The sequence below is a fragment of the Bubalus kerabau genome, chromosome 3 (genome assembly GCF_029407905.1).
Source record: "Bubalus kerabau isolate K-KA32 ecotype Philippines breed swamp buffalo chromosome 3, PCC_UOA_SB_1v2, whole genome shotgun sequence".
Taxonomy (NCBI): Eukaryota; Metazoa; Chordata; class Mammalia; order Artiodactyla; family Bovidae; genus Bubalus; species Bubalus kerabau.
In genome coordinates this window covers 171444429-171897072 of record NC_073626.1, presented here as the reverse complement: position 1 = coordinate 171897072, position 452644 = coordinate 171444429, and the positions used below count along the sequence as shown (strand labels likewise).

The 452644-nt window shown below is 42.8% G+C and overlaps 1 protein-coding gene and 1 non-coding gene across 2 annotated transcripts; one reads left to right on the top strand and one right to left on the bottom strand.

Moving 5' to 3' along the window:
* Positions 1-38261: 38261 nt before the first annotated feature.
* Positions 38262-422046, top strand: DNER (delta/notch like EGF repeat containing). Its single transcript, XM_055574473.1, has 13 exons — positions 38262-38516; positions 183038-183337; positions 185518-185612; positions 188562-188728; positions 232040-232185; positions 273022-273175; positions 293697-293810; positions 328017-328241; positions 369045-369167; positions 382386-382499; positions 398324-398455; positions 411794-412040; positions 421046-422046. The coding sequence occupies exons 1-13, from the start codon at positions 38262-38264 to the stop codon at positions 421155-421157; spliced, it is 2184 nt and encodes a 727-aa protein (XP_055430448.1). The 3' UTR covers positions 421158-422046.
* LOC129648034 (U6 spliceosomal RNA) lies at positions 387074-387182 on the bottom strand. The gene has a single exon (XR_008712639.1). It is a non-coding gene; the product is annotated as a U6 spliceosomal RNA (small nuclear RNA).
* Positions 422047-452644: the final 30598 nt, after the last annotated feature.

Genomic DNA, 452644 nt, shown 5'->3' with positions numbered 1-452644 from the left:
ATCAGGTTCCTGTTTTTACCTGAAAATAAAGTTTGCTTCACCTTTTGGTTTATATTCTGTGCTGTATGCATAACTCTCAACTGTATAGATGCATCTCAACTCAAGCAGATCATCACAGCTCTGATTTGCGTCATGGCTGATTGCGCTATTCAAAGAATTAAGAATAGCCAACTTGAAGAACATAAAAAGTGGGAGGAGATTCCTTCTTTCCTTCCCAAGGTTCAAAATTAAGCCAGTTGCGTAAAATTGGAGAGAATTTCCCTAGTTCATCTTTCTGAAAATGAGGGATGAACTAATTTTTTTTTATTGGACTTTGAGAAATCAATTTTGTTTGTTCTAAAGTCTTACTTCATTGATGTAGAAACTCCTTTGTTCCCTATTCCACCACCTTAAAGAAATTCAGTGGCTTGTTTTATTTAGATTACTTTGTCGTTTTACACTCAAATGGCCTTATACGAGCATCTTCTTAATGAACCTGGGCAGTGACCCCGGTTGGGTGAGTTAGGTGTTAGGTGGGATGGAGCAGTGAGTGGAGATTGAGGCACCTCCTGGGTCCTTTCAGAGGCTCTAGGAAGCAAAGGGCTTCACCTTGGCATCACCTTGAGGGAGCTGTGTCTCTGCAGTTCTAATATCAACACCAGGACCTGTGCAGTTTAATCAAGCAAAACTAGTTTTAATGAAAGAACTGATTTGTTTTTAAACTGATCTGAAACCTACCTTTTTACAAACTTTAAGCACAAAAGATTTTTGCCTGAACATAACATTTTTGTTCCTTGTTTTTTAAAGGATTCTGTTATTAAAATTTCCACATATGTATAAACAGTGTTTCCTATTTGGATATCTGTTTTTACCATTTCAGTCATTTCATGGCCCTGACAAATTTGGCCTCATTGATGTCAGCATCTAATGAGTACATTAGATAGTTTTTGAATCACACTCCGGAGCTTGATTGTTTCTAAGTCAGTAGTTAGTTAACCTGTTTAAAAGCTTTCAGTCCAGCTTAAGTCCTTAACTTGGGGGTGGGGGGTGGGGGTTGGTCCTTGGTTAATTAGGGGCAGGAAGACCCTTCCCATTTTCAAGCAGTCTGCCTTGGCAGAGGCCTTAATACTGCATCATAGGGAAAAATACCCTTCTTTTGCTGTTACTCCAGTTATGCCTTAAATTTATTTGCTGAGTAACCCTGTCACCACTCACTGCTCTCTAAGGATGCTTTACACACGTAGACAGTTGGATAGTGACTAAGACCTTGTTGTCCTTTATAGTTCTCTCTGAGGTGGAATCAGTCAGATGTTAGTCATAGCTAATACCGACTGTGGGGTTGACATTCAGATAGTGACTGATTTGCTCTGCTTTGTAGATGAAAACATTTTGACTATTTAAGAAGAAAGAGTTAGTGAAATGTATTCCCCTCCCCCCAGCCTCTCCCCCACCCCACCCCCAAAGTGGATTGTGAGTGTCTGGTAGTCTCATTAGGAACAGACGTGGAGAGAATTCTAGATGCTTTAGCCAAACCCTTCTACAGAGTCCACGGGACACTTTCTGCTCTTCCTGTGCTTCAGCTCTGCTTCCCTGTGTTGGCGGTGATGGGGAACTGCCCTTCAACTTAGCATTCTCTGAAGAAGGTAGTATCCTAAAGCCCTTGTGTCCCACATTTGGCTGTTCTTGTGAGTTTGGTATATAACATGGAAAGGAGAGGTGCAGCTGGCTGGCCGACGTCACTTCTTGTCCTCCTCTGGGGCATCCTGTGCATAAAGGCCGTTAAGGCTGAGCAGCAGCCCCAACTTCTGAGATTCAGCTCTTGCTTTTTCCACAGTAAGGATTATTGCCAGCAAACTGAGCGTGTCTTCCTGTTAGTCCAACAGGTGTTGAGACTGTGCTCCCGATTCCTGTCAGTGAGTAGACTGAGGAAATGGGAATGTTGCTGATATTCCACGGGGGAAAAAAATGTGATGAAAAAGGAGACTTGCTGGGGAAAGACCTAACTGCATTCAGAAACCAAATCCTTCTGGGAGAGGTTCTGGATGCTGAGGTTCATTTTTCATCAGCAAAGATGATCAAGCCTTTAATTCAGTTATCTTGGGCTTTGGTTGTTTTGACCCACTTTATTTTCCATACTGTAATGAGAACATTGTTTGAAAATGTCGTATTCTGTATTTCTAACTCTGAGAAATGCTTTTGTATGGGTCGTAGGTTTGACGTTGCAGTAGTTGACATACCTGGTAAGGGATAATCTAGTGACAAATCACTGAAAATGCTTCCTTTGTTACCTCAAAAGAAAAAAAATCCAGACAAAATAAAGCATTTATATTTATAGAAAATGGAGAATTGGCTGTTTTCAAGAACTTCAAGTTAATTCTTATGCAAGAAAAAGTTCTTAACTCTAAAGACTTGTTCAGCATCAAGGAGACACTCTTTAATATTGGAAGAGGTGGTTTTATTTTTACAACAAGCCTACTCATACTACCAAACCTATAACCAATTGCTGATCTCCTGTGTAAAGCATTTTTTTTCTCTTATCTGAAACAGTGATTTATATGAACTGTTGGAATAATGGAACCTCAAAATACAGATGTGTATGTAAAATTGCATAAATGCACTGACTTCCTTCTCCCTGAATATATTTTTAATAAACAGCATTATCCTACATGGTCAGTTTTATTAAATTATGCACAACTAGAAGGTTCTTCTGAGAAGGGGTATGCTTGTGTGGGCGGTTTTTGGAAAGCTTCCTAGTGAGGTAAGTAACACAGTAATCTTTGCCTTTTGGGGAACAGATTACAGCCAGTTACAGGAGCTGGATGTATTCAGGGAGATGACCAGAGTACTTGTTGGTAGAGAGAGATGGCACTTGAGAGCTGCAGTGGTGAAGCGGGCCCTGGGCTTGGGAGGAATTTGACAGGGCACAGACATTAAAGCCTCCTGCCTGAAACCCCTTGAAGTCACTGCTCTGGCTTTCATGACTGGCTGCTCTGCCCTTGACCAAGGTCTGGATCATCAGCCTATTTCACTGAAATAGAAAAAGAAATGTCAAATTGATATAGGAAAGCAAAGGAATTGGGGGTTTTGTTTGAGTGCTTTTTTGTTTTTTTTTTTGTACTGGGGTATAGCCGATGAACAATTTCGTGGTAGTCTCAGGTGGACAGTGAAGGGATTCAGCCATGCCTGCACATGTATCTATTTTCCCCCCAATCCACCTCGCATCCAGGCTACCACATAACTTGAACAGAGTTCCATGTACTTTACAATAAGTTCTTGCTGTCTTTGTTTTTTAAGAGTGATGACTGAGTTTAGGGAGGGTTTTGTTGCTATTTTTAAGAGAACAAATGAAATATATATATATGTATCAGTTCAGTCGCTTAGTCATGTCAGACTGCAACCCCAAGGACTGCAGCACGCCAGGTTTCCCGGTCCATCACCAACTCCCAGAACTTGCTCAAACTCGCGTCCATCGAATTGGTGATGCCATCCAACTATCTCATCCTCTGTTGTCCCCTTCTCCTCCTGCCTTCAATCTTTCCCAGCATCAGAGTCTTTTCCAATATATACACACACACAGATATACACAGCACAGCACACATGTACATACACACAATGTATATTCTGTATTGTCTTTGTATAACTACCAAAGGGTAAAACCACATTTTTCCCTTGATGAGCCCCTTGGTCCATAAAATTACTTTAAATCACAGATGAAGGCTGTAAAGTACAAGCTCCCCCAGGCTGGCCTGTATGTGAAGTCTGTGCAGAGTGTCTGCATCACTCACTCCAGGATGGGGGTGTGCCTCAGAGGATCACATTTTTGGTTGATGGAATTCTGTGGAGTTGACAGCATGTTGAGTTAATACAGAAGGTTTAAATCTCAATGACAGTTGTTTCCAATAGAAAACAGACCCTCATGAGACCAGCACATGGGGAGGGGTGCATTTCATGACTGCTCACTGAAAGCCTATGCCATCCCTTCTTGTTCTCAGCCAGGCTAGCAACCTCAAGCTTACCTGTTTGCGGCCCTCCCACTCTACGTGGGGAGGTCTGGGAGAGTGGTGCCCCTGGTACCTGAAATGATGCTGTCCTGCCTTTGCAAGGAGCTGCAAGGGAGCAGGCCCCAGAACCCCCGAGAGTCTGCCTGGGGACTCCAGGCAAACTTGATGGACACCAGAGGTGTTGGTACCTTAAATACCCCAATGTGGCTTCAAGGCCCAGGCACACTGTACTCTGCCTAGGAATTCAGGCTTCAGGAATAGATGTTAATATCCTCTGTGACTAAGATACATCGAAACATTCGTTAGGGATGCTATACTAAGAGTTTATTAAGAAAGTTGTGCTGAGGAGTATGAGGGCAGAGAACTTGAGATGGCTAAAGGGACAGGCCCGTGTTTATACTGTTAAATGCTACGTGCACCGTTGATGTGAAGATGTGGTTATTTGAAATGATCATAGAAAATTAACAGGAAACGCCGGACGTGCTGCATCTGGCCTTCACTTAGGGAATCTGGGCCTTGGTTAAGACCCATTCATCCAGTCAGGCCTCTCTGATCCCAGAGTGTATGCTGATGTCATGTGGTGGACCAAGACTTGACAGCTCTTAAAGTCCAGGGGTCAAGTAATGTGCCAGGAGCCATGTGAAGGCTTTGTGGAAGAACATGCGTTGGAGCAGGAAGAGCTCTGGACAGTCAGGCCTGCCCCGGCCCCTCTTCCTGGGTAGGGTCATGACCCCTAACCTCGCTGGTCTTTGCCCTTTGCATTTGTCAAGCCAGTTCAGTCCTCTCTCAGGTCTCATTTTAATGGTAATATTCATACAATCTTCAGTATGAGTCATTGCACGGCCTCCTGGTGTTTCTCCACGAAGTCACCCTAGCATCTTGGTTGGCAAGTTCTTCCTGGTGGAGCATTTGGCTTCCCTGGCTCCTGGTTCCAAATGTCAGCAGCACTCACACTCTAGTCATTGGGGCAACTGGAAATACCCTCTAATGCTTTAAAGCATCCCAGATATCAGGGTGCTACTCTGGCTGAGAAACTGATTGTGTGTGGCAGCTTTGGGAAAGCATTCAAGTTTTATATTTAGCCAATAATTGTGGTTAATAACAAATCAAAACTTTGCAGCACTTAGGAGCAGGCACAACTTAGGGATAAGGTGGTATGGTGGCTAAGAATCTGCCTGCCAATGCAGGGGACCCAGGTTCAAGCCCTTGTCCAGGAAGATTCTACATGCTGTAGAGCAACTAAGCCCATGTGCCACAACAATTGACCCCACCACTACTATTGAGCCACAACTACTGAAGCCTGCCCACCTAGAGCCTGTGCTCCACAACACGAGAAGCCACCGCCGTGAGAAGCCCGCACACCACAGCTAGAGATAGGCCCCGCTCGCTGCGACTAAGAAGAGCCTGTGCAGCAATGAAGACCTAGTGCAGCCAGAAATAATTTAAAAATTATTTAGGCAGAAAAAGCCACAATTTTATCCTCACCCTCCACACACACACACACACACACACACACACACACTATGCCTCTCCCTCCCATAAGGAGGAATTCATCTTCTTACCGCTCTGACATCCAGTTGCAGTGAGACCTACCGTGTTGGGAAGAGGATAGCCTCAGTCTTGTATCCAATACAACTAACTTTGAGAGAACTTTAAATTCAGGAAATATCGTTACCATTGTCCCTTTTCCAAATTAAAAACAGTCTTAACTAAATTCATTGAGAAAAGTTCAGCAGTTCTAGCTGATGTTAGAGGACGTTATTAGGTAAATAGTCAAGCCATTGTTTATAACGCTTGAGAATTACTTTACAAAGAAGTGGGTCTTTCAGCACTGAGTTATGGGCTAACAGAGTAAGCCAAATAAGCTTGCTTTTCTCCACGGACAGTGAAGCACTGTCTTAGATTTGTTTGCTCCCAGTGTTCTGACACATGACATTCTAGGTGGATTGACAGCATACAGAATCCATTTCCTCCCAAAGCACTAAGTAGCGTTTGGACAAACAGAAGTAAGAAGCTGAGATTTTTGTGCTCTTTCTCTCCAACATACCATGTTGTCCGTCTCACAGCACCCCTGGGGATACGCAGGGGTGAGACAGGGAATCTCTTCAAACACAACCTCACATTCAACACAAAGTTGATGTATTTAGGGGAAAGAGTAGTTTTTTTTTTTTTAATTTTTTTTTTTTCGTTAACATGGAGATTTTCATTAAGGTTGCATGGTCAAAGCATACTACAAATGTTTTTGTTTTCTTATTTTTTTATTGGAGTAGAGTTGATTTACAATGTTGTTTTAGTTTCAGATGTACAGCAAAGTGGACCAGTTATAATATATATATATATTCACTCTCGACTTTTTTTTCAGATCCTTTTCCCATATAGGCCATTATGGAAAATCCCATGGACTGAGGAGCCTGGTAGGCTGCATTCCATGGGGTCACTGAGGGTCGGACACGACTGAGCGACTTCACTTTCACTTTTTCACTTTCATGCATTGGAGAAGGAAATGGCAACCCACTCCAGTGTTCTTGCCTGGAGAATCCCAGGGGCAGGAGAGCCTGGTGGGCTGACGTCTATGGGGTCACACAGAGTCGGACACGACTGAAGTGACTTAGCAGCAGCAGCAGCAGAGTACTGAGTGGTTCCCTGTGCTATACAACAGTTTCTTATAAGTTAACTATTTTATATATACTAGTGTGCATATCAGTCCCAATTGCCCAATTTACCTCATTCACACACACAGATGTTTTACTATGCTCTGTTCAGTCCTCCTATTTTACCATCTTCAGTTCAGTTCAGTCACTCAGTCATGTCTGACTCTTTGCTACCCCATGGACTGCAGCACGTCAGGCCTCCCTGTCCATCACCAACTCCTGGGGCTTACTCAAACTCATGTCCATCGAGTTGGTGATGCCATCCAACCATCTCATCCTCTGTCGTCCCCTTCTCCTGCCTTCGATCTTTCCCAGCATCAGGGTCTTTTCCAATGAGTCGGCCCTTCGCATCAGGTGGCCAAAGTATTGGAGCCAGGCTAGATATGATACAAGGGGAAGAAAAAGTCCATTTTGAAAACAAACCAATTTTTAAAAATCAGTTTAAAAATTACAAGCAGAGAATGTGATATATTTCTTTCAATATACAGTCAGTGCAGACAACCCAGGAGAGAGAAAACGTCAAAAAACAGGTTTTTTCTGGTTGCCAGCACATTTAAAGGGTCTGGTTCTATCAATTATGTTTTTTTTTTTTTTGATGACAAAAAATTTTAAATTCAAAGATGCAATTTGTTTCAATTCAGAGTTTGTAACTATTGATAAAATACTGTGAAATTGCCATATTAAACCTTTTCCTGATGTTCATAAAGCTTGTTAGGAAGATTTCTTTTTATTTGTTGCAGTATTTTAGCTTATTAAAATTTTATTTATTTTTGGCCAGGCTTTGTGACACGTGAGATCTAGTTTCCCGACCACAGTGGAACCTGCGTCCCCTCTGTCAGAAGCATAGACTTAATAACTAGACCACCAAGGAAGTCCCTGCCTTGGTATTTAGAAAGATGCCTGGTCTATAAATTTGGAGAACTGGGTTCTTTTTTGAATCTGACTTTAGAGAAGTCAATTAACTTTAACTGTTTCCTTATCTGTGAAATTATGGGAGTAGATGAAACATCCTGCTTTCAAACTTTAAGCTTCGAACACCTGTCACAGTTCTTGCACCAACTTTTCAGACCAACTTAACTGGTTTAAGAGGGTACATAGGTCCTTTTCTAGTTAAGCTGAACAAAATAATGTAACTGTTTCCTACATAGGTTGAATTTACCAAAAGTACCAGTCTTTTTGAAAATACTCTGAAGCTGCTTTTGTTCACCTATTAACACCAGCAGATATTAAAATGGCTCAGGAAATATTTCGATTCCATGCCTGGGTCTTTAAAATCCTTCTTAGTGTTTAGTTCCAGTGGATTTTCTGTTGGTTTGTTTAGCTACCTGGTGGCAGGTTAGGAAGTGGGGTTGGCTAGGACTGAGATGCTAATAACTGATCCTGTTGGCTAGATCTTTCATCAAAACTCAGAGATGTACAGCTTCTCAGACCTGGGAGTATCGTTAGAAAGGTAAACCAAACTTCTATTTTAAAAAATGAGAACAGACGTGCGGACACAGGATGAGAAGGGAAGGGTGAGATGAATCAGATTACATTGGACATAAATGCAATACCAGGTATAAAACAGCTAACTAGTGGGAACATGCTGTATAGCACAGGGAGCTCAGCTCAGTGGTCTATGATGACCTAGGTGGGTGGGATGGGGCTGGAGTGGGAGGGAGGTCCAAGAGGGAGGGGATATATGTATCAGTTCAGTTCAGTTCAGTTCAGTCGCTCAGTTGTGTCTGACTCTTTGCCACCCCATGAATCGCAGCACGCCAGGCTTCCCTGTGCATCACCAACTCCCGGAGTTCACTCAGACTCACGTCCATCGAGTCAGTGATGCCATCCAGCCATCTCATCCTCTGTATACATATAGCTGATTCATAGCTCAGTTGGTAAAGAATCTGCCTGCAATGCAGGAGATCCTGGTTTGATCCCTGGGTCAGTAAGATCAACTGGAGAAGGGATAGGCCACCCACTCCAGTATTACTGGGCTTCCCTTGTGGCTCAGCTGGTAAAGAATCTGCCTACAATGCAGTAGACCTGGGTTGGGAAGATCCCCTGGAGAAGAGAAAGGCTACCCACTCCAGTATTCTGGCCTGGAGAATTCCATGGACTATAGTCCTTGGGGTCTCAAAGAGTCGGACATGACTGAGAGCGACTTTCACTTCACTTTATAGCTGATTCGCTTCATTGTACAGTAGAAACTAACACAACATTATAAAGCAATTATACTCCAATAAAAACTGTTGGGAAATCAACCCTGAATATTCATTGGAAAGACTGATGCTGAAGCTCCAATACTTTGGCCACCTGATGTGAAGAGCCGACTCATTAGAAAAGACCCTGATGCTGGGGAAGATAGAAGATAGGAGGAGAAGGGGACGCCAGAGGATGAGATGGTTGGATGGCATCATCGACTCAATGGACATGAGTTTGAGCAAACTCTGGGAGATAGTGAAGGACAGGGAAGCCTGGCATGCTGCAATCCATGGGGCCTCAAAGAGTCAGACACAACTGAGCAACTGAACAGCAACAAAACAAAAACGTTTAAAAAGTGATTGACTTGGCATACCTTCCTCAAGATCACATACTTATTTTCCAGATGGGCAAAACAGTGGAGATTAAGACCCCTCCCACGGGAAGGGGTGTAAGGCTCTCTCTGTGCCCAAAGGGGCAGATACCATTCTAAGATATTAAACCAGGGTTTTGCCCTCCCGTGCTGCCTCTGTCCCTGCTTTCTGGCTCGCCTTCCTTCCCCAGACACTCTGCGCGAGCAAGAGCTTGCTGTGTGTGCTCAGTTCCAGGTAGAAAGGCCATGGAGAAAATAAAGAGAATTTCTGACTCCTGGATTTCTGAATAGAACATCTATCATGGGTAACAGTATTATAATTACAGCTTCTCATTGCAAATCCCTTCCCTCCCCACCCCAAACAAAGCATCAGGCTTTTTGGCAGGGAAAATCTGTGTGTGTGTGTGTGTGTGTGTTTAAATTTTCTTTTAGCTTTTGAATACCCGAGGCTTCGCTTTTGCCTTCATGTGGGCTAAGTTGCCTCAGTCGTGTCCGACTCTTTGCAATGCTATGTACTGTACCCTGCCAAGATCCTGTGTCCATGGGATTCTCCAGGCAAGAATACTGGAGTGGGTTGCTGTGCCCTTCTCAGGGATTGAACCTGCATCTCTTACATCTCCTGCATTGGCAGGTGGATTCTTTACCACTAGAGACATTAGTAGCTAAAGCCCCAGTGATTCAGAGCAAATGTTCTGTGTGACTGTAGGAACAGTTTTACTGCCACAACAACAGGAGATTAAAAAAAAGAAAAATTGAGCAGCTGGCAGACTAGGGAGAAAGAGCAGGAAATGATGAGGATTAAATTATGATGGGTCCCTGAGAAGTCGCACAGCATCCACACACCAGGCTGAGTCCCCGACAGGACTGGGGACAGTGGCTTGTCAGTCTTGCTGGATTTGCTGACAGAGTCACCTTCCTCTAGTCCCTGGCTCTCAGCTTTCCATGGAAACCACAGAAAAGCCCTTTGCATGTTCATTGTTTTCATTTGCCTGAACAAAGAAGCAACTTAATAAATTCAGCTTATTTGGGACTCCATGTGATAGATGAGCTTGCTTTTCTTGTTGGCACATATCAACGGAATAGGATGCGGAATAGGATGAGGGCTGCCAAGATGAGATTTTACTTTAAGGAATCACATGCTCTGCACTGGGGGCTTCTCTGGTGACTCAGATGGTAAAGAATCTGCCCGCAATGTGGGAGATCTGAGTTCAATCCCTGGGTCTGGAAGATCCCCTGGAGAAGGACCTGGCAACCCACTCAGTATTCTTGCCTGAAGAATCCTATGGACAGAGGAGCCTGGCGGGCTACAGAGTTGGACACAGCTGAGCAACTAACACACACACACACATACCCTGCATTGAACATAAGCTGCTTGTCGTTTTGTAGATTGTTTGCCACAAAACTTTGGTTCTTTAACCTACTCTTTCCTGCTCCACAGACTTATAATTGACTTTCTCCCAGTTTCTCAAAAAAGAGAAAACAAATCTCACTTCCTTCTCTTTTCTCTCCAAGATATGATATATGAGTGGGAGCTGAAGGCTTTTTTATTCTTTCTTTTTTTTGGCTGCACCACCCAGCTTACAAGATCTTAGTTCCCTGACCAGGGATTGAACCTGTACCCTCAGCAGTAAAAGCGTGCAGTCCTAACTACTGGACTGCCAGGGAATTCGCAAAGGTGTTTATTTTAGATTCCAGTATACCATGCACCCTGTAGGGAGAAATTAGAAAAGCAACTGAGGGCTCAGCCTCGCTTTTCTCCTCTTTGGTCAGTATTGTTTGAGTCCCAGTTCTACTTGAAAGAAAATAATAAGGTAGTTGTTTGTGTCTTTCTGTGTGTGTGTGTAAAATAAATCAACTCAGGGCCACAGAAAACAGTGACAGTGACAGGCTCTTCTAGCTGAATGGTACTGAAGTTTTACAAAGCTTACCCTCAGAACCAATACTTAGACTTAAAAAAAAATTGGCATCATCTAAGTTTGAAAATGAATACATTCTCTCTGTCATACCAGAAAAAAAGAAATACCCTCTCTTAGAAACTCCAGTACTTTGGCCACCTCATGCAAAGAGTTGACTCATTGGAAAAGACTCTGATGCTGGGAGGGTTTGGGGGCAGGAGGAGAAGGGGACGACAGAGGATGAGATGGCTGGATGGCATCACTGACTCAATGCATGTGAGTCTGAGTGAGCTCCGGGAGTTGGTGATGGACAGGGAGGCCTGGCGTGCTGTGATTCATGGGGTCGCAAAGAGTTGGATATGACTGAGGGACTGAATTGAACTGAAATGAGGGACTTACTGAAAATTGAGAAAAGGAAAATAAAAATGTTTCTAGCTTAGGTAGAAAAACTCTAGGGCAGGGGCCCTTCCTCAACCCCTTTGTTCAGGTCCCTGTAGCGTCGGGGCAGTAGATCTCAGGCCCGGTCAAGTCGACTCCTAACCGTCTACTGTGTCTGTCCACAGGACCCCAGCAGCCACTTAGGTGAATGAGATGCCCCTAGGTGGGTGGGACCTTCTTTTGTTAAAGGGACATTCAATGCATGTTTTCAGGTCCTGAGTAGGTTCAGGTGATCACCAGAGAGAGACTGACATCAGATAAACGTACCCACATATCATTTACACCACCTGGAGGAGGTGCTTAATATTTTAAAAGCATGTTTAAAATATTCAGAGGCATTTCTTTTTTCCATGTGCAGGTGACTAAATATGTTGTGAATCACTTATAGCTTAAAAAAGGAGTTATTTGGTCAAAGGGTTTGGTTACCTTTGTAGCTACAAGTGGACGTCATTCACTGGCCTACGGGGTCATAGTCCTTTCCAAGGTGACATCAGTTTTGAACAGGTATATAAGCATTTTCATGTAGAATTTCATTTCATCCTGGTTTAGCTGTTCTCCTAAAACACTCCCTTGATTTTAGTATAGCAACTGTCTCAGCATCTGTCCGGTTTAATTGTGAAATGGATATGTGTAGAGCAGACTTCTCTCTGGCAACTCTGAGTCCCATCATTTAGAGCTAGCAAAGTTCTTAGCAATCATCTGGTCCAGCTTTCTCATGTTTCAGATGACAAAAGAAGTCAGGAAAGGTGCAGGGACTTGATCATGTTGCTGGTAAGCGGCAGAGCCATAGATAGAGGCTGCCTTCAAGCCCTGGGCTCCCTTTGCCAGACCTGGCCTTCTGAGAAGATCGCGACGTAGCATCCGAGTTACCCCCTCCTCCCCTTCAATGTGAAATCTGTATCCCAGCGTTCTTAACCAGGATCCTCTTCTTCACCCACTGACCTCTCCTGCTTTTCAACCCATTCTGCTGTGTTTTCTTCTGTACCTAGTCTCTTTCCAAGTCTTTTCACAACAGTACTGCTGAGGGTCCAACACGTCGACATTTTCTATAATGAGGTATCTTGTTGGATTGAATCTAGTAATTTATGGAAAAAAATGATATGCCACAAACAAGTGGGGATTTATTCCAGATATGTGCTAAAACAAAACAGTTAATGTAATCCATCCATCGCAAATGGCAACCCACCCCAGTATTCTTGCCTGGAGAATCCCCATGGACAGAGGAACCTGGCGGCTACGGTCCATGGGGTTGCTGCAGCCCACGGCCATGACTGAAGTAACTTAGTACACATGACTAAACTGCCATCCGTCACATCAGCAAGCCAAATAAGAAAAATCAGTCTTACAGTCATTCCAATTAATGCAGAAAAAGCATTTGATAAAATCCAAGACCCATTCATGACACAAACACTCAAAAAACTAAGAGTAAATTTTCCTCAACTTGATAAAAAAAAGAAAAAATATAAAAAATGTACAGCTAGCATTCATAATGGTGAGAATCTAGATGCTTTCTGCTTAAGATGCTCTTTTATTACTCCTATTCAACATAATACTGGAATCTTAGCTAGTGCCATAAGGCAAGAAAAAGATACAAAGTTTACAGATTGGAAAGAAAGAAATAAAAACACTCTGCTTTTTTGTCTATTTATTGCTCTCAGCTTGTTTTTCATTTTAATGCTCATTTGACATTGATTTATTAGAAGGTTTTGGCTAACTTCATACATTCACTCTTGATTATGAGAGCTTTTTTTCCCTCTTGGGAGAATATACTTTTTATAATAGGGCTCCCTAGAAAGAGTTAAGCATGGTTTTAGGGCTACAGGAATGGGAGGCTGGTTAGATGAGAAAATGATAAATTTTGAGGTGAATTATTCCTTAATTCTCATCCCAGCCTGCCTCTCACTTCCTGTTATGGAAACTTTCTGACCCCTCGGCATCTTAAGTCAGAAGACAAGAGTCATAATATCTGCCTTGTAATTTTGTTACAAGGATTAAATGTGATAAGATAATATAAATCACCTTTACTAAAAACACATCCAGGACATATGATTATTGTAGTGATGAAACCTCAGTGAAGAACAACTGATGGGAGCTAAGACCTGGGGGAAATATGAGGAAGTGTTCAAGGACAAAGAAGTATCAAGAGTTAATGTTGGTCTTGATGGGTGAATAAGAGAGCAATAATAAAGCTAATCAGTGTTGCTACAGAGGCAATGTTCTAGAGCCTGCCTAGATGGCCAGTGGGTTGGGTGGTCTGCAGCATAGCAGTGATTCATGCAAACACTCATTTACCCTTGCTTCAGAGATACTTGGGGTTATGCTCCCTAGGACTCAGTGTGGATAATGGAGTGTTTGAGCCTGGGGCTCCTCACTGTGCAGAACTGAAGACATTTCCAGCAGCTTGCCTATCCCTGCTTCCCATCCAGATTCTATACTCTTGTCTATAATGTGTTCCTTATATCCTCCGCAACTTCTGCTGTTGCCCTGCAGGAATGGAGTTTCTCTGTCAAGGGCCTCCCATCATCCTGTCTCTGCTGATTCAGCCATTTGCTTAATGGTTTTGCAGAGAATGGGAAAAGGTCTCCTACAATGGCCCAAAGTGAGAGTAGCTAGAGATGGTAGTTGAAGAGAACACAGGCAGGACAATCTGAGGTATGACCCCCTTAGAGCTATCAAAGCATGGAGTCTGAACCTTGCCCCTAGAAAGAGGAAATGCTCAGTGTAACTCTTTATCTTGTATTTTATCCTTACTCAAGTGCCTTTGTATCAGTTATACTCTCTGGAAATATAATACCCCAAACTCTCAGTTCAGAAATAAGCTACCCATACTCTGACACATTGCCTGTGAAGATCGTTGTCTCCTCTCACTTGCTCGCCTTCTCAGAGATAACACACGGTGACTATTATTTCATTCTAAGCTTTACTATGTCCTTCCTTCTTGCTTTGCATTTATCTATTAAAAAATACATATTTATTTATTTTTGGCCACCTCGGGATATGGTTGTGGTATTCGGGCTCAGTAGTTGCCCAGCAGCACGTGGGATGGTGATTCCCCAACCAGAGATCGAACCAACATCCCGTGCATTGGAAGGCAGATTCTTAACAACTGGACCACCAGGGAAGTCCCTTGCTTTGCCTGTAGACTGTTCTTGAAAGTTTCTCTTTCTTTTCTGAGCTTCTGCCTAGTCATCCATTCAATATTAAAGTGAAGTATGAAATCTCTATTATTGTTTCATTCTCCCTTTCATTCCATCAGTTTTGCCTCATGGTTTGGGGGCTCTGTTTTTAGCTACATGTATATTTATAACTTGTTATGTCTTCCTGATGGATTTACCCACTAGTGAATTTTCCATTTCAGTTACTGTACTTTTCAACTCCAGAATTTCTCTTTTATCATAATTTATATCATGTAATTGGTAATCTCTATTTTAGAAACATTTTACTCAGCCCTTCCTTTAATTTTTGATACATTTAAAAAAATTCTTTGAATATGTTTTTAGAGCTCTTTAAAAATCTTCAACGAGTCAAATGTCTGGGTTTCTACTGACAAATCCCCCTCCTTCTACTGTGTATAAATCATGCTTTTCTGTTTCTTTGCATGCCTTGTATTTTTTTTAAATTGGATACTTTAAATAATATAATATAGCAATTCTGGAAATCATATTTACCCCTTCTGTAGGGTTTGATGCTGTTACCATTAGTTGTTGTTTCTTTAGTGGCTTTTCTGGGCTAATTCTGCATAATCTGTACTTTTGGTTGTATATGGTCACTGTAGTCTCTGCTTGGTTAGTTTGATGGACAGCTAATGATTGGACACAGGTTGTTTTTTTTTAATTTATTTTTTTGAAACGTACTATAAATGGCAACCCATTCTAGTACTCTTGCCTGGAAAATCCCATGGATGGAGGAGCCTGGTAGGCTGTGGTCCATGGGGTAGCTAAGAGTTGGACATGACTGAGCGACTTCACTTTCACTTTTCACTTTCATGCATTGGAGGAGGAAATGGCAACCCACTCCAGTGTTCTTTCCTGGAGAATCCCAGGGATGGCAGGGCCTAGTGGGCTGCCATCTATGGGGTCACACAGAGTCAGACAAGACTGAAGTGACTTAGCAGCAGCAGCAGCAGCAGCAGCATATATGTACCGGAGAAGGCAATGGCATCCCACTCCAGTACTTTTGCCTGGAAAATCCCATGGACGGAGGAGCCTGGTAGGCTGTGTTCCATGGGGTCGCTAAGAGTCGGACACGACTGAGCGACTTCACTTTCACGTTTCACTTTTATGCATTGGAGAAGGAAATGGTAACCCACTCCAGTGTTCATGCCTGGAGAATCCCAGGGATGGGAGCCTGGTGGGCAGCCATCTATGGGGTCGCACAGAGTCAAACATGACTGAAGTGACTTAGCAGTATACATGTACACTGCTATATTTATTTATTTATTTTTTGGCTGCGCTGGGTCCTTGTTGCTGCACACAGGCTTTCTCTAGTTGCGAGAGCAGGGGTGGTGGTGGTGGCTGCTCTCTAGTTGCATTGCCCAGGCCTCTCATTGCAGTGGCTTCTCCTATCATGGAGCAGAGGCTGTAGGTATACAGGCTTCAGTAATTGCGCATAGAGGCTCTTTAGTTGTGGCATGCAAGCTCAGTTGTTGTGGCTTGCAGGCTCTGGAGCATGGCCTCAGTCATTGGTGACACACAGGCTTAGTTGCTTCAGGGCATGTGGGATCTTCCCAGACCAGGAATCAAACCCATGTCTCCTGCATTGGCAGGAGTGAATTCCAATCCACTGCACCATCAGGAAAGTCCCATAGGTTTCTTTAAATGCATGAAAGAGTAAGTCTATCAGTCTTTGCTTTCCCTCTCTGGGGATGTATGTATATTGGGACATGCCTTCAATCCTCAGGCAGTTCAGTTCAGTTCAGTCACTCAGTCGTGTCTTTTTGTGACACCATGGACTGGAGCACGCCAGGCTTCCCTGTCCATCACCATCTTCCAGAGCTTGCTCAAACTCATGGCCATCGAGTCGGTGATGCCATCCAACCATCTCATCCTCTGTCGTCCCCTTCTCCTCCTGCCTTCAATCTTTCCCAGCATCCAGGTCTTTTCCAATGAGTCAGCACTTCGCATCAGGTGGCCAAAGTATTGGAGTTTCAGCTTCAACATCAGTCCTTCCAATGAATGTTCAGGACTTATTTCCTTTAGGATTAACTGGTTTGATCTTGCAGTCCAAGGGGCTCTCAAGAGTCTTCTCCAACACTACAGTTCAAAAGCATCAATTCTTCAGCACTCAGCTTTCTTGATGGTCCAACTCTCACATCCATACATGACTACTGGAAAAACCACAGCTTTGACTGTACTGACCTTTGTTGGCAAAGTAACGTCTTTCCTTTTAAATAGCCTGTCTAGGTTGATCATAGGTTTCCTTCCAAGGAGCAAGCGTCTTTTAATTTCATGGCTGCAGTCACCACCTGCAGTGATTTTGAAGCCCAAGAAAATAAAATCTGTCACTGTTTCTGGTGGCTCCCCATCTATTGCCATGAAGTGATGGGACAGGATGCCATGATCTTTGTTTTTTGAATGTTGAGTTTTAAGCCAACTTTTTCATTCTCCTCTTTCACTTTCATAAAGAGGCTCTTTAGTTTTTGCAGTTTACAATTCTACCTTAGACTTCCTCTCTGGCTTCCACAGAGACTCAAAGTCAGACAGAAGGGAGAGATTAGGGTCTTTTCAGGGCTTTCCTAGGCATGCGCATAGGTCTGAAAATGCACACAGTCTACTAGATTCCCAGAAATATGTCAGAGCTTTTCCAAGCCCCCAGTGGACATCTTGGAGAAGGAAATGGCAACCCACTGCACTATTCTTGCCCAGATAATCCTGTGGGCAGAGGAGCCTGGGAGGCTATAGTCCATAGGATTGCAGAGTCAGACCCGACTGAAATAACTAAACACATGGGCATCTCATTTCCCAGCTTTTAAAAAAGTTTTTCAGTCAGTCCCAAGTGATATTTATACCTCAGGCATCTGCAGTGTTAAACAACTGACATATATTGTCTTCTGTTTGTTTGCAAACGCCCTTGGAGTAGGGTTGTTTGAACAGAGTGAGTTTTGAGTAAGGTCACACAGTGATAACCTTGAGAAGAGTACTTTTCAGGATGCTTCTAGGCAGGTCAAACGGTGACAGTTCTCTGGGGTTAGGCTTAGAGGAGCTCCAGACCCTTTTCTCTCCCTCCAGTGGTTGCAAGGCTGATCATTTTCACAGTGATCATAGTCGTGGGATTGTTAGTTTTCAAGGCTACAAGGGAGCTGGGGAAATGGGGATAGGACTAGGACAAGAAAAAGGACAAGGCTCATTGTTCTTATTGAGATTCAGCAGGTTTTCTTGAATAAGTATATCTTGATGATTGCACATCTTTGATTAATTTCCAGAATTCTGAAAAAGTTGTTTTTGACCATTTTCCCAGTGTTCTCATTGCTTTTATGGAGGCGTGGATTGATGTCCTTTTTCCATCATTTCAGAAATGTTTCTACAGTGATTAGGTAATAGATGTGTGTGTGTGAAAAAGTGGGGAGAGATCACAGGGTGGGTGTGAATATAGTTGAATTTGTAGACCAAGTCCACCATGGTAGGAGCAGTTTGTAGAAATGAAGGAGGAAACAGAACAGGCTCTATCTTGAAAGCAGGACTCCATCCTGGGCCGGACTGTGGACTTTGAGCTATATGCCCAGTATCTATGGAAAAGACATCAGTTCAATTCAGTTCAGTCGCTCAGTCATGTCTGACTCTTTGCGACCCCATGAATTGCAGCACGCCAGGCCTCCCTGTCCATCACCAACTCCCGGAGTTCACTCAGACTCATGTCCATCGAGTCGGTGATGCCATCCAGCCATCTCATCCTCTGTCGTCACCTTCTCCTCCTGCCCCCAATCCCTCCCAACTGAAAAAACAGGCCCCTGGAAGGAAGAGCCCCAGGGCTCTCCATTGCCTAAAAGAATACCCTAATTATCTGTGTAACCAAATAGAATCATATATCTATTATGCTTATTGGGGTATGACCACAGGCCTATTGACAATTGTCCACTGTTAATTACCTAGGCTTAAGGCATATGATCACAGGTTAACTTTGTATCTTTCTTTTTCCTTTGTTCAGACTAGTTTCAGGGAACCTTATACACTTAGGGTATATAAGGTTTTCACAAAAACTGGTCGGGGTCCTTGGCTACGAGGAGACTGCCTTGAGCCCACCGGTGTAATAAACTGCACTCCACTATCTGCATTGTCCTTCTGAGTGAGTTTGTTTCCTGGAATGTGTGGCTACAACAGAAGGTTCCCCCCACCTCACTATAAAAGTGCAGTTATCCTTTGACACACACTGGGAGTTGGTTCCAGGACCCCTCCCCACCTAGGGACACCCCAATCTGCAAATGCTTATCACTTATATAAGATGTTTTATTTAGTAAAGTTGCCTCTCCATGTATAACCCGCACATATGGAGGTTTGATTGTTATAACTTCCTTGCTTATATCTAAAATCCCACGCTTTGGGAACAGTTCTTATGGTGAGAATGGTGTGTGTATGTGTGTACTACCTAACTTCTTTTTTTTAATGCACATAACATAACCATCAGAAAGATAGGTAGAGTTCACTCAATTGTTTCTTTGCTTAGCCAGAAGGAAATTCTCTGAATGAGAATTTGACCTGAGTAGAGGTGGGTGTTGTTGAGAAGTTAGGAGGAGAGGGTAGGGGCCAGAGAAGACAGGTGCTAAAGACAGAGATCTTCTGTTTTCCAGATTTCCTGAAAACTCCCTCCGTGTAGATTGGGAGGTGGTGTGTGTGTGTGTGTGTGTGTGTGTGTGCATGACCATGAACACACATGTGTTCATAGAAGAGGCGGTATAGAGGCTCCTGGACTGTGGTCAACAGAAAAAAATGCCTAACCTAAAAGCTGAGAATTACATTTTGACAGACTTTCTGAGCACTTTCCCTGGGAGGCAGCCTCTCAGATAGCTCTGAGGGAGGTTTTTGAAGTGGTAAGGGAGGAGCCCAGATATATAGAAGATTTTTCAACAGAAACCAGGTGGTCGGCATCAAAGGATGACTGTTAATTAAAGAAAAACTAGACATCTCAAGTTAATGAATTTAGTGTTTTTCTCTGTATGGGAATATGCAAGACTTTGAGCTCATTGAAATCATTCCTCTGATATGCACTTTAGCTATCTAAGGCAAGTGTCCTGTTTTTTTCCATCCTGAATCCCCTCAGGGTACACAATGGTGGGGTGCTGGGGAGGCGGGGGTGTTGGGGAGCATTGACTGCAGTGGTTGATGAATTGGTGGACACCACGTCCGTTGTTTACTGATTCGGCAAGCAACTGCAAGGAGATCAAACTAGTCAATCCTAAAGGAAATCAACACTGAATATTCATTGGAAGGATTGATACTGAAGTTGAAACTCCAATACTTTGGCCACCTGATGCGACGAACTGACTCATTTGAAAAGACCCTGAAGTTGGGAAAGGTTGAAGGCAGGAGAAGGGGATGACAGAGGATGAGATGGTTGGATGACATCACCAACTCAATGGACATGAGTTTGAGCAAACTCCAGGAGATGGTAAAGGACAGGGAAGCCTGGTGTGCTGCAGTCCATAGGGTCTCAAAGAGTAATTGAATGAAGACACAATTGAATGACTGAACTACTACCACAACAATGGCAGGCAACTTTCTTCATCCCCAACTGAAAGTCGGAAGGCAGGATAACCTGCTCTTCTAAGTCATGTGTCTCTGACTGCGTCCCTCTTTCTGCTGCAGTTTTAATGTCCAGAAAACAGTGCTAATGAGCTAGTCTAAGGTATTTCTGGCCAGAAATCCTATAGATCAATGAAGTAGAAGTCTTCAAAATGCAGCAGATCACATTTAAAGTGAACTAGTAAGAGCTTGGAGAAGGCAATGGCACCCTACTCCAGTACTCTTGCCTGGAAAATCCCATGGGTGGAGGAGCCTGGTAGGCTGCAGTCCATGGGGTTGCTAAGAGTCGGGCACAACTGAGCGACTTCACTTTCACTTTTCACTTTCATGCACTGGAGAAGGAAATGCAACCCACTCCAGTGTTTATGCCTGGAGAATCCCAGGGACAGGGGAGCCTGGTGGGCTGCTGTCTATGGGGTCGCATAGAGTTGGACACGACTGAGGCAACTTAGCAGCAGTAGCAGCAGCAGTAAGAGCTTGAAAGCTTTTCAAACATATTTTGGAAGTATTTTTCCCTTTTATATACACAAGGAAGCAAGAAAAAATCTACTGAATTCCACACTAAGCTGTGACATCTTTTTAAAATATTTATTTGGTTGCACTCAGTCTCAGTTGCAGCATGTAGGATCTAATTACCTGACCAGGGATTGAACCCAGGCCCCCTGGATTGGGAGCACAGAGTCTTATCCACTGAACCACCAGGGAAGTTCCTGAGCTGTGACATCTTTACTGTTTACCTTTAGTGTTGGAACAAATGTGCTGTTGCCTGCCTTTCTGGGAACAGAGCATGGTCAGTTCCCAGAAAGAAAGGTTTCATTAGATGAGGGAAGCAGCCTCTTGCTCGGCTGAGCTCAGATTACATGCAGATAGGATGGGTCAATCAGCAACATAAATAATGAAAGATGAATGACTATGGAGGGCACAAATAAAACATGTTGGTAAATCTGAGGCAGGAGGAAGTTCAGCATCCCCAGGGTAAAGCAATTGGAGATTCATTCTCTATTGATCAAAACTCCAAGACAAGAATAGCAGGACAATTAAGGGAGGAGGTTCGTTCCTGAAGTCAGGAGACCTCCCCAACCACACATGAGCAGAAAAGGCTCCTTGCAGGCCAAAGGGGAGTCATGTCAAGAGATGTTCTACACATGGGCCTTTGTGGTAGAATCCATCTTGACTAACAGATGCATATGCACACATGGGAGGATCCTGAGATACTCCAAATATGGACTGTGAACCAGGCAAATCATGATGATTGGCCAAAGGAATGCCCTGTAAGCCCAGAAGAAATACTCCATAAAAGTTGTTCAAACTACCTTGAGGGTAAGACTTAGCAACTTAGGGACTCTCCCTCTGAGTCTGCCCGTGTGTCTATCTACAAGTACTGTACTCTTTTCCTCCTAATAAACACTTTACTTGCTTCATTATTTTCTGTCTTGGTGGAAATTCTTTTCTGCAAAGCTGAAGGGCCAGGGCCCTTGTCACTGACCGCTGGTCTAGTGGCTAGGATCTGGTGCTTTCACAGCCACGAACCAGCCTCAGTCTCTGGTCCGAAGCCCTGCTCCAAGCTGTTGCAGGCCAAGGGCACCTGAGATCATATCCTCTCACTTGAGAACTGATCAGGTGTTTTGCTGACATCAGGAGTTGGGTTTTTAACACCACAGAGTATTTGCACATAATTGGAACTGAAATTCACAGTGATGACTTCCGACTCTCTCAGTGGCCCCTAATTTCCAGGAGGATTAATTTATCAGCCTATGTTTTATTTCCAAGGCTAATTCTACTTAAGGCAATATAGTAGGTTAGATAAATTTCCTGCAGGGCCTTAGCCACCTTGCAGCACCCCCTGAAAGCTCCTGACCTGTGTTGAGTGCCTGCTTTCTGCTCTGCTCTTTGGTCCACATTTACTCTCAAATTCTCCATTCATGGTCAGAGGCAAATGACCAGTCTTCCCAAGAATATTTTCAAATGAAGAGGGACAAAGTAACAAAGTATCAAGAACAGCAGAGAAATGACATTCCATGGGCTGATCTTCATTGTTCTGTAATGATTGTCAAGGGAGCTGTGATGGGAGGACAGGGAGTCCCACATCACAGCCTGGGAGTGAAGAGTATCATGATTGATTATTGATGTCTGCTATGGGTTAGCAGGAGTTACCACAGTATACATGACACATAGCTGAGCCTGGTGTACAAGGCAGATATCTGCTCTGCAGATCGTCTGAACTAAGTTTGAGTATGAGCTCTGCCACTGACTTACAAACTTCATTATTGAGAGAACAAAAGAGAAGATGTGTATGTAAAATATTCAGAAGAGTATGGGATGAGAAAGCAGTTCTGCCTCCTTAGGTTGTGAATTCTTAAACCCATGGTATTCACTTTGTATTCTGGCAATTCTCAATTTGTTGAATTCATGTATGTTGCATAGAGAAACAGTTTAAAGGAAAAAATCTAGTGGTCAAGTCGGAAGGCTCAGTTCAACAAATAGGGAAAAATCTGTGTGGTCATTGGGGCTTTCCTACAGGACCCTGAAACTGCCCTTTATAGGTTTTCCCTCCAATTTTTTTAAACTTAAAAAATTGTTATCAAAGTAAAATGAACACACAGAGAAGTACACAAATCATAAGGGGACATAGCTCCATGAATTCTCACATATGTAACCACGACCCACATAAAAATGGAAGCTGCAGGGACTTTCCTCATGGTCCATTGGATAAGACACTGAGCTCCCAATGCAGGGGATTGATCCCTGGGTTCGATCCCTGGTCAGGGGACTAGATCCCACATGCCGCAAAGAAAACCCGTTGCAACTAAATAACTAAAAATAAATAATTTTTTTTTTAATGGAAGCAACACCAGCTCCCCAGAATGCTGATATTCCTTCCTCCCATTGTCAGCTATTCCCTCCCTATGAAGACACCCAGACACCCTTAACCTGACTTTTTTTTAAGGTTTATTTATTTACTTATTTTTGGCTGCACTGGGTCTTCTTTGGGGCACTCAGGCTACTCTGTAGTTGCAGCGTGTGGGCTTCCCATTGCGATGGCTTCTCTTGTTGTGGAGCACGGGTTCTAGGCACTGGGGCTCAGTAGTTGTGGTGCATCAGCTTAGTTGCTCTGTAGCGTGTGGAATCCTCCCTGACCGGGGACTGAACCCCTGTCCCCTGCATTGGAAGGCAGATGCTTAACCACTAGGCAACCAGGGAAACCCCTGACTTTTAACATTATGTATTAATTTTGTTCTACATTTTCTGAGATTCAACTATGTTGTTTCATGGAGTTATAATTTGTTCATTTTTATTTCAGGAAGTGAATATACCATAATTTGGTCATTTATTTACCAGATGGACACTTCAGTTTTTTCCAGTTTGGGGCTATTACAAATAGAGTTGCAATGAACATGGTTTTTGGAGCCTTTGATCTGTATGTCTGTGGGATGTGCGTAAAATCGTGGAGTGAAATTGCCAAGTCACAGGGAATGTCTGTGTTTGATGTTAGCAAGTACCATTAAAAAGTTGTCCAAAGTGGTCGTACCAATTTACATCCCCCCAGCAGTGTCTGCAAGTCCTCACTGCCCTGCATCCTTGTCAACACTTGTCATTGTCAGTCTTTTTAATTTTAGCCATTCCATGGGCAGAGGAGCCTGCAGAAGGCTGCAGTCCATGGGGTTGCTGAGAGGCGGACACAACTGAGCGACTTCACTTTCACTTTTCACTTTTCACTTTCATGCATTGGAGAAGGAAATGGCAACCCACTCCAGTGTTCATGCCTGGAGAATCCCAGGGACAGGGGAGCCTGGTGGGCTGCTGTCTAGGGGTCGCACAGAGTCGGACACAACTGAAGTGACTTAGCAGCAGCAGCAGTGGAATGTGTAATATTTTTTATTTTAATTTACATTTCCCTGATGACTAATGCAGATGAACAGCTTTTCACATATTTATTGGCCTTTGGAATATTCCCCTTTTCTGAATTCTCTTATTTTTCAAGACTGTGCTTTACAGTTGGAATTTTAATTTTTAATGTGTGCATGCTAAGTCACTTCGGGCATGTCCAACTCTGTGCGACCCTATGGGCTGTAGCCCACTAGGCTCCTCTGTTCATGAAATTCTCCAGGCAAAAATACTGGAGTGGGTTGCCATTCCCTTCTTCAGAGGATCTTCCCAACCCAGGGATTGAACCTGGGTCTCCTGCATTGCAAGCAGGTTCTTTACCATATGATCTACAGGGAAGTTCCTAAATAATAATAATGTAGTTATTAAACACAGTCAAGGACCTTTAGTTCTTTCTCAAGGGCTATGGACAACATTCTGAGCCATATACTGTGAGCTGTCTTATAGATACCAGAACACCAGGTGGAGAAGTTAACTACATGGTGACCAGACTGTACCCAGGATATGAGCTTCCATAATTCTGAAAATTGGAAGTAAAGAAATGGGAACAAATGGACCCTGGAACATGAAGATTAACTGTACCTAAAACAGCCAAGCTGATGCTGATCAGACTCAGTTCAGTTCAGTTCAGCTGCTCAGTCGTGTCCGACTCTTTGACCCCATGGACTGCAGCAAGCCAGGCTTCCCTTTCCATCACCAACTCCCGGAGCTTGCTCAAACTCATGTCCATTGAGTCGGTGATGCCATCCAACCATCTGATCCTCTCTCATCCCCTTCTCCTTCTGCCTTCAATCTTTGCCAGCATCAGGGTCTTTTCCAGTGAGTCAGTTCTTTGCATCAGGTGGCCAAAGTATTGGAGTTCCAGCTTCAGCATCAGTCCTTCCAATGAATATTCAGGACTGATTTCCTTGAGGATTGACTGGTTGGATCTCCTTGCCATCCAAGGGACTCTCAAGAGTCTTCTGTAACACCACAGTTCAAAAGGATCAATTTTTCAGTGCTGATGAGACTGCTGGTGACCAATTTGAAGATGACTGTTAGAGATGATTGTGGTGTTTCTGCATGTAACACCACCCACCCCCCGACTCTGTCTATAAAAGCTCTCACCCCCCTGCTTGTTGGTGAGCAGGGCACTGGGAAATAGTGGCCTTTGGACAAACATCTGCCACCCTCCCCCTGCTTCAGTTGCCAGCATCTGAAATAAAGCAAACTTTTCTTTCCACCAACCTGGCCTGTTTATTGGCTTTTGAGTGGCAAGCAGCCAGAACCCACACATTCTTTCATTAACAATACAACAACACAAATCAGCCATAAGTATATATATGTCCCCTGACTCTTGAACCTCCCTCCACCCCACATCCCATAATCACCACTCTAGGTTGTCACAGAGCACTGAGTTGAACTCCCTGTGTTATATATGAGCTGACCTTTTGGTTGGAATCTTTATCTCTTGGATGCCTCACCTTTAACTCATGGATCTGCACCTTGTAACCAGTAAGATGCCCCCAGCCACCATCCCCGAGCCCTGCTCAGACCCCACAGTTTGAAAGCATTTAGTTCCATCCATGGTCGTTTGGGATTTATTCCCAGAATGTAAGCATGAGTCAGCACCAAGGAAAAAAATGTGGTTTTCTTTTTTCCTGGAATTAAAAAATATCCCATGGACCCTGGATTATGTGGTGAGCATTCCTAAACAATGGATTTCTAAAAATTCATCATAATTGATAACCAGGACAATGATACAAAATCCTGAGCATTTCATAAGGCAGTGTAGTAAAAGCTGAAATTATGAGCATTCATTTGAGCAGTTTTCCATAGAAGAGTGGGCGGGCTCACCTTGGGCTAATCTGTACATTCAGAAAAATGACTGAGCGTGTGCTGTGTGCCTCTGACGAGCTGTCACGCACATATAAATGTTGTCTGGCCTGTGCCTATTAATTGCCATCTCGGCAGCAAGTAGAATCTTTGCTACTGAGTAGTTTTTAATCGGTCTGTGACATCTGTATCTAAACAAATTGGTTTAATCTCGAGAAAAATATCACAGTTGGTATGGCTCACAGTTATACTAATGTCCTTTAATATTCACATCTTTGATGGATGCTCAGGATACATTCTATCCCCTGACACAGAAAAGGTCACGTGATGCTGTGATGACTTGATGGTGACGCGGACCTACTGCTTCAGCTGATGACCAGGCAGTGACAGCCAGCCAGGAAAGCTGGAGCACTCAGGACTCCCAGAGAAAAACTCCTGCCGTTTACCCACCCCTTAGCTTTCCTTTGTAACTTAATTAGATTCCATAGAAAATAAATCTGCCTTCTCTTGTGCATTGTCAGCAAACACAGAATGTGCACAAGCCATCTTCTGAGTTGCTGATTTTACCTGGAGAGCAGTTAAACCTAAGATTTTCTAGATTCCTTTTTTTCCCCCCAAATCAACCTCCTCTTATTTCATTAGTGTCTTTGAAAAGATTTCTAACAGATACGCACAGGGACACACTGTGCTTTTGATAAGAGCACGAGGCTTGCTGGGTAAGGACAGGAGTCCGAACCCTGGCACTATTTTTGGAAATTCGTGATAGGGAAGTACTACGTGGGCCTCATAAAATGATTTTGTGGGCTTAAAATAGTAATTCAAGGGTCAAATTTATCTCTACTGATAAAATAATCAGAAGTAGATAAACACTTTATGTACGGGACATGAGATAGAAATTAACCTTTAGCTATGCCCTTATTTAGCTCAACCCCATCACCTGTCTGGAGAAGGCAATGGCACCCCACTCCATTACTCTTGTCTGGAAACTCCCATGGATGGAGGAGCCTGGTAGGCTGCAGTCCATGGGGTCGCTAAGAGTTGGACATGACTGAGCAGCTTCACTTTCACTTTTCACTTTCATGCATTGGAGAAAGAAATGGCAACCCACTCCAGTGTTCTTGCCTGGAGAATCCCAGGGATGGGTGAGCCTGGTGGACTGCCATCTATGGGGTCACACAGAGTTGGACACGACTGAAGCGACTTAGCAGCAGCAGCAGCACTTGTCACTCAACACTGCTGGTAAAGGTGGCCCAACCACCCCCTAGTGAAGTATCTACTTCTCTACCTCCATCACAACACCCCTACCCCCCGATCACCCCGCCCATTGCTTCCCCTGACTGCTCACCATCTCAGGAAATGGCAACTCCATTTATCCAGCTTTCCTTGTGGCTCAGCTGGTAAAGAATCCACCTGCAATGTGGGAGACCTGGGTTCAGTCCCTGGGTTGGGAAGATCCCCTGGAGAAGGGAAAGGCTATCCACTCCAGTATTCTGGCCGGAGAATTCCATGGACCGTACAGTCCATGGGGTCGCAAAGAGTCGGACACGACTGAGCACCTTTCACTTCACTCAGGACCCACATCTGGAGGTCATCTTTGACTCCTCTTTCTCAAGCACAACCCCCGGCCAGTGCATCCACAGTGTATCCATGCTGCAAATACATCCCAAATCTGACTATTCTCTCCGTCTCCACTGCTATGCTCCTAGTTTAAGCTGCCCTCTTCTGCTTCCCCTTGGGCTTCCCTGGTGGCTCAGTGGTAAAGAATCTGCCTACCAATGCAGGAGACACAGGTTCAATCCATGGGTCAAGAAGACTTCCTGGAGAAGGAAATGGCAACCCATTCCAGTATTTCTGACTGAGAAATCTTATGGGCAGAGGAGCCTGGCAGGCCACAGTCCATAGGGTTGCAAAAGAGCTGGACACGGCTGAGCGGCTAAATAACAACAATCAAACAACAAGCCCATCCCCTGTCTACTCTCCTTGGCAGGTAGTCTCTCCATCCACACTGATCTTCTTAAGATGTTAATTCAGTTGTATCATTCCTTGGCTTCCCCTCTGGAAGAAAAAAAAAAAAAATTCAAGCTCCAAATTGTGGTCCACAATCCTGGTTCTCTCTAGCTCCCTCTTGTTTGTGTTCCCGCTGCCAAGTTGGGTTTCTCTTGGCTTCATGATCTAGCTCCTACAAATAAATGCAAAGAAGCTAATAACACAACAGGCAGTGGCTCGGAGACTGAGTTTACTGCACTGCAAAGTGTTGGCAATGGTCTTGGAGGGGGAGAGGAAAAGCTGGATTCTGCAGCAAATTTAAAGTTTGATTTAAGGCAAATCTTTCAATGAGGGACTTAGTGGGGATTGAGTAAGACTTGTGATACACCAGGATTTGGGTAGGTGGAAGCAGCAAGGCGAGTATTTTGAGGCAAAGGGTTTTAGAGCTTGAAGTGTTGGTGGTTTTTATTAAAGAATTGATGAATTTTTCAGGAAGTTTCTGTAATAGATAATCAAGTTCTTTGCCTGGAAAGGCATGTCCTGGAATAGTAAAGCAGTGCAAGGGAAGACAAGGGAATAGTGAAGCCTGTGGAGTCTACACTGCGATTGTAGGGTGTGTATATGTGTGTGGGGTTGTTTCATCTCAGGTTCAAGCTGTGTATGAAGGTGGATGGTTTTGGTTCTCAGAATAACCAGCTCACAGAAAAGAAAATACACTTGTCTCTGAAGTATACAAAAAGATGTTAAGTTTGATTCCTGATGAGAAATACATTTGAAAAGTACACTGAGATTTCTTTTTTCACTTATTAGATTTTCAAAGATCAAAATGTTTGATAGAGTCTTATGATGGAGAGGAAAACAGGGAATCCTACACATTTTCTCCTAATTTGTTTAAGTCATTAAGAAAAAAATCTTCCATATGGAACTGAAAATAGGAAGTGTTTTTTTATGTCAGCAAAGCCAATGTGGGCATTGCCATGGGGCAATGCATTAGAGCTATATCATGGTGTTCTATTTCATGGTCCTGGAGTGAATTTAGGAGCAAAGGGGAGGTTTGGAATTGAACCTCCTGATTTTCAAGCCAGTAGATGTGGATTCCTTCTTGAAAACAGTCCTGTCTTCCAGTATAGTACATTTGTCATAATAACAGCAAGTTGAAACTAAAAGCAATTATTGAGTTTAACATAATTCTCATGTTCTCAGGGGTCTTTGTGAAAAGATCTGACTTCCATTTGGTGGTAGTTGAAGTGCTTTATGAAATATTTATAGAGGAAAGATATGCTTCCTTGCTGTGTTTTTACTCAAGACTTCTCATTTAAACTTGCCCTAGATCAACTCAATATTAGAGTAATAATGTAAAAGAAATTAAAACTGTTTTAAACAGCTGCTAGAATAGTGGTTTAATTCAAATCAGGACACGTCTAGTGGGAAGAAAGTAAATGTGAGCATATCTTAAACATGGCATTTAGGAATTGTTCATTCATAATTCAGAGTGAAATAACCTGGATATATATGCTAAAATGGGCTTCTCTGGTGGCTCAGACGGTAAAGAATCTGCCTGTAATATGCAAGACCTGGGTTTGATCTCTGGGTTGGGAAGATCCGCTGGAGAAGGGCATGGCAACCCACTCCCCTATTCTTGCCTAGAGAATCCCCATGGACAGAGGAGCCTGGTGGGCTACCGTCCATGGGGTAACAAAGAGTCGGACACGACTGAGGGACTAAGCACATAGCACATATGTTAAAACACTTCAATGACTAATTACAAAAAGGGTACTACTAATTAAAAGAGTAAGAAGTAGTTCTGGTACTTATGACTGGGATGTATGCAAATCATATTTATCCTTTGTGAAGTCTCTTCAAAGGCACTTAAAACTCCCATGTAGTTAGTAGTACATTTCTACATTGCCTTTTGATTTGACTACCTCTTAAATGGGCTTCCCTGGTGGCTCAAAAGGTAAAGAGTCGTCCCACAGTGTGGGAGACCCAGGCTCGATCCCTGGATCGGGAAGATCCCCGAGAGAAAGACATGGCAACCCACTCCAGTATTCTTGTCTGGGAAATCCCAAGGACAGCGGAGCCTGGCAGGCTACAGTCCACGGGGTCACAAAAGAGTCAGACATGACCCAGAGACTTTTGCTTTCACACATTTAAGCAGGAAATACTGAGAGTGGAGGAAAGGCAGAAGGAGCCTTACTGCAAGAACATATGCTGTGGAACTCAGAGGACTGGGGTCTCACTCGGGCTCTGCGCTGCCCAGTCTGGAGCAGTGGTTCATTTCCTCAGTGTCTCCTCTTACTCCTTAGAGAAAATGGTCAATGTCCCATCCCATTTTCACATCCCATGACTCTGCAAGGCAGGAGCAGCAGTGCATCTTACAAGGAAAGCAAGTGAGCAACAAAACTAATCCTTCAGAGCCTCCACCAACAATAATCAAAGCCCAGCCATCACTGTGCACACATTACATGTTCACTCATACATATACATGATACATACATATAGTACATACATCACAGACACATGACATCGCATACATAATACACATCGAATATCCATACATGAGCGCTTTCCAGGTGGTGATAGCGGTAAAGAACTCACCTGCCAATGAAGGAGACTTAAAAGACGTGGGTTTTAATAGAACTGCCTTATGATCCTGGAGAAGGAAATGGTAACCTACTCCAGTGTTCTTGCCTGGAGAATCCCAGGGACGGGGGAGCCTGGTGGGCTGCCGTCTCTGGGGTCGCACAGAGTTGGACATGACTGAAGCGACTTAGCAGCAGCAGCAGCAGCCTTATGATCCAGAAATCCCACTGCTGGGCATACACACTGAGGAAACCAGAAGGGAAAGAGACATGTGTACCCCAATGTTCATCGCAGCACTGTTTATAATAGCCAGGACATGGAAGCAACCTAGATGTCCATCAGCAGATGAATGGATAAGAAAGCTATGGTACATATACACAATGGAGTATTACTCAGCCATTAAAAAGAATACATTTGAATCAGTTCTAATGAGGTGGATGAAACTGAAGCCTATTATACAGAGTGAAGTAAGCCAGAAAGAAAAACACCAATACAGTATACTAACGCATATATATGGAATTTAGAAAGATGGTAACAATAACCCTGTGTACGAGACAGCAAAAGAGACACTGATGTATAGAACAGTCTTTTGGACTCTGTGGGAGAGGGAAAGGGTGGGATGATTCGGGAGAATGGCATTGAAACATGTATAATATCATATATGAAACAAGTCGCCAGTCCAGGTTCTATGCACGATACTGGATGCTTGGGGCTGGTGCATTGGGACGACCCAGAGGGATGGTATGGGGAGGGAGGAGGGAGGAGGGTTCAGGATGGGGAACACATGTAAACCTGTGGCGGATTCATTTCGATATATGGCAAAACCAATACAATATTGTAAAGTTAAAAAAAAAAAAAGATGTGGGTTTGTTCCCTGGGTTGGGAAGATCCCCTGGAAGAGGCAATGGAAACCCACACCAGTGTTCTTGCCTTGAGAATCCCATGGATGGAGGAACCCGCTGGGCTACAGTCTATGGGGCCACAGAGTCAGACACTACTGAAGTGACTTAGCATGCATGCACATCCATATAGGAAACATGCATGATATAGAGATATGATGCACACACATCACAGATGCACACATATATACATGTGTACATACATATATACCATATATATTTGTTTGTGTGCTCAGTCACTCAGTCATGTCTGACTGTTTGCAACCCCATGGACTGTGGCCCATCGGGCTCCTCTGTCCATAGGATTTCTCAGTCAGGAATACTGGAATGGGTTGCCATTTCTTCCTCCAGGGGATCTTCCTGACCCAGGGATCGAACCCGCATCTCTTGAATCTCCTGCATTGGAAGGTGTATTCTTTACCACTGCACCACCTGGGAAGCCCATATACTGTGTGTGTGTGTGTGTGTCTGTGTGTGTGTGTGTATGGGCTTCCCAGGTGGCTCAGACAGTAAATCTGCCTGCAATGTGGGGGACCTGGGTTTGATCCCTGGGTTGGAAAGATCCCTTGGAGAAGGGAACAGCTACCCACTCCAGTATTCTGGCCTGGAGAATTCCATAGACAGAGGAGCCTGGCAGGCTATAGTCCATGGGGTCGCAGAGTTGGACACGACTGAGTGACTTGCACAGCACAGCATACACACACACACACACACACACACATGCACATATATATTTATATGGCAGTATCTACCCTATATCAGACCTGCATTGCAGGAAATTCATATAGCAGATGCAGAGTGCAGTTTCAAAGCACAGGCTCTTCAGCCAGAATCCTCTCTGTGAGTCCTGGCCACTCTACTTGTTGTATGACTTTAAATCTTTTTCTAAATTTTCTGGTCCTAGTGCAGTGAGCCTTTCTCATCAGGTTTTCTGAAAGGCTTGCACTGGTCAGTGAAGAAGCTGAGCTTGTCCACCTGGACACAACCATGAGGAAGAGTTGGCCCCAATCAGCACCCAACTCATGTGCTGCACCCCTTGGCAGAAATCTTTAGATCTTTTACTTAATCTCATTGCCCCTCAATTTTGTCCTTTTAAAATTGGGCACAAATCCTGGTTTGTACCTCATTGTGCTAGCATTAGGATTCAAAGAGATAATATGTGAAATATACTCATATTAATGCTCATTACCATATTAATGGTACCATATTAACAGAAGTTGGTGATGGACAGGGAAGTCTGGCATGCTGCAGTCCACAGGGTCGCAAAGAATTGGACACGATGGAGTGACTGAACTGAACTGACCACATTAATGGCTCTTATCATCCCATTTAATTCTCCCAACATCTTTATAAAGTATAATATTGGTTCAAAATATCAGGGACTTCCTGGGTGAAATGTGGAACTGGCCCTATAACCCAGAGGGCAAGGCAAAGCAGAGAAAGGAGTGGAGGCGGACCACTCTGGATTGGCCAATGGCAGCATTAATAAGCAAGAGGAGGTACATATGAGGCCTGTCTTGGGCACTGCAAGACCAAGTAGATCCGTGCACCCACCACTAGAATCTTCCAAGTTGACACAGAGGCCTTAACTCAGTTCAATCTCGTATTTGGTCCAGATGATCTCAACAGCACGTTCCTCTCTCAAGTCTCTGTCTTTGAGACTTTGTGGCTTCTTGTGGGCATGTGGGGAAATACACTTCAAGGATACGAGGGAGTAAGGAGCCATTGCCCTGTTCTGCTCAATCAGCATCACATCCTCTTACTGACCTCCTCCAGCAAAGGTATTTCTGTCTCCATATCACGTGGCATCTGAAGGTCAAAGAGCCTAATTTGCTCGGCATCGCTGTGGGTCCTGATACTACTGTTCTGGTCGGAGTAGGCAGAGTGGTGCTGTTCTCTATGGCAGAACATTGACACCAGGCAATGTGTCCCCTGTGTGGGTTGTGGGGCTGACTTTTTATTTCAAGCTGACTCCAGGTTCAATCCAGCATCCAGGCCCACCCTCTGCCAGGAGGCAAGAATGTACTGTGTAACCTTAGTGGGAAACTGAAAGTGGAAAGAGGCAGCAGTAATGCCGTCACCATCTACAGGCCACTCTGGTGCAGAGAGAGGCATAGGGTCCAACTTGCTGATGACTGCAGAAAACTTAGGTTCCTTGAATGAGGCGGTAAATGCTTAATCATTAACAGATGCATGTGGGCACACCTTGGAGCTACTGAGGGTCCATTTCAGAGTACCACAATAAAGTGAATATCACAATAAGGTAAGTCACAGGAATTTTTTGGTTTCCCAGTGCATATAAAGGTTATGGTTGCACTATACTGTAGTGTGTTGTGTATAATAGCATAATGACTAAGAAAAACCTCTATACGTTAATCAAAAATACTTTGTTTATGCTGCTGCTGCTAAGTCACTTCAGTCGCTTCACAGCGACTCTGTACGACCCCATAGACGGCAGCCCACCAGGCTCCACCATCCCTGGGATTCTCCAGGCAAGAACACTGGAGTGGGTTGCCATTTCCTTCTCCAATGCATGAAAGTGAAAAGTGAAAGTGAAGTCGCTCAGTCGTGTCTGACTCTTAGCGATCCCATGGACTGCAGCCCACCAGGCTCCTCCGTCCATGGGATTTTCCAGGCAAGAGTACTGGAGTGGGGTGCCATTGCCTTCTCCGACTTTGTTGCTAGAAAATTCTAAATATTTGAGCTTTCAGTGAGTCATAGTAATAACATCAAAGATCACTGATCACAGATTGCCATAACAAACACAATGATGAAAAAGTTTGAAATATTGCAAGAATTACCAAAGTGTGACAAGGACAGGAAGTGAGCAAATGTGTTAGAAAAATGATGATGCTAATTGACTTTTTTGAAGCAGAGTTGCAACAAACCTTCAATTTGTAAAAAAAATGCAGTATCTGTGAGGCACAGTAAAGCAAAGGGCTTTACTTACTCATGAAATGAGCTCTGCCTGTATGTTAGTGCCTGTGGAGCTCCAGGTGAGCTGAAGGTGCTATACCACCCCACATAAGTGTTCCTGCTTGGACCTTAGTTCAAACCCTGGGAGGTCATACCAGGTAACCATTGCAGATTGTTCTAAATACAAGAGTCTGAGTCTATGGACCATCACACCATATGTCAGGTCAGCATTCCCACAGGATGCTCTGGAGTTCAGAACCTGGGAACCTCACTATTACAATGAGAGTTGTTCTCATTGAGGCAAGTGATCCCCAAATGGCTGCCTAGGAACCTGGGCTGGCCTGGGAAGATGTGTTTCTCCTGTTGTGACAAAAGGCAAAAAATAAAAAGAATCATGCGTGCATTGGTTTGTAACATTTTTGTAACATCTAAAGTATATTGAGTTGAGCTATCACTCTGGAGTAGATCCATGAAAAGAAATGAGCCAAATTGTTTCTCAAAAATGTCTCTGTTCCATCAAATTCAGAGACTTTGGAATCCATAACTGGATCCAGCCTTTTATCTTGCAAAAGATCACACTGAAGATAGTTGGTTGAGCTGCATGGCCCGACTTGTCCTGCCTTGACATTTTCTTGTGTGTGGTCTGGAGTTATTTAACATCACTGGGACGTAGGGGCTTAACACTACAATGGCTTATGTCTTACACCACGATGTCTATTGCAGGTTCCCATTGCTTTACCATGTTCGCCCCTGCTAAGGGACACAGTCTCCAACTTTCAGAATCTTAAGGGTCACCATGGTCACGAGTCATGCACTGGATTTTATTTTAGTTTTGGCCACATGGCAGTTTGTAGGATCTTAGTTCCCTTATCAGAGATTGAACCTGGATCCCCTGAAGGAGAAGCACCAAGTCTCAACCACAGGATGCCAAAGAATTTCCACTGGATTTTAAAGGCTTCCGCCTGGAAGTGGTGTGTGCTATTTCCCCTCACATTTCATTGGCCAAGACAAGTCATGTGATTACACCTAACTGCAAGAGGTCTGAAAAGTACAACCCTACAAAGAAGTTCTTGGAAGGAATAGAGGTAAAAGTATTGGCAAATAGCAGTTAAGGCCAAACACACATTCATTAATATTCCTTTTTCTTTATTTTAGCTCAGTATTTTAACTGGTTGAAATATTTTTATATCTTGATTCTGATATGAATTGTATTCGTTGCCAAATTTTGAGAGTCTATGGCATTTCCCTAAAAACTTCCTCTAGCCTGGTAGTGATTTGCTGACTAGTATGTTCAGACTACAATTGTTCAATGGTTTCAAACCCACATTCTCCATGAGGGGATCTTGAGAAATTCTATCACATGGTTTGCTGAAATCCAGACATGTTATTTGGGTATTTTACCTTTGACTTATTAAAGTAGGATCTCTATCAAAAAAGGAAATAAGGTGAGTTAGTGAGAAGATTAGATGTTTTTAAGTTTGGAATAATATGAACCAAAGGTCTGGATAATTGAACTTTGAGTTTTTGTTTAAACATAGAACCAGCATTGTTTTAATAACTATGTTAATAAGACATAGTAATATATTAGTTGGGCTCTTTGGTTAGGTATTTGGAGGTCTTGCAGATGGTTGGAAACTGTCAGCCAAACACCAAATCAACCTTCAGAACCAAAGAAAAGACCCATTTCTCCAAGAGTGACAACAGCAGTAATAAGAGTGAACACTGGCGTGGTATTTAGTGTGTGGATGTTTTGCAGCCAGGGCACATAATACCATGTTCTACTGTCCAGAAATAACTGCATAGTTCCTCTTACAATCAAGAGGGCTGAATTTAGTCTTTTTTAACTTGGATAAAAATGGTCTTGTACTGTCTCTTTCATAATATGCATTTTAAAGATAAAGACAGAGAGAATATATTTTTATAAAAGTTCAGTGTTAGCTTGAAAATTCAGAAATCAGCATCCAGAAAATAAAACCAGTTACGTCTTTCATAGTTCAAAGTGATATGAAATTCACCCCCAAGAGAGTTGGTTAGGCAAAAATATAGCAAACTAAAGTGTGATTTTAATTAGCTCACAACCTTACACCTAATTGTGTGTGTGTGTGTGTGTGTTGATGGAAAGGAATGAGCAGCACTAGTTCATTATTCCAGAATTTAAGGTAAGAGTTTCAGCAAAGAATGCGACACTCCCCCCGCACAGAAACACCTGAATGATGAGAGGAGGACCAGCAGAGGGTGCTGGTGCGGCACAAAATTAAGATTTTTTTTTTTTTTTTTTTTTTTAAACAGGAGGTCTGGGCTAAAAGACAGCAGGTGTGAGGGAAATGTAATAACTGTTTGGGTCCACTTGGAGGTGTGAATTCTCCAGCTGCAGGCAGATTAGTCTGGGTTTCAGTGACTTGGTTTGTAATGGCCACATGGATTTTAGACATCTTCTAAAGCACAACCGCCTGACACTTGCTCCTGTGTCTGAGCGAGGTGGGGAGAGGCCGGGCAGTTTGGCTCCTGTTTTCACTGGAGACTTTTATCAGCCCCTGGCTGCTCATCTGTGGAACCTTCATGCTGGGTTCACGCGTCATCTCTACTTTCTTACTGGCTCAGCTTTTGCAAAACTTTTATTTGTGTGGTCTAGAAAATTTGCCCGAACTGTTAATTCAGTTCGGGCAATCCTGTTAATCCCAGAGGGTCCCATTTTCTTTTCTCACACGGCCACCTTAAAGACAAGGTGACTAGCTCCTGGGAGCCCATCCGTAGCAGAGGTTGTGAAAGGTCAGATGGGGAGACAAGGTGGGCTTCATCTCCTCGGCGGATCCTGACCGCCCAGCGGTAAAAGCACGAGTCAGCCTAACTTGGATGTTTAGAGGAGCCTCCCCTTCCCCTCTCCGTACCCCCTACCCAAGTAGGTCGGGAGGAACATTCCCTTTACTCAGGGCTCTATAGTAAACCCTGGCAGGGCCTTCGCGAACCTGCACTTCTGAACTGCTCTTTCAGAAAACCGACCGCGTCCTGGGCTGGGAGTCAAGTGACCCACTAGGGTCTAGTCCAGCCCGTCTGGGCCTCAGTTTCCTCCTCGGTTCAACGGCAGGATTGGACACCCTGATTCCGAGGCCTCTTTCAGCTCTTCCACGCCACAGTCAGACATTTCCGAGAGGCGCGGCCGGCTCCGCCCTCGGCAAAGGGCAGGCTCTCGGTCAGCACCAAGGACAGGGGCCCCGGGGAGCGCTGCGCAGAACTCAAGGTCACTCACTTCCTAGCCAGCCCCACCGATCTGCGGTTGTCGGGGCGCCGGGGTTGGGAGGCGGCGCGGGGAGGGCTGTGTGTGTCGGGAGAAGTGTTGTGGCGGGCGGAGGAGTGGGGAAGGAGCCCCGAGAACGAGATAAGGCCGGTCTCCGCTACGGCCTCGCAGATTCCGCGCCGAGGGGCCGCGGGCGGCTGCGGCCAGTCCAGCAGCTGCTCGTCCCGCGGCGGGCGCGCGCTGCTCGGCACCTGGAAGCCCGTAAAGTCCTCCCCGCGTTGGCATTGACCCCGTCCACCCCTCTTTTCTTCCCGAGCCCCTCGGAGCTCCCCGCCAGTCCCGCATCACCACTGCTGTCTCCTAAAGCCGCTTTTGGACACACCTCCGACTCTGACCGCACCCCTCGTGGCTGGGGGCCCCCTGTCGGCCTCTCTGCTCCGCCTGCCCCAACTCCTGGTTTGGGGGGAAGGGTACCCACCTCCCCTCCCCTGCCCGCCCGGAGCCCCGCCCCCGCTGGCCCCGCCCACAGGCCCCGCCCGCCGTTGCCCCGGGAACCTCTCATCCCGCATCTGCAGGAGGCGCCCGGCCCCACCGAGCTGTGTTCTCGCCGCCAGCACCACCACTCCCGCCGCCAGCGCCGCCGCCGCGCCCCAGCTCCAGCTCCCGCTCCCGCGCCCTCTCTGTCGGCCATGCCGCCCCGCCGCGCCCCGGCACCCGCCCTGCTGCTGCTGCTGCTACTCGGCGCGGGGCCCCGCAGCGGCTGCCTGGCCAGCCCGGTGCCCGCCGCGCCCCTGCCCGTGCCGGGGCCATGCAGCGCGCAGCCCTGCCAGAACGGGGGTGTGTGCTCCCAGCTCCCTGCGCCCGACCCTCAGTCCCCGGTCGCCGCCGGCGAGCCCGGCTACAGCTGCACCTGCCCCGCCGGGGTCTCTGGCACCAACTGCCAGGTGAGTGGACGCGGCGGGCGCGGCGCTGGCCACTGCGCGCTGTCCAGTGCGGGGCTCCAGGGGCCTGACCCAAGCTTCTCCCTTTTCGGGGTGGGCGATGGAAGTGGCCTCTTGGCTCGCGTGGACGCGGACCCCTGGCCGACCTCGGAAGCGTCTCTTCTCTGCCTACCCTGGTTCACCGGCCGTGCCAGCTCGGGGCTCTCGGGCGCGCCGTTCCAGGGCCTGGTGGCTACCTTGGCCCTCATACTTCTGGCACGACCGTGAGCCGCCAAGTGGCGTGCCCCTCTCGACCCGGGCCGAGCCACCCTCCGCTAGAGCCGGGTCTTGGTGCCCGCCCTAGCTGCAAAGAAGGGCCAGCCTGCGAGCGTCCCTGGCGGGATGTTCATGTCCAGGTGACCCCTGCTCTTTGTCCCGCTGGACCCGAGGGTGAGCTGTAAGAGCGACAGGGACTCGCGGGCTCCGTGCCCGGTGGTCGGGCATTTTCTTTCCTTTCCAATTCCCTTGAGGGCTCTGACAAGGCAGCTGGAGACCGAGAGGGTCAGCTGCCTCCCCGCGGCCAGACCTTTCTGAGCTCAGGAGGAAGTGCTGGAGCCCTAGGAAACATTCGAGGGGACGTGGCAAGTGGGGCTTGGTGCGTAGCCTTCCCGGCCGACGCTCCTGAAGGCGCACGTTTGGGGCAGGCAGCCAGGCTTAGTGAAGCTTCGAGGAACCGTGGGGCCAGGGGAGGGACGAGAGATGGCCAGCTACTGCCTGTGGGTTTGGGATTTCGAGAAGAATTTGGCAGATAATAAACGAGGCTGGTTTAAAGAATGTTAAAAGCTCGGTGAAACCTACTGACCTATTCACACCAACGTTTTCAGTAGGTGACTTGGCAGCCCTGGGTGTGCAGGTAGAAAAACCCCAAGTCTTGGTTCTAAGGTAGGGGCAAAGAGTGGATTTATCTGAAATGATGAAGTTAAACCAAGTGAACATGGAACACTGTTGAGATCAAATGCTTTCTTCCCTCCATTTGGAGGGGAGGAGTGTATTTCATGTAAAGCTGAGAGAATGCCCCAAGAGTTACTTTGAGAATGCTTAGATGCACTTTTATTCCTGTGGTGAAGAGGCCACGTGTGGTTTGATGTGATTTGATAGGATAGGGTGGGTTAGGCTTTAATATTTTTTAGATAGAGGTAAATAGGACTGAGAAGCTTGACCCTGACAGACAACTTTTGCTATTTTCTAGAATTTTTTTTTTTTTTCTGGATAGTAGCAAATAGGGTCAAGCTGACCCTATTCTTTTCAGTTTTGTGCTCCTCTTTGTTAGCTGGTTCCAATGAGCTGATGAGATGAGGATAAGGATGAAGAGGGGATAATGATGAATGTGTGAATGAACCTGGGAGTAAATTTGGGGAATGAGGACTCTCTGGGGAGATGCCAGTTGGAGCCATATGAGCCATTAGGACGAAATCCTGTTCACTGATCTCCCCTGTTGATTGATGATGTGCATGGTGTTTACTGGAGAAATGAGTTGCCTAATTGCTTCCATCAAACCACTCTCACATTTCCATGTCTGAAATCTGTCCTTGAAAGAAATAGTTGATTTGGACTCAGAGTGTAGTAGCGACGCACAGGAGAAGGTAGGTTAGAGTGCACATCAGTTTAAATATATGGGAGGAAAGACTGAACATAGGGAATTTAACCCAACTCTGGGATTTATTCTTTTGGTAACTCTAAAAATATAAGAAATCTTCAAAAGAGAGAAAAACCTCTTTAGTTCTTCCTAAAGGTGATTCACAGAGAAGCATAAATATTTTTTGTCCTAAAGTGGGGGTTTGACATAAGACTGCGTTTATTCAGAGACGAGTCATGACCTGATGCACAAATATTGCAGAACAACTGGTCAAAACAGTCAGATCTCTAGCCCTGATCTGAGAAGTTCTTAACTGTGTGAATGTGAGGAGAAGCTGTACTGGGTGTCCAGAGTTCTGAGTTGAAGAGAGCTGGAGTTACTGTAATTCTAACAGGAAAGCTTAGCAAATTTGAAACCTGATCTGACTTGGTTACCCAGAAGAACTTAACTGAGATGATTCGGAGTCTTATAAACCCATAACAAATTGATTCCTGTTAATTCTAACTTAATCTTTCATTATCTTGCAGTAACACTCGAGACTCATTTTCTGTTGAGGGGGAAAAAGGCAATCTGAATAGAGAAGTTAAACAGAGGAAAAAGCCCCTTACACATACTCAATTACAGATAAGGGAAATGGATGTTAGCCATTGCAAACCGAATGGTTGCTGAAACAGAACGGCATGCTTGCTGGATAAATTGAATATGGAATTCTACCTGTACGTGAAGAGAATTCTTTAGACAGCAAGTGTTACCCCTCCCCCAGCTACAGAGACAATAATGTCAGCAATGGAAACACTGAACCTAACTCTGAGGTTCCCTTCCTCCCTGCCTCCTCCCTCCCTCCCTTCCTTCCTTCCTTCCTTTCTTTCTCTTGTCCTCTCCCTCCTCCCCCTCCTTCTATTTTGGGTATGTGTTGCAAGGTTAAGAAAGCCATGAACCACTAATTGGGCTTAAAATGGAGTAAGGCTGTCTTCAGCTTCTGTGTGGTCACTTGGCTGATTTTCGGGCAAGGCCATGGCTCCAGGCAGTGCTTCTGGTATCAGCTGGTGACGGAAGTACCCAGGCTCTGGGAAGTGGTGTGAATAATGTGAAGGAGGATCTGTGGGTTTGAAGCTGAGCCGCCCCCATTGAACCTGCTGTTACAGGCGATCTAAGCCACGTCTCAGGTTCCTCATCTTTGAGGATGGGATCTGCCTCACAGGGTTGGTGATGAATGGTCTGATTCTGTTTTTTGATATTTGATTGCTGACACCTGTCTAGTGTCATCTGTCCCTCTTTCCCTTCTGCCCACGTGGAGGCAAGCTGATAAGATGGCCTAGGTGCTCTTTCCATTGGTACTGGCTAGAGGTTCAAGCCATGCAAGCCCCTGTCCAGACTTGTGATACATCTTAAGATACATCTATTTTAAAGTGTTAGAACAGACTGAAAAGTATGAAATCCTAAGGATTCAATGGATTCTGAGGATGTATATGGAAATCTAACCTACAGAGACGTGGTGACGATGATGACAATTACTAACTCTTTTCTCGAGTACTTGCTATGTGACAGTGCTATTCCAGGGGCTTTACAGATATAGCTCCCGAGTTCTCCTAGTGTCCTGTGAGCTGGGTGCTGGAACCATCCCCATTATTTAAATGAAGTACAGAAAAATTAAATGACTGCCCCAAGGTCACCCTGCTAGTCAGTGTAGGATTTGAACCAGGTGGCTGGCTTGATGTTATTAATAGAGCTGTAGAGTCTGAAGGATGCTAAGATGAAAGTCTGGTCCTGTCCCTGTTATTTTTAGCTATGTGACCTTAAATTAGCACCATAACCTCTTTGAGTCTTTTCAGTGAAGAGGGGATGGAGTGATTTCTGAGTCCGGCTTTACTCTAAAACACCCTGTTTTGCTCTGAAACACAGTTCAGATGGCTGTGCCCAGCTGGAATGAAAAGCTTCAGGACTGATAAAGACATAGAAAATTCTCCTTGTGCTGCCTACCAAGCAGGACCTTCCTGCAGAGTTAGAATCATAGGTCCTGCCTGGCTGAAGTTATTTTTTGCTATCGTGAAAGCATATGGATACCACATAAAAGACACCTAAGTATTTCTGATGGATTTGAAAAAAACTTCAGACTTCAAATTAAAACAAAAAAGACTGAAGCTGCTGTTTTTGCCTTCCTGGTTCATTTGGGGAAGCAGGCAGGTATCAGAGGTGGCAGCTGCTGGGCCAAATTTTCTTTTCGGTGAGTGGTACAGGAATGCCTCCCTTCCATTAAGCCTTCCATCACATGTAAGGATTAAAGTTGTGTTATTTTGTTTGGAAAGCTTTTTTATTTTCATGAAATGATTCTTTGTCAAATATTCAAACAGGCAGACACCTGTTTGTTTTTTCTTGTCATGTTCTCTGGGAATCTTACCCTTTGGGATTAAAATGAAAATGTGTCAGTTTCTCCCCTTGGAGGAAAAAGGGGTTTTTGGAGCTGCTTTTTATGGAGTTTTACCCATTAAGCTGATTCTATAATCCTCTCTTTGATTAAACACCCTAACTTGAAACAATGGTTCTGCTTCTGATGAATTTTTGATTGAAGTTTGCTAACAAACAACAACAAGGGATTCTAGCACTTTGCACAGCATCAGCCTTCTCTACTGAACTTTTTGCACACATTCACACACATGCATGCACACACACCAGTTCACATTGGGATTGTACAAAATGTTCTGTGTTAGCTGTCAAGAGACATCGCTCCTTCCTCTGGCTTTTCTACAGGTATTCATGTTTTGTGAACTTGTGAGAGAAATTCAACATTTCTGAAGTTCAGTGTTCATATCTCCAAAATGGGCTAGCAATGCTTATCTTATTTTCTTTTTTAGAAAAGGTGCAGTTAATAAATGGGAAATTGTGAATTTTTTTCAATAAATATAAAGATGTATGGGAGAATTATTTCAAAATTTTTTGAGAAAAAAAGTAAAATGTTGCATAAATACAAGGTATACTGCTAGGAGAAAGATTATATGTTTCTCATATATAATAAGATTACACTAGTCTATTCGGTGTCTGTGATTGTTCCCCTTCAGGCAACAGACAACTTTTTCTCCCTAATAGAATGAGTTATACTACAACCTCAGTTTTTAAAATGAAAAAATTCATTGTGCTGAAATTTTGATAAATGTTTGGTTCTTTTTATTATGAAAGAGACAGTTTCTCAGAAAAGTCTCAGTGACTTCAAGTTTTCTTTTGAAACAAACAGATAAAGCTCATCTAAATCCTTTGAGCGATTTTAAGAAAGGAAAGAAACAGTTGTTTTTCTTGGCATTATGAAAATGGAGTGATTTCTTATTTGGTCTATCTGGTGCATTCTTAGGAAATATCATTTTTCTCAGCTTGGCCACCTGACAAAGATGCATTTCTGTCTTTAGCTTCTTTGCTTAAGCGTCTCATGTGACACAGTATCATCCAAAGTGCTTTTGTTTATGCCCTCATTTCAGGCATCAAACAGGAAAGAAAACCTATCTGAAGCTGAAGGGTATTTGAGTCAGAAAACGGAACGGCTGAGTTATATTTTTAGATCTTCTTACTGATTCAGGAGACGGCTGCGGTCAGTGCTGCCTAACCCAGAGGCAGGAACGTCCAAAATTTGCCCCCCAGACAGAAAGTCCAACAGCACAGTAAAGTTTGTGGATAGAATTTTTTTTAAAGCTTTTTTAAAAGAGAAATTTTATCTGTTTTTTCAATGTGAGCCATTTTTATAGTGTTTATTGAATTTGTTACAATATTGTTTCTGCTTTTTATTTTGATTTTTTTGGCCACGAGAAATGTTGGATCTTAGTTCCCCAACCAGGAATCAAACCTGCACCCCCTGCATTGGAAGGCGAAGTCTTAACCACTGGACTGCCAGGGAAGTCCCAAGAATTTCTTTATATTTCCTCCTTCGTTCTTTATTTACACTGGTGTTCAACCCTGGCTGCATGATAGAGTTACCTGGGAGCTTTAACATCAATGAGTGCCTGGGTCCCTCTACTCCCACCCCCAGGTTCTGATTTAATTGGTAGGGTCTGGGCACCTGGGATTTTAAAATGTCTTCCAAGTAATTCTACTGTAGGACCAGGGTTGAGAAGCCCCCTCTAGACTCTGGACATCTCCCCCACAGCCTGCCCTGCATGTGGCATGTGGCAGAGAAAAAGAGTACAAATTCCAACCTGCTCTTGGACCTTCTCATCCAAAAGCACCTAGCTTCAAATGGCCTGGAATTTCTGGCTTATGCTTTCCTCCAATGGCAAAGATTTTGCATCTTAAAGTGGACTTGAAGTCTTCATGAAGCTGGCATGTGCTGGATTGTTGAGTCCAGGCGAGGGAATCAGACCTAGGGTGGACTCTGAAGGTCCTCGGATAAGTAATTCGTTTTTCTGCAGCTTGATTTTCTCTTCTGTGAAAATGGGATCCCGATGCCAACCTTGAAATTTGTTGTGGATTAGAAAAGTATCCAGCCCAGTGACTGGCCCTGATTTCCCAAAAGACTAAAATTCCACCAGTAGAGATTCTTTTCTTTGGTTGTGATATATCGGATACTAGAAAGCTCCGATTTTGGTGCTGACTCCCTGCTGCATTGACTTTTGTTAGTTTGTCCTCTGTAGCCCCCTTACCAGGCAGGTGCCAAACGACAGAGAACGATGTGGCCTGAGCATGTGCAGGCCACCTAGTCTTTTATGGAACCATTCATTGCTTCATCTGAACACTGACCTATCTTTGGTCAACAATCACAGTGTGAGTCGGAGTGCAGTTGTCTTTAAGAAGAGGGGCTTCTCTAAGTCGGCCACTGATGCTCCCCAGGGTGAGTGAGGGCAGAGCAGGACCCCAGACAGGACTGCCGGCCTCAGGACTCCAGGAGCACCAGGCATCATACAGCAGACAGGCTCCCCGCCAAGAATGGTTTTACCATTTTAAAATGATTGGAAACAAAAATAAGAATAAGGTTTGGGGATGCATGAAAATGATACAAAATTCAATTTTCAGTATCCGTCAGGCTTTGTGGAACACAGCCACGCCCATTTGTTTGAGTACTGTCCATTTGTTTAAGTACAGCGGAGTGGAGTAGTTGCAACAAACAAGATGGATTACAAGGCTGAAAATATTTATCTGGCCCATGACAAAGGGAGAGGTTGACTGACTATTTTCGTAAATGTTGGTGAAAAGAATTTACTTTTCCATTTTTATTTGACTGAGCTAAAGACTGGTCCTGGTCTCCCTTGCCAAGTCCTTCCACAGTGTTTGTAGCCAGGCTCTAGGGTCCAACCCTAAGGCTGTATCAGTGTCTCTCCCACAGCATCCTTAATTTTTAAGCAAAGTGAAGTGTATTAATATAGGAAACTGTTAAGTATATCTTCCATATACTACCCAAGAAAGGGAAGATATAGAAAATATGAAAAGAAAACCAAACTCTCTAACTTTAAACTGACCTTCCTGATTATTCCTTACATGCAGGGTTTTCAGACTTTATAAAAAAAAAAATTAAGGTATAATTTGCATACAGTAAAATTCACCCCTTTAAGCATTCAGTTTTATGATTTTTGAAGTATAGTTGTGTAGCTGTCTCCATAATCAGGATATAGACTAGCTCATTACCTTCATAAATTTCAGCTTGCCCCTTTGTGGTGAACCCTCTCCCCTGCCCCAGCCTCCACTGATCTGATGTCTGTCCTTAGAGTTCTGCGGCTCCCAGAACATTATTTAAATTAAAGAAGGCGTGCCGCTTCTACTTGGTGTAAGGCTTCTGAGGTTCCACGCATCAATGGTTTTTCTTTTTATTGCCAAGCAGTATCCCACCATATGGATACACCACTGTTTGCTTTATCCTTTCACTGGTTGATGACTTTACGGTTGTTGCCAGTTTTTGGTGATTATGACTAAAGCTGCTGTAAACATTCATCTACATTTAAGTGGGCATGTTTTCACTTCTCTTTGGTAAGAACCTAGGAGTGGGATTGCCGGGTCACATGGTAAGGACATATTAAACTTTATAAGAAGTTGCCAAGCTGGTTCCCAGCATGTTACTTTGCATTAAGTGAGAACTCCAGTTGCTTGCATCCTTATCAGTTCTTGGTATCACTGGTGCTTTAGGTTTTAGCTGTTCTAATACCTGTGTGTAGCAGCATCACACTGCTGTGTTAATTTTCGTTTTCATAGCAATGGATGATATTGAGTATTTTTTAATGTGCTGTTTGCCATCCATACCTTTTCCTGGATGAAATATTTGTTCACATGAGTCGTGAGAATTCCTTCTATATTTTGGGTACAAATCCTTTATTCAGTATGTGACTTGCAAATATTTTCTCCTAATCTGTGGCTTGTCTTCTTATTTTCTTGACAGTGTCTTTTGAAGGGCAGGTTTTTAGAACTCATGGAATCTAATGTATAATTTTTTCCTTTTTTGATTTGTGCTTCTTTTTCTGTTCTATGTAAGAAATCTTTGCTTAACCCAAGGTCACAAAATTTTTCTCCTATATTTTCTTCTAGACTTGTATTGTTCTAGGTGTTACATTTAAGTCTTTGACCCATTTAGAGATAATAGTTGTATTTGTGTGTGGTTCAGTGTACGAGTAGCTTTTATTTATTTTTGGCATAGGAATATCCAATTTTTCCAGAAATAATTGTTGACAAGATGCTCCACTGAATTATCTTGGCACCTTTGTTGAAAATCATTCGAATATACATATGTGGGTATATTTTATTCCATTCCATTGACTCTATATATCTGTCCTTCTGCCAGTTTTATACGACCTTGATTACTGTAGTTTTTGAGTAAGCCTTGAGGTCAGGTTGTATGAGTCCTTTAAATTTGTTGAGATGACATGAAATTCAAGACTCAGGATAGCATGTCACATCTAGATAGAAATGAAAATTCTTAACCTGGAACCTACAGATGGTTTCAAGAGTATGTCAGTGTCTTGAGATTCCAAATTTTGTATGTATTTGTTCTCCTAGAGAATGGCCCACAAGTTTCATGAGACTCTTGAAGAAGTCTTCCACCAATAAAATAACCACTGGAACCAAGGAAGACGAAACTAGTTAAATGCACAAGGAACTTCTGGGCATGGACTAAAGCATGTACCAAGAACCACCCTGGGACCATGAAGCAGCTCCCAAATAGGGGTGCCAGATAAAATACAGGATGTTCAGTTAAATTTGAATTTCACATAAAAATGAATTTTGTTTCCTTTGTGTCCCGCCTGTTGCACATTGTTCTTCTGAAATTCAAATTTAACTGGGAGTTCTGTAGTTTTAATTTGCTTAGTCTGACAACCCTACTGAAAATCCTAACTAATCCCTACTCTGATTCCCAGCTTTGCTCTGAAGAGTTCCTCAATGACAATTTAAATTCTTGCCAAATAGTTACACAAGGCCAATTTTATTAGCTTGCATTTAAAAGAATAACTTAGCTCATAGTTTTACATCTTCATAGTCCCTTTCAAGGGCAACTGTCAAACTGTGTTACGGCATTAAAATGTGTAAAAATATAGGAAATAAGGCCACTGGTAACCTTATCTTACCCCTTTCCCATCTCTTCTGCGAGGCTCACGCCTCTGCAGTCATCATTATTCACGTTTTGGTGTAGTTTTACATTGTCCTCTCTGTACATATAAGCACAGGTGAAGCATATGTAAATTCTCATGTATCCATGCAGCTATTTTATATAGAGAAGAAATAATCTTATGCATACTATTCTGCAGATTTTTTTTCTTAATCTATTGTGAAAATCTTACCATGTCTTAAAACAGAAAGCAAGCTCGGTCTTTTTGATGGATGAATAGTATTCCATTATGTGAATATTTATGTACTCATTTTTTACTGAAATGCACTATTTCCATTTTTCCATCATAAATGATGTTGCAATGACTATATATGTATGTACATAATTATATGCAATGATATATGTGGATATTTATATATATGCATGTCAAAAGTTATATATATTAAGCATTTTAATAAGTATTGCTAAATTGCCATCCAGAAAGATTGGACAGTTTTTCTCATTTGCTCACAGCATTTGAGAATGCCTGTTCATGCATATTTTTGTTAATCTTGGTATCCCAGATTTTGATTTATTTTTATGTGTTAACCGATAGATAAAACATGGTATCTTCCTGGTTTTCTTTGCATTTTAAAAATTGTGAATGAAAGAAAACTTTTTTTTAAATGAATTGACTATTTTTATTTCTGCCTGATTTTCTTTTGGGTTGTTCATTTTTAAAACTGATCTATCATGGGACTTCCCTGGTGGTCCAGTGGTTAAGACTCCATGTTCCCAATGCAGGGGGCATCAGCTCAACCTCTTATTAGGGAAGTAAGGTCCCGCTTACTGCCTGGTGTGCCAAAAAAAAAAGTTGATCTGCAGTAGCTCATTGTTAATGAGAAAGTCAGCCCTTTGTCCTTTGTGTTATTAATATTTTCCCCTACTTATCTTTTCTCTTTTGATTCTGCTTATGCTCATTGTTCATTGTTGGAGAAGGCAATGGCACCCCACTCCAGTACTCTTGCCTGGAAAATCCCATGGACAGAGGAGCCTGGTGGGCTGCAGTCCATGGGGTTGCACAGAGTTGGACACGACTGACTTCACTTTCCCTTTCATGCATTGGAGAAGGAAATGGCAACCCACTCCAGTGTTCTTGCCTGGAGAATCCCAGGGACGGGGGAGCCTGGTGGGCTGCCATCTGTGGGGTCGCACAGAGTCAGACACGACTGAAGCGACTTAGCAGCAGCAGCAGCATGCTCATTGTTTTGCCCTTTAGAATTTTTTCATTTTTTGTTCTTATTTATAAATCCAAGTTCATCATGGTCAATAGGTTTTAATTAGAATTCTAATGTTTGATACCAGTACTATATTGTACAATATTTTGAGAACTGCCTAATTTAAACCAGGAGTTTGCTTTTAAAGAATTCTGTTTTGGCTAAGATTTATATTGACAGGACTGATCCTATTGTCTTTTTAGAATGTATAATTAAACATAACTAGCCCTAGTTTATGGCTATTTTAAGAAGGACTGGCATGGATCTTCTAAATCATATTTAAATACTTGTAATTTGTCTTGATTTTTTTTGAAGCTGAAATACTACAACAATTTTATTAAGATGCTTCATTCATTTTTAAAAAAGAACTATTCAGCAAAGTTCCCTTTTAATAATTGGCATGGGTTTCTTAGTATTTTGTTAAAATCACCAAGTTAATTTTAATGGCATTATTGGATAACAGAGTATTTCTTAGAAGTTCTTGATGGTGTAATGGTCTGATTTCAAAAAGTGTTCTCTATCCAGGCTTGGGCAGAAAAAGACTCATCTTAATATTCAGCAAAATGCAAATTTCCCTTATGTTTTAATTTCATGTTATATATTTAGCACGTTTTCCCTTGAGAACAATCCCTTTTTTTCCTGACCAGGAATTTTTGTGGTCCTCTATCTTCATTTTCACTTTTTAAAACTGGCCATTGGTTTTTTGTTTTTTGTTTTTTGGTTGTGCAAAAGGGAATTCTTTTATTTCTGTAGAAAAGCTTCATAATGAGAGAAATAATAAGTGAGACAGAGAAATGAGAACTCATATTAGCATTTCTATGAGGCTTAAAATAAACTCTCAGCTGGAGAGAAGTAAATTTAATATTATGTTTTCTTTTATAAAGAAGGGGTAGGATGGATGTAGGATGGAGATTTGGGGGCTATACTGACTGAAAGAAAAATCACTCTTGTTTTTGTTTTCTAAAGAAAAAAATCATTATGTTCAGCCTTAAGAGGGCTAAAAACTATTCTCAGTGTGCTGACTCCTTTAAAAAAATCTCTTACATGAGGTTTTCCTTGCTTCCCTCACCTTCAGTGGACCCTTGAGATGTTTTGTATGTTCGGAAGAGGCTTAAAATTTTTTTTATTGGTGTACAGTTGATTTATAATGTAGTGTTGATTTCATGTGTACAGCAAAGTGAATCAGTTATCCATATCCATATCCATATATCCACACTTTAGATTCTTTTCTCATACAGGCCATTATAGAATATTGAGTAGAGTTCCCTGTGCTGTACTTGAGTGCACGTGAAGTCGTTTCAGTTGTGTCTGACTCTTTGCGACCCTATGGACTGTAGCCTGCTAGGCTTCTCTGTCCATGGGATTGTCCAGGCAAGAATACTGGAGTGAGCTGCCATGCCCTCCTCCAGGGGATCTTATATGCCAGGGTTGATGTCTTCTTGCTTCTGTCCTTGCCCGGCACACAACATCCCAAGTAGTCCATTCCTGGCCTGGTCTGTGGCCCCAGTTCTCATAACATTCAGCTTGCCCACTCCATTGTCTCTTCCTGAAAGAGCTCAGTGTCTGGGGCTTCCTCCCAGGAAGACATGTGCACTGGGGAGCTGTGTCTTCTGACTCAGCCTGGGCCCCGAGCCCTGCTCGTCCACCCCAGCAATCAAGCCGCATTCTAGTACCTGTGTCTGCTGAACTCCTTTGGGAGAAGGAGGGAGCTGGCCAGGGGTACTGGAACCACTGTGAATAAGTGGCTCTAGATGTCATTGGTCTGCTTGCTTCACTTCACTGAGAAGAAAATCAAGGCCAGAAAGTGCAAAAAAAAAAATGCAGGGCCACCCAGATCCTAAGTAGCCACATACAGCTTGAGGATGGTCTTGGTCTGGTTGGTAGACCTTCACATGCCTGGTGCAGTCCCCTTCTCTAGGCCTTGGCACCCATGGGGCACATGCAATGTACCCGGTGTGGCACGGTGTGGTCTCTCTGGTCATCGTGGTGGGTTGCTGTACCATCTGAGCATGCTTGTTTGTTAAGGAGCTAGCTCCTGTGGGTTTATGTAGAGCACTGACATAGCTAGTTTTTTAATGAGCTCAGTGTAAATGAGAAATTCGAGTGGGCAGGGAGGTGGGACCCCTTGCCCTTGGTGATGGGCCTGCAGGGCTGCAGGCTGGAGATCACTCGTTGCTTAGCAACCACTGCCAGGCTTTTTGTTTCCTCCAGCCTGAACCTAGGTAATATCCTCAGGGATTGGGATTCGGGCAGCCTGGTTTAGAAAGGAGTGGGAATTGGGTGTTCCGTAAGCTCAGTATGGGGGCTTCCCTGGTGGCTCAGTGGTAAAGAATCTGCTTGCCAATGCGGGAGATGCAGGTTCGATTCCTGGGTTGGGAAGATCTCCTGGAGAAGTAAATATCAACCCATCTAGGATTCTTGCCTGGAGAATCCCATGGACAGAGGAGCCTGATGGGCTACCGTCCATAGGGTTGCAAAGAGTCAGACACGACTTCATGATTAAACAATAACAACAAAGCTTAATATGGCCCCTAGTGCACAGCCTTCTACCCTAAACAAAGAAACAGACAAACAAATACCTTCAGGGAGCTGGCAGTTCTGGCAACTCTGGATAGTTTGTGGCCCAGAGAAGCTCATAAAACAAACTGAATCCTCAGGTCAAGGGCTCAGCCTAAACACTGGCTTCCCATTCGTCCCTCCATTTCCATGACTTGGAATCTTCCAGGCCTGACCCACTCACAGTCTGACACTGAAACCCGTTTTTTGTAGAATGCTGGGGGAGGGGAGGAGATGATGCTCTTTGTCTTTCAAAGCAAGGTTAGTAATCTAAGGAACTCATCCTTTCACTAGCAGTTTCTGAAAGTGAAAGTGAAGTCACTCCTGTCTGACTCTTTGCGACCCCACGGACTGCAGCCTACCAGGCTCCTCTGTCCTTGGGATTTTCCAGGCAAGGGTACTGGAGTGGGTTGCCATTTCCTTTTCCAGGGGATCTTCCCAACCCAGGGATTGAACCCAGGTCTCTCGTATTGCAGGCAGATGCTTTACCATCTGAGCCACCAGGAAAGCCAGTTTCTGGGCACTGATTAAAATGGTGTTGGAGGAGGTCATTGAGAAGACTTGACTGCTAGCTGATTTTCCAGCTTACCCTGAGCAGTTGGTAGCTCCTCACCCATCCCCGTCTCATCCTTGGAATGTGCATTCTGCCCGCCATTACCATGATGAGAGCCATCTTCAAGGACATGACCTTGAGAGCAACATGTTGTTGAGACCATCTGGACTGCAGACATGGCTGAACCTCTACATAAATTTTAAGATTCTGGAGGGCAGGGACAGAAATCTGTCTTGTGATGCCCAAGATATACCTCATAAGTAAGTTCCTTTGCTTATTAAATCTGCCACCTGCCAATCCACAGGGGGTCTGCCTTGTCCTCACTCTACAGGGGCTAGTTTCAGATTTCACCCTGGAAGTTCACGAGTTTTCAAACTGACAGATGGCAACACATTTTGTAGACTTTTAGAGCTTGGAACCATCCTAGAATTCATCTTGGCCATTTCTCTAATTATGCAGAAGAAAGTGAAGACCAAAGAGACGAATGTCAGAGTCAGAAGTTGAATATTGATTACTTCCCATCTTTGGACTCTCTTCACCAAAGAATTTAAGCTTAGACATTTGGAATCACAAGGACAGTCCTCTGGGCAAGTATGGTGGGAATTGCCCATAAGAGCGTAGGTAGGTTCTTATGGGCACTCAGATTCACATTCAGTATTCAGTTACTTATGTGCCTGGCTGTGTGTGAGGCTCCTTTCTCTGTATTATGTATTTTTAATCTTCACATTTCTTTGGAGGAGGCATTTCCTTTGCTTGATAGGTGAGGAGACTGGAGTGGATAGAGTATCTTGGTGATTTACCCAAGGTCAAACAGCAGCTGGGTTGATACTGGAGTCCCCTGTCTACATATGTAGTGTTTTCTTCATGTTATCACAGCTGTCTACTGCTCATCCTTCAATGTATAGAAAAATTCATTATACATGATATTGAGCTCAGTACTGAAATTTATCCCATTTGGTTGAAGACTTAAAATGGTGAAATACTCACTGTAATCATTGCATCACTTTATTTTTTGGCAATTAAGAGACATCTTAGACAAGCAGGCCGTTGTTTTAAGATGGCCTCAACATAAAACCATTTTCATCTGGATCAGAAACAATTTTCCTGCATGGCTTAATGCTTTTGCCTAACACCTTCGGAAATCACTGTTAAAAGTGTGATTTTGTATTTTAACTGATAGAAAACCTCTAAAAAGAAAATGAGTTTTATTAGAGTAGTAATTAACTTGCAACAATCACTTGTAGTTCACAAAATTCAGTAATTTGAATAACCATAGCTAAAAGCCAGTAAAATTACTAATTTTAAGATGATTGTGAATTTTGTATGTTTCCATGAGTATGAGTAGACCAGAAGTACAATTAAGTGTTTCACTAAGTAGGCATAATTGTGTGTGTGCATGCTCGATTGCTCAGTCTTGTCCAATTCTTTGGACCCCATGGACTGTGGCCCTCCAGGCTCCTCTGTCCATGGAATTTTTCAGGCAAGAATACTGGAGTGGGGTGCCATTTCCTCCTCCAGGGGAAGGAGGAAATTCAACCCAGGGATTGAACCTGAGTCTTCTGCATTGGCAGGTGGATTCTTTACCACTGAGCCACCTGGGAAGCTCATAGTCTTAAATAGGAATGTATTAAGCCCTCTTATAAGGACTTTAGTGATTATGTCTGAGGTTCTTATCTTATAGATGAGAAAAATGAAGATGAGAGAGGTTTGAAAACCAGGCCAGATCAAGATTCTTTCACACTTGTAGCGGGTGTTAATTAGAACTCCTTGGGTTGCAAGCAACAGAAAGCTCAGCTAGCTCAAGCAAGAAAGGAAGTCTCTAGTTTCATGGGACTGAAAAGTGTAGACACTATGGTATCAGGGGCTCAAATAATGTCATCTGGGCCATGAGTCTCTCTAGCTCTCTGCCCCACTTTCCTCTGTTTTGGCTTTATTCTCAGATTCCAGCTCGTGACCTCTGGCAGCTCCAGGCTCACACCATCCTTACTGCCAGTGAATCCAAGGGGACAAAAGAGCCTCTTTTTCCAGTCTTGCTTGGGAAAGTCCTGAAATTAGCTTTGGTTGATTGACATGAGTCAAATGTGTGTCTCTGAACCAATCATTGTGGCTCAGAGATTAGATTCTGAGCATTGAACAGCCCTGGGTCGTGTGTCCAGCAGAGGACTAACCCTAATCAGACTTTGGGGACCAAGATTGGAAGGAAGGCTTTTCTTAAGGAAATCATATACTGTTCTCAGAACAAGGGGTAATAGCTGTTGAGAATAAAGTCAATGGATTCCCAATATGCCTGCTGCCTTTCTCTTTATGATGATTCTTCATGCTTGAATGGTGTTTCTCCAAAAATGAATTCTTCCTGTCTGCCTCTTTGCATTCTGTCTCCTTGGGACTTCCTGGAAGGGTACTTTTTATGATGCTTGTGTGTAAATTTTGTTGCCATGTTACTCTCCATTTTTTTTAGGTGATTTTAATATCTTACATTGGAGAGCATATGTGGATCAAGTAGTTTCAAAATATTGTACTATATGTTTTAGGAGGACTCTCAATATCTATTTTTACACCCACCCTTACACACACACACACACACACAGAATGTTAGAAAATGTGCATGTATTTCGATATCTGGTTTCAGAGCTGTTCAGAATTGTTTAGCTGATATACATTTCATCTTGATGACACAGATATTTAAATTGATACAAGGATCACAGGCAATAATCAACTGAAGTCCCCCCATCAGTTAATGGACTCTGAAGCAAGAATGATTATTCCAGGGACTGGAACAGTTCAGTGGTTGATGTGGTAGGAGGCTTGAGACTTGGAATCAGAAGACTCAGGTTCTGGCTTGGCCACTTCTTAGGATAGAGAGACAGCTTGTTGTTTTGTGGGAGAGATGTTAACATAACTGGCTAGAAAAAAGGACCACAAAGCAATCCATCAATCAATGGAGGAGAACAGACAACTCTCCCTTGTGGAAGAATTGCAGGTAGTTTATGGATATACTGTTCCTTAAAGAGGGAACCTAATTCCTCCTCCTTAACTGTGGACTGTACAGAGAGACTTCCTCCCAAAGAATGCACTGTGCAAATCAGGGGATGAGTGATCTTAAGAGCAACCAGATGCTCTGCTAGGCAATCAAGGTCATCATCAGCAGTGATAAGTCATGGTAATAGCATGCACCCTTAACAGTCCGGCTTGTGATTCATCCAACCTCAGATATGCAGATGAAACCACTGTCATGGCAGAAACTGAAGACCCTCTTGATAAGGGTGAAAATGGAGAGTGAAAAAGCTGGCTTAAAACTCAACATTCAGAAAACTAAGATCATGGCATCCAGTTCCATCACTTCATGGCAAATAGCTGGGTAAAAAGTGAAAACAGCGGAAGATTTAAAATGTGAACAGTGACTGCAGCCACAAAATTAAAAGACACTTATTCCTTGGAAGAAAAGCCATGACAAACCTAGACAGCATGTTAGAAAACAGAGACATCACTTTGCCGTCAAATGTCCATATAATCAAAGCTATGGTTTTTCCAGTAGTCATGTACAGTTCAGTTCAGTCGCTCAGTCTTGTCCAACTCCTTGTGACCCCATGGACTGCAGCATGCCAGGCCTCCCTGTCCATCACCAACTCCCAGAGTTTACTCAAACTCATGTCCATTGAGTCGGTGATGCCATCCAGCCATCTTATCTTCTGTCGCCCCCTACTCCTCCCACCTTCAATCTGTAGTCATGTACAGATGTGAAAATTGGACCATAAAGAAAGCTGAGTGCTGAAGAATTGATGCTTTCAAACTGTGGTGCTGGAGAAGACTCTTGAGGGTCCCTTGGACTGCAAGGAGATCAAACCAATCAATCCTAAAGGAAATCAACCCTGAATATTTATTGGAAGGACTGATTCTGAAGCTAAAACTCCAATACTTTGGCCACATGATGTGAAGAGCCGATTCATTGGAAAAGACCCTGATGCTGTGAAGGATTGAAGGCAGGAAGAGAAGGGGGTGGCAGAGGAACAGATGGTTAGATAGCATCACTAACTCAATGGATATGAATTTGAGCAAACTCCTAGGGATAGTGAAGGACAGGGAAGCCTGGCATGCTGCAGTCCATGGGGTCACAAAAAATAGGGCATGACTTAGAGACTGAACAACAACCCTTGATATGATGTAATGAAGATGACACTTTACTTCTGTGGTTTTCCTCTCCCCAAAATCCATAATCCCAGTTCAATTGTGATAAAAATGGCAGTTAAGTCCTTGATAGACACATTTGTGTGTGTGCTCAGTTGCTTAGTCATAGCTGACTCTTGTGACCCCATGGACTGTAGCCCACCAGGCTCCTCGGTCCATGGAATTCTCCAGGCAAGAATACTGGAGTGGGTTGTCATTTCTTCTTCCAGGGGGTCTTCCTGACCCAAGGATAAAACTCGCAACTCCTGTGGCTCTGACATCAGCAGGCAGATAAGTCCTAATGTCCCTAATTGAGGGACATTCTACAAAATACCTGATCATTACTCCTCAAAATTATCAAAGTCATCAAGACAAGGAAAGTCTGGGAAAGAACCTGTCACATCCAAGAAGAGCCTGTGAATCCATAAAGGCCACCTGTAATATGGGATCTTGTAATAGGAGAAGGGCGTTAGGAAAAAGCTAAGGAAACCTGAATAAAGAATAGACTTTAGCTGGTAATAATGTGTCAATATTGGTTCATTTATTGTGACAAAGGTACCAAAATAATGCCAGATATCAGTGATAAAAGAACCAAGTTATGGAGTGTATGCTAACTCTCTGTGCTCTCTTCACAACTTTCCTGTGAATCTGAAAGTATTCTAAACTAACAAAAGTTTACTTGAAGAAAATGAGCTTCCCTCACTTCAGCCAAAAGTATTTTATCAAACTCTGGTTCCATCCAAGCCCTGGCACTGGGAGATCCGAGATGAATTAGATGTGTTCTCTGCACCTGGTTGTTATTGGGTAGATGTTAAAGCAGGTTCAGGGAGGTTGAATGATTTTTCTAAAGAAGAGCAAAAGTCTGTCATTCCTTGAGACTCAGGGATATATGTAAGGCATATTTTGTTTGGTAGGCAAAGGGGGAAAAGACATCTTGCCTCCTCCATCAGTGGTCCTCAACCCTGGCTACATATTGGATGAGGCTTCCCTAGTGGCTCAGATGGTAAAGGTCTGTCTGCAATGCAGGTGATGCTGGTTGGATCCCTTGGTGGGGAAGATCCTCTGGAGGAGGGCATGGCAACCCACTCCAGTATTCTTGCCTGGGAAACCCCATGGATAGAGGAGCATGGCAGGTTACAGTCTATGGAGTCAGAAGAGTCGGAAGTGACTAAACCACCACCACCAGGGGATCTTTAAAAATGCAAATATCTGTGTACTAAATGCTCAAAAAATGTTATTTACTCTTAAAAAAGTACAGATGCCTGGGCCTTACTCCAGACCTATTACATCAGAATCGGGGTGGGGGTGGTGTCTGTGTGGCCTTTTGACGAAGGACCCCCTAGGTGATTCTGATGGGCAGCTATGGTCCAGGACCACTGGCCTGGTTATTTGTGTAGGTAACATAGCACATTTTCGAGTCATTCCTCTCCCTTCTGGAATATCACCTTTCTTCTGCTTTCTTGGTTGAGAGCTTCGTTTGGTTTCTTCACTTGTGTTGGTCTGCTCCAAGACAAAGTAAGCCTTCTCTGAAAATTGTGGTCTCTCAGGTCTGCATGATCAAATTAAACTGGTGATTCTATGTTCTTGTCCTCTCCTCTTATGCATCCAGCTGTGGGATTCCATGTTACGTTTTCAGTCTCTTCACTATTTGCATCCAGGGATTTTCATCCTGGTTCTGTGACCTTGAGCAAGTTGCATCCTGTTTCCGAGCCTCATTTCCCTCAGCCCTAAATTAGACCCCATCAAGTGTATCTCTTCTGGTTGTTATGAAGGTGACAGTCATTCAGGTCCCCACTGAACACATGGCTTTGATCCATCATCTGCCAGCCCAGGAACTTTCCTTCTCTATAGGAAAATTTCCTAAATTGTTTCTTTCTTTTCTTTTTCAAAAATAAGTTTCCATGTGCGTTTTGCTCTAATGCCTGTAGGAAGTGGACTCAATATTTGCAGAATCATCCAATATAGTTTCTAAAAAGAATCAAAGGATATACTTTTCCTGGTTCCTTTCTTCGGGACCCCTCTAGAAGCAACTAGAAAAGAAGTTTGTTCTTGTTTATTTTGTTCTGCAAGGGTGATTTGAGTGGATTGGTGAAGATGACTTTTCTTTGTCTCTGTCACCCTTGTGTTGACTTTAAATGAGAATCATTGTGGTGGAAAGTCAGTTGTCTTCAAACTGAATCTTGAATATGTGCTTTATGGTTCAATATTTCCACTGATAAGAACAGCTCTGGCCTGTCATAAGGGCCAATATTATAGCACAAACGAAGCATTTTGCTAGGGCCTACATGATTTGTAATGATCTCTCTCAAGGCTTCACACTGGCTCCATTGCTTTATCGTGTTCCAAATTTCAATTTCTGTTGCTCGAGAGAAAGTAAGATATCTGTTATACTGTTGTCTGAATCAGATCAGTTGGGCTTTGTCTGGTAATTCCCTTTATGCATTATTTCCTATAGAACTTGACAAATGATTAATCAACATGACACATTCTCGTCTTGCATATGTTTCTTTGGGGAAATTACTGGAGTTAGTTGGCTGCATTGTTGAGTACTTAGTTGCTATCTGAGCATGGAAGAGAAACTTTAACATGGGGCTTAACATGCTTTGGAAGGTTTACTTGTAAACATCCTAAGACTACAATGACCCACTGATGCAAAATAATTGCAGCCTTCAAATTTAATTACTCCAGTTATGCTTGCCAAGGTTGTTCCATTAGGAATCCTGCATTTGAACAGAAGAACAAACTTTTTTGTCTTGGTACCAGGGTAGTAAGCTAGGAAGAATTCTTGATGGGGAGTAAGGAGGCTGTGTGTGTGTGTACTCAGTCATTCATGTCTGACTCTTTGTGACCCCATGGACTGTAACTTGCCAGGTCCCTCTGTCCATGGAATTTTCCAGGCAGGAATACTGAAGTGGGTTGCCATTTCTTTCTTCAGGGGATCTTCCTGACCCAGGGATCGAACCTGTGTTCCTTGAGTGTCCTGCATTGCAGGTGGATTCTTTACCATTAATGCCATCTGGGAAGCCCATAAGGAGGCTAGATTCCATCCTTAGCTTGCAGTGGGAAACCACCTAACCTTTCTGGGCCTTAGTTACATCATCTCAGTGCTTTCAGCTTCTCCAAGATTCCATTGAAGGCTGTGATCATTTTGGTGGTAGGAGCTCTTACATTTGTCCAATGGGGCCAGAGAGGGCCTTTGGTGGTGTCTGCCCCCTCTATTGGCCCAGCCTTTCCAATTAATGAAAGTATGCCTGTCTGTGAATGCACTTTCAGCAGGCAGGGAGTGCCAAGGGAGTTTCACACTGGTAGGTGGTGGCATTTCCTCTTCATCCAATTTGAATTAAATGGGACCAACATATATTTTTTTCTGGCTTGTTTTTTTGCCAGGTTACATCTCCAGCGTTTGCTGGTATGCTGATGTGAACACTGTCATCTTGCTTCTTTTCTTCCAGGATATTTTAAGGCTAAGATAAATTGTGTGAAGAAACACATTTTAAAATGGTTTTAAACTTTGCATATGTTTAAATGGGTTTTCACAGGAGAAATATGTCTAAACTTTTGCATCGTTAGAAAGTTATGGCTCTGCCAAAGCCACCTGCTAGAAGCAAGATAGGAATCAACTAACTCCCTCCGAGGTAAAAGAAGATAGCTCTAAACTAAGGCCAAGGTGGGGAGGGTGAAGCAGGGGGAAGAGGGGGGAACACAGGGGCCTTCAGCTTCCAGTGTATATATTCAGCTTGGATTCTTGAATCTGTTTAAAATATGTGTTCAGCTGACACATGTTTTATGATCTCTCCCAGGAACCGGTCTTATAGATGAAATTCTCATATGTGCTAAAGGTCAGTCTTCAAGACATGATATTTCATTCAGGATTCATGCTGCTGCCTCAGGGGTCAAGCTCCTAGAGACGACTGAGTCCACCATTTAGAGGCATCTGCCACAAATGACAGCCCTAGGATCCCAGGACCCCAACGCCGGTCCTGACAGGGTGGGAGTGGCTGCGGCAGCAACGCACACTTTGCTGCGTCTCAGTCTTTAAGTCGACACGAGGGCAATGTCCATCTTCTTCACTCATTTCCATGATTCAAGGGGAGCAAAGTGGCCTGTTCAATGAAGCTGAAGCTACAAAAGTTCAAAGCTGCATGAATGTCATGGTGCACCTGATGTTTGCTTCAGAGAATCCAGGGTGGGAGGGGTTACCTGCTAGTGTAGATAAGTTTGGGCTTCAAGATGACTCAACGGGACCCAGCTTATATAGGGACAGGACTAGACTTTTCCAGGAAGGTCCTTTCGGTGTCTCTAGTCATAGGAGGAGCTCACAATCCCCAGACTGTGCTGTTCTGGTCAAATACATTAGGGAAGACTATTATTTATGTAAATCTGATGAGAGACGAGAAGTTTCTGGGCCACGTGTTTGCTGATGTGAGTTTACTACGGCGGAAGATTGGCATAGATTCTACATCACGACTAAAAGTTGTCAAACTCTTGCTGGCCAATTTTAATTACCAGCCAGACTAAGAGGACAGAAAAGGAGGAAAGAAATGATGACAGTTAAGATAAAGTTGACTGAGAATCCATCTGGAGATCATTTTGGCCCAAAGCAGTGCCAGATATACAAATATTATGGGAAATTATTCTATTAGCCTTATGATTAAATTTGGCAGCTACTGATATTAAAATATTGTGACAGATTAAAATAATTTCAAGTTGCATTAAAAATATATCCCTAGAAGTGAAATGAGCACTTCTTTGGATGTTGGGTTGTAAAAATTGGTTTAGTTTTCTGGAAAGCAATTAGACTATATGGATCAAAAATCTTAAAGTCTGTTGACTCTGTAATACTACTCTTTTAGGAGTTTGTTCTTAGAAAGTTGTTGGAAATTTGAACAAAATTTTATAAACAGAGATAGTCCTCATAGCATTATTTATAATAATCCCAAATTAGAAAATGGCTATATGTCAAGTTATAAAAAAATATTTATATGTATTTGGCTGTTCCAGGTCTTAGTTGTGGCACACGGAGTCTTTCAGCTGAGGCATGTGGGTTCTAGTTCCCTGACCAGAGACTGAACTTGGGTCCCTTGCATTGGGAGCTTGAAGTCTTAGCCGCTGGACCACCAGGGAAGTTCCAAAGTATCAAGGTAATAGGAGACTGTTTCAGTAATGGTGTAGCTCTGTGATGGAGATTTATATAGACAATGCAAATGCGTGCTCAGTTGCGACCCATAAACTGTAGCCTATCAGGCTCCTCTGTCCATAGAATTCTTAGGCAAGAATACTGGAGTGGGTTGCCATTTCCTACTGCAGGGGATCTTCCCGACCCAGGAATCAAACCCATGTCCCTGTGTCTCCTGCATTGACAGGCAGATTCTTTACCACTGAGCCACCCGGGAAGCCCCAGAGATTGCAAAAGGTATTTTTAAAGATAACTTGTACTTATGATGTTAAATGGAAAAGAAAAAAAAAGAAAAGTTGTATCAGTGTGATAGTCACAATTAGTTTAAGGTGCATAAAATAACACTGGAATGAAACACACGCTGTCTTTTGACAGAGTGACTATAAAACCGATTGAACTCCGTGCCTCTCAATTATTTAGAAATGTTGGCATTTGCAGTGTGTCTGTTGATACTTCATTGTGATTTGAAGGGAGCTGATGACAAAGTCCACGAAAGTCATTCCTCCCTAATATATTGGTGTGACTGGGATTTCCAGGATTAGAGTCACTTGTTTGGATTAGGTAGTAAGGACTTCCAGAAGGTCCTTGTCTAGGCTGTTAGGGAGTTGGGGGGAGGGGTGATATTAAGCCATCAACTCACTCCACTCACAGGGCTTTGTTTTCTAGTTGAGTGGGAGCCTGCAGCTGGGTTTCTTGGTCGGTGGTTAGAAGGGGTCTGCTGGTCTCTGAACAAACAAGGAGGGTGGGCGGAGTGAGGTTCAGGATGTGGTACCAGAGCAGAAACGCAGGGGTTTGCTTCTGTTGGTTTATTAGAATTTCTGGAGTTTCTGCCTGCTCCCTCCTCCCAGCTTGAGCTGGCCCAGACTCATATCTTTGGTGGGCTGTTCCTGGACTCTGCCTCTCTGTACCCAAGGCTGGTGAAAGCTGGCTTGGAACCTGGGTGCTGGGCCCCAGCTGACTGGGTGGGTGGGGGGTGGAGTGGGGATGGAGGGCAGGCAACAGCCATGCCACATGCACAGCAACCTCCCACCTGTAGGTTCCATTTCACATGGAGTGAAAGTGGGATGGTTTTTTGCTGGTAAAATGGGACTTTTGGAATTTCATGAAGACACAGGCCCATCTCCGTCTCCTGCCTCCCTCCGATCCCCGCCTACCATGTGCATCCCATCTTGGGAGAGGCTCACAACACACTTTTCTGCCCCAGTCCTTTGTATGTGACATTCTTCCAGAAAACTCCTCTTTCCTTGACTAGCAAGGAGAGGGCTGGCTCTCCTTCAGGTACCTATTAAATAGCACCTCCTGAAAGAGTCCTCCTCTGACCACTTTATAGAGATCTTGCGTGTGTGCTCAATTGCTTCAGTCATGTCCAACTCCTTGTGACCCCATGGACTGTAGCCCATCAGGCTCCTCTGTCCATGGAATTCTCCAGGTAAGAATACTAGAGTGGGTTGCCATGCCCTCCTACAGGGGATCTTCCCGACCCAGGGATTGAACCTGCATCTCTTGGGGCTCCTGCATTGCAGACGGATTCTTTACCTCTGAGCCTCCCATATCCCAGTTCTCATCATAACTGAGAGACTGTTGGTTTACCTGTTTCTCATCTCCCTTGAGGCTGGTCTCCATGTCTCCTGGAGTGATTGCTCTGTGCCTGGCACTTGAAGTTGCTGCATGACTGTTTGCTGAATGAATAAATCATAAATGAGTGAATGAAGAGCGTGTAAACTGACTCTTAGATTTACAATCACCAGAATGAATGGACAAGTGCTCATTGTGGAATATATGTTATTTGCTAAGTTCTCTGTACAGGACTGTGAAGAAAGCTGAGCACCGAAGAATTGATGCTTTTGAACTGTGGTGTTGGAGAAGTGAGAGTCCCTTGGACTGCAAGGAGATCCAACCAGTCCATTCTGAAGATCAATCCTGGGTGTTCATTGGAAGGACTGATGCTAAAGCTGAAACTCCAATATTTTGGCCACCTCATGTGAAGGGTTGACTCATTGGAAAAGACTCTAATGCTGGGAGGGATTGGGGGCAGGAGGAGAAGGGGATGACAGAGGATGAGATGGCTGGATGGCATGACCGACTCAATGGACATGAGTTTGAGTGAACTCCGGGAGTTGGTGATGGACAGGGAGGCCTGGCGTGCTGCAATTCATGGGGTCACAAAGAGTCGGACACGACTGAGCGACTGAACTGAACTGAACTGTACAGGCCAGTTGATCTGTTCTTCTTTGCTGAGAATAAAAATGATGGTGATTGGGGTTTCCTTGGTGGTCCCATGGTTAAGAATCCTCCTTGCAATGCAGGGGACCTGGGTTGGATCCTTACTTGCGGATCTAAGATTCCTCATGATGCAGGGCAGCTAAGCCCGTGTACTGGAACTACTAAGCTCGCATGCCCTGGTGCCCATGAGCCACAACTAGAGAAACTGGCACTGTGCAACGAAGATCCTGTGAGCCACAACTGTGTGCCAATGCAACTAGAGAAACTTGCACTGTGCAGTGAAGATCCTGTGAGCCGCAACTGTGTGCCAAGGCAGCCAAATAAATAAATATATATTTTTTATAAAGAATGCTGGTGGTGACAACAGCTGACCTGATTGGGCGAGCTTGACAGGCATTGCCTTTGTCACTGACATACATCTTTTCCTTTAATTTTTCCAACAATGTTGAGAGCTCTGCTAGGAAAGGAACAATGACATTCAGCATTTGAAACAGCCATGTTCAACACTGTTCTCATCATATTTTTGTTCAAATTAGTAAAATTGCATCATCCATTCAGTGATTAACTCCAAATTCAGGGTAGGACGGAAATAAAAATGACGATGGATCTTGTGGAATAGTCATTTACATACTTTATTTAGACAGAATAGTTTTAATAATTCTAAAACTTTTAAATAACTGTTGAATTGAAAACAGCATTATTTTACCAATGAACCCTTTATTCTTCAGTCTCTTCAGAGCTGTGGGTTGCTAGGCAACTGAAGACCAGAGTCCTCTAAACTTGTTGAGTTATTGCCCAATCACAGCCCTGGTGGATAGGAACAAATCAACAAAGATAAAAACATGCCCCAGAATGATTATAATAATTCAGTGATTATCCCAATTGCATTCTAGAGAATCACATTTATTCCAAACCATATGCTCAGTCTCTTTATTTTTTTTTACTAGGTCATGGGAACAGCTTTTATCTAAATTATCTTTAACTGTGGATTCTCATTATAATTCTCAAAAAGTAAATTATTTTAAATTAGTTTCAGTTGGAAAATAGCCCACAATGCTTTGATTTGTGATGAACCATAGGCTCTAAGTAGGTCACAATCATGAAGACCAGATTTGGTAGGAGATTTTTTGGTTTGTTTGTTTTTTTCCCCTGCAGATTGTGGTCCACGAAAATTGGGTCTGGGGGCAGTATGCCAGGAGTCAGACAGGTCCCAGTGCAGCGTTGTCACTCTCTGGGCAGCTTTGGACAGGTTTCTTAAATTCGGTCAGCCTCAGTTTTTTCATCTGTAAAATGGAAAAACAACAGCATCTCCCTTAAACAGGAAGCTTCTGTAATGGATGGGATCCAAGAAGTGCCTTGTGGTCAGATGATGGAAACTTTGTAAATTTTTTATGTCATCCTAAAGACACTGGGGAGCTTTTGGAGAGTTTATAGAGACCCCTTCTCTTTCCTGCCATCTTTTACCACCCCCACTGATAACCAGAGGCTTATTTGGGTCTGGGGGCTCAGCGATCATTGTTTTGATCATCTATTGTGGAGAAACAAATGATCCCAAAAATGTAGTAGCTTAACTCAACAGCCGTTTTATTGATTTGCTCATGAACGTGTAATTCAGGCAGGGTGTCCGCTGGGCCTGACTGGGCTGGAGGAACCATTGCAGGGCCATGTGACTGCATGAAAGGCAGGTTGGTGCTGGCTTTTGGCTGGATGCTCTGCGGGCAGTAGCCGAGACCTCGGTCTTCCTCCACGTGACTTCTCTGTGGGGTGGATTGGGCTTCTCACAGCATGGCAGGCCCAGGTGAGTGGGACTTTTAGCTGGCTTCCCCCAGGGCAGAAATGCAGAAGCCTCCAGGGCTTCTTAAAGTGGAAGCCCAGGCCTGGCACAGTGTCACTTCCCCTGCAGGCTGTGGGTCGAGGCAGATCAGAGCTCCAGTCCAGACTAAAGAGGAGGGGTCTACATAAGGCCTTGGTGGTGGGAAGATGGCTCATTGACTGTAATAGTCCACCGGAACCATCCTGCTTGTTTTCTGAGTTCGGCCTCCAAGTCTCTGGGCAATAAATGCCTCCTTCCCTCTCCTGATATGTTCAGAATTAAACATCATAACTACACATTGTAAAGTGCCTCTGGTTGAGAACTGCTGGTCATATATATGTTCAAGGGCTGGTGGATAGGCAGCGTGGTTGTAAAGGGTACTTAGCAGAGTGCCTGGCACAAGGTGAGTGACAGACATGCTTACATCATCACCACCATCACCATCACCATCACTATTATCATCATGGCTCTAATCCATCACCAGCATCACCAAATCATCACATGGCACCATGACTATTACCATCCTCACCATCACTATTACCGTCACCACCGTCCCCATCATCACAGGCACCATCAGTACCATCACCAGCATCACCAAATCATCACATGGTACCATCACTGTTACCATCCTCACCATCACTATTACCGTCACCACTGTCCCCATCATCACAGGCACCATCAGTACCATCACCAGCATCACCAAATCATCACATGGCACCATCACTATTACCATCGTCACCATCACCATCACCATCACTATTATCATCGTGGCTCTAATCCATCACCAGCATCACCAAATCATCACATGGTACCATCACTATTACCATCCTCACCATCACTATCACCGTCACCACCATCCCCATCATCACAGGCACCATCAGTACCATCACCAGCATCACCACCACTGTAACCATCATTATCATTACAAATTTAGCTTTCCTGGACCAATCTGATAACCCAATTATTTCTTTTCCCTTTCCTCTTTAGGAAAACGTGCTTTGATTTCTAAACAACCAACTTAAAATTTTAAGCACAACGGATTTTCAAGTTGAGGAAATCATAGACTTCTTTACACCACACTCTCTTTGACATTTATAATTTATGGATTCTGTGATTTCTTGGCGAATACTGGATAACTATTAAAAGGAAGAGCTCTAATTATAGGGGAGATAGCAAAGTGTCAGAATACCCACTTTGGAATTCAGACTTTAAAATTACTTACCACTGACAGATGACCAAAGACTTCCAAGCCTCATTTTCCAAATCCATAAAATGGGAGTAACTATGTGTCTAGGAAGGTGGTGTAAGACTTAAATAAATTATGTGTAAAAACGACCAACTGAACCACTAATACTTAGTAGGAATTCAGTTGATGAAACTTTGTCATCGGTCTGGATTTTTTTTTTGTTTTTGTACTTGTTTAGCTATGATATGAGTCATACTTCATGCTATTATATCCTGCAATTAAGAGGTTAAATAATTAGCTACCTCACAAAATAGATTTGTTTCCTTAGTCTGTCTGGAAATTGTTGCCCATCTTTGCATTTTCGTAGTTCAGTCTAATGAAAAGCAGTTATATTTACAACCAATCTTCCATCCTTGTTGATTATCGGGTCTCGACCTTTCCTTGTGGCTGGTTTTCTTGTCATTACTCATTCATTTCTTCACTGTCTTCTCTGTCCTACTTGATGGTTTTGAGATGAAGTGACTGGTAAAACTTTTCAAATGCTACTTGCTTAGAGAAGGAAATGGCAACCCACTCCGGTACTCTTGTCTGGAAAATCCCATGGAGGGAGAAGCCTGGTGCAGGCTACAGTCCATGGGGCTGCAAAAAGTCGGACACGACTGAGTGACTTCACTTTCACTTTCTTTAGCTGATTATATCAGTAAGAAGTATTAAAAAATAAGATCAGTAACATCTTCCTGAATATTTTAATGACCTCCATGAAATATTTGGCTACAGTTCAATAAGCAAACTTAGGCAAATGAAAATTGCCCTTGGTTACTGAGATCAGTCCTGAGTGTTCATTGGAAGGACTGATGTTGAAGCTGAAACTCCAGGACTTTGACCTAATGCGAAGAGCTGACTCATTTGAAAAGACCCTGATGCTGGGAAAGATTGAAGGCTGGAGGAGAAGGGGACATCAGAGGATGAGATGGTTGGATGGCGTCAGCGACTCAATGGACATGAGTTTGAGTAAACTCTTGGAGTTGGTGATGGGCAGGGAGGCCTGGCGTGCTGTGTTCCATGGGGTTATGAAGAGTCAGACATGACTGAGTGACTGAACTAAACTATAATTAGAAAATATTGAGTTTTATGCTGAGGTTTTTGAGAGCTAAATAAATACTGCTGCTGCTGCTGCTAAGCCGCTTCAGTCTTGTCCAACTCTGTGCGACCCCATAGATGGCAGCCCACCAGGCTCCGCCATCCCTGGGATTCTCCAGGCAAGAACACTGGAGTGGGTTGCCATTTCCTTCTCCAATGCATGAAAGTGAAAAGTGAGACTGAAGTCGCTCAGTCGTGTCCGACTCTGTGCGACCCCATGGACTGCAGCCTATCAGGCTCCTCTGTCCTTGAGATTTTCCAGGCAAGAGTACTGGAGTGGGTTGCCATTGACTAACCGAGTCTTAATTTAAAAATTCTATGCGTAAGGTTTCTTAGGAAATTTCAGTCTAGAGTCTGCTGAATTTTACGCTGAGGTTGGGGGGAAGAGTGCAGGATAAATTTATAAACTAGTCTTGAAATATGTTCTCACCTGTTCAAATGTCACTTTCATTCTAAACACAGTGTAGCCTTTAGCTGTGGCCTTTAGATTTGCGATTCTTGGAACTGTCTCTTCTCATGAGCCAGCTCCCCACCCCTCATCTTGCTTACATTTTGAATGATTTCTGTTCCCCTCTAACATGATTTTCTCTGGAATGTGTGCATAGCATCTGGCAGTCTGTCGTGCCTGTTTCCAATTTCTTGAGATGACATTTGCTAAACTAAAAAATATATATATAATTGTGTTTTTATAATTATAAACGTATTATGCGATGCGTGGGTTTTAGTGGAGGGTGTAATATTCCATAACCTGCTTAATGAACTCCACTGAATTTGAATGAGGAAATGGGATAAGGAATCCCAAAGTTTGAAAGAATAATGCTCCTGAGAGAAACTTGCTGAGTCTCTTTCCTCTTGGATGGTGTTCCATGGCTTCCTCAGGACTCAGGAACTGAGTTAGGTAACTATGTGAAAGATAAAGGATTTACTTAATAAATGACCGAGATGGGTTTTGGTCATCCACAGATGACTAGGAAGGAATTTACTATAAATCATTTAGTCTATAGGATACCTGGTCATTTAAGTTTGGATGCTCTTCTCTACGAGGGACCAAACTCCTTCTCTTAGAACATAACTGACGTAAAGGAGTAACACCAGGGTGGAGAAAGCATGGCCTTGACCTCTCACTTTATCTCTCACCATGATCTGAGAGTCAGTGGTTCTTCTGTAGGCATTAATATTCTCAGGTGCATCCAGTGAAATATTACACTATTATGGTACCAAGGATGGGATGTTTAGGATCTATGACTTTGTGTTAGAATCTGGGCATGGTCTATTGTTTCTCCACCCTTTTGCTTACTTGTTCAGGTCAGTTGCCTCATAATTTTATCAGTGGTTTTTTGGAGGTGGAGTGTGCCAGTCTTTGAGAGCTGACTGTTAGGTTTTCCAGTCACTTGATGTCATGCTGGTAATTTGAAATTGGCCATGGTGGGACTGTTGGCACCATAGAAATTAGCAGAGGTTTCAGATCAGGGCTCCTTCCCCCCAGAAAGCTGGTTGTTAAGCTTTTATTGGCACACCACTGTGTATACCTCTCCTTTGGAGATTCTATCATGTTGTGGATTAATAGTTTCTTCAATTCCTTGATACCTGCCCATCCTCCCCACTCTTACCCCTCCTGCCCAAGCTAACCTCTTCACGAAGGCAGTCTTCATCAAGGTATCCTCAGCTACTCACACAGCGCCCTAGCACATAGTAGGTTTAATTGGATATTCATTGGCTGAATATCCATTGGTCTTTTGGAACTGTTCTCACATTCTCCAATTTGTACACTTGTTGGAAAAGGAATTTGACCATTACGTTCAAGAGAAATGATATTGCTGAGAAAGATAAGCTGTATGAAGTTAGTTTTTTCAAAAAGTTAAATAAGCCCCTTGACTAATTTTGTAGCTGCTGGTACACAGCATTGCTTGAAAGGGCACATAGACATTGCCTGTTTACCTCTGGTGGGGAAGATGCAGGCTTTAGCCTGCCTAGTGTTCCAGTGTTGGACCAAGTTGCCAGCCCATCAGATTCAGCACTCATGTGATGCCTGTGCTTCCAATGAAGGATGAAATTAGCAATGACATGGGCATCTGGGGGTCAGTGGTTCTTCTCCAGTCATTCCTGATTACCAGTTGCATCCAGTTTGCTATGTAGGACACAGGAGTCACTAGCAAGAGTGCGATCCGTGGACCGTTTAACACAAGAGTTGGCCAACGTGACCCCCAAGGATGTACCATGGGAGGATGCTCTCTTCTCTGATACGGCTTTACAGATGAGGTCTTTCTGAATAGCCACCCATGTCAATTACTATTAACAATTGCCGGGGTCCAGCCCCGGCTGATCCAGGGTATTCGAAGGAGAGACGGCATAGGCAAGGGTCAGGAAACAACTGCTTAATTAAACGTTAATTAAGGATATAAAGAGTAATAGAATGAGGATAGCTCAGTAGGAAAATTCAGTGGAGAAAAGAGGCTGAGTAGCTTGGTTTATGCGGGAGACCAATAAAACTTCAAGACAAGAAGCTTGCACCACTTACGTAGGCCGCAGGCGTCCTTCCATTCTCCTGAAGGAGAGGAGACACTGAGGCCTCCCCGGTCGGATCTTAGAAGCCCAGGCATAATTTGTAAGCATGGTGGGTTCCGCGCTCCAGATGGAGACTCAGCCAGAGTGAGAGAGAGACATGGGGAGACCAGTCTTTTGAGGAACTGATCCCAATTCTTTATTTTCCATGGTCTACTTTTATACATTGAGATATTATGCAAAAAGTCACGCGGGGTCAGCAGTCCTGACTTTTATCAAAGTCAGGTGCTTCATACAAATGTATACAGAGGTCTTGGGGTGTTGCATCATCTTCTGGCCAGGGGGGCCTGCTGACAATTTATGACCCTCTCCTTGTGACAGCGGTCAGTCAACCAGGACACTTATTTCTCCAGGGGTGATTATTCTTAAAACAGACGCCACCCAAATAAAGTTACATTCCTATAGGGAGAGGGTGTAGTGGGTTTTAGTTAAGGAAAGAATTTACTTAGCCTAAGGTCTAACATGATTTATATCAAAGGTTAATACTTATTTCTTCTATATATTCGTTAATGTGTGTAAGGGCAGGGGATATGGAGACTTAGCAACAAACATTGGCTCAACAAATGAAAAAACCCTTCACCAATACAACTTCTAATCAGCCTATTATACTTATACTAATAGTTTTCTAACTTTTCTAAGGAACCTGTTTTTAGAAGGTTTAAAGCATCTCGTGCCTCTCACGGTTGGGAGGCTGTGAGCAATCACATGTGGCCGGACAAGCCTGTTAGGCAGGCTAGAGAACCTTCAGAGGAGTTTGTAGGTTAAAACACTCTTGTCACGCCCAGGAATTATTATTAACTGGAGCTCTAAGTTAACTCCTTCTCCGAAAGAGGTGGTGGGGGACAGCTCCCCGTAAAGTCAGAGGTGTAGGTAAGAGCACAAAGTAGTAAAGTAGGCAGGCTCTGGTTATGGGGGTAGATGCTCGAGGATTTCCAGGGGGACTCCTGAGGCTCGATCCCGCCTTTGCGTATGTCGAGCCTCCTTCCTCATGACCTTGGCCATGGGTGGAGTGCCTCACGCCGGCTCCCAGCAGTGATAGAATTCCAGTTGAGCTATTCCAGATCCTGAAAGATGATGCTGTGGAAAGTGCTGCACTCAATATGCAATATGCCGGCTCCCGGCAAACAATGGTGTCAAATGTCTAGACGTTTTCTTAGTCTTTTTCTTACATACCTGGGACCACATCTTGAGATGAAGGAGTTTCATACTGTTATTACTCTATGTGAACATTGAATTTCCCTTTATTTGTCCTATGCTTGAAGTTGTACAGGGTGCCTGCCCCCATAGTCTAGTATTTTAGGATTTGGTGAACGAATCCAGAATCATTTATGATCATGTACTTCATGATTATGAAGGTCTGAATCAGATGTCTTCCAATTCTTGCAGTTGGAGGAGACCTAACAAAAAAATTTTGTTCAAGTTTTATCTGTGCTAGGTCCTCATTGCTGTGCTCAGGCTTTCTCTAGTTGCGGTACATGGGCTTCTCATTGCCATGGCTTCTCCTGTTGGGGAGCTTGGGTTCTAGGCACACGGGCTTCAGTAGTTGCAGCAGGAGGGCTCAACAGTTGCGGCTGGTGGGCTTTAGAGTGTGAGGTCAGTAGTTGTGGCGCAGGGGCTTAGTTGCCCTATGGCACATGGAATCTTCCTGGACCAGGGATTGAACCCGTGTCCCCTGCATTGGCAGGAAGATTCTTTACCACTGGACCACCAGGGAAATCTGAGACCTAACTTTTACAGCCTTTTTTCTAATGAGTCAGATTGCTTTCATTGCACAGCAGGACCCTCTAGAGTAAAAGTGAATCACCCCATTTTTTTAATGTGAGAGGGTTTGGGCCAGCTGTGCTCCTGAGGAATGAAGGAATCTGCCTCAGGTTCGATGTGACAGATATTGGGACAGGTGATCAGTGCACTAATTTGCCACACAATGAAGCTCAGTTTTGAGTGAATGGCAGATGGGCAAGCAAATGCAGAAGAGTCAAAGGAAACATGAAGACAGTTGCCAAAGGTGATCTAAGACCAGATGAACCATTAGGCAAGCGGAACAAGGCAGTAGTGGGTTTTGAGAACCTTTCTGCCTAGACGAATGTCTGGACAATAAGGTTCTGTGGATGAAGTACCCGTTATGCCTGAGATAACTATTTCTGTCAGACTCTGTGTTGGTACTCATGTATGGATGGTTTTCCAGTAGTCATGTATGGATGTGAGAGTTGGAGCTTTAACAAATGGTTATAATTGTGTTTTCAATCTTCAAAAAACATGGACTAGGCTAGGATTAGTAGAGAGAGATGTTCCCATGAGAAACTTTGCACAAGTGAAATTAAAGATCGATGAAGTTCTTTTATAATAATATTTTCATATTAAATATGTTTAAAAATATAATTTAGTGTCTTTTATAAAAGGTTTTCTTTTTGATGTGGACCATTTTTAAAGTCTTTGTTGAATTTGATACAGTATTGTTTGTTTTGTGTTTTTGGTTTTTTGTTTGCGAGGCATGTGGGTTCTTAGCTGCTCGCCCATGGATGGAGCCCTCACCCCCTGCATTGGAAGGTAAAATCTGAATCACTGGATCACCAGGGAAGTCTCATTTAGTACCTTTTATAACTACTCATTCCTTCTCCCCTTACATACCTTACTGTTTAAGGACAGAGACGATTCGGGATTAGCAGAACTGAGGTGGTTGGCAGAATTTGATGTCTTCTGGTTGAACAATGCTGGTCTAGGTTTTGCAGAACCACTTCGCTCATTAGTGCCTCTTGGGTGACCTGATTTCCTTAGCCTCGTCTGCCCAGTCTTTTCAGTTGCCACTACCTGAATTCTCCAAATATCCTTAAGTCTCAGAACAACCCCTCCCAATGCAATGAATTTGTTTCTGTTCAGAAAATGTTATAGGTTTTACCTTAGCTTGTTTTATCTAAGTTCAGTTCAGTTGCTCAGTCATGTCTGACACTTTGCGACCCCCCATGGACTTAGCACGCCAGGCTTCCCTGTCCATCACCAACTCCCGGAGCTTGCTCAAACTCATGTCCGTCGAGTTGGTGATGCCATGCAACCATCTCATCCTCTGTTGTCCACCACAGTTCAAAAGCATCAGTTATTCAGCACTCAGCCTTCATTATGGTCCAACTCTCACATCCATACATGACTACTGGAAAAACCATAACTTTGACTAGATGGACCTTTGTCAGCAAAGTAGTGTCTCTTCTTTTTAATATGCTGTCTAGGTTGGTCATAGCTTTTCTTCCAAGGACAAGCATCTTTTAGTTTCATGGCTGCAGTTACCATCTGCAGTGATTTTGGAGCCCAAGAAAAATAAAGTCTGTCACTGTTTCCATTGGTTCTCCATCTATTTGCCATGAAGTGATGGGACTGGATGCTATCATCAAGAGGCTCTTCAGTTCCTCTTCGCTTTCTGCTATAAAGGTGGTGTCATCTGCATATCTGAGGTTATTGATATTTCTCTCGGCAATCTTGATTCCAGCTTGGGCTTCATTCAGCCCAGCATTTCTCATAATGTACTCTGCATAGGAGTTAAATAAGCAGGGTGACAATATACAGCCTTGACCTACCCCTTCCCCAATTTGGAACCAGTCCGTCATTCCATGTCTGGTTCTAACTGTTGCTTCTTGACCTGCATACAGATTTCTCAGGAGGCAGATAAGGTGGTCTGGTATTCCCATCTCTTGAAGAATTTTGCACAGTGTGCTGTGATCCACACAGTCAAAGGCTTTAGCATAGTCAATAAAGCAGAAGTAGATGTTTTTCTGGAATCCAAAGTAGTTTTTTAAAAATACATATATATACAAATGGGGCTTCCCTGGTGGCTCAGTGGTAAAGAACCCATCTGCCAATGCAAGAGACACGGGTTTGATCCCTGGGTCGGGAACATCCCTTGGAAAAGGAAATGGCAACCCAACTAGAGAAAGTTTGTGCAGCAACAAAGACCCAGTGTAGCCAAAAATAAAAAAAAAAAAAAAAAAAAAAAAAAAGAGAGAGTAAAGAGGAGATGCAGGTGGAGCAGTAGCCAGAACAGGAGCCCATCAGTCATTTCCTCCCTGGTGGGTGAACCAAGATGGCTGAGGTGAGACTTGAGTGCTGTCCCTTTGGTGAGATAACAAGATTGCTTCCTGATGATTATGGAGGGAGACAGCAAGCAAGGAGAAGTCAGGAGAGCCTGTGTCTTTTGTCTCCTCTGGCCCATCCTCTGTGCTTTGTGCCACCTTGAAGTCTAGCTGACTTCTGGACAGTAATGAGGCAGAAACTTGACAGCACAGATAAGCTCCCTGTCCACAGGTTCTCTGAACTGAACCACAGTGAATGCAGGCCCAGGATCAGAGCTGACAGTGGCTGGCAGATTGTGGGAGGGGCAGGGAGTGGGACTTGTGGGGTTAAAAAAGGCAGACAGTGGAGCTGGGTCTATCAGGCTGATCTATTAGCTACAGCAGCTCAGAAGCTCCTCCTCTGACTGGCCCAGTGAAAACAATAAAGCTTCCTCTGTAAGACTGATTTGTCCTCATGGGAGGAAGGTGTCTTTGGTGACTTCGTTTGTGAAGCATAGTGTGTACTGACCCTCCAGTGTACTTTCAAATTAGATTCGTTTTCATATATCCCTGGCTGGCCCCACCCCAACCAACATGAAGACTCACAAATGTCACCCTCTGTGTCAACCATCCCCTGATTGCCACCTGGGGTTAAACAGTGTAACAGGATCAACACCTTCCAGGATGGTGTGATTTTTATATAAAAGATGAGCTTTATGGGCAGATAATGATGCCGATGGCTGTGAGTGTCCTTCACTTCTTAGCTTCCCTTCTAGTGGCATGTCACTCTGAAGGTGACAAGTAAAGGCAGAGGTCACCATCGGCAATCTGTGTTACCTTTGTTGTTCAGTCGTTCGGTTGTGTCCAACTCTTTGTGACCCCATGAACTGCAGCACGCCAGGCTTCCCTTCCTTCACTATCTCCCAGACCTCTCTCAAACTTATATCCATGGAGTCAGTGACATCATCCAACCATCTCATCTTCTGTCTCTCCCTTCTCCTCCTGTCTTCAGTCTTTTCCAGCATCAGGGTCTTTCCAAATAAGTCAGCTCTTCTCATCTTGACCAAAGTACTGGAGCTTCAGCATCAGTCCTTCCAATGAATATCCAGGGTTGATTTCCTTTAGGATTGACTGGTTTGATCTGCTTGCAGTCCAAGGGACTCTCAAGAGTCTTCTCCAGCACCAAAGTTTGAAAGCATCAATTCTTCAGCACTCAACCTTCTTTATGGTCCAACTCCCACATCTATACATGACTACTGGAAAAGTCATAGCTTGACTAGATGGACCTTTGTCAGCAAAGTAATGTCTCTGATTTTTAATATGCTATCTAGGTTGGTCATAGATTTTCTTCCAAGAAGCAAGCATCTTTTATTTTCATGGCTGCAGTCGCCATCTGTAGTGATTTTGGAGCCCAGAAAAAAAAAAGTCTGTCACGATACCTTAGGTCTCAGTGCTTTGGAAACTAGACACTTCTTCTGGCTGCTTGACATATATTGGCCAAATAAAACCCGATGGCAGGTGGATGGTAAGCTCCATGAAAGTAGGCATCCACAAGGTTTCCCCTCACCCCCAAATCTAGCTGTTGCCATCACTGTTAGTGCTCACGGTTATTCGTGGATAAATGAGCAGGTGTGACCTGATTAAGGCATAAGCCTGGTGAACACCCCTCCAAAGAGTGGGGCACAGAGGAGGAAGAGGGATTTGGACCACTTATTAGTTGAGAGGAGAAGGGTCTGGGCAAGGCCGGGGCACATCCAGAAACAGATGACCTCCTCGAGTTTGTGCACTTTGAGAAGAGTTTAATAAGGTAGCCATTTGCATGGACGTGGGCAGGATGCAGAACAAGCCACAGGAGCTGCTGCAGTGACCAGGGCTAACGATGGCTGCTGTATTGTCACAGGTCTGAGGGGCGAGGGAGGGAGGAGCCGATCTTGAACCTGGAGACCAAAGTGGTGAAGTGAGAGCCCTTCATGGATGGAGGCAGCCAGCCTGGGGAGAGTTGCTTGGGGGAGCTGGCCCTATAGACACCCTTCCCTCAGCCTCCTCCCTCCTTCGCTGTGGGCTCAGCCAGTGCCCCTGCGGTCAGAGGCAAGGGAGCCTGGGCACCAGCTCGCAGGTAGCTGCCCCTGCCCACCTCAGCACTGGGGCAGGATGTTTCCGCTTGGTATGTCACTTTTTGTACAACTCTCTGTGGTTCATGATGGACTTGAGCAGCAGGCATTGGCGCCTCCATCTCCTTGGGAGTCGTGTGCCTGAGATCAGCTTAGGAGGGGTCAGTGGTGGGTTTTCCCAAAAGATTCTTTTGCAAAGACGTGGCCACTGGGTGAAGGAATATTTAGCAAATAGTTGGCAGTCTTGGGAAATGGTCTTTTCCAAAAATGGCTGCAACAATATTTCTGGTCCCATAGATGTTTCTAGAAATGTGCCACTCTTCCATTGAGGTGTTGAGTCCATATCTCTTCCCCTTAAACACGTGCAAGCCTTGTGACTGCTTCTGTGAAGAGAGTGTGACTTCTGGGTTAGAAGAGGTCACACAGCTCTCCACCTCTTCTCTGTTCCTCTGTCTCTCTCTCTGTACCTTTAGAGCCCTCAGCTGCCATCTTAGAAGTCTGGCTTCTTTGAGCCTGCCATGCTGGGGAGACTACACTGAGACCGAGAGAGACGTCCCAGGTCATGAGACTGAGCGAGTCTGCATGCAAGCCCAGCCTAGCTTTGACTTCTGATGCCAAGTAGAGCAGAGATGGGCTGTTTCTGCTGAGCCTGACTCAAATCATAGATCTGTGGTCAAAGTCAATGTTATCATTTTTTTTAAGCCTCGATTTTGGCCTGGTTCATTTTGTGCCAATAGATAACAATCAGAAGGAGTCACCTTTGAAGCTGCTGGTTGAAGTTTTGATTCCTTTCCTCTTACCAATGATTTCTGCAAATTTGTCTTACTTTCCTCCTACAAAGCAGAGAGTTTTGAAGTCTAGTGAGCATGTCTGTGTCAGACACTGGGCTCAGGGCTTTACCTTTGTTATTTCATGTGAATTCTCACAGCTCAGTAAGGTCTCTTATTACTGTCCCTTGAGCAGCAAACAAAGAAACGGATATGGAGACGAGGTAGTGATTATCTTCCCAGACTGAACCTGGCACCTGGACCCCAGGACCCACTCAGTTCTCACATGTAAAGTCTTAAAAAGCAGAGTTCTCCGTGAAGTCTGGAGACTGTAGCCATTCATTCAGTGAGTACTGATTGAGCACCAGTAAGTTACAGACATTGTGCTTGGTGGTGGGCAGAGGGCAGTGAGCAAAACAGACAAGACTCCTGCTTTCTTGGAGTTTATCTTCTAGTTCAGGGAAGACAGTAAACAGGTAAATAAACTAGAAAATAGCAGACAGTGCAGTGCAGAGAATGAAGTGAAGTGGCCATGTGGTAGGGGACTGGCTGGCTCCGCTGGCAGGAGATGGCGTTTAACCTGAAAAGCGAATTTTAAGGAGCCAGAGAGGAGACTTGGAAATGTTGCTTACAGCAGGAGAAAGCTTTGCTGGCTTACATAAGACAAGCCTGGCACGTTCAAGTGCTCAAAGGAAATCCGGCGTGGCTGGAGCACCATGGGCTCCAGGTGGGTCTGAACCTGCCTCTCGGTGAGTGATGGTTACGTGGACAGCAGCAGTGGTTTCACCATCCATTGGCAGTCTTACAAATTTGTTTATTTATTTATTTTGGGTTTTCGTTTCCTGTGCTGTGTAGAAGCTTTTGATTAGGTGCCGTTTGTTTATTTTTATTTCCATTACTCTAGGAGATGGATCTTCCAAAATATTACTGTCTAATTTATGATTTATGTCAAAGAGTGTTCTGCCTGTGTTTTCCTCTAGGAGTTCTGTAGTATCTGGTTTTTCATTTAGGTCTTCAATCCGTTTTGAGTCAGCGGTAAAGAATCTGCTTGCAATGCAGGAGATGCAAAAGATGTAGATTCTATCCCTGGGTTGTGAAGATCCTTTGGAAAAGGAAATGACAACCCACTCCAGTATTCTTGTCTGGGAAATCCCACGGACAGAAGGAGCCTGGCGGACTACGGTCCATGGGATCACAAAGAGTCAGACGTGACTTCGCAACTGAGCAATGGTGTTAGACTGTGTTCTAAAAAAACATCTTAAAAAATGAGACAAACTTATTTACAAAACAAAAATAGACTCACAGACAGAAAACAGACTTATGGTTACCAAGGGGGAGAGGGGAAGGGAGGGACAAATTAGGAGTTAGGATTAACAGATAACGCTACTATATATAAAATAGATAAGCAAGATGCTGTTGAATATAGTTTCTTGTTCTGTACAGCAGTATAACACAGGGAACTATATTCAGTATCTTGTAATAACATATAATGGAAAAGAATCTGAAACAGAACACACGCATACCACACACACATGTATAAAACTGAATCACTTTTCTGTACACCTGAAACTAACACAGCATTGTAAATCAACTACACTCCAAAAGAAAAAACTAGAAATACAGAAAAGGTATAAAAAGGAAGAAAAAATGAGCCCCCAGGTAACTATTATTATCATTTCACACATTTTGCCAGTCTTTTTCACTGTGCCTTTTTTTCATAGTTGAGATCAGATGTGGCCTGTCCAGTACAGTAGACAGTAGCCACGTGTGTATGGTTATTTAAGATTAATTGTAAAAAATAATGGCGTGATCACTCACCACGATGGTGTGATCACTCACCTAGAGCCAGACATCCTGGTATGTGAAGTCAAGTGGGCCTTAGGAAGCATCACTACGAACAAAATTAGTGGAGGTGATGGAATTCCAGTTGAGCTATTTCAAATCCTGAAAGATGATGCTGTGAAAGTGCTGCATTCAATATGCCAGCAAATTTGGAAAACTCAGCAGTGGCCACAGGACTGGAAAAGGTCAGTTTTCATTCCAGTCCCAAAGAGAGGCAATGCCAAAGAATGTTTAAACTACTGCACAATTGCACTCATCTCACATGCTAGCAAAGTAATACTCAAAATTCTCCAAGCCAGGCTTCAACAGTACATGAACTGAGAATGTTCAGATGTTCAAGCTGGATTTAGAAAAGGCAGAGGAATCAGAGATCAAATTGCCAACATTCGTTGAATCATTGAAAAAACAAAGGAGTTCCAGAAAAGCATCTATTTCTGCTTTATTGGCTACACCAAGGCCTTTGACTGTGTGGATCACAACAAACTGTGGAAGATTCTTAAAGAGATGGGAATACCAGACCACCTCACCTGCCTCTTGAGAAATCTGTATGCATGTCATGAAGTAACAGTTAGCACTGTACATGGAACAACAGACTGGTTCCAAATTGGGAAAGGAGTATGTTAAGGCTATATATTGTCACCCTGCTTATTTAACTTATATGCAGAGTACATCATGTGAAATGCCAAGCTAGATGAAGCACAAGCTGGAATCAAGATTGCTGGGAGAAATATCAATAACCTCAGATATGCAGATAACACCACCTTTATGGCAGAAAACGAAGAAGAACTGAAGAGCCTCTTGATGAAAGTGAAAGAGGAAAGTTAAATAATTGGCTAAAACTCAACATTCAAAACACTAAGATCATGGCGTCTGGTCTCATCACTTCATGACAGATGGGGAAACAATGGAAACAGTGACAGACTTTATTTTCTTGGGCTCCAAAATCATTGCAGATGGTGACTGCAGGCTTGGAATTAAAAGATGCTTGCTCCTTGGATGAAAAGCTACGAGCAACTTAGATAGTATATTAAAATGCAGAGACATTACTTTGCCAACAAAAGTCTGTCTAGTCAAAGCTGTGGTTTTTCCAGTAGTCATGTATGGATGTGAGAGTTGGACTATAAAGAAAGCTAAGTGCTGAAGAATTGATGCTTTTGAACTGTGGTGTTGGAGAAGACTCTTGAGAGTCCCTTGGACTGCAAGGAGATCCAACCAGTCCATCCTAAAGGAAATCAGTCCTGAATATTCATTGGAAGTACTGATGTTGAAGCTGAAACTCCAATACTTTGGCCACCTGATGTGAATAACTGACTCATTGGAAAAGATCCTGATGCTGGGAAGGATTGAAGGCAGGAGGGGAAGGAGACGACAGAGGATGAGATGGTTGGATGGCATCACCGACTAGATGGACATGAGTTTGAGCCAACTCTGGGAGTTGGTGATGGACAGGGAAGCCTGGCATGCTGCAGTCCATGGGGTCGCAAAGAGTTGGACCTGACTGAGCGACTGAACTGAGCTGGAAAAAAAAGAAAATTCAGTCCTTCAATCCCAGTAGCCACACTTCAAGTCCAATAGCCATTGTGGCTGGTGGCTACCATATGGACAGGGCAGAATAGAATATTTCTATCATCACAGAAAGTTCTAGTGGACAGTGCAGTGCTAAACACAAGCCTGCTTCTGGACTTTCAAGTGTAAGAGTTTTTTTTCTTAGTGCATTTGTGGTTTCTCTAAAATTTTACTAAAGAATTGATGGTGCTTACTGTTTATTTAGTGCCTACTGTTTATTTAGATATGCATGGCTCAGGCAATAACATCAACTTCTCTTTACTTGGGGAGCCCCATGGAATATCTGTTTCATTCCCACAGTCGAGCTCATCTGATATTTTGAATGCCGCAGGTGTATTTTCCCAGGGGTGCACACCAGCTCCTTCTCTAGAGTCTTGGTGGCATTCTCCATGAGATGAATGAGCCTAGCTGGAATTGTTGTTGTGTAATTGTTAAGTTGTGTCTGACTCTTGGCCACTCCATGGTCTGTACCCAGCAGGATCCTGTGCCCCTGGGATTTCCCAGGCAAGAATATTGGAGTGGGTTGCCATTTCCTTTTCCAGGGGATCTTCCCAACCCAGAGGTCGAACTCAGGTCTCATGCATCTCCTACACAGAAAGCGGATTTTTTATTGCTGAGCCATTAGGGAAGTCAACTATTAATAACAAGGACCTATTGTTTTAGCACAGGGAACTCTACTCAATACTCTGTAATGACCAATAAAAATTAATAAAAAATTTTGTGATCTTTTCCCCATTTCTTCCTTTTCATGCCTCAGTTGCTTCTCAGGTCCATTCTTGTTTGGTATGGAGACCACGTACCCTTTCCCGATCGAGGTGTTAGAAGCTGCTTCTTCACCTTCTGTGCAAACAAAGTCATGCACGGTCTGCCTGGACACTCTTTCCTCAGACGAGTATGAAAGCAGATTAGATTAAGGCCGTGTGAGAGCATCCTGGGTCTGTACCCCGCCCCTGGGGCAGCCTCTCAAGGAGGCGTCTCATTCGAGGCTGAACCCACTGAAGCAGCAGCGCCTCTCACAGCTGCCTCCTCTGGTTGGAAAGCCTGTGTCTGAAGGGGGCTGGACACCATCTCAAGAGCACGGCCTCAAGTCCTCTCTATTCTGTAAAATACACTAAGTCTGGCTAAAGTGACAGACACCGTTTGGCATAGTTTGGGCTTCAGAAACTCTCAATGCTCCAGCGCATGTCTTTTGTTGGCTACAGGATGGCATCAATTCTCTGAGTTCAGGGTCCCCAGATGACGTGTCATCTCCTGTGGACCCCTCCGTGGCCACATTTACAGACTGCTTTGCTCACATTCCAGTGTGGGGACCGGAGCTTGTAGTCACCTTGACTGAGAGACAGTGACCCATCTCTGCTTTTTCCAGACCCATCTGCCTACCTATCTCCTCCTTCCTTCTTATCCCTCTTTTCTTTCTTCCTTTCCTCCCTCCTCCTTCCTTATTACATTAACATTTTACTCTCTCTTTTGTTACACACTTAATATAATTGTGCTGCTGAAAACGTTTAAGCTATATGGAAGTATCTCAGCTGTTACTTTAATACACAACACCCTTGTCAGAAAAGGCAGAAGACAAGCCTGGGGGACACAGAACTCTGACATGGCTGTCATTTATTGGGGCATGTATGATGGTATAACTGTGCCCTAAATTGTGAAAGCATAATACCAAAGAAGCAATTAAGAAAAATGCTAGTGTTAAACATGGGCACCCCCATGTACATGACCCTGAACAATTTCTGTAATAGTCATTAAAGGTATCTGTTTGTTCCCATGAACTTTTTAATTAAAACCTTTATGCTCAGGGACTTCCTTAGTGGTCCAGTGGCTGAAACTCTGGGCTCCCAGTACAAGGGGACCAGGTTTGAGGAACTAGATCCCACATGCCACAACTAAGAGTTCGCATGCTGTAACTAAAGATTCTAACATCACAACAAAGATGGAAGATTCCACGTGCTGCAGCTAAGACCCGGTACAACCAAATACGTAAAAAATAAATAAATAAATATTAAAAAACCCAAACAAAACCCTGCTGTACTCAGCGTTACTGAAGACATAAGTTTGTCAGAAGCTCTCTGCTGGCTCATCTGTTGCTTCCTTTCCCCAGGTTGTTATGTGTCACTTCATGGAGTGGTCAGACCACAGTGCTCTTTTGGGAAGGTGCCTCTGCGTCTTGATGGACAGTGCTGGGTGGTCACTTCCAGTTGGCAGTGACTCCAGTGGGCATTTTGTTGCTAATGACTCCTGGTTGCTATAGTCCTGCTGAAGGGAAATATTGGACAGGAGTCATTTTCTGGGCCGTTTGTGACAGAACAGAGTTTGGGTCATCCTGCCCCCTGAAGCTGTTCCGTGTTTGATGTAGAGGACAAGTGAAGGGCAGCTGAGTGCTTGTTTGAGCATCAGACACAACATGGAGATGTTTTGGAGATAGTCTTAGATTAATTACCAGGCTTCTCTGGTGACACGTTTCCCTGAGGATATCAGGTGGCCTCCGTCAAGGTGACTCTTACATATGCCTGCCCAAATGACACATTTGTTGGCTTTGTCCTCAGACGACTAGCATTTGGTCAGTTCCTTTTAGGTGTCCGCTGTCTCACTCTAGGCAGATGTTAGAAGGAGCTGTTCCTGTACCAAGTCTCAGAGCTATAAAGTGATGCACCTGGTATTTTTCTAGCTCCCAATAGAATTGTATTAATAGAATCAGGTTACCATTATGCCCTCGGGTTTTAACATTTTATTTAAAATTTTTAAATTGAAGTATAGTTGACTTACAGTGTTGTGTTAATTTCAGGTGTACAGCAAAGTGATTCAGTTATGTGCGTGGGCTCAGTTGCTCAGTCCTGTCTGACTCTTTGCGATCCCATGGACAGTAACCTGCCAGCCTCCTCTGTCCATGGATTTTCCAGGCATGAATACTGGAGTGGGTTGCCATTTCCTCCTTCAGAGGATCTTCCCAACCCAGGGATGAAACCCGCTTCTCCTGAATTGCAGACTGATTTTTTATCACTGTGACACCTGGGAAGCCCGATTCAGTTAAACACACATATTATATATGTTTTTTCAGATTCTTTTCCCTTATAGGTTATTACAAAATACTGAGGATAGTTTCCTATGCTATACAGTAGGTCCCTTGTTGGTTATCTATTTTATATATAGTAGTCTGTATATGTTAATCCCAAACTGCTAATTTATTCCCCCCCCACCTTTTCCCCTTTTGGTAGCCATAAATTTGTTTTCTATATGTGTGGGCCTATTTCTGTTTTCTATATGAGTTCATTTGTACCATTTTTTAAAGATTCCATATGTAAGCAATATCGTATGATATTTGTCTTTGTCTGGTCTACTTCACTTAGTATGGTAATCTCTAGGTCCATCCTGTTGCTGCAAATATGCCCTCAGTTTTTATTGAAGGTCATGGGAAGAAATAGCCATATGGGTTTTTGCTTTCTATAAAACAACTTTTGTGGATGTTGTCTATCATGTTAAATGTATTTAATATAATGATTACACATGGAAATTTCTTCTGAGTTCAGAGCTGAGGAAATTGTATCTCTCCTGGTGAATTTGTTTGATTCATTTCAGTTCAGTCACTCAGTTGTGTCCGACTCTTTGCGACCCCATGAATCGCAGTATGCCAGGCTTCCCTGTCCATCACCAACTCCCGGAGTTCACCCAAAGTCATGTCCATTGAGTCGGTGATGCCATCCAGCCATCTCATCTTCTGTTGTCCCCTTCTCCTCCTGCCCCCAATCCCTCTTAGCATCAAGGTCTTTTCCAATGAGTCAACTCTTCACATGAGGTGGCCAAAGTACTGGAGTTTCAATCAGATAAAAACTACTCAGTGTATCATGTGTCATCTTTACCTTGATACAGATAGTCCACTAAGGAAATGCAGAGCTGGATTTGAAGTCAGAATAGAGCCTATATCTAGTGCTGAGTAGGGTGAAAAGACTAAGCACTGACATTTTGGCATTCTTTAACATTGCATTATAACTTTTGAGATCAACCTTTAATTACATATTCAAATTTTTTATTACATTGTTAATTACGTATTGTCCCCATATTTTATTTATTTTCTAATTTCAGGCTTCCCTGGTGGCTCAGTTGGTAAAGAATCTGTGTGCAGCGCAGGAGACCTGGGTTTGGTCCCTTGTTTGGGAAGATCCCCTGGAGAAGGGAACGGCGATCCACTGCAGTATTCTGTTCTTTTTATTTTTCCACTCCAGTATTCTTGCCTGGAGAATTCCATGACTGGTGGGCTACAGTCCATGGGGTCTCAAAGAGTTGGACACGACTTAGTGACTAGCTGTTTCACTTTCAATAGATGCTTTAGAGAATCACTTAAAAAATCATGGTGCAGTTGGCTGTTTTAAGTTTCTGTTTTTGATGACTTGTCTGTTTCCTCTGTTCTTTGTGGTGCTCTGCAGCTATGCTGGCCAGCTCTGTCCCCTGCCTGCCCTGACTACTCGTGGAGTTGGTGATCAACACTTAAAACAGTGACTGGCTTTCCTAGCATCTTCTGGCCCTATGACTTTCTTTCTTTTGGATCCTTCTTTAATGAATGTCTTAAATCTGGCAAGACTTGTTGTCTTGAATTCATTTTCTTACCTTGATGACTTTTCTTAGGATCTCCACTTGGGTCATCTTAGGAGAGCGTCTTAGCTCACAGGCTTTCAGAATCTGGTCTAGATGGACAGTAGCATCAATTCTCGTACAAGAGGAAATCCACTCTAGTGAGGGGTTCATGGTCCCCAAGAAAATGTGACCTGAGAAGCTGGTTAGGGAGCCAGTCCACAAATTAAAGAACCTGACTTGAAGTTGCTTGAGTTATTTGACAGAAGGAGGGGAGTGTTGTTTTACTGTTTTCCCTGATAAAGAATTTTCAAGTTTGCCCAGAGGACTAGTGTAGCTTTCTTTTTTGCCCCAGAGTTCAATTTCATTTTCTTTTTCATTTATTTAGAAGTTAAAAATTATATATTATTAAAGCTTAAAGGGAATTGCCAAGAAACTGGGAAGACAGAGTAAGACACCAGGTGTCCTGACTCAGGCCCCGTGCTTCTTCATTGCATGACTTTGTGGCCTCAGGCCAGAGTGATGTGAAAGTACCCTTTCTTCTACCCGGTAAAGGAATCCACTAATCTTTGCAGAATGCTTTGTTTTCACTTTGGATGCCAATTTTTTTTTTTTTTTTTTAAAGGAAGACAGTGTGAAATAGACTTATCATGGACGTTGGGATCAATTTCTAGATCCTTTATTTGTCATTTTAAAGTCAAATTACTGAGCTCCTTTGTGCTTCTACTTGCCTCTCTGGGGACAAGCATAATGAGCTGGTCTTTTTTTCTTTTTTCTGGTGGGGGGAGGTATAATTGCTTTACAATGTTGTGTTCGTTTCTGCTGCACAATGAAGTGAATCAGCTATGTGTAAACATATATTCTCCCCACCCCGCCACTGGCCCAACTGCCCTGGCCTTGGACCTCCCTACACTCATCCTTCTCAACTCTTCCAAAAAAAATTGCAGAGGAATAAGCTAGCTTTTTTTGTCAGTTTTTAAAAAAATATTTCATATTTTTCTTTAATATTTATTTAGTTACTTGGCTGTGCTAGGTCTTACTTGCAGCATGGGGATCTTTAGCTGTGGCATGTGGGATCTAGTTCCCTAACCAGAGACTGAACCCAGGCCCCCTGCATTGGAATTGTGGAGTCTTAGCCACTGGACCACCAGGGAAGTCCCTTTTTGGTCAATTTTTTATTGCTGCTTCTAGAGTGGGGCTCTTCGCAGAGGATGTGTCTGCTGGCTCAGTTGTTGGCCATACCATTCTTGATGCTCCGGACAGTACTTGCATCCCACCAGCGTATGTAAAATGTCTCTTAGTGAAAGCTGTATTTATTTTAGCAATTTTTCTTTGGCTGCTGACATTGGGCAAATTGCTTACTCAAAGTATACTTTGGGAGGACATTCCTATTCAGTTTGGAATAATTCAGCATTGAATAGAAATCTTTGCAGCTGAAAAAAAAAGACAGATGTATATGGTTTTATGAATCCCCCTCAGCATCAATGCAAGGCAAGAACCGAAATATGAGCAGGGATAATGAAGCAATTACTGGTACAATGCCAGTTAAAGGATTTTTTTCAATGTCAGATGCATTTTGAATATGCAGGTCAGAAATGGAGATATCTTTATGGAGTCCCGGAGCTCTGATGGAATCTCTTGGTAATTTATTCTTGGAAATTACCTTCTACTTGAACCTGTGTTGCAAATAGGCAGCAATTACCAACCCCCTGTCCCCACTTGGGCTGCATGTGCAAAAAGGATAGGATCCACTGTAGAGATCAGTAGCTATGAATGGAAGCTGACCATCACATATTGCTAAAGAAATATCGCAGACCTATTTTTTTAACTTCCTGTAACTCACAATGAAAAATTAAAAAACCAACCATAACTCCTGGTCTCAACACTCTTCTTAAATCTTCAGTCAGTTCAGTTCAGTCACTCAGTCATGTCCATCTCTTTGCGACCTATGAATCACAGCACACCAGGCCTCCCTGTCCATCACCAACTCCCGGAGTTCACTCAAACTCATGTACATCGAGTCAGTGATGCCATCCAGCCATCTCATCCTCTGTCGTCCCCTTCTCCTCCTGCCCCCAAATCCCTCCCAGCATCAGGGTCTTTTCCAATGAGTCAACTCTTCACTTAAGGTGGCCAAAGTATTGGAGTTTCAGCCTTAGCATCAGTCCTTCCAATGAACACCCAGGGCTGATCTCCTTTAGGATGGACTGGTTGGATCTCCTTGCAGTCCAAGGGACTCTCAAGAGTCTTCTCCAACACCACAGTTCAGGAGCATCAATTCTTTGGTGCTCAGCTTTCTTCACAGTCCAACTCTCACATCCATACATGACCACTGGAAAAACCATAGCCTTGACTAGACGGACATTTGTTGGCTAAGTGATATCTCTGCTTTTGAATATGTTATCTAGGTTGATCATAACTTTCCTTCCAAGGAGTAAGCGTCTTTTAATTTCATCGCTGCAATCTTAACTCTTCTGTAAGAGGAATGTTCTATGATACATTGTCACTTAATCTCCTCACTGCATTAGTGAAGATGCTAGATAACAATGGGAGATGTAAACAGATGGCACTTCTGCTTAGCACAATACAAGCGAGATTTCATCTTATTGGTATTACTTTTAAAAATTTTATAGAAAAATGAATATGGAAAGTGAAATCTTCTCGAGACAGGGAGGCTTCATTTTGCGCCCATTTAGGTTGTCTGTGCAGGGTCCAAGTGTGTCAAATTGTGATTCCCCCAAGAAAGCAACATACAAACCATTTTGTTGAGGTAAGTGATGACTGGTTTGGTGGTGTACTCAGGAAGTGAATGCTATGATCAGTCCTGGGGCCGAATCAGGTAATAGAAAAACAGTTGACTTTGGAATGATAATGAGTGTGTTTGCTTTTAACATTATGTGAAAACTCCTTTTGATTGACTTGCAGCATAAAATAGTGCTTTAATTGGGGGGAAGCTTGTACTTATAAAGTCACAAATCAATTACACTCTTCATTGCATTTCCTTTTTTGGTAGATCAAAGAAAGAGCTAAGAATTAAACTGTGGTGGCATTTTCCTTTTGCGTTTGATCAAAGCTAACTATTCTGATAGGGAAAGAGCAACTGAAGGTTGCTTTCAATCCGGTTCAATGGATCCAGCATCTCCTTGAGGCAAAGCCCTGGGGAGGTGCTGTGGGGTCTTAGCTTTGGAGGGGATATTAGTGACTATCTGGTTCCACCCTCTCACACTATAGGCTAATAAGACAATGTCCAGAATAGGAAGAACAGACCAAGATTGTAGCTGGAGGCAGCTGCAGAGATAGCCCAGTTTTCTTACTTTAGTTCAATCCAATGTCAGTGCATTGGTCTATGTTAGTGGTCTCCCACTTTGAAAAGTCTACCTTATTTCACAGGTGAATTTGCATTTGCATTCTACTTAACAGGTTTTGAAGCTTAATTACCTGAAGCCCGGTTTGGTTCAGCTCTGTTAACATGATGAGTCTGGTGTGACTGTTGTGGTCAGCAGAGGCAACCGAGAGCTGTACTGTCCTTGGTTTTTTAGGAGGCTGAGTCAATCCTGGATTATGAGGCAACCTTAGATTGGAGGCCCTGAGGTGGAGAGGAGATGAAATGAGTGTTTACTTCCTCCCTCAGAGTCATTCCCGTAGTGTAAGAGCAACGGTCTCTGAACCTAGACTGCCTGGTTCTGTGTCTTGTCTCTGCCACTTACTAGTCGGGTGAACTTGGGTATGTTATTTGGCCTCTTTATGTTTTCATTTCCTCATCTAGAAATGGGAGCAACATAATTAGTAATTAATTACATACAAACCTCTCAGAACAGTGCTTGGCAGATAATGATACTCCATTGAAGTTACTTATTCTCCTTAAGTCTGCCTTTGTCTGTCAAACGTGTGTCCTCTTGGATAGCACTGTTCCAGGTCTCAGCCTCAGTGAACTAACTGTAGCTTGCATCTCTACCAGGAGAAGTGGCCTTGGACGTCTTCTCTGTGCTGACTCGGAAAGTCCTGCCCTAGTTCCTGTGATGACATTGTGCTCTTCTTTATCCAATGAGATTATTGATTTTCTTTGTCAACCTAGCACTTTGGGGAATAGTGCGCTCTTACAAAATTGACACAAACAGGGCCAAATTTAGTGCGACTGATTATTGCAAGTCTTTGGCTGTAGCCATATGATACTAAACCAAATATTAATTGGATTAAAAATCAGTCTAACAAATTATTTGATGTCATGGACAAAAAAAGCCAGAATTTTCCCATGTCTAGATCTTGGCATGGCACCATGAGGATGTAGATATGGAGTTTCATTTCTCTCAATTGTTGCTGCTGTTGTTCAGTTGCCAAGTCATGTCCAACTCTTTGCAACCTCACAGACTGCAGCCAAGCCTTCTTGTCCCTCACCATCGCCCAGAGTTTGCCCAAGTTCATGTCTATTGAATTGGTGATGGCATCCAACCATCTCATCTTCTGTCTTCCTCTTCTCCTTTCTGCCTTCAATCTTTCTTAGCATCAGGGTCTTTGTTGGCTCTTTGCATCAGGTGGCCAAAGGGCTGGAACTTCAGCTTCAGCATAAGTCCTTCCAATGAATATTCAGGGTTGATTTCCTTTAGGATTAACTGGTTTGATCTTCTTGCAGTCCAAGGGACTCTCAAGAGTTCTCCAGCACTACAGTTTGAAATCATCAATGCTTCAGTGCTCTGCCTTCTTTATGGTCCAACTCTCACATGATCCAACTCATACATGACTACTGGAAAGACCATAGCCTCGACTATATGGACCTCTGTTGGCAAAGTGGTGTTTTTGCTTTTTAATACACTGTCTAGGTTTGTCATAGCTTTCCTGCCAAGAAACAGTTGTCTTGTAATTTCATGGCTTTAGTCACCATCCTCAGTGATTTTAGAGTCCCAAGAAGAGGAAATCTGTCACTGCTTCCATCTTTTCCTCTTCTATTTGTCAGGAAGTGATGGGACCAGATGCCACGATCTTAGTTTTTTAATACTGAGTTTTACACTGGCTTTTTCACTCTCATCTTTCACCCTCAACAAAAGGAGCTTTAGTTCCTCTTCTCTTTCTGCCATTAGAGTGGCATCATCTGCATATCTGAGGTTGTTGATGTTTCTCCTGGCAATCTTGATTCCAGCTTGTAGCTCATCCAGCCTGGCATTTCACATGATGTTCTCTGCATGTAAATTAAATAAACAGGGTGACAATAAAAACCTTATCATACTCCTTTCTCAGTTTTGAAGCAGTCAGTTCTTCCATATAAGGCTCTAACTGTTGCTTCTTGACTCGCATACAGGTTTCTCAGGAGACAGCTAAGATGGTCTGGTATTCCCACCTCTTTAAGAGTTTTCCACAGTTTGTTATGATCCACACAGTTAAAAGCTTTCATGTAGTCAATGAAATAGAAGTAGATTTTTTTCTGCTTCTATTCCCTTGCTTTCTCTATGATCCAATGAATATTGCAATTTGATCTCTAGTTCCTCTGTCTTTTCTAAACCCAGCTTGATCATGTGTAAGTTCTTGGTTCACATACTGCTGAAGCCTAGTTTGGAGGATTTTGAACATTACATTTCTCTCGATTATGAATCATGAATCCTAACACCAATAGATCACACATTTCCTCCCCTTTTCTCAAAGTGTGTGGGGGGTCACTATGGAGTTATGGCATCTGAATGTTCCACATAAACATTTAATTAAAAAATAGGTTTCCACTCCCACAGTCTTATGTTAGTTGCTCTGATTTTAAGGTTAATTTTGGTAGGTTTGACTTTATGCTGCATTAGAAATCAAATATTTGCTTGTTTTCTTAACATTTGGTTTCTTTTCATGAATGTCTTTCTTATGAAGTCTTTTCTTTAGTCTCTTTGATATTTTACGTTTCACTGAGGACTGTGGTCCAGCTCATCTTTCTTTGGGTCGGCCTTTAAGAGCTTAATTCTGAACAGTCAGTTAAAATCAGATCTCCTTTTCTGTTTTTGAGAATTCTTGATCTTGGAACTTTAGGGAAAATGTATGATGGCTCTTGGGTTCCATGGAAAGCCTTAGCATGTACTACTCTGCTGCAGTGAACCTTGTACTGCATGACTAGGTTTTTTTCCCCAGGCTGATATGCCAAAAATTTGGAGAAGCAGTTTTCCATTTTGTGCCTGGTTATAAAACCTAGGTCCAAGTCTCACATCTGTATGTGACTACAGGAAAAACCATAGCTTTGACTATACAGACCTTTGTTAGCAAAGAGATGTCTCTGCTTTCAAATAGTCTATCTATCTAGGTTTGTCATAGCTTTCCAGTTGGATGGTAAAGAAGGCTGAGCACTGAAGTATTGATACTTTCAAACTGTGGTGCTGGAGAAGACTCTTGAGAGTCCCTTGGACTGCAAGGAGATCAAACCAGTCATTCCTAAAGGAAATCAACCCTGAATATTCATTAGAAGGACTGTTGCTAAAGCTGAAGTTCCAATCCTTTGGCCATGATGCGAAGAGCCAACTCATTGGAAAAGATTCAGATGATGGGAAAGACTGAAAGCAAAGGAGAAGGGGATAGCAGAGGTTGAGATAGATAATATCACTGACTAAATGCACATGAAGTTGAGCAAACTCCGGGAGATAATGGAGGACAGTGGAGCCTGGCCTGCTGCAGTCTGTGGGGTCGCAAAGAGTGGGATGTGACTGAACAACAAACGTTAACATTTATTCTGCTATGTGGTATATAATATATAACATACACAATAACTTATACAGTAAGTTGCCCTCCTGAATAATAGTAACACTTCAGCTCTGCAGGGATCATAGAGATTGTTTTAGATAACCTTGTTTTTCATCTGTGGCTCCTTTTGAATATCGCAGAATTGATGGTAAACTTTAATGTCTGTGTGGAGATGATCTATAACTCATATCAGTCTCTCAAAGTGACTGTTTAAGAAATGCTCATTGAGATCAGATCATAGCAGATCTGAGTGGTAAAAATACTGACTCGTTCAATGTCACATGGTTTTGGGCTCAAGGTCCAGGACTCAGAGTTCGGATCTTGTGACCAAACTACAAATTAGAAGTATTTATATCATTGTGAGGTTAAATTAGGTCAAATGTTTCTGTCCTACATAAATAGCAAATGCTTACAAGTGTCAGGAGTTCGGACTTACCACTGAGTCGGATATGAAGCTATCCTTTGTACAAATATAAGCTTTTCAGAATCTTCTTGAGGTTTTTAGTAATTTTTACATGTGTGTCTACAGTGAGTATGTAAAGAAATAAATTTACTGTTTTAGAAAAAAGGTTAATGGCTTAAAAATTAGTTCTTCATGTGGTCCTCATTTCCAGTGTTTAGGATTCAGTCACTCAGTCATTTCCAACTCTTTGCAACCTTGTGGACTGCAGCACGCCAGGGTTCCCTGTCCTTCACCATCTCCCGGAGTTTGCTCAAACTCATGTCCACTGAGTCAGTGATTTCTTCCAACCATCTTGTTCTCTACAGCCCCCTTCCATTGTTTACTGAATTCTAGTTTCAGAGACCTTGAAAGGACACTCCATCCTTGTCTCAGGACAAAAAACACAACCTTGTTTAGCGTTGCAACTCCAGGATGTCTCTCTGTTCTTCATCAATGATGGCCAGTGCTGGGTGCTGCAGAGTTCTGATAATGAGAGTGTCAGTTCTATATAGGTCACTGCATCCTTCAGGACAAAATTCAGATGTAGCAAAGTGATGTTAAAAAAAAAGTAGCACATTTCTTTCAGTAGGAAGCTGGCTAATTTTGTGGCCTCTATTTTTTTTTTAAGGTCTACTTTTTAAAACTTCCATTACTATTTCATTTTCAATGACGTGTTGTGCGATTTGAACTACAGAAGTTATGCCTTTTTTCCCCCCAAACTAAGATAGTCTTAGAAATTGACCAGAATGTTTCTAATGGTTCCTAAAACTAGAAAGATAGGGGATAAAAGCAAGCTGTTTTCTGATTAGATTTTTGGTGTCTGGGTACTGATTCTTTGAATTGGTTGTCTTTTAGATTAGGGGGTTGCTGTTGTTGTTCAGTCAATAAGTTGGGTTTATCGAAGGTCTTTCTGATGGGCAGTTGGAAAATAAAACCCCTCCTCCTTTCCGAAATACCCTTTAATAACTGGCACATTGTTAGTGCTTAATAAAGTCTTATGAATGAATGAATTCATGGTGAGTGAATTCATGTTGAATGACGTGTGTTCATTTTTAGCTTGTATGAATCGCTGGAAGCAGCATTCCAAGATTCAGTCAGGCTGTTACCGTGGAGAGGTCCTACTTGGGTTTGCAGAGCTGTAGAAGAATCCTGCTAAGGGCTCTTCAGAAGGAAGCACATGTTCATTAACACCCAACTCCAAGACACCTGGGCAGCTTGCATCCTCAGTCAGAGTGTATGTGTTCAATTGCTCAGTTGTGTCCAACTCTTTTTTTGTGACCTTGTGGACTATAGCCCACCAGGCTTCTCTGTCCATGGAATTTTCCAGCCAAGAATACTGAAGTGGGTTGCCATTTCCTATTCCAGGGGATCTTCCTGATCCAGGGATTGAACCAGCATCTCTTGCATCTCCTACATTGGCAGGCAGATTCTTTACCTCTCTGCCACCTGGTCAGAGCATATGAACCAGATCAAATGAGACCAATGGTGTCAGTTGGGTGTCCTGGCTTCTCTGACATCTTCAGGCAAAATGAAAACTGCTCCAGAAGACACCTGGATAAAATTTGCTTCTGTTAAGGTGATGTATTCAGGAAGGAGAGTGAGAGGGGAAACAGTCAAATCAGACTCCTTCACATCTATAGCTGATATGTCTGTGAAGGCTGGGCTTACCAGACAGCTAAGGTAACTTGAATGTTCCTCTCCCACCAGAAAGAATGAGGTCTTCCTAGAACTTCACCTGGTTGTGGTTGATTCAGCAGCATTCTGTTTCATTCCAATTTAATTCAGTGTTTTCTTTTTTTCACATCTTGTCCCCAGTCATTGGCTTGTTGAGTCACTAAGTCTTGTCTGACTCTTTGCGATCCATAGACTGCAGCATACCAGGCTTTCCTGTCCTTTACTATCTCCCAGAGTTTGCTCAAACATTGCTTGGGAAATTTTAAATGTCTCTAAGGCTGTAAAGAAGAACTGTATTTTATTAATTACCATGAAGTTTACTTGAAATGCAGGTGTGATGGTTAGTTTTATGTGTCAACTTGACACATAAAGGGATGCTCAGATAGCTGGGAAAAAAATAAAGAGATTTCTGGGTATGTCTGTGAGGGTGTTTTCGGAAGAGATTGGCATTAGAATCAGTAGATTTTGAGTACAAACATATCATGTAGGGAGGCAGTGTGGGTGGGCATTGTCCAATCTGTTGAAGGCCCACATAGAACAGAAAGGTAGAGGAATGGAAAATTCGCTTTCGGCTTGAGGTAGGAAGTCCAGCTTCTCCTGTCTTTGGACATCCATGCTTCTGGTTCTTGGGCTTTTGGACTCAGACCCGGACTTACACCATGGTTCCCCTACTCCATTTTGGGACCTTTGGACTTGGATTTATGCTGTTGGTTCTGCTGATTCTCAGGCCTTTGAACTTCGACTGAATTAAACCTCTGCTTTCCTGAGTCTCCAATTTATGGATGGTAGGTCAGAGGACCTCTCAGCCTGCGTAAACACGTAAGCCAATTCCTATAATAAATCTCCTCTTACATCTATCTGTCTCTCTATCTAACACATATTTGTCTACCTACTTATCACATGTTTACCTACCTATTATCTATCTGTATCACATATCTACCTATCTATTATCTAGCCATCTATCTATATCACATATGGTGGCACAGTGGTAAAGAATTTGCCTGCCAATGCAGTAGACATAGGAGATTCAGGTTCAATCCCTGGGTTGGGAAGATCCCCTAGAGGAGGAAATGGCAACCCACTCCAGTATTATTGCCTGAAAAACTCCATGAACAGAAGAGCCTGGCAGCTACCGGGGTCCATGGGGCCTATCTATGTATCTATCTATATCGCATATATACCCTACCTATTTATCTATCACCTGTCTATCTACCTGTTATCTATCTATATCACGGATCTCTCTAGCTATCTATTATCTATCTCTTCTATTGGTTCTGTTTCTCTGGAGAACTGACTAACACAGCAGACATGCCTCAAAATTAGGGAGTAGCAAGCCTGACTCCAATTCTTAAATGAATTTCTCCCTTCCCCTGAATTTAGCAGAGGGGCTGACTAGCCTATGTATAACTGCTTGTCACACCAGGCAAGTATTTTAACTCTGAGATGGAGAAGCTCCTTTGAGAGTCTGTACACAAAAGCTTAGTTGAAGGAAGTATGTTTCCAAAAATAATTTCATTCCAAAAATCATGATCTTGTGTACTGTGGTCTTGTCACACAGTAGGTACTAAGCAAATAGTTGAATGAATGGTGACTGTTACTTAGCTAACCATGATCAAATATCATGGGGCAAATATCTTTAGGATCATAATGACGTTTGTTACTTCAACAAAGTAAAGTGGAAACTGAAAAATTGTTGCCTTCATGTTTTTCGGAAAGTAAATAAATCACATTATAGTTTCATAACTCCAGGACACTGAAACATCTCAAAAACATGTTTCCTGAAATTAAACTCCTCCTGCGAGAATTAATGAATAAGTGCTTAGGTGTGATGGTGAGAATGAAGCTGATAATTTTAAGTATTATAAATAGAAGTGTGGATATCAAGATTGTGGAATTGTTTTAATTATTGACAAGAAGTTTGCTGAGAAGAACAGATTCAAAGAGATATATGTCATTAACCGTGAGTTTTCATTTTATTTATGAATCCCCAGCGCTCACATCCATGAGTATGGCACTGACTCCGGCGTGGGGACGATATTTCACCCATCATCTGCCCCTGCACCATGCACTTTTGCAGTGATGAGTTCGTCTATTCTCAGCAACACTGTGAGATAGGGGCTGTTTATACTACTCACCATTTTGGAGGTGACACAGATGCACAGAGAGTTTAAGAAACATGTCCAGGGTCACACAGCGAGCGATTGGCAGAGTCTGGATTCAGTCTTGGTCTCCTTAATCTGAAGGCTTTTGCTTCCAGCCACTAGGATATCTGCTTCCCACTAGATCATAGATGGTAACGACAGGCACAGGATGGCTTTTCGGTGCGTAATTAATAGCTAAGGTGCTTGTGTTAGTTTCCTGTTGTTTAGTCGTTAAGTTGTATCTGGCTCTTTTGCAACCCTGTGGACTGTAGTCCACCAGGCTCCTCTGTCCATGGACTTCTCCAGGCAAGAATACTGGAGTGGGTCACTGTTTCCTTCTCCAGGGGACCTTCCCAACCCAGGAACTAAACCCATGTCTCTTGCTTTGGCAGGCAGATTCTTTACCACTGAGTCAGCAGGGAAGGCCCGTTGGTTTCTTAGGGCTGCAGTCACAAACCACCACAGAAGTGTGGTGGCTCAAAACAATGGAGATTGATTCTCTTACAGTTCTGGAGGCCAGAAGCTAGATATAAATGGGGCAGGGTCACTCTCCTTCCACACACTCTAGGGGAGGATCCTTCTCTGTCTTTTCCAGGGCCTGGTGGTTCTTGGAGTCCCTTGGCTTCTGGTAGCATAACTTAATCTGAAGCTTCATCTTTGCATGGGTCTTCACATCTTCACATGGACTTTCCTGTTCTCTGTGCCTGTCTCCCCTCCCCTGCCCTCTCCTCCCCTCCCCTCATCTCGTCTCATCTTACGTTGTCGCTGGATTCAGGACACACCTTATTTCCAGATCTTTGATTACCTTTGAAATACCCTTTTCCCAAATAAGGTCACAATTTATAGGTTTTGGGAGTTAGGAGATGGACATAGCATTTTGGGGGCCACCATTCAATGCACTCCGGTATACCTTTTCATCCTTTTCATGTACCCCAAATGAAACCAAATTACTTTTTTTTTGAAAGAGCAAAAGTATTCCTGTGCTGTGAATACCTTGTGTGCCATGATGACATATTCCTTGTCTTACTCATTTAGACCTTCTGAATTGCCTCTTTTTTGTCTCCGTGATCCTAGATCTTAGGGTTGTGAAGACCTTGTGAAATTTCTTTTCCTGGATCTGATGGTGTTTAAATGACTATTTCCTCCATCCTGAGAAGTTCTTTAGGATGCTTTTCTGGTTTTAGTTATTAACATTTTATTTCCTACTTTTAATAGTCCCTCCTTTGATTTCATTTCTTTTACATCCTTTTTTTTATTTATTCATTTTTAAACTTAAGAATTCTTTTTGCTGTCTTTTATATATTTGATTCCATTCTTTTTGATTATTCTTGATTGTGCATGGCTTTATTATACTAAAGACATTTTGCAGCTTTGAGGGTTGCTGCTTCTAGTGATAATGGTTCCACTATAATTTTCAGTGAGTGCCGCTCAATTATGGGGCAATGTCCTGGGATTTGGCAGTGTTTTAGAACTAGGTCAGTAAATTCTTCGTTCTCTTAAATCTGTCTCAGTACCAAATTTGAAAGATCGTCTACAAGTTGCCAGATGCTATTTCTTTATGTAGATTTTTTTTTCCTTATGGAATTTGAGACTATAAAATTCAACACTCCAGTTGGGTTCAAACTAAAATTTTCACTTTGTGAAGTGACACGCTGGTGTTTTGGTTAATCTGACCTCAGTAATATATTTAGGCGGAGTTTCAGGTGGTTTCCTAGGACATACTGATTTAATCTCAAAGCTATGAAGTGTGTTAATTTGATAGCAAGTTTCTGTAACTAAGAATTCCTTGGTCTTGTTGTAGGGATTGGAGCCTTCTATTCCAATTCATTGAATCGATTATGCTATCCAACCATCTTATCCTCTGTCATCCCCTTCTCCTCCTGCCTTCAATCTTTCCCAGCATCAGGGTCTTTTCCAGTGAGTTGGCTCTTTGCATCAGGTGGCCAAAGTATTGGAGTTTCAGCTTCAGCATCAGTCCTTCCAGTGAGTATTCAGGGTTGATTTCCTTTAGGATTGACTGGTTTGATCTCCTTGCAGTCCAAGGGACTCCCAAGAGTCTTCACTGATTCAATGGATACAAACTTGGGCAAACTCCAGGAGATAGTGAGGGAAAGGGGGGCCTGGCATGCTGTAGTCCATGGGGTTGCAAAGAGTCAGACATGACTGAGTGACTGAACAACAACAGCATTCCAATCCCAAACCTGGTGGCCCAGTGGTTAAGAATCTGCCTTCTAATGCAGGGGATGCAGGTTTGATCCCTGGTCCAGGAACTAAGAGCCCAGATGTCAAGGGGCAACTAAGCCTGCAACCTGTAACTGAAGAGCCTGTGCACCAGAGCAAGAGAAGCTCACATGCTGCAGGGATAAGCCCGAGTGCCAAAACAAGAGAACACTGCAGGCTGCAAGGAAGACCCAGTGCAGCCAAAATAAAAACCAAAAACCAAAATCTAAGGCTCATCCAGCCCATAAGCTTAATAGTACTCAAGGGTCAGATGGTTGGGATTCAGGGCCATCTTGGGAAAGGGATCAACTTCCACAGCCACTGGTAGTTGTCAACAAACCAGACAAAAATTACTCTCAGCATGGGATTTCCAAAACGACTCATTGTCTCCTTAGCCATTATTATTGTCTTTGTAATAAACACATATCAAGGTAAGACCCAACCCCTGCCACATTCTTTCCCTAAAACTCCCTCTAAATATGGATTTAAGGCAACCTTGCAACGCTTCCTCATGACTTTCGTTCATGTTTTTCTTTGGCATTCTGCAGCATGGCTAATTGTACAGCAGGGATTTTCAACCATTAGCCAGTCCTAATGCCTCATATTTTTTCCTCTGCTGTTTACTTCCTCTTAGACTAACCAGATGGCGTGAGGCTTATGAAGCACGTGTGCCGCTGTGAATGTTAAGAAACAGCAGGAAAAGGAAAGAAGTCAGTCTCAGGAGGTGGATTTCTGGAAGCTTAACAGGAGCTGGCCTTGCTCCTTTGTTTCCTGCTTGGTGATGGGGAGGGTGTTTGTTTTGCTAGCTAATTTAGTGTAAAATAAGCCTCAGTTAATATTCTTTCTCGTCAATATGAACTGCTCAGGAAAGGAGCGGAAAACACTTGGGTTCGGCAGGGAGCTATCGACAGTGGGGTGATAATCACAATTTGTGATCAAGCGTGGCTTGGTTCATATATTTATGAAAAGAGGACATGGAAGATACTGGGCCTCCACAGAGAAAGTTAGATGGAGCATTTGTTTACTTTTTTATTTTCGTGGCAAGTGGCTCCGGGGAAGCCATGAGCTCTTGATGGGCTTGGCGCCAACCATTCTCAACACCACTGAAACAAAAACCTCAATACTTTCATGGCTGACTCTGGGGCTGCAGAGAGCAAACACCGTTCCCACTGCTCTCCCCCCAAAGATGCTTCAGCCTCGCGTACCGGCTCCATCCGGAATGTGGCAGCTGTCAACAGCAGGGGCGCTGCCACCCAGAGCCAGAAATGACGAATGATTTTTCTCCCCAGACCTCTGACTCTTGGGCTCTTAAGAGCATCTGAGTTACTCTGTGACACATGAAAAGAAACCTTGGGTTTTCCGAGTGCGATTCGGAAGACTGCAAAAGCTAATGGACATGCTCGCGGCGTGCCCACTGAGACGCAGGTCCAAATTAGCATGCTGATGCTTAAGCTCTAACAGATTCCGGGAGAAGAAAGATCCTGTGTTCGCGATGGCGCTAATCGTCCCCGACCCCATTCATTAACATACTCCCCGGGCCCCTGCCTCTGTGTGCTCCCTTCTGCTCCCTGTGAACAGCTTTTCACAGCTTCTCTTCCATCTGCTGAAATAAACAATAGCCTTTGTAACCCATGGAAAAAGCAGCAGCAGGTGAAGAACTATTTTTAGACACGCTGCAAGCTCAACGTTGATGACTGCATTTTCACACCTAAAACACACAAGATACGAGGCTGAGAAAAATGAATTTTTGCCCCCTCAGCTGAGCTCATGCTCTCTGCTGTTTTTCACATGCTGCTTTCTGCCTGGAGCTTTCTTCTGTCACCAGAGATGCTGCAGGGTCAGGTCACCTCCTTTTCATGGCTCCTCTTCCATCCCCACTTGACGGCTCTTTATAACAATGACCGCTCTTCTTTTCTCCCATCTCGCTCTTTAACATAATGCTGAGGAGACTGGTTTACTGATGTGCAGGTATCCTTGGTTCATCCCCCTCTGTGGTGTCCTGAGGAAGGCATCTGGTGCCCTCACCGGATCACATGGAGAACTTCGTATGAAAATTGGCTTTACCTGTTATTTCCTGTATCCTGCAGAGTAAATCTGCAAAGTGGTGGTCTTATTCATTTCACAGATGAGGAACGTGGGAGAGGGGACTTGGAGAGGTTGAGAAACCAGCTCAGCCTACCTGCCTTGTCGAGGCCAAACTTGAGACTGAACTTAGGTTTTTTCTGATCTAAGACCTCATGTTTCCTGCTGCCTTTCTCACTGACTTAATTTCAAATCGTTCTTGACTGCAGAGGACAGGGCTCCATTTTTCTTTTGATGTTTCTTCTGGTTCTTTGATTCTATCATGAAATAAATCTCTTTTGAGTACAGTTTTCCTTTTTATGAAGTGCTGCAGTAAAATGACCAGTAATAGCTCAGATGTCAAAGGCCTGTCATTTGCCTTTTCTAATTGAGACAAATCCGTGATACTCCCCACCGATTTTCTCTCTGCCATCAGGGTGCCTGATTTAATTGTCCCTACCACTGCTTTATGGCTATAATGCTGAATCTTAAGAGCATCATGGCTGTTGGCACTTGGACACTAGAACTGTCCCCATGGATCGTGCTAACCTGTATGCTGCCCCATGTCAAGTCTCCATTTGACTACTCTTTGCTTCCCCATAATCCCCTTTGAAACTCAGAGACTTACTCTGAGGTGTCACCTACAGAAGGTCCTTGAAGTCCCCTTGGTTGATACTGTGCTTATTCATGGTTTGGGAATAAAAGACTCCTCGATCACTATTCTGGTGAAATGTGCTTTCATTCTCTTGTTTTGCCCCGTGCTGAGTTAACCTGAGACAGACGGCAATAGGCAGCCAAGGGAGGGGCTCATAGCTTAACACATCTGAATGGGTCCTTCTCCACCTCTGCTTCCCAAAAGGGGTTTCCTCCTGCAGTTCTGCTTTCTCTGAGACCCAGATAGTGTCTTGAGATTCTACAGAGCAAAAAAAGAAAAAAAAAAAAAAAAAAAAGAGAGAGAGAGAGAGAGAGAGAGAGAGAGATAGGTTCCAGGGCTTGCTCATGGCCAGAGCTGGGATGAAGACACACAGGGGTCCTCTGAGAACTATAAGAAAACATGGAAGATTAAGACTTCACTCCCATTTACCCCATCTGTCAAGGACTCATTCACAAATGAGTTTATGCCAATAGGAGTCTTTTGGTTACAAGCAGTGAAAATGCACTGCTCTTAATTTAAGGAAAAAAGATTCTGTTAATTTAAGAAAAGAAAATGTAAGGCCCTGGACTGCAGGGCAACTCTCAGAGTTGAAAATGAAGCTGAGCGATTGACCTTGGCAGGAAGGGGAGCCAGGGTGGGTGGGGGTGCAGGAAGTGTCCTTTCCTGAAGCTGCCCTTGGGACAATTCAGCTCTGTCTTGGAGTCCCTGGACTCACGACTAGAATTAGGGAAAGACTTAATGGGCCCGCCGTGTCACAGACCAGACTTAGGGCCAGACTAACCGTTCACTGAGCCTCCCCAAGGGAAATCTTGGTGCTCATGGCAGATGGACAAATGGAGGAGAGGCAAGCAAGACCATTACATGTCCCTTACACCCTGCATTTATCCCCAGCTCTGGAGATTAGAAGGGATAAGCTACCCACTCCAATATTCTTGGGCTTCCCTGGTGGCTCAGCTGGTAAAGAATCTGCCTGCAACGCTGGAGACCTGGGTTCGATCCCTGGGTTGGGAAGATCCCCTGGAGAAGGGAAAGGCTACCCACTCCAGTATTCTGGCCTGGAGAATTCCATGGACTGTATAGTCTATGGGGTCGCAAAGAGTCGGACACGACTGAGCGACTTTCACTGGAGATTCTACGGAAAGCATTTCACAGCTGTCCATGGTGACCAGTCCTAGGGCCTTTCCGTACAAGCAGGGGAAAAAGGAAGGGACTCAGCAATCAGACACTGTCAGATGAGGTGAACACCAAGTGGAAGTCACAGTGGACCATGGTGGGTAACTCCAGGCAGGCAGGTAGAGTGCATTCTGGCAAGAGAGTGGTACCAGGTAAAGCAAATGGCACAGAAAGAAGTGTTCAAGTGGTGGGTTCATGGAGGATTGTGAAACAGAGCAGGACCTTGCCTGCCCCCACCTCCCCCCTCCATGTCTTCTGCCTGCCTTTTGTCTGTGGAAAACTTTAGTCAAAGAATAAGTTTGAGCAGAGAAGTGAGAACATGCAAAAACAAAGGAAAACAGTCTGTGCTTAGTTACTCAGTCGTGTCCAACTCTCTGCAACCCCATGGACTGTAGCCCGCCATGTTCCTCTGTCCATGGGCATTTTCCAGGCCAAAATACTGGAGTGTGTTGCCATACCCTCCTCCAGGGGATCTTCCCAACCCAGGGATCGAACCCAGGTCTCCCACATTGCAGGCATATTCTTTACCATCTGAGCCACCAGGAAAACAGTCAAAGGAGACCAAATAATAATAATGTAGTCATTAAGCATAGCCTAGGACCTTTAGTTCCTTCATGAAAGTGAAGTGAAGTCCACTCAGTCATGTCCGACTCTTTGCAACCCCATGAACTGTAGCCCACCAGGCTCCTCCTCCATCCATGGAATTTTCCAGGCAAGAATACTGGAGTGGGTTGCCATTTCCTTCTCCAAGGGATCTTCCCGACCCAGGGATCAAACCCAGGTCTCCTGCATTGCAGGCAGACATTTTACCATCTGAGCCACTTGGACCCATACTTCCCTCATGGGCTATAGATAATATTTTGAGCCATATCCTGTGAACTGTCTTATAGATACTGAAACCCCAGGTGAAGAAGTTAACCACTTGATGACCAGACTGTAGCCATGACATAAGGTGTCACAATTCTGAGAACCAGCCTCAGAAAATGGAAACAAACTGGCCCTGGACCTGAAGATTAACTGTAACTAGAACAGTGAAGATGTTGCTAGTCAGACCACTGATGATCAGTTTCACGGTGGCAGTGACAGCCAGCTGTGCTGTTTCTGCATGTAGCCCCCTCCTTCTGTCTATAAAGAAAGGCTCTTGCCCTCTGATTTGTCAGTGGCGGGGGGTGGGGAGGTCGGCCTTTGGACAGATGTCCACCCTGCCCCCACCCCAGTAGGGCATCTGAAATAAAGTCAAGTTTCCTTCCCACCAGCCTGGCCTGTTTATTGGCGTTTGAGTGGTGAGCAGCCAGACCCCTACCTTTCAGTAATAGTAGCAGGAGGGAAGGGCTGGAATTTAGCATCACGATGTCCCTCTTTTCCAGAGAGATCTGGCATTGCAAGTCTGATCTCTACCCAAGAAGCTCTATTCTGACAGGGTCTGGGTGAAGGCTGCTTTTCAAGACTGAAAGTGAAAGTATTTTCAAAGTATTTTCAAATGCTCAGACGTTTCCGACTCTTTGTGACCCCGTGGACTGTAGCCCATCAGGCTCCTCTATCCATGGACTTCTCCAGGCAAGAATACTGGAGTGGGTTGCCATACCCTCCTCCAGGGGATCTTCCCAACCCAGGGATTGAACCTGGGTCTCCTGCATTGCAGGCAGATTCTTTACCATCTGAGCCACCAGGGTGAAGCCACTTTTCAGGAGTAGCCCCGGGCAAGATTATGAAATAGGGAAATATGTTTTCATTTCTAAAATTTTCCCTTTCTTTGGTGATGATGGTCTCCATTAAAGCAGATAGTAGAAGATACTCTTTTGTTATGTCCCCTCTAAACTGCCTTCAAAACCCCTTCTCAGATGCTTCATTCACACCACGGTATGAGTGTCGGAGAATAACTTAATGGGGATATTTGCATTCTTCACCAGAAGTGGGGAAGTTATAAGAGTTGAATCTGTAGCTGATGGAACCTTTTTAGTTACCATATGTGGGACAGAAGGTAACGAGTGACTTTGTTCTTGGATATGGAGATCATCTGGAGGTTGAGCTATTGATTTTGATGCTCTTCCTTAAGGTCTGAAAAGGGAGAATAGAAAGGAAAGAGTTAAGGACAATTCTCCTTTACTGCATATAAAGTGTAGTGACCTTCAGGTATTAGACATTTCCTATCATCACATCGAAGGATATAAATATTCCCTCCTTTTGATGATCTCAATTGCTGTAGTCCTGGTGTAGTTCCACGATGTTGTTCAGTCACCAAGTCATGTCCAACCCTACATGACCCCATGGACTGCTGTCCATGCAGTCCTCCCTGTCCCTCACCATCTCCTGGAGTTTGTCCAAGTTCATGTCCATTGAATTTGTGATGCCATCCAACCATCTCATCTTCTGTTGCCCTCTTCTCCTTCTGCCTTCAATCTTTCCCAGCATTAGAGTCTTTTCCAGTGAGTCAGCTCCTTGCATCAGGTGGCCAAAGTATTGGAGTTCAGCTTCAGCATCAGTCCTTCCAATGAGTATTCAGGGTTAATATCCTTTAGGATGGACTAGTTGAATCCCCCTGCAGTCCAAGGGACTCTCAAGAGTCTTCTCCAGCACCACAGTTCAAAAGCATCAATTCTTCGGTACTCTGCCTTTTTTATGGTTCAACTCTCCCATCCCTATGAGAGATCCTCTTAGCTAAAGCCAATGGTGTGTTGGAACTGGCTCCTGCTGGCCTGCAAGGATGATCCCGGACATCTCCTTACAAGCTGGAGTTCAGTGACGTCACATTGGTAGCTGAAAATTAGACATGGTGGGAGTATTTACACCATGGAAATTGGAAATCCTTTAAAGCAGGAATTTTTTTTCCAGAAAGTTGACTGTTAAACATTTATCTGCATATAACCAGATAGAATTCATTTTGAAGTATTGCTTTTACATACGTAATGCTCTCCCTCCTGTGGAGATAACATTTTAATAAGTAATACTGATAAGTGTATAAACGTACAGTTAAGCTTACAAAGCATCTTTGTACTCAGTCTTTGCTGTTAGATTTTTTTAACCTTAAAATAAGAAGCTGCTTCTGATTGCAATAGAAATACATCTTGAAATGACTGTGGATTAGATGAGTCGAGAGTGTTAACCGAGACCCTTTTAACCTGCAGTTGTGGTCTAGCCTTTTCTCACCTCCTCCTCTCTTCTGGTCTCTGTTACTGGAAAGAATTCCAAGTGTCAGCCATCTGTTCAGTTTAATGAGTTCAGGACAGTGTATGCTTCATTCATGGATTTTGGCCTCTTGACATAGGTCAGCAGGGACACATTATCTCTGGGAGGGAAGAAGCCTACTGTAATTGCAAGCATGTTTTTAACAGAGGAAGATTTCTCACATTAATGGAAAAAAGTGTTTGGAACAGTGAGTACGTAGGAGATGAGTTATTATGGGGCAAAATGCACTTTTCAAAGAAAGGTCTGTTAGCTTTTATATTTGAATCAGAAATAAATAATGTCCCAGATAATCACAGCATATATACGGAGTGAGTTTACCATTGAACCCAGGTCTCCTGCATTGTAGGCAGATTCTTTACCAGCTGAGCCATGAGGGAAGCCTGTTTACCATTTAGTAGTTGTTATAACTTCTTTTCATTATCATAATGACTATTATGCATACTCTTACCATCCCCAACACAAGACTCAAGACTGAAGAAAGAGAATTCCTTAGAAAAATGAGATATTCTAAAACAGCTAAGTTGTTTGATACCTCTGAGCTGAAGAAATGAAGAAAGATGCGAAGAAATGGACTAACTACAGTGCCTTTGGACAGACTCAGTACAGAACCTACTCGTAACACAAAAAAGCTTGCAGTTATTTCAGGCACTCAAAGATGTTGCAAAGAGAAAGCCCTAAATGCTGAATCTGATGCAAAACAACTTAAGTGTTACTCTAAGAATAGTATATGCTTTGACTTAAATGCAAAACAATGATCTCCATTTAGACAGCACATAAAAGATTCTAAATAGTAGGACTGATTACCTCCAACTTGCAACTTTACATGATTCAGTTGGCATTTATTGAGCATTTGCTATGAACCACATGCAGTGAGGGACCTCAGGATGCCCACAGGACTGTGATGGGAAAGCGACAGCATCAGTAAATGAGAGAGAAAAATCCAGACTCAAGGATGGAGGTGAAGAACTCAGTTCCTCCCCAATACACTAAAATTACACTCTAGGTTTTCCTGAGGACATTTTAGTATTTTCCTAGTACATTTCTAACTGTGAGCCCCTCCTTTTATCTAAAACATCTAAAGCTATAACACTGTATACTTTTATTTCTTTGGCTTTTTCCTTATAAATATCAATCATGCTCTTTGTGGAACAAAGAGAATGTTTAGGGAACGCTAAAGAAAATGAATCACTTGTAGTCTCCTAAAGTCAGAGGTAATCACCTTTTAGCACGTTTTCCCCAGAATATTATTTATATATATATATATGTAAGTATATCATTGATTTCAAGTTGGAATCATTTATATGATTTTATATTCTGCCTTTCCCCTCAACTTCTCGTGAGCATTTCTGAATCTCATTAACTTTTGTACAAAAACCTGCTTTTTAATTATTGGCTATTTCATTACACACTGTTGTAACCATTTAACATTTCTTCAGTTGTTAAACCTTGAGGTCATTTCTGATTTTTTTGCTATTATGTTATAGATAGCTTTGATGTAGATTGTCATAGATACCCTTGTATAAAAATCTTCATGCACATTCCTGAATGCATTTCTACCGTATCTTAAGAACAGAATTACTGAATCATACAATTATGATAATTGTAATAGCTTTTGATACATATTTCCAGACTGCATTCTCCAAGTGTTTCCTAGTTTATATACCCATCTGCAATGATGTGGATATTCTGAAATGTATGTTTTAATATTAATGTAGCAGATACAAGTGCGGAAGTTGAATTCTGAGAAAAAAAAATTTAATTTTTTTTAAATTGGAGAATAATTGCTTTACAATGTTGTGTTGTTTCTGCTGTACAATAACGTAAATCAGCCATAAATATGCATATATCCCCTCCCTCTTGAACCATCCCACCCATCCCGGTTGTCACGGCACGGTTTTGAGCTCCCTGTGTTATATAGCAACTTTCTACTAGCTACCTATTTTATATATGGTAATGTATGTCTTTCAGTGCAACTCTCTCAGGTCGTCCCACCCTCCCCTTCTCCTGCTGTGTTCACAAGTCTTTTCTCCATGTCTGCATCTATATAGCCTGCCCTGGAAATAGATTCATCAGTACTATTTTTCTAGATTCCATGTGAATGAATGTGAATAATATGAACGTGGAAGTTGCTCAGTCGTGTCCAGCTCTTTGCTTCCCCATGGCCTATAATAGTCCATGGAATTCTCCAGGCCAGAATACTGGAGTGGGTAGCTGTTCCCCTCTCCATGGGATCTTCCCAACCCAGGAATCAACCCGGGGCCTTCCGCGTTGCAGGCGGATTCTTTACCAACTGAGCTATCAGGGAAGGTCATGTATATGTGTTAATATACAATATTTGATTGTCTCTTTCTGACTGACTTCACTCTGTATAACAGGCTCTAGGTTCATCCACCTCACTAGAACTGACTCAAATACAGTTCTTTTTATGGCTGAGTAATATTCTATTATATATATCTACCACAGCTTCTTTATCCATCCCTTTGTTGATGGACATCTAGGTTGCTTCCATGTCCTGGCTGTTGTAAATAGTGCTACAATGAACACTGGGGTACATGTGTCTTTTTCAGTTATGGTTGAAATAAAACATTTTGCAATGATTAAGTTTTATAGCAATGACACAGATATCATTCTTGCTGTTTCCACTGCCTGAATTGCTCATCTCCAAATCACTGTTACATCCAGCTCTCTCTACACGCCAACCCCTATGAGAGACAGTTCTGGAACCCTCTGACCAATTCTCCCCACTGTTTTATTTTCTTCTTATTACCACTATGTGCTCATGCTCAGTCACTTCAGTGTGTCCAACTCTTTGAGACCCTATAGACTATAGCCCGCCAGGCTCCTCTGTCCATTGGATTCTCCAGGCCAGAATACTGGAGTGGGTTGCCATGCCCTCCTCAGGGGATCTTCCTGACCCAGGGATTGAACCCGTGTTTCTTATGTCTCCTGTATTGTCAGGCGGGTTCTTTACCACTAGCACCAACTGGGAAGCCCTCTAATTGGCATTGCTTGGTACTAAATATTTATGACTTATCTATTGCCTCTGGGCTACTGCACGAGGGCGGGGAGCTTGTCTGGTTCTCCAGCACATAGAGTGTTCAGTCAGCAGGTGTTAAATGGATGCACAAAAATACTTGATGAATGTGATTGCTTTTATGTTGTTAATTCTTTTTTTATTCCTTCAGAAAACTCGAGTGTGATGTTACATAACAAGCAACTGTCAGATGTTTCGTCTGTCCCATTAGTAACTCAGAGATGGCTGGCTCAGGCCTTTCTCCTGTAAATTATGTCAAGTGCACAATTGCAGATAGAAGCATAATGCACTTGCTTAGCATCAGCAAAACACAGAAAGAAGTGGATGGTTATCTGACTTCCCAGTTTTGATGTTTGGGGTTCTGAATTAAACCAGGATCTCATTATTTATTGTACATGGTGAGCCATCTGTGTTCATAGTGCTTTTCCACATCAGGGTTTTTTTGTTTTTTACTATTTCATTATTTATTATAGACTTTTCTTGGTAGTCCAAGCTGGGTACTAGCCTGCACTTGGTGGGACATTTTTAGTCACCTTCTTGTAATGTCTTAAAATTAGCAGGTGGAAATAATCCACACTCACGGGATTATTGGGCACATGAGCCGGGGTTGTCATCTGCTCACTGTGGCTTTTGTAAAGGCGTGGAAAGTGGAAGTGGAGATTCAGATTCAGGTGCCAGCAGGTGTCGACCAAAAATATAGTCAGAGGATGAGCTTGAGTTTGAGCAAGCTCGGGGAGTTGATGATGGACAGGGAAGCGTGGCATGCTGCTGTCCATGGGGTTGCAAACAGATGGACATGACTGACTGACTGACTGACTGAACTGAACAAATATAGCCACACCCTGAAAGTAGACAGTCATCTGGGGGGAAGGTTTAGGACGCCAAGCCTGGGAGACATCGTATTAGTAGCTCTGAGAAAACTGCTCGAAGGAGGCAGGGGGGAGGTCAGGCTACATACATGTTTGCAATAAAGGGAGCAAGCAGTTTGAACATCAAAGATCAGATATCCAGCTAAGGAATTTAGCATTCTATGTATGGGAAGATTATACTTTGCAGCTGAAGATGGAGAAGCTCTATACAGTCAGCAAAAACAAGACTGGCAGCTGACTATGGCTCAGATCATAAAGTCCTTATGGCCAATTTCAGACTTAAATTGTAGAAAGTAGGAAAAACCACCAGGCCATTCAGGTATGACCTAAATAAAATCCCTTACAATTATACACTGAAAGTGACAAATAGATTCAAGAAATTAGATCTGATAGACAGAGTGCCTGAAGAACTATGGACGGAGGTTCATAACACAGTATAAGAGGTGGTGATCAAAACCATCCTCAAGAAGAAGAAATGCGAAAGGGCAAAATGGATGTCTGAAGAGGTCTTAACTAATAGCCGAGAAAACAAGAGAAGTGAAAGGCAAAAGAGAAAAGGAAAGATATACACATCTGAATGTAGAGTTCCAAAGAATAGCAGGAGAAAGAGATAAGAAAGCCTTCCTAAGTGATCAATGCAAAGAGACAGAGGAAAACAATAGAATGGGAAAGACTAGAGATATCTTCAAGAAAATTAGAGATACCACGGGAACATTTCACACAAAGATGGGCACAATAAAGGACAGAAATGGTATGGACCTAACAGAAGCAGAAGATATTAAGAAGAGGTGGCAAGAATACACAGAAGAACTATACAAAAAAGATCTTCATGACCCAGATAACCACAATGGTGTGATCACTCACCTAGAGTCAGACATCCTGGAATGTGAAGTCAAGTGGGCCTTAAGAAGCATCACTACAAATAAAGCTAGTGGAGGTGACGGAATCCAGCTGAGCTTTTTCAAATCCTAAAAGATGATGGTGTGAAAGTGCTGCACTCAGTATGCCAGCAAATTAGGAAAACTCAGCAGTGGTCACAGGACTGGAAAAGGTCAGTTTTCATTCCAAACCTAAAGAAAGGCCATGCCAAAGAATGTTCGAACTACTGCACAATTGCATTCATCTCACACGCTAGCAGAGTAATGCTCAAAATTCTCCAAGCCAGGCTTCAACAGTATGTGAATCAAAAACTTTCAGATGTTCAAACTGGGTTTAGTAAAGGCAGGAACCAGAGATCAAATTGCCAGCAACTACAGTGGCACCCCACTCCAGTACTCCTGCCTGGAAAATGCCATGGATGGAGGAGCCTGGTGGGCTGCAGTCCATGGGGTTGCGAAGAGTCGGACACAACGGAGCGACTTCACTTTCACTTTTCACTTTCATGCATTGGAGAAGGAAATGGCAACCCACTGCAGTGTTCTTGCTTGGAGAATCCCAGGGATGGGAGAGCCTGGTGGGCTGCCGTCTATGGGGTCACACAGAGTCGGACACGACTGAAGTGACTTAGCAGCAGCAGCATTGGATCATAGAAAAAGCAAGAGAATTCCAGATAAACATCTACTTCTGTTTCATTGACTACACTAAAGCCTTTGTGTGGATCACAACAAACTGTGGAAAATGCTTCAAGAGATGGGAACACCAGACCACCTCACCTGCCTCCTGAGAAACCTGTATGCAGGTCAAGAAACAACAATTAGAAATGGACATGGAACAGTGGACTGGTTCCAAATTGGCAAAGGAGTATGTCACGGCTTTTTATTGTCACCCTGCTTTTTTAACTTATATGCAGAGTACATCATGCAAAATGCCAGCCTGGATGAAGCCCAAGCTGGAATCAAGTTTGCTGGGAGAAATATCAATAACCTCAGATATGCAGATGACACAACTCTTATGGAAGAAAGTGAAGAGCAACTAAAGAGCCTCTTGATAAAGTGAAAGAGGAGAGTGAAAAAACTGGCTAAAAACTCAGCACTCAAAAAACAAAGACCATGGCATCTGGTCCCATCACTTCATGACAAATAGATGGGGAAACAATGGAAACAGTGACAGACTTTATTGTCTTGGGTTCCAAAATCACTGCAGATGGTAACTGCAGCCATGAAATTAAAAGATGCTTTTAACTTTCCTTGGAAGAAAAGTTATGACCAACCTAGACAGCAAATTAAAAAGCAGACACATTGCTTTGCCGACAAAGGTCTATACAGTCAAAGCTGTGGTTTTTCTAGTAGTCATGTATGAATGTGAGAGTTAGACCATAAAGAAGGCTGAGCACTGAAGAACTGATGCTTCTGAGCTGTGGAGTTGGAGAAGAGTCTTGAGAATCCCGTGGACTGCAAGGAGATCAAACCAGTCAATCCTAAAGGAAATCAGTCCTGAATATTCAATGGAAAGACTGATGCTGAAGCTGAAATTTCAACGCTTTGGCCACCTGATGGGAAGAACTGACTCATTTGAAAAGACCCTGATGTTGGGAAAGATTGAAGGCGGGAGGAGAAGGGGACGACAGAGGATGAGATGGTTGGATAGAATCACCAACTCAATGAACATGAGTTTGAGCAAGCTCTGGGAGATGATGAAGGACAGGAAGCCTGGCGTGCTGCGGTTCATGGGGTCGCAAAGAGTCAGACACGACTGAATGACTGAACAACAATAAGTATTGGAAGATGCAAGCCTCTAGGCTTGCTGAATTCATTCCTTTCATATGCACCTCAGCTATCTGTGACCAATCCTGTCCTTGTTCACCTTGCTTCTTGCATTCCCCAGTTCCTCAGCAGTCACTGTGGCGGGAAGCAACATGAGCTGGATCACAGTTTTGGGAGCCCTCATTCACATTTGGAGGCCAGAAATCGCTGGCTGTGACATTTCTTGTTGATTAATATGGCAGGAGATGCTTTCATTTCATACAGGAAAAGGATTAAAAGCCATGTGGCCAAGGTTTTGGTTTATCCCTTGCTCTCCTGGAAAGTGGCGAAAGGACTAGATTTCCTCAGGATAGTTTGCTTCTGGTTGATTACCTGGGGAGGACTAGCCCTCTTTCCCAACCTTGTCCTTCAGGCCCATGTGTCTGTGGTTTGTGCCCTCTCCCATTGCACGTGGCACGTGGTGTCTTAGATGCTAAGAGAAGCCTGCAGTGTGAGGGGCAGAGGCTCCAGCAACCCTGTTCTGGATGCAGAACAGGCCTGGTGAAGGTCAGCACCTAGAAGGTATGTGATTGAATGAACATGAAAGAAACTTACATGTCCCAAGGGGCTGGGCTGGGGTTTTTCTGGTGGCACAGTGGTAAAGAATCTGCCTACAATGCGAGAGACCTGGAAGGAGAGAGATCCTTCCAGGGCCTTCAAGTCTTCATTTTCTCCTGCCCAGTCCCTCCCAGACAATCCAGAGAACTCTTTCCTATCTTCCCTTCCCACCCGTCAGCTAGAATCCCATGATCCATCACTTGACCCAACCTCCTGCCAATGCTCTCAGCATCCTTACTCCTTTGGACATTCTGCTGCACCAGCTCAGCAAAATCGCAACCCATATGTGTCTAGATGTTAACCTTTGCTCCAAACCCAGGCTGATGAGCTTTGCCAGGAGAAGTCACCCAGTCTGGAGATAGGTGCTGCTGGGTATTCCTGGTCTCCAACCTCTCATGGGTCCTCAGCACTGCCCAGTGAGCCGTCCATAATCCCAGTGACCTGTCTGTGACATCCAGTTCCTGGTGTGGCCTCACTCCATCATGCATTCGTTGTTCTGACACAATTAGTGCCTCAGAGGCTGAGAGCATGTTGTGATATTTCTTCTCTCTCTGTGTTGACCATTATGGAGAAGCACAGTAAAAATAAATTGATTTGGAATTGTCTTTTGATTCCAGAAATTATCATAGATATTTGAAATTGCCCTGAACCTCATTGTAAAGCAGAAGCAGAGAAAAAAGTGTTTCTTCTGAAGGTTTTTTTTCCTCCCCCATGGGATGTGCTGAGCTACTTTCTCTTCGTGTATCAGTTAATGATAATATTTTGCTCCCTGTTCACTTATCTTTAAATAATTTGGCACAATTCTATATTAATCCTTTCAACAAAGCTATGAGTCTGTGAGTGGGAAGTATGGTATTGTAGTGCAATCTTGAAACATGCAGATCAGAGCTTAGAGCTGAGAAGACGAAGATCTGCCACAATAGAAGACAAAGAGAAGAGCAAAGCGGAGTTAACCTTATTTTGTGAAAGCGTTAGCCTTTTATAGTTCTTTTTTTTTAGTCTTGTAAGCTTTTAAAATAGCCTCTGCAGAAGTGATGGTGTGTGAAAGGGATAATTTAGGAGTTTGGGGTTAAAATATACACACTGCTATATATAAAATGGGCTTCCTAGGTGGCGCTAATGGTAAAGAACCCATTTGCCAAAGCAGGAGACATAAGAGACATGGGTTCGATCCCTGGGTTGGAAAAATCCCCTGGCAGCTCTCTCCAGTATTCTTGCCTGGAGAATCCCATGGACAGAGGGGCTTGGCAGGCTACACTCAATGGGGTCACAAAGAGTCAGGCCGAAATCATACATAAAATAGATAACCAACAAAGACCTACTGTGTAGCACAGGGGACTCTACTCAATATCTTGTAATAACCTTTAATGGAAAGGAACCTATATATTTATATGTGTGTGTGTGTGTGCGCACGTATGTGTGTGTGTGTGCGTGTGTGTATGTGTGTGTGTGAATCAGTTTGCTGTACACCTGAAACTAACACATCATTGTAAATCAACTATATTTCAGTAAAATAGAAAATAAAATAGCTTCTGCATGGTGCTCATGGTGCTATTGTGTAGGTGGTACATTGGAAGAGGGCACAGGCTGTGAAAAGAAATAGATGCTGGTGTGGGGGCAGGGGGCATCTGCTGATGTAATTTTTCTTCAAGGCCTCTTTCATAAATACCTATTGGTAATTAAGATCCAGGTTCAAATTGAAGCTGTGCCTTGGAGGAGGAAGCCAGAACTTGTGTTTTCTGTTACTTAACTGGTGAAAAGTTGCAAGTTCTGGGAACTCCGGAGCCCAACACCAGGCTGCCGTCAGAGCCCTGCTCCCGAGTCCTGGGGGTCCGAGGCCTTGTCTTCACTTCCTGGCTCCATCCCCATCCTTTGGCCAGCTGTTCAGGTTTTGTGTGGATGAAGCCTGAGGTCCCAGCCTCATAAGAGCTTTGCTCTTAGCCACTTTCAGGATGTCAAGATAAAGCCTCAAAAGCTTATTTTTAGTTTTATAATATCTTTAGAAATTACCTTCAGGGTTCTTATTCTTTATTGAATGTCCTTGGGTCTCCTGAGAAGACATTTCAACATGTAAAAAACTGTCAGAAAAAAGTCTAGGATAATTTGTATTCTAATGAGAAATACTGTTTTCTCATTTTTAAAAGTTGCTTTCCCATAGCTTTGTCTTGTTTTTATGTGCTTTTCTTGGAGCTTTCATGGTATGATCGTTTTGTCGTTCAATAAGTCAATAAGTTCAATAGTCAATAAGTTGTGTCCGACTTTTTGCAACCCCATGGATTGCAGCATGCCAGGCTCCTCTGTCCTTCACTATCTCCCAGAGTTTGCTCAAATTCATGTCCATTGAGTCAGTGGTGCTACCTAACTATCTCATCCTCTACTGCCCCTTCTCCTTTTGCCTTCAGTCTTTTCTAGCATCAGAGTCTTTTCCAGTGACTTGGCTTTTCCCATCAGGTGGCCAAAGTAAGTATTGGAGCTTCAGCTTCAGCATCAGTCCTTGAAATGAATATTCAGGGTTGATTTTCTTTAGGACTGATTGGTTTGATCTCCTTGCAGTCCAAGGGACTCTCCAAAGTCTTCAACACCACAATTCAAAAGCATCAATTTTTCGGTGCTCAGCTTTCTTTATGGTCCAACTCTCACATCCGTACATGACTACTAGAAAAACCATATTGGACACCTTCCAGACTAGGGGGCTTATCTTCCCATGTCATATCTATTTTGGCTTTTCATACTGTTCATGGGGTTCTCGCAGCAAGAATACTGGAGTGGTTTGCCATTCCCTCCTCCAGGGGACCACGTTTCATCAGAACTCTTCACTATAACCCATCTGTCTTGGGTGGCTCTGCACAGCATCGCTCACAGATTCATTGAGTTACACAAACTCCTTCACCATGACAAGGCTGTGATCCATGAAGGAGGGTATGATCACAGAGGTACTAAATTCCATGTGTATTAGTCCTCAGTAAAGGTTGTCAGTAAAGCTGGGCCCGCTTCCACTGACTGTCATTCAGGAGCCTGGGATGGGGCCTAGGTGTCCACCTGTCACAGGGGTTCCCTGAGTGGCTCTGATGCAGGTGGAGCATGTGGTGGCAGACACTCTGAGAAACTCCATGGGTCTCACCCTGGAGCAGGAGCCTGGATACCTGGCCCTGAGGCTTTGGGTTCTTTGCCTTTATTGCTTCAGAAATAATTTTTTCAAATCTGTGAGTGGGTTAAATGAGATTATTTCTCTGACACTGTTTTCTACATAATCTCTGAGAGTTTGTTCTAAAGAAATGACTATCTGACTTGGTTCTTGCCATGCAGTTGCTCAGTTGTGTCCAACTCTTTGAAACCCCTTGGACAGCAACACGCCAGGCTTCCCTGTCCTTCACCATCTCCTGGAGCTTGCTCAAACTCATGTCCATTGAGTAAGTGTTTCCATCCAATCGTCTGGTCCTCTGTCATTCCCTTCTCTTCCTGCCCTCAATCTTTCCCAGCATCAGGGTCTTATCTATTGAGTTGGCTCCATGCATCAGGTGGCCAAAGAATTGGAGCTTAAGCTTCAGCATCAGTCCTTCTAAGGAATATTCAGGACTGATTTCTTTAAGGATTGACTGGTTTGATCTCCTTGCACCCCAAGGGACTCTCAAGAGTCTTCTCCAACACCACAGCTCAAAACATCGATTCTTTGTCATTCAGCCTTCCTTATGGTCCGATTCTCACATCCATACATGACTACTGGAAAAACTACAGCTTTGACTGTATGGACCTTTGTTAGCAAAGTAACATCTCTGCTTTTTAATATGCTGTCTAGGTTGGTCATAGCTTTTCTTCCAAGGGGCAAGCGTCTTTTAATTTCATGGCACCACTCACCATGTGCAGTGATTTTGGAACCCAAGAAAATAAAGTCTGTCACTGTTTCCATTGTTTCCCCATCTATTTGCCATGAAGTGATGGGGCCGGATGCCATGATCTTAGTTTTCTTTGAATGTTGAGTTTTAAGCCAACTTTTCCCCTCTCCTCTTTCAGCTTCATCTAGAGGCTTTTTAGTTCCTTTTTGCTTTCTGCTGTAAGGGTGGTGTCATTTGCATATCTGAGGTTATTGATATTTCTCCCGGCAATCTTGATTCCAGCTTGTGCTTCATCCAGCCTGGCATTTTGCATGATGTACTCTGCATAGAAGTTAAATAAGCAGGGTGATAATATATAGCCTTGACGTACTCCTTACCCAATTTGGAACCAGTCTGTTGTTTTATGTCCAGTTCTAACTGTTGCTTCTTGACCCGCACACAGATTATTCAGAAGGCAGATGAGGTGGTCTGGTATCCCCATCTCTTTAAGAGTTTTCTACAGTTTGTTGTAATCCACACAATCAAAGGTTTTAGCGTAGTCAATGAAGCAGAAGTAGATGTTTTTCTGGAACTCTCTTGCTTTTTCTATAATCCAATGGATATTGGCAATTTGATCTCTGGTTCCTCTGCCTTTTCTAAATCCAGCTTGAATATCTGGAAGTTCTCGGTTCACATACTGTTGAAGTATGGGTTGGACAATTTTGAGCTTTACTTTGCTAGTGTGTGAAATGAGTGCTATTGTGTGGTAATTTTAACATTTTTTGGCATTGCCTTCCTTTGGGTTTAGAATGAAAACTGACCTTTTCCAGTCCTGTGGCCACTGCTGGCATATTGAGTGCAGCACTTTTACAGCATCATCTTTTAGGATTTGAAATAGCTCAGCTGGAATTTTATCACCTCCACTAGCTTTGTTCATAGTGATGCTTCCTAAGGCCCACTTGACTTCATATTCCAGGATGTCTGGCTCTAGGTGAATGATCACACCATTGTGGTTATCTGGGTCAGTAAAATCTTTTTTGTATTGTTCTTTTGTGTATTCTTGCTGCCTATTCTTAATATCTTCTGCTTCTATTATGTCCATACCATTTCTGTCCTTTACTGTGCCCATCTTTGCTTGAAATGTTCCCTTTGTATCTCTAATTTTTTTGAAGAGATCTCTAGTCTTTCCCATTCTATTGTTTTCCTCTGTTTCTTTGCATTGGTCACTGAGGGAGGCTTTTTATCTGTCCTTGCTCTTCTTTGAAACTCTGCATTCATATGGTTATGTCTTTCCTTTTCTCTATTGCCTTTCACTTCTCTTCTTTTCTCAGCTATTTGTAAGACCTCCTCAGACACCCATTTTGCCTTTTAGCATTTCTTTTTCTTGGGGATGATTTTGATCACCCCCTCCTGTACAGTGTCATGGACCTCCATCCGTAGTTCTTCAGGCACTCTGTCTATCAGATCTAGTCCCTTGAATCTATTTGTCACTTCCACTGTATAATCTAGATTTTATTTAGGTCATATCTGAATGGCCTAGTGGTTTTCCCTACTTTCTTTAATTTAAGTTTGAATTTTGCAGTAGGCAGTTCGTGATCTGAGCCACAGTCAGCCCACAGTCTTGTTTATGCTAACTGTATGGAGCTTCTCCATTTTCTATTGCAAAGAATATAATCAATCTGATTTCGGTATTGACCATCTGGTGATGTACATGTGTAGAGTCGTCTCTTGTGTTGTTGGAAGAGGGTGTTGGCTGTAAGCAGTGCATTCTGTTGGCTAAACTCCGTTAGCCTTTGCCCTGCTTCATTTTGCACTCCAAGGCCAAAGTTGCCCGTTACTCCAGGTGTCTCTTGACTTCCTACTTTTGTATTCCAGTCCCCATGATGAGAAGAATGCTTTTTTTTTTTTTTGGTATTAATTCTAGGTCTTGTAGGTCTTTATAGAACTGTTCAGCTACTTTGGCATTAGTGATTAGGACATAGACTTGGATTACTATGATACTGAGTGTTTTGCCTTGGAAATGAACAGACATCATTCTGTCATTTTTGAGATTGTACCCAAGTATTGCATTTTGGACTCTTATTGACTATGAGGGCTACTCCATTTCTTCTAAGGGATTCTTGCCCACAGTAGTAGATATAATGATCAGTTGAATTAAATTCTCCTTTTCCGGTCCATTTAAATTCACTGATTCCTAAAATGTCGATGCTCACTCTTGCCATCTCCTGTTTGACCACTTCTAATTTACCTTGATTCATGGACCTAACATTCCAGGTTCCCATGCAATATTGTTCTTTACAGCATCAGATTTTACTTCCATCACGTCACATCCACAACTGGGCCTTGTTTTTGCTTTGGCTCCATCTCTTCATTGTTTCTGGAGTTATTTCTCACTGATCTCCAGTAGCGTATTGGGCATTACTGACCTGGGGAGTTCATCTTTCAGTGTCCAATCTTTTTGCCTTTTCATACTGTTCATGGGGTTCTCAAGGCAAGAATACTGAAGTGGTTTGCCATTTCCTTCTCCCATGGACCATGTTTTGTCAGAACTCTCCACCATGACCCATCCATCTTGGGTGGCCCTACACAGGATGGCTCATAGTTTCATTGAGTTAGAAAAGGTTGTGACCCATGTGATCAGTTTGGTTAGTTGTCTGTGTTTGTGGTTTTCGTTCTGTCTTCCCTCTGATGGATAAGGATAAGAGGCTTGTGGAAGCTTCCTGATGGGAGGGACTGGCTGTGGGGAAAACTGGAATTTGCTCTGGTGGGCAGCACCATCTGACTTAGTAGTGAAAAGATATAATTCTTATTAAGATTTTTGTTTTATTTTAGACTTTTGGCTACAGGTTTAACAGGTTCTGATAGATAAGTCCTGCATTTGATCAATTTATTTCAATAATTAGAAAATATCTATGAGTGTTTTGATTGAAGTTAAATTCATATCACCTGGGAAGATACATTTTTAAGCCTCTCTTTCTGTCCTTCCACTTACGCAGATGGCATATTACAAGGTGTAGATTAAAAAAGAGAGTTGAAATGTTTTCCATATGGATAACCAACTGTCCTGCACTGTTTTGTTGAAGAGTGTTTTGTTTTTTCCATTAAATTACCTTGATACCTTTGCCAAAAATCAGTAACCGTTTTTGTCTGTTTCTGAACTCTGTTCCATTGATCTGTTTGTCTGTCTTTAGGCCAATACTTCACTGTGTTGCTTACTGTAGATAGTATGTACTATATGGCAGTTTTGAGATCAGATAGTGTTAGTCCTCTAAATTCATTCTTTTTAAAAAATCAATTGATTCTTTTAGTCCTTTATATATTTCCATATAAATTTTAAAATCAGTTTTGATATTTGGCAAAACTAATACAATTATGTAAAGTTTAAAAATAAAATAAAATTAAAAAAAAAAAAGCTAAACATTCAGAAAATGAAAAAAAAATCAGTTTTTTTCAATAGCTGTAAAATGCTTGACAGGATTGTAACTAGAATTGCTTGGAATCTATAGATCAATTGAAAAGAATTGATACCCTATAAACCACTACAGTTCCCCACCCTCCACCATCATGTTAGTTTTTAGTTTTAAGGGATTACTCATAATTTAAGGAAGAGAAATTCTGATTAGCAAGTGTATACTCTGAATAGAAAGTAGATGATGAGTTCAGATTTTCACTAATAGGCTCCATGTGGCATCTCTCTGAGTTATTGACATGGTAATAAGAATGTCAAATAATTTTCTTAAAGCAACTTAGTAATTTTTGAAATAAACTTAATGAAGTAAATGTACAAATTAAAAATGATAGTATTTTCACGTTAACCCAAAGGCCTAATGGCTTTATGTTCATTTAAAATAATTAAGAAGATCATGTTAAAGCTTCACTTTTCCTCAAGAGCAGTGGTAAGTATTAACAACTGACTCTCCAGGAAAAAAAAAAAAGAGCCCTGATTTGTAGCATTTGCCAATTTCTGTGTTATAAATACTCCCACTACAGCTCAGTTCATGCTACGAGGTTGATGTCTCTCAGTGCATGGATGCACACTAGCATGCCATTGTATAGAATTCCCATCATACAGATACAATAGATGTAACTTCAAGAGCAGAGATGAAAATGAAAAAAAAGTGAAAGTGTTAGTTGCTTAGTCATGTCTGACTCTTTGCAACTCCATGGACTGTAGCCCACCAGGCTCCTCTGTCTGTGGAACTCTCCAGGAAAGAATACTGGAGTGGGTAGTCATTCCCTTCTCCAGGGGATTGAACCTAGGTCTCCTGCATTGCAGGCAGATTCTTTACCATCTGAGCCACCAGGGAAGCCCGATGATAATAAAATGTAAAATAATTAAACAGAGATGAGGTTTGACGGTTGATTTTGTTTTGCTATTTTTCCACTCAGTCATTCAGGGACCAGGTTAAGAATAATTCTACAGTCTTATCCAAGGTCACACTTTGAAAGGAGACTGAGCCTGGAGGAGCAGTAGGTGAGATGGGTTTTATGTCCAGGCCTGGAAGTGGTTCTAGTATCTTCTTCCCTTCTGACTTATACTTCAGTCACATGACTGCACTCAGCTGCAAGGGAGGCTGGGAAATGTAGCCCATTGGTGTGTCCAGGAGAGGAGCAAAGCCCAGTTTAGGGGACCAGTTAATAGTTTCTGTCATGTCATTGCTTTGTACTTTTTAACCTGTCCTCATGTGTCATGACTTGGGGAGGGAGACATGAATTTAGATAAGTGTAATCAATAACTGTTCCTGGGCAAGCCCCGTCATCTCTCTGAGTCCCAGTTTTCTCTGTAAAACTCAGAGCTTAAACTAGGTCCTTCCTAGTTCTGTAACTGCTAATTCATCTTCCCTACTCAGCATTCCCTGTTCTTTTCTTTCTGGTCTTTTGGGGGTAGCTTTTGTTCATCTGTCAGTCCTGGTGTGAACCCCTTTCTGCAGTGGAAACTGGTCTTTCCTGTGACTTGGCAGCTTTGTCTACCTGCCTGACTTGGGACCAGGGCCTTGGAGCCCAGGGCGCTCCTGAGTCAGGGGTTCTGAGTGCACCTGTTCTGTCTGGGGAGAGCCGTGCCTGGTGCAGGGCAGGGCAGGGGTTTCTCAAGAAGCTGTTCTCATTTTGCTTCACTCAGGAAAATGCCAAATTTAATATGTAGGAGCAGACATTTTGCTCCAGCAAACATCTTGTAGAAATTATAGTTTCCATGGAAGATTGCAGCCTCTGGAGTCAAAGTGCCTGGGTTCAAATCCCTGCTCTTTCTGAGTTGTGTTCAGTTCAGTTCAGTCACTCAGTCGTGTCCTACTCTTTGCGACCCCATGAACTGCAGCACGTCAGGCCTCCCTGTCCATCACCAACTCCTGGAGTCCACCCAAACCCACGTCCATTGTGTTGATGATGCCATCCAACCATCTCGTCCTCTATCATCCCCTTCGCCTCCTGCCCTCAATCTTTCCTAGCATCAGGGTCTTTTCAGATGAGTCAGCTCTCTGCGTCAGGTGGCCAAAGTATTGGAGTTTCAGCTTCAACATCAGTCCTTCCAATGAACACCCAGGACTGATCTCCTTTAGGATGGTCTGGTTGGATCTCCTTGCAGCACAAGGGACTCTCAAGAGTCTTCTCCGACACCACAGTTACTGAGTTGTGTTACTGAGGCCAAATTACTTAACATTTCTGTGCCTCAGTTTCCTTCTCTGTAAATAAAATAAAATAAAAAATAAAATTAAGATAAAAAGTTAAGTAATATATAATTTAAAATATTTGTATTAAAATAACCCTCAGTGTGTTTTTTGAGGAATAAATAAGTTAATACATGTAAATTCTATAAAAGTATTGTTTTTAGTGGTGTCATTATTAATATAATTGTTATTGCACAGAGGAGTTAAGGAAATGGTGTTCTTATGGGCATTGCAAACAGGAAACAAAAAAGGATCAGGATCTGGTGATTTTAAAATTGGCAGTTACTTCAATAGGGTGTGCACTGCAGTCTGTTCACCAAGAATAGAAAACTACCCCAATTATGCCATGGATGCTCTTCCTTTCTCTTCCTTCCTGCCTTTACACTCTTCCTTCTGCCCTCCTTCAATCCCTTTTCCTCATGAGAAGCAAAAAGAGTGGGACTTAGGATGGTATTAAAGTGCCAGGCTGAGAGCTGCAGACATTTTAATCAGATCAGCATCCTTCAGCATGTTGACCTCTCTTCCTACTTCTATACTCTTGGCAGGCATGGCTAATCAATGTGAGAGTTTTTTCCTACTGAACCTCAGGACCTCCAAAGGAAGAGGTTGTAAGTCAAGCACTTAACATCTGGTACTGTTTGACCAATCAGAGCCAACCCTTGCCAGAAGGCTGGAGTTTCCCTGTGGCATCAGGCATTAACCCCTTAGTTGCTGGACTTGTTAAGAAATCAAGGGATTTACGGGGAAAAAGCCGGAGTGTCCAAGGGAGTAGTAGAGAGGGAGAAGGGAGGATACAAGGGTTCTCAGAGCAGCATGAAAGAATGAAAGTATTTTACTATGTTAATAATCAGCATAGCTGTTCTTGTACAGAGTATTAACCTTGCACAGAATCATTTTCAACACCTCCATTGCCACGGATCACAATGGAGCTTGAGATGAAACTCAGCTGACAGGTAAGCATTAGAAGATGTGGTTCAAAGAAGTAGATCACTGCTCTTCTCCTAAGTTATGGAGGAGACTCTGTGGAAAAGATGGATATGGGCTGGATCCTGAAGGGTTTCCGCTGGTAGAAGGGGAAATGGGAAGAGGATGAACAGACAGGCCAGTGTGAGCCTGACTATGGAGGCAGGTCCCTCTTCTTGGCTCCCTGGAAGATGCTGTACCAGGTTGCCATGGTGATGACAACAGACTCCTTTGGTCCAGCAGCCTTGTGAAGCCATCAGAGAAGAAAAGACGGGCAATTCCCCAGTTCCCATTTCTACCCAGACTGTGAAATGGCAGTAAATGCCAATCTGTTTTCCTCTAGAAAAAGTGATTTCACTTTGAATTTTACATCATCAGTTCCAAAGAGAAAATAATTCACCAAAACAAATGTAAACATATCATTATAAAATGTCCTGCTTTTCTATTTTTCTTTTCTTTGGGGAGATGTTTTCAGTATTCACAAGTAAAATCATACTACTTTCAAAATTAGCCTGCAGACAAGTTAACTGCTTGAGAAAAATCATTTCTCCAGATTTGTTAAGGAAGAAATACTATAGGAGTGGAATGAGAGTGGAATGAATTTTATACTGGGAGTGAGAAGACCTGAGTGCTGTCCTTTGTTCTCTCTCCTAGTGTGTGATGGGAGATTTTACCTTCTGCCAATTCACTTTCCTTACAAAGTGAATTAACATCTTCATTTCAGAGAAAGTTTGGCAAAAAAAAAAAAAAAAAAAGAGAGAAAGGAATAAAGAAAGAAAAGAAGAATCTATAGCTCAAACACAGCTATTAAAATTTTTGGCTTATTCTCTCTTCATATTTGTTCAAAAATTTATACAAGGTTCTAATCAGGGAACCTTGGCTTTCTCTGATGTCTCAGACGGTAGGGAATCCACCTGCAATGTGGGAGACCTGGGTTTGATCTCTGGGTTGGGAAAATCCTTTGGAGAAGGGAACGGTTACCCTCTCCAGTATTCTGGCCTGGAGAGTTCCAGGGACAGAGCAGCCTGGCGGGCTACAGTCCATGGGGTTGCAGAGTCAGACACAACTCAGCGACTTTCACTTCCTTTCTTTCTAATCACTAAAAGTGAAAGTATTGCTCAGTCATGTCTGACTCTTTGAAACCCCTTGGACTGTATGTAGCCTGCCAAGCTCTTTTGCCCATTGAATTCTCCAGGCAAGAATACTGGAGTGCGTAGTCATTCCTTTCTCCATGGGATCTTCCTGACCCAGGGATCGAACCCAGGTTTCTTGCATTGCAAGAAGATTCTTTACCATCTGAGCCATCAGGGAAGCCCATAAGTCATACTCTACATTTAATTTATGTCCTGCCTCCTCACTTAACCTGAAGTTTATATTTTTCCTAGGCTGTGTATGTGTGGCATTGTCTCTTCGTTGAGGACAAAAATCACAGGATACTGAGGGTTGGAGTTTATAATTTACTCCTTAAACTCAAGGGTCTTCATAGCATTTCCAAGTGGATAGATATTCTGGTGTCTTGTGTTTTAAGGCAATTGCTCATTTGTTTAGCTTCAGGCTGTCTTTGCTTTAGGTTCTCTGCATGAATGAGATATTGTCCAGAGAGGGTGCTGTACTAATAGATGGAGCTGACCTCTTTTGGATGTGGATTTTTTGACTCAGTGGGGACAGAAACTAGAGTGGCTTGAACCCTGTCCTCTCTGCCCTGCCCCTGGGGAGACAGCTATAGAAGGGGGCTGCTGGGAAGGCATGCTCCCCAGGTTGGAGTGAGCCTTGCTATTTCTGTACCAGTTTGCAGACCTCAGATTTCACCTTTATTTGGGGTTTATTTTCAGTGTCCTTAATTTTCAAATCATCATTTTGATTACTTTAGCTTCACTTTGGCTTTTCTGCATGTGCGCTGCATGCTTAGTCGTGTCCAACACTTGGCAACCCCCTGGACTGTAGCCCACCAGACTCCTCTGGCCATGGGATTCTCCAGGCGAGGATACTGGAGTGGGCTGCCATTCCCTCCTCCAGGACATCTTTCTGACCCAGGGATCGAACCCAGGACTCCTGCATATCCTGCATCGATGCAGAAGGATTCTCTACCACTTTGACTTTTCTAAAGGAGTTTTATTCTTGTAATTGTTTAGTTCTTAAAATAGTCTTTTAGTTTTATATTACAGCAGTGGGATCGTACCATTACAAGAAGTTTAGCAAAAAAGAGAAAAATACCCATAACCTAAACACAATTCATAATTTTTGCTTATTTCCTATTAATATTCAACATATTTAATAAGTCATAAACATGGTATATGAATAGTTTTATATCCTGCTTCTTCACTTAACCTGCATTAAAATGCATTGTTTGCAGTTTCTATTTTGTTTTCCATATTGTTTGCTTTAAATGGTTGCAATATTCTGTGTGGTGATTGGGTACCACCATTGGTTGAACCAGTTCTCTTATGTCACACATTCGGTTTTCTTCAAACTTGGAGCATGTGAGATCCAAGTTCCCTGACCAGGGATGGAACCTGTACCCCCTGCACTGCAAGCATGGAGTCTAAACCCCTGGACTGCCAAGAAAGTCCCAAACTAAAGCTATTTTATGTCACTTGTTTACTTACGGCCTCATAGACTTCCCAAATTCTTTTTCAATGCTGAGAACAGCTGTTTCATTGAACACTTGATGACATTTGATATACTACTGCTCATTATTAATGTATTTACTTTTGCTAATTAAGTAGGGGAAGAGGATATCTTGTTTTAATTTGCATTTTTAATTATTGGTAGGCTTGAACTTTCTCCCATGGTGGTTGGTTTTTTTGAGTTTTTACTTTGTGAATTATCTTTTTAGATGCTGTGTGTGTGTGTGTGTGTTTAGTCACTCAATCATGTCCGACATTTTGTGACCCTGTGAACTATAGCCCGCCAGGCTCCTTTGTCCATGGCGATTCTCCAGGCAAGAATACTGGAAAGGATTGCCATTTCCTCCTCCAGGGGATCTTCCTGACCCAAGGATCAAATCTGTGTCTCCCTCATCTCCTGCATTGCTGGTTGATTCTTTACCACTGAGCCACTGGGGAAGCTCTAATGATGGGCCTAATGATGTTCTTATTGTTTTAGATAAGCATATTAGCCCTTGGCTGTGTTTGCTGGATTGTTTCTTATTTAGCATCCTTTCTGGACTGATATTTCTATGATCTGGATTTTCTGTATTGATACCACAATTTCAATGGTGCTGCTTTGTAATTCTTTTAGAAATTTCTTCTTTAAAAAAATGTATTTATTTTTAATTGAAGGATAATTGCTTTACAGTATTGTGTTGGTGTCTACCAAACATCAACATGATAGAACTTTCTTTATATTCTTTTATTCCTCACTTTTAAATGAAAATTGTAATTGCTCAGTTACTTTCCCCTACTACACATCTCCCAAACTTCTGCTTGAGTTTTGATTGTGTGTGAGTGAAACATGCATATTAATTTTGGAAGAGCAGACATATATTATTCCTTCATTGAGGAGGTGAGTCTTGGTAAATGTTTCTGGAATAGAGTTCTTCAGCTGCTTCACTCTGGCCTCAGTTCCAGATTCGCTTTGTGAGCTGCTGGATATTTAGTATGCAAGTGCTATATTATAGTTAGTGTTTATTTAGCTTTAGAATGCATGTGTTAGAATCTCCTACTCATTGTTTTGTAAAATGTTGATAGAAAACATGAGTAACTTTGAATTTTCACAGCCTTGTGTAGGAACTCTTTTTTCAGAATTCTTTGGAGGTTGGAATGCTTTCTTTAATACTGCATTGGTGTGGAAATGATGCCATGTTTGACTTTTCATCCTTACCAGCTAAAATCACTATTTTGTGTCCAATGTGGCATTGCCTTTGGTGCTAACATTTTAATCAGAGAGATATACATAATCATAGCTGTGTATTTTGACAGAATAATTTATATTAGCTCAAAATATTCTACAGTGCTTATGTTAGTAGGGTTAGGGAAAATACTGGCAGAAAAAATTTATTGCTTGATATAGAAATGATAATTACAACAATAATAAAAATAGTCGTAGCTGACATCTGAATCTGTCTTTTGCCACTTATTTTTCTTAGCTAATGTAATTCTTACAACAACCCTGTAAGGTAGATGCTGTCATTATTCCCATTTTGCAGATGAGGAAACTGAGTCACTGAGAGATTAAGCAACTTTCTATTGATTTTCTCCTTTGCCCTTTCACTAAGATGGGCAAATGGAAGTCCTAGTAAATGGCTGTGTGGGGAGCATTTTTGATACCACAGGATTTAAGAGCTAGACTCTTGTCATCTTTCAGGTGAGAAAAATCAGAGTCCAGAAAGCTTCAATTATTATTTAATTTTTTAAAGTTAAGAAAACATAAACATTCAATATGCAGAAGTACACAAAGAATTCCCCCATTTTCCTTTCTTATCTATTTTATTCACTAAGGAAGTCCCATTAGTAGCTTCAAGTGTCTTCTTCCAAGTTACAAAGTAGAAAAAGAGACACAGATGTAGAAAACAAATGTATGGACACCAAGAGGGAAAGGAGGGAGGGGGGTTGAACTGGGAGACTGGGATTGACATATATACACTATTGACACTGTGCATGAAACAGATAACTAATGAGAACTTACTGCACAGCACAGGGAGCTCTACTCAGTGCCTCTGTGGTGACCTAAATGGGAAAGGAATCCAAAAAGGAGGAAATATATGTATATGTATATGTATAGCTGATTCGCTTGGCTGTACAGCAGAAACTAACACAACATTGTGAAGCAACTATAGTCCAATATATATTTTTTTAAAGTGGGGGAAAAAAGAAGTGTCTTTTTCCGGACATTCTTGTTCTGTATTTAAAAAGCACTTCTAAACTTCGGAGCAAGTTGGAGGCACAAAGTTGAGTAGAAGGCAGAGCTTCTATCTCTGGAGGGCAGTGACTTGTTGAGGGCACATGGAGGTGCCTTTATTGCCTCCTGATTCAGGGAGGTGCTGGGGGCAAGGAGATGGCCAGGATGCTCCTGTCATCACCAGATGCAGTCACTGGGGGTAGGTCAAGGTGAAAGTTACTCAGTCGTGTCTGACTCTTTGCGGTTCTCCAGGCCAGAATACTGGAGTGGGTAGCCTTTCCCTTCTCCAAGATCTTCCCAACCCAGGGATTGAACCCAGGTCTCCCGCATTGCAGGAGAATTCCTTACCAGCTGAACCACCAGGGAAGCCCCATTAGGGGTAAACCCTGGTCATAAATTAGTTGGTCTTTTCCAGGCAAGCCAATGGCTTTTAATAGATGGTTTTCTTCTGAAGATATGAAAGGAAGGTGCTGTCAATAAAAAATGTTTGTTCTGTTGTATATTAGCTTGCAATCTGTGTGCCACAAGTAAAGGAGACTATTTTAAACATCTGGTCAGGAAAGTTTATTTTCTGTGAGTCTAAAAGGCTTCTAGGGCCCACTGGTATAAACGGTGTTGACAATGAATAAATTCTGTTGAAGTTAAGTGTGTTTTTTGAGTGGTCACCTGTTAAAGCAAGGTGCACAAACCTTACCCAAATAAGCATTGGAAAATTATTAGATTGTGTTTAATAGAAAATTAATATATTGTGTTTACAAATGTGGCTTAAAACAGGCACAAATTCTGTAGTCTGTAATTTCAGACATTTTCTACAATGATGATAATTTTATAATCTCATGTTTGATAATTTTTGGTCACCTTCTCTAAAAATGCCCAGGTTTATCAAGATACAATAATAGTAATTGTTGCTATGACGATGGATGTATCAGAGGTCAGGGCACCCATAGGTGTGGTCCTAGAGACCACTCAGAGGCCATCTGGCTGCATTCCTGGGTGCTGTCCCAGAATGTCCAACTCAGAGTTTTCAAACATTAGCTTCTTTTTCTCAGTTTTGCTGTGACACAGGAAAATGAGTTAACACTGGATCATTGCACTGACATTTGGCTTTGTTTGCTCTAGTCCAAATCTTCTTATCTAGGAAGACTTTCAGTTTGGGAGGAAAGGAAGCTCTCTGTCTTTGCTACACTAGACTCCATGTATTGCCCGAGGGTCCTTTAAAAGCTGACATTCAGTCCCATGCCCTGGAGTTGCTAACTTGACTAACTCAGATGGAGGCAACCATTTCGAAAGCTCTGCTTAGTATTTCTGCCCAGTGAGGCCTCCGCGTGGTGCCCACACAGCAGTTGAGTCACCTTAGTAAGTCCTCCTCGGTAAAATGTAAAGAAAGTCTTTGAAAGGCTAACTGTAATGTGTAAAGAGTCTTGTACTTTATTTTTTTATTAAAAAAATTTTTTTGGCCATGTTTGGGCATGCGGGATCTTAGCTTCCCAACCAGGAATTGAACTTGTTACCCCTGCGTTAGGAGCACAGAGTCTTAACCACTGGACCACCAGGGAAGTCCCAAGAGTCTTATACTTTAAATGAACTTAAGCATAACTATCTATGGTACATCTCAGGTGTTACCTACAAAGTCTTCCTTACTAAAATATTGGAGAGCTGTCAGCTTCAGCTAGGATAGTCATGACCTAACATTTACTGAGCCCTGACTATCACATATTACTCATTTAAGTATTGATCAGCTCTATGAGCAGGGTTCTATTACTATCACATGAATTTTACAGCTTAGAAAATGGAGGCCCAGCAGCCTAGTGAGTGGCTGGCAAAACTAGGACTAGGAAATCTAGGGTTTGGTTGGAGTCAGAGTCTCCAATCACCCAAACATCTTGCAAAACCATGCTGAACAATTTTCCATTTCTTTTTCTCCCTTTTCTCACTGAGAGCAATGCAGAGTAAGGGGAAGGTTGAGGAGAGAGGAAGGAGCAGTCTGTAGAATTGCTGGTGTCTCTAAAAGGCTGTTAAGATTATTTGAAAATAAGTTAGGAGAATCGTGCAGAATGGGAACTGGATAAGTCCGTGCCAGGCCCCGAGACGGGGGAAGCAGCTAGTCTAAGGGCAGTATCTCTTTCATGTCCTGGGTTCTGGCTCCCACCTACTGTTAGAACCAGGCTCCCTCTGGCTGTCGAGGCCAAGATCAAGAGCTCTCTGCCTGCATCTGGATGCTGCCTGGCGAGGTGGTTCACAGTCAGGGTCTCTTGGGTGAGTGTCGTGGGTCCCCTCTCTGGAGCTGACAGGTTCAGAACTAATTAGCTCCAGGATCTTGCTGAACTACAGAGCAGAGCTCCTGGGGCCGCTGCCACCTTGTTCTAAATCGGAGCACCTCTTTTTCTTTTCTGTCTTATATTTTTGGGTTCCGAATAAGCTATCTTTTGGACAAAACCTTCAGGTGTCCAAAATCTGTCAAAATATGCTTTTCTGTCAGACTTGAATTGTTACTGTGCTGCTCTCAGTTATTTGGCATCTATTTCTATGTAACAAATTGCTACAAAATTTATTTGCTTAAAACTGCTGTTTTATTTTGCTCAGGGTTTTGTGGGCTGGGAATTTGGGTAGGGCTCTGCTGAGGGATTTGTCTCAGATCCGAGAGGTGTCACCTGGAGTCCCTGTGGCTGAGGAATCTGCTGCAGAGACGGCTTCTTTCCCCATAAGTCTGGCACGTCACTGCTCTCAGTTTCTTTCTCCTTAACTCTCCACCTCCAGTCTTAGGGTTTTGTGCTTTATGGTGTCTCCATGTGGTCGATACTTTGACTACCTGATGTGAAGAGCCGGCTCACTGAAAAAGACTCTGATTCTGGGAAAGACTGAGGGCAGGAGGAGAAGGGATGATAGAGGATGAGACGGCTGGATGGCATCACTGACTCAATGGACATGAGTCTGAGCAAACTTCGGGAGCTGGTGAAGGACAGGGAAGCCTAGTGTGCTGCAGTTCATGGGGCTGCAAAGAGTCTGTCACAACTGAATGACTGAACAACAGTATGTGGTTTAGGCTTCTTATGGTATAGTGGTTTCTGGGTAGTCTCCCTTTGAACATGGTGGTTACCTTCCAAGAGGCACGAAGCAGTAGCTACCTGGCCAAGTAAGAGCCTTTCCAGAACTGGTGTAATATTACTTTCACCTTGGTCTGTGGACAAGAGCAGCCATGGAATCTCCCACATTCAAGAACATAGAGAAACTCCATTTCTGTTTTGTAAATTAGTTCATTGTACTATTTTTTTTTTTAGATTCTACATATATGTGCTGTCATACAATATTTGTCCTTCTCTGTCTGACTTAGTTCACTCAGTATGACACTCTCTATCTATGTGTTGTAGATGGCATGATTTCATTCCTTCTTATGGCTGAGTAATCCCCGTTGTGTATATGCACCACATCCTCTTTGTCCATTCTTCTATCAGTGCGCATTTAGGTTGTTTCCATGTTCTGGCTTTTGTGAACAGTGCTGCAATGAACATTGAAGTGTGTGTATCTTTTCAAAATAGAGTCACAGATGTAGAAAACAATTTCATGGTTACTGGGGGGAAGGGAGGGAGGGATAAATTAGGAGATTGAGATTGACATACACACACTACAGTATATAAAATATATAACTAATAAAGACCTACTGTGGGCTTCCCTGGTAGCTCAGCTGGTAAAGAATCCACCTGCAATGCAGGAGACCCAGGTTTGATTCCTGCTTCAGGAAGTTCCCCTGGAGAAGGGATGGGCTACCCACTACAGTATTCTTGAGCTTACGTGGTGACTGAGATGATAAAGAATCTGTTTGCAATACAGGAGACCTGGATTCAATTCCTGGGTTGGGAAGATCCCCTGGAGGAGGGCATGGCAACCCACTCCAGTATTCTGGCCTGGAGAATCCCCATGGACAGAGGAGCCTGGCAGGCTATAGTCCATGGGGTTGCAAACAGTCGGACAGGACTGAGTGACTAAGCATAGCACAGCAAAGGCCTACTGTATAGCACAAGGAACTCTATTCATTACTCTGTAATGACCTTATATGGGAAAAGAATCTAAAAAAGGGAAGGCATATATATATGTGGGCTTCTCTGATAGCTCATATGGTAAAGAATCTGCCTGCAATGCAGGAGACCTGGGTTCAATCCCTGGGTTGGGAAGATCCCCTGGAGAAGGGGAAAGGCTACCCACTCCAGTATTCTGGCCTGGAGAATTCCATGGACTGTATAGTCCATGGGGTCGCGAAGCGTCAGACACGACTGAGGGACTTTCACTTCACTTCGCTTCATGTGTATATGTGTAACTGATTCACTGTGCTGTACACCTGAAGCTAATACAACGTTGTAAATCCACTATACCCGGATAACATTTTTTTAAAGAAAGAATGTAGACAAAGACTCCAGCTCCTGATGGGAAAGAGGAGAGGTCACATTGCGGAAGAGGATGCTGGCTGCGAGTCACTGTTGCGCCATCTTGGAAAATACAGTCTATCTTATCTCACCACCACCGTGTGCAATTTCAGCCTCTCACCCCTCCCAGATGCTGGTGTTTCTCCCTGCCACCTGCTTCTCTCCATTTCCCTTTGTTCTTCTCTCACTTCCTTTTCTGTGAGATTCCCTCTCCCTCCCTTGTTACACTGCTCCCAGCTTGCTGCTCATGTCAGCACATTAATGGCTTCTGGAATGGTTCTTTTGTTTTCCTTCTCACCACCTGCCTTTCTGTTCGCAGCTTCTTTTCTCCATGTCTTTCAGCAAACAAGTGCCATTTATAAGGTATCACCTGTTCATCAGACCTCTTTCTTCCACAGGGCATTCTAATCAGTCATGGCTTCACGTCATCTTGAGTCTTTCCTTCTGTGGTGTTGTTCGTTGTTAATAGGTGGTAAATACCTGTTAGTGTGTGTGTGCGCACACATGCTAAGTTGCTTAAGTCATGTTCGACTCTTTGCAACCCTATGTACTGTAGCCCTCCAGGCTCCTCTGTCCTTGGGGATTCTTTGGGCAAGACTACTGGAGTGGGTTGCCATACCCTCCTCCAGGGGATCTTCCTGACCCAGGGATCGAACCCGTGTCTCTTATATTTCTTGCATTGGCAGGTGGGTTCTTTACCACTAGCACCACCTGGGAAGCCCAAATGCCTGTTTATTTTCTTTAAATATTTAAAAGTTATTTTTCTCAAGAACTAGATAGAAGCCTAGAAATTTGGGTACCAAGTGGGTGAACTTTTATTAACGTCAGGAAAAGCCATCATTAGCCAAAACCTTTATCTCTAAAGTTGTGAAATAAATGAAACCATTGATTTTAGGTGACCTGTTGTGGTATCTATATCTATGTATTTGCAATCAGCATTCTCTAGGCACTTGTGCAGAAAATAATTGAAAGAACACGTATGTCACCAGTTTCCTGTCAAACAATGCCTTGGGACCAAACATTGTTTCTGGAGGCTAATTTGAAGAGGCAAATAAGTCCAAGTTGAGGTACCTAAAAGATTTACTCTGCACACAAAAAGACGTTCTGGTAAATTCATTGGGACAGTGCGTTTTAGTGAAAAGGAAAAGTGCATTGCCCGTGCTGGGATTTGGGGTGAGTTATTTAAACTCTCATGACCTGGTTTTTAACCTGATTGATAATGGGGTCATCTTGATGATCTCTGTGGTTCCCATCAGCTCTGAAATGCTCTCATATTCTTAAAAGGTGACTTGAGTTGGGTAGGCTTTCTCTTAAAATACACATTTCTACATGATCTCTTCTTTATGAATGTGGAGAAAATATATGTACTGTATTCAAAGACAGTTTCAATACTCAAACTGCTCAGTATTTACTTGGAGTGAAAAGATTAGCTTGATACAAGTCCAGATTTTATGATGAATCAATTAAAATATCTAATAACAAGTGGCTTTTTGTGGAATATATGGATTTATTGATCTGCCTTCAGCGCTGGTATTGTTTCCCCAAAAGGCAAATGTGGGAAAGGAAAATACTGCCTCTTTTTTAGCTTCAATATGATCCTTCCGTATCATTAGGCTTTTACGATAAAAGTAACATTGACTCTCTGTAATTGCTTGATTCTCTCTTACTGCTTTTGGTAACCCGTGTTTGAATTTTTTAAAAGGGCTAGAGCAAAGGCCTTAAATAATGGTTGTATAAGCAAATAGGAGAAGATATTAAAATTGTGCTTTGTCTAGCTCTCCTGTCTATAAAATTTAGAAAAACCAGTCTATACATATTTTGCTTAGCTCACAAACTATATATTATCCTCCAATCAGTTTTATGGGGTTGAATATAATGGTTTGAATGGTGTATTTCTGTATCACTCAATATTTTCCTTTTAGCCCTTGGAGTAAACAGAAACTTCTGGTCCAACTATTGTTGTGAAAATGACTTAGTGCAGGCTCTTCCAGCCTGCACTGGTGAGCTTTTTATTTCCAACAATGTTGCAACTCTCTTTCCAGTCTAACCTGCTGGAATTCTTTGGGTGGTCTTCAGTGGTGCTTTATGGATTCTCATTTCTAAATCTTACTTGTTTTACACACTGGGGAAATGTTTCTGGCATCTCCATAGGCTGTCCTCTAGATTCAAACTCAGATTCATTTCCACAATAATCTGTGTTTCCTGCTGGTAACATATTTGATTTATAACACGTAAGCTTTCCGAGAAGAGTCTCCACGTTGGTTCCAGGGTTTAAATTCTACCTATGCAGAAAGTGGACTTTTCCTCTGGTTCTTGAGTCCTTCCTTTCCCTCCATCTCTTCTGCCCTCCAGCCTTTGACAGTGACTGTGGTCTATTCTTTATTTTTTGGGCTCCAAAATCATTGCAGGTGGTGACTGCAGCCATGAAATTAAAAGACGCTTGCTCCTTGGAAGAAGAGCTATGACCAACTTAGACAGTATATTAAAAAGCAGAGACATTACTTTGATGACAAAGGTCTGTCTAGTCAAGGCTATGGTTTTTCCAGTAGTCATGTATGGATGTGAGAGTTGGACTATAAAGAAAGCTGAGCGCCGAAGAATTGATGCTTTTGAACTGTGGTGTTGGAGAAGACTCTTGAGAGTCCCTTGGACTACCAGGAGATCAAACCAGTCTATCCTAAAAGAAATCAGTCCTGAATATTCATTGGAAGGACTGATGCTGAAGCTCCAATATTTTGGCCACCTGACACTGACCCTGGTGCTGGGAAAGATTGAAGGCAGGAGGAGAAGGGGATGACAGAAAATGAGATGGTTGGGTGGCATCACTAACTTGATGGACATGAGTTTGAGTAAGCTTCAGGAGTTGGTGATGGACAGGGAAGTCTGGCGTGCTGCAGTCCTTGGGGTTGCAAAGAATCAGACATGAATGAGCGACAAAACTGTGGTCCATTCTGGCTGAGACACTTCAATTTTATCTGAGCTGTGGAGGAGGCTGGGTTGATAAGTTTTGATGTCCCGGAGGATGGAGGAGGTGGCTATAAGAGAAGAAGTGGGGGAAAGTGTGGGATTAGATGGAGGAAACAAGGACCTTTGGGAGGAAGAAGAGCTGATCTCAGCCTACATTCATTATTCATACTCCCCTCCCTTACTACTCCCTCCCTGAGAATAAAAGAGAACTACTTTGGGGAAGCAGATTTTGTTTGGTTTGGTTGCAGTTTGTATTTAGCCTAGGGTTCAGAGGTCTATTTGAAAGAAATGCCCTCATCCTAGAGAATTCTCATATAGGCTTGTTTATCCTCAATATAATAAAATGAAATAATAGTGGATGCCTTACCCTTACATAGAAAGACTTTAGGAGATTTGCTTACATAGTGGAAATCTGAGGGAAAAATCGACTGAAAAAAGGAGTAATAGAGGTTGGAGTCCCAGAGTACATTGCCCTAACCTCAGCAGGAATGAAATTAAGGGGCATGATTTGAAATGATAATTTTGTATAGCCTCGAGAAATGTACACAAGCATGAAAGTGTGATGCAGCTCGACTCTGGCTCTGTCAAGATTGCCTGGAAGTGAGGGCTAAATGTCACAGCCTAAAAAATGCAGAGAGAAAAGTGATTTTAAGTTATTTCAGTGCTGGTGGAAACTGCTGATTTTTGTGTGCGGCAAACATACCTGATCTTGTTGAAATCAGGACATAACTGCTATATTTAAGATGCAGACTATTTTATGCTCTGTTAATTTGCTAGAGGTGTGAAGAGAGTTTTTATTTTTGGTTATGAAGAAAAGTTTTGAAAGTCTCTTGAAGCTATTATTATTATTTTTTAATTGAAGTGTATTTGACTTACAATATTCTGTTTCTGGTGTACAGCAAAGTCATTCAGTTGTGTGTATATATATATATTAGATTCTTTTCTGTTATAGTTTATTACAAGATATTGAATATAGTTTCTGTGCTATATAGTTGATTCTTGTTTTTTATCTTTTATATATATAGTAGTGTGTGGGCTTCCCTGATAGCTCAGTTGGTAAAGAATCCGCCTGCAATGCAGGAGACCTGGGTTCGATTCCTGGGTTGGGAAGATCCCCTGGAGAAGGGATAGGCTACCCACTCCAGTGTTCTTGGGCTTCCTTTGTGGCTCAGCTGATAAAGAATCTGCCTGCAATGCAGGAGACCTGGGTTCGACCCCTGGGTTGGGAAGATCTCCTCGAGAATGAAAAGGCTACCCTCTCCAGTATTCTGGCCTGGAGAATTTCATGGACTGTATAGTCCATGGGGTCACAGAGCGTCAGACACGACTGAACGACTTTCACTTCACTTAGTGTGTATCTTGGAGAAGGAAGTCGCACCCCACTCCAGTACTCTTGCCTGGAAAATTCCATGGACGGAGGAGCCTGGTAGGCTGCAGTCCATGAGGTCACTAAGAGTCTGACACGACTGAGCGACTTCACTTTCACTTTTCACTTTCATGCATTGGAGAAGGAAATGGCAACCCTCTCCAGTATTCTTGCCTGGGGAATCCCATGGACAAGAAGGGGCCTGGTGGATTGTAGTCCATGTGGTCCCAAAGAGTTGGACGTGACTGAGCACACCCACTTCCAAGGTCTCTCATGGTTTACACCATTTTTCTGCTTTCTTTCTCTTCCTTAACTTCACTTCTAACTTAGGTTTTTGTTTTCCTTTTGGTTATATTTTTGCCTTCCTTCTCTGCTATGTCATTTTTTTGGACACACCTCTTTACCAGGTGCTTAGGAAGAATAAACTAGGGGAGTACCAGCTTTCTGCTGTCTCTCCAAGAGTTTTTTTTTCCTTTTTTAAAATATTTATTTATTTGGCTGTGTTGGGTCTTTTTTTTTTATTTATTTTTTTAATTGAAAGATAATTGCTTTACAGAATTTTGTTGTTTTCTGTCAAACCTCAACATGAATCAGCCATAAGTGAGAAACAGACATAGAGAATAGACTTATGGACATAAGGGGAGGGGAGGAGAGGGTGAGATGCATGGAAAGAGTAACATGGAAACTTACATCTCCTGGAGTTTTTAATGCACTGTCTGAAGAACGTTTGTGAAGAAGCTTGGATGGCTGGGGAGTTGGATTTTAATGACTTCTAAAGTCTTTTCTAATCTAGAAGCTCTGTGAATCTATGAAGACCTGTCTTAGGTGTTAGGTATTCATATGAAACCTGATTGCCCAGGTTAATTGATAGTAACACTCAATACTGGACAATATTGAACGTTTTGTTGTTGTTTTAGTCCCTAAATTGTGTCCGACTCATTTGCAACCCCTGTAGCCTGCCAGGCTCCTCTGTCTGTGGGATTCTTCAGGCAAGAACACTACCTCTAGTCTGGGACATGGCTTGCCATGTCCTCCTCCAGGGGATTTTCCCAACGCATGGGTTGAACATGCATTTCCTGCATGGCAGGCAGATTCTTTACTGCTGAGCCACCAGGGAAGCCCATTGAACATTTAGGATTTGCCTTTTAGCAGCAGAATGTCTGATTCCTAGAGGTAAATGCGTGAAGCAGTGAGGAGCAGGGTGAGAAGGAAGCCTTCAGATTTTCTGTCTTTCCTTTGGCCTGTCAAGGTGGATTTTCAAGTGTTTGTCTTGTCTCCATGGGTAATGGTGAGATGGATGGAAAAAAAATAATTTTTTTTTTTTACAGTAAATTAAGAACAAATTCTACTTTAGAAAAGAATTTGGAGCTGGGCTAGAAAAGGTGAAGGTATATTCTGGGCAAATTCTGCCATCAGTGCAATGTCCAGGTGAATGGGAAGCTCTTAATACTAAAGATGAAGGGACCCAGAGTTGGATCCCCACAGAGGACAATGGGAAACCCAGAAGCCCTGGTGGTGTTGGCATTGGGTGGGTGAGGATACCCGTGGGGACTTAGAGTACCACTATTAGAGATTCTGATGTGGTAATTCGAAGTGGGACTCAGGAACCTGCATCTTAGGTACACATTCCAAGTGATTCCGATTCAAGCAACCCTCCGAACGAGGCCTCAACAGAGCTTGAGACAGACCCTGAGTTATATGTGTGTCTAGGCTAGTATCCGGAGAAGGCGATGGCACCCCACTCCAGTACTCTTGCCTGGAAAAATCCCATGGATGGAGGAGCCTGGTGGGCTGCAGTCCATGGGGTCGCATAGAGTTGGACACGACTGAGCGACTTCACTTTCACTTTTCACTTTTCACTTTCATGCACTGGAGAAGGAAATGGCAACCCACTCCAGTGTTCTTGCCTGGAGAATCCCAGGGACGGGGGAGCCTCGTGGGCTGCCGTCTATGGGGTCGCACAGAGTCGGACACGACTGAAACGACTTAGCAGCAGCAGCAGCAGGCTACTATACTCACCCTTGACTGTGTACTGCAATCACTGGGGATGCCTTGAATATGCTGAGTCTGGGCTCCACCCTGAGGATTCTGGTATGCTGGGCCCAGGGTGGGGCCTGTGTCAGCTCCCAGGGTTCGGGGCATGGTTGGGGTGGTGAGGGGTGGGCAGGGGGTGGTGGTGGTGATGGATTGGATGTCAGAGGAGGCTGAGAAGCACTGCTTCTTTGGAAGCCAAACCACAGACTGATGAGACGAATATATAATTAACTTGGACTTCATTATAGTGATCCAAATCCAGACAAAGTTGAAGTTTATATTTGTATAATTTATAAGAAAATGGTATGCTAAGAGTAATAGTGTTTCAAATGTCATAAAGGGATTATAGAGACCATTTACAAAAATAAATTCAAGCATTCTTGAGAGGCCTTAGCATTCATATGCATCCATGAGTATGCAACTGGTTGCAGCATTGTGCTTGTTCCAGGTGTTTTCAATTTATTGAAAAATGTCAGGATTTCTGTGAACTCCTGTGTTGTTTGCTATTTATGTTATTGTTATATAATTGAAAATTAAGAAAACTGTGTTTCTCAAGCACTCTAAAATGAATATCCACCCCCCTCCACCATTTAGAAGAGGTTATTCCTATTACTTTGTGATGGTGTCCACATTGTGAGATGTGTGATACTGCTGAGAATTTCAATTTGGATTTGTTTTTGCCAAACTACTAGGGGGAGAACATTGGCTCCTTTTATCAACTAGTTTTCTCTTGATTAGTTTCAGAGGTGAGATATTTACAAACATCAAAAGAGTGAGCCACCAGTATAACAAATAACACCTTGGGATCCCCAGCTTTTATGGTTTTCTCCAATTATTTTCTGTTACTGATATAATCAACTAAATCATCAGATATTAATAACATTAAAGGTATTAACTGTATAGTAGCCCTTCTTGGTCGCTGTTTCTTAACTGGGCACAAAACTGCAAGTGTGCATTTGAGAGTAGGATTTGCAAAACACAGGTTAGTTGCACTGAGTAGTCACCCTTGGTTTTGGCAGAGTTTTAGCACTGGTGTGTGAATGTACTTGCTTTACTCTGAGACTAGGCTGGTGAAACTAGGTGGTGGCCAGGAGGGTCTGATTTGACCTTTTTGGTAATAAAGTGTGTGTTAGTGGCTCAGTTGTGTCCAACTCTACGACCCCATGGACTATAGCCTGCCAGGCTCCTCTGTATGTGGGCTCCTCCAGGCAAGAATACTGGAGTGCGTTTCCATTTCCTTATCCATTTGGTTGTAAAACATTGCAGTAATTGAAATGAACATAGGATTGTTTCCCCACCGTTAGGTTAAGCTATTACCAAAAAATTGCAAAGATGAATTTCCACGGGGTAAGTGTACCAGAACCCAAGTCAGATGGACAAGTGGTTTGGGAGTGTTCCAGCTTTGGGCTCATATGGGGGTGTATGTGTATATGAATGTGTATGTGAGTTGTGTGAGAGAGTGTATGTAAGTGCGTTTTAGAGAGTGAGAGTGTGTGAGTATGTGAGTGTGAGTGTGTATGTGTGAGAGTATGTGAGTGTGTGAGAGTATGTGAATGTGTGTGTAAGATTGTGTGTGTGTGAGAGTGTGCATGTGTGAGTGTATGTGAATATGTGAGTGTGTGTGAGAGTGTGAGAGTATGTGAGTGTGTAAGAGTATGTGAGTCTGTGAGAGTATGTGAATGTGTGTGTAAGAGTGTGTGTGTGTGAGAGTGTGCATGTGTGAGTGTGTGTGAGAGTGTGTGAGTGTGTGTTAGGTTTCCTGTTGGTTTCCTTCAATCTTGCCTTGTCCGGGAGTCATCTTTCCTTATTATGCCTCTACCTGCCACCCTGCACTGTCAGGGTTTCTCTTTCCATCTGTCCGATGGGGATGGGTGTCATGAGGGCTCTGGTTCATTGGAAGGGGATTGACCCCATGGGATCGATAAGATGGAGACCGAGTACACTCATGGTCACTTCTGCTGGGTCGAGGAGCTGGCTGCAGCCCACAGGAGGTCCTTGGCTTGGGGAAGGGTGAGTTGTACTAAGGCTGCCCTCCCTGCATTGGGGCAGGATGTCCCCAGGTTCTGACTAGACCTCTGACATTGGCGACCATCTGTGCTCTCAAATGAAAGCAACTCTGCACCCATCTCCTGCTCTGGCTCACAGAGTCTCTTCATCATCTGCAATAGAGAGAATGAGCAAGACCTGTCTAGCATTTTCTGTCTTCTTCCTTATTGTGACTTAAAAAAAAAATATTTCCTTTACTTATTTTTGCTTGTGCTGGGTCTTTGTTTCTTTGTGCCGGCTTTCTCTAGTGACAGTGAGCGGAGGCTACTCTTTGTTGTGGTGTTAGGAGTTCTCGTTGCGGTGGCTTCTCTTGTTGCAGAGAATGGGCTGTAGGGTATGCAGTCTTCAATAGTTGCAACACGTGCTCAGTGGCTGGGGTGCACGGGCTTTGTTACTCCTCAGCATTTGGGATCTTCTTGGACCAGGGATCAAACTCGTGCCCCTGCTTTGGCAGGCAAATTCTTAACCACTGGGCCAATAGGGAATTCCCGTATTATGACTTTTGAAACCCAAATGCCACAATTTAACACTTCCTTTCTGTAGCCCAAGTAGTGGCCCTCCTCTAAGGGCAAGTAGCTCAGGCCTAGGGGCAGGGATCTTGAAATACAAGGTGGTTTTGGGGGTAGAGAACCTGTTAATTGGGCTGCCCTGGTGGCTCAGCTGGTAAAGAATCTTCCTGCAATGTGGGAGATCTGGGTTCAATCCCTGGGTTGGAAAGATCCCCTGGAGAAAGGAATGGCAACCCACTCCAGTATTCTGGCCTGGAGAATTCCATGGACTGTGTAGTCCATGGGGTTGCAAAGAGTTGGACATGACTAAGTGACTTTGACTTTCACTTTCAATCCACTGGTTAATACTTCAACATTACTCCTCCTCTCCTTTCTGCTGGTGAGAGAGGAGGCAGACTGGATGTGTGGAAATGGACTTGCAGGACGGCTGGAGCTCAGGCAAGTTGCAGGGAGGGAGGATGGGCATTCGACCACAAGGAGCACTGGTTCTTAACCACTTTGGGACCGTAGAGCTTGTCAGGAAGAAAACAATCCTGGGCTTTAGGGAAGGGGAGACTTCACTGGAAAGGGCTATTGCAGCTGAGAAGGTGAGTGACTGTTTAAGAGGAGGGGTGTGTGTGTGTGTGTGTGTGTGTTTGTGTGCTCAGTTGTGTCTTACCCTCTGCAACCCCATGGGGTATAGCCCGCCAGCCTCCTCTGTCCATGGGATTCTCCAGACAAGAATACTGGAGTGGGTTGCCATTTCCTTCTCCAGGGGATCTTCCCGACTCAGGGATCAAACCCTAGTCTCCTATACTGGCAGATGGATTCTTTACCACTGCACCACGAGGGAGATTTTGTAATAGGGAGAATGTTGTGACTGTAAGCTTGGCAAACATCTCAAAGGGCAAGCCGAAAGGATTTTATAGGGAGGAGCAAATAGGGCTAGAAAGACTGTAGGTTCAAGGGTAGCATCCACAGGTAGTGTGACCTGGAAGTTGAACAGCTGTTTCTTTTTTTTGGCTGTATTAATTTGCAGGAGCTGCTGTAATAAAGTGCCACAAATCTGTTACTTTAAAACAGTAGAAATTTATTCACTCATAGTTCAGGAGGCTGGAAGTCCCAAATCAAGGTGTTGGCAAGGTGGGTTCCTCCTGGAGGCCCCAAGGGAGAATCTGATCCCTGCCCCTCTCCTGGCTCTTAGAGGTGGCTGGCAGTCCTGGACATTCCTTGGCTTGTAGATGCATCACTCTGTCTTGACATGATGTTTTCCCTGGGTGTCTATGTGTCTCCTCTTCTTACAAGTTTGCTGGTCATATTGGATCAGGGCCCACACTAATTAGGGTGACCTCATTTTCTCTAATTACATCCACGAAGACCCGATTTCCAAATAAGATCACACTCTGAAGAACTGGGGATTTGGATTTCAACAAATGGGGGAACACAGTTTAGCTCATCACCTTGCACCAGGGGCCCTTAAAGAGGTTGTGCTGTACTCTGATGCCACTCAGGCTGAGGATGGATCAAAGTTCATAGGTCTGCAGGGAAGGAAGCCTGGCTAGTGTTTGGTTAAATCAGGTTAGCAGATTTTGTCCAGAAGAGTCTATGGGGACAGTTCAGCTAATCGTTTTTGAGACAAGAAATGGGAGTATGGAGAGTCTGTGTCTTGCCTTGTCATTGGTGTATGTTAGATTTAAGTCATAAGTGAAAGATGGTTCTTTGTAGTAAATAGTTTCTACACTGAAGATTGGGCTTCTCTGGTAGCTCAGAGTTTAAGAAACTGCTTGCAATGCAGGAGACACAAGAGATGCAGGTTCGATTCTTGGGTTAGGAAGATCCCTTAGGGGAGGGCATGGCAACCCACTCCAGTATTCTTTCCAGGAGAATCCCAGGGACAGAGAAGCCTGGTGGGCTACAGTCCATGGAATTGCAGAGTCAAACACTACTGAAGGGACTGAACACACATGCAAACTAAAGGTTGGGGTTTCTCAGCCAAAACAGTCTTCTAGGATTACAGACCTCAGGTAAAATTCAAGCTCTTCGAAAATCTGATGAGAATGATGAGCACTCTTTCTGGAAAAAAATGCTCATATGTAAAGATATGTGAATATTTGCATACAATTTCAGTGGATTCTTAGACTCTGTGGAGCCATCTGAACTATAGAGGTCCATAGGTTCTAGGTTAAGAAAACAATAAAGAAAGGCAGGACTTCCCTGGTGGTCCAGTGGTTGAGAATTCACCTTGCAATGCAGGGGACACTGGTTTGATCCCTTGTCTGGGAAGCTCGCATACGCCTCGAGGCTACTGAGTCCATGTGCCACAGCCCTTGTGCCCTAGAACCTGTGCTGCGCTACAAGAGAAGCCATTGCAGTGAGAAGCCCACTCACTCGCTGTAACTAGAGAAAACCTGCACAACAGCAGTGAAGACCCAGCACAGCCAAAAATAAAGAAAGAAAGGCAAGGAGTAAGGGACAGTGCAGGGGTGACCAGGTGGCTGCAGGCAGTCCTGTTGGAGGATGGGGTACGTGTAGGGAGCATCGTAGTAGGTGTGGCTGGAAAGGTCGTGTTGGGGCCTGAATCTCCAGAGCCTTGCATGGGAGTTTCATTTATTTCATTAATGAGAAGCCTGAGAAAATTTCCGAGCAGAAATTTTCAAGGCTGTGCTTTGGGAAGATTTTATTTCCACAGAGGTAGACTGAAGTGGGAAAAAGATGGACTGTGAGGAAGCGTGTTAGAAAGTTATTGCGATAAAGTCCCATGCCACAGATATTCATGTAGTTATTATTTATCATTTTTGTTTTAATACCTGTAATACTAACACAGTAAAAGCACTTGGTCTTGGGGTCGTCAAGGAGTTTGCTTATTGTTGGAAGCTGGCAGAGCTTTCGTGTAGGGGTCTGCTAGTGTTGCCATAACAAAATAGCACAGGCTAGGTAGCTTACATGTTAGAGACTTGTTTCTTACAGCTTGGAGGCTGGGAGTCCAAGAGTAAGGTCCTGGCAGGTTTGCTTTCTGCTGAGACCTGTCTTCTCGGCTCACAGAGGACTGCTTTCTGGATGTGTCCTCTGGCCTTTCCTGTCCGCACCATGTCCTTTGGTGTCTTCATTTTCTTATAAGGCCACCAATCCTACTGGATAGGGGCCCCACCCCAACAATCTCATTTTTACCTTCATCCTTTCTTTAAAGGCCTTATCTCCAAATATTGTTACATTCTGAAGTACTGTAACCAAGAAGGACCCCCTGGGGCCTTCCCAGGACAGGCCTTCCCCTAAGGGGAAGATAAGTCCTCTGCTTTAGCTCCTCTCTGAAGTACCTAATAATGGTAGTTGATGCACATTTCCTGAGTTGTCTTACAGATGTAAAACACCTCCCCCTATCCAACAAAAGGAAAATGTTAAGTACTTGAGGACCCTGAGCACATAGCCCCAGGCCTCCTCAGTCCAGTTCAGTTACTCAGTTGTGTCTGATTCTTTGTGACCCCATGGACTGCAGCATGCCAGACTTCTTTGTCTGTCATCAACTCCCAGAGCTTACTCAAACTCATGTCCATCGAGTCAGTGATGCCATGCAACCATCTCATCCTTTGTAATCCCCTTCTCCTCCTGCCTTCAATCTTTCCCAGCATTGGGGTCTTTTCCAGTGAATCAGTTCTTTGCATCAGGTGGCCAAAATATTGGAGCTTCAGCTTCAGCATCAGCCCTTCCAATGAATATTCAGGACTTATTTCTTTTAAGATAGACTTGTTTGATCTCCCTGCACTCCAGGGGACTCTCAAGAGTTCTCCAACACATCAGTTCGAAAGCGTCAGTTCTTTGGCGCTCAGCTTACTTTATAGTCCAACTCTCACATTCATACATGACTACTGGAAAAACCATAGCTTTAACTAGATGGACCTCTGTCATCAAAGTAATGTCTCTGCTTTTTTAATATGCTGTTTAGGTTGGTCATAGCTCTTCTTCCAAGGAGCAAGTGTCTTTTAATTTCATGGCTGCAGTTACCATCTGCAGTGATTCTGGAACCCCCAAATATAAAGTCTTTCACTGCTTCCATTGTTTCCCCATCTATTTGCCATGAAGTGATTGGACTGGATGCCATGATCTTCGTTTTTTGAATGTTGAGTTTTAAGCTGACTTTTTCACTCTCCTCTTTTACTTTCATCAAGAGGCTCTTTAGTTCTTCTTCGCTTTCTGCCATAAGGGTGGTATCATCTGCATATCTGAGGTTATTGATACTTCTCCCAGCAATCTTGATTCAAGCTTGTGCTTCATCCAGCCTGGCATTTCTCATGATGTACTCTGCATATAAGTTAAATAAGCAGGGTGACAATATGCAGTCTTGATGTACTCCTTTCCCGATTTGGAACCAGTCTGTTCCATGTCCAGTTCTAACTGTTGCTTCTTGACCTGCACACAGATTTCTCAAGAGGCAGATCAGGTGGTCTCGTATTCCTATCTCTTGAAGAATTTTCCAGTTTTTTGTGATCCACACAGTCAAAGTTCTCCTAAGGACTGATAAAGTTAACCTTTGTGACACCACCCTGCTACCTCACCATCAGCTAATGAGAGAAACGAGCACAAGGTGATCACAGACCTTGCAACACCCTCCCTCACCTGGCTTTTCAAAGTGTTTTGTTGAAACCTTTTGGGGAGCTCAGGGCTTTTTAGGGCATGAGCCACCGTCTCCTTCTTGGCCCTGCAATAAACCTTTCTCTGCTCTAAACACTGATGTTTCAGCATTGGCACAGGGACTTTTGTCAACAGTACTGGGGGTTGGGGCTTCAACGGATGAATTTTGTGGGAACGCAGTTCATCCCATAGCACTTCTAAAGGGTCTTGTGCCCCATCAGATTACAAGGTGGGTGTTTTTCCCAGGACTACGCTGGGATCTCTGTCAGGAAAGCTAAAGAGAACAGTACCTGTCTCCAGAAGACACGAACACCCAACACCATCCAGAGATGCTTCTGTCTCAAGTCTGTTCCTCATTTCATCACACCCAGTAAGGTGGTGGACAAGAACCCTTATTGAAAGAGATGCTGATGGCTGAAACTGGACGGATGACATTTAGTTGGTCAAAGTGAGGAGACTGTCAACGGTGAGGTCAATGTGTGGATTGTACTGATGTTCATAATTATAATTCTGATATGAAAGTCATTTGAGCCAAAAAGATACACACAAAAAATGAGCTAGTAATGATAATGTCTGGTTTTGCTCAGTCCTTCCTGTTGGCAGTTCCTTAATTGCTTCTGAATTCTTCCTTTTCCATTATTTTCTCATTATTGCATGTTTTGGGAGCTATTCAGTCCCAGGAGGGGCTGGCAAACCTGTGCTTCATCTGAGTCACCTTAGTTCAGAACAAAGTTTCAACATGTTCCTTATTAGCCCCATGAATCTGCTTCCTCACGTGTGAAGAAACTTCCCCCTGGTGATTTTTCTGTACTTCTCAGTTTCCTAATAATACAAGTATCCACAGTTACCTAATATCTCAAGGTTTTTCCTTTTTCAAAAACAATGGCAAGGATGGAACAGCAAAGCAGGCTGAAAATGACCCATGGGACGAGACTAGAAAAAAAATTTGCATTACTTATCCATAAACTCATTGCCATTTAATCCTTGCGTCCTTAGGATTCAAAATAGTGCCAATGTTGGCTAACATATTTACTTTTACTCTGTATCTGGCACTCTGCTAAAGGCCTTTTGTGCTTTCTCTTATGCAATGCCAAACGACCTTCTGAGTTAAATTCTGATATTAGATACATTTTAAGAGTTAGAGACAGGAAAGTTGCCTTGCATTATATAGCTAGAAAAGTACAGGGGCCGACTTGAAGCCACAATGCGTAGATTTCAAAACCAGGGCCACTTTTATTGTTTGAAACCTGATTCTTGGGACTTCCCTGGCAGTCCAGTGGTTAAGAGTCTGTGCCTGCACTGCACGGGGTGTGAGTTTGATCCCTGGTCAGGGAACCAAGATCCCACATGCCAGGAGGCATAGCCAAAAATAAAAATAAACATTGATGAAAAAAAAAAAAATCCATGATGAACAAAAAATCAAAAATTAAACAAATCAAGCCAAAAACCTGATTCTCTTCTTTCATACCAGGTCAACCTGTCAAATTCAGAATAAGAAACACAGTATGTCTAGCAGTGTTGCTGTCATTTCTAATAAACCCACATGAAAGACCACCTACCTAGTGATTAGACTTCCGAGAAGTAACATTATTAATTGCTAATAACCAGTGTAAAATTATGATCAGCAATTCCTATTTTCATATTATATTTTCTTCTAAAACCTGAAGGAGAGGGTCAAGTGTTATAGTGTCCCGCAGTTTGAAGCCATCAGCGGCACTGAGCCCCCTTTCATTCCGTAAGATACATGCAGCTGTTCACAAACATCTATTCCTGTTCAGGTGCAATTCTTAGCAGACTGTTCGTGTCTACCTCTCCTCCAGCAGTGACCTTCAAGCCTTTGAAGACCTGGGGTGGTTTTCTTTCAACAGTGCCTTGGGGCATTGTTGGTGTCCTGGTGGAGCTGTCCTTTGAGTGAGTACGAATTAGACTTTGTCCTTTGTGAGTGAGGCTGAAAAGTAAATCACTGAAACCATAGGAACCTCCGAAGGTCACATGGACAGGTCCAGAGATGATCAGTTCACTCATTTCTGAGTAACATTACTACAATTCAAGGCATAGAAAGTTTGTCCTTTTTTTTTTTTTTAACCTAATTAAAATTTTAGCTAATCTCAAAGTCACTTGGATATTTATTTTGATTAAAATTTAGGGAAAGACTTAAATATATTTGTGTGTGTATATGAAATACCAATTAGGTAAAGAATCTGAGTTTGATTCAGTTTTAATATTAGAATATTGTGACTAAGGATTGCTGTTATCATTGATGTTTTAATTATGAAAACTCACAGTTCTTTGGTATATTATGAAGCTGATAAAATGTGCATGTCTTGCCCTGGCTATAATTAAAGAGCTACATATGGTACCAGTCACCCTCAGAGGTCAGAGACTTTTCTTAAATAGTTAATAGATATTTAAAACTCCTCCCTCCTTTTTAAAAAAAAAAAGTTAAAAAAACTTTTTGATTCTATTTACTTTTCTTAAAAAGTATGTTTTAAATCTTCAAGATGAAAACATTTGGGAATGTCAGAATAGTAGGAAAAAGGAGTTTGAGACTTAAACTGTAAAAATGTGAGCTAGCAATGTTATGAAGTGAGTGTTTCTAAATACTAAAGTGAAATTTCCAGGTAAATGAAGCTTTCCTCCTCCCCTGTCAAAGCATTCTTTGTTAGTCTCAGTTTCTAAATCATGTTCCACATTTCCTGTGCTCAGTCCCTTCGGTCGTGTCTGACTCTTTGCGACCCTATGGACCGTAGCCTGCTGGGCTACTCTGTCCATGGGGCTTCTCCAGACAAGAATACTGGAGTGGGTTGCCATGCTCTCCTCAAGGGGATCTTCCCAACCCAAGGATTCAACCTGTGTCTCTTCTGTCTCCTGCACTGGCAGGCGGGTTCTTTACCCCTAGTGCCAGCTGGGAAGCCACATTTCCTAGCCATTGTGTAAATAGTGGATAATGTAAGGACTGTGTCAGTGTGGCAGAGTTAAAATCTCAGGTTCTGGAGACTTCCTGGGTTCTGGTTTTGTTTTACCACTTGTAGCTGTGTTCCCTTGGCAAGTTGGCAAACCACTTGACCTCAGTTTCCTGGTCTGTAAAATGGGGATAATGACAGTATCTCCCTCGTAGGCACACTGGGAAGGTTAAATAAGTTAATATGTGCCAGGTGTCTGGTATGCACTAATCATACACTAAATGTCAGCTGCTGTTGTGTAAGGTTTTTGATTTCTATTATGAACATGACTTAGATACTGAATGATGCTCTCATGTAGCAGTGATCTCTGTGGTTCTCCTGAGTTTTCTTCATTCTTATGATTGCTTTGGATGATTTTTCTCTGAAACCTGTCACCTGCGCTTTTGTTTCTCCTGGGTCATGGATTTGTTTCACGGTGATTAGGAGGATGGGGCTAGAGAATGAGAGACTTGTGTTCTGCTTCTGGCTTCATCACTCCCCAACTCTGAGACCGTGAGGAACTTATTTCACCTCTCCGGGTCTTAGTGCCCTTGTGTGTCACCTGGGCGAGTTGTGCCATTCTCTTCAGAGGAAAAGTACGTGGGATTCTTGACATGGTGATGGGCAAAGGGTAATAATATCTGCCTTAATACCCTTAATGATTGTTTGTGCATAGTTGCCTAGAAAAGATCCCGAAGACAATTTTGTGATTTTCCAGCAGAATAAAGTTTGTATATGTATATATACATATATATATATATACATATACATATATATTTAATTTTTTCCTTTACTTCTTCTATTTAGATGCTGAGACAGTTCAGATGTTTTGTTGTAATTGTTGTTCAGTCACTAAGTTGTGTCCGACTCTTTGCAGCCCCACAGACTGTAGCACTCCAAGCTTCTCTGTCTTCCACCATCTCCTGGAGTTTGCTCAGATTTATGTCCATTGAGTCAGAGATGCTGTTTATCCAGTTTATTCTCTGCTGTCCCCTTTTCCTTTTGCTTTCAATATTTCTCAGCATCAGGGTCTTTTCCAGTGAGTTGGCTCTTTGTATAAGGTGGCCAAAGTATTGGAGCTTCAGCTTCAGCATCAGTCCTTCCAATGAATATTCAGGGTTGATTTCCTTTTGGATCGAGTGGTTTGATTTCCTTGCAGTCCAAGAGACTCTTGAGTCTTCTCCAGCACCACAATTTGAAAGCATCAATTCTTCGGTACTTAACCATCTTTATGGTCCAACTCTCACATCTGTACATGACTACTGGAAAAACCATAGTTATCTTTTCAGTTATATTTAATAGCATGTGCTAAGTAGGTGATTAATATACAAAATTATGATTAGACTAGGAGACCACTGCTACTGCTACTGCTAAGTCACTTCAATTGTGTCCGACTCTGTGCGACCCCATAGACGGCAGCCCACCAGGCTCCCCCGTCCCTGGGATTCTCCAGGCAAGAACACTGGCGTGGGTTGCCATTTCCTTCTCCAATGCATGAAAGTGAAAAGTGAAAGTGAAGTCGCTCAGTCGTGTCAGACTCTTAGCGACCCCATGGATTGCAGCCTACCAGGCTCCTGCATCCATGGGATTTTCCAGGCAAGAGTACTGGAGTGGGGTGCCATTGCCTTCTCCTCGATGAGACCACATTAAAGTGTTAAAAGAAAAACACAAAAGAATTTGGAAAGAGAAATATCATTTCAATTGGCTTATATGACAGTTCCTTAATTGACATGCCTCCAAATTACTAAATTAGGCAAATTTACTAAATTTTTTAACTGTAATCTACAAATAGAGTCACAAGCAGAATATGAAATCTGCAACATAAGAATTTGAAAGGCCACTGGAGCATGTTGCTGGGTGGAAGAACTGAACCTGCTGGAGTCAGAATTCAAGGAGGTGGCCTGCATGTCCTGTTTTCACTCAGGCATCAGCTTTGTGATGCTGATACGTGGTGAGCTACATTTTTCACATTATGTGAGGGTCCTGGAAAAAGGGTCTTCATGAAGTCAGCAGAAGTTGTGTTGAGAATTACTGAGCTGCTGATATTCTGGCATCACATATAAAACACATGTTTAACACATGTTAAAACATATTTGGTGTGTTCTCTGTCTTAGTCCTGTATTTTCCTCAGGGAGGAATTGGTGAGAGCTCTTGCCCAAATGAATTGCTTTGAATTCACATTATCTTCTCTCTAGACTGGAAATGTTAACTTCTTTGGGGGCCTTTACACCATGTAGCTCTTTGTATAATAATACTAAATATTTCCATCTACCTCTGGAAACTATGGAATTTTGGATCGACTATTTCCAGGCTGGTAGCATAAGTAGTTAAAAAAAAAAGGAGTTGTAATGATTATCATACATGAAATATTTGCCTATTAGAATATGGAGCTAGTGGGCTCTGAAGGCCACTGGGAGCAGCATTTCATGCAGGAAAAGGGTGGTTATCTTCATCTGACGGATGCAGAAACCAAAGCTTAGGGATCAGGTGACTCGTCCAGGCTCAGAGGACTGGGGATGGCTTTCTGATCTGGACCCCTTTTCATGCTTACCACACACTCTTGTTTTCTGGCTTCTTTATGAGGTACAGAAATAAAGTACTTACAATTTTAGAAAACAAATTCAATTTTTTTTTTCTGGTAAAAATTTGAAGTATGAAGGAATACAACTAATATGTTTGATAGATCTGTTTTTAGCATCAGTTTTCAGAGCACTAAGTTGCCAAGAACAGTTGTATCTAAGCAAAACTAATTTGAGAAATAATTAATTTTTCATTAGCTAAATTATGAGAACATATCTGGAATAATTGTCACAGGTGACAAAGTTTTAATGCAAATGAGAGGCAAATCAGTATTTTAAATAGTTCTATATAATTAGGTTGCAATTATTTGAATAAATTGGATCTAAATCCTGGAAACTGTGTCATAATATCTATCCAAATGCAGGTTTATTGTTATAGAATCAAGAAAGGGCGCATTTTTTTTTTCTTTTCAAGTTAACGTGCTCTCTAGCCTGATTTTTTTCATCAAGCTAATGGTGAACTTTGATAAATAAGATCAAGTAGGATCAAGGATCAAGGATTTCCTATTTATGGAATTTAATTTACATATTTTGAAACTAATGTGAGGTTGAAATGCCTGCTTTTCTTTTTTTTTTGAAATTCACATAAAACTAGCTATTTTAAAGTAAAAAATTCAGTGGAAAACAATACATTCGTAACGTTGTACAACCATCACATCAATCTAGTTCCATAACATTTTATCACCCCCAAATAAAACCCTTTATATATTAAACAGTTATTTTCATTCTCTTTTTCTCCTTGTCACTGGTAAGTACCAATCTGCTTTTTTCTCTTGAAATTCACCAAAGCATGTTCAGTCTATATTTCCTGAAAACTCTGATAGTATTTAATGCTATCGTTTAGATCTTTACACTATTTGGAGTTTATTTTTGTGTATGGTGTTCAGTTCACTTCAGTTCAGTTGTTCAGTCATGTCCGACTCTTTGCAACCCCATGGGCTGTAGCACGCCAGGCCTCCCTGTCCATCACCAACTCCTGGAGCTTACTCAAACTCATGTCCATTGAGTTGGTGATGCCATCCAACCGTCTCATCCTCTTTCATCCCCTTATCCTCCTGCCTTCAATCTTTCCTAGCTTTTCCAAGGTCTTTTCCAATGAGTTTCTTCACATCAGTTGGTCAAAGAATTGAAGTTTCAGCTTCAGCATCAGTCCTTCCAATGAATATCCAGGACTAATTTCCTTTAGGATGGATTGGTTGGATCCATCTTGCAGTCCAAGGGACTCTCAAGAGTCTTCTCCAACACCACAGTTCAAAAGCATCAATTCTTTTGGTGTCACCCCAGGGTATTAGGGATTAATTACATTGTAGATGTCAGACCTCCCAAGGGCCTAGCCTTTACACAACTCTCTCCTTTTACCCTGAGACGGACATGACTCTACAGTGGATGGAGTTCACCATGGCAGTGTCCTGTCTTCTATGGTGGTGTTTATAGGCACAGGGATGGGAAGGAGGGTCACACACTGTCTATGAGTGTATTTTTGGGGAGGTATGTGCAATTGACTGCAATGGTATGTAATATGTGCTTTCCTTTTGACATCAGCACCCTGGATCAAAGATGACCACTTTATAATGAATATCACTCTAAGAAGCAGGGCTTGTTTGTGTTTTCTATGTGTGTGCTAAGTCGCTTCAGTTGTATCCAACTCTTTGCAACCCTGTGGGCTGTAGCCCACCAGGCTTCTCTGTCTGTGTGATTTCCCAAGCAAGAATACTGGAGTGGGTTGCCATTTCCTTCTCCAGGAGATCTTCCTGACCCAGGGATCAAACCCATGTCTCCTGAGACTCCTGCACTGGCAGGCTGATTCTTTACCACTGAGCCACCAGGGAAGCCCCAAATCTATTACCCAGTACATTCGATTTTCCCGATCAGCAGTGAGGAATGTGGGGACTGTCCCCTTGATTTTATATGTGATGAAACTGCAATTTGGCATCTCTGTTCAGTCAGCAGAGGAGGTGGGGCTGGAACCCAAGCCCCAGAGTCCAGGCTGTTAGCACTGTTCTTTACTGGTCCTTTAGCTTAGTGATAACCCTGGTCTAGTCCCAGCAGAACTGCAAGAAAGTCTTTTTGGTCCATGGGCCTTCCTCTTGCTCCAAGAAATTGTGACTTTGCCAATAAAATGTCCCATAGGAGGGTCTGGCAAGAGGTTAGGAAGCAGGGCAGAATTGAAGCTGAGGGCAGAATGAGCATCAAACTGGCCCCATTTGCTCTCAGGCGTAGTGGATGTTGGAGAGGCTGGGCAGGTTAGGGAAAAGGCGAACATTCTATCTAGTTGGGAAAACATGAACATTCCATCTAGTTGTGTTTCATATTTTTTTTCTGACATATATTAAATTCCCAGACACTCATCTTCAAGTATAAATAACACATTTTGGGGGGTGGCCAAACGTAAAATTATTTTTGCTTTACTCCTTACTTGCTTTGTCTATGCCCCGAAGGCCTTCCTCAGCATGTGTAATTAGGAATTTAAGGCTCAGCAGTTCTGAGGGGCAGCTAAAATGAAGATTAATGATTTGGGGCCTTAATAGGTGTAGTCATTTGTATCCAAAGATGTGCTTGGATTCACCTGACTCTAGCTGTCCTTCCTGAAAGGTGAAGGATTAATAGGAAAAAAAAAAATCGTCTGAAAGACTTAGCAGCTCTTCATCTTTTTTTTTTGAAAGGTAAAATATAGTAAAAGCAACCTGGGTTAGATTCTTCACTGTGCTGTATGTTTGTGATACGTTCATGGCTCTTGAGTCTCAGATTTCTCACCTATAAAATAAAGTTGATAACACTTGCCTGAAGGGTCATTTCAACGTTCAGAAACAATGTTTGTAATGATTATAGCACCGCTGCAGAACATTTGCTCAGTATATGAGAATTTCTATCATCAGTTTTATTTTCGACGCAGTGTACTGATGGGTCACGTCTCATAAGTTGAGGGTGATGTGACTATAATTTAGATAATCTGACTCTTTTGCACTCATATATTCAAATGCTTGATTATGTTTTCTTACAGTAGTATCCATCGATCATCAAACTACTAAAAATAAAATAAAATACTGTAGTCATTGAAAACTCTGTTTGGATTTCATTTCTTCCCTTTACCAGCAAAACTTCTATTTTTGGAAGCAATATTTATAGAGTTGCTGCTAAGTCGCTTCAGTCGTGTCCGACTCTGTGTGACCCCATAGACGGCAGCCCACCAGGCTCCCCCGTCCCTGGAATTCTCCAGGCAGGAACACTGGAGTGGGTTGCCGTTTCCTTCTCCAATGCATGAAAGTGAAAAGTGAAAGTGAAGTCGCTCAGTCGTGTCTGACCCTCAGCGATCCCATGGACTGCAGCCTTCCAGGCTCCTCCGTCCATGGGATTTTCCAGGCAAGAGTATTGGAGTGGGGTGCCATTGCCTTCTCTGAATATTTATAGAGTTAGCTGGCTATTAATCTATATTATAGTCAGCAAAATTATATCTTTTAATAACTTTGTATGTCAAAAATCTTCCCTGCAGAATTAGAGACCATAAAAATACTGATAAGTGGACTTCATCTCAGATATTTTGCAATGTAAACCTTGTCATGAGGGCACAAATGTGATAGAATTTTAAATAGAGTTGAGTCATTGTTTTGCTTTATAGTGGGTCACTTGTACTTTGTCTTAAATATGCAAACATATGTTGTAGTAAAAATAATTTTGTATATTGTACTAGGTTCTTGCTTTATAACACACAGTGATGTAGCAGGTGGGGCTGTCACTTTCAAATTTCATATTAGTTCATCCTGTTCTCCCTATATATGTGAATAGATGTGATAATATAATAAATTCATAGAACTGTTCACAGGATCTAGAGGTGAGCATGTATGTTCAGTCGCTCAGTCATGCCCGGCTCTTTGAGACCCCATGTACTGCAGCACACCAGACTTCCCTGTCCATCACCATCTCCTGGAGCTTGCTCAAAATCATGTTCATCAAGTCAGTGATGCCATGCAACCATTTCATCCTCTGTCGTCCTCTTCTCCTCCTGCCTTCAATCTTTCCCAGCATCATGCTCTTTTCCAGTGAGTCAGTTCTTTGCATCAGGTGACCAAAATATTGGAGTTGCAGCTTCAGCATCAGTCCTTCCAATGAACATTCAGGATTGATTTCCTTTAGGATTGACTGGTTTGATCTCCTTACAGTCAAGGGACTCTCAAGAGTCTTCTCCAACACCACAGTTCAAAAGCATCAATTCTTTGGCGCTCAGCTTTCTTTATAGTCCAACTCTCACATCTATACATGACCAGTGGAAAAACCATAGCCTTGACTAGACGGACCTTTGTCGGCCAAGTAATGTCTCTGCTTTTTAACTTGTTGTCTAGGTCGATCATAGCTTTTCTTCCAAGGAGCAATTGTCTTTTAATTTCATGGCTGCAGTCACCATCTGCAGTGATTTTGGAACCCATGAAAATAAAGTCTGTCACTATTTCCATTGTTTCCCCATCTATTTGCCATGAAGTGATGGGGCCAGACACCATGATCTTCATTTTTTTGAATGTTGAGTTTTAAGCCAACTTTTTTACTCTCCTCTTTCACTTTCATCAAGAGGTACTTTAGTTCCTCTTCACTTTCTGCCACGAGGGTGGTGTCATCTGCCTATCTGAGGTTATTGATATTTCTCATGGCAATCTTAATTCCAGTTTGTGCCTCATTCAGCCCAGCATTTTACATGATATAGTCTGCATAGAGGTTAAATAAGCAGGGTGACAATATACAGCCTTGACATACTCCTTCCCAATTTTGAACCAGTCTCTTCAGTTGTTTCCAACTCTTTATGACCTCATAGGCTGTAGCCTGGTGGGCTCCTCTGTTCATGGGATTCTCCAGGCAAGAATACTGGAGTGGATAGTCATTCCCTTCTCCAGGGGATCTTCCTGACCCAGGGATGGAACCCGGGTCTCCTACATTGGCAGGCAGATTTTTTTTTTTTTTTTTACCGAAGAGCCACCAGGAAGTTCAGAGGTGAGCACCAATGATCAAACATAAGTGGTTTGGAACTCATCGAGCCTATTGTTGGTCAGAACAGAAGCTGAGCTGAGCGCTTGGGTGCTGCCAGCTCCATCTCCAGGTCATTCTTGCAAGGTGCAAAGGAGCGTGATCCTAGCATATTCCAGTCTGTGCTGGGCCCAAAGCTAGGTTGCTGGAGCTGCGGCTTTGTCAGTGAACACCTGCAGTGGACAGCTGGCATATCCTTACTCCAGAATCTGCTGAAATTTTTCACTCATAACCTTCCTCTCCCTGACCTGAGGTATCCTTGCTGGCAGTAGCTAGCCCTTCCAGACACCTCTGCCTTTAGAGTGTATTGCTTTCTGGGACATTAAAAAATTAATTTGTTTTACTGAAGTATAATTGACCTATTAGTTTGAGGTATATGGGTTTCCCTGTTGGCTCAGATGATAAAGAATCCACCTGCAATGTAGGAGATGTGGATTTGTTCCCTGGGTTAGGAAGATCCCCTGGAGAAGGGAATGGCTACCCACTCCAGTATTCTTACCTGGAGAATTCCATGGACAGAGGAATCTGGCAGGCTACAGTCCGTGGGGTCACAAAGAGTTGGACAGGAGTGAGCAACTAACACTTTTATTTTTGAGGTATACCACATGTAGATTTTAATATTTGAATACATTTCAAGATATTCTCAACAGTGTATAGTCTAGTGGATATCTGTTACCATACGCAGATAGAAAAATGCTCTTTTTTATGGAAACTTTAAAAATTTACTCTCTTAACAACTTTCTCATGTGAAGTATAGTCATCAGCCCCAGGACTTACTTATTTTATAACTGGAATTTTGTACTTTTAGATCCTCTTCACCCATTTTGTCCCCCACCCCCATTTTTGGCAACCTATTTTCTGTATCTATGAGCTTTCTTTAAAAAATATTCTCCATGTAGGTGAGATTGTATGGTATTTGTCTTATTTCATTTAGCATAATGTTCTCAAGGTCCATCCATATCATTGCAAAAGGCAAGATTTTATTCTTGTTTATGGCTGAATAATATTCCATCACACTCTGTCACTTAGGGACCCTGTGAACTCATTGGATCTCCTAGGACCTTGGTTTTTTCTCCCTAAAGTGGAGATGAAATCCTTTTGTCTGCCTGCTTCTCACAGTGGTATGGGCTCGCTCAGAGCTGGGTCAGTCTCAGGCATCGTCAGCCCATTGACTTCAGTCATTGATCAGTAACTTTGTTCTTGTTTGCCCTGTATACAATTTTCTTGAAATGTCAGCTATTTGGCTTTCTTAGGAGATGAAGAGAAGTAGACAGCTGAGCCTCCAGATTGTTGTACTTTCTATAATTTGAAGTGGCAGAAATTTACTTTTTATGGAAATCATTTATAGTGACACACACGATGCAAAACTTTTATGGATTACCTCGCAGCAACCTCTTGGATATGAGCCAGAGGTTCTCAAACTGCCTTGGTTTATGGTGGTCTTAGCATCACAGTAAATTTTTCACAGAATGTTAGGCCAAAAATAAATATCTAGTGCTTCCATTTACAAAATAACATTAAAGAAAAAATGAGAGCTGGACAGTAGGTAAAGAGCGAAAAACAGATTTTATTCAAGACAATTGCATTAGGGAAAAGGGACCTTAGTACAGAACTGCGCTTAGTTATGAATACAGTGTGGGCAAATGGGAGTTTATAACAGAGGGCAGGTGGGTATCAATGGATGGAAAATTACTCATAGGAAACATTGAGGGCAAGGGGAGATTTTGGTTAAACTGATCTAATAGGATTCTTGCTAAAACTGTGCAGTATAGATACACACACAGAAGTTCAAAAATTGAGACCTAGTTGAAAAATTCAATGGGCTTCCTCTGTGGTTCAGCTGGTAAAGAATCTGCCTGCAATGCGGAAGACCTGGGTTCGATCCCTGGGTTGGGAGGATCCCCTGGAGAAGGGAAAGGTTACCCAGTCCAGTATTCTGGCTTGGAGAATTCTATGGACTACAGTCCATAGGGTTGCAAAGAGTCGGACATGACTGAGAGACTTTCACTTTCACTGAAAAATTCATTAGAGCTTAAGGAGAGTTTGGTCAAGGAGAGAATCTTTGTCAGTAGAGTTAGGACTCAGCAACTTTGGCCCTAACAACTTTGTAACTGTTTGAAAAAATAATGCATATGCATTGAAAGAAAAAGATAATAACTGTTGTCTCATTCTTAAATAACCTCTAAGGGGGGATGTGGTGCCTACTGGGTACTTACAGCTCCTCAAATCGATCACCACCACTCTCATTTCCTGTTCATGGTGACTTTCATGGGCTATTTGCTTTTTATCATGGCAACTGCTGCAAGCCCAGCTGAAAAGATATAATGTCATCAAAAGAAAAGTAGTGGGAACTCCACTCCTGGGCATATATCTGGACAAAACTATAATTCAAAAAGACACGCATACCCCTATATTCATAGCAGCATTGTTCATAATTAAAATGTGGAAATAACCTAAATGTCCATTGACTGATGACTGGATAAAGAAGTTGTGATACATATATACATAAATATACATATATATATAAAAATGAAATAATGCCATTTGCAGCAACATGTATAGATCTGGAGATTATCATACTAAGTGAAGTAAGTCAGAAAGAGAAAGAAATATCATATGTTATCACATATACGTGGAATCTGAAATATGGCACAAACGAACTTATCTATGAAGCAGAAACAGTCACAGACAGAGAGAACAGACTTGTGGTTGCTACAGGAGAGGGTGTGTGGGGAAGGGATGAATTGGGAGCTTGGGGTTAGCAGATGAAAACTAGTATACATAGAATGGATAAACAGCAAGGTCCTACTGTGTAGCACAGGAAACTATAGTCAGTATCCTGTGATAAACTATAATGGAAAAGAATATGAAAAAGGTTATATACATATATATATTCTTTTTCATATTCTTTTCCTTTCAGTGATAACTGAATCACTTTGCTGTATAACGGAAATTTACACAACATTGTAAACCAACCATACTTCCATAAAATAAATTATAAGAAGAAATGTAGTGGAAGAGAATGGTGGAGCCATGAGCTACCTCCAGCTGGACATTCTAGATGTCTGGTAGATGTTGTGTGTCCTGTGTTCTCCTAGAAAATTACAAGAAAATCTACATAATCCTGGGTGGTGTTGTGACTTTATTGCGATGGCCCATGATGTTTTGACACCAGTATGGGAACTGTAGATGTAGGAGGGTATGCATTGGCCGCTGCCATTAGACAGTGTGCAAATGGCTTGGAGTTGCTGCAAGTGTACCAGTCTAATGAGAGGACCCTAGCCTGGAAGTCGGTCCTGGTGAGTGGTCTTCCAGTACGCTGTGGATGGTCAAGGAAATGATGTCCTCTGTGCGTGGCCAGATGGAGCAATGGAAACCCATGGATAGTGATCTCTAGGGCCCTGGGTCATCCTTAGGAGCATCAGCTGTTGATGCCCCTCTGGAAGATATAGAAGACAGAACCATCCTTCTGAACGTGGGTCTCAATCCTGAAGGGTGTACGGGTGTCTTGCTAATACTCTTCTAGGCAAACTGATTGCTCTTCAGGAAACCACTCTCTTTATTAGGGTTCACTGATTTGGGGGCTATTTTGAGTGTTTCTTATCAAAATCTGCACCATGACACAGTGGACCACAAACACTGCCTCCTCTGTACCATTCACACTCTTCATTGATAAAGGACACACATCCATGTTTATTTCTGGACCTGAGCTTAGGTGTATTGGGTGTGGCGCATTCCAAAGTCTGATAACTTTTCTTCATCACAGCAGATGGCGCCAGGTCAGTTTTAATATCTTAGCTCTGCACAGAACCAGAGACATGAACAACAGTAAAAGAATCATCTCTACCACTACACAGTTATGTTAATTCCTATTCTGGTTTTTGCAAGACTGATGGATTTTTCTTAGGAGATTTCTGATGGATAAAGTTTCACATCCTGAATATTTCTAGCTGATGAGTTGAATCGGTGATATAATTCTGGGGAAGAGGATAGTAAAAGTTTTTCCAGACATTACCTCTGTCTCTTTGAGGGAGCTCTATAATCATTTAGCTTTTTTAAAAATTCAAGCTATAAAAAGTGGATTGTATAATTCATGCAAGAAAATTGCCTTTGTCTTTTTCTGCATTAGGGGATACATGTGAGCAGCGATGTGTGACAGTGTTGATGTGTCTACAGTGTTTATCATTTGAGTCCTTCTGCCAGCACTGTGGGAGCAGAGACTCTGGCTGATCCCAGGGCCTAGTGCAAAGATCAGCAACCTTTTTCTACAAAGAGCTGAACGGTAGATATTTTTGGCTTTGTGAATCACATCGTCTCTGTAGCAGTTACTCAGCTCTGCTGATCTAGGGTGGGAGCAGCCAATAATAAGTTTTGTATTCTTTAAAAAAATTTTTAATTATTAATTGGAAGATAATTGCTTTAGTATACTGTGTTGGTTTCTGCCATATATCAACATGAATCAGCCATAGGTATACATATGTCCCCTCCCTCTTGAACTTCCCTCCCACCTCCCACCCACCTAGGTTGTCACAGAGCTTTGGCCTGAGCGTCCTGTGTCATACAGCAAATTCCCACTGGCTGTCTATTTTACATGTGGTAACGTTATGTCTCAATGCTACCCTCTCAGTTTGCGCTACCCTCTTCTTCCACTGTGTCCATATGTCTCTTTTCTATGTCTGCATTTCCACTGATGCCCTGCAAATAAGTTCATCAATACCGTCTTTCTAGATCCCATATATATGAACTAATAGACAATATTTATTTTTCTCTTTCTGACTTACTTCACTCTGTATAATAGGCTCTAGATTCATCCACCTTATTAGAACTGACTCAAATGCATTCCTTTTTATGATTAATATTCCGTTTACATGTACATGTACCACATATATATACATGTACCACAACCTATTTATCCATTATTTACAATAACTAAGACATAGAAGTAACCAAGATGTCCATCAACAGATGAATGGATAAGTAAGTTGTACATGTATACAACGGAATATTACTTAGTCATAAAAAGGAATGCATTTGAGTCAGTTCTAATAAGGTGGATGAATCTAGAGCCCACTATACAGAGTATAATTTTATGGTAGCTCAGATGGTAAGGAATCTGCCTGCAATGAAGGAGACCCTGGTTTGATCCATGGGTTGGGAAGATACCCTGGAGAAGGGAATGGCAACCTACTCCAGTATTTTTGCCTGGAGAATTCCGTGGACAGGAAAACCTCATGGACTATAGTCCTTGGGATCTCAAAGAATCTGACACAACTGAGTGTCAAATACTTTTCATGGTAGTTTTATTCCTAATTTTTAAATAAAACTTTATTTTAATGAAATTTTAATAAAACTTTGTTGATGGAGCCCAGCACTTGAATCTGTTTATATGGTTTTCACATGATATGAAATAGTTCCCTTCTTTGTATTTTTTTCAACCTTTTAAAAATGTAAAATAATTTTACTTCACAGGCTGGACAGGCATGGTGGGTTGGATTTGGCCTGTGAATCATAGAGTTCTGAGCTCTGGGCTAGAGAAATGCACACAGGTATTCATAAATATTTGTTAATGATGAAGATCACAGATTCAACTTAATTTTTAGTAAGAAATATTTCAAACACACAAAAATGCATAGATTAGCATCTACCACTGAGGTTCAGCAAACATCATCATGTCATATTTGCTTCAGATTTTTTAACAGATATAATTAAAGCCCACCAGCCCCAATATGCTTACAGATGACAAGATACTATACATGCTATGAGATACTAAAGATACTAAAGGTGCTATGAGAAAACTACTAAAGCTCATCAATGAATTCAGTAAAGTGTATATATGATTGATTTCTATAGCTTTGTAGTGTAGTCTGAACTCAGGGAGCCTGATTTAGCTGGCTCTGTTGTTTTTTTTTTTCTTTCTCCATATCACTTTGGTTACTGGGGCTCTTTTGTGTATCCATACAAATTTTAAAATTTTTGTCCTAGTTCTGAGAAAAATGCCACTGGTAACTTGATAGGGATTGCATTGTATCTGTAGATTGCTTTGGATAATATAGGCATTTTGACAATATTTATTCTTCCAATCCAAGAAGACGGTATATCTTTTCATCTATTTGTGTCATCTCTGATTTTTTTCATCAGTGTCTGACAGTTTTCAGAGCACAGGTCTTTTGCCTCCTTAGGTAGGTTTATTCCTAGGTATCTTATTCTTTCTGATTTGCTGATAAATGGGATAATTTTTTAATTTGTCTTTCTGATCTTTTATTGTTAATGTATAGAAATGCACCAGATTTCTGTGTATTAATTTTGTAAGCTGCAAACTCCTCCCTGACCCTATTTCCCTTCCTCTCTCTCCAGAAAGAATTGATATTCTGAGATGATGATATGTAAGCTTTCTCTCTGCATTTTCATATTTTTACAACACAGATATAAAGTGTCCATAGAAGAGTCATTCTGCATCTGTCTTGCAACTTGATTTTTTTTCACTCACTATTGTGTTTGTTTCCCATGATTGTCAGATGTAACTCTAGTTCATTTATTTAAATTTTTATTCAGTTTAATATATTCATATTTTATCTTACTCTAGAGATTCTTTTGGACTTTGATATCATGAAAATAGTCTCCTATATTTTTATCTAGAACAGGAATCAACAAATCTTTCAGCAGAGAGCCAGAGAGTAAATATTTTAGGTTTTGCTGCCCACATTTTCTCTGTTGCAACTACTCAACTCTATGCAAGCAGCCATGGGCAATATGTGAACTAGTGGGAACAACTGTGTCCCAATAAAACTTTTGTACAAAAAACAGATAATGGGCCAGATTTGGTCTGTGAGCTGTAGTTTATAGACCCCTGATATAAAAGTTTTCAGGTTATATATTTTGGCATTCTAATATCAATCCATCTGGAATTCATTTTTATATGGATATATATGGCATGAGTTACATATTTATTTTAGCTACAGGGATCAGCAATTATTTGAGCACCAGTTACTAAATACTTTATCCTTCCTGCACTGATTTTTAATGCCTTTCCTGTTATATAATATGTTCCTTTATTTGCTAAGTTTCTGCTGTCTTTTATGATGCACTGTTTAATTTGTCTATCTTTGTATCAGTACTATACTCTTACAATGATTATCAGATCAGATCAGATCAGTCGCTCATATAGACATCTAGTAAATTTTTATATCTGATTGGGAAAATGTATCCTTATTTTTTTCAAATTATCTTGGAAATACTTGATCCTTTCATCTCCCATTTAAGTTTTTAAATCAATTTGACAAATTAGGAAAAAAAGGACATGGGGTTTGCGTTGGAATTGTGTCTTTTGACCTAGATTAATGGTTTTTTTTTTTTTTTTTAATGTACCACGTAGCTTTTGAGATCTTAGTTGTCCAAACAGGGATTGAACTTGGGCTGAAGGCAGTGAAAGTGCAGAGTCCTAACCAGCAGACCTGAAGGGAATTCCCTGGATTAGTATTCATACATATTAGCTGACCGCCGTGGACAGGTATTATAATTCTCCAAGCCTGACATATATGTAGATAATTCTGTTTACTTGGTAGAGTTATAGTGAAGATGAAATGAGTTAAAACATGAAAGACATTGAGAACTGTGCAATGTACAGTGTAAGCACTCACAACCTTAGCTATTATAAGCTATTGGTGTTCTTTGGTAGAAACCCTCTTATCAAAAGTGTCAGACCAGTTTATCAAGGAAGTTAAGTGGGGAATCCGCCAAATGTTTCAAATATACAGTAAGTATCTTGTATTATTGTTGTTCAGATGCTAAGTCAAGTCTGACTCTTCACGACCCCATGGACTGCAGTGCGTCAAGCTTCCCTGTCCTTCAGTATTTCCTAGAGTTTGCTCAAACTCATGTCCATCAAGTCGGTGATGCCATCCAACCATCTCACCCTCTGTCGCCCCCTTCTCTTCCTGCCCTCAATCTTTCCCAGCATCAGGGTCTTTTCCAATGAGTTGGCTCTTCACACCAGGTGGCCAAAGTGTTGGAGCTTCAGCTTCAGCATCAGTCCTTTCAGTGAATACTCAGGGTTGGTTTCCTTTTGGATTAATTGGTGTGATTTCCTTGCAGGTCAAGAGACTCTCAAGAGTTTTCTCCAGCACCACAATTTGAAAGTATCATTTCTTCAGTGCTCAGCCTTTTTTATTATCCAGCTCTCACATCTGTACATGACTACTAGAAAAACCATAGCTTTGACTATGTGGACCTTCATCAGCAAAGTGATGTCTCTGCTTTTTAATATGTTGTCTAGATTTGTCATAGCTTTCCTTCCAAAGAGCAAGTGTCTTTTAATTTCATGGCTGCAGTCACCATCCACTGTGATTTTGGAGCCCAAGAAAATAAAATCTGTCACTGCTTCCACTTTTTCCCCATCTACATGAAGTGATGGGACCAGATGCCATGATCTTTGTGTTTTGAGTATTGAGTTTTAAGCCAGCTTTTTCAGTCTCCTCTTTCATCATCAAGAGGCTCTTCAGTTCCTCTTCACTTTCTGCTGTTAGAGTGGTATCATCTGCATCTCTGAGGTTGATATTTCTCCCAGAAACCTTGATTCCAGCTTGTTCTTCATCCAGCCCTGCATTTTGCATGATGTACTCTGCATAGAAGTTAAATAAGCAGGGAGACAATATACAGCCTTAATGTACTCCTTTTCAATTTTGAACAAGTCCATTTTTCCATGTCTGGTTCTAACTGTTGCTTCTTGATCTGCATAAAGGTTTCTCAGGACCAGTTAAGGTGGCTTAGTATTCCAGTCTCTTTAAGAATTTTCCACAGTTTGTTGTGATCCACACAGTGAATGCTGAATATTCATTGGAAGGACTGATGCTGAAACTGAAGCACCAATCCTATGGCCACCTGATGCGAAGAGCGACTCATTGCAAAAGACCCTGATACTGGGTAAGATTGAAGGCAGGAGGAGAAGGGGATGACAGAGGATGAGATGGTTGGATTGCAGCACCAGTTCAATTGACAGGAGTTTGAGCAACTGGGAGATGGTGAAGGACAGGGAAGCCAGATGCGCTGCAGTCCATGGGGTCACAAAGAGTTGGACACAACTGAGCAACTGAAAAACACAGTCAAAGACTTTAGCGTAGTTGGTGAAACAGAAGTAAATTCCCCCACCCCCCAACCCCAATCCCCCACCCTGGAATTCCTTTGCTTTCTCTGTGATCCAACCAATGTTGGCAATTTGATGTCTGGTTCATCTGGCTTTTCTAAACCAGCTGTACATCTGGAAGTTCTCGGTTCATGTATTGCTGAAGCCCAGCTTGGAGGATTTTGAGCATTACCTTGCTAGCATATGAAAAGAGTGCAGTTGTGCTGCAATTTGAACATTCTTTGGCATTTGGGAATAAGCATCTCTTTTATCCTAAGATATATAAATGTATGTTCATGCAGTAAGGGAAAGGATTCTGTTGACTCTTACCTGTAGTTCTACATGCTGATGGTGGTTTGTTTCCTTGTGCAATTGTACTTTTGGATTGTGAGCTCATTATAGTATGTGTCAGTGTGTGCACATGTGTGTGTGAGTCTTGTACTTTGTTGTTGTGAAAGTGTCACTCCATCACTCTGCTGGTTCTGATCAAGTTTTTCAATGTGCATTTCTTGGCTTAGGATTCCATATTAAGGGGCTGTTGTCAATTTCATGGGCTATTTATATGGAAGGTTTTGGCTACTTCTGGACAAATATTTTTTCATCCCCAAGCCCTGAAGCTATGCCAGGTTTTCAGCTGTTTCCCCTGTGGGATCTCCAGATCACTAGCCTTTTTTTTAAGCAGGCAGCATGACCCTAAGAGGCTTCACATATGGACTCAGGTATAGCTTCACTATGTCTCCTGGGCTCATGGCCACATTTCCATCTCTGTGTGATTTCTAGAGTTCAGCTCCCCAGTCCCTAGGTCTTATTCCAGGTCTGTAACCCCTGTGGTCAATGAACAGCTAATGGCTCTGGTTTTGAGTCCTCTTCTCTTATCATTTCTGAAACTTCAGGGTTCCCCTTCTCCCCTGCCTCCTTTTAAAGTTCACTTTTGAATTAAACTATTTTCTATATTCAAGCTGGTTTTAGAAAAGGCAGAGGAACCAGAGATCAAATTGTCAACATCTGCTAGATCATGGAAAAAGCAAGAGAGTTCCAGAAAAACATCTATTTCTGCTTTATTGACTATGCCAAAGCCTTTGACTGTGTGGATCACAATAAACTGTGGAAAATTCTTCAAGAGATGGGAATACCAGAACACCTGATCTGCCTCTTGAGATATTTGTATGCAGGTCAGGAAGCAACAGTTAGAACTGGACATGGAACAACAGACTGGTTCCAAATAGGAAAAGGAGTACGTCAAGGCTGTATATTGTCACCCTGCTTATTTAACTTCTATGCAGAGTACATCATGAGAAACGCTGGACTGGAAGAAACACAAGCTGGAATCAAGATTGCCAGGAGAAATATCAATCACCTCAGATACGCAGATGACACCACCCTTATGGCAGAAAGTGAAGAGGAACTCAAAAGCCTCTTGATGAAAGTGAAAGTGGAGAGTGAAAAAGTTGGCTTAAAGCTCAACATTCAGAAAACGAAGACCATGGCATCTGGTCCCATCACTTCATGGGAAATAGATGGGGAAACAGTGGAAACAGTGTCAGACTTTATTTTTTGGGGCTCCAAAATCACTCCAGATGGTGACTGCAGCCATGAAATTAAAGGATGCTTATTCCTTGGAAGGAAAGTTATGACCAACCTAGATAGCATATTGAAAAGCAGAGACATTACTTTGCTAACAAAGGTCCGTCTAGTCAAGGCTATGGTTTTTCCTGTGGTCATGTATGGATGTGAGAGTTGGACTGATAAGAAGGCTGAGCACTGAAGAATTGATGCTTTTGAACTGTGGTGTTGGAGAAGACTCTTGAGAGTCCCTTGGACTGCAAGGAGATCCAACCAGTCCATTCTGAAGGAGATCAACCCTGGGATTTCTTTGGAAGGAATGATGCTAAAGCTGAAACTCCAGTGCTTTGGCCACCTCATGTGAAGAGTTGACTCATTGGAAATGACTCTGATGCTGGGAGGGATTGGGGGCAGGAGGAGAAGGGGACAACAGAGGATGAGATGGCTGGATGGCATCACTGACTCGATGGATGTGAGTCTGAGTGAACTCCGGGAGTTGGTGATGGACAGGGAGGCCTGGCGTGCTGCGATTCATGGGGTCACAAAGAATCGGACACGACTGAGCGACTGATCTGATCTGATCTGATCTGATTTTCTATATTATCTAAAATTGTTAAATGTTTTTAGCCAGAGAAGGGTCTGTCCATCAGTTTAATCTGATATGGTAAAAGTCCTGAGTAATGAAAATTCCATCAATTAAGCTTTTATTTTCTGTGTCCCTGTATTACATATGCCAGAAAAATCACGGTGTCTATAATCTTTATGTAGTAACTTAATTCACATGGTCAAACTTGGAAAGCATTATTAAATGTGATTGATTTCATCAACATACTGAAACAGTTCAGAAGATGCTCAAAAATGAGTTTGCTGAAAAACCCTTAATTCTCATGGTTATGCCTACTGACTATTTTTCCAGTTTGGTTTTTCTATCCTTTTAATTTCATAACTTAATTGGAAATGCTAAATATTTGTGTTTTTAAAGAGATCATTTGTATGAATTAGTGTCTTTGAAACTACAGCACGTCTGTCATATTGCTTCTGTAGATATAACTATACAGGTGTCAGCTCTCTACTGATTTAAGGTTTATCTTGTCATGATTGAGAAAACTGTTCTGTACCTTAAAGACAATGCCCTGAAATGCACTTTGAATGTTTTCTCTTCTGTTTCTATGTAAAAAAGTCCCGTGTTCACAGGGCTGCACAGTTAAGGTGGTGGCGGCTTTCTATCCTTGTTCTCCCCTCTTGCCCTTATAGCTCAGTCGGTAAAGAATCTGCCTGCAATGCAGGACACCCGAGTTCGATTCCTGGGTTAGGAAGCTCCCCTGGAGAAGGAAATGGCAAGCCACTCCAGTATTATCACCTGGAGAATCCCATGGACAGAGGAGCCTGGCAGGCTACAGTCCGTGGGGTCCCAAGAGTTGGACACGACTTAGCGAATAAACCGCTGCCGCCCCTCCTGCCCTAACTTCCAGGTTGCAGACACTCCAGTCTCTATTCGTCACTTTCCTCTTCTCTGGGCGTCACAACTCATGGCTGTTTCTGGTTGACAGGGCTTCCATGAATGACTCATTCACTCTCAGCCTTGTTCTATCCCTTTATTAGCTTCTTTTTTCTTTCATGTTTAAGACCTTCTCAGCTCCCTCATGGAAAAACAGTTGGCCTGTTAGCAGGTGTTAACCAATCAGAGAGCTTCTTTCCTACCGTGTCCTAAGATGACTAATCTGAGCATGCATGCTCTTTGAGGGTATTTGGTTTTTGTAGATTTAAAAACAATTGCTAATGGATATCTAGGAATGTCCCTTGGACTACAAGGGGATCAAACCAATCAATCCTAAAGGAAATCAACCTTGAATATTTATTGGAAGGACTAATGCTGAAGTTCCAACACTTTGACCATCTTTGCGAAGAGCTGACTCTTTGGAAGACTCTGATGCTGGGAAAGGTTGAAGACAAAAGGAGAAAGGGATGGCAGAGGATGAGATGGTTAGATAATATCACTGACTCAATGGACATGAATTTTAGCAAACTCTGGGAGATAGTGGAGGACAGGGGAGCCTGGTGTGCTGCAGCCTCTGGGGTCGCAAAGAGTCAGACACAACATAGCGGCTGAACGACAATCTAGGCCTTGCTGTTGGTGGCTTGAATTTCATCTTTTTTTCCTTCTTAGCTTTCTTTCTTAGTGAAGATCTCTGTATGAAGGCTGCTCATTCTAGAAGGCTTTTGTGTGTGTGCTAAGTTGCTTCAGTCATGTCCCACTCTTTGCGACCCCATGGGCTATAGCCCGCCAGGCTCCTCTGTTCATGAGATTCTCCAGGCAAGAATACCAGAGTGGGTTGCTGTTTCCTCCTCCAGGGCATCTTCCCTATCCAGGAATTGAACCTGAGTCTCTTATGTCTTCTGCATTGGCAGGCGGGTTCTTTATCACTGGCGCCATTTAAGGCTTACTTCCAGGTGAATGAAGTTGGACACAGACTTGAGATTTAGCCTCAGAGCCACTGACCCTTGTCCTCGTCTCTGGAGCAGATGGCTATTAAAATCAGAGCAGCTATTTCCACTTAAGTTTAGAAAAACTGAAAACAGAGCAGAGGGGATTTTTGTGCCTGCAGAGAGAAAAGCACACATCAGCGTAATCAGGAGGCCACGCAGGTAGACAAGCGTACAGAGCACTGTAGAGCTTAGAGCGAGAGCCAAGGTGACCCTGGTTTCACAGCAGGAATAAGTTCTCCCCCGTTTTCTTAAGGATGCTGGGCTCTCAAGCCTGGCAGATTGCGTGAAGAATGGTCCAAATGAAAGCAAGGTCCTCTCCGTTTCAATAGATATTTAGGGAATACCCACTATGTGCCTGGTTTTGCAGCTCCTTGCTACCCCACAGAAGTGTCATTTGTCATTCACATCTAATTTAAATAATAAAGAAATCAACACATGTTAATATTTGGAGACTACTTTGGGGCCCCCAACAAATGTAAAAGGATCTTTTTTTTCAACTCTAAATAGACCTTTAATGACTGGGGTGTAGTTGGACCAAAAAGTTGGATGGTTTAGGGCACTGAAAGGCTCTTTTGAAAGAGGGAGACTGACTCAAGTCCCCAGTCTGGTATAATACATGTCATTGTCTTCCCAAGGTTTCCAGGATAGCAACCAAACCCATTGGAATAACAGAGGCTGCTGTATTTGGGCTCTTGCTGACTTCCCTATGGCTTCTGCATGGCTTCTGTGTGGCTGGAGCATCTTCACGGAATCCGTGTGCTGCTCCATCATCTAGGATGAAAGTCAAGAAGGAACATTGAGTTTACTTTTGGGCAAAGGCAAGCTGGTGCCATCATCTTTGCCAGCAGCTTCTGGGATCTTTCAGGAAGGGGAATGCTCAGTTCAGTTCAGTCGCTCGGTTGCGTCTGACTCTTTGCAACCCCATGGACTGCAGCACGCCAGCCTTCCCTGTCCATCACCAACTCTCAGAGCTTGCTCAAACTTATGTCCATTGGGTTGGTGATGCCATCTAACCATGTCATGAATGCTGGGTGCAGGAAATTCTCAAAATAGGAGTGCAGTTCCTAAAACTCATACAATGTTGTAAATCAGCTCACTTTAATTAAAAAGTCAGAAAAGGTGAAAAAAAAATGAGGGGTTCAGCTGACACTGCTCTCGGCAGGATGGTATTTACTAGGGTCTCTTTCCAAGGGCAGTTACCTGTCCATGCAGGAAACACTGAAGGTGTGTCTCAGGTTGTGACGCTGGTTAGAAAGTTGGCAGGTGGCAAAGATATTTCTGATGACAATTTAAAAAGGGGACATAAACAAAACATGCTTCTTTCACTTGATGAGTGGGAAATGTCAACCAGAAAGGTGTAGTCCCACACACTTGTGGAGAGTTCCACCCCTGACTTTAATGAACTGATTCCTCTCAGGATAAAAGTCAGCTCCCCGCATGTCCTCTCTCACTGCCAGTGTGACCTGTCTAGGTTACATCCTTGAGGCCCCTCACCTTGGTTCTCTGCTGTGGGCACATCACATGCTATGCTCTCTCTGAATTTATCTGGGTAGGACAGCTCCATTTGTTTGTATCCTTGGGGTTTAGACTTTGCTCTTCTGTGCATTCCAGAAACTTGGTCAGCTTGTGGTTCATCCAGCAGACACATTCCTAGATGTTTTCCTGGGGGCTGTTTGCCAGAATAAATGCCAATGAAAATCGGAAGTGTCATAGTTCTTCACCCTGCCCGGATGGGTTGCAGAATCCTATGGGTTCCACACTCCTGGGCATGTATTCAGGCATCTCACATTTTATGTGTGCAGAATTGGATGTTGAAGAGAACCATGAACCCAGGCCTCTGGGCAGGCGTCTTCTCTAAGCTGGGTGGGCTCAGTTCATATTCTTTCTAAGGTCCGATGAGCTGGGTTTGGGGTCTGTTTAACCTGAAGCCCTTCACAGCTGACTGGAGCCAGATTCCCCTCTCTCCCACAGTGTCCTGAGTGTCTTCCTTCCTCTTCCTGACTCACTGAAAGGTGGCCTCTGACCCCGCGAGCTGCCCAAACTGCCCTTGTCATGTGGCCAGTGTCAAATCCAGGGTCCACTTTCCAGTAATCATGTTACCCTCCCCTCATGGCCTCTGGTCATCAGCCATACTCTCCTTCTGAAACTCACTCACTGACCTGATGAGATAAAATAAGGGGCTCTGGAATATAGGAAAGTGAAAGTGAAAGTCGCTCAGTCGTCTCTGACTCTTTGCAACCCCATGGACTCTACAGTCCATGGAACTCCCCAGGACAGAATACTGGAGTGGGTAGCCTTTCCCTTCTCCAGGGTATGTGGGAAAGAGTTACAATTTGGAGTTGCTCAGTCTTGGGTTCAAATCTCAGCTCTGACACCTATTATGTGTGACTTTGGACCAGCTGCTTAACTGTTCTAAGCCTTAGCTCCCCAGATAAAATGAGAATGGGATCTGTTTCATTGGATTGTTAAGAGCAAATGAATTGAGACATACATGAGTGCGTGCTAAGTCACTTCAGTCATATCTGACTCTTTGTGACCCTATGGACTGTAGCTCGCCAGGCTCTTCTGTCCATGAGATTCTCCAGGCAAGAATACTGAAGTTTGAACCTGCATCTCTTATATCTTCTGCATTGGCAGGTGGGTTCTTTATCATTAGCTCTATCTGGGAAGCCTGAGACATACATGGGCCCTCAACAAATTTTAACTCTTTTTCTTGTAACCTCTTTTTCCCTTCTCTGTGCTCATGGTTTCCTATCTCCTTCAGTGGACCCTTCCCAACCTCTCTGAGGCTTCTCCTCAATGATCGTGCGCGTATGCAGGGTTCCCCTGTCCTCCTCCCCAATATACTGGTAATTGGGAACATCAACTCATCCTTTCCTCATGAGCCCCAGATCTTACTGACAATCTCTTAAGGACACCCCTATTCGACGTTGCTTACATGCCCAAATATCTTTCTTCCCTAAACCAAAAACCATGGCTTCCTGCTCCTTCGTAAACTTGCTCTTCTTTCTGAAACCTGTATTTCAATGAGTGACCCTACCCTTTACCTGCTTGTCCAGGCCAGAATCCCAGGAGTTCCTCCACACAGCCCCTTTCCTCTCTCACCTGTCACACCCAATCAGTTAGCCTCCAATCCTACGGATTCTCCAGCTGGCCTTCACGTTTCCAACTATGCTGACCCAGCCCTAGACATGACTCACATCCCTTCTCAACTGGCTGGTGATAGTGGTTTCCTGATACATCCTTGTGTCTCCAGGTTGACCTCCTCAAATGCATCATCCCAGTCTTACTAGAGGGATTTTTCTAAAATACTTCATCTCTCCTATTCCTGCTTAACACTCATGATGGATTTGCCTTCAGAACCAAAAGCCAGATGCTACCAACTGGTCATCAACCTTTTGAGCAAAATCTGCTTTTAAAACTCTTTGGCAGACCGGTGGTGTGTTCTCCAGTTATAGAACCATCTGTAGTTCTCCCCTTACCCCAACCCATTTACCACCTCAGGGACTTTGTACTTGTTCTTTTTGGCAGGAAGCACCATTCTTGTTCTTCTTTCCTTGGGTAGCTCCTCTTTAACCCTTGACACTTCACACGGGAAGACTTCCTAGAGTCCCGTAGTGAGTTCACGGCCCTATTCTCTGTTTTTCATAGCACACTGTCTGCATATCGCATGCATGTATGTTTAGATTACAGTCCTCTATCCACCTATCTGCATCTATCCAGTTGCATGTATTTGTGTGTGTGTGTGTGTGTGTGTGTGTGTGTGTGTGTTAGTTGTTTGGTCCAGTCTGACTCTTTGTAACCGCATGGACTGCAGCCTGCCAGGTTCCTCTGTCCATGGGATTCTCCAGGCAATAATACTGGAGTGGATTTCCATTTCCTTCTCTAAGGAATCTTCCTGACCCTCGGATCAAACCTAGGTCTCCTACATTGCAGGCAGATTCTTTACCATCTAAGCCACCAGGGAAGCCTGTATATATTTAATTAATTAATGTAACCTATTTAGAAATATTTTAGAAACTTTTTAAGTTAGAAAAATTTTAAATTGAAGTATAATTAATCTAAATTAGTTTCAGATCACTTGCAATTTATCTTTGTATCTGTTGTGATGGGGGAGCTAAGCTTAATTTTTTCCCTCATATGGTTATCAATTTATTGAAAAGACTATATTTATCACACTATTCTAGTCCAGTAATGAAGTGTTCATATGGTTATTCTGTTTCTTGATTCTCTGTTCTATTGTCCTAATTACTATAGCGTTAAAGTTTCTGAGGAGGGAGAGCAACCTCTCCTCCATTGTTCTTATTTAGGACTGTCTGGGCTATTTAGGGACATTTATAGAAGAACATAGAAACGCCGTTGTGATTTTTTTGGAGTTGCATTGAATCTGTAGGTCACTGGGGAAAATTGGAATCTTTGTAAAAACGAGTATTCTGGTCCCTAACTAGATTCTCCATTTATATATACTGTCTTTAATTTCTCTAAATACTACTTCACTATTTTATAGCCTTCTGTTGAGGCCATGTACTTCTTCAGCTTGATTATTCCTAGGGATTTAAAAAATATTGTAGACCTAATTTTTAAGATTTTATTTTTTTCTGTTTCTGGTACATGGAGACGCAATTGTTCTTTTTTTAATTTTTTTTTTAATGTTGACCTTGTATCTAGCAAACCTGATGAAGTTCCATATTCTAAAAACCTACCTGCATAATCACATAGTCTGTGCATCATGACACTTTTGTTCCTATTCAGTCTTTATAACTTCCTTTTACTCTTGCTTCCTTGCACTGGCTAGAACCTTGAATGTAATGTTCAGTGGAGGTGGTGAAAGCAGATTCCTTCTTTTGGTCTCAATTTCAGAGAGAAACTTTACAACATTTCACTGATAACTATTATGTTCTGAAGGGTTTTTTTGGTAGTAATAGATACTCTTTATCAGAACAAAGAAGTTCTCCTCTATTCCTAGTTTTATAACTGTCTTCACTGTAAATGGATGTTGAATTTAATAAAACAATTTTTTCCCGCATTGTTTGAGATGATTATATGATCTTCATAGGCTATTTAATTCCCATTTTGCTGCAGGCTCCTTTTGGTGAATAAGCAAGGAGGTAAAAGTTGACATAGTTTCTGTATTCGTGACGTTGTTTTGTCAAAAGAGTTTGCTTGGAGGTCTGAGTGTCTCTGATGAGACAGGGAACAAGAATATATGCGCTGGAATTGTTCTGTGAGTTTCTGGTTCAACAAAATGATCTCCAAATGGTTAAAAGAAAAAAAAAAAGACAAGAAGCATTTCCCTGAGGCTGGTGTGCCTATGACAGTAAATGCAGCCGAATGTTATTCTTTAGAAGGTAGTTGAATACATTCACCAAGCGACAGAGGGTTTGCAAAGTTTTTGAAGAATAGTTATTTAATTTTGATATATCTGCAAGGAACAGGGATTAAAAATTCATCAGTATGAATATTGACTGTCTGTGTTACCTGGACTACAGCAAAGGGAGTGCAATTTCAAGGTAATTTCCCAAAGTATCAGGTTTTAAAGAGATTCCGTAGAAAAGTTGGAAAGTAATTAGATAGGTAGTGGTTTATTTTTAATGGACTCGTTTCATGTCAAAAGTCTGAATTCTGCTTGTAATTTCCTTTCAGCTTACTTACAGATGTGACTTAACCTGCATGTGAAAACCAGGACAGGCTGACTTTAAGAAAGTGACTCTGATCTGGGTGGTAGGTGGGTGGGGGGGTGGGTAGAAATGGGCTGCCCAGATCAGTCCAGGAATAATTTTTCAAGTAATTTAAAGTTCCTAATACAGAAGTAAAGCAATATCAGAACATGTGGGAATTGTTTCCTTAGTATATTTCACTAAGACATATGGGCTTCCCAGGTGGCTCAGTGGTAAAGAACCCACCTGCCAATGCAGGAGACTCAGGTTTGATCCCTGGATCAGGAAGATCTCCTGGAGAAGGAAATGGAAACCCACTCCAGTGTTCTTGCTGGGGAAATCCCATGGACAGGGGAGCCTGGTAGGCTACAGTCCATCGGGTAGCAAAGAGTCAGACACGACTGAGCAACTGAGCACACACACACACACACACACACACACACACACACACACTAAGATATATAGTTCTTGCTTCATTAAAGTGAATGAGCATTTTTGCTATTTGGATTTGGGGAAAAAAATTCATGGGATGCATTTCTTGGCCAAGACTACTACTGGCATAAGCATTATAATGGTTTTTTTTTTTCACACATTTTTACTCCTAGTGGGTAAGCAGTTGGTGTTGGAGTATAGTTGAGATCTTTATTGAAGAAAGTGGGAAAAATTCATTTTTAAGACAAAAATACTATGACAGTTGGACCCCAACAATGTTGGTTTGTCTTTCAGCATGAAGATGACATTTCTAACCAGTGCAATTTCTATTTTGGGTGGAGAAACATGATATGAAGAACTGAAAGGACATCTGGGTACCTGTCTGTATGGCTGAGTCTCTTTGCTGTCAACCTGAAATTTTCACAACATTGTTAATCAGCTATTTTTGTTGTTGTTTAGTTGCTAAGTCATGTCTGACTCTTTTATGACCCCATGGACTGAGCCCACCAGGCTCCTCTGTCTATGGGTTTTCCCAGGGAAGACTATTGGAATGGGATGCCATTTCCTTCTCCAGGGGATCTTCCCGACTCAGGGATTGAACCCAAGTCTCCTACACTGGCAGGTGGATTCTTTACCACTGAGCCACCAGGGAAGCCCTGTTAATCAGCTATCCTCCAGTATAAAATAAAAAGTAAAGGAAAAAAAAAGAACATCTGATCCCTTATCTACATTAAGCTGTATTGTGAAAGGTCCCTCTGTGATTGAATCTCATAGTGCATGCCACTCCAGTAAAGGGAGTTGGGTGTGGAGAAACAATTAGATGGAATTGCTAGCAACTTTATCATGGCCCTATTCAAGCTTGTCTTCTTCCCTGAAGTCTTCCTAGAGGAGCCCACCTATTTGTTTTCTTCCTTTTGTGGATCCTCAGATTCATCTTTTCTGGGTCAGAGATTGGCAAACTCCAGGCCCAGATAATAAATATTGTTTAGCCTTTGTGGGCCAGATTCTGCGGATGTTGTGCAAAAGCAGTAAAATATGAACAGATGGCCGTGGCTGTGTTCCAATAAAACTTTATTTACAGAAACAAACTGGCTCCAGCTTGTGGTTGTAATTTGCCAACCCCTGGTTTACACAGACAAATTCTGAATTTTGGTTCTTGGAATAGTGCTCCAGAATCATCTGGAGACTGCTGAAAGATAAAGGTTTCTAGGCCTTGTCCTCAGTGCTTCATTCACAGCTTGGGGCCAGGGAATCTGTATTTTATAACGTCCCTTAGTGGATTCTGCTGCTTAAATTCCTAAAACAATGGTCCCTTCTACTTTTAAAAGTTTGTTTTTGTACTTAAACAAAGAGTTGTTGTTGTTTAGTGGCTAAATCATGTCTGACTCTTGCAACCCCATGGACTATATATATATAGCCCACCAGGCTCCTCTGTCCATGAGATTTTCCAGGCAAGAATACTGGAGTGCGTTGCCATTTCCTTCTCCAGGGGATCTTCCCAACCCAGGGATTGAACCTGTGTCTCCTGCATCGGCAGGCAGATTCTTTACCACTGAGCCACCTACCAATAAACAAACACATATTATTGTGTTTTGTGTTTAAAAATAATGTAAAAGTGGCATGATTCTTTGGAAATCATTCTGAATATTGCTTATTTCTTTGTCCTTTTTACCGAGGTGTTTCTCTCTAACTGATGCCTAGGAATTTGTATTATAAAGCACTTAGTCCTATATAGTAGGTTGTACATATTTTCCCGTATTGTTGCCTTTTGATTTCATTTATGGAGTCTCATGGATGGTCAAAGCATATTGATGGAATGAAATGCTTCAATCTGTTCCTTTAAGACAGTGGTTCTCAACTGGAGGTGGTTTTCCCCCAGAAGACAGTGGCAATGTCTGGAGATATTTTTGGTGTTCACAGCTGTCATTGTTGGTGGGAGGGTCTTACTGGCATCTAGTAAGTAGAGATGAGAGATGCTGTCCAACATCCTACAATGTACAGGACAGCCTCCACAACAAGGAATTATCCAGCCCAAAGAGCCACGAGTGCACAAATTGAAAAATCCTGCTTTAAGGCTTTTGTTTTTGCTCCTTACTTATTAAGACATCTCTTCTTCCAACAGTACTAACATCTGTATCAAAATCTGTATTAAAAGTTCCTTAATTGATTCTGCTGCTCAAATTACAAAAACTCTGGCCCATTTTACTTACAGCAGTTCCCTCTCAGTTCTTTCCGTTCTGTGTCTACCCTCCTGTCTAAGTGTACTGAGGCCACCGTGTCCCCCACCCACCCAGGTAACCTGCCTTAACAGCCTGGGCCATGTTGTGTGTTCCATCAGTGTTTATAGGTTCTCCTCAAACACCCTTTCCGTGGCCCGGATGACTCTGCCAACTGAGTGTGGGTATAAATGAGGGAGGGAGGTGACCCCAGGGTGCTCTGTGCTCCTCTGGACCCTCTGAGAGCAGCTGGAGCCAATCTTGACATGTCCCACCCCAGACCCTGGATGCTGGAGGGATGTGTGCCCAGGGCAGGCAAGGGATTTGCCCCAACCGCTTGGCTACCTGTACACCAGGGTCATCGCCAGGATGCTGGGTGCTCAGCTGGCTCTGTTTTTCACTAGAACATTCCTTTCTGCTGTGTCTTTTGTGAGAGCTGCCATTGCCATCTAAGAGACTGGCTCATTTCAGACTTGCAATTATCAAGCCCATTCTCTAAAAAATTATGTCTTTACTTTTTTTTTTTTAATATTTTCTTCTTTTTTTAAAAAATACATATGTTCCCTCCCTCTTGAACCTCCCACTACCTCTTACCCCATCCCTACTCTAGGTTGTCACAGAGCACCAGGCTGAGCTCCCTGTGTTATACAGCAACTTCTCATTAGTTATCTAGTTTACACATGATGATGTATATATTTCAATGCTACTCTCTCAATTTGTCCCACCCTCTCCTGTCCATGCTGTGTTCATAGGTCTGTTCTGTATGACTACAGCTCTATTTCTTCCCATTTTTAGGTTCATCAGTACCATTTTTCTAGATTCCACTTATATGTGTTAATATGGAATATTTCTTTTTCTCTTTCAGACTTACTTCACTCAGGCTCTAGGTTCATCTACCTCACTAGAACTGTCAGTCTTAGCAACTTTAACTCACACATGACCATAGTGGTTGACACACATACACGCAGGGCATTAGTTGAAATTAGACGGCTCAAGGCACGTCTCCGTTCACTTGTCTGACCCTTCTGTTGGACTGAGTTCTTTGGAGGCTGGAACTAGGCTTTCTTCATCCTCTTGACCTCTCTTCTAGGCATGCTACCTGGCACATCATAGAGGCTGGATAAACATCCCTTGAATTACTGACCAATGCACTGAGTTTTCTGTAAAAGCACAGGAGAAGTAGGAAGGAGGCCCACCAAACTAAACTTTAGTTAGGTTTAGTGTCTTTAGGCACTTTAGTGGCTAAACTAGTATGGAAGGATTACCAGTGAGGTGGTTATGTGACTCCCAGGCACCGCCCCCCGCCCCCGCCCCCATCACCAAGTAACACAGGCGAAGAGGTTCATGTGCGGCTCTTTGCAGTGACTCTCGTAGCTTTGATGTTCTTGTATTTAATGATTCTGTAAGTGGGCCTTTTTTATACCTGTGTTAAGTTTGACCTTTCATCCTTCTGTTTGTATGCTGCAGAGGGAACTGGAATTGCCAAAAATATGGGCAGCAGACAATTTAAGGAAAGAAAGCAGGTCACTGCTGAAGTGTTGCATGAGCCTGTCTTCCTATCACCCGGGGCTGGCAGGCACCTTCTCTCTGGCCTGGCCTCCACCTTACCCTGTCCACACCCCAGAAGTGCTCTTGATTGTAGCATACATTATCTGACATAGGTGAAAAGTTGAAATAAAACATGAATAGTGTTAGATTAGTTCCATGATGTGAAAAAATTTGGCTTAAAGAGATGAATTAATCAGATGAAAAGAGCATTCAGTATTTAATACCTGAGCTTTTTGGTTACTGTAAGCAGGAAACCATTAACCCATGAGCTTTCTCTTTACTCTTTCTGCTGATACGACAACGTCTTTATCCTTTTTCCCCATCGTTAGAAACCAGAAGCTATCACCTGTTAAATTTTGAGTATTCCCAAATTCAGGTCTGTTAATTATGATATCTTGGCAGTTTGGTTACTTTCTGCTTATGGTTCAAATGTAATGGATTCAAGGGCAGTAGTGACATTTATAATAGGACTTTTTCCCTGTGAGATAAAATACACATAAAAACTTAAAAAAAAACCACACTGAATAAGCTGTGTACGGAAAAACAGGACTTACGATAAATATTTATGATGCCAAGATTTTGCTTAAAGGTTAATGATTGCACTTTATCTTATATTTGTTGTTAGGTAATTGACTTTTTAAAGTGAAACTAGTCTCAAGTGTTAGAGGATAGAAGAGCAGGTAGTTGGCACTGTTATTGAAGCCACCAGCACAAAGCCCAAGAAGTAGCGTAAATATGACACAATTATTTTAAAGAAGGATCGGTGACCTCCCAGTGAATTAACACTCTGCTTTGTATTCAGTGCATATGCGTACTTGTGTGCACCATCATAGGATTCACTGTTTTGAGTCTCTTTAGAAGTCTATACAATTAATAGTTTAATTTTTAGCTTCTGACCTCTTTTCTTTACTAAGAGCATTTCTCCTGGCCTTCTACATTGTTGTTGTAGAATCATTAGATTGTGTCCCACTCTTTGTGACCCCATGGACTGCAGCATGCTAGGCTTCCTTGTCCTTCACTGTCTCCCAGAGTTTGATCAAACTCATGTCCACTGAGTCGGTGATGCCATCCAGCCATCTCATCCTCTGTCATCCCCTTCTCCTCCTGCCTTCAATCTTTCCCAGCATCGGGGTCTTTTCCAATGAGTCAGCGCTTCACATCAGGTGGCCAAAGTATTGGAGCCTCAGCTTCAGCATCAGTCCTTCCAGTGAATATTCAGACCTACATAAGTCATTCCTTACAGATCCCATATGCTATTCTTGCTTTCCTCTCATCTGTGAAGCCCAGACAGCAGCACTTAGATGGTATTGTTTATCCTCAGCATGTTTTTCTTTCAGCTCTTTATTCCCTCACCTGGTGGAGCTGCCTCCTGGGCCTGGTGAACTGGGGGCCTGCCCTTCCCACCCAGCTCTCCCCACCAGCACCCACTTTCACACTGCCCACGACGGGATGGCTGTATTCAGTGACCCACCTAGATAGTCTCTGAGGACTGGTGGTCTTCAGCAGTGGGCTGTGACGATGGGACAGAAGCCCTGGGGCCTTTCTGACCATCAGACAGGTGGTCTTTGCTTTAGTGATGCCATTCCCTAAGCTGCACCACGGAGGTTTGCACTTCCAGAACCAATTTCTTTGTAGTGATTTCTACAATTTTTAAAATGATTTAAATGTATGTCTGTGTTTTTAGGCATGTGTTAAGTCTTAATTTGTGATGAGGTCAACCTCTGACCTTGCTTTAAGATTTGGTGTCAGAAACCTGGTTTACATGCCCCCTTTATCCCAGCGAATTAAATTCCTCCTCCTTCTTGAATGATACCCACTCCAGGAAGCCTTCCTAAAAATAAATCCAAAGCACAGGCACATATCAGGACTAAAGGAGCAATTCAGTCTGTCCCTCATCACCCATTGCTTTTCAGAAACCAAGTCATCTGTCTTCTTTTATCTTTTCAATGCTTTTTAAAAGGAAACCCCACCACATTTTGTGTTTTTGTTAACATGCTGGGAACAGAGCTGTGAACACGGCAGATAAGTCCAGGCACTGTGGGAGAAAAAAAGGGATTACTTTAGATTTTCCAGTGAGGGAAGGCTTCTTGGAAGAGGTAACAGTTGAGCAGAGAACTTTGTGAAAGAGGGTAGTTGCCGTTGTTCAGATGCTAAGTCGTATCCGACTCTTTGCAAAATGAAGCAAAAAGCTATGCAAAGTCTGAGAGAAAGCATTTCAGGTGTGGGCCCAGCAGGTGCAAAGGCCCTGGGGTGGGGATGACCTTGCTGTAACCCAAGGACAGAAAGAAGGTGAAGGGGTTGAGTGTAAAGGAGGAGGATAGTGTGGGGGGAGAAATAGCATCAGGAGTGGGGAGGGACCAGATTAGGGAGGGCTTTGTCTTCCCTGGAAGGAGTCTGGATTTTACTTTGAGTTGATAAAGATTGTAAATATGTTAAAATATTTACACTTTAAATATTTTCTTCAGATACCCACCTGTCTACTTTTATCTGAGATTTTGTGAAGCTTTTTCCAAGCGAGAGCACAGAATTAACAGTGTGGTATTTTGGGAGCTGTTTTATTCAATCCAAAATCCCTTAATCTTCCTAAAGGAGTTTGCTGGAAATTGTGTGACAAGGGTAATTAGCAGAGTGAGTAGCTGTTTTTCCAGGCAGAATTCTATCCATGTGTGTTAAAGTATGGACTCATTTCAGCAGGAGAAATTGAAGGTCCCGTTTTTCTGTAGTCTCTTATTCACTCAGTTCTATTGTATTATCAGCCCTGAGAAGCCAGGGGTACATCAGATAGAAGTCTAATTTTCTGTTATCATAGAAGCAAATAATAAATGGATTATCTCGGTGAACATGCCTCAACCCTTGGGCTGTCTGGAGAGAAGCAGTGTTATGTTGTTTCATTTCATATTGTTTTTGTAGCATCTCTAGGTGATAACAAATCCAGTCAAAGGTCAGCAAGGAACTCAGGGATAAACATTTTTCTTAGAACAAGAACATAATTTAAAGATATGTAGTTAAACTTTTATCTTCCATTTCCAGCCAGGTCACATATCTCCATAATCACCCTTTCAAATAATGAGGTTAGAAACTTTCATCAAACTCTGCTTAATAGAAGTCACCACCATGCTTCCTTCTAACCTGCAGTTGTCATGCCAGCTGATCAGTTTGGAAGCCTTTAATTAAATATCACCTTAAAAAAGAATTGTTAATTAGGTAGGAAATTGGAAGACATAGGTAAGTGCATCTGTAGAAGCGATAAACTGGGCAGTCATTTCTCATAAGGAGACCTTACAATGGTTCAGGATGTGAAAGAAGAGATTTCAATTTAGATTCCTGTATCCTTTGACCCGCAGCTAAAAAGATTGAAGTTAGTAAATATATTCCTAAGGAGTCTCTGTTTTAACTATTTTCGCCTTAGAAAATTTCTCTAAATAAGTGTTCCTGAAATCAACTTTATTTAGGGCCTTGGATTAGGGGAGGCTCTTTTTCACTAACTACATACTTCTTTGTTAGACATCTGTTATCTGTGGAAGGGTTAGTGTTGTCATGACCTTGGGAGATGCCCCCCACCCCTCAACAGCACAAATAGTTAAAAATGTATATTCCACAGGAATAGCATTTCTTTTAGAGCAGCAGCTCTGAGTCACAGAACTCATTTCCTAGCAAAGGCACCACATTCCTTATGAGGGAATAATTGACCCATTTATGCTCTCATTTCAGCTTGTTGCGGATCCTTGCGCCAGCAGCCCGTGTCACCATGGCAACTGCAGCAGCAGCAGCAGCGACGGCTACCTCTGCATTTGCAATGAAGGCTACGAAGGTCCAAACTGTGAACAGGCACTTTCCAGCGTCCCCGCCTCTGGCTGGACCGAGTCCACGGCACCCAGGCAGCTTCAGCCTGTCCCTGCCACCCAGGAGCCCGAGATAATGCTGCCGCGCTCTCAGGCAACCATCACCCTGCCGACGTGGCAGCCGAAAACGGGCCAGAAAGTTGTAGAAATGAAATGGGATCAAGTGGAGGTGAGAACATTAAGTGAACATGTTTTTATGTAAGACACCAGCACGGTTAAAATCATTCCAGTGATTCTAATATTAGCAATAAAAATCGAAAGCCTTGAAGTTATACATTGAACAAAAGATGCCATACTTTTTTCCTGTCTGCCTTTCCGTGTAGGAAATCTCTCTTGGTTATGTAAATAAGACATGCCAATTATGATTGTTTTATGAGCATAAGAAGAAAAAACAAGGAAGAAAATGAATGAAATTATTTTCTGAAACGATATCCACATACCTTTATGAGAGATAATCTTAGATTTGGGACAGGCAGCTTGATGAAGAGTATTATCAATGAACATATTATAGACCCTCAATTACTGACCTAATTTTCCTCCATGGAATTTTATGCTTCAGTTTTAGTTTGTTATTGTTTAGAGTCTGTTGTTGGTAATTTGCAGCACTTCAGTGGGATTTAGAAAAAAACGTATTATTGATTTTTAAAATATTTGGCTGTGCATTTAAGAATGAAATTTCCAAGTTTGATTAATTTTGGCAATAGCAGATTCTGTTCATTGAGTCTTGTCTGGTCTGGGTTTGGCTTATTGTACCTTCAAGCCCATCAGAAGTCTCATGCTGAGGATTTTCAGCAGACCTTTAAAAGTTGACATAAAATGTAAGTTTTCTAGCTAGAAGAATTGAAGTTGGACAAGCGGAAATCGTGGGTTTGAGTTAACATCGATAAAGTGCAATTCCATTCCATATAGTATTCCTTATCAGTATAGACCTGTGGTTGTATATTATGACAGGCTTTTAGCTTACCTGAAAGAAAAAAACCCACATAGATCTTTGTATAGCATTTTTAGAGCCAAAGAATATGTCCAGAAATTTTGATTATGGTTATAGAAGAGTAAGGCAGCATTTCTTGTTTTATGTTCCTAGGTAATTCCAACCAATTGACCCACTTCTTTTTTCATTGCCACACAATTTGTGAAGGCCCATTCAGGCTGAAGGGCAGTGTTTCTATGCTGCCTAAAAAATTGAAAACTTGTTCTGATTTCAAACTTACAATTGAGGCTTTGAAGTTAGGACTCTAATACCTCTTTGCTGAATGACACACTTCTTGAATGTAAGCTAGGTTTGGTCCTGTGTTTATCAAGGAACTGTCCCTTAAAGAAAATTTCTCCCCAGCCAACCATTAAAATCTCCCCAGCCAACCATGCTCTCCTGCGGCTGGTAAATGTGAAAAAGAAATGCCTCACCTTCCTGTCATGCTGTTATCTCTTAGGCCACTCAATAAGCAAGTTACAAGTGCCAGAGGAACACGTGAATATATTTCTGGACAATAAGTTGTGCATGCTGGGAATGGGGTGAAAGTGCTGAGCATATTTCTTTACTGCCCTCTGTTAATTCAGTGATGAAGAATGCTTTTAATATCCTTTTATGCCAACTCTCAGGGGATGAGCACAGATCACGGCATGAGGAATAAATGAATGAATGGGTCAGAAGCCTGTCACTGGACACAGCTCAAGTATTAGCAATATGCTTCCTGATGAGCACAATTCCCCCCTCGAGCTCCTTTTCTTAAATGCACATCAGTATAATGCTTTCTGGAACACGTCATTTAAAAATGAAGGTCTGGTCCACAGGGGACAGAAAAGGGCAGCTCCCAGCCACCTGGCCTCAGCATGTTCTCCCACGTCCACCTGTGTACCGAGCAGGGTCATTTGGACCAGACACGTCCTATCTATGGCTCTCTGGAAGGCTTGTTCTTCTAGTCTTTTGGATTTCTACCCACGCTGTGGAAGCTACTCCTCTAAGGCCGTCTCCTTGTTCTCTAAGCATTTAGTCCCTCATTACCCACCAAACTGAGCAGAGAGCAGAGGCCCGTGACTGCTCGCAGGGTGAAAGAGAGAAGGGGGCCAATCTCCCGCCCTTCCCTGCAACATCGTATTAGCAGTGTAGTCATCCTGGGAATTTGCAGACTGCTCTCAGCAAAGCTTTTCTGTTTCCCAAACTCAGATGGCAAAGCTTTCACTGTGGTTAACATTTGTAAGGTTTCAGTTGGCTTCTCAAGTCACGATCCCCAGCATCATCCAAAGAATGGAGTGGAGGCGGCCTGTGGGGTTTTGCTTTCTAATATGATCTTGCCCCATGATTAACCCTAATAACCTGTCTTTTTGGTGGTGTTTTTTTTTCCCCTCCAGGTGGTTCCAGACATTGCCTGTGGGAATGCCAGTGCCAACAGCTCTGCAGGGGGCCGTCTGGTATCCTTTGAAGTCCCACAGAACACCTCGGTCAAGTAAGAAAGCTCCTAGTGAAACGTGGTTACCATCGATACTCTGGCTGCTGGGTGGTGTCTGTTCACATAACTGGCCTGTAACCGGTCAGCCCAGTGGGAACCAGTGCCGGGGTCCAGCCCCGGCTGATCCAGGGTATTTGAAGCGGGGACGGCGTCGGCAGCCGGCAAACCAGGAATGGAATTCCATGTGTAGACGAGGCCTGTGTCCCTTAGGAACTAGATTTCAGAGGCGATTTCAGAGGAGACTCCAGGGATGCTGGCTGGGATGAGTTAGGTGGGAGATAAGAAACCCAGGAGCCTTAGCTAAGGTCTAGAGCCAGACCCTTCGCTTCTTCAGTGACTTTTGCTTCCCAGATTCTTTGGCTTCTTCAGATTTTAATGGACCATGGGTTAAATTCGTATGCATGATTTACCCCACATTTAACATCCAAGCATTGCAATTATCTCTTTAAAAACAAGCAGGTGAGATGCGTGTTTTGTTGTGTTTTAAATTTATGCTCCTTCAAATTACATACTGCTTGATGTCACTGCAGGGGGTGGGGAGGAGGCAAAGGGAAGTGGTGTTGACAGAACCTGTGGGGACACCAGGTGCCGTGCATTGCTGGGGAGTAGGAGTGGAGGCCGGGGAGTAGGAGTGGAGGCCAGGGTGTAGGAGTGGAAGCTGGGGAGTAGGAGTGGAGGCTGGAGAGTAGGGGTGGAGGCCGGGGAGTGGGGGTGGATGCTGGGGAGTGGGGGTGGATGCTGGGGAGTGGGGGTGGAGGCTGGGGAGTAAGGGTGGAGGCTGGGGAGTCGGGGTGGAGGCTGCATGGAGCACCCCTGACCTGTCTGACAATTCCCCACCCTGTGCTGTGCTATGCTTAGTCACTCAGTTGTGTCTGACTCTTTGAGGCTCCACGGACTGTAGCCTACCAGGCTCCTCTGTCCACAGGGATTCTCCAGCCAAGAACACTGGAGTGGATTGCCATGCCCTCCTCTAGGGGATCTTCCCAACCCAGGGATCAAACCCAGGTCTCCTGCATTGCAGGCAGATTCTTTACCATCTGAGCCACCAGGGAAGCCCAAGAATACTGGAGTGGGTAGCCTTTCCCTTTCTCCACGGGATCTTCCCAAAATAGGAATTGAACCTGGGCCTCCTGCATTGCAGGCGGATTCTTTACCAGCTGAGCTTCCAGGGAAGCTACCCCTCAAATGGGCACTTGCTGTCTAGTCTTCAGGGACTTTAGAAGAGAGGGTAGGACTTTGGGAGGGGGAGGACCTGGCCCAGCTTAGCCAGGATACTGCAGTGACTCCATTTAAAGAGGGCAGTGGGCACTCTTTACTTGGACCACGCAGGGTCATTTTTGTACACCTTGCCTTCTAAACAAAGGAGTCTCTAAAAATGTTTGGACGAGGGGCTTTGTTCCATGACCCCTGTATCCCCTGCCCCCACCTGGACGTCACCTGGTGGGAAAGAGCCAGGATGGACACAGGGAAGACTTCTGGCAGGGAGGAAGGTGAGGCCTGGGAGCAGCTCCGAGTTCTACCAGTAGGGGGCCCCCTGTCCTAAGTGTTCTGTTGCTCCTACTGAGGACGGAAACCCTACCGTCCAGAGCTGGTTTCAGGGAAATCATTGGTTTCCTTTATGTTTATGAAACCATGCCCCAGTTCTTTCTTGTCTGGGTCATGTTGCTTTACTTGAATAAGCCTTTCGGAAAACTTCTGGTCTATGCTTTTAAATGCTGCCTTCCTCTCCACTCCCCACTGCCCCCACAACAAATCTGAAATTCCCAAGACCCTTAGGCTGCAGCGTTAGGCGGAAATAGCAGTGGCCCAGGTTGAGTAAGATGGAAGTGCAGAACGATCTCTGGGTGCTGGATTCACGTGGGAGGGTTGCTAGCCCCTTAGGCTTTCCTTTATTGGTGAATCTGATCGTTTAACGACCCTTTATTGAGACCCCTGCTGCAAGCCGGGAGCTCTGCCTTGGGTGGGGAGGGATCAGATCTGTGCACTGTGAACCCCTTTCCCAGTGGCACAGAGGAAGGAGTGGCAGCTACCAGTGCTGGGAAGAGAGGGGAAGGTCCAGGAGGAGGGGTGCTGGTGGGGTAGGCCTTGAAGAGTGACAGGTTCCCAGAGGGAGGGGGAAGCAATGGCTGGGAGCCGGGATAGGAGGGATAGGACGTCCTGGGGGAAGACACAGTAGCTCCTTGTGGCCATCGTGTGGATGGAAAGGGTGAGACTGCACAAGCCCAGACTGAGAGGCATGGAGGCTGGGTGGGTTTGTCTGCTAGGGTATCTCATTCTTTGGATTTTATCCTGAAAACAAGGAAAAACCAGGGGAGGCCTGAAGCATGGGAAGAGACACACCTTCGCTTATTTTAGCCGCCAACTCAGGTGGTTTGGGGATGTGTTACACATGTATAATAATTCTAGCAGAACTCTTTATCGTGTGGATATGGAAGAAGTTGGGCTTCTCTGGTGGCCCAGATGGTAAAGAATCCGCCTGCAATGCAGGGTTCAATCCCTGGGTCAGGAAGATTCCCTGCAGAAGTGAATGGCTACCAACTCCAATATTCTTGCCTGGAGAATTCCATGGACAGAGCAGCCTGGTGGGGTGTAGTCCATGGGGTCACAAAGAATTGGACATGAGTAAGTGACTAACACACACGCATGGAATGTCTCTAAATTCAACAGACCCTTTTATTATTGATGAAAATTATGACCTAGAGTTACCTATTAGTGATTTTGTGGTATAATTTTGATCAAGTGAGAGATGGGTGTTTCTAACAGCATGGGAATTGATCGTCATGAGTCCACATAAAGCAGGCGCCTGTTTAAAAGATCATGTCATCCATTTCTTGATACTTATATGGGTGTATGCATCATCTTTATTTTTAGTGTTAACCTGATGGCCTGATTCTAAGATGAATTTTTCTGAAAGGGAGTTTCCATTGACGTCGTTCTCGTTTTCAGAATTCGGCAAGACGCCACTGCCTCGCTGATTTTGCTGTGGAAGGTCACGGCGACGGGATTTCAGCAGTGCTCCCTCATCGATGGTCGGAGCGTAACCCTCCTCCAGGCTCCTGGGGGCCTTGTTCTCTTGGAGGAGATGCTTGCCTTGGGGCAGAATCACTTCATTGGTGAGTTGTGGAAATCTTGTATCTAAAACTGCGTGGGATTCAACTTGACCTCAGTTTGGTGTGTTAGAGACAGTATGTAGGGAATTTTGTCCAGGTAATCTGAATTCCAGCCCTCAGCGTAGTTTCCTCCATTTTAGGTGAGGTTTCACATATAATCAAAATTGGCTTCTGAGATGTAATTTCCAGTGTGGCTCAAAATGGGAAAATTGTGGGCTCTGGAATCCGGAGACTGTATCCCAACACCGACCAGAGTATCCTCAGTGTGTGCTCATTGGCATTCAATGCTCTGAGTCTCGGCTTAGCTTGTGACTCTTCAGTCTTCTTTCTCCTGGAATTGTGGGCAACTTGAGGCATTGAATGTCAGTGTCTCAGAGGAAGCTTGGTTGTCACTTGATATTGGCCTGACACAGAGCCAGGGGCTCAGCACCTGAGCAAGCACTTGATCACATCTGAGCCTCTGACTCAGGCTAACTCGGGGGAATCCCAAGTTTCTTTGGGGGTTCCTCTTGCCCACACCACCTTCCTCCATGGGTCACTTCTGAGTTTTCACATTTTCTTGAACATGGTTAAACCTGTCATTTAACCTTCTCTAAGAAAACGCACTGGTCATAGCAAACACCCTCTTCCAACAACACAGGAGAAGACTCTACACATGGACATCACCAGATGGTCAACACCGAAATCAGATTGATTATATTCTTTGCAGCCAAAGATGGAGAAGCTCTATACAGTCAGCAAAAACAAGACCAGGAGCTGACTGTGGCTCAGATCATGAACTCCTTATTGCCAAATTCAGACTTAAATTGAAGAAAATAGGGAAAACCACTAGACCATTTAGGTATGACCTAACTCAAATCCCTTATGATTATACAGTGGAAGTGAGAAATAGATTTAAGGGACTAGATCTGATAGATAGAGTGCCTGATGAACTATGGAATGAGGTTCGTGACATTGAACAGGAGACAGGGATCAAGACCATCCCCATGGAAAAGAAATGCAAAAAAGCAAATGGCTGTCTGAGGAGGCCTTACAAATAGCTGTGAAAAGAAGAGAAGTGAAAAGCAAAGGAGAAAAGGAAAGATATAAGCATCTGAATGCAGAGTTCCAAAGAATAGCAGGAAGAGATAGGAAAGCCTTCCTCAGCGATCAATGCAAAGAAATAGAGAAAAACAACATAATGGGAAAGACTAGAGATCTCTTCAAGAAAATTAGAGATACCAAGGGAACATTTCATGCAAAGATGGGCTCAATAAAGGACAGAAATGGTATGGACCTAACAGAAGAAGTAGATATTAAGAAGAGGTGGCAAGAATACACAGAAGAACTGTACAAAAAAGATCTTCACGACCCAGATAATCACGATGGTGTGATCACTCACCTAGAGCCAGACATCCTGGAATGTGAAGTCAAGTGGGCCTTAGAAAGCATCACTACAAACAAAGCTAGTGGAGATGATGGAATTCCAGTTGAGCTATTTCAAATCCTGAAAGATGATGCTGTGAAAGTGCTACACTCAATATGCCAGCAACTTTGGAAAACTCAGCAGTGGCCACAGGACTGGAAAAGGTCAGTTTTCATTCCAATCCCAAAGAAAGGCAATGCCAAAGAATGCTCAAACTACCACACAATTCCACTCATCTCACACGCTAGTAAAGTAATGCTCAAAATTCTCCAAGCCAGGCTTCAGCAATACGTGAACCATGAACTTCCAGATGTCCAAGCTGGTTTTAGAAAAGGCAGAGGAACCAAAGATCAAATTGCCAACATCCACTGGATCATCGAAAAAGCAAGCGAGTTCCAGAAAACCATCTATTTCTGCTTTATTGACTATGCCAAAGCCTTTGACTGTGTGGATCACAATAAACTGTGGAAAATTCTTCAAGAGATGGCAATACCAGACCACCTGACCTGCCTCTTGAGAAACCTATATGAAGGTCAGGAAGCAACAGTTAGAACTGGACATGGAACAACAGACTGGTTCCAGATAGGAAAAGGAGTATGTCAAGGCTGTATATTGTCACCCTGTTTATTTAACTTCTATGCAGAGTACATCATGAGAAATGTTGGGCTGGAAGAAGCACAAGCTGGAATCAAGATTGCCGAGAGAAATATCAATAACCTCAGATTTGTAGATGAAACCACCCTTATGGCAGAAAGTGAAGAAGAACTAAAGAGCCTCTTGATGAAAGTGAAAGTGGAGAGTGAAAAAGTTGACTTAAAGCTCAACATTCAGAAAACTAAGGTCATGGCATCTGGTCCCATCACTTCATGGGAAATAGATGGGGAAACAGTGGAAACAGTGTCAGACTTTATTTTTTTGGGCTCCAAAATCACTGCAGATGGTGACTGCAGCCATGAAATTAAAAGACGCTTACTCCTTGGAAGAAAAGTTATGACCAACCTAGATAGCATATTCAAAAGCAGAGACATTACTTTGGCAACAAAGGTCTGTCTAGTCAAGGCCATGGTTTTTCCAGTGGTCATGTATGGATGTGAGAGTTGGACTGATAAGAAGGCTGAGCCCCAAAGAATTGATGCTTTTGGACTGTGGTGTTGGAGAAGACTCTTGAGAGTCCCTTGGACTGCAAGGAGATCCAACCAGTCCATTCTGAAGGAGATCAGCCCTGGGATTTCTTGGGAAGGAATGATACTAATGCTGAAACTGCAGTACTTTGGCCACCTCATGCGAAGAATTGACTCATTGGAAAAGACTCTGATGCTGGGAGGGATTGGGGGCAAGAGGAGAAGGGGACGACAGAGGATGAGATGGCTGGGTGGCATCATCAACTTGATGGACATGAGTTTGGGTGAACTCCGGGAGTTTGTGATGGACAGGGAAGCCTGGCATGCTGCGATTCATGGGGTTGCAAAGAGTTGGACACGACTGAGCGACTGAACTGAACTGAACTGAAACTGCCACTTGTCCAACTAGTCGATTTTAGATTCCTCTGTCCTGGAGGAGAAATGGCCTTCAGAAAGTGTGATTCTTCCTGAGCCCCTCTACCCCTCTTACTTCCTGCCCCGTCAAGGGCTACACTTGGGCAGTTCCCACAAGAATTTCCCAGCTTAGCCTTTGGACTGTGTCCTGCCATTTATCTTCATCCCAGGGATGGGACTTGAAGTCCGGCCCCTTAGCATGCCAATAGCATCCTGACTTTATTCAGACATGTACCATCCTACAGCTGCCACTCAAAGACACAAGCTCAAGTTTAGCCTCTGCGCATCCCAGTCCAGTGCACCCACGTGGCTGCTGCATCTTACTCTTGGTACCCTATCCCGTTCAGTCACATTCTCCAACAGTCCTCACCTCGAGGATGGGGGAGCCAGAGGGCAGAGGCAGCACCTGTCTCGCAGAGGTGTTGAAAAGGTTTAATGAAAATGGATGTGAAAGTATAAATTACAAATGTTAGGTATGATTTTGGTTAATTTCACTATTTTTTCCTGAGGTACACTAAATATTTTGCTAAAGTAAATAGAAGCATTAAGATGTATTCTCCAAGAGATGTGTTTGATGCAAATATAATGAAGATAAACTGGGAAAATAAAATTCTCAACTCATATAATTTATAGTGTTATTTTATATAGTGTCCTTCTCTGATGATAAAGTAATTTCCTAATCTTTGGAAATCTAACTTGGGGTAGGGGCAGGGATTTTACTGGATGGAGAGAAGGTAAAAAAGAAATCAGCTTGGGAGTGGACATGCTGGTGAAAGAGAGACAGTAATCAACTTTGGACCCATTTTTGGCTATTAAGATGGATAGTAGCTTATTAGAAAGTATGTAATGAAGTGTTGTCAACAGTCAAATCTCAATTTTACTCCCTGATGCAAGTAACTATTATTTGCATCCATGTCTGTTGTAACAGTTTATTTAAGAGGAAATGGTTTGTATATTTTGATATATAGTTTCAATTTACTTTTATATTAAGCTTGTAAGGTTTTCGTTTTAGTAGATTAGGCTGTTCTATGACATGAAGCTCTTTCAAGAAAATGTATGAGTTGTTACTACTCTTTAAAATGTCATTAATTTTGCCAAAATATATACACTTGAAATGTTATCTTACATTTTATATTGCTTTGGGTTGTAACATAACTGTGATTTAGACTGATATTGGTAGTAGGGATAAGAGAAAGATTTTCCAGTGTTAATAATAATTTATTCTTTTGAGATACAAGGAGTTTTATGAACTCCAGCATAATTTGTGTTCCTTTTGCTAGCAGAAAATTTCACAGAAAAACATGCCTTTGGTTGAATTGTTCCTTGGAGGAGTAGTTTCCAAGAAATTAATTTAACATATTGATAACTCAGGTAAGGAATTCTTTCTCAAAACTTATGTAGGTTATGATGAGGAGACCATGATTTTGATCCTTTATTTCTCCAAATCATTATTTTCCATTTTGAAAATTTGTGATCTGATATCTTTTTAAATTTCCTAACTAGAGCTTCCTATTTTATGTGGCTTTTAGTGTTACTCTTTCTAAAGGTAGCAGTCGTGTTTCACGAGCTCCTTCTGAGAGAAAACGTCTGCTTCCTGAATGAGAATTCGGTGACACCTATGCATTGCCAGCTACTTCTTTTACAAATTCTTTTTGTTTTAAACAAACAAGATTTAGCTTCTGTAATCATTGTGGAAGCCTTCTGCTTCCTACATGGACGTGTTTTTAACTTTCTTTTTGAGAGTTTAATTTTTTAAAAAGCAACTTCTTATAATAACTTCTTTTTTTTTAAACAATATTGGACTCTGTAGGTATGAATACATTTTAGCTAAGAACCAAAAAACTATACTGAAGGATACAGTGGCATTCGTTAGATGGATGAATGAAGGGATGCCAGCGCAGGTGGGGGAAAACTTCCGTGTGGAAGGGAGAGCACGTTGCAGAGCTGTGGGCTGTGTTCAGTCACTGCTGCTTCTTCCTAGAAAGAAGCCTGAGGCTGTCTCCGGAACCGCCTTCTTTCCTTCCTCCCGGTAGATTCCTGTCCATAACGGAGGTTCCCAGGAGTTTTAATATTTCCCTGCAACAGAGCAGAGGAGCCCATTTTGTGTCTCTGAGAGACAAACTTGGTTGCCATTACCAGCTTTCCATAAATGTTCTTTTCTAAAGTTTGTCACTGAGCTGCTGCTGCTGCTAAGTCACTTCAGTCGTGTCCGACTCTGTGCGAGAGTCTCACATTAATATTCTACACATTCCAGTGATGAGAATGTATTTATCTCTGACCTTTTCAGTGCTACTCCTTTTAATTTCTTCCAGTTTCCCTCCATTACCATGACCTTATGAATATTTATACTGTTTTGTGGAAAGAAAGAGGTGACTTAACATTGTAACACAACGGGTAGCTCTTCCCTCTGGGCCTCAGCGCAGGGCCCCTTTGCTCCTGTGTGGTCCACCCAACTTCAGCTCTTCCACCTTCTTCTTAATTATCCTTTCTGTTTTCCCTAAATGTGTCTTTTCCAAATATCTTATTTGCTTTAGGCAATGTTTTTGGGTTAAAGGGGCTTCTCTGGTGGCTCAGACTATAAAACTTGCCAGCAGTGCAGGAGACCTGGGTTTGACACTTGCTTCGGGAATGAGAATGGGAATGGCCACCCACTCCAGTATTCTTGCCTGGAGAATCCATGGCCAGAGGAGCCTGGCATTACAGTCCATGGGGTTGCAAAGAGTTGGACATGACTAACACACCACTTGGGCTAAAGAACTAAATTGACCTTGTTTAGCACTTTGTCCCTGTGAGGTGTCTGAGGTGCTCTTAGCTCTGTGGGGATCCATTCACCCAGTGCTCTGGATTCCCAAGTAGGAAAGATTCATCGTTCCAGGTGCATTTCGATCTTTCTTCAGTTTTGTATTACTTGCTGTTGCTTGCAGACGTTGCCTTGATGGATGATCTCAGGAGGTGGAGCCAAACCAGCTCTCTGGGTTGCAGAGCTGTTGGAGGTCTCCATTTCCTTAGGGTGAAAGCCCCATTGGACTCCTTCTCTAAAGCTTTTATTTCCTCTTGTCACCTGCCCTTAGGCATGTTTTCCTCCAATTATACTCAATGGGGGCTTCCCTGGTGGCTCAGATGGTAAAGAATCCACCTGTCAATGCAGAAGACCCAAGCTTGATTCCTGGGTGGGGAAGATCCTTTGGAGGAGGAAATGGCAACCCACTGCAGTATTCTTGCCTGGAAAATCCCATGGACAGAGGAACCTGACAGGCTACAGTCCACGGGTTGCAGAGTCAGACATGACTGAGCAAGTAACATATACTCAATGCAGCTCTGCTCCAGTCACCTACTACCTTCCCCGCCTGGACCTCTTCCACCCTCCCACCCTCTCTGTTCCTCAGACGGCCAGCTCTGTCTGTTAGAGAATTCCTTGGTAGTTCAGTGATTAGGACTCCACGCTGTCACTGTGATGGGCCTGGGCTTTGATCCTTGGTCCGGGAACTAAAATTGCACAAGCTGTGCAGCTTGGCCAAAAAGAAGGAAAGAAAGACAACCTCATTTAAACTCTCCTCGCTTGGAGCTGTACAGGAGAAAAACAGCCAGCTGAAGTTCTACTCTACATGGACTCCCAAATCTCAAATATCTGTGAACTCTTACAAATTCCTACAGACACACAGATGACTCCAGAATATCCTCATAGTTATTTCTCTTTCTGATCAGAAAACCCCGCAGGGGATGTGTGCTTTACTGATGCTTCTTATCGACGTATTTGCTCAGAGAAATCCTACTTTTTCCCCTCTTACTTTTTTCTTTTATGGTTTGTATTTGTTGCTTCCTCAATCTGATATTTTACCTTCTTCCTTGATTTTATTTTTCTTTTCTTCCAGCTCATCCTGTCTCCACTGTTGTTTCTTTTCAGTGGTCTAGCTGCTTGTATTTGCTTTCTCTGACTTTCCTCATTATCTTTTCCTGCTCATTATCTACTATTTTTTTTCATCACTTTTACCACATTTGTACCATTCTTTCTTACAGTTTTTAGTATATTTTTAACTCTAATTTATATTTTAAAAGGAAATACATTTCTGTTTTATCTAGACCAATGGTATATTGTTTATAATTTACAAAAAAACCTGCTCTTATAACTTTTGATCCATTTGAACTTTACAAAGGAAGGAATAGTGCTGTCCTTTTAGGAGCTGGGATCACTTTTTCAGGATTATAGCTAATAGATTTGTTGCAGAGAAAAGCCAATTCTGACTCCATGTTGAAACTTTCTTTGAGTTGCTTTCTGTTGTTTGTTTTTATAATCATTCATAATGACCTGCCTCAGAGAATTCTGCCCCTCTGCCTGCCTGTTAAACTGAAGTGCTTTTGTTCAGGACACTGTCCACCAGTGGACGGGTACAGAAAGGAAGAAACTAACACATCCCCTGCCTGAGCCTTGTCATTCTAGGACATACTTACAAGATTAATGGCCTTTTTACTTTGTTTCCTCATCTCCGCCCCCCACCCGCCCACCCTCCATCTCTGATCTACAAAAAAAAACCTGGCGTCCAGATCTTGAAAAGATGGTCATTTTGAGACATTAGTCTGCCATCTTCTCGGTCAGCTGGCCCTCATCTCTTCTGTGAGCTTGCACTCAGTAACAGATTAACTGCTGGAAATCAGTGACTTCCAGGTCTCTGTAACTGACATCAGAACTTGATTAGACATGATCCCAGTCTGCCCAAGACCCTTTTGTGCCACCTGGGAGCTGTAGAATGCTTTATATTTCCTGGATTCTGAATTTACAATTAAAAAAGATTCTGATCTTGCAAAATGATAATTTGTAAAGCAGTGGTTTCTATTGATTTTCTTCTCTTGAAAAATAAGGAGAAATAACTCAGTACTTGAGCAGGTACAATGAGGGTTGAGACTTTTATTGAGGTAATAAGATGGCTTTGGTACAGTAGACCTTCACAGCCCCAGGGGTTTAAATCTTCATGGACTTAGCCATTACATTTGTTTTCAGTGACATCGTGATGCTTCCTTGGAGATACAATCTTTTGTAGTCTGTTTATTCTGGTATGTTTTTTAAAAAAATGGAATTTTCAATATGCATCAAGTGGATGGATGCTGCTATTCATAGGTGGAAATTCCTAGTTTGGGCTCAGTTGGCCCCTTGTTTTGCAGTAGTTGTGGGGGTCAAAGGTCACTTCATGGAGCCCTGGAAGCTCTTAAAATGCACTATAGACTTTTGTGTATTTGTGCAGCCTTCTTAGGAGAAAGGTCAAACTTCTTTGGATTCTCAGAGACATCTGTGTCTCTTTTAGAACCAACTCATTAAGCTGTTGTGGGCATCTCAGGTGGCTCAGTGGTAAAGAACCTATCTGCCAATGCAGGAGACATGAGTTCCATCCTGGGTCCAGAAGATCCCCTGGAGAAGGAAATGGCAACCCACTCCAGTACTCTTGCCTGGAAAATCTCATGGACGGAGGAGCCTGGTAGGCTGCAGTCCATGGGGTGCTGAGTCGGACACGACTGAGCGACTTCACTTTGACTTTTCACTTTCATGCATTGGAGAAAGAAATGGCAACCCACTCCAGTACTCTTGCTTGGAGAATCCCAGGGACGGGGGAGCCTGGTGGGCTGCCACCTATGGGGTCACACAGAGTCGGACACGACTGAAGTGACTTAGCAGCAGCAGCAGCAGCAGCAAGCAGCAGAGCTATGGGAAATATTTCCTTATTAGTTTTGAAAATCTGCATTGAATGCCTTATTTCTCAGGCCCTGTTGTTGTTCAGTCACTCAGTCATGTCTGACTCTTTGGGACCCCATAGACTGCAGCACACCTGGCTTCCCTGTCCTTCACCATTTCCTGGAGCTTGCTCAAACTCATGTCCATTGAGTAAGTGATGCCATCCAACCATCTTGTCCTCTGTCATCTCCTTCTTCTCCTGCCTTCAATCTTTCCCAGTATCAGGGTCTTTTCTAATGAGTTGACTCTTCACATAAGGTGGCCAAAGAATTGGAGCTTCAGCTTCAGCTTCTTGACCTGTATACAGGTTTCTCAGGAGACAGGTAAGGTTGTCTAGTATTCCCATCTCACTTAGAATTTTCCATAGTTTGTTGTGATCCACACAGTCAAAGGCATGGTCAATGAAGCAGAAGTAGATATTTTTCTGGAGTTTTCTTGCTTTTTCTCTGATCCAACGAATGTTGGCAAGTTGATCTCTGGTTCTTTGCCTTTTCTAAATCCAGACTGAACATCTGGAAGTTCTCTGGACATGTACTGTTGAAGCCTGGCTTGGAGAATTTTGAGCATTACTTTGCTAGCATGTGAAATGCCAAAGAATGTTCAAACTACCACACATCTGCACTCAGGCCCTGTGCTTATCTGTAAATGGGAAATTGATTTAGGTGCGGTCTCTGAGTTCAAGGGGCAACAAAGGAGGAGACAATACAATTATGTAAAGTTTAAAAATAAAATAAAATTAACTGAAAAAAAAAACAAAAACAAAGACTAAGGAGCAGCTAACTCTTCCAGGAGGATGGGGGCAGGGTTTGTGGTGGGCGGGCAAAAGATTATTCTTGGCTGTGCAAAGGGCAGTGGGTAACAATTTAATGGCACAGGAGTCTGTGTAATTAAGATAACTTAATAATAGTGCTAAAAATTGACTAGTGGTCAGTACAAATAGAAATAGGCTTTAATTTCAACAGGCCCATTATAGAACCTTGGAAAATCCTATCCACTCTTCTAACTGCTTCTTAAACATGAACAAATACACATAAAGTTAAGTCCTCAAAGGGGTGAATTTATGTCCTGGGTTCTCTATTTATCCTCAACAGGTAAAGGAAGTCTAGTCTTTGACATGATTTTTCAGGAAGTCTTTTAGAAGCTTTTAATAAAGTTCTATTTTTTTTACTCTTGAACTCTCTCTCTCCCTTCCCTTCTGGGTACACTGTTCCTATAAGATTTGTCCTTTAAAATGTAAGTTCAAAGTAGTTTAGCTGGAGTTGAATGTCTCATACCATAAATTTGATGAAAAGAGGGATTTGGGCAAAAGTGTTCTCAAAATTCAGGGGACTCCATGAGGACTGCACTGGTTGGGGTGAGGGTGGTGGGCAGTAGTCAAAGGGAAATTTATGAATAGAAAAGTAGGGACAGGAGATTTTTTAAAACATCATAGTTTGGTTGAAGCACTCTGAAGCCTTGTATAGCGACCAATGTTAATGATGAAGGCAGGAGGAGAAGGGGATGACAGAGGATAAGATGGTTGGATGGCATTACCAACTCAATGGACATGAGTTTGAGCAAGCTTCAGGAGTTGGTGATGGATGGGGAAGCCTGGCATGCTGCAGTCCATGGGGTCACAAAGAGTCGGACACAACTGAGCCACTGAATTGAACTGAACTGATTTAATGGTATGAGCTTCCCTGGTGGCTCAGATGGTAAAGAATCCACCTGCAGTGTGGGAGATCTGTGTTTAATCCCTGGATAGGGAAGATCCCCTGGAAGAGAGCATGGCAGCCCACTCCAGTATTCTTGCCTGGAGAATCTCCATGGACAGAGAAGCTTGGTGGGCTACAGTCCATGGGATTGTGAAGAGTTGGACACCACTGAGCAACTAAGTGCAGCGCATTTAATGGTATGTGTTTTCTGCAAGCCCCTCAGATCTTACATTAATAAACTAAATAAAGATGTAAAGAAATAAGGTACTGATTGGGGCACTTAAAATTTCAGAATATTCCATACTAGACCTTGATGGTATCTCAATTGAGTATGATATATTTTAAGACCGTTAGTATGAGGATAGGTATTTGCATCCTAGTTCTGAATCAGCAAAGCAGGGTGGGTTCTCCAAAATGTCTTAACTCATCTTTCTTGTACCCAGGTTGCTGCCTGACTACTTTTCAAAACTTTCGTTCTCGTAGTGTCAGAACCTGCATTCTCCCAACCTGCTTAGTTACATGAAGACTCAGTTTCCAGGTCATCCTCCAACAAGCCTACAATATTTAATGAGCTCTTATTGGTGGAGATGGATGGAGTATGCATCATACCATCCAAACATGGGGCTCTGAGGTCTCTGGCCCCTTGGATGTACACTGAGCTGGAATCTTCCTCTCTAAGTCCACAAGTATTGAACTTCCTCCGGCTTTGAGGAGGATATTTGTAACATCTAATTTGCAGGTGTAAGGCCACACTGTCGCTAGTTCCCTTTCAGGGCTGTCATGCTATCCAGCTTCTCTGCCCATAGTAGGCCCTCATCTTGTGGTCTGGATCCTGTCTTCCTGAAACCTGGAGCAGTTCTGCCTGGACCACCCCTAGGTCTTGCACACTGATGCCAGCCTGGAATGGGGCTGTCTTTTCCCCCTTCTGAATCTTGTGGTTGGAATTACTGGTCACCCTTTCCAGATATTCAGTTCAGTCAGTCAGTTCAGTCACTCAGTTGTGTCTGACTCTTTGAAACCCCATGGACTGCAGCACACCAGGCTTCCATGTCCATCACCAGCTCTTGGAGCTTTACTCAAACTCATGTCCATGGTGTCAGTGATGCCATCCAACCATCTCATCCTCTGTTGTCCCCTTCTCCTCCTGCCTTCAATCTTTCCCAGCATCAGGGTCTTTTCCAATGGGTCAGTTCTTTGCATCAGGTGGCCAAAGCACTGGAGTTTCAGCTTCAGCATCAATCCTTCCAAAGACTCTTCAGGACTGACTTCCTTTAGGATTGACTGGTTGGATCTCCTTGCAGTCCTAGGGACTCTCAAGAGTCTTCTCCGACACCACAGTTCAAAAGCATCAATTCTTTGACACTCCAATCCTGCAGGTTTCCCATTTATTTCTCTCTCTTGGTAGCTGGCATCGTTTTTTCCTCAGCCCTGTCTTCTTTCCCTTCTTCTAGCTCCTTTATGAAATCATTGCTTTTCAACCACTTAAATTTCACCCACCTCTTTGATAATCAAGTTTGCAGCCAGCATCAGACAAATCAGTGTCTAAATTGTTCCCTATCCTTTTAGATTTTTTTTTGTATGTTAATTTTGTATCTTTAATCAGACTATAAATGTCTAGGGAGAAGGCACCATGTCACTTCTCCTTGCACTGTGATGGTCACATGGTAACCTGAGTGATTACTTTTTGTTCATTTGTCACAAAGAGTTGTAAAGTCAACCAACTCTTTGTGATCCCAGGGACTGTAGCCTGCCAGGTCCCTCTGTCCATGGGATTTCCCAGGCAAGAATGTTGGAGTGGGTTGCCATGTCCTCTCTGGGGGATCTTCCCAACCCAGGGATTGAATCTGTGTCTCCTGCACTGCAGGCAGATTCTTTACCCCTGAGCCACCTGGGAAGCCCCTACACTTTGTTCATATGTAACAGTTATTCTGCTCAGTGAATGCCACATGAGGAAAATTTCCAGTTGCCAGTACCAATCTTAAGATTTCTTTTTAAGTTTTCACAGCCCACCTCTGTGACACTTAAACTTTACCCCTTTTTATTACATTAAAAGTAGAGGATCAAATGAAGAATAAAGAAAGAAAGAAAAACTTTTCATCATTCTTTTGGGAATGCTACATTTTGCACCTTATCTTTTAAGATGTCTTGCTCTGAGGACCAGGGGTAACACTGTCAAAGAAAGTTTGGAAAGGATACCAGCTGTAGAATCATTAACATCTTCTTTTGCTAAAAGGTTAAGATTGAACAAAGAAAATGCAAATATTTCACCTTTTCATGGTCATTTTAAAGCCACAGTCGAATATGGTCTATTGAACTCCCTGTTATGGGTGAAAAACTTGGGAATGTTTGAATAAAGGCAATAGTTGAAAGAGAACAAAAGTAAAGTGTAAGTCTGTCCTGAACAGCATAATTTAGATAAAATTTTTATAGCTCACATTGACCTAGTTAGGAGATTTCTGTTCAATTTAAGTTTTATTCAAATTGAAGTCACATTTCAATATTATTAATAATCAGGATTATTCTTTTTATAATTGGTAATGACTATTAGGATTTTTAGGTAATAGGTAATGAGTATTAGGACAATGGTATGATCACTCACCTAGAGCCAGACATCCTGGAATGTGAAGTCAAGTGGGCCTTAGAAAGTATCACTACAAACAAAGCAAGTGGAGGTGATGGCATTCCAGTTGAGATATTTCAAATCCTGAAAGATGATGCTGTGAAAGTGCTGCACTCAATATGCCAGCAAATTTGAAAACTCAGCAGTGGCCACAGGACTTGAAAAGGTCAGTTTTCATTCCAGTCCCAAAGAAAGGCAATGCCAAAGAATGCTCAAACTACCGCACAATTGCACTCATCTCACATGCTAGTAAAGTAAGGCTCAAAATTCTCTAAGCCAGGCTTCAACAATACGTGAACCGTGAACTTCCACATGTTCAAGCTGGTTTTCGAAAAGGCAGAGGAACCAGAGATCAAATTGCCAACATCCACTGGATCATTGAAAAAGCAAGAGAGTTCCAGAAAAACATCTATTTCTGCTTTATTGACTATGCCAAAGCCTTTGACTGTGTGGATCACAATAAACTGTGGAAAATTCTGAAAGAGATGGGAATACCAGACCACCTGACCTGCCTCTTGAAAAACTTATATGCAGGTCAGGAAGCAACAGTTAGAACTGGACATGGAACAACAGACTGGTTCCAAATAGGAAAAGGAGTATGTCAAGGCTGTATATTATCACCTTGCTTATTTAACTTCTATGCAGAGTACATCATGAGAAACACTAGGCTGGAAGAAGCACAAGCTGGAATCAAGATTGCCGGGAGAAATTAACCTCAGATATGCAGATGACACCACCCTTATGGCAGAAAGTGAAGAGGAACTCAAAAGCCTCTTGATGAAAGTGAAAGAGGAGAGTGAAAAAGTTGGCTTAAAGCTCAACATTCAGAAAACGAAGATCATGGCATCCGGTCCCATCACTTCATGGGAAATAGATGGGGAAACAGTGGAGACAGTGTCAGACTTTATTTTTCTGGGCTCCAAAATCACTGAAGATGGTGACTGAAACCATGAAATTAAAAGATGCTTACTCCTTGGAAGAAAAGTTATGACCAAACTAGATAACATATTGAAAAGCAGAGACATTACTTTGCCAACAAAGGTTTGTCTAGTCAAGGCTATGGTTTTTCCAGTGGTCATGTATGGATGTGAGAGTTGGACTGTGAAGAAAGCTGAGCACCGAAGAATTGATGCTTTTGAACTGTGGTGTTGGAGAAGACTCTTGAGAGTCCCTTGGACTGCAAGGAGATCCAACTACTCCATTCTGAAGGAGATCAGCCCTGGGATTTCTTTGGAAGGAATGATGCTAAAGCTGAAACTCCAATACTTTGGCTACCTCATGCGAAGAGTTGACTCATTGGAAAAGACTCTGATGCTGGGAGGGATTGGGGGCAGGAGGAGAAGGGGACAACAGAGGATGAGATGGCTGGATGGCATCACTGACTTGATGGATGTGAGTTTGAGAGAACTCCAGGAGATGGTGATGGACAGGGAGGCCTGGTGTGTGGCAATTCATGGAGTTGCAAAGAGTCGGACATGACCGAGCGACTGAACTGAACTGAACTGATTAGTATTTTTGGTTGCTAGTTGGCTTTGAACCACAGTGCTTTGGCATCTTCCTCAATATTGTCATGGTGAGCATAATTTTTTTATTGGTACTTACTGACTGTGGTGATAAACCAGACATTTTTAAAAAAAGCACTCTATTATAAATACACATAGTCCCTAGAGTTAACAGTATAATACTCACTGGGCCCCATTGAGCCTTGGTTAATCAGACTGTAGTGGAATTGGGGCAGGTGAGTGAAGATGAATGAGACATTTCGCCTACCCTTCAAGACAGCCCCTGGAATCAGGCTTCCTAGAAAGGCAGATTGTTGGCCTATGGAGAGTAGGTTGGTGGTTTCCAGAGACGGTGGGTGGGGTATGGAGAGTGTGTGAAATTGATGAAGAGGGTCAAAAGGTACAAACTTCCAGTTATAAAATAAGTAAACTCGGATACCATGCACAGCATGGTAACTGTAGTTAATAAGACTGTATTGCATGTTTGAAAGTTTCTAAGAGGGTAGATCTTAAAATTTCTTTTACAAGAAAATGCATTTGTAACTATGGGTGGTCATGTATATTAACTGGACTGATTGTGCTGGTCATTCTGCAATAATACAAATATCAAATCGCTTTGTTGTACCCCTGAAACCGATATACTGTTGTATGTCAATTACACCTCAATAAAAAATAAGTAAAAAAGAAGATGATGCAAGTAATTCTCCTATTATGTGAGCCTGATGCCTTAAGTGGGGAGGAGGGGGTTTGCTTGATTTTCAGAAGCAAACTCAAGGTATGTCTTTATAATCATAAACTCTCCCTCTCTCTGCCTTCCCATTCTGCTTTCCTTATTTCCTTTTCTTCTCTCTCTGTCCTTTATTTAAAAAATAAAGATAGTGCATTTTACTTGCGGATTAATTTTGAAACATTCAGATCAGATCAGATCAGATCAGATCAGTCGCTCAGTTGTGTCCGACTCTTTGCAACCCCATGAATCGCAGCATGCCAGGCCTCCCTGTCCATCACCAACTCCTGGAGTTCACTCAGACTCACGTCCATCGAGTCAGTGATGCCTTCCAGCCATCTCATCCTCTGTCGTCCCCTTCTCCTCTTGCCCCCAATCCCTCCCAGCATCAGAGTCTTTTCCAATGAGTCAACTCTTCCCATGAGGTGGCCAAAGTACTGGAGTTTCAGCTTTAGCATCATTCCTTCCAAAGAAATCCCAGGGCTGATCTCCTTCAGAATGGAGTAGTTGGATCTCCTTGCAGTCCAAGGGACTCTCAAGAGTCTTCTCCAACACCACAGTTCAAAAGCATCAATTCTTTGGCGCTCAGCTTTCTTCACTGTCCAACTCTCACATCCATACATGACCACAGGAAAAACCATAGCCTTGACTAGATGAACCTTTGTTGGCAAAGTAATGTTTCTGCTTTCGAATATGCTATCTAGGTTGGTCATAGCTTTCAAGAAGTAAGCATCTTTTAATTTCATGGCTGCAGTCACCATCTTCAGTGATTTTGGAGCCCAGAAAAATAAAGTCTGACATTGTTTCCACTGTTTCCCCATCTATTTCCCATGAAGTGATGGGACCGGATGCCATGATCTTCGTTTTCTGAATGTTGAGCGTTAAGCCAACTTTTTCACTCTCCACTTTCACTTTCATCAAGAGGCTTTTGAGTTCCTCTTCACTTTCTGCCATAAGGGTGGTATCATCTGCATATCTGAGGTTCTTGATATTTCTCCCGGCAATCTTGATTCCAGCTTGTGTTTCTTCCAGTCCAGCGTTTCTCATGATGCACTCTGCATAGAAGTTAAATAAGCAGGGTGACAATATACAGCCTTGACTAACTCCTTTTCCTATTTGAACCAGTCTGTTGTTCCATGTCCAGTTCTAACTGTTGCTTCCTGACCTGCATACAAATTTCTCAAGAGGCAGATCAGGTGGTCTGGTATTGCCATCTCTTTCAGAATTTTCCACAGTTTATTGTGATCCACACAGTCAAAGGAAGTAATACAAATTACTTTTTATTTTATTTTAAAATTTATTTTATTTTTTAACTTTACAATATTGTATTGGTTTTGCCATATATCAACGTGAATCCGCCACAGGTATACACGTGTTCCCCATCCTGAACCCTCCTCCCTCCTCCCTCCCTGTACCATCCCTCTGGGTCGTCCCAGTGCACCAGCCCCAAGCATCCAGTATCGTGCATCGAACCTGGACTGGTGACTCATTTCATATATGATATTATACATGTTTCAATGCCATTCTCCCAAATCATCCCACCCTCTCCCTCTCCCACAGAGTCCAAAAGACTGTTCTGTACATCAGTGTCTCTTTTGCTGTCTCGTATACAGAGTTATTGTTACCATCTTTCTAAATTCCATATATATGTGTTAGTATACTGTATTGGTGTTTTTCTTTCTGGCTTACTTCACTCTGTATAATAGGCTCCAGTTTCATCCACTTCATTAGAACTGATTCAAATGTATTCTTTTTAATGGCTGAGTAATACTCCATTGTGTATATGTACCACAGCTTTCTTATCCATTCATCTGCTGATGGACATCTAGGTTGCTTCCATGTCCTGGCTATTATAAATGGTGCTGCGATGAATATTGGGGTACATGTGTCTCTTTCAGTTCTGGTTTCCTCCGTGTGTATGCCCAGCAGTGGAATTGCTGGGTCATATGGCAGTTCTATTTCCAGTTTTTTAAGGAATCTCATTATTACTTTTATATTTTTAAGAAATTCTTGTTAACTCTGGAAAGAAATGCCTTTTTACTTAATTGATACCAGTGTTTTTTCTTTTTTTTTTTTACTTTTGGTCATTTAAGATTTTAAATCTTTAGTTTCTGTTCTCAAGGTTTTCCTTCGTTTTGCTTCTGAAAAGAAAGGAGAGCATAGCTCCGATGCCTGTGCATTGTCCATGACCCAGTGGCCAGGGCAGGTCCTGACAGCATGTAGGATCTTAGCTCCCTGACCAGGGATTGAACCTTCACCCCCTTCAGTAGAAGTAGAAGAAGGAGTCTTAGCCACCAGACCACTGGGAACTTCCTGTTAACTCTGGAAGGAAATTTTTTTTACTTAGTTGGTGCTAGTAAATTTTAACCCACATCTTATCCACTGAATTTGATTAAAATTAAAAAAAAATTTTCCCCTGATTCTTTTAAAGACAGACTTTCTTAGGGCTTTGCCATTTTACCATTGAAAGCTTTCCTTAGTTTCTCTAAGTGCAAATTTCAATTGAGAAAGTAAATTCTTTTATGGCCTTTTTAATAGCCATCTACCTGCTCCTCCATAGCATCTCTTCTGTTTCTTCTTTCTAAGCAAGTGGGAAGGGAGAGAGGAAGGAAGAAGGAGGGAGAGAGGAGGGAGGGGGAGGGGAGGGGATAAAAAGAGAGAGAAAGAGACTGATTATCAAGGCTAAATATATAAACCCAAGGGAGTATGGTTTTTTCCTCACCAGAATGTAATTTTCCAGTTTACTCTCCTTTAGAAAATAAAAGAAGATTCTGTTGTCTCTTTCTTGTTATAAAAGTAGTACATATAAGAATAAGAAGTGTACTTTCTGTAACCCCCCATCCCCCCACTGATGACCAGTGTTTACATTTTGTGGCATTTCCTTCCAGATACTTTCCTTATATGGCAGGGTGGGCATGTACATGACATGCTTTTTTAGAAACAGAACACATTCATGTGCTGTCTGGTTATTTGCTTTTTTTCCACTTCATGTATCATTCACATTCTTTTGTGTTAATAAATATAAACCCTAGTATTCTTCTTAATGGCTGTATAGTGTTCCACTGAATTGATGCACTGTGATTTAATCAATACACTATTGTTAAGCAATTATCTCCTTCCTTTCTTCCTTTCTTTTTCCTTGTTAAACAGAATTTCAAACATCATGATAACTTCATCTTTGTATCTTTTCTTGTGATCTATTTGGGTTACATTTCCAGGTATGAAATCTATTGGATCACTGAGTCTGCACATTTTAATGACAAATTGAAATATATTATCAATTTGTTCTTAACGTTCTTCCAGTTTTCATTCATGATAGCTAGTTTATTTTTGGAATTACACCTTGCCCTGCTTCTAACTTTTGACCCGATGCTTTTAACTTGACCCAGCTGGAAATTTACATATAACTGAGCAGCAACCTTAGCAGTCTGAGACATTCAGGGATCTCCTCGAGGACGAAAGTGACCACTACAGTTTACAGAAAAAGGATGGTATGATCTCTTTAAGCAGAAGATATTTAAAGTGGTTTCATTACAATATTGCATTTATACCTCAAAGTATGGTAAATGGAATGGTTTCATTAGATCGTTGAGTTTTCACATCAGAGTAAAAGTAAAACGGGGACAGGAGGATGGGGAATGAACACATGGTTGCTGCTCTCATGGTCCCCATTATGTTGTCAAGTTCTAGTGACATTTCTCTCATTTAATCGTCAGTTTAAAAAAAATCTGTACGACTACAACTCCAGATTCCATTTCCATCTCCTTCTCTTAAATTATTTTGCTTTTCCATTTCAATGTCCTGGAGGTAGAAAGTTCAGTCCAGTCACTCAGTCATGTCCGACTCTTTGCAGCCCAACGAACTGCAGCATGCCAGGCCTCCCTGTTCATCACAAACTCCCGGAGTTTACCCAAACTCATGTCCATCGAGTCAGTGATGCTATCCAGCCATCTCATCCTCTGTCATCCCCTTCTCCTCCTGCCCTCAATCTTTCTCAGCATCAGGGTCTTTTCAAATGAGTCAGCTCTTCACCTCAAGTGGCCAAAGTATTGGAGTTTCAGCTTCAACATCAGTCCTTCCAATGAACACCCAGGACTGATCTCCTCTAGGATGGACTGGTTGGATCTCCTTGTAGTCCAAGGGACTCTCAAGAGTCTTCTCCAACACCACAGTTCAAAAGCATCAATTCTTCTGTACTCAGCTTTCTTTATAGTCCAACTCTCACATCCATACATGACCACTGGAAAAACCATAGCCTTGACTAGACAGACCTTTGTTGACAAAGTAATGTCTCTGCTTTTTAATATGCTGTCTAGGTTAGTCATAACTTTTCTTCTAAGGAATAAACGTCTTTCTTTTAATTTCATGGCTGCGATCACCATCTGCAGTGATTTTGGACCCCCCCAAAATAAAGTCAGCCACTGTTTCCACTGTTGGTAGAGCGTTAAGTTCCTTTTATCATGGACTTTTTACAAAGTCATAATTCTTCCATGAGAAGGGGGCAGATGGTTTTCCAGAAAAGGCATATATTTAGAAAACCTACCAGGGATGCTTTAGAGATGATCATTACATTTTGCCACAAAGTCATGGTAATTGTAATTATTTTTCACAAAGATCTTGGGTAAAGCCTAAAAGCCGCAAGTAAGTGGACCAAAGTAGGGCATATCAACTGGAGAAAGTTGTCTGGTCTTTGGTGAGGAATGTAAATAATTAGGATTGCATTTCAGAAAGATGCTCTTGCCTTTTCCTCTCTAATGCTGTCTGACATTTGGGTGTTGAATGCCATGATATTTTTGGTATTCACACGCATCCTTAACAAGCACAATGCTCTCTTGGCTGTCCTGTTTTAATGCTGTAATTGTGAGTTTGACCTACAAAAGTTATATTTGCTTGTTAGACAAATGGAAAATCTCCTTAAATAAATACACTGACTAATACTGTCTGGCTACATCACTAATAACAGATGACAGCCTTTGGGACATGACCATGTTAAAATGCAGGATCTGTTTCACCTGCTTATCCATGCACAGACCTGTTTATCATCAACAACTATTTATTGATTAATTACCATGTGTAGGACACAGTGTTCAGGACCATGAATGCAAGGATATAAAAGATCCCAAGGTCTGTCTTTGAGGGGCTTTAGCCTCTAGTCAGACAGGATATAGGCCATACTCATTATGTAACGAAGATAAATCTTGTCGTCCTGTGACTCAATCTTGTTCATAGAGTCACATTCAGATAAACACAGTCCAGCAGCCAAAACATGAATTAAGAGCACTTAAAATCTTCATTCATCTTTTTGAGGGCATGTGAATAGGAGTGGGGAAAATACATTTCTATTGTGCTGTAAAAATCTTATCAATCTTATCTCCCCCTCACTGTTCTCTTAATAGTCTCCAGTGTGTTTGGCACTTGGTTTGTGAAATCTCCCTCCCACTTTCAGTGTTTACTTCGCAAAATCTCAGCCCACCATCCAGTCTTTGAGGCTTTTCCTTCCTTTCTCTTCCTGTTATTGCAAATCTTTATTTTGTGTATCAGTGTAGCCTCTCTGTTGATCGTTTGTTTGCTTTTACTTCTCTCTGTCTGGCCCATTATCTAGGTTCTCACTACAAGGAACTTGCCTGAGAACTGACCCAAGAAGTAAGAGTCCTTCCCCATGAGAAGTGGAAGTAAGAGGAAGATTGTAAATATAATAAGGGTTCTTTCCCCTGTTAGATATTAATGATTTGAAATGATGTTGCACATATAATGAGAAGACAAGTTTATTCAATATATTAAATATCAGATGGGTTGTATAGTCTGTATAAAGGCTACATGAATGAGGAATGGAAGAGTCATCACCAAGGGAAAAGTTCAGCTTTAGACCTGAGTTATTATCTCAAGCTTGGTCTTGAACTCCAGTGTCGGTTTGAGAGGGAAAGACATTCAGTTAGGAGGAGTGGTGTGAGCAGTGATGTGGGAGGGCGGATGCATATGCCTCAGAATAATGGATGAACTTGTCTGGAGCAGCGGATTTCAGTAAGTAAACAATGGGGTGGCGGCCCAGGGATTAAGATTTCACCTTCCAGGGCAAGGGGTACAGAACTCAATCCCTGCTTGGGAAGCTAAGGTCTCACATGCCTTGGAATTGAAAAACTGAAACGTAAAAACAGACATAAAACAGAAGCGATATTATGACAAATTCAATAAAGACTTTAAAAATGGCCCACAGCAAAAAAGTCTTGAAAAAATAAACTATGGGAACATAGGAAAAGGATAGGATGGAGAAGCTAGACCGTGAAGCGGGTTGCACCGTGCTGAGAGGTTTGTATTTATCTTGTGGGCAGTGGTGACCCAAGGTTTTCAGCAGAAGTGCAGGTCTCGACAATGGTGGTGAGATAACATGGGGAGATCTGTGGTGTAGCTTTTGGTGGTGAAAATGAAGGCTCGAAATCAGCTGTCCTGGGGATTTAATCAGACGGATATCCTGCAAGGGGATGATGACCCTTGGAAACATTTGGTTTGGGCTTGTTTTAGAGTTTGTGTATGTCATCTTACTCTATAGAATACATTTTTTTTTTGAGTGCTTAATGATACCTTTTATTTATTTAGTTTTGGCTGTGCTGGGTCTTCCTGGTACGCCAGCTTTTCTGTAGCTGCAGCACGCGGGCTTCTCACTGCGGTGGCTTCTCATTGCGGCAGCTTCTCTTGCTGCAAGCACAGGCTCTAGGGCTCACGGGCTTCAGTAGTTGCAGCACACAGACCCAGTACTTGTGATGTCCTGGCTTAGTTGCTCTGGGCTTAGTTGATCTGGCTTAGTTGATCTTCCCAGATCAAGGATTGAACTCATGTCCCCGGCATTGACAAGCAGTTTCTTAACCCTTGAGCCATCAGGGAAATCCAGAATACATTGTTGAGATATGTAGATGCAAACACCCTTATGTCCATCCATCATACACAGATACGCACATAGGTGCACATAGGTGTCTTGTACACAAAGACACGTGTGTCTTATACCACAAAGTTGCATGTGCATACACATGGATGCTCATATGTCTATATGTTGTATAAATAGTGTGCATGCTCAGTTGTATCCCATTGAGACCCAGTGGAATGTAGGCTGCCCGGCTCCTCTGTCCATGAAATTTTCCAGGCAAGAATACTGGAGTGGGTTGCCATACACAGATGCATATCTGTACATAGATCTGTAAATAAAGAGATACACAGATATGTATATGCGCATAAAGGGTTTAAAGGACTTGATAAGTGGTACCTTTTTATAAAGGGTACAGCTTGGAGCATGTGAGAGGGAACATGTAGGGAGACACAAACATGAGCCATTAGTTTGGAAAGAAACAATTTTTAGAGTTGGAAATACTGCTAGTATTTATATGGAGAATATAGTACATCATGTTCATGAATTGAAAACCAACAGCAAATTGATGAATTAATTTTGCCTTAAGGTGATAGTCTTTATTTTAAGAAGCATACCCTTTAGAATGTGAGAGTGTAATTGGCTTCTACAAACGGGCCTGATTCCAAAGCTTGAATTTCACTCTGGGGAGCCTGGTCTCCTCAGTGGCAGGCAACTCTCCTTAGTCAATTGGGCCTACAATTAGCATCAGAAATGGCAGCTCTGAGAAGACGGAGGCCCACGTGACTGGTTCGATCATTCTCTCTTTGTTTCGAATGGGAACAGACGCACAAAGGTCCCTTTTGTTTTCTGTTGGACCTCTGCCATATACACTGTGATTCCTGTTAGATTTTCCAGCAGTGAATGCAGGCTGTCCAAACACAGTCAGACTAGGATTTTGAATGGTAAAGGTTGTAAGAGAGATGGAGAGAATTTTTAATTTGCTACCTTAACTGCTGGAGACAGAATTGATGACCAGATAGTATTCCCAGGACTTCCGTAAAGACGGAAGCATAAATAAAATCTGCTGTGGGACAGATACAGGAAACCCTTATTAGCCCACTGAGCTGATGGTCACATTGAACTAAGGAATTTAATTTCGGGAGAGCGTTGATTGGCAACAAGGACAGCCTATAATTTATTCTTTCTTGGTCAGCCCCCAAAGCGGGATTGAAGGTATTGTTTGTAGTCTGGAGCAGGGCATGGCTTATCATGAGGCTTACTGCCTGCGTTGGTCTGGGGCTCTGTGTTCAGGTGACTTCTGGGTGAGGTTAAAGCCACTTAGCTCCATGGTCAGCCCTGTTATTGATGACTGCATCCATAGAGGCTGTGAGCTGAAGCAGGAGATCGGGGAAGCTGGCCCGGGTCACTGTGATCACTACCTGCTTTCTTTTTTTTGTTTCTCTTTGGTCCTTTGTCTCTCCTGTATCCGGTATTTGCAGGCACCACACTCAGCTTGCTTGTTGTTCTTTCCACCTCCTTCTTTTGCCCCCAAATGTTTATTGAGCACAGACTGATTTAACCACCTGCTTGGCACTGGCAATAGAGCAATGAACAAAACAAAAATATCAGCTTTTGTCAATTTTATGTGTTAATGGGATGACAGGCAACAAAGAAGTAATTCTACAAATAAATACGGAATGACAACTCTGATAAGCTCTTTGTGCTTTGACTGTAGCTGACCTAACATTAAGGCAGTGGTGATCACTACCTGGAAAAAAGATGATTAGTTTGAGATATTAACAAGGCTTCCCTGGTGGCTCAGTGGTTAAGAATCCGCCTGCCAGTGCAGGAGATGCAGGAGACTTAGGTTTGATCCCTGGGTTGGGAAGATCCCCTGGAGAAGAAAATGGCAATCTACTCCAGTATTCTTGCCTGAAGAATCCCATGGAGCAGAGAAGCCTGGTGGGCTACAGTCCATGGAGTCACAAACAGGCGGACATGACTTAGAGACCAGATAACAACAGGAATTGACAAGACAGTGGAACACCCTTGCAGGCAGAAAGCTGGAACCACATGTACAAAGGCCCTGTGGCTGGAAAGAATGCATAGCCTCAGAGGAACTGCAGCAAAGCCATGAAACTGGAGCTCAGGGAGCAAGGGTAAGATAGGGGGAGACATGGTGGAGAGGGAAGCTGATTAGAGAGCCTCCCATGCTGGGCTGTAGAGGCCACGTGAAGATCCTAGTGGCAGTGAGGAGTCATTGAATGAAAGGAGCTGATAAATACGATCATCCCATGTAAGGTCCCTATTGTAATACATGCACATTAATTTGGCAGGAAGGAAGTCACTCTTAAGACAGCAGCTTATATACCTGGCAGGTGGTAAACCCACAGGCATCTGTGGCCACATCCCCAGAGATTCAGCTTCCCTGGGTCAGGGTGGAGGCAACATAACAGTTTATTAAATGAACTCTGTAGGTAGTTCTGATTCCAGGGGTTTATGAGCCAGATAGGAGAGGGCCCTAGTTGTGGAGACCTTCCTGGAGCTCCTGAAAGTGGAGCAGGTACAGAAAGCTGCCTCTGAGTATCTTGAGGACAGAGGGTGTGACTCTTGTGATGAGAATGCTAATAGGAGCCAGAAATAGTCAGCCAAACAGGCTGAATTGGAGTCAGCCTCTGCATAGCTCCCCCCCTTTTTTTTCCCTTCAAATCATGGCACGTTACTGGGGCATCATTGAAACACACTGGCTCATTCTATTTTTAGTGCAATAAATACCTGCACAGAAGCATGAAGTTGTTATGCATAATTCAAGAAGCCAGTGCATCTCAAATTAGAAATCTCACCAAACACTTGTAAATTCAGGTCACCATGTCTTCCATATCACCTTGAAGTTACAGGATCATCTTGTCAGTGGCCACTTACATGTGGGATTTTGAATCGAAATGGAGCAAAGAGAAGTCTTAGAGCAAAGGCAATTGAAAGATCATGCTCACAACAGCCAAGAAGTAAACATGTCAATCAACAGCTTTTCATTTTAGCTCCTTTGAAGGCCTTATCCCCTGACTCCCTAATATTATAAAGTCATCTGTAGCCCAATTAGCTGTGCATTTATAATCTCCTGTTACTCTCACATCAACACAGAGAAGTGATTAACTATTTTGGCATTCATGGTAATGTCATTAATCAGGAGGCATTCATTGGGTATTAATAACTGGACATGGTGGATAATTATATATGAATTCTACAGTAATTTAGCAACTGATTTAGTAGTATTCGATGAGTTGAAGTTGTACTAATGGAAGATTAAATGATACAATTCTGATTATGAAAAGGTGATCAGATAGACATTGAAAAAGAAATTAAATAAGTGAAGAATTTCAGTTGTACATTCTGTGAGTCAACAAAACTTCAAAGGAAAGCACAAATTAATTTTCATGCTCTACCAATGGGTATTCAGGAATTGGCATTAAAAAAAATGTGTCCAGAGACTTCCCTGGTTGTCCAGTGGTTAAAAATCTGCCTTCCAATGCAAGGGACACTGGTTTAGGCCCTGGTCAGGGAAGTGAGATCCCACATGCCATATGGTAACTAAGCCTGTGTGCCACAACTAGAGAAGTATAATGCTCACCACAACAGAAGATGCCATGTGCTGTATCTGAGACTCAAAGCAGCCAAATAAATAATAAATATTTAAAAGAAAAAAGAAAAAAAAGTGTCCATTTCATATGCAATGAGAATTTTCTTTTTTTTTGCTACACGGATATTACTTAATGTCAAAAATAGGCACATGGAGAGATTTGACAGGCTCAGTTGTAAATTTTGCTTCAAAAAAGGATTTTATAATTTGAAAAGGACTTTTTAATTTTATTAGTCACTCGCTATACTTTTTTTAAAAAATGTCTTTTAATCCTATGAATTGGCCATAGCCCCATTTATTTACCCATATATATATATATATATGCTTATAGTCACAATAGATACATATATATTTATATATATACCTATATATATACTTAGAGCTTAGCTTTTTAAGGAACTTGCTCATGAATTATTAAAAATGGCAGATAGCATAAATCATATTATGAATGTACTGTTATTTAAGCATTAATCCTTAAATGTTAAGGTTTAACATAATGTTTAATGTTAAGCATTAAACATTAAACCTTAAAATTCTAACTATAATTTTTTAAAATAGCAATAATTAAATCAAAAATTTATTTCCAAGTTTTGATATGAGAGGTGCTGAGTTAGGGGACTCTCTAAATGATGTTTTTGCTTGCATCTTGGATTTGCTATTTTCTCAAGGGACCTACTTTCCCAGAGCCTTTTCCTCAAACCTACATAAGTCTAAGTTTCATTCAAGACCCAACTTTAAATAGATGTTGTTTGTCAGATAGTGCTGTTGATGATAGTGATGATGGGGATGATGGTGATGTTGGTGTTGATGATGGAGGTGGTGATAATGATGGTGGTGATGATGATGGTGGTGGTGATGGAGGTAATGATGGTGATGATGGTGGTGATGATGATGGTGGTGGTGATGGAGGTAATGATGGTGATGATGGTGGTGGTGATGGAGGTGATGATAGTGATGGTGGTGGTGATGGAGGTGATGATAGTGATGGTGGTGGTGATGGTGATGTTGGTGTTGATGATGGAGGTGATGATAATGATGGTGGTGATGATGGTGGTGGTGGTGATGGAGGTAGTGATCGTGATGATGGTGGTGATGATGGTAATGTTGACTACTAGGGACTGAATGTTTGTCCCTCCCCTCCCAAATTTATATGTTGAAATCCTCACCCCCAATAAATGGTATCTGGAAGTGGAGCCTCTGGGAGGTGATTATGGTTAGATTAAGTCATGAGGGTGGAGCCCTCATTATAAGAAGAGGGCCCTGATAAGGAGAGGAAGAGACCAACATTTTCTCTTCACCATATAAGGACACAGAGAAAAAGCAGCTGTCTGTAAACTAGGAAGAGGGTCCTCATCAAGAACCTGAGCAAGCTGGCACCCTGATCTCAGACTTGTAGTCTCCAGAACTGCAAGAAGTAAATGTTTATTGTTTAAGCCACCCTGCTTATGCTATTCTGCTGAAGCAACCCATGCTAACTGAGACAATGGTGGGGATGATGATAATGATGGTGATTTATAGAGTCCTTTTAATAGGCTTCAATGTTTTAAAAGCTTTGCCTGCATTAAGATCTTTAATCATAAGAACCACAGAAAGAAATAGGTAGTGTTATTATTCTATTTCACAGAGAAGGAATCCAAGGCAAGAAAAATGTAAATAACTCTCCTGAAGTCAGTTGTTGTTGTTATTCAGTCACTAAAAAGTATTTGATTCTTTGTGACCCCATGGACTGTAGCACACCAGCCTTCCCTGTCCTTCACTATCTCCTGGAGATTGCTCATACTCATGTTCATTGAGTCGGTAATGCCATCCAACCATTTCATCCTCTGTCATCTCCTCTTCCCCCTGCCCTCACTCTTTCCCAGCATCAGGGTCTTTTCCAGTGAGTCAGTTCTTCACATCAGGTGGCCAAAGTATTGAGCTTCTGCTTCAGAATCAGTCCTTCCAGTGAATATTCAGTATTGATTTCCTTTAGGATTAGCAGTTTTGATCGCTTTGCTGTCCAAAGGACTCTCAAGAGTCTTCTCCAGCACCACAATTTGAAAGCATCAATTCTTCGGCACTCTGCCTTCTTTATGATCCAACTCTAATATTTGTATATGACTACTGGAAAAATTATAGCTTTGACTAAATGGACCTTTGTTGGCAAAGTGCTGTCTCTGCTTTTGAATACACTATCTAGGTTTGTCATAGCTCTCCTTCCAAAGAGTAATTGTCTTTTAATTTCATGGCCACAGTCACCATCTACAGTGATTTTGGAGCCCAAGAAAATAGTCTGTCGCTGTTTCCACATTTTCCCCTGCTATTTGCCATGAAGTGATGGGACCTGATACCATGATCTTAGTTTTCTGATTGTTGAGTTTTAAGCCAGCTTTTTGACTCTCCTCTTTCACCCTCATCAAGAGGCTCTTTAGTTTCTCTTTGCTTTCTGCCATCAGAGTGGCATCATCTGCATATCTGAGGTTGTTGATATTTCTCCCAGCAATATTGATTCCAGCTTGTGATTCATCCAGCCTGGCATTTCAAATGATGTACTCTGCATATAAGTTAAATAAGCAGGGTGACAATATACAGCCTTGACGTACTCCTTTCCAAATTTTGAACCAGTCTGTTGTTCCATGTAAGGTTCTAACTGTTGCTTCTTGATCTGCATACAGATTTCTTAGGAGAGAGGTCAGTTGATCTGGTATTCCCATCTCTTTAAGAATTTTCTACAGTTTGTTGTGATCTACATAGTCGAAGGCTTTAGCGTAGTCAATGAAGCAGAAGTAGATGTATTTTTTTTAATTCCCTTGATTTTTCTGTGATCTAACAGATGTTGGCAACTTGATTTCTGGTTCCTCTGCCTCTTCTAAATCCAGCCTATACATCTGAAAGTTGTCAGTTCATGTACTGTTGAAGCCTAGCTTGAAGGATTTTGAGCTTTACCTTGCTGACATGTGAAATGAATGCAATTGTGCAGTAGTTTGAACATTCTTTGGCATTGCCTTTCTTTGGGATTGGAATGAAAAGTGACCTTTTCCAGTCCTGTGGCCACTGCTGAGTTTTCCCAATTTGCTGGCATGTTGCGTGCAGCACTTTAACAGCATCATCTTTTAGGTTTTTAAATAGATCGTCTGGAATTACATCACCTCCACTAGCTTTCTCTGTAGGAATGCTTCCTGAGGCCCATTTGACTTCACATTCTAAGATATCTGACTCTAGGTGAGTAACCACACCATCATGATTATCCGGGTCATTAAGACCTTTTTTGTATAGTTCTTCTGTGTATTCTTGCCACCTTTTCTTTATCTCTTCTGGTTCTGTTGCTGCTGCTGCTGCTTCTGAGTCACTTCAGTTGTGTCCGACTCTGTGCAACCCCATAGACGGTAGCCACCAGGCTCCCCCGTCCCTGGGATTCTCCAGGCAAGAACACTGGAGTGGGTTGCATTTCCTTCTCCAATGCATGAAAGTGAAAAGTGAAAGTGAAGTCACTCAGTCGTGTCCAACCCTCAGTGACCCCATGGACTGCAGCCTTCCAGGCTCCTCCATCCATGGGATTTTCCAGGCAGGAGTACTGGAGTGGGGTGCCATTGCCTTCTCCGTCTGGTTCTGTTAGGTCCTTGCTATTTCTGTCCTTTATTGTGCTCATATTTGTATCATATGTTTCCTTGGTATCTCCAGTTTTCTGGAGATGTCTAGTCTTTCCCATTCTGTTGCTTTCCTTTATTTCTTTGCTTTGATCACTTAGGAAAGCTTTCTTATCTCTCCTTGCTATTCTCTGGAACTCTGTATTCAATTGGGTATATCTTTCCATTTCTCCTTTGCCTTTCTCTTGTTTTCTTAGCTATTTGTAAGGCCTCCTCAGACAACCACTTTGCTTCTTGCATTTCTTTTTCTTGGTGATGGTTTTGGTCACCATCTCCTGTTCAATGTTATAAACCTCTGTCTGTAGTTTTTCAGGCACTCTGTCTATCAGATCTAATCCTTGGAATCCATCTGTCACTTCCACTATATAGTCATAAGGGATTTGATTTAGGTCATACCTGAATGACCTAGTGTTTTTTCCCGTACTTTCTTCAATTTAAGCCTGAAGTTTGCAATAAGAAGCTCAGGCCAACCAACTAACAGGGAGGGAGCAAAGCTCTACCATCATCAGACAATTGGATTAAAGATTTACTGAGCATGGCCCCCACAACTGCACTCATCTCACAATTAGCAAAGTAATGCTGCAAATTCTCCAAGCTAGGCTTCAACAGTACATGAACCGAGAACTTCCAGATGTTCAAACTGGATTTAGAAAAGGCAGCAGAATAATATTAAGTATTTTTCCTAAGCTATTGCTTAGTTTCCTTCCAGTCCTCTTGTGTCTGATATAAGCTGAGCCAGTTTGATGGCCAACTGTAAATAATAAGGAAGAGGAAGAAGAGGGGAAAGTGATGGAGTTAGTATTTTGTGAATTTGGAATGCTAAGTAGTAGCTAAATGGTGATTCATTCTACATCAAGTGGCAGAAGTGGGGGATATAGCACAGGAGAAGGAGTTTGATGTGGTTCCTTTGCAGACCTGTGTTGGTCAGGGTGTGATCTAAGCCGTTGTAATGGAGATCTCAAATATAGTGCTTAAATTACAAGTTAATTTCTCCTTCATGTTTCTGAAAATGTGATCTGATTGCTTGCTGCTCTAAAGCCAATTAAGAGGCAAGTTTGGTGAAAAGGAACGTTTACTTTATTTTGGAGGCTGGCAAACAGGGCAGGGGAGGGGTGATGAAGGGGTGGAGGGTGGGGAGAGGATGGTGAGGGCAGATTCCTGTCCAAAGGCCGATTCCCCCACTGACAATCAGTGGGCAAGAGATTTTTCAAGGGGAGTTTCAGGGGTGTATAGACAGAGGGAGGGGGTACATGCAACAACAACACAGCTCTGATGGTCATCTTGAAATTAGTCGTTGGTGGTCTGACCGGCATCAACTTGCTTGTTTAAGTACAGTTAATCTTCAGTTCCCGGGTCGGTTTGTTCCCATTTCTTTGAGGCCAATTCTCAGAATTGTGGCAGCTCATGTCATGGCTGCTTTCTGATCACCATGTAGTTAACTTCTTCCACTTGGTGGGGGTTTCAGTATCTATAAGACAGCTTGCAGGGGTATGGCTCTGAATATTATCTATAGCCCTTGAAAAGGAGCTAAAGGTCCTTGATTTTGTTTAATGACCAAACTATTGTTATTTTTGTTTGTTTGCTTGACTAGTTTCCATTGCTTATGCATTGTCTCACTTCTCTGATCAAACTTAGTCTTTGGCTAAAAGTTTTCTACAGACAGAATGCAGACAGAGGACATAATGGTCAGAGGGGAGGACCATAGGGCCCTGCTCCATTTCTAGGGGTCCTGTTACAATCTAGAGGTGTCTGGTCCAGGATGGAGGGCAGTCCTAGAGCCTCAGCACACAGATCCCATCTCTGGATTTAAACTGGCTGCCCTGGCTGTCTCCATTGCTTTGGTGTATCAGCCACTGGGAAGCCGGGAAGGACAAAGGGAGCACTTGCTTAATCTTCATGAATGCAACACACAGAAGTGCCACACAGCCTGTCCCCATGTCACTGAGGAGAGGCTGGGTGGCTCTGTTGTTCCCAGAAACAGTTCCCAATTCTATTATTGAACATGGGGAGAATGGTTACCAATGGGCAACCTCCCATGATTCAGACACTCAGGTCTTACTCAGGACCAATGATTCAGTCTAATATTAGTGGAGAAAGGAGTGTGGTAGGGTGAATAAAAAAAAATTGAACAAAATTATAGCACTCCGAGCTACTAACCCTTTACTGCGGGACAGATACTTCTTTTGAGAAAGTGTAGAATGTCAACCTGAGAATTCTTAATCTAAACCTTTTTGTTCATTTTTTCAGCCTGTATGTCCATATTGAATTTTCAGGTTTCCCTGCAGGGTGAATAGGGAGATGGTGCTGCTAACATATTGGCCAAGTCAGGAGGTGGTTGTTAAGGGTTGTTCTTTTGTGACAGTGGAGCTTCCCTGGTGGCTCAGATGGTAAAGGATCCACCTGGAATGCAGGAGACCTGGGTTCGATCCCTGGGTCAGGAAGCTCCTCTGGAGAAGGGAATGGCTACCCACTCTAGTATTCTGGCCTGGAGAATTCCATGGACAGAGGAGTCTGACAGGCTACAGTCCATGAGGTCAGACACAACTGAGGTCAGACACACACTTTGACTTCAGTATGTGACGGTAAGATTTGTGGAGAATAAACCAATCTCTCTGCAGGGGGTAGCAAGCTAATTGTATTTTTTTTTTTTTATTTAATATGTTCCCATTATCTTTCTAATGTCTTTTTCCCTTTGGAGCAAATGATATGCTTAATATATATTTTTTTCTAGTCCTCTGGCTAGGTGCAGTCCACCTGATGACTTAGATCAGTGACAGGGGTGAGAGTGCCTGGATTGTTGCTCTTATGGGCCGTTGTGTTTGTCTCTAATTCAGGAAGCATTTTTGGCCACACCTGACTCAGGAAGCCCCAGAAAATGGGATATTCTGAACAGGTGATTTTTTCAAACAGCAATTTACTGCTGCAAGCAACAGAGCTCAAAAGCGAGCAGACAAGGAAACGAACAACAACAGAACATAAACTTTCCCAAGGAAATCCAAAGAAAGCCTTGTTTAGAAAAGATAAAAAGAATAAAGTCAGGATGGTCGGACTGGCCAGGTAGGTTCTCCAGCTAGTGAGGCATCACTTTGTTTGTACTTGGCGGGTAGTAACAGCTCTTCAGCACTCCTTCACTTTCCCTGCTTAGCTCATGGTCTGACTGCATTCTGCATATGTGCCATGGAAGGAGAGCTGTGTTCCTCTAGCAGGAAGTATATTCATAAGTCTTATTTTAGCATCATGCCACCCTGGACCTGGTCTTGGTTCAAGTTTGTACCCTGCATCAAGCTCTCCTCTTGTCTCTGGCCAGATACTGTCAAAAGGTGATTTATTTCTCAGGTTTTGCCTCTCAACCCCAGGTATCGAGTCACAAATTCACAGGGACCCTGACCAGCTTATTAAGCTTTGCACTAGCCTCCAGCCCGCCTTCTTAAAGAGCTGGCGCAGAGACGCCATCTCATTCCTGCTTCTGCGGATCGAATTGTGGGAATTGGAGGTGTTTGCCTTCCCAAGGCCCAAGTTACTGTAGAAGCCCTGGGTCTCCAGCTGAAGCTGAAAGCTGTGATATTTTAAACCGTTCGTGCCTATCCGGTGCCAGCCATGGGACTTCCAGGACTGTGAATAGTTTTTATAGGCTATAGTTTTGTGCCTAGTGATTCGCCAAGTCTTAATAGGAAAACTCAGCCATCTGTTTCCAACACCTACTGCTCACGTATTTATGGTCAGAGTTTTTATTTTGCATGTGTGCATTCCCTTTAACAGGAAAGAAAACGGTCTTTATAGCCAAACCACTGAAGTGAGAAATGCAAATCTCATTTGCTCTTAATCCCAATGAGGTATTTACTACAAAGTCCATTTGAGGCTCTTTGGTGTTAATATTGAAGAAGACGAGTGGTAAAATAAACAGTTAATGGCCTGGAGCCAGCCCTCTTGTGAGTGCTGACTGATGAGGGCCCCTTCCATTCCAGAGGTAATGACAGGGCCCCCCTTTTGGTTGTTCTCGACTTCTCATTGGCACCAGGGGAGTGGGTTTGGCAAAGTCACTGTTTTGAAAGGACCATAATGATGGCAAGACATTTTATTACTGTATTAATGAGCACAGTGTGGGGCCATGGGCAGGACAGAGTGTTTGTGTATGTCTGTGCAAGAGTTGGGGTGTGGGGAGAAGGAAACCCAGTTTTTATCTGTCATTGTAACTAGTTACTGGGGAGTGTTCACAGACCCCAAGGTAATGAAGGAGAGTTTTCCTTCATTATTGTTTTTAAAACTCCTTAGGGAAATCACTCTCAGTGGTAAAGAATCTGCCTGCCAAACAGGAGACACAGACTCGATCCCTGGGTGGGGAAGATCCCCTGGAGGAGGAAATGGCAACCCACTCCAGTATTCTTGCCTGGAGAATCCCATGGACAGAGGAGCCTGGTGGGCTACAGTCCATGGGGTCACAAAAGAGTTGGACATGACTGAGTGACTAAACAACAACAACAACCCCCAAGATAGTTTTCTTTGTCATGGACCCAGTGTCCTCCTTTATCTCTTTCATGGTATAGGAATCTTGTCTTATCGATACCACTGTGGAAAAGTCATGTAGTTATTTATTTCAATACAATTTTCTAATTTGATTCTGGTCTGGTCTGATAGCCGTTTATAACCGTTCCCTTCTCCAAGGGATCTTTCCTGACCCAGGGACTGAACCTGGGTCTCTTGCATTGCAAGCAGATTCTTTACCATCCGAGCCACTGGGGATGCCCATAAATGTAACACTAAGTTTATATTGTGAATATTGGTCTGTAAAACTTGGTTCTGGGCCCTGGTCTCTCTCTTTTCTCCAGAAGTTCACTTTTTCCCAGTGGTCTAGAATCCCCCTCATTCAGATGAGGGCCGATTGTACATCTTCCGCCCTGACGTTTCTAACTACTCATGTCCTATGTTGGACCGCCACCTTGGCTGCTCCTTTTGGTGGGATGGGGATGGATGCGGGAATCTCAAACTTAATCTGTACACAGTGGAAATTCTCGTCACTGGCCAGCACCACTGCACATGAGGTTGCTATCCTATGTATGATTTCTTCTTTTCCCTCATCCAGTCCAGACAGAAGTCTTGTTTGTTCTTCCTCCAAAATGCGATCTTTGAAAAAGAACAGACTTGTAAACCCAGTGGGGGAGGGAGAGGGAGAGACAAATAGAGAGAGCAGCATTGAAACATATACATTACCATATGTAAAACAGATGTTGTTCAGTCGCCCAGTTGTGTCCGACTCTTTGCGACCCCATGGACTACAGTGTGTCAGGCCTCCCTGTCCTTCGTCATCTCTTGAAGTTTGCCCAAGTTCTTGTGCATTACGCTGGTAATGCCATCCAACCGTCTCATCCTCTGAGGTCCTCTTCTCCTTCTGCCCTCAATCTTTCCTTAAATAGATCTTTCCTGAAATATAGAGCCAGAGGGATTTGCTGTATGATGCAGGGAGCTCAAACTTGGTGCTCTGTGACAACCTAGAGGGGTGGGATGGGGCGAGAGGTGGCAGGGAGGTTGAAGAGGTAAGGGACATTGGTGCATCTGTGGCTGATTCCTGTTGATGTATGGCAGAAACCAACACAATATTGTAAAGCTATTACCATCCAAGTAAAAATAAATTTATTAAAAAAAGAAAAAGCATAAAGCTCGTGTTTTCCACACTCTTTCGTGGGTGCTCATCACACTAAGGCCCACGAGATCCCCTCTGATCTAGCCCCTCCTGCCTCTGTATCCTCATCTGGGCACTGGCCCTTGGCACACTGACCTCCTCATCCATCTGATGATGTCCTCAGCTCTCTTCACTGGCTCTTTTTAAGCCTTCAGGGCTCAGCCTAAATGCTGCTTCCTGTCTGGAGCTCAGATATCATCTGGTGAGTGATTTTAACTCTCCCTCTCACACAATTGCACTCATCTCACATGCTAGTAAAGTAATGCTCAAAATTGTCCAAGCCAGGCTTCAGCAATATGTGAACCGTGAACTTCCAGATGTTCAAGCTGGTTTTAGAAGAGGCAGAGTAACCAGAGATCAAATTGCCAACATCCACTGGATCATGGAAAAAGCAAGAGAGTTCCAGAAAAACATCTATTTCTGCTTTATTGACTATATGCCAAAGCCTTTGACTGTGTGGATCACAATAAACTGTGGAAAATTCTGAAAGAGATGGCAATACCAGATCACCTGACCTGCTTCTTGAGAAACCTATATGCAGATCAGGAAGCAACAGTTAGAACTGGACATGGAACAACAGACTGGTTCCAAATAGGAAAAGGAGTATGTCAAGGCTGTATATTGTCACCCTGCTTATTTAACTTCTATGCAGAGTACATCATGAGAAACGCTGGGCTGGAAGAAGCATAAGCTGGAATTAAGATTGCAGGGAGAAATATCAATAACTTCAGATATGCAGATGACACCACCCTTAGGGCAAAAAGTGAAGAGGAACTAAAAAGCCTCTTGATGAGAGTGAAAGAGGAGAGTGAAAAAGTTGGCTTAAAGCTCAACATTCAGAAAACGAAGATCATGGCATCCGGTCCCATCACTTCATGGGAAATAGATGGGGAAACAGTGGAAACAGTGTCAGACTTTATTTTTTTGGGCTCCAAAGTCACTGAAGATGGTGACTGCAGCCATGAAATTAAAAGACGCTTACTCCTTGGAAGAAAAGTTATAACCAACCTAGAGAGCATATTGAAAAACAGAGACATTACTTTGCCAACAAAGGTCTGTCTAGTCAAGGCCATGGTTTTTCCAGTGGTCATGTATGGATGTGAGAGTTGGATTGTGAAGAAGGCTGAGCGCTGAAGAATTGATGCTTTTGAACTGTGGTGTTGGAGAAGACTCTTGAGAGTCCCTTGGACTTCAAGGAGATCCAACTACTCCATTCTGAAGGAGATCAGCCCTGGGATTTCTTTGGAAGGAATGATGCTAAAGCTGAAACTCCAGTACTTTGGCCACCTGATGCAAAGAGTTGACTCATTGGAAAAGACTCTGATGCTGGGAGGGATTAGGGGCAGGAGGAGAAGGGGACGACAGAGGATGAGATGGCTGGATGGCATCACTGACTCGATGGACATGAGTCTGAGTGAACTCCAGGAGTTGGTGATGGACAGGGAGGCCTGGCATGCTGTGATTCATGGAGTTGCAAAGAGTTAGACATGACTGAGCGACTGATCTGATCTGTCCTGTTCTGCCCTTTACCCCGCCCCACCTTACAGTTGGGTTATGCACACGCGATGCACAATTTCTCCTCTTAGAGAGACTCAGCACTTTGGCCTCATAATCAGAATCATAGACTTGGATTGAACACAGTTATGATTCAAACAAATGTTTACCCATGAACATTTTCAGAGAACTCTAATTTTACATGCCTTGTGGTCGGAATGAAGGAATCTAAGGCCGCAAACGTGAGAAGATGATGAGATATCCTTCCTTGACAAAAGGTGGGAGAACCCCTGAAACTTTTGCCAGAAAGCCTTCATTTCCTTTTCTCCATTTCTGCTTTCCTTGTCTTGAGTGTCTCCTTTTCCTGTGTCTAATGAAGTTTCTATCTCCTGGTTTGCTTTTCTTTTTCAGTCTTCCTTCTTCTGCCCCTCCATCTCTTCTCTTCCCTCCTCTTTTCTTTTTTATTTCCCTTTCCCTTTTATATTTATACTCTTTCTAGTCTTCTTTCTTGCTTTTAATTTAAGCCAGACTTTTGCCTGAGCAACTTCATAGCCTCCCATGTGTCATCAGTTCTCCAGTTTTTGAAAAGACCATAGAAGGCACAGGTGTTGACACAAGCTCATTCTCAAGCAGCTCTGCAGACAGAACTGGGCAGTCACCCTTATTCTGACTTTGCCAGTTTTTGTCTTTAGCTGATCAGTTGGTCTACAGATCTTGGAATTATGAATATAAGGACAAACCTTTCTATCCAGGCCTGTCTCAGGAATTATGTTACATATATTGATTTCATACGATTAAGGAAGGGAGAAAATTCATGACCATTTGCTTGACATTTCTCACAAGCGTGTTAGAAGTGCCATTGTTTGAGGGCTGAGTCAAAGAAGTCACATTGTCTTTTCAGCAGCTCTCCAGTGATCGATCACCCATAAAGCCCCGAATAACTTTTTCTCAAAAAGTGAATTCTGTTTTATTTCAGATTCCTGCTTTTAATGTGAGCCAGGCTTTTGCCTGAGCAATTTCATAGCCTCCCATGTGGCATCAGTTCTCCAGTTTTTGAAAAGACCATAGAGCACACTTCCTGCTCCTGGCATGTGGGCTCTCCTGAGGGCTACTTCGCTTTAACCCAGCTGCACTTTGAGGAAACTTAAACTGGATGGGATTACTTTTCAGTGGGCTTCCCCAATGGCTCAGCAGAAAAGACTCTGCCTGCAGTGCAGAAGATGCTGGAGGTGCGGGTTCGATACCTGGGTGGGGAAGATCCCCTGGAGAAGTAAGTGACAACCCACTCCAGCATTCTTGCCTGGAAAATTCCATGGACAGAGGAACCTGGCGGGCTACAGTCCACAGGGTCGCAAAGAGTTATAGGTGACTGAAGAGACACAGCACACAGAGCGTGCACACATGCACACTTTTCAGTAGGAGGAACTCCAAGCATTTCCCTCTTAGATGTGGCTAAAGGGAGGTGCAAGCAACTTACTGAAATAACAGACCTCGAAGGAGCCGCTGGGCACCGTTTTCCTCGTGTGAAGAGTTACTGCTGAAAATAACATGCTTGTAATGCTGCGGACTCACTTTCGCAGGATTAGGTGACATGATCAGAAATGATGGAGGAATGTGTGACACTCTGCTGCAAAGATTGATTTCTTTAATAGTTTACTAAGGGATTTGAAGATCAAAATACTCAGGCTTATTAAGCAAATAAAGCTAATAGAGAAACTTGTATCAAAGTTGTCTCCAGGAAGTTCAAAGACTATGATGAGTGAGGGAATATGGCCTAAATATCACAGAGTTGTGTAGACTTTCAAAAATAAATGTGTAAAATGTGCTTTCAAGAGGCTCACATGCGTGTCTCTAATTCAAGGTGATTGTTACCTTCACAAGAACACTACTTATGTGACTGAGATTAGTTTTTCTATCGGACCAGTGGTTCTTAAGTGGAAGCACATGTCCAGATTACTTAGGAAGTCTTTTTAAAACACATGCCTATAGGGGCCTAGCCCAGACTATTGCTACTGAGTCATTTGTGTTGGAGCCTGGAAATAGGTACTTGGAAAAATCCCCTGCAAAATTGTGAAGTGTCTGGTTTCAAACTAGTTAAGGATCATAATTCAAAAAGACACACGTACCCCAATGTTCCCTGAAGCGCTATTCACAGTAGCCAGGACATGGAAGCAGCCTAAATGCCCACTGATGGATGAATGGATAAAGAAGTTGTAGTACATAAATACAATGGAGGAATGAAATTGGGTCATTTGTAGAGAAGTAGATGGACTATGGGGAGAAGGCAATGGCACCCCACTCCAGTACTGTTGCCTGGAAAATCCCATGGATGGAGGAGCCTGGTAGGCTGCAGTCCATGGGGTCACTAAGAGTTGGACACGACTGAGCGACTTCACTTTCACTTTCCACTTTCAAGCATTGGAGAAGGAAATGGCAACCCACTCCAGTGTTCTTGCCTGGAGAATCCCAGGGACGGAGAAGCCTGGTAGGCTGCAGTCCATGGGGTCGCACAGAGTGGGACATGACTGAAGTGACTTGGCAGGCAGGCAGATGGACTATGAGTCTGTCTTACAGAGTGAAGTAAGTCAGAGAAAAACAAATATTGTTTATTAACTCATATATGCAGAATGTAGAAAAATGGAACAGATGAACCTATTTGCAGGCAGAAATAGAGACACAACACAGAGAACGGATATGTGGCCATAGGGGAGGAAGGGCAAAGAGAGATGAATTGGGAGATTAGGATTGACATAGATACGTTACCATGTGTGAAATAGTGGAACAGAGGAAACCTGCTGTAAGCGCAGGGAGCTCAGCTCGGTGCTCTGTGGTGACCTAGATGGGTGGGATGGGGGGAGGTGAGAGGGAGGCTCAAGAGGAAGGGAGCACATATATACATATAGCTGATCTACTTCGTTGTGCAACAGAAACTTAACAGAACACTGTAAAACAGTTATACTCCAAAAACAAAACAAAACAAAAACTAGTGAAGACCACTGCTCTTGACTGAAAGTTTGGAGTAGCACAAACCAAGGGTGACCCCTCCCTGTAACCTTAAAATCCTGTACGATGCCTGGTTTGTAGAAGTGAGTGTAAGAAATGTTCGCTGAGAAAGTGAAACCAAACTGTTTAGAAAACCATATTGTGCATTCATTTAAACTGCTTATTCATTTAAATTTCTACTGGCTTAGTAAATAGTTGAAGAGAATTTTTAAAATAACCATTGAAGAGATGTAGCTTCTGGATAATTAGAGAACATTCTGTGATCTAAATGCTTATGAAGGGGACAGATGATGTAGATTTTTCAAGTAATTTGATGTGAAACTAGAGAACAAAGCAGCGAGATAGACAAATACATTTTTAATTACTATCTGATTTTTACCTCCATTATATTATGGGTAAAATGTCTTTTAGAATAAGAATTCTGGTAGCTCCCCTATGTTGTTCCAGATTCTATTTGTCTATCAAAGTTGATGAGCATTTTTTTTTTTAGTAAGCTGGAATTTGTATATTCTAATGATGGCTGTTCTTCCAAGTGCACTCAGATTGACAACGCATTCGGGAAAATCCTTTTTGGGATTTGTCTGTGCTGTGCTGGTCCTATATGCACCTATATCCTGAATTCCTACTTGCCACCTCCCTGAGACTTGTCCCTTGCCCTCAAGGAAGTTTCAGTAAGGGCAGTTTGGTAGGTAATCATCCACGACATAAAATAATCAGAGACCTCCATGTAACAGTGTGGACTGACATTGTGCAGCTGGGAAAGGACTGGGGTATTGCTCGCAAATCAGGTGTGCGTGTTAGTCTCTCAGTTGTGTCCGACTCTTTGTGACCCCATAGATTGTAGCCTCCAGGCTCCTCTATCCATGGGATTCTCCAGGCGAGAATCCTGGAGTGGGTTGCCATGCCCTTCTCCAGGGGATCTTCCCGACCCAGGGATCGAACCTGAGTCTCTTACTTCTCCTGCATTGGCAGGGCGGGTAATAGGAAGCCCAGGTGGTGGTAGTGGTAAAGGTGGGATAGGGTGGGATCTGAGCTATGATAACAGGAGGAGGAGGCGTATTCCAGGGAGAGGTGCTGTGGGAACGTTTGCAGAGTTGGGGTGATCAGGGCGTGTGAAGGCACTGTGAGGGGGAGGTGCGCCGTGAATGCAGGATGCGGGGCCACGGCTGAGAAGCTGAAACTCTACAGAGGAGGTGCGTTTGCCTAAACCGTCCTGTCCCTTCTGTTCCAAAGCCAATTTACCATAAAGTTTTCAATAGGAAATCTTAGGAAGAGAGCAACTAGTTCTCTATGGGTGTAAAAAGCACTCCTCCCGACTTGCCATGTCCATCTTTACTGAGACACTGGCTCCTAACTACAAACTTGAAGTTGAGGTGGGTCTCTACTGTGACTTGGGTCAATTTCCCAACATGACCTTGATTCTTGTGAACGGAGTTAAATTTTCTGCTGCTGTTTTGAACCCATCTTCTGCCTGTTGAAACATCCCTTGCACTACCATAGTGCTTTGCCTTTTGCAGATTTATTGTTCCTAGATGCTTTCCAGGGTACAAGAAGCAGGGGGTGAGCCTGTCAGACAACCTCACTGTCTGCCTGTGTCCAACTGTCACCAAAAAAAGCATCCTTTTTTGATGTTAAAAGAGCCCCAGTTTTGATGATAAATTCTATGGTTACCTTCTTCAGGGGTTGCTATCTTTACTTACATGAGAAAATTGGGGATTTAGAGAGGCATGGCTGTCTAGAATCATTTCTACTCCCCTGTCTTAAGCATCTTTTCTGGGTAATGCAGGAATCTTTCTTCTGGGTGATGAAGGTGTTAATTATAAGTTGTTAATTTTGAAATTAAAAATTATTCCTAAACAAATGAATATTACTAGAAAAAGGTACACTGTCTTTGTTGTTGTTCCGTCTCTAAGTCCTGTCTGATTCTTTGTGACCCCATAAACAGCAGCATGCCAGGATCCATGTCCTTCACTATCTCCTGGGATTTGTTCAGACTCATGTCCATGGAGTTCATGGTGCCATCCAACCATCTCATCTTCTGTCTCCCCCTTCTCCTTCTGTTCTCAGTCTTTCCCAGCATCAGTGTCTCTTCCAACGAGTCAGCTCTTCACATCAGGTGGCCAGTGTATTGAAGCTTCAGCTTCAGCATCAGTCCTTGCAAAATAATTATCTTGTTGATGCATAGTCCTCACAGTATTATTTCCTTATTCCAGTTGGAGGCTATTATTTATTTGACATTTATTTCTATCTACTATGTACAGATAGCTATACTTGACATAAAGATCATCATTCAGTGATAATTATGACATATTATTGGTTTTGCAATCAGCATTCAGCTATGATTGGTCCTGGTTTATTAAATAGTTAAAACCACATTTTGCAATAAGGAATTCATGATTGGAGCCACAGTCAGCTCCTGGTCTTGTTTTTGCTAACTGTATAGAGCTTCTCCATCTTCGGCTGCAAAGAATATAATCAATCTGATTTTGGTATTGGCCATCTGGTGATGTCCATGTATAGAGCCGTCTCTTGTGTTGTTAAAAGAGGGTGTTTGCTATGACCAGTGCGTTCTCTTGGCAAAACTGTTAGCCTTTGCCCTGCTCCATTTTGTACTCCAAGGCCAAACTTGCCTGTTACTCCAGGTATCTCTTAACTTCCTACTTTTGCATTCCAGTCCCCTATGATGAAAAGAACATATTTTTTGGGTGTTTGTTCTAGAAGGTCTTGTGGATCTTCATAGAACCGTTCAACTTCAGCTTCTTTGGCATTACTGGTTGAGGCATAGACTTGGATTACTGTGATAGTGAATGGTTTGCCTTGGAAACCAACAGAGATCATTCTGTCGTTTTTGAGATTGCATCCAAGTACTGTGTTTTGGACTCTTTCATTGAATATGAGGGCTACTCCATTTCTTCTAAGGGATTCTTGTCCACAGTAGTAGATATCATAGTCATCTGAATTAAATTTGCCCATTCGAGTCCACTTTAGTTTGCTGATTCTTAAAATATTGATGTTCATTCTTGCCATCTCCTGTTTGACCACTTCCAATTTACCTTGATTCATGGATCTAGCATTCCAGGTTCCTATGCAATATTGTTCTTTACAGCATCAGACTTTACTTCCATCACCAGTCACATCCACAACTGGGCATTGTTTTCGCTTTGGCTCTGTCTCTTCATTCTTTCTGGAGTTATTTCTCCACTCTTCTCCAGTAGCATATTGGGCACCTACCAACCTGGGCAGTTCATCTTTCAGTGTCATATCTTTTTGCCTTTTCATACTGTTCATGGGGTTCTCAAGGCAAGAATACTGAAGTGGTTGAAATTGATACCATGCCGTCAGATTGGTGATCAAGTTGATATTTAGTAATAAATTCAATGTAAAATGTGTCTCGAGATGCATGCCACTGTGAGGGCACTGAGCTGTTCACACAAGCCCATAGCAGGGGAGATTGACTTCTTACAACTACTCAAAGTAGCCAAGAGAATGGAGAGCTGGGAGTTGCAAGATAGTGGCTCTCAGGGAAAAGACAGCTTCAAATGCAGGGCTGGAATTCAGACAGTGTGGCCCCTAGAGGGCAGGAAAAGGATCTCAGGTGATGTTGGAGTGCCTGGGGTCCTCGGAGTCAGGCGTTCCTTGTGATTCTTGGGAAGAATGTCCTATCTTAACAGCCTGAGGTCCGAATGACCACTGGCCATGTGCTTTATTCCTTGGCCTGACTTACTGCATTTTGATTTTTTTGCCAGAACTGATTCTTATTTAATCTATATCCATAGTCTTGTCAAAAGAATGTTGGTCAAGCTTTACATTTCCTATTATCCTGCTTTCTTTTAGGTTTTGTGAATGATTCTGTTACTAAATCTATCGTGGCTTTGCGCTTGACTTTGGTGGTGAAGACCAGCACCTGTGTGCCGGGGGAGAGCCGTGCAAATGACCTGGAGTGCTCAGGAAGAGGAAGGTGCTCCACGAAGCCGTCAGAGGTGAGGGGGACACCTGGGAGATTTGAAAATGCATGTTTACATTAGGGTATGTTTACATATAAGCACACACACATGTATACATATATATATATATATATATATACACACACACACGGACTGCAGCCCCCTAGGCTCCTCTGTCTCTGGAATTTTCCAGGCAAGAATACTGGAGTGGATTGCCATTTCCTTCCCCAGGGGATCTTTCCAACCCAAAGATTGAATCCTGGTCTCCTGAGTTGCAGGTAGATGCTTTACTGTCCGAGCCACCAGGGAAGCCCGTCAATTCAGTTCAGTCGCTCAGTTGTGTCCAACTCTTTGCAGCCCCATGGACTGCAGCACGCCAGGCTTCACTGTCCATCACCAGCTCCCAGAGCTTGCTCAGACCCATGTCTGTTGAGTTGGTGATGCCATCCAACCATGTCATCCTCTGTCATCCCCTTCCGCTCCTGCCTTCAATCTTTCCCAGCATCAGGGTCTTTTCCAATGAGTCAGTTCTTCACATCAGGTGGCCAAAGTTTTGGAGTTTCAGCTTCAGCACTGGTCTTTCCAATGAATATTCAGGACTGATTTTCTTTAGGATTGACGGGATTGATCTCCTTGCAGTCCAAGGGAAGCCCATATATATATACACACACACACACACACATATATGTTGTGTGTTTGTGTGTGTGTGTGTATAAAGAATGAAAGAGGAGAGAGCAAGTGCATTTGCTGAAAATATCCCCAAATTTCTGGTTTCAATTATTTGTATGCAACTTACAGATATATAAATTTCCATATAATTTTCAAGGTAAATGCTGGAAAATTGTGCAGTGCTGGACCCCCTTACTCTGGTATCCAGTAGAGATTTTGTGAGAAGTAATTATCATATCTGGTCACAGAATCAAGAGAAGCAGAAGAAAGAAAAGCTAAGACAGTTATCTATTTCCCTGTTGCGACCTAATTCCCTCCTGAGACTTTGCATGTCCTCAGTGGTGACAACAGAGTTACAGAAGTGAGGGAAAAGCAAGAGAAGGAATGGGGAGGAGGCAGGGTGAGAAGGCTGATTCACTCTGGCCTTTGTGGACCACCATCAGCTCTGGAAGACGTTGAGTCCTGGGGTTCCCTGGTGCACCAGTGGTTAGGACTTCATCTTCCAAGGCAGGGGATATGGGTTCAATCCCTGGTGAGGGAGCTAAGATACCACATGCCTCTTGGCCAAAAAACTGAAACATAAAACAGAAGCAGTATTGTAGAAAATTCAATAAAGACTTTAAAAAAATGGTTCACATCAAAAAAACCTTAAAAAACAAGACTTGAGCCCTGTCTCCCCTTCTCTTTAGCATATGACATCACATGGGGAAGCCTGAGAGTTCCCGTTTTCTTCTTTCTTGGCCAGCTTGGACTTGCTTCTTCTCTATCCTGAAAGTGAAAGTGAATTCGCTCAGTTGTGTCCAACTCTTTGCGACCCCATGGATGGTAGCCCATGGAATTTTCCAGGCAAGAGCACTGGAGTGCATTGTCATTTCCTTCTCCAGGGGATCTTCCTGACCCAGGGATCAAACCCAGGTTTCCTGCATTGCAGGCAGAGACTTTACCTCTGAAGGGAAGCTTTATTTATCCACTTATTCTATTAATAAATAAATAAAGGCTATTGAGTGTTCTTCTGTGACCATCCAAGTTAGTACAGAAGTGTGAGAAGTGATGGAAGCAGTGGGGCCCTTGTTTGATAAGGAAGTTCTAGAAGAGATGAACATGAGAGGCTGAGGAAGGCCAGCCTCTCGAGGTGGAAAATCATCAGATCTTCCCAGTGAGGCTGCAAAAAGGAAGCACAAGGGTCTTCCCCAAATTCACTCTTCTTTTTAATATATATTTACTGAAGTATAGTTGACTTACAGTGTTTCAGGTGTGCAAGCAAGGTGATTCAGTCATATGCAATGCGGGAGACCTGGGTCTGATCCCTGGGTTGGGAAGATCCCCTGGAGAAGGGAAAGGCTACCCACTCCAGTGTTCTTGCCTGGAGAATTCCATGGACTGTCATGGGTTCACAAAGAGTTGGACACAACTGAGCGACTTTCACTTCACTTTCATACGCATATATTATTTTTGAGATTATTTTCCATATAGGTTATCACAAGATATTGACTATAGTTCCCTGTGCTATACAGTAAACCTTTGTTGCTCATTGCATATCTATTTTTAAATGGGAAATCTAGAATTTTATTCATACTAAGTCAAATAAGTGGAATCAAAATGTCATAAATTTTTTAGTTAGGCAAAAATGCATAAGTTTTCTAAAATATATATTATGCTTATTATATATATATTGTATACAAAAGCTTTTCTACTATGCTTGACAAAAACTTGAGAAAGGACGTCAAAAAAAGAAAACTTTTTAAAAAAGTCTTAAAGAAAAAAAAAAATTGCCCCAAGAGCCAAAAATAAATGGGAACTGAAAAGAAAAAAAAAAAGTCTTATTTATTTTATTTATGTGGCATGGTGGGTCTCAGTTGAGGCCCTCAGGAACTTTTATTGAGTTGGATGAACTCTCTGGTTGTGGTATGCGGGCTTAGTTGCTCTGTGGCATGTGGAATCTTAGTTCCTGGACCAGAGATGGAACCTGTGTCCCCTGCATTGCAAGGCAGATTTGTAGCCACTAGACCACCAGGGAAGTCTCCCCAAATTCATTCTTAATATTCCCAGTGACCAATTCTGCAGCCTGATTAGCCCTCAAAAGCCATGTGGATGGCAGGGAAATGTCTTCAATGAAGAATCAAGGGCTGTGCTTGGAATCTGGGACTCATAGAGTGCTTTCTCTTATAATGTGACCCTTCTGGGGACATTTTTCAGCTGAAAAGCATTTGCCAGGTTATCTTAAAACATCCGTGTTGGTGACATTTGGCCTGCCTTTGGGTTTCATCTGCATGAAAGCTTAGCTCAGAGGCTCTGCCTGGTGGCTTAGAATGGACTTATTCCAAAGGTGGTAGAAGTATTTAGCACCTGGCAGGCTACTTGGCAAATATCAGAGCTCTTTGTTTCTTTGAAAAAATGACTCAAAAGCCTTGGAATCCATGCTAACGTCAGCACAGCTTCTTATGGTTCCAGCTCCTTTGAAGAGCTCTGAGTGCCCTGGCCAGAGATAACACCTCTACCCTTCGTCTGCACCTCCCATTTCCACACCAGGTGCTTCTAAAGTGCTGTTGATTCTGTCAAAGCCTGCATTTACCTTCATTGAATTTAAGAAAACTGTGACCAGTCATTTCATCTGAGACACGATAATTACCCCCTCATGACTGTAAGCAAGTGGTCAGGCTGGAATTACCATGTTGTTCATAGACCTACCACATTGTTATCTTGGAGAGAAATGTCTGGAAACTAGCCTTATTGTTCCTCAAAAGCTGAATGAGCCATGGTAGGAGTGAGAATGGAAAGGTGGGGAATCTTTTCTATATCTATTTGAGTCCTGTGGGTTTCTGTGATTGTCGTCATGGCTGTTGAAGAGATTTAGGAGTAGTTTGCTAGTAATAAAAGACTCGTTCTCAAGATTCTTTCTTTTTATTGTTTCTTAAAATTAGAAATTATATAGTCCAACCTTTCACCTAATGCAAGAATCTATTCCATCGGACAAAACAAAAAGAACTGTATTTGGTGGTTTAATTTTATTGTTTCTAATCGTTTTTCTATTGTTTTGTTAGATCATCCATCAAAATAAAAGCAATTCTGTTACTTCCACACTACTCTCATTTGATAATGGAACTCATTTCTCTTTTGTCGGAAGTGCTTTAGCTGGAGAATATTTCGCAATTTCGAGTGATGGGTGGTTTGTGACAAAGCATTTGTTTGCTGTTCTTAGATATCCCACCAACCTGGGAAGGCTTTTTAGGAGCTATTCTTAAAAACTAGAGGATAGTTGCTTCACAGTGTTATGTAGTTTCTGCTGTACAATGAAGGGAATCAACTAGGTGGTGTTGGTTGCTCAATCGTATCCAGCTCTTTGTGACCCCATGGAGCCTTCCAGGCTCCTCAATCCATGGAATTCTTTAGACATGAATGTTGGAGTGGGTAACCATTCCCTTCTCCAGGGGATCTTCTCAACCCAGATATGTATGCATATATCCCCTCCCTCTTGGACCTCCCTCGACACCCCCATGCCATCTATGTAGACCCATGTAGGTCATCACAGAGCACGGAGCTGAGCCCCTGTGCTATACAGGAGGTTTCCATTAACTATCACTTTACACATGGCAGTGCATATACCCTGAGAAAACCATAATTCAAAGAGACACATGCATCCCAGTATTCACTGCAGCACTATTTGCATTAGCCAGGACATGGAAGCAACCTAAGTGTCCATCAGCAGATGAGTGGATAAAAGAGTTATGACACATATATACACTGGAATATTACCCAGCCATAGAAAGGAATACAATGGGTCATTTGTAGAGACATGGATGGACCTAGGGTCTGTCATACAGAGTGAACTAACTCAGAAATAGAGAAACAAATATCGTATATTAATGCATATATGTAGAATCTAGAAAGATGGTACAGATGAACCTGTTTTCCGGGTAGGAAAAAAGACACAGACTTTGAGAATGGATAGGTGGGCATGGTGGGGAAGGGGAGGGGGTACAAAGTGGGAGACTGGGAGCTCTCTATTTTTGAAAACTGCTTTTGTTACAAGGGTTAATTCTGATCTTCTCTTTATGCAAAAATCTTTGGCTGTTGACCATTCCTTCTTGAACTTTGTCCACAAGGTTGGCTGCTGCCTGTTTGATGATTCTTTAATTACCTTAAAGGTAACTGTCACGGCTCTTTCTGATGTGGACCTGTAGCCTTCTTTTGATCAGTTAGGTTCCATGACTCTGTCTCCCAAGAGTAAGAGATGTGTATTAATCAGGGTTTTCCAGAGAAATAGAACCAATAGGATATATCTACATATGTCTCTATGTATGCCTGTGTTATATATGGATGTATATAGATAGAAAATTTATATAATTTTAATATTTATTAATATTATATATATGTACATATACACACAAACACACACATATGTAAGTCAATCAATTAAAGACATTTGTTTTAAGGAATAGGTTCATTGTTGTTGTTTGGTCACTAAGTCATGTCTGACTCTTTGAGATCCCATGAACACCAGACTTCCCTGTCCTTCATGATCTCCTGAGTTTGCCCAAACTCATGTCCATTGAGTTGGTGATTCCATCCAACCATCTCATCCTCTGTTACCCACTTCCCCTCCTGCCCTCAATCTTTTCCAACATCAGGGTCTTTGCCAATGAGTTGGATTTTCACATCAGATGGCCAACGTATCAGAGCTTCAGCTTCAGTGTCAACCTTTCCAATGAATATTCAGTGTTGATTTCCTAGAGGATTGACTTGTTTGATCTCCTTGATGTCCAAGGGACTCTCAAGAGTCTTCTCCAGCACTGCAGTTTGAAACAATCAGTTCTTCGGTGCTTAGCCTTCTTTATGGTCCAACTCTCACAATTGTACATGACTACTAGAAAAACCATAGGCTTGACTATATGGACTTTTGTTGATAAAGTGGTGTCTCTTCTTTTTAATATGCTGTCTAGGTTTGTCATAGCTTTTCTACCAAGGAGCAAGCATCATTTAATTCATGGTGTTCATTGTGGCTCTACCATTATGAAGTCTTGGGGAATCAAAAATCTAATGGAGGATGCTCGGCTGAAGATTCAGTAAAGAGTTGCCATTCTTACAGAGGCAATCTGCAGGTGAACAAGGAAGAGCTCATGTTGCATCTGAAATCTGAAGGCAGAATTCCCTTTGCTGGGGAAGGTCAGCATTTTGGTCCATTCTGGCCTCAACTGATTGGATGAGGCCCACCCTCATTATGGAGGGCAATCTGCATTACTCTGAATTCACTGGTTTAAATGAGAATTTCATCCAAAAGCACCATCACAGGAACATTCAGAAGAGTCAGTTCAGTTTAGTCAGTTGTTTCTGACTCTTTGCGACCCCATGGACAGCAGCACGCCAGGCTTCCCTGACTATCACCAACTCCCGAAATTTACTCAAACACATGTCCATCTAGTTGGTGATGCCATTCAAGCATCTTATCCTCTGTTGTCCCCTTCTCCTCCTGCCTTCAATCTTTCCCAGCATCAGGGTCTTTGCAGTGAGTCAGTTTTTTGCATCAGGTGACCAAAGTATTGAAGTTTCAGCTTCAGCATCTGTCCTTCCAAAGACTATTCAGGACTGATTTCCTTTAGGATTGACTGGTTGGATCTCCTTGCTGTCCTAGGGACTCTCAAGAGTCTTCTCCAATACCACAGTTCAAAAGCATCAATTCTTCAGCGCTCAGCTTTCTTTATTAGTCCAACTCTCACATCCATACGTAACTACTGTAAAAACCATAGCTTTGACTAGACAGACCTTTGTCAGCAAAGTAATGTCTCTGCTTTTTAATATACTGTCTAGGTTTGTAATAACTTTTCTTCCAAGGAGCAAGCATCTTTTAACTTCATGGCTGTAGTCACCATCTGCAGTGATTTTGGAGCCCCCCAAAATAAAGTCTCTTACTGTTTCCATTGTTTCTCTATTTGCCATTAAGTGATGGGACTGGATGCCATGATCTTAGTTTTCTGAATGTTGAGCTTTAAGTCAACTTTTTCACTCTCCTCTTTCACTGTCATCAAGAGGCTCTTTAGTTCTTCTTCACTTTCTGCCATAAGAGTGATGTCATCTGCGTATCATGAGGTCATTGATATTACTTCCAGCAATCTTGATTCCAGCTTGTGCTTCATCAATCCTGGAATTTCACATGATGTACTCTGCATATAAGTTAAATAAGCAGGATGACAATATACAGCCTTGATGTACTCCTTTCCTGATTTGGAACCAGGAAATCCCATCTTCTGAAGCTTGTTGCTTCTTGACCTGCATACAGATTTCTCAAGAGGCAGGTCAGGTGGTGTGATATTCCCATCTCTTGATGAATTTTCGAGTTTGTCATGATCCACACAGTCGAAAGCTTTGGCATAGTCAATAAAGCAGAAGTAGATGTTTTCCTGGAACTGTCTTGCTTTTTCGATGATCCAGAGAATGTTGGCAATTTGATCTCTGGTTCCTCTGCCTTTTCTAAATCCAGGTTGAACTTATGGATGTTCACAGTTCACATACTGTTGAAGCCTGGCTTGGAGAATTTTGAGCATTACTTTGCTAGTGTGTGAGATGAGTGCAATTGTGTGGTATTTTGAGCATTCTTTGGCATTGCCTTTCTTTGGGATTGGAATGAAAACTGACCTTTTCCAATCCTGTGGCTACTGCTGAGTTTTCCAAATTTGCTGGCATATTGAGTGCAGCACTTTCACAGCATCATCTTTCAGGATTTGAAATAGCTCAACTGGAATTCCATCACCTCCACTAGCTTTGTTCATAGGGATGCTTCCTAAGGCCCACTTGACTTTGCATTCCAGGATATCTGGCTCTAGGTGAGTGTGAGTAATCATACTATTGTGATCATCTGGGTCATCAAGATCTATTTTGTACAGTTCTTTTGTGTATTCTTGCCACCTCTTCTTAATATCTTCTGTTTCTGATTGGTTCATATCATTTCTGTCCTTTATTGAGCCCATCTTTGCATGAAATATTCCCTTGGTATCTCTCATCTTCTTGAAAAGATCTCTTGTCTTTCCTACTGCATTGTTTTCCTCTATTTCTTTGCACCGATCACTGAGGAAGGCTTTCTTATCTCTCCTTGCTATTCTTTGGAACTCTGGATTCAAATGGGTATATCTTTCCTTTTCTCCTTTGCCTTTCATTTCTCTTCTTCCCTGATAGCTCAATTGATAAAGAATCTGCCTGTAAAGCAGGATACCCTGGTTTGCTTCTTGGGTCAGGCAGATCTGCTGGAGAAGGGATAGGCTACCCACTGCAGTATTCTTGGGCTTCCTTTGTGGCTCAGATAAAGAATCCACTTGCAATGTGGGAGACCTGGGTTCGATTCCTGGGTTGTGAATATCCCTTGGAGAAGGGGAAGACTACCCACTCCAGTATTCTGGTCTGGAAAATTCCATGAACTGTGTAGTCCATAGAGTTGCAAAGAGTTAGACATGACTGAGTGACTTTCACTTCCATTCAGAATAATATTCAATCAATTATCTAGGCATATGGCCCAGCCAAGTTGCCACATAAAATTAACTGTCACAAGATTCTTTCCATTTTTTTCTCTCTGATTCATTATGGTTCCCTTTCTACCCAATTACATCCTTTTCCCACAAAATTAAAGGATTGGTTTTAAATTTTGGATTCCCTAGCATTCACCTGAGGCTGTTGACAAGAAGTCTTATTCCAGGCCTACCACTTAGATTATGATGCCTTTTGTTGGGCAGCCAGGCACTTCTCATGCAAAAGTCAATTATGGACCATAATTCTGAAAAGAGAGGTCTCAAGAGCAGTGCTTATCATCTTCCTATTCCTGCTGATTCCCTAAAACAAAAAGGCACTATCTTTTATTCAAAGATTTTATTGCTAATCATTTCAAGATCACATGGAGTTAATGAAAAGATAAATGCTGATAAGTGAGGTGGCCAATCCATATCCCAAAGCTTTCCTGCTCATTGACCCTGGTCTGTATTGATAGGCAGATGGGGTCAGGCCTCCATCCTTAGAAGGTTCTTTAGAGATCTCTAGTTCCTGCCTTCTGAATCCAGCATCCTTAGGCTGTTTAGATTGGAAACTAGAGCTACTCTAGTAACTACTCAGACTTTGTTTGGAAAGACAATCGGGCTGTCATCATGGCCAGAAGCCATTCTCATTCCCTTCATAAGTCAGTGTCTTAATTCTGTCCTGAGATATGGGCTTGTGCATGAGCAAGCCATGGCATGGTGGCTTCTGAAGATCCCTGGCTTTCTGTGACTTCCCTCCTTACTCTTGGAAGTCAAAGGTTCTAGCCCTGGGAAGCTCTGGTTTTCCTATAGCTGCGTTCTTTTGGTTAAGCTGGGCTTAGAAATGCGTCAGTGACCTGAACTGGTTGCTTTGTCTATTGCTTGGTAATATCCACTGTCCTTTTTCTACAGCCCATGTGGTCTAGGTAGGGGACACTGTCCTTCTAGGAGCCTGTCTGCCTCATGTCAACACCCCTCTGTGTCTTTTTCCCTTTTTCAAAAACTTCTGCCTTTGGTAGGGCTCCAGGTAAATTCCCATTTCTGAGGGTTGTTTATTTCAGTTCTGACTCCCAGAACAGAATGAGGAGCCAGCCATGAGTTGCGTTCCTGGCACCCCTTCCAGCTGCCAGCCTCAGCCCCTCTCACAACCCCTGCCTCCCTGCTCCCCAACTCCTCCCTCACATCTGCACAGTTTTCTCATGCCCTTTCCTCCACCTGTAATGCCTAGTGTCTCACCACCCTGCCCCAGCCCTCTGCCCCCTGCCCCCCCACCTGCCCAATTATATTTCAGGTTCGGCTCAAAATCTTTTTCCTTCTGGGATGCTGTCCCTCCTCCCTCAGTGCAAACTCTCTCTTCTCAAGTCCCGTACATTTTATTTTTCTTATGAGACACATTTGATTTATGCTTATATTTCATGTTGTTGCTATTGTTTAGGTACTCAGTCATGTCTGACTCTTTATGACCCTCAAGGAGCCCCCCAGGCTCCTTCTGTCCATGGGATTTCCCAGGCAAGAATACTGGAGTGGGTTGCTATTTCCTTCTCCAGGGGATCTTCCCAACCCAGGGACTGAACCCATGTCTCCTGCACTGCAGGTAGATTCTTTACCACTGAGCCACCAGGGAATGTCCATAATTCTTTGTGTTCACTTTACTCCATGAGCCACTTTACGGGTGGAGTCACCGCCTGTCGTGTGCCTGGTATTGCCTGAGCCTCTGGGCGATGCAGATTTGCTCAGATAAGACATGGCCTTTGAGAAGGAGCTGGGAGGTTCAGGGTCATGCTGGCCAGTAAATCACGGGTGAAAGCAGTGAGATCCGTGCTTTGGGGGAGGCTTGCAGGTGTGTTCTGGGAGCCAGAGAAACATCCGGCTTAGACCTGGGATCATGGGGCCCTTCCCAGGGGCATCTCAGATAGTTGACATTAGCTGTTGTGTCTGAGTCTTTCGTAGGCGATGCTTGAACAGCATCGCCAACTCAGTGGACATGAATTTGAGAAAACTCCGGGAGATAGTGGACGACTGAGGTTGGTGTGCTGCATTCCTTGGGGCCGAAAAGAGTGGGACACGACTGAGCGACTGAACAACAGCTGCTTCCTTCTGTATCTATTGTAACAACTAGAAAGGTGCTTTCTGCATGGGAGGTGCTCAAAAACCATCTATGAACCTAATGGACAAAATAAATAAAAGAACAATTATGTGATGGAGAACCAGTTCTCTTTTCAGTTAGATATGTAATTAGGGGTTCTATGTTTGGTAAATATGGGACCATGGAAAGGACGTGGTGTATTGAATCAGAATACATTCTCTGATCCAAGGCCACATTATAGACAGTGTGACCCAGAATGTTGTCAGAACCCCTTAAGCGCATTTTAAGCGGTATTGCCCATCCTTTCCGTATCATTTAAAAAAGAAATAGGTCAGAATAATTTGAACCAATGGAATCTTTGATGCCATCCTCCTCTTGCTTTGAAACCACGGGCGAGCTCCTCTTTAGGTTAGGAAGTAGCAACGTGCCGGGGGCAGAAATAGATGCCTTATTCGTTCGTCCTTCACTTCTCTGAGAGCTGTTTTTCTCCACCATCATTAGTGAATGTAAAGGCCCTCGTGAGAGCTCTAAAAGGAACTGAGACCCTTTAGAGTTTTGAGAAAGAAACAGGGCAAGAGCATAGACGAGAAAGCCCATCAAAGCATCACCGACAGGCATTCACTGTATCCTTTGCCATCAAAACAGCAGCTGGTCGTCAGAGTGTGGAGCTGTTTCTAAAAGTTCCGTTCAGTATATGGTGGGGTTAGGTCTCCCATGGCTCTGTCAGCACTGGAGCGGAATTTCCCCTTTAAGTAGGGAATGAAACACAGCACGAGAGGGTCAGAGTAGCATGCTAGTGGATGGGACAATACTCGATGAGCCAGGGGTTCGTGGCCTCACAGAGGAAGAAAGACTAATTTATTCTAAGAGGTTGTCCTTCCAAGGGGAGGGGGACCCTTCTCTTGTCTGAACGAATAGCTTATTGACAGCACTCATTAAAGACTTCTGAGCCAAATAATACATCTATGAGCCAGAGAAAGCATCTATGCTCTGGACTTCCCCATCCAGGTATCGAACCTGCGTCTCCTGTGTCTCCTGCATTGCAGGCTGATTCTTTACTGCTGAGCCATTGGGGAAGCCCAGAGCATAGATGCTTAATGGCCAGAATGAAAGAGTCTGAGATACATTTATGTGCTAATAAAAGATAGATGATTTCTCCCACAGATTGTATTTCCAGAAACCACTCTGTGGGCCTTTGAGAGACAAAGCACTTTTATGGATACTAAAAATAGAATAATAAATATTGGAAGCATACTAAATACTAAATACAGAGATCATAAAAGGAAGTACGGCCAAGCTGTCCCTGTTTCAACAGTCGAGGATCAGCCCATCTAGAATTTCATGGACTTGTGTCTAAATTATAATTCTTGGTACTAATGTAATGAAAAAGCATTGCTTATTGCCATTTGCACCAACATGGATGGACCTAGAGAATGTCATACTGAGTGAAGTAAGTCAGACAGAGAAGGAGAAATACTATATGACATTCCTTATATGTGGACTCTGAAAAGAATTGATACACATGAATTTACTTACAGAAATTAAATTAAAACAGAAAGAGACTCACAGACTTTGAGAATGAACTTGTGGTTGCCAGGGGGAAGGATGGGGGAAGGGATAGTTGGGGAGTTTGGGATAAACATGAACACACTCCTATATTTTAAACAGACCTCCTACAAGGACCTCTTGTATATAGCACAGGGAACTCTGCTCAGTGTTATGTGGTAGCCTGGATGGGAGGAGAGTTTGGGGGGAAATTGTTGTTGTTGTTTAGTCCCTAAGTCTGACTCTTTGTGACCCCATTGACTTGCAGCCTGCCAGGCTCCTCTGTTCATGGCATTTCCTAGGCAAGAATACAGAGTGAGTTGGCATTTCCTTCTCCAGGGGATCTTCTCAACTGGGGATTGAACTCATGTCTCTTGCATTGGCAGGCAGGTTCTTTACCCCTGGGAGAGAATGGACACATGTGTATGTATGGCTGAGTCCCTTCACTGTTCACCTGAAACTGTCACGGCATTGGTAATCGGCTATATTCCCATACAAAATTAAAATGTTTAAAAAAGAGCCATTGCTGCCTTTTGTGTAATAGACAGAAGAATAATCATGTCTTTGCCTGCAATGAAATATGACAACATATTAATATTTGAGTCATTATGAATTATTTTTAAAATTGCAGAATTTTCTCCCAAAGAATAGATGTTTCATCAGATTTATATTTGGCATCAGCATTTTCCATAATATTGAAATTTATCCCCCCCATGCTAACAGACAGTTGTAGAGGCATTATTGACTGGTGGCATTCCAAATATATTAGGGTGAGGATTATATATGTCGCTGGTGACATTTCCAGGGTTATAACATTTAGAGTGGAGGGTGGTTTTAGAGGCCTCCCTACCTATTTTGTTTTAAACACCAGGAAACCGAGGTCAAAGGGAGATTTAAGCTATTTGCTCAAAGCCCAAGAGCTAATTCATAATATTAATTGAAGCAGGAAAAGAATGAAGGGAGGTTTCTGGGCTTTTGCTCCAGGGCTCCCCCTGCTGGGAAGCTTGGCCTCTGCAGGACCTTCAGTGTAAACAGTGAGTCTTGGTGCCTGTTTTTAGCATCTTCATGTGAAATTTTACTGTTTACTTCAAGGAAAACCAGGGAGCATCAGGTCGAAACCTTTTCGGATGATTCGACCTCTTGACCTGTTGGTGCAGCGATTCTCCAGCTTTCATGTGCACTCGTGAACATCTCGTTAAAAATGCAGTTCTGGACCCAGTGGGTCTTGGATGGGAACCTGAGATGAGATGCTGGTAACCTTGTGAAATGCCACAGAAATCAGACCAAGACATTAAAAGTCACCATTCTCAAGATCTTCCGAAGAGATTTAGATTCATAAACCCCAGTCCCATGGGTTTTTTTTTTTGGCATCAGTTACAATAGGGGACTCAGTTCTCTGGGACTCTTTCATTCTAGAGTAAATTTTGAGAAAATCATGGTATAGGTGACATGAGGAACACAGGGAAAGAGAAAAGCCCTGCAGGTATGGCTGGCAGCCTTTTACACGTAGCCCCCAAACTGTTCTTTTAGGCTACTACCCCGCAGGCTTATGGAGATGTAATTGACTTACATCATTGCTTTAGTTTTCAGGTATACAACAAAATGATCTGGTTATATAGATATTGTGAAATGATTGTCACAATAAGTTTAATCCATCCACAATAGTTACAATCCATCACCGCAGTGACACATTTTTTTTTCTCCTGATGAGAACTGTGAAGGTCTGTTCTTTTAGCAACTTTCAGAAATGCAGTACAGTGTTGTTAACTATAGTTACCGTGCAGTACATTACATCCCCAGGACTTTAAAAGTTCCACTTGAAAGATAAAATAGTTCCAGGACTATTTTTGCAGCCCCTGATTTTATACTCTGTTTGTTACACCTCTCCATCTTAAAATTTTTTTAAATTTGTTTATTTTTGGCTGTGCTGGGTCTTTGTTGCTAAGTGGGCTTTTCTCTAGTTGCAGCGAGTACGGGCTACTCTCTACTTGTGCACAGACTTCTCATTGCGGTGACTTCTGTTGTTGTGGAGCACAGGCTCTAGGGTGCACAGGCTTCAGTAGCTGTGGCTTTGGTTTCTCGAGCACCAGCTCAATAGCTGGGGTGCACAGGTTTAGTTGCCCCGCGGCATGTGGGATTGTCCCCAGTCAGGGATTGAATCTGTTTCTCCTGCATTGGCAGGTGGATTATTTACCACTGAGCCACCTGGGAAGCCCACAGCTCTTAGTCTTTACAAACAGAGACATTTATTCTACAATTCTTTATCAGAGACAGATACCTATGATTCTTAGATTTTAATAACTATTTTGGAATACAGAAATAAGGCTCTGATTAAACTTTATGCCCAAGAGAAGAAAACCACCTCTTTAGAACTTGGTGAGTTACTTTCCTTGTCTTTCCTCTCCCAAAGGTGCTTATCCATTTGGCCTATTTTTCAGTCCATAAGTCAGTGAGCTGAGTGGGAGCCCCTGGGAATAATGCAGCTAAATGGCTTTGCCTGTGACATCTGGTGGGGCTGCTCTTCTTTAGGGATCTGAAAACCATCAGCCTTGCTTGCTCACACAAAAGGAGTTTATTCCACTTACCATTTGGGAGTCATTTGCATGCATGCATGCTCAGTCATGTCTGACTCTTTGTGACCCTATGGACTGTAGCCTGCCTGGCTCCTCTGTCCATGGAATTTTCCAGGCAAGAATACTAGAGTGGGTTACCATTTCTCCTCCAGCAGATGTTCTTGACCCAGGGATTGAACCCGCATCTCCTGTATTGCAGGAGGTTCTTTACCACTGAGCCGCTGCGGAAGCCCAGAGAATCATTTATTTCTCCACATTTCCATCCCTCATCCCATGTTCTGTAAGTACCTCTGAGTGTCAGACATGGAGTTTCACCTGCACAAAACAGGGTAAGGAAACCATTTAGAAGCTTGGTGTATTTCTAGGGAACATGAGATAAGGCAGATTCAGAGAAGATCTTGCCTCCCCTGGAAACTGGCCAGAAATCCACCATCTCCATGGCGGGGGGGGGGGGGGGGGCAGGGGCACGGAGACAGGCATTACCCCAATACTTGTCAGGCTGTCCCGAGCTGTCACGTGGCTTTCTTCTCTCAGATTGCCTTCTGCTTGTATTCCAAGAGTAGTCCCTGAAAACCTGGCCCAAACCTGCGTGTCTATTACTCATTAGCAATAGGGAACTCGTTCTGTGCTCAGCTTCCTTTCACGTAATGAGCTTTCGGAAGCTAAGATCAGTGTTTAATTGAGCCACAGCATGTATCCGTTCCAGGTTCACACTGGAGGATAATTTCTTGTTCATGATGATTCTGCAGTTAAACAGGGTATTTCCAAGTCAATAAAGGATGGAGAAGCGGGCTGGGACGGGAGTATGAACACTTTCCCTGGATACAACTGCTTTGTAACAGAGAAGCAAAGCAAGATCACTGCTGGCCCCTGGGGTCATCTCCTGAATGTAATAGACCATCTTCTACAGGCCTGTGGCTGGTTTCCGCACAGTTCTGCACAGAAGATTGGAGCTGTGTCTTAGCTGTGACTGTGTGTTACGTGCAGGGACACTTTGGGCTGGAAGGAAAAGCACAGAGAATGCTGGTGTGACTGTTTCTCAGGAGTTAGCAGAGGCCCTGGCAAATGTGGAAAGTTCCAGAGCTGTCCAGAATCCAAAGGTCATCACTGCGTAGGACATTGGAACCGTCAGCTGCATGTCTTGTTTTCACACCATCACAACATTTTGGCAGGAAACTGGGGCAAACAAAGCACATGAACAGAGAAAATACCCGTAGCAGCTTATATGATATTATTTATACTTGACCAAGATAGTCATGGGGCTTCCCTGGTGGCTCAGTGTTAAAGAATCTGCCTGCAATGCAAGAGATGCATGTTTGATCCCTGGGTCAGGAAGACCCTCTGGAAGAGGAAATGGCAACCTACTTCAGTATTCTTGCCTGGAAAATTCCATGGACAGAGTAGCATAATGGGCTGCAGTCCATAGGGTTGCAAAGAGTCAGACATGATGGAGTGACTCCAACAACAAAAATAGTCATGCATGTGTGTCTAGGTCTATATCTGTAGAAAAAAAACATTTCATTTCCCTCCCTTCATTCTGTCTCCACGTTACAATTCAGTAATTTGGGCCAGATTCACTGGTGTGTTTTTGGTTTTTCTTTCCTATTAACCGTTTCCATTTTTTTATATGCTTTCTTCATCACATTTTCTTTTATCCTTTTCTTTGTTATTATCTGGTCTCAGTTTGCCTTAGTATATGTTTCAGTGCTGGTAAGCAAAGTGTAATAGGTAATCATCAAGTGTTGTCAGGAGTAGAGAATTGAACAAAATTCTATAAATCAAGCAAATTAAACATCGATACAAGAGGCATTAATGGTTAGTGGAAACTAATGTACTTTTAAAAAATATTTATTTATTTAATTTGTTTATTTGGCTGTTCGAGGTCTTAGCTAGGGCATGGGAACTCTTAGCTGTGGCCTGTGGGATCTAGTTCCCTGAGTAGGAATTGAACCTGGGCTTCCTGTATTGGGAGTGTGGAGTCATAGCTAGTGAACCACCAGGAAAGTCCCCAAACTAACATATTAATATTAAAGGGATGCGTTATATGTTGTGAAAGACACCGGCTGAAATGATGAGAACACAGTCTGTTGGCAGAAGTTTTGTAGGAGTCTGAAGTGAAGATGCATGGGGCTAGCTTGAACTTGGATTAGGTTAAGGAAGGGGCTGCCCCACAGGCCAGGGTCATGGACTATGAGAACTTGTACTCAAAATCTACTCTAACCCTTCCTTAAGCTTGAATTATTTTATTGATTTTTAAACCAAAGTTTAATCTTCTATATTAAGAATTTCTTCACACATGGAAGACTTTGAGGATTAAAAAAAAAATCTCATATTGTGACATCTAAAATCAGAAGCAGTACACGAATTTGACTTTTGCCTCTGGGCTGTTTGGAGTTGCTAAAATAAATTAATAATACATTTTAAAATCTACTTTAGCAACTTCCATATTTAGATAATATGCTTCCATTTCTATCATAAGAACAATTCATTTTGCAATTTAATCAAAAATACTCCATTATATTTAGCTTGGTTTAAAGTCACAGGGTGCTAAGTGAGGCATCAGTTCCATGGCTGTTTCCTGGTGGAAACGGTTTTCTGCGCATCACAGCCCTGTGACATGACATTGCCTCATCAGAATTACTATATGTGGTACTAAGGCTCTTGGGATGACTTCATTTCAGGAAGGGTTGAAATCTCATTTATTTATTATTATTTTTAATGTTTATTTACTTGACGGCCCCAGATCTCAGTTGTGACATGCGGGATCTTCAGTCTTCACTGTGGCTTGTGTGGTCTTTAGTTACAGCATGTGAACTCTTTGTTGCAGCATGTGGGATCTAGTTCCATGACCAGGGATTGAACCCAGGCCCCTTGCATTGGGAGTGCAGAATCTTAGCCACTGGACCACCAGGAAAGCCCCTGAAATTTTAAAATTTTGTAGTACTTCCAAAGGTACTAGCATTTTAGTTTTGTCTAGGTCAGTGAGAAACCAGTCCAGCCTCATTATCATCTAGAGAGAATTCAAGGTGGCTCTAGATATCAGTGTGCTTAAAGAGAGCACATGGCTCCTCTGCTTGGTCCAGGTACTGTCAGTGTGGGCTTCCACGTTTCTATGGACCATTCTGATGAAGTAGGAGGCTTTGTGGCCAGGTGGAGGCCAGCAGACACAGGTCAGATTAGGGGTCAAGATCTAACTCTGGCACTTACTGAAGTTGCATCACTTAATTCTCTAGAGCTTCAGTATCCTTGTCTGGTGATGGGAAAGATGAAATGGCCCTATAACAGGGCTGTGGCATGTGAGAGATCTTGGGCAAGACCAGGTCTTGTAGAGGTGCTGGAAAAAATCCTAATGGAATTTGAAATGAGATCATACATGTCTGAGCATTTTGTAAAGTCCTTTGGAAATAAAAGGTGACGCGATACACAACGATGAAAGTGGCATCTGTTGTCTCCATCAAGAGCCTCCTTCCTGTGGCCCTTGTTGCTCTTGGCATTCAACCCTGTTATCCTTGGATGTGTCTGCCTACCCTTATCCTCTTTTGAACAACCCAGGAATGCTTCTGGCCTGCATGACAGATGTTAATTGACTTTAGTGGAATGCATTCAGGGCTAGACTCACATTTAATTTCCTTCTCAGAGTTCTCATTTTAAAGGAAAATTGTTGGGAGAAAGTTGATACTTGAATTTCTGAATCCAAGTCACCAGCATATGCTCTACGTATTAGTGTTTTGGGTTTTATTTTGTCTTTAAGATCTGTGCTGAGACAAGAGAGGATGCAACTGACCACAAAAATGGGTGATCGGTTGTTTGTCTTAATTGCTGTCCATTGTTTTGAAGAGGTGTTTAACTCTATGTATTTTTAATTTTGCAGTTAAAAATACAATTGTTGACAAATATCAATTTTATCCGGAAAGACTCATGAACATAGAATGGTTCCTCAAGAGAAACAATAATAAACAGCACAGCAGTAGTCTTATGAGATAGTTTTTGTTTTTAATTATGAGGATCTTTATTTTGAAATGAATTTAAAAAGTACTTTAAAAAATAAACATAACTAGACATGGATACAGGCTTCTCTGGTGGCTCAGACCGTAAAAAATCTGCCTGCAATGCAGGAAATCCAGGTTCAGTCCCTGGGTTGGGAAGATCCCCTGGAGAAGGGAATGGCTACCGACTCCAGTATTCTTGCCTGGAGAATCTCATGGACAGAGGAGCCTGGCGGGCTACAGTCCATGTGGTTGCAAAGAGTCGGACTCGACTGAGTGACTAACACACACACGCCCAGAGACACGGGTGCAGTTTAGTTGCCCATGCTTTGGACAGAAGGCAGTGGACTGGGAGAGTGGACTTAGTGAGTGTAGGGTTCAAGGACATCTGGGGCTTCCCAGTCCTTGCCAGGTGGCTTGGTGGTAAACAAACAAACAAACAAAACCTGCTGGTTTGATCCCTGGGTTGGGAAAATCCTTTGAAAGAGGAAATGACAACCCACTCCAGTATTGTTGCCTGGAGAATCCCATGGACAGACGAGCCTGGCGGGCTACAGTCCATGGGGTCACAAAGATCTGGACACAGCCGAGCAAGCGAGCACACGCACACGGTCAAGGACATCTAGGAAGGTCCCTTCCTCCCAAATTTCCTTGGCACACCAGCCTGTGGGATGCCTGGAAGCTTAGTATTTGAGCTTAATTCCTTGTAATAAAGGCATGATTTCCTATTTAAATGCAAATGTCCCTAAAATGGTACCACATTAAGGCATTATCTATTATTTAAACTGGAATAACTTAACTTAAGCAGGGGCTGATTTTAGTAGGCCAGAGAAGAGTAGGTAATTCTGGAATCCAGCTGGAGGTGTTGGATCTGAAAACAGGGATCTGGATTTGGTGGGGCTGAGATTTGTCAGATTGGTCAGCATCAGAGTCTCATGTTCAGTTTCCAGATCTTCTTCCTAAGTTTAGAAACAGAGGAGACTGGTGAGCCATTCTTCTGAGACAGATGTTATATGCCAAATAAGCAAAACTACTAGTTTTACATTTGGTTTTTTGGCTCCACTGTGCAGTATGTAGACTTCCCTGGTGGCTCAGACGGTAAAGCGTCTGTCTACAATGTGGGAGACCTGGGTTCAATCCCTGGGTTGGGAAGATCCCCTGGAGAAGGAAATGGCAATCCACTCCAGTACTATTGCCTGGAAAATCTCATGGACAGAGGAGCCTGGTAGGCTACAGTCCATGGGGTCACAAAGAGTCAGACACGACTGAGCGAGTGCAGTATGTGGGATCTTCATTCCCTGACCGGGGATCAAACCTGTGCCCCCTGCATTGGAAGGAGAAGTCTTAACCACTGGACTTCCAGGGAAGTTCAAAACTAGTTTTGAACTTTAAAGAACTCTCAGGCTTTAGAGGAGCCTGAGAAGCCCTAGAAGACATGCTCATCAGATGACGTAAATGACCTTGAACCCCATTTCATAGCTCAGGTCCGTTTATGCAGCTCTCAGAGAAGAGAGGAACTGGAGCTCACTCATGGATTTTTTTTTCCTTTCTAACACAAGCATTCAAAAATTATAATTAGAGAAAATGATTTGAGATTGGCCTCTTCACTGGGAACTGTCATGTATAACAACACTACCAGGGGTATCAGCCTTTATCAGAGCCTGTGCACAGGAACCAGGAAGGGAGATGAAGGTTTTTTCTAGCACTTATGTGGCTCTGTGTTATTTAAGGGCTTCCTGTGACATGGACATTTCATTACCACCCCCTGGTGATGGCGATCCTGAGCCTCTAAGGAATTAAGCACACATTTCCTTTTTTTTTTTTTTTTTTCCAAAAAGAACCTAAATCCACTATCCTATTGTAAGAGTCATAAATGAATTAGAAAAGAAACTTCAACTATCAAAATGGTTAAAATATATTAACCAATAACTTTTGAAAAGAAGATCTGAATAGTATTAGTGTTCTTACATTCAAAATTTATATGCAGATTTTCTCTGATTCAGAATTGGAGAACTGCATTATCACCCGAAAGAAATCGCTTCATGAGAATCAGTCAGTCAGTTCAGTCTTGCAGCCGTGTCTGACTCTTGGCAACCCCATGGATTGCAGCATCAGGCCTTCCTGGCCATCACCAACACCCAGAACCTGCTCAAACCCATGTCCATCGAGTCAGTGATGCTATCCAACCATCTCATCCTCTGTCATCCCCTTCTCTTCCCACCTTCAACCCTTCCCAGCATCAGGGTCTTTTCCAATGAGACAGTTCTTCACATCAGGTGGCCAAAGTATTGAAGCTTCAACTTCAGCATCAGTCCTTCCAATGAATATACAAGACTGATTTCCTTTAGGATGGACTGCTTGAATCTCCTTGCAGTCCAAGGGACTCTCAAGAGTGTTCTCCAGTACCACAGTTCAAAGCATCAATTTTTGGTGCTCAGCTTTCTTTATGGTCCAACTCTCACATCCATACATGACTACTGGAAAAACCATAGCTTTGACTTGTTGGACCTTTGTCATCAAAGTGATGTCTCTGCTTTTTAAAACTCTGTCTAGGTTTGTCGTAGCTTTTCTTCCAAGGAGCAAGCGTCTTTTTAATTTTATGGCTGTAGTCACCATCTGCAGTGATTTTGGAGCTCAAGAAAATGAAGTCTGTCATTGTTTCCATTGTATCCCCATCTATTTGCCATGAAGTGATGGGACAAGATGCCATGATCTTCATTGAATGTTGAGTTTTAAGCCACCCTTTTCACTCTCCTCTTTCACTTTCATCAAGAGGGTCTTTAGTTCCTCTTCACTTCCTGCCATAAGGGTGGTGTCATCTGCATATCTGAGGTTATTGATATTTCTCCCGGCAATCTTGATTCCAGCTTGTGCTTCATCCCACCCAGCATTTTGCATGATGTACTCTGCATATAAGTTAAATAAGCAAGGTGACAATATACAGCCTTGATGTACTCCTTTCTCAATTTGGAACCAGTCCATTGGTCCATGTCCAATTCTAACTGTTGCTTCTTGACCTACATACAGCTTTCTCAGGATGCAGATAAGGTGGTCTGGTATTCCCATCTCTTGAAGAATTTTCCACAGTTTGTTGTGATCCACACAGTCAAAGGCTCTAGCATAGTCAATGAAGCAGAAGTAGGTGTTTCCCTGGAATTCTCTTGCTTTTTCTTTGATGCAGTGGATGTTGGCAATTTGATCTCTGGTACTGCTGCCTTTGGAGAAGGCAATGGCACCCCACTCCAGTACTCTTGCCTGGAAAATCCCATGGACGGAGGAGCCTGGTAGGCTGCAGTCCTTGGGGTCACTAGAGTCGGACACGACTGAGCGACTTCACTTTCACTTTTCACTTTCATGCATTGGAGAAGGAAATGGCAACCCACTCTAGCGTTCTTGCCTGGAGAATCCCAGGGACCGGAAGCCTGGTGGGCTGCCGTCTATGGGGTCGCACAGAGTCGGACACGACTAAAGCGACACAGCAGCAGTTGCTTTGCTAAATCCAGCTTGAACATCTGGAAATTTTCAGTTCATGTACTGTTGAAGCCTAGCTTGGAGAATTTTGAGCGTTACTTTGCTAGTGTGTGAGATGAGTGCAATTGTGTGGTACTTTGAACATTCTTTGGCATGAGAGGAAAGTAGATCCGAAGGCTGAGGCAAGGGAGAATTCTAGGTCCAATAGAAGAGAAAACAGGTTAAAGTTGCAAATGTATAGAGGAAGACTCATGTACTGGCTAAAGATGGGAATTGGGAAGTGTGCTGGGTTAGCCATGGTCTGTGAACATAGTAGCCCATATGTGTGGATTCCAAAGGGAATGAGGATAAACAAGAAATAGGGATGGAGGATGGAGAATATTCATGAGAATATTATACATTAATAAAAGCAGTTCAAAGCAAGCAAGATTCACCTTGCCCATGAACTTACCTAATTCTTTTGCCACCCTTAAGTTAGAGCTTTTGATGAGCTTCTTCTGGAAATTGTTAGAATCATTCTTTTCTAATTATCCTGGAGAAACACATCTATTAGATATAACCTGCCTTTTGTTCAGTGTGAAAATCATGAAAGCAGCAAGCATTTAGCGAGATAAGATTTAATTAAAATGAATGATAAGACCTTCCCACCTCTGCTGGGGTTACTCAGTTTGTGTGAGTGTAAATTCAATAAAGAAAAACATGCATCAGATCAGGGACTCTATATAAATAAAATCATTCACAATAAAATGAAAAGATTTTTCCCCTGTAATACTGAGGAAATATTTTTAATTAAATGCTGTGGTGTCAGGGATTATATAATCAAGACAGACTTCTTGGAGTTCAGACTATGATACCAATAATAAGAAGAAGATGAATCTAGATTCATGTGTGCATTCTTATTTCAATAGGACAGCAAGGGGATGAGGAATTGCATTCATCCTCCCTAAAGAAGGCTGCACTGATGATCCTTTGTACCAACTCTGCTGTGTTTAACTTTTTCGTTTACCTACAGTTTCTCATTTTGGATTGGATTTGTGAAAGTGAAAGTCACTCAGTCATGTCCGACTATTTGCGACCCCATGGAATTCTCCAGGCCAGAATATTGGAATGGGTAGCCTTTCCTTTCTCCAGGGGATCTTCCCAACCCAGGGATAGAACCCATGTCTCCTGCATTGCAGGTGGATTCTTTACCAGCTGAGCCACAAGGGAAGGCCAAGAATACTGGAGTGGGTAGCCTATCCCTTCTCCAGGGGATCTTCCCGACCCAGGAATCAAACCAGGGTTTCCTGCATTGTAACTACCCACAAAAGTATGTGAACTATGAAATAACCTATTAAGAGGAAAGTAGATCTGAAGGCTGTTAAAGGAGAATTCTAGGTGTGGAAGAATAACCATAGGTTAAAGTTACAAATGTATAGAGGAAGGCTCATGTACTGGCTAAAGATGGGAACTGGGAAGTGTGTTGGGTTAGCCATGGTCTGTGAACATAGTAGCCCATTTGTGTGGATTCCAAAGGGAATGAGGATAAATAGGAAACAGGGATGGAGGATGGAGATGGAGAGAGGAAATATGAAAGAGGGACCACATGCAAGAGTGATGTGCTAGGAGAGGAGAACTAAAGCAGGTGCCCACAGGTGGAGTTCTTCAGGTCTGTCTCCCCATCTTGGAGTCTTGAATGTCAGATGGTGACAAAGGTCTTGAGAACTCAACGGTTCATCCCCAAAAGAACAAAAGTTTCTGCTCAGGCCTGACCTATGGATAGACCTATAGCAATCAGACTGTTTGAACAGGCAGGACAGGGAGCTGGGGTTCTCTGTAAGGATCTGTATCCTTTACCTGATCACATGCAAGTGCACCTCCTGCCTGGTCCCTACATCCATTTGAGCAGTTGACCGTCCCTGTCTCCAAGATTTGTGAAGGACCAGTGCAATCTTGCGGGCTTCCCTGATAGCTCAGTTGGTAAAGAATCCGCCTACAATGCAGGAGATCTCGGTTTGATTCCTGTATCGGGAAGTTCTGCTGGAGAAGGCATAGGCTACCCACTCCAGTATTCTTGGCCTTCCCTTGTGGCTCAGCTGGTAAAGAATCTGCCTGCAATGCAGGAGATCAGGGTTTGATCTCTGGGTTGGGAAGATCCCCTGGAGGAGGGAAAGGCTACCCACTCCAGTATTATGACCTGGAGAATTCCACGGGATCTATAGCCCACGGGGGTCACAGAGAGTCGGACACACCTGAGTGACTTTCACTTTCACTTCACTTCCAGTGCAATCTTAATGGAAAAGAAGAGATTGAGGGTTTTGATGAGCTTGGTGGTGGTGGTTTAGTCATTGTGTCTGACTCTTTCGACTTCATGGGCTGTAGCATCCCAGGATCCTCTGTCCATAGGATTTCCAGGGAATCTTCCCAACCCAGGGATTGAACTCCACAGTCTCCTGCATTGCAAGTGGATTCTTTACTGCTGAGCCATAATGGAAGGTGGCTTTGATGATCTTACCCAAGCCTAATTTCTAGTCTCCATCTATGTATCCTTGTCCCTGAATCTGGCTTGTGATTTGATTTGCTGATTTTCATCACTTGACTCAAATAGGAACTGAGACCGGGGCCCAGCCCCTCACTGTCACTGATACAGTCATTTTATCTGTTAGTGGCTGTGCTGAACCCCTTCCTTATTGAATAACGGTTCTCTAGTATCCTTCGTGTAACTTTAGATATTACAACAGTTAAATTTTTAAAGCCAGCAACATAAATAATAGAATCTTTGGGTTATAGCACATCTACTTTCATTTTCTTCTTTTTATTGACCTGAGGTCCAACAGGAAATCAAGTCGTAAATAATGTAAATTTCTTGCCCAAGGTCAAAGAGATGGAAGAACCGGGAATAGCATCTCAGCAGGTCATGTAGTGTTTTTTTCTTACTACGCTACATGGTCATCTGTGGTTCAGTTTGACTATAGTTTCTTTTTTTTTAAATTTATTTATTTTAATTAGAGGCTAATTACTTTACAATATTGTATTGGTTTTGCCATACATCAACATGAATCTGCCACGGGTGTACACATGTTCCCAATCCTGAACCCCTCTCCCTGTAGTTTCTTTTATATAGAGGGGAGATCCTGGAACCAGATTTCCTGGGTTAATATTTTAACACTTCAGTTGATTAGCTGGCAGAACTTGGTTCATTTGCTCACCTTCTCTGTGCCTCCAGTTCCTCAAACATAAAATTGTAATAACGGTAACAATGAGGGTATCTGCATTTTGCAAAGCCCTTAGGATAATGACTGATGTCCTTATAAAAAGAGGAGGTTAGGACATAGACATAAACAGAGGGAGGATCATGTGAAGGCATAGGGAGAGAGGGCCCTCTATAAGCCAAGAAGAGAGATCTTCAAAGAAACCAGCTCTATAGACACCTTGGATTTCCCAGGCCCCCGTATTGTGAGAAAATAAATTTCTGTTGTTTAAGCCACCCAGCCTTGCTACTCTGTTATGGCAGCCCTGCCATTTGGTATTGCTATCAAACTAATAGCAAGAACAGGAGAGAAACCCACATGATGGTTGTTAGCACCCCAGTGTGGCATGGAATGGGCTTCTCTGGTGGCTCAGTGGGAAAGAATACACCTGCCAATGCAGGAGGCTCGAGTTTGATCCCTGGGTTGGGAAGATCCCCTGGAGAAGGAAATGGCAACCCAGTATAGCATCACTGACTGAATGGTCATGAATTTGAGCCAACTCAGGGAGATAGTGGAGGACAGAGGAGCCTGGTGGGCTACAGTCCGTGGGATTGCCAAGAGTCAGACATGACTTAGTGACTGAATAAAGTGACATGGAATCACTTGGAGGAGGATAGTGACATTAGGGGTTTATGGCTTATTTGGGACTGAAACCCAGGTCCAGCAGATGTAAAAGCTGAAGAGGCCATTGGAGGTCATCCCCTTCAGATTCTCTCTCAATGGGCAAAGGCTGCCCTCTTACCTTTTCTCAGAATGTTGTTTGAACCCTGCCCCTCGTTGTTTGTAACTCAATTCCTTGCATTTCTCAATATGTTAAATTGTAAAGATCTCTTTGGAAGGAGACCAAAATCTGCCTTCCTCTGCCTCTGAGTAGCTGTATGACTTTGAGCAGACGGCTTACATTTGCCAATCTGTTTCCTCATTTGTAAAATAGAAAAACAATACCCATCCTGCAAGATGACTGCAAAGATTAAGTGAATCCTGACAGGGTAGTTGGCATATGACGGGAGCTTTCTGCAGTAAATGATGGTTTTAAACCCTTCCCTTGTCCCCCTTGGCTTTCCATCATGAGAAAAAGTTATCCCTGGTTTATCATCTTTGCTTTACATTTCAAAACGCAATTCATAGTGAGTTTTCCTGCCCAGGGAACCTGAAGAAGATGTTGGGAAGCTTCTTTATTCTTCAGTGAATCCATCTCATCAATAATTAACACATCAAAATGTCTGTTTTATTAAAGCTTTTTCTTTATCACTTTCTTTTGATGTAGCAAAGGAAATAACTAGGAGGCTAAATTGAATTTTAAAATAAGAAAAGTAGAATGGTGTGTCAATTACTTGTGGGATCAGGTGGATTTGTTTTTCCAGGAAATTCAAAAAAAGATGGTTTTCAATGACACCCATTTTTTTTTTTTAAAGTCAAATACTACTTTTGTTAGTGGATTAGAATTTTGCAGCAAATAAATACACAGATGTTGGTCAACTGGAGATCAAGGCTGATTACGTGAAAATCTTATGCCTAATGTATGCCTGGAAAGTCCCATGGACGGAGGAGCCTGGTGGGCTGCAGTCCATGGGGTCGCTAAGAGTCAGACACGACTGAGCGACTTCCCTTTCACTTTTCACTTTCATGCATTGGAGAAGGAAAGGCAACCCACTCCAGTGTTCTTGCCTGGAGAATCCCAGGGACGGTGGAGCCTGGTGGGCTGCCGTCTATGGGGTCGCACAGAGTCGGACACGACTGAAGCGACTTAGCAGCAGCAGCAGCAATGTATGCTGAGAGCACATAAGTTGCAGTGATTTGGTTAGAAATTGTTCTTTTTAAAATTTATTTTAATTGGAAGATAATTGATTTATAATGTTGTGTTGGTTTTTGCCATACATCAACATGAATTAGCCATAGGTATACATATGTCCCCTCCTGCTTGAACCTCCCTCTCACCTCCCATCTCATCCCGCCCCCCTAGGTTGTCCCATAGTGCCAGGTTGAGCTCTGTGTTATACAGCAGCTTCCCATTAGCTATCAATTTTACATATGGTAATACATATGTTTTCAACATTACTCTCTCTATTTGTCCCATCATCTCCTGTCTCTGCAGTGTCCATAAGTCTGTTCTCTACGTCTGTGTCCTTGTTCCTACCCTGGGAAACTGCTTGTGAACACTTCCATTCTGCCAACCCATATATCCAATTTCAAGAAGAGTCTTCTACAAAATTTCCTGAAAGACATTTACTTTCTTCTCCCTCGTGTAATTAAGTAAACTTCAAAGTCTTTTGCAAGGAACGAGCATGGCTATCTCATTCATTATCATTTCTATTTTTTAGAATTTACTGTTTAAGCCAAAGAAATGAATTCTAGGAATTCATGAATGTCAAGTCTTGAATTCAATGTTTAGATGATCTGCATGTTTTATTTAAAAAGTAAGCTGCTACATTTGCAATTAATGACCCAAAGAGAAGAGCAATAGTATATTTAAGACTAATGGGAAAATAAGATTATGAGCTATAAGCAACAAGAGTTCATTGATTAAATGTGAATAATAGAACAGTAAGACCCAGCCAATGGACCAGAATTTTTAAAATGTAATTCATAGCGAGTTTTCCTTTGAGGTGGTTCACTGTGTTCCCAATAAGAAGCAACAGTTTGTCTCTATGTCTGGACTCCAGGTGTTCTTGTGTGGCCTGGGATCAGGAAAAGACATTTATAGGGACTTTAACATCCTAAATAGAATTCTCAGATAGTCTCTTAAAATTTTATGTCAGAATAACCATTTCTATCCCTTGAAGTGCTAAATCTGGGTTTAGTGAAAGTCTAAATTTCATGTGTCTGAAAGAACATGCGATTGTCTGACCCTTTAGTTATAACTCATCTATACTTAATGAAATGAAAATGTGTGCTATAGCTACCACTTTTTATCAAAGTTTTAGTGTTTGTCAACTATGTCCTTTCAGACCTGAATGACCAGCTGCTCTAGTTCCTCGATTTGGAATAATAGGCCCTTGGCTTAGAATGGCAAGGATGAGGCTTCTGTGACCTCCACCTCCACAGATTCTGGGTCAGTGCATTTGGGATGATGGACACCTCAGGCTAGAATCTGATGCTGCATTGTTCCATGAGTTAGGATTCATTACCTTCTTTGCCTGAAGTCCATTTAGAGCAACATAAGCACTTGATCAAGGAGCTACAGAAAGCCCTTACTGGGAGGATCGTCTTCATGGACAATTGCTCCTCTATTCAATCAGTTCAGTTTAGTTCAGTCACTCAGCTGTGTCCGAGTGACACAGCTCTTTAGTTCTTTGCGACCCCATGGACTGCAGCACACCAGGCCTCTCTGTCCATCACCAACACCCAGAGTCCACCCAAACTCATGTTCATTGAGTCGGTGATGCCATGCAACCATCTCGTCTTCTGTCATCCCCTTCTCCTCCTGCTTTCAATCTTTCCCAGCATCAGGGTCTTTTCAAATGAGTCAGCTCTTCACATCAGGTGGCCAAAGTATTGGAGTCTCAGCTTCAACGTCAGTCCTTTCAGTGAACACTCAGGACTGATCTCCTTTAGGATGGACTGGTTGGATCTCTTTGCGGTCCAAGGGACTCTCAAGAGTCTTCTCCAGCACCACAGTTCAAAAGCGTCAATTCTTCAGTGCTCAGCTTTCTTTATAGTCCAACTCTCACATCCATACATGACTACTGGAAAAACCATAGCCTTGACTAGACGGACCTTTGTTGGCAAAGTAATGTCTCTGCTTTTGAATATGCTATCTAGGTTGGTCATAACTTTCTTTCCAAGGAGTAAGTGTCTTTTAATTTCATGGCTGCAGTCACCATCTGTAGTAATTTCAGATCGCCCCAAAATAAAGTGAGCCACTGTTTCCACTGTTTCCCCATCTGTTTTCCATGAAGTGATGGGACTGGATGCCATGATCTTAGTTTTCTGAATGTTGAGCTTTAAACCAACTTTTTCACTCTCCTCTTTCACTTTCATCAAGAGGCTCTTTAGTTCTTCTTCACTTTCTCCCATAAAGGTGGTGTCATCTGCATATCTGAGGTTATTGATATTTCTCCCGGCAATCTTGATTCCAGCTTGTGCTTCATTCAGCCCAGCATTTTCTCATGATATACTCTGCATATAAGTTAAATAAGCACGGTGACAATATATAGCCTTGACATACTCCTTTTCCTATTTGGAACCAGTCTGTTGTTCCATGTCCAGTTCTAACTGTTGCTTCCTGACCTGCATACAGATTTCTCAAGAGGCAGGTCAGGAGGTCTGGTATTCCCATCTCTTGATGAATTTTCCATACAGTTTATTGTGATCCACACAGTCAAAGCCTTTGTGGCATAGTCAATAAAGCAGAAATAGATATTTTTCTGAAACTCTCTTGCTTTTGCGATGATCTCGCAGATGTTGGCAGTTTGATTTCTGGTTCCTCTGCCTTTTCTAAAACCAGCTTGAACATCTGGAAGTTCATGGTTCATGTATTGCTAAGCCTGGCTTGGAGAGTTTTGAGCATCACTTTACTAGCATGTGAGATGAGTGAAATTGTGCAGTAGTTTGAGCATTCTTTGGCATTGCCTTTCTTTGGGATTGGAAAGGGTTCCAGTCCTGTGGCCACTGCTGAGTTTTCCAAATTTGCTGGCATATTGAGTGCAGCACTTTCACAGCATCATCTTTTAGGATTTGAAATAGCTCAACTGGAGCTCCTCTATTAACTGGGAGCAAAAAGGTTACAAGGCTTTCCAACCTTAGGAAATAGACTCTACTTCTTAACCTTGCTGTGTATGGAATACTAGTTTAGGAGATCTTCTGAATTTTCACCCAGAGCTCTGTAAGCAGGAATTCCACTCTCCCAGCTGTGATCTGGGCTGGGTGTGCCTTACTTATGACCCTGGCATGCTGGGCAAGCTGAGACATGGTCACGCCTTCCCTTGACATTGGAATGACTGAGCCTCCATTTTTTTTTAAAGACAACTGGGTTGTTCAGAGGGAAATACGCTTTGTTTCGTGAGTCGTTTTGTCCTCAGAAGAAGACATGTCAGTCCCTTAGGCCAAGCAGAGCTTTTCCTGCATTTGTATGTGAAATGAATTTCTGGAGGGGGACTTCATATTACAGGGACTTGGTGATGTACACGCAGTGTTTTCCACAACATCCCTATGCTAAATGCAATTGCAGAGCCCACAGGGAGGAGCTGGACACAGGATGCTGAAATGTGATTCTAATGTTTCAGAGTTTTATCTTTGCTTTCTTGAGGTTTAGCCAAACTCTTAAAATAAAAACAGCAAATCTTTTATCCTGAAAAACTTCATCATATTTGAAAGTAGAGAAAGCCGTTTGGCAAACCACCATGTCTGCATTGCCTGTTTCAGCAATTATCAACTCATTAGCCCGAGTTTTGACCTTGCAGATGTTCAGACATTTAACTCTGGATTGCCCAGGTGTTGTTTGGAATCAGGCTGGTCCATGATGGAAGTTGAAATTGGCCTTGAGTGTGCATTAGCCAAGAGAGGCTTAAATCATCTCCTTTCCATTATCAGAGCTTTCAGTTCAGTTCAGTTCAGTTCAGTCGCTTAGTCGTGTCCAACTCTTTGCGACCCCATGAATCGCAGCACGTCAGGCCTCCCTGTCCATCACCAACTCCCGGAGTTCACCCAAACTCATGTCCATCGAGTCGGTGATGCCATCCAGCCATCTCATCCTCTGTCGTCCCCTTCTCCTCCTGCTCCCAATCCCTCCCAGCATCAGAGTCTTTTCCAATGAGTCAACTCTTTGCATGAGGTGACCAAAGTACTGGGGTTTCTCAGCTTTAGCATCATTCCTTCCAAAGAACACCCAGGACTGATCTCCTTTAGGATGGACTGGTTGGATCTCCTTGCAGTCCAAGGGACTCTCAAGAGTCTTCTCCAACATCACAGTTCAAAAGCATCAATTCTTCGGCGCTCAACTTTCTTCACAGTCCAACTCTCACATCCATACATGACCACTGGAAAAACCATAGCCTTGACTAGATGGACCTTTGTTGGCAAAGTGATGTCTCTGCTTTTCAATATGCTCTCTAGGTTGGTCATAACTTTTCTTCCAAGGAGTAAGCGTCTTTTAATTTCATGGCTGCAGTCACCGTCTGCAGTGATTTTGGAGCCCAAAAAGATAAGGTCTGACACTGTTTCCACTGTTTCCCCATCTATTTCCCATGAAGTGATGGGACCAGATGCCATGGTCTTAGTTTCCTGAATGTTGAGTTTTAAGCCAACTTTTTCACTCTCCTCTTTCACTTTCATCAAGAGGCTTTTGAGTTCCTCTTCACTTTCTGCCATAAGGGTGGTGTCATCTGCATGTCTGAGGTTCTTGATATTTCTCCCGGCAATCTTGATTCCAGCTTGTGCTTCTTCCAGCCCAGCGTTTCTCATGATGTACTCTGCATAGAAGTTAAATAAGCAGGGTGACAATATCCAGCCTTGACGTACTCCTTTTCCTATTTGGAACCAGTCTGTTGTTCCATGTCCAGTTCTAACTGTTGCTTCCTGACCTGCATACAGGTTTCTGAAGAGGTAGGTCAGGTGGTCTGGTATTCCCATCCCTTTCAGAATTTTCCACAGTTTATTGTGATCCACACAGTCAAAGCCTTTGTGGAATAGTCAATAAAGCAGTAGCTCTTTTTAAATTTTGGTTTGGGATTGTCCTACTAATCCTTTTCAGCATCGCCTTTAGTATGAAGGTGTAGATGAAGAATGCATAAGTGGCTGTGATTCTATCTTAATAAAACACAAAACCATCAGAAGTGGACAAGGAAGTAGGAGAAGAGGACCCTTGTCCTGCACAGAACTCTTACACAAGTCTACCTTTAAGAAGCGGACTCTCAAGTCAGCTTAATTCAATGAACACTCAAATGTCTATCATGTATGCAGACACCAGGGACCTCCAGTTCTGGTGAAGAACTTCGCAAAGTTTCCAACTCTGTCCATGAGTGACTAGGCACTTTATGTACGAGAGATGCATCCAACCCTCAGGAAGGACATTTTTACTCTATTTTGATGTTGTTTTGAATAAATTTTCTATTATTCTTACAACTGAAGGAAATTAGGACCAGTGAACCAAGAGAACAGTCAATGGTGCGGATATGGAAGACAGCCAGATAGCAAGGAAGGAGGTAGAAAAACTATAGAAATATGGAGCTAGAAATCAAATACAGTTTTTGTTGGGGGTTATTTTAGAGCAAGGGTGAAGGGCATCCCCATGTGGGTCTGTGGTACCCACGGATGATCACAGTGATGATTGGACAATATGTGAGTGGAATAGGATTTGGAATTGGATGATATGAGTTTAAGCCTTGACCGTACACTTACCAGCTGGAACACCTTAAGCAATTTATCTCACCTTTCTGTCCAGTCTGTTCTCAACTCCTAAAATGGATCTGGGAGGACCCACCTGACAGACATGGTGAAGATTAAAGAGATAATTCAATGTGAGTAAGCTGTATAAACAATGAGCTTCCCTGTCTAGTTGGCTGAGTGTTCTCTGTTCATACTGATGTTACTGGGACAACAAAAAGAGATGTGTGTTTTCTATACACTTTGTTTAAGGGAGCAAGTGTATAAGAATTGATAAACTATGACTCTGAAAGAGACAAATAAAGCTCCTCAAAAAAATTCTCTTGGTGGCTTCCATGGTGGCTCAGTGGTAAAGAATTCACCTACCAACACAGGAGACACGGGTTCGATTTCTGATCTGGGAAGATCTCACATATGGCAGAGCAACTAAACTCAGCTACAACAACTATTGAATCTTTGCTCCAGAGCCGGGGAGCTGCAACTCCTGAGCCCATGTGCCTGAACTACTGAAGCCCACACACCCTAGAGCCCATGCTCCGAAGCAAGAGAAGCCACCACAATGAGAAGCCTGAGTATGGCAATTGGAGCATAGCCCCCACTTGCCACAACTAGAGAAAAACTTGAGGGCGGCAACAAAGACCCAGCACAACAAATAAATTAAATAAATAGATAAATATAAAACCAACTTTGCTCTCGGGACTTCCCTGGTGGTCCAGTGATTGGGACTCTGCTCTTCCACTGAAGAGGGCAAGAGGTTGATCTTTGGCTGGGGAACTAACATGCCACAAGTCGTGTGGTGCAGCCAAAAAAAACCAGGACATAGGTTGGTGCTATCAGAATGGGTTAAACTTCTCAAGGTTGATAGAATAGTTTACAAATGTCAGTAATTGAATACAGTATTTTTACAATGAATACACTAAAAATAGAGTTTCCTAATAAATATTTATGGCCCCTTATAATTCAAAGTCTTGAAACTATTTTTTTTTAAATCCTGTTAATATTATAGGAAAGCTCTTTGTTCTTTCCAAATGGACTTCAGAATCCAAGTGGACTTTAGAAGAGATCAAATTTTATGGGTAGCATGGCACAGAATACACAAAGATATAACTAAAATTTGATGGTCATGAATATGTAAACTGTTGTTAATCTTCTTCGTCATCCATCAATCAAAGTTTAAGAATCAGTTTGGCGCTTTGCTTGGGCAAAAGCTATTGTTTCAACAATTTCTCAACATTTCTGTCAAGCTTCTTGCTTAAAACAGAACAAAACACGTGGCTTTCATTTTAGTTTTGAATTCATTCAACTATACTTCAAATATATATATATACACACACATAAATTCAGTCAATACTAACTCAAAGATATTTGATTTGGGGCTTTCCATAATTTATTTTCACAAGCGACATATTTTCCGTGGAACATGCCAGATGAATTATATGCAAAATGTATCCCTTGAATGACCAAAGAAATTTATCTGTAAAATGGAATGACTGGATGCAAACCAAATAAATTTTAGAGGACAGCTGCCAAAAATAATGACATGGAGTAATTTATTACAATGCTGAGGCCCAGTTTGGAACTGTGTGCACAGCGTATGCATAGCTTTTACAGTCAAAGGCAGTCACAGCTCTGTGGAGATGCACAAGGGGGTCTGGACAGTCCCCTGCAAATATCAAAGTTGTGCACCGTTGTCCATTTGAGCAAGGACAAGATTTTCCATAGAAAATAGGTCTATTTGCATTTTAAAATTTGTATTATTTTATTTATTTAATTTTTTATTAAATATTTTATTATTTTTATAGTTGATTTACAATATTGCATTAGATTCTGGTATACAGAAGTGATTCAGTTATATGTATATGTATACATATATATTCTTTTTCATATTCTTTCCATTATGGCTTATTACAAGATATTGAGTATAGTTCCCTGTGCTATACAGTAGGCCCTTTTTGATGATCTGTTTTATATATGGTAGTTTGTATCTGCTAATCCAAAACTCCTAATTTATTCCTTCCTCACCCCTTTTTTGTTTGGTGATGATGTTTGTTTTCTGTGAGTCTGTTTATGTTTTGTAAATAAGTTTGTGTTGTATTTTAGATTCCATATATAAGCGATATCATATGGTAGTTGTCTTTCTTTTTTTGACTTACTTCACTCATTATGATAATCTCTGGGTCCATCCATGTGGCTGCGAATGGTATTATTTTGTTCTTTTTTATGGCTGAGTAATATTCCATTGCATATATGTACCACATCTTCTTTTTTCCTAAAGAAAAAAAAGATTGATTGATTTATTTTATTATTTTGCCATGCAGTCTTCATTGCTGCATGTGGGGTTTCTCTAATTGTGGTGAGTGGGGGGTAGTCTTTGTTGCAGTGTGCAGACTTCTCATTGCGGGGGCCTCTCTTGTTGTGGAGCACAGGCCCTAGGTCCACATGCTTCAGTAGCTGTGGCTCGAGGACTTAGAGCTCAGGCTCAGTAGCTGTGGTGCACAGGCTTAGTTGCTCCACAGCCTGGGGGATGTTCCCAGACCAGGGATCAAACTGGTGTCCCCTGCTTTCCAAAGCGGACTCTTTACCACTGGACCATGAGGGAAGCCCTTGTACCACATGTTTTTTTAATCATCTATTGATGGACATTTTGTTTGCTTCCGTGTCTGGGCAATTGTAAATAGTGCTGCAATGAACATTGAGGTGCCATGGATCTTTTCGACTTGGAGCTTCCTACAGATATATGCCCATGAATGGGGTGGCTGGATCATATGGCAACTCTATTTTTAGTTTTTGAGGAACCTCCATACTGTTTTCCATAGTGGCTGCATCAATGTACATTCCTACCAACAGTGTAGAAGGGTTCCCTTTTCTCCACGCTCTCTAGCATTTGTTATTTGTAGGCTTTTTAATGGTGGCCATTCTGACTGGTGTGAGGTGGTACCTTATCGTAATTTTGATTTGCATTTCCCTAATAATTAGCAATGTTGAACATATTTTCATGTGCCTATTGGCCATTTGTAAATAGATGCCTTTCTCTGGAGAAGTATCTATTTAGGTAGAAGACAGTTCCAGAAAAGGAGTTTTCCTAATTACAAGGCTGCTTTTCTAATAGTCCTTGATGAGCTTTCCTCAGCATGCAACTATTAATAGTCTCTACAAACGCACACAAAAGAAAAAAAAAACTCACAACATCACTAGAAAAACAGGAATCAATTACTGCTAGAATGTAGAGGGAACTTCCATTTGCCACAAGGAGGTGTGAGATGATAGCAATAGAAGGCAGACAATTTATCTTTAACTTAAATAGAAAAAGCTGCTGCTCTTGTTTCTGTTGTTCTGGTTCCTAAGATATAATTGAAGAGTGTATCCTTTAAACTAAAGAGGACTTGATTTTGTAGTTTGTAAGGATTTGTCACATTCCCTCAACAACAACAAATTCAACTAACAAAAGAAATACACCTACATAAAATCTGGTTGTTTTGGTTGAGCTTAATGTCATGTTTGACTGTTTGATTTCTTGATTGGTTGCTGAAATCAGAGTTCCATCCACTCCTGGTTTAGCCCCTTGTGACAAAGGGCATCCTTTTATGGTAAGGGCTTCCCTGGTGGCTCAGATAGTAAAGAAATCGCCTGCAATGCAGGAGACCAGGGTTCTATCCCTGGGTTGGGAAGATCCCCTGGAGAAGGGAATGGCTATCCACTCCAGTATTCTGGCCTGGAAAATTCCATGAACTGTATAGTCCATGCAGTCGCAAAGAGTCAGACTTGACTCTGAGTCAAGTTGAGTGACTTTCACTTTCACTTTCACTTTTATGGTGTAAACTATGATCTCACCAGGCAAGGGACAGTTTTTCTTAGAAAAGGGGTCTATGGGGATAGGGCCTGTTAGGTGAAAGTCACAGAAATATAAGTAGAATGCAGTCATAAAATACAGGTAGATTAAAAATACAAGAAGAATTCAGCCATAAAACAGTTTGACTTAAGGACTTCTGTGGACTTTTCTTCTAGGAATATAAGGAGTCAGTAGTAGGGAATTTAAACATTCAGTTCATATACTGATAGGTTCGAGATAAAAAGTTGATTTTTAAAAATAGAAGCTAAGATGTGTGTGTGTGGTCTGTCGTGTTCAACTCTTTGTGATGCCATGGACTATATAGCCCACCAGGCTCCTCTGTCCATGGAATTTTCCAGGCAAAAATACTGGAGTGGCTGCTCTTTCTACTCCAAGAAGCTAAAATGGCATTTGATAAAATTTGATTGTCATTCCAAGTGTTCTACTTAGTGTTCTACTTACAGTGAATTCTGTAAATTTCCCTTTGAAATCAAAATTATTCTGGATCTGCACCAATGTAACCATGAGGACTAGAGAAGGCAACATTATCATGATTTGCAAATGTTCTTCCTGGAGTAACAGGCAAATGTGGCCTTGGAATACGGAATGAAGCAGGGCAGAGACTAATAGTTTTGCCAAGAAAATGCGCTGGTCATAACAATCACCCTCTTCCAACAACACAAGAGAAGACTCTATACATGGACATCACCAGATGGTCAACACTGAAATCAGATTGATTATATTCTTTGCAGCCAAAGATGGAGAAGCTCTATACAGGCAGCAAAAACAAGACCAGGAGCTAACTGTGGCTCAGACCATGAACTCCTTATTGCCAAATTCAGACTGAAATTGAAGAAAGTAGGGAAAACCACTAGACCATTCAGGTATGACATAAATCAAATCCCTTATGATTATACAGTGGAAGTGAGAAATAGATTTAAGGGACTAGATCTGATAGATAGAGTGCCTGATGAACTATGGAATGAGGTTCGTGACATTGTACAGGAGACAGGGATCAAGACCATCCCCATGGAAAATAAATGCAAAATAGCAAAATGGCTGTCTGGGGAGGCCTTACAGATAGCTGTGAAAAGAAGAGAAGCGAAAAGCAAAGGAGAAAAGGAAAGATATAAGCATCTGAATGCAGAGTTCCAAAGAATGGCAAGAAGAGATAAGAAAGCATTCTTCAGCAATCAGTGCAAAGAAATAGAGGAAAACAACAGAAAGGGAAAGACTAGGGATCTCTTCAAGAAAATCAGAGATACCAAAGGAACATTTCATGCAAAGATGGGCTCGATAAAGGGCAGAAATGGTATGGACCTAACAGAAGCAGAAGATATTAAGAAGAGGAGGCAAGAATACACAGAAGAACTGTACAAAAAAGATCTTCATGACCCAGATAATCACGATGGTATGATCACTGACCTAGAGCCAGACATCCTGGAATGTGAAGTCAAGTGGGCCTTAGAAAGCATCACTATGAACAAAGCTAGTGGAGGTAATGGAATTCCAGTTGAGCTATTCCAAATCCTGAAAGATGATGCTGTGAAAGTGCTGCACTCAATATGCCAGCACATTTGGAAAACTCAGCAGTGGGCACAGGACTGGAAAAGGTCAGTTTTCATTCCAATCCCAAAGAAAGGCAATGCCAAAGAATGCTCAAACTACTGCACAGTTGCACTCATCTCACATGCTAGTAAAGTGATGCTCAAAACTCTCCAAGCCAGGCTTCAGCAATACGTGAACCGTGAACTTCCTGATGTTCAAGCTGGTTTTCGAAAAGGCAGAGGAACCAGAGATCAAATTGCCAACATCCGCTGGATCATGGAAAAAGCAAGAGAGTTCCAGAAAAGCATCTATTTCTGCTTTATTGACTATGCCAAAGCCTTTGACTGTGTGGATCACAATAAACTGTGGAAAATTCTGAAAGAGATGGCAATACCAGACCACCTGATTTGCCTCTTGAGAGACCTATATGCAGGTCAGGAAGCAACAGTTAGAACTGGACATGGAACAACAGACTGGTTCCAAATAGGAAAAGGAGTATGTCAAGGCTGTATATTGTCACCCTGTTTATTTAACTTATATGCAGAGTACATCATGAGAAACGCTGGACTGGAAGAAACACAAGCTGGAATCAAGACTGCCGGGAGAAATATCAATAACCTCAGATATGCAGATGACACCACCCTTATGGCAGAAAGTGAAGAGGAACTCAAAAGCCTCTTGATGAAAGTGAAAGTGGAGAGTGAAAAAGTTGGCTTAAAGCTCAACATTCAGAAAACGAAGATCATGGCATCTGGTCCCACCACTTCATGGGAAATAGATGGGGAAACAGTGGAAACAGTGTCAGACTTTATTTTTCTGGGCTCCAAAATCACTACAGATGGTGACTGCAGCCATGAAATTAAAAGACGCTTACTCCTTGGAAGGAAAGTTATGACCAACCTAGATAGCATACTCAAAAGCAGAGACATTACTTTGCCAACAAAGGTTCATCTAGTCAAGGCTATGGTTTTTCCTGTGGTCATGTATGGATTGTGAGAGTTGGACTGTGAAGAAGGCTGAGTGCTGAAGAATTGATGCTTTTGAACTGTGGTGTTGGAGAAGACTCTTGAGAGTCCCTTGGACTGCAAGGAGATCCAACCAGTCCATTCTGAAGGAGATCAGCCCTGGGATATCTTTGGAAGGAATGATGCTAAAGCTGAAAGTCCAGTACTTTGGCCACCTCCTGGGAAGAGTTGACTCATTGGAAAAGACTCTGATAATGGGAGGGAATGGGGGCAAGAGGAGAAGGGGACGACAGAGGATGAGATGGCTGGATGGCATCACTGACTCGATGGACGTGAGTCTGAGTGAACTATGAGAGTTGGTGATGGACAGGGAAGCCTAGTGTGCTACGATTCATGGGGTCGCAAAGAGTCGGACATGACTGAGCGACTGATCTGATCTGATCCCTTCTTTTGGGGAGGGAGGTTGTTTCATCTAGAAAACCCAAGAGAATCAACTGAAACCTTTGACCTGAATCAACTGAAACCTCTGACTCTGAGAGTCAAGGCAAAGACAGGCACTAGCATTTATTAATCGGTGATAATCCCTAGCTGATATAATGGGATTACAAGAAAAGGATGAGGAAAGAATCTCACTGGCAATAGCTACAAAGAAACCTAAACATTCAGGAGTAAATTAATCAAGAGATGGACAAGAAAGAGAAAACTTGATTAAGAGACAAAAAGAGAAGAAAGAGAAAACTTTTTGTTTTTTAGGACAGAAAATGTGGTGTAGTGCTTGGTGGTGAGGTGGGTATTGGGTGAGATCCTGAGAGTCTCTATAAGATCAAGGGGCCACCCCCTCCAACCCCCTCAAGCTCTCCCCACCCCTACGCCCTACCCGCTCCCCCTCCCCCTCCCCCTCCCCCCTCCACACCAAGGCCCCTCCTCCACTACAGAGGGAGGCGGGGCTGGGAGTGGCTGTGGGAGGGGCTTTGAAACACTGGCCTGATGTTGTGGGGCTTGGAGAAAGCTGGAAAAGGGGCTTTGGGCTGGGTTTTTTTTTTTCAAACTTTGAACTTTTTATTTTGAATTGGGGTATAGCCAGTTAACAATGTTGTGGTAGTTTCAGGGGAACAGTGAAGGGCCTCAGCCATACATATACATGTATCCATTCTCCCCAATTTTGTTTTGATTTTTTTAAGCAGTAAACTTTATTTATACCATTCTCCTTTGCCTGCTCCCTTCTATTCTTCGTGAGAATCTGCAGTCCCATCTACATAGGCTTTGGACCCAGATCTGTGTCTGTTTTAGACACATCACCCTCAGGCCAGCATTAGAAAGAGAGCAGGAAGGCTCAGTCTATTGAGATTATACAACTGCCTCAGAAATGAAGCGTTCAATCAAATTCAGTTCTCTTGGGGACTTCCCTGGTGGTTCAGTGCTTAAGGGTTCAGACCCTGGAGGGGGAACTAAGATTCCACAGGCAGCAGAGCAGCTAAGCCCACGCACCACCAGGAAAGACTCTGTGTGCTGCAAATAAGACCCAATACAGCCAAATAGATAAGTAAATAGATATTAAAATTCAGTTCGCTGGGTCTGAGTTACGGTCTTTTACTAATATAACAAGCCAAATGAAATGGTTCTTATTATTTTCCCTTACACTCAGTTCATCTATGAGGTTGTATGTTGAAGCTAATTTCCAGGGTGATTCAGTAAATTCTCTCAGTGCTCCAGAAAGGCGGGCATGGTAACACATTTGGTAATGATGTGTCTCACATGCTATCTGTGCTGAAGGCTTTTGTTTGGAGTGACATCTCATTTAATGGCTGTAGCACAATATATCTGCTCCAGCAAAATTGTCCTTTCCATATCAGGTCAGCAAAACTTTATTCTTTTGCTTAAAATAATTACTATTTCCATTTCTGGTTTAGGAAGATTAAAAATCATTTGGGATACATATCAATGAAGAGACATGTTTGAAATGAAACTGTAAAGAAATAGACTGTTCCTCTGAAAGCCTTGATTTTAGTCAGATCATGGTATAAGTGATATGATAAAAATACTCAGTGTTGGTATAACTATAAAAATGAGAGGTATGTTTGAACTTTGAGTTTCACAGCTAACACACACATTTTAGAGGGCTCAGGTAATATATACTGTATGTTTGTGTTTTAGGCAACATTTTCCTGTAAGTGTGATGATCAATACACGGGTACTTTCTGTGAAGAATTTGATGCCTGCCAGAAGAAACCCTGCCAGAACAATGCCAGCTGTGTTGATGCAAAGGAAAAGCAAGATGGTGGCAACTTCACCTGTGTCTGCCTTGCTGGTAAGGTTTCCATAGTTCAGAGTGACTGTGTATCTCTCTGTAGAATAGACACTTATTAATTAACAATGGTCAGGCAATACATTGCCCAGCTGTTGGACAGGTGCCTCCCAGGTCTCATTTAGTTCCATCAGTCCAGCTTTATGTCATTGGGAATGGAGGAAGGAAGTTGCCTTGGGGATAAACATTGTGTCCCTTGGCTGTTTTTCTGACGTTAGGATGCTTCTCTCTTAGCATTCTACCATTTCTGTTCTGGGACAATGATATTCCTGGTCGAATAGAGGCCTGGATATTTCAAAGACCATTCTTCAAATATGTTCTGAGTGTGGGCTGGCGCTGTGCTGGCTGATTTTGCTAAGTTACTTAAGAAGAATTTAGGCTAAACTATGCAGGTGGGTAGGTAATGCCACCCAATCCTCTCATTTTGTTTAGTTTCCTGTTGTTCATGTATGTTTTAGTCCAAGTTCCTGGAACACCATCCTGCACAATTGGGCAAGTCTTTAATACTCCCTGGTTAGTATGGGGGAGTCATCGACCCTGCATGAGACTTTCACATCTCAGAACACAAAGGGTGACTCTTAAGAAAGTGCACTGGACGGTGTGTCCACAGACTTCTGTTCTCTTGCAGTCATCTTATTGACTTACTGCTCAGCCAAATAGGTTATAAACCCTTAAGGAGCAGGAAATGGCATTTTATCGGTGAACATTTTGATATAACTGTTTCTATGCAGCTTAAAAGCAAACACCACATTATTCTTTTTTTAGCATCAATAATGTGTAAAACTGACATCATCTTCCCCTTTCCACCTCATCCTCTTGCCAATCTCTGCCACTGGGCAGGGATTCAGGGTGATGTAAGGGCTGGGGAAGGCAATGGCACCCCACTCCAGTACTCTTGCCTGGAAAATCCCATGGATGGAAGAGCCTGGAAGGCTGCAGTCCACGGGGTCGCTAAGAGTCGGACACGACTGAGTGACTTCACTTTCACTTTTCACTTTCATGCATTGGAGAAGGAAATGGCAACCCACTCCAGTGTTCTTGCCTGGAGAATCCCAGGGATGGGGGAGCCTATTGGGCTGCCGTCTATGGGGTCGCACAGAGTCAGACACGACTGAAGCGACTTAGCAGCAGCAGCAGCAGCAAGGGCTGGGGATGGAGAGACGGATGGAGTGAAGTGGGAGTTAGAGTGATTAACTGCTCAGTGTAAGGTCTGTCAATGCAGAAATTCATAAACAAGAAGTAAAAGTTCTTCACTCATCTATCCCAGCTCAAACTTTATAAGGTCATAAAGGTAGGTTAATAGTTTGGTTTATGTTTTCCAGACTAGTGTTTGTGTGTGTGTGTATCTATGTATGAGTATGGGTATTTCCCTTGCAGATCAAATGATTGCCTTTCTGTATGTTAAAAAAGCGATTATAATATACATACTGCTCTGCAACTTACTTTTTTCAGTGTTTACCAGTTGATCATAAGTATACTTCCATGTCAGTATATATAGAGCTACCTTATTCATTTTAATAATTCCATCACATGTTTCCTAACATTGTATGTCTAGGCCAAACTGCTGCCTATTTGCTGTCTCTGCTCATATGTTCCAGGCCACCTTAAGCTCAGTCATTCCAAAACTGAGCTTATTGTATCCCCAGCTCCACACAGCTCAGCTTCCGGTGTTCCATCTGTTTCTACGAGCCAGACCTCTACAAGTCACCCTGGGTGCCCCCCCCACCTCCTGCTCTTCCTGCCTCCGAGTGTTCTCCATCTTTCCCCCTAAAGACTTCTCAAATCACCCCCCTCTCTGCAGCCTCATCGCCACTGCCCCATTGCCACTGCCTTTGCCCCTTGTCTGTGTGACTGAGATAACCTCTCACTTATCTCTGTCTGCTCATGTCCACGGAGCCAAAGCAACCACGCCAAAGTGAGCCCTGGTTCTCCTTATGTCAGTTCCCCGACCCAGACTCCGTTCTCCTGGGTGATTATTTTCCACTGCGCATCTGATCTGATGTTGTTGCTTTCGACTTAATCCCTTTCTTCCCGGGGCTCTTGGGATGAAGGCCAGAATCCTCCACCTCATTCTCCTCCATGATCTGTCGCTCACCCACCTTTCCAACCCCATCTCAACCCCCTGCTCCCCTTTCTCAGGGACCAGCCACCTTGGCTTTCATCTCCTTGGGTGCTCGAGCTGCTGCAGGACCTCGTCCGCTTCTTTGTGCCTGGACAGCTCTCCCTGCTGCCTCCCTTTTGCTAGGTTTCTATTTTGGATCTCATTAAATACCCCTTTTCCTTAGGCAGTCTCAGTTGAATGCTTCCATTTAGGTCTCCTTCCCTTTTCCTCTTTTGTAGCTGGGTGTTCCTTTCCTTCACAGCCCTCCCCTGTTTGCAGTGGATGAGTGCACGTGTGATTCTTTGATTTCTGCCTGTCTCCCCGCCTGAATCAATCCCATGAGCGCACAACCTGAATTATTTCTGTTCTACATTGTGTCCCACTGTGTCTGACGAGTCCTAAACGCTCAGACAATGTGTTGATGGGGTGAATTAATGAAAGGGTATGAACATGGCCTGATGTTTTAAACCATTCCTCTATTGATGAGTCTTTAAGAGAGTTTGAATTTCTCTGTTATAAGTGATGCTAGGATGAGTCAAAATCCTTCTGTACATAGTCTCAATCAGAACTGGTAGGTGGAGCTTGTCACTGTTTGAACTGAAATGATTTGTTTGATTTTTTTTTTAAATCCAAGTCTGTTCTCAGAGGAGACTTTTCTATTTTTAAAGAACGCAGGTGCACAGAATTGGAATGACCATAATGCTGGGTTTGTGATACTCTCTCTTCTTATCCATAGCACACTTTTATCTGTTTACTTAGCTATTTCAATATGCACTAATCAGTGGTGGAACCACCACTATAACCAGAAGTTAGACCTGATAACTAACTATATAGTTTCCTCACCAGCCCGTCTCTCCGTCTCTATTCCCCATCCAAAGTTAACAGTCACCCTGAATCTTGAGTTGATCCTTCCTTTGTCTTCCTTTTTATATGATCTTAATATTTACATGGCTTCCGAGGTGGCACGGTGGTAAAAAATCCGCCTGCCAATGCAGGAGATATAGGAGACATAGGTTTGATCCCTGGACTGGAAAGATCCCCTGAAATAGGAAATGGCAACCCACTCCAGTATTCTTGCCTGGAAAATCCCATGGACAGAGGAGCCTGGAGAGCTATGGTCCATGGGCTCACAAAGAGTTGGATACGACTGAGTATGCATGCTTGCATAAACATTTACACGTTTTACCAGTAAGCACATTCTCGTGTATTTTCTTTGGAATATGTGCCAGGGGTTGTTTGAGGTTGAACCTAGGAGTGGAATTGCTGGAAAATATGCTTGATCAGTTGTAGGAGATCATGCCAGACTGTTTTCCAAAGTGGTGACACCCATATATACTCCCACGTGAAATGCATAAGTGCTCTTATGGACTCAGATCCTCTCCAGTACTGTGTGGGTCAGAAGTTTTAATTTGTGCACAGTGAATGGGTGTAGAAAAGGTGCTTCTTTGTGGTTTCTGCACTTTGTGGTTTACTAACGATGCTGAGGTCCTCTTCCTGTGTTTATTACTTGTTTTCCTATCTCTCACTCAAATTTGTGTGTGTGTGTGTGCTCTTCTTGTTGGCTTGCAAAAGTTTCTTTTTTGTTCTCATCATTTGTCAGTTGTATGGATTGCACATATTTTCTCCAAGTTTGTAGTTTGTCTTTTCCCTCTGAGGGATCTTTAAAAATCATTGTTGTTGTTGTCTAGTCACTAAGTCATATCTGATTCTTTGCTACCCCATGGACTGCAGCATGCCAGGCTCCCCTGTCCTTTGCTGTCTCCAGGAGTTTGCTCAAATTCATGTCCATTGACTTGGTGATGCTATCTAACTGTCTCATTCTGTACCTCCCTCTTCTCCTTTTCAGTCTTTCCCAGCATCGGGATCTTTTCCAGAGAGTTGGCTCTTCCCAGCAGATGGCCAAAGTATTGGAGCTTCAGCTTTAGCATCGGTCCTTCCAATGAATATTCAGGGCTCAATTCCGTTAGGACTGATTGGTTTGATCTCCTTGCTGTCCAAGGGACTCTCAAGAGTCTTCTCCAGCACCACAATGCTAAAGCATCATTTCTTTGGTGCTTAGTCTTCTGCAGTGATTTTGGAGCCCAAGAAAATAAAGTCTGTCACTGTTTCCACTTTCTCCCTTTCTATTTGTCATGACGTGATGAGATCAGATGCTATAAACTTCATTTTTTGAATGTTGAGTTTTAAGCCAGCTTTTTCACTGTCCTCTTATACCCTCATCAAGAGGTTCTTTAGTTCTTCACTTTCTGCCATTAGAGTGGTATCACTTGCATATCTGAGACTGTTAATATTCCTCCTGGCAATCTTGATTCCAGCTTGTGCTTCATCTAGTCTGATATAAGTTAAATAAGCAGGGTTACAATATACAGCCTTGACGTAGTCCTTTCCCAATTTTGAACCAGTCCATTCGTCCATGTCTGGTTCTAACTAACTGTTGCTTCTTGACCTGCATACAGGTTTCTCAGGAGGCAGGTAAGGTGGTCTGGTAGTCCCATCTCGTGAAGAAATTTCCACAGTTTGTTGTGATCCACACAGTCAAAGGCTTTAGCATAGTCAATGAAGCAGAAGTAGATATTTTTCTGGAATTCTCTTGCTTTTTCTATGATCCAACGGATGTTGGCAATTTGATCTCTGGTTCCTCTGCCTTTTCTAAACTCAGCTTGAACATCTGGATATTCTCAGTTCATGTACTGCTGAAGCCTAGCTTGAAGGATTTTGAGCATGACCTTGCTAAGCATGTGAGATGAGTGCAATTGTACGGTAGTTTGAAGATTCTTTGGCACTGCCCTTCTTTGGGATTGGAACGAAAACTGACCTTTTCCAGTCCTGTGGCCACTGCTGAGTTTTCCAAATTTGCTGACATATTGAGTGCAGCACTACAGCCTTGTCATGGTGAGGGGCTTGCATAACTCAATGTGTAGCCTGCGCAGGGCTACCCAAGTCAGACGGGTCATAGTGAAGAGTTCTGACAAAACGTGGTCCACTGGAGGAGGGGATGGCAAACCACTCTGGTTTTTAAATTGAAGTATAGTTTATTGACAATGTTGTATTAGTTTCCAGAGTATGGTATAGTGATTCAGTCATATATATATATTCTTTTTATATGTATATATATATATATTCTTTTTCAGATTCTTTTCCCTTATAGATTATTGTAAAATATTGAGCATAGTTCCCTGTGCTATACAGTAGGTCCTTGAAATTGTCTAGTTTTTATAAAGGAGTGTCTGTATGTTAGAATCATAGTTTAAGCTACTTTAAGTAATCTCCACTGGTGTTTACATGGTGCTGATTTCTGAGGTTCTTGAATGGCATAGAATCTCTTTCATCTTCTACTTTATCCAAAGGTGGCTTCACATTGGCTTGGTCTCTCAGCCATCCTGCTTCTATCAGGGTCTCCCTGACTGCCAGCAACTACTTCACTGGCCCCTCCCAGAGCTGGGTTCCCGTGGGATTCCTTCCCCCAGAGCCTTCATTCTTCCTCCTGCTCTAGAACAACCCAAGCAGAGGTAGAAGAGATCTAGGAACTCTGGTACTTACCTGACTTGTTCCTGCAGTTCTCTTAGGCATGTTCCTACTTGATCAGTTCTCATGTCCTATGGGAACAACTGTTCTTCCCCTTTTTAGCATCTACCTCTCCATCTGCTTTTTAAAAAATTTAATTTAATTTGGCCGCACCTTGCAGCATGTGGGATCTTAGTTCCCTGACCAGGGATCGAACCTGTGCCCCCTTTGGGAAGCATGGGGTCTTAACCACTGGACCACCAGAAAACTCACTCTCTATCTTCTTTCCACTGTAGTACACACACACATGCAGACACACACAGATGTATGCACACATGAATAGCTAGTGTTTATTCAGTGTTAGGAGCCTGACTACTATAGTCCACGGGGTCACAAAGAGTCATACATGACTTAGCGACTGAACAACAGCAGCAGCAACACTTAGTGTTAACTGTATGCCAGGCTGTGCTAAGTGCTTTCCAGTGCTGCTCTTAGAACAATCTCTGGGTTAAATACTCAATTATACTGATTTCATAGGTGAGAAATCTAGGACACGGAGAATGTGGTAACTTGGTCAAGAATATTAGGGTGACATGGAACTGTACTTCAGGAACACACCAATTCTCAAATCTCCCGACTTCCAAGGAAAGCCTCATTTCCACCTTGTCATAGTCTGATGAAGGCATTTGGTCTCCAGGTGGCAACTCAGGGATCTGGAGGGTCTGTGTGATGTTCCGAGAGCGGTGCCTGGACGCGTCTTAGATCACTTCTGCTACCTGCCATTTGCCAGAATCTGGTCACTTGGTCCCTAGAGGCTCTGCCTGGGAAGGGAGTCAGTGTGGTGAGCATACCCATGGTCTCTGCTGTGCTGGGTACACGTGCCAGTAACTGTTGCACTGGGATTTGAACCCAGGTCCTCTGTGTCCCAAGCCCATGTTCTTGATCATGTTACCACACTCTTTTCCTGTATGTGCAGCCACACTGTGAGCTGAGAATTTTCCTGGTACAAACATGTGATTCAAGACCACGTCATGCTTTCAACTTTCTCCTATCAAATAGGACTCTTCTGAAGAGCAGAAACATTAGGCCATTTTGTCCCCAGAGTGGGGGCTGGATGCTTGAAATGAGGCATTTTCTACTCAGTTTAGTTCCAAATGTCCTTCAAAAACTCATGCTTCCACAGGAGAGTTCTATTTCCTTTGTGAAAAAAACTATTTACAGGTTAATTAACATCAATTAATTGACCTCTGAAGCTCCAGCTCTGTGCATAAGAACCTTCCAACGGTGGGAAGTCTGTTTCCTTTTGAAAATTTATCCCGCTGTGCTTTCATTTTCGCAAGTCTGATCATGAGGCATGGTTTTGTTTGATGAATGAATTAATTCAAGCCAGATTCTTGTCAGCAGAGAACAGAACTTTCAGAAAGTCTCTTCACAGAGACGTTGTCTTGATGCCATGCTCGTTTCTCTTGGGAATGTTTCTCGGTAAGTAAAAATATTATTTTTAGCAAAGAAGCTTTTGCTGCAGTTTTGATAATATTTTTATATTTTGCTTTAATTTTTACATCAAGCCAGTACAGAGAGGATTTTTGCATCATTGGTAATCCAGAGATGTTCGAATATGGTGGATTGGATGTTGAGTCAATTAAGTAATAAACTCTGCTGTAGTTTTCATTTTGATTTTTGTGCCCATTTCTTGGAAACAGGAATTAATTTTCTTAAATAGTGAAACACTGATAAATAGTTTATACATATGTGTACAACATAAGATGAATTGTAGATTATGGTCAATCAAATTTCTATTTGGGGGGGAATTTTTATCAAGGGTGATTGATGATATTTTTCTGGAAATGTTTTGGCAATATTTTCAAAAGGAAGGGGATTGTCAGTAGTACCAAATACTGCAGGAGGAGCTAAGGGAAGGTTACTGACTGTGGCAACAGGTTTGTCCAAGCCATTGGTGGCCTCCTGTTTACACTGAGGTGATAAGGGCACCTCGGAAGCTTTGAGGTCTCCCTGAAAGACAACATCCAGGGATAGAGGCAAGGAAGCGTACCTGGAAGTTACCAAACATGCCGAAGGGCAACCCATATGTGGAGATAGTCACAGCCACTCAGTTTTTATGTGGGCCTAGAAGCTTCCTTGGTGGCTCAGATGGTAAAGAATCCGCCTGCCAATGTAGGAGACACAGGTTCCATTCCTGATCAGGGAAGATCCCACACGCGGCAGAGCAACTAAGCCCGGGTACCACAACTATTGAACCTGTGCTCAGTCCACATGCCCAGGAGCCTGTGCCCACAACAGGTGAAGCCACCTCAGTGAGAAGCGTGTGCCTCACAACTAGAGAGTGGCCCCTGCTCGCCACAACTAGAGAAAAGCCCGTGAAACCATGAAGACCCAGCACAGCCAAATATAAACAAATAAAATTATTTTAAAAATATGAGAACACAAACTCCAATTCTGTTGACACGTCTGACACATAGTAGGTGCTTAATAAAGACATGTTGAATCAATGAATGAATAGAATGAGATGGAATTCCACCCAGGGCACCTACATATGTATTGGGGGCTGGGTCCCCTTACTTCTCCTCTCTTTACACAGATTATGTTTTTTCCTTCCACATCAGACTGTGGCTGGCCTGGGGGTGGTGCTGATCTATGATATGACTCATTTCTCCATCCCAGGTTGGTGCCATGCCCTGTGCTTTGCTCGTAGTAGACACAGAATTTAACTTCTTTAATCAGAATGTATTTTATAAAAGTCTCCTAATTCTGAGAAGGTGATTTTTTCCTCCGAAGAGCTATTCCTTTTTTTCTGAAAAGAATGGCTGTGATACACCACTACCACGATATTGGAAGTATTGTACAAAGTCCGTCTCAACATCAATGCACTTCATTGTTTTGCCTAATTGATGATTTCAGCCTATTTTAAAAACTCATCATTTCTGGGGCGAGGGGAACTTGGCGTGTGTTGCCATCCCAGCTTCACTCTTTTAAACACCGAAGTGCCTTTGAGTGGGGGTTTGGAGTGGGTCACCTCCTCCTGGAGAAAAATCCTGAGTGGAATTTGCTGGGTCCCTACACCTACTCTTGCTCAGCTTGAGCGCTGAGTTCTTGAGCAGATGAGCATTGGTTGTAAGAGGTGGGTTAGTTCAGTTTCAGGATGGAAGGGGCCTTGCAAGGAGCCTCGGAACCCACCTTGCTTGTCTTTCTCTCTCCCTCTGGGATCTTATGCTTCCACACTTTTCTGGCTTTCTCACCCTGCCGTTCCCCTCCCCCATTCCAGCCCTGATTTCTAGTCTGTAAGGACTGGAGGTCTGAGCTCAAAACCAGTCCCTCAAACAAGTAAGGATTCCGTAAGTCCTTAGGGTGGCTCTGTGTGCTCACTTCCTCCTTACCTTCCCCTCCTCTCCCTCCTTCCCTCTGTCATCCTCTCCATCACTGCTCTATGTCCAATTCATAATTTTCTGTTGGACTCTAAAGAAAGCTGAGTGCTGAAGATTTGATGCTTGTGAACTGTGGTGCTGGAGAAGACTCTTGAGAGTCCCTTGGAGTGTGGGGAGATCCAACCAGTCCATCCTAAAGGAGATCAGTCCTGGGTGTTCATTGGAAGGACTGATGCTGAAGCTGAAACTCTAATACTTTGTCCACCTGGTGCAAAGAACTGACTCCTTGGAAAAAACCCTGATGCTGGGAAAGATTGAAGGCAGGAGGAGAAGGGGATGACAGAGGATGAGATGGTTGGATGGCATCACCTACCTGATGGACATGAGTTTGAGCAAGATCCAGGAGTTGGTGATGGACAGGGAAGCCTAGTGTTGCTGCAGTCCATAGGGTTGCAAAGAGTCAGACTCGACTGAGCGACTGAACTGACACATCATGAATCTACTTCTCCAAGGTTATGTAGCATCCTGCTCACTGATGTCTGGGGCTCTTTCTTAGCCCTCCTCTCTCTAGCAGCCTTCCTCTCCTGTCTTACAGAGGACTGCCTTGGGTGTATTCTCCGGGGACCTCTCCAGCCTCCTCCTCGCCTTCCTGTCCCCATTCTATCTCTAGAGCTCGGTCCTTACCACCCGCTTCAGCTGCCTTCTCCTTCCTGGGACAGCAGCCACTCATTCCAAGCTGTCACCTCTAAGTGGATGGCTTCCAGACCCATCCTTGCAGCCTGGCCAGTCACCCAGTCCCAGCACCTGCACTGGGCTCAGAGGGATGCTCTGCTAACCCTCAGCCCCCTCCTCAGACTCAACTCCAGACCCCCCTCCATCAGCCTCCTACACAGGCTTTCAAGCCTCGCTCTCCCCCCATGGCTCCAGGTTCCATCATCAGTGCCATCACTTCCCTCATGTCTCGGGCTGCAAGCTCAGTCCTGACTCTTGCCCCCCACCCCCTGCCACTTTGTTTATTTCTGGACAGTCTCCCCGTTTATGATGGTTCCCCATCTGCCGTGCACACTGCTTCCTCTTCCAGTGCCCTGATTCAAACCTTGTCATCTGCTGCCTGAATGACTGTGATAAGCCTGTCACCCTCGCCAAGCTGCCTTGCTTACGACTGCAGGGCAACCTTCCAGAAGCCCAGGACCAGAGCCCAGCCAAGGGAGAGCAAAGTCTGCTCTCACTACTCATCCTCTGGGGAAAATTAATCTCACTGGGTCTCTGCTTTCGCTCTGTGAATCGAGCTGGGTGACAGAACCCACAGCTCACAGTTCAGTGGATAAGTGATGCACGCGGTGTGCTTAGAAAGGTACCCGGGGCGCTTGGCGAGTGTCATTGGATCTTACTGTTTTACTGTTGTCGAGCCCATAGTCGGATCCTTGCACGGAGTTCTTCTGTTCTTTCCTCTGGCCAGAGATTTGGCCTCAGCTCCTTTTGTGGCCTCCCTCTCTGGGGAGCCAACTTGGACCCCGGGGGTCCCTCAGGACATCCTTTGGTCCTCTGCTAAGACCCAGAAGAGCCAGACCTGAATGGGTCACTCCCTGCCACGGTCTCTGCCTCAGGACTGGCCTGGCTCTCACGGTCTTTCCAAACAAATCTCATGAAAAGGAGAGAAAAGACCCGGGAGGAATAAATGAGTGTGGGATTTGGAGTCTGCGGTCCTGGGTTTAACTCCAGGCTGAGTCACTCACTGATTCTACCTTACTCCTCTAGCCCAAGTTGTCTTGTCTGCAAAAAGAATAACCATACTGACCTTGTAAGGGTTAAAGAGAACATATCTGCACACACACGTGCAAACGTATATATACATACACATGCATACACACCCGTATACTTATACACACCTAAGCACATGTCTGCATCCACATGCATACATCTGGCACAGAATAGGTGATCCATAAAGGGCAGTGGTATTAAAAAGCAGAGACATTACTTTGTCAACAAAGGTCCGTCTAGTCAAGATGATGGTTTTTCCAGTAGTCATGTATGGATGTGAGAGTTGGACTATAAAAAAGCTGAGTGCCAAAGAATTGATGCTTTTGAACTGTGGTGGTGTTGGAGAAGACTCTTAAGAGTCCCTTGGACTGCAAGGAGATCCAACTAGTCCATCCTAAAGGAGATCAGTCCTGAATGTTCATTGGAAGGACTGATGTTGAAGATGGGGCTCCAATATTTTGGCCACCTGATGTGAAGAACTGACTCATTTGAAAAGACCCTGATGCTCGGAAAGATTGAAGGCAGGAGGGGAAGGGGATGACAGAGGATGAGATGGCATCACCTACTCAATGGACATGAGTTTGAGTAAACTCCAGGAGTTGGTGATGGACAGGGATGCCTGGTGTGCTGTGGTCCATGGGGTCACAAAGAGTCGGACACGACTGAGCGACTGAACTGAATTAAACTGAAACAAGAGTAAGAGGAAGCGCATGAGAAGGATGGGAGTTTGTGTTCTCCTCTTTGTCTCCCTGAGGCTGTACCCATCCCTCCTTGCCCCTTTTTGCTTGTCTATTTGGAGTTGCCTCATTCTGTCCAGACCAGAGCCCCTGTTCCCAGAGAGAAGGGTGGTAAGTCTTAAGATTTCCTCCCAAATATAGCAAATGAGAACAAGAAGGGACCCAGCTGCAGCACTCCTTCGTCATGACTGTACTGCATTCAGAAACCTTCAAAGGCACCTTGCTAGTGACCCCATGCTGCTTGGCACACAGATTTGAGCTGTCACAGCCTGGCCTGGCCCCAGCCTCCCTCCCCTCGCCCGCTCCAGGAGGTCCAGCCTCATAGGGCACCACATGGGCCTGACTTGGTACCAGGTGCTGGATTTCCTCTCACTGTGTTCCGTTGTTTCCTACGAATATGTCTTCTCTCCTCTTCTGGAATGTAAGCTCCCTGCAGGCAGGAACTGTTTCTAAGCATCCTTTAGATTCTTCGCTTTAGACTGTTTACTCTCTCCAAATTCTTTCTGAAAGAGGGAATGAATGCCTCCTCTATGCGTGCATGCTCAGTTGCTCCGTCTTGTCTGACTCTTTGTGAGTCTGTGGACTGTACCCTGCCAGGCTCCTCTGTCCATGGAATTCTCCAGACAAGAATACTGGAGTGGATTGCCATTTCCTCCTCCAGGTGGTCTTCCCGACCCAGGATTCGAACCCATGTCTCTTGTGTCTCCTGCATTGGCAACTGTACCACCTTTTGAATTAATTACACAAGCTTAGAATTCAATGGGTATGTCACTTTAAGTCAGTCACTCATTTAACTTCTCTGCTTATTGTATCAGTTTTTTAATTAATGTTTTCTCCCTTTTGATTTCAATTTCTCAGAACATACTTAATGAAAAGATCTTTCTTGAAATCTCTCCCCCTTTGTAATCACTACATCAGGAGACAGAGGTGTCATTTCTAGTCTGGCCTATATTAATATTTCAATTAATATTTCTTATTTGGGCTCTAGGGAAATGGGATGAAAGGGATTATTTTAAAACAATGCATGGTGCTTATGCAGTCATTAATTACTTTATAATGAGTACCCATGGCATCCCTGGCTCTGTGCTTGGGGCTGGGGACAAAAGTCACCAACACATGCTCTTCAATAATAAGGAAGTTTCTCTGGAAACAGTGCAGTGACAGGTATGGTGATTGAGCCTAGGGGCTCTCCCGCTCATGGAAAGAAAAAACATGTGTCAACATGCAGCCAGTAAAGGCTTTTTGATGTCATGTAATATTTGACTTTCACTTTCTGATCTTTGTTTCTTTGTAATCTGCATCAGATATGTAGCTCTTAATGAATAATATTAATATTTGATATTTAAAAATCTGCTACTAGTTTTCCAGATCAGTGGTTCTCAAACTTTAGCACCAACCCTGCTTCAGAGTCACCTGCAGGCCTTCTTAAAACTCATATTGCTGGGTCCCATCCCCTGAGTATTCTGTGAGTCTAGGGTACTGCTGATGAATTTGCATTTGTGGTAATTAAGTCCCCAGCTGCTGCTGCTGCTGTTGGTCTGGGGACTTGGGGGACCACTGCTCTCCACTGCCTGTTAAAAACTGAGAGAACAAACTATTGGCATAATGCTTACCACTGTCAAAACCCTGCATTATTCAGGGACTTCCCTGGTGGTCCAGTGGTTAAGACTCTGTGCTTCCAATGCAAGGGGCATGGATTCGATCCCTGGTTGAGGAACTAGGATCCCACATACTGCACAGTGTGGCCAAACTAAAAATCCCAAGTTATTCATTCGTTCAAAAATGTTGAGCTACCCACACTGTGCCAGGCTGGGTGCACTGGATAGAAATGTCTTCTGCTATTTGGGGTTGATCTCATTCATCACACTGTCTTGGGAGCCAGGTGTGATTGTTATCCCTATTTCACTCAGGAGGGGAATGAAGGTCAAAGTCAGCCCACTGATGCTTTCGCTCAGCCGATCATTGCGTCACCACCCTGACCTCTGACTCTCCAAACCGTTGTCCTTCCACTGTGCCTCTTGCCTCTGTGCTTATTAGATGTGGTTACTTCTTTTTTTTTCTAACCTTGAGGTTAATGTTTCCAGTTCTGCTGAATGTCTGCTTTCTTTCGTGCTTTTCTATCGCAGATTCCCATTTTAATTATATTTTATTGATTGTCTTTTGCACATGGGCCTCCTATATCTTCCTTTCTTTGCCTTTGGTTTTATGAGCATGTTTGCATTTGCTCAGATGTGTTTGTTTTTCCCTGCCAGCAGATCTTACTAGTTTTTTTTCTGTTAAATAATTTCTGCCTTCCGACTTTGATATCGGAGGCCTCTGAGATTGAATGTCTTGATGGCACACAGATTCCTGCTATTTATTGCTTGCTAATATTAGACACTTCATCTCTGTAGCGGCAGCTGAGGCCCTGCCTGGCAGCTCTGATCCCCCCAGGGCGAGAGCTGAGGCTGGTGGGCTCTGTCGGTGGCATCAGGCTTTCAGTACAAATCCAGTTGTTTCATCTCACTGCAGAGGCCAGGCTATTAAAAGACCAGGAATGTTAAAAATAGCTCTTGCCACAATTCCCACCTTGGAAGCTTTCAGGAGAGCTCTGCCAAGAAACAATTAGATTCTACCTCACAGAGTCAAAGCAATGGCAGAAGAGTCTTTATTTCAGTAGAGAAATCATAACAATAGTACCAAAAAACCATTGTTGCAAAGGAGGAGAATGTTTAGAAAAATAACTAGTCAGTTGCCTGTTTTTTTTTTTAATTGTCTGACTCATTTAGTGAGCTTTGTTTACACTTCATGAAATTTGCCATTGAACTCTGGAAGGTTTTCCTGCATTTGAAGAGTACAGCCAGTACATAGTGATTTGGGGGTACTGCAGGGTATATTTTTTTTATGTTGCTGTCAATCAAACAACACCAGGAGGATGTGGTTATCTTCAAACCATTCTGATGTTCACAGAGAAACATAGCTATTTTCTCTTTATATACACTGATAAATTTTAATTATATTTATATAACTACAACATAGCGTGAAATTAAATACTCACAGGCTTTGTTGTTCAGTCGCCAGGTCGTGTCCAACTCTTTCTGACCCCATGGACTGCAGCGCACCAGGCTTCCCTGTCCCTCACCATCTCCCGGAGTTTGCCCAAGTTCATGTCCATTGAATCGCCCAAGCTCAATCAGCCTAAGCCAGACACCCAGTGGCAGTCGCAGGGCTCAGGTCTCTGTCATGACAACTTCCTCTGTTTATTTGCTTCCATCTCTTTCTGCATTAGGAGACTCATCCTACTGAGGGAAGAGCTTTATTATCTCTAGCAGATTCCAGTTCTTCACCCAGATGAGTTAGATTTGATGCTTAGACAACCAAGGTTGTTTCCAGGAAAGAGATTTTCGGCTATCTTACAAGACCTGGGCATCCAGGGCAATTCTTCCCCTATCAGTGATGAACACACAGGGGCCATCCTTTTCCTTGCTGTCTCCAACTACAGTTAGCTCTGGGCTGGACCCTCCAAATGGGTCCTGATCTCTCAGCAGATTGCACAACCCCTGGGTTCAAGAGAAATCTCGACCTAATTGTTCTGATTTTGTTTGGAACTCCCACAAAGATTGTTGCCAACTTCCCTTTCTGTTTAGTTGGATTTTGCATTTTTTTAGCTTCTCTAAAACATTTTTTCATCTCCCTAACTGGTTCTAGAGGTGACTTACATGTTATTCTGTTAGGTCCTCTTTGCCTTTATGTATTTCAGTTTTAACCTCTCCTCTCTTATATCCTGATTTTATAGGTGAAATTCCACTGTGTGTTCACCTCTTCCCCTTCCCGCCCTGCCAAAGCTAGTTGCTAGTTTTCTTCTCATTGGTTTCTCTGTTACACAGCGGTTTAACATTAGCACCATCCGTCTCTTTCTAGGATAGGGTCGTAACTGATTGTCTTGAATCCTGTCTCCCTCTCATATCCTTGTATGGTCCTGCGGCTACAGCCCCAGAACAATGCTGAAGTCTGAAAAGGAGCTGGGCCAGTTTGACCCAGGGGGGCTACAGCACTTTGGTCAATAGGGAGAATGGGATGATGGGGGGGCGCAGAGGCCAGGGCATGGTGTGGTTTTGAGCCATGGGGTAAAGTGTTGGGGTTTTATTCCAAGCTTGTGGGAAGCCACCCTGAACATTCTATTGGTAGGACTCCAATACTTTGACCACCTGATGCGAAGAGCTGACTCACTAGAAAAGACCCTGAAGCTCGGAAAGATTGAGGGCAGGGGGAGAAGGGGACGACAGAGGATGAGATGGTTTGATGGCATCACCGACTCAATAGACATGAGTTTGATACAAACACGAGTGTGTGTGTGTGTGTGTGTGTGTGTGCATGCATGCGTGCTAGAACAGATCCTCCCTGACATATACCAATGGCCACTACTTACTACTGCTTCCATCCACTGTGTTGACTCCATCACTGGCTTGGCAATCTACTAACAAGGTCCTCTGGGTGCCTGTCACTGCTTTGGTAAGATAAAGAAACATTATTCATGGTTGGCATAATTACTTCATTCCCCCAGAAAGAGACTGGCTTTCAGCAGGATGGAAGGAAGAACCCAGGCAAAGCTTTAGTGATCTAATCATCTTTTTTCATTTGAAGTCCTATCAATCACTTATTTAGTTTTGACTCCATGGTTATGACATAAATTAATAAAACAAAAGACACAGAAAGGGAGATTTGTGAGCCTTAGGTATCCAGCTGAGAGTATCACAAGTAGCTCAAGGTCAGTGGTTTGTTGACAACTGCAGGTAAACCTACTCTCTATTGTTGTTCAGTCACTAAGTTGTGTCCAACTCTGCAACCATATGGTCTGCAGCACAGTAGGCTCCTCTGTCCTTCACTATGTTCTGGAGTTTGTTCAAATTCATGTTCATTGAGTCAGTGATGCTATCTAACCGTCTTGTCCTCTGTCGTCCCCTTCTGCTCCTGCCTTCAATCTTTCCCAGCATCAGGGTCTTTTCCAATGAGTTGGCTTCTCACATCAAGTGGCCAAAATACTGGAGCTTCAGCTTCAGAATTAGTCCTTCCAATGAATATTCAGGGTCGATTTCCTTTAGGGTTTTTAAAAACATTTTATTTATTAATTTTTTTAACACCCCAAACATTTTGTTTTGGGGTATAACTTATTAACAGTGTTGTGGTAGTTTCAGGTGGACAGCAAAGGGACTCAGCCATTTCCTTTAGGATTGGCTGGTTTGAGCTCCTTGCTGTCCAAGAGACTCTCAAGAGTTTTCTCCAGCACCACAATTCTAAAGCATCAATTCTTCAGCTCTCGACCTTCTTTATGGTCCAACTGGTGGCTCAGACGGTAAAGCATCTGCCTGCACTGTGGGAGACCTGGGTTCAATCCCTGGGTTGGGAAGATCCCCTGGAGAAGGAAATGGCAACTCACTCCAGTCCTCTTGCCTGGAAAATTCTATAGACTGAGGAGCCTGGTAGGCTACAGTCCATGGGGTCACAGAGTCGGACACGACTGAGCGGCTTTACTTTCTTTTCTTTCTCACATCCATACATGACTACTGGAAAGACCACAGCCTTGACTACTCAGACCTTTGTCAGCAAAGTGATATCTCTGTGTTTTACTCTGCTGTCTAGGTTTGTCATAGCTCTCCTTCCAAGGAGCAAGTGTCTTTTAATTTTATGGCTGCAGTCACTATCTGCAGTGGTTTTGGAGCCCAAGAAAATAAAGTCCGTCACTGTTTCCATTTTTCCCTATCTATTTGCCATGAGGTGATGGGACCGGATGTCAACCTCTGCTCTCTGAGGATCTAAGAAATGACTTGCTTTTTTTAAAGAGCCCCTTGAGTCAGCTTCAGGGTCTTCATGGTTCCTTGCCCTCCACCTCTTCTCTCCCAGAGCTGGCTGCAGTTGGTCAGTGAGACCAGTGCAGTCAAGGTGGTGCTCCTGGAACTTTGAACTCTCCACTGGCTTGAGGCCAGTAGTAATACCTGGCCCCGTGTAGACAAGCATCAGCTGACCAACTGGCCACCTGCAGCTAAGGATGCTGGTAATCCCATAAATCCCATGACCCCAGCCCTGCCTCTCTGCCTCTCTCATCCCCAACCACACAGTCCTCCACTGTCATTTCTCATCTCCAGTTATACTGAACTCAGACATGCCAGTATGTATATGCTCTGTAGTCTAGCTAGTTACACAGGGTCTTTTTCTTTATAGTTCCATGTTTCCCATATTTTAAATATCTTTAGTATAATCCTTTTAAAGCGCTGGAACAGAAAGCAATGATACAGTGACTGATCTTTGACCAGTGCTCCTCGCTGGAGGGGACAATTGGCATTCGAGTGATAAAACTGCTATTCTGGAACCATCTCAGGCAGTGCAGAGCTTCAGCATCTCTACCACAGAATGCCAGTGTGACCCCCAGATCATTACAGACAGTCCCTGAACACATCACAAATGTGGTTTATTCTCTTAGACTGAAATCTTATTAAACCTGCTTGCAATATTGGAGCAATTAACAGTACTGAATATTCACTTTGCTTATAGGTTTAACTTAATATTAGATCAGTTAGATAAGAACAAATTAAAAGCATGGGAAGATATGTGTGCTATCAGACAATGTGGTTCTTAAAAAGAAATTGTTGCTATTAATATAGATTAGAGTATTTAATTAAATTTTTAAGTGGGACCAGATATTCATTACGGAAGGCGTTAAAAGTGATCTTTGTGAAAATCACTTTTAGTTAGGGATGTATAATGAAGTCTTTATAGGTGAAATAAAATTTTCTTTAAGATACCCATAGGGATGATACGGAAATATGAGGAGACTAGATGAAGTTAAATGGACAGAATGTTAATCTGAATTTAGACCTATTATTTGAAAATGTATTAACATAAATTTGTTAGAGTAAGATATTCTCTTCTGAATTCTGGAATGGCTTTTTGTCCTGGTGTCTAGATTTTTAGTTTACATAATTATCTTATTTTTCCCATACCCATGAATTAGCTAGAATCCCCTAGACTATTCAGTTATCAATGTGGACCATGTTTAAAGTCTTTACTGAACTTGTTCCAATGTTGCTCCTGTTTTTCTGTTTCTTTTTTTTGGCCAAGAGGCATGTAAGATCTTAGCTTTCCAACCAGGGATCACACCAGAAACTTCTGCATTAGAAGACGAAGTCTTAACCACTGGACCGCCAAGGAAGTCCTCCCTAGACTGTTTTAAAAAACACATAAAGGAGAGTGGAATCGCAAACAAGGGCCTCCACGTTCACAGTCTGTAATTTTGACTAGTTTGGCTGGTCATTGAAGCTCAGGCAAATCATCTCTCTCCTAACCTCATTGATTTATTTTTGCAAATCTCAAATATGGTGCTAATGACACTCCTTCAAAACTAATAATTCAGAAAGACAAGTTTTTATGTACTTTATGTACATCCTGGAAAGATCAAAATGTTGCAGTATGGTTATAATTTAGTAGGAACTATCTGTGCATAAATATTTCTGATAGGAATCTCTCCAAAGTATTAATAATTATGCCACTCAAATAACATGACTGAGGGTAACCTTTTTCTCTTTCTATTTTAAATCTTGCATTTTCCAAAATTTCTTTCGTAATAATTTTCTACTTTAAGCTAAAAAACGTAATTGCATGTTATTTCTTAAACTTGCCTTTCGGGAGGGCTTTGTTTTCAAAGTTAACAAAATATTTGGAATTTATTTAAGGCTTCTTGGCTGCATGGGTATTCCAGTAGATTCAGGTCCTTATTTTCTCATCACACATATGTGGTTATGTTATTATCTGACAAATTCACCATTGCTTTACAGGAAAAATTTACTGAGTTGGGTTTGTGCTTCAAACTAGAATTAAGATGAATATATAAATGTGATTCATATTATGTGTCTCAACCTCCTTAGCTTTAAAATGAAGAGCTAGGAGGTGAATTGAACACTGAGGGTCTTCTAACAGTAACATATTACAAATTAAAAAATTTTAAATATCTACCTAGCAATTTTCCTAATGGTGTTTTTAAAAATAGGTAGTGAGATGACCATGGGAAAGTGATTGTCATCTCAAGCAAAGAGGGGGTGGGAAGGAGAGGGTGGGATGTATGGAGAAAGTAGCATGGAAACATACACACTACCGTATGTGAAATAGACAGCCCAGGGGAATTTGCTATGTGACTCCAGGAGCTCACACCAGGGCTCTGTAACAACTTAGAGGGGTGGGATGGGGAGGGAGGTGGGAGGGAGGCTCAAGAGGGAGGGGACATGTGTATACCTATGGCTGATTCATGTTGATGTATGGCAGAAACCAACACAACATTGTAAAGCAATTGTCCTCCAATTAAAAATTTAAAAATAAAAGTTTTAAAAAGTCGTAAAAAAAACATTATAGAGCTTGTTTTTCCTTAGGTCAGAAGGAAGGGACAGGGGTGTTCAGTCTCAGCTTCTAAAGGTTCTAATATTTCAAAATAAAATGCAGAGCTAACGGTGAAAAAAAATATCTCTCTTTGCAAAAAAGATTTTTGCAAAGCAAATGACTTTTGAACTATAATTCTGAGAGGTGGAGGCATAGAGAATGGACATTTGGACATGAGGGGGATGGGAAAGGTGGGATGAATTGGGAGATTAGGATTGACGTATATACACCACCATGTGTAAAATAGTGAAATAGAGGAAACCTGCACAGGGAGCTCAGCTCAGGGATGACCTAGATGGGTGGGATGGGAGAGGTGGGAGGGAGGTCCAAGAGGGAGGGATATATGTATATTATATATATATATATATATATCTGATATATGTATATTTTATATATATATATATATATCTGATTAAACATTGTTGTACAGCAGAAACTAATACAACAATGGAAAGCAAATATTCTTAAATAAAAAATAACTACTCTGTTTCTTGTTACAAAACTAAAGTGCCTGGGAGACTAGTGTAAGGGTGCTGCCTTGCTTGGATAGGTACCAGTTAACTCCATCAACTTGTGGGATGGTTCGTGGTTTTGGGGACAAAGTATTTTATACATGTCTGTCTTGTTTTCTTCAGGTTATACTGGAGAGCTCTGCCAGTCCAAGATTGACTACTGCATCCTAAATCCATGTAGAAATGGAGCAACATGCACTTCTAATCTCAGTGGATTCACCTGCCAGTGTCTGGAAGGTCAGTATCGGTATCATTACAGGAATAACTTTCATTTTCCGTTTTAAGCCCTAGATTAATTTGACGACCTTTGTACTTCAATTTTCTGAAAAACTCTACTCAAGAGAACTTCCTACTTTGTCCCATTTATAAAACAAAATATAAGATGGCTCCTTTTTTTTTTTTGAGCTCTGTGCTAAAATAGCTTGGAAATTATGTCTGAATATTAGACATAATCTCAAAATTTCTACAGTTTTCATTTACACATTGAGAATGAACAACTGATAATAAAATGGAATTTCTGTATAATGATAAATTTCACTTGATAAGATTTCTTTTAAATTATGTGTTAGGTTTTTGATACCAATTTACATTAAAATTTTTTCACCATATATTTCACCTGTTTTTGTCTTTAAATCCACTTTATGACATCTTGGACACATATAGTCTCCTGGAAGGTCACATATTTAAGGCAATTTTTATTAAAAAATAAACAGTCATACTGTTTCAGTTTCACCTGAAGAAGCAGACAGATAGTCCTAGTTATGGAGCTGGTGTTAAGGAACAGTTTTGCACTTGGAGGAAGTTTTGTTTCCATTTCTGCTTGTATGGAAGGAATTACTTTAAACCTTTAATATGATAAGAATAACATGATATTAAAGGTGTTTTTCCCCTTAAAACCAGCATGTAAGCTCCTTATGCGCAGAAGGGACACTGACAATTATATAGAGTCAATTGACATCCTTTGCAGAGATTACATGTTGAATCCTCGTAAATAAGGAAACATCTCTGTACTCATTAACCTGAATTACCTCCTGGCTTAGAGGCTGGACTGGGACAGTGGTACGGATGGATGTTGATAAAAGCCCACTGACTCCCAGGTAACCCCAGGGCTCAGGGTTGCCAGGAGCTGCACTATGATCGGCGCTGTCTTGTACACTTTATGCTTTCATATTCTGAAGCCCAAACAGCAACTCAGGAAGTGGATTCTTTGTCCTGGCTTCTGCTCCCCTGGGCAGGGACAGGAGCAGGTGGCTGGGGTCCTCCTGGTTATCTCCCAGCTGTGCGTGCTTATGCTAGACATGGTTACCATGACAATGGAGTTACATGTGCTGGATGGTCTCCACTCTTCACTCGACTGCCTTAAGCAAATGGGAAAACTGGAGAGGAGGATGACTGAGTCAGCACCATTGGTCACTCATGTACAGAGCGCTGGGCAGTTTCTCAAAGCTTTGCCACAGCCCAGGTTAGTGGGTTGCCACCTAACCCTGGTTGTAGACTGGGCTTAGAGTCAAGGGAAGTTTTCAGGGTCAAAGGCTGATTGACTGCTGGCCAGTCACTGGTTTTCCTCCCCAACCTGATCTATCCTTCTTTTTCTTTCTTAAGTGACTGTGGGCCATGAGAGCCCTGCTTCCCTCATAGGGCCATCCTGGGATTGAATGGGATTTTGAGGAAAGATATTTGAAAACTCCACAGTGCTTTGTTATCATAGTTTTGCTGCCGGAAGGTTCAGATCAGACCCTGGAGGCTCTGAAAGGTGGTGATTTGCACAAGGTCACACTGATAGAATAGAGAAGGAAATGGCAACCCACTCCAGTACTCTTGCCTGGAAAATCCCATGGAGGAGCCTGGTAGGCTACGTCCATGGGGTCACAGAGTCAGACATGACTGAGTGGCTTCACTTCACTTCACACTGATAGTAGAGCCAGACCCTTGAGCTGCAGCCCAGGAATTCTGTGTTCACTTGTGCTCCGTTTCTCTAGTTGATAAAGATTTGTTGAGCAAGTCCTACATACCAGGTGCTGGACTGGGTGCTGGGCTGTAGGGTCAGCAAAGCTGAGATGGCCCCTCCCGCGACGTGGACACAGATAAGTCCCTAATTACAAGCCAGAATGTGTGCCTTTAAGACACACGACAAGGATCTGCTTAGCCTTGGGGACCCAGAAGAGATGCCCACATGTGGAGAGTGAGCGAGGAAGAGGAGCACAAAGTTGATGGCATCCCCAGGAGCAAAAGGAAAAGGGAAGAACGTGGGTGACAAGGGCTGAGTCCTCAGGGCTTTAGGACTTTGTGGGCATGAGTGGGGCATGTCTTGTTCAACCCAGGGGGGAGAGAGCAGAGGCTTAGGTCTGAAGCCTGTCTGCCTCTTGCTAACCAGTTCTGTGCCTGAGCAAGTAAAAGTTCATACTTCTCTGTGTCTCAGAGAAAATTGTAAAATTGATACAGCGATAACCCTCACTTCTTAGGGTCCATGAGGATGAAATGAGAAGATGCTTAGACAAGGTGCTTATTACTGCAGGGTGCCTGGCTAAGTGCTCAAGAAGTATAAGGCATCGTATCATGACTGTTTTCCTAATAATGATTACTATTAAACCGTTGAAAAATGTAAACAGGAATTGGTAATTTTCCTTTTGTACCAGTATGGAGTGTGGGTTGGAGAGAGACAAGTGTGGAAATAGAAGAGTTGTGGAAGTTTGGGAAATCCATGTTGCCTGTTAAGAAGGGAAGGTGGAATCTTAAAAGGTGAGATGCTGGTGATTTGGGAGAACTTTGGAGGGAAAACAGAAGGGTCTGGGGATGGATGGGTATGGAGGTGGAGGGGGAGTGGCGGGGAAGTTTGTGGCTTCTGTTACTGTTGGTCGTGCCATTCATGGAGGAAAAAAAAAAAAACATGGGAGGGAAGGGTTCTGTTTTGGACGTGTTGAGTGTGAGAGATGGCAGCTGGGCAGGTGCTGTGAGTCTGGGAGTAAGAGTTATCATCTGACCATGTCTCTACTCAGAGACCGTGGTCTATAGACTGTAATTTCAACCTGGGTGTTGATAGGCTTGTCTAGGGACCTTTTCCTTTATCCATTAGCCCATCAATTTCTCCACTCTGTCTTGATAAAGTCTAGAGAAGAAGTGAATTGAAATGATTCAGATGAATTTCCCAGCAAGGTTTTGTACGAAGACTTTCCTCCACAGGTTTACCTTCACTAAAGACTGACCAAGGAAAGGGGCTTTGGTTATAAATCAGAAGGATTCATTGCCATGTTTTGAAGCTTCTCAGCAACTGGCACTTTAAAAGCAGCCCCTCCCATGGACCTGTTCCATGGTGGTTGTTGCAGGAATTATTTATAGAGCACTTTGCGCTTAAAAAACAGCCTGTGTCTGCAAGAGTTTTCTATCAGTCAGGCTGTGAGAACAAGTTTGAAAGAGTTTCAAGTCTACACAATGTTCTGAAGTTTTGAGCCAGCACTTGACCTTTGACTGCCAGCTTTTTTTCTCCCCAGTGATTAACATTTTGGCACGTTAGCTTTGTATATGTGCATTTATGTATCTAGTTTGTTGTTTTTGTAAAGTAATTTGAAAGTAAATTATAGGCATCATCACACTTTATCCCCCCAAAAATGAGTTTGTGTTTTCTGAGAATAAGAACATTCTCCTTGATAGTTACGATACCATGCCAAAGAAGATTTAGTAATTATTTTCTAGTATTATTTGCTATCTGCCCTGTTTTCACATGCTTCTTTGGATATATGTGTCGGTTCTGTCTGCCTTGCTTCCCTGTGATATTCTTTGTGGGTGGGAAGTGTGTTTTATTCATCGTTCTTTCACCAACTCCCAGTATCCTATCACAGAGCTTTTCGTTCTGTATTTTATGCTAGTAGGAAGCTAATAAATATTTGTTAGATAAATTAATTATAAAAGTCAGCAAGGTACTTCTACGTCCTAACTATTGAATTGGGAAATTGGGATTGAGATATATATATACTGTTAGGTATAAAGTGGATAACTGATAAGAACATACTGTATAGCACAGGGGAAGAAAGAAGGTACAATCTGTTTGTAGGACATATATTAAGTTAACCTTAAAAATGCATTCCAGTGTACATTAGATAGAAATACTGTTTGATTTCACTTATGCAAAGTACCTAGAATTGTCAAATTCAGAGAGTCAGAATGTATTTTGGTAGATGCAGGGGCAGGGAATTTAAGAGTTTCAGTTTAGGAAGGTAAACCATTTGGGAGATGGATGAGGATGAAAGTTGTACAGTAATGTGAATGTACCTAGTGCCACTGAGCTGTACAGTTCGTTGTTCAGTCCCTAAGTTGTATCCAGCTCTTTGCAACCCCCTGGACTGCGTATGCCAGCCTTCCTTGTCCTTCACTATGTCCTGGAGTTTGCTCAAACGCGTGCCCATTGATGGCTGATGACATCCAGCCATCTCATTCTCTGTCACCCTTTTCTCCTCCTTCCCTCAATCTTTCCCAGCATCAGAGTCCTTTCCAATGAGTTGGTTCTTCTCATCAGGTGACCAAAGTACTGGAGCTTCTGCTTCAGCATCAGTCCTTCCAATGAATATTCAGGGTTGATTTCCTTTAGGATTGACTGGTTTAATCTCCTTGCAGTCCAAGGCACTCTCACGAGTCTTCTCCAGCACCACAGTTCAAAAGCATCAATTCTTCAGCCCTCAGCCTTCTTTATGATACAGCTCTCATATCCATATATGACTACTGGGAAAACCATATCTTCAACTCTATAGACCTTTGTTAGCAAAGTAATGTCTCTGATGCTGTCTAGGTTTGTCATAGCTTTTCTTCCTAGTGAAAGGTTGTTGTTGAATCACGCAAAGACACTGGGATTCTTGGCCCCCGGAGGAGAAGAATTCAATCCAGGGCCAGACACGAGGCTTGATCGCTCAGAGCTTTTGTGTAATAAAGTTTTATTAAAGTATAAAGGAGATAGAGAAAGCTTCTGACAGAGGCATCAGAAGGGGGCAGAAAGAGTACCCGCTTTCTAGTGTTAACAATGAAGTTATATACTCTCCAATGAATCCAAAGAATGTCTGGAGATTGTAAAGACCTCATCAGACCTACTCCCATAATTTACATTTTAAGATAACAGAAGGTTTAATCCAAAGACTGTCCTTAGGCAGGATACATTATTGTTATATAATCCTAAGGAATGTGGAGAAAGAAAAAAAGTTTGTCCTTTCTTCCTCCTTGAGAATTCCAGACCCCTCTCTCCCTGGGGACCCCTAGACTCCCTATCAACCTGCCTAGGAACTGACTTTCTCACTAGGAATAAGCGTCTTTTAATTTCATGCCTGAAGTCACCATCCACAGTGATTTTGAAGCCCCAAGAAAATGAAGTATGTCCCTGTTTCCATTTTTCCTCCATTTGTCATGAAGTAATGGGATCAGACCCCATGATCTTAGTTTTTTGACTGTTGAGTTTTAAGCCAGCTTTTTCACTCTCCTCTTTCACCTTCATCAAGAGGCTCTTTAGTTCCTCTTTGCTTTCTGCCATTAGAGTGGTATCATCGGTGTATCTGAGGTGGTTAATTCTGCCGGCAATCTGGATTCCAGCTTGTGATTTATTCAGCCGGGCATTTCACACAATGTACTTTGCATATAGGTCATACATGTAGGGTGACAATATACAGCTGTGACATACTCTTTTTCCAATTTTGAACCAGTCCATTGTTCCATGTTTGGTTCTAACTGTACAGTTAAATATGGTTAAAATAGCATGCTTTATATTACGTGACTTTTACCACAATAAAAAAAAGCATTAAAAAAGTCAACATTTAGCTATCACTCACTACATTTAATAACTTATTTGAGCCTCACAAGAGTCCTATGAAGGAAATACTATGATATTTCCATTGAACAGATGAGAAGCTGAAACACAAGAGGGTGAATAACTTTCCTGAGATCACACAGCTAGAAATTTAAACCCAGGCATCTTGGCACTAGCATTCATAACCCTTGGCCTATGCCATCTCTGAATATGTTCTTTAAAGTGAATTTTATTTTGTTTATTTAAAAATATGGTCTTTATTTTAAAATCTGGTCTTTAAAATAAATTAAATATGGTTTATTTAAAAATATGGTCTTTATTTGACCAAGTCATGAGTCAAATAAATTCAGTTTGTTGGGTTTTCAAACTTGTAGAAGTCCCTGCTAAAAATTCTTAAGCACGGAAAAGAACTAGAATTTCCCCCCCTCCTTTTTTTGGTTAAGTACAGTGAAATCCTTTTATGACAATCCTGCCCCATCCAGAAGGCTGGTAAACCTGGCTTTCCCTCTGGATAGTGCTTTCAACACTGCCCCGTCACATCCTTGCTCTTCTCTGTCGTTTTCATCTCCATCCTATTTCCTTCAAGGATCCTTTTCCATCTGATCTGGACTGAGTCCTTAGAGGTTGAATTACTTCCTGGGTACTCATCACTTTGACTTTTGTCTTCTTTTTAACCTCTCTCCAAAAGTTCAAGGTTGTGGAGGCCTGAGAGACAGCTTGTGCTGTAATTATTACATGAGCTCACCTTCCAGAAGGTATCTGCTCTTCTCCTATTCTTATATTTTTATGCTTCCATCAATGAGCCCTGCCTTTTCTTTGAGTTTAAACTTAATTTTCATTAGGTCCCTATTTGAAAAGTGCTGTTTCAAATTCTGGTTCAAGTAGGGGTGATAAGAAACAAAAGTAAACTTGTCATGAGTGCTTTCTTATGTTTCACTTCAGTTCAGTTCAGTTCAGTCACTCATTTGTGTCCAACTCTTTGCGACCCTACGGACTGCAGCACACCAGGCCTCCCTGTCCATCACCAACTCCCGAAGCTTGCTCAAACTCATGTCCATCGAGTCAGTGATGCCATCCAACCATCTCATCCTCTGTTGTCCCCTTCTTCTCCTGCCTTCAGTCTTTCCCAGCATCAGGGTCTTTTCCAATGAGTCTGTTCTTCCCATCAGGTGGCCAAAGGATTGGAGCTTCAGCTTCAGCATCAGTCCTTCCAGTGAATATTCAGGACTGATTTCCTTTAGAATTGACTGGTTTGACTTATTGAGCAATAACAAAGATAAGTAATTGGGAGCTGATTTTATTGCCTCTGAATATACTCTTCACATCGGTTTTGTCTTTATGTTTGGTTTACAACTTTGAGGCCCTTAACTTTTGAAATAAATGCATCTTAAATCTGAGGAGGTTTAATTATAGATACTTATCATCACTGCTTATTGGTGTTTAAATATGTAAGCATATTTAAATACACAAATAAGTGCAATCTGTATATTACTGCCTAGCCATCATCTTTGCTTCCGCATCGCCTTTTAAATTGTTTTCCCTCGGGAACTTGAAGTAGAATAAAGAATAAAAAGAAGTGAGTAGTGCTGAGAACATTCAGTAATGAAGCACATTTGTCAGCCCTGCCTGTGTGCATCTTGCTGGCACGCCTCCTAGAACCTGAGGACCTTCCTGGCGTCCACCTTTTAGAGAAGACAGATGCTAATCAGAGATGACGTGAGAATATGGGGCTTCATGACTACTTTGAGGAAATATTTCATCCAATGTATTTAAAAGACATTGCTGTAAAGGTATTTCCTGGTGTGATGTCCTTGGCTAGGCTTAAGACAAGTAGAACTTGTATGAACTGCTCTTGCACTACAATTATGAAGGCAAGTACTTCCACCAAGAAGAGGACTTACGTGTCCATCCTCTCACTTTTAGGATGCAAGGTAAGATCCACTATCAGATATGCAGATCTTTTTTTTTTTTTAGGCCTGCAGATCTTAAAACATTAAAAAAAATTTTATCCAAGTATAACTGATTTATAATGTTGTATTATTTTCTGCTGTACAGCAAAGTGAATCAGTTATACATGTATATGAAAGTGAAAGTTGCTCAGTCATGTCCAACTCTTTGTGACCCCATGGACTAGAGCCCACCAGGCTTCTTTGTCCATGGAATTGTCCAGGCAAGAATACTGGAGTGGGTTGCCATGCCCTTCTCCATGGATCTTCTCAACCCAGGGATTGAACCCAGGTCTCCTGCTTTGCAGGCAGATTCTTTACCGTTTGAACTACTTGGGAATCCCAGTACATGTATATACTATGTACTAATTTGCTTCAGTGGTGTCTAACTCTTTGCAGCCCCATGGACTGTAGCCCACCAGGCTCCTCTGTCCATGGGATTTCACAGGAAAGAATACTGGAGTGGGTTGCCATGCCCTCCTCCAGGGGATCTTCCCGACCCAGGGGGTCAAACCCATGTCTCTTACATCTCCTGCATTGCAGTGGGATTCTTTACTGCTGAGCCACCAGGGAAGCCCATATATGTATATATACACACATTATTTTTATATTCCTTTCCATTATGATTTATCATAGGATATTGAATATAATTTCCTGTGCTGTGCAGTAGGATCTCGTTGATCCATCTTATATATAGTAGCTTGTATCTGCTAATCCCAAACTCCCAATCCACCCCTTCCCTACCCTCCCTTCCCCTTGGCAACCACCCATCTGTTCTCTATGTCTCTGAGTCTGTTTTTGTTTCATAGATAAGTTCATTTGTATCATATTTTATTTAAAACATTATTTGTTTATTTATTTGGCTGCACCACATCTTAGTTGCAGTGTGCAGCATTTAGTTTCCTGAGTAGGGATTGGACCCAGGCACCCTGCATTGGGAGCATGGAGATTCTGCATATAAATGACCAGATCAGATCAGATCAGATCAGTCACTCAGTCGTGTCCGACTCTTTGCCACCCCATGAATCGAAGCACGCCAGGCCTCCCTGTCCATCACCAACTCCCAGAGTTCACTCAGACTCACGTCCATCGAGTCAGTGATGCCATCCAACCAGCTCATCCTCTGTCGTCCCCTTCTCCTCTTGCCCTGAATCCCTCCCAGCATCAGAGTCTTTTCCAATGAGTCAACTCTTTGCATGAGGTGGCCAAAGCACTGGACTTTCAGCTTTAGCATCATTCCTTCCAAAGAAATCCCAGGGCTGATCTCCTTCAGAATGGACTGGTTGGATCTCCTTGCAGTCCAAGGGACTCTCAAGAGTCTTCTCCAACACCACAGTTCAAAAGCATCAATTCTTCAGCGCTCAGCCTTCTTCACAGTCCAACTCTCACATCCATCCATGACCACAGGAAAAACCATAGCCTTGACTAGATGGACCTTTGTTGGCAAAGTAATGTCTCTGCTTTTCAATATGCTATCTAGGTTGGTCATAACTTTCCTTCCAAGGAGTAAGCGTCTTTTAATTTCATGGCTGCAGTCACCATCTGCAGTGATTTTGGAGCCCCCAAAAATAAAGTCTGACACTGTTTCCACTGTTTCCCCATCTATTTCCCATGAAGTGATGGGACCGGATGCCATGATCTTCGTTTTCTGAATGTTGAGCTTTAAGCCAACTTTTTCACTCTCCACTTTCACTTTCATCAAGAGGCTTTTGAGTTCCTCTTTACTTTCTGCCATAAGGGTGGTGTCATCTGCATATCTGAGGTTATTGATGTTTCTCCAGGCAGTCTTGATTCCAGCTTGTGTTTCTTCCAGTCCAGTGTTTCTCATGATGTACTCTGCATATAAGTTAAATAAGCAGGGTGACAATATACAGCCTTGACGTACTCCTTTTCCTATTTGGAATAAGTCTGTTGTTCCATGCCCAGTTCTCATGCCCAGTAACTGTTGCTTCCTGACCTGCATACAGATTTCTCAAGAGGCAGGTCAGGTGGTCTGGTATTCCCATCTCTTTCAGAATTTTCCACAGTTTATTGTGATCCACACAGTCAAAGGCTTTGGCATAGTCAATAAAGCAGAAATAGATGTTTTTCTGGAACTCTCTAGCTTTTTCCATGATCCAGCGGATATTAGCAATTTGATCTCTGGTTCCTCTGCCTTTTCTAAAACCAGCTTGAACATCTGGAAGTTCATGGTTCACATATTGCTGAAGCCTGGCTTGGAGAATTTTGAGCATTACTTTACTAGCGTGTGAGATGAGTGCAATTGTGCAGTAGTTTGAGCATTCTTTGGCATTGCCTTTCTTTGGGATTGGAATGAAAACTGACCTTTTCCAGTCCTGTGCCCACTGCTGAGTTTTCCAAATGTGCTGGCATATTGAGTGCAGCACTTTCACAGCATCATCTTTCAGGATTTGGAATAGCTCAACTGGAATTCCATCACCTCCACTAGCTTTGTTCGTAGTGATGCTTTCTAAGGCCCACTTGACTTCACATTCCAGGATGTCTGGCTCTAGGTCAGTGATCACACCATCATGATTATCTGGGTCGTGAAGATCTTTTTTGTACAGTTCTTCTGTGTATTCTTGCCATCTCTTCTTAATATCTTCTGCTTCTGTTAGGTCCATAGCATTTCTGTCCTTTATCGAGCCCATCTTTGCATGAAATGTTCCTTTGGTATCTTTGATATAAGTGATACTATATGGTATTTGTTTTTCTCTTTCTGACTTCACTTAGTATGATAATCTCTAGGTCCATCCAGGTTGCTGCAAATGGCATTATTTCATTCTTTTTTTATGGCCGAGCAGTATTCCATAGTATATATGTACCACATCTTCTTTTTCCATTCATATATCGATGTGCATTTAGGTTATTTCCATGTCTTAGCTATTGTAAGTAGTACTGCAGTGAACATAGAGGTGCCTATATCTTTTTGAATTATGGTTTTGTCTGGAAAGATGCCCAGGAGTGGGATTGCTGGTTGTTGTTGTTTTAGTTGTTAAGTCCTATCCAACTTTCAACCCTATGGACTGTAGCCCGCCAGGTTTCTCTGTCCATGGGATTCTCCAGGCAAGAAAACTGTTCGTGGGTTGCCATTTCCTTCTCCAGGGGATCTTCGTGACCCAGGGATCAAACCAGAGTCTACTGCATTGGCAGGTGGGTTCTGTGCTGCTGAGCCACCAGGGGAAGCTCACTTGTTTGTTTACTCTATCCCTAAAACCAGGTTTATTGTAGAGTTACACAAGTCTTTTGAGACCTAAAGTTCTGTCAAAATTGTCAAAAATTCATTGTAGTTTTAATTTGCATTTAAATTTGAGATGTTGAGCATCTTTTCATGTGGCCGTCTGTACAGACATGCAGATCATGTAACATGGAGGCTCCATTGCCAAATGTGGACAGCCGGTGCCTTTGGTGGCGTGGAAATCAGGGCACCTGAGTCTGGGCCTGATGAGGAGTGGGAAAGTGGTATAGTTATGAATGTGGGTTTTTCAGGTCACACTGTTTGGGTTTGAAGTCTGGACCCAGTTCTTTTATAGATATTTTGGCTCATTTTCCTCATTTAGGAAAGGAGAATGATAGTTGTAAATCCTTTTCCAGTTGAAGAATAGAAAAAGCCCCAAAGCCCTTGGCACTGTGCTTGGCTAAGTGCGGAACGAATGTCTGATGATGGTGATGATGATGGTGGGGGTGGTGGGAATGTAGTCATATCACCTTGGGAAAGTCATGTCATTTTTATCTCTTCCGGCCACGCTTCCTTATAAAAGGGCTCACTATTACCTTTAAGGGTCCCTACTCCTAAGTCTTTGATTCAAATATATCAGTTTAAGAACCCCTTGCTCAGTCAATAAATCCATTTTGTTGTTTCAAGTGATGTTTATACAGAGAAGTTTCATAACCTCTAAACGACTCTAAGGAAAGCTTGAGTCTAAAACCCAATGTCAGCCCAAAGGCCCCTGTAGGTTAAACCCCACTGCAACACCCTCCAAGGGTTTATCCAAACTATTTTTATTTTTCTACATTTTATAGCTTTGAGGAATCTAGCCATATAAATCCTTTTGTCCAACTCAAATATCAGGGTAATGCCTTTCATCTTAAACTGATTTATAGGCAATAGCCACACATGTCATAAAATTTATCTCTGAGATAATGTGTATTGTTCAGAAACTGGGCATGTTACCCCATCAGGATTTAGAACTTATATATTAATAGTCCTGGGATTTGGTTGTTTTCCCCAGGATCTTGGTATGTATGCTTTGGTGAAAGTACTCTCTTAGGATCATATGAAACTGCATGTATTTATTTAAGAAATGTGCAACATGTCCTCATAAAAGCCCAAATAAAATACTGCTCTTATTCTTTTAAAATCTGGCATTATCCCTAAATCACCACTTCATTGGAGAATTGTAATAGCTGAGATCCTTGAAGTTCCAAGTGGTGTATGGTTTCATCTTTTGGAAACAAAGCAGGTATTAAGACTTATTATGTGTGAGTAAAAATGTTATTTCTATGTTTGGTGCATGCTAATTAATTTTTGATGTAGGGTTAAGTTAATATTTTTTTTTAAGTTCATATTTCATTTTTGTTCTCTTTCTTTTCCCCACATGACACAGTTTCTCTGAGATTGTCTCAAAACACTGCAAAGCCTGTTGCTTGCTTGCTTCTCCCAGCTGCACTCACTTTAGTGAGTGGTGGAGCCTGTCCCTCACCTTTATTTCTATTAATACTTCCCCTTTGGGAACCATTGTGAAACTCAGTTTAGTGCTAGCAGATGGGGGTCCAAAGTGACAGTGTGATGAGTGAATGAAGAGATAAATAATGATAGCCTGGAGCTTTTCTTTTGAAAAAGAGGAAGGATATACCTAGAGAGGTCACCACTAATTGTGATTTCTTAATGTGTGTGTCCAGTCAAGCACATGAAGGTTATTTACCATTATTGCAGGTAAACACCTTGAACTTCAGCTCTTTTTCTCTTGTGGCTCCATTGTAATCACGTGGCATCAGCAGTAACAGTAACACTTGTGATGGTATCTGCCACTTGTGGAGTGCCTACTGTGTGTTAAAGCACTGTGTTTGGCACTTGAAGTTGTTCTTCAACAAAACATAGCAGCGGGGGCCAAGCAGCCTTGCTGCTTGAGTCTTAATCTGTGTGATCACTTTAGTACTTACTGACCATGTGCAAGTAAACTGAAATCCCCTATGCCTCTCTCTGCAAATAGACCAGTATTCTGGTCTGGAGAATTCCATGAACTGCATAGTCCATGGGGGTCCCAAAGAGTTGGACACAACTGAGCGACTTTCACTTCACAGTGAGTTGTTAAAAGAACTAAATTAGTACACAGCGCATGTGAAAGTGCTAGTCGCTCAATTGTGTCTGACTTTTTGTGACCCCATGGACTGTAGCCCTCCAGGCTCCTCTGTCCATGGGATTCTCCAGGCCAGAATGGTGTGGGTAACCATTCCCTTCTCCAGGGGATCTTACTGACTCAGGAATGGAACCCAGGTCTTCTGCATCACAGGTGGATTCTTTATTGTCTGAGCCACTGGGGAAGCTCTATACAGTGCATAGGAAGTGCCTAGTATAGAGTAAGTGATTAAGATAAAGACCACTATTTATTTCCCACAACTGCTGTACAAGGTGGATTCCGAGGCTCTAGGTCTTGGTAGATCCAGAGTTCAAGCTCAGCTTTGTCTGGTTCTGGAGTCCGTGTTCTCTCTGCTGCACCAAGCTCCTTCTCTGGTCAAGTTCTAGCTTGTGTGATAGCTGCTTGGGTGCAGCTCTGCTTTTTCCCCTGGGACTCCCAACTTCCTCAAGGCAGTGATGCTGAACTTTTTTTTTCTGTGTCTCTGGAGTACCCGTGAGCCAGGTTGAATTCATGAATGAATAAAGGTCTGGAAACAGTGGCAACAGTATCGTTTCATGTGGAAGGAAACTAGCCAAGATGGATTAACCAGTGTTCACTAATGTACCCAGGCATAGATCCATTGCAAGCTCATTGATAGTGGCAGTGAGGCAGGGAACTGAATCTCAACCTTTGGCTTTCGGTGCCCCATTTGTATATGGTTTAGGGTCACTGAGAGACATGGACAGAGTTCAGATACAGAACTTGGGGACCCTCGTCTCTAACTGTCTTCTTTCCCAGAACCCTTTTCACTCCTCATGGGGTGCCTGTCTTGCACTCCTTCCCCTTGTTCCTTTGAAATTAATTAATTAGCAAATTAATTAAATTAGCTTCATGGGGTCTTCCTTGCTGCGCATGGGCTTTCTCTAGTTGCGGTGATCGGGGGCTACTCTTGGTTATGGTTCATGGGCTTCTCATCGTGGTGGCTTTGGGCCCTAGAGTGTGTAGGCTTTGGGAGTTGTGGCTCCAAGGCTCTAGAGCGCAGGCTTAGTAGTTTTGGCTCATGGGGTTGGTTAGTTTCTCCGTGGCATGCAGGATCTTCCGCGACCAGGGATTGAACCTGTGTCCCCTGCATTGGTAGCTGGATGCTTAACCACTAGACCATCAGGGAAGTCCTGATGCTAGTGTCTTGGCCTCTCTGGGCCATAGGTCCAGTTAAGGATGCCTGCAGGGTGGGGCTTCCTAAACCTGAACCTCAGCCCATTCTGACTATATTTTGACTCTTCTCCACAACCTGCCTGCTTTTGTTCACTTTCAGAGTCATGAAGTAGTGCTAGGGTGTTTTGGTCTGGAATTCAGTTATTTGTGGACCAATCTGTTTGTTCTTGGGTTTGGGCTCAGATGGTAAAGAATCTGCCTCCAATGCAGGAGACCTGGGTTCAACCCTCAGTGGGAAAGATCCCCTACAGAAGGGAATGGCAACCCACTTCAGTATTCTTGCCTGGAGAATTCCACAGAGGAGCCTGGAGGGCTATAGTCCATGGGATCACGAAGAGTCAGACATGACTGAGTGACTAACACTTTCCCTTGTTCAAAGTTTACTTTCCCACATCAGAAGCAGAATGTCCATACAGTTGTTCTTAAGAGCAACAAAGATCCTTTCCAATAAAAAAACAAATAACTTAAAAATAAATGGAATTTTCATTTTTTTCCTGCAACAGATTTTATCTTCTTCAATGTACCTCTCTCTAGACTGTAACCATTGGAGGAGGCTAGAGGGAAATTTTTGTCTCATTTGGAACAAATACCATCTGGTACAGTGTTGGGTCTGATTCTGAACTGTTCAGATCTAGGCTTTGACTCCTACCAGCATCTTACAGTGGAGCTCATAGGGAGACCCAGGTCTGAAATAAACTGAACAAATAAAGCTGGGGGAGTAATGCTTGTTCATGACCTAGTCAAATTCTGTCTTTGGTTCAATAAATCTTTCCTTGGCTGTTTTCCCAATCTAGTTCTCTTCTCATGTGACCTGATATCGTATTGAGAAAAGGCATCTGAAGACAGATGTTTAAGCTTCTACTTACATAATATGGGCTTCCCTTGTGGCTCAGCTGGTAAAGAATCCACCTGCAATGTGGGAGACCTGGGTTCAGTCCCTGGGTTGGGAAGATCTTCTGGAGAAGGGAAAGGCTACTGACTCCAGTAGCCTGGCCTGGAGAATTCCATGGACTGTATATTCCATGGGGTCCCAAAGAGTTGGACACGACTGAGCGACTTTGACTTACAAAATATAGCCCTCTTCTGCAGGCATTTTCCCACTGCTCTTCTTTTCAGTTGACCCAATTATATTTGGTTATGCTGTACTCAATATGCCAGCAAATTTGGAAAACTCAGCATTGGCCACAGGACTGGAAAAGGTCAGTTTTCATTCTGATCTCAAAGAAAGGCAATGCCAAATAATGCTCAAACTACTGCACAATTGCACTCATCTCACACGCTAGTAAAGTAATGCTCAAAATTCTCCAAGCCAGGCTTCAGCAATATGTGAACCATGAACTTCCAGATGTTCAAGCTGGTTTTAGAAAAGGCAGAGGAACCAGAGATCAAATTGCCAACATCTGCTGGATCATGGAAAAAGCAAGAGAGTTCCAAAAAAACAACTATTTCTGCTTTATTGACTATGCCAAAGCCTTTGACTGTGTGGATCACAATAAACTGTGGAAAATTCTGAAAGAGATGGGAATACCAGACCACCTGACCTGCCTCTTGAGAAATCTGTATGCAGGTCGGGAAGCAACAGTTAGAACTGGACATGGAACAACGGACTGGTTCCAAATAGGAAAAGGAGTACGTTAAGGCTGTATATTGTCACCCTGCTTATTTAACTTACATGCAGAGTACATCATGGGAAACGCTGGGCTGGAAGAAGCACAAGCTGGAATCAAGACTGCAGGGAGAAATATCAAGAACCTCAGATATGCAGATGACACCACCCTTATGGCAGAAAGTGAAGAGGAACTCAAAAGCCTCTTGATGAAAGTGAAAGTGGAGAGTGAAAAAGTTGGCTTAAAGCTCAACATCAGAAAACAAAGATCATGGCATCCGGTCCCATCACTTCATGGGAAATAGTGATGGGGAAACAGTGGAAACAGTGTCAGACTTTATTTTTTTGGGCTCCAAAATCACTGCAGATGGTGACTGCAGCCATGAAATTAAAAGACACTTACTTCTTGGAAGGAAAGTTATGATCAACCTAGACAGCATATTAAAAAGCAGAGACATTACTTTGCCAACAAAGGTTCATCTAGTCAAGACTATGGTTTTTCCTGTGTTCATGTATGGATGTGAGGGTTGGACTGTGAAGAAGGCTGAGCACTGGAGAATTGATGCTTTTGAACTGTGGTGTTGGAGAAGACTCTTGAGAGTCCCTTGGACTGCAAGGAGATCCAACCAGTCCATTCTGAAGGAGATCAGCCCTGGGATTTCTTTGGAAGGAATGATGCTAAAGCTGAAAGTCCAGTGCTTTGGCCACCTCATGCAAAGAGTTGACTCATTGGAAAAGACTCTGATGATGGAAGAGATTGGGGGCAGGAGAAGAAGGGGACAACAGAGGATGAGATGGCTGGATGGCATCACTGACTCGATGGACGTGAGTCTGAGTGAACTCTGGGAGTTGGTGATGGACAGGCCTGGCGTGCTGCGATTCATGGGGTGGCAAAGAGTCGGACATGACTGAGTGACTGAACTGAACTGATAATTTCTATGAAGAATTTGCTGTTTTCAGAGTCCCATCCTCATGTTCAGGTCCTAACTAGTCTACACTTAGCAACGCTTCTGGTTGCTGTGAGCCAGAGCCTTTCCCTAGGACGACCTGACTCACCACTGGCCACTGTCGCTGCATTCAACTCGGACTCTCTTTTCTGTGACAGCCCAGGACTTCATATAACATTTTATATACTTTTTCATCATTTTTCTTGACTATCAAAGAAATCTATGCTTAGATAAGCTCAAAGAAAAAAGCCCTACAGTTCTATCCTCCAGAGAGATAATTTTAAATTCTAGGCACACATCTTTGAAATCTCCTTTTTATTATACATTTCAGAAAACTGAAATTGGATCTCACTGTGCATTGTCTTTTGTAATGAGTTTCTAAAAAGGAACAGTATGTGTTTCAAATATTCTTCTGTATTGTTAAATTGTTTTTCTAAAGGGTGGTTATTAATGGCTGTGTTTTATTCCATCATACGACTGTGGCATGATAACTTACTAAAAGACTTAATTATTCACATGCCATTTATTGATTACCTAACTTGTGGCAACTGATCACAAGGGATCCAGGAGTGAACAAGACAGGTGGGGCTCCAGCTCAGGGGCTTATGGAAGAGCGGGTGTGAGGATAGGATCTGGGGTCTGATGGGGCTGGGCCCGGGTGATTGGGTGGTTGAGAAGAAAGATGCTTCACCAGGGCTGGGGCCTGAGAGGAAAATCAGAAAGTGTTCCAAGGATGCTGATGTTTCAGCCAAGACCCAAAGGAGAAGCAGGAGCAAGATGAATCAGTGAGGGCTGTGGGCAAAAGCAAGAGCCTCCCAGGAAGAGGGTCGACAGCCTAGGGCAGGGGAGTGGGAGGGTGATATATTTGAGGAACAAAAGGACATTCTGCAGAGCTGTAACACGGAATGTGATGGAGGGAAGATAAAGGCTAGAGATGTGCTAGGAGCCATGCTAGACATCCTTACATAATATAGCCACTTTGCCCACCGTTCTTCTTTTAAATTGACCCAATTATATTTGATTGTAATATCTATGAAGAATTTGTCATTTATAGAATCTCTTCCTCATTTCCAACCCCTAACTAGCCTAGACTTTGCAACACTTCCAGTCACTATAAATGAGGGCCTTTAAAATTTTAATTTATTTTATTTTTTTTTTAGAAGTATACTTGCTTTACAATGTTGTGTTAGTTCCTACTGTACAAAGAAATGAGTCAACTGTATGTCTACATATATTCTCTCCCTCTTGAACCTCTTACCCCACCCCATTCCACCCACCTAGGTCATCACAGAGCACCGAGCTGAGCTCCCTGTGCTGTACCTCAGTTTCCCACGAGCTATCTGTTTTACCCATGGTCGTGTATGTATATGTCAATGCTACTCTTCCAATTAAACGCCATAATAAGGCAATTCAATGTCACTCAAGAGTAACTCCATGAATAGTCTTAGCAGGGGAAGGGTAGAACTTCAGTGTTTGGGAGGGATTTAGGGCTTCCCTGGTGGCTCAGTAGGTAAAGAATCTGCCTACAATGCAGGAGACTGCCTGCAAGGTTTGATCCCTGGGTTGAAAAGATCCCCTGGAGAAGGAAATGACAACCCACTCCAGTATTCTTGCCTGGAGAATCCTGTGGACAGAGGAACCTGGCAGGCTGCAGTCCGTGGGGTCACAAAGAGTCGGATACAACTTAATGATTAAACTTCCTCCACTGTGGTGGCTGAAGGGGAAGGAAGGGCCTGGAGGAGGACGAAAATCAGAGAAACCTATTAGGACTCTGTTGCCGTAAGTTAAGTGAACTGTGCGGTGCTTAGGAGACACAGGGACACAGATGGACTGGCCGGAAGAGGAGGAGGAGGCGGGCCAGGCAGAGGAAGCAGGGCTTTCATAGGCTTTAGGCACCTTCTTGTATGGAGGTGCACTTGGGTGATGAGCAGCTCTGATGAGAGGGGAGGATGAGACATGAACACCAGGAGCCCAGGGAATAGTCAGATGGGAGTGTGGAATTGTCAAATGAAAAATGACGCTGAGCATGGGAGAGAGAACTGGGCTGGAAAGGTCACTCTGGGAAGTTTCTACTTATAGGTCCTAATTTTCAGCCATGGGTATACATAAGACCCTCCCCCAACCCCTTCCCCTGCCCTCCGTGCAAGAACGTGGCCCGGAAGAGAAGCAGGGCCAGGACAGAATGAGGAATGCCAAATTTTAAGGATCCCTGAGAAAATGGAGTCTGCCAAGGGGAGATGTATTCATTTTTTATTTTTTGCTATGTTTTATCATGTCACAGACAACATCTCATACACGTCATCTGTTTCCATGGGCCAAACTCCTGGGATTAGAACTACCATTTAAAAGGGCTTACAAGTTGTATTTAACTTTTACAAACCTGGAAACCCTGTGGTCCAGGTAAAGCGGTATGACTCGGTGGAAGAAATTTCAATCAAATGAAAAAAAATGCAAGCAATCCTTGTCTTTTATTTGAAGTCTTTGAGAATTCTGCAAGGGTCTAGATTATGTCTAACTCCTGGCAATGCTTGCAAAATCTTGTTCTACCCCATTTCCTAAGACCACAGCTGCTCTTCTGTGTATGTCTTTCATTCTCCTTACTCTTATCATACATTTATGATTTTTAATTATTATTATATGTTCATTAGGAGGACTAGCTACCTTAGTTGGTAGCCTTTTGTCATCCATACAAGACAATTTTTAGAACATCTCTGAATCCATTAAAAATCTTTATTTTAAAGTAATGAACAATACCACTCAAATAGGCTAGCAAAAACAAAGAAGTGTATTGGATCATGTTACAGATATTCAGGATGAATTCAGGAATGGCTTGATCCAGGGCTTCAATGTCAGTAAGCCTGAGTTTTTGTCTCACCAACAGTCTTATCTATATTGGGTCCACTGTCAAAATGACTGGGCAGAGTCTGTCTTCTCCCAATAAATCAAGAGCCATGAGGCTGACTTGGGATTGTTTTGAATTGAGACATTTGTCCACCCCTGAACCATTGTAGCCATGGTATGGAATGCTTTGGCTGGCCAGACTTTAGACACAAGGTCACCCTTGGATCTGGCATTTGGGGTCCATTCCATCAAAGTGTAAGGTCTGAGAAAAGAGGCATGTTGGTTTATGAAAACAGGAAAATTGGCACACAGTTGTCAAAATAAAGGACAATGAATTTCAGGGGATTAAAAGTAGTAAATAAACACTGTAGCAGTAGACTGCTATCATACCCTGTGCAAAGATGAAATCTGTCTTGGGTGGGAGAAAAAAGGCAATTATGAAACTATAATCTTTGTGACCCCGTAGACTATAGCTCACCAGGCTCCTCTGTCCATGGGATTCTCCAGACCAGAATACTGGAGTGTGTTGCCTTGGCCTCCTCCAGGGGATCTTCCCAACCCAGGGATCAAACCCACATCTCTTATGTCTCCTGCATTGGCAGGCGAGTTTTTTGTTTACCACTAATGCCACCTGGGAAGCCAATTGAAACTTGTAATAGTTTATGTATTTTCTTCCTCAGGACTAAACAGAAAGAAACACTGTGTTTACCAGCAGAGAAAAAACTGTATAAAGGAAAGGTGGACCCTCCTTATAGAAATCCTGATGACAGGCCACACCTAGACCAATTACATTAGCAGCCCTGGAGCTGGGAACCAGGCGCTGGATTTTTAAAAACTCTCCAGGTGGCTCCTCGGCCGCCAGGGTTGAGAGCCACCTGCTTGAAGAGCAGAGCTGCAGAGTTCCCTCAGGGATTAATTTCTTGGAGCAGTCCAAGAAAGTTTCTGTAAAGCCTTCTTTGCCAACAGAAGCCCTGACATTCACAAGAAAGGGGATAATAATAACCCTGGGTCTGGTACGATCTTGACATTGTCAAACCTGGCAACAGGGCTTAGCACCCCTTTGAAGTTCTTTGTATGGAAGTGGAAATTAGGTGTTTCCACTCACCAGCCTATTTAAAATTCATGAAAATAAGTGTTATTAAAGAAAAAAAAGATCAAGAAACTGGGGCTAGAAATTCATAGGTCCTTGGAGAGAGACAGATCTGTGTTGGATTTCACTTCTGTCAATTATCTGATGGCTTTGGTTACTCCTTGGAAGGAAAGTTATGACCAACCTAGACAGCATAAAAAAGCAGAGACATTACTTTGTCAATAAAGGTCCATCTAGTCAAGGCTATGATTTTTCCAGTAGTCATGTATGGATGTAAGAGTTGGACTATAAAGAAAGCTGAGCACCAAAGAACTGATGCTTTTGAACTGTGGTGTTGGAGAAGACTCTTGAGAGTCCCTTGGACTGTAAGGAGATCTAAGCAGTCCATCCTAAAGGCGATCAGTCCTGGGTGTTCATTGGAACAACTGATGTTGAAGCTGAAACTCTAATACTCTGGCCACCTGATGCAAAGAGCTGACTCGTTTGAAAAGACCCTGATGCTGGGAAAGATTGAAGGCAGGAGGAGAAGGGGACGACAGGATGAATGAGATGGTTGGATGGCATCACCAACTCAATGGACATGGGTTTGGGTGGACTCCGGGAGTTGGTGATGGACAGGGAGGCCTGGCGTACTGTGGTTCATGGGGTTGCAAAGAGTCGGACACGACTGAGCGACTGAACTGAACTTGGTCAAGTTCCTTAACCCTTCTGGGCCTCAGTTTCATACTGTGATGAGATAACACTTGTCTTGTGAACTTGCTGGGTACTATATGGTAGGCATTTAAGGACCTATATTTTCATTCCATTTCTCATTTCTTAGTTCCTGTCTTTGACTTTTTTTTTCCATTTTTCTCCAAACTTAGAATTTCCATAAACTGAGACATCAAGATCCTTCTTACATATGGAAGGTAATCCTCTGACTCTCTTACAGGGAAATTTTCCTCTTTCTCATGTCAGAGAGAATGGTTCTGTTATTTGTCCAATATTCCTAGCCTCTTGGGTTTTTCCAGGTTCCAGTTGTATGTTGGCTTTTTAAAAAAAAAAAAAATCTTTTGATCACACCAAGGCATGTGGGATCTTAGTTCCCCCATCAGGGATTGAACTTGTGTCCCTTGCATTGGAATGAAAACTCTTAACCACTGGACTTCCAGGGAGGTTGCTCCAGGTTCCAGTTCTGTCTGGACTCCTATGGAAGCTCCTGGCTTCTCTTTGTGATTCATTCTCAACTTCTACAGTCCATTTTCCACACAATAGCCAAAGTAATCCTTCTGAAATGGAAAGCCCATGTTTCCAGCCTATGTCTCTCAAACCTCAGGTGATTTCCCATCAGAAATGTGGTCCATGGCTTACACATCTCTGGCTGCCTCCCCAACATCATTTCTTGCTACTCTCTTTGCTGGCAGCTTGTTGTTCTTGAAAGTGAAAGTGAAAGTCGCTCAGTCGTGTCGGACTCTTTGCGACTCCATGGCCTATGTTGTCCATGGAACTCTCCAGGCAAGAATACTGGAGTGGGTAGCCTTTCCCTTCTCTGGGGGATCTTCCCAACCCAGGTCTCCCACTTTGCAGGCAGACAGGCAGATTCTTTACCAGCTGAGCCATGAGGGAAGTCCAAGAATTCTGGAGTGGGTAGCCTATCCCTTCTGCAGCGGATCTTCCAGACCCAGGAATCAAACTTGGGTCTCCTGCATTGTAGGCGGATTCTTTACCAACTGATCTATCAGGAAAGCCTTTAAAATGCACCATTATGAGAATTGTCCTCCGGGGGCACCATTCACCTCTGGACACAATGATCTTTGGACATTTGCACCGGCGGGAGCCCTTCCTCCTGGCTTGAAGATGGCTCATGCCCCTTGGTCATTTAGGTCTCACTGACCACACTATTTAAGACAACCCCACTCCCCGTTATTCTCTGCCCTTTACCTGCTTCAGTAGGATGTATTAGATGTCTATTTGCTTGTCTTTCTACTTGTTTTCCTCACCAGAATATAAGATCTTGAACAGTGCCTGGCACATGGTCTCAATTAGTACAGGTTCGATAAATGAATGCCCAAAGGAAATCATAGAGCTTTCTGACTAAACCTCTAAATTTCCATTGTTAATGGCCAATTATTTTTGCTCATATAATTCATCTACTTTAAATAAATTTCATCTCTTCTGCCTTCTCTTTTTTAGGCTAAACTGGGGAAAAGTTGATTTAAGATTCCTCTATTTCCTAATTATTTTTCATTTTCCTGTCTTAGCTCTAAATTTGTCTTTCTGTTCTCCTAAAGAGAAAGTCCTTAAGGTGGTTTTTACTCTCTCAAATGGATTTTCTTAAAAATGAAAAGTCACATTTTATATGTAATTGCTGTGGGCCTTTTATGTCTGATGGCTTTGTAATTGCTTTTCCTAGATATTCCTTGCTCTTCCTCTTTATCTTACATAACTGTCTGCTTTCTGAGAACCAGAACAAATGTGGTCTCAATTAAGTTTTCCACAAACATCAGCCAAAACCTCTTCTCTGGTTCTAATATCATTCCTTGTCCTCCTCCGCCCAGCTGAGACTTGGGCTTTTCTTTGAAGCCCAGCACAAAACCCAACTCTCCCAGGAGGTTTTCCTGGCCTGCCACACCCTCGTAATAATCCTTTCTTTGGAATCTCTGCCATTCTAGAGCCTGGGCTATACACACTGACCCCATGTTGACAGCCTGGGCCAGTCCCTCCAACCTCACGTTACACTGGAATCGTTCAGTAAAATGTTTGCAGAAAGAAAGAGAAACGGCCTCAAGTTGTTCCTGCATCATCCCAGGTATGCCCTTCTGGTCGCTTCAATTAAAGGATACATTTTTGAGAGTCCAAGCTCTTCTTTATCCTTGCTTCCCTTTGCTGCTCATCAAGGCACTTAGATGAACTACCCTGTCTCCCTTCAGCTTGATTCAGCAATAATTCACTTATACCTCTATCATTAAAAAGGGAATAACCAATCATCTTTTTCATGTTTCCTCACCATAACTCCCCAAACTTAAAACATCATTATCAATCCTGTTTTGCTAACTACCCTAATATATAATGTTTGTTAGAGTATGTCCCCTGTCATTCATCCATTCAGTCGTCTGCCCATTTATGGCACAGATATTTACAGAGTGGCCACCATGCTGGGTGCTGGGGCTCGAGGGTGAGAGGAATCCCCATGACTCCTCGTCCAGAAAGTCAATGGGAGACAGATCATAGTCAGGGAATACACAGATTCAAGGAGGTCCTATGAAGGTGGTGAGCAGGCCAGTGATACAGAATAAGAAAGGGCTATCTAGACTAGGATGATCAGAGAAGACCCGTCTCTCTCACTTTGAAGCTGAGAACCCAAACCTCAGAAGGAACCAACTATGAGGCAGATAGGAGACCAGCAATGTCCAGGCCACAGAGATGGCATGTTGCAAGGCTGTATGTGGTCTTTTGGGGAACCAAAGGAGGCCAGTGTGCTGGCTTCTAGAGAGAGGGGCCAGAGTGGTCAGCTGAGTCCTAGCTTGCAGGGCTTGATGCTTATGGAGGTGAGGTCCAATTTTATTCTAACAGTAACTGGAAGCCATGTACATTCTAAGTAAATAATGTTCATTGCTCTTTGGAGAATTGGTGATGGGGAAAGATGAACAGGGAATCTCATCAGAGGGAACCGTTGTAATAGATGAGGAGAGAAGTAATTGTAACTTTGGCTAGGATGGTGGAAGCGCAGATGAAACAAAATGTTCAGGTCCCAAAGTTATTTGGTAGCTCAAATGAATAACCACTGATTGATTCAATACGGGGATTAAGATAGAGAAGGCATCAGGTGTGATTCCCAGGTTTCGGGCTTGAACCATCTGCCCAGACAGTGAAATCATGAGTTAAGTTTTAAATGCCTACGCACAGCATTTCTTGTATGTAAATTATCTTTACACTCTCAGCAAAAATGCCAGTATTGCTGTATCCATTTTCTCCTTATTAATATTGCAGAAACTTCTGACATCTCGATAGCTTTTTAGATAGAGTGAGTTCATTGTTTTGTAGTTTAAAATCTTCCGGAAATGTTTTCTTTTGGTCTTAAATATCTGATTTCCATAACATGTATATCTCAAGGATGTTGACTTTTTATTTATATAGTAAATGTTGAGCAGGCATATTCATATAAATATTGGCTCAAATACAAAATTTGAAGCAACAGTCCATTATCTAAATCATAGTTGTTTTTTTTTTAATATTAGCCCCTCATTCATTAGATTTCTTTGGCAGTTCCGTTTTATTTTCTATACTCCTTAAATCTTCCATCCTTTTCTGAACTTTCTTCTTGTTGCAATGGGCTGTTTTAAATCTCTTGGCTACTGATGTTGCTTCCATGTGTTTGAAATAGAGGTTTTTCTCTGGAGCTATTGCATTTTCCTTCCAACATTTCCTGATGTCCATCATTGGAGGTTCATATGGCTTGAAATAAACTATTCCAAATAAGAAATATCACCATCTTCATCATTCTCTCTGCACCTTTTGGTTAACATTATCAAATAACCTTTCATTTTCTACTCTTCAAGTAGGACTGAAAATCCAGATGTACTAGTTCATCAGCATCCAGTTAGGACTTACATATTATCCCTCTGTTATAGTAACTTACTGACCTATCAGTGGCTTCAGAGACATTACTATTATTATTTTTATTACCTATGTTTCAATATTCCACCAAACTGCGCTTCACTTGTTCCATATAGAGTTCTTCACTGTTTGGAGTTTGAATGTATCCAGGAAGGTAGTTGAACCCAAGAATGTTAAATTTTGTTTTCCAACATTCTTGCTTTTGCCACCATAACTAATTTGGTTTGCATATTCTGCCAGAGGAATTTTCAGAATCATTTGCCTTAAGGGATGACTGATAGGCTGACCAAAGTTCTCAAGGGTTATACTGATAAAAAGAGAAGCTTTCCGAAAAGCTCTCTAAAATAATTACTTTTAGAACTGGTAACAGTATTCAGGGACAGGAGATAGAGTTTAAAGCTTTCTATGTAATGTGTGTCTGTATGTATGTGTAAAGAGAAAGAGGATGGAGGGAGAGGCAGAGGAGAAAATAGGGTGAATGAGAATCTTGGTCCATTTTTAGAATGGTTCTTGGAAGGATGAAATATATTCTGGCTGAGTCTCAGTTTCAGATGATCCAAGGCCATTTCTACCGTGTGGTATAAAGCATCTTTCTACCAGCATTCTCAGAACTTCCCTGCGTTCTGGAAATTCAGTGCAGAGCTTCATTTTACACCTGTCTGCTGTAGCTTTGGGTCACTGACTTCCATATTTTTATACAGAAAAATCATTTCATATTTTGCCATATCTGAGTTTGGGATCACTTCCAAAGGTACTTATATTTTTATATGTATATTGAATGTACAGTGTTTCTTATCTGGGATGCAGCTTAAAATCTGAAACTAAATTCATGCAATATTCAGGCTTTCTGTGATCAGCATCATGTTTCCAAGCCAGTTTTGATTCAAAATTTTAAAAAGTTATACATTAATGCCCCTGTACGATGCAGTGTAGCCAGAACCATAAACTAGCTAACATCTAGCTTTGATCAACACATTGGAAGGTCGGGCTTGCATTGGTTGGCATCATGGCTCTAAATTTGATATTTGGATGATTTTTAAAATATTTGGATGAATATAAAGATGACTTCTAATTTTATAAGGAGTTGGTAGGTCAGGTGGTATGCAATAAGTTTACTCCTTAGGATTCAAGTTTTATTTTTATATTTTAAAAAATATCTTGCATGTGATATTGGAAATACTGAGAACTAGTCAGGCTTGGGACATTTCAAATGCCCTGAGTTCAAAAATCATTGCTAAGTAATTGCTGTTTTCTAAAGCTGTTTTAAATTTAGGACTTAAGGACACTGACGGGTCTAATCTGACTCTAATTCCATATGCTAGCATAGCACCTTCAACTTTTCAAGTGCTTTTATGCAAACCCTTACTCGAGGAAGCCTAAGATGGGGCTTAAGAGCACAGCTGTGGTTACAGACCTTAGTTTGAACCTTGCTTTTCCTACCTACTGAGTGTCCCTGGGGGACTAGTTCCCTAATATCAAGTCTCTAGGCCTTCTTCTAGAAAAGTGGATAATCAGTTCAGTTCAGTTGCTCAGATGTGCCTGACTCTTTGCGACCCCATAATGGTAGACCCTAATTGAGTTAGTGGTTGTGATAAATAAAAGATAGATACCAACTGCTTAGCATAGTGTCTGATATATAATAAGAACTCAGAAAAAAAAAGAACTCAGTATTTGCTATTACTGTTAACACCAGAATTTGTCTCTTTCTCTCTGCTAACACAATGATAACTACTTGATATATACAGCTGTAGTCTCTTCTATAATCTCATTCTTAACAAATGAGGATGCTAAGACATGCAAGAACTAGTTATTTGATTGTGCCAATATGATTTATCAATCAGAATTTGATTTATTGAATTGCAAATAGTAGACACCCAATAATCATGATTTAATTAATGTAGCTTTAAACTAAGTTTTGAAGCCAGTGTAAATCCTCCAAATTTGTCCTTTTTTTCAATATTTTTTGGGTACTAGGTCCCTTGTGTATTGATATAAATTATAGAGTCACCTTGTTAATTTATTTAAAAAAAGCCATCTGAGATTTTGATTGGTAATTGCAGTGAATCAATTTGCATATTAATAATATCAAGCCTTCCAATTCATGAACATGGTCACACACAAGTAAGATTCAAGCTTTGGCTTCCCAGCTCTGAATTCTTTGTGTCATGAAAAAGTCGGAGATGAGGATGCCAGCAGGGTCAGGTTCTAGTGAGGGCTCTCTTCCTCGTTTGCAGATGGCTGCCTCCTTGCTATGTCCTCACATGGCAGAGAAAACTCTGGTGTGTCTTCCTCTTCTTCTTGTTGTTGAGTCAGTCAGTCATGTCCGACTCTTTGTGACCCCATGGACTGCAGCACACCAGGCTTCCCTGGCCATCACCAACTCCCAGAGCTTGCTCAAACTCATGTCCGTTGAGTCGGTGATGCCATCCAATCATCTCATCCTCTTTCATCCCCTTCTCCTCCCACCTTCAATCTTACCCAGCATCAGGGTCTTTTCCAGTAAGTCAGTTCTTCACATTAGGTGGCCAAAGTATGGGAGTTTCAGCTTTAGCATCCATCCTTCCAATGAATATTCTGGACTGATTTCCTTTAGGATTGACTGGTTGGCTCTCCTTGCAGTCCAAGGGACTCTCAAGAGTCTTCTCCAACACCACAGTTCAAAAGCATCAATTCTTCGGCCCTCAGCTTTCTTTATAGTCCAACTCTCACATCCATACATAACTGCTGGAAAAACCATAGCTTTGACTAGATGGATATTTGTTGACAAAGTAATGTCTCTGCCTTTTAATATGCTGTGTAGGTTGGTCATATCTTTTCTTCCAAGGAGCAAGGGTCTTTTAATTTCATGGCTGCAGTTCCATCTATAGTGATTTTGGAGCCCAAGAAAATAAAGTCTCCCACTGTTTCCATTGTTTCCCCATCTATTTGCTGTGAAGTGATGGGACTGGATCCCATGATCTTGGTTTTGTGAATGTTGAGTTTTGAGCCAACTTTTTCACTTTCCTCTTTCACTTTCATCAAGAGGCTCTTTAGTTCTTCTCTGCTTTCTACCATAAGGGTGATTACACCTTCTTCTTGTTACAGGGCCCCTAATCCCATCATGGGGGCTCCACCCTTATCTAATCCTAATGATTTTCCAAGGTCCCACCTCCTCATGTCATCACATTGTGAGGATAAGGCTTCAGTATATTAATTTTGAGGGGACCTAAACATTTGGCCTATAACAAATGGCATTTTGAAAATTGGCTCAGCACTTAATCTGTGAATCAGTTCCTTTTCTAATGTTCATTGGATTTCTCAGGTGGCACTAATGGTAAAGAAGTCGCCTGCCAATATAGGAGACATAAGAGAGGATCCTGGGTTGGGAAGATCCCCTGGAGGAGGAAATGGCAACCCTCTCCAGTATTCTTGCCTGGACAATCCCATGGTAAGGGGAGCCTGGTGGGCCACAGTCCATGAGGTCGCAAAGAGTCAGACATGACTGAAGCAACTTAGCATGTAGTGTTCATTAATGATCTTGTAAGCCAGGAAAATTATTCCATAATTGCCCTAAATCACATACATTTCCATAAAGTGTATTGAGATACAGCTTGAATTCATTTTTGCTTTGTCATCCTCCTTTATAACAGAATGACATTTTAGATTACATTATCTTTCTTTCAGACTAGGATAATATGTTAAAAGGATTTTCTGTCTTCAATATTTCCTGAGGTATATTAAGATTCTCTGAAAGTATAAAACATTATGCATTCTCATCTTGTTTTTATATTTTCTTGAATTGGTAAGAAAAAGGGAAAGAAATTATTATTTATTTATAATAATAAAATGAAGGATTCCTGATTCAATAGCAGTGAATCTTTTAGATACTCAATTCAACAAACATTTATTGATCCTCTCTTTAGTTAAATTTTCTTCTAGTACATAATCAATTCCTCCTTTTTTGAAAAAGATTTTTTTCAATGTGGACAATTTTAAAGTCTTTACTGAATTTTTTACAATATTGCTTCTGTTTTATGTTTTGGTTTTCTGACCAAGAAGCACATGGGATTATATCTCCCTGACCAGGGATCGAACTGGCACCCTCTGTATTAGAAGGCAAAGTCTTAACCACTGGGCCACCAGGGAAGTCCCTCAATTGTCTTTTAAGTCTTTTTACATAAAGCAAACAAAACAAAGGCCTCCCTCTGGCTTACATTCCTATTTAGATCCTGTTTAGATACAGTGCTGTGTCTCCTGTTCCTTTGTCAATCAGCTTTTGCGGCATAACAAACCACCTCAAAACTTAGTGGTTAAGACAATTATTTATTTAGCTCATGATGATTGTGGGGTTGGCAGTTTGGGCTGGATTTCAGAGGGCCACAGGCTGGCTAACTGGTCTAGGGTGGCTTCACTGGGCTGGATGCTTTGCTCCATGGGGTCTCCTGTCCTCTAGTGGGGTAGTCTGGGCCAGCCCACCTGGCTTTTAGACAGGGTTCAGTGACATTTCAGGCAACTCTCCTTTTGATGTTCACTTTTCTGATGTTTTCTCATAGCTCAGTTGGTTAAATATCCACTTGCAATGCAGGAGACCCCGGTTCGATTCCTGGGTTAGGAAGATCCCCTAGAGAAAGGATAGGCTACCCACTCCAGTATTCTTGGGCATTTCTTGTGGCTCAACTGGTAAAGAATCCACCTGCAGTACGGGATTCGATCTGGGTTCGATCCCTGGGTTGGGAAGATCCCTGGAGTACAGAAAGGCTACCCACTCCAGTATTCTGGCCTGGAGAATTCCATGGACTATATAGTCCATGAGGTCACAAAGAGTCAGACATGACTGAGTGACTTTCACTTTCACTTTCTTTTCTTAAAATTTATCCATCTGTTTGTCTATCCATCCATCTGTCCCTCTGCCTGTCTTTTCTTCCCCTGGGAATCATAAGCTTCCTCTGGGAATCTCTTCCTGTATTTTCCATTGCAGTTGGTAACAATCCACATTGTTCTCCAGTCTGGAAAACCTAGGAATCACATAATTTTGTGGATTTTGTCATCACCTGACACATCCACAATTGAGCATCATTTCCACTCTTGCCCAGCCGCTTCATTCTTTTCTGGAGCTGAGCATATTGGACACTTCTGACCTGGGCGGGGCTCATCTTCTGGTGTCATATCTTGTTGCCTGTTCATGGGTTCTCGTGACAAGAATACTGGAGAGGTTTGTCATTCCTTCCTCCAGTGGACCACGTTTTGTCAGAATTCTTCACTATAACCTGTGCATCTTGGGTGGCCCTGCATGGCACGACTCATAGCTTCATTGCATTATGCAAGCCCCTTTGGCATGACAAGGTTATGATCCATGAAGGGGATTATAATTTTAGCTGCTTCTTATTGAACACTACTTATCAGTCATCATACCAAATGTTTGTGTAGGTTTTTGCATTTAAGCTTCATAAAAACCATATGCTATAGGCATTGCTGTCTCCATTGCATGAAACAGATGAGGGTGATTAAGTCCTTGCTCACAGTCCCAGTTTAGTGGGCAGAGATGGTTTTTGAATCCAATTTCTTTTGACTCCAAAGCCTGTGCTTAACATTTTGTCAGATTGAGAAACCACATACACAGGACCCATAGAAATGACTTATCAACATTGTAAAATAGTAAGGGTTCACACAAGAATCTGGATTTCAAATACTCCTTGAAAATTCAGAAGGTATGGTAAATGGTCTAACATTCCAATGGCAGCGGTTGGCTTCAGGGGGATCGTGGCCACCCTGTTTGGAAGGCCATGCCTTCTGTAGTCAGCCACTGTCCCTGCCATTCCCCACTGCTTTATAACTGGCCCACTTCCTTCATCAACATAGTCTGCTCGACTCCTGCTGGCATTTGAATTTTTGACTATTGTTGCATTGTGTCCTTAGGCCCTGCCCACCCTTCAGTTCTTCCACCATCAATTGGTCTCTGGCTTGACAGTGTTATGTTATTGTAAAATCTTTGTCTAGTCTGTCTCACTAGCTTGGTAGACTTGAACAGGATGCTTCACATTTCTGGGTCACCATTTTCTCTTTTTTAAAATAAGGCTATTAATAGTTCTTGCATCATGCAATTCCCCAGGGTTAAGTGAACTACTGCATGTGAAGGCTTAGAAGTGTCTGGTACATCTCAGCCACGAGTGGATGTCAGTTGTGACTGTTATTTTGACCATTTTTCATTCATTCATTCAGCACTGGAATGGAAACTGTTCTAGAAATTTTGCTATTATCATTTTAGAACCCATAACAACTTGATGAAGAAAATAATTTCAGGCTTGTTTTTGGGGTGAGGTAGAAAATGAGAGAGGTCAGGACTGCCTTTGTTGTTGAATTTTCCATATGATGCGTATTTAAGAATATTCTTTTCGTTCAGAATAAAATGGAATGTATCTCACGAAGAATGGAGTTACATTCCACTTTTGGCTGCAGAGGTGCTCTTTGGAGAATTCAAGTGTTATCAATACCGATCATGTGGTACACTTTTAGTATGATATTTAAAATTTAAAAGCTATAGGGAAGTTTATAAAATGTTGAATAGCAATGGAAGTTTTTTGAATTTTCTATTTCTGTAGAGAAAAATTTCAAGTTGATACTGCCAATTTATGAGTGATGGTTTAAAGTGTGGAAACTAATTTTGTTTGGTTTATATATTCACTGTGTCCTTAACAACAAAGGTTGCCAATATTGCTGAGCGTTCTGTGTGAAGATGGTTAATATAAATTTAAATCTAGATAAGAAAAGTGAAATAGAATATTGAAATAAAAACTATATATGAGTAAAGTTATTTAAATTTGTTTCTAAAACTGAATAGTCTTCACTTTATTTCGAAACTACTCTTAAAATATTAGAAGAATAGGTTTTACTCAAGTATTATTAAAGACCTACTTGGACATACAGACCTAGAGATTCACATATACATGTCTGTATAATTAAAAAATGTTTTTAATTGAAGTAGAGTTGATTTACAATGTTGTGTTATTTTCTGGTGTACAGAAAAGTGATTTAGTTGTATATTTTCAGATTCTATTTCGGTTCATTACAAGATATTTAATATGTTCCCTGTGCTATATAGTAGAAGGATATGTAATTTTTTTAATTGAGAAATACTGAAACACACAAAATAAAAATCATATTGCACAAGAAATGCATTTAAAATGAAAAAAAGTTAAAGCTTAATTGAAGTACAATTTACGTGTCATAAATTTCATTCATTTTTAAAGTACAATTCGGTGCTTTTTAGTAAATATACAGAGTTGTGCAGCTATCACTGCAATCTGCAACCATTAGAACATTTACAGCAGCCTCAATAGCATCCCTCATGCCATCTTCTGTCAGCCCCTCTTCCCACCCCAGCCCCAGGCAACCACTCATCTACTTTATATAGAGATTTATTTTACCTGTAGATTTATTTTGTCTGGACAGTCCTTATAAATGAGATTATACAACAGATGGTGTTTTGTATCTAGCTTCTTAACGTATGTCCTTTAGGTTCATCCACATTGGCACAGGGCTTCCCAGGTGGCTCAGTGATAAAGAATCTGCCTGCCAATGCAGGAGACACAGGTTCGATCCCTGGAAGATCCCCTGGAGAAGGAAACGGCAACCCACTCCAGTATTCTTGCCTGGAAAATTCCATGGGCAGAGGAGCCTGGTGGACTGCAGTCCATGGGGTTGCAAAGAATCGGACACATCTGAGCATACACCCACCCCCATGCCTTCTTTCTTCCTCAGGCCAGCACCTGTACTTAGTTCTCCTTCAAAATCCTTTTATAGGACAAATGTTCTCCCCTTGAAGAAGCCAAGGGTCCAGCTTATTGGCTTTCCCAGGGTCATTTATTTATTTAAAAATTTTTTGTAACTTTTTATTTTGTATTGGGATAGGCTCCCCAGGTGGCACAGTGGTAAAGAATCAGCCTGCCACTGCAGGAGACACAGGAGATGCAGGTTCCATTCCTGAGTCAGGAAGATCCCCTGGAGAAGGAAATGGCAACCCACTCCAGTATTCTTGCCTAGGAAATCCCATGGGCAGAGGAGCCTGGTGGGCTACAGTCCATGGGGTCGCAGAATCAGACAGGACTTAGCGACTAAACAACAATGATGTTGGTGCATGCTTCAGAACATTTATTTCCTCTTTGTTGCATAATAGTGTTCCATTGTATGGATACACCCAGTTTGTTTTTCCATTGCAATGACCAAATTGTTAAAAATTATATATTCAAGAAACTGCTAACAGTGGGTTATTCTAGAGAAAGGAGTGAGGAACAAAGGAATAAAGGTGGAAAATGATATTTTTCACATTTCCTGTTTTATATGAATTTAAGGTTTTAAATTCAGGATTATTCTTCATCTATTAAAACAAAGTAAGGAATATCTTCCTCCAGCAATGTGTATTAAATAAGAGATTAAATCTCTCTACTGATCCCAGTCCCAGCTTCCTAAAATCAATCAGCATTAATTTATTTTTGCCATCTTTCTACTTTGTACATACATAGATATACATATCAGGTTGGCCAGAAAAGTTCGTTCAGGTTTTCCATAGGGTGTTACCCATTAAATGAACTTTTCAGCCAACCCAATATATCTATCTCCCTGTATCTCACTGCTGCTGCTGCTGCTAAGTCGCATCAGCTGTGTTCGACTCTGTGCGACCCCATAGACGGCCTCCCACCAGGCTCCTCTGTCCCTGGGATTCTCCAGGCAAGAACACTGGAGTGGGTTGCCATTGCCTTCTCCAATGCATGAAAGTGAAAAGTGAAAATGAAGTCGCTCAGTCATGTCCGACTCTTCGCGACCCCATGGACTGCAGCCTTCCAGGCTCCTCCGTCCATGGGATTTTCCAGGCAAGAGTACTGGAGTGGGTTGCCATTGCCACACCTAAGCAATCATACATTTTATATTTCCACCAAAATGGAAATACCTTTGTTACCAAAGCAAAGAAAACCCGCCTGGTTGGGTGGTGCGGTATTCATCAGTTGACGATGAAGCAGAGTTCTGAACAGCAGCCTGAGTTTCTCAGTGATTAAGTGGAATGTGATGTTTCTTTTTACCCCTCTGCCCTTCTGCATCTTTCCTTAGGCTACCTGGGCTCCACCTGCGAGGAGAAGGTGGACCCATGCGCCTCGGCACCCTGCCAGAACAACGGGACCTGCTACGCCGATGGGCTGCACTTCGGCTGCAGCTGCAGCGCGGGCTTCACAGGCCCGGCGTGTGCGCAGCTCGTGGACTTCTGTGCGCTCAGCCCCTGCGCCCACGGCACGTGCCGCAGCGTGGGCACCAGCTACAAGTGCCTCTGTGACCCAGGTGGGTATCGTGGCCGGGCTGGGAAGCCCTCTCCTTCTTTCCCCAATCTTTAACTTTTCTTTTGCATCTGAGCACAGGTTGGCCTGCTGCAGGGGTTTGCTTGTCCATCCAAGTGGACCCCACTTGTGTGTGTGTGTGTGTGTATATGTGTGTGTGTATGTGTGTGTTCATTCGCTTCAGTTGTGTCTGACTCTTTGCAGCCATATGGGCTGTAGCCCACCAGGCTCCTCTGTCCATGGGATTCTCCAGGCAAGAATACTGGAGTGGGTCGCCCTGCCCTCTTCCAGAAGATCTTCCCAACCCAGGAATCCAGCCCTCATCTTTTAAGTCCCCTGCACTGGCAGGCAGATTCTTTACCACTAATGCTGCCTGAGAAGTATAACACTCTTTCTTTTTAGACTCCCTTTAGGCAGGCTTTGAAAAATACCCTTTCGTCTTTTCATGAGCATTCCACAGTCGTTATAGAAAAAGAAGAAAATATAAGTCAGCAAAATGAAGAAAATGAAAACCAGGCTTAATCTTTTTGTTGTTGTTTAGCCCCTAAGTCATGTCCGACTCTTTTTGAGACCCCGTGGACTGATAATAGCTTAATTATTTTGGACAATTGACTATAGGTCACTTCAGAGCCTTTCCTGCATTATATATCTTTTATTACTGGGTTCTGAGGTTAATGGAATGTTTTTCATTTTCACATGCACACAAAGCAGAATGCAGTCCATTCAGCATTTTATCATCATTTAAAATTCTTACTTGGGGCACAGTTCATGTTAGAGGACTTTTTTGGCTTCCTGTGTAAACGTTCACAACTTCCATCATTTATTTTCCGGATGTCTTCTGCATTTGTATCGCTGATTGTTGACTGTGAAAGTTTTGAGACTGAGAAGTCAGGGTAGTTACTAGTGAAAGTTTGTGTCCGCGCAGCTCTGAAAAGAACGCACACCGGCAGCTCTGTCTTTCCTCTGATTTATAGTCTCCCCACGTCTGCATCCTTGCACGAGCTGGCTCTTTAGAATGCTTCCCAGCCCAGTGATCCCTGCCCCACTTCTCTGACCCATGTACATGGCCGACAAGTCCCCTGGTTGGCTCCACTCCTGGTTCTGCTACGCAGTGCCCTCTGCCTGGAGTGCCTGCTCCCCTGTCACCCCATCTCGCCTGCAAACTTCCCCTTCTGAGGTTGAATCAGCTTTCCTTCGAGTTCCCACAGTCACCCATAGTATCCCTTTCTTGGTATTTGAAGCTCTATATTAATTATCCTTGTATGTTTTTATTAACATATATATATGGAATCTATAGAGTGCTTCCCTGATGGGTAAAGAATCTGCTTGCAATGTAGGAGACACTGGATACTTGGGTTTGATACCTGGTTCAGGAAGATCCCCTGGAGCTAGGAAATGACAACCCTCTCCAGTATTCTTGCCTGGAAAATTCCACGGACAGAGAAGCCTGGTGAGCTACAGTCTGTGGGGTTGCTAAAGAGTCGGACACAACTGAGCAACTAAGTAGGCAGGCAGGCATATGTAGAATCTAGAAAAATGGTAGAGATGAACCTATTTCCAGGGCAGGAATAGAGACTTGGATGTAGAGAATGGACATGTAGACACAGCAAGGGACAGAAGAGTGGTAAGAGCTGAGAGCTTAGGATGGACATATATACACGTGTTTAGTTGTTAAGTTGAGTCCGACTCTGTGACCCCATGGACTGTAGCCTACCAGGCTTCTCTGTCTATGGGATTTCCTAGGCAAGAATACTGGGGTGGGTTGCTGGTTCCTTCTCCAGGGGATCTTCCTGACCCCGGGATTGAACCCGTCTGTGTCTCCTCCATTGGCAGACTGGTTCTGTACCACTGATCCACCATGGAAGTCCCATATACGCACTTCTATGTGTGAGATAGATAGCTGGTGGGAACCTGCTCTGCAGCACAGTTGGCTCAGTTTGGTGCTCTGTGAGGACCTAGAGGAGTGGGATAGGGGAAGGGAGGTCCAAGAGGGAGGACATATGTGCCTACTGGTAGCTGTAGGCACATATCTTCTCTTCACTGTATGGCAGAAACTAACACAACATTGTAAAGCAATTATACGCCAACAAAAAAGGCAAAAACCAAACCAAAACAAAGATTATCCTTGGATGTGTTTCTCTCCCCTCTTAGGGATGGGAGTAGAAGGAAGTGTGTTTTATTAGTATCTTTTGTCTAACAATAAGGTACAATTTAGTGAGCTTAGTCTTGCTCAGTCCTGAGCTGGGTGCTTTACGTCTCTGGTCCTTTTATTTCCCTCCCTGCTGGATGGATGTGGTGGAAGTGTGTTTCCACCAAGGTATGAAATGCCTTATTCCTGATTCAGTCACGTGTCGGTGGTCATTCACCCCCCCAGAGGCCGAGTCCCGGTTCCAGCCCAGGTGCCCCGGTTCCCCTATGCTATGCCTGGTCTGGAACTTTCCAGGGGCACAGGTCCTACTCATCCATCACCTAAGGAGCGAGTAGGAAATACAATTGAACCTTTGAAGGGTATTGAAAAGCCTCTTTCATGTAGACTTCTACTTCTCTGGTTTTCTAAACAGTCATGGGATTGATGTTTTGCCAAGGGCCCCAATCCTCTAAAATGTAGAGGGAATGGACCTGGTTAGTCTGCCTGGTGAGTAGGATTTTCCAGACAAACAGAAGAGAGAGAGGGAGAGACAGAAAAAGAAACCCATTGCTCAATTTTAAGGAGCTGACTCATGCAGTTGTGAGGACTGGCAAGTTCAAAATGTGGTACAAGCTGGCAGGCTGTCAACTTAGGCAGGATTTCTATGTTACACTTTTGAGCTCAAATTCCTCCTGCCTCAGCAAACCTCAGTCTTTGCTCCTAAGACTTTCAACTGATTGGATGAAGCCCACCCACTTTCTGGGAGGGTAATGATTTACTCAAAGCCCACTGTTGTAAATACTCATTTTATCTAAAGAATACCTTCACGAGAACATCTAGCCTAATGTCTGACCAGACATTTGGGTCCTGTGGCTTAGCTGAGCTGACACGTGAAGTGAACTATCCCAGTAACATTTTTGGGGTTTTTCATAAACCTCATGGGCTTCCCCGGTGGTGCAGTGGTAAGGCATCCACCTGCAGTGCAGGAGATCCAGATTTGATCCTTGGGAAGTGGCAACCCACTCCAGTATTCTTGCCTCAGAAATCCCATGGACAGAGGCACCCGGCAGGCTACAGTCCATGGGGTTGCAGAGTCAGACACCACTTGGTGACTAAACACCAAAACAACGTGAGCCTCGTGGTGAAGGCATTTCTGTAGTCTACATATGACAGGGGACACTTTTCTGTGAGTATACTCGTCCTCCCCTATCAGAGCTGTGTGGGGTGGGAGCCGCTTCCCCTTGGGGGCCAGTGTTCTTCCGTGTGCCTGGCAGGCACGTGCTGTGGCACCTTCACGGTGAAGGAGGGGGTGTGCTGCGCAGTGCCCTTACCTGTTTGGAACGTGGGGCCCCGGGAGCGTTGGCGTTTGCAGATGAAGAAAGCTTCATCTGTCCTTCTCATGTCACGACTCAGGAGCCCACTGCTCCCAATGCTGTGGATGTCATGACACATGGGGTAGTGATAATTCCCCGGGCCAGGATCCAGAGAAGAACCTCAGAGCATCCTCCACACAAGTCTCCTGAGAGTCCCCGTTTCTTCCATGAGCTCCACGGAGAAAATCACATGTCACAGGACCAGAAGGCGGTTTTGTTTCTCCTCCCGTTCTCCTCTGACTTCTGTTCTCAAACAGACTCACCTTACCCTCATATTTAGTTGGTGTATTTTGACAACTTGAAGTGAGGATGTAGTTATGTAGAAGTATCTGCTGCTTTTTAGTAATATCTGTCAACGTGTGTGTCAAGGCTTGTGTGCTAAGTCGTGTCCAACTCTTTGTGACCCCATGGACTGTAGCCCACCAGGCTCCTCTGCCCATGGGATTTCCTAGGCAAGAATACTGGAGTGGGTTGCCATTTCCTACTCCAGGGGATCTTTCCCAACCCAGGGATCGAACCCTGGTCTCCCATGTTGCAGGCAGATGCTTTACCGTCTGAGCCACCAGGGAAGCCTCTGGTGGGAGGCTTGTTTGTTGTTTAGTCGCTAAGTCCTGTCTGACTCTGCGACCCCATGGACTGTAGCCCACCAGGCTCCTCTGCCCATGGGATTTCCTAGGCAAGAATACTGGAGTGGGTTGCCATTTCCTACTCCAGAGGATCTTTCCCAACCCAGGGATCGAACCCGGGTCTCCCATGTTGCAGGCAGACGCTTTACCGTCTGAGCCACCAGGGAAGCCCGTGGTGGGAGGTTTACATGATCCTAAATAGAAAATATGCTTCCTGGTGTCTCTCTGTTCACACAAGGAGGAGTGGGAGAAAGGACTCATGAGACCCTCCACTTGTTGACTATCCCTGTAGGACTTTACAGGCCATTTCGGGGCCTGGGTTTCCCTTTTCACACGTAACGTCTTAGATGCTCATCAGTTCAGCTGCAGTTGCAGCTGCAAATCCACAGACTGGACCTGGGACAAGTTACTGATCTCACCCTTCTAGCTTTTATTCTTTTTTTTTTTTTTTTTTGGGTTGTTGTCATTTACTTATTTATTTGGCTGCTTCAAGTCTTGGTTGCAGGATCTTTGATCTTCAGTGCTGCATGCAGGATCTTTAGTTGCAGCATGCAAACTCCTAGTTGCAGTATGTGGGATCTAGTTCCCAGGGATTGAGCCCGCGCCTCCTGTGTTATCAAAAGAGTGAGGGGTCCGGCTGCTTGCTGCTCAAAAGCCAATAAGCAGGCCAGGTTGGTGGGAAAGAAATTTGGCTTTATTTCAAATGTCAGCAATTGGTGGGGGAGTGGGTGGCAGATGTCTGTCCAAAGGTCGACCCCCCTACCACTGGCAGCCAGTGGGATAAGATCTTTTATAGACAAAGTGGGGGAATACTACATGTAGAAACAACAGCCAGCCCTGACAGTCATCTTCAGACTGGTCTTCGGTGCTCTGACCAGCGTCATCTTGGTTGTTTTAGGTACAGGTAATCTTCAGTTCCAGAGTCCGTTTGTTAACATTTCTTTGAAGCTAATTCTCTGAATTGTGGCAGCTCATGTTCTGGGTACAGTCTGGTCATCATGTAGTTAAATTCTCCACCTAGTGTTTCAGTATCTTTAAGACAGCTCACAGGATATGGCTCAGAATATTATCTACATCCCTTGAGAAAGAACTAAAGATCCTTGACTATGCTTAATGACTACGTTAGTATTATTCAGTCTCCTGTGACTGTTTCCCTTTGTTTCCCCATTTCTCACTTCTCTGATTAAATTTTTTCTTTGACTAAAATTTTCCACAGGCAGAGAACACTGAGGTGGGTGGGTAGGGCAAGGACCTGCTCCGTTTCACCTGCACTCGGAGCACAGAGTCTTAGCCACTGGACCACCAGGGATGTTCCTGTACTTAGACAGAAGGAGCTTCATTCCATGTCGTTCTGTTGACCATGATCTTCTGTTGTGTGTAAGGGTGTTAGATGAGAGACACAGAGCATGTTTCCTGGCAAGAGCAGTAAGGGCTATGCAGTTGCTTTCCATCCATGGAGATTCCAGCACTTTTCCTCAAGTCAAAAGGGTGAAGTGTCTCCTGTAAAGTTCCTCTTTTCCCAACTGCTATTCTCTGCCCAGCCTTCATTTGTGTCCATTTGTAGCCTTTCGCTTGATAAGGCCAATGCCTGGCCTCTAAGGAGCCTTGAAAAGCCTGAAGAAACAAGTGTCCTGTTTCTGGATGCCTGCACTCATTAGGCAGTCCTCCAGGATAGAGCCTTGGAGTTCAGTCAACGCTCTTGTCAAACTGGGGAGATGAAATTGCTTTTGGAGGGGTGGCTTCCTCAGATCATTAGGTGACATTGTGTAAAGTAAAAAAAGCATCTTAACATCTGGCAAGAATTTACATTTTAAGAGGTGAAAATGACAATTCTCTGAATGCTAAATTTCTAGTCTTAATCTTTCGGAGCATGTAATTGCTTTACCAATAGTTTGCATAATAGAAGAATCTCATGAGAGTAGGTGAAATTGGGTGTCAAGCTGAAGAGAGGCAAGGCTGATCCTCTTTGTAGAGAGCACGCAGACCCCGTTTCATAAAATGGAAGCAGATTGAAATCATGTCAGGTTGATAATTAGCTCCCATCTGACAAAATGCCATTTGGATATGACTGCAAATCAGATTTGCCAGGTGCTTTATTTTCAGACTTCATTTTTAGCTTATCAGGCTAGGGAGCTCTGATGGGATTTTAGTATTAAATAATAAAATGTCAGCAGTGAGCAATCATGGAAAAGTTATCTTTCAGGGACAGTGTTAAGTGATATAGGCCACGTGTTCTCTAAGAAAATCACAAATTGAAATCTCCCAAGGATGGAGAAAGTGAGAGCATGGAGTCTAATGGACATCGTGGGGAGCAGGGCCACCATGCATGGAGTTGCCAGGGACCTGCCATGACCCTTACAGGTGGCAGGTGATATCTAGTGTGATCTCTAAGCAGTGGTGGGGTCTGGAAATGCCTTTTGGATGGTGACCAGTGCGAGAAGGAATCCTTGCTAAGAGGGAAGGTGATTTGCCTGAGTTCACTGATCTTGGCCCCTGCCTGATACACTTGAGTTATTACTCCAATCTTGTTTTGTTTTGTTTTGTTTTTTTTAAATTGGAGTATAATTGCTTTATAATGTTGTGTTAGTGTCTGCTTTACAGTGAAGTGAATCAGATATATGTATACATATATCCCCTCCTTCTGGAACCTCCTGCCTTCCGCTCCCATCCTATCCATCTAGGCCATCACCAAGCTGAGCTCCCTGTGTTATACAGCAGCTTCCCACTAGCTATCTGTTTTACACATAGTAGTATAAATGTGTCAACATGTGTGCTGCATGTATGCTAAATCACTTCAGTTGTGTCTGACTCTGTGCTATCCTATGGATTGTATCCCACCAGGCTCCTCTGTCCATGGGATTCTCCAGGCAAGAATGCTGGAGTGGGTTGCCATGCTCTCTTCCAGGGGATCTTCCTGACCTGGAGATCAAATCTGCTTCTCTTACATCTCCCTCATTGGCAGGCAGGTTCTTTACCACTAGTCCCACCTGGAAAGCCTGAGGATTTCTACATGGAAATAAAAATAACAGGTTTTTTTTCTTTCCCATGAATAACCTCAATTCAGTTCAGTTGTTCAGTCTTGTCCGACTCTTTGTGACCCCCATGGACTGACTGCAGCAACACCAGGCTTCCCTGTCCATCACCAACTCCCGGAGCTCACTCAAATTCATACCCATCGAGCTGGTGATGCTATCAAACTGTCTCATCCTCTGTCGGCCCCTTCTCCTACCTTCAATCTTTTCCAACATCAGGGTCTTTTCCAGTGAGTCAGTTCTTCACATCAGGTGGCCAAATTATTGGAGCTTCAGCTTCAGCATCAGTCCTTCCAATGAATATTCAGGACTGATTTCCTTTAGGATTGATTGGTTGGATCTCTTTGCAGTCCAAGGGAACTCTCAAGAGTCTTCTCCAACACCACAGTTCAAAATCATCAGTGTTTCGGTGCTCAGCTTTCTTTATGGTCCAACTCTCACATCCATACATGACTACTGGAAAAACCATAGCTTTGACTAGATGGACTTTTTGCCTGCAGAGTAATGTATCTGCTTTTTAATATGCTGTCTAGGTTGGTCATAGCTTTTTTTCCAAGGAACAAGCGTCTTTTAATTTCATGACTGCAGTCACCATCTGCAATGATTTTGGAGCCCAAGAAAATAAAGTCTGTCACTGTTTCCATTGTTTACCCATCTATTTCCCATGAAGTGATGGGACCGGATGCCATGATCTTAGTTTTTTGAATGCTGAATTTTAAGCCAGCTTTTTCACTTCCTCTTTCACCTGCATCAAGAGGCTCTTCAGTTCCTCTTCACTTTCTGCCATAAGAGTGGTGTTATCTGCATATCTGAGGTTATTGATATTTCTCTTGGCAATCTTGATTCCAGCTTGTGCTTCACCCAGTCTGGCATTTTGCATGATGTGCTCTGCATAGAAGTTAAATAAGCAGGGTGACAATATGCAGCCTTGACGTACTCCTTTCCCGATTTGGAACCAGTCCGTTGTTCCATATCTGTTTCTAACTGCTGCTTCTTGACTTGCATACAGATTTCTCAGGAGCCAGGTAAGGCTGTCTGGTATTCCCATTTCTTGAAGAATTTTCCACAGTTTGTTGTGATCCACACAGGCAAAGGCTTTGGTGTAGTCAATAAAGCATATGTAGATGTTTTTCTGGACCTCTCTTGCTTTTTCTGTGATCCAACAGGTGTTGGCAATTTGATCTCTGGTTCCTCTGCCTTTTCTAAATCCAGCTTGGACATCTGGAATTTCTTGGTTTATGTACTGTTAAAGCCTTGCTTGGAGAATTTTGAGCATTACTCTGCTGGTGTATGAGATGAGTGCAATTGTGCAGTAGTTTGAGCATTCTTTGGCATTGCCTTTCTTTGGGATTGGAATGAAAACTGACCTTTTCCAGTCCTGTGGCCACTGCTGAGTTTTCCAAATTTGCTGGCATATTGAGTGCAGCACTTTAACAGCATTGTCTTTTAGGAATAACCTCAGATGCTCATTAATTGTCACAGGCTAGATCTGGAAAGAGTTGCTGCTCAGGTATCTGCTGATTATTCTGTCATAGGGTTGGCCACGCAGACCGTCTAGACCATAAAAGAAAGGATGTGCAGACTTTTTCCAGATGAATTTTTGTTTGTTTGCGCTGGTCTCAGTTGTTACACACGGGCTTTCTCCAGTTGCAGTGAGTGGGTGCTACTCTTTGCTGTGCTGCATGGACTTCTCCTGTTGCCGAGCACAGGATCTAGGCACATGAGCTTCGGTAGTTGCAGTATGCAGGTGTAGTTGCTCTGTGGCCTGTGAAATCTTCCCAGACCAGGGATTGAACCCATGTCGCTTGCATTGGCAGGCTGATTCTCATCCACTGTACAATCAGGGAAGTCCCCCAAATGAAATCGTTTTAAAGGAAGTTATAAGAATTTCAGATACTGTTTTTTCTATTTTTCTCATACGTCTAACATGTGAGCTGCATTTCTGGTCTGGATGAGCCTGAAAGACACAATTGGCATCGCTTTGTTCTGTTAAACTCAGATTTGGCAGTATCAGCACTCTGATAGTGTCTGCTGGAAACAGAATCTAAGATAAGACTTAATGATCAGGACTTTAATAGCCATAAAGGAAAATGTTCACATATAACAATATGAACACATTTAGCTTGATAATGAATGGCTAATTGCATTAAGATTCTTGGATATGTACAGTGGACAACTTTCATCTTTATTAACCAGAAAACACGATCAGACTGACTAGGATGAAGACATGCTGTAGGAGGGGCCTGGTTTGGATACCACATTATTCTTGAGAGTTGTTGCTTTTACAGAATATGTTGTCCTTTTCCCCACATCTTAATCCTGTTATCAGGCCCTTCTTCTGTTATATTGTGAAATATGATAAGTGCTCTCACCACTGGGCTCCCAGGTAGGATCTTGTCTACCTAGCTGCAGCTTGTCTTGTTTTCCTAATCTGTCCTCTACCTCAGACAATGTCTCAGGCTCTACATTGACGTCATGATAACACTAAGAATTGAGAAAGAGAGGAGCAGTGCCTGACATCTGGAAGCTTGTTGGACACTTACAAGCAGGTCTTGGAGTTGTTAGGAGCCGGCCTGGTGCTCACAGCTGGGCCGTGGTGTCTCCTGTTGGACATAAGGACATAAATACACAGAACACAGTCCTTAGATGTGATCACTCGTTATTGTGTAGTCGCCAAGTCACGTCTGACTTCAAATGAGACAAACAAGACCATTTCATAACTTTGTCTAAGTTCAGAGAAAAACAAGGTCACCATACAACCCACAAAATATGAAACATCCTCTTTTTACTGCAGATTAAATGAGGGCCAGCTGCTTTTTCACGAGCTATGACTTTAGCCTTGCTCGCCTCTGCTCCCACCCATAGACAAGATTCATTGACATAATCACAGAATTGCTCCTGTTTTCCAACAGCATGTAGAGTGAATCCTATAAGAAGCCCCATCTAAAACCCTCTAGTAGCTCAGCTGGTAAAGAATCCACCTGCAATGCAGGAGACCCTGGTTTGATTCCTGGATCAGAAAGATCTCTTGGAGAAGCAATAGGCTACCCACTCCAGTATTAATGGGCTTTTCTAGTGGTTCAGATGGTAAAGAATCCACCTGTAATGTGGGAGACCTGGGTTTGATCCCTGGGTGGGGAAGATCCCCTGGACGAAGGTATGGCAACCCACTCCAGTATCCTTGCCTGGAGAATCCCCATGGACAGAGGAGCCTGGTAAGCTACAGTCCATGGGGTCCCAAAAAGTCAGACACGACTGAACAACCAACACAGCACAGCACCCTCTGACTGAGACACCCCAAGATTTCCCACTGTGTGTGTGTTCCCTCGCTGTGAGGAGTAAGCAACCCAACTATCTCAACTACAGTCTTGTCCCCAGTGGCCTTTGGTGTGACAGCATTGGTGGGACTTAATTGATTAAGCTTCTCAAAATACTGAGGGTTCCAATGGATTGAATTTTCATATTAATGATAGTTCAACAAGAATTTCCAGTGAGTTGGACATTGAAGTATTGTTTGGGTGAGGAAGATGGGGAACATCTCTATGGAACAAAAGATGGGGTGGAGCAGAAGAAGTTCAGAGAACAGGAGGTCCAATTGGCTGCGGGATAAGATCCTCTGGATGCAGTGATGGACAGTAAGTAAGCCTGGAAGTGATTGGGCCAGATTGGGGAGATCTAGGTGCTGAGGTATTTGGAAAAGGAAGACTTGGAAGCATTTTGTACTAGCTGCATATGTGAACTGATCTTTGTTTTACCAAGATGATTTTGGTACAGTTAGGGGATGACTAGAAGGACTGTGTGACTTTCATAAAGATTATTCTGATGGAGTTAGATATTACAGTAAAGAAAAGATGGTGAGGCAAGGAGATCAGTCAGAAAGCTCAGGTGAGTGGAAGTGAGGTCTTGCTCGTACGGAGGTGGGAATGGAAGGGGGACCTGAAATCTGTTTGAGGAGTGGAGTCATCCAAGTTTGGGTGTCAGCGGAATGCTTGGAACAGAGGTGAGAGTGGAGTCAAAGGTGTCCCTGAGGCTGTGACTTGAGAAATTCAAAGAAACAGGGAATGTGCAGAAGCCTTTCTGCAATGACAGGCCAACCAAGTGGATGTGCCAGTAAAGAGTTGTTCTTTGAGGCTGGAACTGGTCTTTAGGCTGCTAACAGAGAGATGAGGATGGAGTTCCTGGTGTGTGGGTGCTGGAGAAAGTCAAGGGAACTATCAAGATTGATGGGGCGAGAGTAAAAACGGAAAGGGGAAGCACTGGTGAGAGCATTAGGGGGTTTTTGTACTGAGGTGAGAGCTAGAGGCAGCAGCAGAAGAGGTTGAAGAGGTGGTGTGGGGCAGCAGGGCCCTTTGGAGAGGGCAGAGCCCTGGAAGTTCATGAGAGGGGAGGATGACGGAGAGAAGACTGCCCAGGGGCGAGGAGCTGGGTTAGATTTGCCAGGATGGCTAGACGGGCCCTGTCAGGAAGGCGCTGTCCTAATGGTGTTCACAGTTACCACCACGACCATTCTTCATCTCCATTTCGTTTTGATTCTAATTTGGGGGCGTGTTCAGGGGGACTTTGTGACATTTGCCTTCTTTGGATGAGTGACCTGAGGGATTAATACGAGGGCAGGAAGGACAGCGTTAATGAATGAAGGGCACTTGCTGGTGCTGTGTAAGGAATTTTGATGAGATTCTTGACATTAAAAATCTTTCCCCAATCTATTTAACTTCGCTTTAAATGGCTAATCCATATGTATGAAAGTGCTAATGAACTGGCCTTTAATTAGGAGGGATTTCTGCTCCCACAACTCCCCTTCAAGTTCAGGTCGTTCAGAATTTATTCCTGGCTGAACTATTGGGTGGGATTTACCTGCTGGTGGTAGGAGTTAGCATAGACTGCGAGGCCAGCAGAAAGCATTTTACATCTTACCTGGAATGAAAGTCAGAAATGGCAGCTGATAACAGCTACGTCACGAACCAGTGCTTTTCTGAGAATTGTTCTATTTGAAGAACTGCCAACATATAATTTCAGGAAATTCTCTTCAAGTTTGTGGCCATGGAGGTCTGATGGGGACTCATTTTAAGCTATTTTGTAACTGAGCCATTGACTCTTGCTTTGCGATTGGAAGTTGTTATGATCCGTTATCGCTAATGTTTTGTGGGCTTGCTGAGAATGTCTGGGAATCTGGAATTTAGAATTGACATTTGGCATGCCTCACCTCTCTTACCAGGTGTGATGGAAAGGGCTCTGGGCTTAGAATTGAGTAGAACAGAATTTCAGTTCCAGCTTTATCACTGAACAGCTGTTCCATTGGCCTGTTAGCCTTCCTTGTCTCTTCTTTAAAATGGAGTTAAACAGAAAGGAGCTCCAGTGAGATAATGCAGATGATGGAGCAGTGGTACAAGTAGTGCCAGTGTTGGGTATTCTGTGTCCTGGGGAAGACTGCTGAGGACAGTATTCAATCTGTGCTCTGCTTCTTTTCCTAGGAGGTTCAGGGTTGGAATCAGACTAGTTGTTGTTCAGTCACTCAGTTGTGTCCAACTCTGTGACCCCATGGACTGTAGCACGCCAGGCTTCCCTGTCTTTCACTGTTTCCCAGAACTTGCTCAAACTTATGTCCATTGAGTCAGTGATGTCATCCAACCGTCTAATACTCTGTTGCCCTCCTCTCCTGCCTTCAATCTTTCCCAGCCATCAGGGTCTTTTCCAGTGAGTCGACTCTTTGTATCAAGTGGCCAAAGGATTGGAGCTTCAGCTTCAACACCAGTCCTTGCAAAGAATATTCAGGGTTGATTTCCTTTAGGATTGACTGGTTTGATCTCCTTGCAGCCCAAGGGACTCAACAGTCTTCTCCAACACCACAGTTCAAAAGCATCATTCTTTGGTGCTCAGCCTTCTTTGTGGTCCAGCTCTCACATCCATACATGACTACTGGGAAAACCATAGCTTTGACTAAATGGACCTTTGTCTGCAAAGTAATGTCTCTGCTTTTTAATGTGCTGTCTAGGTTTGTCATAGTTTTTCTTCCAAGGAGTCAGACCAGAGATGGAATCAATTTTTGTGGCCTTGGTGGGCATCTGTGAATGATGGGTTAGCTCCAGCTTTGTGTGGAATTAAGGGATTGCTTGCTGCTTTGGCTCTTGGTGGCTGTACTGATAAAGATTTAAGTGCCGGGGGCTGGGCAAAGCTATCGAACCCCAGTGGCTTCTTGAGTCCCCACAGTCCTTATGAAGTGGACCCCAGGTGGTTGCCATTTCTCTGCCCTAGTGAAGGATGAGACTGAGATTGGCACCAGCAGCCTCTGTCATCTCAGAGAAAACAGGAAATGGGGTCTAGCTGTGATCCTGATTCACTCAGGGTAAATAACTGGCTGAGAAAATGAAACCTTTAACCAGATTTTTAAGTGGTAGTTGTCTTAATAGTTACCTCAAATGAGCACATTAAGTTGGTGTTTGTCGGGACATTGATGATGTATTTTCTCGATACTGTCTTTGCCCAGAGGAGCTTTTATCTCTGAGAATTTACTGCACTGAGACTCAGCTGAGCACTTATATATTCTCTTATTTCACTTCTGGTTATAGTATAGTATTCCGGTTTTTTTTGGTGGCATGCGGGATCTTAGTTCCCTGACTAGCAATTGCACCCAGGCCCCCTGCTGCAAAAGTGTGGAGTCTTAACAGTGGACTGCCAGGGAAGTCCAGTATTCCTATTTTTTAATTTGAGGATGAGTAAACTGAGATATTGAGTGTTTAAACAACAAGAGGTAGAGTGATAGAAACTCAGATTTAGCATAAATTTGCCTGACATGAAGTTCTTGACCAAGAGGCTAGACTTTGCAGCAACCCAGCTGTGCCATAAAGTTAACATCTTACAGAAAAAAATTGAATGAACTTTTTGGCCAACCCAGTATGTGTGAACGTAAGCACTCACTTTATGCGGGATGCAACTGCAAGAACAAGCTTCTAGACTCATGAGATGAGGCTCTAAGAGGACACCTCAAAGCTGTGTTTGGTTCAGTGAGTGACCAACACAGAGAAACACAACTTTGACTTCCAAGGAAGCTGAGCCTGTCCCAGGAAGATGAGCCTCTTCTGCTTTTGTTTCACTGTAGATTCAGCAGCTTCATGGTTGATGCTGAGAGTTACCTGTGACTTAGACTTATTAGTTCATTTGACATGATATCTTCTCGGTGCACCTAATTAAAGAAACTGCTCTTGCACTGCTTTTATATGTTTGAAAATATCAAATTTCGTAATAGAAAAAAAATCACAAAATTTGTGTTTGCTTCAAAATGGAACAGAGGTGCAAGTAATCTCAAAGAATTTTTTTTTAATTACTGTCTTGGACTATTTTGTCTCTTTATTCTTTCTGTAGTGAAAGTGAAAGTGTTAGTTGCTCAGTCATGTCTGACTCTTTTCAACCCTGTGGACTGTAGCCCACCAGGATCCTCTCTTCAAGGAATTTTCCAGCAAGAATACTGGAATGGGTTGCCATTCCTTTCTCCAGGGGATATTCCTGACCCAGGGATTGAACCCACATCTCCTGTATTGGCAGGCAGATTCTTTACCATCTGAGCCACCAGGGTAGCCCTCTTTTTATAGTAATGGTTGCAAATATTTATGTATTTCTGAAGGAGAGGCAGTGTAGTAACATGCCAGGGTTCAGAACACCCAATCTGGATTCCAAAGGATATACAAGTGGTAGATAAAGATTTTTTAAAATTAAAAGGCTTTGCTAGCTAAAAAATATAGTTGCATGGGTGAGTGTAGAACAGTAGTATTTCGGTTTATAAATACTAGGATCTCAGGACTAATTTAACGATGAGAAACCATTGTTCCTTCTTATAACTTTGAGCTAATGACAGCAACAACTAACACTATTGTGGAGCATTACTGTTTACGATGCCTTTTAACAACCAGTGTTTTTGTCTCGTTTGGTTTCTAGCACCAGTAGGAGATACAGAAGCTACAACATGCATGATGCATCCATTTACTGATTTCAGTGGTGTGCATGCAAATATTTTTTTAAGCATGCAAAAGAAAGTCAGAAATCTGCAGTGTAATAAAAACTCATTCATTCCCTATTTCCTTCCTTCATTCAAAAAAAAAAAAAAAAATGGACTTCCTATGACTCAAATGGAAAGTACAGGCATAGTGGCATAGCCATGCGACAGATGGGTCACCCTTGAGCTTAGGTAGTCGCTCTTGATGGGTGCTTCTCATTTCTGGGGTCTCCAATGTCTAGTAGCTCTTTAATCTTTCTTCCTTACCGCTTGAATTTCTGGAGGTCTCCTGTGCTGATTATCGTATTCATGGATGCTTTTGATGCGGTTTCTGGTCACCTGGCCCTGTCATCATCTTAGATCCTCTTCGTATTTGACTTCTGTTCTTTTAGTTCTCTGCCTGCGATAGCACTGATGTCTAGAACCTCCCACAAGCTAGCCTCAGTGGCAGTGATCGGCTGTCACTGTCAGTGATGGAGCGTCTGCTGAGCCCCAGAACCCCAGGGCTCTAAACCCTCTGACAATGCATCACTGTTGGTGATATCTGACGTATGGAGTGACTGATGGCGGCCTACAGCCTGAGTCCCAATTAGACCACCAATATGGAGATTCGTCTGCATGTTCCACTTTTTTCTGGCCTTCTAGCCTTCAGTGTGCTTTTTAAATTCTCTGCTGATTTGGACTTGGATAAAAACCTGGGGACAAGGCCCTGCATTTCTTCCATTGTCTCTGTATCATAGCCTTGGGTTTTCAGTTTGAAAGCACACAATGAAAGTTGCTGCCTGTACTGAGTACTTTTTACAGAATTGCTTCAGCTTTAATGATGCTTCAGAGCTCTCATGTTTGCCTGCCTGAAGCAGATGGATACATGACCTCCTTTTCAGTCCAGCACATGATCAACTCAGACACTTACTGATTTTTCAGAACAGCATGTCCCCTCCCATGTCACCCAAGTGCTTCCTTATGCAATGCCATGCTGCTCTGTTTAAAATCCCATTTGGCTTCGGAGGGTTGCCTAGAGAGGTCCTTAACTGTTTGGACTGAAATTTTAATGAGATGCTAATGATTACCAGGATCACAGTTTATTTATTTCTCTAGGACACAGGTTTGTTTGTTTGTTTGTTTTTTCAAACTTTAAACCTTTTGTATCGGAGCATAGCCAATTAACAATGTTGTGGTAGTTTCAGGTGAACAGCGAAGGGGCTCAGCCACACATACACATGTGTCCATTCTCCTCCAAAGCCCCGTCCCATCCAGGCTGGCACATAACATTGAACAGACTTCCAAGTTCTATACAATATGTCCTTGTTGGTTATCCATTTTGAATATAGCAGTGTGTAGAATGCAAAAGTAGGAAGTCAAGAAACACCTGGAGTGACAGGCAAATTTGGCCTTGGAGTACAGAATGAAGCAGGGCAAAGGCTAATAGAGTTTTGCCAAGAGAACGCACTGGTCATAGCAAACACCCTCTTCCAACAACACAAGAGAAGACTCTACACAGGGACATCACCAGATGGTCAACACCGAAATCAGATTGATTATATTCTTTGCAGCCAAAGATGGAGAAGCTCTATATAGTCAGCAAAAACAAAACTGGAAGCTGACTGTGGCTCAGATCATGAACTCCTTATTGCCAAACTCAGACTTAAATTGAAGAAAGTAGGGAAAACCACTAGACCATTTAGGTATGACCTAAATCAAATCCCTTATGATTATACAGTGGAAGTGAGAAATAGATTTAAGGGACTAGATCTGATAGACAGAGTGCCTGATGAACTATGGACGGAGGTTCATGACATTGTACAGGAGACAGGGATCAAGACCATCCCCATGGAAAAGAAATGCAAAAAAGCAAAATGGCTGTCTGAGGAGGCCTTACAAATAGCTGTGAAAAGAAGAATAGCAAAAAGCAAAGGAGAAAAGGAAAGATCTACCCATCTGAATGCAGAGTTCCAAAGAATAGCAAGGAGAGATTAGAAAGCCTTCCTCAGTGATCAGTGCAAAGAAATAGAGGAAAACAACAGAATGGGAAAGACTAGAGATCTCTTCAAGAAAATCAGAGATACCAAGGGAACATTTCATGCAAAGATGGGCTCGATAAAGGACAGAAATGGTATGGGCCTAAAAGAAGCAGAAGATATTAAGAAGAGGAGGCAAGAATACACAGAAAAACTGTACAAAAAAGATCTTCACGACCCAGATAATCACGATGGTGTGAACACTCACCTAGAGCCAGACATCCTGGAATGTGAAGTCAAGTAGGCCTTAGGAAGCATCACTACAAACAAAGCTAGTGGAGGTGATGGAATTCCAGTTGAGCTATTTCAAATTCTGAAAAATGGTGTTGTGAAAGTGCTGCACTCAATATGCCAGCAAATTTTGAAAACTCAGCAGTGGCCACAGGACTGGAAAAGGTCGGTCTTCATTCCAATCCCAAAGAAAGGCAATGACAAAGAATGCTCAAACTACCGCACAATTGTACTCATCTCACACTCTAGTAAAGTAATGCTCAAAATTCTCTAAGCCAGGCTTCAACAATACATGAATTGTGAACTTCCAGATGTTCAAGCTGGTTTTAGAAAAGGCAGAAAAACCAGAGACCAAATTGCCAACATCTGCTGGATCATTGAAAAAGCAAGAGAGTTTCAGAAAAACATCTATTTCTGCTTTATTGACTATGCCAAAGCCTTTGACTGTGTGGATCACAATAAACTGTGGACAATTCTTCAAGAAATGGGAATACCAGACCTGCCTCTTGAGAAACCTGTATGCAGGTCAGGAAGCAACAGTTAGAACTGGACATGGAACAACAGACTGGTTCCAGATAGGAAAAGGAGTACATCAAGGCTGTATATTGTCACACTGCTTATTTAACTTCTATGCAGAGTACATCATGAGAAACCCTGGGCTGGAAGAAGCACAAGCTGGAATCAAGATTGCCGGGTGAAATATCAATAACCTCAGATATGCAGATGACATAACTCTTATGGCAGAAAGTAAATAGTAACTAAAGAGCCTCTTGTTGAAAGTGAAAGAGGAGAGTGAAAAAGTTGGCTTAAAGCCCAATATTCATAAAACTAAGATCATGGCACCTGGTCCCATCACTTCATGGAAAATAGATGGGGAAACAGTGGCAGACTTTAGTTTTTTGGGCTCTGAAATCACTGCAGATGGTGATCGCAGCCATGAAATTAAAAGATGCTTACTCCTTGGAAGAAAAGTTATGATCAACCTGGATAGCTTATTAAAAAGCAGAGACATTACTTTGCCAACAAAGGTACATCTAGTCAAGGCTGTGGTTTTTCCAGTAGTCATGTATGGATGTGAGAGTTAGACTATAAAGAAAGCTGAACACCAAAGAACTGATGCTTTTGAACTGTGGTGTTGGAGAAGAGTCTTGAGAGTCCCTTGGACTGCAAGGAGATCCAACCAGTCCATCCTAAAGGAGATCGGTCCTGGGTGTTGATTGGAAGGACTAATGTTGAAGCCGAAACTCCATTACTTTCACCACCTGATGTGAAGAGCTGACTCATTTGAAAAGACACTGATGCTGGGAAAGATTGAAGGTGGGACGAGAAGGGAATGACAGAGGATGAGATGGTTGGATGGCATCACGGACTCAAGGACATGAGTTTGAATAAGCTCCAGGAGTTGGTGAGAGACAGGGAGGCCTGTAGTGCTGCAGTCCTTGGGGTTGCAAAGAGTTGGATATGACTGAGTGACCGAACTGAACTGAACTGTACATGACCCTCCCATGCTCCTTACCTATCCCTTTCCATGGACAACCATAAATTCATTTTCTAAGTCTGTGTCTCTTTCTGTTTTGTAAGTTCATTTGTGTTATTACTTTTGGATTCCACATATAAGGGGTGTCATATTTCTCCTTCTCTGACTTACTTCACTCAGTATGACACTCTCTGTGTCCAATTATGTTGCTGCAAATGGCATTATTTCATTCTTTTTATTGGCTGAGTAATATTCCATTATATATAGGTACTGCATCTTTTTTACCCATCCCTCTGTCAATTAACATTGAGGTTGCTGCCAAGTCTTTGCTCTTGTAAATAGCCTAACATGGTTTTTTTGATGGTACAGATCAAAGTGAATGTCCCAGGTCTAATTCATTAGTAAAAGTGTTTCTTTTAGGTTGGATAAACCCAACTGAAAGGAAGTCTGAACTAAGGAATAGATAGAGCCTGATGGTATGACTCCCCTTCATCCATGTTCCCCTGAAAATACCTTTCCTACCAGCTCTCTGATGCCTAAAAGTTCATGTCTGTAGTTTTATTTCTTCAAGTTAGGCACTGTTCCCAGTAATTAAACCTTAGTATAAGTTAGGTACTGTTGAGTAACAAGTTCAGTTCAGTTCAGTCGCTCAGTCATGTCCAACTCTTTGCAACCACATGGACCACAGCACGCCAGGTCTCCCTGTCCATCACCAACTCCTGAAGTTTACCCAAACTCATGTCCATTGAGTCGGTGATGCCATCCAACCATCTCATCCTCGGTCATTCCCTTCTCCTCCTGCCTTCAATCTTTCCCAGCATCAGAGTCTTTTCAAATGAGTCAGGTCTTTGCATCAGATGGCCAAACTATTGGAGTTTCACCTTCAACATCAGTCTTTCCAATGAACACTCAGGACTGATCTCCTTCAGAAAGGACTGGTTGGATCTCCTTGCAGTCCAAGGGACTCTCAAGACTCTTCTCCAACACCCCAGTTCAAAAGCATCAATTCTTCGGCGTTCAGCTTTCTTCACAGTCCAACTCTCACATCCATACATGACCACTGGAAAAACCATAGCCTTGACTAGATGGACCTTTGTTGCCAAAGTAATGTTTCTGCTTTTCAATATGTTGTCTACCACTCCAAAAACTTGATAGTTCAGTGCAACATTTATTGCTTATAATTCTGTGGTTGATAATTTGGGTAGGCTTAACTAGGATGTCACCAATGCAATGAACATGAACTTGGGCAAACTCCAGAAGATGGTGAGGGACAGGGGGGCCTCGCATGCTTCAGTCCATAGGGTCACAAAGAGTTAGGCACAGCTGGCCGACTGAATAACAACAACTAGGATATGTCTTCTCTGCTCCATGTGGTTGCAGATGTATTCACTTCTGCTTTTGCGGTCGTCTGGCAGATCAGCTGGACTTGGCCAGTCCTGGACAACATCACTCACATGTCTGGCAGTTGGCTGGAGTGATGGCAGCAGCCAGGCCACACATTTCTCATCACCCAGCAGACCAGTCTGGACCTTTTCATATGGCAGTTTGGCATTTGGGTCCCAAAAGCTGCAAGCAAGGACAAAGCCCACTGCACACTTTTTCTTTTTTTTAACTTTCTGTTTTGTATTGCAGTTTAGCTGATTAATACTGTTATGATAGTTTCAGGTGGACAGTAAAGGGACTCAGACACGGACATACATGCATCCATTCTCCCCCAAATGCCCCTCCCATCCAGGCTACCACATAACATTGAGCAGAGAGTTACCTGTGCTATAAGTAGGTTCTTATTGGTTATTCATTTTAAATATAGCAGTTTGTACATGTCCATCCCCGACTCCCTTATTTTCCCTTCCCCCCACCCTCCCCCCCAGCAATGAAGTTTGTTACCTAAGTTTGTGAGTCTTTTTCTGGTTTTGTAAATAAGTGCATTTGTATCCTTTCTTTTTAGGTTCTGCCTATGGCACCCCACTCCAGTACTCTTGCTTGGAAAATCCCATGGACGGAGGAGCCTGTTAGGCTGCAGTCCATGGGGTCGCTAAGAGTCGGACACGACTGAGCGACTTCACTTTCACTTTTCACTTTCATGCATTGGAGAAGGAAATGGCAACCCACTCCAGTGTTCTTGCCTGGAGAATGCCAGGGACGGCAGAGCCTGGTGGGCTGCCGTCTATGGGGTCACACAGAGTCGGACACAACTGAAGTGACTTAGCATAGCATAGCATAAGGGATGTCATAGATATTCCTCCTTCTCTGTCTGACTGACTTTACTCCGTATGACACTCTCTAGGTCCATTTGCTGCTGCTGCTGCTGCTGCTGCTGCTGCTAAGTCGCTTCAGTCGTGTCCGACTCTGTGCCACCCCATAGACGGCAGCCCACCAGGCTCCCCCGTCCCTGGGATTCTCCAGGCAAGAGCACTGGAGTGGGTTGCCATTTCCTTCTCCAATGCATGAAAGTGAGAAGTGAAAGTGAAGTCGCTTAGTCGTGTCCGACTCTTTGCGACCCCATGGACTGCAGCCTACCAGGCTCCTCCGTCCATGGGATTTTCCAGGCAAGAGTACTGGAGTGGGGCACCATTGCCTTCTCCGCTAGGTCCATTTATGTTGCTGCAAATGGTATTATCTCATTCTTTTTAATGGCTGAATATTATTCTATTACATATGTGTACAGTATCTTCTTTATCCGTTTCTCTTTCAGTGGACATCTAGGTTGCTTCCGTGTCTTGGCTGTTGTAAGTAATGCTGCAGTGAACATTGGGCCTCATGTTTCCTTTTGGACTATGTTTTTATCAGGTTATATGCTCAACTGTGGAATTGCAGGGTGAGATTCTTTTTCTGTTATGTTTGCTAATGTCTGATTGGCACAAGCAAATCACAGGACCAAGCCCATAGACTTGATTTTGTGATGGGAGAAGCTACAAAGAATTTGTAGCTTTTTTGTTGTGGTTGTTGTTGCAATCTACCACAGTCTTAACCTACATATGTGAAAAATGTGAATGAGTCATATATTTGTGTGTTGTGTGCACATGAGTGGGGCGTCCCAGGTGGCACTAGGGGTAAAGAACCTGCCTGCCAAGGCAGGAGACGAAAGTGATGTTAGAGTTAGGACTTCAGCTACTTCTTGGAGAAGATTAATCACCCGAACTGTATGTCAAGGCAACTGGATTACAAAGAACATTTCAAAATGTAAATGGTTTCGATTCCTGGGTCAGGAAGATCCCCTGGAGCAGGGCATGGCAACCCACTGTAGTATTCTTGCCTAGAGAATCCCATGGACAGAGGAGCCTGGAGGGTTATGGTCCATGGGGTCCCAAAGAGTCGGACATGACTGAAGCGACTTAGCACACATATATATGTGCGTGTTTTTATATATATATATGTATGTGTGCACGTGTGTGTGTATGTAATACTGATTTTAAGAGAAGGAAGGTTGAGAAACAAAACCAGTATGTGGTCACTGATTGCTTAAAGTACAGCTAAGGCCCCACTGAATTTGCCTACTCAGTGATAAGGAATGTCTAGGAGACAACTTCTTTTCTTCACAAGTCTGTGTAAATTGAGCTTTATTCCTGCTCTACTGCAACAAAGTTTCATTTTCCACTTTAGGTTATTAATGTACATATTCTTCTAGTCTCTTAAGACACCAAATAAAACCCACACTTTTGATGTTCCACTGCTCTATCACCTCCTAAATGAATAAATGCCTTATTATTAGGCATCCTTAACATTCATTCAGTAGAGGTGTTAGGAATAGGATTAGGATTTACTGAAATCATTGAGTTCTGACTCCAATTTATTTCCATTTAAAAATGTTCTTTGTAATCCAATTGCCTGGAGATACAGTTTGGGGGATTAATCTCCATGAAGTTCCTTAGCTGAAGTCCTTACTCTGAGAGTCAGCTTCAGCCCTTATGAGTTTACAGCCCTTGGGGATGGCCGCCAAGTGGGAGGGAGATGTGCGCTTCTAAAAATATTCTTGAATGACTATGATGCATCTCCATAGTGTTTAACAATCTTTAGTATTCAGCCTGTTTACTTGAGAATGACAGTGACTAATGGGAAGTTAGAGGACTGTATCTTTGCATTGTCTCTTTGAATGTCCCCAGTGATATGGGAGTGAAAGTAAGTATACCCAGCAGGGACAATATCTACATTCTGCATTGCAGAGTCCAAGCACTGGAATTTTCTTGAAAAGTCCCAATCACTAGTTTTGTCTTCCATCACACAAACACCTTGGTACCAAGCGGTATTTCCATGAAACTGCATTTTCTCACTAGAAATGGCACAACTTTGTCAGATCACATTCCCCAATTTTTGGTTCATGAAAATCATGGTAGATGGCCATTTCCTTAAAAATTTTAAATTAAAAAATTGTTTTAGCTTTATTGAAATTTACCTGATATGTAACATGTTTAAGGTGTACACCATGCGGATGACCTGCATGTGTGTATTGCAGAACCACCAGAGTGTCAGTTAACACCTCCCTAATTACTGTTTCTTGATTTGTGGTGAGAACATTTTAAGGTTCACACTCTCAGCAGCTTTGAGGTGTATAGTATAGTATTATTAACTCTCATCGCCACGCTATACATTGTTGTCAGTTTTAAGTTGCTCAGTCGTATCCGACTCTTTGCACCCCATGGACTGCAGCACGCCAGGCTTCCCAGTCCTTCACTATCTCCCAGAGTTTACTTAAACTCATGTCCACTGAGTCAGTGATGCCATCCAACCATCTCATCCTCTGTTGTCCCTTCTCCTCCTGCCTTCAATCTTTCCCAGCATCAGGGTCTTTTCCAGTGAGTCAGCTCTTTGTATCAGGTAGCCAAAGGATTGGAGCTTCAGCCTCAGCATCAGTCTCTCCAATGAGTATTCAGGGTTGATTTCCTTTAGCATTGACTGGTTGGATCTCCTTGCAGTCCAAGGGACTCTCAAGAGTCTACTCCAACACCACAGTTCAAAAGCATCAATTCTTTGGCGCTCAGCTATACATTAGGTGCTCAGAATGTTTCCATCTTATAAATGGAAGTTTATATCCTTGGACCAGTCTCTTCCAATTTCCCTCACCCCCAGCCCCTGGCAACCACCATTCTCCTGTCTGTTTCTATGAGTTCATCTGCCATTTTCTGATAGTGTTCTTTTCAGCTAAAATGTTGTTCCCATGGGTTAAGGAAGCTGCAACAGCAGATGTAAGAAAAAATTGTGCTCACTAATCTGAATTTAGACTTCTTCTCCTTCTGAATAGGTATATGTGACTCCTAGTCACACAGTGAGAAATTATAAATGTTTGCAATATCCTTATTGCCTTCCCTTATTTTGGTCTTCCTTTTCAAATGTGGCATCTGCTGTTGGTTCAGGATTTCTTTGCACTGCTTTCTTCCTGAAGCAAAAGAGTGACATTCCACAAAGGAGTATCATTTCGTTTAGTCCCCATGTCTGTGGCTGGTAGGTTATCTGACTGCACGTTTCCCTGTCGATTTATTTCTATGCCTGTGACTGGTGCATGTTCTGACTGTGTGTTTTGTGGTCGGTTTACTGATATGCTGAGGGGACACCAAGGCTATTACAAAGCATTGCTCTGCTGTATCTAGCCGCACATTTTTGAGAATTAGAAGTTGGTGGGAGATGGGTACATTGTTATTCTGTAACTCAGGGATTCTCAAACTTAAGTGTGTGATCAGAATCAGGTAGAAGGCTTATTTAGATCTCAGATTTCTGGGCCCTACCTGCAGAGTTTCTGATTCAGCAAGTCTAAGGTGGGACCTGAAAACCTGCATTTCTAACAAGTTCCCAGGTGCTGATGCTGCTGGTCTGGGGACCATACTGTGGGGACTACTGGTTTAGTGTGATGAACACAGATACAAGTCCCCATGAGGGCAAACAGCTCAAGAGAATATATTGTGATCACTGGGTGGGTAGCAAGTTAAAATCAATTTTAACCAATAGTTTATAAAATAAATGAAAAGGAATGAAACATTTAAAGAATTTTCCTGTACTTTCAGTTCAGTTCAGTAGCTCAGTCATGTCCGACTCTTTGCGACCGCATGGACTGCAGCACGCCAGGCCTCCCTGTCCATCATCAACTCCCAGAATTTACTCAAACTCATGTCCATTGAGTTGGTGATGCCTCCAACCATCTCATCCTCTGTCGTCCCCTTCTCCTCCTGCCTTCAATCTTTCCCAGCATCAGGGTCTTTTCAAATGAGTCAGTTCTTCCCATCAGGTGGCCAAGCTATTGGAGTTCCAGCTTCAGCATCAGTCCTTCCAAAGAATATTCAGGACTGATTTCCTTTAGGATGGACTGGTTGGATCTCCTTGCAGTCCAAGGGACTCTTTTAAGAGTCTTCTCCAACACCACAGTTCAAAAGCATCAATTCTTTGGCACTCAGCTTTCTTCACAGTCCAACTCTCACATCCATACGTGACCACAGGAAAAACCATAGCCTTGACTAGATGAACCTTTGTTGGCAAAGTAATGTCTCTGCTTTTGAATATGCTGTCTAGGTTGGTCATGACTTTAGCCTTTTAAAATTCCTCTTGGTTCACATACATACTTGTTCACATACATATTTGCATGAGAATAGTCATCTAGGTTTTATTTTCTGTCCGAAGTGCCTATTAGAACCTTGATCTTTGATTTTGCCCTGCCACCTATCTGTTGTCTGTGCTGGGCCCCACATCCAGCTTGGTGTGTTTGTTTTATACTGAAAACCTCTAGAACCTGAAGGCTTTATGCCTACCTTTTCTTGTCCAAATCTCTTTATCCTTACCTCAACTACAAACCAAGTTATTGTACGTGTATTTATAAACATCCTAGATGATCAATTGAAGTTATGAGATTATCCCATTAAAATACTTTACTTACTGTTCATAGTTAAATACACATACGACAATTATCTTTAAAATGTAGTTGAAGATACTCTCTTGTCGTTATACTTAATCTTGAATCCTGGAGCTTTGTCACGGTGTTACAAGAATTTGCATTTTTTAAAAAATAATTTTTATAGAGAATCGCTAAGAAAAATAGACCACTTTATCATGGATGGTTTTAACTGTAGCTTCTGTATGTTTGGGCTTCCCAGGTAGCACTAGTGGTAAAGAAGCTGCCTGCCAGTGCAGGCGACACAGGAGACCTGGATTCTATCCCTGGGTCGGGAAGATCCCCTGGAGGAGGGCATGGAAACCCACTCCAGTGTTCTTGCCTGGAGAATCCCATGGACAGAGGAGCCTGGCAGGCTGCAGTCCATGGGGTGGCAAAGAGGTGGACACAACTGAGAGACTTAGCATGCACGCACACACTGTATGTTTAGAGGATGTGTCGATGCATTTGTAAACTATAAAAGAAATAGACGAATATTAAAATTTATTATTAAGGGAAACAGTATTTCTTCTTTACAAATTTGCTTCCTTTCATGCATACATCTCCCTTTTGTAAAACATATCTTTACATCGCTCCCTTTTTGCTAAAATCCCTGGTGACATTCTTTTCGTTTTAGCTGATATAGATCATAGGTAAAATCCACCCTCTAGTGGCCAAAAGCATCATGAAAAAAAAAGACTTTTATAAGACTAGGCTAAAAAGTTAGGAAGAGATTGATTTTTTTTCACGTGACTAGTTTGTGACCTATTTCTGAAGGCAGATTCAAGAGGAAGCTTCTAGACATGTTTAGATCCGCATGGTTAAAATAATTCCCAAGATAACGGACAAGTTTAAGATTCAAATGCCTTTAGATTTGCAAGTGCTTCTGTTTAAGTGTGTTCATTGCTGAGTTCTCTGGACCTCTGAGGCCCTTCATAAGTCCCAAGTCAGCTGTATCACCTAAAATACATTCTTTCATTTGTTCTTAAATAGTTTTCAAAGGAGAATGCTAACTATTGATTTTTGTAAGGACTAACTCAGAGTAGTGGTTGTTTGCTTTTCTGTCATATACTTACCAATTATGTCTATAACTTTTTAATAATTTTTATTGGAGTACAGTTGCTTTGCAATTATGTGTTAGTTTCTACTGTACAGCCAAGTGAATCAGTGATACTTATACATATATTCCCTCTGTTTTGGATTTCTGTTCGATTTGGGTCACTGCATAGCATTGAGTAGAGGTCCCTGCACTGTACGATGGGTTCTCACTGTTGTCTGTTTTATACATAGCAGTGTGTATATGTCAATCCCAATCTCCCAATTCATCCCTTCCTCTCTTTCCCCCTTGGTATCCATATGTGATGGCTGATCCTTACGTCTTAAAAAGTCTCCTCTTCTAATAATATTGAATTTCCCCCTCTATATACTATGATAATTGCCCCCACCTCCTTCACCTCCACCTAAAAAGTACCTTTAATAAAGTCAGTCTTTTCCTAATATGACAAGTACCCTTGCTGTCCAGTCACGGTTGTCATTTCCCTTGGTTATTGTCCACCTGTCTTGGAGTTGTGATTCTACCCAGAAAATACCTATAAAGTATCTATCATATTATCCCTTTGCATTACACAAGTATTGGTAACATATTTCCATTATGGAAAATTAGAAAACATGAGCATGCATATCTGAAATATAAAAAAGAATCCCCTCAGTTTCACTGCCTAACAAAACCCACTGTCAGTTTGGGAATACATTTTTTATTGCATTTGTACAAATCATGCATTTGTAAAGAAAAGAACCACTTTTTTGTATTTCTTTGTCAAAGGTTATTTTACTCGATGATGCCACCTTCCTGGCAAATTCAACTCACCCACTGTGACTGAGCACCTCCTGTCTCCACCCAACTGTGTGCTGAGGACATGATATCAGACAGTTGTTAAAGGGAAAACACAGTTGGGATCAAAGATTGAGCAGAGTTTCAGAGTGTGACTGCCAAGCAGGACACTGGATCCAGCACAGAGGGTAATCTCAGGGGTGAGGCTGAAGAAAGGGAAAAGAGGAGGTCTTCTAAAAGCCAAATATAAACAAACTGGGTCTCATATGTAGGAAAATTCAGGCATTTGAGCTCCTGATTGGTGAGAACTGGGCTTCCCTGCTGACCTAGCTGGTAAAGAATCCGCCTGCAGTGTGGGAGACCTGGGTTCGATCCCTGGATTGGGAAGATCCCCTGGAGAAGGGAATGGCTTACCTTCTCCAGTATTCTGGCCAGGAGAACTCCATGGACTGTATAGTCCATGGGGTCGCCAAGAGTCAGACACAACAGAGCAACTTTCACTTTGACTTTTGGTGGGAGCTGGGCTAATCAGTCATGAGAGTGCAGGACTGATGCTACTGGTGTTTTTCCAGGAAGTGGTCTTTGCTGCCCATGTGAAGCGGTGACTCGGGGTAATCAAGCTGGTACTGACTAGGGTCCTTCACCTTCCCCCATCAATAGAAATTGACTAGAGGTCAGACAAGAAATTCATGCAAGTCTTAATTGGGGCCCCTGCTGTAGTTGGGGTAGCAAGAACAAACATCCCATCCCTTATCCCTACCCTGCTCCTGTTAATGGGGTTCTTTTGTATTTGAACATGCCTAGAATAGAAGTTGGTCCATAGAAAGCGACTCAATAACTGTCAGTTCCTCAATTCCTTCTTAAAGGTATTGTAACATCTCTGGGTAAAACAAGCCAGCAATCTAGGCTCATCCTCAACCTCTCCCTCTTTCTCACTCTTCACATGCTATTCATTACCAAGTATTGTTGTTTTACTTTCAAAACTACATGTTTTCTTTCTTTCTTTTTTTGACTGTGCTGTGCCACTTGTGAGATCTTAGTTCCCCAACCAGGGATCAAACCTGTGTCCTCTGCATTGGAAGCACAGAGTCTTAACCACTGGACTACCAGGGTTAGAAAGTCCCTATTTTACTTTTTAAATGGCTCTTGACTTTAATTCTCTAGCTGGTGCTGCCACCGCCCTCATTCCAGCCATGTTTTTCTGGGGACTACAGAAATAACCTCTTAACTGGTTTCTCAACCTAGGTTCTTGCAGGTCTCTACATTTTCCAAAAGGTGACTGGAGTAATCGTTCTGAAATGCAAATCAGATTTTGTCATTTAACACCACTCACCCCAACACACACACACATACACATATACGCTCACTCACTCACTCACACACTTCATTAGAGGTCCTACCTGATCTGGAACCTGCCTGCCTCTTGTTTCTTCTCTGCCCTTTGCTCTTCAGTGGCTTTTTCCCATCTTCAGAAGGAGCCCCGAGCTACACTCCCTGTACTATGGGACTTCCACACACACAGGTTGCCTCCTTGAATTTCTCATCGCTCCTCCCACCTCACTGATGTGACACACCCCTGACCTCTCAGCCCGCTTTCTCTTCCTCAGAGGGCAGCCCCCTGGAGCTCAGCCAAGGTCAGCTCTGCTGTTCCTTCTTCCTCCTGGCATCCTAAGCCCCTCACTGTTTACACTCACTCAATTATTTTACTTGTATTCAGATTCCTGTTTGGTGTCTTTCCCCTTGAAATGACCCTGGTAGAGAGAGATTGTCTGTTTTCACCAAGTCACAGAGCCCTGGCACATAGTGGGCATTTAATAACTATTTCTTGAATTAAAGAATGAATTGATGGAGGAGACAAGAGCCTCAGAGAATCACTGACCTTCACCACATGCCTGCTGAAGGCAGCAGGCCTTTGCAGTGATGGAGAATGTAGACTCACCACATGAACAGTCAGGAAATGACTTACACCTCGCTTTTGATTATCCATTCTTTCAGAAGACGGGGAAGGAGGTGGAAATTTGTAGATGGCTCAATAACATAAATACTAGGGAGGCTGGTGAATCTTAACACTTCAACTTAGCCTCTATCGTCCTTTCCAATTGAATGTTTGTATCAGTAAGAACCACAACAATGGAAATATTGACTGATCTGCATCTTTTCACATCAATTTTCTGTCTGGCCCAGGAGCCCCTAGCAATGAAAGGGTAAGAAATTAAGGTGTATAAGAAAGAAGCAACATCAGCACCACTGATCTCCACAACCAACTAATGCTCTGTATTTACTTATTCGGCTTCCTGCATGTTCACTGATATTTTCTTGTGTGTGTGTGTATGTGTGTGTGTGTGTGTACCAGGAGCATAATTACTCCATGGAGATCTGTAAACTAGCAATACCGCAGGTCTATTTAGATTCAGAACAGAGCATTTCATCTTTTGATAGGATTAGTGCAAGCACAGAGTCTTGCCTATGTTTTTCTGTTTTTAAGATTCCTGCTGTGAATATACCAGCAAAGAGAGAGAGAGAGTCACACACACACATACACATGGGCACACACAGAGTTTCCCTTGAAACAAAGTTCTCAGTGAAGTGAATGCATTGCCTGACCCAACGCAGTGCCGAGGGGCTGACTCTATGACAATGAATGAGTTTAGCCACAATTTGAAAGCTCACAGACAGTCATCTTAAAAGAATAGGATTATTGTTTTCTTTGCCCACATTTTTAACTACTGTGGGTGAGATGTTTGGAAATTTGATCTCCTGGGGACTGGCCTAGACTTGAATCAGGGGGCGTTGGGTTTTCACATTTTCTCTGTTTCATCTGAAATGCAGAGGAGACAGCTTTTGAATCCAACACGACACCCCTAAAGAGAGGAGCCTCTCCCAGTCTCTCTGCTCACTTTGGCCTGCTGCTGCTAAGTCGCTTCAGTCATGTTTGACTCTGTGCGACCCCATAGACGGCAGCCCACCAGGCTCCCCCGTCCCTGGGATTCTCCAGGCAAGAACACTGGAGTGGGTTGCCATTTCCTTCTCCAATACATGAAAGTGAAAAGTGAAAGGGAAGTCGCTCAGGTCTGAGCTGAAAGCAAAACAAAAAAATCAAACAAAAACCCCCAGACACTTCAAATTCACTCTGACCTTGAGCTTGGCCTGAACCAGAGGGGACCAGGGATGGTAGGGGGTGAAGGGATCAGACTGGCATCTCTTAAGTCTCCTGTGTTGGCAGACAGGTTCTTTACCACTAGCGTCACCTGGAAAGCCCCTGTTGTTGTTCCTTTTCCCATATAATTTTTTTAAGTTGCTATGTTATAGTTTTGTTTTTATTCAGTTCAAGCCATTTTATTTCATTTTCTTTCTTTCTTTTCTTTTTTTTTTTTTTTGCTGTGTGGCATGTGGGATCTTAGTTCCCTGACCAGGGATCTGACCTGAATCCCCAGCAGTGAAATTTGTGGAGACTTAACCACTGGACCGCCAGGGAAGTCCTTGTACTAGACCACCAGGGAGGTCCTCACCCGAGAGCTTTGAAGGTCCAGTTAGCCTTCTTTTTCCTGAGGCAGCAGGAGGCACAGATAGCTCTCCAGGGGTGATACAAAGGGAGGAGTGGTTGCAACTTGTTACACAAAGTGTGAAACCATCTGGTTACAACTGGACTCAACTAGTCTCAGATTTTTCCAAGTGGGATGTCCTGGGCAGTGGGGGTGGGAGGCAAAGAGGTCTAGAGGAAACGCAGTGTGGGACCAGGAGCCTGTCCCCTGCTGGTGGGAAGATTCTGTCTTGGGATGGTGAGGAGAGAGAAGACAAAGAAAAGGTGGCAGAGGGCTTTCAGTGGGGAGAGTGGGAAGCAAGCACCTCTTAAAAACCTGGAGGCGGCCGTCGTGTCTGTACAGTTCAGACCTGGGGAGTGGAATCTGGTTCACTGTGCCTTCGCTGAGTTAGTTGATCCTGGTGGACCTTGGTCTTCCCAGGAGGACACAGAGGAGTCCCACCCCACCAGCAGAACATTTGACAGGATTCTCGGCAGCCTAATAATCCTCAGGCGGGGTCCCCATCCTCTCTCCTCTCTTTATCCCATCGGGTCTAGCGTGTTTCCAGCCCAGTGAACGGAGTGCCTGTTTGCTTCTGCAGGATGGCACTCCTGGACAGAGTCACCCCACCAACTGGTATTACCTTAGATCCACGATTGCAAGCGGACCACTTGATTCTGCCTCCCAATCTTTTTTCTTGATGAATTCACTCTTACTCTGCCCAACCAGAGTTTCAAACCTGCACATCTTTAAAACTCCTTAAGTTGCAGTCATGTTATAAAGAAGATCTAGGACAGTGGCTCTCCAAAGGGGTTTTTTGTTCTCTGGGAGACATACGGCAGTATCTGGAGATGTTTGTCGTTTGTCACAAGGAGGGAGAGAAGGGGGATGCTGTGGGAATCTGGTGGGAGAATTCTGAGGCCAGAGAGGCTGCTCAGCATTGTATGGAGCTCCCAATAGTAGTGAGCTGGTCCAAAATGTCGATTGTGTCACAGTTAAGAAATCCTGATTCTGGGTGTCATAGACTGAAGTGTCCTCTCCCTCTGTTGTAAGTGGAAACCCTAGTCCCCCAGTATAACTGTGTTCAGAGATAGGGCCTTTAAAGAGGTAATTAAGGTTCTATGAGGTTATCAGAACAGGGCTCCAATCAGCTATGACTGGTGTCATCTGACCATATAAGATGGGGACGAGACATGGAGAGGTGTGGCCACGGAGGAAAGGTCACTCGAGGACACAGTGAGAAAGCAGTGTCTGCAAGGCAAGGAGAGCGGCCTCAGGAGACACCAAACTTGCTGACACCTTGATCTAGGACTTCCTGCCTCCAGCACTCTGAGAGAATACATTTCTGTTGTTTAAGTCACCCAGTCTGTGTTCTTGTACTATGGCTGCCCTATACACTGTAATTTATTTTTTGCAACAACCTAGGAAAGTAGGAAGATTGCATAGCATTGAGTGGGTGGCCTTAGAGTGAGTTTCTGTACCTCTCTGACTCTTCATCCCTCATCTTTCAGCTGGGACTCGTCACGCTCATCATTTGGGATGTCATGAGGCTTAAACAAGTTAACACAGGTAAAGGGTCAGTAAGGAAGCAGAGGCCACTCCGATGCTACTGGACAAAAACCCCTTGTGGGTGGAGACCTTGCCATTAAGTTGTGTGGTCACAGCATCTGGAAGTTTCTGGCATATCACAGGCACATCTTAGATGTGTGTTGATTTTTTTTTTTAATTGGGTATAATTGCTTTACAATATTGTATTGGTTTCCACGGTACAATGAAGTGAATCAGCTATTGTTATTCAGTCGCTAAGTCTCTGGCTGTGCATTCCCATGGACTTAGTACACCAGGCTCTTTGTCTTTCGGTATCTCCTGGAGTTTGCTCAAACTCCTGTCCATTGAGTCAGTGATGCTACCTAATCCTCTCATCCTTTTGCCGTCCTCTTCTCCTTCTGCCCTCAATCTTTCCCAGCATCAGGGTCTTTTCCAGTAAGTTGGCTCTTCACATCAGATGGCCAAAGTGTTGGAGCTTCAGCTTCAGCATCAGTCCTTCTGATGACTATTCAGGATTGATTTCCTTTAGGATTGACTGGTTTGATCTCCTTGCAATCCAAAGGACTGTTAAGAGTCTTCTTCACAGTTTGAAAGCATCAGTTCTTAGGCATTCAGCCTTCTTTATGGTCCAACTCTCACATCCATACATGACTCCTGGAAAAACCATTATCAGCTATATGTATGCATACATCTCCCTGTTGAACCTCCCTTCCACCACCCCCCATCCCACTCATCTAGGTGATCACAGAGTGCTGTGCTCTACAGCAAGTTCCCACTAGCTGTCTCTTTTACACATGGTAATGTGTGTATGTCAATCCTTATGTTGATTTAATCAATGGCATTTTAGGTCCCCATTTAAAAGCTGTTTTTTAAGCTTTCTTTCTGTACCAGATCCTGCAGGCATAGCTGTGAACTCTGCCATCACAGCCTCTACCTTCAAACTTATATTCCAGTGGAGGAAGAGAAATAGCAATTGATAAAAAAACAAGGTTAATACGATTTCAGATCATTGGAAGTATTCTGATGGATATCAGTTGAGTGTTGTAATGAGAAATTGGTGGGGGATGCTGTTTTGGATAGTGTTTTGAAAAATTATCCGAAGAAGGGATTTTTACTCTATTTTGTTTTGTTTGCTGATATAGGTGTGTTTTATTGGTGACATAAATTCTTTAAGAGCTATTGTTCTTATGAAGTGATATTCCAAAATGGGGAATAACTGTTAGTACAATCTTGTCTTGATTTATCTACTGTATCTATCTGTCTATATATATGTACACACACAAGTATATATACTGGTATAATACATTCCAAGAAAACTCAGTATCTCTTAAAAAACCATTGTACATGTAAAGCAGTCAGATTCTAGGCCTTGAATGCTGTAAACAGGGTTTTCACCTATGGGAATGTCCAGTGGGATGGTCTAAAGTTGTGAATGAAGCCAGACCACCCCTGGCTGTGCAGGAGAATCCCATATATTTCAAGGTGTTTAGTCAAATTCTTATCAGTGGCTCAGATGGTAAAAAAAAAATCTGCCTGCCATGTGGGAGACCCAGGTTCAATCCCTGGAGAAGGCAATGGCAACCCACTTCAGTATTCTTGCCCGGAGAACTCCAGGGACAGAGGAGCCTGGTAGGCTACAGTCCATGGGGTCACAAAGAGTCAGACACGACTGAGCGACTAAAACTTTCAAGTTCACTTTTGATCAAATTCTAGTAAAACCCTACAGTCATTGTGATAAACAGTCCCTCCCACTCCCCAATTTCCAAAATAGCTTCTAAAAGGCAATATGGCCCCCGTTGTGAGCCAGAGTTTTGAGGGTCTGCAGTGGCCTCTTGATCTCCTAGCCAGTTGTTATTCTTGCTCTTGGGGTCTTTAACATTGTTAACCAGCCCTCCCTGGCTCCCAGTTCTCTGTTGGCTTCCATGCCCACACCCCTTGGGGTTTTCCCCTCTTCTTCCCCAATCTCTGCTCATCTCTCTCTAGCTTCTTGCTCTCCACCTGCCCATCCATGTAGATACAACCTTGATCTCTTCTTTTTTCCTCTTCATGTTCTTCTTTGATGAAAACTTGAACACATCTTCCTGGCATCTTGCACCCAAAGTGCTGTTCTTATGCTTTTTTGGCTGATTTCCCCAACTGCCACGTGGACCTGGTTAAGTGAGCTCCAAGTTAAACGTGTCCAAAATTCAACTGGTCAACTTCCTCTAAAACTTCTTATTCCTTTTGTCATAATTGTTGCGTTCACAGCAACATCATCCACTCACACATCCTAGACATGGCAGCTGTCTTAACCTCTCTTTGTCACTCCCACATCCAGTCGGTTAATCTGTTTTCTCAAGTCTAAGGGAGTGATTGGAGCTGAATATTCTGGATCAAGTCCTGCAAAGATCAGATCACTGGGGATGAAAAACAGTGCCCCGGAAGAGGCTACTCTTATCCCACCCTTCTGATCTTCAATTTTATTTTATTTGAAATTCTGTACTAACCTAATTGTTCTAGACCTTGGGCATACTGCCCTGAGCTAATTTGTTTGCCCGAATTAATTACCAGCAGGGGGTGGCAGTCTCATTTTCATAGAATCCTTCTGTTTTGGAAGAGATGCCTTTTTCTTCAAACAGTCCGATTTAGGTACTTTGACAGTGCAAAGGGTGTCTTGACATTTCCATAAAGACATTTAAATGTTACCCTCTCTAAAGAAACAGTTTTAGAATGTGAAATCTTTATTTTTTTTTTCCCCAAGGAAGAAAAACATCACCAGCTTAATTATCTTTGTAAAATAACTTCCTCATTTGCTCTTCATGTTACTAGTGAAAAAAGATGATGATACTGTTTTCAAAAAACAAAAACAATTCTGGAGGATTTCAAGAAATTTTTTTTTTATTTTCATCTGTATAAATAATACCACAATTCAGAGGTCAAAGATGCTTGTAGGATTATGTGTTATCCTTGCAAGTTGATTTTTGAAAGATCTGCTGGAAGGGCAAATACGAGCAGAAAGATGCTGCTGGTGGTCGTTACTCCACACTGAGAAGAAGGCAAAAGAGACTTAACTCTTTAGATGTGTAAGTTCTAAAAATTGTGATAAAAATCAGATAATATGAAATCTATCCTATTAACAGAACTTTAAGTGCCCAGTGCAGTATTGTTAACTACATACTCATTGTTGTATAGCAGAGTTCTGGAACATTTTCATTTTGCATAACTGAAGCTCTATATCCTTTCCGCTGCAACTCCCTGTTTCCCCTCTCATCCACCCCAGCAACTATCATTCTCTTCTGCCCTTATGAGTCTGACTTCTTTAGATTCCACATTTGAGTGGAATCATGAAGGGTTTTTCCTTTTGTGACTGGTTTATTCTACTTAGCACACGGCCTCAAGGTTCATCCATGTTGTAACATATGACAGGATTTCCTTCTTTTTTAAGACTGGATAGTATTTTGTTGTATGTATATATGGTATCACATTTCCTGTAACCGTTCACCTGTTGATGCACATTTAGGTTGTTTCTGCCTCTTGGCTATTGTGAAGCATGCCACAATGAACATGGCAATACAAATGTATCTGCAAGATCTTATTTTCAACTCTTCTGAATAAATAACTAGAAGTGAAGTTATAGATATATGGTAATTCTATTTTTCGTTTTTGAGGAATTTCTGTATTTTTTGTGTTTTATATAGCAACTGCAGCCTTTTACGTTCCCACTAACAGTGTATGCTGCTGCTGCTGCTAAGTTGCTTCAGTCGTGTCTGACTCTGTGCGACCCCAGAGACGGCAGCCCGCCAGGGTCCCCTGTCCCTGGGATTCTCCAGGCGAGAACACTGGAGTGGCCTGCCATTTCCTTCTCCAATGCATGAAAGTGAAACGTGAAAGTGAAGTCGCTCAGGTTGTCTTCTTGAAAGTTATACAGTCGTGTCCAACTCCTAGCAACCCCATGGACTGCAGTCTACCAGGCTCCTCCGTCCATGGGATTTTCCAGGCAAGAGTACAGGAGTGGGGTGCCATTGCCTTCTCCAACAGTGTATGAGAGTTCCCATTTTTCCACATCCTTGACAACACTTGTTATTTTCTGCTTTTGCTTTGTTTTCTCATGGCCAGCTTAACTGGGATGAGGTGATACTTCTTTATGGTTTTGATTTTCACTTCCCTGATGATTAGCGATGTTGAACACCTTTTTGTATACCTGTTGGCCATGTATCTTACACAATTCACCAAAAACAACACCAACTGAATTAAAAACTTCAATCTAAGAACCTGAAACTATAAAACTCCTGAAAGAAAACTTAGGGGAAAACCTTCATAAAATTGATCTCGGCATTGATTTTTGGATATGAGACCAAAAGTATAGGCACCAAAAGCAAACATAAAGTAGGACTATATCAAACTGAATGCTTCTATTCAGCAAAGGAAGTCAACAGAGTCAACAAAGTCAAAGGCAGACTTCAGAGTGGGAGAAACTGTTTGCACAGTCTATCTTTAATAAATTGTTAATATCCAAAATTCTTGTAAAAAGAAAGATTTTTCGTTGAATCTAGATCAGAAATCTAAATTCATGACTTGTGCTATAAGTGATCAGAGACTAAAGATTTTGGACTTTCCAAGCCACATGGAGCTACTCAATCTATCACTGTATGAAATCAGCCATAGACAATATATATGTGGATGGGTGTGACTGTGTCTCAATAAAACATCATTTATAAAAACAGGGATGAATTTGGCCTGTGGACCACAATTTGCTGATCCTTAATCTAGAGCTGGGTTTCTGCGTCTGTCTCTTTCACTGTTAAGCTGGGTGGGTTTTTGTTGGGGGCTGTTCTGTGCATTATAGGATGGTTTGCAGGATCCTTAGACCAGAAGCCAGAAGTAATCCCCTCTTCTCCACCCTTGTTGTGACAACTCAAAATCTCTCCAAACATTGCCAGATATCTTCTGAGGGGCAAAATTGCTGTTGGTTGAGAAACTCTGATCTAGATGATTAAAATGATCTGATAAAGGGTGATAAGAAATATTTCTGTAAAGCTGCAAGAAGCCTGGAGAGATAGAAGAATGGAAATCCATAGGGTATTTGTCTCAGGGAGGTCAAGGTCCCCTTTAAGGAGCCACTATCACTGCCGAAAGATGGAAAAGAATTCAAAAAGGACTGAAATGGCAACTTACTTGAAAGTTCAGTTCAGTTCAGTTGCTCAGTCGTGTCCGACTCTTTGCGACCCTATGAATTACAGCACGCCAGGCCTGCCTGTCCATCACCAACTCCCGGAGTTCACTCAAACTCACGTCCATTGAGTCAGTGATGCCATCCAGCCATCTCATCCTCTGTTGTCCCCTTTTCCTCCTGGCCCCAATCCCTCCCAGCATCAGTCTTTTCCAGTGAGTCAACTCTTCACATCAGGTGGCCAAAGTACTGGAGTTTCAGCTTTAGCATCATTCCTTCCAAAGAACACCCAGGGCTGATCTCCTTTAGAATGGACTGGCTGGATCTCCTTGCAGTCCAAGGAACTCTCAAGAGTCTTCTCCAACACCACAGTTCAAAAGCATCAATTCTTCGGTGCTCAGCTTTCTTCACAATCCAGCTCTCACATGCATACATGACCACAGGAAAAACCATAGCCTTGACTAGACGGATCTTTGTTGGCAAAGTAATGTCTCTGCTTTTCAAAATGCTATCTAGGTTGGTAATAGCTTTTCTTCCAAGGAGTAAGCGTCTTTTAATTTCATGGCCGCAATCACCATCTGCAGTGATTTAGGAGCCCCCCAAAATAAAGTCTGACACTGTTTCCACTGTTTCCCCATCTATTTCCCATGAAGTGATGGGACCAGATGCCATGATCTTTGTTTTCTGAATGTTGAGCTTTAAGCCAACTTTTTCACTCTCCTCTTTCACTTTCATCAAGAGGCTTTTGAGTTCCTCTTCACTTTCTGCCATAAGGGTGGTGTCATCTGCATATCTGAGGTTATTGATATTTCTCCCGGCAATCTTGATTCCAGCTTGTGCTTCTTCCAGCCCAAGGTTTCTCATGATGTACTCTGCATAGAAGTTAAATAAGCAGGGTGACAATATACATCCTTGACATACTCCTTTTCCTGTTTGGAACCAGTTTGTTGTTCCATGTCCAGTTCTAACTGTTGCTTCCTGACCTGCATATAGGTTTCTCAAGAGGCAGGTCAGGTGGTCTGGTATTTCCATGTCTTTCAGAATTTTCCACAGCTTATTGTGATCCACACAGTCAAAGGCTTTGGTGTAGTCAATAAAGCAGAAATAGATGTTTTTCTGGAACTCTCTTGCTTTTTCGATGATCTAGCGAATGTTGGCAATTTGATCTCTGGTTCCTCTGCCTTTTCTAAAACCAGCTTGAACATCTGGAAGTTCACGGTTCACGTATTGCTGAAGCCTGGCTTGGAGAATTTTGAACATTACTTTACTAGCGTGTGAGATGAGTGCAATTGTGCGGTAGTTTGAGCATTTTTTGGCATTGCCTTTCTTTAGGATTGGAATGAAAACTGACCTTTTCCAGTCCTGTGGCCACTGCTGAGTTTTCCAAATTTGCTGGCATATTGAGTGCAGCACTTTCACAACACCATTTTTCAGAATTTGAAATAGCTCAACTGGAATTCCATCACCTCCACTAGCTTTGTTCATAGTGATGCTTTCTAAGGCCCACTTAACTTCACATTCCAGGATGTCTGGCTCTAGGTCAGTGATCATACCATCGTGATTATCTGGGTCGTGAAGCTCTTTTTTGTGCAGTTCTTCTGTGTATTCTTGCCAGCTCTTAATATCTTCTGCTTCTGTTAGGTCCATACCATTTCTGTCCTTTATCGAGCCCATCTTTGCATGAAATGTTCCCTTGGTATCTCTAATTTTCTTGGAGAGATCTCTAGTCTTCCCCATTCTGTTGTTTTCCTCTATTTCTTTGCATTGATCGCTGAGGAGAGCTTTCTTATCTCTCCTTGCTATTCTTTGGAACTCTGCATTCAGATGCTTATATCTTTCCTTTTCTCCTTTGCTTTTCACTTCTCTTCTTTTCACAGCTATTTGTAAGGCCTCCCCAAACAGCCATTTTGCTTTCTTGCATTTCTTTTCCATGGGGATGGTCTTGATCCCTGTCTCCTGTACAATGTCACAAAAAGTGCTCCATAAATAATGCAAATGTCGGCTTAACCTACTTTAGTGATAGGCACCAAAAACAGAACAATTCAACACATTTGCCTGTGCTAACGGGACAGTCTGAGCTCCAGGGCTGGCTCTGAGCTGCTGGAAACGAGCTGGCGGTTCCAGTGCCCACTTGAGCAAGCGTTTATTTTTTCTGCTTATCTGAATTCAGAACCAACACAGGCAGAGTGATTTCTGAAAGTGCTCACATGTTTCTCTTTGTTTGGACAGGGCCAGACAAAAAATGGCCTGGTTTTACTGCACATTGGCAAGAACACATGTTTTTAAAAGTTAAAAACAGCCTAACATTCGTGAGTGAATCTCAAAGAATGTTGTCTTCCTGTCCGTTAGAATAAACACCTGTTTTGCAAAAAAAGAGAGTAAGAGCCATCTTTCTTGAGAAATCGTTGCTTTCTTTTTCTTCGTTGCTGTTATTCTATTTTTTAACAGTTAAAAACTTTAAGCACACAGTCCCATATTATAATTTAGATATTTGTCATTTTAAATATGCAAAAAATCACCCCACATTTCATCAGGAAGTTCAGTTAAGCCCTTGTTAGCTGAGCTTCGTTCTTGACTTGAAAAACAAAGGAAATCATGGATCCTTTTCTTCTGGAATAAAACTCTCTCTAGCTAGGTCTATTTTTCTAATTGATTGGAGGAAATATGGAGTCCACATCCTAGAAAGGAGCTGTTTGGCTGTTAAGTCCTGTACCTAGTGCTACCTCCTGTGTGATCACAGCAGATGCATTCCATAGCCTATGTCTCCTGGTCACAGTACCAGTGGATGTGACATAATGGGGTCATTTGTGGATCATGGCAGTGGTTGGGCTCATGACAAAAAGTGCTAAGAACAGATTCTTCATAACCTTCCTGGAAATCTACATTTCAGTGTATCCCGAGAGACCCAGCTCCTTCAGTCCCATGTATTTGTGCCTGACTTTCCCTTGAACACCCACTGCCTTCCTGGCAGGCTGACCCAGCGTGCGTTTAGATGGTCTGGTTTGACTTCAGATCTTCCCTTCTGTCCCTCAGGCTATCATGGCCTCTACTGTGAGGAGGAATATGACGAGTGTCTCTCCGCCCCGTGCCTGAATGCTGCCACCTGCAGGGACCTTGTCAACGGCTACGAGTGCGTGTGCCTGGCAGAGTACAAAGGTGAGCATCGCGGGGTGGACGTGTGCCAGCATGGCTCTCTGTGACATCATGGATTTCTCCACGCATGTGTGTAGACCTCTGACTGGAGTGTGAAACTGTTTAGAATAAGAATCAAATGCTGGCAGTGGAATGATTTATGGGGGCCAAGGAGAGCAGTGTGCACATCCCTGGTTTCCTCTTGGTAAACTGAAGCATCTTTCTCCTGTCCTTTTCTTCTTCTCATCCTTCTTCTCTTCTCCTCTCTTATGTAAAAAGCTGAGGATAAAAAGGAATGTGAAATGGACTCTCAGGCTCAGGTCAGAGGATGCAGCTGTGGCACCGGGGGAGGAGAGCATCTGCTCTGAAGTGCTCTCTGGGCGAGGAGACGGTGCTGTGCTTTTCAGTGGGAGGAGGCGGGTGGAGTCTCACACGTTGGCAGAAAAAATTCATTCTCGTTAAATGAGTCGTTAAAGGGGAGGCAAGTGTTAGTTCATTTGAGTGAACTTGTGTCAAAGTCACTCTGGAAAAAAGGCTGATGTTGATGAAGAGTTTATAACGTTCTCAGGTGGTGGTGGTGGTGAAGACTCCTCCTGTTTGTGTAGGAAACTCAAGAGACACAGGTTCCATCCCTGGGTTGGGAAGATCCCCTGGAGAAGGACATGGCAACCCATTCTAGTATTCTTGCCTCCATAATTCTTGCCATGGACAGAGGAGCCTGGTGGGCTACAGTCCATGGGTCACGAAGAGTTGGACACAACTGAGTGACTAACATTGTCACTTTTTTTTTTTAAATAGCATCCAAACCCTGTTCTGCTTCCCTGGTGGCTCAGATGATAAAGAATCTCCCTGCAGTGAGGGAGACCTGGGTTCCATCCCTGGGTCAGGAAGATCCCCTGGAGAAGGAAATGGCCACCCACTCCAGTATTCTTGCCTAGAAAATTCCATGGACAGAAGAGCCTGGCGGGTTACAGTGGTCCATGGGTTTGCAAAGAGGTAGATACGACTCAACAGCTAACACACACACAAACCCTGTTCTAAGTCCTTATGTGGGTAAACTCATAAAAAAGACCTGAGAGTAACTCAAGGGGATGTAGTGTCAGCCTTCAGAAGCCCCTCCATCTGCCTCCCCTGTGGGCTCACTGGTGTGGCTTCATTGGAGCCTCAGCACCCTCAGCCAGCACTGTGTCAGGGGCCTGGTCATCAGCTGCTCTGCATGTGTTTCTCTAAGTCATGACTTCAGCGCTGGTGTAGACTTTTGTAATACCTTTGAGGGCTCTATTTAAATCCATTTCACGTAACCTTTTGCCCACACCACAGCCTGCTTGATAGCACTGATCTGCTAGTGACCTTGCTTTGTAGCTGATGTTGCTTCTCTTTGGATGGACCCACGTTTATTTAGAGGTCTTTCTGATGAGCCTTGAAGGTTTGTAAGGCACAAAGATGAACCTGATCTAGCCCCTGGGTGGAAGGGCTGAAGATGGACCCCATCTTTTCTGTATGTTCGGCAGATCTGATATTTTTCATGGAGTATGATGCCCACTTAGAGCTGAACTCTGCCAACTCGCATGAGGACAGGCGTTCTGGCTTCATCCACATGGATTTAAGTTCTAGGTGTATCTCAGTATCAGGAAATAGGACATCCTCTCAAGTCTGGAAAGAATAAAAGAGCAATGAACTTGGGAGACCTAGGTAGCTCGTCCTCACTGTGCCTTTGGCATACGGATGACCCTGGATAAACCTCTTCAACTGACTTGAGATTGAGAGACTTTGAGATTCTTCATGACAGCATTAGTAGTGGTAGATGTGCTTCAAAAATTTAAATCCCAGAATTCTTTAGTTTATGATAGAATTTTATAGAGTAAGTTTCATCTTTATAAATGACAAAATTATTAATGGGGTGTACTCCAAATTTGCTTCTTGTGTTCCTGGCTTGGAAGCAGTGCTCATGATATCATGACCAAGAAATAAAAAGTGAAATTGTGTATGATGACCTGCTAGTGACTCCACAAATTCATGGACTGTGAGCCTGGCTTTTTAAATTTTTTTAATCCATTTTTCTCAATGGGTGTTCCCAAATTTTGCTGCTTCTCTCAAGCCTTATATTAAATCACTCATTCACCTTCATGGAATGAAAAAGAGCTTATCATTTAGAGACATTTTAAAATTTCCCTAGTTTTCCACATCCTCCAGCAGTGGTTCTCAAACTTGAGCATGTGTTAGAATCTGCTGGTGAACTTCCTAGAACATAGTCTGCTGGGCCCCAACCCTTGAGTTCCTGATTCAATATATCTGGGGTTACAGTGAAGATGTGAAGATCGCTCAGTCGTGTCCGACTCTTTGTGACCCCATGGACTGCAGCCTACCAGGCTCCTCTGTCCATGGGATTTTCCAGGCAATAGTATGGAGTGGATTGCCATTTCCTTCTCCAGGGAACTTCCCGACCCAGGGATTGAACCCGGGTCTCCCACATTGTAGACAGACGCTTAACCGTCTGAACCACCAAGGAAGTCCCATATCTGGGGTAGGGTCCAATAATTTGAATTTCTGGTAAGTTCTTAGATGATACCGATATGCTGATTCTTGCTGCCCTTTGAGAAGCCCCACCCTACAACTCATCTGCAATCACAACTGCTCAAATTTGATTGTCCTCCCTATTAACTGCCAAGTGCTCCCCATTCTGCTCAAGGCTAATCCTTCCGTATATGTTCCTCATTCCACCCTTCTATTTTTCTGTGACCTTCCTCCATCAGTTACAGATGCCCTGCCACGGATGACTCAAGAGGATAGAGTTGACTTGAGATGACTCAAGATCCTGGAGGGGATCTCAGTTGCATTTGAGGATGTGGGTTTTCAAGAAAAGGGTGCAGTGCCAGGAGCCTCTATGTACCACAGGGTTAGGAGATAGGGTTCTTGGGAGAACAGAGGACTCAAAGACCAGCTGAGCCATAAAGACCCCTCAGCTTATAGAGAGGAAATACGTGCTATAGTGTGCTGCACGTGACCCTATGAGACAAAAGGCTCCCTATCTCATGGATCCTGGCTGTTCTTTAAGAGGACTGCTGGATTTCCTTGGTGGTCCAGGGGTTAAGAATCCACCTGCCAATGCAGGGGATTCAGGTTCCATCCCTGGTCTGGGAAGGTTCCATATGCTACGGAGCAACTAAGCCCATATGCCACAACTACTGAAGCCCACGCAATCTAGAGCCTGAGTGCCACAGCAAGAGAAGCCACCACCATGAGAAGCCCTCACACTGCAACTACAGAAGGTCCACAGGTAGCCACGTAGACCTGGTGCAGCCAAAAATAAATAAATAAAATAATCACTAATTAAAAAAAAAAATAAGACTGCAATTAGACTGAGCTGGTCCTTGTGTGTACGTGTGAGTGTGTATATGGAAAAGAGAAATAAAGAGAATGGGCCCCTGCTCACACCTGGAGAACCTTGAAAAGCACAGACTGGGAGGCCTCTGCCCCTTGTAGACAGGGCTGGCTTGACTGGCCTGTCCAGCGCTGGAGGAGAATCTCCAGTATCATCTCTCTCATTGCCAACCTCAAGCCTGGCCAGTCCAGGGAGCCTGTACCAGCAATTCAAAAAGGGAAAAAATATCTAGGAAGTAAAAACAAAATTGCAGCAAAACCCACAACTCTAAACACTCAAAAAGGGAAGTGAAAAAAGTAAGGTATGCTCCTTAAAATTGAATTTAGGTCTGGAAAAGCAAAAGGAGGAACTATGTCATGATAGAAGTAAAAATATGAGGAAATGGAAACTGTGAGTGAAAAGACATGAAATATGGAGAAAAGATCCAAGAGATAATGTTTCATCTGAATGATGGATGCTGGGAAAGAAGAAAGAACACACGTAAAATAAAACCAGAAACAAACAGCTAGTAGGGAGAAGGCTTTGAGATAAATAAAACTGAAATTTTCTCAGAGAATCGGCTTACAGAGTGCCAGAGGATTAATGAAGGAGATGATATATAATTTGTGATTTCCTGGTAGAATTTCCAAATCCAAGACTACAGAGAATATTTTTTGCAAGATTCTTCATAGGGAGTACAAGTTACACACAAAAGAAAGGCGAATCAGCATTGAACTGCTCTTCTCTAAAATGAAGCTGGTGGTCCAGTGGTTAAGAATCTGCCTTCCAGTGCAGGAGACATGGGTTCGATCCCTGGTCGGGGACCTAAGATCCCACGTGCCTCAGGGTAACTAAGCCCTCGTACTGCAACTACTGAGCCCATGTGCTCTGGAGCCCGTGCCCCTCCACTAGAGACATCTGTGTGCTATAATGAAGATCCTGTGTGCTGCAACAGGACCTGATGCCACAAAATAAATCAATATTAAAAAAATAAAATGAGGCTAAACAACAGTGAAGAGTGTTTTATATTTTTCAGAGAAAAAGTCTGGTAGTTAAAGGTTCATTTATGTTTGTGGGATAAAGAAAGACATTTTCTACACTTATGGAACCCCATGTACCCTCTCTAAGAAAATTATTTTACAAGGTATACTCATCAAATTGGAACTAAAGCAGAACAAAGATAACCAGATAGGGGGCAATAGACAATAAGAGGAAGGAGATTGAGCAGACTTCTTTACTTATGGTGATAAACCCAAATAGATGGCATTCATGTGATTGTAAATACTAATTAATTTAGTGGTGAAGAAAAGTCTCTTAAAAGAATAGACATGCATACTGTATTAATTATTAATATTATTGCTGCATAGTGAATTATTGTAAGGTAGTGGCTTAACACAATATCCTTTTACTAGCTAACAATTTCCTACGTTCAGGCATGGATTAATGGATTCCTTGTTCAAGGTCTGGTATCCAAAACTGGAATCAAGGTGTTGGCTGGGATGAATGCTCATCTGAGGTTTAAGTAGGGAAGAATCAGATTCAATGTGCCCTCAAGTTGTTGGTAGAATTCATATCCTTGTGGCTGGAGAATTGTTGACAGCTTCTTGAAAGTGATGAGAGAGAACCTCTGCTGTTTCAAGGCTCTTACTTCAAGAGAGGCCTGAACCCTCTTAAAGCTCTCACCTAGTTAGGTCAGGCCCGCCCAAGGTTAACTCGAAGTCAACTGATTAGATTTTGCAGCCATTGGTTAGAAGCTCTCATTCAAGGGGAGGGGATTATACAAGGGTCTGACTCATTGAGGAGGGTCACCCTGAGTATGTCACCACATGAGTTGGTGGGTGTTTGGGAATGATTGGAAGGCACACAGGTGTGTTAGAGATCTCATCTCAGTGGGCAGATAAAGTGATTATTTCATTTTGAGGTATTTATAGAGACCTTTAGGTTTGGGTTTAAACAGGCATGTAAACCTTAGCAAAGTGGCAATGAAAGAACTTCAAACCTTAGAGTGATGGGCAGGTGTTGAGGTGTGGGGTAGAAGGGACTAAAAGAAAAGCAGAAGGGGCCAATTTATGCCCTCAACCCAGAGGAAGGTCACAAGACCCTGGACCTGTCTTTCCTGTCCCTCTTTGGAGGCATTTTTCCCAACATGTATTTACATATGAGAAGTCTGTATAAACTTAGAAAACTATCAGATGAGTGAACATTAGTTCTTAACTAGCACTCACCTCTGCAGTTAGACCTTGGGTAAGTGATATGTTGAGGGGAAGATTGGTACTTTAACTTCTTACTTTACATATGTGCTTTTTGCATGGTGATTTCTAATCTTTTCTGTTTTTAAAAAGTGTAAATAAATGACTATAACTTCCTGAAAAGAATGAGTGCAATAAGGTCAGGCAAGTATAGCTAAGAACATTTTGAAAAAAGAAGGCATTGAGGGGGAACTTCTGCCAGATGTTGAAAGCCATTATAATGCTGCAGTTATTATTGCATTCCCATGTAATGGGTGTGAGAATGGACAGCTAACCAAAACTGAATAATGGCCTAGAAATCCTCATCTATAATAATATATGACACTTAACAAAGAGTTGCTATGAATGGGAAGGGAATTCTTCCTTAAGAAATGGTGCTAAAAAAAACTGAGTTGCTAGACAGAAAAGAAGAAATGTCCCTGCACACACTTCTAAATAAGTTCCATGTGAATTAAAAAAAAAAAAAGTTTGACTCTTATTTGACTTTGCATCCTCATCTGCTTACTTGCTCCCTTCTTCCTGTCTTTTACAACCAAATTTCCTTAGAGTTTGTATAGACAACACCTCTATTTCCTTTAATTTTCTTTTCATAGCCCTTCACAATTTGGATCTCATTCTGCTAAATGGATTTGTGATTCAGTCACTCAGTCCTGTCAAACTCTTTTTGACTCCAAGGACTGCAACACTCCAGGCTTCCCTGTCCTTCACCATCTCCTGGAACTTGCTCAAACTCATGTCCACTGAGTCCATGATGCCATCCAACCATCTCATTCTCTGTCACCCCCGTCTCCTCCCGCCCTCAATCTTTCCCAGCATCAGGGTCTTTTCCAATGAGCTGGCTGCTTGCATCAGGTGGCAAAAGTACTGGAGCTTCAGCTTCAGCATCAGTCCTTCCAGTGAATAAGCAGGGTTGATTTCCTTTAGGATTGACTGGTTTGATCGCCTTGCTGTCCAGCGACCTAATTAAAGACTGAAATCCCAAAGCTTCCAACTCCACATTCCTGCCCCATCACCCTGTGATCATAGGTTTCCTCATGAAATTCACCTGCTTTAGCGTCCACAGCCCTGTTCCTCTCCCCATCCCACCCCCAACCCTAGTCTTCCCTCTGGTCTTTTGAAAAGAATCCTTGTCCTCTAGACACCATGGATGCAGGTTGTTTGCAGGCTTCACTTCTTGGCCCTTTCTCTCTCCTCCTCTTTGCCATCATCCAGTCCTGTGACTGTATCCACTGACTGAAATATTGATCCCTGAACGGGCATGATTTCTCCTTCCTAAACTTTCCAGGCATTTTCTTGATATTTGGCATGACAGTTATGATCCGCCTTATAGTCAGCTCTTTCTGGCTCCAGACTTTCCTTTCCTTGACACTTAATTTTAATCTCCTGAATGGTAGTGACTACACAGGCTTTTTTTTCTGGTTGTTGTTAATTAATGTATTTTTTTTTTGCTGTACTGCGTGGCTTGTGGAACTTCCCTGACCCAGTATTGAACTCATGAAGAAGAGCAGACTCTTAACCACTGGACCACCAGAGAGGTCCCTCTTTTTTTTCTTTTCTTCTTCTTTTTTTAACTTATCATCTGCTCTTGGTACGGCGGCTTACTCAAAGTAAACACTCCACAGCTATCTGTACTTGAAGGGAAACTACTGCTTAACACGCTAGTAAAATAAACCAAAGCAGCTTGAGCTTTTTGCCCATAAGTTTCCACTGTGGATTATGAAATTGTTAGAAACAAAATACATGGAGGGACTCGGAGTGATCTCTCTTCAGATATACTGAAAAGCTGATACTTCTTTAAAACTAGTTCACAGCTAATTCACCATGGGACTTTGGTTAGCATTCATCAACCTTATGTTGCCAAAACATCAAGTTACAGACCCACATCATGCTGAATTATTATTTATAGAAGAACAAATTTAATGGTCCAGACTATACCCACTTGGAATTTTTAGTGACAGAAGTTAGAAAGAAAATATTTCAGTTTTTAATAATGAAAATATGATTATGAATAATGAAAATAATTTATGAAAATGAATACTGTTATTTGTGTTTGATTTAGAAATTGTTAGCAAGTTTTACTGGTTTTACTTGATTTTTGAATTAATTTTTATTGGAGTATTGTTGCTTTATAGTGTGTGTTAATACTGTACAGCAGAGTGACTCAGCCATCATATACATCTATCCCCCTCACTTTTGGATTTCCTTCCCACTTAGGTCACCGCAGTACCTTAAGTAGGGTTCCCTGTGCTAAACCGTAGGTTCTCATTAGTTATCTAATTTATACATAGTGTCAGTGGTGTGCTAGTCTATTTTAAATGGCGATATATTCCCTGATTACATCTGATGTGAGGCTACTATAATAATTCTGGAATGAACATATTTATTCATATAATTTTCATATTTTCTGGATTTTTTTTGAGGGATAGAATCTCAGAAATAAGTTTATTGGGTTGCAAGTTTGATCACATTGTACCTAGTTGTTGATTTTTAAAGCCCAGAAAACATGTATAATTGAAAAGATGAAAACTCTTTCTTTGTTGGCTAGAATTATTTCCTCTGTATAACCAGTGGACAAGAATTTCTGGATTGTATACCTAGCCATTCTCAAGTACTGTGATTGATAGAAAAATGGATAACTCAGGGTTTCTTCCTTTATCAGCTTATTGTTTAACCAGAAGAGCAGACTGAGACTGGCACGCACAAGAAATAAGGAGGCAAAGGTCGAGGTGTCAGTTGTAATTTCTAAAACAGATTAGAAAAGGTTGAGCTCTGTGAGGTTGAAACCCTGGAAAAGTTTTCTTGGAGGAAAGCAGTTTGAATAAAGTAAGATGATGTCTTCAAATGAATAGGAAGTTCAAAGAACACTTCAAGCTAATTTTCTTTACCTGACTTAACTTTCTTGGAGATAAAAAAGATTTTTCAGTTGTGAAAATATTAATCATGACCAAAAATTATGATGACAACAGAGGTTTATAATTGGAGCACGACTCTTTGAATTTTTGCTCATTTTAATTCTAAAATTAGCTGCCAGAAAGAGCCCTGTTGAAATAAAGATCTCTTCCGAAACATTGCTGCTCTATGCCTTAATATAAAAAGTATGATTTTTCATTAGTTTTGACTGATTTACAGTTTATTTTCGCTTGAGACTAAACATAAGTTGCGTAATAGTGCGTGCTGCGTCCCTTGCCAGTGGGTGATGCGTGCGTCATTCTGCAGACTTAGTCTGAAGTGTGGACCTGGCTTTCCCTGACAGAACAGGGTGTTTCTGAGGCAGATTTGGAATGGTGTCTCACTCCTCTGGCAACCCTACCTGTGTATCGGCCAAAGTACACAGACTGTCGTCCCTCCTGGAAGGACAGGATGCTGGTGGTATAGCCATCATTTCTTCCCCGTGGTCTGATACAGCCTCTGCTCTAAAAGCCCTCAGAGATACATGGGGGAATCAGACAGCAAAACACATAAGTGGTGATTTAACACTGTGAACTCTGGAATCATGGGATCTCCACATGCCCTCAATGTGGCAGAAGAACAGAGTTCTGCCTTGGGAGAGTCAACTTCAGGAGGGAGGGCGAAGGAAAGCGTCATGGTCAGAGGACACAGGATGCCTGACATGCAGTGTTGTGCAAGGGAATGGGGGCTCTGGGGGGTGCAGATGAGGGGAACCCAGGGACCCTGAAGACCAGAGTTGAAGGGGATGTATCCTGGGCATCTCAGTGGTGTTCATGACTCTCTCTTCTCTGCATTTAAGATTTCTAGCTCATAGTGGTTCAGTTCTGACCAACAAACTGAGCAACACGGCACGTGTTTCTTGCAAAGGGCTTAGCGAGGCTCAGCGTATAGAAACGTGAGTCGGCAAAGTGCTCCCTGGGGACGCTTGAGACCGTCTTGCTTCGAAGTTATCCTCTTGCTGTGAAGATTAGTTTTTGTCCCATCTTGCTGCCAGAAAACTCTCAATGAACCTCAAGGGACTGAATATCTTATCTTTTGAAAAAGAGAAATAACAAAGGATAAAATCATTGCCCAAACACGCAAAAGATTGAAGTTGCTTATTATCTTGAGTGTTTTCATCAAAGGTATCTTACTGAAGGCTTTTAAAGCTGAGATGCTTAAACACTCAGCCTAGAACATGCTTTTCAGCCTTATTTGAGGAATGTGGTAATTTGTGTGTTAATGCATTAGTTATATGAATATTTTAAGATTAGGTTGGCAAATGTATTACTAAAAATCCAGAAAAACATGTCCTGGATTGCTCTTACTTTAGGTCTAATGGTTATTTTTGCTCTTAGATTTCAGAACACTTCCGAACTTTGGTGTGGCTGTATTTCCTGTTATAATCGAAAGCCTTGTTTGTCACCTGGCTCCCAGTGATCAGCCTCCTAGGAACTTCTTGTTGTTCAGTCGCTAAGTCATGTCTGACTATTTGCAACCCCGTGAACTGCAGCACATCAGGCTTCCCTGAACTTGCAAATATGTGAATTCTTGTTTTTCATAACACTTGGAAGCAGAAAATGCTGTTTTGCATCTTACTGTTTCAGTTCAGCCTGTGCTACTTGGGTATCACTGGAAAGATGAAAATAGAGACTCCTGGGTGAAGAGACTGTACACACTCAAGCAATGAGCAATTACCAGTTTTGTACTTTAATCTCTAAATTAGATTTTAAATTAATTAATTATTTGGCTGCACTGGGTCTTCATTACTGCCCATGGGCTTTTCTCTGCCTGCAGCAAACAGGGGCTGCTCTTTGTTGAGGTATGCAGGTTTCTCATCGCAATGGCTTCTCTTGTGGAACACAGGCTCTAGGTGCACAGGCTCAGCAGTTGTGGCACGAGGGCTTAGTTGCCCTGCAGCATGTGGAATCTTCCTGGACCAGGGATTGAGCCCGTGTCCCCTGCATTGGCAGGCAGATTCCTAACTACTCAACTGCCAGGGTAGTCCAATCTTTAAATTAGTTTGACCTTGAATATTTACTGTGAGTCATGGGTTTGTTAAGGATGAGTCAGGGAGGTACCATCAAGTCTCTGGAGGCAGAGAGGGAGCTAGGAGATATTTGGGGGCTGGGAGTGCTTCCCACCAGGCATGAGGCAGTGGGCTTGGGGTGGTGGTTGCAGGGAGAAAAGTCAGGCAAAGATATGAAAGGCACTTTGGAAAAATATGTGGTAGAATATTGTTCCCAAGTTGGATATGATGGCAAAGGATAAAAAGAAATGAAAACGCATCCATTCTAAAATGCTTTGTTGTTGTTCATTGCTCAGCGTCTAAGTTGTGTCTGACTCTCTGTGACTGCAGCACACCAGGCTTCCCTGTCCTTCACCATCTCCTGGAGTTTGCCAAAACTCATGTCATTGAGTCACTGATGCCATCCAACCATCTTATCCTCTGTCACCCACTTCTCCTCCTGCCCTCAATCTTTCCCCGCTTCAGAGTCTTTTACAATGAGTTGGCTCTTCACATCAGGTGGCCAAAGGATTGGAGCTTTAGCTTCAGCATCAGTCCTTCCAAGGAATATTCAGGATTGATTTCCTTTAGGATTGACTGGTTTGATCTCCTTGCAGTCCAAGGGACTCTCAAGAGTCTTCTCCAACATCACAGTTCAAAAGCATCAATACTTTGGTGCTCAGCCTTCTTTATGGTTCAGCTCTCATATCAGTACATGACTACTGGAAAGACCCTAGCTTTGACTATACAGATCTTTGTCAGTTAAGTGATGTCTCTGCTTTTTAATATGCTGTCTAAGTTTGTCACAGCTTTTTTTCCCCAAGGCTGCAGTCACTGTCTGCAGTGATTTTGGAGCCCAAGAAAAAAAAGTCTGTCACTGTGTCCATTCTTTCCCCCATCTATTTGCCATGAAGTGACAGGACTGAATGCCATGATCTTAATTTTCTGAATGTTGAGTTTTAAGGCTTTTCCCTCTCCTCTTCCACCTTCATCAAGAGGCTCTTTAGTTCCTCTTCCCTTTACCAGGCTCCAATAAATCATTAGTGTGACTACAGATAGGGAATTCTGTTTTCTTTTTCTCTTGCATTCCACACCCACCACCCCCCCATCCCATTTTCTGAACCTTGCTTCTTAAGACATTGAAAATTAGAACAGAAAGGAGAGAAAAAAGTCCCAGCAAGAATAATTTCAGTGTCAAAATGAGTCACTGGGTGTGGCAGTCTTTTGTACAATATGAGTGAAGTAAGGAAGTGGAAATTAAATAAATATCCTTTTATTATTTGATTTATGCTTATGTTTTCTTGAGACTGTCAGAAGGGATAAGTTTCATTATATAGTTTCTTACCCAGAATATAATTTATCTTCCTCTCCAAAGGGGAGGGGAACAAAGAGAGAGATTAGTCTATTCATCCATCTGACCTTCCGGTGAAATACCAGAAATTCTACCTTTCAAAGAGCATTGGATTTTTAAAGTTCTTTTAAAAAATAAAATGATGAAAATGACGTATAGTCATTGTGAAAAAGTCTAACAATGTAGAGATGTACAAAGTGACAGTCAAAGTAATTCATTTTTCTCTCAGTTCAGCTTCAAGCCTTTGCGTACATACATATACACGTAGATTACTTTTTAACGCCAGTGGGAACTGTTTTTGTTATAAAGACTGTTTTTCAGTGCCTCTTTTGTTTGTTGTTGAATGGGTGCAGAGCTCCATAGACTGTTGTATGTTTCCACGGCAGTCGGAGCCCCATCTCATGAACTGTCCAGTGAGCACAGGATCACATTCAAGTGACCATCATCACTGGGTCCCTCCCCGCCAGCTTGGTGACCTTGCATTTGGATATTTGTCTCCTAGTGTTGACTCGAGGATCACCTTATACATAAAGCACAGCAGAAGGGTCTGGAACACAGTATGTGCACAACATGTTGCCTTTCATCTGTGGTGAACTGGTTTGATCTTTGGGGATGAAGTCTAAGGACCTCCTCTCCCCTGCAGTTTTCCAAAACTACAACTGGAGCTTGTTTAAATATCTGACTCCAAATCTTTACCTTCAGGATACTGTTTATCAGTTATATTGACATTTTTTGTAGACTGTCTGGCTACGTTCTGTTTCTTTTGGAGGCTTTGAAACCATGTGTCACTGATAAATTTTATCTTTCAATGTTTTAACTTTCTGTTGCCCAGACTTTGGGGTGTGGGGTCAGAGAAAATACAGAGAAGACTTTATGGTGGGACTTATGATCAGGTACTGAATTTGTTACTTTCTAGTAAGGTGTGTTTTTACAACTCAAAGTCAAGGGTGGGCTTCCCTGGTGCCTCAGTGGTAAAGAATTTGCCTGCCAAAGCAGGAGATGTGGGTTCGATCCCTAGGTTGGGAAGATCCCCTGGAGAAGGAAATGGCAATTCACTCCAGGATTCTTGCCTGGAGCATTCCATGGACAGAGAAGCCTGGTGGGCAATAGTCCATGGAGTCGCAAAGAGTTGGACATGACTTAAGCGACTAAACAACAGCAAAAGTAAAGGGTGGGCACATGAATACATATACATGTGTGCACACATGTGTGTTCATGCACACACACGTACCCCTCTGGGAATCAGCCTTCACACTGTTCAGATCTATTCAAACACTTTCCTTTCCAAGGCCATGGGAGCTGGAGACCTTAGCAAGTTACCCTTTTTGCATCTGTGTCTCTGCAGGAATCCACTGCGAATCCTACAAGGACCCATGCGCTAATGTCAGCTGTCTGAACGGAGGCACCTGTGACAGCGAAGGTCTCAATGGCACGTGTGTCTGCACACCAGGATTTACAGGCAAGTGAGCCAGAAACTGAGTTTTCGAATTACTGCAAAATCCCTGAGATTGCAGCTGTGAAAAAAACTCAGAAACTTCTATGCATACATTATTGCAAAATATGAATTGCACTGCAGAAGGTAAGCAGGGATCGCTTGGATGGAGACCTGTTTTAAAACAATTTACTGTGTTGTCATTAAGTGAGGCTCTTAGGAGATCAGCATTTGGTTCGAAGACTTGCTGAGACTGCCCTTGCTATGTACGTTTTCTGACCTGTAGCTTTGAAACGTGAGACATGAGCCATTCCACTCACACCTGATAAAGTGTCAGTGCTAACAGAGGCGAGAAGGAGAATGGAAGGGTCAAATGTGTCTTCTGCAGAAACTGCATTTCACCACCAGGTTTATTTCTATCGAAAGATAACGACAGTGTCTGGATTTATGGATAATTACTAACTTGTGATGGTTTTTGCCATACATCAATATGACTCAATCAGTATGAATCGGCCACAGGCATACATGTGTCCCCTCCATCCTGGACCCCACTCGCACCTCCCTCCCCACCCCATCCTCCAGCTTGTCACAGAGCACCGGCTTTGGGTGCCCTGTATCGAACATCAAACTCCCACTGGTTATCTGTTTTGCGTATGGTAAGGTATACGTTTCAGTGCTATTCTCTGAAATCATCCCAGCCTTTCCTTCACCCACTGAGTCCAAAAGTCTGCTGTTTATGTCTGCATCTCCTTTACTGCCCTACGCATTTGAGTCAGTTCTAGTGAAGTGGATGAACCTAGAGCCTCTTATACAGAGTGAAGTAAGTCAGAAAGAGAAAGGCAAATATCGTATATTAACATCTGGATTTTGCATAATGGAGAGATGGTGGGGGCAATGAGGGGGAGACCTTGGATTAGTAGTGAAGGTGAGGACAGGAGAGGTGTGGGCAGAGGGAGTGGATGGGGGAGAAAACATCTGATGGAAGAACAGGTGGGGAGGACAGGGCTGGGTTCAAGAGGAGCCTCGGAGGCCCCTGGGCTCTGAGTGGGAAAAGTCACTGTGGGCAGGGGAAACGAGCCTAACAAGGGCTCTTCAAAGTCACCCCTCAAAGATCTCAGGGGGTTGTGAACACCCCAAACAGATGTGAAGTGTCATATGCATGTGTAAATATTGAGGGGGAAGTTCTTAAATTTTCATCAGATTCTCAAAAGAAATTAGGAACCACTTGGGTAGTGGAGATTCCATCTTTTGCTTTGTTAACTGAGCACAGGAGTGCGGAGATGTAGAGCATAGGTCAGGTCTCTGTTTTGAACGCTTGCTCAGCCAACAATAGCGTCAGGGTCACTCTGGCTTGCAGGTTGGGAAAGGTTAATATACAGGGTGCTGACAGAAAAAGGTGGGCACTAAAGTTTCTGGAAATACGTTATCATTGTCTAGAGAGTGCCTTGCATGCTCACTTCTCCCTGCTAAGCCACAGTGGCCACCTCCCCAACCCTGAAGAATTCCACAGAACCTGGACCCCTAGTCCATCCCTGGGGAGCCTCATTTGTGCTTCTGGAGAAGATGCCAACAGTCAAGATCAGGAGGAGCAACCTCTGATCTTCCTTCTGTTTATCTGTGTCACATCCTTTGTTTTCCTTTTGGCTTTTCCTGGGACTGAGAAGTGGGCTCACTCAGAAAATTGTCTGCAGGTGGTTTTGCTTCTGACTGGTTTATAAACACGCAAGAACATTTGTTCTCATCAATAAATGTAAAGATAATATTGGGGAAGCATTCCATTTTTCCCCCTAGACATTTATATCCCACAAATAATAAAAAGCTTGGAAGAAAAATGAGAAAATACAGTGCCATAGAGGGAAAAAAAAAACACCACTTAAAACTGTGCTCCTAGGAGACAGCCATTGTTAACATTTTGTTACACTTATTCAGGGGTTTTCCTGAAGGTCTGTTTGTGTTTAAGATACAGTGTGTAGTGTAAATGCATATGTGTGTGCCTGCTAAGTTGCTTCAGTCATATCCAACTCTTTTCTACTCTATGGACTGTGGCCCACCAGGATCCTCTGTCCATGAGATTCTGCAGGCAAGAATGCTGGAATGGGTTGCCACACCCTCCTCCAGGGAATCTTCCTAACCCAGGGATCAAACCCACATCTCCTGCAGTTCCTGCACTGCAGGCAGATTTTTTTTTTTTTTTACTGAAGAGCCACCGAGGAAGCCCGTAAATGCATATATTTGAACATAAAAGGAATCATACTGTTCATACTATTTTTCACTTAAAGATATGTGTATTTCATAAATGGCACTTTCACATTAAGGAATATGCTTCTGTTTATCATTTTTATTGGCTGTCCTGTCATCCATTCCATGATATGTCAGGATTCTTTTTTTAACCCATGCTCAATTCAGCTTTTGGGGAGATGGAACTTTTTCCTATTGTAAACAATATTACAGTGAATATTCTTTCATGCATGTCTTTGTGAACTTGTATGATTATTTCTTTGAGCTAATTTCCTAGGAATGGAATCCCAGGATCCAGGAGAATACATACTTATTTCCATATTGCTCTCCAGGAAGAAACCTTGTATGAATATTTACTCTCATCCAGAGTGCAAAGAAGCTTTTATTTCCTTGGAAGTGAAAATGTTAGTCACTAAGTAGTGTCCAAGTCTTTGTGATCCCATGGACTGTAGCCTGCCAGGCTCCTCTGTCCATGGGATTTTTTTTTTTCAGGCAAGAATACTGGAGTGAATTCCCATTTCCTTCTCCAGGGATTCTTCCCAACCCAGGGATCAAACCTGCATCTCCTGCATTGGCAGGTGGATTGTTTTTCCACTGAGCCACCAGGGAAGCTCTGAAGAGACCTTTTAAATGAAAATCTAATCTTGTCTCTCCCTACTTAAAATCACCTACTGGCATATCATTGTCTTTAAGACTTAACTGGATCATCAAGACCTGGGAGGTTTGGCTGCATCCAGTCTTTCCAGGCTTGTCCTGGGCCCCCTTTGCCTGCTTGATTCCCAAACAGCAGTGTCATGCTCTTCTTCTCAGTAATGTTCTTCCTGTGTGTCTCCTGCCTCTCAAGCCCTTCTGCCTCTCCCACTGGCCATACACCTTTTGGTTGTTGTTTAGCTGCTACATCTTGTCCGACTCATGTTCTAGGTGAAAAGTCCACCCCTAGGCCTTTGGAGTTGACTCATTGGAAAAGACTCTGATGCTGGGAGGGATTGGGGGCAGGAGGAGAAGGGGACGACAGAGGATGAGATGGCTGGGTGGCATCACTGACTCGATGGACGTGAGTCTGAGTGAACTCCGGGAATTGGTGATGGACAGGGAGGCCTGGCGTGCTGCGATTCATGGGGTCGCAAAGAGTTGGACACGACTGAGCGACTGAATTGAACTGAACTGAGGCCTTCGGAGAAGGCAATGGCACCCCACTCCAGTACTCTTGCCTGGAAAATCCCCTGGATGGAGGAGCCTGGTGGGCTGCAGTCCATGAGGTCGCTAAGAGTCGGACACGACTGAGCGACTTCACTTTGACTTTTCACTTTCATGAATTGGAGAAGGAAATGGAAACCCACTCCAGGGTTCTTGCCTGGAGAATCCTAGGAACGGGGGACCCTGGTGGGAGGCCGTCTATGGGGTCGCACAGAGTTGGACACAACTGAAGTGACTTAGCAGCAGCAGCAGCAGGCCTTTCTTATCATTCTTACTGTGATCACAGCAAGCAGGAGGACTCTTCCAATTGAAGCAGGCTCAAACATCACTCTAACTGGTCTTTGAAAATAACAAATGCCTGTTTTTACTCAGCTGTAGTCATTCTTCACCATTTTTCAGCTACTTTTCAGTATTTGTCTTTCAGTTCACAGGAGAATATTCTGTAATTTCCAGCTCATTTTCACAGGCAAATGTCATCAGTGCTTTATTCTCATTGAGATTTTAATTTGCCTTTCTTTGATGTTGAGCATCTTTCATGTAATTACTGATCCTTCAGATGTCTTTGGGCTTCCCTGGTGGCTCAGATGGTAAAGAATCTGCCTGCGGTTCAGGAGACATGGGTTCAATTCTTGGGTTGGGAAGATCCCCTGGAGAAGGAAATGGCTACCCACTCCAGTATTCTTGCCTGGGAATCCCATGGACAGAGGAGCCTGGCGGGCTACAATCCATGGGGTCACAAAGAGTCGGACACAACTGAGAAACTACTTTCACTTTTTTACTTTCATATGTCTTCCCTTGGGAAAGGTCTTTTCAATTTTTTGCCCAGTTTTTAAAAATTGAATTTTTGTCATATCATTGAGTTGTTAGGGTAATTTGCATATTCTAGATACAAATCCTTTGTCAGATAAACATTTGGCTTGTCCATTCATTCTTTTTTTTTTTCCCAGCAGTACATCCAACCATATATTCTTTTTTAAAATTAATTTATTTTTTGTTGAAGGATAATTGCTTTACATAATTTTGCTGTTTTCTGTCAAACCTCAACATGCATCAGCCATAGGTATACATATATCTCCTCCCTTTTGAACGTCCCTCCCATCTCCCTCCCCATCCCAACCCTCTAGGTTGATACAGAGCCCCTGTTTGAGTTTCCTGAGCCATACAGCAAAAATATGAAACACTTTATGAATTTGCATGTCATCCTTGCTCAGGAGCCATGCTAATTTTCTCTGTATTGGTCTAATTTTTTAGTATATGTGCTGCCAAAGTGAACACCTTCCATACATTTTAAATGTTTTTGTGTGTGTGTGTAGGGGGAGCAAGTGCTTTTTCTTTTTCTTTTTTTTTTGGTAATCTCTAATTCATCAATTTTTTTCTCTTTTGGTTTATTCTTTCTTTACCTACCTTATGATGATGACATTTTGCCCAATGTTTTTTTCTAGAATTTTTAAAAATAGATTTTGCTTTTAGGTTTAGGTCTCAAGTTAATTTTTTGTGTGTATGGTGTGACTTAAGGATGGAAGTTTATTTTTTCCCCATATGAGTACGAAGTTATCCTAGCAACTTAACTAACGGAATTCATTAGCACATTTTTTTAAAGGAAATGATTGACTATCTGTATGTCTTTTTTTATCCCTTTGGCTGTTTTTTCAAAATCAAAGTTTTTATTTTGAGATAATTGAAACTTCAGACTTCGTGAACAGTTTCAGTAAATAATAGAGAGGGATCCAGTGTGCAGTTTACCCTCAGTGACAACATGCTGTAGAACTACAGTACAGTGTCTTTCCCTGGTTACTGACATTCACAAAGTCAAGATCCAGACCACTTCCATCACAAGGATTCCTTATGCTGTCCTTTGATAGCCATGCCCGTTTCTTGTCCACTACAGGAAAATTTCCTTAATCCCTGAAAGTGCTAATCTGTTCTGCATCTTTATAACTTTGGTATTTCAAAAATATTTTATACATGGAATCATGTAGCATGTAACCTTTCAAGTTTTCTTCACTCAGCATAATTTTCTGGCAATTCATCCAGATCACTGCGTGTATCAAGTGTCTTCCTTTTTATTGCTGATCTGCCTTCTATGGTATGAATACTCCATGGTTTGTTTAGTTATTCACCTGTTGAAAGAAATCTGGGTTCTTTCCAATTTTGAGCTATTACAAAGAAACTGCTGTAAATCTTCATTTACAGTTTTTTTGTGTGAATATAAGTTTTTATTTTTTTCTGTAATATTTGCCAAGGAATTCAGGTGCTGGGTCATTATGTAGTTGATGTGGACTTTTCAAAAAAAAAAAGATGTCAGAATATTTCCAGAGTGGCTTAACCATTTTTTACTTCCCATTAACCATGCATAATAATCCAGTTTCTCTCTCTCCTTGCCAGCATTTAATATTATCTTCATTTTTTATTTTAGCCATTTTGGTATGTGTTTAGTGATGTTTTGTGGTTTTAATTTGAACTTCCCTAATGATAAATATGGGCTTCCCTGATGGCTCAGCAGATAAAGAATCTGCCTACAGTACAGGAGACACAGGAAATCGGTTTGATCCCTGGGTCAGGAAAATCCCCTGGAGTAGGAAAATGGCATCCCACTCCACTATTCTTTCCTGAACTCTCCCATGGACAGAGGAGCCTGGCGGGCCACAGTCTGTGGGATTGCAAACTGAGTGACTGATGCAAACATGAATGATAAATGATGTTGGACACCTTTTCGTGTGATTATTTTACATCTACACTTACTCTTTGGCCAAGTATCCCTGCATGTCCTTTGCTGACTTTCTAATCACATCCCACATATCAAGGCTACATACTATAAGTATGATTCCTGACCACTGATGTTGACCTTGATCACTTAGCTGAGATAGTGTTTATCAAGTTTTTCCCCAGTAATGTTTTTGTTTCCCCCTCTTTGTGTATTTTACTCTTTGAAAGGACCACACTGAAGGAATGGGGAGTTATACCCACCTCTTTGAAGGAAAAGTTGCTACATAAACTACGTGAAATTCTTCTGTAGGAGAGATTTGTCTGTTTTGCCACATTTGTTTGTATCAGTGTGATGTTATGGATATTTATTTTATCAGATCAGATCAGATCAGTCACTCAGTCGTGTCCGACTCTTTGCAACCCCATGAATCGCAGCCCGCCAGGCCTCCCTGTCCCTCACCAACTCCCGGAGTTCACTCAGACTCACGTCCGTCGAGTCAGTGATGCCATCCAGCCATCTCATCCTCTGTCGTCCCCTTCTCCTCCTGCCCCCAATCCCTCCCAGCATCAGAGTCTTTTCCAATGAGTCAACTCTTCGCATGAGGTGGCCAAAGTACTGGAGTTTCAGCTTTAGTCAGAACATTTTTATTTATTTTGTTGCTCAGAATGTTCCAGATTTGGACATTGGGAATTCTTTCATTTGGCTCCTATTGTCTCCGGACAATGAACATACTCTGTTGTTGTGTTGGTGGTGGTTGTGTGTGTGTGTGTGTGTTTTATATGCTTTCCGGCATTGAAGATATCCCAGTCTTATCTTGCTCCAGTCTTAGAATCAGCCATCTCTCCAAGGAGAATGGTTCCTTTTATTGCAGAATGGTACTAGAAACCAAGATCTGGCCTCAAGCTGTGCTCGATATTCCAGGCATGCCTTTGCTTCTAGATCCTCTCAGCTGACATAGCAAGCGAATGTGTCTGTATACTAACCCATGTATTTATAAATATTGCCATTGCAATATTTAGTTTAGTTCAGTTCAGTTCAGTCGCTCGGTTGTGTCTGACTCTTTGTGACCCCATGAACCGCAGAACGCCAGGCCTCCCTGTCCATCACCAACTCCTGGAGTTCACCCAAATTCATGTCCATTGAGTCAGTGATGCCATCCAACCATCTCATCCTCAGTTGTCCCCTTCTCCTCCTGCCCTCAATCTTTCCCAGCATCAGGGTCTTTTCAAATGAGTCAGCTCTTCGCATCAGGTGGCCAAAGTATTGGAATTTCAGCTTCAACATCAGTCCCTTCAATGAACACCCAGGACTGATCTCCTTTAGGATGGACTGATTGGATCTCCTTGCAGTCCAAGGGACTCTCAAGAGTCTTCTCCCAACACCATAGTTCGAAAGCCTCAATTCTTTGGTGCTCAGCTTTCTTTATAGTCCAACTATCACATCCATACATGACTACTGGAAAAACCATAGCCTTGACTAGAGGTACCTTTGTTGGCAAAATAATGTCTCTGCTTTTTAATATGCTGTCTAGGTTGGTCATAACTTCCTTCCAAGGAGTAAGCGTCTTTTAATTTCATGGCTGCAATCACCATCTGCAGTGATTTTGGAGCCCCCCAAAAATAAAGTCAGCCACTGTTTCCACTGTTTCCCCATCTATTTGCCATGAAGTGATGGGACCAGAGGCCATGATCTTCGTTTTCTGAATGTTGAGCTTTAAGCCAACTTTTTCACTCTCCTCTTTCACTTTCATCAAGAGGCTCTTTAGTTCCTCTTCACTTTCTGCCATACGGGTGGTATCATCTGAATATCTGAGGTTATTGATATTTCTCCTGGCAATCTTGATTCCAGCTTGTGCTTCTTTCAGCCCAGTGTTTCTTGTGATGTACCCTGCATATAAGTTAAATAAGCAGTGTGACAATATACAGCCTTGACATACTCCTTTTCCTATTAGGAACAACAGTCTGTTGGAACAACAATCTGTTGGAACAACAGTCTGTTGTTCCATGTCCAGTTCTAACTGTTGCTTCCTGACCTGCATACAGGTATCTCAAGAGGCAGGTCAGATGGTCTGGTATTCCCATCTCCTTCAGAATTTTCCACAGTTTATTGTGATCCACACAGTCAAAGGCTTTGGCATAGTCAATAAAGGAGAAATAGATGTTTTTCTGGAACTCTCTTGCTTTTTTGATGATCCAGCAAATGTTGGCAATTTGATCTCTGGTTCCTCTGCCTTTTCTAAAACCAGCTTGAACATCAGGAAGTTCACAGTTCACATATTGCTAAAGCCTGGCTTGGAGAATTTTGAGCATTACTTTGCTAGTGTGTGAGATGAGTGCAATTGTGCGGTAGTTTGAGCATTCTTTGGCATTGCCTTTCTTTGGGATTGGAATGAAAACTGACCTTTTCCAGTCCTGTGGCCACTGCTGAGTTTTGCATAGCCATCTATATCTGAATTAAGCTAAACATGAATTTACACTAATTTCTCCAACTCTACTCCATTACTACATGGATCATTCCAGTCTTCTCTCTTGTTTATCTGGAAATTCCCACACCAACAGCAAGATTCCTGGCTAGTACCATCCAACGTTGTTTTACTAGTTTAATTCCTGTGTACATGTAGGAAAGTATCAGAGTTCTTAAACTTGTGTCCTTGTGGGACGCTAGAGAGTACAGTGCTGGTGTCCGGCTCCTTTTGCCTTTGGTCCTACCAACTCTGCCCATCGCAAGGTTACTCAGGTCAGCACTGCCCCTCACCCCTCAGTGAGCTTTGTGTCATGCATTTGTAAATACTCTTGGATTCTTTTCTTCACAGTCTGCATTCTTTTCTGGCATCTTCCAACTAGAGGGCTTGCTTTTATTTTTCCTATAGAAGTACAGTTCTCAAGCACCATGTTTTGAAAAGGCTGCCTTTCCTAAATAGAACTGCTTCTAAACCTTTGTCAAAAATCAGTTGGCCGTATTTGTGTGAATTCTCCCTTCTGTTTCATTGATCTATGTCTCCATTCCTCTGCCATTACAACTCCAACTTTATTACCGTGCATGCTCCATCACTCAGTCATGTTCAACTCTTTGCAGCCCCATGGACTGAAGCCTGCCAGGCTCCACTGCCCATGGAATTTCCCAGGCAAGAATACTGGAATGGGTTGCCATTTCCTTCTTCAGGGGATCTTCTTGACCCAGAGATCAAACCCATGTCTCCTGGATTGGCAGGTGGATTCTTTATCACTGTGTCACCTGGGAAGTCCCAAGTATAATGTTAGCTATAGATTTTTTAGATTTATTTCTATCAAGTTGAGGCAGTTACTCTCTATTCCTTCTTTGCTGGTAACTTTAGTTATGAATAGCTATTGAATTTTTCCAAATGCTTTTTCTGCATCAGTTGATGTTATCATATGATTTTTCTTCTTTAACCTATTAATATGATGGATTATATTGATTGATTCTCAAATATTGAATTAATTTCTTGTCTCTCTGGAATAAACACCATTTTGTCATAGCATACAATTCTTTTCTATATTGCTGAATCCTGTCCTTTAATATTTTGTTCAGAATTTTTGTGCCCATATTCATGAGGCATATTTGTAGTTTTCTCTTTTTATTAATATTGTCTTTGACATTTTTATATTTAGAAGTTCCATTCACTTTTTTTTATATCTTCCATTTTTATCCTCATCTTCCCCATTATTTCCCTTCACATTTTCAACAAATTTCTTATTTATTCACCATCATCTGTTGCTGATATTTCTGGATCTCTGAATTTTGACTCACTTTCCTTCTGGGTATGGATCCCATATTCCTGCTTTTTTTGCACATCTGGTATTTTTTTGTCTGACTGCTGGTCATTGTGAGTTAAGTTTTTGAGTAATTGAATTTCTTTAAAAAGTGCAGGCCTTCTTTGTGGTAAGTAGGTAAGTTACTTGCTGACCCGATTGATTCTTTCAAGGTTTGTTTTGTATTTTGGAAGGTGAACTCTAGTAGCATTTACAGTAGAGATAATTCTATCCTGCTACTTAGATGTGACCTTTTCCTCTGTGAATGCCCAGGGCGAGGGTGGTCGGGAGGCCAGTGAAATGTCTGTATTCCAACTTGTGAAAGTTTAAATACTTCCCAGTCCTCTGTGAGCTGTGGGCAGTGCCCATCTTTCCCCCGCTTTGCTCTGCCTGTGGCATTCCAACCAACTCAGGCACGGTACTCAACAACAGACTCAAGGGGTGCAGCGCATCTCGGGTGCTCCTTTACTATGTGGCTCTGTCTTCTGTGGTGGTCTGTCCTACAAATGATAGCTCAGTCAGTTCAGTCACTCAGTTGTGTCCGACTCCTTGTGACCCCATGAACTACAGCACACCAGGCCTCCCTGTCCATCACCAACTCCCGGAGTTCAACCAAACCCATGTCCATTGAGTCAGTGATGCCATCCAACCGTCTCATCCTCTGTCGTCCCCTTCTCCTCCTGCCCTCAATCTTTCCCAGCATCAGGGTCTTTTCAAATGAGTCAGCTCTTCGCATCAGGTGGCCAAAGTATTGGAGTTCCAGCTTCAACATTAGTCTTACCAATGAACACCCAGGACTGATGGACTTTAGGATGGACTGATTGGATCTCCTTGCTGTCCAAGGGACTCTCTACCTGTGTGCTAAGTCCTTTCAATCATGTCCAACTCTTTTCGACCCTGTGGGCTGTAGCCCACCAGGCTCCTCTGGCCGTGGGGTTCTCTAGGCAAGAATACTGGAGTGGGTTGCCATGCCCTTCTCCAGGGGCTCTCCCAGCCTAGGGGTTGAACCCATGTCTTGTATGCTTCCTGCATTGGCAGGTGGGTTCTTTACCACTAGCACCACCTGTGAAGCCTGAGCTGCTCCAAATTCCAATTATGCCCCTCAGTTCAGCAAAACCACTGTGTTCTAAATTGGTTCCAGGCAGAAAGCCAGGATGGTGTTGGTACTCTGCTGTTTTCTTTCTCTCTCTCGGCAATCAGTTAGGCACTGCCTGTTGTCTAATGTTTTAAAGGTTTTTAAAACATATATATATATATGTTTTGTTCACTTGTTTAATTATTTACAGTGGGAAGGCAAGTCAGGTTCCAGTTACTCCATCATTGTAGAAGTTCCAAGTAATTATTTAGATTCATTTCATCTGAAATGAAATGCTTGTAAAGTATGAAGGTGGAGAAGGCAATGGCACCCCACTCCAGTACTCTTGCCTGGAAAATTCCATGGGCAGAGGAGCCTGGTAGGCTGCAGTCCATGGGCTCGCTAAGAGTCAGACACGACTGAGTGACTTCACTTTCACTTTTCACTTTCATGCATTGGAGAAGGAAATGGCAACCCACTCCAGTGTTCTTGCCTGGAGAATCCCAGGGACAGGGGAGCCTGGTGGGCTGCCGTCTATGGGGTCGCACAGAGTCGAACACGACTGAAGTGACTTAGCAGTAGCAAGTATGAAGGAGTTATAGTTAAAGTACCCATTCCAGTGCCTGGCACATAGTAGGCTGAAATTTTATAATAGTAGATATTATGATTATAATAACTTTCATTGATATCATTCAGTGGAGGCTCTATTAACCCAGGAATTTACTGACAGCAGTGACTTTTGAATACTTATCTTTCTCATTTTAATTTATCCAAGGGAAGCATACAGAATTAAATAATACACTTGTAAATTTGCATAAATACTAGCAAAAGTGATACCTACTATACAGATTGCCTCTTATAAAGTAGTAGATTGAAAAGCAATTGGAAAAGATTTAAAGCTCAGGCTCTGATTTCCAGCCTTAGTCAAGTAGAAATTTCATTTCATATTCTCTTTGCAAATGTTATTCAAGCACAATGATGATTTAAAAGTAATTGATTTTCCCCACTCAAATAAAAAAAGTAAGCAACTCAAGAAAAAAGTAATCTGGCTCAAGGCAGCAAAAGCATAAAGATTTATTAAGTAAACTATGAGTAGAGAAAGATGATATAATGTACTGAAGACTCTTCTACTAAAATAAGTTAGAATGCATATTGCTTGGAGATCAAATGGTGAGGTGTTGAAATGTACATAAAAATACAGTACTCCTAATACAAAGAAACATAAATGAAACCCAATTTACTCCCTATGTGCTCAGTTGCTCAGTCATGTCTGACTCTTTGTGGCCCCACGGACTGTAGCCCAACAGGTTCCTCTGCCCATGGAATTTTCCAGGCAAGAATACTGGAGCAGGGTTCCATGCCCTCCTCCAGGGCATCTTCCAGACCCAGGGATCTAACCCATGTCTCTTGTGTCTCCTGTATTGGCAGGCGGATTCTTAACCACCAGCACCACCCTGGGAAGCCCATTATTTGTTATAAATCTTCACATACTTTGCATAAGACTAATAACAAAGTGCATTATTACTCTAAGGCAAAAAGAGCAGTCATCTTTGAATTTCTCCTGCGTGAAATTTTCCTTGAGTGGCTCCACCATCAGAATCACCACATATTCCTACCCCAAGCATGCAACACTATGAAGACCTCAGCTGTAGCCAATTAAGGGATAACAATTCAAGTAGAAATGTTGGCATGTTCATGTAAAATAGGCCAGTGGAGTCAATCTAAAGGTATCTTTGAACTGTGAACTGCTCTGAGATTCTTCCCGAGTACCTGTGCTATGGAAATAGCTGCTGGCTATTTGGGCTCCTGACTGGCATGGAGCTTTATCATAAACTAATGTCTGCTGCTGCTGCTGCTGCTAAGTCGCTTTAGTCGTGTCCGACTCTTAGTGACCCCATGGACTGCAGCCTACCAGGCTCCTCCATCCATGGGATTTTCCAGGCAAGAGTACTGGAGTGGGGTGCCATCGCCTTCTCTGAAACTGTCACTGAATCCCAAATATAGCTCTAAGAACACGGTGGTGATGAAAACCAGATTGGGTTAGGTTTGGAATTCTCTCTGGGTCCTGGTTGTTTGGTTCCTGGGTCTTAGAGAGTTGATAAATGTCTATAGAATAAGGTGACCCTATTTTCCCCTGCCATTCTCTATTCCTACCAAGTCCTTCCAAATTAGTGAGTGCCAAGAAGAGATAAATCTGAGGATCTTGGACTTTTCTCAACTATTTTAGAGCCACTTGGAGCTCCAAGAGCCAAAACATGCATTAGGGCTGCTCTGGACCTGAACTTGGCATTTATCTCCCCAGGAAAGCTCTGGATTTGAGCAGGACTGGACTGACAGCTCTAGGGCTGCCCAGAACTTAGGGGATTAGAAAGGTCTGACACTGATGTTAAACTTCTGGAGCAGAGTGGGCTTTTGAGTTTTACTAGGCTAGCAACCCATTCCAGTGTTCTCTCATGGAGAATCCCACAGACAGAGGGGCCTGGTGGGTTACAGACCATGGGGTCATAAAGAGTTGGACAGGACTGATCGACTAACGCTTTCACTTTCAGGCTGTGGAAGTAGGGAGAAGTCAGGTCATTTCTGTAGCTATTGGTGCAAAGGTGGCAAAACATCTTATTTCAGAATTTGCTGTTTTCAGATAGCCAGGGAAAGAAAGCTATTGTTTAATAAATACCTCAATTAAGCTTGTCTTGCTAAATGGATGGAAAGCAGTACTGATGTGTATATTTGTCAGGGCCTTTGATTTCATCCTTTTATTGTTTCTCAGCACGTTCTTGTTTATATGTCTCTTCAACTAGTCTATACCAAGTAATGCCATTTGTAATAGTTTAGTCTGTGTGCTTTTCCAGTCAGAGTGATTGCCCCATTCATAGCAAGACAACCTTTGAAATAGGTTAGTAAGAGGCAATCAATTTCATGTCTTTCCTATTGACATAAATGACTATTTATTGCAGGAAACAAATTCACTTAGACACTGCTGAATTATAATCAACCTAGGAGGACTGGACATAGTAAATGTTTCATTTGACAGACTTTACTTTAAAAATAGATGCCAGGTGTGAAAAAAGTGTGAAATGAAACAGACGTGAACTATTTTGGTTTGAGACTCTGCCTCTAAAATCGTCTGGGAGCGACATATGGTGGTTTTATAAATGCAAGGTAAACCCATGGCAGATAGAAAAGCACTTTAACACTAATTAAATAAGCCTGGAAGCAATTACCCAAATGCATGCTGAGACATTGCCTTTGAAGATTGACAAAATATTTGATTTTGCTCCTTTGCTTTAGTTATGATGATAGCAGTGCTCAGAGATTTTTTTTTTTAATGTCACCTTTTTCATTAATCTCAACAAATGGAGGTATATTTAGGGAGCTTGGGATTGACATGTACACACTGCTATGTTTAAAATGAATAACCAACAGAAACCTACTATATATACAGCACAAGGAATTCTGTGCAATGTTGTGTGTCAATCTGGATGGGAGGGGAGTTTGGGAAAGTGGATATATGTATATGTATGGGTGAGTCCCTTTGCTATCCACCTGAAACTGTCACAACATTGTTAATCGGCTGTCCTTCAATACAAAATAAAATGTTTTTTGAGAAAAGATAGCAAGAGGTTTCTAAAAAGAGCTTGGCTTTTCTCATTTTCAAACTTGTAAGTAACTACCTCAATCTGAAGCCTCCTGTATTCAGTCTTGATGTCACCTCCTTTTAGAGGTGTACTCATTTAGTGTTGACTCATAGTTTGGCTTTAAATCACACAAAGATGGCTTTGTATTGGTAACTTCTAATAACAAGCTATTGCTTGTAAGTTGGCCTTTTGACCACAGTGACATCAGCCCCCGTTCTGGCTTGTTGGTTTAAACCAGGCTTTCTCTGAGAGGGGCAAGGATGACCCCAGATGTTGGGAGTAGCGACGTGAGGAGCCCAGGTCACAATTTTCATTATGGATGGACCCAAGCAGTGGTGAGCTCCCCTTGGGCACTGTTCCCAGGGAAGATGGGTTAAAGCCTGGGCTCCCCCGAGAGATCATAGCTGTCTTTCCTTAGGTGGGCTTGATGCTCTCCCTGAAGCATATCCCGGGGTTTGGAAAGGAGATTGCATTTGTATTACTGACTCAGGCTAGGCACGCAGCTGCACCCTAGAATTATCCAGAAAATAGTCAGATGTCCAGACATGCACAGTCAAACACTTGGCTCCAAAAAAAATCATAAACTGTGAGTTTTTTGGCTTTCCAGAGCTTCAGAAAAACAAATAAGAAGATTCAGCTGATTCCGTCTAAAACAAAATGATTTCTTTAATAAAATCAGGAACCCAGGTTTGTTTCTCCCATAAACCATGAAAAGATTATTCAGACATGGGAATCAGCTTCAGATCACGAATTTGATAGATTAAAGGAGATTCTTTTTACTGGCACCATTTCTTTTCCTTTTTTAAGTTTTACTTGAGTAAAGGATGTCTTGTATGGAATTCTGGTAGACTTCTGCAACTTTATGCAAACAGCCAGTTGGGCTGCAATGCAGGCGAGCACGTGTGCTCAGTCACATCAGTAGTGTCCAACTCTGTGCGACCCTATGAACTGTAGCCCACCAGGCTTTTCTGTCTATGGGATTCTCCAGGCAAAAATACTGGACTGGGTTGCCCTACCCTCCTCCAGGGGATCTTCCCAACTCAGGGATCAAACCCACATCTCTTAGGTCTCCTGCATTGGCAGGCGGGTTCTTTACTACTGGCGCCACCTGGGAAGTCCGTGGAGAACTTGAACCTAGCCCTAGATCTTTGCTGAGCCAGAGAAGTGACGGGGGTCAGAGCCACTGGGACAGCTAGCTGGCTCACTGCTGCTTTCCTTTATCTCCTTAGGGGAAGAGTGTGACATCGACATCAATGAATGTGAAAGTAACCCCTGCCATCACGCCGGCACCTGCCTGGACCAGCCCAATGGTTACACCTGCCACTGCCCACATGGCTGGGTGGGAGCAAACTGTGAAATCCGTGAGTATTCCTGCAGCTCAGCCCCTGTGATTTTCCATTCCATTTTCATTCAATGAGAAGAAGAGGCTGACTGTCCAGCCAGCCCCACGTCACTCTTAGAAGAGGCAGTAAGGCCCAGAGAGTTACCCTGAGCCCCCTGTGCTTCCCGGGTCCTGGTTGAATATTTTTGCTCACTGCTTTATGCTGCTCCCCATCATTTCTGAGCCTGAATCCAGCCTTCCCACTGGGATGAGAATGTGCCGATGTCATCCCGAGTTCACGGCTGCAAGACAGCCAAAAATGTGCTTAGCAGAGAAGCATTAGAATCCGATCCAAAAAGAGAATCTTTGTGTTGAAAGCATAAATTAAAAAAACACGCACACACACACAAAGAATGTAAATTCACTTCGCATTTGTATCTTCAAATGTATTAGGTTCCGTCAGTTGCCCGGAGAGAAGTCCAGGGAGGATGGGCATCACGCAAAACCTGAAAAACATTTTGAGCTGCTTAGAGTGAGGTGTTCTCTACAGATGGACTCACAGAAGTTCGACAGTGTCAGAATCAGGACTATATATGTTCATATGAAAGTCTGGTAGCTTCTAGGATCGAAGTGAAAATGAGAACTGCAATGGAATTGGGTTGTTGTTATTTTGTCAATCACTAAAAGCTCAACTTTGAATGGTGTTTTTCTTCTCATTTAAATTAGGCAGGGCAGTTGAGTTTGCATATTTCTCCAGGGCCTTCTCGCCTCCTCTTCATCAGGCAAAGACTCTGCTATGTGAGTTTGGAAAGAGGCAGTTATGTAGACATAGCCCCGTCTGTCAGTCTCCCTCCTGGGCTGGCCTGCCTACTGCCGCTTCTCCTCCAGGTTGTAGTGTTTCAAGAACAGACCCCTCACTGGTGGTTCAGCGCGGGCTTGTCTGCTAATTCCTTGTGTGTGTCTGAAGTGGGGGTGTGGTGAGTATCCGGAAACCTTTTTATCCGCAAATATGGACCATATTCTTCAGCATCAACTTGGCCAGTAAAGGTATTTGTGTTCCTAGCCACTCACTCTTTGTCTCTCATCCTGGCTCAGGGCTTGAGAGAGGAAGAGATGAATTCTTTTTAGGACTTCCCCTTCAATCTTTTCAAATACTCATCCTCAATCTTTTCAAATACCCGTATACAGAATGGTCTTAGGGATCCTTGGTCACAGTAGGTGAGAAACATTCTGTTGTTGAAGAAAGGGAAGGAAAGAGATTCCAGTGGTACACATGCTAAGGGCTATGATTCAATGCAGGGTATTAAAACTAAAGTAGGTCCGGGATGATTAAGTCCTGTCTAGCGAGATCTACTGAAGGAAAGGATCCCAGATTTGGGCCAACAGGACCTTGGTTCTTGCCCTGGCTGTGGCACTTCTTGTGTTAGTTGTGCTGAGCCTCAGAGTACTTATCCAGTACTGATAAGTACATAAGTACTTATTCAGAGTACTTATGAAAATGGGACCCATTTTCACAACTAGAAATTTAAAATTATACATAGATCTGCCATGCTGCTGCTGCTGCTGCTGCTGCTGCTAAGTCACTTCAGTTGTGTCCGACTCTGTGCGACCCCATAGACGGCAGCCCACCAGGCTCCTCTGTGTGTACTGGGATGAATGTGTAAGATTCGTGATGACACACAGGTGGAGCTAGTGACCAGTGCGGAGACAAATGGACCTGAATCAAAAGAACAGATCTAAGGGCCAGGAATGGAAGGAAAGTTTGGGCCATGAGTGGGCAGAGATGATATGAGGTCTCTAGTCCTCTATGAGCCATGGAACCCATGGTCTCTGAGTTTCTTTCTAACCTGGAACATCTGTGATTTTCTGAATTGGCTGGAAACCAGGAGGAGGGTGCCTGAAAGATATAAGGTCAGGTTGGTAAATCTCAACAGGAACTCTCAGAAGGAGAACAATGGTGCTGTTAGAGTTACAGACAGTCCTGCTGATTGAGAATCGGCCAGTTCTATACACTGAGTCAATCCTAAAGGAAATCAACCCTGAATATTCGTTGGAAGGACTGATGCTAAAGCTGAAGTTCCAGTACTTTGGCCACTTGATACAAAGATCTGACCTGTTGGAAAAGACCCTGATTCTGGGAAAGATCGAAGGCAAAAGAAGAGGGCAGCAGAGGATGAGATGGTTGGATAGCATCACCAACTCAACGGAAATGAATTTGAGTTAACTCCAGGAGATAGTGAAGAACAGATAAGCCTGGAGTGCTGCAGTCCATGGGGTTGCAAAGAGTTGGACACGACTTAGTGACTGAACAACAACAACAACAACAACGTATATTGAGCAGTTGAATCTATTGTTAAGCCACTGATATAATAACATTCTGCGGTTGAGAAGTAGGGGAACAGGGTATCTTGGATTTATGCATTTAGTGAATAATCCAGGGCCTCCTATTGTCAAGGGTCAGGCATTGTTGTTGTTGTTCAGTTGCAACATTGCTGTTGTTGTTCAGTCATGCATAGTGCCCAGAATATAAAGGTTAATGAAGCAGCCCTTGCCTTCAGGATCTCATTATCCAAGGGTCGATCCTCGTATGTGATGGGAGTCGCTGTATAAGACTTCGCTCAGGCAGCTCCAGGAGCCCAGGCAAAGAGCAAGGTTGGATGTCTGGGGCTTCCTTGTCCCCAAATGCATGGAATTTAATAATGGTTAAAGAAACCCATCAAACAGTGATATGAGCAGTCTTTATTGTACAGATAGATTCAGTTCTTTGGTTCCCATTTTTATAAACTAGGATTCTTAAAAAACAAAACTGATTTAGGATTAACAGATCAGATCAGATCAGATCAGTCGCTCAGTCATGTCCGACTCTTTGTGACCCCCATGAATAGCAGCACGCCAGGCCTCCCTGTCCATCACCAACTCCCGGAGTTCACTCAGACTCACGTCCATCGAGTCAGTGATGCCATCCAGCCATCTCATCTTCTGTCGTCCCCTTCTCCTCCTGCCCCCAATCCCTCCCAGCATCAGAGTCTTTTCCAATGAGTCAACTCTTTGCATGAGGTGGCCAAAGTACTGGAGTTTCAGCTTTAGTATCATTCCTTCCAGAGAAATCCCAGGGCTGATCGCCTTCAGAATGGACTGGCTGGATCTCCTTGCAGTCCAAGGGACTCTCACTACTATATATGGGCTTCCCTAGTGGCTGAAGAATCTACCTGCCAATAGAGGAGATGTGGGTTCGATCCCTGGGTTGGGAAGATCCCCCAGAAAAGGAAATGGCAATCCCTTCCATTATTCTTGCCTGGGAAATCCCATGGACAGAGGAGCCTGTTCATGGTGCTATATACCTGGAACTAGCACAGCATTGTAACTCAACTATAATGCAATAAGAAAACAAAATAAAATGAATTAATCTTCCTCCCCATCAATACACCCCCACTTCACTCCCCAAAGGTAACAAGTGTTATGCATTTATTATGGATTCTTTCAGATAATTTTAGTCACTGTATAAATCCCATTTTATGGTAGCTCAGATGGTAAAGAATCTGCCTGAAATGCAGGAGACCTGGGTTCGATCCCTGGGTCAGAAAGCTCCCCTGGAGAAGGAAATGGCAACCCACTCCAGTCTTCTTGCCTGGAGAATTCCATGGACAAGGGAGCCTGGTGGGCTACAGTCCATTGGGTTGCAAAGAGTCAGACACGACTGAGTAACTAACACTTTCACTTTCATACATACTGTTCAGCATCTTGCATTTATCCTTAATATATCTTGAATGCTTATCCATATTGGCTTAGTACATATTTTCCTCAATTTTTAACATCACACAATGTTTCTTAAATGCTCTATAATTTATTTAATAAGACTCCTGTTGATTGACAAATAACTTATTTTCAAGTTTTTGGTATTAAATAGAATAGTAGAGTGAAAATTCTTATATATGTATTTATTTTTGTGAGAATATCAGAATATTAGTAGGATAAATTCTCAAAAATGGAATAGTCAAATGAAGGGGTCCTTGGATTTTTCACAAGCATTTATTTATAAATTGACTCTTTGCAAATAAAACTCCTCTTGGCAGCAATGGTGTTGGGGTCTGAGGTTGATTTGCAAATCCCACTTAATCCATAATTACTTTATTAAATACTTTGAACACCACTGACCTCTGGGGAGCAATTGTGGCTAGATGTGGTCTTGCAACCATCACCATCATCCTTCTTCAGAACTCTTTTCATCTTGCAAAACAGTAACTCCCCATACTTCCTCTCCTAGCCCCTGGCAGTCAACTACCTACCTTCCTTCCTTCTTGTTTTCTTCCTTTCTCCGTTTTTTTTGTTTCTTCCTTCCTTCCGTCACCCACCTCCCACTCCAGCCTCTAGTAACTACCATTCCACTCTGGGTTTTTTTCCTTTATGTTGCGCATGTAACTGACATCATACAATATTTATATTTCCATGTCTGGTCTGTTTCACTCAGCAGAATGTCCTCCAGTTCATCTACGTGGTTGTAAATGGAAGGGGCATCTTTTCAAAGATGCAAATCTAAATCCCTCAGACCCTCCTTCCAACCATTGTTTGCATCCTTTTCAATAGCAAGCTGCTATTGAAATACATTAATGACTAAAGACCAAAGGCCATGCTATCGCCTGTTGGAAGCTGCAGGACTGCCCCTGCACTGAGGGGAGGTGCCCCCTCCTCACTCGGCCACTCTCCGCTTCACTCCCTGGGGGGCAAGCAGCCACCCTGTCCTCCTTCCAGTCCCTCACTCTGCTCTCCACTCCTCCCAGGTCTTTGCCTGGGTCAGCCTTCCCTTCTGTCCCCTCCATCCCCTGCTAATATGTACTCCCCCTTAGAGCCTTGCTTGCTGTGGACCCCACCATGAACGCTATCCTCATTCCCCAGTTAGATGGCACAGCTTTTGTCCCCTCCCGAGGCACTGTCGCCTTGGTCCCTCATGGCTTAGCACGCTTGCACTTCCACGTCTCTGAAAAGACTAGGGGATCCATGTGCACACTATTCTCTGAGTTTTCCCTTGCTCCTTATCCCAGGCATCCAGCGTGAGGCCTGGCACATAGTACATGCTGTTGTTGTTCAGTCCCTAAGTCGTGTCTGACTCTTTGTGACCCCATGGATTGCAGCATGCCAGGCTTTCCTGTCCTTTGCCATCTCCCAGAGTTTGCTCAAACTCATGACCATTGAGTCAGTGATGCTGTTTAACTATCTCATTGTCTGCCTGCCCCTTCTGCTCTTGCCCTCAATCTTTCCCAGCATCAGGGTCTTTTCCAATGAGCTGGCTCTTTGAATTAGGTGACTAAAGTATTGGCACTTCAGCATCAGTCCATATATAGTACATAGTAGTTGCTTACTGATACTTATTCAGTAATGGGATCACTATGAGGGATTCGAGCTCTGCCTTCTGTTTCCTCCCCTCCTGCCTCTTCTGAAGGTTAACAAGAGTGTTCACTTTTCCCAATCTCATTGACTACTTTGGTTGTCAAGCTAACTTTTAGCTACAGAAAACATAAAGAAATTTGAAATCCCTCCCCACAGTTATCCTAGGCAGTAATGGTTCCAAAATTCTCTATAGCTATCTAAGTGATATCTACCTAAAACACACTTTTCAGTTCAGTTCAGTTCAGTCACTCAGTCATGTACGACTCTGCGACCCCTGAATTGCAGCAGGCCAGGCCTCCCTGTCCATCACCAACTCCCTGAGTTCACTCAAACTCATGTCCATCGAGTCAGTGATGCCATCCAGCCATCTCATCTTCTGTCGTCCCCTTCTCCTCCTGCCCCCATTCCCTCCCAGCATCAGAGTCTTTTCCAATGAGTCAACTCTTTGCATGATGTGGCCAAAGTACTGGAGTTTCAGCTTTAGCGTCATTCCTTCCAAAGAACACCCAGGACCGATCTCCTTTAGAATGAACTGGTTGGGTTTCCTTGCAGTCCAAGGGACTCTCAAGAGTCTTCTCCAATACCACAGTTCAAAAGCATCAATTCTTCAGTGCTCAGCTTTCTTCAGTCCAACTCTCACATCCATACATGATTACTGGAAAAACCATAGACTTTTACTCGCTTTCAAACTTTTTCAAAGTATGATTGGGGCATAGACTTGGATTATTCTAACGTTGAATGCTTTGCCTTGGGAAGGAACTGAGATCATTCTATTTTGAGGTTGTGCCCAAATACTGCATTTCGAACTCTTTTGTTGACTATGAGGGCTACGGCATTTCTTCTAAGGGATTTTTGCCCACAGTAGTAGATATAATGGTCATCTGAATTAAATTCACCTATTCCAGTCCATTTTAGTTCACTGTTTTCCTAAGATGCTGACGTTCACTCTTACCATTTCCTTCTTGTGATTAGTCGCTCAGTCATGTCTGACTCTTTGCGACCCCATGGGCTGCAGCCCACCATGCTCCTCTGTCTGTGGGATTCTCCAGGACAGAATACTGGAGTTGGTTGCTGTTTCCTTCTCCAGGGCATCTCCTTCTTGACCACATACAATTTACCTTGATTCATGGACCTCACATTCCAGGTTCCTATGCAGTATTGTTCTTTACAATGTCGGACTTTAATTTCACCACCAGATACATCCACAATTGAGCGGTGTTTCTACTTTGGCCCAGCCTCTTCATTCCTTCTGGAGCTATTAGTAATTGCCCTCCCCTCTTCCCCAGTAGCATATTGGACACCTTCCAACCTGGGGGTCTCATCTTCTGGTGTCATATCTTTTTGACTTTTCATACTGTTCATGGGATTCTTGCGGCAGGAATACTGGAGTGGTTTGCCATTCCCTCCTCCAGTGGACCACGTTTTGTCAGAACTCTTCACTGTGACCTGTCCATCTTGGGTGACCCTGCACGGCATGGCTCATAGCTTCATTGAGTTAGACAAGCCTCTTCACCATGACAAGGCTGTGATCCATGAAGGGGTTTTAAATACAGAGGTGGACAAATTAAATAATCTGACTAGATTCACCCAGGTAAGTGAAAGAAACACAGATACAGGTTATGTATTTTAGAATTAAATTTACCAATCGATCGAGGTCTCTTTTTGGTGAAGGAGAGATGGTCAGTGGGTCAGCTTGGTGGCTGACTGTGTTTTTACCTTGAGCAGAGGCTCTGAGTCCAGCTCCTACGTAGCTCCTACTTTAGGACCCATTGAAATCTTAAAGGCGACAGCACTTCAGGAAATAACAAACCTCAAGCAAATTGAGTTTATGCTGAAATGCAAATGCTCCCTGAGACCCAGGAAGGAGTGTGACATTTTCCCTGAATAGCTTGTGTGTGTGCATTCCTGGTCATGTACCTGCCGGGGCTGGTGAGGTCATGCCGTCCAGTGTGTTCTGCTGCATGGTTCTTCCCGAGCTCTGCAGTAGCCGACATAGTAAATGATTCCTGCCTTGGGACTCCTGGGATGTGGTGCAGCGATCTGGGAGTGGCAGCTGCAGCCACCTGCTACTGACATATCCTCTGCCTCGCAGACCAAATGTTGAATTTATTAAGATTCAGCCTGGCTACTAACCCGATTACTGTGCAAAGCAGCCATATTCACTTATCAGACAAGTTTTAGATGACAGTTTAAGGTGGAAAGAGCAAAGAGAAAGAGAAGAGGGGGAGAAACAGAGGTTTCAGGAGAAATCTGGGGATATTTTTTTTCAAAAGTCTAAACAGCTTGGAATTCAGAGTTTGGGGAAATAGAACAGATGGTCAGAAATACAAATGGTTTAGACAGCTCATCAGGCCTGGGGCAGTGAGCCCAGCACATAACCTAGCACAGTTGTTTGTTTTTCTGCAAGAGTGGCCCTGTGCAATTGTGCACTGGCTGTGTATATGCCATCAGTGTGATGCGTGAGCTATTTTCATGAAGGTGTGCATCGAGAATTCCCGTGGCAGCCATAGCAATCAGATCTGAGCGCTCCACCAAGCTGGAGTAGAAACAGTATTGACTGCCCTTGTGATGATGCTCAGTGAGTGTTATAGCACACTCCATGAGCCCTGGACTGCAGCCTACAACTGAATTTTTCAGAGAATGTTGAAATACTTGGAAATCAAGTGAGTCATGTTCCTTTTCAGCCAGAACGATGACTTGTCTCTCTCCATGTGCACCAGGTATTGCCAAGTGAAACGACTGCCAGTCGGGATCGAGTCTTGGTTTCACAAAACACCTCCTCTCTTCCATTGCGAGCATTTATTTGCAGTGATTTATGTCCTTTCTGTCTGCCTGTGTGTGAGTTGGCTCACACAGCATGGTGAATGCACAAACGGGCAGTCTTCTTGTTCCACGGGCTGAGTGAGCTTGGGTAGACAGACTCAAATGGCAAAACCAGTCTTCAAGGGCCGTGGTGAAAAACTCAGGAGCCAGACGATCTGGACACAAACTCAGAAGTCACTTCATTTGCCCCGGTCTTCTCAAGCTCTCAGGAACCACGCAGGCTCAGGGCACGAGTCAGTTTCCCATTAGGCTTCTTGGAAAATGGTCTGCACACTTGGATCCTTGTTTAGCTGTTTACTTGTGCTCTTCTGAAGGCTGTAACTTTTCAAGGGAAAGAATAGCTGATTCTGAGACTCCAGTGTCCCTGAAGATGTCCCTGGGATGAGAGTATGAGGACTCAGAGGTCACAGATACTTTCACCTAAAAGAGAACAGTGGAAAGAGGCCTGAGGATTTCACAGGAAGTAAAGTGTAAAGTGGAAAAGGCAATGGCAACCCACTCCAGTACTCTTGCCTGGAAAATCCCATGGACGGAGGAGCCTGGTGGACTGCAGACCATGGGGTCACGAAGAGTTGGACACTACTGAGCAACTTCACTTTCATGCATTGGAGAAGGAAATGGCAACCCACTCCAGCGTTCTTGCCTGGAGAATCCCAGGGACGGGGGAGCCTGGTGGGCTGCCGTCTATGGGGTCGCACAGAGTCGGACATGACTGAAGCGACTTAGCAGCAGCAGCAAAGTGTAAAGTGAAGTTGCTCAGTCACCGTCTGACTCTTTGTGACCCCATGGACTGTAGCCTGCCAGGCTCCTTTGTCCATGGGATTTTCCAAGCGAGAATACTGGAGGGGGTTGCCATTCACAGGAAGACAGACCTGTTTTCACCCATACCTTGAATCTCATTTCCAGGCACCCAGAGTCCTAATGTGGAAATGATGGCCTGGAAAGGGTGCTGGTGGAGATGGTAAAGTGGGTAAAGTAGAAAATACAACCCTTTTCCCATGGAAGTTTAGCTTCTGTTTGGTCTTAGCCTAGCCCCTTTTCACCTTTGTGACTTCCTTTCAAATCCTGGTCATGGTATCTGGATCATTCCATTTGTTTGCAAGTTTGTAAACAGGACATAATTTGACACTCTTGACATGTGCCAGACACAGAGACTATGCCCCATCCATCTACTTTTTTCTTGCCCGTCTAGGTTGGTGTTTTTTGAATGGGCACAGGGCAGTGCTCAGTAATCTTCAGCTCAGAGTGTGCCCTGAGGACACCATCCTTCTCCTCTGTATCCTTCCTTTTTCTGCCACCACTGGGACCACCACCACCTATCATGTGCCTGGCAGTGGACTTCTTTTCTTTACATGTTTTCTAACTTATTCTCCCAACATGTCCATAGGGTATATGTTATTTTTGTCCTATAAATGAAGAAACTGACGTTCAGGGAGGTCAAGCCAGTGTTGCAGCTGGGGACTGTCCCTGGTGGTTCAGTGGTTAAGAATCCACATGCCAGTGCCAGAGCCATGGGTTCGATTCCTAGTCCGCGAAGATCCCACATGCCTCAGAGCAATTAATAAGCCCATGAGCCACAACTACAGAGCTCCAGCTCTAGGGCCTGCATGTCACAACTGTTGAAGTACGTACACCGTGGAGCCCATGCTCTGCAGCAAGAGAAGCCACTGCAGTGAAAAGCCCTCCAATGAGAAGCCCTCGCACGGCAATTAGAGAGTAGTCCCCATTCATTGCAACTAGAGAAAGCCCACATGCAGCAATGAAGACCCAGTGCAACCAAAAATAATAAGTAAAAATTTTAAAAATACTACAACTGAGATGAAAGCAAGGTTAGTGTGATCCCAAAGCTCATACGCCTTCCACTAGTTATGCTGGAAGATAATCTCATGGGTGTTTTCGTCAAATGGCTTATCACTTATTTTTTATTATAAAGAGACTATATTCTTTTTTTTTAAAGCTGAAGAAGACTGAGACATATAAAGGAGGTAAAAAATCACACGTAATCATGCTTTTCAGAGATCACTGTTGTTAGCACCCTGCTGAGTAAGGCAGAGGCTGAGAAGTTGGACCTGGAGTTACAGTCAACACTCACCCAGGAAGTGGTGTCAGTTTTTAAGCTTTGTTTATAGAAATGGGGAAAAAGAATGATATATTTTCTGGTGGTTGCGCTGATCAAATGAGATGTTTTCAAAAAGTTTAGCATAATATGAAAACAACATAGATTCATCACTATCATTGCTCCATCCTGAGCTTTTCAGTATATAGATAGACTTTGAAAGCTCATCTGAAACTTCCCTGGTCACTCAGATGGTAAAGCATCTACCTATAATGCAGGAGACCCTGGTTCAATCCCTGGATCGGAAAGATCTCCTGGAGAAGGAAATGGCAACCCACTCTAGTATTCTTGCCTGGAAAATCCCATGGATGGAGGAGCCTGGTAGGCTACAGTTCATGGGGTTGCAAAGAGTCAGACGTGACTGAGCGACTTCACTTGGAAGCTCATATGTGATTGTAGTATACCACTAGGTTCTGTTTGGTAATCTTTTTTTATTCTTTTGCTACTTGATGAGTAGCTCTCCATCTCACTAGGCGTTTTCTGGTGGCTCAGCAGTAAAGAATCCATCTGCAATGCAGAAGACATGGGTTTGATCCCTGGGTCAGGAAGATCCCTTGGAGAAGGAAATGGCAACCTGCTCCAGTATTCTTGCCTGGGAAATCCCCTGGACAAAGGAGGCTGATGGGCTACAGTCCATGGGGTCACAAAGACACAACTTAGCGACTACACATAACAATAAAATCATCTCACTAAGAGTTGAATATTTAGGTTGTTTCCTATTTTTCCGTATTTATGAATTGTGTTCTCTGTTGGTGGGGTGGAGAGAGAATATGGGGTTGAGGAACTCTGGCTATATCTGTAATATTTTTTTTAATTTTTATTTTTTTAATTCTGAAAGTATGATAACACATTTACAGGAGAGTTGAAAAATACAGGACAAGGTTATATACAGTTCCACTATATATTACAATTATTTTTTTGAGTAAATAAGATTTTTAGTTGGAGTTTCAATATCAAACTCTCAAAATTAATAGAATGACTCTACAGAGAAGTAGAAGGATATATTAAACCTGCAAAGCACTGTGAACCAATTCAACATAATTAAGATTTACACAGTTTTCACACAACAATAGGAATCAAATTCTATTCAGGTTCCCATAGACTGTAAACTGCTTGTGTGTGTGAAGTCAACTTCAGTCGTGTCTGACTCTTTGCGACCCTATGGACTGTAGCCTGCCAAGCTCCTCTGTCCATGGGATTCTCCAGGCAAGGATGCTGGAGTGGGGTGCCATTTCTTCCTCCAGGGGATCTTTCCAACCCAGAGATCAAACCTGGGTCTATTACATCTCCTCCATTGGCAGGCAGGTTCTTTACCACTAGCCCCACCTGGGAAGCCCTAGACTATAAACTAGAAGACACTAAAGCATATCCAGGGATAACACCAGATGCAGAAATTTCATGGTCTAAAGGTACTGAAATCATCCAGAGTCTGTTCTCTTATCACTGTGGAATTATGTTAGAAATCAGTATCAAAAGATATTTGAAAATAACCCACATATTTTTAAGTGCAGTGTAGAGATCTTCGACTTAGCCACTGAAAACCTCAATAAAGTTAGACTGAAAAAAACACAGAGGGTGATTGCAGAGAAGAAAGAATTTAAATGAAAAATTAGTATCAAAATGAGAAATTAACATTAAAGATGCTTTAAATAGAATCTTATGTATTTGTAAGTTAAATGTCCACTTTTAAATGTTGGGTGTATCTAAGAAGTTATCACAAGGAAAATTAAGAAATATTTGTAATAGAGTAAAACTTTGGCCACCTCATGCGAAGAGTTGACTCATCGGAAAAGACTCTGATGCTGGGAGGGATTGGGGGCAGGAGGAGAAGGGGATGCCAGAGGATGAGATGGCTGGATGGCATCACTGACTTGATGGACATGAGTCTGAGTGAACTCCGGGAGTTGGTGATGGACAAGGCCTGGCGTGCTGCGATTCATGGGGTCACAAAGAGTCAGACACGACTGAGTGACTGAACTAACTAACTAAAAATGAAAAGAGAATTTACCAGAATTAGTTGCATGCAGCTGAAGTTTCTCAGTGGAATTAAATGCCATGTGGAGTCTTGAATAAGAGACGAAAACAAATAATGGACACTAGCATAAAATTTTGTGAAATTTGAACAAAATCTATATACTAGTTAATAATACTGTATCATTTGTTAATTTCCTGTTTTTGTTTTTTTACAGCATGGTATTTTTTTATATTCTCAGAATTGGACTAGAAGTTTCAAGCCTCATTCAAAAATTGTTTTAAATCACTAAGATAATAATTTTTTTAGCGTTTCAGCAGTTACATTAGATTTTATTTGTAACATTTCATTTCTTTGAAAAGAAACCATAAACATTTAAAGCAAAGAAGGTAAAATATGAACATATGTTAACTTTGAGCAGGGAATACATCTGGGTCTGTGCTTATTTTCTGAACTTATTTTCTAAATGTGTGATAGTTGATAATCTAACATTTGAAAATTGTGCTTCTGAGATGAACATCTTTGTACACAGGGCTTTACACATTTTTTAGGACCATTTTCTCAGCAAAAATTCTGAAAATTGGAATTTCTGGGTCAATGGATACTCCATGTAGTCCATACAGGGGTTGTATATCAGTTCACATAGTCCCTATTTCTGCACCCTTGTCTGCTGTGGTTATCCAAATTTTAAAATAATATTTGGGAACTGATGTAGGACTTGCATAGTTAAAAATAATTATGAAGCCAAGCAATTTTCGAGTTATATTTCCTTGGTGAATTCCTTTTTATATTCTTTACCCATTTTTCAATGGCATGTTCCTGGTTTTTCTTAATGATTTGTAAGAGGTCTTTATATATTAAGGATATTAATATATATCCTGTAGCCCACAAGGCTCCTCTGTCCATGGGGTTTCCCAGGCAAGAATACTGGAGTGGGTTGCCATCTGGATTATCCATAGAAAATAATCCTTTGCAGTTTGGACAGCTCTTATATTTTATGTTCCTAGTGTGAGGACAGGGAAGTCCTTCCCCTTCAAAAGGCCCCAGCTGATACCCAGGCATTTGCTTGTTTTCACCTTCAGACCTCCAGTGGAAGTCCGGGCACATGGCAGAGAGTCTAACCAACATGCCTCGGCACTCTCTCTACATCATCATCGGCGCCCTCTGCGTTGCCTTCATCCTGATGCTCATCATCTTGATTGTGGGGATTTGCCGCATCAGCCGCATTGAGTACCAGGGCTCTGCCCGGCCGGCTTATGAGGAGTTCTACAACTGCCGCAGCATCGACAGCGAGTTCAGCAATGCCATCGCCTCCATCCGGCATGCCAGGTGAGTGGTGTGAGTCAGCATGCTGGGTACCAGGGTTATATTGTGGACGGGACTTCACATCTGCAAGGGGGATTTCAAAGAATAAAGCATAGATTCAAGGTAGCATTGGGGGACCAGATAATTAGACTGCTTTATAAACAAACCCCTTTAATTTGCTGCTAACTTTCTGTTTTCATTGAATACATTCATTCGTTTAATTTGTGTTTATCTCTGCTATACACATATATCTTCATCACCGTGCGTGAAACAGGTTTTGATGATTTCTTTTTGAAATGTGTTTAGCTTTGTTGTTCTTCAGTGAGTATAAATGATCACATCTGATTTAAGGGCTTAGTTAAAGAAAGTCACATAGCAGTCATTCTGTTAGAGTTCTTATTGTATAAAATAGTGTCTGGGGGAAAGATTCCTGGAGAGACAGGAGTTAGTGTGGTATAGAAATAGCCTGAGTCAGGGTGTCAGACATCTGACATTAAGTCCAGCTGCTCCATTACCTGATTATAGTTTAGGTAGATGATTCAACCTTCCACAAATACAGTTCCTTCAACTGTAGGAAGGGAGAACGTCCTCCTTAAAGAGTTATGACAATCAAATTATAAATAGTAAAGAATTGTATAAACAGATAATGCCATATTTACTTCTCCAATGTATTACAACATGTGAAAAAAAATCAACTAATCTAATTTTGTTGATTTTGGTCAGGAATATTTACTATCAAAATGATAGTGATATTGAATGTTAAACACCATCTTTTCCTTTAATTGGTAGAACAATCTAAAGCACGTGATTCAGAAAGTCAATGTGCTATAGCAAAAAGAGGTCTGAGCTTGGTATCTTAAGATTGGACCTCCATGGAACTATTACCTGTATAATCTTTGTTGGGATGTTGTGACCGATATTATTCGAGGAACAAGCAGATCCAAATTATGTCTGAATGCAACAGAGGTTCAGAGGGTCAGAAGGTTCAGTTCAGTGCAGTTCAGTCACTCAGTTGTGTCCGACTCTTTGCGACCCCGTGGACTGCAGCATGCCAGGCCTCTCTGTCCATCACCAACTCCGGGAGTCAGAAAGTTAGCCTTCTTCAAAAGAAAACCTCCAAACCCAGGGCTCAGATCTTTTAGGATGAGTCCAGTGGAAACAAAAACCAGAACCTGGGTTCCAGGGAAAGAGCCAGTAGAAGAGAGAAGTTGGGGGACTTCGGGCATCTGTCCCAAAGCCAAAGGCAACTTCTTTGTAGGAGCAGCACTATCCCCATTTCTGTAACTTTGAGAGAGTAAGGAGGATTCAACCCCCTTCCACATCAGGCTCCACAGATCAGCCTTTGTCACGGACCCCATTTTAGAATCAACTCAGCAACACAGCTTCCGGGAAACCCTGAAATGAATCCCTGCAGATCTCTTCTAGTTTAGTTAATCTTTCCTCTTGCACAAAGGGCAGTGGGATTTATTACTGTATGTCCAGTGGGTCCTGGCATGTGGTAGACCTCACTAAAATGTAAGGTCTGAAATGAATGGATGATTCTCAGTGAGGGGTTGGCACAGGATGTCTTGATCTGCCCGAGAAATAGATTCATCCCAGGGCACCAGCGGAGTCAGTGGTACCAGCTTGCAGGAGTATTTGGAGTATCTTGAAATTATTGTATGAGCAGTGAAAATGTAAAAAGAGGCTATGGTTGCTGTGCTCAGTCGCTCAGTCTTATCCAACTCTTTGTGGCCCCATGGACTGTAGTCTGCCAGGCTCCTCTGTCCTTGGAATTTTCCAGGCAAGAATACTGGAGTGGGTAGCCATTTCATCTCCAGGGGATCCTCCTGACCCAGGGATTGAACACACATCTCTTGTGTCTTCTCACCGGCAGGTGTATTCTTTACCATCTGGGAAGCCCTAAAAGTAGAGACTAGGCAAAATCTTTTGTGACTCAGAATTCTTCCCAGAAGGGCTTAGTTCACCCGGAAAGAACAGAATCCATGGTTCTATATGGGGATGTATTGGGAGACCCAAGGAAATCAGATTCCCTCCCCCACCCCTCCCTGAAAGGAATCTCTGGCTAAGGTCCTTTTGCATCCAAGAGGAAGAGTGTTCTATCTCAGCCCTGGAATAAGTTAAGAAAGATTCTTCTGGGCTTCCTGCTTGTGCAGCCCACTGGGAAGATATTTAACTGAATTCCCTTGGAAGGAAAGGAGAAACTTGAAAGCATTTACAAACCTGGTTCTTATTTGATACTGATTTTTATCAAAAATATTTACTGCAGAATTCCTAACCAACAAACTCCTGGATGCACCAGTGACTGCAGATAAAATCTTTGACGTTATTACAGTGCCTTCCCACATATATCTGAGAACATCCCCGTCTAAACATTTATTTAGCTATGACCAGGAGTTTCCACAGCCTGGTTCTCCAGAGGCTCTACCTGGGTCTCTGGCAGGTTGGCCCTTTTGCTCCCTTTTCCTGGAAACCCTGGAAAGGCACTGACAAAAACAGAGTCCTTTTGATATTCTGCACTTCCTAGTTTTGAGCAACAGCTTACGGCTAACGTGTCTATTTCATGGCCTGTCTTCCTGCCACTATGCTGGAGGTGACATTGGCTCAGAATGAGTGGAGCTCAGCAGCTGCGCAGGACGAACACTGTCTGGGTCATTGGTGATGTTCCCCTTTTCCCCAGGAAGCGTCTGGTGATTCTGACCTCAGCAGTCGGTCTGTTGGTGCTGATGATGGGCTGAGAAGCAGTGCCCCTCTACTCTGCCTTATCCTAAGACTCATCTACTCCTCAGCTGTTTTGTTTATGCTCAGGCTGCAAAGACTTTGTAACCCTCTGGCAAGAGGGAAGTCATGACTCTCCAAGTTCTGTATCTGAGGTCACACTCGGAGGCTGACCACTGATTACAGGAAACAAAGCAGAGAGCTGGGAAAGGACAAAGTCGCTCTTTCTCAAAGAGCATCTCCCAATGTGGGCCTTTTAAAAAAAAATTATTTATTTGGCTGCATGCATGCTAAGTCACTTCAGTTATGTCTGACTCATTGCGACCCTTTGAACTGTAGTGCACCAGGCTCCTCTGTCCATGAGATTCTGCAGGCAAGAATACTGGGGTGGGTTTCCATGCCCTCCTTCAGGGGATCTTCCCAACCCAGGGATCAAACTGGCATCTCTTACATCTCCTGCATTGGCAAGCAGATTCTTTACCACTAGCACCACCTGGGAAGCCGCAGTTGGCTGCACTGGGTCTTAATTGTGACATGTGACATCTTTAGTTGGGACACAAAGGATCTAGTTCCCTAACCAGGGATCAAACCTGTGCTCCCTGCATTGGGAGCTCAGAGGCTTAGCCACTGGATGGCCAGAGAAGTCCCTTGATGTGGCCTTTTTAAAGCTTACATCCACCTGCTCTTCTCCAAGGTGTTGACTAGCTATCGATTTCCAGGGAAATATGAACTAGAAGAATGTATATACTTTGACTCCTTCGACACTGGTTTTGGTTTCTTTTGTTTCTTTAGTAAACACAGGACTGGTCACCAATTGTGATGTTTGAGTGTCAGTTAGTTTTATACCACACTGCACAGCTGCTGTTAGTGCTTCTACAATGGTAACATGGCCAGACACAGTGCTAAGTCCTTTGGAGAGAGGACCGTGGGTGATGCTTATCAGTTCAGTTCAGTTCAGCTCAGTCGTGTCCGACTCTTTGCGACCCCATAAATCGCAGCACGCCAGGCCTCCCTGTCCATCACCAACTCCTGGAGTTCGCTCAAACTCATGTCCGTCCAGTCAGTGATGCCATCCAGCCATCTCATCCTCTGTCGTCCCCTTCTCCTCCTGCCCCCAATCCCTTCCAGCATCAGAGTCTTTTCCAATGAGTCAGCTCTTCGCATGAGGTGGCCAAAGTACTGGAGTTTCAGCTTTAGCATCATTCCTTCCAAAGAAATCCCAGGGCTGATCTCCTTTAGAATGGACTGGTTGGATCTCCTTGCAGTCCAAGGGACTCTCAAGAGTCTTCTCCAACACCACAGTTCAAAAGCATCAATTCTTTGGTGCTCAGCCTTCTTCACAGTCCAACTCTCACATCCATACATGACCACAGGAAAAACCATAGCCTTGACTAGATGGACCTTTGTTGGCAAAGTAATGTCTCTGCTTTTCAATATGCTGTCTAGGTTGGTCATAACTTTCCTTCCAAGGAGTAAGCATCTTTTAATTTCATGGCTGCAGTCACCATCTGCAGTGATTTGGAGCCCAGAAAAATAAAGTCTGACACTGTTTCCCCATCTATTTCCCATGAAGTGATGGGACCAGATGCCATGATCTTCGTTTTCTGAATGTTAAGCTTTAAATCAGCCTTTTTACTCTCCTCTTTCACTTTCATCAAGAGGCTTTTGAGTTCCTCTTCACTTTCTGCCATAAGGGTGGTGTCATCTGCATATCTGAGGTTATTGATATTTCTCCCAGCAATCTTGATTCCAGCTTGTGCTTCTTCCAGCCCAGCGTTTCTCATGATGTACTCTGCATAGAAGTTAAATAAGCAGCGTGACAATATACAGCCTTGACGTTCTCCTTTTCCTATTTGGAACCAGTCTGTTGTTCCATGTCCAGTTCTAACTGTTGCTTCCTGACCTGCATATAGGTTTCTCAAGAGGCAGGTCAGGTGGTCTGGTATTCCCATCTCTTTCAGAATTTTCCACAGTTAATTGTGAGCCACACAGTCAAAGACTTTGGCATAGTCAATAAAGCAGAAATAGATGTTTTTCTGGAACTCTCTTGCTTTTTTGATGATCCAGTGAATGTTGGCAATTTGATCTCTGGTTCCTCTGCCTTTTCTAAAACCAGCTTGAACATCTGGAAGTTCACGGTTCATATATTGCTGAAGCCTGGCTTGGAGAGTTTTGAACATCACTTTACTAGTGTGTGAGATGAGTGCAATTGTGCAGTAGTTTGAGCATTCTTTGGCATTGCCTTTCTTGGGGATTGGAATAAAAACTGACCTTTTCCAGTCCTGTGGCTGCTGCTGAGTTTTCCAAATTTGCTGGCATATTGAGTGCAGCACTTTCACAGCATCATCTTTCAGGATTTGAAATAGCTCAACTGGAGTTCCATCACTTCCACTAGCTTTGTTTGTAGTGATGCTTTCTAAGGCCCACTTGACTTCACATTCCAGGATGTCTGGCTCTAGGTGAGTGATCACACCATCGTGATTATCTTGTTCGTGAAGATCTTTTTTGTATAGTTCTTCTGTGTATTCCTGCCACCTCTTCTTAATATCTTCTGCTTCTGTTAGGTCCATACCATTTCTGTCCTTTATCAAGCCCTATAAGGGTGATCCTTATAGTCTTCATCAATGGCCTATCAAGCATCTTAGAATCTGTGGGCCATTCACAGATGGCCCAACTCTGTGACCAGCTCTGCCTTTGTCCTGTAAAAGCACCAGAGGCATTATTAATGGGCACAACTGTGTTCCAATAAAACTTTATTTTAAAAAACAGGCAGCAGGCTATTACTGGCTTGCAGACTGTAGTTTGCTAATCCTAGGCCTACATTGTAATTTTCTTTGGCTTCCACCTTTTAAAAATTGTTTTAATAATTAATATGTCTCTTTAGGATAAGGAAAAACAGCGCATTGTTCTTACAAAGAACAGTTGCATGAAAACTCCTGCCATAACATAGGCAAGCTCTGACATTGGTTTAATGCCTGACAGTTTAAAATGGAATTCTATAGGTGTTGGCTGATTCCTTAACATCCACCCAGTTCTGAGACACAAAGGAAATATGCAGAGCTGTTAGCATGGGAAATTTAAGTAAGAATGCACATTTGTTTGGCACTCATCTCTGTGATAGGTGTGGGAGACTGAAGGAGAGTCCTATTTCTCTTTACTGTGTTTTATAAACCATCTTAGCCCCCATATGGTAGACACTGTGCTTTGGGTGGAGACCTCAATGTCTCGCCTAAGGAATTAGGAGGCTTCTCAGCAGCTAATTAACTCATGGTGCAAGGAATCCAGTTCCAGTCGTGCTGGGGTGTTGCTGCTGCTGCTGCAGCGTTAGTTGTACTTTAACCAGGTTACCCTTGTTACCAGCATTATACTTTGTGACCCCATTAGCACTGATGCACACAGCTGAGCTTCCCATGTAGACGCAAAGCAGTGCCTCCTGGTCCTTCAGTTGACTTTGCGTGTCTACAATGGATGCAAGGCAGCTCTTAACTGCCTTCATGCTCAGTGGGTCTGGAACACTCAACCTCAAACCTGTCTTGTCAGTATCCAGCTCCATGACAATAATTTAAGGTCACAGCCCTTTAAACTATAGCTTGTGGATGGATTGCCTAACATGGAGACATTGAATTTTCTAGATTTGGAGGAAACAGATTATTCTTCAAACTGGAATCACATTAAAAAAAACGGGTATTGTAAACCTATATTCAACCTATTAAGTTGCTCGGATGTTTCCTCTTGGCCAGTCAGTTGATTCATGAAAATGAAAGTGAAGTCGCTCAGTCGTGTGCGACTCTTTGCGACCCTGGTAGGACTGTAGCCTACCAGGCTCCTCTGTCCATGGGATTTTCCAGGCAATAGTACTGGAGTGGATTGCCATTTCCTTCTCCAGGGGATCTTCCCGACCCAGGGATCAAACCTGGGTCTCCCGCATTGTAGACATAGGCAACATATAATTCACTGACTCTCTTGTTGGAGTTCCAGCCGGAAACCATCCTATGGCTGCCATGTTTGGATACAGAGAGCTTTACGCTGGGATTTCCTGATTTTCAAAATTAATCAGATTAATATCATTAGTGGTATATTGTTACTGATATATTGAGCTATTTTATGAGAAATATCTTGTCAAAATGCTTGCTCCATAAAGTAGCGTCTGAAATGTTCAGACTTGAGAGAAAGTGTTAAGAGCCGATTGGCTTTGACATTGTTGCTTCTTTCTTGTTCTCAGATTGTGCAGACCTCAGTCAATTTAGATAAATACATCTCAGGCTGGAATCCAACCCACACTTATGCCCACACAACTCCGGACCTTCAGTGAGGCTAACCTTTTAGGCATGAGATTCTTGAAGTCTTTTTAATATTGCCTCCAAGAGCTGTGGTTTCTTAGTGGCAAAATGCCTTAACTCTTTTTTAAAAAATATTTATTATTTATTTATTTGGCTGTGTTGTGTCTTCATTGTGGCACACGGGATCTTCACTGTGGCATGGAAACTCTTAGAGGCAACGTGTGGGATCTAGTTCCCCAACCAGGGATTGAACCCACATTGGGAGCATGGAATCTTAGCCACTGGACCACCAAGGAAGTCCCCATTTCTCTATCTTTGTACTTTGCCTGGTGCCCATCTAGCATGTTTTGTGCCTTTGCTCTCCTGAAGGTCAGTAAGTCTTGAGTGAATTGGAATTGCAAGATGGATGAATGTTTAAAAATAAATGATCATATGAAGAATGTAACGTTTTCTCACTTCCCACTTGATTCTACTTCTCATCTCTGTATGTGAGAAGACAGACTTTCCAAGATATAAAAAGAAGAGACAGGAAAGGTGGAGAGATGGGTTTAAAGCCATGGTAAACAAGTCCCAAGAAATCCTTGAGGGCCCATCCTGGCAATCCTCTTAAAATTTGAGATTCCTTTAAAATTTCTTTTTTAATAGACTTCATTGGACTTGAAATGGTTAAAAAAATGTTGTTTATAAAAGAGAGGAGAGTTGGTGGGCTAGTGGGGAAGATTGTTTAAATCCCATTGCACTCCAGGGACCTTTATGGAAGGTGAAGTCCTGAATGGGAAGAGACCACCCAGAAGTTGAATTGACTTTGTTTTAATAATTGCCATTTCAACACTGGCTTAGCGGGAGGTCCTGAAATTGGATTTTGACACTCTTGGGCTTCTGCACATCAGGCCTGCCGTCAAGGGGTGTTTGATACACACAAATCTGTTGGGACAGAGGCTTTGTGCTCAAAGAAACAATGGCCTGTGTGTCCTTGGGGATTGGGGAGTGATAGGTGGGTGGGATGGGATGGGGGCCCACGCAGATCCTGGACCAACACCTCATTATTGGAAATCATTTCCTCCCTCTCCCTTTTTCCTGGTCTTGGGACCTCAGGTTGCCTCTGAACCCTCACCAGCCCTCCTACAAGTCCCAGGGGGGAGTCTATAACATCAGGGAAGCCCACCCAGTCATTCCACATTCCAGGCATCAGAGTGGATATAAAATAAACTCACCTCTTCAAACCTCTCTGGGTCTGAGAAAAAAAAAAAAAAACCAATCGATACACGTTTTCTCAAAACCTATTGAAGAGCCCTCACGCCTGACTGCTTTCCCAAGATTTAACCTACAAGCTTCAATATTAATTTGGACTCTACCTTGTGTGAAATCCATTTTTTGCCTCCCACGCCAAAAGCTAATGTTTATACTCACTCAATATTAAGATCAGTTCAGTTCAGTTCAGTTGCTCAGTCGTGTCTGACTCTTTGCGACCCCATGAATCGCAGCACGCCAGGCCTCCCTGTCCATCATCAACTCCTGCAGTTCACTCAAACTCACGTCCATCGAGTCGGTGATGCCATCCAGCCATCTCATCCTCTGTCGTCCCCTTTTCTTCCTGCCCCCAATCCCTCCCAGCATCAGAGTCTTTTCCAATGAGTCAACTCTTTGCATGAGGTGGCCAAAGTATTGGAGTTTCAGCTTTAGCATCATTCCTTCCAAGGAACACCCTGGGCTGATCTCCTTTAGAATGGACTGGCTGGATCTCCTTGCAGTCCAAGGGACTCTCAGGAGTCTTCTCCAACACCACAGTTCAAAAGCATCAATTCTTCGGTGCTCAGCTTTCTTCACAGTCCACCTCTCACATCCATACATGACCACTGGAAAAACCATAGATCAGGAAGACTTAAATGTCTACTTGCTAGAGAGGATATCTTAGAGTATTTTATAGTTCCATTTGATTCTTGAATGTAAGTTATTGTCACCATTTACCTTTAATAGGACTTGAGAAGCCACTATTTCTCTAACCAGAGTCCTCTCTCTGTGCAATTTCAGGTTTGGAAAGAAATCCCGGCCTGCGATGTATGACGTGACCCCCATCGCCTATGAGGATTACAGCCCTGATGATAAGCCCTTGGTCACACTGATTAAAACAAAAGATTTGTAATCTTTTGGGGGGATTATTTTTCCAAAAGATGGGCTACTACATTCGTTTAAATATTTTTAAGAAAAGGAAAAGCTTAAGAAATATAAGATGTTAGCTGCTCAAAAGTTTTCAGTAGACTATTTAAGAACTAATTTTCTGCAGCTTTTAGTTTGAAAAAAATATTTTAAAAACGGAATTTGTGAAATCCATAGACTACGTTTTCATGTACTTTCTGCTCTCTAAACGGTAGGCTTCGACTCGTGTGCGTACCTTCCACAGTAGATATTCTCATGAACCAGATTGACTTCAGCAGTGGTTACAGAGTAAGTCTAATCAAGGACAAGTTTGTATTTGACGTGTGAGTGCTGACTTTTTGAGTAGAGTTAGGAAACACATGTAGTATGAACTATAATGCAGTATACCCATTAACTTAAAAAGAAGTCTGAAATGTTTGTTCTGTGAAAAACTAGTTAAATGTACTATTCCTAACCCGAATGAAATTAGCCTTTGCCTTATTCTGTGCATGGGTAAGTAACTTATTTCTGCACTGTTTTGTTGAACCTTGCGGAAACCGGAAACATTCTCTTGAGTTTGTTTGTTTTCCTGTCGTTTTTGTAGCAGTCATCAAGCTAGGCCTTGAAAACATACATGATGACAGAGTCTAGTGAGGCAAATTGTGATCGAATTGAATCTGTATTTTCCTCTACCAGTCAAGGTTTTTGTATTGTGAGTAAATTAAATTTATGTTGGAGTTGTTCCTTGCTAAGAGGTAGTAACTGTAAGAGCGTGCCGATTCCTTCATTAGTGAGTATACCTCATAGTGCATCTTTATTTATATCCAGGACATTTTTGTGGCTGTATTTGATTGATATGTGCTTCTTCTGATTCTTGCTGATTTCAAAGAATATTGAATAAATGTTACCAAGTCAAGGACGCACTTGTCTCTCTCTTTTTTAAATTATAGAAAACATTTGGTTTTGATATGGTAAAGAATCCACCTGCAATACAGGAGGCCCTGGGTTCAGTCCCTGGGCTGGGAAGATCCTCTGGAGAAGGGAATGGCAACCCTCCCCAGTATTCTTGCCTGGAGTACTCCATGGACAGAGGAGCCTGGCTGGCTACAGTTCACAGCGTCGCAGAGTCAGATACGACTGAGCAACTAATACACACACATCAAACAAAAAAAAATCTTACTTAAATTTTTTTTTTTTTTACATTTTAAATAGTCCAAGGAGTACATTTTTGTGGCTGCTGGAGTCATTCCCTGTTCTGTCCAGAAGCCCTTCTGACCTCCTAATTGTCCATGAACCATCCCTACTGTCTTATAAGGTGAAAAAAATAACAAAAATTCTCATTGTAACTCTTGCATCAGAATTTGTCTGTGAAATGTAGCATGTATGACTATTGAGATACATTGAAATCCAGAAATGCTTCTGGACATGATGTGCAGAGAACCTACAGCTTTAAGAAACATCTTATAAAGGCTGCTCTCCTGGGGGTGTCAAATGAAACCAGCAAGCAGCACCTGGGTCCTTAAAGCTGGAAGGCAGCTTACAGTCACCCTGTGTTCAATTCCTTTTTGCATCTAAATGTGGCACTGAAGTCCCAGGGGCTTTAAAAAAAAAAACAAAAAACTGCTTCATCTTCACATGGGAACATTTGGTGAGACCAAGAGAAGCCCTGAAATTAGGTGCAAGGGAAGGCTTTAGGCAAAAAGAAGCATTTACGATGCTTTTCCTTCTTTCTCTTCCCTTAGAACATCTGTCCCCAATCCTACAAGTGATATAGCGATACACTCATACTCTGATTATTAAATGATACAGTGCAATAGGGTAATATTTTTAGTTTGAATGTTTGGAAGTGAATAAGAACAAAATCTGAGCAGGGCTGATTAGCATCCATGGAACACAGGCAGGCATTTTACTTCCATCTTCTCGGAGAAGACTCGGTTGTGCAGGGCGCAGACATCTCCATCCCCAGGAGACAGCCTGGAAACCACCCATCTCCTGTGGACTCCCAAGGGCATGGTCAAGTGCTGCCGTGACCTTCATCTGAAGCTGCTTCCCTCACAGTCTCCTAAACAATTTTTAATCTTCCAAATTCTTTTTTTCTTACTTTTTTGAAAATTTATTTTTTATTTGGAGGATGATTGCTTTATGATATCATGTTGGTTTCTGCTGTACAACAAGATGAATCAGCTGCTGCTGCCGCTGCTAAGTCACTTCAGTCGTGTCTGACTCTGTGCGACCCCATAGACAGAAGCCCACCAGGCTCCCCCGTCCCTGGGATTCTCCAGGCAAGAACACTGGAGTGGGTTGCCATTGCCTTCTCCAATGCATGAAAGTGAAAAGTGAAAATGAAGTTGCTCAGTCATGTCCGACTCTTCGCGACCCCATGGACTGCAGCCTGCCAGGCTCCTCCATCCATGGGATTTTCCAGGCAAGAGTACTGGAGTGGGGTGCCATTGCCTTCTCCAATGCATAAAAGTGAAAAGAGAAAGTGAAGTCGCTCAGTCGTGTCCAACTCCTAGTGACCCCATGGACTGCAGCCCACCAGGCGGCTCTGTCCATAGGATTTTCCAGGCAAGAGTACTGGAGTGGGGTGCCATCGCCTTCTCCAGTGAATCAGCTACAAGTATACAAATATCCCCTTCCTCTCGGACCTCTCTCCCACCACCCTCCCCCTATTCCACCCCTCTGTGTCATCAGAGGGCACCAAGCGGAGCTCCCTGTGCTGTACAGAAGCTTCCCATTAGCTCCCTGTTTCACATATAGCAGTGCATGTATGTCGATGCTACTCTGCCAGTTCATCCCACCTCCCTTTCCCCCACTGTGTCCATACGTTAGTTCTCTACGTCTGCCCTGCAAATAAGATCATCTGTACCATTTTTCTAGATTCCATATATAGTGTGTTAGTCATTCAGTTGTGTCTGATTCTTTCTGACCCTGTCAACTGTAGCCTGCTAGGCTCCTCTGTCCATGGAATTCTCCAGGCAAGGATATTGGCGTGAGTAGCCAATCCTTTTTCCAGGGGCTCTTCCTGACCCAGGGATCGAAGCTAAGTCTCCAGCATCGCAGGCAGATTCTTTACCATCTGAACCACCAGGGAAGTTCCATATGTTGTTAATATATGGTACCAAATTCATTAGGTATGATACCCTTCAAGGGCTTGTTTGGAAAACTAAATGGTCTTTTATAAGTGATAATTTGTCTTTTTAAAGCAATTTAACAGCCATTTGTTCAGGTTGTAAGCTGACATGACTGCCTGAGGGTCTGTGGCCAACCCCAAACCCATTTAAAGACCTGCGCTTTTTAATGGCTGAGTAATACTCCATTGTGTATATGTACCACAGCTTTCTTATCCATTCATCTGCATTTGAATCAGTTCTAATGAGGTGGATGAAACTGGAGCCTATTATACAGAGTGAAGTAAGCCAGAAAGAAAAACACCAATACAGTATACTAACGCATATATATGGAATTTATAAAGATGGTAACAATAACCCTATGTACGAGACAGCGAAAGAGACACTGATGTATAGAACAGTCTTAAGGACTCTGTGGGAGAGGGAGAGGGTGGGAAGATTTGGGAGAATGGTATTGAAACATGTATAATATCATGTATGAAATGAGTCGCCAGTCCAGGTTCGATGCAGGATACTGGGTGCTTGGGGCTGGTGCACTGGGACGACCCAGAGGGATGGTATGGGGAGGGAGGAGGGAGAAGGGTTCAGGATGGGGAACACATGTGTACCTGTGGCGGATTCATTTCGATATTTGGCAAAAACTAATAAAATATTGTAAAGTTTAAAAATAAAATAAAAAAAAAGGAAATAGAAAAAAAAGAAAGAAATTAATTTTGAATTTTAATATTTAAGTAGAAGAGATTTGGAGTGCTCAGCAGGCCATTTAATATCCTGAATAAATTCATATCTTATCTATTCCAAATAAAAAAAAATAATAAAGACCTGTGCTTATTCATTTGCAGACTCAATACCTCTCACTGAGCCCCTGTTCTGTGTCAGGCAGATGGTAAGGAACAAGGGCTTCCCAGAAGGATTCTGGCTCCTGACTCACAGCTTGTTTTGAATCATACCTTCATCTAATAAACAAGCACAGAATCACACTTAGCAGGGCCTGGTGAAGGAAAGGTAAACACGGCTATTTGGCAGTTTATTTGTAGCAGAGTGGATTGGAATCGTGCTTCACCTGTTTCCTTGCTAACAACTTTGAACGCACGACTCTGAGCCTATCCTGGTTTTTTTTTTTGTTTGTTTTCTTTTTTTTGGAGTTGGGGGAAGATGAACTCTTTTGTGTTTTCGAAAACTTTGTATTTTATTAATGGTGAGTTAGTGATGAAGCAATTTCTTTCTTTATTGGAGTATTTGTCATTGTTGTTTAGTTGCTAAGTCGTATCCAGCTCTTTCCAATCCCATAGACTGTAGCCTGCCAGATGCTTCTGTCTAAGGGATTTGCTAGGCAAGAATACTGGAATGGATTGCCATATCCTTCTCCAGGGCAGTGAGGGTCACTGTGGGAATTAAACACCAGAATATATGTAAATCACTTAGCCCACTTCCAGTACACATTAAGCATTTAGCACTTGAACAATTACTGTTGTTGCTTTTGTTCTTATTTTAGACACAGATCTTATCGCAAAGGAGGTTAATAGGGTTAATGTCTGTGATTTGCAGCTCGTGAATTGTGGATGGTGGAGGAGTTATGAGAAAGATAGGTGCCCTTTTTCTCAGTGTATCAAACACTCTGCCATCTTGTTTAACTTTTTACTTTGCTGTATTTGTGAAGAAAGAAGCATTTAGTAAGCAAGAGTAAACTGCTGCCCAGGACTTGTTGAATTGGTGATAGTCTCACAATGTAGAGGAGCTGGAATTAGCCCTGTTCTCATGTGTGGATTCTCACAAGACAGGGTAACTGTAAGAACAGGGATCCTCACCCACTAGGGATTCCCAGATGGCTCAGTGGCACAGAATCTGCCTGCCAGTACAGGAGATGCAAGAGACACGGGTTTGATCCCCGGGTTGGGAGGATCCCCTGGAGAAGGAAATGGCAACCCCCTCCAGTATTCTTGCTTGGAAAATCCCATGGGCAGACGAGCTTGATGGGCCACATGGGGTCAAAAAGGGTCGGACACAACTGAGCACAGCAGAGCATCACCGCCTATAAATGGTCCAGCTCTAGCTCCAGATCATTTAGTGTTTTTTCAGAATTGCAAGGGCATGGCATACACAGATAAATCATTTACAAGCAGTTTAAATTTAATTTCTGAAAGCTGATTTTTTGACACTTGTACCAAGGTCTCTACTTGGTACTGTCCAGCTGGCCTTGGATTACCAACCGTTCCCCTACTCTAATGGCTTCTGCTTCTTCATTTCATGAGACTATAATTATTTGAACACTGTGGTTGTCTCCAGGAACTGAAGGATGGCTAGGAGCCTGAATTGATTTTATTTCTAAACAATGTTGTAGGTGGAGTGTAAAACAACACTTGAAAACCTTTTCAGGTTTAAATAAGTTTAAGGCATAGTTTTACAGTTAAAGGATTTTACAGGTTACTTCTTGGGGCAAACAGAAAAGCCGTAAGAAAGATGTACATTTGTTGTTGTTCAGTTGCTAAGTTGTATCTGAATCTTTGTGAACCGGTGGACTGCAGCATGCCAGGCTTCCCTGTCCTTCACTATCTCCTGGAATCTGCTCAAACTCATGTCCATTGAGCCAGTGATGCCATCCAACCATCTTGTCCTCTGTCATCCCCTTCTCCTCCTGCCCTCAATTTCTCCCAGCATCAGGGTCTTTTCCAATGAGTCGGCTATGAGTGGCCAAAGTATTGGATCTTCAGCTTTAGTATCAGTCCTTCTAATGTGATTTCCTTTAGGATTGACCGGTTTGATCTCCTTGCAGTCCAAGGGGCTTTCAAGAGTTTTCTGCAGCACCACAATTCAAAAGCTTAAATTCTTTGGTGCTCAGCCTCCTTTATGGTCATTAAGATGTGCATGAAGTAACTATAAAATTGTAAGGAACCTCTGAGAACAACCCTCGGAGACCCTGTTGATGCCTCCACAACTGCCATTTCTCTATTCCTCTTTCAATCCACTGTGGGGTGGAGATGCCAGGAATCCACTACCCAGTTGCCTTTGCTTTTAGGGTGAGTGTGTGGCTCAGTGTTGGTTGCTGAAACCTTCGAGGAAATCTCACTGGACTTCCTAAAAGGAATTTCCTCCCTGATAAGAGATAAGATGGAGCACAGACTTCTTGCTGCCCATTACTTCCTGCTTTTGGGTGCTTTTCTGTCAAGACCAAAGGCTTGTAATGACTGCAAACTCCTCTCATCCATGAGAGGGTGCTGTGCAATTCTGAGGATGGCAGAAGATAACGGAGAGAGCTGGTGTTTAGTAATGAAATGGAGCTTTGGGGAGGGGTGGGGTTTAAAATAGGGCTTTATTTTTTCTGAACTTTATTGACGTGTAATTGACAAATACAATTGCAAGATATTTCATGTACATCATGATGATCTGATATACGTATACATTGTGAAAGGATTTCCCCCATAGAGTTAGTTAACATATCTGTATCTTTTGTGTGTGTGTGTGTGTGTGAGTGAGAGAGAGAGAACGCTTAAATCCTACTTTTAGCAAATTTCAATTTTGCAGTGTGGTGTTATCAACCATGTGAAGTGAAAAGGAAAGTGTTAGTTGCTCATTCGTGTCCTACTCTTTGCGACCTCATGGACTGTAATCCGCCAGGCTCCTCTGTCCATGAGGATTCTCCAGTCATGAATACTAAAGTGGGGAGGCATTTCCTTCTTTAGAGGATCTTCCTGGCTCAGGGATCAAATCTGAGTCTCCTGCGTTGCAGGCAGATTCTTTACCGTCTGAACCGCCACCATAGTCACCATGTTTTACTTTAGATACTCAGACCTTATTCAGCTAATGGCCGAAACTTTGTTCAGCCTTTTACCAATCTCTCTCCATTCCCAGACCCCACCTCCCACCTACTTCCCCCAGTCCATGGCAATCAATTTTCTACTCTCTTTGTTGTTGTTGTTAAGTCGCTTCAGTCGTGTCTGACTCTGTGCAACCCCATAGACGGCAGCCCACCAGGCTCCCCTGTCCCTGGGATTCTCCAGGCAAGAACACTGGAGTGGATTGCCATTTCCCTCTCCAATGCATGAAAGTGAAAAGTGAAAGTAAAGTCCCTCAGTCATATCCGACTCTTTGTGATCCCATGGACTGCAGCCTACCAGGCTCCTCCTCAGAAAACTCAATTTTCTGTGAGTTTGAATTTTTTTGAGTCACACATATAAATGATACGAGGCATTTGTTTTCCTCTGTCTAGCTTGTTTCACTTAGGTTAATGCCTTCCAGGTGCATCCATGTTGTTGCAAATGACCGGATTTCCTTCCTTTGGAAGGAAACATCTTCTTTATCCATTTATCCATTGATAGGCACTTAGGTTGTTTCCACAACTTGGCTGTTGTGAATTATGGTGCAATGAACATGAGAGTGCAGATAATCTTTTCAAGATAGCGATTTTGTTTCCTTTGTTTCCTTTGGGTTTATGTTTCCTTTCGGTCTGTTTCCTTTGGGATTGCTGGATCGTATAAGAGTTCTACTTTCAATTTCTTGAGAAGCTTGATACTGTTTTCTATAGTAGTTGTATCAGTTTACAGTCCCACCAACAGTGTACAAGAGTTTCCTTGCCAGCATTTGCAGTTCTTGTCTTTTTGGTACTAGATCTCCTAAGAGTTCTGAGGTGCTCTGTCAGCGTCACTAGCCATATATGGTTAACTACATTTAAACTTTTGGGTAGCACTCCAGTACTCTTGCCTGGAAAATCCCATGGATGGAGGAGCCTGGCAGGCTGCAGTCCATGGGGTCTCGAAGAGTCGGACACAACTGAGCGACTTCACTTTCACTTTTCCCTTTTATGCACTGGAGAAGGAAATGGCAACCCACTCCAGTATTCTTGCCTGGAGAATCCCAGGGATGGGGGAACCTGGTGGGCTGCCGTCTATGGGGTCGCACAGAGTCGGACACGACTGAAGCGACTTAGCAGCAGCAGCAGCAGTGGTAAAGAACCTGTTTGCCAGTGCAGGAAAGGTAAGAGATGCGGGTTAGATCCCTGGGTTGGGAAGATTCCCTGGAGAAGGGCATGGAACCCCACTCCAGTGTTCTTGCCTGGAAAATCACATGGACAGAGGAGCCTGGCAGGCTACAGTTCATGGGATCGCAAAGAGTTGGAGATGACTGAAGTGATTTAGCACACAAATAAAATTTAAAAATTTCAGCTTCTCCATTGCACTAGCCACTTTGCAAGGGCTCAGGAGCCGTATGTACTGAGTGGTTGCCATGTAGGCCAGCCCCATCGTGAACAAGTCCATCATCACAGAGAGTTCTAGTGGACAGTGCTGATCTAGATAAGTGTGTTTATTGTTTTAAGTCATTTAAAATTGGGTACTCTTAATCTTTGCAGTCTAAAGCAAGGTAAACTGCTTTTGAAATTGTGCTGTATATGTGTTAATCACCCAATGAGTCACAGGGCAAGAATTATTTTACTAGTCATTCTTTTAGAGATCTGAGTCAGGGGCTGTGGGAAGGAAGAGGAGAGGGGCTTAGAGGGCTCATGAGAGCCTGGTGTGGACAACCTGAATGATCATCCTGTGACGTCTAGAATTTTCCTAGAGTCCGTGAAGAGTCATGAATGGCTTTGAACTGGGAAAGAAGAATCTTATAATGCTGCAGATAGAAAGAGCACAGACTTTGAAATTGTTCATAACAGAGTTCAGTGACCTCTGATAAGATTTGAATTACTCTTCCAGCTCAGCGTCTTCAGCTACCAAATAGGAATGAAAGTAGCTAATTTAGAGCAGGGGTTAGTATGCTATGGCCCACGGTCCAAACATGCCCAAAGTTTGTTTTTGTACAGCCTGTTCTACAGCCAAGAGTGGCTGTGTATGTTTTAATGAGATTTTTATTTTAGAATAGATTTTGATTTATGGGAAAGTTGTGAAGGTATTACAAGGGGTTTGTATTTACACCACACAGGTGACTCAGTGGTAAAGAATTCACCAGCCAATGCAGGAGCCGCAGGAGACACAGGTTCAATCCCTGGGTCAGGAAGATCCTCTGGAGGAGGAAATGGCAACCTGCTCCAGTATTCTTGACTGAGATAATCCCATGGATAGAGGAGCCTGGTGGGCTATAGTTCATGGATTTTCAGAGTCAGACACAAGTGAGCATGCAGACACACCATAATTTTCCTTTTTATTAACATCCTACATTAGTACAACACATTTGTAACAACTCATAAGCCATTGCTGATGTATCATGATTGAAGTCCATGCTTGATTCAAATTTCCTTATTTATTTATTTATTTATTTTTTTACTTAATGCGTTTTTTCTGTCCCAGGATCTCTGCATTGCATTTGATCACCATGTCTCCTGAGGCAACTTTTAACTATGACACTTCCTCAGACTTCCCTTGTTTATTATGGCTTTGACAGTTTTGAAGGGTACTGGCCAAATACTTCATAGACTGATCCTCTAGAGCAATTTTTCTATTGATTGTTTTTTGAAGATCAGACTGGGGCTATAGGTTCTGGAGAGGAAGTCCACTGAGATAGACTGCCATTGTCAGCACGTCATGTCATGCCTGCAAACTACCAATATGGCTATCACCACTGACATGAACTTGACCACCAGGCTGAAGTATGTTAAGCAAGCTTCTCTGCTGCCAGATAGCTCTGTGTGGCGTACAGTCATTGGTGAAGGTCCCAGTTTCTGAACCCATCACTGTTGAAGGGCGTGGCATTGTCTTGGAACTCGGAAAAGAGCTCTTCACCTCTTCGAACACAGGGAATATACAGTGAGTGGTGGGGTGGGAGAAGCCCCCAAGAGCACAGTGCATTTACAATGAGGAAAGGTGAGAATGGTACTAGGAGGTGCCAGAAATGTCCTCTATGTCTGCATATACATAAAGGAGTGATGAGTGAGTGGGAAATTGAGGAGCATTAGGCTGGGAGTTTACAAGCCTGGATTCTTCTCTTAACTTGCTGTAACAAGCTGATGGAACTGGGTGAGTCATGTCACCTCTCTGGGATGGTGCTTTGTCATTTTTGATATTGAGCAGTTGGAGCAGTTTCAGAGGCTACGTCTTGACTTTCATACATATGATTTGATCCACAGATGTGTTTTTATTTGTCCTATGAAAGTAAAAGAGTTAGTCACTCAGTAGTGTCCAACTCTTTATGACCGCATGGACTGTATGTAGCCTGCCAGGCTCCTCTGTCCACGGAATTCTCCAGGCAAGAATACTGGATTGGGTAACCATTCCTTTCTCCAGGGGATCTTCCCAACCCAGGGATCAAACCCAGGTCTCCTGCATTACAGGCAGACTCTTTATCATTAGAGCCACCAGGAAAGTCCGAGATTGTGCTATACTGTGTGTGTAAACCAAAATCTGAAAAAATTGGTGTAGATGATCTTAGTATTTACAAAGCAAAACTAGACCCAGACCTAAAGAATAAACATATGAACACCAAGGGGGGAGGGAGAGAGGGGATGAATTGGGAGATTGGGGTTGATATATATGCACTATTGGTACTATGTATAAAATAGATAACTAATAAGAAAGGCGATACCAAAGAATCTTCAAGTTTGGAAAACTCAGCAGCAGCCACTGTACTGGAAAAGGTCAGTTTCATTCCAATCCCAAAGAAAGGCAGTCCCAGAGAATGCTCAAACTGCCACACAATTGCACTCATCTCACACTCTAGTAAAGTGATGCTCAAAATTCTCCAAGCCAAGCTTCAGCAATACATGAACCGTGAACTTCCAGATGTTCAAGCTGGTTTTAGAAAAGGCAGAGGAACCAGAGACCAAATTGTCAACATCCTCTGGATCATTGAAAAAGCAAGAGAGTTCCAGAAAAATATCTATTTCTGCTTTATTGACTATGCCAAAGCCTTTGACTGTGTGGATCACAATAAACTGTGGAAAATTCTGAAAGAGATGGGAATACCAGACCACCTGACTTGCCTCTTGAGAAATCTGTATGCAGGTCAGGAAGCAACAGTTAGAACTGGATATGGAACAACAGACTGGTTCCACATAGGAAAAAGAGTATGTCAAGGCTGTATATTGTCACCCTGCTTATTTAACTTCTATGCAGAGTACATTATGAGAAATGCTGGGCTGGAGGAAGCACAAGCTGGAATCAAGATTGCCAGGAGAAATATCAATAACCTCAGATATGGAGATGACACCACCCTTATGGCAGAAAGTGAAGAAGAACTAAAGACCTCTTGATGAAAGTGAAAGAGGAGAGTGAAAAGGCTGACTTAAAGCTCAACATTAAAAAAACTAAGATCATGGCATCCGGTCCCATCCTGGCAAATAGATAGGGAAACAATGGAAACAATGACAGACTTTATTTTTTGGGGCTCCAAAATCACTGCAGATGGTGACTGCAGCCATGAAATTAGAAGATACTTGCTCCTTGGAAGAAAAGTTATGACCAACCTAGACAGCATATTAAAAAGCAGAGATATTACTTTGCCAACAAAAGTCCATCTAGTCAAAGCCATGTTTTTTCTAGTAGTCATATGTGGATGTGAAAGTTGGAGTATAAAGAAAGCTGAGTGCTGAAGAATTGATGCTTTTGAACTGTGGTGTTAGAGAAGACTCTTGAGAGTCCCTTGGACTGCAAGGAGATTCAACCAGTCCATCCTAAAGGAGATCAGTCCTGGGTGTTCATTGGTAGGACTGATGTTGAAGCTGAAACTCCAGTACTTTGGTCACCTGCTGCGAAGAACTGACTCATTGGAAAAGACCCTGATGCTGGGAAAGATAGAAGGCAGGAGGAGAAGGGGATGACAGAAGATGAGATGGTTGGATGGCATCACCAACTCAATGGATATGAGTTTGAGTAAATTCCAAGGGTTGGTGATGGACAGGGAAGCCTGGGATGCTGCAGCCGATGGGGTTGCAAGGAGTTGGTCACGACTGAGTGACTGAATTGAACTGAATAAGAACCTACTCTATAGCACAGAGAACTCCACTCATTGCTCTGTGGTGACCTAAATGGGAAGGAAATCCGAAAAAGAGGAGATGTATGTTTACATATAGCTGATTCATTTTGCTGTATAGCAGAAACTAACGCAACATTGCAAACCAGCTATATTCCAATAAAAATCTCAAAATAAATAAAAAACTAAAAGTAAAGAAAGCCTGTCTCTGTCTCTCTCACATGCACACACCCACACACATACTACCACATGACAGCAAGTGGCTGGAATGAAAATGAAAGTGAAAGTGAAAGAAAGTGAATGTATTGAGTGGGCTGTGTATTTCAAGGAAAATGTGAGCATAATTCCTTGTGTTGTTGTTTAAGCCTATTTGTCTGTGTTTGTTATGCAAAACCACCTGCTGAGTTGACTTAGTTACGTTATTTTCCTGACCCGTGGGGATATGTTTGGGAACACAAGACTAGATAGGTGATTTTAAAAGTTGTTTTTTAAAAAGGTATTCTTGTCTTTCAGTGAAATATTACATGGAAGTGTGATATATAAATCAGATGAAAATAAGCAAGATGATCTGATTCAACTTGGTTGAGGTCCTCTGGTCCCTAGCCCCTTTGGCCCCATGTACTCACTACCCTTCACCCCAGTGTTCTCCAAGATCATAGGAGAACACATAAGGATCCCATAGAAGACAGTCTGAAAATCACTGGACTGGATTAATCCATCTTCAAGACTCTTCACCTCCCCATCTTTCTCAGCGGTAGATTGACATATATTCACTACTGATACTAGGTATAAGACAGATAACTGATGAGAACCTACTCTATAGCACAATGCTATATTACTACCCAGTGCTACTCAGTGCTACTCAATGCTCTGTGGTGACCTAAATGGGAAGGAAATTCAAAAAAAGAGGATTTTATATATGAGCATACATGAGGCTGGTGAGTGAGTCAGATATAATTATTAGCTGCGGACGACAGAGACATAATACTCATCCCATAGAATGTTTTTATAGATTACTACAAAATACTGAGTATAGTTCCCTGTGCTATGTAGCAGGTCCTTGATTATCCATTTTATATATAGCAGTGTATATCTGTTAATCCCAAACTCTCTCTGCCTACTTCTTTCCCCTTTGGTAACCATAAATCTTTTTCTTTGTCTTTGGGTCTATTTCTGTCTTGTATATAAGTTCATTTGTATCATTTCTTAAGATTTCCATATATAAGTGATATCACTTGATATTTGTCTTTCTCCATCTGACTTACGTCACTTGGTCTGATGATCTCTGGGTGCATCCATGTTGCTGCAAATGGCATTATTTCATTCTTTTATGGCTGAGTAATATGCCATTGCATAAATATACATCTTTTTTATCCGTTCATCTGTTGATGGACATTTAGGTTGCTTCTATGTTTTGGCTATTGCGGGTAGTGCTGCAATGAACATGGAGTGAACATATCTTTTTGAATTAGAGTTTTCTCCATATATATGCCTGACCCCATGGATCTTAAAGGCTTTGAAGGAATACAGAGATCTGAAATACATCTTTGCATCAGGTTCCAATACCAGGATTTATCAGAGCTCCTAGCAGGGAAAAGCTGATACTTTTCTGTAGAAGTCAGGGAAGACACCTTGGTATTTAACATCTAAATCAGGGTTGGAAGGGTGGTTAAGAATTACCCAGGTGAAGAGAAGGTGTGTGAAGTCAAAAAAATGAGAGTAGGCACTTCTGAAGAGCTAAAAAAATTGAGTCAGGCCAGAGCATCAATGCACAAGGTCAGGATAAGCATGGGTTTCTCTATGACCCAACAATTTTACTCCCGGGTAAAATATCCAAGAGCAACAAAAACATGTGCTAAGAAATGTTTTCTACAAGAATGTTTATACCAACTTTATTCATCATAGTCCTCAATGCAATAGGATGGCACCAAAAAATAAAAAGGAAACATGCAGCAATACGTCAGAATCTTGTAGGCATAAATGTTGAGCCAAAAGAGCCAGACACACCAGAGGATACAGTGTGTGATTCTGTTTATGTGAGACTCCAGATCAGGTAAAACCCATTTATGGTGCTAGAAATCTGAAGAGCAGTTGCCTCTGGGTACAGGGGATGGGGGATGGATTGGGAAGGGACCAGAATGATGTATCTGAGATACAGAAATAGTCTACCTCTTGATTTGAGGGACAGTAACAAAAAGAATTACAGAAGAGTAGCAAAAGAGGAGAGGGTTGGATGGCATCACTGGCTCAATGGACATGAGTTTGAGCAAACTCCAGGAGATAGTGAAGGACTGGGGAGCCTGGCATGCTGCAGTCCATGGGTCAATAAGAGTCAGGCATGACTTAATGAATGAACAACAACAAAAGAGTATACAATTGTCAGAGGTCATCAGACTATACATTTAAGATCTGTGCAATTTATTGTATATAAAAATTTAAAAGCAATACATTTAAAAAGAAAAAAAAAAAAAAAACAAGGTCTTAAAAAAAAAAAGTGCCAAAAGGAGAGTGGGTAGATTGAAGATGGAGAGGTGGACAGAGACCAAAAGACTTCTAGGGTAGGGGGATAATGATGTTTTGTGCCAGGACAGGAAGGAAGCAGAGATCATGTGTTAGTGGGGGAGGACGACCCAGCTTCGGGGGCTTCAGCAGAAGTGAAATTCAGTTAGAGCATCACCAACCTCAGCTTCTGGATTGCATCAGTAGCTCCATGATTTTGTAATGTAGGCTTTGCTTGGATGAATGTCTATGTTAGTTATTACAGTTTTCTAATCCACAGATTAAAACTTTACCCACGGACGCAGTCCCAGACCAATAGACCACCAGTTGTCATCTTTCTGTTGGCTTATTTGAAAATCTCCAAATTGCTCAAGGGGATGTCCACAAAATTGAAATCCTTTTATTATTAAACTAGTCCATGTGGAAAATACTCCATGGCCAAATTATCTTTTAATAAGGTGATTTCCTATTTTCCCAAGTCAAAAGGCCCCTTCAGAATTTGAAATTCTGATATTGTGGTTTCCTTATGTTGGTGCCAAGTGTCTCCTGCAGTCTTTCAGAAATGTGACTTCCATGGGAAATTTCAATTTAACTCATTATAGCATGATCTTTCCTGCAGAGAGGTGGGTGTACATCCCTTCAGGACATAAAGTGAAGTGAAGTCGCTCAGTCCTGTCCAACTCTTTGCGACCCCATGGACTGTAGCCTATCAGGCTCCTCCGTCCATGGGATTTTCCAGGCAAGGGTGCTGGAGTGGATTGCCATTTCCTTCTCCAGGACATAAAGGGTATAATAAACATCAAAATGGTCCTTATATCAAACTGACTTTTAGGCAGACTACTCAGAATACACACACACACACACACACACACACACACACACACACACACACAGAGACAAAGATACAGACAGTGACATTCTGTGGAGGAGCAGAGTTTGGAAATACAATGACGCTGACAGGGGTTTCTCGAACTCCGCACTATTCATGTTTTGGTCTGGATTGTTCTTTGTTGTGGGGATATCCTGTGTGTTGTAGAGTGTTTACCAGCATCTCTGACATCTACCCACTAGATGCTAGTAACATCTTCTAGTTGTGACAAACAAAAATGTCTCCAGATACTGTCAAATATCCCCAGAGGACAAAACTCATCCTTGGTTGAGGACTATTGAATGGACAATCTCTCATTCCTTTTCAATTTCACATCTGTTCATTCATTCTCTCACTCATTCAGTTCAGTCCATCCATTCGTGTTACAAGTGTTCTCCAAGAACCCCTGTGTGTTGTGCACGTCGTCTTCTAGACACTCTCTCCTGACCCAGTGTCTCGTGATCAGTCTAGGGCTGCAGAGGCAACAAAGTGCTACTAATTATAAAGTATTAAATGTCTTTTTTTCCCCTTGATTTAGGGTGGTCCAAAGTTTTCTTTGCAATAAGATAATGTGTACTCAATTTTCCAATAAAAAAAAGCTGGCCAAAGTGCCGATCAGTTTGTGCAAATTATCTCTAACCCTGACAACAATCCAATGAAGTGGGAACTTTTGTACCTTTCATTTAAAGGTGCAGAAGCTAGGTCCAAGAGATTTTAAATAGCTTTCCAAAAGTCCCACAGTTTTTAAGACATGGAGCCAGAGCTTCTGTTTATAATCACCATCCATCCATCTATCTCTTCCTCCCTCCACCTACCTCAGTTCAGTTCAGTTCAGTCTCTCAGTCGTGTCCGACTCTTTGTCACCCCATGAGTCACAGCACACCAGGCCTCCCTGTCCATCACCAACTCCTGGAGTTCACTCAAACTCATGTCCATCAAGTCGATGATGCCATCCAGCCATCTCATCCTCTGTCGTCCCCTTCTCCTCCTGCCCCCAATCCTTCCCAGCATCAGGGTCTTTTCCAATGAGTCAACTCTTGGTATCAGGTGGGCAAAGTATTGGAGTTTCAGCTTTAGCATCAGTCCTTCCAATGAACACCCAGGGCTGATCTCCTTTAGGATGGACTGGTTGGATCTCCTTGCAGTCCAAGGGACTCTCAAGAGTCTTCTCCAACACCACAGTTCAAAAGCATCAATTCTTCAGTGCTGAGCTTTCTTCACAGTCCAACTCTCACATCCATACATGACCACTGGAAAAACCATAGCCTTGACTAGATGGACCTTTGTTAGCAAAGTAATGTCTCTGCTTTTTAATATGCTATCTAGGTTGGTCATAACTTTCCACCTACCTACCTACCCACAATTAATTCATTAGACCTTCATTAATTCACAAATTCAGCAAGAATTTATTAAATGCCTATTACATGCCAGTAAGCTCTTCCCTAGCAGTTTTTCAAGTTTCCTTTGTGAGGAAAGGAGGGGAGCACAATGGCAGCAGATGGGCCAGGAATTGCTCACAATCCTGCATATTATGAACTTCACCAAGGATGCTGTGTCTTTATCTTTCCATGGTAGTGGGTGCAGGGAAGCTACCTTCGAGTCTCAGTTCAGAAGACGAAGGAAAGGAGTTGGCTCTGAGTTTTGTGCTTGGGAGGGAGGCTTCCCCTGGGGCGGGTTGACATAGGATCTTTGCTGTTGTCTTCTCATTTGCCCTCCTAGGCTGCTCCTGGCCGATGACTCTGGGCAGTGGATATGACAGAACTGTCAGAGAGACAGCCATGCATTGCCTACTGACCCAGGCTCCTGTGTTTAAGAGGTGAATGGTGTTTGGAAATTACTCCATGTGACCCTCACTTTACACTTGAGCCAAGTGAGACCCAGGAGGACTGGAAGATGACTTTCCCAAGATCAGAGGAAATAAGTGCTGTGAAAAAGCAAAAGATGGGTTCATGTAGAAGGATGAGCGGCACTTTCCCTGGTGTGTGGGACACACTTAGTAACTCATTATTACTCCTAATGAGCCCTTGTCTGCACTGGCCATCAGTTCAGTTGTGCGCTCAGAAGACAAGAGGTGGTACATACATGAAGATATGAGGGACTGGCTCTAGGACAGGCCACTTTACATAACTGTTTGCCACATGGACATGTTAGTACGACTCACTTACAGATGATTCACCAGCGCTTCAGCTATGAACTTGGAGCCTGAAGTGCAGAAAGCTTTCCAAACAGGCTAATATGTGTGTGAAAAGGCTTTCATGACTCAGAACAGTCAGTGACTTACGTACTTTGCTCTTTATGTGACTTGTCAGGTGTGCTGCAAATGGATTAGCATTAATTCTTCAATAACTTAGATGCTAGTGATGAGAAACACTTATGTAATAGAATAAGAACTGCCATCTGAACAGTTTTCAATGTTCAGTTCAGTTTTGTCGCTCATTCATGTCCGACTCTTTGTGACCCCATGAACTGCAGCACTCCAGGCCTCCCTGTCCATCACCAACTCCCGGAGTTCACCCAAACTCATGTCTATTGAGTCAGTGATGCCATTCAGCCATCCCATCCTCTGTCGTCCCCTTCTCCTCCTGCCCCCAATCCCTCCCAGGATCAGAGTCTTTTCCAATGAGTCAACTCTTCGCATGAGGTGGCCAAAGTATTGGAGTTTCAGCTTTAGCATCAGTCCTTCCAAGGAACACCCAGGACCGATCTCCTTTAGAATGGACTGGTTGGATCTCCTTGCAGTCCAAGGGACTCTCAAGAGTCTTCTCCAACACCACAGTTCAAAAGCATCAATTCTTCGGCACTCAGCTTTCTTCACAGTCCAACTCTCGCATCCATACACGACCACTGGAAAAGCCATAGCCTTGACTAGACGGACCTTTGCTGGCAAAGTAATGTCTCTGCTTTTGAATATGCTATCTAGATTAGTCATAACTTTTCTTCCAAGGAGTAAGCGTCTTTTAATTTCATGGCTGCAATCACCATCCGCAGTGATTTTGGAGCCCCCCAAAATAAAGTCGGACACTGTTTCCACTGTTTCCCCATCTATTTCCCATGAAGTGATGGGACCGGATGCCATGATCTTCATTTTCTGAATGTGAGCTTTAATCCAATTTTTTCACTCTTCTCTTTCACTTTCATCAAGAGGCTCTTTAGTTCTTCTTCACTTTCTGCCATAGGGTGGTGTCATCTGCATATCTGAGGTTATTGATATTTCTCCTGACAATCTTGATTCCAGCTTGTGCTTCTTCCAGCCCAGCATTTCTTATGATGTACTCTGCACAGAGGTTAAATAAGCAGGGTGACATTATATAGATTTGTTGTGCTCCTTTTCCGATTTGGTGCTTGCAGGCAAGGACCACTTGGCACACAGACAGGACCAGTTTCCAGCTATTTTCTCTTTCGCAGATTCCAAGCTCCATTGTTTTCAAGGCACCAGCTTTTCCTTCAGCCCCTTCTGTTTTGTTTAGGTATTTATGCTCCTAGACTGTATTGTCCTTTTGGGTAAAACTCTTTTATCCTTGTCCATCATTCATTGAATGGTTGAGTTTGCACTCCCCCTCCTGTGCCTCTCTTGCCCTCTCATATGGGGGGCAGTGGTTGAAGAGCATCAGTGAACTCTTCCCAGCTTCTCATGTTCTCATACTAACTCCTTTTTTCCCATGACTCCAAACGAATGTGTTTACATTGAATCAGAATTTCCCAAACTGGCCTGATTATGGACATCACTAGCATGGCTTCTGAGAATAACAGACTTTAGGACCTTCTCCAGTAGAGGATGAGCAACAGACCTCTGTGCTGGGCCTGCCTTGGGCTAAACACTGTACAGGTCCTAGCAGGTTGATTCAGGTGGATTGTCTGCCAGATACCACAGTTGGGGAAAGGGTGTATTGAAAGCCTTGGGAAGGAGGTGGATACGGGTTATAGGATGTAGAAGGACCAGCCACAGCTTTCTGTGGATTTAGGGCTGGGCCTTTGGGTCAACTCAGAATAGGAAGAATTCAGTCTTAGTGTGTGTGTTAGCGGCTCAGTTGTGTCTGGCTCTTTGAGACCCCATGGACTGTAGCCCACCAGGCTCTTCTGTCCATGGAATTTTCAAGGCAAGAATACTAGAGTAGGTTGCTATTTCCTTCTCCAGGGGATCTTCCTGACCCAGAGATCTAATTCAAGTCTCTTGCTTCTCCTGCATTGGTTGGCAGATTCTTTACCACTAGCACCACCTGGGAAGCCCTGTTATGTGTATATAGACCATGTCTTCTTTATCCATTCATCTGTTGATGGATGCATAGGTTGCTTCCATATCTTGGCAGTTTTAAATATGCTGCTCTGAACACTGACTTCCATCTTGCTTTTGCTCCACACTTTAGTTCTTAGATTCAGGAGCGTATTTCCTCCTTCCTAAATGATGAAAACTGGGCATGCAGTGTGCCCTCAGAAAGATCCTGTGCATTCAGAGGTATGGCCAGAGAATGCCCCAAACTAAAAGTGACTTTGCAGGGAGGTAATTTTTCAAGCTAGTCAGTGGGCTCTGTGTGTGCTAAGTCGCACCAGTCATATCTGACTCTGCGACCCCATGGAATATAGTCCGCCAGGCTCCTCTGTTCACAGGATTCCCAGGCAAGAATACTGGAATGGGTTGCCATTTCCTTCTCCAAGGCATCTTCCTGACCCAGGGATGGAACCCATGTCTCATGTCTCCTGCATTGGCAGGTGGGTTCTTTACCACTAGTGCCACCTGGGAAGCAGGTGAGTTCTAACTTACCCAAACACCCAGTTTCTCCAGGGAGCCGAACTTTTCTCTGATTCATATTATTAAGCTACACTAAGGTATTTAAAAGCCTTCCTATCCCCAAGTCCAGATGTACACACCCCTCACCATGTCCAGAGCTTGAAATTTGTCTGAAGGTCCTTGATAAGGACTTTGGTTCTGAGCTTATCCTCTGTGTCCACACAACATCCTTCTGCTGAGCAGCCCATCTATTCCCAAAAGGGAACAGAAAGCTCCCAGAAGCTCTTGGTCCATACAAGTCCCCTCTGCTTGGCCTACCTGAAGTTGCAAGATTTTCCCCATGTGATTTCCACCGTGGTAACAATGCAGGCATTTTGATCCACTGTGGACAGAGCATCCTGTTTTGAGGCTGTGTAGAGGGGCTTCCCTTGTGGTTCAGCTGGTAAAGAATCTGCCTGCAATATGGGAGACCTGGGTTCAAACTCTGGGTTGGGAAGTTCCTCTGGAGAAGGGAAAGGCTACCCACTCCAGTATTCTGGCCTGGAGAATTCCAAGGACTGTATAGTTCATGGGGTCACAAAGAGTCAGGCATGACTGAGTGACTTTCATTTTCACTTTCAGAGTGTGTAGAATGCAGAAGCTACTATTGGGCCACTTCCTCTTCTTTAGGGTATTTAATTTCATTCATCAAGGAGAGGTCATGGTCATTGTCCCTATGAACTGTCACTCCCCTGCCATGTGGTCCAGGGCCAGGCAAATTGCCTCCCTGATTCTTAGAGTCCTTCCAGGTCCTTGGGTTCTAGGATCTGTTTTTCATTTATTGTCCCAAATATCCAGAAATTCCCTTCCCATCTCCAGTTGATGCAGAAGTGCTTGAAAAGAATTGTGTTCAATGGATGTTTTTCAAATTGATGTGCATTTCAACTGTTAGGTGGCTTTTCAAAAAGATGCAGAAGGTTTCATGGTTTACACAAATACATCATCATTCCCTTCATGCCTTCTTCCCTAGTCTGTCTTCTCAAACATCCTTAAAGCATTGATAATATTCTTTTTCTATAAAAAGCTTAGAAAAAGTCAATATGAAAAGTCCTAAAGTTCACTAGAGTACTGGGGAAAGAACATGGATGATTTACAGAAGAAATACAGATGTGAAGAAAGCTGAGCACCGAAGAATTGATGCTTTTGAACTGTGGTGTTGGAGAAGACTCTTGAGAGTCCCTTGGACTACAAGGAGATCCAACCAGTCCATTCTAAAGGAGATCAGCCCTGGGATTTCTTTGGAAGGAATGATACCAGAGCTGAAGATGCAATACTTTGGCCACCTCATGCAAAGAGTTGACTCATTGGAAAAGACTCTGATGCTGGGAGGGATTGGGGGCAGGAGGAGAAGGGGATGACAGAGGATGAGATGGCTGGATGGCATCACTGACTCGATGGACGTGAGTCTGAGTGAACTCCAGGAGTTGGTGTTGGACAGGGAGGCCTGGCGTGCTGCGATTCATGGGGTTGCAAAGAGTCGGACACGACTGAGCGACTGAATTGAACTGAAGAGAGAAAGGAATTCCAGTTCATTTGTAAGGGGATAGCTAAGACAAGCTAAAACAGCAATGAAGTGCCACTTTCCTCTTAGAAAAATAGCCGAGTACAAAGTGCGATGGGGACATCACAGGAGTTATAAAGTGCATCCTTTCCTACATGTGGGGAGCAGCACAAATCTGAAACTATCTTGGGAAGGGCCACTGACTGATGGAGGGGTCTGGAAGGGGAGGACAGAGCTTTTGGAAACTCTCTGTGGAGTTTGGTTTAGTTGGCATGTGCCCAAGACTGAGGATGGTACATCAATCAGCCAGATTGAAGAATATTGACAGGAGGAAGGCCTTAGACACTCCTTGGCCCTGTAAAGAAGAAAGCCAGCCTAGAGCACACTCCAACCGGGTATGATGTCTGCAGAGAGACCAGAGGATGGAGAGGATACATTTGGTGTTAGGGAGACAGATGGAGTGGAGGGACTGGAAGGGTGGGCGTGTGGAGGGTCAGTCCCTACTCTCCCAGGCTTTAGTTCAGTGTGTGCATATGTCTGGGCGGTGCATATGTACTTGAAGAACATGACTGGAATCACACCACACCTGGCTTTTAATCTGTTTTACTATTTTCTTTTACAAAACAATATCAGTTTATTCAACCAAAAAGTTTATTTGATTTTTTGACTTGTTTATAGAATATTGATATTTATCTATTTATATGCTATTGTAAATAGTAAAACACTATTTACAACAGTTTTATAGTAAAAAAAAAACAAACCTATTTACTTTGTTCTAATCAACATTTCTGCACTTTTGTAATTGGAAAATGAGAACAGTCACATTTCCCATATAATATTCTCCTATATTTTGAGCAGAATTCTAGGCTAAAATTCTAAGATTTCTGTTTCTAATCCTCACTGAATAACTGGCACTGAATTAACTATCTTGCTTTAAACAACTATGAAACTCAACAAAATAAATGAAGCATCAGATTCATTTACATTTTTTGGAATAGTTTTTTTTTTTTTAAACTTTTTATTTTGTATCAGAATAAGTCAATTAGTAGGCTTCCCTGGTGGCTCAGACGGTAAAGCGTCTGCCTGCAATGCGGGAGACCTGGGTTCGATTCCTGGGTCGGGAAGATCCCCTGGAGGAGGAAATGGCAATCCAGTTCAGCACTCTTGCCTGGAAAATCCCATGGATGGAGGAACCTGATAGGCTACAGTCCATGGGGTCAAAAAGAGTCGGACACCACTGAGCGACTTCACTTTCACTTTCTGGTGGCTCAGCAGTAAAGAATCTGCCTGCAAGGCAGGAGACTCAGGTTTGATCTCTGGGTCAGGAATATCCCCTGGAGAAGCACACGGCAACCCACTCCAGTATTCCTTCCTGGGGAATCCCATGGACAGAGGAGCCTGGTAGGCTATGGTCCATAGGGTCACAAAAAGTCAGACACAACTGAAGTGGCTTAACATGCAAGCAAGCACCACACTGTATATTAGATCCTTAGAACTCCTTCATCTTATGACTGAAAGTTTATATGCCCTTCCATCCACATCTCCCCTTGCCACCCTACCTCAGCTGCACACCCATGTGATACCATAGAGAATTTATCCTTCTCTATCTGGCCCATTTCACTTTGCTTAATGCCATCAAATCCCATCCATGTTGCCTTGGGTGACAGGAGTTCCTTCTTTTTTTATGACTGAATAATTTTCCTTGGTGTGAATATGCAGGCTTCCTACACGGTGCTAGTGGTAAAGGACCCATCTGCCAATACAGGAGACACAAGAGACACATGTTCGATCCCTGGGTCAGAAAGATCCCCTGGAGGAGGGCATGAGACTTCCTTTTCTTTATCCTACCATGGACTGAAGGACCTTAAGGTTATTTTCATATCTTGACCATTATGAATATTGCTGCCGTGAACGTGGAAACACAGATAGATATCTCTTTGTATTCTCTAAAATTTTAATGTATGTTTATCACTGGACATCCAAGGGACTACCAACTTTTTATTCTTGTCTGTTTAGGCCGATGACTATCTCTGTACATAAATCTTCATTCGTTTCACTAAAGAGTCCCTCTGGTCAGATCACAGGATGTGGAATTGCAGGTAAGATGATGAAGATTCTCACCATGGAGTTGTCTCTTAAGGCAGAGACTCAATTGTTTGGTACCCTGTTGTTGGGTACAGGGTCCAGAATGACGTTGGAATGTATCAGGAGCTCAAAACATGTTCAGACAGTGAACCAACTAAGCAACCCATGGAGCCAGAGGAGACTCGTGCCCCATGGCACTCGGTTCCTGTCTCCTAGGTCCTGCAGGAGCGTCAGGGCCTGGTGTCCTGGTGCCGTGAGAACCGTGCCTGGTGGCCAGATGGTCTCCTCCCCCGCAGAAGCCTGTGGGTGGACGGCTGCCATATGAGTCACTGTGGCCACTGAGAACCACCAAGGAGCTCAGGCAGCCTAATGAAATGGGCTCGTTGCCCCAGGAAGCATTTTGTGGATTCCGAGGATCAGAGTGGGGGACCTGAGTGAAGAAATGGGATTTCATAGTCTTAACCACAGAGGTGACAAATGCCTTCAAGTGTTTTCTGAGCTGTAATCGATTATGTTCGGAGCAAGACCACAGGAGCATCTCGGCAGAGGCCATCTGGAGTGCCCAAAAGGGAGGCCAGACAAGAGCTAATTGGTTGTGTGTGTCTCTGGTGGGAGGCTGAAATTGCCCAGGGCTGGCTGGAACTCCTGGCTGGCGAGGCAGCCGCTCACTCCCAAGGCAGAAGAAAGCCAGACTTCTTGCCACTTCCTTCCCGTGTGCTCTTCCGAAAATCCCCATCATCACTTTTTTCTCCCCTCGCCCACACATTGCTTGTCTTGGATTTGGGGTCTGTTTGAATGGGAGTTGGCCTTGGTTTAACTAACTCCATGAACATTAGAACGGAGCTCCTTATTTTCCATGAGTACCATTTATGGGTTAGAAATCAAAGAGAGCAAGTAGCTGAATAGGAAAACGTGTGTTGGGAAGGACCATCTGCTTGTGGAACCATGAGGCTGGGTTATAGGACATTAGCACTTTTACAGCCTGGGCAGCTCCCAGGAAGCAGTCTCTGTAGTAAGTCCCTAGTTAACACATCACAGGTGGGTCTTGAGGTTTTGAGCCCTGAGAGGTCAGAATTAGTGGATAACGTCCTGAGACCCTTCCTGCATGTCCTGGGCTGAAATCCAGCCACCAACGGGCAGCTGCTGATCAAGGATCCTCCAGGGCCACCTGTCAGCATTTCAGCTGGCATGCAGACCTCTTGACCCAGGATGAAGGCAAACCGGGCCCTAAGGCTGGTCTTTCTTTTCTCATCATTTTGGTGTCTGCTGTAGAGACTGGTATATTCGGGCTGGTTTGCGTGAATTTTAAATTCCAAGGGATTTTTGCAGAAGTGGAAAGGGTTTCACAGCAGCTAGAGGGAGAAAGGGGGTGAGGGGGTTGCAGCAGCAGGAGCCCATCTATCGCTTCAGAAGATACCAAGCTTCTCCTGGGCCTGAGTGAAGGAAATTGGTGTTTATGGAAAGAAACTTGCTATTACTGGGAGCACTTAAGCTTTTGTCAGGGTCTCGTCAAGGGCTCAACTGTTTATCCTGTGTATATATGTGTGCAGAGCCAGATGAAAGAATGTTTTGGAAAACCATGAGCTGCACACAGCCGAGCTTTAGGAACTGGGCATACCTACCACCTACTTCACTTGCTTTAAATAAATAACATCTTATTTCAGTCTTCAAATTGACAACAGAAGTCATAAGTGTCAGGCCCAGGGCTCTGACAAGCCAAAAGATGTCACCTGCCTGTCTCCTGGTGGATCCTGTCTGAAAACTGGACAAATTTGGAATTGAGGGTTGCCAGTCAGTCCATGGAACTTGGCACCTTGACCTGAAAGGGAATTCTTACAGTCAGAGACTTTCCTTAAAGCTCAGCTCTCAAACTTGGCTGTACTAGGGTGGCCAGATAAAACTGAATTTAGAATAATATATCTTCAGTATAAGTATGTCTTATGTAGTATTTGGGATATACTTATGCTAAAAATTTTACTGGTTATGTGAAATTCAAATTTAACTGAGCCTTCTGTACTTTTATTTGTTAGATCTGGTAACCACAGACACAATATGGAATCAAATGAGAATTTCAGGAAATATTAAAGTCCAATGTTGTTGTTATTGTTTAGTCACTAAGTCCTGTGGGATTTTGTGATCCCATGGACTGTAGCCCGCCAGGCTTCTCTATCTATTGGATTTCCCTGGCAAGAATACTGGAATGGGTTGCCATTTCCTTCTCCAGGGGATCTTCCCCACCAAGGGATTGAACCCATGTCTCCTGCATTGGCAAGCGGATTCTTTACCATATGAGCCACCTGGGAAGTTTTTTATTACATTTACCAGGGCCAAATTTACTAGACTCTCTGTAGCTCCATCATCGCCTGGAGCTGGTTGCAATGCAGAGTCTTAGGCCCCGCCCTAAACAAACCTCCCAGTTGGAATCCATTGTTGAACAAGATCCTCAGGTATTCCAAATGCACATTTGATTTTGAGAAGCACTGTTTTTAACCACCATGGGTTGCTCCAAGTGTCACAATTACTATGTATTATTCTTGCAGCACATGAATGAAATTAACCTTTTTGGAAAAGGTATTTCTAAGATGTGTTATCCATAGACTGTTTGTTGTAACCGTTATTTTAATCCATGTAAATTTCTAGCGCCTGTGCCATTTCTCTGCAGTATGTGAAGTCAGCCGTATATATTTGTTCCAGCGGTTTCTTTGAGCCCCACTGGTCTCAGCTTTCACATCAGCCTGTCTGGGAGGGCACATCCCTCCTAGTCTGTCCCCACGGGATCAGTGCTGTGTGTAGCTGCAGATTTATGCTTGTCACTCAGAACTGTGGTGCCTGGGTCCTGTGGCTCCGATGCCTGGCTGGAGTAGAGTCAGCCCTTTCGTGAGCTGCCCATATTTGCTGAGGGGTAGAAAAACTTTGCAGAGTTTGGTCTGGTCAATGAGGAAACTGGCTAGATCAGGGAAATGCTATGGTTTATTGAATTGTAAATAATGTTGAACGGATCCCTTCTTCTAGCTGTTTCCAAAAGAGTCTGTCATAGCCTGCTCAGTGCCTGGAGCAGGGAGTTGAAAATGAGTGCCTCCATTTTCAATGGAGGACCTAGCAAAGCTCTGTTGGTTTTGCTAATAGGATAAACAGTTCTCCCCTGACTGGCAAACTGGAAGCAGCCCCACTGGACTCTTTCTCTGGACATTTCAGTACCTTATAACCCATCCGATGGGAGAGGTAGAGAATGGTAGACAGAGTCGCAGTGTGGGATCAGGAAATCTTTAAGCCTGAATCTCTGGCAGGAACCTCACTTTTCAGAACAGAAGAGGGGTCTTCAAACAGTGTAATGGACTGTCACAAAGGATCCATGGCTATATCCTTTGACTCCCCAGAGCTCTCCTGCCAGAGCCAACTCCAGACTTACCCCAGTGGCTCATATGATTCCCTGATCCCAGGGAAAAATGGTGCAAAGAAAGACGCTGGGATTTAAATGAACGATACCAGCTAATAGAGTTACACTGTGCCCGTGTCTAATTAGCAGAATGAAGGATGAAATCTTTGCCTCCACTAGGAGAGAAACCGTGGCCCCAGATGACCCAGCCTGGCTGCTCCTGCTGGTTTGACAAAGATGAATGGGAGGACAAGTTCTGCTTTTGATGAGACCCAATGAGGTGATGTCTGCATTTTACCAAAGATTGCATGCAAACACAGCACGCTTGCCAGACACCAGAGTGTAAACAGAACTGCAGAAGAAACACAGATCCCAGGAATGACCAGTCACTCAGGACACTTGGAAAACTGAATGGACCCCCACATGGAGGGCCACTGGTCTCTCTGAGTCTGCAGTGTTTATTTTTATCCATGGTTTATGATCTGAATGTTCTTCATTTAAATCTAAATGCTCTTTTAATATAAATAAGTTGTGCACCCCCCTCCCGATCCGGGCCCACCCCTGTGCCTCCACAAAATAAATATCTGTTGTCCTCTGGTTTATTGCCCAGGAATGAGCCATGCTTTTTAAAGCATGAAAGGGAAACTAATGAAGGGAACCTTATTGTAGGAATCAAGGGTCTGTGCAGAGAACAGAGCCACTAAAATAGAGACGGTGCGCTGGGGGCATCTTCAAGTCCTCACCCCTTGTGAGTACCTGACGGGGTTTTATTAGGACAGTGAGCTGCTGAGCTAAATCTGGAAAAGACTGCCAGTAAAATCAATTCAGCATCATTAGTTACAGATGAGTTCCCCAGACACCAGGCTGTTTCCAAGTCCATGCACAAGCTGCCCCGACCATCAGAACACGCTGAGCCTTCTTCTCATCACCTTCGCCTCAATCTGGCCACCTCTGTCTGAAAGGTTCACATTATCCTCATAATACTTGGCTTCCAGCCAGCATGAATCTCAAAAAGGAGTCACATTTAAAGAAAAAGTAGCCCATCAGAAAATAAGATCATGATGGGGATTTGCCTGGTGTTGCAGTGGTTAACACTCCGCATTTCCATTGGAGGGGGGCGAGGGTTCAACTACTGGACAGAGAACTAAGACCACTCTTGTCACTCAGCCAAAATGTAAAATTTGTTGTTCAGTTGTTCAGTCATGTCAGACTGTTTGCGACCCTATGGACTGCAACATGCCAAGCTTCCCTGTCCTTCACCATCTCCTGGAGCTTGCTCAAATTCATGTCCATCGAGTTGATAATGCCATCCATCCATCTCGTCCTCTGTCATCCCCTTCTCCTCCTGCATTCAAGGTTTCCTAGCATCAGGGTCTTTTCCAATTCTTCACATCAGGTGGCCAAATTATTGGAGCTTCAGCATCAGCATCAGTCCTTCCAATGAATATTCAGGATTGATTTCCTTTAGGACTGACTGGATTGATCTCTTTGCAGTCCAAGTGACTCTCAAGAGTCTTCTCCAATACCACAATTGTATTTATTTATTTTACATTTTGACAGTATGAAAAGACAAAATGCAAAATAAATAAATACAGTTTTGAAAAATAAATAAAGAGATCAGGTCCCTGGGTGTTGTTTGCTTAAAAAAAAAGTGAGGAGAAGAAGAAAACAAGATCATAAAAGGCAATCATGATCTTTGGGATAGCCCATACCTAAAGCTGGGGCTGGGTGTGACAGGGGTGGGGGTGGGGATTTGGACAAAGACATAACAAGGTTCCCTTTAAAATTCCCTCTTGGTACTCTCGTCCCTCTCGGTATCTTTCACTTGGATTTCATCTCTTCTTTCTCATACCCATCTCCCAGTGAAAGCATTCCCCAAACTTGGCCTGATAATCCCTTGACTTTGTAGTTTCACGGTTCTCAATTTAGGGAAAAGCCTGCCCAGGTTTCAGGCTCCATTTTCCCATTTGTAGCTGTGTGCTCCTGGGTAAGTTACTTAGTCTATTTCCACATTTATAAAATAGGGACAAAGTTGAGATGAGGTAATACACGTAAAGTACTAAGAACTATGCCTGACTCATAAAAAGTACTAGATAGTTGTTTACTGTGTTTTATATTCTCATTACTGATTTGATCTTCCCCTAGTCCACATTTTTCATTAGTTAATAGTGCCTCCCTTCCCAAAGGTGGCTCAGATGGTAAGTGTCTGCCTACAATGCGGGAGACCCAGGTTCGATCCCTGGGTCGGGAAGATCCCCTGGAGAAGGAAATGGCAACCCACTCCAGTACTCTTGCATGGAAAATCCCATGGACGGAGGAGCCTGATAGGCTACAGTCCATGGGGTCACAAAGAGTTGGACTCGACTGAGCGACTTCACTTTCACTTTTCTTTTCTTTCCCAAAGTGATTAATAGTGCCTTCCTTCCTAAAGTGAAATTCCTCAGCTACTCTCTCTTTCTATTTTCCACCTACCCCACCCCCTAGATCTTCCCACTAGAGCAGGGTGGGATGGGGAGGAGGAGAGAAAATAGATCTTCATGTAGCAGTACTTTTTTGTTGATATATCTGCATGCTTGATTCCTATTCATCCTTCAAAACCCAGGCATTGTCATCCCTGTGACATCTTTTGATCTTCTTTCCCTTTCCTGAGCCACACCTGTACCTCTTTCTACCGCTGCACATGGCACCCACAGTCAGCATCATTTGTTTGTCTTTCTATCTGCATCATGAAGCCATGATTCAGAGTATTCATTTCTCTTTCTTTCCCTAGCACAGTATTCAACACACAGAAGGAGCTCAGTAAAGTTGGTTGAGGGCAATTGAAGGAGACTTTCTATTGCTTTAGCTTCCCTGATAGCTCAGTTGGTAAAGAATCCGCCTGCAATGCAGGAGACACTAGTTTGATTCCTGAGTCAGGAAGATCCCCTGGAGAAGGGATAGGCTACCCACCCCAGTATTCTTGGGCTTTCCTTGTGGTTCAGCTGGTAAAGAATCTGCCTGCAAAGCAGGAGACCTGGGTTCGATCCCTGGATTGGAAGATCCCCTGGAGACGGGAAAGGCTACCCACTCCAGTATTCTAGCCTGGAGAATTCCATGAACTCTGTAGTCCATGGGGTCACAAGAGTGGAATGTGACTGAGGGACTTTCACTTTCCATTGCTTTGGGGGAAGGCAGTAGAGTTGTGAACTTTGAGGGGCTGCAGAGGATGGTGCCAAAGAAGCATACAGGTTGTATTTCCACCCATCCCAAGGTGCAGATCTCATGGTATCACTTTCTGAGGGGGTAAAGATATCCTAGGGACACTTCATGCATGCATGCTAAGTCACTTCAGTCATGCCCGACTCTCTGCGACCCTGGGGACTATAGCCCACCAGGCTCCTTTCTCTCTAAGATTCTCCAGGCAAGAATACTGGACTGGGTTGCCACGCCCTCCTCCAGGGGATCCTCCCAACCCAAGGATCGTACCTGCATCTCTTACGTCTCCTGCATTGGCAGGTGAGTTCTGTACCACTGCTACCTGGGAAGCCCTAGAGATGCTTCACCCTCACTAATTATGCTCTGAAAGGCTTCTCTTCAGAGGAGCACATGAGATTAATGAGTGTTATTGACAGTAAATATGGTAATTATCTAATGACATTCATGAGTGTCTGAAACACTTGGCATAGAGCCTGAGGGAACAAGGGACCCATTTCCCATTACTTCTTGAAATGAATCTGACTTATTTAAAAGTAACAGCAGGCCAAGCACCACCAACAAAAACTGCTAGTTGAGTAAACAGTCTCCGCTACTCTGAGACTATGTATACTGAGGTTTCCCATCCTATGTATAGGCCAAAGAGTTCCTCTCTGACTGAATTTGCCTTTGAAGAAGATTGAAACTAGAGGAAAAGAGAGGTCTCTTCCTGGTTAGAGAACTAAGCTTTCCATAAGGATACATTTAGGGACTTCCCTGACAGTACAGTGGTTAAGCCCTGATGCAGGGGTTTCAGATTCAATCCCTGATTAGGGAAATAATATCCCACAGGCCACACAACGTGGCCAAAAAAAGAGAAAGATATTACTACAACCAGGTACATGCCTGTGTAGGAGCTACAGTTGATGCGGACACTTGTGTTCCCCACTGGTTCCAAAACCACTGCAGATGGTGACTGCAGCCATGAAATTAAAAGATGCTTGCTCCTTGGGAGGAAAGTTATGACCAACCTAGACAGCATATTAAAAAGCAGAGATATTACTTTACCAACAAAGGTCCGTCTAGTCAAGGCTATGGTTTTTCCAGTGGTCATGTATGGAGGTGAGAGTTGGACTGTGAAGAAAGCTGAGAACAGAAGAATTGACGCTTTTGAACTGTGGTGTTGGAGAAGACTCTTGA

What these genes read in the sequence shown, in the direction of transcription:
- DNER (XM_055574473.1), top strand. Translation starts at nt 38,262, where the DNA reads ATGCCGCCCCGCCGCGCCCCGGCACCCGCCCTGCTGCTGCTGCTGCTA. An exon ending in GGGGCAGAATCACTTCATTG is followed by an intron (nt 188,729 to 232,039) that starts GTGAGTTGTGGA and finishes GCTTTCTTTTAG; the next exon opens with GTTTTGTGAATGATTCTGTT. An exon ending in GCCTCCATCCGGCATGCCAG is followed by an intron (nt 412,041 to 421,045) that starts GTGAGTGGTGTG and finishes GTGCAATTTCAG; the next exon opens with GTTTGGAAAGAAATCCCGGC.